We start from the raw sequence: 554,775 nt of genomic DNA on the forward strand, positions 1-554,775 counted from the left end.
GTGCTGGGGTTAGGCACAGTTTGCGATCTTCCCAGCAAGGAGAGAAACGTGATGATTGTGCTTCTGAAAGATGCTTACTCACTGAAGCCTGCTTCTCTCCCAGGTCCTTGTGAGGCTGGTGCTCTCTTTCTAAACCTTAGAGTGTGAGGTTTTGGCTGAAGCAAGGAATAGAATGAATAGAAACAGAAGATGGCTAGTACATTCGTGTTTCTCGCGTTCCATTTGCAATAGAATTGCTCGGTGCTGGCTAACCATATAGATCTTTAGGCTCCACCTGGAAAAATCAGTCTCTAAGGGTGATATTTATAAATTTTAATTTTTAACAATCCCACCGGGCAATCCTTACATAAACTAATTTTTGAGAATCACTATTGTATACTATCTCTTATTGTATGGTTAAGAATCAGTAAAAGACAGAGCAGTATAATGACTTTCTTAAAATTCATGCCCCATGCATAGTCACATGTCCCACTTTCCTATAAGGTGTGGTATAGATGGTTGTCTTTTTACTAATAGATCTTTATTAAATATTAATAGTATTTAATAAAGGCAGGGCTAACTGATAGTGAATAGCTGAATGTGAAAGTAAGGTAATTAAGTGCTAAAAATATAGTAGTTAAACTTTAAACAAATCTATCATGTGATAGATATTAAATGACCGTTTGTCACCAGGCATGCCAAATCCACAGGATTCTACTAGAATTTATTTATTTATTTTTTCATTTTTTTATTAAGATATTATATGTGTACATATATTACCATTTCCCCCTCCCCCCACCCCACTCCCATACATCTCCCCCCCCCCCCCCCCAGTGTTTTGTGTCCATTGGTTATGCTTATATGCTTATATGGATTCTACTAGAATTTAAAGGGTTAAGGCAACTGGCCATGTTCCTTGAAAGATCTGACACAATGCCACAAATTGCCAGGAGGGGACAGCAGAGAGCTGCCAAACAGCCCACAGAGACCAGGGGATCCAAGGTTATCAATTAGGAGGATTGTTAGAATAGTGGCCAAAAAGCTGGCTACCAGAGTGTCTGCTGAGGAGACATCTAGCCCTAAACAAGGAGAGCTGGGTCTGAAACAGGCAGTCATCTCTCATGAAAAAAGGCAGTGCCCAGGCTAGTGGATGAAAGAGAGAAGCTGAAGCCAGAAAAGCAAGTCGGGTGAGTCAGAAGCAGGGTAAGCGGTGGGCTGCTGTGTCACAGGGGAATGGTGGGACCCTCAGGAAGCTGATGGGCTGTCAGAGATTTACAGTATTTTAGTGGCCACGGCTCCGGTGAAATCAAGAAACAATACGGCCCTTGAGGAAGAACATTTCATAACCAGATCATTAAAAAACCTGGAACCTGACCTCTTAGTGGAGAAACCCTTTGGTAGTGAGGTCTTCAAAGTCTTGTTGGAAAATGCACTGGTATAAAGAAAAAAAAAACAAAACAACTTAAGGAATACAAGACAGGACATGAAAAAATATTGTAATTATGGTACAATCAATACTTGCTCAAGAAGCTCCAGTGAAGGGGGAGATCAATGAAGGTTAGAGTGGTCAAGGAAGGCTTCTTGAAAGAAGTGCAAATTGATCTGAGCCTTAATGCATTAGTAAGATATAGAGATGCAAGGAGGATACCTAATGAGCCAAGGGGAAAAGCTCCCTCTCTTTGCAGGGCTGTGAGGAGGCCTCTGGTTTGTATCAAAGTGCCTGGAGCTGATGGAAGCCCCGGAGCATAAAAACACTTGCTGGACCTTTGTTAAAATTTGTTTTCTTTGGTGGTTTCCAACATGCTGGGAAGGAACAGGGTCCTGCCCTTTTAAGCAATCAGAGATACACATCGATGCTATCTGCACGTGACATAAGTAGCTCACACTGGGTTTGCTAGGGAGGAGGTGCTGCCTGATATCTTTTAATTGGGGCGCCATGATCTTGACTCTTTAAATAGATAGAATCTGCTCAGTACCTGTCTGAATATATAAGATTGTACCCAGCCCTAACCAGTTTGGCTCAGTGGATAGAGCATTGTCCCGGAGACTGAAGGGTCTCAAGTTCGATTCCAGTCAAGGGCATGTACCTTGGTTGTGGGCACATCCCTAGGGAGGGATGTGCAGGAGGCAGCTGATTGATGCTTCTCATCGATGTTTCTAACTCTCTATCCCTCTCCCTTCCTTTCTGTAAAAAATCAATAAAATATATTTTAAAAAAAAGGTTGTACCCAGAATTTTAGGAAGATCATAAAAGATTTTTTTTTAATATATTTTATTGATTTTGTACAGAGAGGAAGGGAGAGAGATAGAGAGTTAGAAACATCGATGAGAGAGAGTCATTGATCAGCTGCCTCTTGCACACCCCCTACTGGGGATATGCCCGCAACCAAGGTACATGCCCTTGACCGGAATCGAACCCGGGACCCTTCAGTCCCCAAGCCGACGCTCTATCCATTGAGCCAAACTGGTCTCGGCCATAAAAGATTTTTTGAGAACTAGACGCCCAGTGCATAAATTGGTACATGGGTGGGGTCCAGTTGGCCCTGCCTTGATTGGGGTTGATCGGGGCTGGGCCGACCAGGGGAAGGGGTTGGTGGGAGGTTGCCTGAAGGAAGGGAGGGGCCAAAGGAGTTTGGCCAGTCGGCCCTGACCCCTGCAGTGCACATCATAGTGACTGGTCATTCAGGTCATTAGGGTTTTATACATACAGATTCCAGAAACCATATTCCATTCTGAGAACCAGGTACAGTTAACTATGCACTTACACAGTAAAGGATACAAGAGATCCATCTTCCATCCACTAAACAGTTGGTGATTGTTTCTTACCGTCATGATCTATAATAGATAGGAATTATGATGTAGTTGGGTAGGTGTTCTTTGTACATCCCTTCTCTTCTTTCTTTTTATTACTAATCACTGGTAGGTCTTTTTGTCTTTGCATATACATTTACTTAAAATATTACCTCCTTTTCATTCATTTTTATAGATAGCTTCGTGTCTCTTCAACATACTAACCTGTATTTGGGTTGTTGACACACTAACTCTTGTTTCTTTGATGTAGATTGTTTCTCAACCCCATTTAGGAATATAGCTTTTTGGTCTGAGCAGCTTGAAAGACAAAACACTTTCCCATCAATAACAGTGTCCCTGGGGCAGTGATTCTCATGGGAATGGAGATGGGACTGGGGGTAAAGTAGGAAAGGACATATCACCCATCACCAAGGGAAACATCACAGAGATCCGGAGAAACCTTCCTCTCCATCCCTGTGCTGATCTTACTGTGTTTCCCCGAAAATAAGACATCCTCTGAAAATAAGACCTACTTACAGGTTTCCTTCTGAGTGAAATATAAGGCATCCCCCCGAAAATAAGGCCCCCCCCTAGGGATGAGAGATTTGGTCCACTGATTCTGAAAGAAATGGAGTCACAAGAAATTCACCAGGAAACTCAGGAATTGGATTGTTATGATGATGTTCCAGAAGATGATGACATGATTGTCATTGAATAAATGAGTAAATTCTTGATACTGTAGGATTCACAGTTTGTCTGGTTTGTGTTGTCTGGTATTACCATACCGTATACAGGTAATAAATTTCCTTTATTTTCATTTAACAATAAATGTGTACCATATTCTTCTTCATGGAAAAATAAGACATCCCCTGAAAATAAGACCTAGCGCATCTTTGGGAGCAAAAATTAATATAAGACACTGTCTTATTTTCGGGGAAACAGGATAGCTAAGAGACATTGCATAATTTTAGGATCTGGGAAGCTGTGTGTATCTTGCAGTAATCACGCTTCAGTGTTCTCTATCTGCTGTTGGTTTGGTAGAGGTGTTGAAATTCTTTTGGTGAATCTCTTTGGTAGATCAAATCACTTTCCATTTGAGATCCAAACAAAGCAGGTTCCTCCTTGGGCATTCCAAGGATGTTGGGGTAGGAAGGTATTTTCTTGTAGAACATTCCTCGGGGTGACAGGGAACCCATAACAAATTATTAGAGGAAGAAAAAAGAGCTGAAGTTGGGTCAGTTTGAGGTTCCATGTGACAAGGAGGATAACTTAGATGACCATTTGGAGTTATTGAATTCCTCTACATGGCTGAGAGTTGCTAAAAGTAATGAACAAACCTGAAATCACAGTTGAGCCCAGCTTTCGTTAAGTTCAGGCCATGTTAACATGGACTAGGGTTGCCAGTATCTATAGTTGGGATTACGTGAGTATGCAGCTTATTTCCTTTTAACCAATCTGATCCACCCTGCTACCTAATGTTTAGTCCAATGAAATAATCTTAGTCCAATCCAGTAATTTAAACCATCTCTATAAATTTATTTTCTTTGTATAATCGCTTTCTTTCTATCCCTACCCATTGTGCCTCTTCAAGGGGGTGTGGCTTGTGTGACCTTGGCTGATGGGGATGGGATTCTTGAACTCTGTTATTCCTGGAATAACAGGTCTCTGATCTCTGTGGCAGAGGGGCTGAGATGGGCTGCTCCCTGGCTTGGAGGATTCCAAGGTCAATGAGCTCCATTAGAGGGTTGTTCAGCTAATATTTGCTGCTGAACCCCAGTAGTTTGGCCTCCATCATTGCACCAGGCTTCCACGTTAACTTTAGTGCTCTCCTGGTTCTTGCTGTGCTGTGGGTACCCTGGCAGTCTGGCTGGGACTCCCTATTATGACTGCTTCTGTGAAACTCCCCAGACTGACTCTCAGGGCCTTTTGGGAGCTTCAGTCACCATCCCTGGGATGAGAGGCAGTTTTGGAGAGTTCACAGAGAACTCTCCTCTATCTAATTATGAATCACTAGAGGCCCAGTGCATGAAATGCGTGTACTGTTAGGGTCCCTAATGGCTGCCAGCTTCCAGCCAGGGCCTCCCTTCCCCTTGCCCCAGTGGGCTCTGCTCCCTGGACAAACTCCTACATGACCTCCCAGTAGAGGGGACAGTTTGCATACTGCGCCTTTATTATATAGGATCATCAAATTCTGTCTGAGACAGGGTGCCCTCATTGGGTATTTTCATTCCAGTGTTGAAAATCACAAGCTGGACAATTTTTCTGGAAATTTCCTCAAATCTTCCCTGATTTATCTCTGTTTTCTGGTACTTTAGGGGATACTGAGATACATTTTCCCTTCCTCTGCCTCCTTTGTTTCTTCCACCATCCCTCAGGTTGGAAGAGAAAAACTTTGGACTTTCCTCAAAATCTTCTCTTCTTTCTATACTTGGTAGCAACCCTCTGGTGCGCATCAGATATGCAAGGAGTATCCTTGCTCAAGGTGTGGTCTGAGGACCTGCAGCATCAGCCTCACCTGCGACCTGATTAGAACCTGATTAGAATCTCAGGCCCACTTAGACCTAATGGATCAGAATCTGCATTTTTAACAAGACTTGTGTGCACATGAAGGTTTGAGAAGCATAGGTGTAGAGGAAATGGTATGATCTAGCTTAATTAGGCTTAGCCCTTAGCAAATTAATGAAAGTTAAAGAGATTTGGGAAATCCTTTTTTTTCCCCCCTCTTGAAAAAGCTTGCTTTTATAGACCATTAAGTTGTTGCAAAAATCGTATTTTGGAATTTTGAAGCTGAATATTAGCTGTTTTGTTCTTTCTTTCTTTCTTTCTTTTTTCTTTTTTTTTCACTCTTGTTATAATAATCATTAACCTTTTCTAGAGAAATAGATGTTTCTAATAGGCTATGGGAAGAAGTTCAATATAGGGGACTGCAGAAGAGAAAGCTACTTAACCTTATTAAAATGTTATCCCCTGTATAATTTTTTTTAAAAGAGAAGAAAATAATTAGAGATGAGTTAAGTTGGTGACAATTCACTTAAAAATTTTTTTTTTTATTGATTTTGCACAGAGAGGAAGGGAGAGGGATAGAGAGCTAGAAACGTCGATGAGAGAGAAACATCAACCAGCTGCCTCCTGCACACTCCCTACCGGTGATGTGCCCACAACCAATGTACATGCCCTTGATAAGAATCGAACCTGGGACCCTTCATTCCGCAGACCGATGCTCTATCCACTGAGCCAAACCTGTTCGGCGACAATTCATTTTTTTTTTCTTTTTTTTTTTTTAAATCAATCTTTATTGTTCATATTATTACAAAGGTTCCTCATTTCTTGCCCCCTCCACCAGGTTCCCACCCCACCCTCTGCCCCCTCCCCATCCCCCATTGTCCTCATCCATAGGTGCACAGTTTATGTTCAGTCTCTTCCTCCCTCCCTTTCCCCGATAGTAAATCCCTTTTCAGATAGTAAATCTGTTACTTAGCATTTTCTCATATCAATAATACCTCCACATGCCCAATGATACACTTCACACAAAAGACATTTCCAAATAGGTCAACCAGCCTCATCCAGGCCCCACCCAAGGCACTCACAGATCAACACCCCAGCGCTATACTAACTCAACACATCCAGATCTAAGCCTTCATCACTTGATTCAGCAGACCCTCAAGTTCCCGCAAAAGTTTCCAGCCATGTCTGAGAGGCAGCCATGGGCAGGGACAGGCGAGGAGCGAGCTGTTTCGGGCCTGGCTGCTCCGCGCCTGGCCTCTGTTGCTCTGGTTCGTTCCACAACCAGCTGCTCCGGGTCTGGTCACTGCCGCTCCCGACCTAGTTGCTCTGGACTTGGCTGTTGCTGCTACAGGCCTGGCCGCAACCCGACCTGGCTGCTCTGGGCCCGGTTGCTCCGGTCCCGGCCGCTCCGGGCCTGGCCGCTCCCAGCCTGTCAGCCGCTGCTCCGGGCCTGGCCGCACCAGACCCGGCTGCTCCGGGCCTGGCCGCTCCCAGCCTGGCAGCTGCTGCTCCGGGCCTGGTCGCTCCCAGCCTGGCAGCCGCTTCTCCAGGCCTGGCCACTCCCAGCCTGGCAGTCACTGCTCCGGGCCTGGCCACACCAGACCCGGCTGCTCCGGGCCTGGCCGCTCCCAGCCTGGCAGCCGCTGCTCCGGGCCTGGTTGCTCCCAGCCTGGCAGCCGCTTCTCCAGGCCTGGCCACTCCCAGCCTGTCAGCCACTGCTCCTGGCCTGGCCGCACCAGACTCGGCTGCTCCGGGCCTGGCCGCTCCCAGCCTGGCAGCCGCTGCTCCGGGCCTGGCCGCACCAGACCCGGCTGCTCCGGGCCTGGCCGCTCCCAGCCTGGCAGCCGCTGCTCCGGGCCTGGCCGCACCAGACTCGGCTGCTCTGGGCCTGGCTGCTCCCAGCCTGGCAGCTGTTGCTCTGGGCCTGGCCGCTCCCAGCCTGGCAGCTGCTGCTCCGGCCTGGCCTCACCAGACCCGGCTGCTCCGGGCCTGGCCGCTCCCAGCCTGGCAGCCACTGCTCCGGGCCAGGCCACACCAGACCCGGCTGCTCCGGGCCTGGCCGCTCCCAGCCTGGCAGCTGTTGCTCTGGGCCTGGCCGCTCCCAGCCTGGCAGCCGCTGCTCCGGGGCTGGCCACACCAGACCCGGCTGCTCCGGGCCTGGCTGCTCCCAGCCTGGCAGCTGCTGCTCCGGGCCTGGCCGCTCCTAGCCTGGCAGCCGCTGCTCCGGGCCTGGCCGCACCAGACTCGGCTGCTCCGGGCCTGGCCGCTCCCAGCCTGGCAGCCGCTGCTCCGGGCCTGGCTGCACCCGACCCGGCTGCTCCGAGCCTGGCCGCTCCCAGCCTGGATGCTCCGTGCTTGGCTACTGCTGTTCTGGGCCTGGCTGCTCCCAACCCGGCTGCTCTGGGCCCGGCTTCTCCGGGCCCGGCCACTCCGTGTCTGGGTGTTCCTGGACTGGCCACCCTGGGCTTGGCCACCTCTGCCTCAGGCCTGGCTGCCACTGCCCCAGGTCTGGCTGCTCCAGTGCTGGCCGTTGATGCTCTTGTTCTGGCTGCTGCTGCTCTGGGGCCTGGCCACTGCTGCTCCGGGCCCAGCTGTCACTGCCTTGTGCCTGGCCACTCTAGGCCTGGTCGCCGCTGTTCCAACATTCTGTCCCTTTTTTCTCTTTTTTTTTTGCTGTTTGAATTTTATTTATTTATTTTTTTAAATCAATCTTTATTGTTCATATTATTACAAAGGTTCCTCATTTCTTCCCCCCTCCACCAGGTTCCCACCCCACCCTCTGCCCCCTCCCCATCCCCCATTGTCCTCATCCATAGGTGCACAGTTTATGTTCAGTCTCTTCCTCCCTCCCTCTCCCCGATAGTAAATCACTTTTCAGATAGTAAATCTGTTACTTAGCATTTTCTCATATCAATAATACCTCCACATGCCCAATGATACTTCACACAAAAGACATTTCCAAATAGGTCAACCAGCCTCATCCAGGCCCCACCCAAGGCACTCACAGATCAACACCCCAGCGCTATACTAACTCAACACATCCAGATCTAAGCCTTCATCACTTGATTCAGCAGACCCTCAAGTTCCCGCAAAAGTTTCCAGCCATGTCTGAGAGGCAGCCGTGGGCAAGTACAGGCGAGGAGCTAGCTGTTTCGGGCCTGGCTGCTCCGGGCCTGGCCTCTGTTGCTCTGGTTCGTTCCACAACCAGCTGCTCCGGGTCTGGTCACTGCCGCTCCCGACCTAGTTGCTCTGGACTTGGCTGTTGCTGCTACAGGCCTGGCCGCACCCGACCCGGCTGCTCTGGGACCGGTTGCTCCGGTCCCGGCCGCTCCGGGCCTGGACGCTCCCAGCCTGACAGCCGCTGCTCCGGGCCTGGCTGCTCCCAGCCTGGCAGCCATTGCTCCTGGCCTGGCCGCACCAGAACCTGCTGCTCCGGGCCTGGCCGCTCCCAGCCTGGCAGCTGCTGCTCCGGGCCTGGCCGCTCCCAGCCTGGCAGCCGCTGCTCCGGGCCTGGCCGCACCAGACCCTGCTGCTCTGGGCCTGGCCGCTCCCAGCCTGGCAGCTGCTGCTCCGGGCCTGGCCGCACCAGACCCGGCTGCTCCGGGCCTGGCCGCTCCCAGCCTGGCAGCCGCTGCTCCGGGCCTGGCCGCTCCCAGCCTGGCAGCTGCTGCTCCGGGCCTGGCCGCACCAGACCCGGCTGCTCCGGGCCTGGCCGCTCCCAGCCTGGCAGCTGCTGCTCCGGGCCTGGCCGCTCCCAGCCTGGCAGTCGCTGCTCCGGGCCTGGCCGCACCAGACCCGGCTGCTCCGGGCCTGGCCGCTCCCAGCCCGACAGCCGCTGCTCCGGGTCTGGCCGCTCCCAGCCTGGCAGCTGCTGCTCCGGGCCTGGCCGCTCCCAGCCTGGCAGCCGCTGCTCCTGGCCTGGCCGCACCAGACCCGGCTGCTCCGGGCCTGGCCGCTCCCAGCCTGGCAGCCGCTGCTCCGGGCCTGGCCGCACCAGACCCGGCTGCTCCGGGCCTGGCCGCTCCCAGCCCGGCAGCCGCTGCTCCGGGTCTGGCCGCTCCCAGCCTGGCAGCCGCTGCTCCGGGCCTGGCCGCACCAGACCCGGCTGCTCCGGGCCTGGCCGCTCCCAGCCTGGCAGCCGCTGCTCCGGGCCTGGCCACACCAGACCCGGCTGCTCCGGGCCTGGCCGCTCCCAGCCCGGCAGCCGCTGCTCCGGGTCTGGCCTCTCCCAGCCTGGCAGCTGCTGCTCCGGGCCTGGCCGCTCCCAGCCTGGCAGCCGCTGCTCCTGGCCTGGCCGCACCAGACCCGGCTGCTCCGGGCCTGGCCGCTCCCAGCCTGGCAGCCGCTGCTCCGGGCCTGGCCGCACCAGACCAGGCTGCTCCGGGCCTGGCCGCTCCCAGCCCAGCAGCCGCTGCTCCGGGTCTGGCCGCTCCCAGCCTGGCAGCCGCTGCTCCGGGCCTGGCCGCACCAGACCCGGCTGCTCCGGGCCTGGCCGCTCCCAGCCTGGCAGCCGCTGCTCCGGGCCTGGCCGCTCCCAGCCTGGCAGCCGCTGCTCCTGGCCTGGCCGCACCAGACCCGGCTGCTCCGGGCCTGGCCGCTCCCAGCCTGGCAGCTGCTGCTCCGGGCCTGGCCGCTCCCAGCCTGGCAGCTGCTGCTCCGGGCCTGGCCGCACCAGACCCGGCTGCTCCGGGCCTGGCCGCTCCCAGCCTGGCAGTCGCTGCTCCGGGCCTGGCCGCACCAGACCCGGCTGCTCCGGGCCTGGCCGCTCCCAGCCTGGCAGCTGTTGCTCTGGGCCTGGCCGCTCCCAGCCTGGCAGCCGCTGCTCCAGGCCTGGCCACACCAGACCCGGCTGCTCCGGGCCTGGCCGCTCCCAGCCTGGCCGCCGCTGCTCCAGGCCTGGCCGCACCCGACCCGGCTGCTCCGAGCCTGGCCGCTCCCAGCCTGGATGCTCCGTGCTTGGCTACTGCTGTTCTGGGCCTGGCTGCTCCCAACCTGGCTGCTCTGGGCCGGGCTTCTCCGGGCCCAGCCACTCCGTGTCTGGGTGTTCCTGGACTGGCCACCCTGGGCTTGGCCGCCTCTGCCTCAGGCCTGGCTGCCACTGCCCCAGGTCTGGCTGCTCCAGTGCTGGCCGTTGATGCTCTTGTTCTGGCTGCTGCTGCTCTGGGGCCTGGCCACTGCTGCTCCGGGCCCAGCTGCCACTGCCTTGTGCCTGGCCACTCTAGGCCTGGTCGCCGCTGTTCCAACATTCTGTCCCTTTTTTCTCTTTTTTTTTTTCTTTTAAAAAAACAAAACAAAACGCATTTATGTTGCAATGTTGGCTGGTGCGTTGAGTTCTGACTAGTCTTTGATTTTTCAAGATCTTCTTTGTATTCTTTCTTAAGTAATTTTACTATCATTTGCTCTCACTTGATTTCTTCACATTGAGAACTTCTTTGGTTTCTTCCTCCTTGTCCTGGGAGCTCAGCAGGTTGGCCTGTGGCACCCCTTTGTTCTCCGCGGGCTCTGCTCCAGCCTGTTGCCGGGGTCGGCGCCGCCCAGGAAGCAGCCCCCGTCCTTGGCTCCGTTGCCAGCGCTCAGCAGTCGAAGGCTCAGGGGCACCCCCCCCACTGGGGGCCCCGTCGCCCGGCTCCTTGCTGGCGCCTGGCTGGCCGGTGTCCGGCAGGGGCTCTTGCTCCTCGTGGCGTTCCTCTAGTCTGGGGCTTTCTTTCTCCCTCCCACTAGGGGAGTCCAGGATCAGAGTCAACAGACTGTCCTCTGCGCACAGTGTGCGCGACTCCGGGGGCTCGGCCTTTCGCCACGCTCCCAGGACTCCACCTCACAGCTCCGTCTCCCCCTGCCCGAGCCTGGGTCCCCAGGGACTGGCCCAGACCTGGAGTTCGGGGCGGTCTGGACTGAGGCTCAGAGCTGCCGCCGGAGGCTTTGTTTCTTCCGGCTAGGGTAATCCAGCATCAGAGTCAACATTCAGTCCTCTGCGCGCCATGTGCGCGCGACTCCGGGGGCCCCGCATTTCGCCGTCCCCCGGGATTGTCTCCCCCTGCCGGAGCCTGGGTCCCCAGGGTCTGGCACATAACTTGGGCTCAGCGCTGCCGGTTCGGGGGTTCAGCCCAGGCTGGGGGTTCTATTTCCTTCCTGCTAGGGAACGCCAGGCAGCACCCAGCCCTCTCCTCCTCTCCGGCTGCGACCTCTCCGGGCGCGCGTGCGTGCGAGTGCGCAGCATGTCTCCGTACCTTAGGCTTTTTTTCAGCTCCTCTGATTTTCCTTCTGGTTTTCTCCCTCCTTCCTATTGTAGAGTTTTCAGTCAGTCGACTACCTGTAGCTCTGGGCAGTGTCCACTCTACATTTTAGTTGTATTCCCTTGAAATTGTTGTGAGCTGCTGCGGCTAGGTGTATACCCGAGCAGCCATCTTGGATCCTCCACAAATATTTTCTCCTTTAGCTTTTTTTTTTTATTAGTGAAGCTCTTTATCTGGCCTTCGATTCTGAATGATAGCTTTGCTGGGTAGCTTATTTTTGGCTGTAGGTTCTTGCTATTCATCACCTTGAATATTTCTTGCCATTCCCTTCTGGCCTGCATGGTTTCTGTTGAGAAGTCAGCTGACAATCGTATAGGTGCTCCTTTATAAGTTACTACCTTCTTTGCTCTTGCTTCTTTTAATATTCTCTCTTTATCTTTTGCTCTTGGAATTTTAATAATGATGTGTCTCGGTGTGGTCCTCTTTGGATTCCTTTTGTTTGGAGTTCTGTGCGCTTCCTGGACTTGTAAGTCAAATTCTTTTACCAGGTGGGGGAAGTTTTCTGTCACTATTTCTTTCAGTATGTTTTCGATATCTTGCTCTCTCTCATCTTCTGGAACCCCCATAATTCTGATGTTGGTTCGCTTGAAGTTGTCCCAGAGGTTTCTTACATTATCTTCAATTTTCTGGATTCTCTTGCCTTCTAGCTTCTGTGGAGGAGTGTCTTCTGGCTCTTTATGTTCCAAATCTTTGACTTGATTCTTGCGATCTTCCCTTCTGTTTTTAGGACTCTGTAGAATATTTTTTATTTCAGACAATGTATTCTTTATTTCTTGTTGATCCCTTATCATTTCTTGTTGACTCCTTATTAATTCTAGTTGATCTCTTTTCATATCCTCATAGGCCTTATCCATCTTTTCTAGGAAATTCTTGAAAAACCTTATAAGCGTAGATTTGAACTCTATATCCAGACGCTTTTTGTCCTCCATTTCTTTCGTTTGTGATCTATTTTGTTGTCGCATTTCGCAGTTACAGATGGGACGGGGTTTCAGGGTGGAGCCTGCAGCTTTGGCTTCCGTCAGCCCCGCCCTATGTGGGTCCTCCAGTGCTCGCTGCCGGTGCCTCTGAGAGAAAGGTGCCCTCGATTTTCGCCTGCTGCCAAACAGTCTATGCTCTCCCACAATGAGCCCGGTATTGGGGTTCAGTTCAGTTGGAAGTGGAGTTGGAGGTGGCGTTCACAGCAGTCTGGAGCCCCAGTCTCCTTCCCGTCAGGGCAATCCCGCGGCACAGCCGACCGTCCCTTCTCTGGGGGCAGTGTGCGCGCCTCCGGGACCTCCTTTCTCCGCTACCCCAGGGTTCCGACTTACAGCCCAGCTCCCTATGGCTGAGCCCGAGTCCCCGGGGTCTGGCCCAGAACTGGGGTTCAGAGCAGTCGGGGGCCCAGCACAGTCGGAGTTTTATCTCCTTTCCGCTAGGGAACGCCCGCCAGGCACTCGGCCTCCCTCCTCTCCGGCTCCATCCTCTTCGCGTGCGCCGCGTGTCTCCGTACCTTGGGCTTTTACAGCTCCTCCGCGCTTCCTTCTGGTTTTCTCCTTGCTTCTTGTTGTAGGATTTCCAGTCAGTCGACTTTCCTGTAGTTCTGGGTAATGTCCATTTTATATTTTAGTTGTATTTTATTAAAATTGTTGTGTGCGGCTGCGGCTAGTTGCCTACCCGAGCAGCCATCTTGGATTCTCCTCTATACTTCAGTTTTTCTAACTTAACTCTGGTACTGTGCATTTTGTGAGTAGAAAGCAAATTTAATCGATTTGGGTCACTATCTTCATGCTTCTCACAGTGTATTTTGCCAAAATACTTAAAAAAGGTGGGCTTCATAATCAATCAGTTTACAAAAATGCTGTGACCTACACTTTCCTCTTGGAGACTCACAATACACATTATCATTATAAAGAACTGCTGCAAAGTCCTGCCAAGAAATCCCTTAAAGATAAGCTCACAGGAGTTTCTAAACCTCTTTTATCCCTGGAACACTGTTTCATGTTAGTAATATGCTTTAGCGTAACTCAAGACTTGTGTTCTCTGAAATGTTTTAGAATATTCTAGTTTAAAATATACCCTTATACTGACTATGTAATAATTGCCTATTCTAAGGTGTGGTGCTGTCCCCACACTCCACCTGGTGGCTCACAACTGGTTCAAATGGATCCAGATTCTTTTTACTCACCAGCAAGGTCAAGGCCCCTCGATATTGTAGGATACTCAGGCAATGCCCCTTCTCCCCTTTGCCCCAGACCCACTGCTCTGCCCTCTGTTTTTGTATCTCTTCCTTGTTTTCTGCCTCTCTAACCTACCAGTTCAGCTGATACCATGATTGTCTGCTTGCCTCTCAATTCATTTTATCACAGATACAACCTCTTAGATCTCCTTGAAATTGAGAACAAACTGATTTATAAAGAAGCTGCCAGCTCCCACTTCACAGCCCAGATCAGGCTCCCAGGCCAACTTCCTGAGACTCCTGCTGACGAGGAGAGTTGGACAATTATTGAAGTAAATTTTCTCTAATGAGTCCGCTCGGATGGCCTGACCACAGCTGCGAGAGGCAAATAAATGGCTTTGCAAGCCCAGAAGGAGGACACATCCTCTGTAGGAGAGTTCTGGTTCTTTCCTGGCATAGTCTTGGAAAAGTTTTCAAATTCTCTGTGAGACTAGTCTTACAATTTTATTTTTTTTCTGGTATCAGTGTAGAGATAATGCACCTGCATATTTAAAGAGGATGGGGTCTCAGGTCATCTCTCTCTCTCTCTCCCTCTCTCTCTCTCTCTCTCTCTCTCTCTCTTTCTCTTTCTCAAAGTGAATTGAAAACCAAGCCTCATTCTATAGTTACACATATGGTCAATTGTGTATAGATTAGCATGAAGTGTATTCTATGGAACGGATTTTGGTAGATATGAGTCAGAAGAGAGTCCTGTAATTCAAAAAAGTAGAGAACTGCTGGGATGGTAGTTGAAATATTGGTAGAGTCAGAATGGAATGGAAAGGAATGTTAATGGGTTGTCAAAAGGCAGTAGAGTTGCCCTAGCTGGTTTGGCTTAGTGGATAGAGCATCGGCCTGTGAATCAAAGGGTCCTGGGTTTGATTTCGGTCAAAGGCACATCCTTGGTTGCAGACTCCCCCCCTGGCCCGGGCCCTGGTCAGAGCTCATGAAGGAGGCGACCAATTGATGTGTTTCTCTCACATTGATGTTTCTCTCTGTTTTTCACTCTCTCTTCCACTCTCCCTAAAAATCAATGGAAAAATATCCTTGGGTGAGGATTAACAAACAAACAAACAACAACAATATAAAGGTAGTAGAGTTACACACCCATGCTCAAGCCATGACCTCATATAGGCAGGATGTACTTCCCTGCTCTTTCACTAGGGTTTGGCCATGTGTCTTGCTTTGGCCAATGGGATGTTAGGAGGCCTGACTTGAGCAGAGGCTTGAAATATGCTTGTGCACTGGGCCAGGGTTGCTCACTGGTTGATCATTGGCCTATGAACCAAGAGGTGACGGTTTGATTCCTCATCAGGGCTTATGCCTGGGTTTCAGGCTCAATCCCAAGTAGAGGGTGTGCGGGAAGCAGCTGATCATTGATTATCTCTCATTATTGATGTTTCTATCTCTCTCTCCTTTTCCTTTCCTATCTGAAACCAATAAAGTATATATATATATATATATATATATATATATATATATATATATATATATAAAGAAATATGCTTGTGCAAGAATTCCTCCTGGTAGCTGCTGCCCCATCAGTCTGGGTCACAGACAGAATCCCCCAGAAGCCGACCTGAGTCCAACCCATAGCCCAAAGTATAGTGAGCAAGGGAACATCTCCTAAAGGAATCACTCACACATGTTTGTGTCTTTCCACCCTGCCAGGTTTATTAGGGGAGACCTCTCCAATAAGCCAATAGAGTCACACGCAGGTTACACATAGAGTGAGCATCCAGTGCAAAGTCCCAGTCACTGTGGTGTCCAAAGATAGAGAGGTGAGTGTTGGTCTCAAGCCAGGCAGTGACAGTGGCTGCTCAGGCCCATGGAGTGGAAGGCTGGGTGGGCTCTGAGTGTGACCCATGGTATAGACAAGCTCAAGCATTGGGTGGTAGGAGCTCTGGGTTCTTATAGCCTACAGGGGGTGAAGGTTTCACTCATAGTAGTGTCTAGATGGAGTCCTTCTCCAAGTGTGGTTTTGGGTGTTCTGGGCCCCTCCTAAGGGCATTCTGGTTACACCCCATTACCTCAGTCTTGATATAGCACTTGACATAGTTGTCATGATTGACAATGACTCCATATTGGATTGTTAAGGGCATCCAAAAAGTCTACTCTGCTCTTGCTTTATACACCAAAGCCCAGCCCAGCCAATCCTCACCCTGAAGCAGAGGCACCCAACTCAGCCCAGCCTAGCTCAGGAAAATTATTGTCAACCAACAACTTGTGTTAGAATAAATGTTTGCTGTAAGCCATGGGATTGGGGGTGGGGTGGGGAGGTTGTTATGCAGCGCCTATTGTGGCAATAGCTGCCTAATACACTGGCTTAAACAAAGTAAAATAGGTTTCTCTATTGCATTGTTTCTTAAAGACTTTCATCTTGTATGCGCATGGAAAATCTTTACTATGGCCATAGAATGAGAGGCATTTCCCACTGGACCTTCACTTTTTAGAAAAATTTATGATACCAAGGCAGGTAGAGATATAACCAGTGTTGGCCTCTAAAGAAAGGCTGATTAACCACTCCTTTACCCTCTGCTTCCGAATGCAACACACACATAGAAATCCATCTCAATAAGCCAGATTGCTAATATGATGGGCTACGCTTTGTGGTTATTGGGTCATGGTGTTAGAAAGAATAGTTTTGGATGTCAAGAGGGGAAAGGTGACATTTTAAAGATTTCTCTGTGTCTCATTTTCATGGACATGGCTGTTAATATATCTATAGCAAATATCTTTCTTTGGGAGATGGGTATAAAAGATAGTATGAAACGGGGGGAAAATACATGATCTGTCTGAGGCAGGGAAGATACCAGCTGTGAGGAATGGAAATATGAGGGTGCCAATAATGTCAACTACCTGATTATCACACCTACCAGTTCACTGAGGTATGTTTCCTTACTAAGTTTTTCTAGTGCATCCTTTTCTCCTGTGATGGCTGATTGGAGCTGCCACCTCATTGGGAGGTGCCTCCTAACCTGAGAAAGTGTAGGATGGGTGACTTTGAATTATTCTGCTAGAGGTCTCAAGAAGAGATGCCCAATTTTCCTCCCAGATGTACATGTTCTTGGGTTTCCCTCTCCTTGCCTGCTCTTGCCATTAGAGCGATGAAATCCAGATGCTAAGAGACCAAGGAGGCCATTTGCTTCTAGCCTTTGGGACAGGGGTTGGAAAACCATTTTCTGTTTTTTCATAACCAGGCAGTAAATATTTTAGTCTTTGCAGGCCATATAATTTGTATCACAGCTACTCATTTCCATCATTGCAGTATGCAGGCAGCCATTGACAATACTCAAAGGAATGTATGTGTCTATGTTCCAGTAACACTTTATTTACAAAAATAGGTGACAGGCCTGGCCAGTTTTATTTAGCGGTTATAGATCATCAGCCCACAGTCGCTGGTTAAATTCCAGGTTAAGGTTGGGTACCTGAGTTGTAGGTTAAGTCCTCAGTTCCAGTCAGGTGCATTTGGGAAGCAGCCAATTGGTGTGTCTTTCTCAAAATTGTGTTTCCCTCTCTCTCTTTTCTCTTTATTCTTCTCTCCCTCTCATCCCCCACCTTCTCCCTCCCTCCCACTTTCTCTAAAAATCAATGGAAAAATATCCTCTAATGAGGATTCATAATAATGAGAAATAGGTGGTGGGATGAATATAGCTCAAGAGCCATAGTTTGCTGACCTCTCCTTTGGGAAATGGGTTCTTATAGCTAATTTACCACTGTGTGTTGTAAAGAAAATGTCTTTTTCTGAGATTTCCCCTTGGCACATCTTACTCATAAACTTGTGGTACAAAGTGTTTGATTTGCATATCCTGGGCTTATGTTATCTTTCTTTGTATTTTTGTTTTTCACAGACAAGACCAAAAAAAATAACTTGTGATTCTCTTATTAGTTAAGCTGTACTCATAATAATTTTGCCCCTCATATGGAGAAGGAAACATAAATATATCGAGTTTTGATTAACCTATATAATATTTATTATTTTTAAACTCTAAAAGAAGCTTATTCAAAAAGCTTTTATCTATTTTTGTATGTTACTACAGTTATTATGAAGTCTATCTATTGCAACTTTTGCTCAAGGTTTAAAGATAAAATGGAGTACCTTTCTTTAGAAGAATTTCTACAGATTCTGAATTCCAAGCAACATGTCACAACATTTCTGATTTGTGACATTAAAAACTTTCTGTTTTAGGTCTTAGATCAGTTAAGTGTGACAAGACAATCTGAAGATGAATTCTGGAACTGTGTGAAAGCAAGACTCAATAACTTATACATAGTAAAACTTTAATAAATATTTTTATTGACATAATAAAAAATAATAACTTTGCCTCTTACTTTGTAGATCCTTGACATTTTACTTCTGTATTTCCTACAAAAGACATATTGGAGAAAAATTCAATAGCAAAATAGGTTGCAGAAAATTAAATATTACAACCCGATTAATTGCAGAAAGGCAAATCAAATTTTCAAGATAGCCATCACAAGACAGGAAGACACTGATGTATTGCTTGTGCACTAGAATGGTTGTCAGCATATTTAGCACCGTGGTGTGTCAGTAGGGATAACCGGGAATTCAACTCCACACTAATGAGACCCACACCATCTGCACAATAACCTTCCTGCTTGTCTGTGTGTTTGAAACGTTAATGATGCTGCCTCAAACATGGCCCAGATTTCTCCCCTTTTATGCATCTCCTAGTTTTTTGGTCACCACGACTTCTTATAGCATAACTGCAGGTAGTGCGTTTAAGGATGCCGGAATAGAGTTACACAAGAAGCCATCCCTGCTGTTCGAGATCCAGTTAATTGCCAGCTCTGCTAGATCACCCATCAGGTAACCACAAAACTTTTCTAAAGAAACAGAGTCAAAATCAAGAGGGCAGATTTGACTGTTGCCAGCATGTGGCTGCATTTTACTGCCTTTCGGTGCCAATGGATTCCTTTTCAGGCTTGCAAAGGCAAATAGGTCTCAGGCACCATCATCCCTTATTCCACAGTGAGCAGTTTCTTCAGACGTCAGGGGAGTACAAACATGCAAGCAGAGAATTCTGGCGATTTATAAATCTCTACTTTAAATTCTATCCTGTTGGTTTCCCGAACTCTCTGAAACCTAATTAGACAATTTTCTGTCTGGTTTTCTCCCCAGGGCTTATGTGCTTTTGTGTCTTCTCATTTTGAAGCCTAATGAGCGGAATTGGACTCATCCTTATTAGCTGGTCTTCTTGAGGTCCACAGAACCACGTCCAGAGTAAAAAAAAATCACAGATAACAGTTCCAATTAGGAGAATGGTGGAAACTTTCTTCCAAAAGAACCCAAAGCAGTAGCCTGGGTTACATTTGTTCTGGATTAGTTCTTGCTTTCTTACCTCAGACAAGGGAGGCTTTCTGATAAAATCAAACCAACAAAAAAAACAACCCAAGGTGTCTGTCCTGTGTGTTAAAGGCTTTGGAAATGATCCAAACAAAGTAGATTATTATCACTGCCTCTTCTATTGCGTTTTTATGAGAGTAATACCTTGTGTCACCTAATGAGCCTAGTATAAGGGTCGTATTTTAAAAGACAGTCTATGACTAATTGTGTCTACTGAAGTCATAAGATTAGTCAGATTTTGTTTGCCTTTATTTTGACATCCAGGGTCTGTCCCTCTTTTACTACCAACTCTTTGGAGGATCTTCCTTTTTTTTTTTTTTTTTTTTTTTTGTGGTAAATTTTCACTTTTCAACACTAGAGTTATCCCTGTTGCCTAAGCCAATCAAATTATTGCATGCCATCTGGCTACCAATATGAGTTTTAGTTGGGTCAGAAGCTCATTATTAGGCCAATAAGATATCTTTAGACTTGCTGAGACATTTGGGATTAAGGCAAGTGTTCTTTTCACTACATAGGAATAGAAGACACTGTAGTTCTTTGTGCTTTTGCAGCCATGTTGCTCTCATGCAAATGCTAAGTATGGATTCAACATCTGAAGGCAGAGCTAAGAATTAAAGAGGAAAAAAGATTTTTGGGGAACATCGTTGGAATACTGATCAATCCATACCTGATTTCCTTCTGTATTTTTCAATTATATTGTATCAGACTAGAAGCTTGATGTATGAATTCATGCATGGATGGGTCCAGCCAGCCCACCCCAATGGGGGCCCATTGGGCTGGGCAGGCATGGTAGGAGGAGCTGCATGAGGTTGACTGACCAGCTCTGCCCCTGATCTGGATGTTGGGGGCCATCAGGGGCCAGGCTGATTGGGTGAAGGGGCCAATTGGTGCTTGGATCAGGCAGGTTGGCTGCTGTAGTGCATGTCATAGCCACTGGTCAATTCTGGTCATTCCACCCTTCTGGTTGCTGGGCTTTTATATATATAGATAATAAATTCTCTTCTTGCTTAAGCCACTTTGGGTTATGTTTTCTGCTACTTGTAAGGCAATAAGGTCTAAATATTCAGATATGGGTAACAACTGCTCATGCTGAAAGGAACCTGAGGGATGCTCCCTCTAATGCCTGTTTTTAGAATGCATAAATGAGGAAGGAGGCCCATGGTTATTCTTACCTAGGTGATGCAATTCATGAGAAGCTTGTACGCTTTATATTTTTAAATTCATTTACTACGGGAAAAGAGGGTGGTCAACCTGATCTCTCTTGCGTTTAAACAGGGTCTGTAAATAAACATCTAACCATGGAGCCCTAAGGCTAGTGTTAGAGGAAAGGGGAGAGCCCCAGAGGAGCCATGGCTCCGTATCCAGGGTTAGAAAGAAAGGCATCCAAATGTCCAGCCAGCCAGCCAGCCAGCCAAGATGTGCGTTGAGAACAAATGAGGCCTCCCGAGCTAGTCTAAGAGCTTGTTCTTTTCAATAGACTATGTGGTGCTTATCATTCACTTAAAATAGGTAGTTTCTATAACAACTGTCTTAACTTAAATAGATGCATGCTCCTCTCCTTGTTATGAAGGAAAACAATGTTTCAAGGAATATGTTCTGCTCTGCTAACTAATCACTTTCAAGATTGAAAAAGGTTTTCTGATTATATATATATATATATATATATATATATATATATATAAAGGCTCATTGGAAACTTCATATATATGTATCTGTATATATATCTACTAGGTGTACCAGTTAATGATGTGGATTTTTTTCAGTAGATGGAGTTACATATATGTTGATATACATGTGATATGTATGCTATTTTGTTGTATTGACAGCAAGCTTCAAAACTTCATATGTCAAATTTGCTGAAGGTGTTAACATCATAGATATTTTTACACTTAAAAATGTTAAATTTTGTGCCAAAAAAGGCATTTATGGGAAGTTTTAATTCATTATTTTGAAGAAAAAGTTATTGTATACTTCAGGAAACTTATGGTGAACATGCTTCATCTCAAGATACTTGTGAACACTGTTTTAAACAATTTAAAAGTGATGATTTTGGTGTGAAAGACAAAGAACGCCCAGGTCAACCGTAAAAGTTTGAAGACCAACAATTACAAGCTTTATTGGATGAAGATGCATGTCAAAAACAACTTGCAGAAAGATTAAACATTGCTCAACAAACAATTTCCGATCATTTACAAGCACTGGAAAAGATTTTAAAGGAAGGAAAATGGGTGTCACATCAACTAAATGAAAGACAAATGGAAAATCGAAAAGTCATCAGTATAATGTTGCTTCAACGGCATGAAGGAAATTTTTTTTGCATCGAATTGTGTCTGGCGATGAAAAGTGGATTTATCTTGAGAAACCCAAAGGCACAAAATCATGGGTTGATCCAGGTGAACCATCAACTTTGACTGCAAGGCCAAATCGCTTAGGAAAGAAGACAATGCTCTGTGTTTGGTGGGATCAGGAAAGTGTGGTGTATTATGAGCTTCTAAAACCAGGTGAAATCATTAATACTGATTGCTACTGACAACAAATAATCAATTTGAACCATGCTTTGATCATAAAATGACCAGAATGTTCCAGAAGTAATTTTGCTTCATGATGATGCACCATCACACAAAACCAGTTGAAGACACATTAAAAGATCTTGCCTGTGAAGTATTAACCCACCTGCTGTATTCATTAGCCCTTGCTCCTTCAGATTACCACTTATTCTGATCAATGGCACATACACTGTCTGAGCAGCACTTCAAAACATACTAAGAAATGGAAAAGTGGGTCTCTGAATAGTCTGCCTCAAAACAAGAAAAATTCTATTGGGACGGTATCCACAAATTACCTGAAAGATGGGGGAATGTGTAGCTAGTGATGGACATTACTTTGAATAAAGAGCTTTTGATGTTTCTCTTGAAATCATTGTGTTTTCCTTGATTATGAAATTCGCCATTATTAACTGGTACACCTGGTATAATAATAAAAGCGGAATATGCTAATTAGATTGGACGTCATTCTGTCATTCCGGATAAAGCTGGTGGCTAGAGGGAAGCTTGGGTCCCAGGTGCCAGAGGTAAACTGGTCCCGGCAGCTAAGGGAAGGAAGGCCTATTCTTGCACAAATTTCATGCATTGGGCCTCTAGTATGTATATAAAATGTCTCAGATCTTTCATTCGTTTTTTCAAAACTCAGTCAACTAACATTTAAACATTAACTGACCACCTACTGTGTTGTAGGCATTGTGCTTGTGTTTGTGCCAAGAAGAATAAAGAGAATCTGTACCTTCACGGAGTTCACAGTCTGGCAATTGCTTCCATTTCTCAGATGATGGATTATGGCTCAAGATGTTAAGTAGCTTATGAAGATAGACTGCTTCTAGGTGGCAGAACTGGGACTCAGTTCTGAACTACTGAATCCTACGTAGTCTAGTGTTCTGTTGAGTCTAACTGCTAACATTTTAGATATAATGATGCCCCTTTTATAAACAAAATTAGAATTCGTGGCAAAGAACATGAAGAATCACGCTCAGCATATCTTTTCCTCCTTTTTTTAATGTCACAGCTATCATTTTGAAGTCAGAAATACTGCTATCACTGGCAGATAATTCTCCCTGTAATCTCACCATAATTATGTACAAGCCTTGATACTTTCTTGAATGAGTGGATTCTTTAAATAATGCTCTTTGGCAACTTTCCCGAGTAAGCTCTCCTAAAAGGAGGTTTCAGAGAACAAGGTCAAGTGCTGCCGTGATGTTGAATGAGAGGAAAATGGAGATGAAGTTATTAAATATAGGACTTAGGAGGCTGTTAGTGACCTTCGGGTGAGCAGTTCCTGTCCAGTGGTGTGGATGAAAGCCAGAAAGTAGGAGAACGAATGGGAGTTGAGGGAAGAGCAGGAAAATCATTGATCTCAATTCAATGATCAGGATAAATGGGGGCAGGAAAATGGTAGGAACTGAGACAGGGAACAAAACTTGGCCAAAGAAATGGGAAATTGAGCACCAGGAGTGGTAGTTTAGAGTGGGAATTGGGATTATTTCTAGAGATGCAGAGACCACAGAGAGGCTGGTGTTGATTTATGCTCAGCCAGTGAGCAGCCAAGTCTTGGCCTGGGGGATGGGCCTCTATAAAGGGCTCAGATGTAAAATCTATCTTCTGGGAACTGCTCCTTGACTATATGTGCACTTGTTCCTCCAGCATCTTCTTGCCCAGATCATTTGCAACCAGAATGGGCTATATATATGGGATACATCTCTCTATGGAGCTTTTGTGGATACAACAAACCACCCCAAAATTTTGTGGTTTAAAACAACCACCATCTATTTAGCTCACAATTCTGTGGATTGGATGGTTACAGCTGGGCTCATGTATGTCTGTGGTCAGCTAGGAGGCTCTGCTTCTGAGGTGGCTGGCTGCTGGCTGAGGCAATGGGAGGTGACTAGGCCATAGGGCTCTCATTATCCCACCGGCTGGCTCACATGGCAGCTTGGCAGGGTCCCCAGAAAAAGAGTGGAATGTTTCTTGAGCCAGAGGCTTGAAAGCAGCTCAATATCACTTCTATTGTATCCTCTTGACCAGAACAAGTCATAAAGCCAGTTCACACTTAACAAGTTAGCTAATAGATGTTTGATGGGCTGATTGAAAATCAAATGGCAAGCAAGTGTGAATTCAGAGAGGTAAAAATTCGGGGCCACTTTTACAGACAATCTACCCAATCATCCTTCTGCTTTTGTGAGCAGGCAGAGCCCACTATATTGAAATGTAAGTCACCCTCTGTAGTTTGTACAGAAAATCAATTTCTCTTCCTGAAGGGTGAGGTCTTTCCAGGTACCCACGAGTGGATTGTGGACAGCACAGTGATCGCATCCCTCCTGCTTGGACTTAGGCCTGGAGGGCAGGCTTCTTGGTCCTCATTACGTCTAACATGCTCTACAGTCCTTTGAACTTGAAGTGCTTTTGGTAATGGCTTGCTACCCGAGGGAACCATTTCTGGAAGGAATGTTCAACACCAGCAGACATGAACAATACCAAGTGGCAATCAAGGCCCCAGGACTTCTGAGACCATTGAACACAAAAATGTCATCTCAGCACATTCCCTGATCTCCATGTCAGGAGATGACCAACAGTTCACAGATCCGAGATAATGAAGCAGTACACTCCCTAGGCAATGACCTTGGCCAGCCTTCATATGTGAGGAATCTTGCCTCCCTCCACCACCACTGTGCTGATGGGAACTGCCTTAGGACTTCTTTGTAGTTGAACAAAGCTGTCCTTAGTGAACCCCTTCTATGGGACAGCCCTGGAATATCAAATGTGCTGCTCCCTCCCCACAGGACTGCAGCCACTGTTAGCATTCCCCATGTGCCCATTGTGAGAACTACAAACTAATTACAGAATGCATAATTAAGTGCTTCGTGTCTTTCAAATGCAGGAAAAATAACCAAGCATTCCTTTGGGTCTGACTTTACTATCTGTGATTAGCATGTGATTCACTCTGAAAGGGGAGGAGTGTGCTTGCAAGCCTATTTTTCGCTTTTCAAGCATCATAAAAGGTAGGAAGGTCAGGACACGTTTGGTTTATCTTTTCTCCAAAGAAGTAGAGTTGATTGGAAACCCATTTCGTCTCACCCGTTGTAAATGATTATTCAGTTCTCATTGGACTTGTGGAGTGTACGTCCTCCTTATTGGCTGAGATTAAGGTGGTGGCATTAGAAAACCATTCATGCCCTAACTGGTTTGGCTCAGTGGATAGAGTGTCAGCCTATGGACGAAAGATCCCAGGTTCGATTCCCGTCAAGTGCATGTACCTTGGTTTCAGGCACATCCCCAGTGGGAGATGTGCAGGAGGCAGATGATCAATGTTTCTGACTCTCTAGTACTCTCCCTTTCTGTAAAAATATCAATAAAATATATTTTAAAAAAAACACCACTCACATACATGTAGCATTTTTCAGTTAGTGGAGCTTTTTCTTATCCATATCTCACTTAAGACTCAGACTAACAAAGGTGTTTTTTATCTTCATGTTATAGTTGGGGATTCTGAAGTTCATGGAGTTTATGTGATTTAGAGTCACAGTACTAACTAAAGAATGACTGGGGTCTTTGGCAGGGTCAGTATGATTCTAGAATTTCATGTACGTTCTCCAACAGCATTATGGAAAGAGCAGGTAAGCTAGATACGATCTGTTGGGGCATGCCTTGCTTAGGGCACCCCATTTAATTCCTAGACTCTTCTTGTGTCTGATACAGTGCTGCTGTGTGTGATATATAGTGGTTGTCAGAGAGTGGGAGTAGAGTTATGGCAGTGCAAAGTCAACAGATATAAACTTATCCATTAAAGGATGTGTGTAGCTAAAATACTGACTGAATGTTGAGATTGGGTTGTGGGATTGAGCTTTGTTTATAAGATTATTTCCCCTGAAATGGTTTGGCAAGTGGAGGAAGCCTTCATAGACATGAGGATGCTTCAAAGGAATTAGACATATGTGTGAGGAAAAACTCTTCTGTGATTACTCACAGCACTTCTGACACCAGATGTGTGGGGTTTTCAGTAGCTGTGTGTCCTGTAATTTGGTCCAGTTCTGACACTATCTGCATAGAGTTAGTCTCAGATTCCACAAGACTGCCCTCACTTCACATGCCAATCACAAGCCCCAGGTTGTCGCCTGTACTTCTGACCAATCAGCCAGAAACCAGCGTTTCCACAACCCCCACTTGGGTTTGATAACTTGCTAGAATAGCTCACAGAACTCAGGGAAACACTTAAGCTTATTGGTTTATTATATAATACAGGATATAACACAGGATACAAATGAACAGCTGGATGAAGAGATACATAGGACAAGGCCTGAAAATGTTTTGAGCACAAGAGCTCCTGAGGGGTTAGGGTACACTAGCCTCCTGGCAGCTAAATGTGTCCTCCAACCCAGAAGCCCTCAAAACCCCACAGTGTGAGGGTTTACATGGCGGCTTCATCATGTAGGCATGGTCGATTATTAACTCAGTTTCTAGTCCCTCTCCCCTCTCTGCAGAATGAGGGATAGAGCTGAAAGTTCTCAGCTTCTACAATTATGCCTTGTTCTTTCTGTGACTAGTCTTCAATCAGGAGCCCACCAAGAGTTGCCTTATTAGAACAAAAGCCATCCCTATTACTCATAAGGAATTTGGGGGCTGACTGTCAGATACTCTTATCACTTAGAAAATTATAAGGGTTTTAGGAGCTCTGTGTCAGGAATTAGTGTCAAAGACTAAATATTAGCAGGAACCAATATAGGGGATATCTATCTATCATCTATCTATCATCTTATCTATACTAATAAAAGTGTAATATGTTAATTAGACCGGACTTCTTCCAGACGACTTTCAGATGACCTTCTGGACAAAGCCCTGGCTGTGAGGGCCCAAGGCAAGCCGCTAAGGCTGGAAGGACCCATTGTAGAGTCCCAGCCAAGTGGGCAGGGCCTCCCTTTGTACAGCATTGATCACAGAGCCCTGGCAGGGTGGGCAGGGCCTCCCTGTGGGCAGGGATTAATGGCAGAGCCCAGGCCAGGAGGGAAATGCCTGCCTCTGCTCTGCCTTGATTCCAGAGCCCCAGCAGGGTGGGCAGGGTCTCTATGTGGCAAGGATCAATGGTGAGCACAGGACTGATGGGAAGGGCCTCCCTCTGCTCTGAGATTGATCCCTGAGGGTAGCGATCAATGGGGGCCATCAGGCTGGAAGGGGAGTGGTTAGATGGCCATCAGGCTGGCAGAGGCGGTTAGGGGTGATCAGGCAGGCAGGCGAGCTGTTAGGAGCCAATGGTCCTGGATTGCCAGAGGGATCCCAGATTGGAGAGGGTGCAGGCCAGACTGAGGGACTGACCCCCACCCTCTGCATCAATTTTGTGCACCAGGCCCCTAGTTATAACATTAACCCTGTGAATACCTACTCTCTGCCCACTCCCTGCCCAGTTCACCCATTTTATTATCCCCACTAGATTGTTATCCTTACTTAAATCCCAAACCAGAAAGTGCATGTATATTTAATATATAAATCAATTGGTATTTCTGCTTTTATGGTTTGGAAAATGAGGTTAGGAGATTTTTTTTAGAATTTTCAGAAACTGTCAATGATCTCTCTTGTAGATGAAACTCTAGATACCCTACCCACATCCCACTGTTTTATCATCCAACTGATGACCCCTGCATTTCTTTGCCCCAGGCTTTCTCAGGCCATAGAATCCATTGCAGCACCCACTGGACAAGCTAGGAATGCTAGGGGCTTAATATCCTCTGAGAGCAGTCTTCAACCAATGACTGATGGGAGCTGGTGGGTAAATAATACAGATTCCTCACCCCTCCTGCAGGATAATTGTCAGGCAAACGACTTCCAGAGTTTTGCAGGGAGACTGAGCTCCAGTCACCTACTCTGAGCACTGACTTGAAATTGCACACGTAATTTGCTGCCTTCCTTTTCCCTGTCTTGCTCCCTGAGACCCCTATTGGTGTTTCTTTCGCCTCACACATTGCTTGCATTCAGTTCTACTCATAGCAGAGCCTAAGACTCAGTCCTTAGAAGCACTTTCCTCTGCCAAGTCAACAAGTGTTTGCTGAATGCCAGTTCCTTGCCAAGCACCATGTGTGCAGAGCAGGGTTTCCCAAGTGGGTTCTCCAAACTCACTCTAGTCAAAGAAGTCTGGGAAACACTGCATGCTACATCTTTTATACAACACATATGCATATGGTTGAGTTCTTTGTATGTTTTGGATGATAGTTCTTTATCTGCTGTATCTTTTACAAATATTTTCTCCCAATCTGTGACTTGTCTTCCACGTCTTTAAAAAAATATTTTTATTGATTTCAGAGAAGAAGGGGGAGGGAGGGAGAGAGAAAGCAACACCAATGATGAAAGATAATAATTTAGTAGCTGTCTCCTGCATGTCCCACACTTGGGATGGAGCCCACAACCTGGACATGGGACCTGATAGGGAATTGAACCATGACCTCCTGGTTCATAGGTCAATGTTCAACCACTTAGCCACACTGGCAGGGGCTGTCTTCCAGTTCTTGATATTATCTTTCACAGAACAGAAAGCTTTAATTTTAATGAAGTCCTGCTTATCAATTGTTTATTGATTGTATCTTTGGTGTTGTATCTAAAATAAGGCATCACCATATCCACTATCATCTAGGTTTTTTCCAAGAGTTTTATAGTTTTGCATTTTACATTTAGGTCTGTGATCTATTTTGTGTTCATTTTTGTGAAGGGTATAAAGTCTATGTCTAGATTTTTTTTTTTTTTTTTTTTTGCTTGTGGATGAGTTGTTTTAGCATCATTTGTTGAAGACACTATCTTTATTACATTGTATTGTCTTTGTTTCTTTGTCAAAGATAAATCGACTATATTTATGGGGGTCTATTTCTGGGCTATTCTTTTCACTGATTTATTCTAACACCACACTCTCTTGATTCATATAGTTTTATAGTAAGTTTTGAAGTTAAGTAGCTCTTGTTCTCCACCTTTGTTCTTCACCTTTAATATTGTTTTGGTTTTTCTGAGCCTTTTGCCTTTCCAAATGAGCTTTAGAATCAGTCCATTGGTGTCCATAAAATAACTTTCTTGGATTTTGATTGGGATTATATTGAATCTATAGATCAAGCCTGATTCTGGGTCACTTCCAGGCAGGATCAGTCTGATTGCAGCGGTGAAGGGATGAGGTGCACAGGGGTGTGCAAGCTTATGGCTAGCTTCATCCTTTTTCCAGGAAAATTATCCATCTTTAAGAAGTTCTTGACTTCAATAAGCAGGATACCTCAATGTTTGCATCTGGCTTTATGGTCTATATCAGGAGCTTCTTGGAATAAATAAATTTTATCCTCAGTGTAAGATATAAAAACCCTTACCAGTAGTTAACCATTATTGTTCATCATTTTTATGGAGCTTGATCCTTAATGGAGACAATTCAATGATAGCTCACCACTATTACCAACTCATGGTATCCTACATATCCTGCAGAGTTTTTATGAAATCAAGAAAAACAAAATCAAACCAAACTGGTGGGCTCTTTGTAATCTGCAAGACAAAAAACAAATGCAAGGGCAAAAATTCCTGGTAATAGCTGCTTTCATGATTTTCAAAAAAGCGCGAGGAAAAGATAATATTCATGTATAAAAGTATTTTGACTACTTGATTCCTACAAAAGGTAATGAAATGCTCAGCAGGGTTAAGCAATACAGTCCCTTTAGCAGAATCTAACATTAGACCTGTTGTGGAATTAATAATTTTTAACGACATAAGAAAAACTTTGTGTCTTTATAAGCATAGACTTATTATATGTTAATAGACACTATAGGATGTCATATAAGAAGTCACTAATGAGACAATTCACATTAGTTATTTCTTACACTTTCTTTCTCATTATCTTGTTAGAATTGAGGGAGAGGACTACTTTTGAACTTGAAAGCTATGCAAAAAGAGTGCGATCTCTATTGTTTATAGTGCACCCCAATTATTCCAGGGAGAGTCAGCCAGAGGCTAAAAATCTTTTATAAAAATAACCCCAAGTCAGTTTGTTATCTCTTGCCTCTGCCCCCTCCTGCCTGGTGGGATTTTGTTTTCTTCCAGAGTTCTGGAAGTCCCTGCCCAGGCCTCACGTGTGCTCTCAGGCCTCCCACTGAGTCTGCCTTCAGCTTTTTTTTCTCATCCTCTGATTTGTCTTGGCAATTTCTTCCAAGCCCTGCTCTGCCACTCCCCAGGGAGCTGTGCTGTCCAGTGATGCCCATCCTCATCCAAAAGCCACTGATGCTAACCCAGTGTGTCCTGTCACCGCAGAGCCTGCTGCTGCTGCTGCTGCTCATGTCCTCTTACTGACCCAGGGAGATCATAAACAGGAAATGCTATGTTCACTCACTTGTCACAGAAGTTAGGGGACAATCTGAGAGGGAATGACATGCTATTCTCACAGACCCTCAGAGTCTGAGATCCTATTCTTGAACCCCAACTCCCTCCTTACTCCCCCCCCCCCCCCCCCCCGGGTCTTAGTACCCTTCAGACATACCCCAGCAGCCCAAATCTAGAGGCAAGTATAGCTTGGGACCATTCTCAGACTCCTGTTACTGGGAATGAAGCCCAATTTGCAACTAATTGTAAAAATCAAGCAGATGTTTTCTTTGAGTAAGTAAGGACCTTGCAAAGAAGGCAACGTAGTTCCTGTTTCCAGAATAATCTTGTAGTCACCTAGCAGGAAGGCTCCCAACCTGCCCCAACCAGGGTTGATTTGACACCAGCTATATCCTAGCATGGGCTCTGGAGTCACACCTGGGCTTGAATCCCATCTCTGCCTTTTAATTAGCTGTGTGACCTGGGCAAAGTGCCCACATTTTATGCAATTTGATTTGTTCATCTGCAAAATATGGATAAAAAATAACTTCTTTATGAGCTGGCTGTGAGCATTAATTGGTGGGTATAAAGTGTTTAATAGAGTCTGTGGAGCATAATAAACATTACAGTACCAAGGCCAATCTTCAGTTATGGTTGTTGGGGTCTTTAAATAGCTTGAAAGAAGGCAAAGACCATCTGGATAATTTTATTGTTTCGGGAAGTCAAAGAAAAGACAAAGTGAGATGCCTCAAGCCTAGCTCAAAGTGTAAATGTTTGGCTAGAAATGAATATTCATTTTATATTAAATTGAAATCACAAATTAATATTCATAGAAATTAATGTTCATAAATTTCTTTTTCTAGTGCAAGAAATGGGAAGGCGATATGGCTAGTTGAGGTGGGACAAATGAGCTGGCTGCTGTCCTTTTACTCTCACAGTTGTCAGATGTAGCAAAACCACAAAAACGCACACACCAGAATTCCAAGTTAAACTTACATTCCAGATAGACAACAAATGATTTGTTAATTAAGTGTTTCCTAAATGCTGCAGGAACACCCTGACTTTTCTGGGGCAACCCTGACCTTCCTCCTCTCCTCCTGAGGTCCTGGCACCTTAGCTTTCTGTTCTGGCCGTCTTACCGGACATCTTGGTTGCTTGATTTCTCTCCTATGGCCGTGTCAGAAGATCAGCAGCAATTAGCCTGAGTGACAGAGCTCAGGCAGGGCCACAAGGAAAAACTGAAGTAAAACTAAACTCTGGAGGGTGGTTTGTCATGAGTCTGCTCTGTGTCATCGGCAGGGAGATGCTGGCGGGAGGGCTTCGATCTTGAGCATCAACCTAATCTTTAACGCTTAAGTTGGCAGCTCAGAATATACCTGCCTTTATGGCTGAAGCCAGGCCAACCAAGCACTTCACAAATCACAGTACATATTAGTATTTGTCATCATATAACCTGGATGGGCTGATCACCTGGAGCCATCTGCTCCAGTCCCCCTGTGTGAGAAGCCTTGATGGAAATGTCTGTTAGCACAGCTGGGCTTTGGGGGCACAGGGTTGGTGGCAATTTGTTGATATATTTATTAGGGAGGCTGCATTACTTTGTGATAATTATAGAACCATGAGTAAATCATGCTCTTTCCCCTCCTCCCCCACCCTTTTTATAAATTAGAGCCACAGAGACATGTAGAGGTTGCTATGATCTCTTAATGATGTCCCTCCCCGGGCAGCTGGGACCTGCTTTGGAGACTGGGCAGCCTCCGGGGTGGCAGTGGCTTATTTTTCCAGGAGGAACACAGTGTGCAGCTTCCTTGGGGTTAAGTGGTCACTTGCCTTCCTTCCCTCGTAACAGTCTCTCCGGACTTAATGGGGAAGTTGGAATGAATACAACTCACTGGCTGAAGTTTGCAAAAGTTAATAATAAAACTTCACATTTGTTGTGGTTCTTACAAGACTCCTTCATGCACTTCATCCTCGTTTAGTAGAAATTAGACCATAGCAGTTGCTACAATCCTCATGTAACAGGTGAGCAAGACTTCCTTAAACGAGTTAAGGTTCTAGGATCAGAATCTAGGTCACCTGACCTTTAGACAGGACCCGATTTATCTGGTGGCTCTGATTTTCCCTTGTGCTCACCTTAGAGGAGAGGAAGTTTCTTTAACACTCCAAGAACAATTTTATGGCCCCAGAAGAAGGTGTCATTTCTATTTGGACCAAAATGTCAATGAGGATTCCATGGAAATCAGCAAACATTACAAATTATGCTCTCCTCCTGGCCAGTTATTAAAGAATTACCAGTACACCATTGCTAATGCTACAAGACAAAGCTCCTCTCCTCTGTCAGTCTATGGTTATTATTTTCTAAAATACCCACTTTCGATATCCAAAGACCTATAATACCCAATATGACAATCTAGTCATATGTGCCTAGTGAATGTTTGAAATGTGGTTGATCCCAACCAAGATACACTGCGAGTATAAAATACATACAAGATTTTCAAGGTCTTAACACGAAAAAAAAAAAAAAGAATGTAAATTATCTCATTAGTAACTTTTAAAGTATTGATTACATGTTGAAATGATAACATTTTGGATATGCTTGGTTAAATAACATATATTAAGATTGAGTTCACACTTCATATTTTGCTTTTGTTACTCCTATTGTTACAGAAGACCAGGGAAAAACCAAGCAACACTTAGAGAAATGGAGTTATACTTTATTATTATTATTACACACAGGCCCAGAGAAAAATGTTTTTCAAATTTCTGGACAAAAACATGGAGGAAGCTTTCCCTATATATATACTTTTTCTAGTTCTTTGTCTCCCAAATAAGGTTTTTCCGGTCCCCTTTGCAAGTTCTTAAAGAGTCCCATGTGCTGTGGGCCTTGAGACCACAACTAAAGGCCTGGCCTGGCACCAGCTCTGATAACTCCGTCTGGGGATAGTTTATGGCCTCTCTAAAATGGGAATAGACAAGTCTTTAGGACCAGATAATTAAAGGGACAGAGACTAGACTATGGGCTAATAACGTGTATTAGGTTAACGGCACAGTTTCAGATTGCTAGACCTCCAAAATGTCTCATTTTCTCCATCACTATGGGTAAATGTAAAATTACAAATGTGACTCACATTTTTTTCTAATGGATAGCATTGCTAGACTATAAGCCCCTGGAGGATAGGAACTGTGTTTCCACAGTAACTAGCACAATGTCTGCTATATAGTAAGTACTGAATAAACATGTGTTGACTGAATATACAAAGAAGGTGGAGGAAAGACAATAGCTATATAGAGAATAATTGAGTGGGGCCTTTTAATTCGTAGGACTGTTTAACCTGTAGAGTTGGAAGGAACTGCAGAAATCATATATGTAGACCAAGTTCTGTGGGATGGAACACAATCCTTAAGAGTCCCGCTGGATGCATGGTGACCTGCCTCTGTAGAAAAAAGTTTAGTGACTGGGAACCTAGTGTTTCAAGAAGACATCTGCCTCTGGCTATTAATCCCACTGCATAGCCTTGGACACACCACATAAACACCAGCAGTGCCCTGGCTGGTGTGCTCAGTGGTCGGAGTGTCTTCCTGTGCACTGAAAGGTCACAGATTTGATTCCTGTTCAGATCACATAACTATGTTACAGTTCGATCCCTGGTCAGGACACTAGCCTGAGGCAACCGATAGATCTCTCTCTCTCTCTCTCTCTCCCTATAATTAATGAAAAGCAGGTCCTCAGGTGAGGGTTAAAAAAAAAAGAAAAACAAAAAAAGCACCAGTAGCTAAGCTCCCTGTTGCTAAGGAGTGACTTTAGGTTTCATCTCTCTCCTTCTTCCCTGTGGGCCCCATTGTTGGCCTCCTTCTGGGATCTTTCCTCTTTGCCCAGCTCCCTTTGGTCTGGTGATGTATTGGCACGGTCTTCTGGGATTTGGAATTCATTCTTTCCCAAGACACTACTGTCCCTTTGTCATCCCCTCAACTTCACACATCCCAGCTCTCAAGGGAAAATAAGCTTCACCCTCAGGCCAAGATTTGTGGTAATGCTGCTCGGACAGGGGAACTGGGATGGGGGAGCAGCATACCCTCTCCATTGTTGGATGATCTTGATCCATGAGAAAGCTTCCCCTAATGGAACTGAGTCTGTCTTCTACCTATTAGTCTATCTTCCTCTGCTTCCTCCTCTACCTCTTCATCATTTAATTAAAAAGCTAACATTTATAGAAAAACTTCATGAGCCATTGACTCTGTTAAACCTTTTATACCCCTTATCTTATTTAATTCTCATAACTACCCCACGAAACAGGTAGTAGTTTTAATTCCATTTTAATGATGCAAGAACTAAGGCTTAGAAGAGTTAATCTGCTAAAGGTCATCCAGAAAGAATGGCAGAACTGGGATTTGACTCAAATCCAGTCTGATCCCATAGACTAAACTGTATCAGCCACATTACTATCGTTTTGCAGTTCTACATTCTGAACTTCACAGTCTCTTTTTTCCTTCCTTTACAAATCTCTTCCTGTTTTATACATGGTAGTCCTTCAAGAGTTTGAAGTCAATAGTTTCCTCCTTTCTGGCCTAAATACTGGTCATACTGTGTTTCCCCAAAAATAAAACATCCTCGGAAAATAAGACCTACTTACAGGTTTCCTTCTGAGTGAAATATAAGGCATCTCCCCGAAAATAAGTCTCCCCCCCAAGAGTCACAAGAAATTCACCAGGAAATTCAGGAATTGGATTGTTATGATGATGTTCCAGAAGATGATGACATGATTGTCATTGAATAAATGAGTAAATTCTTGATACTGTAGGATTCACAGTTTGTCTGGTTTGTGTTGACAACTACCGTACTACTGTACCGTATACAGGTAACAAATTTCCTTTATTTTCATTTAACAATAAATGTGTACCATATTCTTCTTCATGGAAAAATAAGACATTCCCTAAAAATAAGACCTAGTGCATCTTTGGGAGCAAAAATTAATATAAGACACTGTCTTATTTTCGGGGAAACAGGGTAGTTTATCTCTTTCTTTCCTTTTTCTTTCCAGAGTGATCACTCTTATTTTCTCCTATCTTTCCTCATCTGGTTCTGGCTCTGACCAGTTCTGCTCCTCACATCTTAGCTTGGAGTTGGTCATGCTACCATTTTAGAATTAGAGTTAGGTTGACATATGAGAAAATAACAACATGTTAGTCTTAAAAAAGAACTTTTACATATACTATAACTTATTGTTTAACTCAAAGTTAAGTTTCGCAACAACCTTGAGAGATATTCTTAATATTTTTAGATAATAGCAAACAAGAAGTTGATTTACCCAAGGTTATACATACAATAAATGAAGGAATTGGAACTTTAAACCTAGACTTCCTATGCGAAGTTCTTTTCCCCACTTTAAGTGCACCAATAGATGACTTTGGAATCTTTCTGCCTATTGGCACACTAGCCCTGATACCTTGCTTTATGAGTTCCTGCACCAGAGCTCCTTGGATGGTCTCTGAGTCAACTTTCACAGCCAGATCCACTCTTTCAGAAATGTTACAAAGGCATTGCCATTTATTTTGAAAGATACACATTTTTAAAGAGCAATTGCATCTTTCCAAGAAAGCTTCACTTTGGCTGAGAAACTCACTTGGATCGCTGAGGAGAGACAAGAGACTGGAGGAAACCATTACAAACCTGGAAGACTCAAATGCTGCCCATGCGGATTTCCAGTAGAGCACTTTGTTCTCTAAGAACTAAGCTTGGAGAGGTTAAATAATCTGTTACTGTAAAGTGCCTGGTGTGCAAGAGGCCTTGAACAAGTATTTATTTGAATGAGCAAGCTCATGTAGCCTTACAAAGGTGAAATAAATTGTTCCTTCTCCATGGAGGGAACAATCAGAGTCTAATAAACTGAGGTCACTTCTCAACGTTTAGGAATATTTAATATATATATTTTAAATATATTTTATTGATTTTTTACAGAGAGGAAGGGAGAGAGATAGAGAGTTAGAAACATCGATGAGAGAGAGTCATCGATCAGCTGCCTCTTGCACATCCCCCACCGGGGACATGCCCGCAACCAAGGCACATGCCCTTGACCGGAATCGATCCCGGGACCCTTTGGTCCCCAAGCCGACGCTCTATCCATTGAGCCAAACCGGTCTCGGCAGGAATATTTAATATTTAATGACACACCTGAGGCTAGAGCTCAGATTTACCTCTCTGAGCCAGCCCAGACATTGGTTACCAACTCATATCCTTTAGAAAGGACCTTTTGGAGAGTTTATAAATAGTTGCTATGGTAACCAGGTTCCATGGTAACCAGACACAATTGGGGTTGTGGTGGTGGTGGCCATGAAGCTCTAGACAGTATATTTCACTATTGCTTTCAATAACAAGGCTGCCCTGTGTTTCCCTGGAAAAGGACTGAGATGTACCCAACAGCTAACAGGTTTCAGATGGAAATGACAACGTTTGATTAAAGGTTCTTATACAGTCACCACTGAGTTACAGTGATAGGTTCATTTGCTAAGTGTTCACCGCTCTTTAATAGCTGTCTTTATTTTATTGCTTTATTATTATTTTTTGTTAATCCTCACTCAAGGATATTTTTTCCCATTGATTTTCAGAGAGAGAAAGAAAATCAATTGATCAAAAAAATTGATTTTCAGACACACACACACACACACACACACACACACACACACACATTTATTGGTTGTTTGCCCTGACAGAGCCAGGATTGAACAGCTGTCTTTAGTGCATCTCTGTCACTATTGTCTCAGTGCAGTTAAATGAAGGAGCATTGTTTCAGCTATCAGATGATTTTTCACAATTTAAGCTACTTTGCTGCCCCTTTAGCCGCCACTAGTCCTCTGGGAAATATTAGGACCGCTTTGTCCTGGATGGCAATGTAAATGCAGGCTGCTCTGCTTTTATACCCATTTCAACAATAACACATGCATAAGGATAAAAATAATGACCAATATCGGTATACTGCTTTGCAGGTCTCCGAATCCCTGTAGAATCATTATTCTATTTCCCACACATCATCGCTGGAAAGTATTTGTTATTTTCATGTCACAGATGAAGAGGAAATTTAAACCTCAGAAAACAGAAAGATCATCTTCCAAATCCCATATAGTAGTTGGTAGTGAAGGGGCTGGGACACAAAAGGAGTTCTTTTCAACCTCAATGCTATATGCTTGCTGCTGCACGGTATTGTAGTCCAGCCCCTCACATGTCCTCCCAGCCTTTGTGCTTGCCGCTCTTGCAGAGCCATCCAAATGCCCTCTGCTTCATTCGCGTGCAGGAACCGCTGGCCTGCTCTCCCAATACCACTCTCCTTCTCAAATCGCTGCCTTTGTATTTTCATCCCCGAATTTCCTTTAGCTCTTTGCCTCCCTGGAAAGTGTCTACTCATCTTTGTAACCCAGCGGAAGCATCACCTGCTCTGTGGGACCTTTCTAGGACCTCTCTTCTTTACAAGAAAAAAGACCTTTTGTCCTAAGGAAGAACACATCTATTTTCTTAACTCTCTTCTGGGCTGTGGACAGATTGAGGGTGGCGCCGAGTGCCCTTTGTCTCTGAATTGCCAGGACCTACCTCCGTGTCTAGAACTGAGTAGAAACTTAATAAATGCCTTTTGAATGAAAGGCCCACATATGCTCCTAATGGCAAAACATAATTCGATTTCCTTTGATTTATGAACATGCCACAAATTCTGCGGGCTGTCACATCCCTGCAAAGGATGAGCTGTTTGGCCCCTCCTGCTGGGGAGATGTTTCACGTGAGTGATTTACCAGTGTTCCCATAGATCATGGAGGTGCATTTTAATTTCCATGTGATTGAGAGAATGAGATTCCTTTTCTTCTGTCGCCAAGATTATTGGTATTTTTTGTTGTTGTTGCTTCCCACTCTTTACTCTCTGGTTTACAGGTCCTTCTTAGCATATCTGTCTATAAAAATTGATCTTAACAATCACTGTGTATAGCATTCGATTTGGTGCCCTTCTTATTTAGGGAAATTTGAAAAATGACTTGTTCTTGGTTCAAGAATGCTTGATGTGTTGTAGTTTTCTCATTTCTTCAGGGCAATGCTAAAAAAATTATTTTCTCAGTAAAAATGATTTCTCAGTCACTGTGAATCTCACACTTGTTCATGTCAAGTGGAGACAATGGTCTGAGATGACACCACTTTCCCTAATTGAGAACAAGAGGATTGTAGGCAGATTGGCTAGTGCTTTTGGATCTCTTGTCCTTCATATGTGGTTATAAATAGTTCCTGTGTTTTCAGTGAAGGGAGTCTCTTTTAGACAATTACCTGCTAAGAACTAGCTTATGGGATATTTAAATACCATGAAACAAGTACCACAATCTTGTTCTATGTGGTAGACACTGAGTTACTTTCCCTGAGTCCTTGCTAACAGAACTCCAGTTCCTTTCCTGGTAGCAATACGCCCGGCCTCTATAGGACACTGGTGGCTAGCGTCAACGTATTAGGGCTTTCTGGCTCTCCTTTGCCAGATAATTCCTTTCTTTGGCTCCCTGGAAGCAAGCAGGGGTAGATCTTTGAGTGACAATGAGCTAAAGGGAATGTTCTCTAACTTGGCTACTTCCATCCCGTTGTTTCTTGCCTGGGGACATCGAGGAAACAAACCTAGGGCCAAAAACAAAAAAATCCTTAGGGTGGTGGGATGACCAGAAATCGCTGAATCCTTGAAAGACACAACTGAGCTGCTGAACCAGCCATACTCTACTACTTCCGGGCTTGATAAGTAAATAGTTGTATCTGTAAAGTTTAAGCCACTGTTTGCTAGACTTTTCATTCTTTACAGCCTTATGCGCACTGATTGATGTAGGACAGTGAGCATCATATTTCCACATCTGTAGCAGCCAGGGACCTATCTCAGCATAGGGACCTGTCTCTGCCCAGATGATGAGGTGCTCCTCTAAAATATATTGTTTCCCCACTGTGCCATCCATTTCTTCATAAACTCAGTTTACAGTAATTTGCATTTAATTTGTGTTCTTTTCTCTGGTGTCTAGGATCTCCTCAGCATTTTGTCTTAATATTTCCAGGCAGCCGTAGGTAGTAGTAAAATTACTGGGATAGAACCTATTGCTATCCCAGCACTCGTAATGAATGCTTTTCTTTTCTGATTGTGTGACTATCTCTTGGGTCTAGGCCAGTGCTATCCAATAGGAATATGTGACCCCCATATATAATTTCAAATTATCTAGAAAAAAAGTGCACACACACGGTAATACAACAATAATATCTTATGTGATGCAATGGTTAGAATGAGTATAATCCCACTGAAACAATAAAGTGTATTTAACAACCATAACAATTATTTTTCATTGCTTTAGTTTTAAATTAATTAAAATCAATTTATTATACGGATTACATTTCAAGTAATCAATAGCCATGTACCTATGCATTGGATAGCTCAGACCTATGCTCTTAAACCCTTTCAGGGCAGGAACTATATTTTATATGGGCATCACCTTAGTTATTGCTTCCTCCTTGGAACCCTTCCCATGCCCCCCCAAGACTGGTTAAGTGCCCCTCTTTTGAGTGCCTACAGCCCTCTGTGTCAATTTCTATAGTGATGCTTACACACCCTGTATTGCAAACTTATTTACTTGTCTATCGGCCCCTTACAGGCAAAGAATCTTTCCAGTTCACTGTTTATGTACTGTGCTTAGTACAGTGCCAGGCATGTTGTAGGTACTTATTATATATATATATATATATATATATATATATATATATATATATATATATATATATATATATATTGATCTTTTTTATAAATTGTTAAACTCATCCAAAAATTTATTTTTTTGGAGCTTTTATCAGACCACGAGTTGCTTAATGGTGGGATTCATGACTTATTCTTCTCCGTAGTCTGTTCACCTAGCATAATATTTGGCATATAGCAAGTACTCAGTAAATGTGTATTGAGCGACTGTTGAGTGACCTATGGTTTTGCAGCTCTCTGTCTTCACAGCTGAGGCTGGCTGGTTCTACCTGCAGCCTCAGCTTCTCCCTCAGTCTTTGGGACTTAGAGTCACCTTCTGAGGGCCCGTGTCTGATTCTCTGAGCTGGTGTCTGCAGTGCTTCCTCAATCTGGTTGGTCCTGGAGCCTCTCTTAGACTTGTCAGGCTCCCTCTCTCTCTGGCAATAACTGGCTGTATGATTAAAGGTAATGGCCATGTTGGCTTTCAGAGCTGGCCTTCCTCTGAAGTGCTTCTTTCTGAATTATGCCTTACCTGGGTTTATAGTTTGTGGTCTCCTGGTATAGACTGATTTCTGGTTTACACTGTCTTGGGATTTCCTGTTCCACCTCACCTACCGGACTAGATTTTTCTCCCAAGTTCACTTCAATTTAGTTGTGTGGGTTGTGCAGCAACCAGGCACACCTCCAGGGGGCGACATTCACTCACAGTCACTCTAGATATGAAGAGTTATTTTGAAAACATTCCAGCAGATGGCAGTAAAGTGTTTTGAGCCACGGGTGCCTTTTCCTAGCTTGTACAAGTTCCTGAACAAGTTACTATTGGGGTTGCCTTTGGGGCCTGCCTGCCAATCTAGCAGGAGAGTCTAGTTGGAATCTCTAGTCCTTCTCTTTTCCCTTATCCTTGTAGTTAATCATATGTGGCCAGGGATAGAGAAGACATGGTACATAGGAAACGCCTCATGGTTGGGGAATGAAACATTTCCTTACAACTATTTACTGTTGCCAGATATCACCCATATGGCTTCATGGACCCCCCGCTCCCCCCTTCCCATCACACACACACACACACACACACACACACACACACACACACACCCAGTCTTGCCTCAGTCCTTGCACTCTGATCTCATTCCCTTGCTGTTTATGAATCATCTGGAGACAATACCTGCACTCTGATGAGTATGTTTAAGATTCCTTGTATGTAACACCATTTTCTTCATGGGCACCAATGGTACGGTACATGGCCCTGGAGATTGAAGAAACAATCTATGCAAAAAAAAAAATAAAAAAAAAATATTATATATATATATATATATATATATATATATATTATTTTTTTTTTAAAAGAGAAAGTGGTTTAATACCATTAAAAGGATAGGAAAAAAGAAATGAAAGGGTTCTAAGAGAAGGAAGGTGCTAAAATGCTGTGATGCTAATCTCCCTTTCAGGCCAATCATCAGGACTGGTGAAGTCATGTCTAACTGTGAGAGATCTATAAAGCTCGAGCATCTCTGTCTGTGAGCGTCCATCAGGAGGAATGCGCCCTCTTATTATTGACTGTATCATGATGCATTTCAGAGTGCATTTGAGAAGGAGGCTATATGGCCATACCCTGCAGGTCTAGACTCCAGCCCTCACCCAATAAATTTCAGGGAAGAGAGCAGAGTACACGTGACTGCCACATTCTATCCTATTTCACAGAGCCGACTTCATCCCAGCCAGTGCCCCTGTCCCCAACTTACCTGGGCACGCAGAACCAGTCATGAACATGTTTGGTTCTTGTTCAGTTGGATTAGTCCAGATTTTTTCTAGATGGCATTATTTCTAGGTGGATTATTTCTAGGCCAACTTGGTATTGGAGCAAGAGGTCATTGCCTGCTGCTTGGGGGAACTGCCTTCTGACATGGCATAGTGGAGATTTGCTCAACTTCCTTTTCAGAAGCTGTGTAACAGACATGGCTCAGATGAAAGGGAACTCGTCTCATTGTGAGACATCTGTGAGAGAACTAAGTTCTAGCGTAGGGCCTGCTTTTCCAAGTAGTTATGTGGCTTCGGGAAAGTCATCCTTTCTGGATACTGCCTCTCTTTTTTTTTAAATGCGCATTTGAAAGAGGGGAAAGTTTCCAGAATCCCCTGGCTTTGGGTGATGTATAACCTGGCAGATGTTTCCAATGCAAATACTACATCACTAAGAGCAAGGATAGCAAGTGCCTGGCATTTTGCTGCCACGTTGCCTAGAATCAATCCCACTTATCTTTCCTCCAGTGCCTGCCTGGGGTCTCAGAATCGTTCTCAACACTATTCCCCAGAGACCACTACCAAGCCGTTGAAGTTAGTCTGCAGTTGGAACCTTCTTGCCATCCCAGACAGTGAGAGTTCAAGGTTCCATGTCTCTCATCATATTGGAGTTTCCATCTCCTAATAGCTCCTAAAGCTAGTTAGTTGTTCAGAAAACAGGCATCTTAACAGACTCACAAGAATAAACTCCCATTCTTAAATTTTAGCATACATCAAGGCAAGGATGTCTGAATGCAAAAATCAAATGAAATGAAATAATCTGCAATCGTAAAGACAGGAGCTATATCAATGTTAATGAATGGCTTTTGATTTGTATGAGAGGTAGAGAATTTTTAAAATCCCAAATCTAATTTGGCAAAGCATCCTCATATTTCAGAATAGGGGAAAAATCCATTCGGCTACCCATGTGTTAACAATTCTGTGTTGCTGATTTGAACACGGAAGGTATTTTCTTTGTCTTGGTGTAAACTGATGGACTATAGCCCACAGCCTATGTTCTCCAGGGACAGAAACCAGCTTCCCATCTCATTTATGTCAGGTCCTTGAATCTTATTTAGACCCAGTGTTGTATGGTTGGACCGGAAATTATTTCATGGTCTCAGTTTTCATTAGTGGTTCTCAGACTTTATGGGTGATGGAATCTCCTACGGAGCTTGCAAAAAAAAAAAAAAAAAAAAAAAAAAAAAAAAAAAAGTGCAATTTCTTGAAGCCCTGTCTCCAAAGTCTGACTTAATATTGTCTGAGATAGTGCTCAGGAATATGATTTTTTATCAAGTCTCAGATAGTCCTTAGGTCACAATTTGTGAAATAGTTGTCCATGCTTTAGTGAAGCAGTTCTTTCCTAAGCTGAAAACAGGATATTGATGGCTTCCATTTTCCACGTGAGCCACATGGCGCCACAATTTAACTCTGTGGTGCTCAGTTTGCACCAGGTCTTAAAGAATAGACTCGGGAAGCTGTATGGAGGGTAGCAATCGCTCTTGAGTATGAAAGCCCCTAATGACAAAGACAACATGTTAACGTGATAATATTATACTTTTGGTATTTACTGATGGAAAACAGGTACAATAATGAGAAGATGCTCTGAGTTTAGTGATACTTGTAAATGAATTTCTATTTTCACCAATAGCATCTAAGTACATTTAAGAGTGTTAGTGCATATGTGTGTGAAGATACTGTTTATTTAATCTACTTATAAGAATCGGGAAACCCTATGAAAGAATTCCATCAGCTAAATGATGAGTCCCTCATCCTGCCCTAGTGTTCTTGATGCGGAAGTTAGAATCATTTGGAATAAGAAAAAACCCAGGAAGACCTGAGTTTGAATTTTACAAAGAAAGCATGCTGGCTGAGTTAAATAGCTGCTGAACCCTTATGCTGCCATAGTTCCTCACCTGCCAAATAATGATGGGTAATACATTCTGAATGGTTTCATGTAGAGATTGAATGATGTTGCCCGGCCAGTGTGGTTCAGTGGTTGAGCATTGGCATATGAACCAGGAGGTCATGGTTCAATTCCTGGTCAGGGCACATGCCTGGGTGTCAGGCTCCCCCTCAATAAAATATTATATATATAATGATGTCATATATATAGGCACACTTATTGGCCTGAAGTAGACAATATTAGTTTACTTTCTTCCTTTAATAGAACTAATGAAGTGAATCCTTAAAACTATAGCATCAGGAAAACCCGAGGCTCTATGCTCTCCCCTTTGATTCAGTTTCACTGTCCCCGAGGCTTTTCTTCTCTACAAGAGATAGTTTGAGGGACTTTCCAGTGGGTGCCATGTTCAGACTCTTGTACTGTGCTTTTTTTGTGACTTTAGGAGTCTATAAGCCACAGTAATCTTGGGAAAATAAGGTGTGGACTTAGAATGGACTTCTGCAAGTTATCGGTATCTGACACTATTGTTCTTCATTAAAAAGATTCTGGGCCCTTGAGGAATGATATAGAACAACCAACCACCCCATCCCTTTTCAAAGAATGTCACCCATAATTAGTGTGTTTTTGTTCTTAATGTTCCCAAGTGAAGCCTACAGATGGAGCCATGGTTATTACATCCACAGTGTTCTTGTTCGCCTCTTGTCAGGAGATAGCAGGAGGCAGGTAGTGTTTCTCTCTTTTTCTATAGCTATTCTACAATTTGACACTGAAAACACTCAGACCCGGAGTTTAATTTGAATATCTATGGTATAAAATTACCAGTGTTCACATCCTGTAGCATTTTCCTGACAAATTAATTGCCAATACAATTTTCAGCAGTGGGTGTGTGTGGAGGGTGGTAGGGTTGTAAGTTCAGTTTACGGGAGTTAATTATGGGTGCCCTGGGCCAAGAAAGAGCAGAGATAATACTAAAGGAGTGATATTTGGGGTAAGTAGCACCTGCTCCTTTGCCTGCTCCACAGACCCATGGATACATAGAATTTGGAGGATTTAGTGTCTACCTTTGGTACACGTAATTTAATCTTTTAAACATGGTGTGATTTGTGACAGCTGTGAGCTATCTGAAGTGACACTGTATGCCATCCTTACCTGGTTCTTAGATCTTTGAGCCATTTTATTCAGTATTTGAAGTCTTTAAAACACCAGGATAAAGAAGACAAACAGCAGAACCGGCTAAGGCAGAGGGTAAATAAAGCTAAAAAGAGATTCTTCATTTGGCTGGGACTGAGAGAAGGATACTTTTGTTGACACATCTGGAGTAACTGGTCTTCTCTGTAGGATGTGGGAAAACATTCCTTTGGGATGAAGCACTTGGCCTTTAAAGAAATACTAATCTCTGCCCAGCCAATGTGGCTCAGTAGTTGAGCATTGACCTATGAACCAGGAGGTCATGGTTTGATACCTGGTCAGGGTACATGCCTGAATTTCGGGCTCAATCCCCAGTGCTGGGTATGTTGGAGGCAGCCAGTCTATGATTCTCTTTCATTATTGATGTTTCTGTCTCTCTCTTCTTCTCCTTCATCTCTTAAATCAATAAAAATACATTTTTAAAGAAGAAATAGTTTCTGCTCATTTCCAAGTCTTCATTGAAAAACCATTTCCCTGAAATATACCCATTTAGACAAGATATATAATTTCCTTTTTCAGCTCAAGCCGCTTACAACAGTTGTAATTTTCTAGTGTAAGAGGCATTTGCTGCTGGAGTTGTTTTAATTTTTATTGTTTATTTATTTATTTAAAGTATATTTTTTTTTTATTGATTTCAGAGAGAAAGGGAGAGGGAGAAAGAGATAAAAACATCAGTGATGAGAGACAATCATTGATCAATTGCCTCCTGCACACCCCCTACTGGCTGACACTCTACCCTCCCCCCTCCCCACCCCTAAGCCAAATGGACTAGGGCTATTGCATTTAACTGCATAAACAACAGCAGCAACAACAATAAATCCAAGCAGACAAATAAAGGCCAATAAATAATCAAACTGAGATGAGGAAGCAGTGCAGGTGATGAAGACCAGAAGAGATAAAAAACCCTCAACATCCTCCTTAAAGTTTACCAACTGTTTAAAATATTAGCACTTTCATAGATTTCTTTTCATCTCCAAGATATTTTTGGAAATCGAGTGTTATAAGATTATTGTGTGACAAAAAAATAAAAGAAACAAAAACCTCAGCATAAAACAGAGAGGTGTATACATTTGATTCCATTAAATCTTGTAGTCAAGTTTTCTCTGTGATGTCAGTTGCTTTTAAAATTATTAAAGGTCTGATGAGGATGAGGTAACATTTCTGGCACCCTTGTTCCTCGAATAATGGGATTGGAGAGTAGGGAATGAGGCTATTTGTTGGCCAAGGTTAATGGACTCGTCTCCTCTATGAATCTGGATCTCACCACTCAAATATCTCAGCTACAAGCATCTGCCATGTTTCCTGGGAGACAACTCTCTCAGAACTCTCAGCAGGGAAATCAGTTGGAAGTTGCCAGAGTTGGGTTGGACCATCTACTAGTTCTTCAATCTTTCATTTCAGATGATCAAGGGATTTACCCAAGATGGTCAAGCAAGTTGGTAATAGAACTAGAGTTAACCACTAGGCCTGATTGTCTTTTAGGCAGCAATAAGCAAATATGACAGGGCCAAAAAACAGTTCCTTTATATGGATATAGACACTGAATTCTTTTTTAAAAATATGTTTTTATTGATTTCAGAGAGGAGAGGAGAAGGAGAGAGAGAGAGAAACATCAATAATGAGAGAGAATCATTGATTGGCTGCCTCCTGCATGCCCCACACTGGCACGTGCCCTGATTGGGAATTGAACCATGACCTCCTTGTTCATAGGTCGATGCTCAACCCCTGAGCCACTCTGGCTGGGTTGGACACTGAATTCTTAATTTGTAAGTCAACTTTTCTCCACAAAATTTGCAGTTTATGAGACAAATGTCATGGTGCTGACAGTCAGATGGAACTAGGCAAGGGGAGGAGTGGATGTTTATTGAGCGCTTACTTTTGCAAGGCAATGCAGTTTATGATTGCATGTAATTTCCATGTTCCAAATAAGGAGGATATTATCCTTATTATAAAGGTTTGGAGAAGTTGAACATGTTGCCCAATTTTCTTTAGACATTAGCGTGGAATTTAAATCCATAAATAAATAAATGACTTGAAGTCCACCTGTGATCTTTCCGTTCATAACCTGTTTCATCCCCTTCTAACATTATTTTTGGTATTCTTCCTTGGACCAGGACAATTACAAAGCAAGATCTAGCTAATCAGCCTTATGATTTAACACAGACGTTGATAGTGCACCTATCAAATACTCAGCTTTGTGCTGGTTGGGGAGAAAAATATCAAAAGGGTATGAGACTTTTGTATAACCGAGAAGTGCTCCAGACATATATGGGCATCAGATAAATGTGGCTTCCCATTGTAATGAGCAGAAATTCAAACATTTCTCCCCATAGCTTACAAGGCCCTATATTCTTGCTACAAGGCCCTGGACCATCAGTCTCAGCATCATCTGTTAGCTTGATAGAAATATGGAATCTCAGGCCCACCCCAGACCCCTTGAATCAGACTCTGCATGGTTATGAGATCCCCAAGTGATTTGTAAACTCATTCAAGATGAGAAGCATAGCCCACAACCTCTTTGATATCATTCCCCAAAAATGGTAGCCTTCCTTTTGCTTCTGACATGCTTCTCTGGCTCCTACTTCAGGGCTTTTGCACTTGCTATTCCTTTTGCCTGACTTCTCGGTCTTCACATTGGTTGTGGTTCTGTTTTGTCATTTGGATTTCAGCTCAAGCAGTATTCCTTCTGAGAGTCTAAGAGTGCTGACTCCTAGGGAACTGCATTATCCTGCTATATTTTCTCATAGTGTTCATTCTCTGAAATTATATGGAACTTATTTATGTGTTTGCATGTTTATTACCTGGCTCCTCTCCCTGGAATATTAAGCTCCATAAATGCCTTTCTGACTCACTGTTTTATTCCCCAGCACCTGGAACACTGGCTCAAGTTAGGTATTTGTTGTTTCATGAATTAATAAAGGAATGAACAATAAAAAGCATTTTGTTGCTATTGGAATTTCAACATGCTGATATTAAAAGCTAAGTTTATTTGCAAACATTTATCTAACCAATCTACCAATCTGTATAATAACAACATTTGTGTGTGTGTGTGTGTGTGTGTGTGTGTGTGTGTGTGTGTGTTTGCTGGTTTGAGATAAGGTTCTTTGGGCTACCATTCATGAATCAAGGAAAGGAAAGCCATGACAGAAAAAGAAAGATTCTTCTTCAACTATTGCCAATTTTATAGAAATAAATTTTGTTGGGGTAGCCTTTGTGGATTTTTGACTTTATCTGCATAGGTGCCTTTTTATCATAATGTCTTTTTAGCAGTTCCCTTGAGCCATGCAGATGTTCAACCTTTGACTCAGGCAAAAAATGCAATTGGAAACCTTCTTTTTTTATTTATAGGCACCTAAATGCAGTGGTTCATTTCTTGGTTAGAAACACCAGTTTGGAGAGAGCTCGTGCATCCTTTATGAGTTGCCTGCTATAAAGCACTGCGGGTCTTCTGGAGTGAAAGGCAAATGTAGCCACACTGAATTCTGATGTGGCCTCCTGAGAAGGGTTCTCACATCTGTTATGTATGCAGGTCCCAATGAAAAAGAAAATGAGAAAGAAAAGCATGTGATCTTTAATATAGGTCAGGTCACTTAGAACACAAGAGCTCCTTTCAGTTCTCATAATAATATTATAAGGCTATATTGCTCTATACCCAGAATGAGAAACAAAAAATAGGACGTTGACTTTGTCAGAGTTGTCCCACTTGTACGTGGCAGAGCTGGAGAGGCGAGTTCACGTTATTTCCATTGGATTAACGTCTCATTCTTAGTGAAACTCCATCCATCACCATCTACTCTTTTGGGTAAGATGTCTCTCGTGCTATACATTTATATGAAAACTTTTTGTGCGTGAGTCAAATTTTCTACTTACATCCGAAGAACACCTCAGGGACCAATACATCATAAAGGATTAATGAGAAAAACAAAAGCGATGGTGCAAAAATCTCAGTACTACACAAGTAGAAGAAGCTCTAGCTCAGAGATGAGGAAATCCAGAGATAAAAATATCATTTACCTCACAGGATTGTGGCACTTTTAGTCAACAGATCCAGCCAGGATACAATGTGCTAAGAATTTGAGAGATCAGCCGTTGGGGTTTCACTAATCCACATACATATTATTTTATTAGCCAGACAGTGGTAGTCAATGTTAAGTGAAGGACCTAGTTCAGATAGAATATTCATGATCCTGTTTTATCAATAGAGTAGAAAACACTTTTGAGGGTGATCTGATATTCAGATGAGTGCACCTTCATCCCCTCTCCCCAGTGTCTTAAATGCAGTGAGAAGAGGGCCAAGGGTTGCTTGGAACAGCTCTCCCCCCCCCCCCCCCCCCCCGCCCGCCCCATCTGATTCTACCCTTAAATCCTACCCCCCTTCATTTCCTGAGGTGCTCACTTTGCATCTTTTCCTCTGGAAATGGAACTCCTAATTCAATCTTAGAACCTATTCAAAAGACAAAGACAGTAAGATTTCCAGGTGAATCTTCTCTTTATCTACCAAGAGGCCATTGTGCAGAATGAGTTCTGCCTTTCATTGCTAAGTGCACTGAAGTTTCCCAACACACTTTGGGTAGTTCCCAGTAGATGGCGCTCATCAGCAACTTTCTGGAAAAGGCACATGGTAAGCTTTTTAAAGGTACTATTGTACTAAAGGGCTTTGAGTTTAGAGCCTTTTTTTTTTTTTTTTTTTTTTTTTTTTTTTTTTTTTTTTTTTTAAGATTAGAACTTTGTTAAAGATACATTTCGCCCATTTCCTGATTTAGTGCCCATTCATTCAGAAGTCAGAATTCAAAGGGCAGGAGGGAAAGTTGCTTTTCTTTAGTTTATTACCTTGCTTTCTTTAGTTTATAATTTTTTTTTTTTTTGTTGACTACAGTATCTTCCATAGCTCAGAAAGAAAAAAACGAACTATAATTAGAGAAATTTTCTCTCTGTTTTTTTTTCTTCTTCTTCTTCTTCTTCTTTCTACTTAGAGGATCCGGATGCATTGCCCTCCTCTCTTCTCTGGACACATTGTGCCCCAGTGGTTTTCATTTGGAGGTCATTTGTTTATATCTCAAAGGCCCATTCTTGAAACAAGTATTTTTAGCAATAGTGGGAGGTGCCTAGAAATACCTTCCAATCCTTGATGTTCCTGAAGTTTAGTCTCAGCACTATTTTAATAAAATGTAGGCACCATGTACACCATTGTTTCTATGGGAAATGTATTCTGAATCCCTCTCCTCTAGTTACTCATTGATTTGTTATCCTGCATCATACAGGGGATTCTCTCGAGCCCTTACTCTCTGTTATTTTTCAATGGGCAGTTAACTTTCCCATGGTAAACCTTAGTTCCTCCCCCCCTCTCCCCCCCATCCAGGGCTTCGGGAATCTACTGTTCTCGAATCAAGTCTGAAAATCAAGTTCCCAGTAATTGAATCATCCTATCTCTGGCAGGTGCAGCCTCGCAATAAATTATAGTACTTTAATCACAATTTTTATCCATTCTGAAGGCTATCTGGAGGAAAAAAATTGAAGCAGAAAAGGGCCAAGGTGCAATTCAGGAGGTAGCAGAATCAGAGGAAAATTTCAATGATGAGTAATTCACTCAAAATCTTCTTTTAGAAACTGTGGGTCATTTTTATCATCAGCTGATGTGACATGCCATTCTTTCTATATTCAGGCCGTGTCTGGTCTAAGCACAGATGGCGTTTATAGGTTGTGTCACAAGTGTTTCTCAATGCCCACTGATCTGTCTGATCTTAGTACAAAGTATAAGCTGTTTGCCAAGTCACAGAGGGATGGAAATAAGCTATTTTCATAATACATGGAAATAAGTACATAAGAAAAAAAAAGCTCTGTTAATAATAAGCTATTGCTAGATGTATACAAGAGTCACCAGCTGAGAATCTATTTTCCTTCTATTTTTTTTAGTGTTCCCTTTTAGAGAGTGTTCTGTTTAAATTTTTTTATTTATTTATGCATTTGATAAATGTTTACTGAGCATCTTATACACGAGAGCCACATGCTCATTTAGACGGTTTGGCTCAGTGGATAGAGCATTGGCCTGAGGACTGAAAGGTCCCGGGTTCGATTCCGGTCAAGGGCATGTACCTTGGTTGCGGGCACATCCCCAGTAGGGGGTGTGCAAGAGGCAGCTGATCTATGATTCTCTCTCATCGATGTTTCTAACTCTCTATCCCTCTCTCTTCCTCTCTGTGAAAAATCAATAAAATATATATTTTTTAAAATAGGTATATTTTAGACCCAGATTCTAATGCTTTCTCAGCCCCTTACCAGTCATGTAGCCTTGGCTATTTTATATCTCAGGTCCTGATGTCAAAAATCTTAAAAACCTATGACTTTTATCCTCTGATGTCAACAGTAATTGCTTGCCAAATCATGTTCTTTAGCAAATCAGGACTCACTTCTACTTGGAGGAACAAAGCTCCCAGATATCCATATGCTCTCACTCAAAATTATTTCTCAGCTTTGTGCATCAAGGAGCAGAAATGTTGGAGACCCAATAATTTGGGACTCTTGCTTGATCTAGCTAGAGCTGGCAGGCATCACAGAACACTTTTACAGGCTCCTGGCTTCCTGGAAATGTTTGCATCTTGTGCTGATAACATTGGGCCAGTGGTGATGTTATTGGTGGAAGTGGTAAATCCCTTTTCCCACTGAGTGCAGGGGGTTGGGTTCTTATGATATCTTAAGAAAGTATTTTCTAAGACATGGGAGGATGAGTGATTTTTATTTGCATGAACTATATCCCTCGGTTTCTAAAGTCCCATTTCCCTTAATCCAGTCCTGGAAGAGGTGCAGCTGGGGATTCAGCAGAGCCAGAAGCAAAGCCAGCATTCAAAGTTTCTGTTCCATGTTGGAACTGGGTCCGGCACAGCCTAAGGCTGGTTGCAGTCCATTAGTCCATTGTGTGGGGTCCATCCACATGGCCTGGAGCCTTTGTGGGTAAATGCAGGGGAGCATGCCCCCTGCAACAAGAGAGCTGGGAGCCCAGTGCACAAGAAAGCCCAGAGAGGGAACTCCTTTTGTTTAGGAACGCAGCTATCTCAAATCTTTCCACGCTAGCAGTGGCCATGCCTGTGCTGGCCAATGACCTGTTCCCAGGTACAACTGACATGTAAGTACTGTCCCTATTTCACCCAGACTTTACTAGGCATGCATCTGGCATGTCTACATTACTTGGGATTCCCCCTGCTCCTTTCCAGGTAATTAATAATTGGATTAGTAGAACAGCTTCAGGGATGCTTGCTTTGTATAGTTATCTGAGTGGATGCGAAGAGCAGCCAAATCTTCATGCAGGGAAGAGCTATCTGCAGTCTCCAGTTCAGAGCAGACTTTCAGGGTCTCAGGGCTCTGAACTTGACTGGAAGATAGCCAGGAGGCTTGGAATTGGGCACTTCTCCAATAACTCCTGCCAGTGTTTTCAAAGAGGTGCAGACACTGTCATCCTAAAGCTGGTGGATCTCTTCCCCCACATTTGCTGATGTTCCTTAACTGTTCCCCATTTGAGCCAGTCCAGAGGGTTGATCTCAGGCCATCTTAGATTTTGTAACCTAAGAGTCTGAATTAATGGAGTGACTTAAGCAAGTTACTTTCCTTCTTAGAGCTTAGTCTCCCCCCTCTGTGACATGCACGTACTATTTATGGATAAATGGAGATCACCTTTGTGAGAATGTTTAGCAGGGTCAGTACTAGTTTCTCCTTCTGTGGAGTACACTCCTGGGCTGACCTTAACATATTCTGTCCTGATGATTTCATGCAATGATAGTAAGACATGAAAACCGGGCCAGCCTTGGAGAGGAGGTCCCAGATGATGAAAGACCATGTGAGAGCCAGTGAGAAAAGGGAGTTTTCTGCATCTAATGTACTAGTTATAGCATTTGTGATATTGTGGTTTATAGTAAACTAGAAGCCCAGTGTGCAATTGAAATCACGTGAGAGTCATACCATAAGGGTGCTGCGAGAGGTTGGGACCTGTGCCTGACTTGCAGCATTCCCCGGTCCCCCTGCCTGTGTCTGCTCCAGAATGACCCGAGTCACTGCACTGGCTCCGGCAGGCCTCCCTGTCTCTGTCTCAGTCTCTGCTCCAGGCCTCACCTGCACGCAACCTTCTCCTGTCCAGCCATGACCCGTTATGGTGTCCTGGACTAATTTGCATATCACCTCTTTATATATATCGATACATATTTAGTTTTTGTTCTTTCCTGTCATGGAGCTCTTAAGAACCTTGGGATTTCCTGTGATTAGAGCCATAAAAGTGTCTGTTGTTATGTTAATGAGGTTATTTTTGTAAAGTATTTTAGGATAAGCCTTGTTGCCAAGGGGCTCAACCAATGGATTAGAGAGTTGGAATTTTCCGTTCTACCCCTGACCTCCTGGGAGGAGAGAGGGGCTAGAGATTGAGTTCAATCATATATCCTTTCATCTCCCTGTTAATTCATATCCTTTAATATCCTTTGTAATAAACCAATAATCTAATGAGTAAATTAGTTTCCTGAATTCTGTGAGTCACTCTGGCAAATTAACAGAACCGAAGGAGGGGGTCCTGGGAACTGACTTATCGCTGGTTAATCAGTTAATCGGAAGCACAGGTAACAACCTGAACTTGTGATTGGCATCCAAAATGGGGGCAATCTTGTGGGGCTGAGCTATTCACCTGTGATATTTGGTGCTGTCTTCAAGTGGATGTCAGGATTGAGTTGAATTGTAGGATACCCAGCTGGTGTCTGAGAATTCCTTGGTGTGTATGTGTGTATTTGGGAGGGAAGGCTGGAAGGGAATCTACACATCGGAATTGAGGTCGGAATTGTATCATTAAAAACCACCTTACTTGCCGAAACCAGTTTGGCTCAGTGAATAGAGCATTGGCCTGCGGACTGAAAAGTCCCAGGTTTGATTCCGGTCAAGGGGATGTACCTTAGTGCGGGCACATCCCCAGTAGAGCGTGTGCAGGAGGCAGCTGATTGATGTTTTTCTCTCATCAATGTTTCTAACTCTCTATCCCTCTCCCTTTCTCTCTGTAAAAAAAAAAAAAAAAAAAAGCCACCTTACCTCCTTCAACTCAGTACAGACGCTAAATATTAAATTCAGGCAAACTCTGTCTGTCATGCATTTCTTTTCTGCTGAGAAGAGAGTCTGGTAGAAAGAAACATCAGACCAGTGACGTCAGGGGGTGAGTGGGACTGTGCTTTCAGCTTGGCTTGACCCAAGGCTTGGAGCATCTATCAAGCTTCTGTAACTACCCTGTTTCCCTGAAAATAAGACAGTGTCTTATATTAATTTTTGTTCCCAAAGATGCGCTAGGTCTTATTTTCAGGGGATGTCTTATTTTTCCATGAAGAAGTATACGGTACACATTTATTGTTAAATGAAAATAAAGGAAATTTATTACCTATATACGGTATGGTACTACGGTAGTTGTCAACACAAACCAGACAAACTGTGAATCCTACAGTATCAAGAACTTACTCATTTATTCAATGATAATCATGTCATCATATTCTGGAACATCATCATAACAATCCAATTCCTGAATTTCCTGGTGAATTTCTTGTGAAATTCTTTCAGAATCAGTGGACCAAATCTCTCATGTTTAGTCTAGGGGGGCCTTATTTTCGGGGGGATGCCTTATATTTTCCTCAGAAGGAAACCTGTAAGTAGGTCTTATTTTCGAAGGATGTCTTATTTTCAGGGAAACACGGTATGCAACAGAAGAGTTTACTCAAGACAAGCACATTTCAATTTACTCAAACTTTAAAGTGCTTATGACTCATCTTGAAATCTTGTTAGAATGAAGGTTGTGATTCATTATCTTTGGAGCAGGGTCTGGGATTCTTCATTTCTAACAAGTTCCCCATGATATTGATGCTGCTGCTTTGAGAAACTACATTGAAGAGCAATGATATAGATTTCTCTTAGGTCTAAGATGCTATGATTTATGGTAGGGAATATGGAAGGTCATCATTCATTTATTTATTCACCCTGTAAATATTTATCTAGTGGTCACGGTGGCTGAAGTCCTGTGCCAGACATTGGGGTTGTAGAAGTGAACGTGGCCCAATTCCACTTAACAGGTCATGTTCTAGTCAAGGAGACAGACACTGAAACAAACGTTTTCAAAATCACTCTGTCCCAGATTCCTGAAAAAGCTTCCTTTCGTTCCTTTAAATCCTTATCTGTACTCTGGCTAAGTTCCTTCTATTTGCACATCTTAGGCCACCTTAAACGATATGAAGTCCAAAAGCATTATTTTCCCCCATCGATCAAAGTAGTCACAGGGCCAACCTAGGTTTAAAGAGAGAACAAAACAATAAAAAAAATATATTGGGGAATATCTTTGGAAACTGTTTACCTACTTATTGTATTTTAACAAACATTAATTGTATCTTTGAGTTTGAACAACGTTCAGGAAAGGGCACCTGCAAAACATCCAAGAAGCAAGTGGAGTTTTAAGTGTTTGATTCTTGATTCTGAAGTCAATAAGCTCTGTGCTAATCAAGCTGGAGAAATAGGAAGTTCTGCAGGAATTGAAGGTCAATCATCTTACCAGTGACTAGGTGTGAAAAAGCTGCAATTTCTTCCCCTTCTGATGCTTTCTAAATATACCAGCAGAAAATAAGAGGAAGAATCAGGTACAGAGTCATTTCTAGCTATCTATCATGCATTTGGAAGCTTCAAGGTTAGATATGATGGGAAGCATTCAAAATAAATGGCTCAGACCTGTACAAGGTCTGCATCATTCAGAGTGACTGACTGTTCATTAATTAATCTCCTGCTCCGGAGATGGGGTAGGTGGTGAGGCAAATGAAGGGGTTGTGGCAGGAGGTGAGATCAGGGGCTTAGAGGCAAGTCTACTGATACCACAAGTAGTACAAATGGATCAGTACTGATGTGTGGTCTTGATTTAGCTATGCCATAGAGAACAGTTCTCTATTCACGACCCACCTCTCACCCTCAATGATGGACAAATGTTTATACCAGGGAATCAACCAACCTAATGTGGCTCCTCAGGGGTGCCCTCCTGGGAATCTGGGCTTTCAAATGAGAGATTAATTAGGCGGTGCTGGGTGTTGGAAGGGGAGGTCATGTTAGGCCTTTGAGCCATTTCCCACCACAGGTCACTGAGGCACAGGAGACTGCTTTACAGAAAGACAGCAGTAAGGCCTTTGTGGAGGTAGAGGGGTGTGTGTTTGTGTGTGTGTGTGTGTGTGTGTGTGTGTGTGTGTGAGAGAGAGAGAGAGAGAGAGAGAGAGAGAGAGAGAGAGAGAGAGAGAGATCATTTGGGTGACAGAAAGTGCAAGAGCACAGGAGTGAGGGAGCTGGGTTGGTGAGTTACACTGTTCATGATTTCATGGTCCCTGCTCTCATCCTCTAAATGTGCTTCACCATTTCAGTTCTAAGAAATCCCTGCAGCTTCTCAGGATTTTCCCATTTGCTTAAGCAGTACAAGTGGGACTCTGTTCTTTTCAGCAAACCATGCTTGACCAAGTTGCTTATTCCAACTTCAATATAATGTACTTGACATTATAACCCAGATGAGACCCATCCATCTAAGAATAACGCCTCCTCCCAACTCTCATCAGTCACAGCCTATTGCCCATGTCGTAAAATCCTCGATGAGTCTCACCCGGTAGTGTATTATTCTGAGTATAGAAGAGAACAGTAGAAGGGTTGTAAATATGAGTCCTGGAAGAGACCTTGGAGGTAGAGACCAAGCCCCTCCTGATGTAGAGAAGGAAACTGAGAGCCCAGTGGGGAAAGGGGCTTGCCCAATGATGTAGATTAGTTAACAGTGGAGCTGAGTTGAAAAGTCAGATCAGATTATCACTCCAGTCCCTGCCTGACTTTAAGTTAGCCAGAGCTGCTTGGGAGAAGGACAGCAGCTAATTGAGCAATCAAATATACATTCCACATCACTTTTCTCTGCACCTCTGTTTGTTCTTGGGGGGAGTCAGACTAATAGGGAAACTTTACTATTAGCAAGGACAGATATCTGGTTATTGACCTGATACAGGGGACAGTAGGTTAGAGGGGAATAAATGAGGGTTGTTTTAGGGGCAAGTTAAGGCTGTGCAAGCCCAGCATGTTCCTGAGAACTCTAGCAACACAACTTCGGTTATAACGTGCATACCCATTAAAAGCACTTGTTGACTTTCCCAGTAGAGGAGGGGGATCGACATGCTACCTTTTTAAAAAATATATATTTTATTGATTTTTTACAGAGAGGAAGAGAGAGGGATAGAGAGTTAGAAACATTGATGATAGGGAATCATTGATCAGCTGCCTCTTGCACACCCCCTACTGGGGATGTGCCCACAACCAAGGTACATTCCTTGACCGGAATCAAACCTGGGACCTTTGGCTGATGCTCTATCCACTGAGCCAAACCAGTTTCGGCTCAACATGATACCTTGAGGCCACTTCTAGTTTTATGATTCTGATTATGTTGTACCAAAAGAAAAAAAAAAGGTGTTTCTTTTTGACTTTTTATTCTAGACTATTTTAAACACATACAAAAGGGGACAAAATAGTGAAACAAATCCCCAGAAAACAAATATATATATTTAAAAAAAAGTTTTATTAGGTATAATTGATGTGAAATCACTTTCATATAATTAAAGGGTACAATTTGGAATGTTTTTACATCACACACACACACACACACACACACACACACAATTGTGAGTCTATTAACACAATCAAGATAATAAATATATTTTATACCTTCTCAAGCATTCTCATGCCTCCTTGTTATCCCTCCCTGTGGCCACTCCCCATGATCTCTTCTCCATGTCCCTTCTCCCTGTCTGCAGGTTGTTCCCAGTTGCTTTCTGTCATTATAAATTTTCTTACACTTCCTAGAGCAGTGGTTCTCAACCTTTCTAATGCCTCGACCTTTTAATACAGTTCCTCATGTCGTGGTGACCCCCAACCATACAATTATTTCCAATGCTACTTCATAACTGTAATTTTGCTACTGTTATGAATTGTAATGTAAATATCTGCGTTTTCTGATGGTCTTATGCTCAAAAAAAAATCTATTTTATTTGTCAATATATTTTGTTCATTAGATTCCACATATGAGTGAGGTCATTTGATACTTATCTTTCTCTGACTGGCTTCTTTCTCTCAGCATAATACTGTCCATGTCCCTCCGTGTTGTCCGCCTCTTCATTATGTAATCTAAGCTCTGTTCCATCTAGTGCTTGACTATGTTGTATTTTCTTTGGCGACTTTGGTACTAAGAGCTGTTTAAAGTGCCCCCTTACCCCTACCCCCGCCTTGTGATTGGTAACTGGTGCATGGTGTTCTGCTTGACAACTAGCATTGTAACATTTAGGTGGAAGGAAAGCCCATGGCCAAACACCATGTAGGACTCATAGCATGAGACCCTTAGAATCAAAGCTGGTACTAAAGGTCTTTCTACATGTATCTTCTCTTGCAACTCGCTCATTTAACCCTCTCCATTGGTTTCCCATCACCTGCTGAGTGTACATCTGCACCCTCATGATCTGGCCTGTCTTGTATTCTTCAGATTCATCTCTTGCCAGAGCCCTCAAGCATACTGACCCAACTCAAGATCCAGATAAAACAAAATGCTTCTAATTTCCTGTGGGAACTATGTCTTTTAGACTGTGAAACTAGACTACATCCTTTTCCCTCTGCCTCAAACCTTCTCTCTATTTCCCTCAACTCACTTTCCCCTATTTCCAACAGTCTCTTAAGACTCAATTTTTATGCAGTTTTCCTCAAACTCCATAAGACATGCTGCTAATCAGAGTTGGTTACATAATTTTCAAAACCTTGTTCAAAAGTAGGGGGAAAATACTGTTAAAGTTACTACAGTATAAAGTTTTTTCTTTATTTGCATGCTCTGTCTCCTATCTTGTCTATTTGATTGCTATTTAATGTCATTCTAAGTAAAGAAAATTAACATTGTAAATTGTTATTTAATGTGAACTTTTGTGATGTTGTGCAATGCAGTTTTATATGAGCATTTACAATGTAGGATCACTACACTTACAGAATTCAGGTTTCGTAGCTTGTATAAGCATGAGTATTTTGTTCTTACTAGTCAGTGGAAAATATGCATAAAATTAAGTCAACATTTTAAATTTCATTTCTCAAGGAAGGTAATCTGCTTTGCTCAAAGTCTACTGATTTAAATGTTAAGCATACCAAAAATATTTTTATAGCAACATTTAGGTTGGTGTTTGACCAAACACTGGGCACCATAGTTTAGCCAAGTTGACAACATACAATTCATCATCACAGAAGTAAGTAGATTCTGAGAAGGATGCCAGTGTGCAGAAGTTTATTGAGGAGCTCTCCAGAATCAATATTTGTGGAAAGGAAGGGAAGCAAGCAGGACTGGTCAGAGGAAGGAGGTGAGCTGTGATACAGCCCCAATGTCAGCCAGCCCTATGGACAATTCTGAAGAGGTATGACCCTTTCTTCAGAAGTGTCCCAGTTTGGAGAAAGAGAACTGTGCCCTCAGATGCTTAATTTATTTAATATGAACCCCCTGAAAGGGACAAGGTGACTCTCTTCAATCTAGGCATTCCTTAAGGGACTGACAGTACTTCCAGCAGCTGGGAGAATAAGTCCTTTGAGTCTAGAGGGGGAACAGAGTGCCACATCACAGCATTTACTCTACTTAACCCCCTTTCCTGGTGCCCTCCCACCCCACACTCTCTATAAGGATCTCTTTATATTTCCCCTGTATTTCCAACGCATAGCCCATTGTCTGGCACAGAGCAGGCATTCAACAAACCCTTATTTAATAGAGCACAGACATTATTTTTTGTAACGAAGAGTAGAGTCTGATAAAGCATGGAATGATCATGAATGCATGTACTGCTTTTCACGGTACCACAGCTCTTTCATATTTGTCCTATTTAAACTTCATAACAACTTGGTAAGTTAGGGAATGACTATTCTCACTTTCTAGACGAAGAAACTGAGGCTCAGAGAAACAAAATGATTTCCCTAGAACCATAGAATCAATGAGAGTCTTTTGCAAGATTTCCCTTGCTGCAGCTTAGAGTGATTGCATTTGTTGACTAAATGTGACCCATCCTTCTTATCTCCTGAGACCTGGTCCTCATAGTCATGCTTGAAGGATAAAGTAAACAAACGCCTTCAATTCCTTAAGTTACTGGCTTGTGTTTCTAGTAGCAGCATGAGTTAAGGAGATATATCTTTCTGGACTCACACTGTGACTGCTGCTGTCAACGGTGGTTTAGGTGGCTCCAGAACATGTCAAAGTTACTTCGGTGACCTCCTAGCGATGGAGCCAGTCCCTTATCCTCATTATATAACCACATTCCAACTACTCAAAGTAACTGGCTGATGATAACATAGGGTCAAGTTTGAGGCTATTAAGAGGAGAGAGATTTGTGGGAGATGTTCTTAAATAGTTTTTCCTTTTTACTTCCACTGTGCTGACCTTTAAAAAATCTGCAGACCATCAGATGAAAATAAAAATAGCCTTTCTTGGCATTGAATTATCTGACTTGTGTTGACAAAGAGGTCATAGATTCCACTCTTCAGATGGTTTCTTCTTTTTGATTAACTAGCCAAATCTGTTGAGGAAAGAGCATCCAGCTCTTGGAGGAAGGAAAATGGAAAAGGACATCTTTTTTTAAAGCTGCATTTTTAGGTGACTTCCATTTGATCTTATTGAATCCATAAAGTATGGATCTGTGGGTTGGAATGATAGCAGTAGAACTAAACTCTATTTTTTTGACAGCAGATGAGACACATTAAATATGTCTTTTTGGTATCTGGGTGTCCCAATAACAAGAAAACTAGAATAAAAAGTCAAGAGCCCATGAATTGGTGCTCTTAAACCCATTGGTGATGAAATGGGAAATTGGTAGACACAGATAGAAGCGGATTTTGATCTACCTTGTATTTACTAGCTCAGTGACTCTAAATCTTAGTTCCTTGACTGTAAAAGAATAATAAAAATATATGCCTTACTGGACTGTTGCTCAGGTTAGATAAAATGCAACTGAAAGTACTTTCCAAATAGGAAAGTGATTTTCACTAAAATACTGCACTAGTTGTAACATAGATGGAAACACACTCCTGAAGGCCTGTGCTTACTGGAATTATTGGGTACCAGGTCTCATGTTTAATAGTCACACTCTGTTTAATGTAATTATGTGTATCATGGCAGCCCACTGGATTATTATACCAATCATTTGGATTCCAGAAAGTTCTTTGTTATTATTTAAATATAAATAATTTGAATAATAAAGTAAGTTTTACCCATTAGTGGATCCAAAATTAATTTACTCATTTTTAGGGGAGTTTTGACAAATGCAAATACTCATGTAACTATCACCATAATCAAGATAAAGGATATTTTATCACCTTCTTCCAAATTCCTTTGTGCCCTGTTGTAGGTAGTCCTTTCCTTCAGATCCCAGGCACCACTGGAACTTTTTATAATCATTAAGAAAAGATTTCTATGCTTATATGCATAACCCATGTACATAGACGATAGTATAGTGAAGGCCTGGGGTGGAGGATGGGATTGGGGTGAAGGGGATCAATGGGGGAAAAAGAGGGCCATCAACAATAAAGACAAATTTTAAAAAGGAAAAAATTTCTCCTATATATTTTATATAAACAAATTCATCATATATATATACATATAAATGTGTATATATATATATATATATATATATATATATATATTGCACCTGGCTTCTTTCACTTAGTACAATGTCTGTGGGTTTCATTTATATTGTATGTGTTAATAATTTCTCTTTGTTGCTGAGTAGTATTCCTTTGTTTATCATTTATTTGTTAATGGACAGATGATATTTGTTCTCATCTTTTGGGGGAGGTTATGAATAAAGCTTCTATGGATATTCATGTGCAAGTCTTAGTGAGAAATTGTGTTTTTATTTCTTTTGGGTCTATACTATGAATTGCTGGTTCTGATAATAAAAAGTTGCCAATTGCTTTTCCAAAGTAAAGCTTTTTACATTTGCATTGGCAGAGTGATGATGAGTCCTGATTGCTCTGTCTTCTCTCCAGCACTTAGCATGGGCAGGCTTTTAAATTTCAGCCATTCTTGTGTGTGTTGGTGGTATCTTACTGTAGATTTTATTTGCAATTCTTTGACAAGTGTCTTTTTATGAGTATCTTTTCATGTGCTTATTGGTTATTTGCATATCTTCTGTTGTGAAGTGTCTAAATATTTTGCCTTTTTAAAAATTGGGTTGTTCATCACCAAAAGCTTTAAAAATAGAAACCGAATAAAACAGAATAAAAACTATCAGAATACATTGCATGCAATATATTTTCTTTCATTATACTTTTATTTCACTATATAAACACATCACAACAGCTATATGTGTATACATACATACATATAAACATATACATATATGTTGTGTTGCAATGTTAAATACACCTATAAGCACTTAATACCACATTTCTTATCAAGTAATAAAAATATCCTTCTTGATATTTTCAGCCCACTGAAAGTTGAGGTTTCTCTTACTTGCAGCTGAAAGCATGCGCGCTCTGGCTTAAGCTTCTATAGTTTTTCCCTGGGGCAACCTCTTTACATTGCACTCCTTGTATTATGCATCGCTTTGGAGTTCTGCATTTGACTAAACAGAAGAAGATTGTTCATTTTGCTTGTTGATTGCTGAAGTGTCTGATTGCTGAAAAGTGGAAGTCATTTCTAGCTATTGATGTTTGGATTCATAAGCTTAGAGGGAAAAGTCTGGTAGGAAAAAAGGGGAGGCACATGACATAGAAGATCTTTAGGGGCTCTAGTCAGTTTGGCTCAGTGGATAGAGCATTGGCCCATGGACTGAAAGGTTCCGAGTTCGATTCCAGTCAAGGGCACATATCTTGGTTGCAGGCTTGATCCCAGGCTCTGGTTGGGGATGTGTGTGGGAGGTAGCCAGCTGGTGTGTCTCTCTCACATCCACATTTCTCTTTTTCTGTCTCTCCCCCTTCCTTCCACTCTCTCTTAAAAAAAAAAATCAACTGAAAAAATCCTCGGTTGAGGATTAACAAAAAGAAAAAATCTTTAGGGTAGGAATACAGGCAATTTTATGCACCTTTTCAAATTATATTTCATTCCCTTTAATTGATTTGTAATTAATTAATTTTCAGTTTGGTAGAAGTTTTCCAGGTTTTGTTAAGTATTTGCCAAAGAAACTGTCCACATGCTATTTTGAAATAGAGAGGACTTTCCTGCTCCTTTTCAGTATGTTCTCCCCATTGAAAGTGTGAGGCTAAAACTATCCCTTTTCTGGGACTTCACCCCTGTCAGGACGCTCCTCCTCCTTATTGCCAAAGTCTATCCTGACCATTTTGGGGGTCTCAGCTTCACGGTTCTCTCCTCAATCAGATGTTCACTTAACTCGCAGGCTAGATTTGATCCCTTTATTTGTCTGACTCAGAGAATCTTCTTCTATTTTTCCTTTGTAACATTGGTTTTTAAAGCAGAGTGGGAGGGGGAATACCCTCCCCCAGACATTTGGTGATCTAGAAGTTTTTGATCTTCACAACTTGAGGGGTGGGGGTGTGCTATTGACATCTAGTGGGTATAGGTCAGAGATGCTGCTAAACATCTTACAATGCACAGGAGGGCCCCCAAGTAAAACATTATTTACTTCTAAATGTTAGCGATGCTAAGATTGAGAAACTCTGTTCTACCAGTTATCACAACTTGTAGATATACTTTATTTGTATGTTTGTTTAATGTCTGTCTCCCTCTAGTCTTTCACTAGACTGAAAGAGATGGTAACTTTGGTATATCATGGAAGTCGTGGCTGTAACACATAGCATGTCATGTAGAAAATCCTCAAATAATTCTATTCAGTGAATAAAATAATTTCAAATGTAACTTAGTTACACATATTTTTTTGGATGTCTACTAAGTGTCAGACACTGAAAAACCAAGATGAATAAACTTAAGACCCAGCATATATTGTATCAACTATATCACAGGTTTTGCTCTAAGTTTCTTATCTATTTTTAATTTATGCTTCACAGAAACTCCGAGATCAGTGTAATTTAGTATCATCCTTTTTCTATAGATAACGCTCAGAGAGGTTGATTTGTCTGACATCACACAGTGGAGGAGCCAGCATGCTACTCCACACTGAATCAGCTCTTTCCAAACTACATCACAGCATTTATTGCTTTTGAATTTGCTTGCAGCGAAGACTTGCCATTTTTGTTTTACCAGTTGCTGTTATTGCCACCCAAATGCAAATACCCTGAGAGGTAACTGTGATTGGATTTGCTGTAACCATTTTAACAAGAAGAGAAAGGAGGCTCAGTAACTACAATCTACCTGCCCAAGAACACATCCAGTAAGTGGCAGAGCAGAGAGGAAATAAGATGTCTGTGTTCACCAGCCAGAGGCTACTAGCAACATACCTGTGGTCAGACAAGTCGGGTTTATTGGCATTTGTTTCAACAAGGGAGGACACGCCATGGGGAGCCAAGGAGTGTTTCTCTGGGAGAAATTTGTTATGAGATTGAACTTGGAAATTTGGGGAAGGCTTCAAGGAAGCATGGCTTTATTCTGGGTTGAATGCTACTAGGAGGCAGGGCAATTCCATAACTGGGGATCTTATTTATGGGGTCTGAGAAATGGGGTGTGATAAAGCTGCAATTGATAAGTAGCAGTCACTCATTTTAGCCATGAAAGGGAAGATTTTTGTGGTCTGCACAGTCTCCATTTGAGTTCATAATTTTGTCTTTAACCAGAGTGATTTTTGTCTGATGTTAATGTTCTGTAAAATTATTAACCTGAGAATTCTGAGTTCTTCCTGTAAGAGGCAGCCAGCCAGCCATGTGACAGCTCTGAATGGGTAGTGGAGTAGTAGGTGTTTGCCTCCAGCTCCACTCCCAAGCTACCTGCACCATGCCTCCTCTTCCCCCTCAACAGCCCAAGCTCATGCGCTCAGTCTCTTCCTTATAAAAACTGGCTTCCCTAGAAAATTTGAAACCGATGCACTTTGAGTATAAATGATGGATGACACTCCCAGACACCCTTTGAAAGAACAAGATAATAAAGTTTTATCTTTTCTTTTCTTTTTTTAAAAAATATATTTTATTGATTTTGTACAGAGAGGAAGGGAGAGAGATAGAAAGCTAGAAACATCGATGAGAGAGAGTCATCGATCAGCTGCCTCTTGCACATCCCCCACTGGGGATATGCCCGCAACCAAGGTACATGCCCTTGACCGGAATCGAACCCAAGCCGACTCTCTATCCATTGAGCCAAACCGGTCTCGGCGTTTTATCTTTTCTAGAGGATTGTGAAATTTTCATCAATTTATTGAAGTCTTTTATTTTCATTCGGAAAAGTAACAAATGCTCACTAGATGAGAAGAAAATAGAATGGTAGAAATTTTACACAGCACTTATAGTCCTACTAACTGAAGAAAAACATAGCCCATATTTTTGAACATTTTCTACCAGAATTTTCTCTGTGCATAATATTGCATGGGATGTGTGTGCATGCACAATTTTGATCAAATTTGCTATATAATTTTTGTCTTATTTAAAAAATTAAGCACTAGCAAACATGATTTTTAATATTTACTTTATACTCCATCATATGGCCAAGCCAGATTTATTTTATATCTTTAGTTTTGGACATTTAAATTGGTTCCATCTTTGTTTTTAACATAATAAGCCATCCTGTGATAAAATTCCTGGTGCAGAAGTCTTGTTACATGTCTGTTTTGTCAAACTAAATTCCTATACTGGGGCTGATAAATTGAAGGATATAAATATTTTAAAAACTATTAATATATATTATTAAATTTTGAGCATTATATTTTGAGAATAAAAACCTTAAGCTGATGGAATGAAGCTCTTTCAGTGGAATTCCAGGTGTTGGCCAGCTGGTTGGAGAGAGGGAAGAAGTAATGTGAAACACCCATTTTTCTGGAAAGCATATCATAATGTGTTTTTATTGATTTGAGAGAGAGAGAGAGAGAGAGAGAGGACAGGAGAGGGAGAAGGAGAGGGAGAAACATCAGTGATGAGAGAGGAACATTGATCCACTGCCTCCTATACGACCTCTACTGGGGATTGAGCCTGGAACCCGAGCATGTACTGACCAGGAATCAAATCAGCAACCTCTGGGTGCATGGGACAATGCTCAACTGAGCCACACCTGCTAGGGCTGGAAATCATATCATTCTTTCTCTTCTACATCAGGCCAGCCAGGTTTTCAGAACTCAGGAAGGGTCCTAGCAGACCACTTGGGCAAAAGAACTGCAGACGGAGAGGGTAATAGAAAAAACCAAAGCTTCATCCTGAAAGTGGTGGCTTGCCTTAATTTAATCCCCTCAGAGGTAGGCTTGCTTTGAACTGCTTGATTAGCTGAGGGCTGTGGTGCTGATCCCAGGCCTTCACCCCAGGCTATGAGTGAGGAGAGTGCCTGGGACTCATTAGCTGTTGCTAATTGGCATGCACTCGGGCATGTCAGGTCTAAGCTGCGATTGGCTCCAGGGCTAAGGCTTCTCAATCTCTGATGCTTCTCCCTCAAGACATCTAAATCCCCCCTTGTCCTGTGGGTGAGGCATTAACTGTACAGTCTGGGGGAGCTGGTGAACTCTGGGTGCCACCAGGGAGAAGTATGTTGGCTGATTCTTTATCTCTGGGTGTCAATATTCTCTCTCATGACCTTTGCTATTAAGAATCCTGGAGGCACATTTGAAAACCTGCTGTTACTTGGAACAATCATTTGTTTCTTAAATGAAAGGTGTAAACCAAATGGTATCACCTTCAGAAGGCCCCTGGTGAGGGAGGAAGTTGGGGGGAGAACTTGGCACTTCTTTGGGAGCCTGGAGCCACAGGCCAGGCAGGTGATTAAATATGTTTTTATTTATTTATTTTTTTTTATTTTAGAGAGAGGAAGGGACAGGAAGAGAGAGATAGAAACATCAATGATGAGAAAGAATCATCAATCGCCTGTCTCTTGCACATCCCCCACTGGGGATCGAACCCACAACTTGGGCACGCGCCCTGACTGGGAATCAAACCGTGACCTCCTGGTTCATAGGTTGATGCTCAACCACTGAGCGACACTGGCTGGGCCAAGGAGGTTATTGACCAGCATTCTGATAACATGGTGGGGAGTGAGTCACTGCTGTGGAACACGAATAGTTTCTTAGCCAGGGACACAAATCCCTTGGTAGAATGATTGTTATTGTTGTAATGCACAAATTGGTCACCAAATTATATACTTCAAGAAAGTGAGGGAAGGAAGAAAACTATTTACCAAATTTCTCTTAATTACTTGGGACTTCACTTGCCACTGATCTTGCACTTTTCTAATTTATTCTCCAATCTGCCCTAGGAGGTTGTAAATATTAAAACCCATCTTTAGTATCAAGAAATTGAGTTCCAGAAAGTTTTGCTGTTTGCTGAGATCACAGAGCTGGTTGGAGTGGGAACCAGGATGGAAGCAAGGCTGATGCCTTCAAAAAATAAATAATATAGAGAGAAATGCATGAAACATGCATTGAAAGGAATAATATTTACATTTTAAAAGGTCAACATTTAGGTGTGTTTTATTGAGTTATAATTTATATATACACCTTAAAATTTGCCCATTGTAAGGATAAATTAATGATTTCAGCAAATTTATAAAATTGTGCAACTACCACCACAACCTAGTTTTTGAATATTTCTGTCCAAGTGTTTCTCTTTTTATGCTATTTCATTTTGTTAATACATACAGTTTTATTATGGCCAAAGGAAAATAAAATTGCTATGGCTAGAAAATTTGCAAATGCCATGTGAGAAAGTAATTTTTCAGACAACATACATATTCAAAAAGCATTTTTAAAAAGTGCTAAATGGAGTTGTGTAAAACTGACTCATGAAAATAACGCTATGTTTGAAAATGTGAAGAGAGAAAATATTATAATTTCTATAATTTCCACTGAGTTCTCACATTACCTTTTTTAGATTCTAGAAGAGGGAAGAGAATGGCCTGGGATTCAGGGACCCACAGCTTCTAATAGATAATCACAGCTGGATGAGCTTTCTAGAATGTTGATTCTAAAAAACGGTGATGGCCCATATGGCCTTGCTTGATGGGCTGTAAAATAAGCTGCCACAGCTTTATTAAATAGACTCCTGGCATTATTTACATATAGGCAACATTAGTATTTTCAAGTTGTTGGCTTGCTGTTATACATTTCCACTCATTTTCTATGTTGATCTTAAACATCCTGGTATATACATTTCCACTCATTTTCTATGTTGATCTTAAACATCCTGGTATATTGCAGTATTAAGATATAGAAAATTGAGATGATGAATCAGCGTATATTGTTCTTTCCTTGCCGACTTCTGGATTTTGCTTAGCCATTAAGTCCTCCAGGAACCAGTCTCTGCCCTTCCCTCTGCTCTTCCCAAGGATGGCTTATATTCCCTCATGAAATTCTGTAATTCTTGCTAACGTATTATTTATCTCACTATGTGGTATTACCCTTCTACCTCTATATCTTCCCCATTAGATTCTAAAGTACAGGATTTTGCCCCCTTTTGGCAGTAAAGAACTGACTCAGATTTCATTTTAATTCTAGTTCACCTAGAGAATTGACAAGATAAGAAGGTACATATTGCTTGATTTTGTTTTTAGAAGGTGACTGGAGAAGATTGATTGTAAAGTGTTAGTATCCATTACCATCTCAAAGATGAAAATCCATAGAAAAGAATACAAAATGTCTCTGAGTTTTTAATTTAATTAAATGGGACAAGGATGAGATGTGTTTGGGTATAGGAGTTGCTTAGGAAGAAGGTTTCCAGTTATAAAATGTATTTTATAAAATCACATATGTAGTATAGGGTCCCCTAAACTTGTAGGTTATTTAAAAATTGCTTATCTTCTCCAGCCTGGAAATCTTGAAGTTTTCTAGAAATGTTTAACATGTGACAACAGTTTTTTAAGCATTGACACTGAATTTTCACGAGACAATTTTGCATAACTCCATTTAGCACTTTTTAAAAATATTTTAAAAATGTGTATGTTGTCTGAAAAATGACTTTCTCACGTGACACCTGCACATGTTCTAGCCATAGCAATTTGATTTTCTTTTGGCCATAACATAACTGCATGTCTTAACGAAATGAATGTCTGAAGCTTTATTTTACATATGAACTTGGATGCTAGTAATTATTTATCCTTTGAAGTCCTTGTTGTGCCATATTTCTTAATCTCCTGTGCCCTCTGTAAATCAGCTGGGGGACTCTTTAGCTGATTTATATTTAAACAACTGTACCTCAACACAATTTGTTCCATATTGTTTTGCCTTGTGTTCAAGAAAATATTGGTCACTAGTGGAAGTTCTTCCCCACTCCCCTCTGCTTCCCCACCCTCTTACAGTTGCCTGGCAGCAAATCTTACTGTTTCTTGATTTCTTCATTTGGTTGTTTATTAAGAGCAAGGGGAGCCTGCAGTCTGGATGGTGATTTAGGAAGTTAATTACTTCCAATTATCTTCCTGAATTGGTATTTCTTGGAATTTTTAAATCTACTCTACAGATAACCGGGAAGCCACATAGAGCCAAGGCTAAACAGGTTTCAATTTTGGAGGCAAAGGTGGAGCTGTGGGTGAGCATTGGGGGTCAATGAGAGATGCTGTGCCTTCCTCCACAAGACAAGCAAATCCATTTATTTTATAGTAAGTTGGGGCACAAGCTCAGGTATAACTAGAGCAGGTATTTTCCAAAATGGCTGGACAGGCTCACCATTCTGGTAGCAATGCACCATTTCTGCACATTCTTGACAGTATTTGGTACCATTTGACTTCTTACTAATGTGATGGGCAAAACGTGGCATATTATTTTGACTTGCACTTTCTATTTATTAGTGTTAACTTTGGGGAGTTCTCTTCTACAAATAACCAATTTATGTTTTTGGCTCGATTTTTGTTTTTATTCATGTTTTTATCTTCTCCACCACACTGTATTTTGTTAGAAATTTTATAATTAATAGGTCATAATGAATTTGTTTTCCTATTTTAGTGTGCATATATCTCTACCAATCTCTCCACCTGCTAATCATGGCTTCCTTTTAGCCCTTCTAATCAACGAGTTTATATAATTTCAGCTAAAATAGCCAGGACTATGTGTTGGTCTATATGGCCATATCATAGTTAACATAGCATTTTCATTATCCTTTTCAAATGTCTGAGAACAGAACAGTGATGATATACCTTTGAGAACTCCCAGTGGTTTCTTAGGAATCCATCAGGTAATCATGGATCTAATTTCCTAACAGGAATTAAAACAAAACCTTCCTAAAAACCTAGAGTATTTTTTCCTGGATTTAGGGATCTGTAGGGCTGACCACTTGAATGATCAATTAAGTAGTATTGCTCCCTAAAGAAGAGCCTTACCCACAGTGATAGTCTATTAAGGCCACTCCATGCCTCTCAAAAATTCATTTAAAATATTTGTTAGTCTTCTCTCATTTTATATAACTCATATGAAATCTAATGAACAGAATGAGCTAACAAGCAAAATAGAGACAGGCTCACAGAGAGCAGGCTAACAACTGTCGGATTAGGGTGCTGTGTGTTTATGGGGTAGAAGGATTGAGAAAAAAAAAAAAAAGAGAAAAAACTCATGGACACAGACAATAGTGTGGTGATTGCCTGAGGGAGGTGAGTTGGGGGAGGTAGAGAAGGGTGTGGAAGGATTAACGATGATGAACAGAGACTCCTCTTGGGATGGTGAACACACAATGTAGGGTACAGATAATGAGTTGTGAAATTGTGCACCTGAAACCTGTATAATTTTGTTAACTGGTAACACCTCAATAATTCAATAAATAGGGGAAAAAACCCAGCCAGAAGAGTACAGATCAAAGACCAGATAAGACCTGGACCCCAACACCCCAGCAGAGCCATGGCCAAAGGGAACTTGTGTGGAAGTTCCTTCCCAGTGAGAAGGAACTTCCTTCCCAGTGAGAAGGAAGCCCCTCCCTGTCAACCTGAGAAACTAAAATGAAAAAGTAAAGAAAAAAAAAAAGAGGGGGGGGGGGGGGGAAGTGAGAGAAGAAAAAATTAACCAGTAGGTGAAGAGCTACTAAATCTAACTAAAAAAAGAGAGAATAAGATGTGAATTCTACCTTCAGATACAGTTGAGTTATTATTAAAGTTTCTACCTTTACTTTACTTTGGAGGTAGTATCTTACTTCCAATGATGTTGAACTTGTTCAAAATATGATTTTTTAGTTATAAAAAGTCCAAGTGATTATAACCTAGGGCCCAGGCAATCACAGTTTGGAACTAGGAATTCTGAGCTTCTTTTGTTGTTGCTGTTGTTAATCCTTACAACAACAGCAGGATATTTTTTCATTGATTTTTAGGGAGAGTGGGAGAGAGGGAAAGACTGAGAGAAACATCGATGTGAGAGAAACATATCCATTGGTTGCTTCTGACCAGGGCCAGTGCTTGAGGAGCCTGCAACCAAGGAATGTGCCCTTGACCAGGATCAAACCTGGAACCCTTTGGTCTGTAGGCAGGCTGACACTCTATCCACTATGCCAAACTGGCTAGGGCTGAACTACTCTTCAAGAAAGCTGAGTGGATAGACTTAGAGAACAGATTGGTGGTTGATAGACAGGAGGGGTTCTGGGGGATGGGGTAAAAAAGGTGAAGGGATTAAGAATTACAAATCAGTAGTTATAAAATAGTAATGGGGGATATAAAGTGCAGCAGAGGAAATATAGTCAATAATATTGTAATAACTATGCATGGAAATATCAGGGGGAACTCTTGGTAAAGTATATGATTGTCTAACCACTATGCTGTATACCTGAAACTAATACAAAATAGTATCAAGTATACTGTAAACTGTAATTAAAAAAATAAGATAAAAACAGCAACAAAAAAGAACAACAAGAAAGAGAGAGCTGAGTTAAATGCAGCTTTGCCACTCGTCTCTGTCTGGCACTGTGCATGGCACTAAGTGTCTGTGGAGCTTCATTTTCTCAGTCAGTAAGGCTTCCTCACTCACAGCACTGGCAAAGATGATATACAAGACCACGTAGGTGAAAGTTCTAGCTCAGTGATGGGCACATAATTAATACTTGCAAATGTTACTTATATTGAAACCCACATGCATTTAAAAATCACATTAAGCTTCATAGAGTGGTCATTGTCTAGGTTTGAAAATGCTCAGATGTGTCTTGGTGAGATTCCATAACTGCCATCTTTTTTCTGTATCTGGGATAGGTCTGATCTCTTTCCGTCATTTATCCTGGGGCCACCATCTGTCTGTGGGGTAGCACCAATACTAACTTGGGGTGGTATAGAGTGACCTGAGGGTTTCCAGAAACCTACCAGGAAGGGAGCTCTCTGTTTTCTGCCTGAAAGAAGTCCATCAGTACAAGACTCCCTGACTATGGCACCTCTGGCTGATGGAAACGGACAGGCCTGCTTGAATTTTGGGGACAGGTTTCTACCCCACCTTTACCATTCAGATAAAGCAGTTGTGGACTCTTGAAAAATACCTGTCATTGATAGTTGTCTTCTGTCTTCTCCAAGTTTTTCTGTAGTCATGTTCATCTTTTGGGTTTTGAGGACACAGTGGAATAGATCTGAAAAACTTACATTCTCATTTTTTACTCGTCACATGACCTTGAACAAGTCATTTAATTTCTTCGAGGCTCCATTTTCTCATTGATAAAAGGAAAAATCATATACTGACCTTCCAGGGCTGTTCGGGGATTCAATGAGATAATGTATAAAAATCCTAAGAACTTTGCCAGGCACGTTGTCTGTCTTCAGTGAACTTTACTTCCTTTCTGATTCACAAGAGAAAGTAGGTTGCTCTGTGAGTTGAGAGCCATGTGTGCTAGCTCTGATTCCAAATTGGGCATCCTTCTCAGATTCCTATCAGGGACTCCACTGCATTCTCTTTTGACAGATGCTAGACTCTGGATTTACAAGGCCCAGTTCTGTGACAGCGCTGGGTATGCAAATGAAGCCTTCCCAGGAGCTGCTGAATGTCAAAAAGCCAGCACTTCTGCCAAAGACTATTCATGTGCTTTCTTTTGCTACCTCTGCTCAAGCCCCCAGGAGCGCCTTTTAACATTTTAAAATCAGGGAGCTTCCAGGGCCTGTCAACGCAGAACTCACTCTTTCTCATTGTAGCTCGAGAGAAATGACTGGGGACATGGACTGGTAAGCAGTTGAGTGACTTACTCAGGGGCTCTGGGATACAGGTCTGAGCTGGGATTCTAATACCATGGGCTCAGAGCATAGTTTTAGGAAGGAGAATAAAACACAACCCTGGGAGGGGGAGATATCAACTCTCTCCCTAAGCATGATGGGAAAAAGTGACCTACTTTTCCAATAGTGAGGGGCTCATTGTACTCAATGTGCATGTGATCCATTTGCCAGCCCAGAATATCCACTCTGTGGCATGGCTCAAAGGTGGAAAGGAGGGCCGAAACCGGTTTGGCTCAGTGGTAGAGCGTCGGTCTGCGGACTGAAGGGTCCCAGGTTCGATTCCGGTCAGGGGCATGTACGTTGGTTGCGGGCACATCCTCCGTGGGGGGTGTGCAAGAGGCAGCTGGTTGGTGTTTCTCTCATCGACGTTTCTAGCTCTCTATCTCTCTCCCTTCCTCTCTGTAAAAAAATCAATAAAAATATATTTTAAAAAAAAAAAAGATGGAAAGGAGGAAGGCGAGGCCCATGTCAGGGAATACAGTACACAAGGCTTTGCTAGACGGTAGAAGTCTTTACTCAGGACTGCAGAAAGCAGACGTTTTTAAATAGACTACAGCAGCGTTTTTCAACTGCTGTTCCGCGGCACACTGAGATGTTGCCTGGTGTGCCGTAGGTGCAGACAAGACAAGAATTTTATAATTTTTCACTATTTTGTTTACTTAATATTTCATAATAAAGTAATTATAAAATACTTTCTTTGTGTTTATTTGATTCCTATTCAAGAGAATTACTTTATATATAGTCGATATAGGCACAGAGTTAAATTTTTTAACATTTTCTAATGGTGGTGTGCCTCGTGATTGTTTTCATGAAACAAGTGTGCCTTTGCCCAAAAAAGGTTGAAAAACACTGGACTACAGGGCCAGAAGCTGTAAAGTCAGGAACTTTGTGGTCTATTCACAAATTTCCTTTGCTTCTCTTCCCTGATATCCAGCACCATTTTCTAACATTGACCTGGGTCTTGCCCTTCACTACTCTGAAACTGTGAACCCTGCATGAACAATAGAAGCCTGCCCAATCTTCTTTTTCTTAATACTATGATTGTTATTACTAGACGCCCAGTGCATGAATTCATGTACCAGTGAGATTCCTTAGCTTGGCCTGTGGGATTGGGCTGAAACCGGCTCTATGACATCCCCCAAGGGGTCCCAAGTTGCGAGAGGATGCAGGCTAGGCTGAGGGACCCCACCTTTACACCATCGGGGCTGGGAAGGGATGCGGGAGGTTGGCCAGCCAGGGAGGGACTGTGGGAGGGCTCCAAGGCATGTCCGGCCCACCTTGCTCAGTCCCAATCGGCTGGACCCCAGCAGCAAAATAACCTGTTGGTCATAGTGTCTGCCCCCTGATGGTCATTGCACATCATAGCAAGTGGTTGAGCTGCCTTAACATATCATTAGCATATTACGCTTTGATTGGTTGAATGGCAGACCAGACGCTTAGCATATTATGCTTTTATTATATAGGATTTTAAAATCTGGCATAGGCTATATTGTGAATGAGCATGTCTTATGGCTTGAAGAAATCAGGCAGAATTCTAGAACTTGCTTCCATCACATATTTCTAGCTCTTGGCTAGGGTAGTAGTTAGCAAATGTTCTGTAACAGTGAGCTACAAAGATTCTCAGTTGTTTATATAAGCATTTACTTAACTCATGTGTCTGGTTCAAGTGAAGGGTCCAGCTGGCTCAGGTATGCTCCATGTGTTTCATTCTGAGGTTTAAGATAAAGGGACTATGACTACCTGGAACTCTTTTCAAGGCAATCACAGAGGCACAAAAAAATAAGCAGAAACTTATAAGGCCTCTGAAAGGCCTAGGTTTGGAACTAGCATACTGTCACTCCTGCTTATATATCATTGGCCAAAGAAAGTCACATGATGATCAAGCCCAAAGGCAAGGGATGGGGAAATGCCCTCTATCCATGGAGGCAAGAAGAAATGACCTCAAAGCATTGGGCATGAACACAGGACAGATAAAGACCTGGAGCCAGTAATCCCATCTGGGAATTAAGAGGAATACCCAAACTTATGAAAGTTTTATTTATTTATTTATTTATTTATTTTTTTAAATAAATTTTTATTGTTCATATTATTACAAGTGTTCCTTTCCCCCCCTTCCCACCCCACCCTCTGCCCTTTCCCCAACCCCCATTGTCCTCATCCATAGGTGCACAGTTTATGTTCAGTCTCTTCCCACATTCCCCTGTCCCCTTTTCCCCAAGAATCATTAGTTCACTCCCCTTCCATACCTCTGATTCTATTATATTCAACAGTTAATATTGTTCATCAGATTTTTTTTTTTAATTTCCTTGGTTTTTAGATTCACTTGTTGATAGTTACGTATCTGTTGTTCATAATTTTTATCTTTATTTACTTTCTCTTCTAAAAGAACCCCCTTCAGCAATTCATATAATTCTGGTTTGGTGGTGATGAACTCCTTTAGCTTTTTTTTATTAGTGAAGCTCTTTATCTGACCTTCGATTCTGAGTGATAGCTTTGCTGGGTAGAGTATTTTTGGCTGTAGGTTCTTGCTATTCATCACCTTGAATATTTCTTGCCATTCCCGTCTGGCCTGCATGGTTTCTGTTGAGAAATCAGCTGACAATCGTATAGGAGCTCCTTTATAGGTAACCACCTGCTTAGCTCTTGCTGCTTTTAATATTCTCTCTTTGTCCTTTGCTCTTGGAATCTTAATTATGATTTGTCTTGGTGTGGTCCTCTTTGGATTCCTCTTATTTGGAGTTCTGTATGCTTCCTGGACTTGTAAGTCCAATTCTTTCCCCAGGTGGGGGAAGTTTTCTGTCACTATTTCTTTCAGTATGTTTTCGATATCTTGCTCTCTCTCATCTTCTGGGACCCCCATGATTCTGATGTTGGATCGTTTGAAGTTGTCCCAGAGGTTTCTTACATTATCTTCAATTTTCTGGATTCTCTTGCCTTCTAGCTTCTGCAGAGGAATGTCTTCTGGCTCTTTATGTTCCAAATCTTTGACTTGATTTTTGCGATCTTCTATTCTGTTTTTAGGACTCTGTATAATATTTTTTATTTCAGACAATGTATTCTTTATTTCTTGTTGATCCCTTTTCATATCCTTATAGGTCTCATTTATTTTATAGGCCTTTTCTAGGATACTCTTGAAAAACCTTATAAGTGTGGTTTTGAACTCTATATCCAGTCGCTTTTTGTCCTCCATTTCTTTCGTTTGTGATCTATTTGGTTTAGGCATTTTCACAGGCAGCTTTTCTGATGGGGCGGAGTTTCAGGGTGGAGCCTACAGCCTTGGCTTCCGTCAGCACCGCCCTATGCGACTCCTGAGACTCAGGGTCCTTCAGTACTTGTTGCAAGCATCTCTGAGAGAAAGGTGCCCTCGATTTTCGCCTGCTACCAAACAGTGTAGGCTCTCCCGCAATGGGCCCGAAACTGGGGTTCAGTTCAGTTGGAAGTGGAGTTGGAGGTGGCGTTCAGAGCAGTCTGGAGCCCCTGTCTCCTTCCCGCCAGGGCAGTCCTACGGCACAGCCGACTGGCCCTTTTCTGCGCGCACGCAGTGTGCTCGCCGCCGGGACCTCCTTTCGCCCGGGGTTCTGCCTTACAGCCCAGCTCCCTATGGATGAGCCTGGGTCCCCGGGGTCTGGCCTAGAACGGGGGTTCAGAGCAGTTGGGGGCCCAGCACAGTCCGAGTGTTTATCTCCTTCCCGCTAGGGAACGCCCGCCAGGCACTCGGCCTCCCTCCTCTCTGGCTCCGTCCTCTCCACGCGCGCCGCGTGTCTCCGTACCTTGAGCTTTTCCAGCTCCTCTGCGCTTCCTTCTGGTTTTCTCCTTGCTTCTCGTTGTAGAATTTCCAGTCAGTCGACTTTCCTGTAGTTCTGGGTAATGTCCATTTTATATTTTAGTTGTATTTTATTGAAATTGTTGCGTGCGGCTGCAGCTAGGTGCCTACCCGAGCAGCCATCTTGGATTCTCGAAAGTTTTATTTTATTAAGCATAATTCTTACTTATTTACTTTGCTGATCAATTTGTAATTTGGAGTCCTGCATTAAGGGCTAATGGTTCTTTTGAATACACACATGCCAAGCACAATGGGAAACGGAATATATTTGTGTGTGTTTTCTCTTCCAACTAACGTTCATGAAGATAAGTCAAGAACTGAAATTTAAGTGTGAAGCTCACAGAGTTTGTCATTTAAAAAGTGTTTTGCCATTGAATAATGATATGAATTCCACAAAGTGCACAGATCATGAGGGTATAGCTTAAGGAATTTTCACAAATTGAACACAGCAGTGTAACCAGCACCTAGCTCAATTGATAACATATATCCAGCACCCTAGGAGAGTCCACTTTCATCGTTATCTCTCAAGAGCAACCACTGTCATGACTTGTGACAATTATTGATGAGATTTAGAATTTTTCATAAAGATTGAACCATAAACCAGATTCTGTCTTTTGAGTCTTCAGCTTCTCAATGTGACTTCTTCATAGATTCCCCCTCTGTATGCCTTTCCAAGTTACTATAGTCCTCTCCTCCTTGTTAAAGGATTCCATTGTTCATTGGCACATTGATAGACAATAATATCGGTGTGCTAGCATTGAAAGTTGTTTTATCTCTAAATACCAATAGTAGATGTGTCTCCTGGTATATTGTAGGTAGTGGTGTGAAGGAGGATTATTCAGATTTTTTTGTGTATTCACTGATTTTTTTTAATCCAGTGATTCTATCATTTTTTGAGGGAGTTATGGTAAACTCTCCAGCTAGAATTATGGATTTGTCTATCTTCTACTAGTTCTGTCAACTTTTTCTTCATATGCTTTGAATTTCTGTTAATAGATGTGTGTATATTTATAATTTTTAAATCTTATGACATATTGGCCCTTTTGTTATTTTAATGGGTCTCTCCTTGTCTTCAGTCCATACACCTGCTGTGAAGAGCTGAGATAATGCTAGTGACATGGAGCTTTGTGTCACTGTGGTGTGTCCTTCTCTGGAGACCACCATCTCTGATCAGGGAGGGCATCTGTCATATGAACCTTTGTGTAGGTCAAGATCCTGGAAGAAAATAGATGGCATACTTACAAGTCTTAGGTGAAGAGAGTTTAAATAAAGAAATGCTTACAAAATGTGGACGGAGTTAAGGAAAATAACAAAGGGTGGGAAACACGAGGAACACCTGGAGATTGGCACTAGTGGGGAACGTTCAACTCCCCCAGGACTAGTAAGGGAGAGTAGGCGATGGTAGAGTCCATGGAGAGAGAGCTGGAGTGATGGGAGAGAGGCTTCCCAGCAGGAGCCATGGCTGCCTGTTGAGGAAGTAGCCATGGCTAGCACTATGGTGAAGTAAGGAGGCAGTGGGGAAAGGATTGGAGTGAGGAATTCATTTCCTCTCTCACCCTCTTACCTCCCATCAGCCCTTTCCATGGGCCAAATCCACTGGCAGCCAGAGGGCAAGGGAGCCTAGTTGAAGCTGACTAGAGGGTGCATCCTGCCAGGACACAGAGCAAGGCAGAAGGGTGAAAACTGGTTCTGAGTGTTCAGGGCGTCAACAGAGAATAACCAGCAGGACCCTACAGTGCCTGGGGAGGGAGAGTGTAGGGCCTAGCATCTGGGTGCCCAGAGTCTGGAGCCAGACTGGGCCTCTGCCACTTACTAGCTGTGCTACTAGTTACTTATCCCATGGACATCTCCATCTCTCCCCTGTACAAGGAGCATGATCATCGTTTCTGTCCCATGAGGTTGTTTGTGATTAAGTGAGTGACTGTATATAAAATTCTTAGAAGAGTGCTGAGCAGATAGCACTATAGAGGTAATGCTTCTGTGTTTATAGTCCAGTGGCCTGAAGTCTTGTTTTTTCTAAGTTCTCTAACATCTGGGGCATACGGCTTTGGTGTTTCAGTAGCTGTCAAGTGCGTATGAGGATTCTGACATATGGGTGGAGGAGAGAAATCTCAGCCCAATAGATCAGAGAATGGGCAGGGCCAGGGGAGGGCAGGTCATGAAAAAGAGCATGCTCCTTTGCCAGAAGGGCCAGTTAGTTGGCCTACTTTATATTTTGCTGAGTGCAAATGTGTGGGCATAGATAATGATGCTAAAATAATAATTCCAGGGCCTTGCTGCTAATTCTAGACACTGGCAAACTATTATAACAAAATGGGGAGAAAGATTGAAAAAGTGGCTTGTTTGTATACAAGTGGTTGCCATCATGCATGTGTATTACTTATCACAAGTATCATCATGATGCGGCACAACGTGATTATATGCTATTTTATTGGGGCTAGAAACTCACTTCCATTTTGCTTACCTTTCAAAGTTTGTTGTCCACATCGGAAGATAATCCATAGAAGTTTAAAAAAAAAAAAAAAAGGGAAATAGACCTGTATCTATTACTACCTCCATCCTTAAATGAATGGGTAACTTAGAGAATGTTCTCAGTCCATCCATGTCTGATATTTTTGTCCACAGATATTGCTGAAGCACTTTAAGATCCTTGGAGGTGAGGTTCCTGTTTTACCAGTGAATAATCTCGGAGTTTCCAAGAATGGTATTGACAGAAGAAGGAGGGAGAGGACCCTGGGTGCAGAACAGGGCTCAGTAAATATTCATGGGTGAAGAGATTGAGCAACCGTGCATGGGTTGTGTCCACAGTTTGCTGCCTTTAAAATGCCACTAGCTTTTTCTACTTGTGTCAAAATGATGATGTATTGGTAAACATCAGCCCCTGTGTGTCGTCTTGCCAGAACCTCCTTATCATTCTTACTTGCCTTCGGTGTCTTCCCGGTAAATGGATCATACGACCTGAAATGGATTATAAGCCCCAATATCTCTTAGAAAATTTCTCGTCAGTTTAGAATATGTTCTGCTGAAAATAAAAGAAAGGACAAAGAAGAGATGTTTAAACATGTGTTTATTTTTCTCACTTAATAAAAAGCAGAGGCAGGCTGGTGCAGTTGCCCAGTGATGCCCCTGAGAATGCAGGCTGTGTCTCCTCAATCTCAATAGTTATTGGATGAGGCTTGTCGCCTCCTGGTCAAAGATGGCATGGTGGCTCTATTTCTAGGCCCCAGGATTGCAGGAAGAAAAGCAAATGGTGGAGAAGTGCTTTGTAGCAAGACTTAACTGTTTTGTGCAGGTACTTTTTAGCTGTCTTAGGGAGTTTTGCCTGCATTTCATTGGTTAGACATGTGCCCTAAGACCACTATGGTCTACAAGGGAGGCTGTGTTTGCATATTGCTACCCTAAATAGATCAGGTTAGTAAGGAAACTAAGGAAGAAGTATATGTGTGAGTTGGGGGAAAGAGAAGTTGGGAGGGGGTTGGCTGGCCAAGAGTTAGATGATTAGCAATGTCTATATCAGGAATTCATTTGTTATGTAGTTTTAGCAACAGGTCTTATCTCCTGCTTAGACTTGTCCTGGAGACCTGCCTTATGTACACACAGACATGAATTAAGTTGAGTGTATAACCCAGTGGATAGCTTCAGCAAAGAGATCCTCTGCTTCTCTTTCATCAGTCTTAAAGAACAATAGAGTTTCTAAGAATAAGATAGTCATCCATTTCGCACTAATGGGGGTTCATGGTGCATCTTGAAAGGGAAAATCAATCCTCCTGTTGTTGCAGAGGGGAAAATGAGGAGAATCACTAATCTAACAGCTGGTGGCTTGGATAATAGGTATATTAATCTCAGTTGGATAAGGAGGGCGTTCACGGCACTGTTTGCCTGAACCCACCCTCTGTCTTTAAGAGTATCATTCCCGAGCCTCTCCCCTCCATTTTTCAGCCTAAAACTCACAGACCCACCAATCATCTCATTAAACCAATATGGCAGAGTAGCATTAAGATGATATCCTATTATCATCACCTTACATTTAGAAAGCCTTTAGCATTTCATAGTCTTCTCTGCACACATCATTTGTGAGTTGGTTTCCACAGTCACTTGGTAGGGTTGGGATGTGGCACTTGGAGGAAAAATTTCCATCACTCTCTTTGTAGGTAAGCAGGCTGCCGCTGAAAGAAAAAAATGCGGTAAAGACCACCTAATTGCTACTTGCCCAATTTCTGACCCTAACTATTAAACCAGGAAACCCACATATGGAACCAGCTCCTGGTTAATTAGAAAGCCACAGATGCTAACTGACAATTTTGGTGGTTTGATGCTCACTTCCTGCTTTATTAGTCTCCTCGAATCCTTATTTTTGACTCTGCACATTTTCCTAATTTGACCTCATTTGGGACCATTTTTAATTCTCTTCTTGACCTTATGCCTAGGTTCCAACACAGTTGCTGTTTGCATGCACTCCTTTTTGCTCTGGTGAGTCACCCACTTCTAGGTCTTGCCCCAGGCCACCTCTCATTGGGAACAAGCCATACTGTCTCCTTTGTACCAGTGTGCCTCCTCATCTTTATACCATCTTAGGAGGCACAATACAGTTCTGTTTGGAATAAAACCATAACCAAAATATCACTTTCCCCCCAACTTTTAATGATCTGTAATGAAGATTCATGCCATAGGCTGGCTTTGCATCTTCCCTTCAGATCATCAGTGGTCCCTCTGCAGCACCCCTCCCAACCCCAAGCAGGAAGTTAGACTCATGAACTTCGACTCTTCAACTTGCTCTTGCTTTACAGTTGTCCAAATAGCTCTCTCCCTTTTTCATATCCACCTACTAGTTCTTTATTTTTCGTTAATCCTTACCTGAGGATCTTTTCCCATTGATTTTTAGAGAAAGGGGAAGGGAGGGGGAGAGACAGAGAAACATCGCTGTGATATAGAGAAACATCACACATGCCCTAATCAGTGCTAGTACATGCCCTTGACTGGAATTAAATCTGGGACCCTTCAGTCCACAGGCTAATTCTCTGTCCACTGAGCCAAACCAGTTAGGGCCCACCTAGTAGTTCTTAAGATTTGCATTCACTCTCTCTCCTGTTCTCCATCCCTTTCTCATCTAAAAGCCTATGTAGCAAGTTGAATTCTGGTCTCCCATACTTCTCTGCCAGGGGCCCAGGCAACCAGGGTTTGAGCTAATTCTGTCCTGTTTACTTGGATTTAATTTCTTTCTTCTTAAAAATATATTTTTATTGATTTCAGAGAGGGAGAGAGAGAGAGAAACATCAGTGATGAGAGAGAATCATTGATCAGCTGACTGTTACATGGACCCTACTGGGGATTGAGCCCACAACCTGGACATGTGCCCTTGACTGGAATTGAACCCAGTACCCTTCAATAAGCAGGCCACATCTATCCACTGAGCCAAACCAGCTAGGGCTGGACTTCAGTTCTGTACCTGTCCTCCCATTTTTAGGAACTTTGTTCTTGGTCAGTTAGATCTAATTTTTAATTTCTTTATTGTGCCTCTTCTGACAAAGCTGTCTTATAATAAAGTGGGAAACCCAAGCAGGAAAAAGTTCCAAATGACAGCAGGCACTTGCTGTGTCTTCATTCTTGATTACATCTCTGCCTGCCAGCTGTTCCTGCAATTTCCCTGCCCACGGCAGCTTCCGTAACAGGGGGCCCCATGCCCTATTTCTGGACCGGGTTACTGCTGGCATCTCTCATTCAGTTTTTCTCCAGCTGATAAAAATAGATTAAGAACAGGTGGCTGGCTTCCCTGGCCCAGAGCCGGGAAATAGGAAGGTTGAATAAAATATTGGAATCCTTTTCAGAATTTTAAACTTAAAATCGTCTCAGTTCGCATGTTGTGACTTGGAAGAGGAAAATGCAGTGCTATATCTAATGGTTAGTGTGAAGTATAGCAAGAGAAGGGGAGACCTAATAGAAAAGCACAAACTGGGAACTGGGAAATCAGTGTTCTAGTCCTGGCTTGCTGCTAACCAACTAGTTGTGTGATTTGGAGAAAATCAGTTCACTTTTCTGATTATTGTAACTGGACTAGTTATCAGTCTCTTTCCAGCTTTAAAATTCAATCAAAGGAACAACTAAATCATTCCATCTTCCTATAGGGCATCGTCTATGCCTGTTTATTACTCACTAAGTCTCATTCTTGAAGTGTATTTATAAGTAGGAATCGTTTTCTTGGGCTCTTCCCAGGATCCAAGCTAGAGGCCAACTAGGGTCTAAACCAGTGATTCCCAACATGGGCACATGCCCCACAGGGGGACAGTTTGATTTTTAAGGGGGGCAATTCGAGAATGAATTATCAATAGTGAATTTTTTTTGCATTTATTATGGTTCTAGGGGTCTCATACATAGTATATAAATATATATTGTGGCATAGTTATGCAATTCAGTTCTCTATTATATGTCTTGAAACTTTATTGCTATTTTTCCATATCATTTCATGTTATTATTATTTTTTAACAATTTCGTAGTGATTTCTTCCTCGGTACTTCAACTGTCCTTTCATTCTTTTATTTTTCTCTTTCATGGATGCCATGTTCTTTGGAAGCTTGTTTAGACCAAGTTAATGGCCTTTTAGGCTTCCTTCACGTGAATAGGAGTTCACTTTTTGAATAATAAGAATTATATGTCACGGGGGCCTGGTGTGGATGGCATTAGGATTTTAGAGATGCTTAGGTGGGGCATGGCGAAGAATAGGTTGGGGACCACTGATCTAAACTTTTTATGAAGATTCTGCCCCACTCAGCACTTTTTCTCTTCTAGATACCAGATTTATGGCAACCCCCCCCCCCCCCTCCCGCTTTTGTGAATTGATCTAGCACAGCACAGTGGTTCTCTGTGGATGTGCATCAGATTCACCCAGGAGCCTATGAAAACATAGATTACTGTGACCTGCCTCCAGAGCTTCTTTTTTTTAGAAGGTCTGGAGTTAGACCAGAGAATTCACACTTGTAATAACTTCTTACACTCCCAGCTGATGCTGGTGCTGTTGGTGCGTGGATCCACACTTCCAGAACCTTGAATGGAGTGGGCAGAGGTTTGGCACACATATGTGAGTTCAAATTCTGACTCACTGTCTGTTAATGTGACTTTGGGCAAGTTATTTCATCAGTCCAAGCCTTGGTTTCCTCATGCATAAATGGGATAAAAAGTGCTATGGTTTCTGTGAGACTGCTGTGTACTGGTGTCTGATAATTGCCAAAATTAATTTCCTATTCCCTTCTTCTTTTCTACCTCCATGTGAAATCTCCTCAGAGAGTAATCAAATCACAGATTATCTTGTGGATAGCCACTATAATCTCACAAGCAGAACTGAAGAAAATAAACTTTCCTGGCAGCCTTCTGAAAGGACTACTTTTAGCAAGTTTAATAAAAAAAACCTTCTGAGCACCGAAGAAAGTATTTCACAGGAATCTTCCCATCTGAAGCTCTCAAATATTTTCCAGTTATAGTGTTTATGGCCAAAACATTAGTCTTTATCATATGTCCAGAATCCTAGGAGAATCAGGTCAGGACTAAAATGAGGCATATTGTCTAGAGGAAATATGTAATTGCCTTTCCTGTCCATTTTCTCTTAACTTGAACATGCGGGAATTATGCATTTGAGTAACTAAGGATATTTGGTACCTATTATTAAATAAGTGATATGTTCTCTTAACTCACTCATATAAAAGTCATAGCAGGGATGAGATAGGAAGGACTTATGGATTAGACAGATATAGAAATCATTAGTAAAGAGAGCTAGGAACTATCTATAATAATAAAAGCGTAAAATGCTAATTAGACCAGACGACCTTCTGGACAAATCCACAGCTGCTGGGGCTGAGGCAAAGGCAGCCTTGGCCATGGTGGGGGGCCAAGCCCTTGGCATGAATTTTGTGTATCAGGCCTCTAGTTATAGATATTATTATTATTATTATTAGGGGGAAATCATTAATTTACTCCAGAATCACAAACTCAAATATTTAAAGTTATTCAGATTTGAGTCTTTGTTATGATTTATTTCATTGAACCACCTTAAATTAATTTATTTAGCTTCAGATTCACTTTTATTTATTATTTTTTATTTTGAAGCCATAGGGAAAGAAACCACTCCAACAAGGAAATATGCTTTCTTTCATCCTCTTGAAACACATAGCCTTTTAAAAATATTCTAATTTATGTAGAGATAGGGGGAAAAAACCAATTTCACTTTTAATTCTTCTCTAATAAAAATGACAGTGGCTCTCATTGGAAGGGTAAGGAAAACCACCTCTTTGCTGCCATTTGGTTAATGTAGAGCGGTGATGGTCAGCAGGGTTCTGGCTCACAGTCCCGGCAGCATCTGCCTTCATGTGTTTGAGTGTGGGTAGGAGTGCTATCTTGCTTCATAACTGTATTGATAATAACAGTAAACACTGGAAACAAATAACATACTTTTGAATGGGAAGGTAAATAAATTTTCAAGTGAAACCACACACAGAGTATTATACAGTATTAAAAATGAATGAACCAACCTGGAAAACATGACTCAATGGTTGAGTGTCTACCTATGAACCAGGAGGTCACAGTTTAATTCCAGGTCAGGGCACAAGCCTAGGTTGTGGGCTCCATCCCAAGTTGGGGTCATGCAGGAGGCAACTGATCAATGATTCTCATCATTGATGTTTCTATCTCTCTCTTTCTCTCCCTTCCTCTCTTAATTTACTGTTGACTTTGGTTTGCTAGTATTTTGTTGACTTTTGCCTCCATGATTATCAAGGATATTTCCCTGTAATTTTTTTTTTATGTTGTTCTTGTCTGGTTTTGCTGGCCTCATTGGAAAAGTTAGAGAATTGGTATTAATTCTTTTTAAAATATTTGGTAACATTCACCAGTGATACCATCTGGTCTTGGGCTTTTGTTTGTTGGAAGATTTTTGATTACTAATTCAGTCTTCTTACCAGTAATTGGTCTGTTCATATTTTCTATTTCTTAATGGTTTTCATTTCTTCTTCTTTTAAAAAAATATATTTTATTGATTTCAGAGAGGAAATGAGAGAGAGAGAGATAAAAACATCAATGATGAGAGAGAATCGCTGATTGGCTGCCTCCTGATCACCCACTGGAGACTGAGCCTGCAACCCAAGCACATGCCTGACCTCCCTGTTCACAGGTTGTTGCTCAACCAATTTCATCTAGGTTATCTAATTTGTTGGTGTATAATTGTTCATATAAATTCTTATGATTCTTTGTATTTTTGTGGTATGAGTTGTAATGTCTCTTTTATTTCTAATTTTATTTATTTGAGTCCTCCCAACCACCCCTTGGCGAGTCTAGGCAAAAGTTTGCCTATTTTGTTTATCTTTTCAAAAACTTAGCTTGAAGTTTCATTGATCTTTTCTATTTTCTTTTTAGCCTCTATTTTATTTATCATTGTTCAGTTCACTAATATAATTTCAGTTATATTAAACAGTTTTATCTTTAATTTTGTTGAGTTTTCATTTTTAGCTATTATACTTTTCATTTCTAAAACTTCATTTTGCTTATTTTTAAATTCCACAAACTCTTTTATCTTCTTCTTTTTGCTTATTGTTAGTTTTATCTTTTATTTCTTTAAACATGTCATTCTTATTTTATAATTTGCGTCTGATAATACGCTATATTGTCATGCTATTTTTATGTATGACAATTTGTTTTCTTGTGTATAGGTAACATTATATTATGAGATCATAGTTAAGTGACCTTATTTGGTGAAATTACTGACTTAGGTTAGGTTCCCACTTGTCCCAGGTTTAGAATCCCTTTTCTAATTCTGTTTTTGGCATTTTCCCTCAAGAAGACACTGAGTTTTGCTTTTCCTCATTGTTCATCTTTCTGGTTATATCTTACTGCCTTTTCCCTACCCCCTTCCACCTACTTGGTGATACTTTCTTATGACTCAGCAGTGCTTTGGAAAAAAATTGATGTTGTAAGTTGTTCAGGATCTAGTTATATGTTATTACATGTGCTTTTCAGAATATTTACCAGCCTTACTTCAGGAAGTAGAAAACCTTTTTAAACATTTTAAAGTGCTATTTCTGGAAGTGGTCACATAGTCACACCTGAGCAGCTTTATTATGGTTAAGACAAAGTAATTCACTATTTGAGGTTCACAATACAAGTAGGATGGAGAGCGGCCTTTGCCCCTGTTTTTCAAAAGGCATCTTGCATTGACATACTGACTGTAGATGCACGATCAGACATTCATTTTCAGAAATACAATAAAGAGAAGCATTCTAGAAAGCAAGCCATTGGCAGAGCATCACTGGTTCTCTATGCTCCCTCCATTCTTTTTACTCCATCACTGTGGGCAAAACAAAAACATGCTGTAAAGCAACCAACTTCACCAGCACATGCTGCCTCACAGTTAGAAGCAATCCGACTCCTGTGGTCATAGTAGCTATGAGAGGTGAACAGGGGTGTCAGCTGGAAAAATGGGTGCTGTATGTCATCTATGTCCGGAACTTGAATCTCATCCTTTTTTTTTTTTTTTTTACCAATTGAGGTCTGCCACAGCTTACATGAGCCACAGAGGCTCAGAGAACTGGATTCCAGTGCAGACTTAATGCAGAATTTTGAAAAACTTGCTGTCAGGGAAGGCACCTTCCCAGAGACTACTTTTCCAATAGGTATGATTTCCCCTCTGAATTTACTTGATCTTTTCCAATATCCATTTTGTTTAACACAGAGTTTTATTTATTTATTTTATTTTAGAGAGAGGAAGGGGGAGAGAGTGAGAAACACCAATGGGAGAGAGAAACATGGATCAGTTGCCTCCCATATGAGCCACAACTGGGATTGAACTCACAACCTAGTTATGTGCCCTGGCTGGGAATCGAACGTGCAACCTTTTGGTGTGGGGCATGATGCTCCAACCAACTGAGCTATCTATCCAGGGCTAACAGAGTTCTTGATCTTCCCTTCCTCTTTCTTTCCAAATTGAAAGCCAAGTGTCTATTTCCAAGGAAAGCAATAAGGTAACTAATTAGGTGCTCATTGCAAGATGTGTTCTTATTTTTTCAGAAATTAACAGCGCAAAGAGACAGAAATATGATGTGTTTCCAATAAAGATAACAATTTATAAAATGTATTACAAGTGTACACTGTGCCAGAGTAGAGTTGACAGGTAAAAATACAGATTGTCTCTATTTGCTAAAATCTTGTCAGCAACCATGTTCGAGACTTCACATAGTGTATGTTGAATATATTTCATGGTTCTACAAAGTAGGATTAAAAAATGGCCAAGCTGGACTTCGAATCCAGGCGTGTCTCATTTCTGAATCTAGGCTTCTACTCTGCTTATTCCTTGTTCACATGGACTGTAGAAACCCAAATAATGAAAGCCAGTGAGAATACACAGTGGGATTGATATTTGTGCTGAGCCGTTCCCCTTTTCTAGGAATAAGGCAACTTATCTCTAGGAATTAAGCCTCTCCCTGGAAGCCAGAAAGGACTTGGAGAGAAAATTGTCAAAAGGCTTAACTATTTAGAAAAGAGGTGAGAGGGAGAAAAGCCTTATGTGCTTTGACCTTTACATTTTTATTTCCCATGGTTTGGAACAGCATTTTCTGAAACACGGTTTACATAGGTGGCATACTAGGAGCTAGAAATACATACAAAAAGCCCTTCTGCCCCAAACCCTCAAAAGCTAATTACACAAATCATCTCTGATTGCCTTTTCGACCAAGGTTCTGTATTTCATAAAGTGGATAGTTTTTCCTTTGAAGTTATAAAAATGAAAAAGTGTCTACTTTTCTTTAATTTTAACGTCATCAAAAATATTCCAAATAAAGTTATAAATATGGCCACATAATAGTTGAAAGACTTGAAGACAAAACATACTTCACTTTTGTGAAGCAGTCTGAGCACTAGCCATTTTCCAGTGGTCATAAAGATGAAGCGAGGCTGCATCCTGTCAAGTGGTGAGGATGAAAGTGCAGCTTAGAGCAATGTTTGCAGGCTTTGGACATTTATATGCCACCTACAAGATTTTTTTTTGTAGCCCTCACTGGAGGATATGTTTTTTAAAAAATATATATTTTTATTGATTTCAGAGAGGAAGGGAGAGGGAGAGAGAGATAGAAACATCAATGATGAGAGAGAATCATTGATTGGCTGCTTCCTACACAACCCCCATTGGGGATCAAGCCTGCAACCAGTGCATGTGCCCTTGACTGGAATGGACCCCGGGACCCTTGAGTCTGCAGGTGATGCTCTGTCAACTGAGCCAAATTAGCTAGGACTGGAGGAAATGTTTTTTTATTGATAAGAGGAGAGTTTGAGAGAGAGAGAGAGAGAGAGAGAGAGAGAGAGAGAGAGAGAGAGAGACGTGTTACCTTCCATACATGGCCCTGCTGGGGAGGAAAACCACAACTGAGGTATGTGCTCTGACCAGAAATCCAGCCTGCATCCTTTTTGGTGCCCAGGATGATGCTCCAACCAACAACCAACTCTCCCAGTGGGACTACAAGATTTTTGCAATATCAATATCCTTCTTTTATATACTTACTATTTTTTTCTTTAAATCAAGTTATTTTTTTTTACTTATAAATAAAGTTAGTCTTATTATAACTAATAACATGCATGAAATTCTAAGTTTGATAGGTAATTATACATTTGTTTCTAGTAATCATTACATTACAAAGATAATTTAACATATTTCTTTGTGAGCTCCCTAAAATCATCCAGTACACCCTTAGTACCCATGATGGTATATACAGGGTGTGCCCCCAAAATGTATACAGTAACAGCTAATATCTCAATTGATGTTTCTTTCTTTTCAATTTATCCCAATGGGGTTAATAATTATTCAAAGTGTGTATACATTTTTGGGACACTCTATAGATAATATTTTAGGAAATAGTAGTTTAGAGGAGGCCTGCAAACTCTGACTAATCGTCTGTTTGTGAAAGTAAAGTTTTGTTGGAACACAGCTAGGTTTATTCATTTTTTATTATCTATAGCTGCTTTTGTACTACAATGGCAGAATTGAGTTGTTGTTACAGAGACCATATATCCTTCAAAACTGAAGGATACGTCCTTTACAGAAAAGTTTGCCAACCCCTGGCTTGAAGGAACACTCCCCAGGTAGATTGTGTCCATTCTCATGAACAGCTCTCTAGTTCCCATTCATGATCCAACCCCTTCTCCTTAGAAGTGTCTTTCATCAGATTAGAGAAAAATCACTTAAGCATAGGCTGAACCCACAGTGCTTAATGAAGGTCTATTGATAGATCACCACCAAATGTCAATTTGCTGCAGGAACTAGATGTCTCATTATCCCCAACCAGCTGGACTGAACATTCTTGCACTTTTCTTCTCTCCAATCTTCAAAATGGCAGTGACATAAGATGGAATGTCAAGCAGGAACGCCAATTTTGAATAAAAATTCAACATTGATGTGACTGCCACCCGTAGCTCTGATTTCTATATTTATGGCAAGTTTGGGCAGCTTCTGCTTGAGGTAGAGTTGAAAATTGTTAAGCAGAAAAGTAATTTTCACCAGGTAAAGGAAGGGGGAAAACTGTGAAGTTGTGTCACCTTGCCTTATATTGTCTTGCCTTTTTTTTCTTCTTAGTTGTTTCTTGTGGAAGAAGCTAAAAATCCTTATATAAAAGCAAATGAGAATTGCTCATTTTGAGGACTGAAGAGAAATGTATAAGTGTGTTAGCTATTGCTTGCTTTGAAAACATGTTTTTATTACTCTTATTATAATTGTTCATCATTGGATAGTAGCATTGACATATATAATTTATATCCAATTGATAAGATGTCACAATTAAGCATTTTTAGTATAAGCCTATTTCTTCAAAATATTGATGGATTGAGTAACCACATTATGAACAAAATATTGAGATATTACAGAGAAGACAATGATCTATTGGTGTGTGTGTGTGTGTGTGTGTGTGTGTATTTGGTGTATTTAGGCTGGGGAAGGATTGGGAAAGTTTTCATAGAGGACATTTTATTTGGGTCTGGAAGGATGAGTCACAGTTTTGAGGTGAGGAAGCAGGTGGGAGATATTGCAGGCAGAAGGACCAGCAGTAGGCCTCTGTGAGAAGCATCAGCTGCATCTTCATTGTCCACAGCAAGTTTGATGCTAGACATGCTTTTGGGAACAGATCATTATCTGGGTATGCTTTGTGGACTTTTGTGAAAGAGACACTTGTTCTTAGGGAAAAGATAGGCTTCCTTGTCTTTGGGGAAAGAATATCCATCCCTTAATTCTGACGCTTTGGCCTGGCTCACCAAACCTCATGACTTTTGTGATGTGGTCCCTGTTGGAGCAGAGGGGATTCAGGTTTGATAAGGAGATGAGACCCAGGCCCCAGACTTACTGAGAGATTTTCTTTCCCAGGTATTCCCAGGGATGACACTAAGAAGCCTCCCTGATGCATCTGCACTCACACCATGGTGCTGTCCATATCTCGCAGACTTCTCCAAGGTCTGGGCCCTCTTTGCCAATTTTCCATTGGCACCCACAGCAGGGTTGGAACTAACCAGCGGATGCCCAACTTGTCTCTCTGTTTCGCCAGTGAGTGTCCTTTGGGTCCCAGATTTTCTATAGCTCAGCCTCTCTCCTTATTTCAGAAAATGGCATTTGTCCCATGGGGGAGAGACAGATATGACAGCTGCTATTCCAGGGACTCTGTGCCCAAGAGCAGAGAGCGAACAATTCATAGGATCATTTGCTGATAAAGGCCATGGGACAGTTTACAGTCTACTGAGCAGGGCCAGAGATTTGTTTATATCAACTCTGCCTTGATGCTGCAAACCAGGGGGACATGGGGATAGGATCAAAGGCAAAAGTTCAACCACGGGGCATCAAGTAGTAATTTCCCGTGATTTAAGTTTGGCAGAGACATGTGTTGGAATCTCATGAAGAAGCCTTTGGTTGTGTAGTCTGTGCATCGGGGGGGGGGGGAGGGGGGGGCATGGGATAGGCACTGCAGCTTCTCCAAGATCAGTGTCATCTGGAGGACAGCTGCAGTGACTCAGCCAGGAAAGCATTATGGCAGGCTGGGCAAAAGAAGGCGGCTTAGCCATAATCTACCAGGCCTCCCACTTGTCCTGAGATTCTGCAGCAGAATAAAGTCCAAATGTTCTTTGCATCTTTTGTGAACCCCCTTGGACTCACAGTTCATTGAGTCATGGCATGCAGATACATGGAAGGTATCTTAGAGCTATCTGCTTCAACTCTTGTTTTATTTGAAGGTGAAAGCTGAGGCTCAGAGAGGACAAGCGAACTGAATTATACAAGAATTGCCAACATGGCTTAGCTCTACAGAGGAGACCTCAATAAGAGCAGTACTGGTGGAGCGGTGGTAGAAAAAGCCCAGTTGGAGTAGATGTATGTTAAGATAAGAGAAGAATTGCAGTTAGGGTGTTTGACTAGCACTTTCAAGGGCTTTGCTACAAGGGAAGGAAAGAAATAAAGTGGCAACTACAGGAAAAGTGGGAAGTCCAGAAAGGATTTTTTTTTTTTAAATTGGAGAAATAACATGTTTGTAAACTGATATGGATGACTTAGTAGAGGGTGAATATTTGATAATAGAAGAGAGAGAATTGTTAGAACAGCATCCTTTAGTAGTCCAGAGGGGATGGGATCAAATGCAAAGATGAAGGATCTTTTTTATTTTTATTTAAAAAAATATTTTTATTGATTTCAGAGAGCAAGAGAAAAGGAGAGATAGAAACATCAATGATGAGAGAGAATCATTGATTGGCTGCCTCCTGCATGCCCCCTCCTGGGGATTGAGTCCAAAACCTGGGAATGTGCCCTGATCAGAAACTGAACCAGTGAAGTCCTGGTTCATAGGTCGACTCGCTGAGCCATACCAGTGGGGCTGAGCCATCCATTTTTAGATAGGAGTGTGGTTCATTCTTATGTTATCAGGTGAGAAGATGGGAATGTCACCTTGGAGGTAGTTGATGGGTAGAAGGGGTGGCAGAGTTTACCAAATTTATGTTGTTTCACATTTCTCCATGAAGAAGAAAGTGAGAATTGGCTGAGAGTAAGAATGTGGGAGGATCCCTGGCTGGCTTGGCTCAGTGGATAGAACACCAGTCTATGGACTGAAGAGTCCTGGGTTTGATTCCTGGTCAGGGGCACATATCTGGGTTGCGGGCTTGATCCCCAGTGTGAAGCGTGCAGGAGCCAGCTGATCAATGATCCTCTATCATCATTGATGTTTCTCTCTCTCTCTCTCTCTCTCTCTCTCTCTCTCTCTCTCTCTCTCTCTCTCCCTTCCTCTTTGAAATCAATAAAAATATATTTTAAAAAAGAATGTGGGAGGGGGCTTTGGGATTTGAGGAGAGAAAGTGTGAGAAAGTCCTTCCAATGAGTAGGAAAGTATAACATCAATTCATCCATTCATCATTCTCTCATTCCCTTCTCCATCCCTCTCTTCTTCCTTCTTTCTTTCCTTTAATCCAGCTTTCTCTTGAATGTCTGTAACACATGAAGCACAGAGTAACTGTAAGTGAAGGTATTACACATTTTCTCAGACAGTTCTATTGGGAGAGTTAGCCCTGTTCCAGCTCAGTATCATGAATGAATTAGCCAGGCATCAGGCCCATCTCACAGTTGTCAAAGCTGTTCCTGGCAGGCAACTGTAGATGGTGGAAAATGGACAGTCAAAATCCTAGCTGCGAAGTTCTATAGGAGGATAGAAATAAAAAATCTAGTGGTGAACGGAATTTGCTTTACTCCCACATACAGGTTTTTAAATTTCATTATTTAAAGAGGCTGTTCTCCTAAGTCAGTTGTCTTAGAAATATGGTTCAGGTTATTTCTCAGAACTAGATTAAAAACATTTTCTTATAATGCAATATTTTCAGAATATATCCAAGCCAAGGCTATTTATCATATGAATCAACTAAAAATTGTGGTCAATATTTCTTTTTCAAGGATTCTTAATAGCTGCTAGGTGCTTGGAGCATGCAATGTGAATTGGACATTGTCCTTATTCATGGAGACCTAAAACAGAGCAATATAGAATTTATAGATTGTTTCAATTACATGTGGGAAATTGAAACCTTCATAGGAAATGGAATGGCTAGGTGTTCCATTCTTAATAGCATTTCTTAAAATTCTAAGAGTTATTTCCAACATTATGAGGTTGGTTCTTTTTAATCTTTCCCAGCACATCATTTGACTTTTATTTTCACTGTGTTGGCTGCTCCTTCGCCTCTTCCCTTAGTGTGTTAACACGCTTTCAATGATTGAGGGGCATGAGGTTCCTCAAAATAATTAAGGTTGACTAAAACTAGATACATAGTTCTACTAAAAATTAATTTTAGAGGTTTGACTAGAAAGTGCATATTTTTTAAGGGAGTTCATTTAAAAAACAAGCTAAATATCTCTATCTCTATCTATATCTCTATCTATCTATCTATCTATCTATCTATCTATCTATCTATCTATCTCTATATCTATATATGCCTAAGCAACCGTTCGACTGTTTGACTGGTAGCAATGATGTGCACTGACCACCAGGGACCAGACACTCAATGCACAGGCATGGAAACATGGAACAAACTGATGAATCTCAGAGGGAAGAGGGTTGGGGGGAGGGTTGGAAGAGATTAACCAAAGATCTTATATGCATACTTATATGCACGTATTTGTGCACCGGTGAGGTCCCTCAGCATGACCTACGGGGTCGAACTGAAACTGGCAGTCTGATTTCCCCTGAGGGGTCCCGGATTGCGAGAGGGAGCAGGCCAGGTCGTGGGGCTTCAGCAGTGCATGAATCTATGCACCGGGCCTCTAGTGTATCTATAATAGAGATGGTGCCATAACGTCATCATCTTATTGGCCAGAAAATCATGCAGTAGCCCGTGGTTGTATTCACTGTTGACTCTGTACTCTGTTCTAATATAGATTCCTTCTAATATAGAAGAGGGGGTGTGAAACGAGTAGCATATCCTTTACTACCTCCAACCCCATTATACTCTTCTCAACATACACCACTCAGGGTTGTGTGGGGATTTTACATTTTGCTGAAGAGTTGAGAGATGTTAAACTGGAGGTTAAATTTTACTTTTTTTGCAATCTCAAAGGGAAGAAATACAGGAGAATCATACCCTTTAAAGGTGTTCCCTGGCAGAACACCCTCTGCTTTCTACCCTATTCCTTTACCTTCAGATGCTTGCCTTTCCCTCTGAGAGCTGATTTCCTTTTTTCTTTTTTTCTTTAACCTCAGATTTGTGACTTTCCACCCAACTTGCAGGAAACCCCATTCCTTATATGGTGGAATCTCAGATTATACAGTGAGCCACTAGGTCTGCCATCAAACCATCTCCTTTCAAGGGCTTCCGAGTCTTAGGTTTGTGAGTACTGATAATCTCCAACTCCTTCCCACTTGAGACAATTTCTTTCTTTCAGACCCACAAAGATATTGTCTTCTTTCTTCCTTCTTCTCTGAAACACAGAACATAACAACTTCAAGGAGTTTGGGCTTTCATAGAGACTCACCAGGAACTTCAGCTTCCAGCCCTGAAAAGCCCCCTATTTCAAGGAACTACAAAGAGCCTGGCTACTTTCTTGAAGTGGAAATAGGGAGGAGGCAAAAACATAGAAACCAAAATAAGACTAATATCTCCATTATTTTTCCATGTGTGTTTTTATTAACATCTGTACGTGTAAGTTCTCTTATCATTTCAAGAAAATAATGAAATTCTATTTCTGGGGTGCAGTGTTAAATTTCCTTGAAGGCTCCTTTAGACAAACCACAAAAGTACCTTAAGATGGAATGATGTGTGTCGTAGGTAGGCATTTCCTAAGGTCTTCCAAGAAGACTCTTAGATAAGTATGTTAGGAAGAGTCATCAGGGCAATAGGAACTAGGGCCAGGTAGGAGTGGTCTAAGAAAGGGGGTTGTATTGAGAAAACAGTTAAGAAAGGGGGTTTATATTGAGAAAAGTCCCCCAAGAAGCTCTTTGGCTCTATCCCCAGAGGAATTCTGGAGACAGTGCAGTTCACACCTCAAACTTGCCCCAATCAGGAGGCAAGCAAGATGGAGTTTCTGTAGTCCTGCTCCTATCAGCATTTGGCTAAGGACAATGTGGGGAATGTCAGTTCTCAGGCACTTGGAATGTCTCCTGTAGCCTGGAGGCAGCCCTCGACAAAGAGACAATTGTGGCAGATTGTACTTTCCCAAAATAGTATACTACCAGCTCCCATTTCCCAAGCTTTCTTGCTACAATATAACTTTGACACTCTTCCCATTGAGAGGTGGAATCTATGTTTCTTTCCCTTGAACTTGTGACTGCTTCCATGTATAGAAGGCAGCAGAAGTGGCACTACAGAGTCCAAGTTAAAAAAAGATCATGCATATTCTTTCTTGTTCTCTTGTGCGACTTGCCTTTGGATTCCTGTGCTGCTATGTAAAACGCTGAGGCCAGCGTGCTGTGAGGAAGCCAATTTGCCCCAGTGAGAGACTTATGTGGAAAGGAGTTGGCAGTTCGTATCCAATTGCCAGCCATGTGAGAGAGCCGTTTGGAACTGGATCCTCCAGCCTAGGCTAGCCTCCCCATTGGATGCCTTTCCAGGTAAAGTCAAGATGAGCTGTTCCCATTGATCCCTGCTCACCTTGAAGATTAATGAGCAAAATGATGATTATTATTTTAAATTAGGTTTTGGTGTGTGTGTGTTGAGTGTGTGTATGTGTGTGTGTGTGTGTGTGTGTGTGTGTTTACATATAGAAGATGTATTGCCTTTTACAACCTAGTTTTGGAAGGTTGTCATCTAGCAACACTTTCTCTAAAGTAACAGATCCACTCAGGTTCAATAGGAGGGGACATAGACCCAAACTCTTCATAACAGGAATGTCAATGTCCTATTGTAAGAAAAACTTTTGGGATGAGAGGTTTTTACAGCCATCTTGGAAAATGCAGTGCGGGCCACCAGGAAATCTAAAAACCACTGGGCAGTGTTAAAAAGGAGCACCTCTCCATGTGGGGTGTGGCTAATGATTATCGGCCTCGAGACACTGAACATCTGAGGCTCTCTCTTTGAATGTTTTATACACACAGCAGTGTTGGATTCATAGTAAATGCTCATTGAATGTTTATTACTATATAAATGAATGTTGTAATTTAAATTTCACCTGACCCGGCCCTCACAAATAGTTTTTCCAGGTTGTTTAAGGGGGAGAGGGTATGAAGCCGGTTTGGCTCAGTGGTAGAGCATCAGTCTATGGACTGAAAGGTCCCAGGTTCGATTCCGGGCAAGGGCATGTACATTGGTTGCGGGCACATCCCCGGTAGGAGGTGTGCAAGAGGCAGCTGGTCGATGTTTCTCTCTCATCGACGTTTCTAGCTCTTTTTCTCTCTCCCTTCTTCTCTCTAAAAAAATCAATAAAATGTATTAAAAAAGGGGGGGGGGGAGATTTAAGAAAGCTAAAAAATCACATAATATTACAGGAAATCTTATAAAGCTGTTGGTGACAGTGGAGAGACAGACCCTGATGCTAGTTGGCAGAAATGGTGTGGATAACCATGGATTCTGACCTCACAAGGTCAGACTCCATAGAGAATGAGACGAAGGAACAGCACCCCTGACAGCAGCAGCAGTAATAATTATTACTATAATTATAACAATGACAATAATTATAATGTTCACTAAATTGGCTACAAACCATCTATGTGATCTCAGGGACCATTGAGCAAGGTAGACATTCTTATCCTTATATTTTTAGATGATGAAACTGTGATGAATAAAGACGAGCTAATATTACCAAGATCACACACCTATGAAGAGTAGAACTGGGATTTGAACCAAAATAGATCTGATCCATAAGTGTGTGCTCAATTGGCTACCTCCTGTGTCCTCCCAGGAGCTTTTAATGGGCACTGAGGAATTCCCTGGGAAAATAAAAGCTTTGGAGGTTTGAGAGGCCTGGGATTTTCAGGGTTGAGATCATTAAGAGTTATCAAGTCCTTGATGTTTCTCCTTCTGACTGGTGTGACCTAGAAAGCAAACGTTATGTTAAAATATAGAACGTGAGTGAATATTTCACTGGGAAAAGAACTTTCTTTCTGAGCATTTTAATTTTCCTGTGCTTCAGTGCTCTGGATCTTGAAGACACATCCTCTAAAATCTTTATTTGAATGGAATGAGAGGAGTTGACTGCCATTCCTGGAGCACCTCAAACTACCTCATTAGCTTTTTGCAAATGGTCATTCAGGGAAAGCTGCATTCAATCTAGGTTTATGAATGTACTTCCTATTCATTTTGCTTCTAGTACTACTTATGCCTTCATCTCCACAAAAGTAACTCTTTTAATTCAGTTTTTTAAATTTTCATTTCCATCAATCGTTAACATGTATGTGATTTAAAGAGCCAAATTGTGTTACAAAGTTTGATATGAAAACCAATAACCCTCACTCTACCTCATTTTCTCCTTCCTAAGAGACAACCATTCTTATCTCTCTTGGTGGATTCTTTTGATACTGCCATAGTTTAAAATAATATTGTACTGTTAGGCATTATCTATTGACCCCCTGATATTAAAGAATTTAGCTCTTTGAATCCCCATCCCCATACTTCCCATCTTCCTGTCCTACCATTGTTATATCACTTTGATCAATACTCCGAGTTTACACTATGACAATGTCAATTATTTGCAACCTAATCAGGGGATATACTAGCATAACTATCCTGCACTGCTTTTTGTTTTCCACAGTGAAATTGTCCTTTGCTTTCTTGTGTATTTTCTATGTACCTTTCCCTGTATTAAGCCCAAATTTTCACCAGCTCTTCAGTTCACCTTTCAGTATGTAGTCAGATGCATCAGGCATTATATTGTTTTCATTTTTCTGTGCTGGAGCTGTCCTACTTGCTCCAATATAAGCTGATTGCTTTCTACCCTGGCCGTCAGCTGCTCTTTTGGGATAACCCTTCCCCATCTTCTTGGAGAGTCTGGTGTTGTTTTCCCAGTTATTTAGACCCCAATTTTTTCCCTTTTGGTTTACTGTTTTAAAAAAAAAATTTTTGGCCCTAGCTGGTTTGGCTCCGTGGATAAAGTGTCAGCCTGCAGACTGAAGGGTCCCGGGTTTGATCCCCATGCAGGAGGCAGCCAATCAATGATTCTCTCTCATTATCGATGATGTATCTCTCTCTCTCTCTCTCGTTCTCTCTCTCTCTCTCTCTCTCTCTCTCTCTCTCTCTCTCTCTCTCTCTCTCTCTCTCCTCTTCCTTTCTCTCTAAATCAATAAAATATATTTAAAAAACGTGGTTTTGGTCGCACGTGTATACCAGTAAATGCCTGAGAAATGCTGCATAAAGGTAAACCATAGCTTTAAAGATACATGTTTAGGTAGTGTAACTACAAATAAAACAAGGAAGTTTAATATAATGGTTACCTTGGGGGCAAGCAGTGGGTGAAGATTGGGAGGGGTCCATTGGAAGTTTCTAAAGGTAGCAATGTTCTCCCCCCACCCACCCAACCTGCTTGGTGGTGACATAAATATTCCTTATTTGGTAAGTTATTATAATATACATTTTTGTTTTGTACACTACTCTGTGTGGATAATATATTTGAACATAAAAAGCATAAAAATATAAAAGGGTTTAATCAATACTTGTTAGGTCCAATAGCCTCATTAATCGTGGCTATTGCAGTTATTGTTAAAGCAGCAGTTTCAACCAGTGGAGATTTCCCCACTCAGGGAACGTTTGGCAATGTCTAGCGGCATTTTTGGTTGTTTCAGTTGGGGAAGAGAAATGGCACTTTTTTTTTGTCCAGGCCAAGATACTGCTAAACATCCTTGTGTAAAAGATATTGCCCTATAAAAAAGAATTATCTGGCTCCAAATACCGATAAATCACCTGAGATTGAGACGCCCTGTAGTATAGACTCTCATGTGATATGTAGCATCCAGAAGACCTCAGTCAATAGTCATCCCCTCTCTCATAACAAACTATATTTCTTACTTATGTCTGTTTAGTTTTCTTGTTAATCATATCACTGCTTCAATATGGCCACAATGCACATGGCTTCTGATTCCGTCAAGGTCAAATATTGATAAATTTTAAATAGATGAAAATAATGGGACAGCCAGGATTTCCCATTAAATCACTTGGCTAACGGTAATGTCCTATTTGCTAGCAATGAGCTCTGCTTTCCAGAGTCACCAGATGTACGAGGCATATGCTCCATCTTATCTTTTTCTTCTGATTGGCAAGGGTTATCTCTTGTGTTCTTGAAGTCTTTTCCTGTAAATCCAATCTGCCTCATTATAGGTCTGGCTCCTCAGGCAGCAGTGGCAGTGGGCCAGTGGATGTCATTTGTAGCATCTTTGCCTAAGCTCCGGAGACTTGGACCAATGGGTACAACTCAAGAGCCATTGACAAACTGTCTTTCTCTGAACATATCTAAAGATATATTGGGCCACAGTGGCTGGCTTTTTCCAGCTACAGTGTTCAGCTACACCAGATTAAGATAATTTCAAATATTATCTATCTATCTATCTATCTATCTATCTATCTATCTATCTATCTATGTATGCATAAAAGCCTAAGAGACCATTAAGTTGGAACAACCAGAATGACCAGTTGCTGTGATGTGCACTGACCACCAGGGGCAGATGGTCAACACAGGAGCTGCCCTCTTATGGTCAATGTGATCCCACAGGGAGCAGCTGCTCAGTCAGAAGCCGGGCTTAAGGCTAACAAGTACAGAGGCGGTGGTGGTGAGAGCCTCAGCCTCTCCCACCTCTGTGGCAGCACTAAGGAGCAGTGAGTTGAGTGGTAAGGAGCACGCAGGCGGGCCGTAAGGAGTGAGGGATCCCGGATTGCAAGAGGGTTATCCAACTGCTGGTTTAGGCCTGATCCCAGGTGGACATCCCCCAAGGGGTCCTGGGCTGCAAGAGGGAGCAGGCAGGCTGAAGGACACCCCTCCAACTGCACAAATTTTGTGCATGGGGCCTCTAATATATATATTTTAAAACTCAGTTAGATGGGATTATAGATAATTCAAAATTAGTGTGTCAGTGTTTTCCCTGGTTGAGATCAGAACCTCAAAAGGGAAGAAAGTGAACTGGTACCTCTCTGTGGCATGTTGATGTGATAGAACAAGTGGGAAGCAATGATTAATTTGATTGTTTAGTAAAGCTTCATATGACTTCATAATATAATAAGTAGAATAGTATATTTGAGTCCTATTAAGCAAAAAATTTTACTTTACACTATTTCATCCCTTCTCTAAACCACTCTGATAAAAAAAAATAATGCTTGATAAACTTCAGAATTCTAGACGCTGAGCTATGTATAATTTAACAACTCATGCCATCGATTGGGACTATATCTGATATTGCATCTTGAGATTTTATATTTTTTCTTTTTGTGCTTTAGGCAGCAACCTCCTACTGCAGGCCTTCCCTTGATCTGCAGGCATCCTGTGAATAGCTGTTTAGGTGCAAATTATAAACATCTACAATGAGGGCCTCTGATGGTTTTGGTTTGGCTGTTTTGTGCCAGGAGAGATGGAATTTTCCTCTGTCATATTAACATTTTACCACTGTTCAGGACAGTTTTCCATGGTACAATTAACATAGAAAAGATTTTGGCTTGGTTGAATCCCAGGTCTGCCACTTGCTAACTGTGTGGGAAAGTTTACTTAACCTCTCTCTGCCCACATTTCCTTACCTGTAAAAGGAACAGGTACTTACCTTTGTTAGAATAACTATGATCATGCAGAGGGGAATGCCATGGGCTTTTAGACGGGCAGTTTCACCTAGAAAGGGGTCTGGGAGGGATAGACAATTGAGACTATAACTAAATAGCTAGGGGCTACAAATTAAGTGTTGAGGGAAATTCAAAGACTTGTAATTTAATTGGCCAACTATAGAAAAAGGAAAAATGAAGAAAAATTAACTTTATGAGTGTCTAAATGTCCCAAATGCTAGGTACATTTACACACATTCCCTTTATTTAATCTTTGCAATGGTCCTACAGGGTAGATATGAATTTGCTCATTTTTAAGTTGAACAATAGGCTTGCCAGCAACTTAAACATGGCCATTCATAGTCCCTCACAAGAAAAAGGGGGACATTCAGATACCTTCCCCAAAATAAATTTTCCAACATCTGCACTGGTCGGGATTTAGAGTCCATGTCTGAAAAGAACTGGGTTAGAAGGAAGGGAACCGAATAGAAATAAGGTCAGTATCCTGAGGTTCTTGATGGCTCGTGAATTCCTGTCTGTCACCGGAGACCTCAACAGAATATCGGAGAGGCTTTTGGCAGGTGGGAGGTTTTATTCTGGTGCCCTGGAAAGCTTAGGGTATCTGGTAAGCATCCAATATGGCTGATAAATTGGTTGCTTTGTTGGTTCAGTCAGTCATTCACTCGTTTATCTCGCTTTCATCAAGTATCAGCCATGTGCCTGCAACCCAGTGTCACAACACATTTCATGAAATGCTTCAGCCACTGTATTTCCAAAAATAAGCATTGTAAACTGTGCCCACATGTGAGGCCAAGGGTGTGAGCAGGAAGGCTCCATCTTCCAGCTGTGCTGGTGGCTGAGAAATTACAGGAAATTAGATTTGCTCTCTTTCCCCAACAGCCAGCTGCATGGTTCAGTCTGAGGTCTTGTGGGGCCAACAACAGCACATTAGAAGCCGTGTGGATGGAGCTCCCTGCTGAAGAGACACGGCTGTTACAGAGCGGGGAGGCTAGCCCTTGGCTTGGCGGTGTCTGAGCCATTCTCTGTGTTCAGAAAACACAGGCAAGTCTAAAGGAGCATTTTATATTGTCTGTAATCTAACCTTCTTGTATAATATTACAAGATATATACTATTTGTATCAGGCTTTTCCCACTAACATTATATCTTGAAAACTTTCCCACATTAGTATATATTTTTAGATTATAATTTTAATGGCTCTATGTTCTATTATTTGGGTATTTCTTACTTTATTTAGCTGTACTGAGTTTTCTTGATTATAAGTAATGCTTTTGTAATGCTTTCTTGATTATAAGTAATGCTTTTGTTCTTTGCCTCCCTCTTTGTTCTTTTTTTATTTTTTATTTTTTTATATTTTATTGATTTTTTTTACAGAGAGGAAGAGAGAGGGATAGAGTTAGAAACATTGATGAGAGAGAATCATCGACCAGCTGCCTCTTGCACACCCCCTACTGGGGATGTGCCCACAACCAAGGTACATGCCCTTGACCGGAATCGAACCTGGGACCTTTCAGTCCCCAGGCCGACGCTCTATCCACTGAGCCAAACTGGTTTCGGCTGCCTCTTTGTTCTTTTAGATAGATTCATAGAGGTATTGAGTTTAGAAATTTTTGACCTTTAATGTCTTTGGATCATACTACAAAAAGTGGTTTTTATTAAGACTAAAAGTACCACAGTGTATGCAATGTGTGCAAGTAACTGAAAAATAACACTTTCTCCAATAGTGTGTAATGGTCTAAAATTCTTCTATTATTGAATTGGTTGGCATATTACCTATTGAAAGCTAACGAGAGTCTCCGGTTATATTTGAAGGTTTATTACCCTTTTCTGACTAATTCCCCGAGGAGGACAATAAGAGTGAGTCGGGTGTCCAGGAAGCCACTCTGATTTTCTGCACCCTCCGATGTGCCTTCATCTTGCTGCCAAGAGACATAACTAATGATACGTGCTCTTCACGCTCATCCCTTCAGAACACTTGTCTTGCTGGTCTGATGATTTTGCTCTTCTCCTTCTGGCTGACAAGGAAGTTGGAATGTACTCGAGGGTATGATATGGCTTGAAGCTGCTGATTAGAATCTAGGGGAGAAAAGATTATGAAGACTTTCTTTCCCACTCGGTATTTTGACCCTGACTTGAAAATCAACTTCAAGGAGAGTCCTAATAGTGGTTATGTAATACCTCCAGATATCTTCAGGTTTACCCTAAGCTGCCATAAATTTTTTTCAAAGGTAATTATACATAAATTAATTTGAAATTTCAAAAAGTCTTTTTAGTAGGAGAAGGGAGTTATCAGAAAATCAAACCAATAAAGTAGAGCTTCTCAGCTCCCTGAAGGTTGGCAAATAAATACCTTAATGGCAAAGTTCTTCTGTGCTGGGTCTTATTACCCAGCCAGGCATGTTGTGGCTGAGAACAGTGAAGTAAGGTTAACTGAGATGAGACCAGAGCTGGGATTACCTGTTTACTGGAATGAACTAGCACTTAGGTGACAAATCCAATTGTGGAAGCTGGAAAAATGCAGCCTAAGTATATGACCTGGTATCTAAATAATGTGGTAATAGTCACTGGTTAATGTGATGATCCTGGATGATATAAGAAGTGGGTTGCAACAGAATATAATGAAGATGTCGCAGTCGGGCGGTGCAATGTGGTGTGACAATAGATGACTGTTGTGACCATGCATTTCAGAGAAGGCTTCTATTATAGAAGATTATGTGTCCATACATGAATATAGGACCTGGCCTCTAATTCTTGTCTACCTGGAAAGAGTAAGATGGTTCAAGGACCTGGGTTTCTAGGCAGGCAGAAGGCCGAAGGCCAGTTAATTAGACTAGGGCATTTAAAAGAGAAAAATTCTACAACCTGAACAGAGTTAGAAACATGGATGAGAGAGAAATATCGATCAGCTGCCTCCTGCACACTCCCTACTGGGGATGTGCCCGCAGACAAGGTGCATGCCCTTGAATGGAATCGAACCTGGGACCCTTCAGTCCACAGGCCGACACTATACACTGAGCCAAATCGGTTAGGGCCATGATGCAACTTTGTCATCTGATGCCGGGCCGAAACCGGTTTGGCTCAATGGATAGAGTGTCAGCTTGGGGACTGAAGGATCCCGGGTTCGATTCCGGTCAAGGGCATGTACCTTGGTTGTGGGCATATCCCCAGTAGGGGGTGTGCAAGAGTCAGCTGATTGATGATTCTCTCTCATCAATGTTTCTAACTCTCTATCCTTTTCCCTTCCTCACTGTAAAAAGTAAATAAAATACATATATTTTTTAAAAGTTGCATCATGGAGTATTGAGCAAGAGCTTTAGATAAACTCCTGTCTCAGAACTGGCTTGGACCTAGGACAACTGAGGGGTCAAAGGAGCCTCATGTGGGGTGCACCTGTTATGCTGGGATTGGGAGGGAAGCAGGCCTGACTTCGGACCAGGAGCACAGCATAGACAACACAGTTCATGTTTCTGTCCTTATTTGGGATCAGCTCAATAGCCTGTCTTTTGAATATGTAGATTGAGTTTGAAGACGATTTTTCATCCATCTTTTTAATTTTCCCTTTGCTCCTTTACCTGCCAGAGCCAATCATCAGTGCCCTGTTGAAGAGGATGAAGAGAGGGGGCTGAGGAGGAAAGTGCATCAGATTCCCCTCACTAATGTCATACTTGTCAGGAGGCAGATGAGGGCTGTGGGACTGCCCATCCATCTTTTCCCACTAGTGTGTTCTTAAAAAGTTGATTCATGGCTCCCGTGCAGTCCTCCATCATAGCACCCTTAGCTCTTACCAGGACCGTGACCGAGTCAGAAAAGTTTTGTGCAAGCAGAGTTTGGAGGAAATGCTCTAAGTTGTAGAGGAACACGGGGACTGTTATATTTCTCTCCACCTTGGTTAAGCCATTGGTCTACTCTTCAAAGTACCTGTAGCGTTGTTACAGTGGACAGAGCATGGACTTGGGGGCAGGGCACACCTGGGCTACAATCCCGTCCTACTGCTTATCAGCTGAAACTGATCATCAGTTTCCTTATTTATAAACAAAGATCTTCCTTGGCTGCCTTCTAGGGATTATTTTGCATATCAGTTGGAGTAATGCAAATGGAAACGCTCTGTGAGTGGTAAAGATAAGGCAACAGTGAAAAGTGTTATGCAAATGAAAATTATGGTCACTGAGAAAAAGGCACACTTGAAATAATGAACTCTATGTCCTCTAAGTTGATCCTTAGGCAATAGAAGTTTAACTTAAGCCAGAATCAGGAGATAAGCAGGACAATGCTTTCCTACACCAAATCACTAGACTTATGTCAAGGCCAACCAGCAGGACCATTCACAGCCATTTTGTATGTAGTAATATGTTAGGAAGGGAAAGGTTAGCAGGAAAAGGCCTGCAATGTAATCTCTCTCTTTATTGGAACGATCACCTGGAAAAGAAAGAAGGCAAGAGATACAGCCAAATTTTCTTGTAAACACTCTAATGACAGAGTAAAATAAGCTTCTTGTAAAATAAGCCTAGTCCTTGTCTAAAGCTTTCAGCAGGATTCCAGAACTCTTACCCTAAACAAACCTACGAATTTCTGATTTTATATGTCCCAGCTCCCTGGAAATTAAACTATGTTACCAACTGAGCAGGACACTACCTGTTCTGTGTTAAAAGTGATGTGAATTGCACATGTTGCTTAGAGACCTACAGGTTAATCTGGGCCTAGTGTATGAGCTGATGTGGCAAGAGAAAACTTGATGGACAGTGTCAGGAGTCCCCAAAACCTCTCCTTGCTTTGTCTGTGCCTCATGATTATATCTTTGAAATTATTAGAAAAGCTTGATCTGGTAAAATCTGGGCAAGATCTCTTGATTCATGCTGACTGATTTGCCAATCTGATCCTGTGTGTTATCTCATATATCTTTCTTAAAACTCAGTTGGAACCCTCAAAACAGGAATTTCTTGCTCATTATATCCTCCAGAAAGTATATGTTTTTATGTGTACTAATGTACATGGACAGACTAAGTGACTATATAATCTTGTGTCTATATAATCTAGTCCTATAAATTCCTGCTTCCTCCACCCTTTCTCTTGGACTCTTCCCCCGACATATTCCTCCCAGTACCATATCCATCAAGGTTCTGATCACCGAATGTCCTTCCTCAGTTTACTATTACTTCTTTCTTTAGGCCTCATTAGCATTGAGATCAGTAGGTCTTCCAGGGTCTTTGCAGCCAGCTCTCCCTTTGAGACTGCCATCTAATCTATCATCTTGTAGAATCCTGCTAGACTCTGTTTCCACCTGGTTAGTGATTGTGTGACCTTTATATAGCTTCTCCTTTTTCAGAATAGTGACTATATTACCTGAGTCCATCTGGCTGGCTCAGGGGTTCCCATCTCCACCTTTTTTCTTTTTTCTTTCTTTTTTTTTTTTTTGTCTTTATATTGATTGGAAAGAAACACACAGCTACTTCACAGAAAGCTATAAGCTTAATGAAACTCTGCATATCTGCACTCTATTTCCTTATCATTACCACTCACATGCATGAGTCAGAGGAGTCTCATTGATAGAAGACTTGTCTTCCAGCTTCTCATCCACAAATAGTTAACTTCCTGCTGTATCCTACTAGGGAGAGATGGCCTTCCTAAACTCTTTGACAAATGTGTCTGTTCTCATGTACTGTTCTGCTTCCTTGGATTTATTCTATTATAGGTGTCCTTGGTATTTAAAAATCAGTTTAGGAGGGGGGGGAAGCTACTACCTGGGGAGACACCTTCTGATTCTAATTTTTAAAAATATATGTGGAAAGCTTTGGAGGCTGAGGAGTCCTATCTAGGATGACTGCGAGCCCTTTCATTATTCTCCTTGTGTTTCTTGGGAGGACAGGAATAGACAGCGTGGTGAGATGGTAAGAGGACATGAAACTTGAAGTTGAAGATCATGAACTGAGGAGACCCTTTCTTTCCCACTTAGTAGCTGTGTGAGTTTGGACCTATCCTATCTCCTCTCTGAGCCTCATTCGCTTATATGTAACATTGAAATAAATATTTACATTGAAGGGTGGTTGAGAAGGTCAACTGGGATGGTGTACGTGAAGGAATTTTATAAACCCTAAAGTGCTATAAACAAATGTTCTGATTTAGTATTTTAAGTAAGAAGGGCTTTATTGTTTTGGGTTTTTTTCTGAGTTACTCATATTACCCCTGCTCCTGATACTGATCAACAGCTCCATAAACATTTAATGTGGGATGTTAGGTTCTATTAGGCTCTTTACAAACCATCTATTAAATGAATACTAAAATCTGTTAAAAAAAAAAAAACACACAAATTCGAGGGACCACGATACACACACACACACACACACACACACACACACACACACGTACACATGCACACAGACATCCCTTCCCCCTAAATCTTAGAGCTATAATTTCTTTAATCATGTGATGACAAATAAAATCTCATTGTTGTTTCCACAGCTATTTATAATGCCACCTGGGAAAGAGTGTTGGTGTCCTATGAGCTGGCATCTACATGCCAACTTGGGAGCTCATGGTGACTATGAAGTGTGAAGGAAAAGGAGAAACAGAATTCTCCCACACAAAGGGTCATCTTGGAATCAGAAATCAGGGCTAGGACTCGAAGTACCAATATTCTGTGGAAATCCTGGCACAGAGTTTCTGGGGACTGATCCCACAGCTCTGTTCCCACATTTATGACTTCAATATATTATTTCATGGGGATGGTTGAGGACACAGTGAATTCCCATCCAGTGAGCTCATGGAATGTTCCATTTAGTTCAATAGAGACAGAAGCCAGAGCAGCAGGATAACTTAGCATGCTTTTTAGTGATCGGGAGAAGCAGAACCAAGTTACTCTTAAATTACAAGGTCATAACTGGAATTTATTAGTTATTTTATTTATTTATTTATTTATTTATTTATTTATTTATTTATTTATTTATTATTCTAGACCTGTGTAGTTTAAACCAGGTGTGTGTGTGTGTGTGTGTGTGTGTGTGTCTAAGAGTTGCTCCATAATTCTTTGACTTTTCATCAGGCAAATCTTGGATCCTTGTCCAAAATAAGACTTAGAAAAATTAGCTGTTGAATTATTTTGCTTTTCAGCTCTGTTCCTAGATTTTGGTAAATAGAATTAGACTCAGCTCAAAGCCCACTAACTAGTTTTGAGAACTGATCTCTGCAGTCAGTTTATTTATTGGTAAAATGTGGATAATAATAACCCTTTGAGTTCTTGTAGAACAAAGGGTGAAAATACACAACTATTGCCTGACATGGAGTAGCTACTCATTGTTAATTTCCCCCATCCCCTTCCTTATTCAGGTTCCTCTGAATAGGTTTTCCAGGGACAATTCCATCTGCCCACAACTGCCATTTAGTTTTAGATGATTTAAAACTCCCTTGGTTATTTGTTAAGTTGTCTTCAAGCTAATGGAGATAATAATAGGACCTAACAGTACCCATCTTGTGGGTTCATTATAAAGAATAACGGATAGATTACAAATGAAACAGCACAGAGCTTTTCAAATAGTAGGTGGATACAGGTTAGCTAAACTTATTATCATTTTCATGAGTAAAAAAAGGAAAAGAAAGACAATTCTTGAACCCCAAACCTAGTCCATCCTTAATTGTTCCCTTACTGACATCTCTACAACTCAGTAATCCTGAGTTTGAATCAAGAGGTCCTCAAAATGTTGTCCCTGTTTCTGGTGTGACCTGACACCATAGAAAATTCTCAAGTCAACTAGAACCTTGTCTATGCTCTGTTTTTCTGCAAATCTTCATTGTTTGGTCTGTTGTGATTGGATTTATGACCATTCCCAAGGATCACACAATTAAATGTTCCTGAAAATTCTATGTAGGGATTTTTCTGTTTTGCTGGGCTTGGGGAGTGAGGGTGAGGGGGAAGTATCTGGAAACCCTTTATTTTACAAAGGAGAAAAAACACTTCTCAATGTTACTCTTTTCTAGTTCTTGCTTTAGATCGTGATGCAAAGCCAAATATACCTTCCCCAACACACTCACAACAATCTAAGGACAGCACCTGGCTCCAAATTATACCTTCTGAGTGCCAGTTCCTCAGACTGTTTCCTTTAGATACTGATGTTATTGGGATTCAGTTTTTTTCTAATCTCAAGAGAATGGGATACATAATAACACTGGTAAAGAAAGTGAAAAAAATACACAGAAATGTGTATTTGTGGCATCAGAAGCATGCAGCTATTTTCAGGTATGTATAATTTTAGAGATTGCATTATGTGTGATTGGTAGCGGCCTTCCTGATCAATGTGTTGGAAAAAAAAATGGTGGGACTATATTTGAGCTGGCTCAGGAATGGACTGCCATGATCATTTAGTAATGCCTGCTGTGGGTATACAAGAGTGGGGTATGCATGTATTATCTGTCCTGCTCTCCATCCCTTTTTATAACATCAAATAGTGTAGGCAGTCAGTGAAACTTTATTTTATTCCATAAATTGAAACAAAATGCATAACTACCAAAAAAGCTATGGAATTTTCACACTACCCATTTTCTCTTTGACTAGGACAAAGAAGTGTACATCCATGACCACATAGTTTATTCTTCAGAGTGGAACACTCTTAGTGAAAGGAGACTGTACTAATAACTATGCTGGAACAGTGAATGTGTTCTGGGATTGTTGTTTATAAGCGGGACATATGGGTTACTCTCTATGCCTCTCTAAGGTGACCCTGTAGGATAAATGATTATTTCCTCTAATTCTAGGGCTGGTAAGCAATGTCCACAGGCCAAAAACATCCAGTTATTTGTTCTTGTAAATATCAATAATATTTAATTGGAACATAGCCATATCTATTTAGTTATGTTTTGTGCCTCTGGCAACTTTTGCTACAACAACAGAGTTGAGTAGTTGTGACATAGACCATATGGACTACAAACCCCAAAATATTGACTATCTGGCTCTTTACAGAAAAGTGCTTATCCTGGAAAATCAATAGGGCTCTTGTTGGGAGGGGCAATTTCTTGGCTTCCTGGAAAAGAAAACTAAAATATTAGGATCTACTATGTGCTGAGTCTTATACTACTTACTTGTACTTGTGCTCTCACTTAATTTCCAATTAACCTAGAATTTTCCAGGCTACCAAGCACAAAAAATATAAGGATTTCTACCCTGCAGTTCTCAGAATCTTTTTTTTGTGAATGCTCTGTGAAATGCTCTAACAAAAACCTATGAGCCATTCATAACTCTAACTTAACCCTGCAATCAGTTTCATTGAACTATCCAGAGTGATCCTTTTATAACCTAAGTTAGCTCATGCCAATCCTCTGCTCTTCTCCAGTTTCTTCCCTTATTATTCAGAATAAAAGTCAAAATTTTGACAATGGCCTACAAGACTCATTTTCACTGTTGAATATGGTAGCCAGCATGTGACTTTTTAAATTTAAGCATATTAAAATTAAACAAAATTAAGAGTTGAGTTTTTCAGATACCGTGGTCACATTTCAAGTGCTTTGTAGTCACATACAGCTAGTGGCTACCACATTGGACAACACAGATATAGAACATTTTCATCATCATAGAAAGTTACATTGAATGTTACTGGGATCTGTCCCCTCATTATCTCTATGGCCTTGTCTCTCAATATTTCCCCTTTACAACAACATGGCTTGATTGCTTATAAATCTTAGGACCTTGCTGAAATGGTACCTATTCTGACACCTTGTTTAATCTGCAGGCCCCTAGCACTCCTCCCATCCCTCTCCCCTGCTTTATTTTTCTCTCTATCTTTTACTACCCCCTGACTTATATATGTGCAAGTGTGTGCATATATATCCCTCCCTCCAATTTCCAATCACTAAAATATGACCTCCATGAGGCTAGTTTAAATTTTTTTTAACTTCACAATCTCCCTAGCTTCATATTAATTACTCAGTAAACTCTCCTAAGTATCTAATGTATGAATGAATAAATGAATGAATGAATGAATGGAAATATCAAAAGGAATTTGTTTTATCTTTAGAAGCCTACTTAACTTCCTTCACACAGGACCACATTTTTTTCACCCACTAATCTATTGCTTTGTCCTATAGGTGCCTCTGGTTTTGTCTCTATGAGTTCCATCTCCCTTCCCAGGAGTTAATTTCCAGGACTCCAGGTGCTATTTTTAACTGTTCTTCTCCTCTCCCAGTGTACAGTGTGGTCTCAGTTCAATGCTTATTGACTCACTGATGTCCACCAAATCAAGTACCCTGTGTCTCTCCCAACCCAAAGTAATAGAAAAATATTCAAGATTTATCAATATTCCTTCTTTATTACTACTTTTAAAGTTGTTTTCCCCCTTGTCTTTACAAAACTGGTGTGCACTAGTAGGGTTATGCAAGTGACAGATTATTTTAATTAATCTAATTTTTATATGTACAAAAAAGAAAAATCCAAGAAAAGACCATTTTCATGATATTGTATAGTATGCTGGTATTGTCTGATGTTATGTCTTCATGTTCTTATCACTGAAAACATTTGACTTTGGGTCAGACAAGGCCAAATTTCAGCTTCTGTTACTGTGGAATATGATGAGGAGCATTTTGTGCTGGTCTAATGGCACACATGTTCCAGAGAATCATGTCTGACTGAGGCTAGAGTAGCTAAGAAAAACTAAAAGCTTAGCCTATGTAACTGAATTTAGAATACTGGAGAGGCACTGGTTTTAGTTCCAATCCTGAGTTAGACCTTTTGAACCTGTAAAGGAAAGCATTGTGAACCTCTGCATTTCTCTAATCCAGGCGTCCTCAAACTTTTTAAAGTGGGGGCCAGATCACGGTCCCTCAGAGAGCTGGAGGGCCGGACTATATGAACTACTAATCCCTACTGTAACACCTTGGCTGCGCTCACTGCCCAAAAAACCTGGCGGGCAGGATCAGACTCCCCTGGGGGCTGCATGTGGCCTGCGGGCCGTAGTTTGAAGACCCCTGCTAATCCTAGGGAGAGACATTGAATAGCACAAGGTTGCAAAATAAACCCAGATTTTTTGGGGAAGCCAGGCTGATATTAAAATCTCTGACCCATGAATTACTGACTCTGAGTGGTGGTAAGATGTTTGATTTCTTTGAGCTTTGGTGTCTCAATTAGTGAAGTGTCTGGCACAGAATGGGCAATCAGTAAAAACAGTGGCTTCCTTTGTCAATGATCCCTAACTACCAACTAAATGTGAGAATTGGCACAGGCCACTTGTAATATGGATTTTGTTTTCTCATCTATAAAATAAAGAGTTGGACTAGATCAATGCATTTTTTTAGGTCCATTCTATCTCTAACATTTGATGATTTAACTATACTTATACTCTATAATGCTATCTTCAACGTAGGCTCCTGTGGGTTTTGTTAATCTTTTCTCACATGTTAATATTGCCATCCGTGAAAACAAGTCATTATAAACAAGCTCTCTCTCTCTCTTTTCTCCCCCAGGATCTGCTTCTTAACTCCCCAGGCATGGCCCCAAGCCACATGGAGTTTATTTCTAGGGTGACAGTGAATGCCCCATCCTTGCTTCTTTCCCTCCATATCCTCACACTCTTCAGGTAAGCTTACCTCCTTCAGAACCTTCCTGGCTTTTCATCTTGTCCATTAGAGTTTATGGTCTGCTCCTGGGGTACCTACTTTTTGGATGGCTCAAATGTCCAATTGAGCATTGATGTTAATATTTACCAAAATGGTTTACAGTTTGCCAAACAATATTTAAGATGGAGCTTAGCACTCAGCTTGGGATATACCTAGCTTGTACCTATATACCTAAGATTATACAACTTTAGATATGAAAAATAGTACTGAGATTCAAGTCTTCCTTTTCCATATCCTGTATCTTGCTGCTTTGACTTAGAACATCTTACCATATGAAACCTCTTTTTTAAATTGTCACCAGAGGATATTTTTCCATTGATTTTTAGAGAGGGAAAGAGAAAGGGAAAGACAGAAAGAAATATCGATATGAAAGAAATACATTTATTAGTTACCTCCTGAATAAGCCATGACCAGGGCCCAGGCCAAGGAGGAGCTTGCAACCAAGGTACAAGCCCTTGACTGGAATCGAACCTGAGACCCTTCCGTCTACAGGTTGATGCTCTATCCACTGAGCAAAACCATCTAGGGCAGAATACACTCTTTATACCTCCCTTGGTTCATCAAGTTGGCAAAATTGGTATAAAATGAACTTAGCAGGGAAAAAAGGCTATGAAAATGGTGACATTCTCAAGATGTCAAAGAAGAGAGTTGGGGGCATTTACCTAAGCCTCCCTTTGTAACCTGCCTGGGGTAGCAGGCCAGTCTTGACCAGGGTATCTGATAAGCAGATCAGTTAGCTTCCAGAATCAAACAAGAATAGTAGTAAGAGCCAATGAGTAAGGCTGAGATGCTAGAGGTATATCCAAAGAATAAAGTCAACATTTCTTGCTCAGAATAGAATAGGGAAAAATATAATTTTGGAAGATGAGCACTCTTGTAAAGTTCAGAAAGTCCAGGGCCAGGAGAAGAGTGAATATGCCTTTAGCAAAACTTGCCACAAACATCTGCTCTCTCCTATATAGCTGCCTTATCCTCCTGCCCCTGGGTGGGAACCAACCCCCAGGTGAGAGCAGCTTGCAGTCCTTCAGGTGAGGAGGACTGCTAGCAGCTGTCTGGGTGAAGAACATGGCCAAGGAGAAAGGCAGAGAATGTTCCCTGACACCCCATTTCCCAGGGAGAAAGAGGGAGGCAGAATCAGGACTCAGAAAACATCAGAGTTGGAAAGGTCCACAACATTGTAAGAGTTGGAATCATAGATATTGAGAATGGGGTTTCACCCAGTCCTGATTCATACTCGAGGGGTCAAACTGGAAACCATCTGATAATTAAGTTGCTCTGATGTGTGGCACTGGCTTTGATACTTCTTATTTAATAACCCCAGCAGCTCATCAGTTCACCGAGTCATTTCTTTCTATCTTTCCTCCATATACACTGAAAGTGGTTTCACTCCAGTCATCAGATTCTATGCAAACTTCTACCCACTGAGGTTGGACTCATTGCTGTTGGTACTTTCCTTTGCTCTCATGTCATTGGCTATTATATCATTTGTATTTCCTTCACTAATGGGAAGTTATTCTGAAGTCAAGAGGTAATTTGGCAGCTCATAATTGGTAATGTTTTATTTATTTATTTATTTATTTATTTATTTATTTATTCTCATTTCCAGTCATGGAACCATGTATACAACATTCATCGATTCTAAGAGAGAAGCTTTAAAAAACTGATAGCTAACTGTGTTCAACAACATGAGGTAGGAGTATTGCAAAGCATACTCAGAGAAATGAAATTAAAATGGGTCAGGGGGAAGTTGGGGTCTTAGAACAAGGAGTGAGAAGCACCTTTTGTAAGTAGAGGCAGGTTGAGCATGGGGATTGTAAAATCTCAAAGTTTATGGAGAGTCTTATGATGAATTTGTTTACCACAACCCCTAAGAAATTGGAAGAGCCAATTCCAGGATCACTAAAGAAAACATGAGATTTGTAACAAACCATTGTGGAGTTTAAAATGCTGTTTCTCTGCAAGGAAGTAGATGTATCCATGGGTAAAAGCTGCATTCAAAGTTATTAGGGGAATTGAGGGGTGTTTGAGTTGAATTGCTAACCTATATGGCTGCATCACTGGAGATCATCATGACCCACAAACCGGGTGGCTCAGTTGGTTGGAGCATCATCCTGTATATCAAAATGTTTCCTGTTCGATTCCCTGTCAGGGCACATACTTAGGTTGTGGGTATGATCAATGTTTCTCTCTCTCTCTCTCTCTCTCTCTCTCTCTCTCTCTCTCTCTCTCTCTCTCTATCAATCAATAAAAACATATCCTTGGGTGAAGATTAAAAAAAACACATTTCTTGAAGTCAATCTGAGAAACTGAAATTTGGATAAAGTAAATTGTGTTTCTGAACTTGTAGTTTATTGTTAATGACCTTACTATTTTGTGAAAACGTTTCATAGGGTCATTCTAAAAGATTTAAAGAATATAAAAAAATGCAAATAAGATCTCCACATCTCACCACCAGGGAATAACTATCATTAACACCAAGTGAACATTATTCTAAAACACCTTTCTCCTTCCCTTTCCTCTCCTCCCCTCTTCTCTCTCCAGACATATACAAAAGGAGAAAAGTGGGTTAGATGGAAATGATGATTATATCAAGACATCATATTCGATATGTCTTTTAAATAAAAGTGATTAATCTCACTTAAATTTAAATTAAAATAATAACTTCCCAAGAGAGTCTAGTTCCTAAAAGCTCCTTCTAAGTCAGGTCCCTTAGAAACATCTGTGGAGCAGTGGCATCTGCAGTCTCCTGAGGACTTTGGCAGCCCACACCCACTGAGCCAGGAACTCTGAAGATGGGCCGAGCAATCTGGCCTTTAAGGAGGCCTTCAGCTGATGTGGGGCACACTAACACTTGATAAGAAACATGGACAGAAACATGAACAGGAGTCATGCATGGTTTGGAACTGTGTTCCATGTTTACCAATTGTTTCTCTGCTATGAGAAATGAAAATGTTGCACATTTATATTTTCTTCTACTCCCCCCGCCCCCCCCCACACACTTCCTTCTTTTTTTCTTTAGTTATAGTATTTTATTTTCAAGTTGTCAGTATTTATAACATATACTTCTATGTCATACAATTCCCATAGTTATTTAACCCTAATTTTATTTAAAAAGTTAGTTTTTTTTTAATATGGTTTCTCTAGCCTGGAATTCTGTGTTTTGATTAAAGTTTTTGTTGGTCTGATTTAACGGTCTGGGAGTTTTTTCAAGGCTTCCCAGGCATTATAATCCCTTAACTCTTTCATGGTGAAAGGAATTTCTTGTTTCCTCTGTATTTGAAAGACATCTTGATTTTGCAAGATAGTCTTGAGTCAGGGTTTCTTGAACTCAGAACTTTATAGCCATTGGTCACTAACTTCTGTCATTACATTTTGCTGGGGAGATTCTGAAAGCAGTCTCTCTCTTTCTCTCTCTCTCTCTCTCTCTCTCTCTCTCTCTCTCTCTCTCTCTCTCTCTCTTTCTCTCTCTCTCTCGTCCTCATGACTTTCTTTTCTGTCTACTAAATACATGAAGACTTTTCTTCTAGCCTCAGAGTTTAATAACTTGATGATAATTTCAGCAATTCATAATTAGTAATTTTCTTGAAACATTCTTAGTTTTTTCAGTCTGTAGATTGTTCTTCCTAGTTCAAAGAAAATCTCTTCAGTAATTTTTAAATACATTTTCTGTCTCATTTATTTGCATTTCCTATTTCTGGAGAAATAATATGCCTTATGTTGGGCCATTGTTTTGTTTTCTTTCTGTTTTCAGCATGTTATTGTTTTAGGCTCATGGGGTTTTTTTCTATGTTCACTGTGATTAAGTCTTTCTTATATGTTAGTAATTGTTTTCAGCTGTGTCTATTATAGTCCTTGGTCCATAATGAGTTGTTTTTGTCTTTGGCTTATTTCTTTATCTTTGCAATTTCAATTTTCATCTCATCTTGTTGTTTTATTATCTTTGGTTTGTAGTCTTATTTTATTGATTTCATTTTTATAGACACCCATAGAAAGATTATGGCACCCAGTACTACTGCCAGAGAATTTTATTCCATGTTAACTTTTAGAAATAATTTGGCAACTTCTGCTCTCTCTCTCTCTCTCTCTCTCTCTCTCTCTCTCGTTGGGCTGTAGTGTGTTCTCTTAATGATACACAATTTTTTTGCACCTTCACTGCTTGATATGGGCAACTCTGCTCAGAGTTTGTACATGTTCTAATAATGCGGATAGATGTTCCTTGACTCTCTTCCCACTCTATCTGTGTCTTATTTATCATCCTCTTCTGAGCTACTTTGAAGGGTACACATTGTGAGTTCTACCCATTTTTGTTTTTTTAAATAACCCAGAATACTGGGAAGGATTTGGAGAGAGATGTTGAGTGTGGCCTTTGGAGAATTTGGGATTTCTCCTTCTTCTGAAGCTTTGTCAGATGCCCTGTATCAGGACTTATTGCCCCTAGTTGAAGTCGTTTTCTATCTTGTGGAGGGGATGGCACAGGGATGGCCTCTTTCCTTGGATGTGCTCCAAGTCAGTACAGACTGTACTTACATCAGAGACATCATCTTATTTCATAGCGCCATTTTCTACTCACCTTCCCCCAGTAGCTATTCCTAGTCCTGCCACTAGTAGATGAAAAACAAAACAGCATCTGCAGATTTGGTTCCTCATTTATAGTTCCAATTGGAGAAGTGAGTCTTGATTCATCTGGGGCTCTCAGTGCGCTCTCCCTACACTCTAAGAGCACAAGCTTTTGTCTTGTTTGGCTAAGTATTATTGTTGGAGACAGCTAGATCTGGGTAGTGCTGACCACTTTGTCTTCCTTCTTCTTGTCTCTCTCAACCGGAGATGCCCAGGTGGAATGCTAGCATTTTCTCCCAAGCTTTGGAGTGTCTGTGGTGATAAGCCAGAGGCTGAGTTTTACAGCCTCTTCCAACTGCTGACTGTGCCAATTTCGCCGCTCTTCATGATGATACTTGGGTTTGTTAATTCAGATTCTTTGCCTAGCACCGATTCTGCTAAGATGCACAAGAATCTTCTATCTTCTTTTTCCCTATTGCCCTGGATCAGCTGCCATTTTTATTTATTGTTAATTTTTTTTCAGCTGTAATTTTTATAAGTTCACATCAAAATGTTGGTTGTGGTGGTTCTTTTCACTTTTAAAAATAATTAGTTTTTGTCATTATTATTGTTGTTATTTATTGGGGGAGGAAGATTCTATTACCCACCAGAGCACTTTTCTTGCTATAAATTGTTAAGTTTTTAGTTAAATTTATTTTTATTTATTTATTTTTTTAAATATATTTTATTGATTTTTTTACAGAGAGGAGGAGAGAGGGATAGAGAGCTAGAAATGTCAATGAGAGAGAAACATCAACCAACTGCCTCTTGCACACCCCCTACTGGGGATGTGCCCGCAACCAATGTACATGCCCTTGACCGGAATCAAACCTGGGGCCTTCCAGTCCGCAGACCGATGCTCTACCACTGAGCCAAACCGGTTTTGGCAAGTTTTTAGTTAAATTTAGAGCTGCTCCCTGCTGGCTGTTTATAGCAACATTAATAATTTGTTGATATGTTGATAAGTCAGGATGGAGACATTACAAGGGCTTTACACTAGTTCTTTTATTTTTATTGATTTCAGAGAGGAAGGAAGGAGGAGAGAGAGATAGAAACATCAATGATGAGAGGGAATCATTGATTGGCTGCCTCCTACATGCCCCCTACAGGGGGTCGAGCCTGCAACATGGGCAAGTGACCTGAGTTGGAATTGAATCGTGACCTCCTGGTCCATAGGAGGTAGATCCTCAACCACTAGCCACACATGTTGGGCAATATCAGTCTATTTTTGCCCTTTTTATTTCCAGTGATTAGAATACCTGGCACATAACAAGCAGATGCTCAGGAAATACTTATTGAATGAGTGAATTAAAATGTTCAAAACTCACTTTTGATTCTGTGCTTCTATATTCATTGAAGGAAATGTTCAGGAAGAATAAATAAATCAAATAAATCATCTTGTTACTTGCGGCAACTGTAGTAAGAAATTTGTAGTGTGGCATCTCAATGATCCTGGTATTTTTTTATTATTTATTTTATTTTTATGAGTGGGAAAGTATTTACCAAATAAAGATGGATCTTGAAATCCAGTTGATTTGATATCTATTAAAAAAGAAAAGTTATTATGGTAAGTGGGTCCGTCCCTTAAATGATCTGACATCTTTCTTTATCTCACGTGTGCTGATTTTCATTGTAACACTGGTTAATATCGGTGGGCAAGGGGTTGAATAGGAAAACCTCTGATATGCTAAAGCCAGAAAGGATATTTTGTGGTCAGTATAGAAGGATCATGTTTCTGCTCAAGGCAGAGATTGGTTTTTAGTTTGGGCCTAATCTGGAAGCTACTCTTTCCGTCCCCGAAGAGCAAGGTGTCAAATGCTTTTCCACTAATGCAGAATAGGTGGACAACAAACTTTCTGTGAGATGAATACAGAAACAGAAAATAAGACCAAAGAGAAAAAAGTCCTTCCCAAGGCAAGGAGCAACCAGCAGCTGGAGTTAATAGAGCATGTTTGAAGAGCTGCTCTTAGTAACAGTCAATGAAGACTCTGCACATAAAATGTTAACTTTGAATGATTATTGATCGAGAAGCTGAAAAGTTTCTGCCAGTCATATTAAGACAGCTCTGCTCTGAGGACTGTCTCATCACAGAATGATGTTGAGAAGAGGCTAATCAAATCCTGTATATTGTGAGAAGATTGCATATCCAGATCGGACCACAGCCAAGAAAATGCACTTGGCCGTGCCTAGATAATGATTTCTGTAATTTCTAGGAAGTTGGCAATGCAACTTGAACTTGAGAGTAGAAGAATATATTATGCATGCTGCAGTTAGTAATATAGTGAATCACATGCAGGTCTCACCCTCTAGTGAGCATTCAGTTATACTCAAATAAGTCAGTATCCTTTCTATACATATATACAAGGACTTGGTGTTGTCAAGATACTTAAGCCCCAAATGGGCAAAGCTATATAAACAATTTTTCTTTTCTGTTCTTACAGAATCCCAAATCAACTTCTGCTTAAATGTGAAATGGGTAGAAGGAGTTAATCCAACTAGAGTTTAAGTAGAAGCAATATCTTATTTTTATTCCACATAGGCCCAGGATACAGAGCACACATCTTATAAATTACTATGAATTCAGCCATAATAAACTATGTGGTGACCATGCAGGGTCATTTTTTGGCTTTTGTAGCCATGACTCTTTCCTTAATGGCAGCCCAATTTTCATTTAGTTTGGCCATTACTTCCCACACATAACCTACTTACTTTGGGAGTGGGAGGCTTAAGCTATGGCATATTGGATTATCCTGGCTCCAGCATTGACTCTTTGCTGACTGTGTGGCCTAAGTGATCCAATCAGAACAAATCTTGGAATTTTTGCTTGGGATTTCTCTCTTCCTCTGGACCTATGAATGTGTAGTTTGAGTGGTCAGTTATCTTACAATCTGTTTGAGAAGTAAGACAGAGCCAGAATTACTGGATAAAACCACCTTTGATTATTGTCCTGTCTATGGAGTCTTCCAACTACATGGAGCTATCAATCCTGGTTTTTCAAGCTAGTTTATGTCCATTTTCCTGTTATTATAAAAAAGATTCCAATTTTGTTCTCTTGTATATTGAGTATAATGGTATTTTGAGGGTAAAGCATACATAAAGAAGAGTAATAACATATGATTTACTAATTCAATCAATATTTCTTGAGAGTCTACTATGCACAAAGCTTCATTCTAGCCTTGAGTATACAATGAAAAGTAAAAGATAGTAAGTTAGGAGATACAGATAATTAAAACAGCATATACAATACAGAGTAGTAAATTTTATAGTAGGTTAAGTACAAGTTACTTGTGGGCCTGTGATAAAACCATATTATTTTCTTTTTTAAAAAATATATATATTATTGATTTTTTTACAGAGAGGAAGAGAGAGGGATAGAGAGCTAGAAACATTGATGAGAGAGAATCATTGATCAGCTGCCTCTTGCACACCCCTTACTGGGGATGTGCCCGCAACCAAGGTACATGCCCTTGACTGGAATCAAACCTGGGACCCTTGAGTCCACAGGCCGATGCTCTTTCCACTAAGCCAAACCAGTTTCGGCATATTATTTTCTTTGAAAAATTCAGAGCAGGGCTTCTCAGCAGAAGGGATTTTTCTTCTAAGACTTAAAAAATTAGCCAAAATGTATTTGTGTGTGTGTGTGTGTGCATGTGCATATGTGTGCATGTGTGCAGACACAAAGACATGCATACACACATTTGGGAATTCCCAGCAGAGGAATCAGCATGTGGGGAGGCTTGGAAATAGGAGTCAAATGATCTGAAAGAAATTCAGCCTGGCTAAGGCATGAATGTTGAGCAGCTGGAGTGGGTCATCATAGTGAGAGGCCAAGCAAAAAAAGTAGAAAGGACTGGCTCATGCAGAATCTTCTAGGCCAGTGGATGGCAAACTCATTAGTCAACAGAGCCAAATACCAACAGTACAACAATTGAAATTTCTTTTGAGAGCCGAAAACAGACTTCTGCGCATGGGCCACGAAGTTTCAATCGCACTGTACGTGCGCGCCCACACATGGTATTCTGTGGAAGAGCTGCACTCAAGGGGCCATAGAGCATGATCTAATTCGCCTTCTGTTTTTTTGTTTTGTTTTTTAATTATATTTTATTGATTTTGTACAGAGAGGAAGGGAGAGAGAGAGTTAGAAACATCGATGAGAGAGAGTCATTGATCAGCTGCCTCTTGCACACCCCCTACTGGGGATATGCCCGCAACCAAGGTACATGCTCTTGACCGGAATTGAACCCGGGACCTTTCAGTCCCCAAGCCGACGCTCTATCCATTGAGCCAAACCGGTTTCGGCTAATTCGCCTTCTTGTTGACCCAAAGAAAGATGCCCTGGGCGTAATGAACTAGAGAAGTGACAAATTTGAGATCAGAAAAGGAAGTGATCAAAAATGCAGGATTTAGTAGAATGAGGCTACTCATTAATTAAACTGCTATTATATAGGTTTGAAAGACAGAAGACCTTAGACTGAGCCCAGGAGATAAAAGGGAAAACATTTGCAAAGAGCCATCGAACAAAGGAGGGATGCAGGTGCAGGGCAGAGCCCCACGGGGAGGGAAAGAAGGAGTGCTGAGCTTATCCCCAGAGTGACCTTGCTTTTAAGGGAGAAACAAGCCTGTTTGCCAAAAGCAAGCCAGTTGTCATTGTGCGATAATTACAGATTTGCACCAAGATGAATGCATTTGATTTAGACTGTTATTGAAGTTAAAAAATAGCTTTCTCTTACCTAGCTCATTGTCTTCGTTAGATAGATCATTCTTTATATATACACATCACACACATTGCACTGTATCTAGAATTCAGCAGGAAAGTGACTCTATTTTATCACACTTAACCAGGTGTGACCTTTGGTTGTGTTGATTTTTCTTCTTGTTTCTATTCCATGGGCAGGGGTTGGGTTGAAGGAGTAGAGACCTTAGATTTGTTTAGAACCTGGATTGAATCTTGACTGTCCTCACTTACTAGCTGTGCAGACTTGGGGAAATAATTTAATCTCTCTTTGCCTCAATTTTCTTATGTTGTAAAGAGAATTAAGACTATACCATCTTATACCAACTGGCTAGTGATGTATTATATAACAAACCACTGCTAAAACTCAGTGGTATAAAATAACAAGCAGCTATGAGCTCACAGTTTTATCCAGGCTTGGCTGTTCTTAGCATGGCTCATTCCAGTACTTATGGTCAAGTTAATATTGGCTGGAGGCTGGTTTGCTGATCTTGCCTGTGCTGTCTCACATGTCTGGGCTTTGGCTGCAGTGGCTCACCTCTGTCCTGTCTCTGACTCCCTGTGCACGAATTTCGTTCACCAGGCCTCTAGTCCTCTAATAAGAGCCTGGGTGTGTTCTTATGGCAGCTAGGTGAAAATGTGCCAAACCTCTTAACAGTCTAAGCACTGAACGGGCACAACATCTCTCTTGCTGATTTTTATTGGCTGAAGCAAGTCACAAAGCCAACTCAGATTCAAGAGGGCCAAAAAACAGATGCCCTCCTGGATGGGGCAGAGGCACATGGCAAGGAGTAAGGTTATAGGGAAGGGAAGACTAGTGATCATTTTTGGAATCTCCTACATTCTTACCCGGCATTGTTGAGAGAAACTGATGACAACATACCCATAGGGGCCTAGTACAGTGCCTGGCACACTGATGCTTAATACCTATATTAATATCTCCTTTCCTATAAATACCAACAGCAAGTTCAGATACAATGGAGACCATCCACTGCACACTGCTCTAGGAGGAGGCAATAGAAACAGAGTAAAGTTTTTAATACACACGCCTCAGCGTTATTTACACCTTTTCCAACAAGCAAGTGTTTTTTTAAAAAAAGATTTTCAAAAGAACCAAATTACCGGCCTTGCTTTTAGGAGAAGTAGGCAATGTGGTCTCTCTCTTGCTCTTCTTTCTTTCCTCCGAGAATACCCTCAGGATGATGGGACTTCACCTTCTCTTCTCCGGAGGAACAATGTGTTATTTTGGTTTGCCTTTGATCACTGGTGATTCACTTTCAAGGCAGCGCTGCTGGAAAAATGCAGAAAGCAGAGTTGCAATCAGAAAAATGACTATGTAAAAATGGCATCCTCTGACTTTCTGTTCTTGTTTCCCAGGAGTGTGTTTTCTTTTCTTTTCTTTCTTTTTTTTTTTTTTTTTAATTTCTTTGCCTGTTGAGAAGCAGCCCGGCTGGGAAAGGTGAGCTGGGTGCTAATTCCCTGGCAGTTCTCATCAATATGCTCTCTGGCTCTTGCAAGGAGTTAACTGGGCCATGGCTTCTGTGGAATGTGCTAAGGAGACATGTGACTTAAAGATACCAATCAGATAAAGCAAGGTTTTCACTCACAAAATAGGCAACTACCATCCAGGTAATTTCACAAGATGTATCATACACCCAAGCTGTGCATGGCCTTCACCTCAACTAGTCTAACTTTATCCTAAGGAGCCACGTAGAAAAGATGTGTGTGTGTGTGTGTGTGTGTGTGTGCGCGCGCGCATTTTAAATAAACTTTTCATTTGGGATAATTTTAGATTTAATGGAAAAGCTTTAAATATAGTACAGAGAGTTTCCATATACATCTCATTCATTTTCTCCTAATGTTAGCAGTATATTACCAAGGAGTATGTGTCAAACTGAAAAACCAACATGGGTACAGTATTATTAGGTAAGTAAACACCACACTTCATTGGATGTCACCAGTGTTTCCAGTGATGTCCTTTTTTCCCAAATTCCAATCTAAGGCTCCACCTTGCATTTGTTGTCATGTCGCAATATCATCTGGCCTGTGACTGTTTCTCAGTCAGTCTTTTTATTTTTATTTTTTATAATGACCATTTTGAGGAGTATTGGCTTGATATTTTATAGAATGTTCCTCCATTGGTGTTAGGTGTTTTGCTGATGATATTAGACTGAGATTATGGATTTTTGTAAAGATTACCACAGAGGTGCCTTTCTTGGTATTCTTGTCACATCATATCAGAGGTACAAGATATAAAATCATGCTTATGGAAGCCTTGGGTACAATAGGGAGGAACTGGAAACAAATGCTCAAAAAATGAGGTTGTTTAGCATATTTTGTTGCATCCACAATAGGGGTATTTTATAACCATTATAAATTATGATGAATGTTAATATAATCTATAATAATAAGAGTGTAATATGCTAATTAGACCAGATGTCCTTCCAGATGAAGCCTCAGTGGTGGGGGGAGGAGTGGCCGGGGCCCAGGCAGAGGGGGCCACTGCGGTGGCGGCGGGGTGAGTGTGTGTGTGTGTGTGGAAGGGGAGGGGGATGAGGAGGTAGAGGCAGCCAGCATGGCGGGGCCTCTTGCACAAATTTTGTGCATCACAGGCCTCTAGTTAGAAATAAAAAGCTAGACTGCAAAGCAGGATAAAATATTTCATTTAATAATTAAAATATCTTTATATAATGTGGTTTAAAAACTCTGCACGCTGCCTCACAACAACCCTCCATTAAATTGTTGTGGCAAGAGCCAAGCAGACTTGGATTTAAAACTCATCTTTGTAACTAACTAGCTTTGTAGATTTTGACAATATACTTAATCTTTCTCAGCTTCAGTTTGTTATCTGCAAACCAAAAAGGAAATACTTATCTTACAGGGTTATCATAATGGTTAATCATTCAGCCAACTCCCTAGCACATAAGACATTCTCAAATATTATTTTCCTTTTCTCTCCATACTCACCAACCTCTTCTCCAGGAAAATGCAAAGCTGCTCTTCAGCCAAACTGTAGCTAGAATATAATCACTTTGGGTACCATTAATATCCCATGTCTCCCCACCCCCCTTTGGCCCACTTGCATATTGAAACGAATGACTCATAATTATCTCTTGGTAGGAATATAGATTGTCTTGTTTCTTTTAGCCAAGATGTTGTCCCCAGCTCTGTCTAAAGGAAAGGAAACTGGAAAGCAACTTGTTTATCCAAAGCCACTCATAGAAATTGTCCAGGTAACTTTCTGAAGGCAAATCAGTTAGAAGTAATATTGGGCTGTCAGAAACAAAAAGCTGAAAATAATGGGCTTGAAGCAACCGGTGGCTTTATTTTCCTCATAATAAAATTGATGATAACGTGCCTGCCTTCATGATATCAAGACCCAGGTTCCTTTTATCTTTGGGCTTATCCTGCCTTGGCAAATGCTTGCTGTTTCACAGCCACGTGATGGTTGACCCACCTTCTCCTTTAGGCAGAAAGAAGGGAGGGGGAGGAGGGGATAAAGGAACAGGCCAGCTGAGTCAGTATCTTCTTCCCTTTTAAGATGATCATGGAAACTGCCCTCTAACTTCCACTGACATCTCAATGGCAAGACCAGCATGCACAGCAGAACTTTCGGTGATGCCGAGCATGTCCTGTGTTGGAACTATCCAAGGTGGGAGCTGCTAGCCACTTGTGACTGTTAGCGTTTAAAATGTGTACCAGCCAGTGCGGATCTGTTGGTTGAGTGTCATCCCAAGCACCAAAAGGTCGAAGGTTCGATTCCCAGTCAGGGTACATGCCCTGGTTGCCAGCTCAATCCCCAGTAGGGGGCCTGCAGGAGGCAGACGGTCAATGTTTCTCACATTGATGATGTTTCTCTCTCTCTCTTCCTCTCCCTTCCTCACTCTCTAAAATAAACAAAAACATATTCAAAAATAAAATGTGGCTGGTGTCACAGAGGAAATGAATTTTAAATTTTACTTCATGTCAACAAATTTAAATGTAAGTAGCTATGTGTGTCTAGTAGCTACCATATAAGGCAGTGCAGGGTTAGATATTCGACACATGACTACCCCATCTGCAAGCAAAGCTGGAAAATGTGGGTTTGGGGCTGAGCACATTGCCACCTCCCACAAAACTGCTATTCTTAATAAGGAAAAACGTACAAAAGTGAATATAGGCTAGGGCTAGACAGATAGCAGACTCTGGCACTCAGTAAGAGTTGCATGCTAACATCTCTTAAACCCAAAAGAATGGCGGCTTAATGAGTTTATCACAAACACGAGGAGTGGTGTGGCAGGGCAGATATATAGATGAAAACCAGAATCCCAGAGATGGAGTTCAAATACCTTCTTTTCATAAGGAGGAAATGAGGCTGAGAGGCATGGCCAAGGGACCTAATTAAGAGATAAAAGGAATAGTTTACTTGAAAATAATAGAGTTGATTTAGTGTATTTTAAAATATCACTACTGGGCAAATGTAAAATCTCAGAAAGGAAGAGTTCTCTGCCTCTGGTTTTTAAAAAATGCAATGAAGCAAAGCTAGAGGGAGTTTAACGCCACCTATCGGTAGGCAAGAGTATAAGGCGCCCCTTCCTGGCATAGTAATTGGTTAGTGATGGCTTTAGAGAGATACCAGGGGTCAAATAGGGCTCTCTTACAGAAGAATGGCAGACCGTGGGACGTGTGTTCCCTGCAACAACTTGTGACATATAGTTCTCTCAACACTCAGCATATTAGAAGGGCTTTCTTAGAGCATCGCTCTCTGCTTTCCAGTAACACAACCATATACAGAAACAGACGTACAGAAACACCAGAGGCAGACATATCAGTCAGTTCTCAAAATCACATGAAAACACACATACACACACACACACACACACACACACACAAACAAACAAAAAACAACAACAATACATTTTGAGCTATAAATAAACCTAGGGAGAAATTCAAGGTTCTTAACTTGATCCAAAGCCTCAAAAATAGATCCTGTTATTTACAGCAGTCCCCTTGACTAGTTGAGTGTGAACCATCCTACAGCCGAAAGAAAGAACGAAAGACAGACAGACAGACAGACAGAGAGGAAGAAGACAAATTCCATTTCCAAACAAAATGCTCATCCTGACTCATTCCGGGAAGGCTCCAAGGTTTCTCACGCAGGGCACCGGCTCTGCCTGCTTCCCCCCTCCATCATCTGCTGCCCTTTAAAACATGGTGTCAACTGCCTTGGTAAGAAGAGCCCACATTTCTTCCCTTGTGTTCCCTGGCTCCGTTCCAGCATCTCGCTTGTCACTCTGATGGGCGAGGTGCCTTTCATATTGGCATAGGACGGCGAGCGAATGCCTCCCCTTATGTTATTAAACAGAGCCAGGGCTGGTGAGTGTACCCAGAGCTGGCGCCTCCTCTTCGGCTTGGGAACACCGGCGGTGCCGTGGCTCCAGGGGATTTTGACCATGGCTGTGGAACCCAGCAGCTCCGCATCCATGAAGAGGAGAGTTGGAAGGAGGTGAGTGATGCAGACCAGGGGATATGGCTGTCTCCCTTGGGGAAGGGACTCTGGTGAGCCGCGTGCTGTGGGCTCAATAGCGGCGAACATAGTTCATTAGCTGACTGGATGTCTTTATTTGAGGAGAGGAGCTGCTGGCTTCGTGTGAGACGTGGGAGGCCGTTCTGCTTTCAGTGCCCTGCAAGGAGCCTCTTTGAGTTTACCTTCAGTGTCATGCCTTGAGACAAAAGAAAAAAAAAAATCTAAGTTTCTGGCATCAAGTTGCACGTGTGTTCTTTGCACACCGGCTGGCAGGCAGGCGACTGTCTGTTTCTAATTAGGGAGCTGAAGGCTGCTGGCAGAGGGAAGCATGTTTGCCGCAGGTTGTAGCATTGCGTTTCATGTGCGTGTCTGTGCTTTAAACATGGGGGACCGCACATGGTAGCCCTGGGTCCTTCTCTGTAGGCTCCCACTCTGTTGCTTCCGTTCTCTGGTTCATGTCTAGTGACTCTGAGTTGGTCTTTCAGAGCCTGCCTCAGTGAATGCTCTGGGTTCTCCCATTAACTAGTTGTGTTCCCTGGTGTGGCTATCCTGACAATGTAAACCCAGTTGTGTGTGTGTGTGTGTGTGTGTGTGTGTGTGTGTGTGTGTAGATATAACAAAACCTACTCAGGTAAGTAGTTGAGAAAATTAATTGGGATGGTCAACAGAGTGCCTACCAGATTGTCTGGAAACTACCTGCTCAGCACATCTTGGTTCTTTTTCCTCTTACCTATAAAATAAGAGGCTTGCGTTAAATGATCTCTAAGGTATTTTTAAAAATTTAACAGCCCAGCTGGTGTGGCTCAGTGGTTGAGCACTGACCCATGAACCAAGAGCTCATAGGATTGATTCCTGATCATGGCACATTGTCTGGGTTTGGGGCTGGATCCTGGGTAGGGGGCACGCAGGAGGCAGCCAATTGATATTTCTCATTGATTTTCCTATCTCTCTATCCCTTTCCCTTCCCCCCTCTAAAATCAATTTAAAAATAAAAATAAATAAAAAAAATTAAAAAAATTTAATATAACAAAATGTTTGCTGGTTACCTGCTAGGTGGTACACATTGTGTTAGGCATTGGGGTTATAATCATGAACAAGGCAACAAAAGAGACTAGGACCTGCGTTCATGGGACTTAAATTTCAGAGGACACAGGCAACATGCAAGGAAACGCTTAATGACTTTCCTTTCTCTTCATCTTTCTTAATTCATTCCAGCTCAAACGTAAGTTAATCATTGAGGCTACTTCTCCATTAAGCCTAAAAGGAATATTTTCAGACTTAATATTTTTATATTTAGTGAACATAGGCTGACTTTGCCAGCATCCGTCTCTACTTTCTCTGCAGGAAGACCCTGAATTTCCTTTGGGGACCCACCCTGTGTTTTACTCTCAGTGTGGATCAGGTGGGGCTACACGATGGCTTCCGACACCGTGGAAGGCCTGGTGCGTTAGTGCCCTGGTGGGCAAACTGCGGTTCACGAGCTACATGCGGCTCTTTGGCCTCTTGAGGGTGGCTCTTCCACAAAATACCACGGCCTGGGCCAGTCTATTTTGAAGAAGTTTAAGTTTTAAAAATGTGGCTCTCAAAAGAAATGTCAATCGTTGTACTGTTGACATTTGGCTCTGATGACTAATGAGTTTGCTGACCACTGCATTAGTGTACTCCCGTATCCCAAGGCCACAATGATTGGCAGGTGCCTCACCCATAGGACCCGACTCAAGTGTTTCTAATCAAAGTGAATCAAAGGAGCTTCACTCTACCAACTCCCTAAGATCCTTTCTAGGGGCCGTGCTTAATGTTTTCCTACTTTAGAAGATCTTGGGAGGTGACTTGGGGGAAGAAAATATCTTTTTTTCTGCAGGCTTTTTTTTTCTTCTTCCTTTCAAAGATCTTCATTGCCACCATAGAACTATTAGTGGGGCGCCTGCCCCTCACCCTATTATTTCTCCTTCTGTGACTTTGAAATTGAGAGCTCTGTGGTTGGTGCAAGGCGCGTGGCTGATAACCGCTTTCCGTGAGGGGAGACTGGTTAGATAGTGCCTGAAGAGGATAGAGTGAAGACCCTCTGGCCTCCCTAGATCCCTACCCTTTTGTGACAACCTCCCTGCCATCTCAATGTCAGAGAGTTTTCTGAACCCCATGGACTCTGAGGTCTGATTTGTGATTCTGACCATATTTACACGCTGAGTTGTCTAGTTTATCTTCTGTTGTAGAAACAACCAGACACAATATGTTCCCCCATTGCTCATCCGCCTGAATGTGACCGAGTAAGTTTGAAACAGGGAAGCTACACTTTCTAAAGTGCTTCATAACATGAGGCAGTGGCCCCCCTTCCACAAGACAGCGGCTTTATGTCTATTTTTAAACACAGGTACTCCCTCAGCGCTTTTTCAAAAAATCTTATTTGTGAGATGGATGCATTTAAAAAGACCTGAGGGATGAACAAAAAGACCGGTTGCCCATTCATTTTTTTTTCATGCATTTAACTTAAAAAAAAATTATTGGGTTCCCATCATACAGGGAGGTGAGCGATCTCTTCATTTTGGGTGGGAGTTGACATGCATCCAAGGAGTTTCCTTGAATCTGTGCAAAAAAAAAAAAAAAAAACCAATCCCATCCTCTCGCAGATATTTCCTCTTTGCTCCAAAGTGGCGATGAGGTCCACGCACTTGGAGGACTGAGATGCCCCCGGGAGGGAGCAGGTGTGCGCGATGGAGCGGAGCAGGAATCCCGGACTGTGGGCGCGGCTGGACCAGCCCGGGGCGGGGCCGCGGACTCGCGCGCCCGGGGCAGCGCTCTCACCGCCGGAACCCCCCAGGGGGCGCTCGCGCGGAGGTTTCCCAACTCGTATCTCGCGGGTTGCTGGGCGCATGGGTTTCGTCAGAAGGTGGAAATTGCACGGAGAAGCTGCCATCTCCCCGCCACCCGGCTCGCCTCCCAGACTCCGTCTCCTCCCTGGCTCCTCTCCGCTCCCTCCCCCGCCCCCAGGACCCTCCACTTTACTCCGAGTTAACTGAGAACCAGGCTGCTCCCCCGTCCTCCCAACACTGTCTCCTCTCCCCAGCCCCCAATCACCAAGAATGGAGTCGGGGTTTCCGGAGAGACCAAACTCTCCTCCCAGCATCTCTGCCATCCGTTGTTTTTAAACCGGTTGGGAGGACGAGGGGGGAAGGGAAGCCCGACCCCCCATCCCCATCCCCCCCGGACACCACTCCACACCAACCACCTTCTCTCCAAAAAGCCGGATTTTGCATTTTGCATTTTGCATCCTGGGGGCGGGACAGGCCATCCCCGGGCCGAATTCTCCTTCTACTCCTGGAGGTGGGCACACCCAGGTAAGCTACCGCCAACTCCGCATATTCCCCTGTCCCCCGGGCGCCGCGGCTGCAAAGTGTTGGTGGGGCTGCTGCGTAGTGAGACCAACTTTTGAGGTTGCACCGGGTTGCGCTCGGGTTTGCCTGCTTCTCGCTGCTGCTGGGGTGGCGTTCGGAAATGGGCTGCAGGCATGGTCTTCCACGCGAGGGAACTTTGATGTGATCCCCCGCCTCTCGCCTCTCTGCCAGCGCCCGGATCGCCCAGGTAGGGTGGGGCGCGCGGGGAGGGAGGCCGCGCGGAGGGGACCCGGTGCGCCCGCAGAGTGGCCGGTCCTGGAAGTCCGGGGAGGGGGTTTGGGGCGTGGGGGAGAAGGCGGTGCTGGTTCAGACCTGGGGGAGGAGGGGGGCAGAGTCCTGGCCGAAGTTGAGGCTCTTCCTCTGAGAAAGCGCAGGGGGATCGGAGAGGTTCCCAATGGCTTGGGTTCGGCTTCTCTGCCTGCTCCCCAAGCCCTTTAGCAAAACCTCCCGATTCTCCGCGCCCGCCCGGGGCTACTGGGCTTTGAAGGAATCCATAGGCTTGCAGGTCCCTGGGTTCAGCCAAGTTCTCCAGCTCGCCTTCCTCGGTTAAGGGAGGTAGCCGGGGCGTAAGGGGACCGGGCCGGGACTGGAAGGGCCGCTGGAGCGCTGGCCACAGCCCACTGGAGAGATGTGGTATCGCAGACGCCCCTATTGTTAGGGGGGAAACCAGGGGCACAGTGAGGAGGTGGCCCAGCCAAGTCTAATGAGTGTTGATGACCGTCCAGTGGGGAGAAAGGGGAAGGCTGAGAGATGCTCTTAGGAAGAAGCACCCATCCTTTCTCCTGAAGGAAGTGGGTGGGCTTTAAGGCCCTGGTTGGTTTTTACCTTGTCCCCCTCCCCCAGACCCCCCCCCCCCCCACACACACACACACACCCGGCCGCGTCCCCTGCGGCCTGGCCAGACTGGCTTCCAGTTCTAGAGCTGGCCAGGCTCCCGCAGAAATCGCAGGCTGCTGAGTTGAAGATCCCATCCCCGGAGCCTGTGAAGTGCGCGCCAGGGGGGTTCCGGGGTGGAGGGAGGGAAGGAGGAGGCCAGGGCAGAGTGCCTGGGGAAACTTTGCAATAAAGATAACAGAGCCCCCTCCTGCCCCAGCTGACCCACGGAGGCCATAGGATGTCTGTGCCTTTGGGAGAGTCCCTGCGCTTTTACACCTGCGTCCAAAACTATGCAAAACCAACTCTTCCCCCTCTTGCTGCTTTGCCAGGAATTGTTAATGCATTGCTCTGGTGGTTCTTGGCTTGCTCTCTTCTCGGATTCTTAAACAGCATTTTTTTTTTTTTTTTTTTTTTTTTAGCTGTCCAAGGTACTCCAAAACTCGTGTTCTCCTGAAACTATGATTAAACCCTGCTCTTATGGAAAAACTACTTTATCTTCAAATGAAATATTCTTTTCTTCCCATCCCTTCTTTCTACTGCCCTCTTAGCAATCCTTGTTCTCAAACAACACCCTCCCCTCTACACACACACAGACTTTCCTAGAGCCTAGGTGTTTTGAATCCAGGATGATATATTATAGTGAATATATATATCCCCAAAAATGGGTTAATGGTGGAATCTCTATATATATATTCTGGTTAAACTGCATAGCACATCTCCCAGGAGTCAGAGAGTCAGAGAGAAGCAACAACTTTCCTTATTTTTATGCCCTTTAAGTTTAGGAAGGTCCCGTTTCTTTTTAAGACCCAGCAGATAAGACAGAGCTCAGGATAGCCATGGCTTCAATTAGAGAACGTCTGATGTTTTCCCTTCCCTCACTGAGCTGCTGCCTCTAGGTTAAATTCGTTTTCTTTGTCCATTTTTTAAAGAAAGACTGGCAAAGTCCTAGCAGATCAAAGGGTTGAGCTCAGAGTAGGTTAAAGGTGGTCACACCTGGGATAAAAATAGGATTGGCAGTTACAGTTAGAACACCTGTGTTAAAAGTGGGTCCTAATTCTACTCATTGTCTCTGATGGGAAGATCCTGAGAGGGTTTCACAGAATCAAACTCAAACCATATCAAAACTAGGCGATCTCCCCTGGTCATTGCATAAAAGGAAGTATCTGTTCATAGAAGGAGTGGATGTCAGATCCTGGGCAGTTTTGAATGGTTGCATGGGAAGAGCTTGTCTATGGATGGGTCTTGTCATGTGTTATCATGAGAATGCTCTCGCCGTCCCAGACCTATGCCTCTCCTCTGAGTGGTCAACCTCCTTTCTATTCTTCCAGACATACTACTTTAGCGGGAGCAGGCACAGATGGGGTCCACTGTATTTCCCAGGATGGGACAACCCCTTTACTAGAGCTTCTAAATATTTCTTTGAAAATAGTGGCCTTGAGGTTTGTGAGTTGTTTTTCAGTTGTGCTTCTAAGACTACTGTTTATCTCCAGCGATCTGGTGGCAACGTAGCATTTTGCTTGACTCATCGGTTTGTCTTAAGGGGACCTGCTTTCCGAGATTTTAATTAAAGAGTGTCTTGCATTAAAGTGTTTCTTGATCTGCTTGTGGATTTTTTAATCTAAAATAACCCCATTTCAGCTAATAGGAAGCAAAGATGTTATCTGTTTCCGGAGATGTGTTATGTAGTATTCCAACGAACAGCAGCTTTGATTGTTCCCATCTTCAGACTGAGTCCACCATCATGACTGAACACATTAGAGGTATACTGACTATAAGAAATAATGATGGATTAAAAAAATGGGTTAATGGTGGAATCTCTATTTTCATCTGCATTTGAATCTTTTGAAACATAACTGAATGTATTTATAAGGTTTGTGTTATGCCTTTCTCTCTTCATTTTATAAGTTCCCTGATGTGTAACACTCAGGACCATTATGGCCACCTTTAGTCACATAAAGAAAGGATTTTCCATTTGGAGGTAAACATATTGGAGGTGAGCAGCTCATGTATATAATCAACACTTTCGCAGGGATCTGAATCCCAATCAGAAGATGAGAAGGATACTCTGATGCTTTCAACTTGACTGATTGGGAGAAAGTCTCTTCTTGAGCTGGGAAAGCCACTTCTTGAGTCTTCGTACTTTTTTAATCAGAGACGTAGCCTGCAGATCAGTATGCATTTTGAAGGGGGAAAATAAAAAAGCCAAATTCGTTCTCTGTATTTGATCTTTCCATTTTTGTCTTGTTAATATATTTTTTAAACCACAAAGCCCCTTTGGATCCATTTATAACCCTAAGTCATATTTCCTTGGCAACCGTAGTCAGTGTATTAGACTCACAAAATATCAAGACAGAAAACTTAAAATGCATTTAAAAATGTCACATGGTTCAAGACCATCCTATGGTGCATTAGAACTGACCTTGTGGCGCAGAATAATGGGGTTGCTTTCGACTCTGACTTTCTCCTGATTGAATGTAGATGTTAAAGAACAGATTACAAGACCTTCATGCTTGTTAGGGTTGTCCTAAAAATTCTATTAATATAATGGTTTTTCTTTTGAGGGAAGCATGTTATGAAAATTAAGGGGCTAGAGTACAGATGCATTTTTTTTTTTTTGGATAAAGTGTTTATGTAAAGGTTGGCTATTAGGTCTAAAATCAAGCTCAATCAATGGGTCAGGCAAGATGTACTGTCTTTCCTATGGTACTTGAAATATTCAGTATAAAGTAAGGCCTCCATTAGCATGGAATTCAACCAGTGGATATCTAATAAAGCTTGTGACTGCACAATACTTTCATTCTTTTCTCTGCTAGAAACCTCATGTATGTGGAGCTTTCTGTTTAGTCCAGGAACTACTAAATGTATATGATGCATAGTATGTTTTCCTTCAGTCGACAAATTCCAGGAAGACCTTTATTTGGCTGCTGTATTCTTGGGAAAGCCTCATGTGAACCATAGCTCTCAGCTCAGTAAATACTGAAGACCTGAAGGCAAGTCTTGAAGAGCTGAGAGTGACCAGGATGACAAATTTGGGAAGGCTTATTCCAGTCCTATGACTTCAGTACACTCAGTGGGGTAGCGGGGAGATCACCTAAGCTGGCCTGTGGTACATTCATCTCTATGCTATGAATAACTTCATCACTTTGAATCTGTGACTCTCAGAACTGGAAGAGAATGTGAGGATAATCTATGACTCGAGCTGTTGAATCTGACAGATGTGGAAACCGAACCTCAGAGAGATGACTTGCTCAAGATCAGGGGACTCATTCAACAACCCCGTTGATTAGTCAATCCTCTTATAGAGAGACTCAAGTTCCCTGGAGATAATTACCATGGTGGTGCCAATCTCTGGCGCCAAATGTTTTCTGAGTTGGGGATGGTTTGAGGTGGGTGGGACTCATACATCCATGGGAGGGTTTGGTAGGAGCAGGCTTGGGACTTATTACATTGCTGTCTCTAGGAGCCAGTGTAATCCTTACCCAATAGAGATGATTACATTTATACAAAGTCATTGTCTGCAGCCTTCCCTGTTACTGTGCATGTTTTGTGAAGAATTGCTCATGCAGTCTTAGCTTCCTATTTTAAATGTCACAACCGAGTCAATAATGTAAACAGAGATGTTATGAGTGCTTACAGTTCCGGGAGCCCACAGGGGAATCCTTTATTCTGTTTTAAATGAAAGGTGCATGCAGAAAGAACACACTTTCTAAAATGTTGCTTTTTCTATCTCTGGTTCGGAACACAATATTTTTTTAACTTGGTATCTCTTATTTAGAAAACTAGAGACAGTTCTCCTTGGAAACATCAGGGCGAAAATACAGTATTTCAGGTTAATTCTAGAAACCTTCTGAGGGTTAAGGTATATTGACTAAAAGGCCTTCCTTATCCAAGAGATTGCAAACATCTGTAGGGCAGTTCATGTCTTCTCTTTGAGAGCAAGGAGGAACACAATCAGGCCCACAGGGGTCCAAGGCCAGGGCAGCCCCTAGGGGCTATTGAGACAAGAGGGAAGGGTGGAAGAGAGTTGGCATTAGAGAGGATGGTCGCTAGAGGGCGCCAGAGCACCGGCGGAGCCCACCTCCCTGTACCAAGAGAGGGACTTGAAGGCTCAGAGATGGGTTTTGACAGAACCCCAAAGAGGTGCTCAGGTGTGAAGCATGGGTTTTTCCTCACCTCTCACACTTCAGCCCAAGTTACCGCGCTGCAGAGAAGGGACACAGGTTTTGCCTTCAGCACCAGGTGGGCGGTTCCAGTGCCTGGTTGGGTTGCATAGTGGCTGGGCAGTTGGACTGCTCTCAGGATTCTGCCTGAGCAATCTGGAGTCTGGCTGCTCTTGGTTTCTCCAGAGGCAGAACTACCTGGTTTGAATCTTGGGTTTGTAGTTTTTAAGCTGCAGGTCTTGAGTGAATCACTTCCCCTGCAGGGTGTTAGCATCTGGCAAATGGGACTAATAATGGTTGTCAACATGGAGTGTTTAAAAGTGTCCAGTATTTTAATTTTTTTTAATTGATATTTAGAAAAAGAAAGAGGAGAGACATAGAAACATCAATGGTGAGAGAGAATCACTGATTGGCTGCTTCCTGCATGGGGGAGATGAAGCCTGAAACCTGGGCATGTGCCCTGACCGGGAATCAAGCCGTGACCTCCTGGTTCATAGGTTGACGCGTAACCACTGAGCAACACAGGCCAGGCTAGTGTCCGGTATTTTGGTGGGCAGGCAAATACTAGTTCCCGTGCCGTTTCTCTTGAGAGTCTCCCAGAACTTCTTTCTTTCCTTTCCCCTGAGCCTCTTTCTTCTGTCTCCACATCTACAGAAAGGCCTCCTTTGTTGAATAATAATAATTGATCATAGCCTTACTGCCAAACACTGTGCCAGGCACTGGGATAAACGTGGAGTTTATCTCTTTTGAAGTTGCAGGCCTGAGGGGCAGACAGGTGTGTGGGAAGAAACATTAAAACCCGCAGTGGTAAGTGTGAGGAGAGAGATGAACGAACGATGTGGGTAAGACATACCAGAGTCACTTGCTTTGTGTCAGAGAGCCTGGAAAATGGTCCCTCAAGTCCTTCACATTCAGGTGTTTTCTTCCTCTCCTAGTATTTCAGGGAACAGGGTCTGCGGAGAAGAAGGGGGAGTCTCGCTCCGCATACACTTTGGTTCTTATCTATATTTAATGGTGCTAATCGAGGTTCTTAAATCCACTCAGCCTGTACCACTGCCCTGTATGTACTAATTTCATCAATATCAAAAGATAAAATGCCCGTGCAATTGACTTACTCCGTTTAAACAGGAACATGGTTTTTAAAGGGAACGTGACTGAAATGTAACAACAGCAAGATCCTTACTGCTAAATAAGGGTCCCCTTTTTAAGCTATTGAAAGATGGATGAGCAAAATACAAGCGTGAACAAAAAAATGGGAAATAATGACAGTACAATGGTGGGAAGGAATGCTTTATCATCATCATTGAAGCGACAGGAAAGCTTTTAGTTTATTAGTCGGCACTGGGGACACGTGGCTGCCTGATTTGAAGTCAGCGACAAAATGCATCAGTCGGGGACGCTGGTGCCTGAGATTGTGTTGATGTGAACTCCGGATGGGCACCCTGGGGCAGGCGTGCTGATTCTATCTGGCCAGGTAGATGGCAAAGCTCCTGAGGAGCCCAGTTGGATCCATAAATCCTGTGACTTGATTGAGTGTGAATCATGTTGGAGGAAAGGCCTGATTAGAGAGAAAGCGTGGAAATCGTTGGTTTTGGGGGCAGCTCATGGCCTGAATGAATTTTAAAGGGACAGGACAATAAGTGTCTTCGATGGAATCAGAGACTCTGAGAGCTGGACAGTGGCACCCAATTAGGCAGACCCTTTCCCAGTTTCCAGGTGAGGCAGTCAGCAAGGTGGAATCACCACTGGTGCTGGTTGGGGGTCCTTGGGCCCTTCATGTGAAAAGGACTCTTCCTGTTTTGTTCGTGACTGAACCCAAACAGGGCTAGGCATCTAGTGGTTGCCCAAGCAATCTTGGTTGACTTCATGATCAATGCTATTTCTTTCTTCCTTACTCTTTTTCATGAAAGTGCCAAGAAACCCCTAGGTGATAAAGCATTTTGCTAAAGACAGGTATTTGTCAAGTTTTGTTATGATTATGGTGTAAGCTTAGAAGGTAACCAGCCGTGATTCAAATCCTGGTTCTGCCACTCAGTAGCCATTTGGCTTTGGGAAAATTTACTTTGTAACAATGGGGGTAAAGCTATATAGAGTAACAAAGGACCAGCAACATAGGTGTGCACTAAGCATTAGTTTTTCTTACCCCCTCACTCCTGCTTTCTGTCCTCAGAGAATATTTAAGGTGGGGGGCGGAGTGTAATAAAACTTTAAAAAAGTGATTTTAATTTATTTCAGATAATACATATTTATCTTGCAGAAGAAATAAAATTATTGCACTACATAAGCCTAAACACTATACAATCACTACAAATACATATTCTGTGGATCTGATATTATTAGTCCCATTTTATAATGGACTAGAGGCCCAGTGCACAAAATTCATGCACGGGAGGGGGGCTTTCTTCAGCGTGGCCTGCGCCCTCTTGAAGACCAGGACCCCTCTCTCCTTACTGCCCACCTGCTTGCTGCTCCTTACCACTCCACTTGCTGCCCCTTAGCACTGCCACCGCCGCTATGCTTGCCAGCCATGAACCCGGCTTCTGGCTGAGTGGCGCTTCCCCTGTGGGAATGCATTGACCACCAGGGGGCAGCTCCTGCATTGAGCGTCTGCTCCCTGGTGGTCAGTGAGCATCATAGCGACTGGTCGTTCTGGTCGTTCCGCCATAATGGTCGCTTAGGCTTTTATTATATAGATGGGGTCAATGCCAAAGCACTATCAACATCGGGAGGAAGAGGAGGGCTCAAAACTAGGGTATCCCAACTCAAATTCTAAGACCAGGGTGTTTTTTTCAAATCCGTGGTTCATATGATCTGTTTCTTATCCATCCTCTATGTCGGCTTCTTTATAGAAGGCTCAGATCCTCCCTCCTTCACCTGACCTCAAAGTCTGGTTGTGCTACCACCCCTGCCTTCTAACATCTGTAGGCATGGGTGTGCCCTCTCCCAGGGATAATATAAGTTTTTCCGGGTACTTCCTGCTAGAACTGTCTCGTCCAGAGAGCACTGCTTCTGTTACCCTGTGTGTCTGCCCATTCCCTTAGCAGATGGCCTTTTTGTGGGTGGCTACCATCTACATTTAACTTCCTGAAAATCAACTCTACATCTTCTCTCATGTATTAGAAGTACCCATGTTTTGACTGTGTGCTCTATATTCTATAATCAAAGTTAATGTGTGAGGTTGTACGAATATATTACTGCACAACATTGTGTGTGTAATACAATATAATATTGTACTTGAAAAATTGATGGGATTCTTTTCAAGAGTTATTATGGGAGGTTTAGTTTCTGCATTAACTTTGAATCATAGCTCCTATCTAAAAAAGTGTTTCATTAAATTTGCAAGACTATTCCCTGGGTTGAAAATACACAAGTAGACTTACTCGTGAAGGGCACACATTTTGAGTCAGGCATTCCTGGGTTTGAATCCCACCTCTGCTTAATCTCTTGACTCTCCATTTCTACAGATGTGAAATGAGACTAATGCTAGTGCCTGCGCCTTAGGATAGCCGTGAGCCTTGAAATGCGCAGTGTGCATCTATAGCATCCCAAGTGCCCATCTTCTTGCGGGCATATGGAAATTATTCAAACTACAGCTGTTATTGGCTGGCGGCATCCCTCAAAGGTTAGAACTCATGAGTAATTTCCCTATTGGCAGTGGTTTGCTGTGTTGCAAGGGAGTTGTGAAAACTAGAAATCAGCAATCAATAGTTGATTTCTATAGCTATAGACACAACCACTTACCTTCCTTCTCTCTCCTCGTCCACCTCTCTTCCCTCCCACCAATTTTATTCCTAGACACAAAGATGACTCGAGGGTTATGCTGTGGCTTCTCTGAGATTTAACTTCCTCTGTTCCTGCTGGTGCCAGCTTTACTTCCAATGCAAAGTATGCTCAGCACTGGCCCCCAGACGCATAACCAGAATATAGAACCAGTCACTCCATCCTGCAAGGCCCACAACAGACCAGTTGGTTGTGTTTGACTTTCTGTATCTCCCACTTTTGTCCTGAAAAGATCCTAGGCACCCAGCAACAGAGAATATACGGGGCACTGGCTGCTATCAAAGTCCAATATGCTACTATCATAAAATTCTCTCTCTCTCTCTCTCTCTCTCTCTCTCTCTCTCTCTCTCTCTCTCTCTCTCTCTCTTTCTCTTCAGGGAGATTCCATGCATATCTTAAAGCCCTTTCTCACCCTTGGGCACAAATTAGAATCTCATGAGGGCTTGTTACAACACAGACTGGTGGGTCCACCTCCAGAGTTTCTGATCCAGTGGGGCTAGTGTGGGAGCCCAATCATTGGTATTTGTGATAATTTCCCAGGTGATGTTAATGCTGTCAGTTTGGGGACCTTAAGCATTCACTGTCTGTAGGTAAACTGCCTTTTCTCTCCTGTGTGGTGTGACTGAGAACAGCGTTAGTGGTGAGGGAAGGGATCTGACATTTACTGAGTACTTATGACATTTGCCATGTGCCAGGTGCTTCACTGAGCACTTTACCCATATTGTCCTGTTTAATCTTCACAGCCATCCTGCCAATCAGCTCAAAAAATTATTTATTGAGACCCTGTTATGTATGAAGCAATGGGCTGTGCTAGGCTCTGGAGAGATGGAATGAAGAGAATGTACACTACAGGCCCAATCCTGACCTCCTGGGCATTCTATTTCAGTAGGGAAGCATGCTTGCAAAGAATAGTCTGCTACAAAGAAAACGGAAGACCAGATAGGCCAAGTAACTTGGCTAAGGTTACACAACTAGTGGGCGGCGGAGAAGACAGAACAAACTTAAAAACCATTTTACTTCCAGTAAACCAGAGGTTCTCCGACTCTTGGGTCTTAGGGCCCCTTTATACTGTCAATAGTTATGGAAAACCCACCAAGAATTTTTATTTGGATTCAGTTACTGTTTCTGCCTCTCAGTAGCTGTTTGGCTTGGGGAAAATTACTAAACCTCTCATACTGAGCCTTATTCCATCATTTGTAACAATGGGGATAAAGCTATACATAGTAGCAAAGGACCAGCTGGGGACTAAGCATTAGTTTTTCTTACTCCCTCACTCCTGCTCTCTGTCCTCAGAGAAAATTTAGGGGAGGGGGTAATAAAACTTTAAAGAAGGGATATAATTTGGGTTTAATCTGTCAACATTTATTGTCTTAGAAATGACAACCAAGTGGTTCACCTTTTGAGAAACATGGAACTGCAAGTAGCTCTTTCATTCTCAGATTCTGAACCCTAATTTGTTTTAGTGACTTTGGTCACCATGAAAGATGAGAAACTTCTCATCTCTTCCCAGCCATTGTTTTTAAACACAAGAGTCTCTCTTAAGCTTTAGCTTATATTTCTAGTGATGGTGACTTCTCTACAGAAAGTCTATCCTGCTCTGGAATTTCCTTTTTGTATGTATGTGTTTATATATGGTATGTATGTATGTCTATATGTCTATGCATGTGTATATATATATGTAAATGTATATCTGCGCCTACATCTATACCTACACCCATACCCATACCTATACCTATACCTATATCTATATCTATATCTATATCTATATCTATATCTATATCTATATCTATATTTGTCTGTGGTAAGGAAAAGCAACAATTAAATTGCCAATCACAGAACCAGCTAAGATAATAGTGGCTTTGCTGTTCATTGAAGGACCTCTATCCCAGCGGAGGGCATTGAAAAAGGTAAGATTTATAAAAGCCTGTGACGTGTGTTACCATCACAAGGGAAGCCCGAGCATGCTGAGAGATGCCTCCCGCTGCCTCATATAGGAGGAAAAGTAGATGCACGATTGGGCTCGAGGGCCTGCAGATTTGATGTAATGTTGGCAACTGAATCGGGTTTAATCGTGGGCTAACGACCGGAATACTGCCCTTTCCCGTCATTTTTACTCATTATCTAATGGGAAGGAAAAGTCCTAGCAGACATTTTCCTTTGGTGTGTAATGGCCCGTGGTTGTTCCGACACTGACGCGCGCTCTCTGGCTGACTCGGGATGTTTTATGGCGTCGTTAGGTTTTACCGAGTACAATCAACAGAATCGGAGCTGACATAACAGTGTGGCTCTCAACTGATGATCAATGAATTCAAAATTGCCTTTTGTTTTTTATGGAACCCAGAGAACTAAGGGTATAGTGCAGCAAGCTTAGTGCGGCTATTTATTTAGATGAGAAGTTAGGAAGAGGATCTGCCCATCGTCCGATTATTTGTTTATTTTTTTGACACCAAACATCTGGCTCACTGGTTCATGGAGAAACTTTGAAAATGTTTGTCCAGATGTTTGGTGCCACTAGCAAAATAAGCCAACCCAAACCAAGTGATGCTAGATGATCACTTGTCATCTTCCTTAAACGCTGAAATTGGACACGAAGCGTCTCTGTTGGTGGACCTGAGGCAGCAGGCATTCCTGCACACAGCATCTCTGGGTAGAGCGAACATTTTGCCAGGGGATTGTAACTTTTTGGAAGAAATACCTTTCTGGGAAGAAGCACTTTCAGGAGGGTCTAAGACCGTGGTTGGCAAACTGCGGCTCACAAGCCACATGTGGCTATTTGGCCTCTTGAGTGTGGCTCTTCCACAAAATACCACGGCCTGGGGGCCTGGGCGAGTCTATTTTGAAGAAGTGGCATTCGAAGAAGTTTAAGTTTAAAAAATTTGGCTCTCAAAAGAAATGTCAATCATTGTACTGCTGATATTTGGCTCTGTTGACTAATGAGTTTGCCGACCACTGCTCTAAGGCATAAGTGACTGTTGAATCACCATTTCACCTTCACATCCCACGGATGTCTGAGATACATCTCCTGAGGCCATCGCCTGGAAGCCCTCTGAGCTATTCCTAAGTTGTGAGCTTTTGCCCAGAATTCTCAAATTCTGACTTGATGGGCTCATGTGAGCAGCACACACTCACTCTACGTGGTGAACCCTGTTGGTTTTGCAGGTTGCAAGGGCCGCTTTGGAGAACCCCTTTCTCTAAAGCCGTGCAAACAGAGGGGTAGCTGGGCCACCTGTTTCTGACCTGCCCACCTGCTCAGGTAATGGGCTCACAGAAGATCAGACCTGCCTACTGACCGACCCTTCACTTCTCCCTGCATTGTCTTGCCAACCAAGCTAAGCAGCCTAGCTGAGAATTGCCTCCAGCGGGGATGGATGAGTTATTTTCTAAGGGGATGGCATGGTGATGGAATCTACCTAATGTCATGGGAGAAGCTGGGGAGAAGACCTAACATTCCATTAGGGAGGGTCGGTGCTTGGTTGCTTAGGTGGAAACTTCTGTCTTTGCTTGGATGGTCAGAAACAGTCCTATTTCTGATTCCCATTCCTCCCTGTATTGTCTGAGGAATTATAATAGTTGGTTATAAGGTTCACTCCCTTAGTTCGTTATTCTGTTATTTTTCATCGAATCTAAGGGAGTTTTGAGGTGAAATAAGACCCAATTAAGGCAAACTTGAGACCTGTAGCCCAAAGAGGCCATTGTCAAATGAGATCCCTCTAGGGCAGAGGTCAGCAAAATACAGCCCCTGAGTCAAATCTAGCATGCAGACTTTATTTTTTTTTTTTGTAAATAAAGTTTTATTGGAACATAGTCACACTTTTTACTGCCTATTGCTGCTTTCACTCTACAATGGCAGAGTTCAGTAGTTGCAGCAGAGACTGTGTGGCCCATGAAGTCTGTTTTCCTTGCTTTTTCTAGAAACAGTTTGCTAACACCTGCACGTGGGGCATATCTCTATTTGGCCTTCTCCAGGTGGGAAATGTACATAGACTTCAGAAAATCCAAGGGAATATTATTCTGAAATAGGGACTATGGACTGAATATCTAACTGAAAAAAAATTAAAAATATTTTTATTGATTTTTAGAGGAGGGAGGGGGGGGGAGAAGAGAGAGAGAGAGAGAGAGAGAGAGAGAGAGAGAGAGAGAGAGAGAGAGAGAATCATTGATGTGATTGATGTGAAGGGGAAACATTGATAGGCTGCCTTCCCCTCTTCCCTCAATGGAAGTGCAGGATGGAGCCCACAACCCAGGCAGGTGCCTTGCCCGGGAATAGAACTAGCAACCTTTCAGATGATGCCCAACCAACTGAGCCACACTGGCCAGGGCTCACTGATAAAATTTTGTTGCTATGCATTGTGAGGATTTTGTACACAGTAGGAGCTTATAGGATGAATGATTATGCATATCAAGATACATGACTTATGGTCTGGTTTTATTTCCCCAGTTATAAAATCAAAGTGTTTGATTTGATCTCTAAGGACCCTTCTCGTATGGCTATTCTATATACTGTTAGAGAGAGAGGAGGTAAAGCAGTCTTGGTGCCTTGCACCCCAGTCTGCCAAAGTGACAGCCACGGCCTTGAGAGTTGCCACCTGTCATATTCACTTAGCATCAGCTGGAATTATTAGGAAGGGTCAACAAGCATGACCACCTGCTGACAGTGATATCCGGTGTCTTACATGGAGAGAAACAAAGGGATTCGGGTTGAGAGCATCAACATTTTGCTTAATGCTTGTTCTGAGCTGCTTTATGAAGATGGGCTTGAAGAATGGATTTGTGTTCAGCAGCTCTCAGCATCACCTTGGTCACATGCCAGATGTGCCTAAGGCCCCTTCACTCAATACCAAAATCATACACTTAGTTTCCAAAATTGTTCTTCAGGGAGGAGACACCTCCAGATTGATTACTTGGTGGGGATGGAAGGAGGAGAGGGGATGGCAGTGTGCTGGCTCTTAGCGTCCCCTACCCCCCTATCTCCCCTGGGGAGAAATAGGACATGTGCCACCCCGGGCTCTGTGGTATGATTTGGGTAGCTGACTCCTGATTCAGAGCATATGCCCTGTCCCCCTTTAGTAACGGGAATTCCCACGGTCCTCTGCCAGGGGGAAAAAAAGCTGGGGTTTCCATCTGCTCAGTTCCACAGACCTGACCGCGGGGCCACCATTGATTAATCCATTCCTTTGGGAGGGTGACACGCTGCCTCTGCTGAGAGGTGAGCGGAGCCTCAGCCCGAGGATCCTCGTCCCAGGCTGCTCCCGGGATTTCCTTCCAGGCACTCCAGCCTCCGGAGCACTGGGCTCGGCCGCCGCAGCCCTGCCTACCTCCCATCCTGGTAAGTGACTCACTCACCCAGGCAGGCCAGGCAGCTGAGAGCAGGCGGGACCCTGGGCAGCCCCGGGCTGAGGATGGGGGAAGCCCACACAGAGGCTTTTGTTCCCCCACCCCCCACCCCCCCTGAAGAACCCAGACCACTTTCTCCCTTTTGGGGAAGAGAAGGGTAGGAGGCACAGGACAGGACTGACAGGGGCAAGGTAGAGTTTGGGCCATGTATGTTAGTGTGTCTGCTCCCTTTAAGCTCCACGGGCGGGAGGCGTGTTGCATGGACAGACTGCCCAGTCCCGCTGGGGAGCAGGATCTGTTCCTCTCTAGGCTTTTCGTTTTGAGCTCCTAATACTCCGAACTTCTGAAAGCCATTAGCCTCAGGGCGAGAGGCAGAGAGATTGCTTTTTGATCTGCTGAAGTTGCAGTTCCGTAAAGTGGCATCCCTGTGTCAGTTTGGAGCATTAAGGCAAATTTTCCCCGAGTCCCGAGTTTCGTACTGGTTGCCTCTATTGCTCTGTGTTTTCAAGTAACTGGGCAAATCATACGTACGTCACGGTAAGCCTTCCTTACCCCTTTCCGTGTGTATCTCAGAGGTAATACATTATATTCCGTGTGCCCCAATATAATGCATGTTTACAATCATGCACCAAATTTGTCTTTTAGCGCATTGTGCTACAGACTGGTGCAATACGGTGCCCATGCCTCTGAATCAGATTTATGTACATCCTCCGTCTAAAATAACAGCTCCCCGAGTCTTTCGGCTACTCCCGACCCAGGGCTCAGACGATTTTAAGTGCAACCGAGGCAGAGCCTTAGAGGAGAAGTTCCTTTTAGTAAAAGTCAGCCCGGTTTCTGCAGCTTGGAAGGGAAGATGCTAACTGTCGGCCTCCCTGGGTTGGCCATCCCGTACAACTTTCCCCCTTCTTCCTGCCCGTCCTGTGGGTAAAAGCTGGTCCTGGCACGGAGACCCTCAGAGCTGCTCCGTGTTCTCGGTACCCAGCTCCCGAGAGACGTGCCGAAGGGGAGGTGATAAAGGACACTCTTTTCGAGATAAAACGTGATTCATAAAGGTGGCAGCCATGCCATATGGGAGCCGTGATTAACAGCGGCAGAGTTTGCTAACAGTTTTTTAAAAATAAAGCGATAGAGCAGATTTCCCCATTATTCCGTGCACCGGTGCTTGCTCAAGTGCATCGCCCTGGTTCTGCTCGGCTCCCTCTGATTCTGCAGCCGCCGAATCACTCTCCGTGTCTCAGTGGGGCCGGTGTCAGGGCTTCCTTAAATATTTCCCGGCTATTCTCCCAGCAATAGCTTAAGTTTCAGGACACTGATTTGGTATATTAAGACGGCAACCTCCTTGAAAAGCACTCATCTTATTTTCTTCTTTAGAGTGTGTTTGAAGGGAACGCATTTGGAATTGCTTTCCTTTAATTTAGAGCTGGGATGGCGGTGGGCAGGTGCTTAATGAAGTGTCACAAGTTTAAATGGCCTTCCCCTGCCATCACAGCAGATATGGGCTGCAGGGCTCGTGGGGACAGACAGACAGACGGGCACAAAGACGGGTTTACCTCTGAGATGGGCAGGGGAAGGGGGAGAAAGCTCCTATATTAAAATGTAATCATCACCTTAGAGAAATAGGTTCATTCCAGGAAATGCATTTTCATGAACTTCAGTTGTCTTTGGCAGAGGAAGCAAGAAGCAAGCCCTCTTTTCCTGACAGCTAACTGCGCCCCCCCACCCCCAATTCTCCAGCTATTTGTCTTGCCTGGGGTGGTCGTTCTCATCTTGTTTGAATCACAGTTCCCTTAGAGAATCTGTTGAGAACTGAGGACTCCTTGCCTGAAAAGTGAACACAGACTAAAGTCTGCATCCAGTTTCAGGAGTGGTAGGGACCTCCCTGAGGCAGAGACCTTCTCCCTTTCCCACCCAGAGTTGCTTCATTGTATCGTCAATGGATGTGTTCTCCATGGCAAATTTATTTATTTTTGGTTAAAAAGAAGTACGTTAACATTCACAAAGCCGGGGCTACTCTGTTAGAGGGAAAGGAGAACATAGAGTCGGGGACATCTTGGGAAGCGGGAGCTGCCCAGGGTCCTGTATGGGGTTGTCACAAAGCGTTGTGCGTTTGCCAAGATGCAGGCTGCCGCCTTCCTGTGTTGTCTGGGCACACTCTGAATTGAGTGTCGCGGTCCTGGGGGTGCGGATGGAGGAGGCAGGTGGAGGAGGGATGATGGCAGTGCCACAGGGGGTTGGCAGAGAGGGAGGCATGGCTGTGTGCCAATGAGTGTCCTCAAAGGCCCTCGCCTGCACCCACCCCATGGAGCCTGGGAGCCTGGATTCCCTGATGGGCAGCCTGGGGAGCCCGTGGACTGAGGGGGTCATGTGATGCCTTGGCACAAATAAAAGAGAGGCCTCCCACTGCACCTCCTGGTGGAGAGCCAGTGGTGCCTCAGGCTTATGCCCAGACGCCCTCCAGAGCTCTCGGGTCCTGGGCCATGAAATGCAGCCTTCTTGCTGCTGACTTCCCGGGACCGGTGGCCCTTCCGGGCAGGCCATGGTGGGTGCTGACCTGTGAAGCAGATTGGCATTGGAAGTGATTCACACACAGCTTTATGCAGGTGCATCCGCGAGCCTGGAGCCAGGTGCTGGGGGGCCTGTAAGGCACCAAGAGATATTCCGGAAATAGAGAGGGATCGAGCATAAACATGGAAGACCCAGAAGCCCAAGGGTAAGACTTGTCCTGCATTTCAGCCTTGCCCCTCTTTTTCACTCTCCTTTCTCATTCTCCTTCCTCCCACCCTTTCTTCTAGCTTTCCTTGCATTTTTCTTTCCATCCTTCCTTTCTTCTCTCCTCTCCCCATCCCTTTCTCCCCTCTTTTTCTTTCCCCTCCTCATTGTCTTCCTTTTTATTTTTTCCACTCACCTTCCCTCCTACTCAGTCTTCCTTTCCTTCCATCCTGCCTTCAGTTCTGCAGACATTTTGAGGTGTCCCCCGGGTGCAGTCTGTCCTTAGCTTGCATGTGATTTTCATCCCTTCTCCGTCACAACGGGTCTCCCTTCGTGCTCTGCAGGGAGAGAGACAGATTTTTGTTCCTTTCCCTTTCCTCCACTCCTTCCTTCCTGATTTGCCTTCCTGAATCGACTAGTGAACACCCACCTGTGCCGTTTACTGCCTTCAGGGGAAAAAAAAGAAAAAGAAAGCTAAAATGATGATGGACTTCGCTGTCAGGGAGGTTAACATCACATTTAGGAATCCAGGTACAAGTAGGCGAGGAGCCAAATAATAGTGTCATTGCTGCATGATGTCACCAAACAAAAATGTGAGATGATGCGAGACAGTGTGAGTGCTGTCACTCGGTGAGTGGAACCAGACATGTTTTGAGCCCAGAGAACGGAGCCGTTTTTTGTAGGGTGGACGGGTTCGGGAACGTCTCACAGAGAAGAAATACAAACGGGGGTTTCATATAGGATTTTAACAATTTGGAGAGGAGAGAACATTTCAGTCCAGGCAGGGGGACTGGTGTAAGGAAAAGCACAGTGATACCGGTCTGTTTGGTTGCTGTAGTTGCTTTATTTTCCGAGGGAAAGTTTCAGGAGAAGCTGTGTCACTTTTTCAGGGTCTCTTAGACTTCTCCTGGGGGTACTGTCATCTCCTCTCTAGTTTCCACATTTCCCCCTTGCCCCCCCCCCAAATGCCATTTCTCTTCTGCTGTTGAGGGGCTCAGGGGAAACATCCAGTTTATCTGAGACCCTACCTTGGTTAGCAGTCACTCTATGCTGCAGGCAAAAGCTACTTAGGGTGGAAGTCTGAATAGAAGAGAGGGCATTGCGATGGAATTCCCAGTGTGGTGGGTGAAATTTCAACTACTTTTTGCCAGCTCTTGGGTGAGCCGGTGCCCTGCTTTCGGCGCTGGTGGGCTGACCAGGGGAGAGTTGAGCGAGCCTGGAAATCAAAGACTTCAGTTGGAATTTCCTGTGGTCAGTCTGACACAATCGAGTGCCATCCAGGACATAATGCCTGGCGTGTCACTGGAGTTTTGTGTTCTTTTTATTGAAGCAGATTAGGGTCGAAAGGATCTTAAAGGTTGTCTTGCCTTTTAAATGGTCCAGTCTTATAGGTCAGAGAGCTCTCTCTCTCGCACATGCACATTTAATTTACGTTCTCGGATGTTTTCATAGTAGATGTGTGTTATGAGCTGAAACCAACTTATAATAGTGCCCTATCGGCCCTATCTTACCCCAATGTCTGGTTCTTTCGTGGCAGCAACTTGAATGAAATGTGACCGATACATTGTGATGACAGCCTAGCCATGGAGGCTGGAGATCCTAAGCGTATTCCCTCTGAGGCTGGCATTTCTCTGCCACTGTTCCATCAGGTCCTGTTGAAGGCTTAGTCTCGTCAGCAGCGTTGCTTGGGAGGCATAGGGTGTCTGGAGTCCCCTCAGCGTGTGGCCTTTTGATTTTTGCCCTTAAGTCAAGGACAGAATCCCTTTACCAAATATTTGCTGGCTGCTCAGAAGAGAAATGTTCTTGTTGGTGCATTCTAATTGATTATCAAAAAGTTCACGTTCAGGTGTAATATATAGCTCGCGCGCGTGCGTGCGTGTGTGTGTGTGTGTGTGTGTGTGTGTGTGTGTGTGATTAAAACAAATGATTCCTTTTCTTTCCAAGAACAGTGTGGTGATTCTCAGGGTCTATTTGATCTTTCCTTCCCTCCCCTCGTCAGGTGAAACCTGGTGAAAGGGGTTGGTCTAACACAGGGGTCTTCAAACTACGGCCCGCGGGCCACATGCGGCCCGCAGAGGAGTCTGATCCGGCCCGCCAGGTTTTTTGGGCAGTGAGCGCAGCCGAGGTGTTACAGTAGGAATTAGTAGTTCATATAGTCCGGCCCTCCAGCTCTCTGAGGGACCGTGATCTGGCCCCCACTTTAAAAAGTTTGAGGACTCCTGGTCTAACAGAAAGGAAGGGGGAAGGAACATGGCTCAGGTGGTAAGCAGAAGCCTGCCTCACTCTAAGCTACCCTAGAATGATTTTGCCAAAAGGCAACTTTGACACTTTTTAAATTCAACGTCGCATGCCAGGAATATGGAAAAACCTAAATCCAGAGACGTGAAGTGATTTGGGCCAAAGCGGTGCAGCAGATTAAAGATACATAAGCCATCGAGTACAGATTCTACGGCTCCTGAAAGTAACTTTGACATGCATAATCTTTGCATCCTGTTAGCGAAATACTTTAGCAAAAGAAAGCAGTGACAGACAAATATTTGATCAGGGAATAAATCAAACAGTTTTGTTCCACATTTTATTAGGAGTGATTTAAATTAGTGTCTCGTGAAAGACACAAGCCAAGAACATAATACAAGACAATAGAAGTGTGTTTCTCCCCATGTACCGTGGGACACACTCCCATGTAATTAGAGTACATTTCCTACTCCCAAATGCCAATGTCAGACAAGAGAAAGATTAAGATAGCTTCTGAATTGAAAACATTTTAAGGAAAACAAGTGAAAATAAAAATAATCTGGATATCGGGGAAGGAAAACCCAAGTAGTCTAATGAACAAAGCCATCCCTTCTAGCCCCTGTTTCCTCCTTCCTCCTTCTCTGCTGCCCTGGCCCTGACCCCAATCCCTGGGAAATTCACAATGCCTGGCCCCAGCACCCCCAGGAGGAGGATGGGGAGGATGTGGTGGGGGTAGCTCTGGGCCATCTTCTCTATGCTGCCCCCTTAAGGAAGGATCTGAAAGTGCCCCAAGTGCACCATTCCTACCCAAAGCATAGTTTGAGGACCTTTTGGTCTGAGGCTATTGAAGAAGGGGCTTTCTTTATAGAGCTGTCTCCTTCTTCTTCTTCTTCTTCTTCTTCTTCTTCTTCTTCTTCTTCTTCTTCTTCTTCTAATATGTTTTATTGAGTTTTTACAGAGAGGAAGAGAGAGGGATAGAGAGCTAGAAACATCGATGAGAGAGAATCATCGATCAGCTGCCTCCTGCACACCCCCTACTGGGGATGTGCCGGCAACCAAGGAACATGTCCTTGGGCAGAGTCGAACCCAGGACCTTTTAGTCCTCAGGCCGACGCTCTATCCACTGAGCCAAACCGGCTTCGGCAGCCCACATCTTCTTGAAGTTCTTCCAATAGCAGCCACCATCCTTAGAGCTCTGCTCACCTTCGAGAACCCTCAGGACACTCCGGTGTGTCCACCTCAGGAGAGAGTGGTGCAGAGTGAGTTTGCCAGCTCAAGCACAATTCAGCTCAGCTTCAACTCAGACCTCGTCCTTCATTTCCCACCTTTCAGGGTCACTACTGTCATTACCCCAAACATTCATTGATCACCTCGGTAGGTGCATTACTAGAAGCAGATGGTACACAGAAGCATCCATGCTCCAGATAAGTCCTTTCTCTGACTGCATGATACCAGTCTTCTCTGTTTAACCCTCTTCCCAACCCAGTGAGGATCCAGGGTGGGATCAGAGGAAGGATTTCCACCATTGCCATCTTGGCTCCTAATTTCTGTGTGCCTAGGAGCATCACTTCTTGTTGGCTTTCACAGCATGTGTCAAGGGCCTGGAGCTCAGATTCTGCCCACCACATGCCCACCTAGAGCAGGTGTCAGCAAACTGTGACCAATGAGCCCAGTCTGGCCTCCCTTTTAAAAAATATGTAAATAAACTTTGTTGGAACACACCACACCCATGAATTTTCATATTGTCTATGGCTACTTCTGTGCTACAATGGCAGAGTTGAGTAATTGTTACAGAGACGATTGGGGCCTGCAAAACCCAAAATAGGTGCTATCTGGCCCTTGGTAGAAAAAAACCTACTGATCCGTGGCCTAAAGATAAGATCTAAGGAAGAAGGAGAAGTGCTTCTAGTGCAATATGGGGAAGCAGCAATCACCAGCTGGTTCTCCAGGTAGGCACATCAGGAGAGGAAAGGAGAAGATCAGGGTAAGAAAGTCACATATAGAACAAAGGGGACCAAGGAGAAATGAACTGCTTTGATACAGGCTGCTACTGCTTACGCTGTAGTCTGTAATAACTCCTCTAATTTCAATTGAAGTTGCCCCTACTATTGTGCCATGTCTTCCTCATCACAGAAGCCATGAAATATTCCAGGGATGGGAAATGCAACCCATTTCTTTGAAATGATTTCTACCTTCTCATAGCTGTGCCCTGCTAGCTGTTTATTACAATTTCAAAACTGAACTCTCCTTTTGGGATATGACCTTACATGTTTTAAGTGTTGATTCTGAGCTGAGTCATTAGGTTCTCCCTCCCCAGGTACCAGAGCCCCCTCACTCCTTTGAATGTGTTGAGATTTTCTGGGCCACCAGCTATGTGTGAAATACCCAGAGGGACCCACACCCCGCAGATTATCTGCCTTTTTGTCCTTAGAGAAGCCACAAAGGAAGGCAGAGTGTGGAATCCAGGCTATTTTACCAATGCATCTTTTAAAATATATATATATTTTATTGATATTTTACAGAGAGGAAGGGAGAGGAATAGAGAACTAGAAACATCAATGAGTGAGAAAATCCATCAGCTGCCTCCTGCATACCCACCACGGGGGATGTGTCCGCAACCAAGGTACATGCCCCTGGCCAGAATCAAACCCGGGACCCTTCAGTTCGCAGGTCGTTGCTCTATCCACTGAGCCAAACTGGCCAGGGCTGACCAATGCATCTTGCTCTGCAAGGACAGCAGAGAGCTCAGTAGCCACTCATTCCCCGCGGGTAACTGACTCCATCTCTGCTAAGGTTGTCAGTCAGACTCGGCTCTATGACCACCCATGTATGTGATTGTGAGCAAACCCTTTCCCAGAGTTTCTGCATAGGCCGTGCACAGCGAAGCCTGTCTGTTGGTCTGAGATCCAGGCCCCTTTCACTGCCAGGTTGTTGTTCACCTGGGCTTAGGACTGTGCCGTCCAGATGGGCACTGTTTCTAATTTGCACAAAGGTACCCTCTGGGCAAGTGAAAGTTCTGTCCCTTCCTTTCTCTGAGTTCAGTCTCATCAGCTAGGAGGAACTGAGCAAGATGATTTCCAAGGCATCTCCTCGCTCTTTGATGGAAGGCCTTTGGAGGCAGCCATGCCGTTCTCTTCATGCTCTGCGGTGCTCCCCTGCCTGGAGTGCCTTTGAAACCAGCAGGGCAAGCCATGTGCCAGGAAGCCCATGGGGCTTGGGGAGAGGCGAGCTCCCAGTTGCTCTGAGCACAGGGCTCTGAAGACTGTGAGTTACAGTGTCAAGGCAAATACCAACTAGGGGAGGTCAGAGGGAGGTGTCAGACCAAAGGCAGGTGTGGCTAGGTCTGGCCTGATTTTGCTCAGCATAGGAACATTCTGATTCAACATTCATTAGTTGTGTTTATACTTTACCCTATCTATCCATGAATCCATTTTAAATGCTTTTGGAAACACATTACAGTTTCTGCACTTTTTTCCTTAAATACTTTAGCATGCATATCATCGACTAGAACTCAATTACTAAATGCTTTCTTGTTATGATCTCAGGTGATCTAAAGCTTAGAAGGTTAGGTGTGACCTGCAGTGTCTCTATTTGGCAGACGAGGAAACCAAGACTCATTGAAGTTAGGTAACCTCTCTGATGCCACAGAGCTGGGAAGTTCTGCACCTAAAATTCAAACCTAGACCTTACACACTCAGCTGATACTGCTCTTCTTCTTCTTCTTCTTCTTCTTCTTCTTCTTCTTCTTCTTCTTCTTCTTCTTCTTCTAAAATATGTTTTATTGGTTTTTTACAGAGAGGAAGGGAAATGCCCCCGTGCCTCCCCACATTGTTTTGAATGTGGCTAGTGTAACTATTAGGGCAATGAGATTACCATAGGAGGGAGCTTTCTTATCTGTTCAGAATTCATCCAAGGTTTCTCAGCTTTGGCCCTCTCTTGACATTTAGGGCCAGAGGATTTGTTGTGGGGGACTATCCTGCGCATTGTAGCATCATCCTTGCTCTCCACCCACTTAGGTGACAGTAGCACCCTCCTCTCTACCCAGTTTCAGCAACCCCCAATATCTCTAGACTTTGCTACATATCCCTTGGGAGACAAAGCTGACCGTGGTAGAGTGAGAATCACTGATATAAACTAATGTTAATTTACCATTAAAGAAAAATCTCTACATCTATAATTTCTTTATTATAGTTCATTTTTTTTTTTTTGCATCAACATTCTATTGTTAATGACTTGGTCCCTTCTCCCTGCCTGGCTGACCTCCTGAACTGTGCTCACCTTCCTGGCATCTTCCCTGACTCTCCAGACACCCTCTCTCTGAGCGTGGAGTCTCCTGAGGAACCATTAAGAGCCAACCAGCTATGCAAACAACACGCTCTTCCTTGTGCTAAGTGCCTCCGCTTAGGCAGGAAAATGCTTTAGTGGCATGAACATATGGCACCAACCCGGCCTCTGAAAACCACGCTGGGCTTCTAACAAGCGAGGAGGGAAGGGGACAGGCTGTGCTGAGCTCCGGAAGCTTAGAGAACAGGAGCTCCCCACGCCCAGGGGCAGCTGGGCTGAGGTTTCTCAGGAATCTCAATGCCACACAGACCAACGCTTTGCAGGGAGGAAGGCTTGGTGCCTTTCAGCCATAGCATTCTGTCCTTTCATAAAACACCCTGCAGACCTTGACATCTGCCACAGAGAAAGCCCCGGAGCAGCCACGTGGCCCAGCGCTGGCCCTCGCCTCAGCTTCCCGCTGAGCTACGCCTTCTGTTAGGTGAGAGAATGTGGGCAGCTCAGCAGTGGCCCGCTGCATTCTGCAGGCACAGCATCCTCAGGGTGGGGCCCATCACTCTGAGAGTTCTAGGTTAATAAACCAGCTTGGGTATTGGTCACAGAGTAGGTGTCCGAGTGGCTCAGCAGCTCAGCTTAATAATGCCAGGATGCAAAAAGTTAAAGAGGTTATTGGCATAGTTTGCCTGTGAATTTTCATAATTGTGCCTACAGCAGGACATCTCTGTCCTGAGCGATGTCATCATGAGATGGTTCATGGATTTTTTAAGTAGGTTTATTTTTTTTAAAGAACATACATTTTTGGAGCTCACTCACATCACCAGGAAACATCTTTAGAAGTCCAGTTCAGTGAGCTGTTCTTTACAAAAGGATTTGCAAGCCTATCCTGAACCTTGGACAGTGTGAGGCGCACCCTCATGCCAGTGGCACACGTGCTTTCTCCAGGAGGAAGGATCAATGGGGCTTAAAGCCAGGTGAGCCCATTTCAAGTTCCAGTTTAGTTACTTTCCACAAGGAAGGCCCGCATGAGTTACTGGAGGTCTCTGAGCCTGTGTCCTTGTCCTTGAGAAAGGAATAGCAGTACCTACAGCATGGCATTGTTGTGCAGGTTAGAGACAACGTATCTGAAGTTGCAAAGCACAGAAGGCACTTGATTAATGGCGTTATTATTATTATTATTATTCCCTTCATGTCCTCGTATGAACTATTAAGAAAAACAAATACTGAGTCTGGGATCACACTGACTAGATTACTCTTTAGTAATTAGCCTGTTACACCTGGAACTCTATTTCACTCTTAGGACTAGAGATGGATGCTTTCCATTTCAAAATACTTCCTCTCAATCCTCATTGGGTACGGAATGATAACTCAGGAATCTAAATTATTTACACATCACACGCCAAAGGCTCCAGCAGCTCATTCCACAAGCATTTATTGAAGCACCTGCTGAGTGCCAGGCGCTGGTGTAAGGGCTAGGGATCCAATGCTGCTAGTTTACATGTCAGGGCTGCTCCAGCCAGGTCTCCCGGGGGAGACTGTATGCCATTCAGTGTCAGAGCTATCAATTGAGAACAGGCTTTGCTTCACGCTCTGTGCCGGGTGCTCAGGGAAGCAGGGTGTAGCCCTGAACAGGAACACTGGGATGTGGTGATGTGGTGGGTGCGTTGGGTCACTGACACACGCATAGTTGACTTGGAGACCAAATACAAAATCATGACAGGTATCATGGCGATCCAAGGATTGCTTTAGAGTCCATTTCTGGATGAATAATTCCCCAAGACTCCTTAAGGGAAGTTTACAGCACACGTGCCTGGAACACAGGGTATGGCTCTTTGAAAAGAGGAAAAGGTTGCCCTGCGCACCTTTCACATTGTGGAGAGAGCGGCCACTCTGTGGTCAGCGCCTCTGCCCAGCACTTCATGCCCACCGTCTCATTCAACCCAGCCGCTCCACTGTTTAAGTTGTGTTTTTTCCATTTTGCAGGTGTGGGAGGTGGGACACAGGGAGGTTGTTACCTGTCTGGGTTAACAGTGTGTGTTAGGGAGGGGCACTCACAGTTGGATACAGACCTTCGGACTCCAGAGTGTCCGAAAACAGCTCCTGGCAAATTAGACTGGATGGTTTGGATCTTGTCTTTATCCAAATGCTTAGGTCTCTGGGGTCAAAAAAGGAGAAATGAAGACAGTGAAAGGATTGCCTTTCTTTCATGAAGGGCTTCCCATCATACACTCTATAAGCTCCTTGCCCTGTTTTCTCCCTCCTGACTACATCATATTCTTGGCTCTTCTTCCTCCTTCCCTTAAGAGAAGCCGGATTAAAGACCCCAGAAAACCCACCTGGTAGAGAAGCTGGGCACACCGTATGCAATATGAACAAAACATTCAAGGTGACAACCCCGGACTAGCTGAAGTGAGGGGCTGCGAGGGTAGGAGCTGCTATTGCTGTGTCCGAGCAGCTTCCCTGTGGGGAGATCACTTCCAGCTCGGATGTGCTGTTTCCCTTTATAACTCATTTTCAATCTCTCCCCATCCCTGAGTCAGCAGTAAACTGGCTCACACAGTGTCATGTCGGTGTCTCCTCAAGACCTTCTGATTGCAAAATAGCAGGTCCTTCCCCACCCCGCCCCTCGGAAGTCTTGGCACTTCATGCCCCTGTGTGATCACAGGAGTCCGTGGGAGGTGGGGTTGACTGACGGCTCCCGGTGGCTCGTTCTTCATAAATGCAATTTATTTCACAATCAACTTTTTATTACAGCAGCTCAGCCCAAAGAACTACAAAAGGTGAAAAGAAAAATGTATGTCAGGTTACAAACAATTACAAAAGGTGAAGGGAAAATGCATGTCAGGTTAAAAAAAAACTGTGGATAGCAATGAATACAATTTTACAGTTTCAGGACAATGGAGGATTGTGAGTGACATGACTTTGGAAGGGGCAGCAGTAGGACTGCTTGGGAAACATCTTGCTTCTCAGGCTGAATACTTTTGTCTGAATTTCAGAATCTGTGGGATATTTAGAGATAATCCACTCAGATGCGTGACATCTTTTGTTCTGTTTATCTTTCTTAAAGAAAGAAGGGGATGGCTGAGGAAAAGATTTATATTTTGGAGTTATGTGCTTGAGTTCCTTAATGCTAAGCAAAATAAACCAACCAGCCAGAGAGAGACAAGTATCGCGTGATCTCACTCATGTGTGGAATCTAATGAACAAAATAAATGGATGAACGAAATAGATCAGGGACATGGAAGCATAAAACAGACTGACAGATCTTAGAGGGAAGGGGAGGGGGAGATTAAACGAAGAACTTGCACGCATGTATGCATAACCCATGGACACAGATAATAGCGTGGTGAAGGCCTGAGGGGTGGGGGGCAGGGGAGAAGTGGGCTAGAAGGGGTCAATGGGGAAAAAAGGACACCTGTAATACTTTCAACAGTAAAGATAAATTCAAAAAAATAAAAGAAAGAAGGGGATGCGTGAGGAAAAGATGGAGTTATGCGCTTGATTTCCTTAATTCCCTCCAAGGATCCTGAAAGAAAGATATGATGGTTTTGATTTTATTGATGGTGAAATTGAGGTCTTCAGAACTCACATGGCCCAGGGTGTGTGTGGAATAGCCCATGCTCTTTCTACAGTATTATATATTTTGACACTCAGGGAAAGGCCAGTTCCTTCAATAGAAGAAGAAACAGTTTTTCTTTTTTGCTTTTTTTAAAAAATTAAATTTATTGGGGTGACATTGGTTAATGAGATTATAAAGGTTTCAAGAGTACAATTCTGTGATACATCATCTGTATATTGCACTGTGTGCCTACCACCCCAAGTCAAATCTTCTCCTGTCACCATATATATGATCTCCCTTTACCCTTGACTCCCCAGCACCCCCCTTCCCTATGGCGGTCACCATACTGTTGTCTATGAGTTTTTGTTTGTTTTTCTTGTTCATTCATTTCTTGCTTTCAGTTTTACATCCTACATTAGCATGAAATCATATGAAAGTTCTTTAACGTTCTCTGTCTGACCTATTTGGCTTAGCATGATGGTCCATGTTGTCACAAATGGCAGTATTTCCACTTTTCTCATGGCTGAGTAGTATTCCGTGTTAATAACACGCCCTACAGGTAAATAAGAAACAACAATAACAGGTATTTAATGAGTAATGACTCTGCCTTAGACATGGTAGTAGATGCTCTATTTTCATAGCACGTCATTGAGGAAGGTACCATTTTTATCCTTGACAAGATGGTGGAGCTGCGGTGACAGATAAATGACCTCCCCAAAGTCACACGGTTGCTAGAAGTGCCCCATCTTTGTACTCTTATGGTTTTCTTCTCTGTTAGACTTTAAACTTCCAGAAGGGAGGGATTGTCCCTAAATAATGTCTTCGTTCCTAGAAGCCCTTACTATAGTAGGTGCTGGCTGGACATTTGAACAGGTGAATATCAACTGCCCCTGGAGTCTGCCCTCCTTGATCTTTGGTCCTTTCACACATTCTGACAACCCTGTTTTATCAGGTAGACATGTGGGGAAGAAGGGTGTGTTGGGAAGTTGTTGTCTTTCTTCTGTAAAACATAGCAACCTACAGCTATCATGTATAATATATACTAGAGGCCCGATGCACAAAATTCATGTAAGGGACTTGGCCCTAGCAGCCCCGGATGCCTTTCCTCATGGCTTCATGGCCCTGCCCACTGGTTATTCCAGAAGGTCATTTCCCCGTTTGGTCTAATTAGCATATTAGCTCTTTATTATATTGGACTAGAGGCCTGGTGCACAAAATTCGTGCCTGGGGAAAGAGGGGTTCCTCAGCCTGGCCTGTGCTCTCTTGCAATCTGGGACTCCTTGGCAAATCTGCAGAGGGACATTCCTCTCGCAGTCCAGGACTGCTGGCTCCTAACCGCTCTCCTGCCTGATCGCCCGAACCACTCTGCCTGCCTGCCTCATCACCCCTAATTGCCCTGCCTCAGCCCCCACCACTGCAGCTTCGTCTGGAATGACGTCCGGAAGGTTGTTCGGCTGTCTTGTCTAATTAGTATATTATGCTTTTATTATTATAGATGATAGGAATGGAACACTTATTCCTTTTTGTGTGTGTGTGTGTCCCTGTCAGTTGTCCAAGATATTACCTCAACCTTTGACTCTTCCATTACAACACAAGGCCTCCTCATAGTCACCACGTCAGGGCAAACGGGTGTTGGGATGGTCTTGCATTGGTTATTGAAGAGACATACAACACTTCTGGTCACATCCTATTGGCTGAAATGAGTCATATGCCCCCAGACTTCAAAGTAGGTGGAGAAGAGAAATTAATTAACCCTTATGCTCAGGAGAGAAAAGTCAGATGTAAGTAGCACCAGAAGAGTCTACTCCAGTGGGATTGGTTCTTTATTTCATTTCTATTACTGAGTCTTAGAAATTATTAAAGCGGGCAGTTATAATACTATGGTATTTCTTCAGAATAGTTTCATGGATTTGCAGTTTCATTAGGCATGTGATATTCATTTTATTTAATGTCATATGTTTAGCCACAGTGACTCATGCCCAACTTTGGCTGTTTGAAGTTTCTACATGTTGGCTAAACCAGCAGTTACTTTTGTGAAAGGATAATATGTGTCCTCTAATCCATTGAAAATATTTTAATTCAGGAAATTGTTCTATTTTCTTGCTACCGTCTCAAAGGATGGCTTAACTAGAGTTGTTGGTATTTTTGAATGTCTATATCAAAATATTTTTCAATAGATTATTATAATCCTTCACAAAACAATGCTAAGGGAGCTTAACAGAATATAAAACTATATACATATAATCCCAAAGTTTTCTCTCTGTCGGTCTCTCTAATAATTACTGTCTCTCTCTCTCTCTTCTCTCTCTCTCTCTCTCTCTCTCTCTCTCTCTCTCTCTCTCACTGTCTGTGTGCATGCGTGCACAAACAGTCCATACTGGAAATCAATACATCAAAATATTAACTGCTATAATTTCTAAGCTTAATGGTTATTTTTATTTTTAGTTCCTCTCACTACTTTTCTGAATTTTATAAAAAATCTTATACTAAAATATCCATTTTTAAAATACATAATTTGTTTTGCTTAGATATGTTATAAACAGGAAAAACATTTTGTATATAGACATAGAATGGATATTTTAAAGTGTTTATGTATCTTTTATAATTCTGTTTCACAGGATAGAATGAAATAGCACTCATTATAGGTTATTCCCTCACTTAGTTTCCTTTATAAAGTCTTATAACTTGGAGACAATCTTGAAAGAAGGAACTGAAATTCTGGGAGAGAGAGAGAGAGAGAGAGAGAGAGAGAGAGAGAGAGAGAGAGAGATGCCATTCAGGGATGAAGGGACCATCACTTCCATCATGAAATCCAATTTAATTAGGGTCAGCCAGTCCCTGCATCCCTGTCCCCTCCTTCTCTTCCAGTTCAGTTAATTTGATATCTTCTGATGAATGTTATCATGCAATTAAAATGCTGGTGCCAGCAAGTTTCAGCATCTTAGTTCCCTTGACCTCTAGTTGTCAGCAGGCTTGTCTTTTTAATCAGGGCCCATGTGACTCTCTTCCGTCAAGTGATTTATTTTCCAAGATCCCAATGAACTTGAGTGGAGAAGAGAGACATTAGTTGAATTTTAATTTAATCACTTGCATCTCAGGAAATGTGTTAGAAACATGGCACTGGGATGGCTTGTACATTGCAAGGAGGATGCATGGCTGAGGTCTGGTTCTCACTGATTCTCACTCCATTGGAGAGTGTTCAGGGTGAGCAGAAGCCTGCCACCCAGAGGTGGGAGGTGAAGATGGCTTCCCTTGGAAGAAGGAGAAAGAGGGACCTGTGGCTGTTGAGGTCATCATAGGACCTGCTGTCTGAGTCATGAGAGGAAGGAGGGGACCATGCTCCACTTGCCTGCTCCCAAGCATGAACGATCTAGACAAGGTCTGGGGTCAGCAGAGCATGAATTGATTAATGGGGGGCTTTGTGAAGAGGCTGGTCAGACTGACAGCTCATAGTCCTGACCAGAGAAAATCATTCAAAAATGACTGAAGTTGCTCTCTGTGACAGATGACCCTGGTCCTCCCTAACTTCTCCCCTTGACTGCATAGAGTCCCCTCAGCAGCAGCCTTGGTGTCATCTGTGTGACCCATGTGGGTGAGCGACAGCGTGGTGTGTGCCTTCACCACACACAGTGGCCAGTGCCGGGGAACCAGGCAGGGTTTGTCTGTGAAGGTGAGTCCATTCAGAGCGCACAGCTAATTCTTTGAGCTCAGCGCTTCTGGAGCCCAGAGTGCACACCGGTCACCTGGGGATCTTGATAAAATGCAGATTCAGCCCCAGGAGGTCTGCAGTGGGGCCTGGGATTCGGCATTTCCACAGGCTTCCAGGCAATGCTGAGACTGCTGGTTCAGGACCACACTTTAAGTACTGAGGATTTAACTGACAGCTGTTGTCTTCATTGGGATCATCAGCCTATCAGAAGGATATTGGCAAGACTTGGCTTCCTTGACACGTTCTCCTATTTACATTTTTGTTTATTATAAAGGATGGTTGGTTTAATACAGCCTTCGATACACATATAACTCTTAAAGGGATTGATTCATGCTTATTGTTTCTTTCTTTTAAGTTGGGAGCAGAAGTGTCCAGATGGGCACTGAGTTGATTTCTGCAGGCTTATCAAAAACACGCCTCCTTACATAAAGCCCAATTTCTTTCTTTCTTTAAAATTTAAGTTTTTTATTTTAGAAAGAAAGGAAAGGAGATGGAGATAGAGATAGAGATAGAAACATGGATGGGGCAGAGAAACATTGACTGGCTGCCTCCCACACACACCCTACTGGGGACAGAGTCTACAACCACGACATGTGCTCTGACTGAACCAGCCAGGCCCAGTTTCTTAAGCTGTAAGCTTCTGGGGGCAAGGGCTGATGCTTCGTGCAGACAGATGCCTATTGTCATATTCCACACATTTTGCCTGTGATCTAATTTGGCAAAAAATAAAATAAAATAAAATAAAATAAAATAAAATAAAATAAAATAAAATAAAATAAAATAAAATAAAAACAATAGAAAAGGTTTAGGCATTTGAGTTAAATGCGGTTAGAAAAATGAAAGCAATTCCTCTAGAACTTCATTACCTTATATTCCTGCTTAAATTAGAGTTGAATTCCTTACAAGAGCCTCATGAATGTGACAAGTCAGCTACACATTAATGAAAGCTTTGGCCCCTGTCACTTGCCTTTTCTTGCTGGGTTCGTCTGAGGCATGGGTTTAATTTAACATCCCCATCTCTGCAGCAATTGGTCTGTGGCCTTTTGAGACTGTTTTGAATGCCGTGATGTGCTGTTGAGATGATGAATGGGGCAAATAAGAGAAGTCAAGAAAACAGCCATAGGAAGCTGTTGCCACGGTGGGTGTGCGTGCCAGAGGTGAACACAAAGATTGGCAGCCCAATAGGTTTTTGTTAGCTGGCACCGATGTGTCTGCAGTGCTATCGCCCAGGACTCACTGGGAATAACGTAACCTGGTAAAGGAGAATCAAAGTGTTTGAAAAGACTCACACAAAGGAAGAACTCTGCTTAGCAGCAGCTGATCTAAGGAAGTTAGAAAAATGAAGTCAGTTTCATATGGGTTACCAGAGTTAACTTCAAATGATTTCTTGCATTGGTCAAGCTGTAAATAACCTTCCGTAATTCGGAGGGACTCAGTCATATCACTGGTATGACCCATGGATATGAGTTTGAGGCTCGATTCAGCCCGCGAGTGCACAGAAGGAGAGAGCTTGAGACCCATCTTCCACCCACTTCATTCAGGCATGGAGTTGTTTTTAAGAATTGTTGCTTCGGCTGAAGCCGGTTTGGCTCAGTGGTAGAGCGTCGGTCTGCAGACTGAAAGGTCCCAGGTTCGATTCCGGTCAAGGGCATGTACATTGGTTGCGGGCACATCCCCAGAAGCGGGTGTGCAAGAGGCAGCTGGTCATTGTTTCTAGCTCGCTCTCTCTCTCTCTCTCTCTCTCTCTCTCTCTCTCTCTCTCCCTTCCTCTCTGTAAAAAATCAATAAAATATATTTAAAAAAAAAAAAGAATTGTTGCTTTGGAGCACATATGGAGGAAAACAGTTCTTTTTAAATGCTGGGAAACTACCTGGCTCCAGGTATTTCTTATGACCCAGGCCAGTAAGTTTTTTATTTTATTTTAATTTTTATTTTATTTTATTGATTTTTTTTACAGAGAGAAAGAGAGAAGGATAGAGAGTTAGAAACATTGATGAGAGAGAATCATCGTCCAGTTGCCTCTTGCACACCCCCTACTGGTACATGCCCGTGACCGGAATCGAACCCGGGACCTTTCAGTCTGCAGGCCGATGCTCTATCCACTGAGCCAAACCGGTTTCGGCCAGGCCAGTAAGCTTTGAGTGTCTGCTTGAGCAGTTGCTCTATCTTATTTGTGGTATATTTATAGTTTCCATTTGCAGACAGATTGCGTTGATCATTTCATCTGTGCTATATTGATTAAAGCAACCACATTGCTGGCATTATCTACTCATCATACTTGGATAAGATTTCCCCTCTGCCCTTTTATGAAAGTGTTTTATTTTGTTCTTCTGAATGAAGATGAATCATAATCCTCATCTATTCAAATCAAATAATTGACCTTCTTGTTCTCTAGCCAGCAACATTAATCATTTGATAATCAGGGTTTAGTTGAATTTGCTCTGCTTTCTTGATCAGGTTATAATACTCAGAGCCTTAGATTTTTACTTCCTCGAAACGCCTGCATTTACAAAGCAAAGAACCAATAGACTCTGTACGTTAAAGCCAAGTGGTTCTGACACGATCATGACTGATTTTATGGAGGGTTGTTTTGAGTGGGTTGAAACTATCTTAACATTTCTGTGCCCTATTTCCTCATCTGTAAAACATATGTGACTTATAGGACGCACCTCATAGAGTTGCTGATTTCAGGGACTGAGATAATAACGTATTTTCCATTTTTTGTTGTTTATTATAAATTTTTGAAATGCTGCTGCCTCAGGACTTGTTCTGTCTGTCTGGAATGTTCTTCCTCCAGCTCCCAAATCATTGGCTTTCTAATTCCTTTATGTTTTTACTTAAGAATTCCCTTCTCAACGAGAATTTCTTCCTCTAAAATTTAATCTCTCCCTTAACACTTTGTTCTTCTTCTTTCCCTGCCTTGTTCTCTGTCTTAGCTCTTATCACTGTTTAATGAGCTTGGTATTTTATTTACTTAACATGTTTATTGGCTATCATTCCCTCCCGTTAGAATATATGATCCATTAAGTAAAAGAAATTTGTGCCCTAAGTTATCTCTAGCACTTGGGAATGAAATAAATATTTGCTCAATTAATGTAATGTGCTTAGCATAGCTCAGCACACAGACGTACTTAATAAACATCACATTGTGATCTGGAGATCTCCCGCTGCCTTCTCCAGACTTACTCTCTAAATTCCACTGTTGAGTCTGGCTGGCATGGCTCAGTGGTTGAGCATAGGCCTATGAACCAAGTGGTCACAGTTCAATTCCAGGTCAATGTACATGCCTCGGGGTTCAGCTCAATCCCCAGTGGGGGGTGTGCAGGAGGCAGCCAATCAAAGATTCTCTCTCATCATTGGTGTTCCTCTCCTTCTCTCTCTCCTTCTTTTTCTCTTTCTCTTCCTTTCTCTCAGCCTTCCTCTCTGAAATCAATAAAAATATATTTTAAAAATAAGTTCCATAGCTGAATCCAATTACATCTGTCTTTCTGGGCCACTCAGATGTCCATTCCTCTATGCCAGTCGCTTTTTTCTTTAAATCATATTTTTATTACAGCAATATCTTTTTATTTCTCCTAGCTTGTTCTCTGATTATTTCTCAGTATTTTTGCTAGCTTCTTTTCAGAAGTTTGCAAAAGTCACTCACAGTTTTTCTGTTTCCTTCAGCATAGTGCCAGGGGCATAAAGCGTGTTCACTGAATATTGTTGCATCAATCCACATTAAGGAACTGTGTGACTACAGAACTTGTCATTAACTAACTAGAAGCCATGAAGCAAATTGAAAGAAGGAAAAGAAGTATCATTTTCTTTTAAAAAAAATATTTTTTTATTGATTTCAGAGAGGAAGGGAGAAGGAGAGAGAGATGGAAACATCAATTATGAGAGACAATCACTGATCGGCTGCCTCCTGCATGCCCCTGACTAGGGATTGAGCCCACAACCCAGGCATATGTCCTTGACTGGAATAGAACATGGGACCCTTCAGTCTGCAGGTCGGTGCTCTATCCACTGAGCCAAACCAGTTAGGGCAAGAAATATCATTTTCAACCAAAAACACGAGTGAAAGACATTTACTTTTGTTAATTAGTCTATCAGTACTTGTCTTCATCATATTAGGATGGTCTATGATTTTTCTGTAAAAAATCAATAAAATATATTTTAAAAAAATATTTATTTTAAATCTTTTGGACTTTTTTAAAATGCCGAGGGACGCAGGACAAATTGTTAAAAATCGGACTGTCCTGCCAAAAGCGGGACGTCTGGTCACCTTAATAGCTACACTGGACTGCTTTTCTTTCCCTAGTTTTTACTATGAAAATATTTAAATATCAGAAAGGTTGAGAGAAATTTACAGTAAACACCTGTGTACCCACAAGTTAGGTTCTGTTGTTAAAATTTTTGTTTAATTGTATTATCACCTTTCCATCCAGCTGTCCACCTTTCTGTCTGTTAATCTCTCTTCTATTTGATGCATTCAAAGTAAAACTGCAGACATCATTAAGAACATTTCCCTTAATTACTTCAGCACATATTGAGCTAGAGTTTAATATTGCACCCATTATTCTGATTTTTTTCCAGCATAGGTTTCATTTTCTTCCTCTAGGACTTCATATAAATGGAAACATGTAGTATATACTGATTTGTGCATAAGGCTCACTCACTAAACACAGTGTTCCTGAGATTCATCTATGTTTTTATAAGCTCATTGCTGAGTAGTATTCCATTCAGGGATGTATCTTGCTTTGTCTCCAGACAAGTTGATATACATAAGGCTGCTGTTCATGTACATTTGTATACTAAGCTCTCTTTTTCACCTTGGATAATACCTCAAATTGACATTTCCTGGCCATAAAGTGTACTTCCTTTCTTTTTTTTAATCTTCAAATATACCAAGCTTTTCCTTGCACTAGCTCTTTCTTTTGTCCAGAATGCTGTTCTCCGTGACTGCCTGTTTTGTATCACTCAGATTACAGCCCCCCTGACCACCCATTCTAAAGTAATCATATGGTCCCTCTTCAGCACATGATGCTATTATCTGCATAGCATTTCCCATCATCGTTACTTCTGTTTTACCCAATTATTATGACATGACCTAGGGATAGGGCCTGTTTGCGTTACTGTTCTCATACCATAATCTAAAATGATCGACAATTTTAGTTTTACACTATTCTGTGGTCAAAAATGCCATGGTATGTATTAGGAACTCAGTAAACATTTGAACATGTTGATGCAAGAATGAATACATTAAATTCCAAATTGCTAGAACCCCATTTATTTTATTCACTATTTTATTCTCAGTACCCAACACATAGCAAGTGCACACTATGTATTTGATGGATGGAATAGATGAGAACAGTTTCTTCGTGGATCAGAAACTCTTAAAGAAAATGCCACTTCTTTCCTGCCTTGAACTATGAAGGCAGTTAATTTAATTCCCTAAAACATGTTCAAAACCTGGGTAAAAATGGGTCAGAGTTCGAGATGTGAGGCATCTGTCCTCGGTGCCTTGATACCCAAGGGGCAATTGCTTGTGGCAAACACATGTGTAAGTTGCCATGAGAACAGATTGGCTCATTAATCTGATGCTTAGTGATGCTAAAATGTATTTCTCCAAATTTAGATTTTGGTAGTCATCCTAATTAAGGGGATAAGTATGAAGGAGAAAGCACTTACCTTACGGAGTGATTCGTACACACAGTGGGGTTAGCAAATGGACACGGTTTTCTTGTCTTGCTCATGGATTGTTATCTAGGATGCCTGCAGCAACAGCAACAGGGGACCTTTGAAGTTCAAGGGCAGGGAAAGTCAGTGTTTCTATGCTCAGAGTTCCTGGCGTGGGAGAGAGGGACAAGAGAGAGAATGCACAGTGACATGTATGTCCCGGTCGTTTCTTCCTCAATCTAGCTGACCTTGTACTATGTGCAAACTGAGAACTGGACCTGCCCATCATGTGACTTGAGAAGGGAACCCTAGTGTCTTTCAGTACTCCATGAAAGAAATGGACAATCAATGAGGACATTGGAAGAGAATCTTTTCAGTACCGGCTTCTCTTTGCATTGGTCACTGGTATGTGACTGTCCTGAACTTTAGAAACAGGTATGAAAAGGGACAAGGTGGAACTTACAATTGAAGTTGTACATATACCCCCAAACCAATGTTCCACTCATAAGCCCTAGTCCTCTATCCCTGTCCCCAGTAGAAACTGATTTATTTGGAGATCTTTGTCAAGCAGCCATCATCCATCATGCCTTTCACTGTTAACACAGCCTCCCCTCTCTCAATAGAAAGTGGCCTGTGTTTATTAAGGTCTTTCTCATTGCTCAAGTTGAGTTAAACCATGCCTGCCTGGTAAATTTCTTGGCTTGAGGGCAAAGTGAGTTGATAGCATCAAGATAATCTAGGGCCCCTTGATAAGGGATGAGGGCAAACTTAAGTGAGCTTCTTTTTCTGCTGTAGGCATAGCCATGAAAAGCCAAGAACAGGTAAAATTGGTTTTGTTTTTGAAATCAGGATATTGTAATGTGAAGGAGATGCACACCACAATGTAATATTTTGTGAAGCAGAGTTTATTTTGAAATGTGACTAAGATTCGTTAGGCCCATTAAAGGCCCCAGTTGAATTCCTTCCTTAAGCACCCCATATTATAGTTTAAAAAAAACTTGGACTGTAATCACTTATTTGTATTTAAAAAAATATTTGAGTTAAAGGTCCATTTTGAGATGGGGGATTCTGGAAAGATGGCAACTAGAAGGTGTATTCTTCATATCATCCCCTCTCGACTTTGTGGCAATTGAGATTGACAAGCTGGCAGACACTGGAGGTTTAATTGAGGCTCCTTTTCCTGGGAAATTTTGGATAAGAGAGCAAGCTTGGGATTTTATTCTCTCTTGGGCCAATCAGATTCTAGGAGCTAAAGAGACTGAGAGGCCAGAGACCAGGAATGGTTAACGGGCCCTAATCAGTTTGGCTTAGTGGATAGAGCGTCGGCCTGCAGACTGAAGGGTCCCAGGTTCAATTCCAGTGATGGGCATGTACCTTGGTTTCAGGCACATCCCTAGTAGGGGGTGTGCAGGAGACAGTTGATAGATGTTTCTCTCTCATCGATGTTTCTAACTCTCTATCCTTCTCCCTTCCTCTCTGTAAAAATCAATAAAAATATAGTTTTTTATTTTATTTTTAAAAAAAGAATGACTAATGATTGGCCAAAAGAAATGAAAGGATCTCCTTAGTAAAGGAGTGCAAGCGAAGTCTTTTGTGGGCCTGATGGATCTCCCTGACCCTACAGAATGGCCAGGGAGTTAAGTGGATAGGATGCCATCCTCAGACTCCTGAGTCTGGGAGACCATTAACTATCGTAACCAGAAGGCCTGGAGGCTTCTCCTGGGAAAATGAATAGAAGGTGGGTGGTTGCTGATCAGTGCTTCATTGGTGCACAGTGACTGCTGCACAATCCACTGTTTGCTCCTTTCCTATCACCTAGGGGGCCTTTTTTGGTTCCTGGAGAGTGAGAGGAGTGTGGAAAGCTTGTAAGTAACTAATCCAAGGAAATAGTAGTGCAGCCATAGGAAGAGGACAACAGAATACCTAGGACAGACGTCGCCAAGGGAACTTGAGCTGCTAGAGATGCAGGAGGACCAGCGAGACAAGAAGAGTGTTCAGGAAGACTTGCTAAGGCGTAAAAAAGAGTTACTGGAATTTTAAGATTACTTTCAAGTTAAAATGTAATACTTCAACTGAAAGAGAATCATTGCTATTAGGAACTAAAAGAGAGGCTTGGAAGATGAATGTAAAGAACGCCTTCAAAGCTCAGAGCAAAGGTATAACAATATTAAAGTGTTGAGTTGAGGGATGCCAAGAGACCCGGAGGACAGGCCAAGGGCCCTCACATAAGCGTCCCAGAAGGACCACAAAAGAACAGATGAAAGAAAGGCAATTACTTTACAGAATAACAAAAGAAAATGTTCTGTCTTTGAAGACAAACTTTAGTCTATAAATTAAAGGTCCTCACTGAGTTCTGAGCATGATTAATTAAAAAAAAAAAAAAAAGCCCTGACCAGTTTGGCTCAGAGAGGATAGAGTGTCGTCAGCCTGCAGACTCAAGGGTCCCAGGTTAGATTCTGATCAGGGTTGTGTACTTTGGTTGTAGGCTCATACCCAGTAGGGAGTGTGCAGGAGGCAGCTGGTTGATGTTTCTGACTCTCTGTTGCTATTCCTTCCTCTCTGTAAAAATAAATCAATAAAATATATTTTAAAAAATAAGAAAAGGGATACACTCTGGGCATATGCTTTTAAAGCTTCTGGATTTCCAAAATGTGAATAAAACTATAAAAATGTTTTAAAACATTTAAAATTAAAGCAAAAAGTTACTGGCAAAGGTGGAGGGTGGGGTGGGTGAGGAAGAAGAATCCAACTGACCCCAGACTTCTTATCTGCAACTCTAAAAGCAGGAAGGTGGTAGAAATAACATCTATGGAAAATTAGATTTTTTTTAAATCAAGTGTTAAAACTCTCTGAAAAGAGATTATTTCTAATTTGAGATTCCATGCATAAGACGTGCAGACTGGTTTATTGAAACGGGACTCAGAAGACCAGTGGGCATTTCCAAGTTCCTCCCAGGCCCTGCAGAAAAAGCTCTTTACTTGCGTCTTCTCCTGAACATCCGCCATTTCTTCACGGGAAATTCCTTGTCAGTGTTACAGAGAATAGTTCTTGAAAATAGAGATATTTGAGAAGAGCAGACTTAAAGTGGATTTTCTGTAGCTTTGGGTTCTGCTTTCAGGAGGTTAGGGAGTATCGAGTAGTAAATTAAAGCTTCATAGGTAATGAGTGGGAAAGTCAGGGAAAGGGCACGGGTCTTGTTTCCAGTCTAATACTCCTTCCAGCCAAGTTGAGGAGAAAGTTTTTAAATTTTGTGTCCACTCCGTATCCTTTCAGCAGATTTCTTTGCTAAGCAGCCTTGGATGGGGTTCTGTTGCTTGCAAATGAAGGACCCTAACTGATGGTGAGTCCAGCTCTTCTCTCCGTTGCAGTAATGACAAATACTCTTGATTACTGAAGAGGTATTTCTAGGCATTTGCGTCCTTTTCCTGCTGCTTTCCATATCTCAAATTTCCTAAATGGTGTTTCTCTTTATGTGTCTTTTTTTTTTAAACTTTTTTTTTTATTGATCAAGTTATTACATATGTTCTATATCTCATTACCCCCTCCCCACCCATGTCCTCACCCCCCTGTTGTCTATGTCCATTGGTTAGGCCTAGATGCGTGCATACAAGTCCTTTGGTTGATCTCTGTGTGTCTTTTGCACTTTCCAAATTCAGTAGCTGGGAAACCACACTGGCATTGTCATTTCCAGACTGGCTGTTTCCTAATGTTTCTGTTTGTGTCACTGGTATCACGGTGACTTCATGAACGGGAGCTGCTTTTTATGAAACATAAAGTTCTCATTATGTCACTTTCCTCCTCAAAACCATCCTGTCTTTCTGTGCTGTTTGCAAGGTCGAATTTATCACCACCTCAGCCTAGCATTCAAGTCCCCGTCAAATTTGGTTGCTTTCTAGTCATTAACCTCTTCTTTTCATACACATACATACCTGAGCATTCCACCGACAGTGGCTTTCCTTACCTATAAAAACATCCTCCATGTTGCACGTAATCAAAGAATCTCTGGCTCTGTGCTTCAAATCAAAGGTGCTGGCTTGCGTTATTTCTCTGAATACTAGCAATGGGTCCTTGACCCGCCAGTTTTCTTATCTATAAAATATGCATCTTTTTCTCTCTTTTAGGCCAGCCCTTTCATTTTATTCATATAGATAAAAGGAAATAAGCCACAGAGAATTTCAGGGACTTGATTAAGATCACACTGCTTCCAAACAGTGGGGCCAGAACTGAGGGAAATTAAATGAGATTAAATGAGTATGTCTCAGGAGTCCCCTTGCCTGTTTGCGGCAGCGGGTAACTTCCAGCCCGGTGAGCCGTGGGGAGCCGTCCACGCAAAGGGGAGGAGAGGGACCAGGCAGGATCTGCTCTGTGAAATCTGTGTCTGGGTTTAGGATAATGGTAGCTGTTAGAAAGTCTGAAAATTTCGTTCCTGAGGGGTCTGCCCTTTCCACTGTTGGTTAAAAACAGACTTTTAATACCTGGGAAAGTATTTTTTCAGGCAAGTGAATTAGACAGGTGGGAAGATGCTAAAACCCAGAGATCTTTCTATACAAAGAAGTTATCTTGCCCAGCCACTGTAGCTCAGTGGTTGCGCTTCAACCCATGACCCCAGGAGGTCACAGTTTGATTCCTCATCAGGGCTCAGTCCCCAATAGGAGGCATGCAGTGGGGCAGCTGGTTGATGATTCTCTCTCATCAATGATGTTTCTATCTCTCTCCCTCTCCCTTCCTCTCTGAAATCAACAAAATTTTTTTTCCCCAAAATGTTATTTCGAGACTGTGGTGAAGATGAATGACTCTTAACCATACTTGAGTTAGAGGAAGCTTTTCCAGTCGTAATGCTAGGTCAGCATTTATTAGGGCCCCTTCACCCTACACCTGTCCCTGTATTATTATTTCCAGGGGAGGCCCTCCTCACCACACTGGTCTTCACAATTCTTCAAGCAGGTGTTTTGTACATTCAAGCAGATGCTTCCCACATTGCTGGTGTACATCTCACTGCCTCATTTCTGGACACTTCCAGCGAGATGAGGCCATTCCTTCATTCTCCCCTCCCAACTAAAAAGCCATATCATGCCTGATAGGGTGTGACAGTGCCACCCCGGGGGGCTGGGGATTCCACAGTAACTACAAAACCGTGAAGTCTGCTTTCGTATGCAACCCATCAGACAGATCCAATCACCTCCATCTGGGCGCTGCAGGCAGATGATGGAGTTGGCAGGCAGTGACTGAAGTGCCAGACAGCGTCAAAACTCTCCCTGCTGCTATGAGGAGTTTCTTATGCGCCCATCGCCAGGTCCTCTCTGACATTATTGCTTCTCCTTCTCGCTCTCATCCTTCTCTGCCTTCTGTGTGTGCACAGGTTCCTTTCCCTCCTACTTGTTGACTTTTTCAGCTCTGGCCTCCCTGCCTGAGTTCAGTTTATTTTTAATGGAATTTCTCCTCTGGTTCTCTCCTCTCTCCTCCTACTCTCTGTGTTCTTCCATAATCCCCCAGCTATAAATAACCCCAGGCATCCAACCTTTTGCTCTCACGGAGAAGTGAATAATTAAAAATTTAAAGGACGCCTCATGGATTACATTAGGCACTTAATTTCTTCAAACCACAGCATTTGATGGGGTCCTAGTCAAATGGATGAGTCACAGTCGACCGATCGCTTCAACATGGAAGAAAGCCGAGATTTGGCTTCATAAAAGACATGTTTTTAAAAGACCGGAACATGCCGAAACCGCTTTGGCTCAGTGGATAGAGCGTTCCCTTGCGGACTGAAAGGTCCAGGGTTCAATTCCAGTAAGCGGCATGTACCTTGGTTGCAGGTACATCCCCAGTAGGGGGTGTGTAGGAGGCAGCTGATCAATGTTTCTCTCTCATCAATGTTTCTAACTCTCTCCCCCTCTCCCTTCCTCTCTGTAAAAAATCAATAAAATATATGTTAAAAAAAAAAAAAAAAGACAGGAACATGCTCATGAATGTCAGATATTGCACAGGAACCACGCCTCTTCCCAGGTCAACAGTGTGAGCTGTGGAGTCCCATGTTGACAGTGACAGCGATTACTGACCACTTGCTTCTATCTAATGTTTCGCTATCATATTTCTTCTACATAATCAAATGTCACAAAACCCTGAGTTCCTGCTTCACCAGTGTGCCACAGCAGCAGTCCCTTTGTTAGAAATCAGCTGTTTGGTGACGTGGGGAGTTGAGATTCTCTTGGAGACTGTGTTGAGGTGGTGGCCTTGAGGGACTGACTGATAGTGTTGAGAAAGCAGAGTGTGCTTTGCCTGGGTGATGACTCAGGAACAGGTGCTCTACAGAGGCGGGTGGCCATCACCTGGCTGACCTGTTCTCACCGCTTCCTCCTTCTCCAGGTTCTTCTCAGGCTTCCCACAGGCCAGCTGGTTTCCTTCCAGATGGTCTTACTTTACGGTGTCTCCTCTCCTGAGCCATCTTGCTGATGTTGTGGACAAGAAAGCCCAGGTGTCAGATGCATTAGGCCTATTCTGCTGCTGTGTGAATGGACTTTCTCAAAGAAAGTAAAGAGCATTTGAACCCGGATGAACCTTTAGATGCAAGGCCAAAGGCCTCTACAGAGCCTTGAAGGGAGGGAGGGAGGGGTAATCACTCAGAGACCCAGGAGGAGCAAAGGCTGGGACCTGGATATAGATAATAAACTTACTTTCTCTCTCTCTCTCTCTCTCTCTCTCTCTCTCTCTCTCTCTAACATTAATTATCGGCTTTTCTCTACAAGTGACAGTCTCATTAGAGAAAATATTTTTTTCATCTCTTTACCCACCCTCCAGTGTACATGCTACTCTCTGAAAGTCTAGGTCCTTAGAAAGGAGTAGGTGTTGATAAAGATAATTGCTTACGTTAACTTATTTAGATCTTAGAAACGGCTTTAGGGCCCAATACATGGGGCTCTCCCAAAGAAATAAACAAACATTTGAAAGAATTTAATTTCCTTTACTTGCCCTCTGCTACGTAAATAACGGAAAAGGCTTAGGATGAGAATGATGGGTTGGGTGAAGACCTGGAGGAGAAAAGTCACACCAAGTGCTTCTCAAATTTTCACATGTGTATGGATTGAGTCGCCAGGGAATCTTGTTAAAAACGCAGATTCTGGTTCAGCAGGTTTGCAGTGGCTGCCAGATGGTACAGTCTCTGCCGCTGGCCCACAAGCCACACGGTGAGAAGCAAGGAACTGGCATTTCAAACACTAATTCGTTGCCCTTGAAGCTTGGCATTATCTTGACTTTTTCCTTTATTTATTTATTTATTTATTTATTTATTTATTTTTATTAAATTATTATTTTTGTACATATACCAATGCCGCCCCTCCTTAATCCATTACAAAATATAATCACAAACTCACCTTACTGATATTTTGATTGGTATTTAATTAAATCTGCAGGACAATATTAAGTCTTCCAATCCACAAAATGGGCATATATACCTCTATTTATTTAGGTCTCCTTTGCTTTTTCTCATTCATATTTATAGTTTTTGGCATGCAAATCTTGGGCATATCTTGTTAGAGTTAGACCTTCATCTAAATTCAGATTTCATCTAGATTGAGATTTCATATTTCTGGTGCCACTGGAAATAGTACTTTTTAGCCACGTTAATTTTTCATTCCATGGCTAGTATATAGACATGCTACTGACCTTTGTATAATGTCTTTCTATCATGCAACTTTGCTAAGCTCACTATTAGTTCTAACAGATTTTTTGGTAGACTTTTAGTATTTTCTACCTGTCAGGTTTTTTGCCTGAGGGTGGAGGCAGTGTTATTTCTTCCTTTCTAATCTGTATGCCTTTTATTTCTTTTTTTCTTGCATTTTTGTACTAGCAAAGATTGCTAGTATGCTGTTGAATAGGAATGCCTTACTGGTTCTCTTAAAGGTAGGAATATTATTTCAAGCAATAAGTAAAGCAAGTCTAAGAGTGGTATCTTAAATTGAGAGCCCATTGTTTGTTAACCTATCTTTATGCATTTTTTTTTTTTCATAGTCACAGTATTGCAAAAAGAGGATCTTCTCTGTGGGTTAGAAACCCTTCTGGAGCTCATCCTCTCCCAAGGGTTTTGTTTCTGCCACACTACACTTTAGGATGTGGGGATTTGCCCAGACACCCCAGATTGCCAAAACTTCAGCTCGCCACTCCCCGAGCTGTACCATCTCTTGTCATTCCCGCACATGCAACAGAGTGTTTCCTGTTCGGACAGCCGGACAGCCGGCTCTAGCGAAGCTTTAACTAACGGCATTTCTCTCTGGCCATCTCTTGCTTTCTGAAAAGAATGCTGAACCTGAAATAAAAATTGCGAGTTTTTTGTGCCCTTTTTAAAAGGTCCTGAACCGGGTGGCACTTACCAATCTATTTAGCTTCACGTAGGAAAGGAAATAGCAAATGGGATCTTCCCTGAACTTGAGCACAACCCATGAGAGAGAACAGAACGTTTTTGTATGGACCCACCTCCTTAGTACGCTAATGCAATTGCTTCTACCTCTCCAGAGCCACGTGGGGACCTCTTCCGGCTCTGCCCTGTGCTTTATCCTCCGTTACCTCCTTTTCTATCATTATCAAGGGATTTCCTGGACAAATAGTTACACAGGGCAGAAAGAGAAAGGGATAGGAATGACTATTTTTAATCCATTTTTGAAGTATAAATTCCAAATCAGGTATTTATTTTATGGAGAAGGATCAAAGAAAAGAAGGAAGCTCAATTCGTTCCATGTTTCATGCTATACTTGCATCCTGTTGCTGTAAAGTCAGGTAACATGTCTGTTATATGGTTCATTGGCCATGTCCTTGCAAAGCTTTGGACCCTTGTTAATGTGTTCTCTGGGGGATTTTAAAGAGAAATAGAACCAAAAACAAAACAAAAACAACAACACTTCACAAGTAAAACATGTATTCTACCTCTACTCAATAATGTCCATTTAGACTTAGTCACTAAAAAACTGGTTACAGCTCAAGACCCAACTCAGCCCTCACACCAAGAAATTTTTAGGGGGGAAAAAACCCTATAGTCTATCCAATCACAATTTAGATATTGAAATTATTCTTTCACAAAATGAAACCAATTGAATCTTTTCTTTAAGAGACTTGGATATAGATACATTTTTATCTCTTGGAGATGTGGTCATATGTCTATAGAGACTTATATGGTAAGTGGAAAATGGTAAATGAAGATTGGGAATTTAAGTGCCTCTTTGATAAGCATAGTTTATTAGTGAAATCATGAGCAACAAGTTCAACTGGAGAGAATATGGGTTTTGACTAAAAATGCACAATCATCTAATAAATGTGTTATTCTCCTCATTTAACAATTTCTGCTCCAGGACCTTCAGGGGCTTCCCAGAGCCCATGCATTGCATTTCAGCCTCATTAGCCCATGATTCTGCATCTTCCAGGCTCTGTTCTGATCCTACCCACGCCAGGGCAACCAGACTCATTCACACCAGACTGCCACCTGTTTCCCAAAATCTAAATGCAATTTTGCTTCTTGATGCTTTTGACACAGTATCATCTTAGGCTTTCCCACCTGTTGAAATTTTATTTATTTCTCAGCCACCACCACCTCAAATTTCATCATCTTTAATATACATTTCCTGTGTCCCCAGTAAAGGAATATACACTGAGTGGCCAGATTATTATGATCTCTAAATGCATAATAATCTGGCCACTCAGTGTATATCCTATATAATAAAAAACTAATATGCAAATTATCCCATCGATCAGGAGTTCAATCAGCAGGCAGGATGGCCAACTGCCCATGTCCCCTCCCCCTGGCCAGGCTGCCCAGACCCCACCCATGCGCGCGCGCACACACACACACACACACACACACACACACACACTGAGTGTGTTATGTTCAGAGATCATAATAATCTGGCCACTCAATGTATATTGTTCCTCTATGTTTCACAAAAATTGCTTGTCTCTCTTTTTAGGAATAGCTTTATTCTAGCTGGATTATCTTTTGTTCTTTATCATATCTGTCTCCCTAGCCCAGTGGTCGGCAAACTCATTAGTCAACAGAGCCAAATAGCAACAGTACAACAATTGAAATTTCTTTTGAGAGCCAAATTTTTAAAATTTAAACTTCTTCTAATGCCACTTCTTCAAAATAGACTCACCCAGGCCATGGTATTTTATGAAAGAGCACATGTGGCTCGCGAGCCACAGTTTGCCGACCGCTGCCCTAGTAGATTGCAGTTCCATGATGGTAGGATTCTTGGTTTGTGGGTCCCAAACTTGCACTGTGTTTTGGCCACGTGCTGAATGCTCAAGATACCACCGTGGGAGCCTCGGGTGAGACACCGCAGTGGTTTATGAGAACTCAGCGTTTCATATTCCAGGGCAGCATGTTGTGCTTGAAATGAGCCTGACTTACAGAGACCCCAGTCAATCCCAAACTCCCATGTGTTGGTGTTGAATCAGTAATAACCACCCAAAGGCTTCATTTCCTCTGGGTGTCCGGGTTTGCCGCTCTTCTCCGACAGGCCATGTGGGTCTTCTGCCACCTTGTGGGAGGCACCTGCAGTAGTTCAGGCCGGTGGGCTCTGCATGGACTTCTGCATATCGTACTCCTTAAATGTGCAGTTGCCAGGCATACCTCAGAAAAGCTGGAGGAAAACCCACTGTTTTACAATGCAAACGACAACCAGATTACCCTGGGAAGTACGTACGTCACTCTTCCTGCCAGCAGAGCACACAATTATAAGCTATTTCCTAAGCGTGTGTCTCCACGTAGAGTAGGCAACTACTGGTTTATGAGCGATGAGTGAAGAAGGAAGGGATGCACATTTGGATTCCATTTTTGAACTTTGGGGGCTTTATATTCACAATGAACCTGAGTGGGCTTGATCCATCGTTATGTATTTGCCTCACATAGGAAAAGCGCTATGCTGACCTTTGCAAAAGAGGTACTATTCTTGTTGTCACACTTTCAAAAAATATTTTAATTTGTGGGGACTTTTCTTCTGGGAAAAATCTTATATTTGATCAGCTATGTTTACTGGAAAAGAATACATTTGCATGAAATGCAGATTATTCTGGCAAGCCTGGAAAATATGGACACCATAAAGATAGCGCTCCCCTCTTGGAAAATGACAGCCCTATTTTTCTAGTTGTGCAAATTAAGACTCAGAGCCATCTCTGACACCCCCATAGTCGATCTATCACCAAGGCTTGTCGGTGTTCCCTTATAAATATCTGTAACTATTCTCTGTTGCCTGTAGTGGATGGTGATGTACTATGGTAGCTATTCAACTCTACTATGATAAAGCATAGATTTTTCTAGAGGCAGTATGGTGTTTTCCAGTGGTCGGCAAACTTATTAGTCAACAGAGCCAAATAGCAACAGTACAAGGATTGAAATTTCTTTTGAGAGCCAAATTTTTTAAGCTTAAACTATATAGGTAGGTACATCGTTATTAACTCAATTAGGGTACTTGGTATTTTGTGAGAGAGCCATAACTCAGGGGCCAAAGAGCCGCATGTGGCTCGGGAGCCGCAGTTTGCCGACCATGGGTGTAGTCAAAAGACTACAGGATGAGGAGTTAGGAGATTTCTCTGATATCGTGACTCAGTCACTTACCATTGTGTGGCCTATGAAAGGAGCAGGTCTCCCCGAGTCTCTCCTGGAAGGGAAGCATTGCCTGCCTGTTGGTTTGTTGTGAGCAGCGCATGGAGCAGTGCTCTGCAAAGGGCTTGGTTGTCTTCGATGCTGAGGTGTAGGAGCAGCCAAGTGTCCCATCAGCCTCCAGAGCAAGGTGCTTCTGATTGCTTTTGGCAGGATTCCTGAATTCCCCGTAGGGCTTGGTGATTACCTCGCACTTCTCCCAGCACGGCAGTAATTTGTGGCCTGAAGATACAGTGACTCTCACGAGACACATTAGACACCCTGATGTGAGTTCACTGGTCCCAGGGATTCTCTGCAGCTCTCGTCTTCAATGGAGTGTGGCTGTATCTGCTTTGTTCAGGTTCCTCCTGGAAACAGTGTGGATATCAGTAGTTCTGACATCTGAGACCATCTCCTTGGCTCCCTCAGACATGAAGGAAAAGAGTTCATTCCTAGCAAATGCCTATGCTAGAACTTTATTCCAACATACTCTCAAATCACAGGAATGATGACATCAGGTTTGACGGGTGGAAGGTGTCTCTACCCTCAAGTTCTATTTGCATGTAAGGTATTGGTATTTGGTTACTGAACAAATTATAACTGGGTAAGTATTTAGGTGGGAGGCCTTAGAATTCCAAGAACTTGCTGCTCTCGTTTGAACTTTGAAGAACTCTCTTTCTATAAAATGTGTTTCCCAGCATAAATCTTTTCTTATAGCTCCACATTGGAGCAAGGGATTGATAATATGTATATATTTTAAAGATACAGTGCGTCATTCTAGCATGAAACAGTCTCAATATAATGTAAATATAAACTATTTCTGTCAGGCTCTGTTTTAAAATTCAGTGCAAAGCTATATACATTTTTAGGACCTACTGTTAGAGAAAAATTACTGTATCTGTTTCTTAAAATAAATTTAGACAAATGTGCAGTTAACTAGAGTTAATTCTCAAGACACTAAATTCAAATACTTGAAAACTTAAGATATATACAAGTTAGTGAGTGGCCTTTGGTCAGGAAATCTAATGCTGATCAAAAGTATCATTAGTGTGGCTACCCTGGCCAGTGTGGCTCTGTTGGTTGAGCATTGTCCCAGGCACCAGGAGGTCACTGGTTCGATTCCCAGTCAGGGTACATGCCTGGGTTGTGGTTCAATCCCCAGCAGGGAGTGTGCTAGAGGCAGCCGATGGGATGTTTCTGTCTCATCCATGTTTCTTTCTCCCTGTCCCTTCCTCTCTCTCTCAAATCAATAAAAAAACATTTTAAAACATTTGTTTGGTAATAGTATTTCTAGTTTCAATTTTTAGAAAAGTATTTGGTGAAATTATTTGGAAAATAAAAATGATGAAGCTGTTAAAGATACTAGGAAACTTTTGTCTTATTTTATTCTTCTTTATGAAGGTTTTTATTTCTTAAATCAGAATTGTCTGTAACTTTAACAGTAGCATTAATTTTAGAGCATCAATAAGGATAACATGGATGGGATATTTGTAGATAGTTTTGTATAATACATAAGCGATTTTGAAGTTTACTGAAATTACATAGTTTATATGCATATATATATATATATGAAAATAAGTCTTATCTTTTCTCTTTTTCTATCTATGATTTTTATACATAAACAAACAAAAATCTCATATATAAGTAAATGCTTGCCAATAATGCATCACCAATGATCCCAGCAAAGTACACAAATAAAGTTGAAATTATGATCTTTCTTTAACTGCAATCATGCTAAAGGAATTAAGGAAGTATTTATAATAATTCAGCCTATAATAATTATATTTGAGAAACCAATAACTCCTTTTCTGGGACTTTAGTTTCTAAATCTAACTCACTGCAATTTGAAAGGCCTGACCGTCTGCATCCAGTGCATGGAAGATGTGCAGTGAGTAACTGCAGATTGGTTGGGTCTTTATGAATTCTGCTCTTTTTATTAACTTATCTCTAGACAATTTATTTATATCTCTGTGAGTGCTTTTACTAAATTACATTATATATGTAGGACTTTGCACTAGTCTAAAATGGGCCATCTAAGAGATCTGTATGGACAAGTTTTAGTGGTAAGAGTTTATTTAATAGGTTACATTCATTAACAGAGCTTAAAACTGTAAGTGTAGCAAGTCTCCAGAGCTTATAGTGAACATACAATGGACATTTTTTTTTTGGGGGGGGGGGGAGAATGTTAGCTAGTTTATTTGAACCAAATAGTTGGCAGTTGCCAGAAGCAATATCTCAACGGGTTGAGAAAATGCTTCGGAGAGTGACAGTTTTTCATCTTATTTTATACATTACAATCAAAAGGGGGAAAAATGTCCATTGTATGATAATGCCTATCAGCAGTGGATTTCATGTAACCTACTTATAATAGATATTTTAAAGAACCATCTAGAGAAGATACCTAAAACTAAATAGCATAGCAGTGGTTTCTCAGTGTGATGTGGGGGTGCAGGGCAGGGGGCAGGTAGGACAGGCTGGGGGTGGGGATAGGCTGATTCTTCCTTGGGTGATTTATTGTCAAATACGAACTTACTGGATTTTCAGCATAGGATGCACTTTAATTGCAGGTCCTTATCTTGTGCTACTTTTCACAGCCTGGGGAGGAGAAGGCTTTGTGATGGCTCATTGTTACCCTATCTGTTTTATTACAACAACAACAAAATGGTGCCTTGCTTGCACTTAATCACCAGCCCAGGTGGTAAGGATGTCTTCCTGGTGACTTGGTTTACTTATAAACCATGGAAGTGTAACTGGACAACCTAAGGGTCCTCACTGCCTGTCACTACTTGAGCCAATTCAGCAGAGACAGGGCTGAATCCTACATGAGCGTTTATCCCAATCCTGCTGGCAGCATGGGAGAGCAGCAGGTCATCCACAGAAATCTGCTCTGTCCCCCGCCATAAGCTAGCTGCTTGTATTGGGTGGAAGGACAAAGATTACCTGGGAAGTAGGCAAAAAAGAAGTATGCCAAATGGGCAGCTTACCGGTAATGGGGGCTGAGATTTGCAAAGGCTGTGGGTCTTCAAGGGGCTGGTACCTCTGGTTTCTGGCTCTGGTTTTTGCAACTAGGTTGTTAGTCTTTCCCTGAGAATAGGCAGCTCCATGGGCGGATGGGCTGCATTTCCAGGTCCCACAGGCAACTGCCAGCCAGGTTAGAATGCACCTTCTTTAACCAGCATAAAACAATCCCGGTTAACAGAGCGTGATTAATATTTCCTACAATCCTAGCTGGTTCCCAGTATTCTATGTCTGCCCCTATCAGAAGTGCAGCTTTGCCGAGAAGGGCATTTCTCATCCATTTTCTGTGTGCGAGGTCCTGTGTGAAGTAGGAGACTGACTGGTCCTTGTTCTCCTCTCCCCGCCGTGCCTCCTTCACCTCAACCTCTAACTCCAGGAGAGTTGAGTGTTGGTGCCAGGCACAATCAGTTCATAGTTGATTTGCATCTTTACAAGGGCCGCCTGGGAATGGAATGTAGTAAGTTTAATCTAAAGTAGGTTTATCAAGAATGATCATGTGTTCTCCCCCCACCTCCCCCTTTATCACTTATTAATTTCTTAGTGTTGGATGTTTATTCCTTTCAGATATTTAGAGGCCCGTTGCCAAATCCTTCATCAGCCATTACACAACGAGGTCATTTCCTTGGGCTCTCACTCAGAAGTAATTTCCTTGGCCATTTGTATGATTTCCCCCCCCCCACTGAGCCTCCCTTAATTACTTTTCCCCTTGGGTACCGTGCAGCCTGGTGCTGGACATAATTTTCTGACATTCACCTCAGGAAACTACTTCTAGGGAAACTTTTCCCCTTCCTTTTTCTAATCTTCTCCAACTTTTCCTTCTTCATTCTCTTAAAAAAACACACAAACAAACAAACAAAAAAAACCCAACACACACAAAGAAACAATAATAACGAACAACTTTCTCTTACTGTCTCAGAACCAACTTGCCATGCACTGGCTAATCTTAAAGGGAAAATAGTTTAGATCAGTGGTCGGCAAACTGTAGCTCGAGAGCCACATGCGGCTCTTTGGCCCCTTGAGTGTGGCTCTTCCACAAAATACCATGTGTGGGTGTGCACGTATAGTGCGATTGAAACTTCGTGGCCCATGCCAGAAGTCGGTTTTCGGCTCTCCAAAGAAATTTCAATCATTATACTGTTGCTATTTGGCTCTGCTGACTAATGAGTTTGCCGACCACTGGCTTAGGTGAACTTTATTCAAGTTTTCTGTTGTCGTTAATTGAGTTTTCATTTGTTCGCTTGTTGTTTATATGAACAGGACATTTTTAAAATAAATTTTTATTGTTCAGATTATTACAGATGCTCCTCCTCCCCCCCCCCCCAACCCCCAACTTCATGCCCTTACCCCCTCACCACTGTTCTCATCTATAGGTGTAAGATTTTTGTCCAGTCTCTTGGGAACATTTTTTTTTAGATGGAAAAATAAACTATGGTCATAGCATATTTAAAAAAATTAAGTCTTATAGAAGTAATTCTTTCTTCCAGCCAGACACCTAGACTCAGCTTTCTTCCCTGATGCTTTTGCTCAAGTGATACATAATGCTGATTTGAGAGAAAGAAAGAAAGAAAGAAAGAAAGAAAGAAAGAAAAAAAGAAAAGAAAGGAACTTTTTAAAGGGGGAAAAATATGGGACAATTACTTTTTAGTATCTTGAACTGCCTCATCATTTTTATTTTCTAAGTTCAGTAATTTGTGACTTGAAGACACAGTGACTCTCGCGAGGCACACACATTAGTGTAAATCAGCTGGTGCAGGGACTCTGCAGCTCTTGCCTTCAGTGGAGAGCGTGGCTGCCTCTGCTTTGCGCCATTTCCTCCTGGAAAACGGTGTCTCTGACATCCTGGGATATTTTCTTGGCTCCTCCGACATGAAGGGAGAGAACCAGGGCAAGTGCCTATGTAACTTCCTTCTTCCTTGGTCTTGTATCCAAGGAATGGTCCAGTCAGGTTTGGGGGGTAGAAGGGGACTTGGCTGGCAGCATGCCTGCTTCTTGATGAATTAAGCTTTGCTCATACCTAAGGTACAGGTTTTGGATTTCGAGCAAATTATAACTGGTTAAATATTTAGGTGGAAGACTTTAGAATGTCAAGAATTTACTGCATATTTTGAGCTTTAAAGAACTTTTTTTCTGCTATAAACTATTTCTATATCCCAAAGATAAGTATTCTATAGGAGAGGGAACAAGGGAGAAAGGAATGAGAGAGCATTCTTTGCTTTAAAAAAGACATAATGGCAACTTACTGTGTTTTTTTTACCCCCTTCCCACTTAACAATGCATCTTTAAAGGTCTTTTTATATCAACATTCATAAGTCCACTTCATTTTTCATCACAGCTGCCTTGCATGTAGAAGTTATCACTTATTTTACCTGCCCCTTATGGGTAGACACTTCAGTTCTTTCATTCATTTGTTCACTCATTTATTTGGCTGTTACAAGTCATGCTGTAATGATTATACTTATTTGTATGCCATTTTTTTTCACAACCTGGTGTATATTTGTTGGGTAAAATGCTGTGCATACCGAGTATAAATGTCTATGCATACAGACATATGTGTATAATTACTTTTATACACTCACAGAAGCACCAAGAACATGCAGCTCTGCAGCCCAGTTTCTTCCTTTACAAAGTCCCCTAGGATATCCACAGGTACAGAGCTCCCTCAGTCCTTTCAGGGTCACCTTGCATTGCCCCTCTATAGATGCAGATATCAGGGGGTTTGCTTCTGTAGTGTAGGCATTCGGAGCCCGAAGAAGCAGCATGAGTAGGTTTCCTTGGAGATGAGATGGGGGCTGAAGAGGTTGGAGCCACAGCACCCAGGCTTGTCATAGCTCAGAAGCCCAGGCTGGTCCCAGTGTGAGAGACCACAAGGTCATTGAACCTGACCCCATCTTCTCAGAGTGGAGGGTCTGGACATCTAGGGAAAGTCAGTCTCATGACTGAGTCACTTACTCCATGCGGGCCAGAGCCTCCTATTCCCCATCCGGGCTTTTTCTACTGCACCGTGGGAGCCTGTGCTTTGTCTCTGTCCGTCCTGCAGGGTGACTCTCCTGCTCATGACCTTTTATTATTTATTATTTCTGTTCATGACCTTGCTTGGATGGTCTCTGACCTTGTACATTCAGCGTGGAAAGGGTCGTTAAAACACCTTCTCATTCCATCTCCAGAACCCAGGTCAAATTTAACAGGCAGGCAGCTCTCATTTGCAGGAGGGATTTCCCAGCTTCTCCACGGCAGCCATCTCAATTTGATGATGGTTTCAAAAGCACTGCTAAAAATAAATGACATAATTTTTGGAGAGAAAAAAGGATGGTTCTCTGTCTTTCTCTACCTTGCATCCCTTTTGAACAGGCTGCGGGGCCTGGGGCCTGGGGGCAGGCCTGGCCCTGTTCACATAGCCTGGAGCAGGGAAGGTGCAAGCAGACAGAGACGGTATTTTTCTGCCCGTGGTGCCCTTAATGAATCAGATCGCATCAGAGCTGGCTCTTCTCTCATTGGAAGCAGGGAGAGGGGAGGCTTCACTTTCCCAGTTGAATCTGCTTCCAGATAAAGAGGTCAGATGCCATCATTGCGAGCTGAGAGTGCCCTGGTGAGAAGCAGGGAAGTCAGTATATATGTGCGTGTGTGTTAGGTGTGTAAATGTGCATACTATATATGTGTATACATGTTCATTTACTGTATATGTATATGCACATGCATATATACTGTATGTATGTATGTATGTATGTATGTATGTATAAATGTGGCCACATACACACATAATAAGCACACACACACACACACACACACACACACACACACTGGATTTTACAATGTATAGCTGTGAAGGGAAGCAGAAGGTAAAATCTGTCTTAAATCTCTTCCAGGAAGGAAAAAAATAAATAACAATGTTAAGATCTGAGAACGGAAAGTTCTGACAAAAGCAAAAGTTTTTTTCTTTCTGAAGTGAAAGATCTCCCACAGGACTGACCTCCCCCCTCCTCCCAACCCTTCCTCTTTGTACCACAAACAGGATCTTAATGACAGCGCTTCCCTGTCTGTTTACATGTGGGCATTACTGACTCTGGTTGCCATGGTGATTTAAAGGAACTTGGTTTGGCCAACTTAGTTTGGGTAAAGGGCCCAAGAATACCCTTTTGTGACTTGGCACATTGCTGAATTGTTAGGGTAAAAAAAAAAAAAAAGTCAATGCTATGCTCCATGAACCAATTTCTTTTGACAAGGTATGTACTTTTCCTGCCTTGTTAACAGATAGATTAAATTGACCTTAGAAATAAACACTTATTCTAATTTTTTCACTGTTACAACTATTCAAATCATTCCTTCCAGATTTCTTTGAAGTAGATTCCCAGGTGGGGAATCATTTTCATTTCACTGGCCAAAGCAAGTCATGTGACTGCATTCACTGTGGAGAGAGCAGGGGACTTTGCCTGGAAAAAGGAAGAACTGGAAACCCTGGGTGAGCAGCACCAGCTATGACCAGAAGCATCTATTCTGGGGCAGGCAATCTTCTAGGCACGTCTCCCTGAATTCTAATCCACCTCATAGGTAGGATACAGGCCTATTCTGGTCAAGCAACTTGAACATAGTCACAGCTAATAATTAGGAAGGAATCCAGGTCCTTAGTTCTGATTCCAAAGGGCATGCTTTTTAAACACACACACACACACACACACACACACACACTTCCTATCAAGCATTTTATATCATTTAGGAACTTGGAGGGGCAAAAGGAGGTGAGGAGAATTTCATAGTTGTATTTACATTTTTGGGGTCACTTTTATCTTAATAAGGCATTTTGTTTTCCCTTAGAACTAAGCTCTGAAGTACACTGAGGGGACTGGGGAGTTGTGGGGTTCTCCTTGCGTTCAGTGCACTGTTCTTGGACTGGCAGGAGGGAAAAAAAATCAGAACATAGCCACCAGTATCCTTGTAGAGGTTATTATGCTCTAGGAAAAAGAGGCATACTTCTAAAAAAGGCTTCCAGACACTTCAAGAGTCCACTTACAAATTAATACATGCTGTGCCTCTTGAAGTTTGAACAAGGTATTTTATAAAAGAATGAAGATTCCTTTCACATGCAAATAGCAAAGTCTTGAAACTTGTTCAGGTATAAGTGTGTATTATTTCGAGCAGAGTCTAGAACAATGGTTCTTATATTTTTTCGAGTCAGGGACTCTGGAAAATCTGTTGAGAGTTATTATCTCTACTAGGAGAAGGAATTTTTACACTTGTAAATTTTTTAGTTTCAGGGACTTCACAGATACATTTCCTCACCAGAAAATCATCCATTTGTGCAAGACTTCATGATTTAGGTAAAATACCCCATATAAATGTTTAAGTTCCTAGAAGAGCACCTTCCACATATTTGGTGCTCAATAAATATTATTGAATGGATGGATGGAAAGAGAAGGAAGGAATATTTGAGATGTATTTCTAATACATGCTCTTTCTTGTATGGCTGTCATTCCAAAGGATGGCCTGTATTTTGGTTTGGGGCTTTTTAGCATCTTTTGTGGTTGTTCACGGCATGAGAGTTGGACACAGGGGAGCTGAGAGAAATTGCCATGAAGTATAGTCTCAATGAATTGAGAAAATGGTCTAGAGCAGTAATTCTCAGCCTTTCGAATGCTGCGACCCTTTAATACAGTTTCTCATGTGGTAGTGACCCCCAATCATAAAATTATTTTTGTTGCTACTTCATAACTGTAATTTTGCTACTGTTATGAATCGTAATGTAAATATCTGTGTTTTCCAATGGTCTTAGGAGACCCTGATAGTGGTTTTATGGTTGGGGGTCACCACAACATGAGGAACTGTATTATTAAAAGATCATGGCATTAGAAAGGTTGAGAACCACTGGCCTAGAGAATGGCAGTTTTACAGCTTATTTTATGCATTAGAATCAAAGGAGGAGGTGTGAGGTGGGTAGTGCTACATGAAATTCACTGGTGGTAGGTTAGGGAGACCAGAGAAAGCAGAGTGGGGAAATCTCTGAGACTGGATAAAGAGTAAACCATAGAGACACATACTTCTCTTACATCTTGGGTACAGGGCAGCTAATAACACTTACAGCACACGGAGATTGTATGAGGGAGACAATATAACAATGAGGGGGTTCTGTGGTCTGTGGTAGTAGGAGGAGATTGTGCCCTGAGGGGTCTGTACAAGGGGATTACTCTGTCATTCCAAAGGTATGTTACCTTAGATGCAGAAAGACAATAGGCAGGCTCAGTTAAGGTTAAGATTGACCTTTGTGAAGGTTAGGACAGGACTCACCACCATGATCCTCTTTTCTTTACTAATTGTTATGTTCAGACCATCCTTTGTGGTTACTTTTGGTCTCTGAGTTTGTAGGGTCTGCCTTCCTGGCCCCCCCGGAGCTTGCCAGGTTTAGCATGTGACCCCTTTTTCATCCACAAGAACCAGGAATGGGCAGCAGAGGAGGGATGGGAGGGTACTTTTGGAGAAACATGCTGGGCTTGTTGGTAATGGAGTAATATACTGAGTGCTTATTTTGATGACTGTTTCAGCCAGGGGTCCTGGCTGACCATTCAGGTTACTGGAAAGGCTATAATTTAGGCTGTTCACACTGTACAAGGTCCCATTTCCTTCGGCTTTATGCTAATGCATATAAGCTGAGCACTGCTTTGGATGGGTTCCTGAGTCAGGCAATACCATACATGTTTGCTCCTCATAGCAACAGCGGGACTTACTCAGAATCCTTACTGTGTACCAGGGGTCCTCAAACTTTTTAAAGTGGGGGCCAGATCACGGTCCCTCAGAGAGCTGGAGGGCCAGACTATATGAACTACTAATTCCTACTGTAACACCTCGGCTGCGCTCACTGCCCAAAAAACCTGGCGGGCCGGATCAGACTCATGTGGCCCGCGGGCCGTAGTTTGAAGACCCCTGGAACAGTGACTGAACTCGGAGTGATTAAGTGACCTGCCTAGGGTCATAGAGGAGCTATTGAAATGCAATCCTTTCAATTGTAAGAAAATTTAAATTCTAATAAACACCATGAAATGATCCCTTAAGCCGAAACCGGTTTGGCTCAGTGGTAGAGCGTCGGTCTGCGGACTGAAAGGTCCCAGGTTCAATTCCGGCCAAGGGCAGGTACATTGGTTGCGGGCACATCCCCGGTAGGGGGTGTGCAGGAGGCAGCTGGTTGATGTTTCTCTCTCATCGATGTTTCTGGCTCTCTATCTCTCTCCCTTCCTCTCTGTAAGAAAATCAATAAAATATATTTAAAAAAAAAAAGAAGAAATGATCCCTAAAGGGGGAAAAAAATCATTCTGAGTGACTGTAAAGGTTTTTTTTTGTTTGTTTGCTTGTTTGTTTGTTTGGCTCTCTCTACAAAAGCGTTATTTTAGTGACCTGAATCTTTAGAAGTGCCTGGTAGTATGACTTACTACTTGAACTTGCTACTGGATTTTTGTATTCAGAAGAACTATACTGGGGTTAGTCATTCAAAAGAAAAAAAACGTTCTGTTAGACATTCGTATTCATAGCTGATTGTCCTTGTAATTCAGGGCAGTGTATAACATTTTAATTTAGACGGCTTTGCAGGTGAGTGGGTGGAAGGTGTGGAGAAGGGAAGCAAAAGATCATTTTAAGTTGCATCTGAGAGTGGGAAACATTCTTTGTAACCTTCTATTCATTTCCAGAGAGGCACCATCATGCCCCGGTGTTGCAGCAGTTACATGGGTAAGCTGGACTGGGCGGAGGAGAGGTTTTCGTGTTGTCTTTAATCAGTTGTTTCAGTCTCTCCTTTCCAGAGTCTGATGGTGTGTGTGGCAGGCACATGGTGGTCCTGGAATGGGAAGCTGCTGGCTGTGCCTTGGTGCCACCTCTCACGCTCTGCTCTGCTCAGGCACTTGGTCTCCGGTGACTGGTCATCTGTTCTGAAAGGACACTATTTGAGTTTGTGATTTTTCTCTCGCGGCTCTGGATAAAAAAGTAGCCTGCCTTTTCTCTCCCACCCTTCTGGTTCCCCTACGGCTTAGATGTGGCAATGTTTCACTGAGTCATTTCCCTATTAGTTGATGGTTTAAAATATACATGTGGCCGGGACCGGTTTGGCTCAATGGATAGAGCATAGGCTTGGGGACTGAAGGGTCCCGGGTTCGATTCCAGTCAAGGGCATGTACCTTGGTTGCGGGCATATCCCCAGTAGGGGGTGTGCAAGAGGCAGCTGATCGATGACTCTCTCATCGATGTTTCTAACTCTCTATCTCTCTCTCTTCCTCTCTGTATAAAAATCAATAAAATATATTAAAAAATATATAAAATATACATGTGTATATAATGAGAGAGAAACACTGATCAGCTGCCTTCTGCACATCCCCTACTGGGGATCAAGCCCAAAACCCTGGCATGTGCCCTGACCAGGACTGGAAGGGTGACCTCCCAGTTCATGGGTTGATGCTCAGCCACTGAGCCACACCAGTCAGGCCCTATTAGTTAATTTTTAAAAATATATTTTATTGATTTTTTACAGAGAGGAAGGGAGAGGAATAGAGAGTTAGAAACATCAATGAGAGAGAAACATCAATCAGCTGCCTTCTGCACACCTCCTACTGTGGATGTGCCCGCAACCAATGTATATGTCCTTGACCGAAATTGAACCTGGGACCTTTCAGTCTGCAGGCCGACACTCTATCCACTGAGCCAAACCAGTTTTGGCTAGTTGATGTTTTGATGTCTTCAGTGATCAGTAATCAGTGGTTCCTGTGGACTCCCAATCCTTCCAGTCTTCTTTGGTAACTCCTTGGCCTTTTGGTTTCAGTCAGTAGAGCACTCTTGCCTCATTCACAGCCTGTGACCCAGAACCTTGGGCTGTAGGTGACATTTTTGGAGCTTATGCTGCTATAGACACTTGGCTTGCATTCATCTCATTGATTCATTTTAAACCTTTCCAGGATTGGGAATGTGAGTGCTTATTATTAATTCCTCTTTGCATACAGAATAATTAAAGCTTAGAAAGGAATATACTAGTATATTGCCAAATCACACAGCTGTTCATAAGAGAGCTGGAATTTCATTCCAAATGTCTGATTTCAAAGTCTGGGATGGAGCAGTGGTTCTAAAGCATCGAGACCATTAGAATCCCCCAGAGGAGCTTCCTGGGCCCCAGCTCCAGTTTCTAAATCAGCAGCTCTGGGGAGGGGACCTGGAAATGGACCTCCTATGTAATAAAAAGCTAATATGCAAATCGACCAAATGGGAGAAGGACTGGTTGCTATGATGCGCACTGACCACCAGGGGCAGATGCTCAATGGAGGAGCTTCCCCCTGGCGGTCAGTGCATTCCCACAGGGGGAGCGCCCCTCAGCCAGAATCCTGGCTCATGGCTGGCGAACTCAGTGGCCGTGGCAGGCGCGCTAAGGATGGGGAGCAGGCTTAAGCTGTCAGTCAGACATCCCCCAAGGGCTCCTGGACTGGAAGAGGGCGCTGGCCCAGCTGAGGGAGCCCCCACAGTGCACAAATCTTGTGCACTAGTTTCTAATAAGTTCCCATGTGATGCCAATGCAGCTGGTCTAAAGACCACTCAGAGAATCACTGGTGTGGTGTTCAGAAATGGACTTCTGGAGTCAGTCTGCCTGGATACAAACACTGACTCCATCACCAAGACCAAGAACCAGGGAAAAACCCCTTGGACTCTGAGTTACTTATTGCTCATTTGTACCTGCTTCACTGAGTTGCAGTGAGGAGTACGTGAGATACAGCATTTCAAATGCCTGGAATCCAAAAATAACTCTATAATGTGATTCCTGTTGTTACTGTTCTTACTAAATCACACTGCCAGGACTCTGCTGGTCTTTCTCATCCTCTGTGACATCGTATACTTTGTTTTTGAAGTCCCATTATTTGCTTATCACACCCATGCTCTTTTCTATCCTACTCTATCATACTTTCCTTCCTTCAACACCTACGGCCCCTAACTCACATCTTTCTCCCTCCAACCAATAGTGCAGTGTATGTATCGCCGGGACCGGTTTGGCTCAATGGATAGAGCGTCGGCTTGGGGACTGAAGGGACCCGGGTTCGATTCCGATCAAGGGCATGTACCTTGGTTGCGGGCGCATCCCCTGTAGGGGGTGTGCAAGAGGCAGCTGATTGATGACTCTCTCTCATCGATGTTTCTAACTCTCTATCTCTCTCCCTTCCTCTCTGTACAAAATCAATAAAATATATTTAAAAAAAAAATAGTGCGATGTATGGAAGCTTCCACATCCACGTGACTAGAATAGAACCTCCAACCCTCTAGCTGTGCAATTTCTCCACTTTAACTTTATCTCTAATAATTCTTTGCCTCATCCACTTTCTGGGACAGAAGACGATTTTTGATAGAGATTGCATTATGGCCTGATCTGTCATATATCAGATAGCCAGTTGTTCTTTTAGGGTTCTATATGTGACTTGGTCATGGAACCAGCAGATTTTATGGTAATGAGGCCTTTCAAATTGTCAGCATGCGTATAATTTGTTTACACTGTTAACCCTCAGTTCTGAGACCTCCTGTCCTCCTCTCCAAACCCATTAGCTGTCATGCGAGTTTCTCTGATTTTCACAGCCACATCATTCAGGAAGCCTCATGAACCTTCCTGTCCTCTTGACTACTAAGTTCATTGGGAACATTGCTTTTTACTGTGGTAGCTGAAGCCATCTCCCATGGATGCTCACTTCTATCATGGTGCCAAACTAGAAGTAGAACAAAAAAAGAAGTAGTATTTTGAAAAGTAATAAACTTTGAGATGTGAGAACTAAGAAGATTGTTTCATCTCTCCTGGATTCATAGAACATCAGAATGGGAAAGTACTCTATAGCTCTAGCACATGTGTCAAACACAAAGCCCGCGGGCCAAATCCAGCCCGCCAGGCCTTGCAATGTGGCCCGCACCGCGCTGTCATCACTGCACTCCGCTGTCAGTTTATGACATTGTCAGTTTATGACTGTTCAGTAAACCATTCGGCCTGCGATTTAGGCTGGATTTTAGATTTTGGCCCCTTCTCTGATTGAGTTCGACACCCCTACGAGTCTAATGTAAACATCTGTTGCACAGATAAGAAAATTGAAGCCCACAGAAGTAATTTCTCTATGGCTACCCAGTTTTTTTGCCCCTTTGTTCATTGCACCTTGGACTTCTCTCAGTAACCAAAATAAGTGCATGCTGACTTTAGATTGGTCTTCTTGGACTATTTTCTGAATTGTGGAAAGGTTGGAGTGAAATAAAAGTGAGGATGACATGGGGACGGTGACATAGTCTCTGCAATTAGAGGGAAATACTCAAGTTCTTTATCCCTTAGGGTTAAAGGGATCCCCATAAGCCATATAAGCTATAAAACACTGGTGCAGGTCCCACAAACACAGTTGCCAGATCCATGGGTATGATGCTTAATACTGAAGTCATTAGGAATAGACTTACATGTAATTGGCAGCTTTTAATTTAGTCTGTCCCGATTGAAGGAGGTAAAGGAGTTCATACTCACCAGTGCTTATTATCTGCCAGGCACTGTGAAGTGTTGAATAGGCCTGTCATATTGCATGACTACGAGGGAGCACTATCCACATTGCAGTCTTTACTCTCTCATGAATATAGCTTCTTTGGCAAAAGAGTGTTGTTGGTCAAGATAAAGTTACTGTTTTATTTGAGGAAACTTCAGTTTCTCCCTAACCTTTTAATTAAACGGGGGCCACCAGCTTCTCCTTCACTGATTTTTTTTTTTTTTAATTTCATTTCCTGAGACATTTTCACTACTCATATGCTGGGGATTTTGTTCAGTGTTGCTTGGGTTTCAGGAGGATATCCAAATGATTCTACCAGTCTGATTGGTAGAGCCAGTTTCATTGGCTGTACTTCATACCATTATTGAATCCTCCCTGAAATTTGTGAGGAATGAGTAAGTGTAAGCTGCCTTTGCTAAAATATCAGGTAGCGATGGTTCCTGTATGCAGTATTGGGCCATGCATTGAGTGGAAATATTTCTAATCAACACCCTTGGTTTCCTGTGTGTGAGCTCATTCTTTCTCACCTCGCAGTTCATCTGCCTCCCCTCCCCACCTTGTGAGAGAGGCAGAGGCACAAGATGGGAAATAGGAAATTCAAAAGCACCTGCTTCTGAAAAATTCTGTGATTACAGGCATCTGGGTTGAGAGCTCCTCAACATTCAGCAAGTTCTTTGCTACCTAAGGGGAGAGATGCTCTATCCAAAGGGTGGCAGCTCTGCTCCGGAGGGTCCTATACTTGAAGACCCAAAGGGACTTATATGTAATTGGCAGCTTTTAATTTAGTCTGTCCTGATTGAAAGAGGTAAAGGAGTTAATACTCACCAGTGCTTACTATCTGCCAGGCACTGTGAAGTGTTGAATAGGGCTGCCATATTGCATGACTACAGGGAGCACTATCCACATTGCAGTCTTTGTAAACTAAGCCACTGGAAGTTGTCCAGTGAAGTATCCTTATGTCTGCTATCACAGTTACTACAACTGCCCCATAAAGAACCAACCACATCAATAAATTAAGTCCTTTGGCATTTGATAAATTTCTTAAAAGTTGTAAGCCCCAGAAGGCGATCAGAAGAAAGAATGAGGTCAGGGAGTGTATTCCCCTGGCTTCTTTCCTACAAGGTGACTCGGGGCAGGCTGTGCTCCTACTCTTCTCAACACAGTTTTTTCTACATAACTTGATCCCTCTGGGTTTCTGTTCATCCTGTTGTCCTTTGGCAACACGGCCCCTTGACATTTCTCTGCATTACCCTCACCCTGACTCAGATGTGTCTCGTGTTTCTTATAGGGACCCCGACTAATACAGTCTAGATTTCAAGATGAGGTCTATCTGCCTAGAAAGTTAAGGCCCTTTCCATTACCTCTTGTTAATAGTCATCATAAGTTGCTAATACTCTAACTTGACTCTTTTTGAGTCAAGTGGAGTCACTGACAAGAATCTCCAAGGTGCTGCATGCTAGGTGCCCACTTGCAGAATCTCCACAGGACATTTACAGTAAGAGCACTTGATGTTAAGTGGACCTGCTCTGCGTGTGCATGGTGCACACAAGCCATTGCTCATAAAGACACACTAGCATAGTACCTCCTGTGAAAAAGGTCCCTCTGGTCTCAAAAGCCTGTCAGTGCTCTTAATGCAGACTCATTCAATACTACTAACATTTTGCATCTCCAGGAGTGTTCAATTAAAGCCTAGCTCAGTCAGAGTGGCTCAAAGCTTGAACCAAGAAGTCAGGGTTCGATTCCTGGTCAGGGCATATCCCAGGATTGCCGGCTCGATCCTCACCCAGAAGGGGGCACACAGGAAGCAGCTGATCAATGATTCTCTTTCATTCTCTCTCATTGTTTCTATATTTCTCTCCCTCTCCCTTCCTCTCTGAAATCAATCAAAAATATTTTTAAGAAGCTTTAAAACATTTGTCAGGAGTAGGAATATGCATTTTGATAGAATGGCTAATTAGTTGGAGGGCTTTTTAACAAAATGTTTAGGCAGGAGAGAATGGGTCACAGAGAAGGTAAGCTCTGATAAGGGAGGAAGAAGGTGCAGAACTGCACTGGGAGCTTTGCCAAGGCAGAAGTTCTCTGCAGGTGGTAGGGAACTTCAAGGAAGCCCTGAGGGGCCAAGGATACTGCCTAATGGAGGAGATATGAAGACATGGAGGAGGGGTAGAAATGAGATGCCAGACAAGACTGAAATCTCCACCTACCTGACAGGTTTTTTCTTGCATGCCTGAGATGTTGTCATTATAGTTGTCTGGAAAAGCATCTTCATGGCTTAGTTTAATTCTTCCACCTCATTATAAAGAGTTACTCTAATTTCCCATTTATTTTCCAGCAAAAGGGAAGTTCAAAACGAATTATTATGAGTGGGTTCCCAACCTGGCGGGTGTCTCTATGAAAGAGACCACAAACACAGGAGAGGTTGGCAAACTTTTGGAGGGTGTATACCCATTCTTTAGTTGTTTATCCCTTAAATTAGGCCTACGTTTGTGGGAGGAGCTCCCCAGAAACTACTGGGGTCTATATTAGCGAAATCCTTGTTCTAAATTCTCAGCTGGAATTCCTGTTAGAAATCCATAGATGAAATGGAAGGAGATAGGAGATGTTGGTAGAGTGGAAAGGGCCATGGAAGGGAGGCTAGCAGCTAAGAATAGGCTCTGATGTCAGACCCTGATACATAGTAACCATGTGACTTTGGCTAATTTGCATTACTTGGTTTTCATTCACATCTGTAAGTAGGATAATAACCTATATATCTATATATATAAAAGGCTAATATGCAAAGTGTCCCTTTGGGAGTTCTACTGGGAGGAGTTCGATCACTCGCTATGATGTGCGCTGACTACCAGGGGGCAACATGGAAAGAAGGAAGGTTCTAGCTGGCAACAGGAGGGCCCCAATGGGCCCTTATTGCTGGCCAGGCTCAGGGACCCGACCTGTGCACGGATTTTGTGCGCCAGGCTTCTAGTAATAATATATACATAAATATATGCAAGCATACATACATACATTCGTACGTACATACATACCTCACAGGTTTACTGTGAGAATTGAAGAAGTTAATTTAAATTAAGTGCTTAGAACAATTACTGGCACACATTTAGCCATTATGGTTATTGTTACTATTAGGCAGACAGGGAAGGAAGGAGTGCCGTTCACAGTTGGTGAGAGCTTGCCAGAAAAACTTGAGCTTGGCTAAAACCGGTCCAGATTGTGTAACTCAGAATCATCTTTTGGGTCCCCTTTGTTATTCATTCATCCATTTCACAAATATTTCTTAAGTATCTACAATGTGCCAAACTCTGAATGAGGTGCTGGGTCCATCATCTGGAGCATTTATAGTCTGCCATGTGGTTCACCTGAGCATGGAGGAGACAGTTTGGTGAGCAGATAATTACAATACAGGAGAGCATGTGCTCTATTAGGGAGAGAGCCAGCATGTTAAGTTTATAGGAGAAGAAAGAGAGGAGGAGGGAGAAGGGAAATTTTAGCTGGCTTGGAATAATGTCAAGATTGGCTTCCTGCTGACCAGCCCCTTAGTAGAAGAAAACAGATAATGCATTGAACAATACACTTAAGGTCAACGTTGTTTTATTGATCAGTTCAGTAAGTGCTTATTGAACACTGCCTCCCTGCTAGGTGCTGTAACACCCCATGAGGGCTGAGACATTATCTTTGTCTCAGTGCTCGGTCAACACCTGTGTACTTATACCAGGGTGTGGACAGGAAATCAGTGACCTAGATGATTCCAAAGGTTATTCACATCTTCGTCTTTCCTGGGAAACTCTGGTCCCCGGTGGGCTTAGTTTGTAATAAAGTGATGGTATCTGTGCTTCTTATCTGGCTCAAATGGATGAACAGAGAGTAAATGCAATCATCAACTCATTGATATCTCTGGAACACAGCAAATCTTTTTGTGTGTGTGTGTGCGCACATTGTTGGGGGTCGGTGATCAGGAGTGAAAGGAGAGGTTGGCAGAATGTATGACATGTAAGTCTGGTTAACCCGGAAAATCTTAACTCTCCTAGAGACCGGGATGCTCATTTAAAGGACACCGAAACTCAGAGTGACTTCCTTTGCAGCCGATGTTTAGAAGACGGTCTAGCTTAGCTTTCCCTCCACTGTCCTAGGATTGGACCTCTCCCCGGACCGTATCCAGAGCCTCATTATTCACCGCCAGTACCAGAAGCCAGGCTTCCATGCTGATGCTAGTGCAGCCAGCTGCTGCTCGTTCCCTTTAATTTTTTCCACGCCCTGACAGAGGTGTCAGGGAAGCAGCAGTTTCTCAAATGACAATTTCCCCGGGCTTATGCCTGGGACACCTAACATTCTTCCATCTGTTCCAGTCTGGCCTGGATGGAGTGAGCATGACCACATAGTAGTCACTCTAATATGTTTCCCTTAACAAGCTCGGTCCAGTGCAAACATGGAAACCATACAGATTGGAGACACATGGAGATCACGCCTCAGGCATGCCCACCTGTACACAGCCTCAGGCCTTGGGACAGCTTTTGGAATGGTTGCTGTGGGCAGTCACTGCCAGGGTGCCATGGCCCTCTCAGACCTCTGTCTGTAGCAGATGGGCAGCTCCTGTTGTTGAATGGCAAAGGAATATGGGCAGTGGGCGTCTCTGGCTTGAAAGGCTTGTTCTTTTTAATAGCTTTGGGCTGCTTTCGTGATGAAATTCTCTTAATATTTCATAGCCAAGTAGATATAAAGCATGGATTATAAAATTGTGTTTTAATACAATCCCAATTTTATTTGCAGGCAATTTTTTTTTAGAAGAGCAAACTTATAAATTTTAAATTATATCTTATTTGATTCCCTGGTATACGTATAATTAATACATGCTTCTTCTAGATTTTAAATATGAATATTATGCAACAACTCATGTCTGTAGAGTTTACTTAATGCTTTAAAACATAATCTTTATTGCATTTTTATTACAAAAGTAATGCATGCATACTTATTACCTACAATTTAGAAAATACAGAAATGTACAACACTGAATATTTAAATTACCTATAAATCATGACTCTGAGATTGATTCATATTGTAGCATATTTTCTTCTGGGCTTTGATCCTATGTATGCATCTAATATGTTTTTGAGTGATTTTTACATATAAAGCTAAGTGACATCAACAATGCAAACAGCAAAGACAATGAAATTACTCTTCTTGCCTGTTTGCAAGCTTGCCCTGGAATGAGTGTTCTCTTAAATTTAACCCACCTACCTCTTCCTCCTGCTCCAAAGACAAAGCCAGAGAACCATGGTGGGGAGATGAGGTAGGGAGTGAGAACAGAGAAAAATGAAACTCTGGTTAATATCTGGACCAGAGTGTAAACTCTCTTGCTGAATGTATTTGGAAGATTGTTTTACATAGGGGAACACAGAGATGATTTCATTCATTGATTGATTCATCTATCCATTTATTCACCCATTCAGCAAACATTTTGAACCAGGTACTGTATAGAAAATGGGATAAAAACATAAATAGAACACACCCAGCACCTCAGAGAGCACCCAGTTTGGGGTGGTAACCAGATGAATAACTCAGCAATGGCAATGAGATGCCGGAGGAGCTGTTATTCAGCCACGTGAACCTGTGGAAATGGCATGTCTGTCAGCTGCATTGGTTGGAAGGAAAGGCACTTGTGGAGGTGTGGTGGGAGAAGGGCTCTGTGTACTGTACTAGGGAGTTTGTTTTTAATTCTAGAAGCGCCTGGAGTCACTGAAGGATTACAGAGAGGGAAGTTAAATGTTCACATTTGTATTTTGCCTAGCATGATTAGAAACAAACAAGATTTTGACAGCAGACAGCTGCATGATCCTTTGAAAAGCAAACAGAGCCCTAGCCAGTGGCTCAGTGGATAGAGTGTCGGCCTGCAGACTGAAGGGTCCCAGGTTTGATTCCAGTAACTGGCATGTACCTAGGTTTCAGGCTCCATCCCCAGTGGGGGGCATGCAGGAGGCAGCTGATCAGTGATTCTTATCATCGATGTTTCTATCTCTCTCTGCCTCTCTCTTCCTCTCTAAAATCAATAAAAATATATTTAAAAAAAGAAAAGCAAACAGAACAATGCCTAAAAAACAAACAAGATTCCCAGAGCCTCTGTTTGCCTATCTGTAAAATGGGAATAATAACGAACAGCCTATAAGGTTGTTGTGAGATTTAAAATGCAAAAGATTGTGAGGCAAAATCACTGAAACCCAATGAATGTTCAGTAAATGATACTAATGTTAGCTGCAAGGTATACAGATTCTTTCGATCCTGCCTCCCCTCAGTCTTACACTCTCTTCTCCACCTCAGCCTACAGTCTAATCACATAGACCACTCAAGATTGTACTCCCTCCTGCCACCACTCTAAGCTCAGACCTCCAATCATTTGCCCAGGCCGGTGGTCGACAAACCACGGCTTGCAAGCCACATGGGGCTCTTTGGCACCTTGAGTGTGGCTCTTCCACAAAATACCACGGCTTGGGCAAGTCTATTTTGAAGAAGTAGTGTTAGAAGAAGTTCAAGTTAAAAAAATTTGGCTCTCAAAAGAAATTTCAATCATTGTACTGTTGATATTTGGCTCTGTCGACTAATGAGTTTGCTGACCACTGGCCCAGGCTATTCCATGTTCATGGTATGCTGTTTTCCTTTCTCTTGCCTGCTTTAAGAACTACGACCCATACTTCAAGACCTGACTTAAATATTTACTCTTTTTTTTTTAAGAGTATTTAAGGGATGTTGGAGATAGGAGAGAAATGGAAAATTTCTCACTCAAATTGAGAGTCTGAGTTTAAAAGAATGTTCTTAACAGTCTTTGACATTTTGGAAAAGTGAGATTTGCAGATGCAAACTTTAAAATAGTTTATTCTTGCTTAAAATAGCTGAACCTATAATAGGGTGTGCTTCTCCCGGGAAGGTCCAGAGGCCAGTAACTGAGCAGAAAGATCTGCTTCCTTTTCTGAGTTCTCCTCCTCCTTCCCTTCCTCAAAAACCCTCGCTTGTCTTATTCAAATTTCTTTTATCTCCTAATAACCCATTTGTTTTTCTCATTAATAGTCTTTCCTCATTTTTCACTGATCATATCTTTATTTTTAAGAAGAGATCAGCCAAAGGACTTGTATGCATGCTATAAACATAAGCAATGCTAATTGTTATTAGCATTGTTATTATTATTACTAATTTATTACTAACTTTAAATTACTGGTGATTTTACTCCAGTAATTCTGCTTCAAATCATCAATTGTTTGTTTTGTATTTTTTAAAAAATTCTTTATTATTGAAAGTATTACATATATTTTTTTTCCCCACTATTGCTATCTCCCAGCCTGCCCCGCCCCCAAGTCCTGGCCTACCCCTGCTCCCCCATCGTCTTAGAAGTTGTGATTGAGCCGAGTGAATGTGTGTCAGTTGCATTGGTTGGAAGGAAAGGCACTTGTGGAGATGTGGTGGGAGGGTTCTGTGTACTATATACTAAGGGTGCGTTTTTAATTTTAAAAGTACCTGGAATCACTGAAGGATTATAGAGAGGGACGTTAAGTGTATGTTGGCTAGCAGGATTGGAAGCAAGATTTTTAACATCAGACAGCTGCTTGATGCTTTGAAAGCAAATAGAACAACTGAAAAGAAAACAAGATTCCCAGAGCCCCTTGCTTATGTTCATAGCATGCATACAAGTCCTTTGGCTGCTCTCCCCCCTCTCCCACCCTCCCCTGCCTTCCTTCTGGGGTTGGACAGTCTGTTCGATGCTTCTCTGTCTCTGGATCTATCTTTTGTTTATCATTATGTTGATCATTATATTCCACAAATGAGTGAGATCCTGTGATACTTATCTTTCTCTGACTGGCATATTTCGCTTAGCATTATACTCTCCAGGCCCATCCACGCTGTTGCAAATGTTAAGCATTCTTTCATTTTTTACCGCAGCATAATATTCTGTTGTATAGATGAACCTCTGTTTTAAAAAAAAAAAAAAAAAAAAAAATATATATATATATATATATATATATATATATATATATATAATTGATTTTTTACAGAGAGGAAGAGAGAGAGATAGTTAGAAATATTGATAAGAGAGAATCATCGTAAGCTGCCTCTTGCACACCCCCTTCTGGGGATGTGCCTGCAACCAAGGCACATGCCTTCGACTGGAATGGAACCTGGGACCTTTCAGTCCACAGGCCAACGCTCTATCCACAGAGCCAAACCGGTTTCTGCTGTACCTGGTTTTTAATCCACTCATCTGCTGATGGGCACTTAGGCTGTTTCCAAATATTAGTGGTGACTCAGTGACGGCAGATGTTTGATATTGTCACTCCACTGTCTATAAGCCTTCTTTGGTCAATGTGACAGTGGAAAGGATTGCTAGAGGATATACATTGGCTCTTCTATGCTTCTTCCTGAAGCATTTTACTTCTCAGAACTTGGCTTCTCAGTTTCATGGCTCTGCCTAATTGCAGGAGTGCTAAGGGAACAGATGGAATGTTTGGTGAGAAGATTTTACACAAGTGTACACACACACACACACACACATACACACACGCATGCATGCACATATTTTTACCTTTGCTTCTTTGGTTCTATTACCATGAAAGAGGATGGTAACAAAGCAAAAGTTATAGATAGCAAGCTTTTTAATTGAACTAAACTCTTGACTTTTCAAGTGAGAATGTAGTTAGCTAATGTTTAACCTCCCCCCGCCCCCCGAAGCTAATTTCTTTACAGTACTTGCGACAAAATCCCACATGTACAATAAACCAGTCTAAATTATAATAGAACCCATTCATTTTCAAGTTTTTGACCCAAACCAAAATATATGAATAACTTAATAGGAACTGACTTTTAATTTGGAGTCTTGATTTATAATAATGATTTATCTTTAAATTGCAGCTCTCTCAAATGATCTGAAACGTGAGCGTGGGAGCATTTGGGTATTTACTATATTATGAGTCACAGGACAAGAGAAACAGAAATATCATTTTTTGTAAAATCTACTGTGTTCATTATTAAGCTTGGTTCTTTTATGTCTTATGACTCCTCAAATACTAAAAATAGCCCTGGGTGATAGCTATTACTATCTTCTTTTTTTATAATGAAAAAACTGAGGATCGGCAAAGTTATGTCGCAAGTAGGTCATATCAGAGCCAGGACACAAGTTCACGTGCATGGGTCTTCAATGTACTTTCCACTCTATGCACCACCCAGGTGTTACTCTTACCCATTTGGGCATCTCATGTCCTCCAGACACAGCGTGCTGCTTCTTTGTTTTTGCCCTATTTTTGATGGCTGAACATATGAATTGGCATTGCCTTTTTTCTTCTCTTAGCCTCTTCAAATCCAGAGCAAGCTCTTGGGCTTAGCTTAAAGACCTGTCTCCCGCATTTACAGATAACATAGTGATGCTTCCGTGGAAAGCACCTAATAGTGGTTCTGACATAAAGAAGTCTATTTGATAAATATTGCCTTTCTTTCCTCTTCACCAGACTTTAGACCAAAGCATCTGTATCTCTTCTGAGCTTTATCATCACTTAACTTGTCTTTGTTATTTTAGCAATTCATTATATATCTGCTTGCAGAAATCATTTTCACGGGAATACCTGTAATGTAATGATTATGTAGCACTTTCTTCATATCAGTGCTGTTACTTCCTGAATTCTCACACGAAAGCAAAAACAGCTCCTATTATTAGTTCCATTTTGCAGACGAGGAAATCAAAGCACGTCTTGCCTGTGCTTTGCTGTACAGTTAGTAAGTCATAGATCCAGGACATGGACCTAGGCTGTCTGACTCAAAAACCTACACATTTGAAGACCACATTGTAGTGCCTTCCATGAATACATTATTGCATCTACTCGGTCTCACTGAAAGTCCTTCAGAGGCAGTGACCACATCTTAATGTTTTGGTGACCTTTATAGCATGTAATAGAGTGTTGGGTTCATGGTAGTTGCTCAATCATTATTTGTCAGATTGCATTTTAGGGATCTTAAGGGTGAAAGAATTTCCCTGACCATGAACATCTCTATGATTATGAGAATTTGCCTTGTTTGCTTTCTAGGCTTTTATGTTATTTTTTTTTAAAGGAGCTGAGTAATCTCTATTTTTCAGTAGCTTATAAAATTTATCTTTATTGTTGAAAGTATTACAGATGCCCTTCCCCATCCCCCACCCCCACCATTGATCCATCTTCACCCAGTCCCCACCCCACTCCACCCCAGGCCTTCATTGCACTATTGACTGTGTCCATGGGCAATGCATATATGCATATAAATTCTTTGGTTAATCTCTTCCTGTTTCTCTCCCCCTCCCTGAACCGCCTCTTCCCTCTGAGACTTGTTTGTCTATTCCATGTTTCCAAGTCTCTGGGTGTTTGTTCATCAGTTTATTTTGTTCATTAGATTCCACATATAAGTGAGATCATGTGATACTTGTCTTTCTTTGATTGGCTTATTTCACTAGCATAATACTTCCAGGTTTCTCCATGCTGTGTCAAAGGATAAGAGATTCTTCTTTTCCACAGCTGCATAGTGTTCCATAGTATAAATGTACCACAACTTTTTTTATCCACTCATTTACTTGGCACTTGGGCTGTTTCCAGATCTTAGCTATTGTAAGTAGCAGTGCCATGAACACAGAGGTGCATACATTCTTTGCGGATGGCTAAGTTAAGATGAAATATAATTAAATTGTATTTCTTCAGTTACACTAGCCATAGTTCAAGTGCTCAATAGCCACCTGCAGCTAGTGGCCACAGTATTGAACAACATAAAAGATAGAATATTTCCCTTGCCAAATTCCTTTTGGCCTGTGCTGAACTAGTGGCTGTGTTCTGTGTCCCAAGAGGTCTTTCTTTTTCCTTTTGGTCACTTATTCAACCCTCTCTTTTCTCCCCCAAGCACTACATCTTGTCTACTGTCAAGTAAGCAAAAACATGCTAAGGGTAGGATGTCAATTAAAGCAGATAAAGCAGGTCTTACAGGAGAAGGTGTAGAAGCAGAGCAAGACCCATAGTAGACCAGTTATCGTGCTTTCTTAAGGAAATTGGCTTCTGGCTTCAGATGCTGTTTGTTGAACATAAAAATAATCTTGCTCCCTTTCTCCTTTTACATTTAGCCAAAAATGCGACCAGAAACACAAACTCCATTTTGTGAGCTCTCAGCTTCCTGTTAACATGACGTTAGTAGAAGAATCCAACCTGTGATTATAATATGACAGGAAAATAACTGAACAAAGAAGACTGGAATTTGTTCTTTCTATTGAGTAAATTTAGTTGCCCGAGAAACAGGAAGAAACTATTTCAGTACCAAAATAATAAAAGCCTCATCTAAATTTTGTTGTTGTTGTTGTTTGTTTTTCCCCCCTCATGCAGGAGCTGTAATTGCCTTTGGTATGGTAGGAGAGGAAGGGGCTATGACAGGAGGAGATGTTCCTTCATATGATTTCTTTTGATATTTTATTCAAGTATTACTTTTAAAACGTTTTATCACCCTTTATAATTATCCAGTTAAATTTACAATACAGTTCTCCTAAAAATGTGTGACATTTGAGTGTTATAAAATTAATATGAATGAGATGCAATGGACATAATTGCTTTCTAGAAAAATCTCATCTTCATGATTCACTGTTAGAGAGAAAAAAATGTGAGCCTGGAAGTTCCTAGAACATTGAAATATCTGATTCCTTATGCACATTTTCCCAAGAAAGCTGATTTTCAGGAAATAGGATCTCTGCTGGATTCTTCTTTTTGGTCTCTTTGTTGTCTCTCAAATTAGAAAGGTCAGGAAATGGCAGAAATAATAATTTATTGCACTCGAGTGATTTGGCATAGTGCATTTCATAAAAACATTCACATACGCATGTTGCCAGTTTTGACTTGTATTCATTAGAACCATGGTTTTTTGTCATTTACATGATTTATCTCTGGGTTTCTGGGTATTGTAGGCCCATCAACCTTTTTTTATTTTTATTTTTATTGGTTTCAGAGAGGAAGGGAGAAGAAGAGAGAGAGAAACATCAATGATGAGAGAGGACCTGCATGCCTCCCACTTAGGGTTGAGCCTGCAACCTGTGCTTGTGTCCTGACCAGGAATTGAACTGTGACCTCCTGGTTCATAGATCAACAATCAACCATTGAGCCATGCTGGTCCAGCATGCCTATCATCCTTAACTCATCAAGTGTTCAGTGCTTGAAATCATCAGAATAGGCACACTGGGTTCACAGACCCCCAAATTGATGAGGCCACTATTACAGAGTTCTAAAAGTGACTTAAGCTGTCTCTAGAGTCAAGGAGGTGGGAGTTAATTTTTAAAGAGCCAGAGCACAATCCCTTACTTAACTAATAATGCACATAGTATGTCTTTGTGGCTTGTTAAGATTGGATTGGGGCTGAAGTTTGCCTTTGCATGATCCAGAAAGAAAATAATCATTAAGCAAATTACTAATGTAAATCATGTTGTAAGAAATGGTAAAAAAAAGAAAAGAAAAGAAAAGAAAAGAAAAGAAAAGAAAAGAAAAAGCACGGGTTTTAAAGTTCATTTGACCCAGGCCTAAATCCTGGTCCTCTTACTGACCAGCTATGACTTTGGGGCATGTCACTAACCACCATGAGGCTCATTTTTTTGTCTGTGAAACAGAGCTGACAATTCCTATCTCAAGAGATTGTCTCTAGGTTTGTTATTGGTGTAGTATGTATTAGGGGCTAAGAAAGCAAGCTATTTTTAAAAGAAATCTGAAGAGCATTATATGCTTAATGAGGACAAAAAGAATAAACATCCATAGCTTATCTTCCTTTCCCACTCTCTTGGAAAGAAAAGGTGTTTGTAGTGCTAAACTGGGAGATGGGGGTGGGTGCTGAGCAGGGTAAGCAATGATTAAAGTTGTGAGATGAAATCTAGTGGGCAGCTTAATTTACAAAATAATGGACTTTGAAAGAAAAAATAGACTAAACAATGTGAAAGTTGAGGATTGAGAGAGAAGAGTTCTGGATGTTTTGGGGGTAGACAGAAAGAGGGAAGGAGGGGTAGATGCAGTGTGATGACATTCAGGGGAACCAGATAGGTCAAAAAAATTTGGGGACCTGTTCTGTGGTGAAAGCCTCCAGCCCCCAGTTTTTTGTAAGTCTTCTTAAGTAGCTATCCCATAGGCAAAAATAGCAAAAGGGTTAAGGCCTAGATAGTGGACCTGGAGGTGTCGTTTTTAGAAAGTACTATCATAGTTTCCGTTTATTGAATGTTCACTATGGACCAGGCATTTTTCTGTGGACTTATCAGGATTAATTCATTTTATTCTCAAGACACTTCTACAAGGTAGCTCTTATTCTCCCCATTTTGCACATGCTAAAACAGAATCACAGATGATTCAAATAACTTGATGGAAGTCACCCAAATGAGTAGTAGAGCTTGGGAAAGCCTCAAATACTGTGATGCGAGATCTGTACTCTTATCCTGTGTGTCATTCTGCATCTGATGTGTGTGTGTGTGTGTGTGTGTGTGTGTGTGTGTGTGTGTCTGATCTTAAGGTAAACTTTGGGGCTGTTTGCCTTATTTTATAGAAGCTTGGTTTATACTCAACCACCTGATAAATGGTAAAAATGGGGTCCACAGGCTACCCTGGAGCAGAATCTCAGGCCCACACCAGACTCTGTATCCTAGGAAACAGGGACTGCATCTTAACAAGCTCTCCAAGTGATCATGTTCTGTGTGAGCAGCAGTGCCCCAGAATGGGGACCTATAGGCAGATGGACTTTCTGGTCTTGTCTCCAGCCTTTACAGTGTCTAGCTCAGCCATTCCCACCAAAGAGATTGACTCTTGATCCAACAGTTGACTCTTGATCCAACAGCAGATCAGGGAATGTTGGATATGAAATTAACTAACAAGTCCTGGATGCATAACAACTGGTCCATCTTCAGCTGACTGAATGGGATGGCCAGTGCCTCCAGCACAGCACCAGGCATGCACCAGATGCCCCGTGCATATCTCTTGACTAGAGACGGAAATGTGTGATAGAGACATCTAGCATACTTCCCCGACATTTAAAAAGGCCAAATAATGCCAAAGCAAGCAGAACAGCAATTATGCACTTATTCTTAACACAGTTCTTAGACAAGCTCTGCTCAATTGGTTCCCCTGTGAACTCCAGCTGATTCTCTTCCCTCGTGAGCTCTCTGTTGTCTTGGCTGTGTTTGCAACTCATTCTGAAACTAATTAAGTTTCAGGATCGGTTTGTCCTGTTAAGAGAGTGTGGATATTCTGAAGTAGTGGTTTTATTATAGCTTAAATTATCCAAGTGAAAGGACAATTATAATTTGATTCTAATATTGGCCAAAAGTCAGATTCCATCAAAAATAAATCTCAACAGACATTAGTCTCTGTAAAACCAGGATATTTTATGAAAGGCAACAAAGAGGATTTAAATAGGCCATGGAAAATGTATTGATAATCTGGCCATATTTAATCCTGCTCTCTAACAGAGTGTGAAATTACTTGTTTACTTCACTTATCTGGGGCTTGGAGGTAGCTCATCTCTCGTTGACAGAGCCATATTTTGTGATCACCTTTCAGCAGTGAGCTTCTGCAGGGCCAAGGCCAAACAATTTGACTTCACTGGCCTATGTACTGCCTCCAAAGTCAAGGTCAGGACTGGCGTTACCTCTCAGCGGTAGAGGAACTCACAAACACCAATATCTGGTCAGGACTTTGGTTTGTGCATGGACAGGGAGATAAGCCACGACTAACTGTAAAATGTTGGGAGCTTTATTTTCAGTGTGCCCACATTTCTTTCCTGTACCATATTCCCGCAGAAGTGAGGGTTATGTTGTTTCATCATCAGTCTACTATATTATCAAGTTGAACACTCTTGGGGATGCAATAAAGGATGAGAAGTCCCTGACCTAAAGGATATATATATATATATATATATATATATATATATATATATATATGTCTTTACAGGTCAGTCCTCCTCAGAGGGAGGGCCATGTTGGTGGCGTGTGTGTGTGTGTGTGTGTGTGTGTGTGTGTGTGGTGGTAGTGGTGGAGGAGGCTGTAGCCCTGGCCCTCCTGGTACAAAGTACTATTGAAAGGTTATCAAGTGGAGATGGGGAGAGGCCCTGCAGAGCTTATTTGTGGCTGTTGTTCTCATGAGCCCAGAACCAGAGGCTCTGAGCTTTTTCTCTCACATAGTCATCCTCTTGCTCCCCTGCCACCCCAGCTTTGATTCTGAATCCTGATTTTGCAGGTAGGAGCTGGAGGGGAAAGGGGAGTATGGACTTGGGCACTTGGGGCAGGAAATCTGATCCGGGGCCTCTCTCTTGGAGCTGGTTTGCTGCAAAGGCATCTTGAGAAGGTGGACCAGGGCTTAGGGAAGGGGAATTGGGAGTTGCTTCAGGCAGGGCAACCTACAATACATCTGTGCCATCACGCAGAAAGTAAAACTTGGAAAGTGGTTAAATTGATGAACCAACAAACCTGTAAAATTTCACACAACTGAGGCCCTGAATATAGAACCAGATTGCAAATTTCAGTCTATTGTACTGATTCATCCATGTTATTTCACAGACTAAAATCTTTACTATGCAAAGGTATGCAAATCGTATAGGAAGATAGTGTTCTTGGCCAAGTACACCAACACCTGTTGGTTGTTTTTTTCTTTTCTTCTTTGTTCTGCTTTCTGTTTGTTTTGTTTGTTTACTTCGCTGGCAGCATGCCACTGGGATGGGGCGTGAGATAGTAAATATAGTCAGCATTTGGACAATTTCCTAAATGGCAATGGAGAGGCATTATCCTTTTGACAAATACTGCGCTGATTGGCGTGTCTCTTTTCTTTCCTTCCTTCCTTCCTTCCTTCCTTCCTTCCTTCCTTCCTTCCTTCCTTCCTTCCTTCCTTCCTTCCTTCCTTTCTTTCTTTCTTTCTTTCTTTCTTTCTTTCTTTCTTTCCCCTTTTGCTTTTTTTCTTATTCATTTCTTTATTGATTAAGATATCATATATTTGTCCTCAAACCCCCCCCCCCCCCATTCCTATCCCCCACCCTTCCTCACTCATGCCCCACCCCCCTATTGTCCTTGATCACTGGTTAGGCTCATATGTATGCACATAAGTCCTTTGGTTGATCTCTCCCTTTTATCCCCACCCTCCCTTTGAGGTCCAACAGTCTGACCCATGGCTCCATATCTCTGGGTCTGTTCTTGTTCATCAGTCTATGTTGTTCACCATTTCCCCTAGATGAGTGAGATCATGTCCTACTGGAAATATACTTATAAGCATTGACTTTCCTTTCTTTCTTGCCTAACACAGAATGAAGAAGATGAGCAACATTTACGAGTCGGCGGCCAACACGCTGGGGATCTTTAACAGCCCCTGCCTGACCAAAGTGGAGCTACGTGTGGCCTGCAAAGGCATTTCCGACAGAGACGCCCTCTCCAAGCCAGATCCCTGTGTCATCCTCAAGATGCAGTCACACGGGCAGTGGTTTGAGGTAGGCACGTCCAAGCCACCGACAGACGCGTGGCTGGGGGATTGGTTCCAAAATAGTTTGGCCTTCCCGTCCTTCGGTGGTTTATTTGGATGAGATGAGAAATCCTGGATGTGAAGATGATGATGATTCTGCTTGAGCTGTGAGGTTTGGCTGTGGCTGTAGCAGAGCTGTGGGCAGTTTGACATTTACCCTTCGTGTGTGCGTTCCCTGCAGACATAGTGGGAGGAGTGCCTCCCAGGGACCACATCACACAACATTTATGTTTTTGGAGGGAGAACTTAATATTAGCTAAACTGGAATGGGTACTTATCACGGGTCAGGCACTGTTCCAAGAGCTTTCCGTAGAAATAACGAACTGAGTCCTCGTGACAATCCTCTGAGACAGACTGGTTAAGGCTATGTCCAGGATCATTCAGCTTGGAAGTGGGAAATCTCATATTTGCACCTGGGAACTGGAGCCCCAGTGCCCCCAGGCTCTCCATGGCTGTTTTGTCATAATGGTGGGTATCCGTGTCGTCTTCGGTGGCTTGCGTGGCAGTACGGCAGGTTGAATTCTGCAGTTTGGTTTTGTTTATCTAGAAGTTGAGACAAATTGAATGTGGACTGGCTTTTAGGTGTTTCGTTTTTTTTCTTTTTCGCTTCTAGGTACCTAAATAAGCTGTGCTTTAAGAGATCAGGTCTGAAGAGAATGGGGGATGGGGAGGGGCAGGGGTGCAGCAGAGTCTGCAGCTATTATCCTCTGTAAGGGAACCTGAGAGCTGGTGGAGTTTGGGTACAGGTTTGGAGCTATGCTGAGTCATGCAAGAGGAGACTGTTACCTGCTTTGGATCCTCCAGGACCAACTCCTGTAAGACTTCAATACTTCTCTCACCTGTTCGCAAATCAGGTGCTCCTCTACAGGGCAAAGTCTTCACTTCCCAGTAGGAAGAAGGCTCCGGAGGTCCTAGAAGTAGCACATTTGCTTATTAGTACCTAAGTGATAAGAGCCGGTCCTCCAAGGCAGGGTGAGATGCAGGTTGGTGAGCAAGTGTATTGAGGTGAGTAGGCACCGCATATAGGGGGATGACAGATGGGCAGGTTGCGGATCTTACTTTAACTTCAGGTGTATCCAGGGTTTATATTGTAAACTAAAACCGCATTCACAGGTCACCTTAATGTGTAATGTGTATGTTTTTTCCTTCTAAATATCCTCATTAACTTGGTTAGTGGATTTCACTGTTTTTCATGAACAAAACTAAGTGGAATTTCTGCATCAGAAAAAAATTTCTGCATCACTCTTTGAAAATCAGGGGAAAAAATTCATCTCCTAATACCCTCTTTACATAATTCAGTAATTGTTTGTACATACTTATTTTCAGTTTTATCATGCATGTCAAGTTTTCTTTCCTGATTTTTTTATTACCCAGTAGCATATGTGTTTTCCCACAGTGCTATAATACTCATAATTTTCAAGGCTGTATGAAATGCCATCAAATGGATTTAAATGAGTTATTTTTTTCACTTCGAAGTGGCTTCACAAAAATACCCTATTTTCAATGATGCTGCAATGGACATCCTTATGTTTGTGGATTTTCCCTCCTTTTGGGATGAGTTCCTAGGAGATATTCCATCAGAGTGGAGCTCAGAGGAGAAGGACAGGATGCTTGTGGGCCTTTTGATATGTGCTGCCAAATTGCTTTTCCAAAGTGCTCTATTACAGTGTCACTCCAAGTGTGGCCTGCACACCGCTCCGCTCCCTGTCCACAGACCTTTTGTCACCCACACGCAGTGAGATAAGAGACTTGTGTCACAATGTGTATTGATTTACCGCTTCCCTCCCCTAGAAAGTCTTAACTCTTTAAAAGCAGTGATGTTAGCTAAACCTCCAGCAGGCTTAGTGATGTGGCTGATTGTTATTGCAGCACCTTGAGATGCTCTTCTCTGATCAATTTTACACTCTTAAGAACACACATTCAGGATTCAGTCTGAATAACTGAGCCTGTGCCAGGTAACTTAATAGGACTTAACCTAGGTCACTAACTAGCACCAAAAGAGTAGGAAATGCAGAGAAGCTAAGAGGGACTGTGAGGAAACCCAGAGACTAACCAAAGGAACCTGCTACTTGGCTCAGGAAGTGTGCAAACACAGCTTGCACACTTTTTTGCAGGCTTGAGTGTGAGTCTCTACTACACTATAGACAATGACCAATGTTTCAAATCAGAGCTTCTTTTCTCCTTCCCTCTCCCCCTTCTAGAGCCAGTTGTTAAACATTTCCCAGCACATCACTGGCTGAGAGGGATGAAGGAGCAATCACACAGCAGGACCATCAGCAGAAGCTGGATGCATGGAAGGAGGGCCTCCCAGTGGGAACCAAAAGGCAGAGGAGATGGGATAGTGCTAGGAGTGCTGCCTGAAAGGGAGATGGGGCTGCCCTGGCCTCCCCTCGGCTGCTCTCTCATCTCCTGTCAGTGTCTTCCACTGACCAAACCTTGATGGAAGCCAGCGGCAAGGCTTGCAGACAGAGGATGTGCCAGAGAGCAAAGAGGTGAATGACCAGCGCATAAACCTCCTGACAACTCACAGTGACTTGCAGAACCATTCACCCTCTCTGATTTTTAGTGCTAGCACCTACCTTTCAGTACAACTCCAGCCAGTGGTCCTAGGCTACACATTAGAAGCACACCTGTGCTCACTTTGGCAGCACATGTACTAAAATTGGAATGATACAGAGGAGATCAGAAGCATGCCTATGGTAGGAGTTAGAAACACCTGATAGTCTATTGAAACCACGTAGCTACACTCTCTTTGTTTAATGAAGGCTAGCAAATGTGGGCACTGCTCTGGGACAAGATTTACTGATAAGCGAGTTTTCCTATATCCAGAACATGTCTGGATTTCCAGAGCGATTTCTATGTACAGAGGTGAGGGAAAACCCCGCGGAAGAGAATGCATGCTGGCTGTCACTTCCTTGGCGGTCTTCGTTATGGGGTATCTGATAATTGACCAATTGAAGAAAAAATAGAGGCCAGACTTATTTGCATAATGAAGAGATTGCTGAGGGTGAGGGGTGTCAGACTGAAGAGAAAAAAACAGGGTGAGCTTATGTTTTATAGGGAATTTTAAAGTTTGGAAAAAGAAGCTCTATCTAGATGAGCACCGTCGCTGCAATGATGGCAATGCCTCTCTCTGCTGGGTCCAATCAGGGCTTCACTGGCCACACGTGAGCACCTCAGAGGTGGACTGTGTGACTGAAACACTGACATTCTTAATTATTTAGTTTTAATTAATGTCAGAGTAAGTGCAGAGAGCTGACACAGTTCCAGAGTGTGTTTGATGTGCCAGAGAATTCGCTGGGCTGGGGAGAAGAGGAAAGGGGGTTTATAAAAATGTAGCTGTGGGCTATTAATTTTATAGCCTAAGTTTTTCTGGGGAGCTGTAACTAAAGATTGACATTTCCTTTTTATTAAGTGTGATTGCTGGACTGTGCTTTCTGTAATGGAATTCCAGCATGGGAAGGGTCCCTTTATGCCCTGCTTTACAGCTCAGGTTACTAAGGTGCTTCCCAAGGGGATGAGGGGGAGGAGAAGGGGATGGGGGGTGTGTGAGTGGCAGAAAGGACTGTTTGCTCTCTTAATCAGCTCTAACTTGTTGGCAATGGAAGAGAACATTTGAGCTCTAAGATGTATCATAAAAATGTAAGCTTGATTTTTATATTGAAAAAGATCTATAGTCCGACCTTCTATGCTGCTAATAGAATTAAGAGTCAATGAAGATAAATCTATTTGTCTTTGAAATATTGGAAATCAAATTGATCTGAAATGCGCAATGGATTGTTGCTCTTTACATGCCTGAGGACTGAGAAGCCAGAGATAGGATGGTACTTTCATTGGGTGCAGCTTTGTTAATGGCTATGAATGTAGCTGTCAGAAAGAAGGAAAGAGAAAACTTGTAGCTTGGAAAAATATTCCAAACTGAGACATTCAGACCTACCATTTAGTTTCCCTAATTTAGAAGCATACATACTTTTTAAAAAATTCCTGCTGCACCTACTCCTGGCCAGATCATGGCAACAGTCTAGGGTACAGTTCTGGGTACTGATCATTGAGAACACATTTCACAGGTCCCCTGACTCCTGGAAGTGAACATCGTATCCAAGTGGAATAAATGAGCACTGACTTCCCAGGGGCCAAAGGCAAGGGCCATTGTGAACTGAAACCTTGTATTCAGATTTCCTGGGCATGCGCAGTGTTCTCCATGAAGCAGAGCTAAACTCAGGCTGCCCTGGGTCCTTAGCGGAGATCCTGTAAGTGGCAGAGTACTTGTCCTCATTGGAAAGAGCCAAACTATTTCCCACAGTACTAGAATGGTGCTCCAAATACCTTATTTCCATTTTTCCCATTTAATTTTAGTACAGTTATGAAGCTCCTCCATATTGACCCAAGGGTAATTAGAGGACTAATTACCCTTGGGTCAATTCGGTATGAAAACATGTTATGATGAACCTGGTGCTTTGGTAGAGTCTTGGTGATAACAATAATTAGCATGATTATATCTAACATATCAAGTATCAGTGGATTCTAATGCAAGATTATTGTTTATAATAATAATTAGCATGATTATATCTAACATATCAAGTATCAGTGGATTCTAATGCAAGATTATTGTTTATAATAATAATAATATATTCAAATCGTGTATATTTACAAAGCCCATCTACTCGCATTATTTCACTTATTTCTCATGACAGCCCCATGAAAAGAAGGCACAGACATTGAAATTAGCCCCAGCATGTACTGAGTGCCGTGAAAAAGATATGCGTTGCATCATCAATGACTTCAGAGTCCAGAGGAAGAACTCGCCCTATTTTAGAGTCAGAGGCTGGAAGCTCAGATGATCACGTGATCTTGAGAACCAGGGCTCAAAACAGGCCCTGACTTAAATCTCTTCCTTTCCTTAGATGTGCAGTGGGTACACCATGCCAAAGGTGCCAAGACTACCTTTGGGTGGAGAGGAGCTAAAAATCACTCTTTCATTCCTCCATTCATTTCCAACTTTCATCCACACTCTCTTCCCTACCCAGGTGTCTGCAGGGTTTGATTGGATATGACCGAACATCCTTGCTAGCAGAACAGAAGGGAAAATATGGGTCCGTGGTGGTAGGCTTGCTCACTCCCAAAGAAATGGGCTGTGAACTTTTCGGCAGTTCTTTTTCAGCTGGAGGACTTATGGAAGAGTTTCATGGAACAGTCTCTTTCATGCTTGGGACTGTAGTGAGCCCTCACCATTTGTGTATCATGCTTGGAGGATAAAGCCCAAGGTAGTATTTTCAACTGTACCTGAGATATTCAATTTTTGGTTATTCCAGAATACTGTAATGTTATGCAAACAGGTCAGGCAATATGAACAGTTAAGTGATGACAAAATAAAGTAGCAAAATATATATGCTGATATCAGCTATGCAATAGTCATTTTACATATATATATATATATATATATATATATATATATATATATATATATTTCCTAATCCTCATAACTATGCTACTGTGTCAATTTTACTAATCAGGTTATGAAACTGAGGCTGGGAGGAATTAATAAATCACCTAAGGTCACATAGCTAATAAGTAGAAAGGCTGAAATCTGGTTGATTCCAAAACCTATGCTCTCTTCTCTTTCCCAGAGATCGCTCACTTGAAGCTGGAGGCCTGTGTCTGGTCTCCAGACTATTCTGATTGGCTTTCATGGTGTCCAAACAGGAATTGTCTCATAAAATTCCAGGTTTCCAGTTTAACTTTGGAGTTTCCAGAAAATGTGACAATATGAAGCCTTTTGATTTTGTGCAATGAGGAGCTGGAGATAGTCAGCAGCTGCTCAGACCCAGAATATGAGTCTGTCCCCATGCTTCCCACTAGTGAGCCTGCTTCACTCATTATCCCTACAAGAATGACCCCTGGAGGGGTCTGGTGGAGGCTCCTGTACTGCCCTAGGCCATGTCTTTGAAACAAGATTAACCTCTCCATTATGGACACAGGCACTAAAAAATGAAGATTATGTCAATTAAAGCATTCCCTCTGAAAGCCACAAACAAGCTCCTTTCTTGAAAGATGTTATGTTCACACTTCACTGACTTGTAGTGTTTTGGTGGCTAACACCTAGGCTTGGCAGATGATAAAAAAACAAAAACAAAAAAACAACGATTTTCTGCACTTGTCCCCAAAGTTTCCACTTTGGTTTGACATCAAACTCCCATTTGAGAAAACTTTGATGTTGTTTTCTACCTCCCCCATAACACATTCTTAATATGAATATATATATGTATATATTTTTAAAGTTGATTTTGCTAATATTAGAAATCTTACCCCAAGCACTGAAGAAAGCAAAAGGAAACAGTCAAAGCATGGAACATTTCCTAAAATATATTTTACTATTTAAAATCTGTAACAGAAAACAGCACATACTTTCAGCCAGGGACTCTCAGATTGTATTCCCATTGATTGACATTCTAGTAAGTGACAGAAATGCCAACTCTAAAATACATTTATGCTGATAAAGTATTACTTTTATCTATTACATATATTGGGGGTCCTATATTCGATTTTGGCTTAAAATGGAAAAATGTGGTTCCATTGCTAAAAAATGTGAACTCAGAGAGAGGAGTGAAAAATGAAACCAGAGCCGGTTTAGCTCAGAATAAAACTTAACTATTCATGCTCTGACTCACAAGCTTCAGTTCAACCTGAGATAACTGCCCGACAGTTGCCGGACAGCTTAGGAAGCTGTCATAGTAGGCAGATGGGAGCTGAGGTGAGTTTGGAAGCAAAGCCTAAGTCCACCACACAGTAACGGTATGACCTTGGAAAGCCACCTCCCATCTCTGAGCCTCTCCTACTACCTCGTGTCTAAATGGCTGTTGTCAGGATTAATGATTGGCTGGCAGGATAACGAAGAGGCTGATGCATCAGCCTATGGCATCAGCCTCTTGAGTTATCTCTGTGATCTTATCGTGTGGCAATGCCTCAGCTTCCCTGGGCCTGCATTTTCAACATCGGGCAAATGGAGGCAACAAGACAACCTATTCATGGGTTTATTATAAGGATGAAATGAGGCGCTGTTTAGGAGATAATTAACATAGTAGCCAGGGCATAGTAAGGGCTTAATAAATATTATACGGCATTATGCTTAAAAGAGAGAATGTGCGCAAAACCAAGGTGATTGGCACATAACCTCGGACTCAGTGAATAGACAATGATATCAGGTAATACCTGCATTGAGGTGTGTTTAATGCCAGAGGCAAGTGTTGGGACCGTTGCCCAGCCCAAGTATTCCCCATCCCATTCTTCTGTATAAAGTAAGGGAAGTTTCAGCGAGAAATTTTAACAGGTCTCCAAGTTTCTGCCAAGTCTCTGACTCACCACTTTGATGTATCTGGACTCCCCTGGTAGGGAATTATCTAAGCCTCCTTATTCCCACACTCTGTGTTTTGAAGAAGATGAATAGACTGGGAGCGACTCCGTCCCACTTGTCCCCGTTCTCTAATCTGTGGTCAGGAATCAGAGAGGCCGCACTGAAAACCTGAGCTTTCCATCTTTGCTTCTGTGCCAACATCAACCCCCACTGTTTGGCGGTCTTAGAAGAGAAGTGACAAGAAAATTCTTCCCTCCTGGAAACTCCAGATGTTCTCGGGGGTCAGTTCACAGGCTAATGAAATATTTTATCTTGATTCAAGCCCGGAAATGTTCAACTCCCTATCTTGGCAAGTCCGTTTTCAAATGCCCTGATAGTTGAAGAGCTTCCTCTCATCTGAGAATTTAGTCTTAGATATATATATTTTTTTGAATGTGGAGATGAGTTTTGGTTGAAAGATTACAGTTTTAGAACTGTGTATCAAAGCAAGAAAGTTTGAGACCTTTTTAACCCCTCCTCCCTTGAACTCTAGTATTTAAAAAAAAATATATTTCAGCCGGGACTGGTTTGGCTCAGTGGATAGAGCGTTGGCCTGCGGACTGAAAGGTCCCGGGTTCGATTCCGGTCAAGGGCATGTACCTTGGTTGCAGGCACATCCCCAGTGGGGGGTGTGCAAGAGGCAGCTGGTCGGTGTTTCTCTCTCATCGACGTTTCTAACTCTCTGTCCCTCTCAATTCCTCTCTGTGTAAAATCAATAAAATATATTTAAAAAAAATATTTCAGAGAGGAAGGGAGAGGAGGAGAGACAGATGGAAACATCAATGATGAGAGACAGATGGAAACATCAATGATGAGAATCATTGTTCTGCTGCCTCCTGCATGCCCCCTATTGGGGATCGAGCCAGCTACCTAGGCTTGTGCCCTGACCAGAATCGAACCAGGGGCCCTTCAGTCCACAGGCCCACGCTCTGTCCTCTGAGCCAAACTAGGTAGGGCGAATTCTAATCTTTTTAAAACAACTTCTGAGAATCTGGGATTTGGTGGAGTCACCTATTTAAGGCTACTCCCATTTCCTACATTCAGCTTGTTCCAGTTACTGCTGTTACATAACAATTATTCCCAAATTGAGTAGCTTAAAGTAGCCATTTTACTAAATTTATGAATTGTGTGCATTGGAACCTCAAACAGGACACATGGGGATGGCTCTTCCCTGGTCCACAATGTCTGAGGCCTCAGCTGGGAAGATGATCAATGATCTGAGACTGGGGTTTCAAATCATCTGAAGGTCTCTTCGCTCTCATGTCAGGCTAGGACTTCATTGGGAGTGTCCGCATGTGGTCTTCCATGCACAGCTGTCTCAGGGCAAGGACACAGCCCCTCACCTCTGAATAGCAAGGTGTCCAATGTTTGCCTCTATATCTGGCAACGTGAGTTAACCAAGGAGCCTTATTATCTTATTATCGCGTGATTACCTTAAAAGGCATGGCTAGGAGGATTGAAGGAATATTTATAATCCCAATTCCCATTTAGAGTGTTGTCTTAGAAGGTTGAAAGCTGCCAATATTGAACTTGTAAAAGGTGAGCCTTTCTACTCTACTTTGATTGATACACTTAGGAAATGCATAGCCTGAAGAAGTGCAAAGAGAAAAAAATGTAAGTTGTAAGTTTCTAGTCTGGTTTTAAACACTAGTCTTAAGAATAATACACATATATGCTAACACCACTAGATACAACAAAGGGATAGAAGAAGAAGAAAGAGAAGAAAAAGGGGTAGGAGGGAAAGAGGAAGAAGCAATGAGCTATGTTGTGCACTGACCACCAGTGGGTGCGCATGGAACATGGTGGGTACTAGTCGAGGCTGGATGGTGAAGCAGGTGAGTGGAGGCTCCAGACCAAAGCATGACATAGGTCACTGTCATCAAGGTGAGCCTTGGGTGGTTACTGAAAATTCTTTGCTCCTGCTGCCGGCGCTGGTCCGGCTTGCACTGGCTATCGGTGTCATCAGTGGGTGCGAGTGATAGCTGTTGGCCCCGATCACCCCTGAGGGCTTTTCCATCTCCCCCTGCTCCTGAGGGGTGATCAGGGCAGCAGCCACTGCTTGCACCTGCTGCTGACACCAGCCCCCAATTGCTCTGTGCTGTCAGTGGGTGCATCTGGGGCCTGCATTGTCAACTGGTGGGAGTGGCGGTAGCAGGAGTGGGACTGCTGGCATATAGGGGACCAGGGGCAAGGCAGGAGGGGCCAGTTGGGGGTGTGGAGGATGGGCTGAGATCCACCCCAGTGTCCACCACAGCTGTGAGGCCCACAGTTCTTTTCAAGGTGCACGAATTTGTGCACTGAGCCACTCATTAAGAGATAACATTGTGCCAGACAGTATACAGAGATAAGAGCAGGTGCTGGAGACAACTCAAGAGCTATAGCATTTGTTCATGAGAAAGGTATCATAGTTTGGAGTAGGTGGTAACCATGGAAGAGATGAGAAGTGGTTTGAAATGAGATATTTACAAAAAGTAGACTCTAGAATTTGCTGGTAGATCAGATGCAGAGTATGAGAAAGAGGAGGCAAGAACGATTCCAGAGCTCTAAGCAATTGGGTGAATGATGATGGTAATACTGGGAGAAGAGCAGGTTGTGTCAATGGTTCTACAATGAACGTGCTTTTAGTGGTAAGAGACAGTATGGTGTACTGGTACAGGGTGATTCTATGATTCTGGTCATGGACTACCAGTATATTTGAATCCCAGCTAGAAGATCTAGCACAAGTTAGTTACCTCCATTTTCTCATCTGTGTAGAGTGGACACAGTACTACCCCTTCATTGTGGGTAGTTCTGAGGATTTACCACACAACTATATTTAGCAGTTAGCATTTCAAAACTGCTAGCCATTAATTGGTATCATTAATATACTTCTGTGAATACTGAAATAGTAGGTCAAAAAAATACACACATTTTTTAATCTTTGAAAATTACCCAGCTGCTTATTTGGAATGAATATACCAATGTGTTCCTACCATCAAACTGTGAGATGCAAAGGAGGAAAATTTAAAAAATATGTTAAACATATCTTTTTAAAAATATGTTAAAAATATATTCAGTAACCACCCTAAAAATAGGCTCCTCAGACCTTTGTCATCCCTTCTTGTCCCAGTCAAAGACCCAGTCACAGAAGGAGTGTGTCCTTGGCTTGGCATAACTTTAACTCACTTAAGTGATTCTAATCACTCTTCTGTCCTCCGTCTGAAGTTATTATGTTAATATGTATATTAATTATGAATATAGCATAATATGACTGACATAATACAATACTAATATAAGGAAAGCATAACTAATTATTAACATGTTTTTTTTCATCTGCAGTGTATGTGTGTTTGCGAGAGAGCGAAAACATGCGTGAGAGAGATGTGGGTTTGTGTATGTGTGTATTAGAACTGAAGAAAGACTCCAAACATCTCTAGGTTGTCATCTTTAATTCCAAGCGATCACTGTGCTTGATGCTGTGCTTCATTTAAAGAGAGGAAGAGAGATTGATTTAATAACCTGTCATATTATGCAACATAAAAAGAACTCGGGGAGAAAAAGCACTCTGGTATTCTTAGTGGGAAGAAAAATATTATGACAGCTCCATGGAGAAATCTTTGTGCAGAGAGAACTAGTAGAAATTATGGGGATGAGTTGAGGATCTTAGAAAAATATAATGCTTCCATGAAATAAATTTGACCACTACACTACAGAGCTCTACATTGTAGAAGGCAATTTCCCTCTCTTATATGAGGGGTATATGTATAAAAAAACCACAACTCTATTTCTTCTTTTTAAAATCCTTTCCTCCTTTTCTCCCTCCCTCCCTTCCTTCCTTCTTCCCTTCCTTTTTTTGGTTAGTCCTCACCTGAGAATATTTTCCCATTGATTTTTAGGGAGGCTGAAAGGGAGAGTGACAGACACACAGACAGAAACATCAATGTGAGAGAGAAACGATTGGTTACCTCCTGCATGCACCTGACCTGGGCTGGGATCGAACCTGCAACCAAGGTACATGCAGTTGACCAGAATTGATCCCAAGACCCGTGGCTGACACTATTCACTGAGCCAAACCAGCTAGGGCTATTTCTTAAAAATAATTTATTCCATCATTTTCTCTAGAGGTTTTAAAAATATTCTATTTAACTGAGGTGGGACAGCATACCAAATTATGATAATATGCTAGAATCATAAAATTTAATCAAGAGAGTTTAATATCTTAGTGTTAAACTCTGGCATCCTGGAACAGTCAGGTTATACTTTAGTGAATACTAGTAAAGTTAGGTAATAACACCTTCCAACCACCAGTAATTGAAGAGCTGGGTTTACTGCTTATTGCCACAATGGAAGACACTGTGGTGAACTGTGAGGCATCTTAGTGAGAGAGTTTAAGAACTTACAGAATTCAGGCTATTGTTAGGTGTTTTCAGGAGAATTTACGTGGCTTGGATGGCTTCAGGAAGCCAGGACAATTCTATAATTTAATCCCTTAATGTCATGGTCGGCAAACTGCGGCTCGCAAGCCACATGCGGCTCTTTGGCCCCTTGAGTGTGGCTCTTCCACAAAATACCACTGCCTGGGTGAGTCTTTTTTGAAGAAGTGGCGTTAGAAGAAGTTTAAGTTTAAAAAATTTGGCTCTCAAAAGAAATTTCAATCGTTGTACTGTTGATATTTGACTCTGTTGACTTATGAGTTTGACGACCACTGCCTTAATGGATCTTATCCAGAAGGGAAAAGTAGACCAAGGCTGAAGCTGGAGCGGGGAAAGAAGCAGCAGCTACTCATTTTAACCAGGATGAGGGATGTTTGGTCATTGCTGTGTGTGTGTGTGGTTTGGACAGTGTTCATGTTTTGTTTGGTTCAAGCACAATCACAGAGAGGTGTAGTTTTTGTCTCTGTCACAGGCATACAGTGGCCTTGTACTGGTATTCTAATAAATTTTGTTGTTGTTGTTCACCAGAACTCTAAAACCTGCCTGTATGTGCCAGGCCAGCTCCTAGCAGCACCAAGGCCTGGCTGATAGCACCAAGTCAGCCCACCAAGCCAGCTCCCAGAGGTCCGGGGCTGCTTTCCTCCTGCTCAGAGTGAAACCCTGAAGGCTCCATTTAAAAACATCTTAACAATGGACCGATATGTTGGATAAGCGATACAGCAGTCATAACAAGACTTGAATCTAAAACTTTTATTTTTCAGTTATTATTATTATTATCCAAATAATGATATATACGATGCTCAATGTATGTGGGTTCTGTAAGTTAATGTTTCTTCTTCGACTTAACTCCATACCTCCCTTCTACTCTTTATCTCGTGATTAGTTAGAGGGGAAATTCTCAGGAGCCCTTTAGAAGACATTCAAGTTTCCTTCTATAGAAAGCCCCTTAAGGAATCCCCTGGGTCTATCAGACAGGGTGTGAGTTTTCACAGGAGATCTGGACAGGAGAAATGTATTTTTTAAAGTTGAGGTAGATGGTTTCAGTGCTGTCCCATTCATTAAGCCAACTCCTTGTTGTGTGTTGAGGAAAGTTATTTTCCAGAAGTTCCATTTTATAAGTATTACCGGGTCCCTGGCATTCATTCAGTAAATGGCTATTGAATGCTTACTGTATGCCATGTACGCTCCTTGCTGGTGGGTATGAGAATGGACAATTATGGTCCCTATCTTCATAAGGTTCATATTTGTCAAGGGACTGAGAACTGTAGGATCCAAAATATTCTTTAAAAGCTTGGAGGATTCAGAGGAAAGTATGTTCAATTTTAGATTGGGAAGAGGAGCTAGGGAAGGTTTTGTAGAGAGGATGCTCCTTGAACTAGATCTTAGTGATGAGTCTGCCAGATAAACAAGGTAGGAAGTAGCATTGTTTATAAAGAGAAAATCATGCTACGTGCAAAGGACCAACTTCAACAGGATGGGAAAGCCCTTTCAATCACTGAACCTTGATATCTGACAATAAGGTTCATTATAAGACTTTATGAAAGGATCACCATTTTATTTATTTATTTATTTATTTATTTATTTATTTATTTATTTATTTATTTTGCTAGAGCTCTACCTAAGCCATACTCCCAGAAGAGAACATCTCTTCTATTTTTAAAGACCTTTTGAGAAAGGGAATCCACAGTCCTCCTAGGAGGTCGGTGAGTTTTAAGTTCCAGAGCCTTATTAGCACAGATGGTGTTCAGCAGCTCTCTGTGGGGAGAGGAAGGGACTGCCTGGGAGGGATAAGGGGCCAGTTTGTGAGGGTTTAATCCTTTGAATAGAGAATAACCCTGATACAGCCTTGACCTTGCATCAGATTGCTCATGTGCCGGCCTTTTTCCATGAATCTACCACAAGAGACTGGATGTGGTAATTTCAGATGAAACAGCTGACTTCTTTTACAGCATGAGATCTTGGGGAGTGATTGGGGAAACTTATGAAAAAAGTTCACTGATGGAATAGATTTATGTTGCAAGATTTCAGCCTTAGTTATACACACCCTCATTCATATTCTCTCCTATAGAGTTCTTCACTCACTTCATTCATTTCACTTAATCATATCTTTGTCTTTTAGGCAGTCTTACCTAAAGTATGAATCATGACTCTGCCACTGACTATCTGGACAAGAGTCTGCTTCTTTGTCTCTTAGTTCCTTCCATTTCTTTAGTAAAAGAACCTCCCCATAGGACTAGGGCTGGTGTAGACATTAACTTAATTTATGCCCATAAAACCCTAGAAAATTTGCTGGTATTAGTAGGGGCTCACTGAATATCAGTTTTTATTATTTATGTTGACCTGAGACATATAGGGTAGAAGGTACTGGGGAGCGGGTAGCAGGAAGGGACAGAGTAGAAGAAGATGGTTCCTCTAAAAATTCAGCTGCCCAAGAAAAATTTATTTATTGTCTTGTGCCAGGTCCTGGAGACCACATATGTGAAAAGACATGATTCCAGCCTTCTGAGAGTTCCTGATATGGTGATCATAAAATAAATAACTTATAGTGTCATAAGAACTATGATTTCATTTAAAAAATGGGTACTATAGGACCATGTAAAATGTCATCTATCTTCATTTTCTATTGCTGTGCAAAGCTTTAGCTTAAAATTTAGTGTTGTTTAAAACAACAAAAATCATCAATTATCTTTTACATTTTCTGTGGACCAAGGGTCAAGTCGGGGCACATAGAGGACGTATTTGTCCCTACTCCACAATGTTTGGGGTCTTTGCTGTAAAATTGGAAGGCTATGTGCTGAAATTACTCTGAAGTCTCATTTGCTCTCATGTATGATGCTTTGGTTGTGGGGGAGGGTTCCTACCTGGGTTGTTGCTCAGTACATGGCCTCTTCATATAGTCTGAACTTCCTCACAACATGGTAGCTCTGTTCCCTAAGCAGATATTCCAGGAGAGAGCCAGACAGAAGCCATATTGCACTTCTATCACAAAGTTGTTTTTTTTATTTTATTTTGTTTTGTTTTGAGACAGTTACAAAGGTCAAGGTAGGGGAATATTCTTGATAAAGAAATGTCAACATCATGATATAAGAAGAGTATGTGAGACAGGACGTATGTATATTGGTGCAGCCATCTTTGAAAATGTAATCTGCCACATGATCTAACTCAGTCTATAGTTAGAGTAGAGGTGGCCAGGAAAACATTCCTAGGGGTGATGGTTTTCCTATAGGATGCTGAAGTTTGAGAAGGAGTTGGCCAATGAATAAGGAGTTTTCCTTTAAGTAAAAGGCAAAGTAAGCCAAACTCCCAGAAGTATGCGATGAATTTATGTCTAGAAAATTCCATTGTGTTTAATTTTCTTTGCATGCTAGGGGTCTTATGTTACCAAGATAGATTGGTAGATAGATAGATAGATAGATAGATAGATAGATAGATAGAAAGAAAGATAGATAGATAATAGATAGAGTGCAGCCCTTGCTGGTTAATTGTCCATGCAGATTTTATGAAATTTCTCTCTCTGGTATCCCCTGATCTTATCACCCACTGTCTTCTTGCTCTCTCCCCTCTGAATTATAACTACTTGTCTTTCAATGACTACACTGCCAAGCATGTCAAACTTGCAGCCGGCGGGCCACATACCTTCTTTAAATAACATGCTTGGTACACTATGTCCAAGTGATTATAAGTGGCTGAAGTTTCAAACCACCAGTTTATTCAAGGACTGATAAAGCCAGTTGCTCCTTGAGGATAGGAACCCTGTCTTATTTATGCCTTTAAGCTCTGTTATTATAGCACAGTGCAGGACACACAGTGGATGCTCAGTACATATTTAATGCCTGAATGAAGGAAAAAATTACTAGTACAGAATGCTGTTTTACCCATTTTGGATAAGGCAGCCAACTGGAACCTATGATGATACCCTGATATGATTCCACAGAAATGCTCCTGGACAGTTGCCTCTATTGCTTGTTCCACTGAAGACATTCTTCTCATCATCACTAAGTCATCGCCTACTCTTAGCTTAGCTGTCATTTCCTTGTGAAACATTCCCTAATCTCCACCAAATTTCTAAGGGAAGGATTCCTATATATATGCTTCCTTATATTTTTCATGTCCTAAGAAATGCCATATTTTACTGTTTGCTTATTAATTATTTATATTTGCCTTCAAACTACATGCCCCAGGAGATAGAGATAGGTCCTTATGTATCTTGCTTTCATTATATTCCCAGTGCCAAACAGATTTGGTATCCTGCAGACCCTGAATAAATGTGAATAAAAGTATATGCATGATTAATAAAAACAGGTTCCTCCCCTGTGGTTCTTGGAATGTTTGTCTCTTCCCTTTCCTCCCCTCACCATCAGACTGTACCATCCACATAGTTATTATTGTGGTGTGAAAAGTAAAACCACAATAAAACATAATGCATTCAATGCAATGTACAAAAACCCAGCAACATATTTTATTTATGCTTTTGTCTAAAAATATTTTGATGCTATAAAATATGCAGAAGTGGAATATACAAAGCCCACAGGTCCTTGAATTGAAAGGCTGAGCTGACTAATGGACTTCAGTTGCCCCTGCTGTGCATTGTGAATGGGGTGTCCCAGCTGTGAGGAGCATCTTAGGTATCCTCCATCTGTGTCTTAGAGGAGACTATGCTTGCCATGAGAAACAGTGAGGAGTTTTATTGAAAAACAATAAAGTAAATTAATAGTTCTAATACAACCAATTCTGGAATTATATTTCCTGCTCTTTATGCTTGAGCTACGATGGTCTGTTGGAACCGAGCATTACAAGGGAGGCCAGCAGTGTGATACTAGTGATCTCATGAGCACAGGGAAAGTCAAGCCTGACTTCCCCACCCCTTCACTTTCTGGACATGATAAGGTTTATCCAAGTACCTGCTTTAGGACTGGGGCTGGTATGTAGGGGCTAAGGATGGGAGGAAAAGTAAGCACTTCTTTGTGTTTCTTTAAAAATTCCCCTTCAAGCCTTGACTTAGCTCCCAAAAGCCTTAAAAATGTACACCTTACAGTGCCCAGCCAGCATGGCTCAGTGGCTGAGTATTGACCTATGAACCAGGAGGTCACGGTTTGATTCCTGGTCAACGCACATGTCTGTGTTGCGGGCTTGATCCTGAGGCAGCCGATCAACGATTATCTCTCATCATCGATGTTTCTATTTCTCTCTCCCTTATTCTCTGAAATAAATTATAAATTTTTTTTTAATGTACCTTATAGCAACCCTGGTAAGGTGTGTGTGTGTGTGTGTGTGTGTGTGTGTGTGTGTGTGTGTGTGTGTGTCTTTTATCTACTATTTCAGATCCTGTGTTCTCATTTCCTCATAGTCCTTACTTAGATACTTGGAGGAGAATAAGAGCCCTTCATAGAGATGGTATCCAGCACTTCCTACTTCATTCTTGAGAGGCAATTGTCGCCTTGAACTTGCCATAGGAATGTTTTTCCAAGTGGAGTGCAACACGAGCTACTTCGGAGATGTTGAAGTCTCGGATGAATTCCATTTAAAAGGGTTTATATTTCAGCTTGCATCTGCTAATGGTTGCTTTTAGCTATGAAGAGAGAAGTAGGAAGTACCTACCCTGAGCATAGGTGTCAAATTGCCCTGTGTTCAAATGTCAGGCCCATTGGAATTTTCAGCAAATCCTTAAATCTGTCAAATAAAACTAATAGTTCTTACACTTATGTCAATTAGGACTTATTTGGGCTGCAAGGGAAGTAAATGAAAACATTAGTTATTCAAACAAAACAGTTTATTTTTATGGTGAGGTAAAGGCTGCGTATTAAAGAGCTACCGCAGATTGATGGAACCACTAGGAATCAAGGCACTTTATCCTGTTGCCTTTCCATTCTCCCCGTGGAGTTTCTATTTCCTGGTTCAGGATGTCGCTTGAACTCTACCCATTAGTATATATATTCAGCCAAGGAAGGAGAAAGGAGGAAAGAGGCGCACAGCCACTTCTTTTTAAGGGTGCTCTCTGGAAGTGATCAGACTGCCTCTTCCGGGGAGGTGTCATACCTAGCTGGGCAGGCCGGGGGAACGGGGGAGACAGGGGTGCTGGGAAAGGCAGCCTTTATTTCAGGCATTCATGGGCTACAATAAAAGACAAGAGGAATGAATGCAGGGGACAACTGCAAGTCTTTGCTGCCTTCCCTGGATATTATGAGGATTAAGTGATATAAATGCATTTCTTAAACTGTTAAGTCCTGTAATATTGACAGATTTTATTTTTAAATATAATATAAATATATATTAATATATTTATTAATATCATTGAATATTAAATATTAAATATTAAATATTAAATAATATTATTAAATATTATTAATATTGACAGATTTCATTTTTAAGTACTATTCTGCTGGGTAGGAATTTGTAAAATTAAAGACAATATAAAGGAATTAGGGTTCTCCGTTTCTTAATTTAAATTATTTGTTATTTAAAGTATTTACATGAGTCTTCTTTTTCCCCCGTTGACCTCTCCTGGCTGCTGTTTGATCCTTTTTCTTTCTTTATTGATATTAAAGTGAGATAGATAGAGATAGATAAATAGAAACATTGATTTATTGTTCTACTTATTTATATATTTATTAGTTGATTTAGTTGATTCTTTTTTTTTTTTTTTTTTTTTTTTTTTAATAAGTTTTTATTTTTCATATTATTACAAATGTTCCTTCCCCCCCCCTCCACCATTGCTCTCCTCCACCAGGTTCCCACCCCACCCTCTGCCCTTTCCCCTCTCCCCATTGTCCTCATCCATAGGTGCACAGTTTATGTTCAGTCTCTTCCCACGCCCCCCTCTCCCCTTTTCCCCAAGAATCGTCAGTTCACTCCCCTTCCATACCTCTGATTCTATTATATTCAACAGTTAATATTGTTCATCAGATTTTTTTAATTTCCTTGGTTTTTAGATTCACTTGTTGATAATTACGTATTTGTTGTTCATAATTTTTATCTTTGTTTACTTTCTCTTCTGAAAGAACCCCCTTCAGCAATTCATATAATTCTGGTTTGGTGGTGATGAACTCCTTTAGCTTTTTTTTATTAGTGAAACTCTTTATCTGGCCTTCGATTCTGAGTGATAGCTTTGCTGGGTAGCTTATTTTTGGCTGTAGGTTCTTGCTATTCATCACCTTGAATATTTCTTGCCATTCCCTTCTGGCCTGCATGGTTTCTGTTGAGAAGTCAGCTGACAATCGTATAGGTGCTCCTTTATAAGTTACTACCTTCTTTGCTCTTGCTTCTTTTAATATTCTCTCTTTATCTTTTGCTCTTGGAATTTTAATAATGATGTGTCTCGGTGTGGTCCTCTTTGGATTCCTTTTGTTTGGAGTTCTGTGCGCTTCCTGGACTTGTAAGTCAAATTCTTTCACCAGGTGGGGGAAGTTTTCTGTCACTATTTCTTTCAGTATGTTTTCGATATCTTGCTCTCTCTCATCTTCTGGAACCCCCATAATTCTGATGTTGGTTCGCTTGAAGTTGTCCCAGAGGTTTCTTACATTATCTTCAATTTTCTGGATTCTCTTGCCTTCTAGCTTCTGTGGAGGAGTGTCTTCTGGCTCTTTATGTTCCAAATCTTTGACTTGATTCTTGCGATCTTCCCTTCTGTTTTTAGGACTCTGTAGAATATTTTTTATTTCAGACAATGTATTCTTTATTTCTTGTTGATCCCTTATCATTTCTTGTTGACTCCTTATTAATTCTAGTTGATCTCTTTTCATATCCTCATAGGCCTTATCCATCTTTTCTAGGAAATTCTTGAAAAACCTTATAAGCGTAGATTTGAACTCTATATCCAGACGCTTTTTGTCCTCCATTTCTTTCGTTTGTGATCTATTTTGTTGTCGCATTTCGCAGTTACAGATGGGACGGGGTTTCAGGGTGGAGCCTGCAGCTTTGGCTTCCGTCAGCCCCGCCCTATGCGGGTCCTTCAGTGCTCGCTGCCGGCGCCTCTGAGAGAAAGGTGCCCTCGATTTTCGCCTGCTGCCAAACAGTCTATGCTCTCCCACAATGAGCCCGGTATTGGGGTTCAGTTCAGTTGGAAGTGGAGTTGGAGGTGGCGTTCACAGCAGTCTGGAGCCCCAGTCTCCTTCCCGTCAGGGCAATCCCGCGGCACAGCCGACCGTCCCTTCTCTGGGGGCAGTGTGCGCGCCTCCGGGACCTCCTTTCTCCGCTACCCCGGGGTTCCGACTTACAGCCCAGCTCCCTATGGCTGAGCCTGAGTCCCCAGGGTCTGGCCTAGAACTGGGGTTCAGAGCAGTCGCGGGCCCAGCACAGTCGAAGTTTTCTCTCCTTCCCGCTTGGGAACGCCCGCCAGGCACTCGGCCTCCCTCCTCTCCGGCTCCGTCCTCTCCGCGCGCGCCGCGTGTCTCCGTACCTTAGGCTTTTACAGCTCCTCCGCGCTTCCTTCTGGTTTTCTCCTTGCTTCTTGTTGTAGGATTTCCAGTCAGTCGACTTTCCTGTAGTTCTGGGTAATGTCCATTTTATATTTTAGTTGTATTTTATTAAAATTGTTGTGTGCGGCTGCGGCTAGTTGCCTACCCGAGCAGCCATCTTGGATTCTCCTCGATTTAGTTGATTCTTGAATGTGCCCTGACCAGGGATTGAACCTATAACCTTGGTGTGTCAGAATGATATGAGGCTAGGGCTGAGATATGTGGGTAAGGCTGGATTGTCCATTTCTTAAAAAACAATTGCTAGGTAAAGTTTCATTCTGGAGAGTTATTGTTGAGATTAGTTTTATGAAGGATTATTATAAGGAAAACATCATTCATTATTCATCTTCATGGAGGATGAAGGGTATTGAGATAGATGGTCCCTCTCTTTCATTTTACAGATGAGGAAATGAGGCCCAGAGATGGGGGATGTCATTTTTTAAGGCCATAAAGCTGCTTAGTGGCAGAGCCAGAATTAAAACCCAGGACCCCTGACAGAGCAATCAATATTTCATCCATTGCATGTCCCTACCTTCTCCAAATGAAAATCAACTGAAAAATGAGAGGTGATTCAACTATCCAGGGAAATCAAAGTTGAGAAGTTGCTGGAATTTTTTGAGAAGGGGTGGGACTTGTATTTGCATAGAAAGCTGGATGAGTTGACCTCTTAAGGAGACCTCAGCCCCAAGCTTTCCTTATGATTGGAGTTCAAATGCACAGGGGCCCATTCAATGTTGTTTCTATTTCCCTTTCTTATAGTCAGAGTTGATATTGGCCGCCCTATGGCCACACTGTTGACATCTGTTTAACGTTTGGCTTGGCCTTGGTGGCTGCATTCTGAATTCAAGGATCCTTAGTTGCTCAGCTCCTGGTGCTTTCTGTCCTGTAGCTTTTTCTTCCCCACTCTTCTAGCAGTCATGCCCCCAGGGAGGAGAAGGAGGGGACTCAGTTCCTCCTGAATGTCACAGCCTTCTTTCTATCTCTTCCCTCGCATTGGAGAAACCTATTTTTGTCTTCAAAATGTGACCTTGAGCTTCTTATATGAACAGTGGCAACTAACACTTAACACTCCCAGCAGCACCTGCTGCATTTCTGACTTCTCACTTGAATTTCTAAGGAGTGTCACTGGCTGGTTGTTGAGATGTGTTTTGTGTTTCGCGCTTGCTGTTTTCTTTTCATGTGTGGTGGTGTCTTGTTCCAGTTTAGTCCTTTTCTTTGCTATTCTCTTCTTTGCCCTCTTTAATATGACTTTAATTCTTTGTCCCAGCAATCTGTTTTCTGCTGTCAGGAGCTGTCAGGCCACTCTCTTTCCCTAATCTCCTCTGGCAGGCTTAATTAATTCATAGAATTTTGCTATGCGAAGTAGGAAAATTCACTTTACAAAACAGCCATTACCTTATGCATCTATCCTGCCTCTATGTTATCAAGTCTTATTACATGCCACTTGTTTCTCCTTTGAACCTATGTTTTTAATCCTGGGTCTATATTGGCAGAAATTTTACTTATTTAATATCTGTTCTCTCTTTTTCACTAACACAACTTTGATTTGGGGGAGTTTGAAAGAGGGATAATTGCTTCCAGCCATAGAAATTATAATATTCATCCCATGCGCTCTTTAACGCACTAAAAGACCAAAGTTAGATTGGTTTTTACTTCAGCTGCTCTGAAATTGTTTTTTTAAAAATCTTTATTGATGAAAGTATTGTAGATGTCCCTTTTTCTACCCACTGACCCCTTCTAACTCACACCCATCCCCCACCCCAGGCCTTCACCACACTACTGTCTGTGTCCATGGGTTATGCATACAAGGTCTTTGGTTGATCTCTTCCCACCCACCCCCAGCTTCCTTCTGAGATTCAGCAGTGTGTTTCATGCCTCTATGTCTCTGGATTTATTTTGTTCATTAGTTTACTTTGTTCTTTAGATTCCACATATGAGTAAGATCATGTGATACTTGTCTTTGACTGGCTTATTTCACTTAGCATAATACTCTCTAGGTTGAAAGTGTTATATTAATGTGTCTGTGTTTTGCTTCCCTCACCCTAGACTCCAAACTCTGGATGAAAGTGTCCCTTATTTATAAATCTCTATTATCTTAGTATAATGTCTTACCATTGCACTATGACCAATATAATAGTAAAAATTGAAAAAGATTAATTAATATAAGTATGATGAAAACATAATTTCCAACCTCCCTTTTGTAGGAAATGGACCTCTGTGATCCATCTCCAGCATGGTCGGCCTTTGATGGAATTTATTGAATTTCCCCCAGGGCAACAAGAATGTGGGGAGAAGGGAAGAGGAACAAAGAACTGTGCACATGGGCCAACATCATGGTGGAAACCACCAAGACATCTGTTTCAGCAAGACAGGAGAGGTGGAGGCAGCTAGACACAAGGCATCTGCCTCAGCTCAATTTTCTAAATGGCCCAATGGGAGACAGCAAGACCTAGGCAACATATGAGGAAACTGATGACCACATAGTTCTCAACCAATGAGGAACCTGAGGAGGGACTAAGTAAATAGGCTGTGCTCACTGCACTAGACTGCCTGTGACAAAGGACACCCACTCTCCAGACCATATTATTAAATGTTTCATTTTCACCATGCTTCCGTCTCTGAGTCCATCAGCTGAATTCAGACAGATGAACCATTTCTCACACTTCCATCTAATGGCCATTTGATAGTGTTCCCTCAAATAATATGTAAATGGAAGTCTGAGCATGGGATTTCTGAAAAAGTTTGATTTGCCCTAGATGCCAGATCCTTATTCTTTGTCTTTTGACATTTCTGCTCCCTGGAATGTGGATAGGATGGATGAGGTGGCCACAGCCATTCCTTTGACCATAGAGAAAGGCTCAGAGGATTAAGGAGACATGGACCACAGAAATTAATGTTAGTGATCCCCTACCTCCAGAAATCTTGTGAAAAGAAAAGTAAAACCTATGATGGGTTGGCATCACTGTTGTGGGTAGACCAGCTACTCTCAGTTAAATGTAATTTCTAAGTAATCCATTTATAATGAAATGAATTGGGTCCCTGTGGTGGACACTGTGATATGCCACCCAGGTCCCACACCAGGAAGAACTTGACACCTGGTCCATGTCAGTGCTGTTATCAGGCAGTCCTCAGCTGTCAGTCCCTTCAGGTGAGAGCCCCTTCATCCAAGGTTACTTCCATTCCTGGCGGGGCCCACATCTAATAAATGATGAGTTGGGTGCATATAGGTCTGGCTACATTGATCCAACTTGGGACAACTCCAAAGGGCTAGTGCTCCTGTGAATTGTCAATGGCTATCATTAGGACCCCATAAGCTTGATTTCTCCCTCTGTTAACCAATGGCTTCCTCCCCTCCCTTCCATAGGTACTGGTCCCCAGAATACTCTTAAATATTCACCTCTCTACTAGGCTGTGTCTCTGAGTCTGGTGCTCAGAGAACTCAACTGAATCCAGAGACTCCTGCAATCTGAATTGGACAGAGGTCACTGGTCGGCAACATCAGCTGCTTATTGGAATCACCTGGTTCAGCCTTGGTTATCAATCTTGGTTATATGTTCAAATCACATTTAGAAAATGCTGATGCCTGAGTTTCACCCCTGGAGATTCTGCTTCTATTGACCTGGGATATGCCTAGAAAATTGAATAGTCTAAGGTGCAGCTTAAAAGCAACAAAGATAGAATTTGAGAACCACTGAGATAGATGCTAAATTTCAGAAAGTAGTATAAAAGAGGTCAATGGTGGGTGGTTTCCAGTGATGGGTCTTGGGTGGAGCAGAGCATCCTGAGGACCACTGAAATACCAGCGGAGGGGGGGGGGAAGAGAGAGAGAGAGAGAGAGAGAGAGAGAGAGAGAGAGAGAGAGAGAGAGGAGGGAGGGTGAAGAGGAGAGGGAGAGTAGGCACAATAAGGATACAAGCTGGGATTTGTGACTGCTTTCTTGGGGTTCTTCATGGATAGATTTAACATAAATTATCATTCTAAACCATATATTTTTTTTAATTAAAAAGGAATGTTAGTAATAATTAACCTGAAGCAACTGGCATGAACCAAGATTACCTTGGAAATATTGGGATGTATGGTCACCTCAGCATGGGTCTCATTGATGACTTCTGGTGCTAAGAGCATTTATCTAGTGTCAACTTGTCCTTTGTAAATCAATGCAATTGAAGGTTGTTTTTGACCTCTGATAATATTATCACCACAGCTCCGCCAGCTTCTCAACCTTGGCTGCACACTATCATCACTTAGACCTTCTAAAAACAAATACTAATACCTGATCCCCCCCCCCCCCTCCTCAAGAAATTCAGATTTTTGTGGGAAGAGTCCAGACATTGCTATTCTTCTTTCAAATCTTTCTAAGTGAATCTGATTTGCTGCCATGGTTGAGAAGCACTGCTTAAGAGGGAAGGGACTGCTGAATCTCCAAGAATCTGAGTCCCTTTGTGGAGGATTGACAAGTAACAATATTATGAAGATGGGTTGTGGTCTTTTGTGTAATGAGTCTTGTTGTTTTATAGCAGGGGTGAGGAACGTCTGCCCCTCGGACCATCTAAGTCTCTCAAAATCATTTAGTCTGGCCCTGCCAAGGCATTAGGGGTGAGTTAATTATGATTGACCAGATATAGCAGGCTCATTTTTAAGTTGATAATTTTATATGGCCTGTGAACGATGTTATAAATATCCAAACAGCCCTTGGCAGAAAAAAGGTTCCCACCCCTGTTTTATAACTACAACTCCTAGATATGCTTTGTCCCACTTGCTGTTGAAATTATGTGACCATTATGTGATTTTCGGATTTAGGTCTTTAAGTTGCTGAGGCCTTGTGAAGACTTTGGCAGTGATTATTTCCAAATGGGATGGCATTCAAAGGAGAAATGTCTCAAATCCCTTTCATGAAACTTTTGGAATACCATGCTAATACCCTAGAATGCCCACTTGTAAATGGGCCTCTGGATGGTGATGGAAGAAAAGCAATTCGTTGGTGTTTTCAGCACATATTAGACACTGCCTTTTTGTAAACATAGCCCACATTTTCTTTTAATCCAAGGCTCTGTGTAGATAATTAGTGCTTCTCTGTCCTCATGTCTTTTACTCCGGAGCTTGTCGTTTTGAGCAGTAGCTCATTACAGTCCATCAGAAGAAGGAACAAGAAAACTCAATTGCCATTCTCAGTAATGGATCTGGTGATACAGTTGAATGGGAGGAGAGTATAAAGCTCCGGTTGAAAATTATGCTTTTACATTACCTGTGCGATGCAATTCATTCATCTTTTTTCACTCCTTTGTGTTCTCAGTAGAAATCATGGTCAAACCTTTAATTCTCTTGGCCTCAAGAATTTAAGAGAAGTTTGAAGATGTAATTGAGTTAGCTAACAAAACGTGACCATTGATATTTTTAAATTAATAACATTTTTTAAGAAATGTGTATAGCTGTTCTAGAAAGTTGAGTTGTCAAGAGGAGACTTATTTGCATAATTTGAGAACTTATTCCACTCCAAACACCTGTGTGGTAGTATTTATATGGTCTACATCTGGTGAGAAGGTTTTTTTTTTCCCTCTTCATTTTTTTAACCACATAGCACCTGCTAGAAATTGCCTGTGTTGTTAGGAGAAATGAGGGTTGTATTAGATTTCTCAGTGGAGTCTACAACATAATTGGTCCAAGAGTATAACTGATTGAGCAGCAGAGAAGCTGTGAGATGGAGAGGAAATAACAAAGTCTAGAAGAGGCTTTCCTTCTGACATCCCACAGAGGTTTGCTTACACTGACCATTCCCCCAGAAAGTAAGGACCAGAAAGAACAGTCTGTGCTGAAGCCAACCAGCACCCATTCTATACAACTATAGAATGTCATATCTAAGGCCTCAGAGGCTTTCTAGCCACCCACGTCTTCTCTGCAACATGAAGAAAATAAGGCAGGGGAACAGAAATGTTCCCAACGCCAAGCTAATTCAGTCTTCTCATTCCCAGTTCATTGCTCTTTTCATTGCATCCCACAGTCCACCCCAGGGCTCCTGGCACTGGCTTTTGGGACTCTACAAACCAGGAAGCATTTCCTGTCAAACAGAGAGTGATTGAACTGCTGCTGGGAGACCCACTCTTCACTTTTGCCCCCGTTATATTACAGAGTTCTACATAAGGTCTACTTAAGGTAGAGAAAGAAACCACAATTACTTCTGCTACTCAAAATATAAAATACCCATGCACCTAAAAGTTCCCTTGAATGCTGTTTTTGAAACCCTAGAACACACAAAGATTAGAACCAGGTTATCTGTCAGGAGGTACTTGTTTGAAGAGCATGGGAAGGAACACATGAATGAAAGAACATGACGTGTGAGTTTAGTTTCTCTCATTGTATTGATATAATGCTTGAAGGCAAAGATTTGACATCCACTTCCAGGTGAAATATGCACAGGATCTAGGTCAAGGGAAGCTACCATGTTTTGGAAACAAAGATAATTGACAACCACCATTCCATTGCCCGCCTAGCATGCATGGCTCAGTGGTTGAGCATCAGAACCAGGAACCAAGAGGTGGTGGATTTGATTCCTGGTCAGGGCATATGCCTGGGTTGGGTTGAAGGCTCAGTCCCCAGTGGAGGTGCATGCAGGAGGCAGCTGATTGATGATGTTTCTCTATCATTGATGTTTTTATCTCTTTATTCATCTCCCTTTCTCTTTCTCTAAAAATCAATAAAAACACATTCCATCTTATTTCAGTGAGTGAATGGTCCAAATCTCCAGAGGATTCAAATCCCAACTTTGCCATCTATTAGCTGTGTGAAATCAAGTATGTTTTCTGTTCTTTATTTTGCTCATCTGTAAAATGGGGACAATATTCTCTACCTCATGGGAATATGAAATGTTTTAAGGTACATAATCCTTAGAACAATATCTGGCACATATATTGATAAATATTAGCAATTGTTATCAGCCAAGGAATATAATACCTGGAAAATCCTTTTGTGAACATCCTCTTTACGATTCTATCACTTCTTATTAGGCTTTTCTTTCTCCCTACCACGTTTCTCATTCACATGTGTGTTCTTTTCCTCTTCCAATAATTTTCTGCAGAAATTGCATGTGAACATCCCATCGAGCTGTTGCCTGTATTCGTCACATTCTATACAACCCTAGAATGCTAGAGCTGGAAGAAATCAACAGAATGCTTAGAATGTGTAAGCATTTCCTGGCTCATTCATATTGGCATTTTGAAATACTGTGTTTTTTATAAAATATCTTAACTTGGGTAGAATGAATGCATGATCTTTATGAAAGAGACAATTACATAGAAACCATGTAACACGAAAGGTTTGTCTTCCGAGATCCTGCACATAGTAGGTGTCCTAGAGGTGTTTGCTGAATTGAATTAACAATTATTATCAGCCAAGAAAGATAATGCACAGGATCTAGGTTTAGAGATAAAAACCACAGTTTGGGTCATTTTCATCTTATTCCCTTTAGATTATGTTATCAAAAATGCCTGGCCTGTCTTGGAGGAAAGCATAATAATATATTGCAAACAGAGGGACTACTCCAAACAAATTACCTTGGATTTCAAATATATTTCTGATTTCAGTGGCTTTTCAACCAGACGAGGACTCAGAGTGGCAGATATATGAAACCAAGTGCAGGAAGAAAGTTACAATAAATTTTATTTTATGTGAACTCAATATTTGTTTATTAGAAAGGATCAGGCTTGGCTGCGGGGATAATGGTGACAAATACTGCCAGAAATATGATAATAGTTATAACTAAGCAGAGTGTGGAAGTGGAAGGCTTTATAAACAGCCTCAAACAAATTCTTCAAAATTAAATGGTTGCAATATTCTACACACACACACACACACACACACACACGCACACGCTCTCACAAGGCACAATTGAGAGAACAAATGACTATTCAGATCAAAACAGAAACTAAGGAACTCATGCTTTGCCTAATTGTGCAACTAATGAATGTGAGATGGACAAAGAAACTGATGATTTTGAAACCAATCCAAGTTTTGAAAAAGAAGGTAGAGCTGCAGGAGGAGAAAGATCCTTTTTGAACACCTGAAGCAGCTTTCCGGAAACAAAGGCAGAGTCGGCGTTACAATCAGAGTGCTGTGCAGGATGGTGCAATTATTGGCAAGTTGGGAGCCAAAAATACCTGCTTGTTCCTAGAAACTGCACCCTTAGGAACTTGTCCTCTTTATGTTTGCTCCTTGGATTCAGCCTCAGTTGGCACAGACCCACTGCTGTCGTGGTGGTAAGGGCCTAGTTCCAGGTACAAGTCTCCTTGCCTTTGCATAGGCCAATCTTTGTCCAACTAGGAAATCATGACCTTGTTCAGCAAGAGAGGAGTATGGGTGTTGGGGACCAGGGAAAAAATCCAGCTACTGTGAAATAGGTCAGTAGAGGCCAGACCCACAAAGACCCTCCTCTTGACCACTAGAAACTAAATCCCAGAGAGAGGCTCCTCAGAAATGCACTATCACAAAACAAAAGCTACTTTCTCTGGAGTTTGGTTGGATTCCTGATCAAAAGAATGACAAGATGCCGAAACTGGTTTGGCTCAGTGGTAGAGCATCGGTCTGCAGACTGAAGGGTCCCAAGTTCGATTCCGGTCCAGGGCATGTACCTTGATTGCGGGCACATCCCCAGTAGGGGGTGTGCAAGAGGCAGCTGGTTGATGGTTCTCTTTCATCAACATTTCTAGCTCTCTCTCTCCCTTCCTCTCTGTAAAAAAATCAATAAAATATATTAAAAAAAAAAAAAGAATGACAGGAACATCAGTTCTCTGGTAGACTTGTCCAGACCCATGGAAAAAGTTCTGATAGATGAGCATTTGGATGTGTTTGTTATACTTTGGTCACACAAAATTTAAATTCTTGGATGAAGTGCAATTCTGTTTTTCAAGTACCTCTGTTCCAGTTTTCTAGGGATCTTCAAAAGAACAAGGAGGAGAAGGAGAGACTAAAAGAAAGAGGGAAGAAGGGAGGTCGGGAGAGACACATATAGTCTCTGCTTAATGATGTTGAATACTTTTCTTTTTTGTTAATTATGTTTTTAATCCTCACTCCAGAGTATTTTTCCCCCCATTGATTTTTAGAGAGAGTGGGAGGCTGGGGGACAGGCAGAGAGAGAAGCATCAATGTGAGACACATCGATTGATTGCCTACCACATGCGTCCTGATAGGTGGGTGTGGATCCTGCAACCCAGGTATGTGCCTTTGACTGGGAATTGAACCTGAGACCCTCCAGTGCATAGATCCTTGCTCTAACCATTTAGCAACACTAGCCAGGGCAAATATTTCTCATCTTAATAATGGAATGGAAAATGTATTTTCCTTTGTATTTCTTTGGTGTCGGTTGTTACTTCTCCTTCATACCATTATGGTCAGAGAAGATGCTTGATATGATTTCAGTTTTCTTAAATTTATTTTTTTCCTAACATGTGGTCTATTCTAGAAAGTATTGCATGTGCGCTTGAAAAGAATGTATATTCTGCTACTCATGATGCCCAATAAGTGCATTTAAAATATTTTAAGAATAAAAGAATTAATGAATAAACAAAATAATGTATATTTTGAACCACCCATCTCTCTTTCAAGAGTAGGCGTGGGTTAACAAAAAGCTCAGACTTAAAGACTTCCCTTTGCATAGGTCAGAGGGCTTGTATGATGTGTGCCATTGCAGCTGTCCATGCTTTGGGTGGGCGTCACTATGGTGACTCAAATATTACCCATGAAGAAGGGCTCATCCTTGAGACTGTGCAGTGATCAGAAAAGGGTTCTGGCTGTGATCCTAGTCTGGACTTGGCTACCAAAAGGGATCTTTAGCAACCCATGTTTTTGGTCTGTGTCTCTGTTCCCTCGCCTATAAAATAAGAAGGCTTGTCTCGAAGACCTCTTCTCGGTATAAGATTCCATATGTCTGGAGGTAGCAACTGAATTTAAGAAAGGCCTGCAATAAAATCCAGGTCTCCTTGGGTCCAACTGGCTGTTTACGCCACTGGATTGCTCTGCTTTCCTCTTTCTGATAATGACTGTGCCATGCTGTTTGAAGGCTTATATTAAAATTATTTAGTATAAGAAATGCTTATTCTCCCTCTCTTCCATTATCAACTCCCATGAAATGATTCTATATATATATATTTTTAATAACCAGTCTCTACTAATGTGGGGATGGAAGTGAAACCTTTATTTTTTTTTTCAGATTTATTGAAGTAAAACAGAAATAAAATTGTACAATACTTACAGGGTACTCAAATCCTTATGTACTGACATATTACTCCCTCAATACCTCAGAGCCATCCTGTGTATGTGATTCGTGTAGAGAGGAATGGTCCTATCTCTGGGTTATGATTTTTTGGTCCTCTCTTACTCAGCTTGTCAAAATTCCTCTGCCCAACTGTTAACACAGCTGGTGCTAAGCTCATAAAATATTCTGCAAGTCAGCCTTTGGAGTTTCTCAGTGAGTTTTTTTTTTTAAGAGGGATTAAAAATATTAATTTTTAATTGAGTGAAGAATATGCAAATATGATCTCGTTTTTTTAATTTCAACTGTTATAGATAATGTTTAAAGTTCCTAACTCGCCCACTTTCTTTCCTGGTCACTCCCTAAGAGTCTAGCCATTTGATGACTCTTCTTATGTAATTACACATATACAGGTACCTAAACAAATCTCACATATTAGCATACATGGCCAAGTGCAATGTATACTTTTCAGCACATTCCCTCATATTGTTTCAGTTTAGCACTATTATAAATGGCTTTCAGTGAAGTTCTTATAATGTTGTCTTGTACACAAGTGCAAGGAGAGGTGGCAGGGAGTGGAACTGCTGCATTTTGGACTATGTGCATATTTAATTTTAATAAATAAATTATTAAATATAATAGCAAAGTGATTAAAAGAATGGGCCCTGGAACCAGGTTTGAACCCCTGACCTGTTACTTGCAAGCTATGTGATTTGGGGCTGGTTAGGCACTCTGCACAATGGGGATAAGACCTCACAGGCTTGTTAATAGAGGTTAAATGAGATAATACATGTGAAACACCAGACATAGCACCACACAGTGTATTTTCCACTACACTTTAGTTCACTGAAGTCAGGGACCATGTCTGACTCAGGTTGTATCCCCAGTAATATGCTGTACCTGGCACATATTAAGGATTTGGGAACTTCTCATGAACATCGTTAGTTTAATATCAAAATGGCTATTCTTCCACATAGCCATAGTATTTCCTTGCATAATATGAGAAATGGAGTTAGAGGGGGGAAAAAATGAATATTAATTGCATATCTGTACTGGTATATGTTAGGCATCATGCTATTCTATGTTTCTTACCTCATGTCACTGCCCTGTGAGGTCTCAGCATACAGATTAAATAATTGTGACTCAGAGAAGTAACTTGGCCAACAGCACATAGCTGTCAACTTGAATTCAAATTTAGTGTTGTCTGCTTTCTGATCCAATGAATACGCTCCCAGGATGCACAGCAGAATGTCTTCGGTTCCTTGAAGCACAGTCGCCATGCAAGGAGGGACATTTTTTTTGGAGGTGTCATATCCCTACATCAGCAACCCTTCAACCCTTAGAAAGCACTTTTAAAGAGCAGGCACTATCTTAAGATCTGTTTAACATTAAGCTGAAGAAAGGAATCCTGGATTTTAGCAAAAATACTAGAAAGTGTTTTAAATTTCAGAAAAAATGGAAATGATGAATTATGCAGACCGCTGGAACAAAATGATACCCCCAATACTATGGAGATACCTGTCATGAATATTCCAAATTTTGTACACCAGGGAATATAGCATCTGCACTCATGCTGAAAAGTAGATTTACAGCATCAGATTAAAAAACGAGGTGCCCCTAGAACTTAATACCTGCATTTAGTACTATATGAGTTTGCTTTATGCTACAATAATGCTGTGAAACAAAAAACCACAGGAACTCAGTGGCACAGAAATATGACTTAATTTAGTTCAGGTGTCTGTGGGTTGACTGAGAGCCAGGTGGTTTAGGCTGAGCTCCTTCACTAGGCTGGGATCCTTCACGTTGCTTTGGTGGGGACAGTTCTGTATCATGAATTTCTTATCCACCTCCTGGGTCCAGGGACTAGGCAGGCATGTTCTATCCTGGTGATGGCACAAGTCCCAAAGAGCAAGGACCATCACACAGGCCTCTTAAGGACTGGGCTCAGAGCTAAAGCACTGTACCTGCTGCTGCGTTCTAGAACCAATGAAAGTAACAGGGACAAACCCAAAATCAAGTATCTTTAGATGGAGGAACTTCAAAATCATTTGACAAAGGGCATGAGATCAGAGTGGGTGAAAAATTGGGATCAATGATGTCATCTGCCACTAGGATTTTAGTCACGGAGTTCCCCTGTTGAAACCGAAAGGAGGAGGTGGATGATGTGTCTTCCCCTCCCCCTCTTTTTCGGAATCACTGCTCCCATCCACTAGTGAGGCTGAGATGGAAAATGCCTGCTTCAATCTTCTCTCCCCTTTGGGCACATGGAGAGAAGAGTAATTTAAAATGAGCAGGCTGCTGTAGATTTTTCAGAACACCTGCATCTTATTTTAGAAGCAGTTGACGCTCTTGGCCTGGTTTGTGCTTGGGCAATTTGAAGTGATTAAAGAATTTTACATTTCTCAAGTGCTTCTGTGTTAAGATGAGCCAAATAGGGGTTGGGTGCAAATTGCTGGTACCTTTTTTTTTTTTTCTTGAGGCACTTTTAATTACTAATCATTTAATAAAGTAGCTAAGATATGAAGCTCCAAGCGTCCCAGTTTAAATTCACAGCAGAACCAATTTAGAAGCCGCCCTGGCAAACAATAGCACATTGGCATGGTATATCTTCCCCTTTCCTTTCTTATTTTTAACAAGAAGCCCTCGCCTCTGTGTTTGTTATTTTTGCTCACATAGTAGGCTTGAGGGAAGTCAACTGAAAACTAAAGCTCTTAAATGAGAATATCCTGGGATGGGGACTAGTTGGATGCGATGAAGTAGGGATTAAAGAAGAGTAGAGGGGGAATGGGGTAGAAGCCAGAAAAGAAGATTGGCTCCTGGCAGTGTCTGCATCAGATAACCTAGGGATGGTGACCATGATGCAGAGGAAACACAAACATTAATGAAGCTGTCCTCCAAGGAGGGTGGATTGTCCTAAATACAAGTTCCATGAACAGACCAATGGGTTTGAAAAGACAAAAGGTAGATTCAGAAATGTGTCTTGGCCATAGGAACCCGGAAGAAAAGCGCTGATCTGCATAAAAGTATGGAATTTCCAAGAGCCTTCTACTTGGTATCATCCTGGGTAATGCATGGAGACTTCTTAGAAATGTAGAATTTGAGCCCACCTTAGACCTACTGGATCAGAACCTACATTGTAGCAAGATCCACAAATGATTCACAGGAACCTAGAGAAGAACTGCTCTTGGACAGACAGCCTGGAAAGGGTTTAAGACTAAAGACGGAGGGAGAAAAGGGAGGTAGGAAGGAGGAGGTGTGGACTAAGGAGTGGGAAGCTGCCTGTGAAAACTCACCAGTCATGGGTGGGCCAAAGAACAAAATTGCTTAATATTCAATTTTAGTTGTTTGCTTTTCTGAAACATAAATCCCTTACCTGTATTACCCCCTATCCTTTAGTAAAGTTTGTTCTATATATCATAATGGCTTTTGGAGATGCCTGATTTCTCCTTTTCCATGTGTGTGTAAATATCAGGACATATGAGTTTTACAAGGGAGTCTAGGTGGGAAAAAACAGAGATGGCACATGCAGAACGGCAAGGAACTGATTTATTGGAATTAGGGACCTTGGATAAGAGACAACCCAGGAGATGATGATACGATGAGAATGTTTTAGAATGTATTAATATAGTATGCTCCCCTTGTGCATTTGACTCTTATGACCTCCCTATTCAACCAAAGAAAACCTTCGCCTCCAGCAATGTTGGGATTATGAAAGCCACAAAGCCACAGAATCAGTGTCTAATTTGTAATTGTCTTGAAGACCGTAAGGATTTTCTAAATTGCAGAATCTCCCCTTCACATAGCAAGTGTCAAGCCTGTCCATCTCTGATCATAGAATTTTATTCTACACTCTGGTGTAGAAAGCTCCAGACCATGAACATGGGAGTACCATATAACAAGAAGTGTTATATGGACGTCTTCAGCTGAGAAAGTTTAGGATCTGAGTCTTAAGTAAGGACTCTGTCCTTGCCATTCCCAAGAATCCAGTTCCTCCACTCCATGAGCTTTGGCTCAGGAGGTCTGATAAGTAAGAAACCACAGATAGGTTGAGGGAGAAGCTGAAAGCAGAGAGATCTTAGACTTGCTCTTGTTTGTAACTCTGGGAGAAATGACAGAGATGCCTCATATCGACATGCAGTGACCATGTTCATATGAGGTTGAAATGGCGTTATAAAGTGTAAAATGAGGAATGAATGCCATTTCCCCCCTAAAAGCTACCATACTGTTCCCATAGCATATAGATAATGAGGAAAGGACCAGACTTCAGTGCTTTGCAGCAGTTGCCAACCTGTGGTCTGAGGCCACTGGTGGTCCATGAGATCCAAAAGGTTGGTGACCACTGCTTTAAAGAACTTACCTGTAAGACCACCCACAACGACATATTAGGCTGTAGGGAGCAGAACTTAGAGAACATTTCCAATTTCTTCAATGGTTTTTTACTTGTGTCAGCTTTGGTGCTTCTTATTTTCTCATGAACAAATAGTCCATTCCATCAAAGTTAACACATTCCTTTATAGTTTTCTAAAATCTTCTCCATATTTGTGGTAATAGAGTTTTCCCCAATGTCTTTAAACATTCTGAAATGGTAAAAAGAGTTTGCCAAGAAACCCATATAACTTCTACCAAGATTTGATCACTGTTTTACTGTATTTACTTTATGACATTTCTATCATCCAGTCCATATTTTTAAATGAACTTCAAAATAAACTGCAGGCAGGGTGATAGAATTTTAAATGGAAAGAAAAATTAATCTCTTTGAGCATTTTATTGGTTGATGAGCCCGAGGGACATGGCGGGAAAGAGATGGCTTGTAAAATTGGGCGATTTGAGAACTGTTCACAAAAATGGGAGTGGTGCAGTGCCCTGGGACAGAGGGGCACTAATACCACCCCGGGGCTTAGGGGAGCAAGAGAAGAGAGTACTCACTAGAACTAGAGACAGAGCTTTGTGGAGGGGGCTACCTGCCAGGAGAAATGCAGAGCGGAAGCTGGAGGAATAAATGCCCGCCTCACCCACCTCTCATCCTCCAGTCTCCAGCTGGTGCTCCCCAATGGCCAAACCCAGCCAGAAGACAGAGGGCCAGGTCAGCCTTTGGAGCCAAGAACAGGATGGAGCAGGATAGAAAGGGGATCAGGGGGGAAGCATAGAAGCTTTTCAGCCCAATTTTGAGTCCTTATCTGGAAGCATTTAGACCATCTAAGTAGCATACATTTTTAGGCAGAACATAGCATGTTCAGCAATAACCTAGATTTTGAAAGGCGTGAAGTAGCTCAAGGGGATATACACATGGGGGGCACCCAGGAAATGTCAGTTAAATGCATATTAGAGTTGTGAAAAGCTTAAGTTAAGGTGATTGGAGCCTGAGAAATCATCAACACAGAGTAGCGCAAAAGCTTCTGGGTGGTAGAGGTAACTGTGAGAGAAGCAGAGAACAAGAAAACGGTGCGGTTGATTGATGATGCTGTAGGCTTTTGTTTCTAGTGGGTCTCCTGTCTCATTAGATAAAATAAATGGCAAGATTAAATGTCTCTTGACTGCATGGACGTGTACTCGCAGCTGTGCACATCTGGCCTGCTGCTGGCTCACTTAGCCCGGCCTGCTGACTACACAGCTGAAACAGTTTAATCGGAGGCTGTCGCATTTTTTTTCTCAAAAGAAGTGTTCACAACTTCATGGTTTCTTTTAGATCTGGGACTCATAATGCATAAAGCAAGGAATGTATGCCAGGTGCCATCTAAGCACTGCGGGGAACACAGGGAGGGCTGTCCATGAGGAGCTTCTAATCAATAAAGTATAATGAGGCACAAATGACATCCCTCTTGCAAGTGTCAGTGAGAGATGGTTTTATCGTAAGGTGATCCTCACGTGTGTCCATATCGTGATGTCGGCTCCATCTTAATGGTCAGGCCAAAGGCAAACACATAGAAAAGAGCCCCCTCCTCACCCCCCACCCCCCACTATAGGTGTAGGAGAGAGTTCACATTTGTGTCGGCTGCCCAGCTGCCACACTGCTGTCTATATTTGGGAAATCCTCATCTTAGGAGTTTTAAAAGGGGGCATAAACCTCTTCTGTCCCATGAAGCCTCAGGCTCTGTAAATTGGCCATGCTGGTGTTGGACGTTGACTCAAAAGCTAGCGATATGAGACAAGGGGACAAGGAGTTATTTCTCTCTGGGGGTGGTTGTCATAGGGGCAGTATTTTTTCACCAGAATCAGTTGAAAAGGAAAGTCAGTTATAGTTCCTGGCTGCTTAGCCTCCAGGTTGGTTTTCAAGCCTTCCCAAAGACCCTCTGAACTTTCTCAAATCTTTTTAGCATAGTTGGTTTCCTTTCTTTCCCTTCCCTTTCTCCCTCCCTCCTTCCTTCCCATCTTCCCTTTCTTCCTTTCTTGTTTTCTTCTCTTCCTCCTTCTCCCTCTCCCTCTTTTTTACTCTCTCTTTCACTCTTCCTTTCCTTTTAATTAAGAGCCTGACTGCTACATAAATCCATGCTGCAGATATTATCATGTACATATATGCAGACGACAGCCAGACTTTTAAATGGCTAATAAGCATATAGAAATGTTCTACTCTGTTAATAATCAAATAAGTATGAATTAAAATAAGATACAATTTTCCAATCATCCTAATTCCTTATATTTTTAAAAATATGATGATACACAGAATTGTTTAGCATGCAGAGGGAGGAATGCTGTAAACCCTGATGGTGGCCATTGGAAACAGAATCTAATGAATATGTAAACCTTATATAAAGATAATGTTGCTCCTCACAGTGTTATTTATAGTATTAAAAATAGGAAAACAATAGGAACAGCCTATATGTTCAACAATAGGAAAGTTATTAGATAAATTATGTTCGTATAATTCAGTAGTGTTCAGTCATTAACAATGGGATTTTCAAGCAATATTTAATGACATAAATCTTGAATTATTGTTTAAAAAGAGGAATAGTTGTAGAGGTAATATGATCCCATTTATGTTAAAAATACAAAAAAATGTATATTACCATGCACAAAATTATGAGAAAATATTTCAATAAAATGTGCATGCTGTTTATCTCTGAGTTATGAAGAAATGATAGGTTTTATTCTTCTTTATTTTCATGGGTACATTCCAAGTAGTCTTCCATAATCAAGTAAAATTATTTTTTAAATACACGGTTATAATTTTCTGCCTTACAACTTGCCTAATAGCCCATCTGCTGCAATTAGCATCTATTTTCTCTATCCATGTGAATTTTTTGGTCCCCTCTGGAAAGAGTGGGGTCTGTAGAGTGGATGAATGCCCACATTTCTGTGCTGACTCTTAACACTAATTGTACCCACCTGGACAAACCCTAGTATGTGGGATTTGAGGGAATTCTATTGCTGTGGCATCTTAACACTTGTTTAGCAGTAGCCTTGACTCGGCCTCTGCTGATCCATGATTCTCTTTCCAGTTCTGCCCCCCAGTTAGGAAATAACCAGATTTATTCTCTAATTAGATAGGGCCAGCAATGCATTCAGTTTTACTTAATCATATCTGCCCAGGATTGTGGGACAATAAATCATTAGGAACATTAGTTTCTGGAACTAGTAATACTATTTAGGACGAACAGTGAAGTCAATGGAATTTGCTTCATTATTGGAGGACAAATGGAGAGGTGAAGGGCATATGTGGAAACATACATCATACAAAACTAATACTAAGTGGGATAGCTGTGATGACAAAGCCAAGCACTGGATCCAGGGCACAGACACAGAGAGAAGGTGGGTGTAAGCCTTAGGATACCAGAGTCTGGAAGCAGAAGGCAGGACACCACCTCTGAGGAGCCAGGGGTGAGATGATATTATATCTGAGAGAAAACACTAGCCTGAGTTGGTTGGAATCTCAGAGGTATGTAGCAGATTGTATTTTCTAAGGATGGCCACAATATGACCATCCCTCATTTATCTTTCTATAATAAGACTTTGGCATCCCTCCCTTCAAGATGTGGGATCTAAGTAGACTTTTGACTACAGTGAATATGATGCTATGTGACTTCTGAGGCTAGGTCATGTAAGAAAGACAGCTTATGCCTATTTGTGTTGTGTATGTATGTATGGGCGGCATACACTCTTGAAACTCAGCTGCCATGTTGTGAGGAACTCACAGAATCAATGAGCATGTTCAAATAGCTATGAGAAAATGAGAGGTTTTGTTTTTTTCCTTTTCTATTTTTGTTGGTACATTTCAAGTAGTCTTCCATAATCAAGTCAAATTATTTTTACTAATTTGGGGATGTTTGTTACACAGCATAGTAGCTGGAATAGGGAAGATGTGAACATAAGTGGTCCAAGTCTGAGGATTTGGTGTAGAGATAAGGCTTGATCCCAAAAGCTAAAATCAAGTTGCTAAAAAAGGGTAAAAACAAAGCAAGTCATCTAAAATAAAAATGACATTTAGCTAGTAGCAACTCCATGTTGAAATATCACTAAAGCACAGAAGAAAATCTACAACACTTCTAAACATCAAGAAGGACTAGAGTTTTCACACATTTTCGATCTCAAGGAGCTGAACTGAAAATCTCAGTAGGCAGTCTGCCATCCAAAGCCATTCCCCAGTGTGGAACAAGTAAGGAGATATTTTCTCCCTTCCTGAGGTCTGAATCAGGCAGAAAACTGAATGTCTTTTTACTGTGTGGATATGAGTTCATGAAGCCACCAGTTTATTCTATATAAATGTTCCTAGTAAATTTTAATCTGGTTCATTACCTTTATCAAAGTCCTGGATAAGGCCAAGCCCTTAACACCTCTCTTATTACATCTTTTCTGAGATAACCTTTCCCTGTCTGTAGGCAAAAAAAAAGGGGGTAAGAGGAAGTGGGCAATAATGGGAAACTAGAGTGATGCAAAGGGTTTTTAGAGGCAGACAGTAACTGAAGGGTAAAAGAAGAACAGAGATAGCTGGACATTAAAGAGAGAGGGGGTGGATATATGTTAATTTATTTCATTAAGAGTGTTGGAAGGCTAAGCAGTAAGGAGAGAAAATAGCTCAGTCCAGAGGATCTGTGCTAAATGAATGCCTCTTGGATCCTGGAATTGATGCTAGATGTTCCTGAAGAATCTATACTTACTAAGTGCCAAGCACTCCTAGGTGATTTACATGTATTAACTCCTAATAGCTCCAGGAGTGAGGTACATTATTTTTTCCATTTTACATATAGGAAATAGACACAGAAAAGTAAAGTGCCTTGCCCCAAATTGGCCTCTATGCTATCAGGCTTCAAGCTTACTATCCATATCCCTATTTTAATCCTGTCCTCTACTCTCCCTATTCCCAACCCTACCCTTATCCCTATCCCTTCCCCTACCTCTTTCCCTACCCCTACCCCTACCCCTATCCCTATCCATCCCTATCCCTATCCCTATCCCTATCCCTATCCCTATCCCTATCCCTACCCCTACCCCTATCTCTATCCCTATCCCTATCCCTATCCCTATCCCTATCCCTATCCCTATCCCTATCCCTATCCCTAACCCATCTCTATCCCTTCCCCTACCCCTACCCCTTTCCCTACCCCTACCTCTAGCCCTACCCCTATCCCCATCCATCCCTATCCCTATCCCTACTTCTATCCCTACCCCTACTCCTACCCCTACCCCTACCTCTACCCTGATACCTACCTGTATCTCTCAATCTCCCCCTTTGCTTCTCTAACACAAGCAGAATTTTTATCTCCTCCCAGTATGGCAGGATACCAGCTTCAGCTTTATTTCCTGACTAGAGGCCTGAGGCACAAAATTCATGCAAGGGTAGGCCTTTCTTCCCCTGGCTACCAGCACTGGCTTCCCTGTGGTACCAGGGACCCGGGCTTCCCTTGCAGCCCTGGCTTCATCCCAAAGATGGTCTCATTAGCATATTATGTTTTTATTATTATAGTTGTCCCCTACTTCATTGCTTATAGCCAGCTCTGCCGGTGGTCCCCAGAGAAGCTGTTACTGAGGACTGTCTGCTAACAGTCCTCCTAGCTGCTGGTCAATCACTCCTTCCATGAAGAGGGATCTGGGCGGGGCATCTCCATGTCCGTTACAGTGATGGATGAGTTCCGTGCTGGCTTAGTGATGTATGTAATCTTGCCCGTCTTTTTATGAACATCTAAATACCCTATGTTCTTTTCCTATGCATTTCTTTGCCTTGTAGAGTGAAAGGAGAAGCAGTTAATTCTCCTTTGGGAGTGCTCATCACTTCTTCGTGAGAATCTGAACCAAAAATTGATTTCCTATGCTTTCCTCTCCCCACCGTGGGCTGGAACAACAAGCCCTGATACTTCCTTGTGTAACACCATGTAATCCCCCCTCTCTCTGGTAGCTCAGGAGTTTCTTCTTAGCCATTCCAGGCAAGCTCAGGACCACAGAAGTGCTCTCTTGTTTCAGAAACTGCAAGGACAGAGGTTCAGCCGTTTAGGAGGTGGTGATGGGTTGGGGATGAACTATGTTCAGAAGCAGTGTATGGCACAGGCTGGTGTGGGTCAGTTGGTTGAGCAACATCCCATGCATGGAGAGGTCATTTGGTTCAATTTCTGATCAGGGCACATGCACTAGCTCAATCCCTAGTAGGGGGTGTGTAAGAGGCAGCCGGTCGATGTCTCTCTCTCTCTCTCTCTCTCTCTCTCTCTCTCTCTCTCTCTCTCTCTCTCTCTTTCTCTCTCTCTCCTCTCTTCTCTCTTCTCTCTTCTCTTCTCTCTTCTCTCTTCTCTCTCCCTCTCTCTAAAATGTCAATAAAAACATTTTTAAAAATAAGCAGTGTATGGATGTGAGCACAAGAGAGACCACAAAATGTTGAAAAGAAGCTATGCCACTCCTGGAGAACTTTCCCTAAGAGAATAACACAGCAGGTAGCCCCCATCCTAATAAGGAGTCAAACCTGAAGAACCCTCTGAGATAGTGTAAATGCCTGTTTGTAACATGACTACTGGGAGAACAACTCCAAGTGCCTTTCCTGCCAAGGTCAGGCCATTAACAAAGCAGGAACTTGTGTTCCTGAAGCCCCCTGTAGGCAAGAGGGGGGCATTCAACTGGCAAGATGCCCATACAAAGGCTGAATAACAAACACCCTCAAGGGCTTCTTACAGGGCTGCCAAGGACTCAGAGTGGTGCCTGGATGTGTTCAAGAGCCATCGGAGGTTGACAACTGAAATGCTAACACAAATGTTTGCATTGCTGCTTTGGAGGTCCTTTGATTAGAATGCTAACATTAACCAGCTAGATATACCACACACTCCGCTGAGCAGAAATTTAAATCAAACTGTAGAATTAAAATCCTGTTGATAAATATTTGGCCGACTGTTTCCTACTGAGGCCGGCATTTAGCCAACATGTTTGTTAACGGAGCTGCGATTTGTTCTTTTGGATTCCAATTCACTGGTTCCGTGTCACTCTTTGGCTGCTGACGGGGCTCACTGCAGAGGAAATTGAAATAAAAATGAATAATGATCCAAACGACTAATGGAATAAAATTGGAAGCCAATTGAGAAAATTACAGAGGAGGAAATCAGCTGAAGTGGGAGTGGAAGAGATAAAGCTGATTATGCTAACTTTTCCATAAAAAAATGTTTCTGCTCACCCCGCCAGATGTGACTCCTCCTTTACTAACCCTCCTGGCGCTTGGCAAGTTCTCCCTTGTTCTAGATGGATTTGTGTGCACAAGGCTGTTTCCTCCTGACTAGACATTAAGGTCCTTGAGGTTCAGTCCACCTTTTCCATCTTGTGCTGCCTGGTAGGTAATTGAGCTGTAACGTAATAGAGCTAAAGGGAACTCTGAAATGACATAAGCTCATTCCTTCTGAAGCAGGTGAGACACCCGAGGAGTGGGATGTTTCAGTAATCTGCTTGGGGTGACCTGGTTAGTGGCAACACAGCAACTAGACACCAGGTCTCCTCACTCCCAAGGCATAGTCTTTTTCTGATTATAATATTACATGGATACATACACTGAGTGGCCAGATTGTTATGATCTCCGAACGCATAATAATCTGCCCACTCAGTGTATGCCCTATATAATAAAAGGTTAATATGCAAATTGTCCCCTTGACCAGTAGTTCGACAAGCAAGCAGGCTGGCCGGCCAACTGCCCATGTCCCCTCTCCCTGGCCAGGTTGGCCAGACCCCACCCATGCACGAATTCATGTACCTAGCCTGTAATATATACTGAGTGGCCAGATTATTATGCATTCAGAGATCAAAATAATCTGGCCACTCAGTGTATGTTGCACATCAGCCAGTTCCCTTATGTGACAGAAATATAAAGCACAAACCAAAAATAATCTATAATTCCACCTCTCAAATATTCACTATCACTTATCTGTTAAATATATGTATAAATAAATATATAAATGTGTAAAATGGACATTTACTATACTGACATCTAAAATAGACATAATATAGAATCTACATGTAAGTGTAAATAAATGTTGATCAATATTTTATTAAATGTATACTAAATTAAACAAAATATGAATATGTTTATATGTGTATATGTATCCTGATTCTTAAATTCATTTTATATTATATCGTAAGCCTCTTCCCAGAACTAATTGAATTGTTTAGTTTTTTGCTGTTGAGTTGAGAGAGTTCTTTATATATTTTGGATACAAGTCCTTTGTCGAACATGTGGTTTACAAATGTTTTTTTTCCAGTCTGTAGCCTGTCTTTTGTTTTCTTACCAGGACCTTAGGATGACCTAACGTTTTTTTGTTTTGCTGAAGTCTTACCAAATCTGTCTATTATGGATTATGCTTTTGATGCCATATTTAAGAATGTTTGCCTAATACCTGGTCATAAAGAGAAAAAATGTGTCTCTTCCTTTCCAAACTATTACTTGGTGAAAGTAGACATGCTTGCCTTATTCTTGATCATAGGGAGAAAGCATTCAATCTGTCCCATTGAATATGATGTGAGCTATAGGTTGTTTGCTAGGTGCTTATTATCATGCTGAATAAGTTTCCTTCTATTTATACTTTGCTGAGAGTGTTAGCATGAATAGGTATTACATGTTATCAAAGACCCTTTTATGCCTCAATCAATATGATCATGTGGATTTTCTTTTTTACACTGTACATATGGCAGATTGCATTAATTCATTTTCAGTATTGAATCAACTTTGTGTCCTGGAATAAATCCCACTTGGTCATGATGTATTATTCCTTTTATATATTTGCTAATTTTTGTTGAAAATGTTTCTGTCTATGATCATTGGTGCTGGGGTTCAAATGCCAATTTCATTTTAAAGCCTTTAAAGTGCTATTCTGGTCTGTCCTGCTTTTGTGCCACCTGAAGATTGACATTTTTTATGGCATAATTCAGTTCTCAAAGCATTTGCTGTGTTCGCTCTGGTTGGGTTCATGCACAGGCCAATTCAGGGTGAGCCTGGAACTTCATACACAGATTTAAAGGATTCCTTTCTAAGCTCCATCTTCTCAGTGATCCTCTCCCTATTCTCTAGTTTGTAGGAGGGTGGAAGTGGAGAGATGCTGCCTCTGCTTACCTTTGCTTAGTGAAGGGTGTGAATCATTCCATAGAGTCCCACTTCCCTGTATCTGCAACAGTCATAACATCACCTCTTTATTGGCATTTGCCCAATGGAGGGAGGAGTGAGTTGATAGGGCTCCACTCCAAGATGCTTTGATGGACGCATTCATTGGGAAAACCAGAGAAAGGGACACTGTCTGAATACCACAGCTGTGCTGGTGGGGAGTGAGAAGGATGCTGCTTCTTTTGTGGTGCTGGTAGTGCAGGTGGGGTAACCAATCCATCCCACAGGGCCTCCCTCTTCTCAGCCCTCTGGATAGAAGGAGTAGACTTTTCCTAGAGCTTTATTTGTTTAGTCTTTTACTGTCCCCTTTGCTGAGTCTGAGTTGCAGCTCTAGCCCATACCAAGGTATATATGAAACAAAAATAAGCACAGGGAACTCACTGTCAAGTCTTCCCTCTTTATTAGCCATACATCTTTAAAAAAATTTTTTTTATTGATTTCAGAGAGATAGAAATATCAATGATGGAAGAGAATTATTGTTTGGCTGCCTCTTGCACATCCCACACTAAGGATCGGATCAAGTCCGCAACCCAGGGATGTGCCCTGACCAGGAATCCAACTGTGATCTCCTGGTTCATAGGTCATTGCTCAACCAGTGAGGTATGCTGGCCAGGCCCCACCCATCTTCTTGATTCCACCTTTCAAAATGTTCTAATGGTCCCTGGATGCAGGTTGAGCATTTTAGTGTAATTATCAGGAGAAGTAGGGTGTAATATGCTTATTTCATCTTGACCAGAACCAGAACCTATCATATTATGTTTATTACTTCTGAGCTAAATTTTGTTTTCTGTATTTATTATTAATTTTCATTTCTTTGAATTCCTGTTTATGTCCTTTGGCCAATTTCAAATGAGATTTAAATTGTTTCCTTATTATATTCATTACTTGTTTATTATAATTTGACTTGCTATAAAATAATTTCTTCAGTTTTTTGTCTTTTAATTTTTATTTTTTATAAGCCTATAGTTGTCTTTCTATTGCATTTTTTTCTTTATACATTCTAACATCAGCTAAACAATCATATTTTCTTCAGATTCATTTTTTTACATTTAAATTATAGTCTATCTTGAATTTATTTTTATTCTATGTTGAGAAGTGATGTAACTTGATTTTTTTCTCCCAAACAGCTAATTATCCCAGCATCCTTGTTTATTTAGTGATCCTTTTCCTTCTAACAGATATAATTATTGAATGAATAAGCCCTGTGTCCTTCAAAGAAGAATTTCTTTGCCACCCACACCTTCCAGTCTAATGAACCCTCTTTTGCAATCTAAATAAGAGAATAAAATCGAACTTTTCTCATGAAAAGTGACACAAAAAGAATTTCCTTCTCTTTACTTTTCCACCCTTCCCTCATCAATCTACATCTAAAGGAATAAACAAGTAAATGAGCCAAACAGAGAAATAAGAAACTTAATTTAAAAGGAGATAATTAAGTCTGACTGTCCCATGATACTAATAAAGGGAGAAAATGCAGGAAGAAAAAGGTTATTATAAAATCTGAAAAGGGAATTTAAACCTCAGGCTTTTGCTGTAGTCTGCATTTTTCTCTCTAGCTTTTGTCTTTAAAATGTGAGAAATATGAATATTTATTGTCACCTTATCTTTTCAAAATGTGGGATTAAAGTTGGTGTTTCATGAATAAGTAAAGTAGTTATATCTTTCTCAATTTGCAGATATTTCATATTTATTAATTCTGTGAATTATTTAACTAATTTTAATTGGCCATTTTAGTAACTATATGCATTTAAAGACATCTATTATATTAGTCCCCAGTTGCCCCTGCTCTTGTACAAATATATTTCAAAGGCAGTTTCATCTTGCTGGAATGTATGTGACTCTCACAGTAGAAGAAATCCTGGTGAAATGTGGGGTAAATAAAGGGGAGAATTAGAAATGTTGAATGTTCTTGATGACTCAGTGGTGACCTTTGCAAATTTCCCCAATTTTGGTGGGTGATTTTTGAGCAAATTAACCCAACCCACTTTTATATCTGAGTACTCTTAATCAGCTCTCATCTGTAGAGACTTAGAGATCATCCTCATACCCAAAGCAACTTCAATTGACTTGTTATTCACTATCACTCTCTATTCAGAACTGACTGGGCTTGCTATATAAGATTATCCATAACTATTATATAATGGGATCTATACTAATAAAATGGTAGTATGCTAATTAGACCAGGAGACCTTCTGGATGGTCCTTCCAGACAAAACCATGATGACAGGGCCAAGGCAGAGGTAGTTAGAGGTAATCAGGCCAGGAGGGGAGGGAAGTTGAGGGTTATCAGGCTGGTGGGGGCAGTTGGGGGTGATCAGGCCAGCAAAGGGGGCCAGTTGGGGGTGAGCAGGCTGGTGCGGGGGGGGGGGGGGGGAGGCAGTTGGGGGCAATAAGACCAGTTGGGAAGTGATTATGCAGGCAAGGAGGGGAAGTTGGGGGCAAGAAGGATGGTGGAGGGAGCAGTTGGGGTGAGCAGGCCAGCATGCAGAGTGGTTAGGGGTAATCAAGCAGGCAGGCAGATGAGCAGTTAGGAACCAGCAGTCCTTGATTGTGAGACTGCCAGGTAGGTCTGACTGCCAGGTAGGTCCTATCCTTGTGATCAGGCTTAAACCAACAGTCAGACATCCCCGGAGGGGTCTCATATTGAAGAGGGTGCAGGCTTGGCTAAGAAACGAATTTCGTGCACTGGGCCACTAGTATTTCTATAACTGTCAACTACAAAATATAAACAATAAACCCATTAAATAGAACTTTGCAATATTGACAGGACTCAAAGGACAGCTGGACAGGGAGGATTTTAGTCATTGAAATTAAAGTCCAAGAATCTTTTTGACTTAAAGAAACCTAACATTTTTAAGCACCTGTTTGGTGGTATCACATATTATAGCACTTCCCTGTCACATTGCTTTGTAAAATAGGCACTATTTGCCCCATTTTGTAGGTGAGGGGAAAAATCACACTTAGAGAGAGATGATGTTTCTAGCTCAAGGTTGCAGTTACTAAATGATGGGGGTTAGAATTTAAATCCAGATGTTGGACTCCAAAGTCAACCCTAAATGCCTTATGGTACTAGGGATAAGAGATTATTTTTAGGGGAAATCTGAACACAGGATTAAGTAATCTTGAATCACACGAGACATTTAGCCCTTTTATATTCTCCTACTATGTGACATCAAAAGAAAGTTTTGTTTGACTTTATATATTTTTATATCTTTTTAACATTTTATGCTCTCCACTTTCAACATAAAAGAGGAAGACCTCAGACTCAAGCATTGGGTTAACACTAGTAGCTAGCTAGAATTTAATATATTTTTTCTTTTCATTATATGTGTTTTTATTTGTGTCCTCTACTTATGGCAAGTGATTTTAATTTTTAAACTAATTTTCTGTTTGTGATAGTGATATATACAATAGCTTCAGCTGCTTAGATAGATATACTTAAATTTTTAACATGTCATTTTAAAGAAACATATCTAAATGCTAGCATTAGGAGTATATGGAAGACTAATATGTTGGAAACACATCTTTTGTTTTAGATGTGGTGCTATAAATTCTTAGAACAATGTCAATGCTCGAACAGTGTGATGTATAATCCCTTCCCCTAGGGTCCACAACATTCATCCCATATACCATGGGCCACTGAATTTGAGAAATACCAGTGCCAGAATATGACAGCATTTTCCTTGCAGAGTAAAGAAAAACTATTGTTCTCAATGTTGAGAAATTTCTAACAGTGTTATATACTAGATGAACTGCCTAGAAAAATTGTAGATTTTCTTCTTTCAAAAGCCCTCCTTCACTTCCTCATAAGATAATTTTTACCTGCAGTTGTACATGGAATTTAAAACTTGACTCACAACAATAACTCTAAAAGTGTCTCTCAATATGTTTTCTAAATTTTCTTTGCTAAAGTTAATCTCAAGGGAGACCTTCATTCTAAGAGGCATCTAATGCAAGATTTTGCAATACATATTTATAGAGAACTTACTATATGCTAAACATTGCACACTTAGCATATATCAGTGAACAAAGTAGGTGCGAATTTATGGAGTTTGCCTTTGTGGAGCTGGTTAGAGAAGAGAGACAGTAAATAATATCTGTATATAAAATAAGTATGTAGAAAGAAAATAACACATATAGAAAAAAAATCAGTGAGTACATAAGCAGAGTTAGGAAGGCAGGAGGGTGTTGGGAATGGATTAGGGTGGTCTGAGCAGTCTTGATTGAGAAGGTGACATTTGAACAAAGACTTGAATGAGGGTAAATAAGGTAAAATAGGAACTACCACCATAGTTCTACATTACTGGGGTACCTGAGTAGTAAGAGTGGAGGGTGTAAAGAAGTAGAATGATTAGAGGTAAAGTATTCAGAGGGAAATAGAGTAACAGACATCTATCTTATCTTTTTGAAGAATCATACTGTCAGCTGGTTTGAAATAAGGTGTTGAGGAGGAGGATGAAAGCAGGGGCCCCAAATCAAAGGATATCTTGGACTAGGGAGAAAAGTGGTCATGTTCTGGATAGAATTTGAAGATGAATTTCTTGGTGAATTGAATGTAGAGGGTGTCAACCAGAGGGCGTCATAGAATGAAATACTTGGGGAGGAATCACTGTAGCAAAAGTATATATTTGGAGGAGGATGTGGTCCTTGAGCAGCCATATTTTAATGGTAACTAAGCTCCAAACACTTAGTTAATTCAAGAAAAAAAGATCTATAAAATATTTGTTTTCCCCCCGTATAGCCAAGTAAATCTAAATGGTAGCCACCACTTCTTGCCAGAATCTTCCATAGTGTTGACTTTTGGAGGTATGTGTGTGGCAGGGAAGGGGGATTTTTGCCAAGTTCTAACTCAAAACTATCATCTAGTAGCTTGATTGAAATGCAACACCACATTCTGCTGTAAACACTCCTGATAGCAGTGATATGTATAAGTTATTTCAACAACAGAGGACACATAAATCCAACCAGTTTTCCCCATCCTCCTGTGAAGGGGTGTCACTTCTGATTTATTCTAGCTTGGGATCTTCAATGTTTGTCGAGCAATATTCCACTGGGCTCTTTATTTCTTAATTTGTTGTTTTTATAGTGCAGTTACTGTACTACATTTTATTTTATATTTTATAGGATTGTATAGTTAATGTTCTGGACATCTTGTATTTGCTGCCTCTATAGCTCCATTTTGGATTTGAATATTAATTCCTGGCTATTATAACTTTCACCTTGTGCTGATGAGGATGGGTTGTTGATGAGAAGGAGGAACTAGACTGCACCAGTGAAATGTTAGTTTGGGTGATTTAACAGAAGCACACATTTCATGTGACAAATATTTACTAACCTTTGGCCATGCACCAGTCACGGAGATTGTAATGAAGAAAAAATATTGTCCCTACTTCAAGGTATAGGATTTTAAGTGTATAACTAAAAAGCCTAGTCTAGAGCAGTAATTTTTAACTTGTGTGCTGCAAGAATTTTTAAAACCTGCAATACCTGACTATTTAATCAGGGTCACTGGCCTCTTTCCCCTTAGGTTGTCAAGTTAAAATAATGACAGCAGCCAACACAACAATAGTGGTCCAGTGTGAATGAGTCAAAATTATACCAATTTTTTTGTTAGATGGGCAAAAAATATAATATTTTTTGGTGTGCTGCAGAGTTTTAGTACTTATTTTATGTGTGCCATGAAATAAAAAAAGCTTAAAAGTCATTGGTCTAAAGCAATGACCTTGATCATAGATTAGAGAGAAGGAGATGGAGTTCAAAAGTGTGTATCATCCACTTACATAAACAACAAAGACATTTGTATAAGTTCTCAAGAAATAATGCAATTTCTCAAGAAGTGTACTACTTGATTATCAAACTTTGCAGCAAAAAAATATTCAAATGTGTGATCCAGATCATCAGAAAATTAATCAAAATAAGACTTCAAGAATAAAATATGTGAACTCAGCAATGCCCCGCCTTCATATTCATCCAAGACAAAAATATATCCACACAAAGGCTTACATAAGAACACTCATAACATCTGTATTTATAATAGACCAAACTTGGAAACCATTACTTGGAAACAATCCTCATTTGAATAAACAAACTGTGGTATATTTATATAATGCAACAAACTGCAAATGCATACAATAATTTGAAGCAATCTTGTAGATTTTTTTTTTTGGCCTGAAGGAAGCCAAATATATATATAAACACATACTATATGATTCCATTTCTATGAACTAAAACTAAGTAAATATAAGCTAGGGGGATAGAAGTCAGTATAGGGAGAGCCTTGCTTGGATTATGGAAATGTTCTATATCTTGATTATGGTATTAATTAGTCTATACTTTTGACAAAACTCATTGAACTGTATTCTTTAAATCGACATGTTTTATTGCTGGTAAATATCTCAATAAAAAAAGTAATGGGGGAAATAAAATTTAAGGACCAAGCAATCAGATGATTACATCAGGCAAATTTAGGATCTGAGCAATGCAATGTTGGCTTGGCTTGTCCTAGACCTTTAGGGAAGCTACCACCATATAGATGACTTACTATATTGGGTATTTTTAATTGTTGTTTCTACTTCATTCTCCCTCATTGAAATACGAGCTCATTTGTTTCTAATTCATCTTGGTCAAGAGTATAATGCATATCAGAAAGTATTTTCTTGGAATCTGCCTTGTCCTCAGCTTAAGAAAACCATTCAAGGTACCAATAAGCTTAAGGAAACCATGCAAAGTACCAACCTAGCTCCTGTGAGGTTTGTGCCACAGCTACTGTGTACATATTCCAGGCGCCATCTGGGTCAGCTCCATGTTTAATCCTTTTGTTCTATCTTAACTTCCCATTTGTTTCCATTACCAATCCCACTTGAAGAGTGAACATTTTCCTACATTTCAGTCCCAACTCAGCAGTCTTCCATATGATATAATAAAATAAGACTGAAAATTAAAATTTAAATACCCTAAAACATGACAGTTAGTAGGGTAAGAACATGAGAATCTACTAGTGATTTGATTCACTCTATTTTTCTTTTTTTTCCATTTATGGCTATTTGTGTTTAAATGATGTCTTGCTACACTGCCATTTGTATCCTATTTGTCCATCGCTGCTGTTTTCTGCCATTTCAAATGAAATTAAGTTAGAGGTTGCTACTCTCGGTGTGCCCAGGAGACTGTCACCGCAGCTCTGGATTCTTTGAGGACTTGGTTCATTGCATTATGTTTCACCCTTGAGTATATGCACATTAAAGTCTTGTGTATAGCGAAGCAGGTTTCTGTTACGGGCAAAGTGAAGGAACTTTGGAATAAATAGATCCTTTTTACAATGCAAAGTCTGAGCCTTCCTAGAGCATATTTTAGGTAATTTAATGTGTATGGTTGAACACAGAAGCATTTGGGAACCAGGCTAACCAGGCTTGATGGTGATTTTTTCCTAAAGTAGTCCTCCTGAGACATTTCCCTTTCTTCTCCCAAATATTATGTATCTCTGACACTAATGTTTCAGATGCATTTTTCTTTTGAATCCTGTAAGAGAATTTCTCAAGATAATTTAAGTTCTTCCTTTTTAAAGTGAAATATAATACATTATAACTTCAAATTGCCTGGAACAGTTCTCAAAGAATCGTGAAGATTAAACTGTAAGAGAGAAAAACTCAGGTTGTTCATGGAGACTCCGAGCTCAGTGGATTTTGGTGACTGACAAAGGGATACACAGAAGTCCTAAATGTGAGGGAGTATGCAGTACATCAGTGTGTCTACGTGTACAGTGTGTAGGAATGGCTGTTGAGAACTCAATGGCTGGCCCTGTTGAATGAAAACTGTGTTTAGGATAAGGTTTAGGGAAGGATGTTAGCATAAGGAACAAATGATATACATTTCTGTATTTACTTCATCTTCCTCAATCCAGAGTGACTCAGTGGATGGGAGCTCTTCTCATAGGAGAGCTGGAGAGACCCAAGGCCATATTGAGCCAAAAGCTGCGTGGGAATTTTCCCTGAGAAAGCATTTTTTTCTCCTGGATCTATCTTGATTTTTCCTTTGATTCTGTCCTTTATGGTATAAGAAAATGGATGAGAAGTGACCTTCTCAAGACTCTACCTTGGGGAGGGGACTTAGGGTGGTAGAAGTCACTGAACAGAGTAGAAGAAGAAGGGTTATGCATACTCTTAGGCAAATACATCTCTGTTCCCTCAGCCCTTTTCTATACAAGAAACTTCTCTAAGTTTCCTTTCAACATACTCTGACTTTGTGACTCTGGCTTCAACCTTTTTCAGTTAAGAAGTTATCCTTAAACTTTCTCTTTTTCAAGAGCCAAACAAACATACTTTTTGGCTATCTACTATAGGCCAAATACTCTACACACACACACACACACACACACACACACACACACACAATTTCATCCTCAACCCTGTGAAATGGGTATTATTTTCCCCATTTTGGGGGGAGGGAGTGGATGGGAGTAGGGGTTGGAGATTTACAGGAATTAAGCAATTTACCCAGGATATAGCTTGTGCAATTCAGGATTGGACACTAGGGCCTATGATTTCCCCTTTGTATTTCCCCATTTCCCTAACATACTCACTAATTTCAATTATTTATGCAAATCCAGGACTCATACTGAGTACCTACTTTGTGCTTGTACTGGGGATTTGGGGATGTCTAAAAAATATTAATTCAGGAATTCTTTTTCCCTTTAGGAGTGAAAATAGTCCAGCATAGATACCACCAGAGCTTTTTTATAAATATTAAATTCAAATTCTCTGATCTTTAATTTAAAACCTAAAATATAGGACACCATATAAAATATAAAATTTAAAAAAAAAAAAAGGTGGAGTAAAAGCAAAGTTCTGGTGGGGGAGGTTGAAGGTATCGTTCCGGAAAGGATGCTGAGGGCTGTTCCAGAGCCAGTCCTGAGTCAGTTCTGGGTCTCCTGCAGGAGCCAGTGCCGGTGCGGGTGATGGTTCTCTTTGCAGTGGTGCTGGATCCTGTGCCAGTTCTGGGTCTTCAGCAGGAGCCAATAGAGGTGTTTTTATAGAGTTCTCTGCTTCTGTCACAAGCTTCACTCGGCCCCTTTAATTTTATTTTGATTGTTTTTATCTTCACACTATGTCAGGGTCTTGGGTTCTATTCTGGTTAAGGGCTCAATCCCTGTCCCCTGTTGGGGTGATGCAGGAGGCAACCAATCAATGTATCTCATAGCAATGTTTCTCTCTTTGTATCTCTCTCTCCCCTCTTCACTCTCTCTTTTAAAAAAAAAAAAATCCCTACCCTCCCCACTGTAATTTGACAGTCTGCCTGTTGCTTTACTTTCTCTATATCTGTCTCTTGGTTCATCAGTTTATAAAGATCTTTATCATCCACCGATGTGTGAGGTCATGTGGTGTTTCTCTTTCGTTCACATGACTGAAAATTATACAACTGAAGACCACTTTTTCAAACTGTGGCTTGAAACCCTTTGGTAGGACATGTTAATTCATTTAGTAGGTCATAATGAGTATTTTTGAAATTAAATAAAAAAGATATTTGAGTACAAAAAAAAAAAAAAAAAAAAAAAAAAAATCAATGAAAAAAAGTATCCTCAGGATTATTAAAAAAGAAAAGAAAAGCGATCCCACTGCGTCCTTCCAGGACTTGGATGTTCTGTGCTGTTAGGAAGAATTTTCAGGAATATCATGGCTCTCTTACTTCCTGCTCCCTAATTTGTCCTCTCCAGGCTCCAACTAATCAAAGACGCCCATCAAATCCTAGTTACTCTTAAAAAAAAAAAAAAAAAATATATATATATATATATATATATATATATATATATATATATATATTTGAATTTCCACAGAGAGAAAGGGAGAGGGATAGAGAGCCAGAAACATCGATGAGAGAGAAACATCAACCAGCTGCCTCCTGCACACCCCGCACTAGGGACGTGTCTGCAACCAATGTACATTCCCCTGAGTGGAATTGAACCTGGGACCCTTCAGTCCGCAGGCCGATGCTCTATCCACTGAGCCAAACTGGTTTTGGCCCTACTTACTCTTTAAATGAGAACGGGGACACTTTGTCTCCTCTAGTTTATCTCTCTTTTTGAGCTCTCCATAGGAAAAGGAAGCAGAAACACTAAATAAAGGAAGAAAGTTTTTCTTCAGAGGATCCTACGCTTAATCTGCTTTCACTTATACAGCTTGCTGTTTACTCAGACTTCCTTATTTAAGTATGCATAAAACCGAGACCCTGAAACATTAAAGGACCTGATCAAACCCCTGACAGGTATTAACCATAGCAGGTCTACCCTCTTTCCCATCATACCCAACTACAGGGTAAGGACAGGAACCACATAAGGTCACATTTTTGCAAAGGTTTCTGGCATCCACTCAAGACTTGAACTCCATCCTTTGATGATATACTCAAGAGCCCTCAAGTAGATGTCTTTTAAGAGATGGGTAGTTCTCTTTTTTAAAACTTTTGGGTTCTGCATTTCTTTCTAAGTCATGTTTTTGTCAAATCCCTACATTACTGGATAACAAGAAAGATATCAGAGATAAGTATGATCTGAATAAACTAAGTTCTTATTTCATGGAATCATAGTCACAGTATTAGATGGGGCCCTTTAAATGTCTCATTTGATGACGTACTCAAGACCAGAAATTTAAATGATTTATCCAACTAGTTGTCTGTGGAAGTCAGGTTTTCTGTTTCCCTACAATTGTGTTTTTAATTCTCTGAGGATTTGGCATATTATAGATTCTTAGTCAGTGTTAGGTTCTGCCTTTTGGCCTCTGAATAAGGAAACATTCATTCATTCAATGAGAATTCACTTATATATCTTCTCTGGGCTAGGTGATTAAAAGACTCCAAAGAATCATGACATAGCTCTGTATCCAGATTTCACAATCAAGTTACACGTTCCAGTGTGCACACAAGTACCTTCAGCCTTTTTACATTTAAATAAATGAAGAGAAGGTATATCTGGCTTGCTACACTTTTATATCTGACTAGAAACAAACGGCAGTTTTGCTGTGTGATCTAACTTAAATCCCTCTGCATGTGCTTATCTTTAAAGATTTTGCAATGCGACTGATGAAAGCAACTTGGCCTTCATGGCTAACCTGAAGGGAGGGTGTGATTGCAACATGATTTTACAACTCCAGTTATTTTTGCATTCATTAGAAAGTGCCTCAATGATGCTGCAAAGCTCCTTCTCCATTATTTGCTTTCGGGAAGGCATTTAATTGCTGTGTGCTCAGTGAAAATGCAAGTCTTGACCCTGTCTATATTCAGAACACATGGCCCATTTTAATCTCCACAGCTCGTGGGGGGTAGTGTCTGTACTGATGTGACAGTCTCCAGGAGGCTGATTTCTGATCAGTGGCACCATCAAACTTGTCCTTGCTGGCAGAGCCATATTGGAAGGCCTAAGAGTGTTGAAGTCAGGGTCAAATGCAGCTCTGCCAATTACAGGGTACGGGATCTTTGGCGAGTTACTAACATCCCCAAAAGAAAAACAAACAAACTTGTGATATATGCATTGCCACGTATTTCTGCCTCCTTGCTGAGAAATGGGAAAAATATTTTGGAGGTTCAGTTCTGGATGAAAACAGGTTGACGTATGTGAAACAGGAATATTTCCCAAATGATCTCTTAAGTAGATGGATGTTCCTGGGCTGCAGGAGTAAGGAGATGACTTGGGTATGTGTTCCATCTATGCAAGCAAAGTACCTGCTGACTCTGTAAAGCTGTGCCTGGAAAAATATGTGGTTCCCTGTGCAGACAGAGAAGCCAGTCCACTCCTCAAGGCGGGCAAGGACAGCTCTGATGACAGAACAAGAAACTCATGGTCAAATTCTCCCCACTTTGTTAAATTAGTAAATTCTAAATTATGTGGGAATATGGGAGTAGGATGGATGTTTAAGGTAAAGAGGTATAAATTGATTTTTAAAACCTTGTTGATTGATCACTTTGGAAAAATGATGCATTAAGCTAAGGCTGAAGTTACCATTGTTGGCCTTTGCTCCTCTAAGGATCAGAGCACATAGCATCAGGAACACATAAAACTCCCTCTTTGATATTTCTTAACAAGGAACCAAATTCCAAATCCTATAAAAGGGCTCTCTTATGACCATATACCTTTTGTAGTAGCCTGACTGGAGGTTAAACATCTAAGTAGTTTACTTTAGAACCTGAAAAAAAAATTATTTTACATAGTTACCCCATGCATAAGATGAGCTTCACTTTGCTTTGTAAATCTGGTTTCTCTGAATTTACAGATTGAGGAATTATTGGCTTCCTTTACCCTGGTTATTAGGCATACATGTAAAATCGCAGTTTCCTCTGATTATTGGAATATTTACCAAGTCCTTACTGGATATGTTCTTTTGTATTACACTTCTATTGGTAATGAGGGAACAGGCTACTCATTACTGAAGAGCTACTCAGGGTTGATTTGTCAAGTTTTCCTATTTTCCAAAGGAATATATCAAATATAAATGGAGGTATAAGAACCCTTAGAGAGATCTAGGATATGGGAAGCAGGATCCTGCAAGGATTTGGACAACATAAGAATCTATAATAATAAAAGCACAATATGCTAATTAGACTGGACAGTCAAACAACCTTCTTGACATAATTCTAGACATCCCTCTCGAGGAAGCCTCAGTGGCAGGGGCTGAGGCAGAGGCAATCAGGCAGGCAGGCAGAGGTGATTAGGGGTGGTCAGGCAAGCTGGAGAGTGGTTAGGGACAATCATACAGGCAGGCAAAGAAGTTAGAGGTGATCAGGCAGGCAGGCCAGTGGTTAGGAGCCAGTGGTCCCAGATTTAGGCCTAACCTGGCAGTCGGACATCCCCCAAGTGGTCCCGGATTGTGAGATTTGGTGCAGGCCCTGCTGAGAAACTCCCCCCCACGACACACACACACACAAGAATTTCATGCACCAGGCCTCTAGTACAAAAAATAAGTTGATTTGGTTTGTGGACATAAAACTGAATGGGCAACCTGAAGGAATAAGTATGGAATTTGCAGTGTAGTGCACAATCACACCACCACCACCCCCCTTTGAAATATACCCCAATTTCCTTTTGTGAAATGAACTCTCCCCCAGCTTGTGTAGTCTTGGTGGGATAAAAAACTTCTTGTGCCCTCATCTACAATGGAAACAAATGGAATCATGCACTCTCTGTCCTCCCCCTGGTATACCCTGGAGCAGCCAAACAGATGCTTTCTCTCCAGCCCCTCCATCTTGAAGTGGGTGATGATGGGTGGAAGGAGTCTTTGGTAATCATTCATCACAGTGGCTACACTAACACAATGGATAGCATTCTTCTTGCAATAAGGAGACCCCTGAGTTCCTAGGTCCCTAGCCCCCACCCAGGGTTGTGTAGGCCTGCCAGTTTCCAACCCCGTCCTCCAACCTTCTACTGATTCCCTAAATTCCTACTGTTCTCCCAGCAAATGTTCTTTTGTGTAAATTGGCCAATGCTAATCTCTATTGCTTGCAACCAAGAAACCAAAACTAATCTAGACTTTGTTCTAAGCTTATCTCACAGTACATTACACCCCATCAATTTAAAGGCTGGATTGAAAATGGAGAATTCTCACGCTGAAAGGTGCTCTAGAGGTCCTGCTATCCATTCTTTTCCTGCAGTTCTTGAGTGTGGGGGTGGGGGAGACAGGGATTAATTACACTTTAAAATGTGGGAACATTGTGGCATTGAGGTTAAGTGAGTTGGCAAGATACATGAGTCACCTTTCTCAACAAATGGGGAGAAAGGGAACACAGCTCCCTTGACACTCTGTTGTTCAGTTGTTGATGGATTGAGTTGATGGTGGACAAGCACAGCAATGGTGTGGCAAGAGGTGCCATTAAAAAACAACATAGTGTTCTTTCACTTTCAATTGCTTGTCAGAACTATCCCTTGTTATTCTCGGCACTCGTTTCTTTAACTGTAAATTGGAGATGAACACTACATCACAGAATTATTGAGAAGTTTAGATGAGATGAGTGTGGGTTTCAGAGCCCGAGAGCCCAGGATCTAACAAAGTACTAAAGGTTATTTTTAAGAACACAATTTTTTAGAATGTTTATCATAATGCATTGTTGTTGTTTTTCCTGGACACCAGAGTCTCTTGATGAGAAATATCTATAAGGATTACATATGCAAAGGAAAAGCAAATAGGACCTGCATAGGGTGCATGCAGTGTGAAGATGGGGCACCCAGATGCCCCTTCAGAGGATCTGTTGCTCAGCTGCTGAGAAAGCTGTCAGGCAGTCAGGGATTGACTCAGTTGCAGAGATCCCCCTTCCCCAAGGTCTTGTCCTCCCGTGAGTAGCCCATATCTATTGACTGACTGATGGAGGAATAAATGTCCTGGCCATTTCAGCTCACGGTCAGGCAGTTTTGATTGGCCATGTTAGCTCCAGTACTTTCCACGAGGTCATCCAAGTCTGTTGTTGGGTCTTTATCACAGTGTAATATCTCCTTTTGCCTAATTCTGCTCCCTTCCCTCCCTTCTCCTTCCCTTTTCTTCCCTCCCCTCCCTCTTTTCTCCTCCCTTCAGTCCCTCCCCACCCCTCTCCTCCTCTTCCCTTTCTTTCTTCCTCCTCTTGCCCCTCATCCCCAGATGTTGACCCCAAGAACATTCCCTACTAAATTTCCTGAACACTAAGCTCAAAATCTGCTTCCAGGGGAACCTAATCTACAATACACTGTGTTGGGCATTTTACTCTGAATTACTTTAAGAACTTTATGAAATATCTATTATTTATTCCATTATAACAGATGAAGGAACTGAAGCTCAATGAAGTAAGCAGTTTATCTAAGGAAACACATTACGTGATAAAGCTGGGATTCAAATCTGGTTTGGTTTGATTACCAAAGACTGTGTTTAGAGAAATTATTAATGGATCTCATCTTGGCCAGAAAGAACAATTTTGTCTCCAGAGTAAGCAGCTGGGCTCAGTGCTCTGTGCAGGGTCAGAATCATTCTGTCCACACAACTGGTGAGCCTGGCTCAGATGAGATTCCCTTTCCTTTTGTCTGTATTCATTAGCATCCTTTCTTTACTCCCTGAGCTAATGGTTATTGTTTTAGCCTAAAAATAGCAAGTATCAGCTATTACACAATTTCAAAATTTCAATCTAATCATCTAAAAATAGGCTCTGAAATTTTGTTTTCTCTCTATTGGCAACCATGGTTGCTATGGAATTCAAGTAATAGATTGTGATGTTTAACACTGAATTAATTACTACTTCTCACTCCCAGGGAACATCTAATTATACATATTCATGCCTAGCAGGGTTTTGTTTTCTTAAGCAAAGTGTGGTGTGTGTGTGTGTGTGTGTGTGTGTGTGTGTGTGTGTGTCCTTTTACTATACAAGGGACATGGGGGAAGGGTCTTGTTTGTGATCCTCGAGAAGACTTCCTTTCCCTCCTTAATTACAATCTCTTCTACTAGATCTGGCCTATATTGAGATCATATATTTCCCTTACATACCCAAGTGGCTTTTCCTACATGCTAAAAGTGGCCTTTTTCTTTTATTTTAACCACTAAAGGCCCGATGCATGAACTTTGTGCATGGGGTGGGGGTGTCCCTCAGCCTCCTGTATCCTCTCCAATCTGGGACACCTCAAGGATGTCCTAAATTGGCAGTCAGACATTCCTCCCACAATGTGGGACTGCTGGCTCCTAACTGCTCGCCTGCCTGCCTGCCTGATAGCCCTTAACTGCTTCTGCTTCGGCCCCCACCACCATTGCTTTGTCTGGAAGGAAGGAAGTCAGACATCCAGAAGATGTCTGGTCTAATTAGCATATTGCCCTTTTATTAGTATAGATCATGATGAGGTAAGTCATGAGGATTTCTCCTCATTTCATCTCTCACTCTTGGCCACATGTATCCGTAGGTAATGAAGTTTTACCAGAAACAATATGTATCTTTTGGATTTAGATCTACCTGAGTCTGAATCCTGGTTTTGCCACTTGGAGCAAGTCATTTCAGGACTGAACCTCAACTCCCCACTCAATAAAATGGGGGTGATTTTTTTTTTCTACCCCATGGAGCCATTGCAAAGGTTAAATTAGGTTTTAAAGAGACTTAGCACTGTGCTTCTCGAACTGTAACGTGTGAGATGGAGATCTTGTTAAAATGCAGATTCTAACTCAGACAACCACGTTAGGCATCAGGTCCCAGGTTCTGCATTTTTAACAGGCTCCCCGTGGATGCTTGTACCGTTGGTCCATGGACCACATTTGGAGTGGTAAGATCATAGACAACGCTAAACATATAGTTTGAGGTCAGTACATTTGTTGCTACTTGTGTGAACCCTTAATTAGTCATCCTACACCACTTGCACTGAGCAGTACAAAATTCACACCCATCAGTCAGCTGGAGAAGCTGAGGCCCAGATTAGCAGGTCACACCATGTCAGTAAGATGAATCCACTGGATGTCTGTTGCTTATTGTGGCCTTACCCCTGTGAAGCTTCTATTTTCCCCTTGTGTGGGCTGTAGCTACCGCCACCGATGGGAGTTACCCGAGCATGTGTTGAGCAAAGAACGTAAATCCTGTGGTGTTTTTATAGACTCAGCTAATACAGCAATTTCGTGTATTACTGAAAAGAGACCAATTTTCTGACACTGACAGTTAAGCAATGAGAAATGTTTCTCCTTTTGATTGACTCATCAGATAACGATTTTTTTTTTTTTTAAATTGAATTTGAGTGTTCATTTGAAAATGGAGTTTTGGCTCAAAAGACTTGGGAGACCTAAATGGTTGAAACCGTGCAAAACAACATGGTGCGTTTTAAGATTAGAATGCAGCCCCTTGCTGAGAAGATCCTGGGATTCTTACAAAACAGGAGTTGGCAACCTTTCAGCTGTGAGTAGGCGGTGTTTCTTTTATTTATACTCTTCGTTTTGGGGAGGTGGTAAAATGCTGCTTCTTTGAGAAGGCTGGGAAGGGACATTTCTAAATTTCTTCATAGGTGACTCAAGGGAGTACTTCTCTCTTTAATTTCTGGCCATGAGTGTCAGCAACAAAAGTTCATGTCCCCTGGGCCCCCTGGCTTGCTAGAACCTCTGTGTTCTTCTAGCCTGCCCTTCTAATTCATTTATCCCTTGCTGCTCCATCTTTTTGGGTCTTGGACCAAGACTAATACATACCTGCCATTTTTCTTGGCTGATGATCTTGCTGGCCCCAAGCTCTCCTGCCACACCATTATATGACATGGTAGAATAAATAATACCCAAGGTCCCCCAATGGCCGCCTACACCCACCATGGTTTGACTCCTTTATAACCTCTCTGACTTCCTTATAGTTTGCTCCTCATTTGTCATACTTTCGGAGCACCAGCCTCCTTGGTGTTCCTAGTATACACCAGGTAAATTCCGACATTAGGACCTGTGCTGTGGCTGCCTGCTTTGTCTGGAACTATTCCCCTCAGAGAGCAGTCTGTTTAACTCCGTCCCCTCCTTCAAGTCTTACCTCTTAATGAAGCCTTGACTCAGACTACTCCTTTAATATTGCAAACTGTAGTCCAGCCAGTGTGGCTCAGTGGGTGAGCATTGGCCCAAGAACCAAGTTTGATTCCCAATCAGGGCACATATATAATATGTCCAGATTGTGTAGGCTTGACCCCCTGCGGGGGGGGGGGCGTGGGGGAGGACATGCAGGAGGCAGTCGATCAATTGATGCTTCTCTCTCATTGATGTTTCTATCTCCATCTCTCTCCCTTCCTCTCTTTAAAAAAATCAATAAAAATATATTACAAATATTGCAAACTGTAAATTATGGCCACTCCCACACCCACATTCCTGATCCCCCACCCTGCTTTCCTTTCCTTTCTTTCTTCCCATTGGGTATGTAACCTTCTGTTCCTATGCAATGAACTACCATTCCAGTAGCTATCACTCCTCACATACTCACCCCCTCCCAACATTACTGATTCAGACTGAAAATTCCCTTTCCTCTCACATCAGGCAAATGTAAGTCTTCAGACATAGCAGAAATCATTTTTCCTAAAGCAGAGTTAAGGCTATGATGTATCTTGATTTAGGTGATTACACAGGTGTATACCTATGTCAGAATTCTCAGAAATGTTATCAGAAGGATGTATCAGCCGAGACCGGTTTGGCTCAATGGATAAAGCGTCAGCTTGGGGACTGAAGGGTCCCCGGTTCGATTCCGGTCAAGGGCATGTACCTTGGTTGCGGGGATATCCCCAGTAGGGGGTGTGCAAGAGGCAGCTGATTGATGACTCTCTCTCATCGATGTTTCTAACTCTCTCTCTCTCTTCCTCTCTGTACAAAATCAATAAAATATATTAAAAAAATAAAATAAATATGCTGTAATTTATTTAAAAAAAAAAAAAAAAAAGGATGTATCTGCTGGTATCCTGCTCTTTCTGGTTGGAATCTGGGCAGCAAGCATGGATCTCTAGCATGGGAATGGGAGGTCAAATTCACCCCAGGTACTCCTCATCTCCATTCTTGGACATCTCCAGTTCTTATCCAGTTCTTACCCATCAGATTCCTCCTCTCCCCATTGTCTCAAGTAAAAAGTATTCAACAATGCTTCTTTTCTGCCACTGTAGTTGTACTGTTAGCAGTTTGTCCAATTTCCTGATGCCAGAGCTATTTTCCTCATATCTGTCTCTAGGTTTTCATGCTAAATAATTCTCCCTTCAGATCCTTTCCATCCTATGGATATTTTTAGATTTGCTACCATGTCCACCTCTACCACCCACTGTTGCTCCCTACTGCGTTTGCTCAGCCAAACTATACATATTTAATTCTTCTAATCTTTCTTTATCCACCAGACCCACCAGTCCCTTAAAATTGTGTTGCTCCATCTTTAGACCTCCTCCTGATTGTTGATGCCCTGTGACCCGGCAGATGGTCTGAGATGATATTTAAAGGCACTGCTAGCATCGCATCCCAGTGTCTCATGCCTCTGTTAAAAATAAACAGTGCAGAAAGAAAGAGGTACTCATTAATGATGTTTGTCAAGCACTTTCAGTTCTCCGCCTTCTGAACACACAGTAGGATTGTTCTTCATGGGCTCTTATCATTGGTAGAGAGACTTGTGACTAATTCCAGCAAGTGAATTAGGAGTGATGACTCCCTTCCAGACCAGCCAAACACCCTCCAGAGTGCTTTTTGCTCTCTGCTACAGTGGCTGACACTGTTCAAGATCGCAGCTGCTCTTGTTAACCTGATTCCTTGAGTCACTGTAGAATGAGCTGTAAGCCCTCCATAAAACTGTGACGTTCACATGACAGAACAGAGAATATAATTTAGTTGTTTTAAGACTCTGAGATGGGAGTGCCATATGTTACTGTAGATCAGGGGTCGGGAATGTCCAGCCCTCAGGCTGTATAAGGCCCATGAAATCATTTGGTCTGGCCCTGCCAAGGCATTACGGGTGAGTTCATTAAATGTTAGACCAAATATAGCAGAATGGTTTTTAGGTTGATGATTTTGTATGGCCCGAGAAAGATGTTATAAATATCCAAATGGCCATTGGCAGAAAAATAGTTCCCCACCCCTGCTGTAGAATAAGCTAATTTACCCTGACTGATTCAACTCTAACAAATACCTTGAGATGCTTCCATGTATAAAGGTGCTTATGTCATCCCAACAGCCTGTTACAATACATTTTTGAGTATGTGAATACAGCAAATCTCTATTGGATATAATACTGTATCAGATCCATACCTTCACCTAGACCCTTGCTGTCTAAAATCAGGTCCATATGAGATGACACAATTGGAAACCTCTTGCCAAAGACCTAAGATACAGGAAAATTAAGTACACCTCCCCCCCCAGATATCTTCAACACAAGAATTTCAAAACTGTGTCAGGTATAGTTAGCACATCACATCTTGGATTCAAATACTGCAATACTGCAATAACAGCAGGAATGAACATATGTTCTGGGACTTTGCCTCCTAGAACCCATTGCTTCATAGCATGCAAATCACTCCCTCTTCAGCCGGCTTCTACTTGATATTTCTATTGAAGAATAAAATTAGTGATTTCTTTTTCTTTCATCTGGAGAAATAGGTTAATGTGTTTCCTTTGGATTTGCATAAAATGGAGTATTTTAGATAACCTTTAAAACCATTTTAAAAGGATTCTGATTAATTTAATATAACCTTGATTCACATGCTTTAAATGCATATGCATGTGTGTGTGTATATGTAGTGTATACACACACAGACAGAAATTAAAGTGAGGTGAATGGATTTTTACTATTCTTCTTGCTTCTGCTATTCTGTTATAATTACTTTCATTTCTCTAATTTCCTTTTTAATCTTTGTCAATATGGAAATGTATTTTACATGCTTGAATATTTGTGCTTTGTATTTTATTTGCCATTATTTCATGAATTCTTTTATTGGTTTCTATATAGTCTTCATAGATTTCTCTTCATCTCATTGGAATAACTTTTATTAGGTTGAAATTGCATTAGGTTAAATGATGTGAAAAACATCCAAATAAACTATTGACTCAACATAAAATTGTCTTAACTATTCTTCAGTGGTTGAATATGTGGATTATTTCCTGATTTACACCTTAGAATAAATCTGCTTTAAATATCTTTATGCATTTATTTAAACATCTGTTTTCTTAGTGTGTAGCCCCATATGTGGAATTACTGCCTAAAATGCTTATTCTTTTCTTTATTCTTCTCTGGTGAACTCCTATGTATGCTTAGAGATCTATCTTAAGTGTTCTCCTACTTGAGAAGAGATCCAGTATTCTCCCAGGTGCTCCTTGCCACACTAACAAATCTTGAAATTTTTAGTCTACCAATCTGCTTTCACTGGCCTCTGGCCTCCTGTAAGGGGGCGGGGGTGTCCTATTTTCTTGGGCATTGTCAATGTTGTTAACAGTTCTTGAGAACACAGTAAGTGCTCAATATATGTTTGTGGAATGGAATGAATGAAAGGTTGGGTGTATTCACAGGCACACAACATTATCATGTGGTGTTTGACATTTATCCCCAGGGCACTTGGTATCAATGAGAAGTTCAGATTCTTTGGATTAGTTGACAAAAAACAGCAGGCCCGGTACCTTTGTTTTTGTGCCTGAGCCCTGGTTGCTTCCTTGATTGGACCTTCACCTTGCTTTGTGTTATACCGGATGTGCTAAATATTTCTTTGATTTCCCCCCACTTTCTTGAGCATTTGTTTTGCACCTTCGCCTCACCCCCCATCAAGCTAAATCTCTTCGCTTTACTTTCATTTTCATGTCTATAACTTTATTGATTTTAAATTAGAATTGTGCTTCCCAGACTTTGTGGGTTTTTATCCCCCAGTTTGGCCAGCTTAATTTCCATCTTCTTGATTTCCTCTTAGGGAACCATAAACATGGCATCCTAATTACAGCCCTGGATGTTCTACCATCAGTTAGGGTAGGGCATAGCTATGAAATTATCCCATTTGTTCTTTATAGACCCAAACACACCCTGGCAGGGAGCACATTGGAATTCCTAGCCAGCACATTGATTTCCAAGCCTGCCCTCATGTACAGGTCACTTTCCCATCCTTGAATATCAAGCAATTCTCTTCAATGCTGTCTTTCTGAAAAACCATGTTCCTGCCTTTGCTGGTTGTTAGCTGTGTGACCTTGAGCAAGATGCTTTATTTGCTAACTATAAACCTATAAACATTCCGATCAGGAAACTGGCTCAAATGGATAAAAAGGGTTAAGTGAGATGATGCATTTGATATGTTAACTCCTTAACACAGCGTCTTCCACAACATTATCCCTTTATAAATATTGGTTTACTTATCTGCAGCTTGGTTCACTATTCTAATTGTTCATTTAAGAAATTCTACATAATGCTCTCCCTCTGGGACACTCAGTGGACTAAGAACTTTTATATAAGGGCTAATTTGAATAACATTCTCAGAGAAAGTATTAGAGGCAAGGTTGGGATAGAAGGAAAACATGGAAGGGTGGACTCTCATGAAAGGTAGCTTTGAAAACATAGTAGAAACTTTAGTTTGTTCCAGGTGACCATCCCAGTGGAAATGAGGCCATTCCCTGAATTGTCTTTCTGCCATTTCTCTTTCTATGCCCCGGTGTTCCAACCCAACATAATTAGCATGTATTTCTATGTATTAGCATCTATCTATAATAAAAAGGCATAATATGCAAATTGACCGAACGGCTGAGCAGCAGAATGACTGTCCAGATGACCATGCTATGACATGCACTGGCACCAGGCCAGCCAAGGCAGATGTGATGTGATTGGTCAGGGGAACCCACCATGGCCCCATGATCACCCCAAAGAGGGAGGCCAAGACCACTGACTTGTGGGCTGCAGTGGGTGGGCAGGACCTCCTTCTGCAGGGCGATCAATTGCAGGAATCTCGGACTGTGAGAGGGCACAGGCTGGGCTGAGGGGACCTCCTCCAGCCCAAGTGCATGAATTTCATCCACCAGGCCTCTAGTATATGTATAAAAGCCTAAACGATTGTTCAACCTCTGCCACCAATGCAGGAGCTGCGCTGGTGGTCAGTGCACTCCCATAGCAGGAGCACCACTCAGCTGACCAATGAGTGCCAGATGTTGGGCTCACAGCTGGCCAGCACATCTGTGACAGAGCGATCCTCTCTGTGGACACTCCGCCTGCTATAGCCCTCCCCCATCTGGACCAGGACTGGAATTGGGACCAGCAATGGGACTGACTGGGCATGAGCCGGCAGCTGCTTCTCGGTCATGGGTGAGCAGATATTGCCCTAGGACAGGAACACAGAGACCACGCGGAGCAGCAGTGAGCCTACCAAGATGCAGGCGGTGGCAGGCACAACAGGAGCAGTGCTGCGTCCAGCCAGGGCTCAGGCTCCTCTCCAGCCGCCTGCTCCTTTGTGCACTATTACATTCCTCCAGGGGATGTTGGATTGCCAGTTTTGGCCCAGTCCCCACAGGCCATGCTGAGGGACCCCACGGGTGCATAAATCTGTGCACTGGGCCTCTAGTTTTTATATAGTTCTGTCTCTTCTACCTCTTTATTCTTCATCATACTCTTTCTCTTCTTTCTGTCTCTCCATTCTTCTCCTGTTCTTCTCTTCTTTTCTTCCTCTTTCTCCTTTCCTTCCCACTGTTCCTCTTCCTCCTTTGAACTGTGTGTGTGTGTGTGTGTGTGTGTGTGTGTATGTGTGCGCGTGTGTGTGTGTGTGTATCTCACAAGATTTTTGGCCAGTGCCAGGATGTGATCTACTTTCCTATAAGATGACCATTTGAAGACCCTTAAAAAATACTTGCCTTTTTATAGTCCATTTGAAGTTACTTATTCCCTTTTTGTGTTATATTTGTAAATTTTTACAGTAATCCATCAGATATTATGACCTGTTTACACTCTTAAAATTAATCATTGTAGCTTATGATCTGTTTGCCTGCATTTGGTTTCCTGTTAGCACATGTTCCATTGGTTTCTCATTAACCCTGGTGTGTTTTATTGTCAATCTTACCAGATTTTTATTACCACACAGTGGTGGGTTGACCCTCACATTCTGCTTTCTCACTTTTTCCTGGGCATCCAGTAAAGTTTTGTGGATGAGGGGAGAGTGCTCCCATAACAAATAACCACAAACTTAGCATCTTGAGACACCACAAACTGAGTCTCACTGACTGCAATCAATGTGTTAGCAAAATCACCTTGTGAGGGTGAAGCACCTTCCCTTCTGGGAAAATGTACGAACTGTTATTACAGTGCTTAATGCCCCCTTTACAAAATCCCTAACAACACATGCTTCTGCAAACACTGGGCAAAAATAAAGGTTTATTCTCTTTAATTTTATAATAAAAACTGGAAAGTTATCACATTTCTTCTTCCACATGTTAGAAGCCTCAATGCTAAGTTTATTAACTAGATTTCCTTGTAGAAGATTTCATTACTTGGCCCTAATGATTATATATGTACACTTTTTTTTCATATATATATATATCTGTATATATACGAATTCGTGCACAGGTGGGGTCCAGCCAGGAGGAGGGACCACAGGAGGTTGGCAAGCCAGCTCCACCCCCAATCTGGGTGTGGGGGCAATCGAGGATGGGGCTGGTTAGGGGGAGGGGCCATGGGGGGTTGGCTGGCCACAGTGCATGTCATACAGAGCAGTTGTTTGGGTCGTTCTGTTTGTTCCAGTCACTTGACTTTTATATATATAGATATATAATTTTATACAATTGATAACAATGTTAAGGATAGTTTCATTGAAATTTCAAAAGAACCAAGGCTTTGAGGAAAGAATAGGGATACGATCTAAAATCAAAACGATCATTCAAATCACAACAATGAAACGGAATCATCAAAATGAGATTAATTACCAGTGAACATAAGGAGCCACTATTAGGATCAAGGTGTCAAATGCAAGAATACAGGAAATAACTAGTAGAAGACCTGACTCAACTGAAATTTAATTTAGGGGTTTTCTCAGCTGTGAGATCAGTAAAAGTCAAGAGCATGATGTGAAGGGGGTGGGGGGGGGTGTATTTATGGCTTTAGACATAATCACTAGATGAGATGTCAGAATCCACAAACGTTTTTAGTAGGGCAGACATGAAAAGACTGAAGTTGATAAAGAGAAGAATATACTGAAGAGAAAAAGTCTATATGCTCTGTGATCTGTAAACAATATTGAATGATTAATAGTTAAAATAACTAGTTAGAGACATAACAGATGAATTTGAATAATGCTGGGGGAAGAAGGAGTATTTCCTTGTAAGCCCACTATTCAGAAACTTAATAGGAAACAGATTGTCTACAAGCGTTTCTGAATTGAGGAGTCAGATAATTACATTAGATAACCTGAAGGTCTCTCCCAACTCTGGAATTATACAAGCCCATTAGAAGACAAGAGCAACAGGCAATTTGAACTTGTATCTCTAATCTTTTTACTACAAGCAAATGTGCCGCTCAGTCCCAATACTTCAGTACTACTTCTAGGTTCTAGCAAGAAATGTTATAAAGAGAACTAACTGACATGATAGAAATATAAAATGGACTCTGAAATGCATGAATGGTTCTATGGAGCTTTCTATTAGTTGTCGATTGCTGTTTAACAACTTAGGCTGAAACTTAGTGGCTTAATACAATAAATCTTTTCATTTAAAAAAAAAAATCTCGCAGTTTTTTATTTTTGGTTTTTTGGTAGGTCAGCAATTGGAGAGCAGCTTTGCTGGGTGGTTCTGGCTCAAGGTCTCTCTTGAGATTACAGTTAAAATATTGGCCAGGACTGCCGTCACCTGAAAGCTGAGGTAGGAGGATTTACTCCCAAAATGGACCATTTACATGAAAGGTGAGCTGGGGTTGGCTGTTGGCAGGAGGCCTCAGTTCCTCACCACCTGGACCTTTCCAAAGGAATAGCTTGCTTGTTTCCTCTAGAGGGAGTGACCCAAGAGACACCAAGGTGGAATCTGCAATGTCTCATATGACCTAGCCTCGGGAGGCCTGCCTCGCCATCTTTCAGTGTCCTATTCATTACACTGGCTGGCCCTCTTCAGTGTGAGAGGGAACTATACAGGAAAGTGACTACCAGGAGCTGCAAACCATTGGAAACTATTTGGAGGCCAACCCACCACAGGGTTATTTTCCAATCCATTGCTCTTTAGCCACATTGCTAAAGCATTAGATAACCTGAAGGTCTAGTGATGGCAGAATAAACTAGATAGTGATTTCTAATTCCATCACTTTTTACTCAGTTGATAAGAATTGGGTTTTTTTCTCTCTCATTATTTTTCTTTCAAATGACTTATACTCAAATTGTCGACAGTTTCATGATTGCCTACAATATGTGAAGAGGGTTGGAGATGAAGACTAACATAGAGTTACAAGACTGCATCTTTACAGCAGACTTGACACATGTCATATTTAAACTTTTCAAGAATCCCCTGTGTAAGTATAATTTGTTCTGTATCACACATGACAAAACTGAGGATAAATGAAATGCATATAATTATACAGCCAGTCAGTCAGTGATGTTATCAGGATTTGAACCCCAGACTATCTGTCTCCAGATGTTCTTTCCACCAACCCGAGTTGAAAGGTATTTTCTCCTTATTTTTCCAGTTTTCTATCCACTAATGTAAAATCGATTTTACTGAACTTAAGAAAATAATAACTACAAAAATACTCATTTCTCTGAAAATAAATAATGCAGTGGTTATGCATCTTGGTCCAGAAACTCACAAGCAAAAAATAGAACTTGCATTATTTTTAATAATACAATTTAATGTCTTCTTGATCTAGCTTTATTGTGGTTTATAGTTCCTAAAAGTATCTAAAAGATTTTTTTTAAATGTTTACCTTTTCCCTGTACTTGGGAATTAACATCACCTAACATCAGGGGACCAAGTTGACTGTGTTTTGCCCCAGGTAGGGACTGATAACTGTAAAATTTAATGTGTTCTGATTAATATTTTAAGTTAAATATTGTTTAATTGTATGTGGAAGGATTTTATCTGGGTTATTATGAACTTGTAAGATTTTTTTTTATGAAAACTCAAATAGGGAAAGTTTTTTATATCCAAGACCTGGTTGAACATGGCCACGTGGTATTTAATGTCTAAGTCTTTAGCTAGTGTGATTCTAGCTGCATGCTAATAAAAGTAATATCCTGATTTCATGTTATTTAATACACAGCTCAGAGGTTGTATTTTCCAGCGAAGACTATAATAATACCTTACACATAATCCCCACCCCCTACCTCATCAATGCTCTTCTTTAAATACTAGAGGCCTGGTACACAAGATTCGAAGCCTGGCCTGCACTCTCGCAGTCCGGGACCCCTCAGGAGATGTCTGCCTGCCAGCTTAGGCCCAGGGGGATCAGACCTAAGCCAGCAGTCAGATATCCCTCTCGCAGTCTGGAGTACTCACAGTCTGGAAACCCTTGCTCCTTACTGCTCACCTGCCACTGCACTCGCCAGCTATGAGCCTGGCTTCTGGCTGAGCAGTGCTCCCTCTGTGGGAGTGCACTGACCACCAGGGGGCAGCTCCTATGTTGAGCATCTGCCCCCTGGTGGTCAGTGTGCATCATAGCAACCAGTCGTTCCGCTGTTCGGCCTATTTGCATATTAGTCTTTTATTATTTAGGATGACCCTTCCACATCCATCATTATGAGAAGTGAAAGCTATGTTCCCTTTACTTGTACCTAAGCATACTTTTTGACTGAGTACAGTGGAGTAGACAAGAGTCTGTTTTACAATGGGAGTGACACTACTAAATGACTCCAGAGGCATAAAAGGAGCTACAGCTTCTTCCTGGCTCTGTCTTGGGACACCAGCTCTTGGTACCCAGTCATCATGCTGTGAAGAATTCCCGGCCATGTAAAGAGACCACTCATAGGTGTTCCAGCTGACAGCCAGCATTTATCACCACACGTGTGAGTGAGGATGTATTCAAGTGACCCCAGCTCCAGCTATAATCAGGCTGCAACTTCATCAGAGACCCTGAGTGAGAACCATGTAGTTAAGCCTACTCAATGCCCAGAACAGTGAGAAATAACAATAATAAACGATGGTTGGGTTTTCAATTTTATTTTTTTTAATTTATATTTTTATTGATTTCAAAGAGGAATGGAGAGGGAGAGGGAGAGGGAGAGGAAGAGGGAGAGGGAGAGGGAGGGGGAGAGGGAGAGGGAGAGGGAGAGGGAGAGGGAGAGGGAGAGAACCATCAATGATGAGAGAGAACCATTGATAGGCTGCCTCCTGAACTTCCCACATTGGGGATTGAGCCCGCAACCCCGGCATATGCACTAACCGGGAATTGAATCATGACCTCCTGGTTCATAGGTCGACACTCAACCACTGAGCTACGCTGGCAGGGCTAGGTCTTTCTTAAGTCTATTAAATTTTGGGTGTTTTTTTTTAGACAGACATAGAAAACAGGAGCAGCATATTGGCCCAGGGAGAAAAACAACCCCGAATTAGCGGTGTCAAAGTTGTTGGTATTACCTGTTTGTGATTTCACTGGAGCTTCTTATGCTAATTTCCCCCCATCCATCTACTTATCTTGCCATAAATACTTGGAAAGCATGAGAGCTCCCTGTCACATACATCTCTGCAAAATTATTCTTCAGACAAGCTTTTCAGAATGATGTATCTCCCCAGGGCACCACGGAAGGTAAGAGATGGAGTTCCCAGGGAGATGCGCATCGCTCAGTTTTGCAGCAGGTGCACTGCGATTCATTCACGAGCTGATTAGATGGGCATGAGGACAGAAAAACGCACAGATTATGGGCAACTAGGATTCATCGGGCTGGACTCAAGGTCAAAGAATTTGGGATGTGCCCCAAATTCTGCTAATTTTGGAATCTAATCTGCTTCTGACTTAAATAATAAGCCATCCAAAATATTGTGGTTTAAAACAATAGCCATTTATTTACCTCACTGCTGTGTGGTTAGCAATTTTTGCTGTGCTTAGGTGAGCAGTTCTTCTGGTCTCCTGTGTCTGGGCTCAGCTGCAGTAAGGCCTGGCTCAGGCCCAGGGCAACGGGGAGGACTGTGCCACTTGCCTCTGTGCTTCGGCCAGCTGGCCTGGGATTAGTCACATGGCAGTGGCATGATTGCAAGGGAAAGAGCAGACGTATGCAAGCATCTTATAGCCTTGACTTAGAACTGGCACATTGCCACTTCCACTATATGCCATTGGCTAAAGCAAGTCACAAGGCCAGCCCAGATGTAAGGGGTAGGCAAATATCCTGTGACTTTTGATGAGATGAGTTGAAGTCAGTTGTTGCAAAGGATGCTAAATACAGGGAGTGGTAGAAAATCAGTTTTTATTTTATTTTATTTCTTAATGTATTTTATTGATTTTTTTTTTTTACAGAGAGGAAGGGAGAGAGAGAGAGAGAGAGAGAGAGAGAGAGAGAGAGAGAGAGAGAGAGAGAGAGAGAGAGGGAGAGAGAGTTAGAAACGCTGATGAGAGAGAAAGAGAGAAACATCGATCATCTGCCTCCTGCACATCCACAACCAAGGTGCATGCCCTTGACCAAAATTGAACCTAGGACCCTTCACTCTGTAGGGCAATGCTCTATCCACTGAGCCAAAGCGGTTAGGGCTAGAAAATCAGTTTTTTCAACAACCGAATCCTGGTCATATTTGATCACTAGTACATACCTTAGTAATTCAAACAAACTAGTATGCTAGTTCTATAGATCAGGCTATAGAATACAATCTCAGAAGAAAAAAGAGCTGGATACTAGACATGTATTCACAAGGCTGGAGTCATACTCAGGGAAGATATAACTCTGTTTCTAAGCAGTTTTCACAAATATTTATAATTTGTATTTTAATTTAACATTTTCTCTGAAATTAACATTTTCTCTCTAGCACCCCAATTTTATTTGGCCAAATCATGTGGATTCTTCTTAGGGCTGACAATGGAGTCCCACAGAGATGAAAATGGTGATGATGAAAACCAATGTGAATGTATAGAAATGGCAAAAGTGTGCCCTAGTCGGTTTGACTCAGTGGATAGAGAATTGACCTGTGGACTCAAGGTCCCAAGTTTGATTCCGGTCATGAGCACATGCCCAGGTTGTGTGCTCGATCCCCTGTGGGGGGGCATGCAGGAGGCAGCTAATCAATGATTCACATCATTGATGTTTCTATCTTTCTCTCCGTTTCCCTTTCTCTCTGAAATCAGTAAGAATACATTTTTTTAAGAAAAAAAAACAAGGCAGAAGTGATATCAACTCTCAGAACTTCTACCTGATGGTAAAAGACTCTCAAACCTTTAGTGCTATAAGGGAATTTTAATCAACCACTTTAACTCTGGTTGGATTGATGAATTAATATATAATATATTGGTGTGTGTGTGTGTGTGTGTGTGTGTGTGTGTGAGAGAGAGAGAGAGAGAGAGAGAGAGAGAGAGAGAGAGAGAGAGATTCTGCTAGCTAGTATGGTGGAGCACAAGAGATAAAACAAGATGAGAAAAAAAAGAACTAAGATTTATTGTGCTAGGAAGTATGTCTTATAAACTCAGGAACTATATCTTATAAACTCAGATGCTCTGTGATGGAATCAAATCTTAGTAGGATCCTTAATTTCTTATTTAGTAAGAGGCTGGTAGTTCTTATTTATGGTTGTCCAATTTTTTTCATAACTGTCATTTCGATCACTGCCTAATGCTCTTGCAATTAGAAGCACATAATTTCCCTGTTGTTAAACATTTATATTGTGTCTGGTTTCTTATAATTACAAGAAATGTTGTGACAAACATTTTTGAGTAGAGTGTGTTCTCCCCAGTTTGTGGTTAAGCTTCAGGAAGATAGAGAAGTATTCATCTCATGTGTCTCCAGTGCCTACAACAGGGTCTGGCACAGAGTAGGTGACTAGCAATGTTTTTAAACATCTTTCCTCACATTCTAAAGTCTTTACTCAGGAAAGATGTCCAGATGTCTATGCTTTCAAAGTGTTTTAATCCAAATATTTTCTGTTTGGAGAGAACAAATCATATGCACAATTTTTCTTCCATGTGAAAACTTAACAGCGGGAAGTATCAGCCAAACTTCCGTTAGCCAGTACTTTCATTCTCTGGTAAGAAGAAAGGAACTGAATTTGAGTGAGACTGGACAGGGGAGGAGAAGAGAAATGTCACTTTCTTCCACCTAATAGAACCATGTACCGGGTTCTATTCTAGGCGCTGGAGACTTGTATCATCTCATGCCATCTTCACAACACCCCAGATGTTGACGAAATTCTGTGCATATACAAGGTTCGGGTAGATTAATCAACCTGCTCCATTCCAAGGTCCCCCAGCTGCCTAATAGTAGAACAAGGATTTGAATTCAAGTTTGTTTGATTGCAAAGCACTTCTGTTGAACTTTGTGTGTTTTTTTTTAATTTTTAAAAATTATCCTTATTGTTAAAAGTATGTCCCTCTTTTCTTCCCCATTGATACCCCCTCCATTCTCCCTGCTCCTATCCTCTCCCCAGATGAGTGTGCGTGTGCAGGGGAAACTGTGTGTGTGTGCGCATGTGTGCGTGCACGTGTGTGTGTGGTACATTTACACAATGGAATACTATGTAAAAAAGCAATTCTGTGGGTTTTTAAATTTTTTTTATTTTTTATTTTTTTATTTCTCACCACCTACCTGGAAGCCAAATTGGATATATACCTTCAAAAATCCTCCAACAAGCCTACCTCAAAAATGTCTGATTCCAGTCCTATGTTCATTGAAGTTTATAGTCTGTGGCCAGGATGTTAAAACCCAAGGGCTGAAGTCCCTATTCAGGAACAGTTGTCTCTGGGGGTTGCTGACTTGTGTTCTATTGTGATTTTTGGCTCTGTGTTACCATAACCCGGTCCCTCTTTGCAGATGGTCAGAGAAAAAAGCAGCATCTTTTTTTGTCTATAAAGCTGAGTACTCTGTCTTCATTGTTTGATTTTTGTACTGAGCTTTCAGATACATGAACATATTTGGGGGAGGTGCCGGGGTTTGACGCTGTGAACACTGTGTGCTTTCGGGACGCTGTAAGGGTCTCTGCTGAGACATCTGTTCTTTGACATCACGCACAGCCTTGCTGTGAGCTCGGTGCACTGTGACTTAGGCCTTTCCATTTACCAGTGCCTGTCAGCACTGTCCTGGCCCCACCCCAGCTGCACAGCGCACAGCCAGCATCTGCTGACTGCCTCACCCCACTTCAAGGTTGGAACCAGAAGTTGCAGCTGGGCAATTTGTCAACATTTTTTTTGCTGCGCAAACCAGCGCCATTTGCAATAATCTACTGTTCTGCACCCGTGACCAGGAGTCTGAGGCATTTGGGTGATGATACTAATATTCTTGGTTGTGTTCTGCCTTGGGGGTCTGATGTTTCTGTGGCCCATTGGAAAGGAAGCTTTGCGTTCAACTTTGACTAGGTCAGTGGAACCTGATTGTCACCAAAGTCCAAGGACTTTTTTTATATTATTCTTTTCCTTCTTTTTTTTAATTTAATAAATCTTTATTGTTAAGATTATTACAATTGTTTCTCTTTTTTCCCCGATAGCTCCCCTCTACCCGGTTCCCCCCCACACCCTCTGCCCTTACCCCCGCACACTGTCCTCATCTATAGGTGTATGATTTTTGTTTAGTCTCTCCCTGTACCCCTACACCTTTTCCCCCACAAGAATTATCAGTCCACTCCCTTTCTATGCCCCTGATTCTATTATATTCACCAGTTTATTCTGTTCATCAGATTTTTTTATTCACTTGATTTTTAGATTCACTTGTTGATAGATATGTATTTGTTGTTCCTCTCTTATTTCGAATGCATCACCCATTTGGCATAAAAGTGGCCCTCCTTTTATATTTCCGCTGAACTTCCCCCACCTCATACCCTTGATCTGGAAGGTAGGCTCATCTGATTATCGCCGTCTCATCTGGGACCCCAGCAGTGCCTCTGTCTCTCCATTCCTGTTGGCTTCTGGCTTAGTTGTTTTTGAATCCCAGCCTTGCTTGTGCTCAGTGCCACCAGGCAATGTGCCCAGACTGCATCCTAGCACCTAGCATTTACTACATGCCTCTCAGCACTCACAAACCTGAGACGATCCTAATGATGTGTAACTGCATTTTTATGTCCTGCAATTTTTTGTGCTGTGATATCCTGTTTGTTTGTTTATTGTTTTTAAAGAGTGAACCTATGGTTGAGTCCTGTCTCTGATATGGAGTAATAACTCCGTAACTCTCCAATCTCCCCAGTTTCTCTTCTGCTGACAGTTCGATTCCTCTTCTGTTTCTGTTTGGGGTCACAAGTTAACCCTTTGGCCTTCTTTAAATAGATGTGACTCTCCTGCGGTGCCACACGTGGTCTGCAGCGATTGGACAGGAAGTGACTGTGAAATGCAGGAGGGAGTAAAAATAAACCTGACCCATTTCAATCAGGAGAGCAGCATGAGCCTTTTAGAAAATTCCAGGCACTGCCCGAATGCCACCTGATTGGCCTGCTGTGGGCAATGCTGATAGAAGCGGGTCGTTTCTCCCAGGCCCCTTGCGAGTCCCCCCTGAGGAAATATATGTCCGCAGACCACATTATGGGGTTTCTGAATACTCACTATGCTTGTAATAAGGCCCTGCTGGTATTTTGAACTTTGTCCTCCTCTCCCCGCCCCCCCCCCCCCCCCCATCTTTCTTCTTTACAACCAACACGGAGTCCCTTGGAAATCTTTCTAAATGATCCCTCTTTGTGGTGATATAATGAGTTCTCCCCTAAAATAGCCCTCAATCCCACATACTTTGTTCTTTTCACCCCCATGGAGGTCTTCATTTCTCTCATGCAACATTGGGTAGCTGCCTACTATTAGGCACGTCTACTTTGTCCTTTCTCTCGCTGCTACCAGAGTGGTTCCTCAATATGTATATAATCATGTCCCTATTCCAAGCATATATCCAGTGCTCACTCTCATTTGTTCCAAACCTTCATCATGAAATTAAGGCCTTGCCCTGGGGTTGACATTCAAAACCTCAATTGTAACCCCAGCATTTCTTTGTTGGGTTACTTTCAACCAGGCTTTCCCAAGAGGGATATAGGCAACAGTAGTGGGAGATGCACAGTCGGAGGCCCTCTCACAGACTTAAGAGCCCAACCTCTGCCCTAAACAGAATTGAAAGAGGCTCTACTTTTCTCACCCATCAAATATCTTGCCAAGTGCCCGAGCTGGTTTGGCTCAGCGGATAGAGTGTCTGTCTGCAGACCAAAGGGTCCTGGGTTCGATTCCAATCAAGGGCATGTACTTTGGTTGCAATCTCTTCCCTAGCCCCAGCCCTGGTAAGGGCTCATGCAGAGAGCAACCAGTCTATGTGTTTCTCTCAGACTGAAGTTTCTCTCCATCTTTCCCTCTCTCTGAAAGATCAATGGAAAAATATCCTAGGGTGAAGATTAACAAAACAAAACAAAAAAATATCTTTTTAAAAATATATATTTTATTGATTTTTTTTTTTTTACAGAGAGGAAGGGAGAGAGATAGAAAGTTAGAAACATCGATGAGAGTGAGTCATTGATCAGCTGCCTCCTGCACACCCCCTACTGGGGATGTGCCCGCAACCAAGGTACATGCCCTTGACTGGAATTGAACCTGGGACCTTTCAGTCCACAGGCCGAGGCTCTATCCACTGAGCCAAACCAGTTTTGGCTAAAAAAAATAAAATAAATATCTTGCCAAGTAATGTGTCAGATCCATTTGAGCCCTGATGTTTTAAGTGTTTATAAAATTAAACTATCAATACAATTAGGATCACAATCCAGAGTATGGTTTCCCTTTTGTCAGTAGTGGATTGATGGAATGTGACAGAATTAACAAAGTGGTCAGATGTGTGCAAAACCAGTCTTGTGTCATTATGGTAAAGCTACAACCCCCAAAGCCACACCCATCCCACCATTTATCTGTCCATCTAGGCACCTGCAGGTATTCACTGAGCAACCACCAAATGCTGGACACCCGCAAGGAGCTGGAAATGTGTAGGTTTTGGGGATAAATGGGTAGCTTGCCATGGAAGGGTGATAGAGACTGCAAACAGAGCCGTATTTCTAGGTGTTGTGTGAGCTGCAATAACAATCCAAATGGTTGCGTGGGGAGCACAAACTCTCTTGGGGTGGTTGGGAAATGTTTTTGAGAGGACGTGTAATGACTCAGACCCATTTGAGCTCTGATATTTGAAGTGTCTATAAAATTAAAATATTGGTACATTTAGGGTCTGAATATTATTTTCTTTTTTTGCCAGCAGTGGATTCATAGAATGTGACAGAATGTGAAATACACATGCACACACACACACACACACACACACAGTCTAACAATAAAGAGTCCATGTGAGGACTGAGACCTGATGATTTGGGCTCTTGGAAATGAGAGCCTGCTCCATTCTTAGACCTTGTGTCTGTCTTCACCAGGAAAGAGAAGGCAGCATTCTGGTTGCAGGCCCTGCCACGTCCTTACTAATCCGCAGGCCACAGAATTATCATTCTGAATAGGTTTTACAGGATGGCATTAGGCGAAGAGAGTCTAGGCTGCCATTTAAAGCAGTGATTATATGTGGCCCCACAGTTAGTGACAGAACATCAGTCATGGGAGCTGAGAGATGGGAAAAAGGGAGAGAATTATGGAAGAAGACTTTTCCAGTTTATTTCATAATTACATTTGGAGACTGGGGAGTAACAGCAAAACATTAGAAAGTAAAAATAAAGGCAGAACACAGAAAAACGAGATGTGTAGATTCAGAAACAGACTCATAGGTATAGAGAACAAGCTGATATTTGCCAGAGCGAGGGGGGTAGGGGATGGATGAAAAAAAAAAATAAAGGAAAATATGAGGTACAAAATTTCCGTTATGAAATAAATAAGCCACAGGAATGTAGTGCACATCACAGGGAATATAGTCAATAACATCGTAATAACTTTGCACAGCGACAGATGGTTGCTAGACTTAATCGTGGTGATCCATCCTAAGACATATAAATGTCAAATCACTACCTTGTACACCTGACACTAACTTAATATTATATGCCAACTATACTTCAGTTAAAAAATTAAAAAAAAAACAAAAAACACCAGAGCAGATAGAAAATATTCTCTTTTCAGCATAAATAATTCTGTGAGTCCCTCTTGCCTACAGAATGGATTCAGTGAGACAGGACTGCATACACCCTTGCAGGCCCACATGGGAGAATTCTGAGCCCATCCCAATGCCGTGGGTATCATATTTTGGGTGACAGTATTATGATGGTCCCATTTGGCATTGCAGCTGTGCTCCTTGCCTTAATCCTAAAGGCATTACCCAGAATTTAACCTTTAATGAGTTTATTTCTACCTCAGGAGCAAGTCCTGGCCCAGCTGTTTGTGTCTTTCCTAACTCAATTACTAGTATATCCAGTCCCTCATGGGATAACTCAAGAAGTTCAAATATTTCCAGAGTATCGTTCATGACTCTCTTTTTTTCTTTCAGAGATGGTCTTCATAACTCTACAAAGTGAATAAATACATATTAAGCTCTTTGCAAAAGTCTTGTCAGGAGAGTTTGGAGAAAGTGTCTTTAATTGACTGTGGGGCACGCAGTTCAATTTAAATTCCAAAGTGTAATGGAGTTAAACCTTGCATGATTTTATCTTACTGATTTTCATCTGAGTTTTGGTTAAAAAAGGAGAAGCCCTGGCTGGTGTGACTCAGTTTGTTGGGTGTCAGTTTGATTCCTGGTCAGGATACATGTCCTGGTTGTGGGCTCGATCCCCCATAGGGAACATGCAGGAAGGCAACCAATTGATTTTTTCCTCTCACTTTGATCTCTCTCTCTCTCTCTCTCTCTCTCTCTCTCTCTCTCTCTCTCTCTCTCTCTCTCTCTTTCTTCCTCTCTCTCTAAAATCAATAAAATAGCCGAAACCTGTTTGGCTCAGTGGTAGAGCATCGGTTTGCGGACTGAATGGTCCCAGGTTCGATTCCGGTCAGGGGCATGTACGTTGGTTGCGGGCACATCTTCGGTAGGGGGTGTGCAAGAGGCAGCTGGTCGATGTTTCTCTCTCATCGACGTTTCTAGCTCTCTGTCTCTCTCCCTTCCTCTCTGTAAAATCAATAAAATATATTTAAAAAAAATAATAAAATAAAATCAATGAAATATTTTTTAAAAAAGAAAATAAAACTCCCAAACTATAACTTTTCTTTGTCAAATTCAAGCTATGAAACCAGTAGCATTACTGCCATATTAACCAAGCATTACCCATTTCCCATCACCTAATGCACATTTAACCATCCCAATTTACCTCCTTATTTGATCAGGCTGAGAAGAGAATTAAGGGGTAGCTACCTTCTTTATTCCAAGCACTTGCCTAGTTGAAAGAAAATGTGAAGGTTGAGAAACTTCTTCCGTGGGCTCCAAATACACTCTGCTCAAGGATCACCTCTTCTAGGAAGGACCTTCTCATCAGCCCTTCAGAGGCTAGGTTAGAGGAAGTTCCTAGGTGTGAATTTTCATATCACGCTATGCATATCTTTAACCTCAGACTTAGATTGTATTTTTTGTGTGTAAGTTTATATGTCTAACCCTCTTATATTGTGATATTCTTGATGGTAGAAACCATGTCCTGTTTATCTTCCCATTGTCTTGCTCATGTCATGGAATAGAGTAGGTCCTAGGTAGTGATTGAGTGAATTTTTGTCTACATCTTCATATCTTAATTGTCAGAATCTGTAACTGAGGCCATTGAGGACTACTTTTCTCATAATTATGGCAGAGTTTCAAAGGTAGAGCCTCTGAGCTCCTATGTCCGTTCAGTGGGCAATTTCATTTGCCAATTGCACCTATGCACAGGCCTCAACACAGTGAATATAAATGTAAAAGGCACTGATGTGTTGCATCTGAACAGGACAGTCTATCTCAGAACATCTACTTTAGTATTAGTGAACAATGGCCAATCAGCTTGCCATTCTTAATTGGAGTATAGTAATACTTAACCCATTTTCTCTAGCCCTTGACTACAAGTATTAATAAGAGTTCTAACTAGGCCCCCCTCATTTCCATGTTTCTGATTCCTGCAGATAGGACAAAAACATATAATAAGTGTCCTGAGTGTTGAACCCTTCTAGGATGTTCATTTGGCAAGGCTGTAAAACAGTCTAACTGACAAATTTTGAAGGGTCCCGGGCCTGAATGGCTCAGTGGTTGATTGTCAAACTATGAGTCAGGGGGTCATGGTTCGATTCCCTGTCAGGACACATGCCTGGGTTGCTGGCTCAATTCCCAGTGGGGGGCATCCAGGAGGCAGCCAATCAATGCTTCTCTCTCATCATTGATGTTTCTCTCTCCTTCTCCCTTCCTTTGTGAAATCAATAAAAATTTATTCCAAAAAAATAAGAAAAGTTTTTAATGGAATGTTTGGTCATCTTTGGCTGAATTCTGGGAAAGGTCCCTGAGACAGTCCATCTTGATTAGCCAGTGGCAAGAAGCCAGTAACCATCATGGTTTTTTCATGCTGGAAAAAATGTGGGCAAATCCCCAGTAAATTGGGTACATTCTGTACTGAGTTGCCCAGAATCTTCCCCTTGCCAGTTTGGGGATACTTGCTCAGGAAGTAATAAATCCAAGAAGACAGATCGAAGCCCAAGGTCATTGCAAATTAGAGGGGCATGAAGCATTGTGCTTTCAGCCCATCTCTCGTTGACAAATGAGGATGCTGGTCCTGATGTGGCCAGCATTTTAATCCAGAATCCAGACCTCCATACCTTAGGAACACCAAAGCCGCTGTGACCTACAGAGTTTAATTATACAGTATGGAGTGAAACTTAAAGTCAACACATGTCTTGGGGGCTGCAGGTGACTAGTGCCTTTGTGCCCTTTTCCAAAGAAAGACTGTTCGTCTTCAGGTTGGAGGCAGACAGTTGTTACCTTTGCGAAGAAAGTTAAACTTGCCCAACACCATTAGATGAAAAGAATATGTGTGTATTATTCTAGCAACAAAGCGAGGGTAGTGAGAGGAAGGTTCCTGCTGGCTGCTTCTGGAACCATGGTGGCACTGATGCTCTTTGAATGGGAGGTTTCTGTTCATTTGCAAATGCGATGACATTTTCAGCTTTTTGTACTAGGAATGGAAGCATCTTGGGAAGCTTGTGGTTGAATGCATTCTCCCTAGAGAGCAACAAACAGGTCAAATCCATTTACAGAAGGAGAGTCTGCAGGAAAGGGGGCACTGGGAGAGAAAGGGGCAGGTGGGTGTGTGGCAATGGGTTATTGTAGTTGGAAATGTCTTAGAGAAAATGTATTTATGTGCATCCTTCTTCCAACCTTTATCATTTCCTCCAAAGAAGGCAGGGTCAAGGCTCAGAAAACATGGATCTTTAGCTGAAAGCTACGGGGTGGTTGTATGCTCTTGACCTGAGAGGGCAGCCTCAGGCTCCTGGTTCCTAGGGATGGGAGATACCTGACCTCATCCAAGTTAGGAATTCAGTTCGACAGCAGATTTGATAAAAAAAAAAAAAAAGGGAGGTGGTGCTGAGCAAACTAGCCCCCTGAAGTAGTTAATGAGGATGCAGGTGACTCCAAATGGCTTCATGCGACAGAAGTTGCCTCACAAGATGGCTTTAATTCTAGTCACCTTGGACAGCTGTGATTAGAAAGTAAATAAAGTTCTGCCAGTTCCTCATAACAAAAAATATTAGAGCCCAAAGAAACCTTATTTGGTACTGCGTTTATTCCCTCAATTTCCAAGGGAGGGAAAGAGCCCCCAGGTGTTAAATGACTTCCATGGCATTGGAGGCTAATGTTAGGTCCGATCAAATAATTGAATCAATGCCCCTTCCCTGGGAACTGACCTTCAGGCCACTTCATAACTGACATTCCCTTTTGCTTAGACCACATTCTATTTGCTAAGACCATTATCTCTCCCTTCCCAGAGAATTCTCCACCCAGAAAAAGCCCGCCTGGAGCCCTTTGAAATCTCTGAGTCCCCATCCCTGGGTGCTGGCGCCATTTGCAGGCTGAGCCCATCTGAGTTTCCAGATGACCTAATGAACTAATTCTTCACCTCTTTCAGCCTCATGCGTTCCTTCTTCAGTGACCCTAACAGTTAGCATGAATGGACTGTTCTGTGCCTGAAGATTATGCCTCTCACTCTGGAATCTTGGATCCAACTTCTGCCCTCTAGGCATTAGTGACAAAGCAGGACTCATCCCAAAGTCACAATAAGATCACTCCCAAGTAAGCGTGAGAAGAGCTCTATACTTTTGTCCACTCATGGGCAGATTTGTGAACCACTGAAATTTTTTTCCACTGGGACCAGTACTTCACCTCTGAATAATAGATGTGTCATCTACAAAATAAACAAGCAAAAAACCAGTATCTATGGGGCTATTGCACCACATACAGAACCTTTGCAGAAATTAGGGAAAATGCCCCCTCTGGTGGTTGAGTTTGAGAAAAAAAAACAAAAACCTTTCCTCTGGGGTGACTTGCCCTTGTGACAGGGGACCCTGACAGGGGGCTGGATTTCATTCCCCACTGAGCCCCTTAGCCAGGCACACTTTTGCAGGGTGCAAACTACAGCTTGGAAACAGGGATTCTGGTTTTTGTGGAACCGTAAGGGAAAGCATCTGTATGAGTTTGTTGTCAATGTAAGTCCCATTAAGATATTCAAAGAGGTAGAGACCCATAGGAACATCCCTCTACAGCTAAATTGTGCTTGGGCAACTTAGTTGAAACTCATTCTACTACTGAGAGCTTTGTCCCCAGGTCAACTGCATCTCTGCAAAAATAGTTTTCAACATTGAACTGGCTTTTCCATGAGTATTTCCTTGGGAAAGGTCACTGAAGGATGATTATCAAGGACTGCATGTCAGGATACATCCCTAAGGAGAAGTATCATTCCCCAGAGATCATTGGAGGTGGCTCCTGCTAGCATGGCACGTGAAGAATCTGGTAATTCTGATGCTGCTTAGGATGGCTGCACACCATAGGCAATGAAACGAGGGCAGTCACTGACAAAAAGCCCATACAAACAGGACACATGATGTGTGAGTGACAGGATGATGTAAGGTGGTAACTCCTGACATGAGTTATGTACACAGAAATGAAGATTTGCACATCTGCTGCCCAATTCTCTGTGACTCTCCTTTTTGAAGGGGCGATATTTGAACCGAGACCTAAATGATGAGAGGGAGCCAGCTCAGGTGACAACCTGGATATAAAGCATTCTAGAGACAAGAGACAACTGGTGCAAAGGTTCTGGGGCAGGCATGAATTTGGTGCAAAGGTCCATGGGTCAGTCTGTTTGGATTTTAGAGAGTGAGAGAGAGATGGTGATTGGACAATTGGCAAGAGCAGTGGACAGAAGTCACATCGTACTGGGCAGTGGTTGTCAGCTACCACCGCATATCAAAAATGCAGGTACTTTACTCCCAGAGATTATGAGGCAGTTAGTCTTGGGTGAGGCATCTGTGCTGCTGTTCCTGCTCTTGCTATTTTAGCTTCTCCAAATGATTCTGATCACAAGTGAAAATCACTAGTATAGAGGCTTATAGGCTTTTATGGAAGTTTGGATTTTACTTGAAGAACAATAAAAAGCCACAAAGGATTTTATGCAGGGAAGTGACATAGTGTGATTTCCATGTTTCAAAAATGTTTATTTGTTGATGGATTGGATTTGGCAGTATAGGAAAAGGTGAATGACCCACAGTTGTATTTTTTTGTTTGTTTATTTGTTTGTTTGTTTGAGCAACTCAGTGTACTGTGGTGTCATCTGCAGAAACAGAGTAAGTGCAAGTTTTTTGGAGGGTGGGGAAGTGGATTAAAAAAATTCTGTCCTGGCTTATTATTTTGGGGCTACATATGCCAGATTTCCAAGTATAGGTGCCTGATGGGCAGTTGGGTATTCATAATGGAAATTTAGGAGAGAGATAAGACCTGTGCATAGAAAATTGTGACTTTATGTGGTATATTGATGGTATTTTCAAGCCATAGATTGATAGTTCCTTGAGAGCAAAGGTGGACAGAGTATTGGGGTGTGCTAACATTTAGGGGATCCAAGGCCAATGGCGAATTAACATTGGGAATAGTGGCTCTCTGCAGCACATCCTTGCACTGGTATTAAGTATCCTTCCTGAAGAAGAAAAGAATCTGAAATGGAAGAAAGTGGAACAAAAGCATTTATTATATATAAACTCTTTGTAGGTCAATTTTTCTCTTAAGAAATTGGATGGAATCTGACTGGCGTGGCTCAGTGGTTGAGCATCAACCTATGAACCAGGAGGTCACAGTTCAATTCCCAGTCTGGGCATTTGCCCAGTTGGGGGCTTGGTCCCAAGTGTGGGGCTTGCCAGAGGCAGCCAATCAAATGATTCTCTCTCATCCTTGATGCTTCTGTCTCTTTCTCCTTCTCCCTTCCTCTCTGGAATCAATAAAAATATATATTTTTAAAAACTTCGATAAAAATAGTTATGAGATAGTATGAGGATGGGGGGCAGGAATAAACTTTTCAATGACAATGGTTTGTTTTATGTGATGGCAGCCAAAGGCACATTTATGGAGATAAATCTCCATATCCTATATCTATCCTGCCCCTCATCCCTGTCTGGTTCTCCCTGCCAGGAAAAAAATGGGCACTCTCAGTTCCTAGTTTCCTTCCCTTCTGATTCAAGCGGAAAACTGCCAATTTTGCGACCAAACAATTACAGTTCAATATCTTACATAATGTGACGATGTCTTCTGACAACCTTAGTGCCAGACTTCATGGTGAAAATGAGTCTTGTTGTTAGAGAACTGCTGAAATAATGGAGAAAACACAGCTTGGCTGCACATGGCCCAGGAGAGGTGAAACCTGCCACCAGCCTGACCCCAGGACACCATCCCAGAGAAGCCTGATGGATTTCTCTATCCCGGAAGCATGTCAGTAATTTGCCTCCTTTTTTGCATGTGTTGCATGATTGACTTTGGGCAACACACTTCACACCTGGAAAGGCACCCTAGAGAAACATGGTGATTTTCCAACAAGTACCCAGGGCTCACCGGTAATTTACAAATCTTCAGGTTCCGCCTGTACTGTTTCCTAAAACCGAGCTGCTTAGGAAATCACCTTTCTCCTACTTTACCAAATCAAAGGAACTTGGTGGTGGCCAGGACACTGTTGTCTACGGTGCATTGCCCTGTGGTTGACAAACAGAGGCCGTTTGAAATATTAGTGTGGCTGGTGAGAAAATGGATGGTGTCCTGACTCACTGATTAACAAATCTTTCTGAAAGTCAGTTTTTCCAGTTCTTTGCTTCCCACAAAACTGAAGGCGGGTCTAATGGACTTGTCAATTGCTGAATCATTAAAAAGAACTTTTGATGAGAAATCACTATGAGTTTTGACATAGAAGTTCAAACATTGAGTGGCACCGCCATTACCAAACTTCCATTCGTGTCTATTTGTTTACAAGAAAAATGTTCTTGAAGTTCTAAGTATTTATATAAATGAAAAATAGGAATGCAATTGAGGCTGAATCTCATTTGTTCTAGAGATTGTTTATATTCATCCATGAATATGTGAAGTAATTATAGGCGGAGTGGCCATTCATCTCATTAAGAGACGCATTTTGAATTATAATTTTAACTCAATAATTATTTATCAACATTTAGAAGGTATTTTATTGTTTTGAACAATTTTGTGTTCATAATTATAATGATAACTCAATCTTTAACATTTAACAGTTGCAAAACTATTTTTTTAAAGATTGACATTTGCAGACATTTTTGTCACAAAGAAGTGTGAGAGACTGATTAATAAAACATCTTAAAGCATAAAGTTATATTTCATCAGAGTGAAATTCTATGAGGAAAATAAAATGGAAATATAATTTAAAGGGAAAAAGGAGGTTTATAAATTTTGTTAAAGGAGCGCTTGTCCATCCCTCACCCCCCCACCCCCACCCAGCAGAAAATAGCATTAAATCCCTGTACTTTCCAATTGCCATTCTTTATCTTTAAGTTGGCAGGAATAAAATATGCAAGATATTATATCCTTTGCAACTTTAATGAAGTATTTTAGGTGCCAGCTTAGAGGTGTTTAAGTGGATTCATAGCTTTTTAGTGGCTATATAAGCACCAGAATTGGAAGGTGACTCTTTTAGAGCAGATGATGGACTATATTATGGGCCATTTAGATTCCTCTTAGGCTGTGGACACACATCTTTCTTCTAAATGCCCACTCTTGGACCATTGAGTATGGTGTCTCGGTCTTAGTTCAGGCAAATTCCAAAGTGACCATGGGAAATGTACATACGTGTGTAGATATTGAGAGAAAATATACATAACATAAAATCTACCATTTTTCAAGGGTACAGTCCTGTGGAATGAAGTCCACCACCATCATGGAAATATTCTAAAAAAACGATTTCGTACATCAGATATTTACCATCAATAAAATGCATTTTATTGGCTCATGCTAAGAGAAAAACCAGACATAGGAAACCTTTTACCTTATTTCTATATTACTCTGATTGAGAGTTTTGTTTACTCCATGCTGCCATAGAGAGCCCCGTGTGAGAAATATCCCCTTGGAAAGATTTGATTTTAAAAAACAGATTAGCAGTGTTTGGGCTTCCTGTTTAATGTATCTACATTAGAACCCTGCAGTGGTTATGTATTCCTCATGTGGTAAAAATATAAAACAAAGCAAGAAGTTTGGATGCCTTTTACCAAGGAGATGGCTCTAACCTCAGCTCTAAGTGACTAAGGGTGGCTTTCTTTGAAGCCCTTGGAGACACAGTTCCCGTGGGGCCTGTGAGGAGATTTTCCCTCTTTTCTCTTTACATTAACTTATATACCTGACTTGTCGGGGAAGTTCATTTGTTCATTCATTCATTCATTCATTCATTATTCATTATTCATTCATCAGACTCTGATTGGACACCTACCATTTGCTAGGTCACCGCCTTGCTGGCACTGGGCTATAGGAAAAATTTATAATAACCATCCTCAGCAAAACTCATAAAGAGAATGATTCTAGATGTTACCAGAGGGGTGGGTGCTCTTGCTGAAGGCTGGGAAGCATGCAACTGAGCCAGGAAGCAGGGTTAGAGGAAATGCTTCAGATGGGGTGATGCCACAGCTGTGTCTGGGAAGACAAGCAGGAATCAGCAGGGTGGAGCAAAGGACAGGATGGGTAGGCAGAGGGAACAGCTAGCTGGCCTTCCAAATAGCCCTCCCTGGCCCATTCCTGACCTCTGTTGGAGAGATTTGAACTTCTAAATTAGACTCCCACGAAGGCTGCCAATTAGAACCAGGCTCAGGGTGACCGGCAAACAAAATCAGCTATGTTGGGGAGTCGGGGGAGAGGAGGAGGTGGTATTCAGACAGGTCCCATTTGGCCTGCAGAACAAAGACGTGCCTCTGGGGAAGGTCGGTTTTTGCTAAACGCTTAATTTTCAGATGTCTCTGTGTTCTTAAAACCCTGTAACAGCAAGACCTGGGTATTTACCACCTTGTGAGCACAGGGGTTAGCACAGCCTTTCACGAAAGGTCAAACCAGCCCATGGAGGAGAGTATATCACCCCCCTCGCTGGCTGGCAGGAACAGGAGAAAGGACCTTGAAATGTCAAAAGCATGTCATATGTGAGTGCGAGTTGGTGTTATACTGCCAGGCTGCCTGCAGTGGGAGCGGGTTAGTGGCATTAGGAGGACAAGCATGCTTCCTTCTTATTCTCTGTCCTGCTGCTCATCACCAGGGTCCCCCTTAACGATTTGACAAGGAGAGATGATTAGAAGGAGAATGAAATAGAGAAAGGGGACAGACATGGATTGAGTGCCTACTAGGTGCTGTAAGCTTCAGCTCGTTATCTCCTCCTCCTTTGAACTCCCGGAGAGGAACACAAAGGGCTTCTTTGCTGTGCTTCCAGGCCTTGTACAGAACTCCAACTCCAATTGCTCTTTCTATTGGGAATATTTTCCTTCTTCCTGTATGTGCCTCCTCCTCAAAAGCTTAGGTTATCTCTTCTGATGGTGCATTATGTTAGTTGTCTCACTGAAAGCACTGCCATAGTGTGCACCGCTTGCCGGAACTGCTCTAAGTGCCTATTAACCCCTGTGCTTCTCCTAAAATCGTGTCAGGAGACACTGTTATTATAAAAATATAAAAATAAAGACACTATTATTGTCTCCTATTAAATAGGGAGCCACCACATCACATAACAATTAAAGAATTTGGCCCTGGTCTCCTAGCGAGGAGGTAGCAGAGATGGGGGTTTGAACCAAGGCAACCTGACTCCTGAGTCTGTGTTTGAGCTGTTATATCCTACTATTCCTGCCATTCGGTGGATATGTATAACCTCATGAGCCTGTTTTGCAAAGAAGGGAAATAAGTCTCTGAGAGTATGAGGAGGTTGTCTGAGACATCCAGCCTGTAACTGGCTGGCCTAGGATTCCGATTCAAACTTGCAACTCCAGAGTTCATGTCTATTACAGTCCAGAGTAATTTGCACACTCAGAACTGGAACAAGCATCTCACGTATTTTTGACTGAGGAAGCTGAGTGGGTTAAGGTGTCCTTTCTTCAAGAATGTAAGGTGACTAGCTGAAGATGGGTGTTTGGGAAGGGCAGGAGCAGGCTAAATTTCTCTCTATCATTACTTAACAGTAGTCTCTCATTTAAGTGTGTGTGTATGTGTGTGTGTGTGTGTGTGTGTGTGTGTGGGTGTGGTTCATATGTGCACATTATAAAAAATTTGAAAGAATAAGGAAAAACCATAATCATTATCATCCCATCCTCCTGACATAATCGTTGCTAATGTCTATTCATCTATGTGTAAGTATATGTGTATTATGTGTATGTGTATACATATAAACAAATTTCTAAGCGAATTTAGGCTCACATTGTTGTATAATTTCATGAACTATTCAATGATGTAATTCTAATGATTTCATAGTGAGTGGGTAAACCATCATTTATTTAATCCTGATTCCTCTATTGTTAGAATTTATCAGTATTTACTTCTTATATAATTTGTTTACAGGAAATTCTATTACGCAGAATGGTTGGATCCCAGACTTCTTATGAATATGGGGAAAATGTCCTCAAGAAAAATTGTATGAATTTTTCCTGCCAACAAATCTATATGCAAATCTTATCTCCCCAGTATTTGTCTACAGTATTATCTCTTCAAAATCTGTCAGTTAGGTAGCTGAAAAATGTTTTCTTCAGTTTTAAAATAGTAACACTTTGATTATTAAAGTGGATCCACATTTCCTATATATTTCATGATCATTTGTATTCTTTTTTGAAATGTACTTTTATATCCTTTGTTCTTTTTTTTTCCCCCATTGGGATATTTTAATTTTTGTAATCCATTTGTATGACCTCTTTATTTATTAAAAAGAAGATTGCTCTGCCAGTGTGGCTCAGTTGGTTGGCCATGGTCCCATGCATCCAAAGGTTGGGTTCTAGTCCTGGTCAGGGCACATGCCCAGGTTGCAGGCTAGATCCCCAGTAGGAGGCGTGCAGGAGGCAGCCGGTGGATGCTTTGCTCTGATTTTTTTCTTCTGCCCTCCCCCTCAAAATCAATTTAAAACGTTTTTGTTTTGTTTTTTGTTTTTTGTTTTAAAAAAGGAAAGTTGATCTGTTTCAAATATTATCCAAATTGTGCATTTGTCTTTAATTCTTTTCTTTTTTACATATGGAAGTTTAAAAATTATATGAGCAAACTACTAATTTATTTTTTTCTTTGTTTCTGAAATTTAAATACCTCAAAATTAGAATCATATTTACCTATGTTTTCTTAGACTTAGGGTTTCAATTTTTATATTTAAGACTACTACATTTTCCATTCATTGTGGAACATGATAGATATAAGTGCTAATTAACCTTATTTTTTTCTCAATTAAAAAATAGTTCAAAGGTGTTATATTGAGTGATCCTTTCCCTGGTGGTCCTTAGTAAAATTCTCCCCTAGTTTTTTATTTAACAGACATCTGCTTCATCCTTATTATATAAAGGGCACTGTGCTATGTGTTGTAAGGCTTTTAGATGCATAATTCCCAACTTCTGTCCTCCAGGAATTCATAACCCAGTGTGGGAAAGTCAAGCTACCAAATTAATCCTCACATTGATGGAAGTAAGAAGGAAGGCAGTCATTTGGGTAATGGCCTTAAATTTCCATTATAATATTGATGAGATTTTATGTCTAGTTTTAATTTCCCCCTATGGACAATGAGTTACCCAGATCCCCCTTCGAGGAAAGTTGATGCCTAGCTATGGGGGTAAGCTTATGAGAGAGCCTCCACTGTAAGATCATCCAGGGTTGGCCAGGGTTGCAGAAGAGCACCTTACCAAAGACACGCTGCCCTTTCTGTATAACAATGACTGCGGTATAAATGCCTAACCATTTGGGTAGGGCAGTTCTGAAAGGCAGTATTTGTTCCAGAGATCTCCATGGGTTGGCCAAGACTTTATTACTCCTGAGTTTCCATTCACCCTCTCCTTCTGCTAAATCCTACTTCCTCCCCTTCCTCTCACAGATGTTAATCCCTAATAAACATTTTGTACACCCCCTCCCCCCCAAAAAAATTCACTTCAACATCTGTCTTGAGAACTTAACTGAGACACTCTCCTTTTCTCTCCCACATATATTGACCCAGACCACAGGGACAAATCAGCTCTTCCAAGGAATTTATAGAAACTCAATTCTAGAGACCTAGGAGAAATCTTAAAGGTGGCTTTGGTGTGCTAGGAAATGAGTTGGAGCATGATGGGTGTATCAATTAGCAAGGAATATGAATTTAAAATGTGTGAAGACACAAATAGTGAGGCAGAAGTTCAAGTTGGTAATAACTGATGTGTTCACAGAAGGTAGACAGGGAACCAGCTGGCAGACAGACAGAATGTGTGCTGGTGCTAGCTTCTTAGGATATGATGAAAGAAGCACAGCCTTCTCTCATCATGTCCAAGGAGAGGATTTTAATTTCCCCTGCCCAATATAGCTGTGATCTCTAAGTGGATGCTGTGTAATAACCCATAAGATTTACAGAGTACACTATGCCAGGCACTGCACTAGGTACTTTCTAGGGATATGATCACTTAATCTTCACATTAAGTTTCATTAATTTCATCCCTGTGTTCCTTAGAAAGTTCAAGGCATTTGCTCAAAGTCATATACATGGTAAGTGATGGACTCCAGATATGTACCTCAGCATCCCAAGCACTATCTTATTCTCAGAGTGTCAGCCACCAACCAGTTGTGTGGTCTTGGAAAGTCACTTTAACTTCAGCTCCCTCTTCTCTAAAAATAGTCATGATGGTGGCTATCTCATAGAGTTGCTTGGATAACTAAATTAGATAATGTAATATAAAGCCCCAAACATTTTATCTACCAAAGAGTAAACTCTTTACGCATGTCAGTTGCTATCAATGTTGTTGTTTTCTAGGTTTGGGACACAAATTTCCACACTGAAATATGTTTCATTTCTGATAAGAGACTGTATATGGGAAGACTTGTAGTCATTCTGGGAAACTGATCTGGCCTAGAAAGAACTCTGTCTTTCTCCAAAGGAATAAAAAAAATCAAATGAAATATACAAAAGTATGAAATAAACACTGAATTAGCTTGAAAGTGAGACAAAACAATACAGGTGCCAGAAATGAAGAAGCGGAACAAAGCCAGAGTATAAAGCAAAAACTGTTAATGACTAGCTCATTAAAGCTGTTAGGATCTGACTATAGGCTGGAGAATTGGTCTTGAAGCTCCCATACAGGGCAAGAAAAGAGACCTTTGGGTCTTACAGCTAAGCTTCCATGTAGACATGGGAGTTACTGTGATTGGAGAATTAAAAAAGAAAGAGAGGCATTAAGAAAGCTGGTCATTTACCTACAGTCACAAGAATCACCTAGGAGTAGCTAACACAGTCTTAATTTATACTATCTGAATATGGAAAAACCCAAGTCAAGAAATTAATACACAAAACAAGTAGTCTAGAATTGTAGGTCTCTTAAGGTTTTGGCAGAAGCAAACATAAAACCCATCCCTTAGGAATGAATGTGTATAACCCCAGGATACCCAGACTCTCAAGGAATACAACTCCTGCTGATGATGAACGCACAATAAAAATTACAAAGCAGCCCTAACTGGTTTGGCTCAGTGGATAGAGCGTCAGCCTGTGCACTCAAGGGTCCCACGTTTGATTCCAGTCAAGGGCATGTACCTTGGTTGCATGCACATCCCCCATAGGGGGTGTTCAGGAGGCAGCTGATTGATGTTTCTCTCTCATTGATGTTTCTAACTCTCTATCCCTCTCCCTTCCTCTCTGTAAAAAAAAAAAAAAAAAAAAAAAAATATATATATATATATATATATATATATATATATATATATATATATTTTTTTTTTTTTTTTAATTACAAAGCATGAGGGAAATAAGCCACCATGAGAGAGAGTTTGCAGATATAACAAACTATCAATGGGTACTCAAAGAGCTGGAGATAATAGCACAGTCTGATAAAACTCTAAAAGAAGCATTTTTTAAATATGTAGGGAGCTAAAAGGAGAGAAACAATAATGCAAAAAATAGAAAAACAACATTCCTGAGGGATGGGGGAGTCATGATGAGGAGGACTGTAATAAATAGGATTATCAGGGCAGGTGAAAAATATCGCAGACATGAAGGAGGAGAGGGAGTTAATCAAGCAGGTATGAGAGAGAAGATACTTCCAGGTGGTGAGAGGAAAGAAAACCTTTGAGACAGGAGTGTGGCTGTTACATTTGAGTTCAACAAAAAGGTCAGTATAGCTGAAAGGGAATGGAGAGTTAAGTTAGTTAATCTTGCTGAGCCTCAGTTTACTCAGCTGTAAAATGGGGAATACATATTTACTCTTCTGAGTTGGGAAGATTAACTTAAGCAAAAGAACCATATTTATGGAAGAACATTGTTTTAGATTATGTCCACTATTTAATCCTCATAAGAAACCTGTAAGGTACCTCTTGTTATCTCCATTTTACATGTGAGAACACTGAGACTTCAAGAAGTTAAATACCTGGATCAAAAAGATAGTGAGAGGTACAGCTGGGATTTAAACACAGGCCCATTTGTCTCTGACACCAAACTCTTTCCATCATTTCCATGGGGGATGGCCAAGCAAACACAGTGATGGGTGTATATAGTAGGTGATTAGTAGTTGTAGTTATATATTTTTTCTTACCCCTAACCACATACATCAGTAATTGATTTCACCTTAGTTTGGGTTTCTCCCAAAGCAGAGCCTAAGGCAAATTTGAATGTAGGTCATGTATTTGGGAGGTGATGCCAGAAATCAGAAATGAAGGAATGGGGAGAATGATATGGAAGACAGAAAAGATTATTACTACGATGGGCAGCTAGGATCTCATCATAATGAGGACTTTCTGAGGAATTGTGCTCTTTGCACCTCAGAACTGTCCCTGCACAGGTTGGGAAGCTGGGACATTCATCCATCTACTTCTGACTCGCACTGTTTATGGTTTAGTCCTAGGGGTGGTCCCAGGGTGCCTTCCACCTGAGCTCCCCAGCATCAGAGGCTTTGCCATGTCCTTCTTGAGAAAATTTCAGAAGCATATAAAATACCCAGAGATCTGCATTTCCATTTACTGTTCCCTACCAAGGGGAGCTAGACTCTCTGGCCCTCGAGCTGTCATTTCTTTCACAATATATTGCATTATCTTTTAGAATGTTTTAAATCTAGCTGCCTAATTCCATAAATCATGTATGACCTTTAGGGCATAAAGTTAACTATTTCCAAAATAGTTACAAATGATGAAGTCCGTGTGTGTGTGTGTGTGTGTGTGTGTGTGATTTTAACCAATCACTGATAAACTGAACTTATTCATATATTTTCAAAGTGCACTGACTATTCAGAGGATATGCATTAAATTATTAATTGTTTTACACATAATTATAAAGTATGTATAAAATATGACATGTTAGTGAATATCAAATCTGAATAGAGTTCAGATGTTAATGATATATGAAAAACTTTTGTGTTGGATGTCTTTTCCACCAAGACATTAAATTTCTACTGTGAATTTTAGAAACAGTCATCTTCAGAATTGACCAATTGATATTTCACTTGGTATACTACCAAGTTTGACCTCCTTGGTATAAAGTATTCATTTAGTTAAGATTTTGAGAATGAGTAAGTGCATACTGGTGTGAAGAAATGAAGGACAGTAAAAATAGTACAATAATTTTTAAAGTCATTTAACCGTTTCAAAGTATTTCCATATCAATTATCGTATACCTTCATTCATTGATTTACTCAATCATTTAACCAGCAGCTACTGGCACCCTCTCTGTGCCAGGATCATTGGCAGGCAGTTGGAGATGGAGATTTGAAAAAGCCTGTTCTTTCTTGCCTATGTGGTAAGGTTTCTTCTGTGTGCTCTGAACAGGAAGGAAAATGAGACTTTAAAAAATCAAGTCATTTACCCAAGGGAACAGGTCTCACCCTTTGTTTGAAAGGGCTGAGATTTTAACAAAGTCCCCTGGCTTAAGTGACAAGCCCACACGTTTTTAGATGGTGCATTTCATAAGTGCTCCACTTGATATAGAGACCCAGAATGTTGATTTTTGAACCAATCATGACCCAGAGGGGAAATATTAGGAGACAAGAACATCCAAGAATTACCACTTGTGTGTCCTCATCCCAGTAAGTATTTTTCTTTGACTTCAACTTGAGCATGGGCTTCTCCTTATATCTTAGTTGCAAACACTGAAATTTAAATTTTCAGTACTTTATTTAAAAGGAGTCTGTACTTTGCTCTGCCATTAAGATTCTGAATGTCCTTTGCATGTTTATTATTCATGGTTTGTTTTTCAGACATTCAGATGATTAGGGTAGGTAAAGTTTGAAGCTTTAACTCCCAGTTTCTAAATGAAGAAACTGAGATTCAAGGATGTTATATACTTTGAGGTTGTATGCCAAATGTCCCATCGCTTGTAAAAGCCATATTCTGTAGAACATAATGCTTCTTATAAGATCTGAACTATACATACACTTCTGGGAGGGGCACATGATAGAAGCAGGGTAGTATGTATTCATAAAGTGCATCGGGCAAAGATCTGGCCTCCGGGAGGTCCAGCATAAGGCAGTGCGGTAGGAGTACCACACTGCCTTATGCAGAGGGAAGGCGTAGGCAACAAAAAGGCGCTCCAGTAGTCAAGGGAGGCTCATGAACATGGTTTCATCGGTTTCCAGGGAACAGGCCTGGTGTTGGAGTTCAGCCACACTCAAATCCAGAGGACAGGGCAAGACCAAGGTGGGCTTCTTATGCAAGATGGAGAACAGTCACCAGAGAGCAAAATTCAGTCCTTCTGGGGGACTCAGTTTTGGCAACTGGATCAGAATCATGCAAAATCCGCCTAACCTTCTTCCGGAAGACAAAGCTATGAAATTCCCTCAACACACTATCATTGAGTAAGTTTCAATAAGAGGGTGTGTTTCACCTCCAAGCGTGCTTAAGAGAAGTTCTCCACCTGGATTCTTTCAATTTTATCCAAGGATAGATGCCAGGTACCTCCCAGTCCACATCCTCACCCTCCCTCTATACGCTGAAGGGCCACTTTTGGTCTTGGGAGATTTAGGATTTTCCTGGGAATGAGGAAAGGGTGTTGCTAATAAAGGGCAAGAACAATAGATTTGCATAAAGTCTTAGGGTACATATTGAGTGTCCATGGCTGCTGCTGATAAGGTGTCCTCCCCAGGTAGGGAAGCCACCATACCTCCTGATGCACAGTGGTCCCTCGAATGGCTCTAAGTCTGCTTCTAGGTCCTTGTCAGCCAGTCTCTCCAATGTGATCCATCCTCCTGCAGGACAACCTTTAGCCAGCCTCTGGGGAGGTCTTCCTGGCCTTCAGCCATTTCTCCCCAATTCTGCTGTTTATAGTAGATGTGCTCCTGTTACTTGAAATGTGTGGGCTCTTGAAAACTAAAGAAAAACAATCCCCAAAATGCTAATGTCTCTGGTCTACTTAAGAACTCAAAGCTAAAGATACTTCATCTTTCTTCTATCTTTGCTTCTACAGTTATAGATCTGGTGAGGACAGGGTATGTCGAAAGCTCTTCTTGCTTTATGTGTGCAGGGAGAAATCAGGTTCAAGCCATCCCAGGGGAAAGACACAGGCATTACTGTAATATTATCACCAACAACGGTACTTTTCAGGGTTGAAAAGAACTTCATTAAAGATGCACCTTTACTGTAAGATGAACCCAGGCTTTGGAAAAAGCAATGTGTGTGTTTTAGAATACAACTTGAATGAAGCAACGTCTGTGGTTAGGTTTAGTCATGTGGCTTTGCGCTTGATGATGGGAAATCATTGTATCTCCAGTTTGAAAAGATGAAAGCACAACAAACAGCCTAGAGCCAACCATCTGAGCTGATAGGGGACAGAAGTAGCAGTAACCAACATAAAACCCAGTGAATTGCCTTGTCACCCTTTAATTCCATCTGTACACTCGCATCAATGTACTTGTTAAGGTTTATCAGATCTCCCTAAATATGTGTGTGACAGGTGAAGGATGAGAATGGGAGTTACTTTCTCCCTGAAGAAAGGTCCTTAATCAACTGTCAACTCCTGATGAGCAAAAGGCCTTTGTCCATCGAGATGCAATAGATGCAGTATATTAGGTGAGGTGGCCCCATTTTCAGAGATGTGTGCAAAATGTTGGCTTTTGGAGATGCTGATTGCTTTCAGCCTAAGTGCTTTTGTGCAGTGCTTTCCCCAAATTGGCACCTGCTTTATCTCTCTCGCTTAGCTTCAAAGCATCTATTTGAAGCTGAATGCAATGGTTTTGTCTGAAATAGAGTTCCCCCTCGTGACACTCGCTTCTTATCCCTGGTGTGTGGCAATAGGATGAAAAATGGTCAGCCAAGATGCTATCAGCCTCCTTCCTCTCCTGTTGCAGGTTCTGGTTTCTTGAAGCCCTGATCAGGGCTTTGGAAGGTCCTGAGGAAGAGGAGAAAACGGACTCTCCCAGTTAGAATCCTGGTCTGCCACGTCCATCAGTGAAACTCAGACAATTTCTTAAAATCTTTGAGCTTTGGCTTCCTGTCTTCTCAGAGGGGAGATAGTTTTATTTGAGGGCAGGTCCATGACAAACACCCAAAGAGGCTGACATTTGATCACCTGCCAAGATGCTTGGTTGTTTTGGGAAGCTTATTGGAAAGCTAAGGAGAAGTTGGGATGGAAAGAGGCAGTGACCAGGTCAGAAAGCCAAGAAAGCCAGGGAGGAGCGAAGAGACCATCATGGGAAAGGATGCTCCACCCTAGAGGAGGGTACTGGGGCTGAGCCTGCGAGTGTCACCTCTGAAGCACCTTGGAGAATGAGGGCCCAGGAAGCCCGCAGTCTTCGTAGGCTGATGCATTTATTATGCATTATTTCCCCGATGTGCTTCGCCCACAGTGACCTCTCTTACCAGTACATTCTGGTCTTCTCCCAAACACAGAGAAGCCATGACATTTGCACTCCTTCCATCACCTTTTAGTTCTGAAGTCTGAGATTATGGAATGAGACAAGTAAAGAAGGAAAGGGGAGTGGTGAGACTTGAACTCTCCTTGTTTGCCAGCTGGGATGTTTCCAGTTTTTCCCCCCCAACTTGCTACCTGGCTCTCTGCAAGTGGCCAGCAGAATCCTGATCCACAAAAAACGGAACCTGAAGATTCAGGGTTTTGGAGTATTATTTCCATCTTTCATTTTTACATGTATCCCCTACTGCCAATCTAGAGAACTTAAGTTAGGTCCTGTCAAAGAAATATACATTCAGTGGCATTAACTAATTCAAGAAGTGGTTAGAAGGTTTCTCACCCTTCTCTGCTTTCGTCTCTCCTCTCATTTCTCCGTTCTCTTTTTCTAGTATCTTGCTAGACATTTATCAAGTATGAACATTTATTGTATATGAAAAGTCTACGCCACCAAATATGGATAACTTTCTGAAACAAAAGTTAATGATCACTGAAACCTGTCTCAAGAACTATCAAAGGTTTTTAAAACTTATGCTCTGAGCTGTTTTCCCAAATACAGTCAAATTGGGCTGCCTTACAACCCGGTATCTTTCCTTTCCTCTTCTCTCCTCTGTAGGACCTATGGCTATTTCACTTCTCATTAGGATCTTCCCTAGAGGTGAAAAATAAAAAGGGAAAAGACAAAAGAAAAAAAAAAGCTGGAATAAGAAACAACCTGGCTTAGTTATTTAGTAGCTCAGGAGGAAAAAGATCTAGATAAGAAAGAAGAAAGTAGCCAAGTTCAGTTAAAGGATGGTTTCTTAATCGCCTTGGAATTACATCTTTTCTTCCATTCTGCCCTCTCCCTTATCAGCCAAAATGTCGGAGGCAAGCTTTAAGCCAGCATTTTAAGATAGGTTATCTTATGTAAAAGACAACTGCTGGTTTAGTATTGTCTTCAAGAAAATAAATCCATCTTCAAAGAAGGTGCCTAGGCCTGGCCTGAGTGGCTCAGTGATTGAGCATTGACCTATGAACCAGGAGGTCATGGCTCCATTCCCAGTCATGGCACATATCCAGGTTGCAGACTTGATCCCCCGTGTGGGACATGTAGGAGGCAGCCGATCAATGATTCTCTTTCATCATTGATGTTTCTAACTTTCTCTCCTTCTGATTCCTCTCTGAAATCAATAAAAATACATTTTTTTTTAAAAAAAGCAAATGCCTAGGATGTTGCTATGGTTTTCTATCACTTTTAATTGGGAAAAAATTTTGTAAGAACAATATCTAAAGCTGAACCTATATGTGTTAAAGGGTGAGGTAGAGACACTGAAGGGCAGGATTGGGTCTCCCCAGTTTATTTCCCCCGTAGCTCTTGGTAACAACTCCTGAAGCACTGAAGAGACTCCCAGAGGCCACCAGATCACATAAATTTGGTAATTCTATAAGCTTTGAGGACGGCCAGGGTTAGATTGAAATCTCATCTCTGACACTCTACCTGCTAGAATGCTTTTGACTGCAAATCTAGAGTACTCAACTATTTATTAATTATGATCAGTTATTAATGTTCCTACAAAGCTATGCTCTTTTATTCTTTTTCCCCTGTATCCAAAACATATTGGCTTCCCAATTAGGCTCAAGAAATTATGCCCTCACTCCTCTGTGTCCACAGGAAGAAAAGAGGTCCATTCTCTTCGCTTCTATTTTTTCAGGGTAGAAAACATATTGCAGAAGCTCAAGATGACCCCATGCTGTAGTTTTGGTTGGCACTAGATAAAGGTTCACCTCTAAACCAGTCACTGTCCAGAGAACGAGATTACCGTTAAGGATTTTGACCAATTATGTTTCACCTCTGGTGGGAGCCCCTCCTCCATGTAACTGGATAAAGCTAAGTATCTGCCAATGGATAAAGCTGGCATTCTATTAGCAAGGAAATGGGGAGGAATGGCTATTGGGCAGGAAATCAAGTGTCTGGCGATCTTGAGCCTCAGTTTCCTCATCTGACAGGTAGGGAAAACATAACTTATCACAGACTTGTGAAGATCAACAAAAGACAAAAGAAGCAAGAAGCTCAGAAAAGATATTTTTAGGTATAGTCTTCCTTGCAAAGTTTAAATTGGCTGAAAGATTAAATAAAGGCTTGTGTCTTTGTGCATTAAAATCAACTGCCTCCTTCTCCCAAGGTATAGGAACTTCTGCCATCAGAATGAGTAAAGCCACTTACCCATCTTTTCAAGAATAGATTCAAGTATGACTTATTGACAGACCAATGTATTAAGTCCAGTATAGTTCCAACCTTAGTGAATTACTTGTTGTACAAAACAAAGGTGAAGGATTGCCCACTAGTCCCAGGGACAAAAATCAACCAGTGAACTTATAAGTGTCATCTGATATGTGTGTAATGCTGCACATATTCTGAATTTAAGATAACACTTTCAATATATTACAAGTTAATAGGCTTATCCTGCAAGATATTTAGTTTTCTGAAGATCACTCATAAATGTTTTTAAATCCTTTTAGTTATAAATTTGAAAATCTTCTTTTATTGAAAGGACTGAAGGTGATATGAAATCAGTATTGTTCTAAAAAATTAAAAATGTAGCCCTTGCCAGTTGGGCTCAATGGATAGAGCATTGGTCCATGGACTGAAGGGTCCTGGGTTTGATTTTGGTCAAGGGCCCCTGCCTCAGTTTCAGGCTTGATCCCCAGCTCTGGTCCTGGTGCCTGTAGGAGGCAATCAGTCAATGTGTCTCTCACATCAATTTTCTCTCTCCCTGTCTCCCCACCTTCCCCTCTCTCCTCTCTCTCTCTAATGTGTGTATATATATATATATATCTCCATCCATCCTCAGGTAAGAATTAACAAACAAACAAAAAAGTAGTGATCCTAACATTTTGTTATAAATTCTACTAACATTTCTTATTTTTCTTCACTGAAAAACATTCAAGAAATATTCAGTAAAAATCATATTCAGTTCTTCACTACTGAAGGCAATCTTTGTTAAGCAAAGACATTTTATTTCCTTCTATTGCCATCTTTCCATGATATTTTAGTGATAGTATTTGAAAGATAAATGTACTTCTGAACACAGATTTAGTTATAAAATATACAGAGTAGCTTACCTAGTTAATATTTAGAAAAAAGGTTTCCCTGCCTGTGCAACTCTAGAACATTTTTCAAATTGAGATATAAAAGTGCTCACCCATGCAACTATTTGATAAGTAATTTGGTTATTTATTTATTTATTTATTTATTTTAATATATTTTATTGATTTTTTTTGCCCCCCCTCCCTCCCACACATCCCCTCCCTCCTCAGAGTTTTGTGTCCATTGGTTGTACTTATATGCATGTATACAAGTCCTTCGGTTGATCTATTATCTCCCCCAGATCTTCCTCCCCTCCCCGCTGTAATTTGACAGTCTACTGGTTATATATTTATAAGCTAATAATTATGCTTCAGGAAATCGTTTCTAATAAGATAACCCATAAGTAGAAAAAAATGTTCAATGCAAAGACATTCACTTGTTACTTTAAAAGAGCAGACTTGGAACCCACCAAAAATGTCCAGCAATAGAAAATGGTTAGGCAAGTTTTGGTTTATCCACTTAATAGAGTATTATGTAGCCATTTAAAATATTTGTAAAGAGTTTTTATAAAGAGTTAGAATGTTCCCATTAGGACATTAATTGGAAAACAGGATGCAAGATTTTATAATTATTAAAAATCCAGAACCAAACAAGATTCTTTGGAGAGGGAGTTTTACAAAATGGATGATGTGAAATTTATAAAATGCTACAATGACTGTGTGTGCATGATTGGATTGTGGGTGGTTGTTTCTTCTTTGCATTTCAGTCTTTTCCAAATCTTTATTAAAAAATCATATTGCTCTTATTATTTTAAAATCACACGTTAAGTTATGCACTTAAAAGGGAACAAGGATATTTTTGCTGAAGCTAGCTAGAGAATCTTCTTTAAAATTCCTTACACTTTTATGTATAGAGATTAAAATGCTGGCCTTACATATGGCTGAAATAAAAAAAATAATAAAAGCATTTATTATCTAAAAAAAATTAAAATACACACACATACACAAAAATACACATATTACTGGTTTTTCCTACCATACTACCTCACTTAGCCTCAGTTCCAAATTGAGGGTCAAGGGGTTTTGCCTACACTGGATTCTGACGTTCTACACTGCCTAACAAATACTAGACACCTAATAAAGCGCTTAACACTATTCTTTTGCAACTTACTCATGAGTTGGTTCAGTCTAAAATATTTAGTACATTCTAAAAAGGTTTCAAGAAATATTTGGGTGATTGCTTCTTTGTTAGTTCTCATGGGATCCTGTGACAGAATTTGGAGGCATAGTTGAAAGCTGTTGAGATATATTTCTCAAAGAGCAACCAATCCATCTTATCATCAGACACACCACCTCCTGTGGTGTGTTTGATAATGGGGTACGTAGGTAGTACATCAGGTCCGGGCCAGCCCAGCCTTCCGTAGACAGTGGGCAGCTCTAAGTCCAGACTTTCCCCATTTATGTTCATGGTGAGCTTACAAGTCACAAGTTCTCCAAGGGAACAAAATGCCAGCGGGAACACAATGGAAGGAGTGTGCTCATATTAATTCACAGTTAGATCTGAGGCCTCCCTCCCTCTGCAGTCATTCCTTTTAATTGACAGGGCGTTACCAAGCCATCTGTGCTTCACAAATCTAAGTAGAAAGAGCAGGTGACTCACATCAATAATTTTATTTGCAAGGGAGAATTATGTCTTCCTGCATGTGTGGCTCTCCAATGAGTCTGCTAGGGGAGGAGATGCATCTTGTGATTCTGATGCTGTCAAGGAACTCTTAAGTAGAATCTTCTTACACTAGCATGATAACTAACATGGTGATGGCTGCCTCCTATCTACACACTCTGTGGACACTCTCTGAAGGAACTCTGTAACTATATTTAGTGTGTCATGACTCTTAAGAGCTCACTCTTCAGTTTCTTATTAAAAACAGTGGATACTTACAGTAAAATTTCATTTATGCATTCACTTAATGTATATTTGTTGAGCACCTACCATATGCTAGGTGCTCTTCTTGGTGTGGTAAAGGTATTAGCCACCTCATCTTGGCTTCTTGGTCATCGTTCCTCTTGGTTACAATGAAGATGGTTCAGCCAAGCCTTGTGGGGTTGTATAGTGATTAAGCTCCTGTGATCGAACAAGGAACCTGCTTTGAGGGATGAGTTATTTGCTAAACCTCCTGGGACATCTTCTCCCAGTGTCTGGTCATTTGTTTGTTGATGATGAACAAGTGCTGGTGACAGCTCAGAAAAGGACCTCAATTCCCTTAAAAATCAGTTAAGTGTAGACCCATAAGCAGGAATGATTGTATCTGGAAATTAGTGTGCTGAAAAGAAAACTAAACCTGTTGCTAATCTCTGTGAAACAGATGTATGAGATGCCACCAGGAGCACATGAAACCATTTTCAGATAGGATCCACCTTATCATACTGGGAATTTTGAAAAATCAATGAGAATATCAAACCCAGATTTATTACTGGCTTAAAGAATTAATGCTTTAAGTCTTATAACTTGTATGTTTTTATTTGTGGCATTTTAAAGATATTTTTGTTTTTTCTTCAACACATATTTATTGAGCATCTATTATGTGGCAGACTGCACTAGACACTAAAGATACAGCATTAAAATAGTCAGATATGCTTGTTGTTTTCATGAAACTTAAAACTTGGTAGAGGCCAAGCTTTAACAAGTAATCACATAGAGCCAGAACCGGTTTGGCTCAGCCGTAGAGCGTCAGCCTGTGGACTGAGATGTCCCGGGTTTGATTCCGGTCAAGGGCATGTACATTGGTTGCGGGCACATCCCCAGTAGGGGGTGTGCAAGAGGCAGCTGATAGATGATTCTCTCTCATCGATATTTCTAACTCTCTATCCCTCTCTCTTCCTCTCTGTAAAAATCAATAAAATATATATATATTTTTAAAAACAAAAAACAAATAATCACATAGAAATAAGGAGTTACAATCCACATAGCCGACCTGACATGGCTCAGTGGTTAAGTGTCAGCCTATGAACCAGGAGGTCATGGTTCCATTCCCGGTCACAGCACATGCCAGGATTGCCGGCTCCATCCCCAGCGTGGGTGTGCAGGAAGCAGCTGATCAATGGTTCTCTTTCATCATTGATGTTTCTAGCTCTCCCTCTCCCTTCCTTTCTTTAAAAAAAATAGAAAGACTTTTGTGGTCATCAGGCATTGCTGTTAGCCATTACTTTCAAAAATTGATTTTCTGTTTTCTTGTTTGGTCAATGAAAGGAAATAACAAACTGTACAGGACATATCTGTATTTTGCCGGCAAATAACTGCAGTAAATCACTTATGAATGGTGTGAAGGCTTCTGCAGTTTAGATTTAGGGAACCCTATCATGACATTCAACTCAGGTAGGTATCTAGGAAGATTTTGGTGGTAGAAACATGGTCTAAGCTCGTCCTGATGTAGCAGAAATCTCAGGATACCAGCTTTGTATATTGCTCCTCCAGGCTCTTATCCCAGCAGGTGGTGACAAGCACTGGGCAGAGGACCCCAGCCCTTTTCAAGCTATACCTTCACTCCTGCCTCAAGGGTCCCTGGTGTGTCAGATGAAGGGGACCTGGACCTTCACATCTTCCCACACCCCCAAGGGGACACCCACCAGGAGTGTTTCTGTTTTCAGTATGAGCAAACTGACTTCAGAGCTTCCCAATCCCCATCCCTGAGCTTGCTCTCTGATGATGCATATCCAAGAGAGGATCATTGAAATCAATACGTGACTTCTCCTAATGTTAGCGAATCCATAGCACTGGAAAATTCCAGGGGCAGCAGAATGTGGGGATCTCAAACAGCACCAATGGGTGAACCCCTCTTGGATGAGGTCAAGTTTCGTAGATATCTAATGAAAATTCGCACATTTATGCCAGCGTCTACCTAGAAATGGAATTTATAATAGCAGTGTACTCTGCCCAGTTGTCAGGGCTATGAAATATTCCAAATGTCTTTCTCTAGCGTCTCCTGTGTCTACGATGCAGAGAACTTAGACTTTCCCTGGAATAGACTGTGTGGAGGGTGCCTGTCTCTCTAACTGGCACCGTTTGCTTGGTGCTCAGGTTTTCTTCCAAGAGACTCATTCAGTATTCATGTTCAATCTGGTTGCACCACAGGGAAGGGTGGCACTGAATTCATGGTGCAAATGAGGGAAAACAAGGTAAAAATCTGTCCTGGACAGCGGAAGGAAGGAAGTCTGTTTTTCCCAGCCCATTCGACAGCTGCTCAGAAGGAGCTAGCCATTCCCTACCTGGTTAAGATGAAGTTGTTTAGCAAACATCCTCCTGCATCCTTCCAAGGAAAGCTGTTTTTGCTGACATTGTGAATGAAGTTTCCTCCAGCGCAAGGTCCTTTACTAGTAAGTGCTGCGATTTGTAAAAATTGAGAGATTCTGTTTGATACCAAACAACACTGAGTGGAAAGAAAAGATCAACACGCAGGGCATTTACACAAAGGATGGTTTCTGATTCAATAACTCCTGCCACACAGATGGATTCAGTCTGCGCTCAGGATATTACGTGGATGATAGGATTTCGCCTAAGTCTCTCCTGTGTCCAGTTTATCTTCTAGTGATCTGTTTCCGTTTCTACCTCTCCTGGTAAAATGGGAAATTGGAATCCCTGGGCTCTGACAGAATCTCGCTTTCTTGGCATCCTTAGTGTCCTGGACAAGCCACCAGAAGTCAGGATTGGGTTCTAGAAGAAATGGGTGCAACCCTTTCTCAACACCAGCTCTTGGTTTTCTGCAGAAATGATAGGAGCAGGAGAACATTGAAACTTCCAATACACACAGAATCGGGGAAGCCTGATACAGTCATGCAACTTAGCCTCCTTCCACCAAGCTCCGGGTTCCAGATCCCAATAGCTGGGGTGAGCCGCTTTCCTTTCTGTCTTCTCCTTAACCGGACCTGGGAAGAGAAGGAAAGCAAGAGAGCAGGAAAGCTAGACCCAAATGACCTGCAACTGGGAGATGTGGTTTCCAAATAAAGTATTGTAATAGACTGTAGACTCTGCTTGATAAGGTATTTGATTTTCTAAACACAAACACTCAAGGCATCTATACTAATAAAAGAATAATATGCTAATTAGATCGGAAAACCTTCCGGATGTCCTTCCGGACAAAGTTGGGGGCTGAGCTGGCCTGCAAACCACCCCCAAATAGCTCTCAGATCCTTTCTCAGGCCGGCCACGCCCCGCAGTGGGGACTCTCACCCCATGGGGGCATGGCAAGCCTGAAAACTGCCCTCAGACCCTCACCCAGGCCAGCCCAGCCCTCCAAAGGGACCCCCACCCAGATCTGGGACCCCCTTCAGGGAAGACCAGCCAGCCCCCACCCGTGCACCAGGCCTCTATCTTCTATAGCAGTGGTCGGCAAACTGTGGCTCTTTGGCCTCTTGAGTGTAACTCTTCCACAAAATACCACAGCCTAGGAGAGTCTATTTTGAAGAATTGGCATTAGAAGAAGTTTAAGTTTAAAAAATTTGGCTATCTAAAGAAATTTCAATTGTTGTACTGTTGATATTTGGCTCTGATGACTAATGAGTTTGCTGACCACTGTTCTATACTAATAAAAGAGTAATATGCTAGTTAGACTGGGAGACCTTCCAGACAAAGCCATGGTGGTAGGGCTGAGGCAGAGGTGGTTAGGGGCAATCAGGTCAGGAGGGGAGGACAGTTGGGGGTGATCAGGCCAGGATGGGACAGTTGGGGGTAATCAGGCTGGTGGAGGGGGGGGAGGGCAGATGGGGACCAGCAGGCCAGCAGACAAGAGTGATTAGGGGTGATCAGGCAGGCAGGCAGGTGAGGAGCCAGTGTTCTCAGTTCGCTCGAGGGTCCCAGATTGGAGAGGGTGCAGGCCAGGTTGAGGGACACTCACCCTTTCCCCCGCCATGCATGAATTTCGTGCACCGGGCCACTAGTGTTTTTCATTAAGACTGAAATCTGAATGTGGTGTTTAGGGAGAGGGGATTTAGGGAAGTGAAGAGATATCCTTCAATCTCAAAGTTATCCTTTTGGTAGACAGATTGGATCTGAAGCTCTTGTTTTGAAGAAATATTCGCTAAGGAAGCAGAGAAAAGTGTGGCTGTGATTTCTTTTTTTCTTTCAAAGCATGAACGATTTTCTCTCCTTGGAGAAAGGGTTTATGACTGTCCCTCCCAGCCCCTCTTTTATCAGTGCCCCAGCCAAGCTGAAGGGAGAACTGGGCTGGCTGTTCATATAAAAAAAAATGCTTTTCTCATGGCTTAGACAGGTCCAGCCCTCCAGAGCTGCTAATTTTTTAACCAGTCTAAATTCATTTTCTTCAGATTTCTTTAAAGGGCCAGCTCTAAATATATGTCTCAATACAGTGCATCAATTCTGGATAGAGGGTAAACCAAGCTGAGAAGTAATGAAGTTTTTTGTTTGTTTGTTTGTTTGTTTGTTTTTACTAAATATCTAAATAGAATACACATGCATACCACACACACACACACACACACACACACACACATATACACATCACTTTCCACACCACTTGTCAAGCCTTGACTATCTCAAAATCAGATGTCATAAATAAGCTATAGACTAAAAACAAAAGCAGGGGGGGTGGTGGAAAGAATGAAAACAAGGAAATGTGAGAAAGAAGAAAAGAAAGCAAAAATGGAAGGGAGGAGGGGAAGAAAGGAGAGAGGAAGGAAAAGTCCTTTTGCACATGCATTTATGCTTTTGTTTAGACTCTCTTTTAACATTTTGTTAGGATTTATTATGTAGACAACATTAACAGGCATCCAAATGAAAGAGAAATTTCCCTTACAGCCTTGGTTCAGCAACAAATCAAAATGGTTTCACTCGTCTGTGTTCTTTTCCTGTCCCAATCCTGATTTTGGCACCAATTCATCTGTCATTTATCGTTGTTTCTAGAGCAGCCTTGCTTGAGGGACATCACTGATTTATCAATTGCTTTTCAGAACAACAAAAATGAAACAACATTAAATGTGGATTGTAAAATTAATGGTGAGCACAGAACTGGGAAAACTGTATCTTACAGATACAATTTTGAATCTTAATATTTTTTATTATAAACATTTTGTAGGGCTGTATCTAGTCTTTATAATTCTGATTTTCACGGCATTAAATGAAGTTATCAAGGGGCATCCTATGGACCACTCTGCTTTGGCAAATAGTTAAGCCTCATTCCAGTGGCGTGCTTGAGCCAGCTTGTTCCAGCTCGTTTGCGCTGGCTTAGTGTGCATCTCTCATCCCTGCCCTGGGTTCAGAGACTTCAAATTGGTAGCTTGAACTTGGCCACGATGGGTGTCTTTACATAATACAAATTGGGCAAACATTGCAAAGTTACCAGCACCCCACTGCTTATTTATAAAATCTTTGCTCTTCTGTCTAATACCATCATAATTATCTTTGAGCAAGCTTCCCAAGTGTTTCCTCGTACTAGCAGCTGGAAGAATTACACCATGGGGCTAACGATAATAAAGTAATAATAGATAAAGGCTAACAGTTCTTGAGTACTTTAGTCAAATAGCATTCCTAGAGCTCTACCTCTGAGCCCCCAACAAATGGGCCCTCTGGAGCCCTAGCCTTCCACATCCTTCCCTCCCCCGTCACAAGGCCAGGAGGATTCGCATCTTCTCTTTGGGCACCTGAAGCTTGGCAGCCCTGAAGCTGCTGGTGCCAGATCTGCTCTAGGTGTCTATTCTCTTCCTTGGACCATTTGGTTCCAGTGGTCACTGAGTTGATGACCAGGTCAGAGCTCTTCTCTGGATCTTTAAGGCTTTTTTCTTTCTATAAATACACTAAAGGCCTGATGCATGAAATTTGTACAAGAGTAGGCCTTTTTCCCCCAGCTGCCGGCACCCAGGACCAGGCTTCCCTCCAGTCGCCAGGAGGCACCCAGGACCCGGGCTTCCCTCGCAGCCCCAGCTTTGTCTGGAAGGTCATCTGTAAAGACATCCGGAAGGATGTCCAGTCTAATTAGCATATTACGCTTTTATCCTTATAGATTCATTGGGGTCACACTGTCCAACCTCTATCCTCAGCATCTTCATCCACTCTTCCACTGAGTCCTCTACTTTGCCTTCTTTCCTAACGATGTGACTCTCCTTCACAAGGTTCTGGGATCTGCCTCCACCTCAGCAACATCTCTTCCATAACCTCATGGCTCCCTCTGCCTTCCAGTTTCTTTTCTGTTTCTCAGTCTCAGAGGAGTCAAGTGTTGTCTTAGCAAAAGACCACCAGAAATGCGATTCATCAGGAAAGTGAAGTTGATGAGACCCACTGCAGTGAAGGGGAATGCGGCCAGGATGCAGTCTTAGTAGTGTCTCTGGTAGGGTCGGATGAAGGGAGGACATTTAAAGGGTTTAGGGTCTGGGCTGGGTGACAGAAGGCAGGTCTTGCAAGGCACAGAACTGGTTTGGATTGGGGAGAGTTTATGAGCTTTTGATTGGTGGGCACAGTAAGGTGAATGGCCTAAAGCAAGTCAATTAGCAAGCCATCGGTCTGCAAAAATAAGCTGTTAGGTTGGCTCATGGTCGTCTCTTCCCAATGCAAGTACTTTCTAATGCGATGGACTAAATCACTTTTGTTTGTTCCTGGTAATGTTTAGTGCAGAAGGAGGAAACATGCTTGGTCGCAGTATGCTTTATCACAGAGAGAGGGGAAGTGTGACATGTTCAGTTCTCAGGAGGAAGAGGCCCTTTCTGCACCCATGCCTGTGAGTTCCCAAACAGGGAGGAGGCCTTCGTCCACTTCTCATAGACTCTCAGGCATGTATGTCCCTGAATTCAATACCAGTGACAGCACAGGCATCATGCCCAAGAGGCCTCCCATCCCATAATCCAATGGTGTTCCTGCAAGGAGGTCTGTTCCTTACATTTTCTGGATGCACGTCCTGGCTGTAGTGACAATGAGAATGTTGACAGGAGGCTTTTGTGAAACCGGGCTCAGAGCTCTTCGCTGGATCTAGTCATTGTCTTCCTCACAGGCCCATGGGGAAGCTGTACAAATAAGGGCCCTGGTAGCCTGCCCAATCCTACCAGGGGATGCACAAAGTCAGCCTTTGTTATGTGTTTCTTACTAAATGCATAAAGCGGCTTTCTTCTTTTGAATTGTGATCATAGGATAATTTCCGTAAGTGGGACACAGGGTAACAGGAAATGAACATTTTCATGGTTGAATTCTATCGCAGGCTACTGTCTGTAGTGGGTAGTGAAGATTTATGCTGACAGCAGCAAAGCATGAGTGTGCTATTTTCACTACAATATCACTAGCATTAAGTTGTATGATTTAAAATATAGACTGTCATTTAATTATAGTATTTCTTATATTTAAATTTCTACTTCTTGGATTTTTCATAGGCTTCATATTTGAATTCATGGTCTTTATAACAATGACTAAAACTAAGAGATAAGCAAAAAGAAAACTTAAGTGCCCTTAAAAAATGCCACCTAAAAGTAGCCACTGTGATTAGTTGGCTGTATCTTTAAGGTTTTTTTCTTTCTATAAATACACTAGAGGCCTATGCATGAAATTCATGCAAGAGTAGGCCTTCCTTCCCTCAGCTGCTGGCACTGGCTTTCCTCTGGCACCCAGGACCCCCGTAGCCCCAGCTTTGTCTGGAAGGTAGTCCGGAAAGACATCCAGAAGGATGTCCAGTCTAATTAGCATATTATGTTTTATTATTATAGATTCATTTTTCCTATAAAAATGGGGTCACACCATCCAACCTATTTTGTAACCTGCTTTTTTTTTTTTTCATTCATCCACCTAGTTTGAATATTTTTTCATGAAATAACATGGATCCCTAACATCAGTTGTACCAATGGATCATTTATTCCATTGTCATGAGACAGCATAAATAGAGATGAAGCACATAGACTAACGTGCCGACTGCTGGGTATAAATTCCAGGGCAGCCATGTAGTAACCATGTGACTTTGGGCAAGTTGTTTAGATCCCTGTGTCTTTTAAAATGGAGATCATAACAATACTGCCTCTTCGGGTTGTTTTGGAGGTTAAACAAATTAAAACGTTAATACTTATATAGACCGGCATACCATGTTAGTGTTTGCTGCAAACAATGTTGGGTGTGCCATGGTCAATTAATCAAACTATATTATTGGATATTTCATTTATTTCCTATTTTCTTCCATTACTGAAAATGCTTTGATCAACATTTCTTAGATTAATTCCTGGATATTAAATTACTTAATCAAAGAACACAGATATTGTTAAAGCTTCTGTACCTATTGCTAAATTTTCCTCCAAAAAGTACGTCCCATAAGCAGTGTAGGGGAGGGCTATTTCTTCCTTAATGTTAGCAATGAATTTCCTGTAAATTCTTTGCCTGCCTGTGACATGTGAAGTCTGGGTGGTAAACATGATCCAATCAAAGAACCAACGGCACAGTTTCCTGTGGCCTCTTTGTTCTGCCCATCATAATTTCCGCATTACCTGGCCTCGGCCTTTATCTATACCAGGAAACAGTGGCTACTTAAGCGTTATTTAAAGTGACAGATAATAACTGCTAATACTGCATTTGGGGTTATCATTACCTTGAGCTACAATACAATGGCACACGTCTAGAAATAAGCCAAAGATTTGGAAGAATAACAACCTAATTTATTATAACTCCCCAGGAGCCCAGTGAGCACTGGACCAATTTATCAAGACGGGCACTTCAGAAGGATGTAGTTCGGATCAGCTGCATCAAAGGAAGGCTGCTTGAATGTGGCTCATGTTATCTCAGTTATTAAGTCAGTTGCTAAATCACACTTATCAGGATACTTTATTACTTGTCCAATTTAAAGAGGAAAAACTCACTGTGCAAGAGAATCAAACACTGGCTGCTTTATCATAATTAAGGACACATGCAGCAACTCGGTTTTCTTGAGGGGAAAATTAATTACTGTATCTGGAGATTTTAGATAGTCCTATTCTGTGTAGAAAAGATAGTTTTGTTTTCTAAAAGAATACATTTTGTCTATATATTCTTTTTTTTTCTCCTTATTTTCCCCCCTTCCACACAGGAATCTTAATGGGGTTGGTCTAGTCACGTGTGTGTGTGTGTGTGTGTGTGTGTGTGTGTGTGTCTTTTTTTCCTGCCTTGACATTAATTGTAATATCAAAAAGAACATAAGCCTTTGCCCATTTAAACGTGGTGAAGGAAAAAGAAATAATGTATGTCTTAAGGGAAAAACACTTGATATTTCTAATGTTATTACCTGAGCTTTCCCTCTGAAAGAAGTGAACTTATATTTATCAAATATTTATATTTCAAGAAGTGGTTATCTAGCTCTTGCTTGATATTGTTAGGACATTAGTCAGCTCTCTCTTCTTCTGGTTACCCTGTTCAGGTTATAAGCCTGACTATTAACTTGTTAATGCCTGGGGGGAAGTTAGAATATGCATGTCATCATACTGTCCCTCTTAAATTACTCTCAAAACTTGAAGAAGGAGGTTGAAGCTCTTGGCCATATGAGGTAATTGGCCAACCTCTGTCCCTGAAACACTTTCTCCCTAAAACCACACAGATGGAGAGGTGACTATTTCTGAGTGGTAGCACTACATTAAGTTCCCTTGTCATTTACAGTGTTGAAAGCATGTGTTGTTCACGCTTATTTATTATTCAAGAAATAAAGACCTAGAAAGTTGTGTGTTTTAACTAATGTCAGAAAGAGATGGGATGAGACAAGACACTGGAACTAACATACATTGAACATCAACTACAGCCTATTCATGCTAATATGTGATAAATGATTCAACCTCAGCTTACAACAGTGAGCTTAGTTAGGCACATGCCCTGTCTTGGCAGACATAAAATGCATCGTTAAAGGCAAGAAAGACCATAGTGTTTCAGCTACATGCAGTTCGTCCCCAAGCCCATTACAGAACTTATCAAGCTCTTTAATTTGCTAATTGGTATTGTGGATCTTCAAGAAGGGGACAGAATATGCCAAATCTTCCAGCTTATTTGTCTCAACTCACCACCCCCTCACACACACACACACACACACACACACACACACACACACACACATTCTTTTTTTAAAAAAAAAACAAACATATTTTATTGATTTTTTTTTTTTACAGAGAGGAAGGGAAAGGGACAGAAAGTTAGAAACATCGATGGGAGAGAAACATTGATCAGCTGCCTCTTGCACACCTTCTACTGGGGATGTGCCCACAACCAAAGTACATGCCCTTGACCAGAATCGAACCTGGGACCCTTTAGTCCGACACTCTATCCACTTTATCCACTGAGCCAAACCGGTCAGGGCAACACACATGCATTCTTAACAGAATATTTGCCAGTTAATGTTTCACAAATTACATTTGGAAAATGACTCTCATTGTACTGGTGAGATATTGGAGACCCAGAGAGGCTAAGTGACTCTCTCAAGCTCACACAGAAATTTTAAGGTAAAATTGGCATTCAGCCCCAGCCAAGGCTCTTTCCACTTCACCCCACCCCCCAACACCCATCTTAATCTTGAGCAGTTATACTATTGCTCTAACAATGAAGCCTTACAAGGTATTAGAAACGCTTGAACTCCAGCTGATAAATATTTTCTCCTGTAGTTTCTTTTTTATCCTATATATTACTCAATATTAATTCTCAACTTGAATAACAAAAGCAAGTAGTTCCTTGTTTGTCCTAAGCAAAACATATCTGAAGACACTGAACCTTAGCTTAGAAATGAGATACCATGGAGAAGCTTAGCTGTATCTGATTTGACCAGGCATAATGCAGTTAAGGGCACAGCCTTTGGTTGAACTGTCAGCCCTGACCCTTATCTGCCTCTGTCACTTAACTGCTGGGTTCCTTACTTAATGAGGGCAGTTTCTAAGTTGGTTTTGTTCAACAGGATATACTCACTAAGATAAAAAGATCAAGCAAAAGCAAACAGACAAACAAAACACACAACAAAACAAAAGAAACTCATAGACACAGACAACAGGATGGTGATTACCAGAGGGAAAGGGGTTGGGGGAGGTAGAAGAGAGTAAAGGGGTGTGTAGAAAGGAGACTTGACTTGGGGTGATGAGCACACAATGCAATATACAGATGATGTATTATAGAATTGTATACTTGAAACCTATATAATATTATTAACCATTGTCACCCTAAATAAATTCAATTTAACACTTTTTAAAGTCGCCTTTTCTTCTGGTTATCAATCACTATGTAAAGAACAGCCTCAAAAATTAGCGGTTTAAATAGCAATTTATTATTGTTATATCCCATGATTCTGTGAATCAGCACATCACACAGCTTGTTTCTGTACCCCAATGTCTGGGCCCTCAGCTGGGAAGACTTCAATAGGTGGATATAGAAACAGTTTGAGGATGGCTGGGTGTCTCTCTCTCTCTCTCTCTCCCTCTCTCTCTCTCTCTCTCTCTCTCTCTCTCTCTCCCTTCCTTCCTTCCCCCCTCCTTCCCTCCCACCCCACATGAGTCTTGCTATGCATAGCTTCATCTTCCTCACAACATGGCATCTCAAAGTCGTAAAAGTAGTTGCGTAACAGCTCATAGCATAGAAGAAACCAACATGGAAGCTGCCAGTCATCTTAAAGCTAGGCCAGCCACTAGGCATCACATAGCTTCCACCAAATGCTGTTGGCTAAAGAAGACACTGAATGGCCAGATTTTAGAAGCAGTAAATAGACATGTGAATAGACATCTTTTTTTAATAGAAGAAATGACAAAGAAATTGAGCCCTCCTTAACCCACCACATGTCTCAGTAAGGCCATTTCAATCCATCCTATTTAATACTCTAATCCCCTTGATGTTTCCTACCCTATTCTTATTTTACTTTTTATGTACAACAATATAATCACTAAGTATATTTTTTATCTTACATATTTCATTTGCTGGTTATATCCCCCCCACTTGGATATAAATTCCATAAATCCAGGGACTTTTTCTTTTATATTTACTGTTTTATCTTCAGCAACTATAATAGTGTATAACACACAGTAGGCACTCTACTAGTATAAACAGTTATGAAAGAAAGAATGAATGAATAAAACTGGGGCAAGCTAACTACTGTGATCTTCAGTTTCTTGGTCTGCAAAATGAGAATAATACTATCTTCATTCTAAGGCTCTTGTTAAGGCTCTTGTGAGGTTTAAATGAGATCAGGTATATGAATATTTAGTATAAAATCTGCAAAATAATTAGTAGCTGTTCATTTGAGTGGCCACTGGGTGCACCTAAGTGAGGATTTCAGAAAGATTATAAAATCACACTGTCTCTTTGGGCACCTCTTAATATTCTGACATACAGAGGAAATGGGTAATGTTGAGCCAACTAAGGCTTCCCTCTCCAGATATTTGGCCTTAACCATAAAGGGAGAGTGAGAATTTGATGGAAGGGGCAGGAGTTATTTATTTTAAAAATGGCATTCCTCTAGAAGCAAACATTGGAGTTGCTCAAAATTGCCTTAATAAAATGGGCACCATGGTGGCTCACTATTTATATTTCACCAAGCAGGGGAACATCACATGGGTGCTATCATTTGCTCCCTAATTGACCGACTATAAATAGTAACCCAGTCATTTATTTCCACTCAAAAAGGCCTCCCAATTTGTTCATTTGCAGTACTAATGCAGATTTTCATCTCCTCTCAGCTGGAGATTCATGTGTTGTTTTTTTGAGAAACATTCAGACATCCTACCTGCTTCCATTTCAACATCTGTCTCTGCTCCTTTCTCTTCATGGAGTTGTTGAGAGTTAACCCAAGACATCGCTGTGGGGTGATACGACCTAAGGTTCAAAGAGGCAAATGCAATCAGAAACAACAAGAGCATAGAATTATAAAGGTCCTAAGGACAGGTGCCAGCTGCCTCATGTATCTGGTTGAACTTGACCCAAATTATTTTGTGGTCTGTGGGAACCTAGAGCTACCCCCTGTCATCCACCAATAAATAAAAGTTCTCAGAAGCTTACTTTACTGGAGATCTCTGCCTCTATGACCCCCAATTTTTTTTTTCAATAGTAGCACTCTGTCATTACAAGACAATATGTCTAATTATCAAGACTATATAAACACTTCTTGTATTTAGCAAAAGAGATGACAAAGTGTTTTAAACACCAGAGCTTTTGGCATTATTTTACCCACTGTCTCTTCATAGTCACCCATAAAATTTCAGTAACCCTTGGCACATCCTGCACTGCCCTTGGGGGTGTAATAATTATAGTTCAGGAGGATCTAGATGAGTTGGTTGACATTCTCTCAGAAGGGAATGGAAACGTTATGGAAGTACACTCTCAAGAATTTTTTAGACATGCCAGGGACATTATACATTTTGAAATTGGATGGGAGAGTCTCTCTGGAAAAGGGTTCGCTATGCTAACAATCCTGAGTCTCCAGATTAAGAATGCCTATAATAGGATGGGACAGATGATCCTAATGTGATTTATTTAATACCGATATAATAAGGTAGACATGTATCCTTTGTATTTAACAAACCCCATTACAAAACACACAAAGGAGGTATTTAACAGTAGGAAGTATAAATCCTGAATAGATCTGATGCCCAGGTTCTGAATATTAAGAAACGTGTCAAGTGTATTGTGTCTCCTAGCAAGGCAGTGCTCAGATTTTTGGCTCCTGAAGACCCAATAGAGCAGTAATTGGTTTATAATCGTTTTGTATTCTTGCATCCCTGCAGGTTGTAATGGAGGCAGTGGATAGAATAGCCATTAACTCCTGGGAGTAAATATGAGTAGTCCATGGATAGCACTTGCAGGATTAAGAATATTTTTTTTTTTTACAAATTCACAAAAGAAGTTTATTGCATTTAAGTAATGCTCATTTGTCAACAGCCCATGTAGCTATTTTCATAGTAGTTGCAACCATTGCCTCCTCTGCTTAGAGGACTGAATTGCCTTTGCTTAGTCTGTGCCATCTGGGAGCAGATGATGTGCTCGTGACTCCCTTAGTGGCTCTGTCATTCTCTCACAGTGCATTTAGACTCTTCCATTTATTTAGTTAGGTCCAAATAACGGAACAAGTTATTTGAAAAAAATAAAATAAAATAACCCATATAAATTGGAAGAAAACTATTTTGTGTTTCAGTCTGTGAGCATCATAGTTACTTGGTAAAGGAATGTACATGTCTTTTGGGCACTACACAACTTCTCACACCTTGAAATCATATTGGACCACACCACTCTCATTTCCTGTTCCATATTTTAGAAACTGCCAAAATTCTAGTTTCACAAGGATATTGTGACATTAAAAGAAATGTAGTAATGATCTGATGATGAAAATGTAAACTATGTTGAGCTAGTAGTTTGCAATTTAGCCAATAGATAGAAAATATCCCTGTATCACTGCGGTGCCTTGGTGTAGAGTTCGGAGCCATGGCTCATGGCTTCATGTCACAGAAGCACCTAACCTACTGAATCAACCTCACTCTTTCAGCTAGAAGCTATTTTCTGGTGTTCAAAGTTACATGTTTTATTTAACACAATATGTTCTCTAAGTGTGAATCAACTCATTCAAAAAATCAGAAGCCATCAAGATGTGGGAAGAAAAGTTCCTTGTTATTTGCAAATTACGTATCCAACAAAGGATCATCCTGAGTATATTTTAAAAACTGCAAAACTCAGCAGTAAAAAAACAAAATCCAATTAGAAAATGGGTAAAAGATGTGAAGCACCATTTCACCAAACAGAAGATATAGATGGCAACTAAGCATCTGAGAAGATGTTCAGCATCATTAGCTATTAGGGAAATGCAAATTCAAACCACACTGAAATATCACTAAATGGCTATCTGGACGGTCAAAATAAATAATGACAATTTCAAATGCTGTAGGGATTAGGAGAAACTGGATCACTCATACACTGCTAATGAAGATGTTAAATGATACAGCCACTCTGAAAGTTTTTTAGTTTCTTTAGAAATTAACATGCAACTACCATGAAACTCAACAGTTATTCTCCTGGGCATTTGTTTTAGAGCAATTAAGACTTATGTTCACACACACACACACACACACACAAAAAAAAAAACTCTACCCAGATGTCCCTGGCAGTTTTATCTGTGATAGACACAAACTAGAAACAACCCATGTTCTTTAGTAGGAGAATAGTTCAACAAAATGTGTATTTTCCCAGCCTGGAATTCTACTTAGCAGTATAGGGGAACAAACTAGAAACCGACAACAATCGGGAGGAATTTCCAGAGAATTGTGATGAATAAAGAAGGCCAACCGCAGAAACTTACATACCATTTGAGTCTTTTTAACAAACATTCTTGAATTTAACAAACAATAGCCATGGAAGACAGATTAGTGAATGTTAGCAGTTAAGAAGGGGTAGGTTGTGAGGGAAGTGAGTGTGGCTATAAAAAGGAAACCTGAGGGAACCTTGTGGTGATGGAAATATTTTATATTAATGTCAGTATTCTGGTTATAATACCGTACTATAGTTTTGTAAGATGTTATTATTGGGGGAAACTGAGTAAAGGGTACAAAGATATCTTTGTATTATTTCTTACAATTGCATATGAAGCTACAATCAACTTAAAATTTTAAAAAGTGCAATTTTAAAACAATTTTAGTCTAAATTTTAAAAAGTATTTTGTCACCATTGTATGTGGACTATTTTTCCTATTTCCAGTTCTGTGTTATTATTGTTAAAATAAAGAGAAGACAATAGCTTTTAAATTTTTCTGTATTTAATTCTTATATTTTATTTTCAGACACCTCATCAAACTTTTTTTATTAATACTGCTAGATTTTTTTAGTGTTTCTTTGTAGGTATACTATCATGTAATTAATTTTTTAAAAAGGTCATTTTAGCTTTAATTTTCAGTGTAGCTTCCAGTTATGTAATTTCATCATATTATTTTCAAACAACCTTTTAGACAATTTAAAGAGTAAAAACCAGCATTATTGCCTCATTAATGGCTTTAATTGAAATGGTTTTATTATTTTATTTTTTTCTATTCAGATTTTATTTCTCCTAGTTATTTAAGTGATTTCCAATCATATCTCCCCCACCCCCATTTTGTATTGTTTTCAGTGTCTATAGATACGATCACACAGTTTTCTTCCTTTCATGTATTATGGTTAATTGAACTGATAAAATATCTGATATTGAACTCCATTGCATCACTGGAATAAGCTCTATTTGATCGGAATGTACTTTTGTATACACTGCTGGATTTCTTTGCCAATGTTTTATTTAGAACTTCATATCTGTATTCCTAAATAAAGTTGGTGTATACTTTTCCATTTTCCTATCATCCTTTATCATATTTTGGTAATAAATGTATGCTGGTTCCATGAAATTAACTAGGGAGCTGTCTAGCTTTTTGATGGCCTAGACTCTAGGCCCTAGAGCAATTGAGGTAACATCCTAATTATATATTCTATAAAGGTTAGGCTAAATCTCAGCTGTGAACCCATCTGGTCCTCATGCCCTTTTCAGTGGTAAATCTCTAATCACCTTTATAGTCTCGTCTACAGTTTGTTGATCTATTCAAGTTTTCCACTTCTGAGACAGGCTTGAGTATTTTATATTTTGCTGAAAATCATTTTCCCTTAGGAAATAATTTGCATGTAATATTTTTTAATCCTTCCTGCATCTATGTTTGTTCTTTCCCTTTTATCTATAATCAGATTTCTAGGTGTTGATCTCTTTTATTTTACATTATTTTTCAAAGAACCACCTCCCAAATTTCCTCTTCCTTGCCAATATTTATATTTCTGACTTCTATTTCGTTGATATAAACTTTTATGTTTATTAATTCCACCTCCTAATTTTTCTGATTTATTTTAATGTTGCCTTAGTTTCTTATGATGAGTATCATTTCTATATTTTTATTCTTTATCCCTTAATAGTAAAATCATTTAAGGCTACACTTTTTCCAAAGAAAAGAATTTTCTCTGAGTACCATAGATTTTGATGAGAAGTCTTTTTCTGGTTGTTTGAAATGTCTTTTCCCCCTTTAATACAAAGACTATCCACAAATTTTGTTTTTAAACTTCACAGTACTAGTGAATAAGATTTTTGGTCACCTTTTAGTTTTTTATTTCTATTTTTATTGGATTTTTTTTCAGAGAATGTGTCCTATAAATTCTCTACTGTTTAAACTTTATTAAGGTTTACTTGCTGAGGCTTATTATAAAGCTAATTTACATAAATGTTTCCTACACATAAACAATCTACTATTCAATGAGGGTAAGTATGTATATATATATCTATGTATATGTGGCTAGTACAAAAATAAAGGTATGTATATGTATATTCCTCTTTTTCCTTATTTATTGCTTATCTAATAAATCTGTCTATTCTGAGATAGGTGTATTGAAATCTCCCATAGTGATTGTATTTTTGTAGTATTTTGCATAGGGTTTGCTTCATATGTATAGATGATCTTTATGTTTGTATATATTCTGGTTTGTGACACATACCTTTTTCATAGACTGTGCAATTTATAACTATACTAGAGGCCCAGTGCACAAAATTTGTGCATGAGTAGGGTCCCTAAGCCTGGCCAGTGATCAGGGCCGATATGCAGGGTGACTGGTGGGGTCATGGTGGGGAGGGGTGCCCACTGGCATCTGCTTTGGCTGACCTGCTTGCTGGCCCCACCCCACACTGCTGCCAGTCAGGACCTGCGGGCTGGGGGCAGCTTCTGCATTTAGTGTCTTCCCCCTGGTGGTCAGTGTACATAATAGCAACCAATTGTTCCTCCATTCAGCTGATTTGCATATTAGGCTTTTATTATATATGATGGCACTTCTGTTTACCCTGTTAAATACTCGAACCTTAAATTCCATCTTCTTTGCTATAGTATTAATATCACTAAGCTGCTTTCCTTAGATTAATATTCCAATGGATTCATTCCTTTATGTTTAATTTTTAACATTTTTTCTGTTTTTTGTAAACTACATTAGGCCAACAAGACAGTTATTGTATAGTCTTCAGTCTATTTAAATTTATGCATTATGCTTTATTTTGTTCCTTCCATCTTAGTTTATGTTTATTGCTTATTTAACATATTTCCTTTTGTTCGTTTCTTTATTTTTGCTACTATGATAAAGTTGCTATTCATTTCCCCTTGTTAATTTGGAAATCTTTTTTCTAATTTTCTCTAGAAAGCGATGAGGAGTTATGAGGAGCTTTATTTTGACAAGTAAAGTTTGAGATGCCTATGAAATGTGGAGACAGAGTGAACAATTGAGTCTATGCTTGAATCTCTTTTGTCCAGTTAGATTTCCATACTTTCATTGAACATGGGGTGTGCAGACTAGAAGTGGAGGCAGGGCAGAGGGTGGGAGGGAGGCTGTGTCAGTGTACAGGGAGTTGCCATCTTGCCTTATATTCAGGAACAGGATGGTAGCTCTGAGGTTCTCTCTCCAGTCTGTCTGGAAAGGGCAGAGTCTTCCATTGTGTACTGTCTTCTGGACCATCAGGGATGAGTATGATTTCATTTTTTAAAAATATATTTTTATTGATTTCAGAGAAGAAGGGAGAGAGAGATAGAGACATCAATGATGAGAGAGAAGCATTGATGGGCTGCCTTCTGCTTGCCCCCTACTGGGGATCGAGCCTGCAACCCCGGCATATGTCCTTGACCAGAATAAAACCCAGGACCCTTCAGTCTGCAGGCCGTTGCTCTATCCACTGAGCCAAACCGGCTAGGGCTGATTTCATTTTTAAAGCATGGCTTCTTAGAAGTCACCCCTGGGTCAGAGAAGCTTCATGTTCATCTAGTGTTAGTCTGAGTTTGTGCTTAATCTCCTTGAGCTAGTAGGGCCTCCATGTTGTGCTGAAGAATCTCTGTCTGGCTTCGGAGATGTTTTTGAGTCTGCCCTGGTTGACTCTGCTTTAGTTGTTTCGGAGACGCTGCAGCCTGAGGCAAGCCCACAGGGCTCCTCTTGGCTTCTTCCCTTGGTTCTCTCTACTAATTTCTGGCTGGTCTACCAAGATGCTTGTTGCTACTAGGATCTGAAGATAACTAGCCCTCTCTTCATTGCTCTCCATCAAGATCTCCATGGTTTTTCACAACAAAGCATTGAGTTATAACTTCTCCAGGCTATGTTTCTAGTAAAAGGAGCCCCCTCAGGCAGAGCTGCTTTAAGGCTCACTTCTCCCCTTGGGCAGAAAGTGTGCCACTGCACTAGGGTGGGATGGGACAGCCCAGTTAGGTGAATGTGTGTGATGTTCAGGGAGGACATCTGTGCTTCAGATATGAGTTTGGAAGTTGTCAGTTTCTTAATTTTATTTAAAACTATGAGATTAGATGAGGTTACCCAGGAACCCATAGAGAGAGAAAATAAAAGCAATCTAATAATGAATCCTCAGATCATGAGAACATGTGGAGCACAGATGAGGAGTTCCTGCTTGAAACCATGGCTTGAAAACACCTGGCTCTACCAGCCAGAGGCCAGATCCATATGAAACTACAACAGACAGAGTTTAAGTACCTTATTTATTATATCCTGCACCCATATTATTTGGTTATAAATGTGCTTTTTGCATCTGTCAAGTCTAGCATATGCTACTGTCTCAAAAATCCAATTGGCTCTGTGGGTAGATGAGAAACACCCTTCCCCATTCTGTCTTTGCCAGCTTGAAGCAGAATTAGGGAAGGCAGCTTTAATTTTCATCTTTGGTTTAAAGAGAGGTAGCTGGGGTATAATACATACATACATACATACATACATTCATTCATTCATTCATTCATGGAACAGAAAGTCTGGCCTCCCATTCAGCACTCTCAGAAGCTGCAAGTATAAGTTTGGGCAAGTTTCTTTATAAATTCTCGAGGGTCATTTTCCTCATCTTCAAAATGAAGATATTGATTGTATCTACTTGAAATATTACTGAGGTCAGAGGCCTAACTAGTATAATGTAGGTATAGTAGCACATAGTAGATGCTCAATAAACATGAGTTTCTTTCTTTTAGTGACCAGAGAGGCCAGCAAAAAGCAATTTACATCTGCAAAATAATTCCTAAATTTCCATTTTAGTTGTTCCTTCTCTGTCAGACTATCTACTTGCCCATAGTTAAATTGTTTCAAGGGTGCCCAGGATTTGTTTCAATCTGATATGGTAAGACACCTGACATGGAGATGACCATCATAAAGAAAGAAGTTTGTAGTGAGTTCTCTAGAAACAGGAAGGACTACATGCCACACAAGGCCACATGGAGTGGCACTGGGGTGAGTCAGAAGGCAGAGGTAGTGAGAGAAATATAGATAAGAGCCTTTAATGTGGTTTTCACAAGAAGGAATGGGTCGAGCAGAGTTAGCAGGTTTAGGATTAGCTAGGTTGAGTAATTTCAGTGGACTCTGGGGAACAGTGTTGGTGCCTAGTTAGCTGATACCTGGCCCTGGGTAGGCAAGAGATTGGTGATCTAGAGTGTAAGATCTGGATGTAGGAGGTAGTTGAGATGTGGTCTCTGGCTTGGTTGGTTTGCATGTGGAATGTCTGGTCCAGGCTTTTTTGCTCTCTCTAAGAATTGGTCATCTTTGGGAGGAACATTTTATTCAAGACCAGCAAGGCCCCAAGATGTCAAAACATAAAAAATATAAAGGCAGGATTAATACACATCTGTTTCGTTGATATGTTTGCACATATGGACCATTAACTATGTATTGGTTAAGAGTTTTAAGCTATTAGGTAGATTTTTAAGCAAAATCACCTGATATATATATATATATATATATATATATATATATATATATATATATATATATATAGAGAGAGAGAGAGAGAGAGAGAGAGAGAGAGAGAGAGAGAATGAGAATGTAATAGTTTCCTAGGAATGCCATGCCAAAGTAGCACAGTCTGGAATTCAGCAGTCACCAACCTTTTGTACCTCACAGACCACCGGTTTTGACCGCTGGTCTGGATAGCTTAATCAACAGAAATGTATTATATCACAGTTTAGGAGGCTAGAAGTCCAAGATCAGATGTTGGCAGGGTTTGTTACTTCTGAGGACACTAGGAAGACTGTGTTCCTTGCTTCTCACATGGCTTCTGGTGGTTGGCTGGCAATCTTTGGGGTTCCTTGGGTTGTAAGCACTCCAGTACCTGATTTCATGTTCAAATGGCATCTTCCTGTGTATGTATGTGTCTGTGTCCAAATTGCCCCTTTTATCAGACACCGGTCATATCACATCAGGGTCCACCCTACCCTAGTATGATTACAGTTAATGAATTACTTCTAGAATAACCCTATTTCCAAATAAGGTTACATTCTAAGGTGCTGAGGATTCAGATCTCAACATTTAAGTTCTGATATTATTCAGCCCATAAAAAATGGCATGGCAGAAAGAGCAGATATTTTGGAATCAGACAGACTGGGTTTGAGCCTTGCTTTTGCCACTGCTGTTCTGATGCGGTTTTATGTTATCCTCTGCAAAATGAGGGTGATATATTTAATAGAATTCATTGGTAAAATGATAAATCAGTGGTAAAATGAAGCACTATTTGATGTATTACCAGTTAAAAAATATATCCAATTAAACAATGGCATATCATCAATTATAACATCCATCCCAACTTGAAATATGTTAAATTGTGAAATAAAAATATATCTTAAAGTTAATGACAGTCAGGTCTGAAGATAACATGTAAAGTGCCTTCTATGGGAAAGTAAGAATGCATACAATAAAAGTTCATCTTTTTTCTTTTTTTCTCTCACCCCTTTCTTTGCCTGAGCAGAAAAGTTACCATCTTCTTTGGTCACCACCAACTTGCCATCCATTTCAAGGAGGAATGAAACCTTTTATTAGGCAGAGGTCAAAATGATTTCCTAAAGAGTCAGTTCCTTCAAGTGTGTTATTCCTACAAAAATTTTTACTTGAAATGGGGTGACTTCCAAAGTTTCTCATTAAGAGGATCCCACTCTTTGTTCCTACCTTGGCTAATAAGTCTATTTACGTGGCTTGTTCTGAAAACCAAAGAGCCATTGGAGAAGTTTCTCTATTTGTTTAGTTCAGGTGGAAGGTGGGTTGAACCGATAGAGAACTACTAGCATTGAGGAATGTGGAGTTCTGTGTTAATCAGGATTAATGTCCACAATGCAGGATATTTAGTGTCCAGTGATGTCACCTCTTCATGACGACCCCAAAAACTCCTACACATTCCCAAATGTCCCCTGGGAAAGTGAGTATTACCCCCATTGAGAACCACTATGCTAGACAAATGTTTCAAAGTACAAGGTCAGCTTCTGCCCAGGGTTTTTTAAGTTAAAGAAGCAAAGGCTGCCAATATCAGATGTGTTTTCAGTTTTAGAAGCTGGTGGGCAGGACAGCCAGGCCCCCAGAAGCAATGCACCCTCAGCATGTAGACATATCACAAAAATGGCACCAGTAAACTTGATTCCACATGGGACTCTTTATATAACCAACAAATGTTAAAGAATTTTCATCCTATGGAAGTAGAAATATCACTTAAATGGGAAATAAAAGTCGTATCTCACTAGCACCAACCGCTCTCTGTTGAGTGGTTTTGAGACTCACAATTTATTTGTTCAACTATAGGGCAGTCACTTGAAATCAGCAGCCACAAACAGCCAAAATCCTGAAATAGAATAATGCTACTCAGTTCTGATGGTTCAGTGCTTTGATTTTATTATTGAAATTTTATGTGGATTAATATTTCCCCTTGGAAGTTATGTATATGGTTTGAAAAGTTGTCTGTAATAAATCCTCTATTTTTGAACATAAAGAAAGCTACCCTTTCTTTATTCTGAGAAAATTAACTTTCTTCTTATCCTCACTAAATGAATATTTCGGAGATGTTTAAAGAATATCAGTTTGAAGGAATACCTAATTATATGCCTGCCCTAGAGGCATCCTGTCTCTCCCGCCCACATGTCATTCTTCACCAGCTTCTGCTGCCCTTGGCTTAGGGGCTCATATTTCCCCAGGAAACCTTAGACCGTTCAGTGACTGGCACTGGTTTTGGTCCCTGCCTTCACCTTCTCTCCACTAATAGCATCGCATTGTTTAGTGCTCTCCTCCCAAGAACCTCATCTCCTTTGCCTAGCAGGGGTGGGGGACCTTTTTTCTGCCTAGGGCCATTTGGATATTTATAGCATCATTTGTGGGCCACACAAAATTATCAACTTAAAAATTAGCCTGCTATATTTGTTCAAACATTTAATAATTAATTCACCACTAATGCCTTGGCAGGGCCAACCCAAATGATTTGGCAGGCTGTATAGGGCCCGCGGGCAAGATATTCACCACCCCTGGTCCCAGCAGCCCTTATAAGCCAAAATACCGGACAGTCATTATGTGCATAGCTTTGAACTGTTTCTTAAAGACATACTGACCTTGTCTCTACACAATCCAATCTGGATTGGGTTGGTCAGTGTTCAGAACCTCCGTTTTATCTCCAACATGCCCAGTGGACAAACCAGATCGCTAGGGACACAACCACATGCTTATTTAATGACTTTTTCTACCACCTCATCATTTTACATTAGTTGTCTGGCTTGTGCATTACTTTGAGCAATCGGGTTTAGGTAAAGACTCACAAGCTTGGTGATCTAGGTTTAAATTCTACCTTTTGCAAGCTGTGTGAAATTGGAAAACTTACAGGTTCTCCCTACCTTCTGATAAGATGGGATAATAATAGTACCTACCTCATAATCCTATATAATAAATGGCTAATATGCAAATTGACCAAATGGCAGAATGCTGGTCACTATGACATGCACTGACCACCAGAGGGCAGACGCTCAATGCAGGATCTGCCCCCTGGTGGTCAGTGTGCTCCCACAGGGGGAGCCCTGCTCAGCCGGAAGCTGCGCTCACAGCTGGTGAGCGCAGTGGCGGTGGCAGGAGCCTCTTTTGCCTCTGCAGCAACTCTAAGGACCCCTAAAGAGGGTGCAGCCCAGGCTGAGGAACAACCCCTCCCCCCAGTGTACGAATGTCATGCAGCTGACCTCCTGTCTTGTCATAAGGATGAAAAAACGGTGCCTGTCAAAAGATTTGAATGGGTACTTTACCTTAAGATGGCAAGTAAATATATAAAAAACATGTTCAACATCATTAGTTATTAGGAAAATGCAAATGAAAACCACAAAGAGATATCACTACATACCTAATAGAATTTTAAAACTTAAACATACACTGATTTCACCCAAGGTATTTACCCAAGAGAAGAAGAAATATATGGCCAGACAAATGCTTGTACATGAATATTCATGGGAGTTTTATGTGTAATAGCCAAACTGGAAACAATCCAAATGCCCATCAAGGACTGTTACTCAACAACAAAATAGATGAACCATTAATGTACATAACAATGAATAAATCTAAAAAGAATCTCCTGGGAATGTGGGAAGGGAGGGGTGACAGGAAGGAGTTACAGAGGAGCATGAACAAACTTTGGGGGCAAAGGTTATGTTCACTATCTTGATTGTGGTGATGACTTCACATGTATGTACATATGTCAAGCTTGTTGAATTGCACACTTTAGATAGATGTGATTTATTATATGTGAATTATACCTGAATAATGCATTTTTAAAGTTAGAGCATTCCATAAGTTTTATCTATTATAAACTTTAGGGTTAAACTGAAAAAATGTTGTACATAAAATGTTTTAAAAGCATTTCATCAAAAGCAATATTCAATGATTGAGTCTATCACTGTCATGCAATAACCTAGCTGCATTTTTCATTTTCATTTTCAAGCGCTGCTCATGAATAAACTTGAATTAAGGAAAACAGTCCAGGCTTTGAGGTCAGGAGACATGAACTCATATGCCTGTTCTACCACCTGATATTTGACCTTGATTTTTCTTATATATAAAATAACGTACAGTTGCACCCCATGATTGCTATAAGCATCAAGTTAAAAATGGATGTGAACATGTTCTGAAAAATGTAGAGCAACATGACTACATCAGGCATTATGAATAGGGAGGAGAGGTGATAAGCACACTTTTTGAAGATGTGATAACAGAGAGCCAGCTAGATTAAAATAAATCTTAACAAAAACAAAACAAACAAAACCTCACAAGAGTAAGAGATATACTCTGCATCTTCTCAAATCCTTTACTCTGTTATTCCTACATCAGAATTACCTGGGACACTCTTAAAAGTACAGATTTCTAAGTCCTACCTTATACTATTGAATCAAAATTGCTGGGGGAAGGAACAGAAATCTGAGTTTTACAGAAAGCTGCTTGGTTGATTCTGATGCAGCCAGTACATCAGTCAGTGGACACTCTTTTGGAAACAATCACCTTGACCTTACCACATCTCAAGGAGAAACATGAGCTACCTTGGGCTCTGTTGCTCAGATTAAACCTGGCTTCTGTATCCAGAAAAGATCATCATCTCCCATAATGGCTGGGGATGAAGAAGGGCTTGAGACATCTTTCAAATAAGCATTTAGTTTTGAGAGCATGTCTTCTATCACCATTCTCCTTCTTTTCCTGAGCACCTATGTGCTGTTATGATTTTTACTGGCCCTGAGATTATCTTTGGAACTTACCTACCTTGGTAATGCAAATGTGTATTTCCAAATTTCTTCCCAATCAGTCATTTTCTTAAAAAAAACAAACAAACAAAAAAAAAACACCTCTTCATTCAGTATTGCATGCTGGGAGCTTGCCTTGCATAGTCTGTCTGAGCTGCCTGGCTCGATGCCACTGTGAACTTTATACCCATGTGGGATCATCATTTGAAAATGAAGAAGTGAGAAGAAAAGCAGAAGGGTCAGTGCAAATCAGCCATTTGTGCCATTTGGGGTGGTTAAAGCAGTGGGAAATAGACTAGAATTGGATGGACTCTAAGCCTGCCTTTGACTCTATTCTTCCACCCACAGGAGAGAAGGTTCCTTGTCTGTGTCATAAGGATGTCAGACCCACCTATAAATTACTTCTTAGGGATCATTTTGAAATTCTCTATCAAAAGACACCATATGAATATAATTAAATATCTTATTGTATGGCTCATTATTCTACAAATATGGATCAGATGTTGCAAAGATGTGTCCAGAGGCCAGGCAGGGAAATTCATGGAAAGAGAAGAGATTGGAAACTGGAGAATGAGTGCCCTTTATGAATGTGCAAATGTGGCTTTTCATCCTCTAATTCTCATTTTATTGATAAGGCAACTGAAGCCTAGAGAATTGAAATGACTGACTAAACATGATAACCACAAAGTAAGGCATACTCAAGACCAAGGCAGTTACCTTCATATCCATTCTCCTGGCGTTTTTATGCTGGGAATTATGGGTTACATATCCTATGTAGAGTAAGATTGGCTAAAATAGGCACCTACACAGTTATTTACCATTACTGTGCCACCAGACATCACTAATCTATGACCGATTTTTCTCCTCGTGAGCCCACAGGTGCCCTCAGACTCTGTCATCCTAAGGCTCCAGGCAGTTATTAATAATTGATCCATCTTGCTGCGATATTACCTAACAGCACTAAATCTTTAAATACAAAGCCTCAGATTATCCTGTCTAATAAGATTTTCCTCCTTGAAACATGGCTCATTCTCTGAGGGTCTTTCCTTGAAGATTTATGAACCACTTGCCATGGGCATTTATGGTTTGCAAAAAGGTGAAGCACCATAAGATTAATTGGCCTAAAGGTTAACAATAAAAAGCCCTAATCCCTGATGGGTTTTCTCTCCCTCTCTCCTTGCAGGTTGACAGAACAGAGGTGATTCGCACCTGCATAAACCCAGTGTATTCAAAACTGTTTACTGTGGACTTTTACTTTGAAGAGGTGCAGCGCCTGCGGTTTGAGGTCCATGACATCAGCAGCAACCACAATGGGCTGAAGGAAGCTGACTTCCTTGGAGGCATGGAGTGCACGCTTGGCCAGGTCAGTCAATGGTCTCTCTTCCTCCCATTTGCTAACATTCAGTTCATGCTTGTTTTTCTCTTGGTTTTATTTTCTTTTACATGCAACATTTTATGATTTCCCATGCACTGTCATATCCATTATATTTACATAAGGATGGTGCTACAAATATGTGAAAAGTTACCTATTTTGCAAAATTAATCATTTTTTTTCTGAATTCCTTCATTTATTTAACAACTTTTTATTGAGCACCTACTCTGCTCTGGTTGTGTGTCTGTGTTAGCTGTATCCTGATACATTGTAGATTTCCATCTCCCAATTCAACTGTGAGAACCTATACACACAAGGAATGCGGTGCATTTGCATGTATTCCAAGCCTCTTGTGCCCAAAATAGCCCAGGATAGGGGCTAAATAGATATTTGGTGAATAAATAAATGCTTTTACTTAACCTTCACAACACTGATATGAAGTAAAAACCACTAGTGTATATATTTGTCACTGAGAACACCAAGACGCAGAGAGGTTCGGCTTAAGCACCACACTACAAAGTGGCAGAGCTAGAACTTGAACCAAGTTGACCTCCCTCCAAATCCCATCATTTTGCTTCTATAACACCCTTCCATGTTTCCTTCCCTTCCTACTGTATCCAGAACTTTAGGTGCTCAGGGAAGCTCTAAATGGAGAAATAGTCCCAGGGCCCAAGTATCAGACACTCCGATTGGAGAAGACATTCTTTATGCATCTCAAATAGAGCAACTTATGATGCTCCTTAAGCCACAGGGAGAGCTTTCTGCTGGCTAGAATCAAAGGAATTATTGTGAGATCAAATGCTAAAAAAAACAAAGTTCAGGGGTTGAGAAGAAAGCAAGATAAACAAGGAAGAGAGGTCAGAACAACCGTGGCAGGAAAAGGGGCGGAGAACACCAGTTTCACTGAACCAAGGTCAGATGCTGATTTACTGTGAAACCAGTGAAGCTGAACTTCAGAGCCCCTTTCTCCTGTGAATTTCTTCAAGGCTCTGGGTTACATTTTTATTTGTAGTTTTGTACTTTTTTCTCACAGAAGGATTCCAAATTATCTGAGCCTCTAACTCCACAAAACCAGCCTCAGTTCCATGTGGAAATAAGAATCAGCCTGGTAGAGAGAGGGCACATATGCATGCTGGTTTCTTTAATTGTTTTTTATGATGCCTCGTGCCACTTATCACTAAAGAGAAACGTCTCCCAGGTGAACACTGAGTGACAAGACAGACATGTCCTCAGTTACCCATTTCTAGCAAATATAGTGATTACTTTCATAGGATTCTTTCTTATTCCTTTAATGAAAGGCAAAGGCCCAGTGTGGAAGTATAGCTGAGGGGAGGCAGACAGAGAACATGGCATATATTTCATAAATATAAACTCTCTTGTGACTTTGGAAAAGAATTGATGGCAGATAGTTCTAGGGTCCTGCCAGGTACAGCATCCAAAAGGTAGGCATTGAATGAATAAATGAGTAAATGAATGAGTTTAAAATGGACTTCTATAATGTACAAATAAATTTAAGAGGTGATTAAAATGGCATCTTTTAGAAACATAAGTGAGCCTTTCCAAGATTTTCCTTAGATGATGCGCATCCCTTATGCATAAAAGTAAAATCCTATATCAAGAACTAGATGTAGATCCAGTTAAGCGCCCTATGAATAAATGATCTTTTTCACCCAAAGCTTTGATCATTTTGTCTATGCAAGTGACCCTCATACTTACATCTTTAGTCTCTCACAAAGCTCATCAGGTCCTTGACCCTCTATTTTGTGCCAGGCATTGTGCTTGGTGCCAGTATATAGTGGTGAGCCAAAAAATACTGTCCCTGCCCTCCAGCAGCTCAGGGTCTAGTTGGGGATAAAGAGGGAAGCAAATAATTACACCAGCAATTAAACTACAACCATTATAATTCTTGCTAAGGAGACAAATAGAATGGGAGACCAAATATTAAGAGAATTGCATCAGGTGGAGAGGAGGTCCTGGAAGACTTCTGATGGGAAGTGGTATGTATAGTGAAACTTGAAAGGAGAGGAAAATGCATCCAGTGAGAAGATAGAGGAACACAGTCCAAGCAGGTGGGGAAGTTATGGATCCCCTTTCCCAGGCCAAAGTTCAGGATCCTGTAACCTATCTTCATTTCATTCATTTAGCAACTCATTCTGGATTGCATTGAGAATATACTTTTTATCAGTTTGGTAAATAATTTCTCTCATAATTAACACTTATTTTTAGACATATTTATCTGGTCCCCATACCTAGACTACAAATTTCTTAAGGCTAAGGACACAGTCAGCACTTCTTTGTGTCTAATGCAGTGGTCGGCAAACTCATTAGTCAACAGAGTGGCAAACCACGCAGTTTGCCAACAACTGGTCTAATGGAACACCATGTTTTACATATCCTAACTGTCAAGTCAAATGTATTGATTAGTTAACTTTGAAATTTTTTTTTAACATGGTAATGTTCATTCATTCATTTATTAGTTTTTTTCAATAAGCATTTAATTCCTTGTACTGCTTAGTTAGGCAGGAGATGACTGGATGCAGGAGCTGTTGAACAACCCTAGGAATGGTGTGGTCAGACATCAGGCACTGTCCTGTAATGCCCAAGTATACAGGATAGGACGTCTAATGGTCTAGCATTAAATCTCAGCTCCGCTGCTCTCAAGTTGTAAGTCCAGAGCATATTCCTGCAGCTATTTAAGCCTCAGTTTCCCCCTTTGCAAAATGGAGATAATAATAATGCTAGTCTTAAAAACTATTGTGAAGATCAACAACATACATATAAGGTGCTTACCAGAGTCCCCGGCACAGAGAGAGCACTTGGGATATGGAAACTGTTATTAGGTGGTAAGAATCAAGGAAATGGTGGGGAAATTGACACTCATAGGGACCAACATGGTTGTTAAGGAGTGAAGGTGGCAATAAAAAGCATGAACATGTTATGACAGAACACTCATGTCCTGGGCAATTAGTAAAACTGAACTTATTTCACCTCAAACTTGTTGAGTACTTTATTTAATCAAAGGATTCAGTGCACGTGTGTGTGTGTGTGTGTGTGTGTGTGTGTGTGTGTGTGTGAGAGAGAGAGAGAGAGAGAGAGAGAGAGAGAGAGAGAGAGAGATTGATTGATTTTTCTCAGACTATTTTTAAGTAAAAATGGTTTCAACTCAGGGGCAAGTGTTCTAATTCCTACCTGGCCACAACTGATGCTGAAAAGGAGAGGGAACGTGACTTCCCAAAACCCAGGCAGGCAGCCACACATTCAAAGCCTGTTTCCTCAAAGCTGTCTACAGGTCCTTGCTCTGTCCATCTGCGATTGACACATTCTCACTCTGCCATGTGAAACAGCAGGACTCGTGGCCTTTAGGAAAGGAAAATAGCAGCCCCAGGCATGCTAGCAATTGGCACTGACCATGAAGTTGGTACCAGCACAGCAAGTGACTTAGCACTGAGCAATTATGCCAAAGGAAGGTTCACGTCCCCCAAGAGCACTTGAGGCAGAACTGCGTGTTCTCGGCAGATGGCTGAGGGGGGCAAATCACAGGGATGCAGGGTGCTTGGAAATCTGTGTCTCCTTCTGGCTGAGCATGGAGAAATCCTTGGATTTCTGTTGGCTAAAAGGAGACCAGGAGCTAAGCCTGCTGCCCCCAACAGAGGGCATGTCAAGGAGACACATGGCCCCTCACCAAGTAGGACAGCAAGCTGATCTTCTTTAATACAATGCCTTCATTATTTTTCTCTCACTGCTTATTAACTGCTTTATTCATCCCAGTGTTTTTCTACTCCTTCATGTACCGATACAGTGGCCAATGAGTCTGAAAAAAGTAAGTAATAATGCCCTAACCGGTTTGGCTCAGTGGCTAGAGCATTGGCCTGTGGATTGAAGAGTCCCAGGTTTGATTCCGGTCAAGGGCATGTACGTTGGTTGTGGGCGCATCCCCATAGAGCAGGAAATCTGTGACTTTTTGAAGTAATTTTAGACTGTCTGGGGTCTCTGACCCTCATTCCTGAGAGAGATCATGTACCAGATTCCCTCAGTGAAACTGTTCTCTGATTTGAACTGCATCAGAATTTCCTAGAGACCTATTAACACACGGAGTGCTGGGCCCCTCCCCCAGAGTTCTTGATTCAGATGATTTAGCAAGAGACCCGATATTTGTATTTCTAAATGATGGGGATGCTATGGGTTGGGGTCCACACTTTGGGAACCATTACCCCTGAGCCTTGGGGAGAGGAATGCTAATGAATATTGGACACTGTATCATTAGTTTTCATTGTGAAAGAACTAATAGTTGGGCCAATTGTCTGGAGAAATTAAGGAGGACAAAGAGAACATCTGGAGAGCAGAAAAAACAAGTTTCATAAAGTTTATAGTCCCACAAAGTGCTGTGTGCATGGCTTTGAGCTCATGTTCTTGGCAAAGATCTAGATTTCCAGAGTTTGCTCTCTCATCCACTAAATGTAGCTGATAAATGTATTATCCAGACTGGGGGGGTTCCTTTCCTGACACAGGTAAGTGTTAGGGTTGCATCAGCCACAATGGCCTCTTGAAGGATGGGCAGAACACAAGCTGTCAGAATCAATAGAAATTTGGTCTCCAATTGGAGTGAACCCAATTAGAGGACATTGGGGTATGACATTGAAGAGGGTGTTATCCAAACTCTATGTCATTCCCACACTTCGAGTCCTCGGATTGGCATTTTGTTGCATAACATCTAATATCTTCATGGCATAAAATTGATGGCCCTGCGAAGTCAATTTTACACGTTATGCTGGCAAATCATTTACCTCTGCTTCTCACAGGGAAAGCTTTTCTTAATTTTGCAGAATCAGTGTAAGTAGAAGCTCCATGAGTGATAAATGATGTTACAAGTCAATACCATCTTCTCAGCTCCCGGGAACTGGCTGGGAAATCCTAGGAAAGAGTACTGCTTCCCATGCTGACTGCTGTTCTGTCCACTGGTGGGTGGGATTCACATAGAATGATTGTGAGTAAGCAAGCCCTTAGTTCTCCAAGGAGAACAAAATTGATTCTTGTTTTTTTCTCTCTCTGATACCTTGGTCAGACAAGAAATCTTCTTAAAACTCAGATCCTAGGAAAATTCCTCTGCTTTCTCTGGGGTCTTCCATTTGTACCTTTAAATCTCATTTACAACGTCCTGAATTGAAGTCTTGAGTCCTCGGTCCTGGATCTGCCACCAACTCCCTGTGGGATCTTGGGCAGTGTGCTTAACCTCTCTGATATAGTGACCTCATTCATAGAGCGAACTTTTGTTTTGATTAATCTCTAAGTATTAACAGTTCAATAGTCAATGATTCTCCTTTATCTCTTTCCTTTCCCCTTGTCTCTGAAAATAAGCATCACCCCTGCATTCTCATCCCTTTTTAGAATGCTCCCTGTTCCCAACCTCACTCCATCCCCTGCTCTTCTCATCGATGAGGTAGCACGTCATTCAGCCGCAGACTGTATCTCCTCCCTAAAAAACCCTCCCCTGGAAAGCCACTCTTTATGTCTACTTAATCTCAAAGATTGTTTTTAAAAGATCTATTTCATGGTAATTAAAATGGACCTGTGTTTAACTGTTCCATATACATTCTGTTCCATATACATTCCATATACATTCACAGTAATATGATATCTCTCCTAACTCCTTATGATTAAGAGATCTGGACCTGGGTGAGAATTTGCAAGGACTGATATGTCACTACTGAAAAGCAACTCTTTTTTTTCCATTTTAATTTCTTAATTGATTAAAGTATTATATATGTGTCTTCTTCCCCCCATTACCTTCCCAACCCCCCCCCACACACACACACACACTCATGCCCTTACCCTTTACCCTTCTGTTGTCTGTGTCTATTGGTTAGGCTTATATGCATGCATATAAGTCCTTTGGTTGATCTCTCCTCCTTACCCTCCTCTCCCCTACCTTCCCTCTGAGCAACTCTTGATGTTTCTTGTGGTCCCAACCTTTTAAACCAGGATGGTTCAGGGCAATTGGCCCACAGTTCAGCCCACCGCTCTGGACCTGTCTACCCATACAAGGAGCCACATATGCCACTTGGTTTTGTTTTTTTAATTAGTTTTTATTGATTTCAGAGAGGAAGGGACAATGATGAGAGACAATCATTGATTTGCTACCTCCTAGATGACCTATACTAGGGATTGAAACTGCAACCTGGGCATGTGCCCTGACCAGGAAGCAAACCGTGACCTCCTAGTTCATAGGTTGATGCTCAGTCACTGAGCTGGGTGCCACTTGGGTTTAAAAGCAGCTCTCAGGATCTCTATCAAAGATCCCAACAGGCTTTCATTACAATCCCTGTCACCTACTCAGAAGGACTAACTGATAAAATCCACTCTGCACCCTGTCTCCATGGTGTTTACACATGCCCTCCCCATAATTTAGCCCTTTCCTTTTCCTACAAACATTGTCTTGTTATAACTACTTTGTTAGCATACTTGAGTGTCTTATACAAAAATACTCTGTACTTGTCTTAGCCCTAAAGCATAAGACACTATAGCACCAAGAACTGAATCCTCAATATGCCAACTCACCAAAAAGTCAATTCACCAAATAACACTGTGGCTCCCAATTTAATTCTCTACCAATTATTTTTATTTACCAAAATAACATTTTGAACTATTTATAAAGTTATTTTAATTATTTTAGAACTTGCAAAATTTGTTTGTTTGTTTAGTTTAGGCTACTTATGAAATTTAGTTGCTGATTATCATAAACATTTCTGAGTATCCAATGTCTCATAAGACTAAACTATGTCTTCTCACCCAAAAGAAGGGAGAGAAAAATATGATACCAGCTCTTAGCCCATTTCTTCATAGACCACAGGAGTAGGAGGACATATTTCTACAGTACTAGTAAATACTGGTAAAAACATAATAAAACCTGCCTGTTGATTTCACGGAACTCATATTCAGGTGGAGGAGCATGACACTTAAGTATTGTATCGATTCTTAAACATATGAAGAACTTCAAAACATGCAAAGGATCCTAATTTACGGGAAATGCTTTGGCTGAGGTATTTGTGGAACTGCGCTCTGTTAGGTGTTTGAGAGCATTTTGCAGATGCTGCAGATAAAGCTTGCGTCCCACTGCACCGTCCCCAGGGAGAAGGCTTTGCGTGGGTAGTCTGACGCTGATTGTTTTTAATACTGTTTTTGATTATAAAGGAGACCCCAGCGGGCTGGGAACATTAATAAGGAAAAGGTTAAGAAAGCATCCATAAAACTGCATGGACATCCCCCCAAAGCTTAGAATCTCCAATTCAAACCTACTTAGGGAAAGATAATATTTTTATTAATAAAGTTCAGGGGAGAAAAAACAAAAACAAAACAATAACTGCTTGGGTTACACAATCACTCCCAGGAGTCTTGGTTTCAGATTTAAGGACAAAATGAGGTCAGGTGTGAATTCATTCACTATGTTTTGGGTGGAATGTGAACCTTTGGGGCACCTCTGTGCACCAGGGCAGGTCGGCTGAGACCCCGAGTGAGCTCTTTATATGCTTCACCCACTCTTCCTTGGCTTCTGCCTCCAGGAGCCCGAGGTCTGCACACATTCCCAAGCAAGTTATCAGGAACAGAGGAGCAGAAATTCTTCAAACCTCTCTCTCTTCAATGAGATTCAAACCAGGAAGAGCTAGAATTACAGTCAGTTTGCTGTGGGATTCCAGTGGAATCAGAACAGCTTGGATTGGGGAGGAAGAAAAAGGCAGTGCTGAGCTTAGCCAGGGTCAGCTCTTTGATGCTCTGGTCCTCTGCTCAGTACTTCCAAGGAGGGGATTCATTCTTCCATGTTGAGTATCCTGGGAACGACTGTAGGGTAAACCAGGACTCCATTCACCTAGGGCTAGGCCATCCCAGTTTTTACCTATTGTCGTGGTTTAATTATTAGCACTGTCCCCTTTCATTTTCAGAAGTGTCCCAATTAGAACAATATAATTGATGGTCCCTTTGTGATAATAGGTCCTTTTCCTAGCTAACATTTACTAAGAGCTGGTCATGTGCCAGCCATTTGTGATCTTGGTGCTATCAATGTCATCATCACCACCAGCAGGCCAAGATTATACATCTCCTTACATGGCAGAGCCAAGATGCAACAATAAGTATTTGGATTCAAATTCAGAATACTAAGCTCTTCCTCCCTTACTCCTAAACTGTACTACCATTGGGCTTCCATTTCATGTATTTAAAAAAATGTCCGTATGCCTTTACAAATCTCCCAAGTCTTCCGACTTACTTTCTCATAAGCGGTCAGTGGAAGGGAGGAAAGCTGGTATTCAGGGACCTTGCTGTGGTTATGGTGTTGTGTTTAGTGAAGCTCTACTTGATAGATCAAGAATTAGGCTTTGAGAGCTCAACTAATTCATCTGAGATTGTGCCGACAGAAAGTTGTAGAGCTAGCATTCAAACCTAAGTTGGTCTGCTTTCAATACTACCTGCCTCCCCATTATGCCACACTGCCTACCACACTGTGTTCAATTTCCACAAGCCGTTGCAGATTGAAAAAAAAAGTGAAGCAGCAATTCTACCTAAATGCTATCACTGTAAAACTGCTCAGAGAGGTCAAGACAGAAGCAACCTTCCCGCAAGTTGGTAAATTGGTTCCGATATCTAAAAAATCTCTCCCTCCCAGCTCAGGAAGCCCGGTGACATCCACCAGCAAAGAGATATCCCACTTGTGAGTGTTTATCTGAAATACCCCTGACCTCATTCTTCCCTCATTAGAGACCTGTGGCTCACCTAGCAGTTCAGGTTAACATTCAGAGGGAAATAACCTATATGAATTCATTCATCCATCCAGTCATTCATTCATTCATTCAATGAATGATGCATTTACTGCAGACAATAATAATGAAAAGCTAATATATATATATCCATTCATTCAAATACATATGTATATGTTTATTCATTCTTTTATTGGGCACTTGGGATATGCTAGACACTCTTCAAGTAGTGCTGCCTCAACCATGAACAGTGTTGGCAAAGCCCTACTCTCATGGAGCTTACCTATTCCTAAATAATATAATAACAGATAATAATAGGCCTCTGAAGGAAAACCAGCTGGGATAAAGAAGAGAGTGAAGGGCAGGGGGTGGGTGCTAATTTGGATAGGAACGTCAGGGAAGCCCTTTCTAAGGAGAAACCAGAATAAAGTGCGAGCATCCATCATGGAAAGACGTCCAGAAAAGTATTCCAGGCAGAAGAATTCCCCTTACACACTGCAAAACCCTATGCTGAGACTTTGCAATGATCTCATTTCATCCTCACACAAACCCCTGATGGGAAAGTACCAGTGTTTTTCCATTTTCCTGCTAATCACCTAAACCTCGAAGCCACTTGCTTAGGTGCACATCATTACAAAGTGGGGGAGCAATGAGTTAAATCCAGGCCTCTTGACTCTCAGACAACATCCCTAACTATTGCAGGCTGAGCAATTCTATGTCTTGGCCAGTCTGCAACACTTACCAGCATTTTCAAAGCAAGGTTTAGACAATGACACTAGGAAGAAGCACCTGTAAAGCCTGCCTCATCCATCTCATTCAGATCTCATGTGCCCTTGACCTGACAAAATGCTCTACCCTGGACATTAGGTTGCTTGGAGATGCAACTCTTTTCCTCCTTCTCCTGAATGCTACATGGTATGACTGCGAGGTTGGGAGGAGAATGGTGGCTTCTGATTAATAACTGAGCTAGGTCATTTGTGGTGATGATGGGGCAAAGGTGGATAATTAAGGCATAGCAGTCCTTAAATCCGTCTCAGAAACTCTCCTTTCCTCCACTACGTCCCTTGCTAATGAAGTCAGAGGAAGGGTAAAAGCCTGTAATTAGACTTGAAGTAATTAGAACCCTGCTTAATAGAAAGCTTAAGACAGGAAGCCCAAACTAGTGGATTACCCAATGCTCCTGTCATTCTGAATCATTCTCCCGAGGATGGTTCTTTTGTGGGTCTCCACTAGGGAGTGAGAATTGAACTGACTTTGCATAAAATTTATATCCACACATACTCATGTTTTATATCCTCTCCCCTGAATGTCTGGGAAAGTTTCAGTATTGTACCTTTCTTGCTTCCTACACATTTACCCATTAATAAAAGTCTAACTCAACAGAACAGATTCATTTAAAATTCCTTTACTATAAATCTTTTAAATCTGATCATATTGAACTAAAATTGTCTGCAAACAGTTCTCTCTTTCTAGCTCAGTGCTTCTCAACTGTAATGTACATGCAGATCACCTAGGGATTTTGTTAAAATGCAGATTCTGACTCAGTAGGTGGGGTGGGGTTTGAGAAACAAGTTTCCAGGCCCTGCTGCTGCTGCTGCTGCAGCTGCTACTATAAGGGACCAGATAGAATAAGAAGAGGAGGACACAGTGTGAGAAGCAAAAGAAAAGTTCTTCTCAGTCCCACGGGCAACTTCACTTGCCTTCTCCAGGGGTGTGGGACATCTGGCCCTCAGGCCATATAATGCCCACTAAATCATTTGGTCTGGCCCTGCCAAGGCATTATGGTAAGTTCATTAAATGTTTGAACAGATATAGCAGGCTATTTTTTAAATTGATAATTTTGTATGGCCCATGAAGGATGTTATAAATATCCAAATGGCTATTGGTAGAAAAAAGGTTCCCCACCTCTATCCCAGCAGCTATTCCCAATTTCTAATGTGAAAATGTGGATCTTGAAGAATGAATAAAGTTTGCCAATTAATGGGAAAAGATGTGAGTAATCCTAGGCAGAGGAAATAGCAAAAGACAGAGCATAGTCCTTGAAGGGGTTTTCTTTTTTTGCTCTTTAAAATATTTTAAGGCTTCCTTTTATGGATAAGACATACAAGAGGCCAAAGTTCTCAGCGGTTGCTCTATGCTCAGACAGGAGTGTGGGTATTTGGGTCAGCGGTGGGAGCAAGGAGACCAAAAGATGGGAGAATAGCACGAAGAGAAGGCTCTTCTGGCATAGTTTTCACCTTGAACAAGTCTGATGTCTACCAGATGAAGTGGTATTGCCCAGATGTATCAGGGCAGGAAATGGGATGGTAGGGATTTCCTTAAAATCCATCATCACTGAGGCCATCATTGCATCTTTTCCCAATCAATGGGCAATTCGGTTTTATTTTTCATTGTCTACTACTTCAATTTATCTCAAACTTGGTGGCTTAAAACTAAAGAAATTGGCATCATAGTTCTAGAGGGTGAAAACTGAAATCAAAGTTGGCAGGACTCTGCTCCTTCTGAAGGCCCTGTGAGAGAATCCATTTCTTTCTTCTTCCAACCTCTGGTGACCGATGGCATTCTTTGGCTCACTGCCACATCACTTCAAAAATCTAGCCTCCAAATCTCTATGCTCTGTCTTCATATTTCAATCGTTTGTGTATCTCATCAATTCTCCCCTGACTCTCTTTTATAATGACACTTATGATTGCACTTAGGGTCTACAAGGATAATCCAGGGTGAACTCCCCATCTCAAGATGCTTAACTTAGTTATATCTGCAAAGACACCCCCCCCGTTTTTTTTGCCATTTTAAGATAATATGCACAGTTTTCAGGGATTAGAACATGGATATCTTTCAGGGGTCACTTTTTTCCTTCTATTATAGTCAGTGTTGCTAAAGTACCTAGGGGTTCTGGGGCCAAACAATTGTAAGCAAGGCTCAGTAGAGGGTTGTCCTTGGGGATTTCTCACTAAAGTTCTATTGATGTCCTTCAGTTGAGATGCCTTTCTATTCTGTGATTTCCAGACCTACTATAGGAAGATTTTTTTTTATACAATATATAAACTTCTAAGGAATGAAAGGTCTCTGATACATCCTTTGGAGATTATCAGTTCTGGCTAATAGATATGTGACTGTCAAGTAAAGGTGTTTTTAATCTGTTCACCACTGTAGCCCCAGAGCAGTATCTGGCACAGAAAAAATTTTCAATCAATGTTCATTGGTGCAACAGAGTCTTACAGCTATTTCAAAAAAGCATCTGAAAAATATGTTCAGTAAAAGCAATCTCGTGAAAAATAACTGCTTAATCCCCAAAATGACTGTTTTGAAAGACTTTGAAAGAAAATTCAGTTGAATATACATACACTTGCTGAAATATTGGCCGAAGCACGTCTAATTCTCCTGGCTTCATTCCCAGTCATCTAGATGAAAGAGTAGACTCCTCTATAAAATGAGGACCTATGCTTTCAGAATCTGTCTACTTCATAGGGGATGAACCACTTCCTCCCCATATCCATGTGAGAATGCAAACCATGGACTTAATGGGACTAACATCCCTCTGGTCCAACTTTGCTTAAAAGAGTGTCCCAACTTCTATTTTCTCCCCCATATATGCCACTCTTGTTGAAGGCTAAGAATTGCACCTGTGACCCCACAAAGGGGTGAAAATAATCAAATTAGAGGACTTCTGACAAGCACATCTCCTTTATCTTATTGCCAGGTATAGCTAGCTATTTGTTGGCCTCAAATGTCAGCTGGGACCAGGGTGAGTCCTTGTCATTCTCTCTCACCCTCTGTCAAGACCTAAAGCCTTAATGAGCCTGATGCAGTTGCTTAGGCTGCAACAAAGCATACAGGAGAAGTGGGATTTGCAAACAAATGGGCTTTTCTCTACAGATCACTGCTCCATCTGGGCATTCCTAGTATTTTTCCCCCAGCAATTGTGAGAACAACAGCATCACTGTTGTCAATCACTATTATAATGTTTTACATTATAAGAAAAGGTTTCAAACCCTAATTATCACTCATTCTTTGGAGCTGAGATGGAGGCCTGGGGGCTGTAAAATAAGTTTAATTGCCTGCTTGATTAGCCATTTGTATATCTAGTTGCCCACTTTTTAATAAGGAATATTTTTTTGGCAATTACTTTCTTCCTAGAATTTGTAAAAGGCAGGAGCTGGAATATAGTAGCGTTCTCTTCACCCTACAAGTGAAAATGCTGGCATTTCTAGGTAAGAGTGAGGGAAGAACTGTGACCATCCAGGTTCTCATTGGTTAAGTCTCCCTTGGTTTTCCTTGAAGAATAATCTTGGAAGACAGTCTGTAAAGACCATCTGTCCATACCTAATAACTGAGTGAGTGGGTTATTACAGTGCTGAGAGGGTTGTTGAGGTCATTTGGAGCCATATAGGTAAGTAACCAATGTGGATGAAACACAATAGCAATGGACAGAAGTATTTCTGAGATCAGATTTATTTGAGAAACGAGGTATGTTGCCTTTCTTTGATCTGATGTTAACCTGGCAACTGCTTACTGGTGGCCCTCATTCTTTCATGTATTTATTGGTCTTCTTCATCCCCCCTTGCTGAAAAACCTCTGGAGAGAAACTAGAGTCTTCTAATGCTGTTTGTTTTGTTTCCTCTGAGTTCTGGTTCATCTCAAGTTTAAGAATAATGTCTACATTTTTCTAGGAAATTGTAGCTTTCATAATCTGTGAATGGGGAAGGAGAAGGGATAATGATTTGTCTACAGAACAAGAACAATTGGCAAATTCTTAATGAGTAGGGTGGGAAAGATGAGGTGTTTGAATTCAGGAATAGTTATAGGATGGAATGCCAATTCCTTTTATCACCTGAATTTTTCATGTCATTTTATTGATAGCCAGCTGTAAATTTTAAAAATCCTATGTTCTTAATAATTATGCTACATTGCCCTTAACTAGGGCCTTCAGATTAATTCATTCTTGAAGTCTATCTTGATTATTTCTTTACAATCTTCTACATCAGTGTTTCCCAAACTTTAGACATATGTGTACCCCTTCTATAATTTTCATAACATTGAGTACCCCTCCTACTCATGAGAACGTAGAATTAGGTGTAGCTAAGCACGGTGCAGTGCATATCCCCACCAAACTCCGGTGCAATATGTACCCGCACCAAACTCTTCCCGTACCCCTTGGGGTACGTGTACCACACTTTGGGAAACACTGTTCTACATGGTTTAGCACACTAACATGGGATCCAGGGCTTAAATGCAAACACATGTAGTACAAATCCAACTGTGAGAATTTTCTAAATCTGTCATAAGTTTGCTTACCAGTCAGAATGTTGCTAGAGATCAGTTTCTGACGTCAGACCAATGATAAAATCCCTGCCTCTTAACTCTGTGTCCTTGAAAAAATTACTTTAACTCTCTGTGTCCTATTTTTCTCATTTAGAAAAGGAAATTCATAATACCAAATTTATGGGGCTGTAAAATGTGCATCAAAGTGACCACTAAATCAAAATGTTACTCAATTTCTCATTCCCTGCAAATGACTCTTCCCCACTTCATAGCCAAACTTATTGAAAGAATTGTCCTCCATTTCCTTCCCTCTTCCTTTCCTCTTCAACCTCCTCCAACCTGTTTTTTCTGTACCAAACCTGATCATGTGTTCTTTGCCCCCAAACTTAATGTCCTCTTCTCATATCCCTTAGTGAAGGGCTCCACCATCTGATCCAGTGATGCACTTATGATGCTTCCCTCTTTCTCCATATTCAGTCCATTTCTAAATTCTGACTAACGTTTTACATTTAAATATCTCATAAACCCAGCCTTTTCTCTCCATCTCTATCATCCCCTGCCTAGTTTCCCATAAGAAATTCTTATACAGTCCACTTCCATCTACCTCACCATCTGGACATTCATTTCCCCACCTCCAGTGCGACTCTCCTTTGGGACAAGTTCTCTCTTTGTTCATTTGACCATTTGGTTAATTCTAATCTCCTTCTCCAGAACATAAGCTCCATTTTATTCTTCATGCCTAGCACCAAGCCCAGCACTCAGGTAGGGCTAAGTAACTATTTGTGGAGTGAATAAAGCATCTGCCACATAATATGCTCTATTTAAATGGGAGTTCCCATTGCCATCTTTGTCATAGTTGTCATCACCATCAGATTCACGAGGTGATTTTTTAAATATAAATACTCTTTCCTCTTCCAGTTGGAGATAACTAAACAATAGTGTCTTTAAATCTTCTTGACCTATGGAAGTTCTCTGAACATTTTGCGTTTGACTATAGCACACTCAGAATTTTCATTGCTCTAACATCGAGACAAAAAGACAAGAATTTCTGAGAATAGGTGTGTCTTCCTGCTTTCCAGAGCGATTGCCTTTCTTCTCTTTCCGTAAATAATATGTGTGTTGTTACTTAATACTGCCTTTAAAAGTCACCCCCAAACTTGACAACTTTTAAATAATAAACATCTCACCATTTCTGTGTGTCAGAAATCGGGGTAGGGGTGAGGGGGCAGCATAGCTGGTCCTTTGGAGCAGGGTCTCTCAAGGCTGCTGTTGAGTTATGCAAAAACTCAACCTGGGGGAGGACCTGCTTCCATGCTCACTCATGTGGCTGTAGGCAGGCCTCAGGTTCTCCCTGGCTGTTGACTGGAAATCAAGCCTTGTCCACAGGGGCTGCTCTCTAGGGTTTCTCATAGTGCTGCAGCTTGCTTCGCCCCGGGGGCTCTGAGAGAGAGTGAGAAATGGTGAGCAAGAAGGACGGCACATCCAATTGGTAACTTAACCTCAGAAGTGACATCCCATCACTTTTATGGAGTCCTGGTCATTAGAAACAAGTCATTGGATCTATTCACACTCCAGGAGCTGGAATTTCACAATGGGGTGAATATCAGGAGGTGAGGGTCATTGGGAGTTGTCTTAGATAAGAAGCTGCCTAATGCAAGGGGTGACTTCCTTCTCTCTAGGCATGAGCCTGGCTTTCACTTGATTCCTTTAAGCCTTTTCTCCTTTGGCAATCATGGGTAGCATATCCATCAGGGCCACAGTGCCTTGTCACACTTGTCTTAAAAAAAAAAAAAAAAAAAAAAAAAGGAAGAGGGGAGGGGAGGAGGGGGGTGGGGCAAGTTCTGCTAAAAATAGCTCCTAATATAAACAATTTTAATTGTCTTTGCATGTTGTGCATTAACACTTAATCATGGAGATAACCCCAATTACTGATATTGGCTTGTCTGAGCATCAGTTTCTTATTTTACAGCTTCCTAATGAATATATTAAAAATAGAACTCAGGAACTAAAAGATACAGAATGTGTATATTTAGATCCTGGTTTTCTTTCCCTCCCTGCACCCCCACCCCCTCACTGCACACAGAGGTTTTAGTGCTGATTTGAGATCATTCTGAAACTTCATCTATTTTATCTTCATGTACCTATAGTCAGTGTTTGCCATCTAACTTTGATATCAATCCCTCAGCAGTAAGTAAACCACCTCCTAAGTGACTGAGTTCTCTATCATTCATCACACATTCTCTTACATCACATGTCATAGGAGGAAAGGGAAATGCCTGTATTTAGGAGAGGTTTGTGGAAAGTCCTTGGAAAATCAGCGCACATAGATGTCATCGTTTCAGGCAGAGCTGAATGAAGGATTTGTAGAGGGAACTATATTAAGTAGACCTGCAGCTGTATGACCACTGTCTCCACCTTTCGTTTCCTTGTGCAGATTGTTTCCCAGAGGAAGCTGTCCAAATCCTTGCTGAAGCACGGGAACACGGCTGGGAAGTCCTCCATCACGGTAAGCTGCCCTAGGCTGCCATCTGCCAGGTGCCGCGAGGAGCTGGCTGGGGCAAACCAGACTTGTGCAAAGCAGACCCTGTGGCTATTGGGAGCTGATGCCACAATGGTGCAATCATCCAAGCCACCTCTCTCTTTCTTTTTCTCCACCTGTCAATACATTTTGACCTTTTCATCTCTAGGGAAAAGGGGTAAAGAAAAGGATCTGAAAGATCAGCCATTTACTTCTACTAAGCACTTCTGCAATTGCAATATAGGTTTTAGTGGGGAACAGCGATGGAGTTAGTGAGCTCAGTAAGAACATGGAATTGTGTGGGATTTTCACATCCTCAAAACTACCTATCCCTGCCTCTCATTTTTCTAAAAATCAAAAATTTGCTCTAATCCCATTTAGTCCAAGGTTTGATTTGTTGCTTCAAGACCAGAGAGCCCAGCATTCAAATCTCTTCTTTAATATAATAGTTTGGAGCTGTGCTGTCCTATTTGGTAGTCACTAGCCACACATGATTATTTGAGCTTACGTACAATTATTTAAAATTAAATAAAAGCAGATATTCATTGCTTAGTCCCACAAGCCACATACGAAGTGCTCAATAGTTACATGTGGCTGGCAGCTACTGTTTTGGTCAGTGCAGATTATAGAAACTTGCTATGAGTGCAGGATGTTCTATGGCAATGCTGGGAGCACTTCTTAATAAAATCTTGCATTTTCCTATATCTGAAACATTGACCTCTTATATTACAGCCTTTGAGAAAGGCAGAGAAAGTATTCTAGCCAGTTAGCTATGTGAATCTAAATTGCTAGAGAGATAAATTGCCAGGAGGCAAGCCTTCTGAGTTCCTTTGAACATTTCTTTTTAACTTAAAAGTGACTGATTTATTTTTTCTGTTAATGTAAGCCACTTTTTAAAGGAAAAGAATTCCTAAGAATTCCTACTGGTGAAAGTTAGGACCATTCTTACAATGACTTATCTGAATTTAATATTTGAAATGATGCAGTCATGTCAAAGCTTTCTCTTGACTTTCATGCTCACTGATGAACAACTGGTTCAAATGGTTTTGAAGACCCACTGGGTGCTCCAAAAAGCCAGGGACCCAAAGGCTCATTCCCAAAGCGCATACACCTAGAGAAGCCTCAGCTGGTAGACCGGGTGTGTGATTTGCCAGGGGTCTCTCTCATGGGAACGAAACCTCACCTTGCAACCTTTTTCTCTAAGATATCTTGGAGATTTTCTTCCTACACACATCCCAGAGAAACTTTATCTTCTTCATTTTAAATAATTAAATACTTCTCTTAATCTTGAGTCTTTGGATAAAAACAAAGGCTCTATTAGCTTTTGGAAAACTCTCGAAAATATGTGCAAAATTTTCCAAGCTTCTGCAGATGAAGATCATAACTTCCATTGTGTTTCCAAAGGTATCTGTAAAAGACCACAAAACAGTTAAAGACCACTGCTCAATTGGAGTGTAAGAGGCATGAAGGCGACAAGGTACAAAAGAGGACCAAGTGGAAAATCTACCTAGGATGGTTTCTGGTTTACCAAAAAAGTTCTTGAGTTTTTACTCTTTATCTGGACTCATGTTTTCTACTTTGTAGGCAATGTGTTTGGCTTTAATATTAGGTATAAAATAAAATTTTCCAGAGGCTAACAATGTGAACCCAACTTACAATGAAAAATTGAGCTCAGATAAAATGGAGATGTAATTGAATTAAAGCTCAGTGGCTTGACATAAGCAATCCGATGAGGATATCCATGTCCCACACCTCTAAATGCCCAGTCAGGTCCCAAACATTATTTGTGAATGGTTAAACCTATCTGTAACTAGACAGTACCTAGATTTTTATCATTATTGTTTTTCCCGTGTTTTTCCACCAATTTCTATTCCCAGGCTTTGAGAGTCACTGACTATTAAATATTGGAAAGCAATTCATTATGAAAGAGACGCTTAGGTAATATTATATTTTCACTTATACCAAAATCTCTGTCAAGAATTCTGTTCTTGAGAGTTAAGGATTCTCTCTCTCTCTCTCTCTCTCTCTCTCTCTCTCTCTCTCTCTCTCTCTCTCTCTGTTTCTCTCTCTCTCTCTCTCTCAAGCCCAGGGGGGAGTCTTTTACAAAAAAAATAGGAATTAGCCTGGCAGGTGTTGTTCAGTGGTTGAACATTGACCTATGAACTAGGAAGTCATGGTTGGATTCCTAGTCAGGGCATATGCCTGGGTTTCAGGCTCAATCCCCAGTGTGGGGAGTGCAGGAGGCAGCCAAGAAATGATTTTCTCTCATCAATGATGTTTCTATCTCTCTTTCCCTCTGCATTTCTCTCTGAAGAAAATAGGAATTAGAACATTTTTTTGGTGGCCATATAATCATTGGTTTAGAAAGGATATAGAGACTGGTTTATTTCCCTATCCCTTGTTGGTCTAAAAACAGTGGGGAAATGTTACTGCTCCTCCTTATTTGCAACTTTCCAAAGGAGGAAATTGTGTGTGTGTGTGTGTGTGTGTGTGTGTGTGTGTGATTATTTATGGATGTGCCATCCAATGTTCTTCCTAACTGCTGCTCCAAATTGTCTCTTCTTCCAGCCTACACCCCATCAGTTGTGTTGTCATGCTGAGCATAAATGAAATCTGGTTATCTATAATTGTTTATTCTAAGGAGTGGCCTTAAACACCTGGAAATGCTGTGCCATGTTCACTAGCATTGTAGAAAACTCCTTTCCCAGCATCAGTCTGTTGATTTTGAACCAAATATGAGCTAAATTTGTTCATGAATTCCTGGGCTGATTGGTCCAACCGTTACTGCAGCTGATGCATGCTTTTTCCTTTAGGTGATTGCTGAAGAACTATCTGGCAATGATGACTATGTTGAACTTGCATTCAACGCTCGGAAATTGGATGACAAGGTAAAGTGTTTGGCATTAACCTTACTGAAGGAAGTAATAAAGCTGGCTCACAAAGTTTAATCAGATTTTCCCCTATAGCTATTTTTTTCCCATTTTCAGCCTACATTATTAAACAGATCAGATTTCAGAGAGGTCTGCAAAGTAAGACTTCCCTCAAATTGTGAATTAGCTAATGAGATAGAAGAGAGGCTACAATTAAACCAGGAAATTTTTATTACACTAAGACTTCATTTGCTGCCCTAGATAGTTTTGCTCAGTGGATAGAGCATTGGCCTATGAACTGAAGGGTCCCAGGTTTGATTCTGGCCAAAGGCACATGTTGGTTTTCGGGCTCGATCTCCAGTAGGGGGCATGCAGGAGGCAGCTGATCAATGATTCTTTCTCATCATTAATGTTTCTATCTCTCTCTATCCCTTTCCTTTCTTCTCTAAAATCAATAAAAATAATTTTTAAAAAAAGACTTCATTTGTTCCCAAATGCAACAGCTCAGATATGCATGGGTAAATATGACTTAACCCCATTGGTAGAGGCATTTTAAAAGAAAGGAAGAAATGGAAAAGGGAAGAAAAGTGACATTTGTTAAGCACCTATATTTGTCAGGGTTAAGAGCTTTGCATGTGTTATCACATTCATTCATTCTTATAACTTCCAGGCAACAGATATTGTTAACACTGTTTTGCAAATGAGGAAACAGATTAAAAGATGTGCTAGTTCATATAATCCATGACAAGATTAAATACACAAGGATTTTGTTAGGAGACATGCCTATGTAGGGAACATAGAGAGGACGTCTGGGAGAGCTGACAGACCATGATGCAAGTCTGACCATGAGTAAAGGAGAGAAGAAAGGAAGGGTGGACAGTGTCCTGGAATACCATGCATTTCAAGGAAGGTTCAGCAAGGGAGTTAGAGCTAAAATTGGTCAGCAAGTTCAGTAGTCAATATGCAGGTTTTCCTGGAATCTGGGAAAGATAGAATGTTATAAGTGGAAGGAATCTGATCTTATTCAGCTTCAGACTTTAGAATAATTTTCAATAGGTCAAACTTAACTGAAGTTGTATGCATTTTACTGAGGGTAACTGTTGAACCAAGATCTTCACTTCCCTGACCCATTCCTTATTTAATAGGTCAATCAGGCCAGTTCATCTTAACATGGATAAGCAGTTAAGACTTTGTTGAATTGGGAAACAATTCCATCAGAACAAGGTTTATATCCCAAATTGTGTTTCCAAGTATTTGGTGTGAGGTTTAAAAACATATATCTCACCTGGCTGGCGTGGCTCAGTGGTTAAGCATCTACCTTTGAACCCAGAGATCACAGTTCTATTCCTGGTTGGGCATAAGCCCATGTTGTGGGCTCCATCTCAGATATGGGGTATGCAGGAGGCAGCCAATCAATGATTTTTTTCTTATCATTGATGTTTTTATCTCTCTCCCTCACCTTCCCTCCCTATATGATTTAATATATATATATATATTTTTTTTTTTAAACCCTCTTACCTCAAGAGGACCATAAGAACTAGACCCTTAACATCATGTTTACTCTTTTTAAAAAAATTTTTTGATGGATATTATTATTACCATTTTAATAATGGGAAAATTGTAGACTCAGAGGGGATAGAGAAGTTGTTCAAGATCACATTACTAGTAAGTGACCAATCTGGTATTAAAATCCAGTTCTGTTGGCCTCTTCCCATAATCTCTCTTAAATGTCAGTGAGCGTCTCTGTAATAGAGGCTTCAGAGCAATAACTATAAATTTTTTCAGGGGTATTGGTAGAGTCTTTTTTTAATTTAAATTCTTTATTGTTTAAAGTATTAGATAAATCTCTGTTTCCCCTCATTAACCTCTTTCTGGCCACTCCCATCCCCCAGCACATGCTCTCACCTTCCCACCTCCCCACCCGCACCCCCATCTGTGTCCATTAGTTATACATGCATACAAGTCCTTTGGTTGAGTCATGTTTACTTGTCTATTTCTAGTTCATAGAGTTAGTTCTTGGCCTCCTTGACTCTACACGCAGTCACTGGCTGGGAGCATTCCATGGGAAGCCTGGCCTTGGTGCGAGTGCAGGGTGGGAATTGCAAAAATGTTGCAGGGGCCTTTGGTCAGTTACACCCCCTATAGCAAGGGGGATTCTACAAAGTATGTTCTTGTACTCGCCACATCCTGCTTAGCAGTGTTAAACTGAGATTTCAGTTTCATGTCTGCCTCACTGTCATCTGTATTCTTTCTATTATATCTCATATCTCCCACCCAATCACAATCCATGTTAGTCTTACATATACAAAAAAAAATTTTTTTTTCTACAGTCTCCACTTCTTTAAAAAAAAAAGGGGGGGGGGAAGGGGTGTCCTCACCATATATTTATGATTTCTCTTCCACCATATCCTGAATCAGAAAACACATTACATTCATAATTATATTCACAAAGGGCTGTTTTCCTAGAGTACAACTAGAGAAGATGGGATTTTGGGTGCGGCACCATTTTTTCCAATGATTGCTTATAGGCATTAGATGAAGAGGGTAAAGCAGTATCTTAAGCAATTTCCTAAACTCTTAAGCAGAAGCTTATATCTTGACATGCCTAATTCACTTTCACCTGCAAAAATACTCAGCCCATGAATGCATTTATCTACTCACTCTTTCCTTTGTTCATTTATTCACTTATTCATCTGTCATTTTCCAAACCTTCATTGCATGCTTATTCATCCAGTGATAGAAAAAAGATATACTTTAAACCACTCTCCTGCCCACAACCTGCAATCCACCATCTAAGTGAAACATAAATTTAAACACCAAATGATATAATAATACTGTAGCCATGACAGGATGTGCTAAGTGATGTATAACCCAAGTGCCCTGAGAAGGGTAATTCATTCTTCCTGGGGACATCAGGAAAGACTTTATCCTTGTGAATGAATTATATTTTAATTCTTTTAGTATCTTGAGTGCTTTGTGTGAAACACACAACCACTACCTTTTGACATTAGCATGAACTTGGTGCTGGGAACCGCAGTGTGCGTTGATATCCATTGGGTGTAAGCTTTTAACCTTCACTTCCTTGGAACCATTATGCTCTTTCTCCCTATTATATCCCAGGTTTCAGAATAATTCACCAAACTGCTTTGTAGTGCCTTCCCAGGAACCATTATAAGCCATGGAGTCAGTGTCTAGCAGTGTTACACTATTCATTTAATAGCTTATAATGGCTTCTTTCCACTTAGGAGTCTCTTAAGAACCACTAATTTGTCCTCTGACTTATGTCACAGCGCAAGGAGACTTTCAGGTTTGTTAGTGGACATATTGACTCGAAAGTGTTTGAAGTTTTCTTTCATTGAAATGAGCACTGCTCATAAAGCTGGGAGAGTCCCTATGTAGCATTTAATATGGTTTGAGATGGCCATTCCCACCCTTTATTGTGCAGATTATCCAGGACTGGGGTCACTGTTGTGCCTCAGGGCCCCAGTACTGCAGACCCAGGTCCTCTATACAGTGGTGGTGTCCTGCCTAGACTCCTTAGTGTCTAGCAAGGAGAAGGCCCTGTTCAGAACCAAGCAGAGGTCATTGCTTCCATTTGGACTGGAAGGTGAATGGTCTCAGGTGAAAAGAGGGCAAAGTTGTAGAATTTTAGAAGCAAGATGATGCCAGGAAGATCATCTCATACAACCTCTTTGGGAAATAAAGGCTCTGATTTGTTTGATGACAAAGTCACTATTAGTGCTCTGGTTAGCTATTGCTGTATAACAAAACCACCTTAAAACCCAGTGACTTAAATTAACAACTATTATATTGTATGCCAGAAATTCAGACAGGGTTCATCTGGATAACTCTTCTGGTCCTAGTGATATTGGCAAAAGTCACTCATGGAGGAGCTTATCTGGAGTGCCCACTATAGCTTCCTCACATGCATGGCACATGAGATGGACAAAAGGCGTTTTTGATCAGCCAGAGTGCCTCCATGGTGGTCTTTGGATGGTCACACTTCCTACATGATGCCTCGCTTTTTCCAGAAGCTGTGTGGCCTTTTTGACATAGCTTTGGAAGTCATCCTTCATCACTTCTGCTATATTCTATTGGTTACAAGAAAGCCAAGAGGCCATCCCAGAGTCAGGGAGAGGGGAGTTAGACTCCATGCCTTGGTGAGGGAGTAGCAAAGTCATATTGTAGAAAGCATGTAGACAGTGGACATTGCGATGGCCACCTATGGGAAATGCAATCTGCCACACTGCTTTTGTCACCAATCCAAAATAAGAGAGTATAATTATTTCATGTCTCAGCTGAGAAAATAGTTCCCAGAGATTCTCAAGGAGGACCTTCTTCTAGCTTTTAGCATTACGTGCTGTTTTAGCTGTCTACATGTTAGCGGTTGAGCTTATCTATTCATTGAGAAAATGCTTCATGACTAAAAGCCACTGAAATACATAAAGCTCCTAATATTTTTTGATAAGTATCATGAGAACAACTGCTTTCTAGGTACATTTGGAAAGTTGCAGTATGACTATGTGGGGGAAATATGCTAAATTCATGCTATATGCTGAGTTAGATGTGTTTGCGGAGGGAACACAACTTATTTTTATTTATCTGTCTGTTTTAGGATTTCTTCAGTAAATCTGACCCATTTCTGGAAATTTTCCGTATGAACGATGATGCAACTCAGCAGCTTGTACACCGAACTGAGGTAATAACTATGCCATCTCACTCCTCAGATGATAAATTGACCTGTTTTGAGAAAACCCTTCCATTTCTTAATGTCTGTAGCTATGCATTCAGACATGAGTCCTCACTGTTCTCAAGAGGACTCTTTATCCTCAATTTAGATTGTAAGAAGAGAAGACCCCCTCTCATCCAAATTTTTCATTATTTTAATAATAATACAAATATAAATACTAGGTAATATTTCATGAAGCTGACTAGGTGCCAAACATTGTACTAAGTGATTTTTTTACACATTATTTTATCTACTTCTCACAGCAATCCTTTGGCATGCTTAGTATTACCCTCATTTTGCAGTTGAATAAACTGAATTTTTGGGAGGTCGGGGCACTTTCCCAGTTCTCACAGTTAACAAGGGGACAGCTGAAGTTTGAATTGAGTTTGTTTGATCCTGAGCTTCACTGTACCTGGGAAAGGCAATCTGCCTCCCCAGGGAAAGTTGATACACTCCACTGATATCAAGCCTCTCATGTGAACAGCAGCCTTCCTCAGCAGCCACTGGGTCTGTCTGCATGTTCCTTTCCACTCCCCTCCTCTTTCTCCATGTGTCTCCAAACCTTATGCCTCACTGTCCACCCCCCCCCCCCCACTACCCACTACTGTGTACCACTCAACCACCAACCCCAATCTCTACTTTGTATTTTATTTATAAGCCAGTTCCAAGAAAGATTCTGTAGGAGTGAGAAGTGCATTGATGAGGAGGAAGTGGGGTAATTTTTGACGATTGACTTGGAGCTGAGAGAAGTCTGTGTTGTGCTCACCAGCGGTAGTGTAAAGGAAGAAGGAACCCTCCAGGCTCATATGATGAGAGTGGAGGTGCCATGTTCTCACTACCCTACAATGGAAATCCAGTTCCATTTTCCAGAAGTAACAGAGTTGCAAGTAGCATTGGGGGGAACAGAACCTGTCACACTTAGAGTAGACAAGTATTAAATAGTGTTGAATAGCCTAGTCTGTGGATACCATTGAATGCATACTTGGCATTTCATAAAATGGGTTTAATACAGCAATGGATAAATGAATGGAGTTGATTATAGTGTGTCCACTATAAGTTATAGCACAAAATGATGCTCTGGAACTTAATCCCTGGGCAATAGATTGAAGTGCAACTGGGATAGTTTCACCCCCAGTGATAGTTTCACACATAAGAATTGCTTTGGTGGCACAGATTTTTCAGGAGAAGTAAATAGACTTTGGGGAGGACCAGAAGTGTATCCACTCAGGCTTTTGCTGTAGTCGGTGAATGGAGGCTTTAAAGTGCAGGGAGAATAGGGATGGATGGTGCACTGTTGGCCTCTCACAAGATCCTTTTCTCCTTTGCTCCTCACAGCATTTCTCTTCTCATTGTTGATCTTGTTAAAGCCTCCTAGTCCCAAGAATCTCTAGAACTGCCCCCAATACCTCATTGCTGAGGGGTTCCTGGAGTCTCACAAGAAATGTGACTATAAACTTCTCCAGTTAGTCAAGCAACATAACATTGTTTTTTGTTTTTTTGTTTTCTTGTGGGCACACACACATGCACATTTTTCATTTCAAAGGAAATTTCTGGTTGAAATTTTGATTTGCTATTGAGTTTTTCAAAACTGTTGCAATAAGACATCTTTACTCCTTAGTATCTATACTAACAAAAGGGTAATATGCTAATTAGAGCAGACATCTTTCAGATGTCCTTCTGGACAAAGCTACAGCGGCTCCCTGAGGCTCAGGCAAGTTGCAGATGGCAGCTGCTGCCCAGGGCTGGCCTAAGGCTCAGGCAAGCCACGGTGGCTGCCGGGAGCTGGCAGGGGCAGCAGCAGAGGTGTGATGGGGGCATCGCCTTCCCCTGATCAGCCCGGTGGCTTCCTGCCAAAGAGAGGCCAGAGGCGGCAGCAGTGACACTGGGGGATGGGGGTGTCTTCCCCTGATTGGTTGGTTGCCTCCCACAAAGAGCGGGCCTAAGCCATTGGTAGACATCCCCTGAGGGCTCCTGGACTGTGAGAGGGTGCGGGTCAGGCTGAGGGACCTTCCCCAGTGCACAAATTTTCGTGCACTGGGGCCTCTAATTTTTACATAAAGGAGAGAATTTTCACCTAACCCAGATAATTTTATCTAACTTTTCTCATCACTGTCACTTTGATAATCCCCAGGGTATTGGAGCTTAAGACAAAGTCACACAGGAACAGTATTTTTCTACTTCAATGCATTAAGAGAAATTTAATAATGAGCCAATGATATAATGAATAATTCATAGTTATATTAAGGATTCCAGTAGAAGAGAGAATCACTTATAAAATAATTATGTTATTTGGATAGAGAATTAATTTTTTACAGTGCTAAGACTTCTGCTAACTAATAACTTCATAGGAAGAAAAATCAACATGGCAATTTTATTTAAGTTCCTTTTATGTCCCCTAGAGAAGTGGTTTCATGCATCAGAACCACCTGGAGGGGAGGGCTATCCTCCAGAGTTTCTGTCCATAGGTCTGGGTGGAACCTAGAAATTCACCTGAGGATATTTTTTCCAGTGATTTATAGAGAGAGTGGAAGAAAAGGAGGGAGGGAGGGAAAGAGGAAGAGAGAGAGAGAGAGAGAGAGAGAGATAGAGAGAGAGAGAGAGAGAGAGAGAGAGAGAGAGAGAGAGAGAGAGAGACAGACATGTCTATTGGTTACCTCCCCCACATGCTTCTTCATGGCTGGGAAACCTGCAACCGAGGTATATGCCTTTGACCGGGAATCGAACCTACAATCCTTCAGTTCACAGGCAAACACTCTAACCATTGAGCAAACTATCCAGGCCTAGAATTTTGCATTTTTAACAATTTCCCATGTGATACAGCCACTGCTGGTTCAGGAATAGTCTGAATACTCATGCATTCTAAAACAAAATGAATTATTTGAGTCAGTGATGATAGGATAAGACATGACATGTGGAATTTTGGGCAGGATTTATCCAAGTTCATGGTTAGTAAGCTGCTTTTAAATGTGTTTCACTATTTAATAGACTTAGTTTATGACATTGAAGATCGGCCCTATGTCTGTCTTCCTAGGATAGTTAGTGTAAATATGCTCCTGGGATTTTTCTTCTAGAACCTTCTGATCTGTAAACGAATCTAACTCAAATTCATGGATTATCAAAGACCACGTAATTCTTTAGCAGTAGAATTGTACACACACACACACACACACACACACACACACACACACACCAATAGTTTTCGCCTATGTTGACCTCAATAAAAGAGAACTTATGTCCTAGGACTAACCATCCTTCAGAAGAGGGGATGTTTTATCAAAGGCCAGAGGTAGTCCCACCTCCTTAATCCCAATCCCTTTTGATATAGAATGAGTCATCCTCAGTGTCCACATACTAGACAGTATTACTTATTCTTAAAATGACAGCCAGGCCAGTGATCGCAATATGACCCACTTAGTGGACACCCTTGAAAGATTTACTACTCTAGGTTTTCATTAAGGCACCTGGTCCAAACAATTGTCCTTTTCAAAGGGCCACAAAGCACCTCTAGCATTTTTTTATGTTTAAATGTGAAAATGTCAAGCATTTTCTCTCTCACCCAACCACTCCTCTCTTTTTTCTTCTCAGGTTGTGATGAATAACTTAAGCCCAGCCTGGAAATCATTCAAAGTATCAGTAAATTCCCTATGCAGTGGAGATCCAGACCGCCGGCTGAAGGTCAGAATTCTATGTCTGATAATGCAATTTTTGTGTATTTATTTAACCCTCTCTCTCTCCTCAAGTGAATGTTGGCAAATCCAAAATTTTCTGTGCTGTTTAACCAAATCCTTTAGCATCTTTTTTGAAAAAGCAGGGGCAATTTCTTCTGTGAGAGTCATTGAAGCTCATGATAGCCCAAGATAAATCCCAATTTTATTATGTCAAGAGGCACATCTTACAGCTTCTCAGAGACAAACTATGGCAATAACTTCAGGATTGTTAATGGGGAATTATTAAGAACACTGCTATATTGATTATCTGCTGTTGAACAATGAACTACTACAAAATTTAGTAACTTGAAATAACAACCATTTATTTAGCTTGAAAGTATGTGCTTTAGCAAGTTGAGTTCATCTAGGAGGTTCTTCTGTTGGTCTTGCTTGGACTCCCTCACATATTTGTAGCCTGCTGCACATGAGCAGGGAGGCTCTGCTTCTGGGGTGTACCTGGCTGTCATCTGGCATGGTTGAGGTGGTTGGGACATTGTCTCTCATCATCCAGCAGGCTAGTTTGGCCTTACACATAGCATAACCTTAGGGTTCCAGAAGACCAAGAACAAAAGCTGTGAGGTATTTTGAGGCTTAGTCTTAGAACTCATATATGGTCACTTCCTCCACATTCTATTGGCTGAAGCAAGTCACATGGCAACCCCAGATTCAAGGGATGAAATAGGAAACAGACTCCACCTTTTGGTGGGAGGAGCTGCCCATCAAGCAGACTAACCATTCACACCAGGGCATTTTCTCCCTGTGAGCAAGCCATAGGGCAGACAGCAGTCAGATGGTTGCTGGGACAGCCTGAAAGCAAAGCCAGGGATGTTGCATAATGGTGATGGCTAATAGCTACAGGCTCTAAAAGTTTGGGATGTCTGTATAGGAATATAAGTTCATTAGGCAAACTAAACATTTGTGGTCTTTCAGGGCACCTAGTCCCATGGAAAGTAGCCATTGCCAATGTTCATCTTTGGAACGTTATATTTTCTTCCCTATTTTGTCCCACAAATCTCCTTCCTTCCCTCTCTCCCCACCACTGGGTCATTCTGAAGCAAATGAGAACAGGCTCATCCCTTAGGCACAACAAGCATATAATGCCAGGACCCATGATACTTTTTGGACTCTACAAAAATATTTTAGCTGCTCTTAAAATTAAAAGAAAAACAAATGAACTAGTAAAATTGAAGAAAATGTTTTAATTTTTTTCTCACATCAGAAAACAATGACATTTTTAGGATTCCAAAATATATTATGGTGACAGGAGATCTGTGACAATTCAGATGCTCTCTTTATTGCCCTCTGGACCCAAGGGCTGCTGATTTTGTGCCTGTTGGTAGTTCAGTCAGTTACCAGAGGATTGCAGACTCATCGTGGTGTCTCCAGAGTGGATCAGCCATGGCACAGGAATTCTTGACTCCACTTAAGTAAATGGCACTTGTGAGCCCAGCAGGCTTTCTCCACTGAGAGCTGTGATCAATTCTGCAGCATGGAAAAGCAATAATGAGCTTAACAGTGTTAAATCAGGAATAAAGGAGGTTTCAGGATGAGAGGAAACCCTGCATATTGTCTTATTTTTTAATAACTTTTCCTATACATTAATATTATCTCTTTATTGTTGTTGTTGTTTTACAAATGAGGAATTCTCTGGGTTTAAGCAAATTGCTTAAGATTACACAGCTCAGTAGCACAGCCTTCGTTTAAACCAAGGTCTCATCCTCTATAGACCTTGCTCTTAACTATTAAAAGACAGTTAACATTTACTGAGCATTCAGCTACCAGGTACTACTGCTTAATTATGTCATTCAACTCTGCAATTATCTTCAGTTAAACAACTCTGTGGTAAAAAAGAGCCCCATACAATATAAGCTTTTTTTTCTTGCTCACGTAACAATCAAAGGGAAAACTTTTTAATCATTCAGTGATTCAAGAACCTTGTGGCTTCAACCTTGTGGCCCGTCCACAGCTTAGGGCCTCATTGTTAGTTGCATCCAGCAGGCAGAAGAATAGAGCATGTGGAGCTCAAGCTCTCTCTAGAAGTGTTAGCTGAAAACAGCACTTGGCATTGTGATTAAAAAAACAACAACAACATGCAGGGATTTCCCGTGTGTACTTCTGAAATGCAAATAGACAATTTAGAAACGCAGGGTACTTTGCGATTACTCAATTTGGCTTGTTTTTTTTAGGCTTCACCAGTACTATATCTTCAAATCTGAAAGCATGTAAGTGAGGACTTCTGGTTTAGGAATGCTCAGAGGCTATTTTCTGCTTTTCTCCACTCCCTGAACATAGATTTAAAAATCCAATTTTCTTAACCCTTATCGGTGATATAAAATAAAAGGTGATGCGTCATGATCAAGGGTGCTTCAACACTAGAATGTTGGTCATTCTAATCCATTTCACAATGGAGCCAGGGAGGAAATATTCTATACTCTTCCTGTAGAAAATTACAGACAAAAGGTGAAGCGCATTGAAAAACTGAACTTAGGTGTGGAAAGCACATTTTCTTCACTGGAGAAGTCAATATTGTAGAGCAGGGGTGGTGAATGGCCAGCCCATCGACCGTATAAGGCCCATGAAATGGTTTGTTCTGGCCCTGACAAGGCAGTAGGGGAGAGTTAATTAAATGTTTGACCAAATACAGCAGGCTAATTTTTAAAATATATATTTTTATTGACTTCAGAGAGGAACGGGGGAGAGAGAGGAGGGGAAAGGAAGGAAGGAAGGAAGGATGGAAGGAAGGAAGGAAGGAAGGAAGGAAGGAAGGAAGGAAGGAAGGAAGGAAGGAAGAGATAGAGAGAGAAACATCAATGATGAGAGAAAATCATTGATAGGTTGCCTCCTGCACACGCCACCCTGGGGATCAAGTTCACAACCCAGGCATGTGCCCTGTCTGGGTTTCAAATGTGACCTCCTGGTTCATAAGTTGACACTCAACTACTGAGCTGTGCTGGTTGGGCCAGCAGACTAATTTTTAAGTTGATAATTTTGTATGGCCCTCAATTATGTCATAAATTCACAAATAATCCTTATCAGAAAAAAACATTCCGCATCCCTGTCATAGAGATGCCAATTCGTCCTAAAATGGTCTATAGATTCAATGTAATTCCAGTCAAAATTCTAGTGGCCATCTGTGGGCCGTGCCATACTGATCAAACATTATATGGCCATTTTCCTTTCCTTCCTTTTCCTTGTAGGGGCAGCATGCCCAGGATCCAGTGTCAGGGAAGCCAGTAAATATATATAAATACATGAATACACAGACACAGAAATCAATTAACAAAATGGGTAACATGCATGACAAGGTATTGCACAAAATAGAAAACACAAATGGCCAGTCAACATAAGGAAAAGTGCCAGGTTCCATAAGTAATCAGAAGGAGAAAAAAAAATGCAGTATAAATTCGCAAGGAGACTTCATCTCACATCCCTGCACCGCTCTCTTAATACTGAAACTGGAAAGTTGCTTCAAGATTTCAGTGTTTGATTTTTTTGCACTTTGGAAACACTGTTTTTAAACCCAGCCTTGTCAAGTGGAAGGTTTTCACAAACTGGGCTGACATCTCCAGAGGCCTTTGCATTGAATCAGATTCTGTAGGGCATTCAGCTCCTCTCCCACATTTTAAACATCAACAGTTATGTTGTGTTGTTGTTTTTTAAGTATTGCCATCTGCAGCCATCCTGGGCATTTCTTTCTAGAACGTGTTTTCAGTAGAATTACCAGATAAGAGAGCTATCCCTTTGAGGAAGGACAGCTTTTATAAAGAGAGAGCCCTTCATGTCAAGAGAATGACCCTTTCTTAGGTGCTTGGCAGAGCAGTCTCACAGGCCCTCCTTCTCAGGAGCCCGAGGAGGCATTATCCTCTCCTCACAGAGATGGTGCTCATGAACTCCCAGCTGTCTGCCAAGTGCTTAGACTTCCCTAAAGGGTTGGGGAAGGCCAGGGTTTTTTTCTGTGTGGAGCACATGAAACTAATGTCAAAGGCCAGCAGGTTGACTGAGCTCAGAAACCAATTAGTTCTTTCCTGAGAGCATATGAATTACCTTCCTTCCTGTGACTTTTAACTCATCACTGAAGAACACAAATGCTTTTGGACTATCCCAACGAGGAGAAGATAGCTAGAATGATCATCTCCCCCACCTCCACTGGTGGAGTTAGAGGGAAACTAGCTAGAGATGCCTCCTCATACTGAGCAGAGAGGCACCTGAGGCTGGACAAGGATCTCCTTACCCCTGCCGTGGTCTCCAGCTTCTTTGCTTCTGCAGGAACTCAGCTTCGTTCAGTTGCCTTGAAGGGACCTGGAAAACTTGACTCTTAGGAGAGGCAGATGCATACGTCAGGGTGCCAATGTATTCATTTACAAGAATTTTAATAAATTAACAAAAACTATAATCCCCATGCTCCATATAAGGTTCGTCTTTCCTGATATCTGAACACTTATGAAGCAGAATTCGCAGTCAGAATGCTATTTGGCACCCATGGAAGAATCAAGGGTGTCTGAGGAGTCTTGAGAGATTCTACTCTTGACATCAGTTTGACACCAAGACACTTTGGAAAGTCTGATAAAATTAATAGGGCATTTGCTTTTGAAAAATGCATACACTTCGAGAGCTTTGTGAACTCATTAATGCTGATCGCTAAGCTGAGCCATGGTGAGTCTTGTTATCAAGTCTAACTTTCAAGAAGTTAAAAAGCATAAACTCGCATTCAACTATCAAATGAACACATATCAAAGGTTTTTCCAACTCACTCATTAATGAGGACATCTATAAGATGGTGAAACTGTTCTCCAAGAGTATTTCAGGTTAAATATTGCCTTTTTCTTTCAACAAGACTAAGAGTTCTAGAGACAAAATTGGTTAACATCCTTTTCAGCAATAGATTATAAACTTCAGAGTTATCTTTGCTTAATGGACAAAAATCACTGCATCATATACAAGTTTAACATGTATAACTTCACAGAGTCTGAGCTTTTAATCATAAATACTAAATAGCCAAGTCAACCTATGGTGTATTCTTGTAGGAAAATAAATCACCTTTGGGTCGGGCCATTAAACACAGCTTCAGTATGCCACCGAGAGCCCTTGGAATCACACTTTTGGACATCTGCCACACGATGAATAATTTTTTCTTAATTGCTTCAGATAGCCTCCTGAGTTCACAGTTCTAGAGCCTGACATATGGCCAAAATTTCTATTTGTCCCCTTTCCACCTCTGAATGTTGGCACATTCTTTATCTTGAATTGTCAGCTCAAAACTCATGCTCAGAGATGCCTTCCCAGATCTCATTGTTCATGCATGCATTCTTCCAGTACTTTCCATCTCAGCACTCCTATAATCTCCCTTGCGGCATTTACCGTCTTCCGTAATCACATGGTCTCCAGCTTCTTTGTTTCTATACAGGAGTCAGCTTTGTTTGTCTTTTTACATGTGTATTGACTCCTGTACTGAAATGCAAGTACAAAGGTCCAAGGAAATAGAACTGGTTTATCTAACTCTGCTTCCTCAGACCATAAAGTAGTGCTTGGCACATAGTATGGTAGATGCTTATGGTAGATGCTGGTAGATGAGTAGTAGACATGTTCATATTTACATTAGATGCTATGGAAGACATCCTGGAGGTTTTGCTATTTGGCCTGCCCTTTTAAAAAGGCTCTAAGAAAAATATCCCTCTTATCCACTCACATATATTGATATTACTGATTAATTTATTATTGCTATCATATCACTTCTGGCCTAGAACACTTTCATTCAAAGCAAGTCTAAATGCATTACGGGAATTTTGGGCCTTGTTGTCTGTCTTGGAGAATACCCTCACTGTGGCCCATTTATCATAATACCTTCCCTAATAGTTTTTCCCCTCAAATTGTAACCTGTCTTTCCCTCCACCAGCCCTGGAGGGGAAAAAAAAGAAAGGGAAGAGTCAACATGAAGAGGGAGCCAGCAGGGAAAGAGACTTATTCAGGAATGAGGAACTGGAATGAAAAATCACAAAAAGAAGAAGCAATATCTTGGTCTCAGAACCTTTTCTACAATTTACTTGTTCATTTTTTCTCCTTCCCTTTTTCCTGGCAATTTCACGTCTACCCAAATGCTATAGTTGGTTGACCACCCAGTGTGCCTGGTGCACTGTCATATAAATGGACTTGTCAGGAAGCACTCATCTCTCCTGCAAACCAGCTTGCCCTCTTCATAAGGTCTCTGACAACCTATTTACCCTGCTACTCCTCAAAATGAAACTGACTCTTGAAGACATATGATGTACCAAATCATAACAGACCTTCTGACAGGTCAGCATATAATCTAGAACAATGTTTTTGAAATTGAGCAGGCATCAGATCTCCTGGAGTACTTGTTAAAAACACAAATTTCTAGTTCCCAACCCCAGAGTATCCGATTCAGTAGGTCTGATCCAAGAACTTGCACTTCTCACAAGTTCCCAAGAGGATGCCAGTGCTGCGGTCACATACAGAGAATCACTGATATTGAAGACATAGTCAAGAGATAATCTCAACAACATCCCTCCCTTGATTCACCCAGCTACACCTTAAAACCTCTCTATATCTGCACTTACTGTTTCCTTCTTTCCAAATCTAACTTCCTTATCTGCCCACTTCACTCTGAATTCCATGGTGTATTTTCCGGTGTATAAGATGACCCCCTAATTTTACAGTTAAAACATAGGTTTTGGCCTATATTCGCTGTATAAGACTAACCCCCACTTCAAAGAAAAGACTTACTTTGCTGTCAAGATCTACAGGTAATTTCTGTGCAATTTTGGTCTTTTGCCCCCGATTTTTGGTTGACTTTTTTTAGTTTCAAAAGTCGTCTTATACGCCAGAAAATATGGTACTCATAGGCTCTTCCACAGCCAGTCACTGACACAAACATTTTATTTTATTTTATATATTTTTAAAAATATATTTTATTGTTTTTTGGGGTTTTTTTACAGAGAGGAAGAGAGAGGGATAAACAGCTATTGAATAGAAACATTGACCAGCTGCCTGCTGCACACCCCCTACTAAGGATATGCCCGCAACCAATATACATGTACACGCCCTTGACCGGAATCAAACCTGGGACTTCTTAGTCCGCAGACTGACGCTCTATCCACTGAGCCAAACCAGTTTCAGCTGACACAATTATTTTAAAGCTAGGAGGAAGCTTTGGGATCATCTCTTTCTCAGTCGGTTAATTTCACTACTACTGACCTTTGGGCCACATAACCCATTGCCCTGGGGAACTGTGCATTATAGGATCTGTAACAGCATCCCTGGCCTGCACCAACCAGATGCCAGTACCACACCCCTCATTGGGACAACCAAAAATGTCTCTAGACATTGCCAGATGTCCTCTGGGAGCCAAACCACCTCTGGTTGAGAGCTACTCTTGTCAACTGAATCTTTAATCTCTTCCTGCTTGTTGGGGTTTAAGGATGAAAATTCATTGCATCTACTCCTGAGTTTGGTCCAACTGAGAAGTAAAAGTGAAGTTCAGAAACACTAAGATCACGTTGTCCCTTCATTTTGGCTAAAGCTGGCCCCGGCTGCCTCATAGGAAAGAATGGAGAGGTTTAGGTTGTTTGTGATTGACAATAACTGAGGAAGTCCATGTCAATCACAGGATGAGCAGAGAGTAACTGTGTAAACACCAGGTGGCCTTGCAGTGGCCTAATGAAGGTGTGAAGTGTTCTCAACCCTGAATACCTACTGGGGAGTTTAAAAAAAAAAAAAAAAATATATATATATATATATATATATATATATATATATATATATATATATATATATATATATATATATATTGAATGCTACACCCAACCTCAGACCAATTAAGTAATTTCTGATCAAATGAGGCCAAAGCATAAGAAATTTTGAAAAGCTCCCAAAGTGATTCCAATGCGAACCCAGGGTGGAGAGATGCTGCTTAATTAAATAGACTGAAAAGATTTAGTCCTTTGTTGGATTTTCCTTGTGGGCACTGAGGAGACAACAGCCTGATGCAAGGTCTCCTAGTAAATTCCTAAAGACTTTCCCAGCCAACTGGTCTTCAGAATTCTGCTGATGTGTTAAGTTACATAAACTGATTACAAAGAACATAAATTATTTACAGGCTTCAGAGGAGGCTTCCTGGGAGAACTTATCATCTAAGCCAAGACCTTGAAGGTTTGTGAAAAGGGGCTAGAGTTTGTGATTAATGGGCCCAAGGCTGCAGCCTTTTAATGTGTTGGGGAAGAGGTCCCAGGGCAGGATATAGAGATGGTTATAAACTAGTAGGTACACAGAACTTTAAGGGGTTTAGATTTTTATCCTGAGAGACACTAAAGAGCTCTTTGCAGTCAAGTGACATGGTCATATTTAACTTCTTGGGATCAGTACTCAGCCTATTTTGTGGAATTTTTATAGAATGAGGGGTGAGGAGTGGATAGAAGCAGGGAAACTGGCTAGAAGTCATAAGAATTACTAGCCAGAGAGGGAGGACCAGAACTTAGTACCAAATTGGCTATTGGATAGAGAGAGGGGAAGAGGAATGTCTCAAGAATTAGTCCTTATTTCCTGCCTTGGTAACATGGGAGAAAATGGTACCATCCCTTAAGATCAGACCATTGAAGGGGCAGGAGTTTGGGGATGGTAACAATGAGTTCAGTTTTGTACTTGCTAAGTTTAAAGTGTGGGTGGATCATCCAGGAGGTAGTTGACCCAGATTGTCTCAATTTTTAAGCACTGACAGTCCGACATCCCAGGAAGCCATCAGTCTTTGGCAAATTAGGACAGTTGGACAACCTGGCTGTTGCCCATGTGAGTTCGGCTCTCAGAAGAGAGAAGTAAGGCTGGGGCATAAGTATAAATGTTGTCAATAAATAGATGGTGTGTGTGAATGTGCATGTTTGAACATGCATGCAGGTGCACATATGTTCATGACTAGGAAGAAACACCAAAATGATGTGAACAGCACATATTTCTCAGTAGCTAAATAGCAAGCTTCTAATGTTCAGAATTTTTCTTAATCTACCTTGAGAATATGCTACTTTTGTAATAAGGAAAAAAGAAAACACTAGCTTAAAATAGACACACAATTTTTAATATCCGTGCCAATGTTCTATATTTGCTTAGAACTTTTTAGTGCCTATCTAAAAATTCAGAATTGAAGTAACTATTTTTAAAAATCCCAGCGGATTTTCCTGGTGATAAGCAAGCATATCCTATTTTTGTATAGTGACATTATACAAAGTTAGGAAATAGACTTCAGATCAGTTTGTCTTATCTCCTCTTGAATTCCAGTATTTACTTTGGCTTAAAATAACTTGGCAATACAGCAATTTGCTTAGTGACATGGGTTCAAACAGAGAAGGCAGGTGTCTTTCTATACTTTCATTCATTTTCTAAACTGAGTTTATCTTATTTCACATTTCTGCATTGTTCATTCTATAATTATAGTCCACACTACACGGTGTTAAGTATACAAAGAAGCAGCATCTAGCTTCTTTGCAAAACATGTGTTTCATCAGCTATTTTTAAAAAATAAGTGATTTAGGCCTGGCCAGAGTGGCTCAGTGGTTAAGCGTCAACCTATGAACCAGGAGGTCATGATTTAATTCCTGGTCAGGGCACATGCCTCGGTTGTGGGCTAAATATCCAGTAGGGGGCAAGCAGGAGGCTGCCAATCAATAATTCTCTCTCATCACTGATGTTTCTTTCTCTCTCTCCTGTCTTTCCTGGAATCAATAAAAATGTATATTAAAAACATATAAGTGATCTAGGAATTATGACAGCAACCCCACACTAAAGTGGGGAAGAGAACCTGGGGGAAGTCTATATGTTTCCTAGACTCTGTGGGATCTTGTCCAGCCCTGCTGGGATTTTGAAGTCTGGGACACCTTAGAATCATATGATAGAGATCCAGAGAGGAGGACTGATGTGGATGGGATCACATGGCTCATCAAAAGCCAAATCGGAGACTTGAATCTGGACCTAAGAAGAGAAAAGAGCATTAAGTCATTATTGTGCACCTATTGTATGCCAGGAACTAGCTGAGTAGTTTCTTACATTTGGTCCACTCTAATCCACACAACAAAGTTACGAAGTTGCCAAAGAAGGAAACTGAAACTCGGGAAGTTAAACAGGCTCCTCAAAACTCACAGACCTCAAGGACAGAGCCTGAAGCCTAGGTCTGGGTGACTCAACAGTCCATCTGATACCTCCTGGAGGTTCCTTTTATCAGGCCACACTACCTTCCTGAGATCATCTGTTCTGATGCTTGGCTTTAGGAGGATCAGGTTTGACTGCTGTTGTCAAAGCAAAAGGAAACAAAATGGATGATTTCTTTATCCACTTTTCTCTGTGACTGAAGGATGATGGGAGAAGAGAAATGTTAAGGACATTCTTGCAACTTAATATCACTCATCACATTTCAGGTGGAGTTGCCCTTGAAGGGAATAGCCAGGAAAGAGTAACTCAAGGATTTTAGTGAGCTTGTTGTAAAATCCTGGAGAGCCCTAGAGTCTTTTAAATCTCTTGGGAGCATCTTGCATTTATGTGGGAGAGATCTTGTATTGGCAAAAATGAGACAACACTTTAAACAATTCTTTCTTGCTTTACTTAATCCCAAATCAGAGATGCTTAAAAACTCTCTTTTGCTCTTCTACCTATTTTGTATATACTGTGTCTATTTCCAAATATTTTCCCAACATTTTCTCTTCAGAGCTTCATCTAAGAGGTAGACAGGACATGAATTATCATTCTGATTTTACAGGTGAGGAAACTGAGACACAGATTAAGTAATTTGCACAGGATATCACAGAAAGCTAGTGAAGGTTGGAAGAGAAAGTTGGGGAAAAGAGTTATTGTTTAGAACAATTTACAATATTTTGATTACCCATTCCTATGAAAAGCACCTTCAACATGTGTATATTTTATTAATTACACATCTTTACTATTGCACTAATATGGTGTATATATACTTTGTTCCATACAGTAGTGGACTTTTTTAAAAGATGTGATTAAAATGAATGCACATGGAAGTGCTGATATTTTCTTTCTTTACCCCTGTCATGCACACGCCAGGATGTGATGATTCCTACCCTCTAGTATCCAGGTCTTTGTGTATTTTCCTCCCCTGAGGTTGAGCAGAACCTATGACCTTCTAACCAATCGGATGGCAAAGGTGATGGGATATCCTTCTTGAGATCATGTTACAGCATAAGGCAAAGGTGAAGATGCAGTTAAGATCCCTAATAGTCAGCACTGAATTACTCAAAGGGAAGATGAGCGAGGTGGTTCTGACCTAGTCAGGCAAGCCCTCTGAAGGAGGAGCTACACCTTCTCTCCGTCAGAGACTTCAAGCATCAGAGACCCTATCTTTCTGTTGCTGGTTTTTAAGAAACAAGCTGCCATGCATTCTACAGGCACACGCTTTGCTTGAAAAGAGAGCTTGAAAGCAGACCTTTTCCTAGTCAAGTCTCCAGATGACAGTGCACCTCTCCAGCACCCACATTTCAGCCCTGTGGCCTGCTGAGCAGAGCTGAGCGGTATCTGGACTCCTGATCCACAGAGACTGAGAGAAAATGAACATGTGTTCCCTAAGCTACTATGTTGTGGTGATTTGTGACACAGCAATATAAAACTCACACACCAGATGAGTAGATAAAAAACTACCGCATTTACATCATGAAACACTTCTCTGCTGTAATATGGAAGAAAAATTTACCCTTTGCGGTAGCATGGATGGACCTGGAGAACATTATGCTAAGTAAAATAAGCCAATCAGAGGAAGGCAAATACCATACCGTTTCACTTACATGTGGAATTTAATGAACAAACAGAACTACCAAGCAAAATAGAGACAGACTTATAGATAGAGAGCAGGCAGACAGCTCTGGTGGGGGAAAGGGTTGGGGGAAACATGCATTGAGCAAAAGGGGAAAGAGGAAAGTCAGGAAACTCATACACCAGTGGATGGTCTTTTGCATCCCCTTGGTTTTGCATAACTTATTTTATAGTAAAAGCAATTTGTACACTTTTCAAGTGCTCTGCTCAACATTTTACCTACAAAATCTCCTTTGATCCTCAAAACCTTATGGAATTGGTACATTTGTACCTATTTTGGGGATGAGGAAATAAATTCAGCAACTTGCCGTAGGTCCCACAGTCAGAAATGAAAGGCAAGGGATTTGAACTTCAACTTGGTGCTGAGAATAAAGCCAGTTCTTCTAGCTTCTCTTCTTCTGTTGCCTCCAGGCGACCCTGTCATATGCTACAACATAAAATTAATTCCACACTCCTTTATTTGTTCACCCATTCACTCACTATTGACTGTAGGCAACATGTTCTGATAAGTCTTGAAAACTAAAGCTGCCCTGCCCTCGAGAAAAATTTGGCTTAGAGAATGACCACAAAACCTCTTCAAATACTACTCTGGCAGTGTGTCTTCATCCGCCATTTTTTTTAGGACGGAGCTAACAACCTGCTCTCTTAAGAGGAAAAGCTGAGACATTGTTTTCTACTCTGTTTCAATCAGGATTCTGGCAGAGCATTTAATGAGGGACCACTACAGAGGTGAAACAAGAGATGGGAAGGTGCCCAGGAACTAATAGTAGAAGCTTTTAACAGCTCAGATCTAAAGGCATGAGGAGAGAAGAAAAAAAAAAAAAAAACGAAAAAAAAAAAAAAAAAAAAACTATAGAAACCACCTTCTCCTCTCTGCCCAGGAGTTTTGCCTATAAAGAAAAGCAGTACTGCCCTAGCTGGTTTTATCTGGTTTGGCTCAGTGATGGAGCATTGGCCTGTGGACTGAACGGTCCAAGGTTCAATTCTGGCCAAGGGCATGTACGTAGGTTGCAGGCTCAATCCCTGGCCCTGATCAGGGTGCATACAGGAAGCAACCAGTCCATGTGTCTCTCTCTTTGGTGTTTCTCTCTCTCCCTCTTCCTTCCTCTCTGAAATCAATAAAAATATTTTAACAACAGCAAAATACAGTACTGCTAAGAGCTCAGTATAGCAGAGAGGGAAACGAGGTAAATATCCCCTTAACAAGAAGTCAGCTCTTAGCTGGCCTTCCTACTAGGTTTTCCTAATGTCATTCACACTCTCCTGAATGCTTTTAGTTCTGCACTCATGCATTGTATGGCCTGTGTCTCTTACGTGGCAACAGTGGATCCTGTGTGCAGCAACACTCTTATGCATGAGAAGGTGTCTGTGTGAGGACCATCTATCAGGGCCCTGAAGATACGGGACTGAAGATTTCAAACTGTTGAATGATTCTATATTAATGGAGCGTGGAGTTCTGGGAGGCAATTCGATATGACCTCCCTTTATGCTATTATGATGAGCTGAAGTGGAACAACTTACCAAAAACTACTGCTTTTCATGAATCAGTTAGTCCCCTGGACACAGCTATCCTAGCAGCTGTTGTCCCAGATTCCAGATCATACAAATCCATCTCTGATCAAACCCAGGAACAGAGTACACTAGAAAAATTCTTTTTTAAAAAGAAGAGTGTGCATATGTGGGATATAATGATCAACATAATGTGATGAACAAGAATAGATTCAGAGACAAATGGTAGGGGAGGTGGGGTTAGTGTGTATCCAAAGGACTTATATGCATGCATATTAGCATATCCCGTAGACACAGGCACTGGGGTGGTGGGGGCTTGCTAGGGATGAGAATGGCTGGGTGTGGGGAGTCAATTTGGGGAAAAGGACATATGTAAAACTTTAGACAATTAAAAATAAAAGAGTGTGAATGACATTAAGAAAACCTAGTAGAAAGGCCATGCAAAAGTCCTCTCTCGGCAACTACCCTCGAGAAAAATTTGGATTAGAGAATGACCACAAAACCTCTTTTGCTTAAGAGGACTTTTGTGAGAGAGGACTTTTGCATAACCAGAATGGCAGGCAGTTAACTAGCACTTGTTTCTGGCTTTGCCACCTACTTACAGGTGATTGGACCTCCTTGGGCATGTCCCAGAGCTCAGTACCAATCTATTTCAGTCTTGCTTCCTTCAATAGTCAAGTGGAAATAACAGTGCCTGCCCCTTTTCCATAAGATTGATTGATTTGGTCATTCATTAAATATATCTCATATTGCCTACTGTATGCCAAGACAACCTGAATAATCCCCATTTTTAAAAAAACTCTCTGATCATGAAGAAAAACCTGAATTTTCCAAACAAACTTAATTCTAAATATTCCAACCATTTACTCCTTAAAAGGGGTAACTATTTGCTTTTATTAAGAATGTCTCTTAATTAAGCAACAGTGTTCTCTTAATTAAGCAACATATGTTAAATATGTGATCACTCTTTCATTCAAGACCTGCTCTCTGTGAAGCACCATGTTCTGGAGGCGCAAAGATGGATGTCTCCATCCTCAGACCATTCAAAGCGTCATGGGGAAGCCTGATATCAGTGCATAATCAGAGAGATATTTTTAAAGTAGAGAAAAGGGGAAAAGAAAAACCTTAGGGTGCACAGCCTGGATTATGAGGGGAGAAAGCTTTAGTTATATTTGTATTTCTAATAGTTAATCTGCTTCCATAGACTTGAATGAAATAAAAACAAACAGTTAAGGTGCTACTGTGGTGTCTAGACCAGAGATGATGAAAACCTAGCAGTGCAGGGGCATTGAGGGCCAGAGAGCAAAGGAGTCATTTGCAGATCAAAGGCAATACATTTGGCAGGAAATGGTGATTGCCCAGGTGTCAGAATGGGAAGGGTAGAAGGGAAAAAGGGGAATTAAGATACCTCTCCAATTTCTGGCTGGAGTAATCTTATACTCTCTCTCATCTGCCATGTAGGTATTATAAATTTGCCATTTTACTCAGAGAGCCTCAAGATCAAATAACTAGTAAAGTCGGGGCCCAAATTCAAACCCAGGCCAGCCAGACTCCAAAGCTCATGCTTTTCCACTTCGGTCCCAGTGTCCTCTGGATCTTCAGACAAACCTGACCACATGCCCCTCTTCTCGATCCAAAAATCTGCTCCCTGGTCATTAGATGGGACAAGAAAAAAGAAAGGATGTGGCAGGATTGGAGATGGTGAGGAGCATAGGCCTCATAGGCCTCATAACCAGACTTTTCTTCCTCCCAGCTTTCCCATCCCTTCCCTGCGCCTCCCTCTTCTTCACCAGCAGGTGCATGGTTTTCAGGGTTCGCCTGGTAACCTGGCCCTTGTCTATAGAAATCAGCACAGGCAGTCACTGTAGTAGTCCCTGCCAGTCAGATTTGCTGGGATTGCTCAGGCTTCTCCAGCTTGGGATGGGCCTGATGAACACCAGAAGGAATGGCTTAAGAGGTGAGAGTCAGGAATCTCCACTTTGCTGTTTGTTTACCAGCATTCTCTGACTCCATCCTTCTCTCCAGCTGTCATTGGGGATGCAGATTTTTTTGTCTGGCCAAAGCAGTATCTTGACAGTGAACAGGAATTATTTTATCCTTCAGAGCTTTTTCTGGATCTGTACAACATTTATAAGAAAACTGTTGGTAGAGTAGAAAACCCCTCTTCCCCCATCTTTCCTTTGAGGCTTTCCTCCCAAAGATTGGGGGGCTGGTGGTTCAGGTGACAGAATGGTGCCATCTGTGGACCAACGCTCCACATCATCAATGATTTCCAAGGTAACAAAGGTTTTCCCTTGCAGCAATGGAACCCGGAGATGGTGCCCAGCTGTCATCACTAGCTGCCCGGCTCTTTTTCTCATCCTGACATGCTTGCATATCTCTGTTTCCTCAACTTACCCATTCACTGCTGCTCCAGATTGCCAAGAACACTTCAAGGCATGTTAATGGCCCAGAGTTAAGATGGTTCCTAACTCTAGATGTGCTCAGACTGTCCTCAGCCAACTCACTCTGTGAGTTTAGCCCTGACACATTTGTTGGACCTTGGAGACATGGGAGAGCTTTTATGGGGAGGTTTCTCAAGGACAGAATTTGACCTCATGAGCTTTCCTGTTATCATAATGTGTATGGGAAAGAATTTTCCTTGTTTCACAGAATAGGTGGTATCAATGAAAGTTAGCAATACAATTATCTAATGCAAATTCTGTTTTCCTGTTAGTTTCACTTTATAATAAGAAATCCGTTGCTGAGAAAGGTAGAAGAAACGCCTTGGCTTCTTATTTCTTTGGGCATTGTATGTCCTAAGAGAAATATGTACAGAACCCTTCAGTATTCTAGTCTGATATTCAGTGGGAGGCATTCTCTTCTTTCCTTTCTTTGTGTATAGTTTGTTGCCTTCTTTGAATAGTTTGTGTCCTTAGTGGATCACAAAGACTGGGAATCTGACTGCTTTCTGAAAAAAAGTAAACCCTACATGAAAAAGTGTATGCTCTGAAGCTGTTGAAAAGAAAGGCCTTACAAGGACACGTTCTTTGCATACACACACACACACCCTCCCCCTTGAATCCTTCTCCAAGGTCAAAGTTTGAGTTCTACTCATGATTCTGAAACTCTTCTTTGAGACTTTGGATATATAACCTTCCTGTGCTTCAATTGCAAAATTATCCATTTTGGCTCAGTGGATAGAGGCCTGTGGATTGAAGGGTCCCGGGTTCAATTTTGGTCAAGGGCACATGCCCAGATTGCAGGCTCGATCCCCAGTATGGGGCATGCAGGAGGCAGCCAATCAATGATTCTTATCATTGATGTTTCCATCTCTCTCTCCCTCTCCCTTCCTCTCTGAAATAAAAATATTCAAAAAGGAAGGAAGGAAGGAAGGAAAGAAGGGAGGGAGGAAGGGAAGGAGGGAGGAGCTATTGGCCTATTTTTTTTTAAAAAATGCATTATCTACAAAACAAAGATGGTAGTGCCTGTCCCCACCCAATTCTCACTGACTTTTTTTTTTAATCAATGAGGAATTCTGAAAAGCATTTTGGATTGCTCTAAGGGACCTGATATTTTAGAAAATCCTTCTTAGCCATCAGAACCACACACCCAGGGCAGCCAGACATATGCCAAAAAAAAACTCTACATGTTGAGACAACTCTTCAGAATGTTAAGAATGAAAAAAAAAATCAACTTATTAATTGCTTTATCAGACACTAGATTTGAAACTTTGTATCCTGTTTAATTTATATGACTAGGTAAGTCACTTGACTTCTCTGGACCTCCATCCTGGACATAAAATAGTACCTGCTTCCTAGAGCTGTTATAAGAATTAAAGGAGGAAATGAAAGCAACACACTCAGCTAAGTGGTCAAGAAGCATGGGCTAAGTTTCCTGTATTAGATGTTAGGATAGATCGATATTAAGATTTTTAGTGGCCGGGAACCAAACAAAATGGTTCTTTGAGGCACCAGACACTCCAATAAAGAATGTCAGTCTTTCCAAGATAAAACATTGACTAAATCTGAAAGATGTGGAGATATTACCTGTAATCAGGCCTTCTGCATTTTTGGTCTTAGTGATGAAGGTCTAGATTCCTTTCAAGACAGATACAATGTTAGTTTGAACCTGGCAGATGGAGAGTGGATGGATAACAATAACAGAAATGCTACTTAAGACATCCTGTGTCCTTTCAGTGCAGAGAACTTCTCCCAGGATGATCTCAGTCTTCTGGCTTTTTCCTGTTTCCTCCCTCTGGGCAGCAGTGGTTTAATACCTTAGCATCTCTCCAAGCAATCAATACCCAGTCCCAGTTCATCAAAGGCTCTTCATTGGTGCAACATCACTCTCAGTCTTTTCCTCTTTATCTGAAAACTGTTTCTTATTGAGCTGCAGTTGAATTCTCTAAAGCTGGAATGATGGCTTGCTGTTTCTTTGCTTCTGTCCATTACTGGACAGCCATTCAAACTTTAAATTGTGCCCAGCTGTTCTCTACCTTCCTTATTATATGCCTCTTATATTTCCAAATTCCACGGCATCTTTAGACCTTTCCCATTCTCCTAAGGCCCATTGGATGGTATGACTTCTCTGAGGCCACAGATTTAATCAGTGGGCTGGATGAAACACAAAGTCTCCTAATTCCTCATTCCTGGATCTTCTCACTTCCTATACTGATGACTCCTTTTCCCATAAACATGCATGTGATTCACAGGTAAAAACAGAACATGGAAAATGGCCTAAGTAGAAAATAATTATTAGCAAGTATTTAAACCAGTGTTTCTCTAAATGCGATCTTTTAAACAGTAGCGCTAACATCACTGGAACTTGTTAGAAATGCAAAATCTCGGGCTCCACCCAAGCTAATGGTCAAGCCTTCCAGGTGATCCTGATGCATCCTAAAGTTACAGAAAGTATGGCATAGACTATGCCAGAATCGTATACCCGATTATATAAGGCCATTAAATAGTCACTGATGCATGAAGTTGTGTTTGGATTTCACAAGTAAGTTTGAATTACAAGTCTGTTATTTTACCTGGAAAGCAAGGTAAGCTAATTCCTTTCAAGGTCTAAGGTTTTACTGAAATTAGCAGAAGTGTTTGCAGGGCCCTGTGGGATCACAAATCTGGTGGAAAAGAATCCAGATCCAGAGTAGACACTGCTAGATGCAGGCAGATAGTTCTCTGGATGTATCCTATACTTTGTACTGTCCAGTTCAACAGAGATATTAAAATTCCTCTGCAGTCTTACACTTTGTTGCTTTACCCATATATTTTTACCTTCCTGATCTCTGAAGGCATTTGAGTTAGTTCCCCAGCCTAAACCCTACTCACCCTTTCTGTAGGATTTTAGATGTGTCTTAGCCAGGACTGTCTAATAAAATGTTCTGTGATGTTCTATTCTGTGTTCCATAGAATGTTTAATATCAGTGCTATCCAATAGGGTAGCCAAGAGCTGCAAAGAGTTATCAAGTGCTTTACATATGGCTAAGGGCCATAGAGGAACTGAGCTTTCAATTTTATCCAATTTTAATGAATTTATATTTAAATAGCCAAAGGTGGCCAGTAGCTACCTTACTGAACAGTGCAAGTCCAGATACAGCAATCTAATATCTTACACGCTGATTAAAGAGAGAGCTGATTGTACACTTTGGAAGTATATTTAGAAAACTTAGAAATTAAATCTGGAGTAATCTTTTATAAAAATTGATGAAACCAATCCAAAGGTGATTATGTCTAAATCATCTATTTGGGTAGTTTGACAAAGTTAGGAGCTTTCCATTCATCCTGGGGCTAAGCAATTCTAGGACCAGTAATTTCATCATCCAGGAAAAAATGATGCCCACTCCCTTCATTTTTCTAGAATTACTTCAGTTTATGAAGTAATGATAAAAATGAAGGAATAGTCTCTCTTTTTTGTTTTACAGTACGACTGAGAAGTATTTGACATACATCACTATATATGTTTAAAGCATACAGCATGATGGCTTGATTACATATATTGTGAAATGATTATTCACAATAGGTTCAGCCAGCATCTATCTTCTATATAGAAACAATAACAAGAAAAGAAAGAAGAAAAGGAAAAACATTTTCTCCTTGTGATGACGTTTTAGGATTTACTCCCTAACAAATTTCCTATACACCAAATAGCAGTATTAGCTATGGCCATCACATTGCACATTACATGCCTAGTATTTATTTATCTTATAACCGGAAGCTTATACCTCCAGTCTCTTTTGCTATGAGTTTGTTTCTGTTTTGGGTTTTATTTTTTAAATCTACTTATAAGTGAGATTATACAGTATTTGTCTTCCTCTGCCTGACTTATTTCAATTTACTTAATGGCTTGCAAGGTCCATCCATGCTGTCACAGTGGTAGGATTTCTTCATTTGTTATGAACACTTAGGTTGTTTCCATATATTGGCTATTATAAATAATGCTGTTATGAGCATGAGAGTGCAGGTATTTTTTGAGTTAGTATTTTTGTTTCCTTTGGATATAGTTCCAGAAGTAAAATTGCTAGATCATATGGTAGTTCTATTTTCTTTTCTTTTTTTAATTAAGGTTTCTTCATACCATTTTCCACTGTGATTGCACCAATTTATATTCCCACCAACAGCAGTGCACAAGGGCTCCCTCTTCTCCACAACCACACCGGCATTTATCTTGGCTTTTTAAAATATATATGTTCTAAATTCTATTTTTTAATTGCAGTTTTCATTCAGTATTACTTTTATTAGTTTTAGGCGTACAGCGTAGTGGTTAGACAATCATATTCTTTACAAAGTGATCCCCTGGTATTTTAAGTACCCACCTAACACCACACATAGTTACTGCAATATTATTTACTGTATTCCCTATGCTGTACTTTACATCCCCATCACTTTTTTGTAACTACTGATTTGTACTTCTTAATCCCTTATCCTTTTCACCCAGCCACCCAAACCCCCTCGCCTCTGACAACCATCAGTCTGCTCTCTGTATGTATGAATCTTTTTCTATTTTGTTTGATTATTTTGTTCTTTAAGTTCCACATATAATGAAATCATATGGTATTTATCTTTCTCTATCTGACATTTCATTTACCATCATACCCTCTAGGTATTATGTCACAAATGGTAAGATGGTATTCTTTTTGTGGCTGAATAATATTCCATTGGGTGATTGGTGCCTAACGGTTAGGGGAAGGGACTGAGAGGTCAGCTGTTCCCACCCTCTCGCTGGCCCTGCCCTCACCACAGGTGACCATCAGAGCCTGCTGGCTGGGGAAAGGGACCAAGATGTGGTCAGTGCTCTCATAGTGACCCTAACGGCAGAACAACAGTCATTCTGGTTGTTCTGCTGTTAGGGTCAATTTGCATATTACCCTTTTATTATATAGGATATATACTAGTATGTGTGTGTATATATATATATATATATATATATATATATATATATATATATATAATTACAAATTTTTATCCATTTATCTATTGATGGGCACTTGGGTTGCTTCCAGATCTTATTTTTTTGATAACAGCTATGCTAACAGGTATGAGGTGATATCTCATTGTGATTTAAATTTGCATTTCCCTGATGCTTAGTGATGCTGAGCATCTTTTCCTGTACTTGTTGGTCTTTCAACAGTCTCTCTTAAAACACAGCTAGAAAATCTTTCAACCTCAGTATGTCACGTGAATTCAGAAAGAACATTGCTTCACCTTCATCTTCCTATCTTCTGAGCTCTGTTCCAGTTTTTAAGGTATTCTCAAGCTCAGGAACAATGATATTGACACTCAGAATAGGCTTAAGGTAGGAGTAATCATATTTACCCAGTCTCAAGTGTTCATCTTGAGAATGAAAATGAACAAATAAGGACCGACCAAGGAATTATTGGATATTACAGGCCCCTTAGCTAGAGACCCAGTTGAATTATACCTAGACTTGCGTTGCTGGCTGAAGTTTAGCCAGATTGGATTGTGATGATAAGTGAGTTTGATTACTTTCGTTCTTCATTGATTCTGACACTTCTGCCTGGGGAAATGATCCAAAGTGAAGTACTTTTTCTAATCTAAATTTCCTATGAATAAAGCTTTGGCAAAACATTTGCCTATCTTAGCATCATATCTTCTAAACTTATTAGGTCAGTTAATGGATGCTCAGAGTTTGCAAAGTTCAGGAGACTATTAAATATGCTTTCAATGTCTGAGGGATGAATATGCCTGTTGGCAGTGAAAATACATTGTTATACAGAACAAAATGCAAGAGGGGAAAAAATAGGCAGAGTTGGTTGTCATTAAATATACCAAGGATTGTGGTATAATTTCCAACATTTATTGAGGTCAATATGATTAATTATCACATTCCCCAAATATATCTAAGACCTTAAGCAAGTGAAAAATTTTCTTAGCCTTACAGTTCTATTTTAAAAGTTATTCTGTAGCCTGGGTTGGCATTGCTCAGTGTTGAGCATTGACCTATGAACCAGGAGGTCATGGTTCCATTTCTGGTCAGGGTACATATCTGGATTGCAGAATCAATCCCCAGTAGGGGTTCTGCAGGAGGCAGCCAATATTATTCTCTCTCATTATTGATGTTTCTATCTCTCTCTTTCCCTTCCTCCCTGAAATCAATAAAGATATATTTTTTAAAAGAAGTTATTAAAAAATTTACATAGAGTTGTATGAAATAATGTGAACAATATGTATAAAGCACCTACCATAGAATTAGCACATAGTAGGCACTCAATAAATGTAAAGTCTCCTTCCACAACTTTTCCATTCATTTCCAACTTCTCCCCTCTTACATCTTCTACAAACATACACACACACACACACACACACACACTCACACTCACACTCACTCGCACTCACCCACTCACACACGCAAGTTCCTATCTACTGCTTCAATGCTTTATCACACTCTAGGGACTATTTAGTACTTGTGAGGCAATTCTTTCATTAAAACACACTTTTTGATAAGAACCACATTGCATTTTGGTTAATAATTGAAGTTTTTCTGTATAAGATGATAGATTGGACTAGGAAACAGGTAGCAATTTAAAAACATGCAGAATCACGAAGTAATTTCTTATGAAGTAAAACATTCTGTTGTTAAGTTTCACTATGTCCAAGTCTTTCTACAGTTTTAGAACTGAGAAACTGAAACAGTAGTCCCATTCTCTAGGTCTACTATAGCTGTACATATTTTCCCCACACAAAACTCCTATACTCCAAACTCTCAATCCAAGCTAAAAACCCTCTGAGAGATATGTCAAAAAATGCAGATTCAGAAAAATCTAGAGATGTGGAAATTCACTCTTTAAAACCTTTTAGTCTGGAATTTCACACTGATGCTGTCTTCTCTTGGGACTCAGAAAATGATTACATTACTCTAATGATTGCACAGCAACTTTATAAAAATGATTTTAATTTCAAAAGGTCAAAGGTAGTCATATTATGGAGGGGGAAAGATATTCAAAAACATGTCATTCTGCATTCAGTTCTAATTTCTGCAAAACTAGGAGCCCTGGAAGGTCACCCAAGTAATGAGATTTTGTGCTAATTCCTCACTTAGTCACACACAGTAAGCTCTTGAGCTCAGGAGGCTAAAGAGGAATTCTCCATGATTTAGAACTTCTAGATGCCCTGACTCAGTCCCAAGCGATTCTCAGGCAGCTTCAGTCTCCATCTGCCTAGTCCTCAAAGACAGGTTTTAATTCACCCCCCTATGTCTGTATCTACTTATTTTATTTCATTTACTATATCTACACATTTTGCTTGAATTTTTAGGTCTTGGTAACCAGGCCACATCATGCTGTCAGTCAATGGCATTTTCTGTTGTTGCTGGTCAGCACTGCCCAAAGGAACATTCTGATAATGGGAATGTTCTGTATCTGTTCTGTCCAATATGGTCACAACTAGCCACATATGGCTCTCTTTTTTTCTTCTTTTTAAAATATATTTGTTATTGTTGATAGTATTACAGATATCTTCCATTTCCCCCCCTCTTTGATCCTCCCCATCCCGACCACGATCTTCACTATCCTATTGCCCATGTCCATGTCTGTGCATATAAGTATATAAGTTCTTTGGTTTATCTCTTCTTGTACCCCCAACCCCACATTGAGGTATGTCAGTCTGTTCCATACCTCCCTGCTTCTGGTCTTATTTTGTTGGTCAATACATTTTGTTCATTAGATTTCACAAATAAGTGACATCTTGTGATATTTGTCTTTCTCAGTTTGGCTTACTTCACTTCACTTCTTGAGTTCTTCAACTATGGCTGATGCAACTGAAGAAGTAACTGCTTAATTTTATTTAATTTTCATTGTTATAAATTTAAATAGCCACCTTTGACTAGCGTCTGCCATATTGGACAACACAGGTACAAGTTGAGTTCTTTCAGAAAGGTTTATGTATGTTTCTTGCAGTCACTGGAGAAATGACCAATTTGAGACTTTTTAAAATTAAATTCTCTGCTTGGGGCCTTTTTTTTTTTTTTTTTTTTTTTTTTTTTTTTTTACTGCTCTGGTGGTGTCATTTCAGATCATGGCCCTGAATTGAATACCAGATTTAGCTCAAATTCTCAAAAAGAAAAAAAAAATTTATTATCCCTCCAACCAGTGCCAACTTTTGTTTGGATGGAAGAAGAAAGGAACTGAGAAGAAATATATACAGGGGGAGAAAAAGGCTTAATATTTGGTGTATCAGTTATAATCCTGGCAGAGTAGATATGGCAAGCCATAGATGGATAAGGCCACATCTCTCTTGGTCTGGCTTCTTGAACTGGACTGGAACCATGTTTCCCCAGGCTGAGACCAGAGGCTAAAGACAGTGTTTCATGAGCATCTTTGCACAAGAAGTGCAACTTCAGATGCCAGGCAACAAGCTTAAGCAGAGGGTCCCTCTCTTTGCAACTACAAAACCCAGTCCTGCTCTGGCCTCCCACAGCTTGTCGCTTTGAGAACTTTGAGGGCCACTTTCCTTGGTGCATATATCATCCTGGACACCACTAGCTACTACAATCATGAAGCATTTTTAAGTGATTAAGGAGGAGCCTAAGTAGGAAAGGAAGAAAAGTGACTATGTCCCATGGTGATAAAGCAGGAAAGGTTGATTCCTGGGTTCCATTGAAGAATCTGTTAATATACTTGGGGTATGAGGTAACTCTTTAACTCTGTAAACAACCATCATTTCTGCTTGAACACAAATAGCTCAGCCCTACCAAAATTTCAGTAATATCAACTAAAGTGAGATACTGGATAATCCAAGATAATCTTCCTATCTTGGATCCTTAACTTAATCACATCTGCAAAGTCCCTTTCGCCATTTAAAGCTAAATATTCACAGGAATTAGGATGTGGCTATCTTTGAGGAAGCATTGGTCTGCCTACCATACATGGCATCTTCACTGAAGGCCAAAATAGTAGCATTTGTCTGACCCATAAGTATTGAGTAACTCAAGAAAAATGGCCCATTGTGCTGAAATGAAAAGGATTTGCCCAAACACAAAATTTTCCATTTAAAACCTTTTAAAATTTTGAAATAATTTCTTGCTCCAAGAAACTTTCTCTTTAAGTCATTTCATTGCAATACATCCTCATCATCATATCATCATCATCATCATCATTTTTAAGTCAACCAAACACTTTTGTGTTCTGAAAACAGAGAAAGGATAGTTGGTTGCTCTTCCAGAAACCTGTTTACATTTCTTTCCACCTATGAATATTATGCAAATCATCTCCAACACATTATGCAACCAGGTTAGTACAACTGCGTGATGCATGCTCTGGTAGAAGCTCTCCTTAGGTGCTCACACCCAAGAGAACATGGTGGAATGGCCATTCACTCCTTTTGACCTGGTTAGAAAAGGAGTTTTGTTTTTTTTTTCAAGACAGGAATTTATAGCCCACAGAATTTTGAACAGGAAATGCTGATCAGGGATTAAAGGCTTTGCTTTTCTGCAATCACAGTCAAGACTGTCAATTCTATCTTCTTAGTCTCTCTCTACTCACACCCCCCCCCTTTCCTTTTCAACCTCATACCACTTGTCAAGGCAACATGATACATTACAGGGTTTCCCAAAATGGCCTGATCCTAGCAAATACCTAGGGTGCATATTCACAATGAAGTTACCTGTACACCTCATGTAGACATTCTGATTCTAGGTCTTTCCAGGGGCCTTGGAGTCTACAATTATGATAATTATTCTTATTATTTGGCACAGTTAGGCAAGACTGACTAGATGAAATAAGCTGGCCATGGAACTCAGGTGCACCTTTGTTTATTTTTCAAGATGGTGAACTTGGTCAAGTCACTTAGCTTCCCAGAACCTGTATAATAAGTTGTTTGGAGAATTTAATAGGATTATGTATGCATTTAATGTACACAGAGCCCAAAGTTAAATAGTCATGAGTGATCTCTTCCTGCCCTTCACACTTCTCCTGCCATATTGTGTTTTCCACAGCTGGGGGGGTGTTGACTGACTTTGCAGCTGTCATATACTGACAAGTTGCATTTGGTTAATCTCTCTGCCAGGACCTTCCCTACCAACCCAGTGTCTAGTTCATCATGTAATTATATGGGCTTATAGAGTTCTCCCTGCCACATAGCTTCCTCTCATTCACAAGAAATTGTCCACAAAGGTGTTCCTTTCTTCACATCACCCAGCCGCAGAAAAAGCAAATAAACGAATTTTTCCCCACAGCTGTGTCAACCATAGTTCTAGGATGTGCCCCCAGGGAGTGTTTGATTTTGATTCCACAAGATAAATAAGCATGACAATTCTACTACCCAGCAGGACCCAGACAGGGGCTATTTGCACAGTCTTGTGTCTTCCCTGCAGCAGGTCAACCACAGAAATGCATGTCATGCGCCATGTGCTGCATGCTACTGTTAAATGCTCTAGCCCGTCTAAGAGATGAATATTTTTGGAGCGGAGGGATCGTGGGTGGGTGCTTTCTCAAATCCTATTAGACAGGCCTTGTCTCTATTTATGTAAGACCAGTGTCTCTTTTTTATTTAAACACGTCCAAAAGGAAGATTATCCTCCCACATTGGTAAACAACTGAACAATATCAGGACAATATGAAGCCAAACTTTGTTTCTTTTGCCCTGTCAGTATGCACAGAAAACGAAGACAGTAGAGCCTATTTGTAATGTAAAGGAAAACATGTGGGTTGGGGAGGTTTGCTCTGGAGACTTGAAGCCTTCCCAATCGATGGCTGCCTATCTTTGTGACAGCTGTGGGGAAAAATTAGTTTTCTTCTCTATAAATAGATCATTAGATAAGATAGCTTTAAGATAAGGCTGTGTTCTAGCTTGATGTAACTTTAGGCAAAGATGTCACCAATGCTTTATTGTTACTCTTTTTTGATCCTCCCTTTTTGTCACAAAGTCATTCTTCTTTGGGAAAGCAGAGTATAGTAATAAAAAGAAACCTTTTCTACTTACACCAAAAGCTCTCCTGTAGATTCAAAAGGGCAGGTGGTCCTTACAGAGGGGTGGTTCTCCACATGAGTACCATCTAAAATGCCTTCTCTGAACCCTTATTCTGACTGAAAAATTTCTTCTCATCTTTATCATAGCAAGTGCTCAACTCTATTACTAACTGTTGGTATGTTTGCCTCTTTCCTCTCCCACCCCTCTGCTCAGCACCTCACTTCACTACACATACAACATTCTAAGCTTCTGGGGAAACATGCACCATTCATTGTTATCTCTGCGGAAAAATTATAGTTTTTTTTTTTTTTAATCAAGAAAAGTTACCCCCATTCCAAAGGACCTGTTTATAATCCAGTGGAGATTCTCACTTAATTTGTAATCGCTTCCTGTAATTGCGAAGTGTTGAGAACCAAAGATACAAAGAAGACACTTTTGCTCTTGTCCAGAAAATGTGGCATGAGGATAAAAGTGAGGGTTATGATAAAGACCAGCACTTTTGTTTCAAATTTTAGTTTAAAAAATGTTTTCAAGGATACTATTTGTTGGAAAGGCAACTGGATCAGAAATCAGAGGATCTGGGTTTCCAAAAAGTAGCGTAGACTCTCTGAGCATATTCTCTTTATAAAATGGAGATGATGCCTCTACCCATCTCATAGGGTGGTTGAGAGAATCAAATAAGACAAGATATGTGACAGCAGTGGAGCTATTTACTACTAGTATAAATAGTCCCACAAAATAAGTGATTGACTAAGGTGAGCTAAAGGACGTTTTTACTATCTCTGAACTAAGAACAAGTAAAGCAAAGCTTTAAAAGCAATACTTTCATGAATAAATATTGTGATATTCATTCTCCTACAACCTGTTTCCTGACTCGTTATCCTTAAAATTAGAGCCATAGTGGAATGACCTGCAAATTGCCATTGAACCTAAGATGAACCTAAGATGATTTCTATGACCAACCTGAGACAGGCATGGCAAGTTAAGTTCCCATTTAATGAATCTATGAATACCAGCACTCATCAGAATAGTACTCAGACTCTACAATTCTGCATCCCACAAGTGCAGGGGGATTTTCTGAAGCACATGGTTCTCTGGCTCATGTTACAGTTGAGCTCCTTGGCAGCATGTCTTTCAACTTCATTATCCCTAGTGGACCTGAACCAATGGACCAAAGGCCTACAGGGGCTAACAGAGCTAATCATTTATAGATGCAGCTCATCAAAGGCTTTGCATCTTCCTTTGTGGTGGAGGCTGATCTCCCTGACCCTCCCTCTTCTTTTCTCTTTTATGTATTGTCTGTTCCTTAATTCCTTACATTTTTACATGCCTTCACCTCTGATGAATTCAAAGCCATGCAAATTTTAACTTACTAATCAACTGGGAGTGATCAGAAGGGAAATGAGAGAAAAACTATCCCAGTTTTTCAGATGGAGACCTGAAATGAAAATTGGAAAGAAAGCATCAACTATGTGCCAAATCTATCACTAGGGAATTTCCATAAGAGATTATGTTTGGCTGTTTTTATTAAAAGGAATTTTACTGACCTATAGTTTGAGTGAATTATATAATAATTCACCTGAAGAAAAAAAAAAAAAGGAAGATATAGGATTTTGCTACAGTCCCATGATTCCAGGAACAGCTGAGCCACCAATCTTGCAGAACTTATTATGTAGCTCAAAACTGAATAAATCATTCAGAATTCAAAGTAGTGCTAGTGACTGGGTCATCTGGTCAACCTCCTACGCAGTAGGGGTTCCAAGTATATATTCTAATATTCTGCTGTTATGGCAATTCAGGTGTTCTTGCTATGTCCTTCAACTATAATTCCCTAAACCAATTGGTTCACTTTTTTCTTTGTCTCAAGTTCTGATTGGTCCAGTTAGTTCCCATTATTCAAGATGGGCAAAACGTCCACACTAGGTCATCTCACAGACTCCTGTCCAACCTACAGATTGGCTGTCCTGAGACGAGATGCTCACTTAAAGGAGCACTGATGTAAGGCACTATTATAGTAACTTATATGGAAATAAAACCTCTAGCAGATGTTCTGCAGCCTAGCCTCTTTAGTAAAGGGATCAAAGTCTGAGATGCCTATGTAAAGCCAATTCTTTTTCTGTAAGCAAGTCTGATATATAAGAATAAATTCCAACTTAAAACAAAACAAAGTTTTTAAAAACTCCTTTATACACTATTTCATTATTTTAAAATTTATTCTATGCTACTCTATTATCCTTTGATTAAAGGTCATTCAATTAGTGGGGTTCCCAATGTGCTAAAATACAATTTAATTTATTAAAATTTAGTAGTCACGTAACTTCTACAGATCAACTGTTGGAACAGAAGCACATAGGTTCAGGATTGTGTTGACTTAACTAGCAGTATTTCCATGGTGATGTTTTCTGTGGTTATTTATTTTAGAATTGAGTTGATGAAATATATTCCAAGGGACCAAACCTTTTGTGCTAAGCTGGAGACCTAAACACTCTTTATAACTTTGTTGCTCTGAGGAAACTAATGTTCTGAATTCTAACCATTCAGTTAATAATGGGAACTTCCAACGTGCAATCATTTATAAGTTGGAAGTGAATGCAGTTTTATTCCGGCAATATTACATCACCTGAAACCAAGCATCTTTGAAGCATCCTCCTTCAGCAGACATTGAAAAGAGCTTTGTTCCTCATGGCTATCTGTGACATTTTGTTCTCTCATGTCTTTGGAAATGCCCTAAATATGAGTGAAGGCCAGCAGTATACTTATCTAAGACAGTGGTTCTCAAACTATGGTCATAGAACTAACATATCAGTATTGCCAGAGAACTTGTTAGAAGTATAAATCCTCTTGCTTTGACCCAAACCCGCTTCCCAGGAGATTCTTTTGCATATGAATGTTTGAGAGTACTGGTCTAAGACTTTTGTGAGGTCCAGAAGATCCCATGAGGACTTCATTTCCCATGAGAACAATGCATAGCCCCATAGCTTGGTTAGGAACAAGAGGCTATATTATATCTCTAGTTACCTCTGAGTGGAACGGAATAATTTTATCTGTAGTTACTTCTAACTAGGAGTCAAATCTGGGAGGAAACCCAAACTAATGATGAATACTATCAATATATATTTGGTTCTTTTTCATTAGTTTCTGTCCTTCCCTTCTGCTCCAGCAGGCTGCCTCATCTCCCCCCACCCCACCACACACAGAGCATTCTATGTTCTCTCTCAGTTGCATTCATCAAGCATTTATTCAACACCTAGTTTTTTTCTGGCAAAAGTTACAAAGATAATTAAGATGCCAACCCTGTTTTTGTGTCTCGTGAGAACAAACAAAAGGTCACTTCTCTCCTTTGCTTTCACTCAAACCTTTCTCTGCAGTTTCTAATAAATTTCTCACAACTTCACTCTGATTTCAGGTTACTTCCAAGATATGTTTATCTTCCCTACTAGATGGCAAGGTCCTTAAGTGACCATGTTTTTAAACTCCATTTGTATATGGCATTTTTCCTGACAATCTGCTGAGTGCATAGTATTTGGGACATTATATTTGGCTGAATGAATGAAATAATGATTGAGACAATAGAATAGATGTATATAGACTAGATTCTATACCTGCAGAGTAAGCTTCTCTGTCTTTCCTTTCTCTGCCTTTGATCCACTATTACCAACTAACCTGGGATATTAAACCAATAAAATCCCAAAGATAACTCCTTTGAATTAGTGGATTCATGTTTTTCTATGCTGAGCCTAACCAATGCCAGGACAGCCATCAGGTCAAATGTCAATTCACAGAACTCTCAAGTTAAAAAGTAAAACTTCAATAGTGTACCTTGATTCCCTCCCTTGTTTTTGTTTGGGATGATGTTTGGGCATTGAAGATAAATTTTGTAGAATCTTGACTCAGGGCCAAAAAGACCAATTGGATGTCCCTTAATTAGTGGAATTACAAAGAACCTGCCAAATGAATGATTTGTACATGACCAGAGAGACAGAGAGAATGATGGTCTGTTTAGTGGTGATTATATGTCCAAATTGTTCAGCTGAACTAAATTACATGTCATGCCAAATTCTCCACAAGCAGCTGCCTATACAGGTTGCTTACAAATTCTCTTTTGACTCACATATCCAAGAAGTACGTAGGTTTATAGAGCACATACCTGCTTGCCAAGGTAACTGTTTGCAAATATGAATAAGATATTGCAAGGTCCATGTTTGTCAGTTTGTTCACCTCTTCTTAGATCAAAGTTCCAAAGAATATCTTCAAAGCTAAGCTTCTAAGGAAGGACAGAAGGAGAAGAAGACAAGGTTCCCATGGCTTTCTTAGAAACTCGTGCTGGGAGAATCATCACTATCATCATTATATCCATGGGATGCTGGAGTCTTGAGTCATCAGCGACTTTTATATTTGATCACATGGCTTTAGTGACACATAAAATTAGGACTTGCCATGAAAAATGCATGGCTTTGTGAAAAGGGAGGTAGGAGGAAGAGGGATGAGATAGTCATTTCTATGAATGAGTTCTTGCTGCATTGATGAAATTCTTCATAGTTTTGGCAAAGTGACAAAAATGAAAGCTGTTTTTTTTAAATAAAATAGCACAAGGGATCACTAAGGTTGTCAGTTGGAGGATGTCGCTCAGAGTAAGGAAAGGAAAAGCAGCTGAACTGTAAGACCTGGTATTCCTGGGAGTATTCACTAATAAGCAGTCTCAATAAACTCTGAACTCAAGGTAATCCAGCTTCCCACTTAACTGTGACCCAACCATGGACACATGGTTCTTCTCCGGTACTCGGGGACCCAGTTTGACAGGCCTCATCATTCAAACCAAGTGTTACCAATAGACAGGTGAGAACAAAGAGAAAATAAACCCAGGGAATAATATTAAGTGAAAATGATCTGGTTTACGAGATCTGGCTCACTCTTCAAGGCTCCCCAGTGGATAAGACAATGACATTCAGGGAGTTCTTACCCTCCAAGCACTCAGCCTGTCATCAACCTATTATACTAGATATACTACTAGTATACTAGCTATAGCTCTATTCTGACTCATCAGACTTGAGACTGAAAATAGGAAATGAGTTTTAATCTTAGATTCCAACTTTGAACAATAGACAGGGACTGACTGGGATGCTAGGTTGAGGAGGACTCGGAGGTTTTATCCCAATCACTGAGGAAAGTACAGTGATTGACTGGTGATGTCTACAGTGGGGGAGGATCAGAGGATTGGCAGAGAATAGTGGGGGAAATGAATGATAATAGTTGTCCCTGGTATTTGCCATCCTAGTCTAGCCCTAAGAGAACCCTCTCTTTGACCACTCCAAGGCCCTGACTCTTCTTCTAGGACTATTTTAAACATTGCCTCCACATTTCAGGGAAATCTTCACCTAACCACAGGGTCCAATTTCTACAGGCAGCCATGTTAACGACGTATTGTATATTATCCTCAGTATAAGGACAGAAGTAACTCACCCTAGTGTTGGAGTCAAATGGAGTCATTAGCCATTTTTTTCCCTCTGGAAAGAGTATCAATCACAGTCTCAGCCTTTCTCTTGGCCACACAAAAGCTGGAGTTTCTGAAATCACAAGTAGACATCACAGGCAGAGAAGCTGACCCTTTTGGGTACCTGTCAACTTTACAAAACAGTCATACATGACAGGAAAACTCTAACTTGGTCTCCACTAACCTTGCTCGTGCTCACTCATGCCTGGTTAGCTCAACGAGGAGAGCAAGTTACAACATAGCCTTAGGGAGAGAAAACTATTACTGAAGAGTATAAATTGCTTGTTTTAAAGGAAAACTAAATAAAAACAGAGTCTCGTGAACAAAAGGAAAAAATCATAAGTGGGGAAAACCTAAAAAAAGAAACCCATTCCAGATAAAGGGGAACCAACAGATTCTGCATTGTGTCACCCTCCCAAAGGATATAGGTTAAAGGTTAAGGTGCAGCAACCAGCTTTAAATCTGGATCTGAAATCAAGTCCCTCTCAGTGTTGGGCCTCACAGGAACCCAGAACAACAATCTAGACAGGGAAGTGCTGACACATCACAAGCCAACCTTCACATCTAGCATGTAGCCCAGTGACAAGTGTTTATACAATATGATTAATTACCCTGCAATTTCTTTTGTCAATCAGTCACAGAATTAATTACATGTTACTCTTGGGCACTATTATAAATAATGGTATGGCAAGCAGTGCTAGGTTTAATGGCCCTTAGCATTCAGCTATTAAATTGATGGCACAGCCACATCAGTATTGATGAAGAGGAACCTTCTCCATCAAGGATAATTTATATGATGAAGTCTAAGGGACTAGCCCGCTCCCATTTTTGCAAATCATTATCCAGGCCGATACAGGCAATGAATCCATCAATAGAGAGAGGACAAATATATTTTGTTTTGTGGTTTTAAGAAGAAATCCCCTGATAAATGTTGATCATGAGGAAACAGGTATTTTTGTATCATTGACATAGAGCTTAAGGAAGATGTGAGCTCACCATAACACTTCCGAAAAGGGAAAACGAAGATGGATTCAGGAAAGTAATTTGTATCCATTCACAACTTCTCCAGGAGAAACCTTTGGATGCCCTATAACTTCTTTTCCACCCACTCTTCACAGTGGCTTATCTTTCCAGAGTCTTTTCTGACTTTCTGGACTTCTTGACTTCCTGTTATAGGTTGGGTCCTCTAGAAGCCAACCCCAAGATAAGGATTCATGTGAATGTGTTCCTAGGAATAACTAAGAGGGAGGTGGGAAAGAGGGGACAGAGAAAGGAAGGAGATATCAAGCATTCTTGAAAGTGGGAAATTTGGCTCAATCCCACCAGGAATATCTGGAAACTGTGTAGTCATGTCTCAGAGTTGTCTCATTCAGGGACAATATTTAAATTTCCTCATGCCATTCACTGGTTAAGGGCTGCCCCCCAAAAACTTCAAGTACTACACACACATGGGAAGAAGTCTGATACCTTAGCGATGGTCCTCTAACAAAGACATAGGTGCTGGGTGTTGGGAGTGAAAGGATATCAATACCCCACAATGGTGATATGGGTGGAACATACTGACAGCATCTGCTCTACTGGCCCTGCACAGTGCTCCCATGGCACCCTGTGCACTCTCTCCAATAGCCCTTTTCATCCTACATTGTAATTGCTTAGTTAGTTGTCTGTCTTTCCTACTAGACTGTAAGCTGCATGATGGCAGAAGTGATGACTATCTTGTTCAGCATTTTATCACCAGTGACTAGCACAGTAACTGACCCATGGTTAGTACTGAAAAAAAAATTGTGAAAGAAAAGAAAAAAAAGGGCAAAGGGAAGTTGGTTTAATAGAATTATACTCATACTATACTGCAAACTCAAAATCAAATCTTGGTAAAGCAAGTTATGCTCACCTGGTATCATTTATTCTGAGCATGAGAATCTTGTTATTAAAACTCAGGTATTTTTTTTGTCTAGCCCAAGAGGTCATTTGTGACAGTCCATCAGGGGCTTGTAAATTAACTGGATGAAGGGAGAATAATCAACTCCATCGTCTGTTGTCATCATTTCACTATACAGTTTATCTGAATAAACATCAATATGATGACAGTAGGATTTCTATTAAGTCCCAGCTCCTCTTTATTAAATGTGGTTTAAAAGCCTTGGCTGATGTAGTCTAGAGAGCCAGCTCTCTTCTTATCATGTCTGGACTGCTTTTTAATCTTCCATTTATTCTTCTACGTGTATTTTTTAAAGGCTGAGTTATGAGTGGCTTGGTAGAATGAAAGCTTATTTCTCAGCTATGACAGTCTCCATACAGTGACTCAGGGATCCATGTCTTTTCACCTCGTAGCTCCATCTAAAGCACATGTGTCAAACACAAGGCCCGCGGGCCAAATCCAGCCCGCCAGGCCTTGCAATGTGGCCTGCACCGCGCTGTCATCACTGCACTCCGCTGTCAGTTTATGACATTGTCAGTTTATGACTGTTCAGTAAACCATTCGGCCCCCGATTTAGGCTGGATTTTAGATTTTGGCCCCTTCTCTGATTGAGTTTGACACCCCTAATCTAAAGCCTTCAAATCCTTCACTTCAGCTAGTGGATAGGGAGAGTGAGGAGAAAGCACGGCCCCTTCTTATCTCCTTCAGCCCAGAGGGTAACTGGTCACAAATGTAGGAAACAGGTCCCATCCAGCAACATTTGTGGTAACTGGTCACAAATGTAGGAAACGGGTCCCATCCAGCAACAACCCCATAATACACTGGAGAGCTAATCAACTCTGCCATACAACATTCAGCAAATATACATATGGTGCAGAAGGTTCTGGCTAGCTGTTTGGAATAAAATGGTAAGTGAAACAGAAGTGGTTGCGGTCCCTGGAGCTAACTTACAGTTTATAAGGGAGACAGAAATTCATCAGGTAATCGTTATAGGGATTATTTTATATGAAAACACATTATCCAAAATGTTCAATAAAGTATAGGGAAAGAAGAAAGTTTAAAACAAGCAGGATCAAGTTTGACTACCCGAGGAAGGCACATTTAAGCCGATACCCTGACTTTTAAACAGAATTTCTAGAAAAACTGAGAAAAACATTCTAGGCAGAGGGAACAGCACGTGTGGAGGCCCTGATAGAAACAGAAATAGGAAGGATTGTCTGTGTGGTGGAAGCCCTGAGAGTGAGTGGGAAAGAGGCAGGCAGGGAGAAAATGAGGCTTGAGAAGTAGGCAGAGACCTTCGAAGCCCTCTAGGCATGACTAGGAGTTTGCTAGTTCTGTTGATGGTCCTGCAGGTTGCACGTTGGTCTGTGAAGGGTGCTTATATACATGTGTCCATGCACATGCTCTTAATGCTCCATTCTTATGAACCTCCCAGGATACGCTTTCTTTAGTGAAAGTGTGATTGCAATGATAGCTGTCTTCCTCCCATGGCCCCTTCACAGCAGGCGCATCCAGCACTGGGCAGCTCCCCAGACACACCACAGGTTCTCATACCCCAGGACACACAGCGCACACATGCTGTTCCTTCTGCCTGGCAGACTATTCACCATCTCATATCCCAGGATTCATTGCATTTATTCTTCAAAAGTCAGCTCTCTGCTCAGGCCCACTGCAAATCCTTTGCTGGCTTTCCTCAAACTCCAGTATGTGTCAGATGCTGTCCAGTCCCAAAGTACTCTGCATTAGAAGCACCTCTAGTGGGGCACTTACTAAATTGTATTCTTGAACTAATTTTTCCCACTAAATTTCAACATTTTTTGTTGTTCTCACCTGAGGATATTTTTCCCATTGATTTGTTGTTGTTGTTTTTTGTTTGTTTGTTTGTTTGGTTGGTTGGTTGGTTGGTTTTTTGGGGGGAGTGAAAGGGAGGGAGGAAGGGAGAAAGGAAGGAGGAAGAGAGAGGGGAAGGGGAGAGAGAATATTGATGTGAGAAAGATACATTGATTGGTTGCCTTCCGCACATGCCCCAACCTGGACTGGAGATCAAACCTGTAATCCTTACATATGTGGCTGACACTCTAACCACTGAGCAATGCTGGCCAGGGTTAAATCTCAACATTTTAAGGAAAGGGATTATTTCCTTTATATTTCCATATCCCCAGTGTTCTGCCAGTATTTATTTAATGAGAAAAAAAAATAAATCTATTTCTCAAACTTCTTTTCACCAGACACTAAACTCATGACACATTTTACCTACATGCCAATGCACATACAAGTTCCTTGGCCATATAAATTTGGAAATGCTGTATAGTACATCCTAATCTTGAAAATTATTCACAGTGCACATTAACAGGAACTAGACTAGGGTAAGGCATCAGGTGTATTGATTGCAAAATTTAAGGAAGCACTCACTCTCAGCTTCCTGTAAGGGAAAACTCTTCACTCACAGTGCTCTGAGAATAGTGCTTCCTTAAATTTTGTACCCTTGGTTGCTGGCTTGCCTTACTCTAGTAACTGTGCCCAGCACATTGGCATTTCAAAGGCTCTGGAAATCCCTACTATAAAGAAAACTGTTTAACTTCTATTATCCCAGGGAAACCCAAACTTATTTGAGGATCCAACCCTTTTGTATTTTTCATTAATGCCTATTTACCTCCTGCAGAATTGGTACTCTGTGGAATGAACTTTTAAAATGCTTTGCTACTATATGGATTAATACGTTTCCTAAGTCTGATCTTTCATATGATAGCTTTGATATGAAGAATGGAATTTAGATGGAAACTTGGCTCCATTTATATATTTAAAAAAAAAAAAAAGCCGTTGAAAACACATTGACTGTCACTATAGCCAGAAGTTTCTAATAGTTTTCATTACTTTTGCTTTCCTCCCAAAGTAGTTATTGATGAGGCTGTTACAGAAGGGCTGTTCCTATCAATGTATGGATGGGTTTACACTTCCAGATAAAAGAAGTTCTGTTTTATCTCCTCAAAGACAAATACAGCTATTGGTCTGTCCAGTGATAGAAATGGGAAGAGAAGGAAGGTTCAATTACTTGGGTAATAAGCCTGATAAGACAGGTCAGTGGTCCTGCTTAATACTGTCAAAATCTCAGCTCTCTGCCTGTCCATCTTGCTAATGTGTTTCTGACTTCATCCAGATGAAAGGAATAAGGTATCTATTTGGCTGACTCACAGAACTAAGTCCTTCTATCTCACTGGAAAGTGTTCTACTCAAAGTCTGTCTATAGTTACTATTGTTTAGAAGAGAAGAAACTATTCTCTTAGACTTAGACAAGTTTCACTCACTAGCTATTTTAGGCTAACCACTTAGTAAAAAAAAAAAAAAAAAAAAATTTGTGTGTGTGTGTGTGTGTATTTGTATCATTTAGGAACTTCCAAACTCTGTTTTTCACACTATATGAATATGCCTCATAACTCAATGATGTAAAGAAAGACCATGACTGGCTGAGTCTGCATTGAAAAGCCAACTGACAGAGACCCTATTGCAAATAACTAAAAAAATTTTCAAAAAAGAGAAGAAGAATTGAATTAGTCTACACTTGGTTTCAAAGGTGTTTGAAGTAAGTCTACACTAGGCAGATCTGGTGGGATGTGACAGTTGCCCAAAAGAAGACATGAGTGAGAAGATTCCCAAGGATTTCTAGACCCTAACGAGTACTGGGCATCACAGGCCCCGTTGTGCTCAAAGGATAAGCTAGATGCCCAAGCAAGCCAAAAAAACATTATAGATGCTAGGACAGCACACGGACCTAGGTCAACGGTAGTGACGAAGCAAGAGGAACAAGAATAATTTTTGTGAATCTGACTAGAATGCCTGAGTTTATTTTGCATTGTCTTATGGATAGATGGTTAGTCCAATTTAATCAGCCAGACTTGGTTTGGATATGGTATCAACAAGCGGTTTTCCACAGATCATTTTGTGTGATTGGTTAGAAGAGGCTCATTTCTCCATGTTTTTAGAATTTGTTTTGCCCCTTTTTTAAAAAAAACTCCAAGTCATGAACACCTATGATGGCTGCAGAGGCAGTAATTAAACAAGAGAAGCAAGTCAATGAGCTTATGCTGGGAAAACACAATAATCAAGTTGCCAGGCTGTGCCAAGACTTCCTCCTGGCTGACAGTGAGTCCCACGTTGCCAGCTTGTGGTTTCCAGGCCGATGAAGCCATACAAATGGAGTCATCTGTGGTTTTTTTCTGGTCTTCACGTGTCTTTTCCTCCTCAGGGACCAATGGGACGTTGTATTCAGGCATCAAATGATAGCAATCAATAAACCACAAGCAGCATGACTCATTTAGAAACAGACACACAGGCATTTAAAAAAATAAAATGTACTTAGAGAACTTGGCCAGTGGGTACCTGGTACACAGAAATAACTCAAATGCTCTTAGAAACAACTGAAGTGGCAGGACAAAAAGCATGGGGAGTGGTGACCTCTGACCAGCAGGACTTAAATAAAGCTCACACTGAGCATGTTACCCCTATTCAGTCAGTCAAAGGGCATTTACTCAGGGATCATCATTCAACTGGAATTCACCTTTTTCAATAGGATTAGGAATCTTCCCCCCTCCTCTTACCAAATAAGAATTTTCAAAAAATTTAAATTTAGTTTGACGTTTCCAGGGGAAATATCAACACCTGTTAAAGTAGATCTATATGATAGAAATCAAGTGGGGAGGTTCTCAGATAGACTGTCAGCTTCCTAGGTAGATCTTACAGCTGTCAACTCGGTAGAGGTTGAGCCAATGTAGGGTGGCTCAGATCGTGAAGCGAGAGCTCTTGTCCAAAGCCTGAGGCATAAGTCACTGTCAAAGCCGGCCTCTTCATTCTGCCCACTCAGCCTTAGGAGTTTCCATCTTCCTATAAAGAGTAGTGAGGTATGAAGTTAAAAAGGTTTGGACAAGCGTTTGGGAGCCTCTGAAGCTTATCTGAACTAACTAAATCTCACGAAGCCATAAATCTCCAAAGACAGCTTCCCGGAGTGGCACACTTCACTGTGGACCGTGTCTGGGCTTGGCTGCAGTCCAGCAGAGATGTGTGAACTGGCAAGATAAAACCAATGTCAGCAGTGCCCTTCCCCCCTGGACTTCTCTCTGACTGACACTCGGGAGCATAACATTTTAGGATTTTGTTTGCCTGCTTAGAGCAGCACTACATTGAATGATCATTGAGGAGCCAGCATGGCCCTTGAATTTTGTCTTCTATCTGTGGTTGGCTTTCTTATTGACTTGAAGGAAGAAGTGTGAGCCATGATATAATTACTCTAATTGTAATTATTGCCACCATTGTCACAAACCGTAGACTCCTGGATTTCCTGTCCTATGCTTCTCAATATATCTAGGGACCATGTGTACTTGCTTGCTTCAAAAGTAGATTCTTGGGACCCTTCCGAGGAAACGGAATCAGAATCTTGGTCACTTTCCAAGTGTCCAGTAAAGTCACTTACCCTCTCTAAGCCTGTGAATGGCCCCTCTGAGTGACAATTACCTTACTAGTAAAGGGTAATAATAATAATATTGTCAGTTCTGTGCTATCATAAAGAATTAAAAACCATAAACACATTTGATTAGGTAAGACAATCTATGAAATTCAGCTTTTTCTAGTTCAAAGATACCTAGCGTTAGTTGTGTGGTCTTGGGACACGTACTTCATCTCTCTGTCCTCGGTTATCGCATCTGTAAAATGAGCAGAACGATGAAGAAGTTGAGCTGATATAGGTGAGGTGCTCAGAGCAGTACATAGCTAGTAAGTCAGGTACATAGCAAGCGTGTGTATGTTTTCGTTATCACAATTTGGTATTTGTTCAGCAGTGGTGACATCAGGGAGGCGGGAAACCTGGGTTTGAGCCCCAGCCCTGCACTCGGTGAACTTGCAGAAGTCACTTCATCCTCTGTCATCAGTTTCCTTCTCTGTAAAATGAGGGAGTTGACGAGACCATCTGTCGAGCTCTGACATGTTCAGACTGAATACCTACCCTTCGCTGTAAGCTGCAAGGCCTCAAGCAGGCTCTCGGACTTGCAGAGAGTTTTGAACTTCTGATCCCCCGCTGGTCTGCCAAGGCTCCTCCTCGATTCCCACGGAGAACCTGCCTCTGCGTCCGGGTGTCTGCAGGGCAGCACATGTGTTTACTTTTCACCAAGACCTGTTCCTCTGCCAGCCCCTCAGAGCTGCTGCCTCCAGCTTCCTGGAGGGGAGAGAGGGAAAGACAGTGTTTTTATTTTTCTGCCCTGCTGTGTCTTCCTTCCTTGGAGATCCTTCTGAGAAAGGTCAAAACAGAATTCTGTCACTGCCACTGCTAAGATGGGAAATGCCAGTCGATGGAAGGATGGCCCGTGTCAGGGGTGGTGCCTGCCCCTGGGAGGCCCGTACGATACTGTCAAACCTGGCTCTTTCTCCAGCCCGGGGTCACTCCCTCTGCCCCAGAGAGCTCATTACAGACACCTTGACTGCGGTGGTAGGCAGATGGAAGGGGGGACAGTAACTAAAACATGATGGGAAATCTAAGAAAAAGAAAAGGCAACGAAATGGAGTAAGTGGTTTCATTTAAGATTTTATGACAAACCGGAGTAATGTGTTTTCTTGCTTTTTCGCTTTTCTGCTACAGCTAGGGGGACAGGAACAGTTGCACCTCTTTCCCCTAAGGAGGGAACTTCTATCCTCTTTCCCAGTGCAGGGTGGGGTGTTAAAAAGGCTGCTTCCACTTCCCTTCTTTTATGTATTTTTTAATTACATTTTACAGTCAACATTATTCTGTATGAGTTTCAGGTGTACAGCAGAATGGTTAGCCAATCATGTACTTTATAGACTGTTCCACCCAATATTTCACATACCCACCTGCCACATACAGAGTTATTATAGCATTATTGACTGCATTTCCTATGCTGTACTTTACATCTCTGTGACTGTCCTGTAACCACCCATCTGTTCTGCCTAATCCACATCCTTTCATTTATTTGCTTTGGTCCCCTTCGCCTTCTTATTTGCTCCTTCCCAAAGGTAGAGGGATGAGGATGTGTCTGTCAGACATTACATGGCTGTACTTACTATGAGGCAAAGCTGTGAGCCTTAAAGCAGAGCCCCAGGAATCAAGGAACCACCCTTCTTTTCTTTCTCTTCTCTTCTCTTCTCTTCTCTTCTCTTCTCTTCTCTTCTCTTCTCTTCTCTTCTCTTCTCTTCTCTTCTCTTCTCTTCTTTCTTTCTTTCTTTCTTTCTTTCTTTCTTTCTTTCTTTCTTTCTTTCTTTCTTTCTTTCTTTCTTTCTTTCTTTCTTTCTTTCTTTCTTTCTTTCTTTTTTGCAAAGCAAGCAAGCGTTTATTGCCTGCAGCAAAAACACACTTAGCAGAGAGAAACTAGGAAGGGCATAGAAGAAGCAAAAGGAGAGCCCAGGCTGGGCTGCTTTGGCTCCCTGGGAAGTCAGAGAAAGGGGGGCCCAGGACGACCTGCTGCTGCCTATTGCTCCCCTGGCTGCAAGTCTCCTGGGGTCCCTCAGAGGTCAGGAGATAAGTGCCTGTTGGGGGAGGGGAAGGAAGGGAAGGCTGACAGGCAGGGGTGTGATCCTCTGGGGGAGAGCGCACCTCTTTTCTCTGTCCAGGTCCAGCAAGTTTTCTTCTGTTTCTTGTTCTGGGTGAGTGTCAGGGTTAGCAGGGAGGGACTAGCAAACAGAGAGAAAAACACCTGGTTCCAAGTACCGCAGATCCATGGAGAGTGTTTGATATGTGAGGTTCACATGCATATCCTGAGCAATTTTTTCCAAATGACTGGATCATTGATAGTTTCCACTGTCCATTAGAATCAATGAGGTAGAACACTCTTGTCACTCCTACCAAATCTACCACGCATGGTTTGGCATTTCAGCCAGAAGGAGCTAAGCGTTTCATTGACTTTATGTTGCAACCTAAGCCGCTACAACTCGTCTTAGAAGAGAGTTCAATGAACATCCCACCGAATCCCCTGTAACATTCTCTTTTCAACTTTCTCTACTACATTTTACTACTACCTGTAGTCCTGCAATTTCTATTTGAACTTTCCAGAAATGAAATATTCAATCTTCCACAGATTATTTTGTTTTCAGACAGGTATAAATATTGGTAGATGCTTTCTTTGTTACTTCTTTATAAATTCCTCTTGAAAATGTCCCCCCCCCCCTTTTAGAGTCAAAAATTGAAATACCTTTTCATATGACAGTGTTTTAAGTACTTAAATGGTTCCTACACTAGGCTATGCTTATATTGTAGTAACCTCAATGGCTGGTAACAACAGCAGTTTGTGACTTGTACACACATGTCCTTCATGGGTCACCTGGGGACTCTGCATTACCCTCAATAGGTTGACCGAACAGCTCCTACGGATAGCTTGCTTTTAGCATCTACTGGTGGAGTGAACATTTAATGACCAAAAAGTTAGTATAAAATAAGTAACTATTTTTTTAATCTTCACCCAAAGATATGTTGACAGAGGAAGAGAATGAGAGAGAGAGAGAGAAACACCAAATTTAGCTTTAAGATTGTTAGTGGGAGCCCTCTTGTTGGAAGTAAACATCTTAAGTGTGATGGATGCCTGATATTTACCAGTGTGACTTACCTGTCACCACATTCCACCCATTTCAAATGTGGATGCAGTTAAAGATCTCACATTTTGCCTTACTCATTATTCTTAGCATTGCTCTTTTGCTTTCAGAAAAAAAAAAAATAGAAAAAGAAAATGTGATTAACATGACTCCGTTCTTATCGTTAAACATAAGCTGACATTGTAGAAACTATAGACACAGATTCTAGGTATTCGCCAGGGAGGCCATCTGCCAGCAGGAGTGGGGACATTTTTTCTGCAAGGGCCCTTTGGATATTTATAACATCATTCATAGGCCGTACAGAATTATCAGCTTAAAAATTAGCCGGCTATGTTTGGCCACACGTTTTATTAACTCAGCCCTAATGCCTTGGCAGGGCCGGGCCAAATGATTTTGTGGGCTGTATAAGGGCTGGATGTTCCCCACCTCTGTGCTATCAGAAAAGAGCACTGGAATGGGAGTCAGGACAGCTGCCTTCAAATTCCAGGTTTCAGCCCTAGCTGATTTGGCTCAGCGGATAGAGTGTTGGCCTGGGGACTGAAGGGTCCAGGGTTCAGTTCTGGTCAAGGGCATATGCCCAGGTTGTGGGCTTGATCCCCAGTAGGGGGCGTGCAGGAGGAAGCCAATGGGTGACTCCCATCATTGATGTTTCTATCTCTCCTTCTCCCTTCCTCTCTGAAATCAATAAAAATATGTATTTTTTAAAATTCCAGGTTTCATTCTCTAGACAGCGGCTTCTGCAAGTCACTCATGTCCCTTTTGGTCTTACTGGCCTTCTCTGACAATTATGCAAATTATTAGTCACTACTGCATCACTATAGAAACTAAAGGAATCTTACATACTGCAGGCTACAATCCTAGACTGCTGTGCTTTTGTTCCAGACCAAGCATGTAGCATCAGCTCTTTCTTGTAAAGTTTGCACGGCCTTTAGCTACTGTGGATGCACATTAATTTAAAGTAATAACTTCTCTTCTCTTGTAGTGCATAGTATGGGACTGGGACTCTAATGGCAAGCATGACTTCATTGGAGAATTCACCTCGACATTCAAGGAGATGAGAGGAGCAATGGAAGGGAAGCAGGTACGTGGTAAACCATTCGTGGCCTTTTCACGGACACTTCTCTCTGAATGTACCCAGCTATGCACAAATAGCTGGAGGAGAGACATCAATATGTGATGAAATGGGATGATCAGGTGTATAGTGAGATTTCAGTACCTAGTTTCAAGGACTAGCCCAACCCAAGGCAATAGGTGAGACTGTGACCTTGGACAAGAAACCACCCCAGTATGGTGCAGAGGCCAGGAAAAGTTGATTCTGATAGCTCAGAAGAAAAGGAGTTTGGGATTTTCTTCTAAATGTTATCTTTACCCTTGCCAGTGGGGCCCAGAGGTTGAGTGTTAACCCATAAACCAGGAAGTCATGTTTCATTTCCTGGTCTGTGTACATGCCTGGGTTGTGGGCTTGATCACCGGTGAGGGGCATCCGGAAGGTGGTTGATTGATTATTCTCTCCCATCATTGATGTTTCTATCTCTCTTTCCCTCAACTTTCCTTTCTCTGAAATCAATAAAAATATATTTTAAAAAATAAAAAATAACTCTGGGGAGGGAGGGAGGGGGGCAAAAAAATCAATAAAATATATTTTTAAAAAAATAAATAAATAAATAAAAAATAAAAAATAAGGCTGGTGATCTGATTTCAGAGTCAGATTGTGGGCTTGATCCAAGGCATCAAGTACAGTTGACCCTTGAACAACAAGGGTTTAATTCTTTACTCTTTTCCTTGCATTATTCTTCTTTTTCTTAAAAGAAGGAGTTTTAGAGGCCTCTTAACCAGTACAATATTTTTCTCTTCCAAACCTTTATGTGGTTGCCCACTCTCAAATGGAACTTCCCCAAAAGTGAGAAATTACCATATTAGTTATCTGTATCTGAGAAACAAATTATGCCAAAACTGGCTGAAAAAAATATCATTGTTTACTAATGAGTCTCTGGATTGGCAATTTAGGCTGAGTTCAATTTGAATAGCTCCTCTCTGCTAACATGATGCCAACGGAATTCACTTAAGCATTTGGCCCCAGCAGCTGGAATTTTTCCACATTTTAATTTACCGAGAGACCAACCTAAGCTTTTTATGTGGTGGGGAAAACTTCTCAACACCAAGCCCCAATGTACAGGCACTTTTTAGTCCTCTGCTGCTATCACTTTTGCTAATGTTTCATTGGTCAAATTAGTCACCTGACTTAGCTCAGCATCATTGTGGGAAGAAACTGCACAAATGCATGTACACTGAAAGGAATGGATATCTGTGGACCAAACCTGTATCACTCTATCCTACTCACAACTGCCTCCGAGATCACTTCATTCTCAGGCACTTGTCAGAGAGTGAAAATTGTCTTCTGTGTGGAAATCCAAGGATCCAGCTCCCATACAATTGTGGGCAGGATCATTCAATGACCCTTGGGTGTGTGACTGGCAATTGACTTTGTCCCATAAGATCTGTTTCCCTAGATATCCCCTTAACTACCTCCTCAGTCCCCAGACATCCCTGTAGTTCTGATCCTGTCCTTCAAAGATCTCTTTGGAGATCTAGTGTGCCATTGTTGTGACATGTATTAATCTATTATTTTAGTTCTCAGTGAAGTTCTCTGTAAACTCATTATTTTCCCCACTAACTTCCTATAGCCGGTTTTCAATATTCCTCAGTTTTTCTACCTTTTAATTCATTTCCCAGGCACTAAGACTCAGCACTTGGTTTACTCTACTGTGTGTGTTCAGATCTCTTTTTTACTCACATGCTTGATTGGACCCTATTAATAGTAAGCATTTATAAGTATTAGGCATTGTCCTAATATTGTATTGCATAGATTAATTATTCAATTTGCCTATCAAATAGATATGATTATAAGCTACATTTTATAGTGGAGCTATCCAAGGCATAGAGGAATCAAGTACAGTTGACCCTTGAACAACAAGAGTTTGAACTGAATGAGTCCACTTACAGTGAATCTTTTCTGTACTGTTTTCAGTCCCTGGTTGGGAGTCCATGGATGTGGAGGGCTGGGTGTATGCATTGACTTACACCTTTTATAGGGGGAACCTGAGCATCCATGGATTTTGTTATTGTGGGGATCCTGGAATCAATCTTTGTAGATTCCAAGGGTAGTTAAGTTTTGGGGGATTCCAAAGTTATACACCGATTTTCTAACAACTTTTGCATTGTTTAAGGGTCAACTGTAATTTGCCAAAGGTCACACAGCAAGAAAATGGAGAAGCTGGGATGCAAATCATGCAGTCTGATATTACAGTCTTACTCTCAACCACTCTTATGTTTCCCCTAGATGCTAGGGTTATCACTTGGAAACCATTTGTCAGGCCTCAGTTTCATCTGCAGCAGCACCTGGGGGCTTAACCTCATCAAATGATTCCACTTCTTCCTGAGCAGGCAACCATGCTGTGACTCTTCTTGTTGCAGGTGCAGTGGGAGTGCATCAACCCCAAGTACAAAGCCAAGAAGAAGAATTATAAGAACTCAGGCATTGTGATTTTGAATCAATGCAAGGTATGTATATAGCTTGTCTTTCAGGAGTATAAAGCTAAGGTGTCTGGAAAAAAAACAGTTCACGTTGTGTAGTCAGAGGGAGAGAATGTCAAGGTGATGTACTTTTTTTTAAAAGTAAAAATTGGGAAATCAATGTGTTAATGGACATACAGTGAGAAATGTATGCATAGGTGGTCTTGGAGCTATGGAAGCCCAATGCCACCATTCCCTCCACAAAGATAGTCCTGTGCCCAAAGTTAGGAGAGTCTTGGTCACAAGTCAAGGCTCTTCTCTGCCCAAGGCAGCATCAGAGGGAGTTCCCCAAAAGGGCACCCAATCTTTCCAAAGTACCTACCATGTGTCTATCACAGTGTTCAGTGTTTTACTAGAATATGTGGTACCTTACCTCATTCTTGCTGGAAAAATTCTAGGAAAACAAGACAATGGGATAAGGTGGAAGGACCTCGAAGTTCCTCCCAGTGGGTCTCTAACTTCACAGAAAATTCTGTGCTACTAAGTAAACCCCTTAAGTTGCAGCTAAGAATAATTCTGCCACTGGTTGAGTACTTACTATACAACAGTAACTATAATAAAACCTATTTACTCTTATCACAATATTGAGATTTCCGCTTTCAAATGAGGTCATTCACAAGTCATTGTTTTAATCATGTATTTTATTTTTTTATGATACTTTGACGTCTAGGGGCCTTGTAGACACTGGGAGAGACTGCCTCTCCTAGATTTAGCTAATTCCTAGAGACAGAGGCTGATTAAAATCACACCTAAACCATAAGGGAGGGGAGCAAGTGATGCTATTTTCATCCCTGAAAAGCTTATCTGAATTCAGCATTGCTTTCTCTCTCTTTCTTTTTTCTTTTCTCTCTCTCTTTCTTAATGAAACTGAGTCAAATGACTCATTGTCTCTTACAGATACCTCTCTTCTCTTTCCTCTAGTTTAGCAGCCTAACCCCAAGGTTTATGCCTCAGGTCTGTAAGGACACAGATCATGCTATTTTTACTAAGAGGGTTTCCTTTCCTCCTCCTATGCAGATCCACAAGATGCATTCCTTCTTGGACTACATCATGGGTGGCTGCCAAATCCAGTTTACAGTAAGTTGTGTCCTTGTTCATTCTTATTCAGGGAGCTTGGTCTGGGGCATGAGGAGACACAAGTCTATTAAAGCACGAGGTCAGCTTTGTTCAATTCTCATTGCTGAAACATGGTGTGGTCACATGTTTTAAAAATAAGTTCATACTTCTGTTTTTCCCAGTGACTATGGTTTTCAGCATCTGTCAGGAAATTCATGTTGCTCCACCACAGATGGTTTGGGGAACCATCCTAATGCTTCCCATTCTTTCAGTAATTACGTGAGGCATTAGATAGTAGGTATAGTGCCATACCCCATCTCCTAGTGGGAAGGAAGTAAACCAGGTTAGTGAGTCACAGTGAATGAGGGTGGGCATCTTTGTTGCATTCATGCAGCCAGAATACAAACACCAATGTCATGTCCAATGGTTAGTACCAGGAGTAAGCCATCCAAATGGTTCATCTGGCAATAAAAGGGTGAATTCTAAAAGATTGGAGAACCAGGCCATAAAGTTGACAAATACGGTGAGCAAATGGTTTAAGTGGGTGGATTGAGGATCATTTCTTACATGAACTCTATACGCCCATGGGATTTACACACTCCATAATATGCATTTTGGTGGGTGGGCTGGGTGTTTTTAAAGTTCCCAGGTAGGCAAAATTTGTGAGTCCAACTGCTCTGGAAAAAACTTATTCCTAGGTTTGTGCAGATGTGCCCTCCAGAAACAGATTCCCCAGATGGCAAGAGACAGCTCTGCTAAACCCTATGGGAAAGCAACATGGATGTAAACAAAACAAGTACAATCTGTGCCATGTGGATAGATTATAGAAGTGTACTCATGAATTATAACCCTCTTTAGCTCCCTAAACTAGCTCTATCATGTGAGGAAGGCAAGAAAAAAAATGGGTTTAATTTTTTTGTCCAGATTTGAGCCCAAGACAGTAGATAGGACCAGTGTATTCTGGTGACCAGGGATAGTGGTCCTCAAAGCACTAAAAGGGAAAGTTCCAAGGGGATGATAAAGGGACCTTTTGATAGGTCAATCTCTCCCTAGCTTAAGACTTGTCCTCTGCTATAAACTCAGGTGGGTCTACTTATGTCCTGTCTAAACTTGGGGGTATTGTTCATTTACCACTCAATAGTTACAGCAGTTAATTATAGAATTTGGTCATTTCTTTCGGGTGTAAGGTTCTTTAAAGACACACCCACCCCACCCTCCTACATGCACACTGGCACATACAGAAGATAGCAAACATTTTGGTTGTGGCACACACATCTAGCTCTAGCTGTCCTCTGGGTTCTTTGTCACTCTGAGTGTATACAAATGCAGTAGAAAAGCCAGCAATGTCATAAAGGAGAGCCACTGGAAATAGTGTCCCAAGATCTTAGGCAAAGGAGTGATTTCAGGAAACTATTTATAGGTTTTCAAGGGAAAGATCTATTGACTCAGGTTTGTTTTAGATTCTATAGATCCCATGCTCTTGAACAACACTTTGTTCAATCTTCAGGACCTTGCTTTGCCCTTGGAGTTGTGCTGCAAAGAATCAGCCCCTATAAAAACCAGAAATTTAACTCCACAGAGTTCTGGAAATATCCTAACTTAGAGAGGTCAGTATAGCCTTTCTGACACAGAACAATTACCCTCTCAGCTTTGATATTCCCTCTTATTTTTGTTGACCCTCCCCAACTGGGAGGTACCACCTTAATGGGTCTCATCACCACCACCCCCAGTTCCAGCTTCTCAGACCCTCCCATGTCAACTGAGTGAGTCTGGAGCAAGGAATGGGAAGAAGAGAATGTAAAGATAAATGCTGAGAAGAGGACAGGCCATCATCATTGTCTTCCACAAAACCCTTCTCCCATAGGTGTTCACGCTGGGGCCTCAAAAGAAGGTTGCTAAGCATTCCATTTTGAGCTTTCTACTAAAGACCACACACACACCAGTCACTTCAATGTCACTTTCTTCCAAAATTAAGTCAGCTTTCTCATTAATTTCTATTGCTCAAGCAGTACAATCTAATATAAAATACATTTATTATCTGTAATGAAAACTATTAATAAAAATTAGCATGTCTTATTAATTTGGTCTATAAGCATTTATTATCTGTCCAGTAATTTTGGCAACATAAAAGAAAGTGGTGAGGGATGAGAAATAAGAAGGCAGAGCAGAGAGGCAGGGGGAGAGATGTTTTGTTGCAGTCAGAAATTCTCATCGGCACAGAAATGAATAAAATCCTGCAGATTAACTTTCTGTCTCCCTGGAGACCTTCAGGATCCAGCAGTGAAATAAAGTTCCAGATGTTTCCTCCATTTTTGCCCCTTCTTCACCTCTCTGCTGTGCTTCAGGAGCTCTTCTTCTTTGGAAGCACTAGCCAGGCTCTCCTGGTTTTGGTTGGCTCTGACCAATGGGAAGAACCAATCAGAGATCAACGAATGACAGGGGAGAGAAGTTGGGACACTCAGATCTCTGTCTGCCAGGCTGTGGTTTGGCAGTGACTGTGTCCTCTACAGAAGGTCATAGTTTCTGTCCGGTGCCCTGTCCTGCAGGTAGTACTCTTACTAAGTTCTAGTAATGGCTTCTCCCTACTCTTTCTAGTCAGTCTCCCTTAACCTCTTTGAATTGTCTTTTCATGAAACTCTACCTTTTGAGTGGACCATTCATTTCCCATCAAAACTCTCACCAATGCACATTATGAACAGGGGCAAGGGGAAAACCTTTGCACCTTCCACGGATGCCTGGTATTTCTGGTTCAACCCTCACCTTTCCCTTCGGTGCCTGGCTGAGGTATACCAGGTACTCAAAATACTTTTGTTGAATAATAATGGATTGAACCCAAACTCATCCAGAAGAGATAAGGCTTAGGGAAAAGAAGAAATCAGATGAATAAATATGATACTAGGTTTTTGCTTTAAAAAGCTCCCCTATGAACTTAAATGTTTATGCAGCAGTATCCCAATAATACTGCAATCTTACTATGAATGAACAGGCTATATTTAAGGAAGTGTTGGGGAAGGGGTTTGAAGTAAGAACCTGAGGGGCTTTAAGGTAATTTGCTGGATAAGTAAATATTCAATAAACTCTTGAGATGGACATTGAAGCAGTCAGCCACATGCTTCAGGGAAAGAAATCTGGGAGTGTTTGGTGAAAGGCACCGGTAGTGGTGAAGGGGCTTTGAAAGATGGAGCAAGAAGAACTTCAGCCCATTGCAACAGTCCTGGGGACAGGTAATGAGAGGCTAAATCAGAAGGCCAACAATACTAAGAGAAAAGCAACAGAGAATGATGAGTCCAGTCTTCTGTGCTTGACTGACCAAGCATGGCGGTCCTGCTCATGGAAATAGGGAACCCCAGAGGAGCTGCTGGACAAGATGATGAATTGTCTGTGGACAGGTTGGCAGTACCTTTTATTTTTAGCTGCTGTGCCATGTGCCAAGTATATTGAACTCAATATGTAAATATAGCACTTTATAAATATGACCTAGGTTTTAGGAGAGAGGTGGAAGTGGCACATTATATGGGTCTGGATGAGATGGCCAAAAAGAAGACTACAGAAAGCAGAGGCTCATGACCAAAAATTATAGAAGACTTGCACTTGATAGCCAGAGAAAGAAGGGCGAACAGGAAGAAAAGAGATGCCGGAGGAAAAGGCCCAGGAGGAAACACTAACTCAAATGATCAGGAGAAAGAGGTTACAAAATCAAAGATGCTAATCCCATAATCTAAAGGGAAATCTGTGAAGAATAAAAACCAATGACTGGCTTGTGTGATGAATAGGTACATATCATCTTTGAAAGAGCAATTTCAGCAGAATGAGACAGGGGAGACTCAGGAGTTAGGGTATACTCAGAAGGGAAGAAAGTAAACACAGCAGATACACCCCTTCATTCAACACAGATGACACTAAAGGGAAGGCAATTGGGGGAAACAGGATGGCACCTTGAGGATGAAAAGAGGGGAGGTTTTAGGCTAGAATTTGACCATAACAGAGGACAAGGCCCAGTGGAGAAAAGGAGACACATGATCCTAAAAAAACAGTCCTAGTCAACAATTCTTATTCTTTTTTGGTCACCTGGGCCACTTAGGAATCTGATACAAGATCTATATCATCTCACTGGAAAATGCACACACTCAGTTTTGCACACTATTTTGGGAGGTCAAGGACGCCCTGGAGGACAATCCTTGTTCCCCCTGTGAATCCTGGAGTCATAAGGACTCGAGGGCAACTATCTCCTCACAGGCGTAGAGAAGGTGGGCGCAGGTGAAACAGGGGCTGCAGGGAGAGAGATGAGTTCAATGTTTGGCACATGGCACAGCAGCTAAAAATAAAGCTAGATACTAGAATTTCGCACACAAAATACAAAATTATAGACAGCTCAGAAGAGACAGACACCAGAAGGTATTTGGAAAGAAAATGGTAAAAGAATTACATGTTTCCTTTGAAAGTTATTGCTTTTACAATGCATCAAAATGTTCATTGTAAAGCAGATTTTCACAGAAACAAGTTGTAAGCAACCTGTATGTCCAACAGTAAGATAATGGCTATGTAAACCAAGGTACCTCCTTTAAGTGGACTATGGCAAGGCTATTTTAAGTGAAAATTATAATGACTGGGAATAATATGGGAACATGTTTATGACATTGGGCTAAGTGGGGGGGGGGGGAAGAATATAAAGCAGAGCCACCCTATGATTACAATGATGTAAAATGTGTAAAACACTTGTCTCTGTAGAGACAATAACTAGAAAGGAAAAAGGAAAGATGACTTACGAGGCTAGTGGAATCTTTGGGTGACAAGCATTTTCCTCAGTATTGCTCTTGACCTCCCAGAATTGGGTGCAGAATTGGGTGTCTGAATTTTCCAGTGAGAGCATATAGATTTTGTGTCAGATTTTCAAATGGTTCATGGGACACCCCCCCCCAAAAAAAAAAAATCTGTTTTTTTCTTATTATCCTCAAATGACCATTTTCATTACTTGTAGTTTTTAGAAATTAAAGATGGCATTGCTTTCTTTTTATCTCTGACTTTATAGTCTGAATTTTAATAATATCGTGTGATATAATAAGTTAAGTATGGCTTCTTTTTAATTAACCTTGAACCAAAAAAAAAAAAAAATCACTGTTAAAGGTTCTCTTGGGAAATCTTTTCTTTTTTTTCTTTTTCTTTTTTAATATATTTTATTGATTTTTGTACAGAGAGGAAGGAAGAGAGATAGAGAGTTAGAAACATTGATGAGAGAGAGAGTCATCGATCAGCTGCCTCTTGCACACCCCCTACTGGGGATATGCTGGCAACCAAGGTACATGCCCTTGTCCGGAATCGAACCCGGGACCTTTCAGTCCCCAAGCCGACACTCTATCCATTGAGCCAAACCGGTTTCGGCAGGGAAATCTTTTCTAACCCTGACATTTAGGGCATCCTCTGTCCCAGTTTAAGTTTTAAATCTGTATGTTATATCCCAGATGAAACACTGACAGGTTCTGGTGTAGACCAATGAGAAATAAGAATGAGCCCTGGGTTGAAGAGGGAGGGGAAAGCTTGGCAATTTCCAGGAAATAACCTTAGGGGTCTTTTCCATTTCATCTAGGTTCCTATTTCTTTGCCCGCTATGGAGTTTGGAGGAAATAGAAAAGCACAAGAATTTAACCTATCATTTAAGAAATGGTTCAAACCAAACTGTATAAGTCCAAATTGCATTTGAGTAAAATTGGAAAAAAGCTACCCCAGCAGGTGTCATTGCAAAGGCTGACTGCGTGGTTGACTGCAAAGAGATTAGGCAACTGCTGAGGTTCCTTCACCACAGTTTCCCTTAGAAAACATCCAGGGGGTCCTAAATGGCCCATTTTTTACAGCAGGGAGGGGGTCCAAGGAATAGGCTCATTACATTAAGAAAATTTTAAAAATCCAAAGACAAAGTGCCATCGTTCCTTTCTGGAAAGCAGCTCCAGGTGCTGGGGGCTTGGTGACACAGAGGGAGGATTTTGCATTCTACTCCACCAGGTTTGCCAAGCTGCTCCGCAGCTCTGCTTACTGATGAGAGAGGGGGACAGAGGGCTTCCTGGGCAGAAGGGGAGAGCCATGGGTGGGTGCCTGTTCTCGGGCTGCCCGCTGAGAAGATTGGAGAGCATACCAGCAACCATGGGCTTTTGTCCATAAATGTTTCCATCAGAAAATGACAATGTGGTGCTCTGCAAGCTCACTCCAGTCAGGGCACCAGGCGTCAGCAGCCACCTCCACAAACGCATTCTTCAGTCATTTGCCTGCTTTGATTTCTCAATGCCATCCCATCTTTCACGGTCTCCCTGTTGCTTTTTAAAATAAACCTCACTGTTCACTCTGTTCTCTTTTCATTAATGCTGACTCAGGAGCACAGGGAATTCTTGGTAGAAGGCCACCTCCTGGGGATAGATACCTTATCTCCCACTCCATCAGGAGGCTTTAGAAATCATCACTTGCAGGAAAATAAAAAAAATCTTTAGCTGCCAAGTACTTAAGAGTGTCCATTGCTGTCTAGTCAAAAGATGAAATATTGTTGTTAGGAGCAATGGGAACTACAAAATGGGGTAGGACAGTGGTTGGCAAACTGTGGCTCTCGAGCCACATGCGGCTCTTTGGCCCCCCTTGAATGTGACTCTTCCACAAAATACCACAGCCTGGGCAAGTCTATTTGGAAGAAGTGGCATTAGAAGAAGTTTGTTTAAAAAATTTGGCTCTCAAAAGTAATTTCAATCGTCGTATTGTTGATATTTGGCTCTGTTGACTAATGAGTTTGCCAACCACTGGGGTGGGTGGTAAGGATCACTGGTTTATTTCTTTATTCATCAGGTAGTGTTTAAGTTATGCCCAGTCCCCAAAGCTTTATCAGAATCTCCTGAGCTGGAGAAGCCTCTGTGGTTGAGGCCATCCCCAGGGGAAAAGTGGAAACTCCAGAGGCCTGCCTGCAGTAAAGGAGTAAAATTCCCATCAGATATGTTGTATATCTGGAGAGCGCCACCAAGTTCAGACAGCCTAGTACCAACCTTCTAACACTAATCTTCAGGGGTTCCGCAGTCCTCAAGATGTCAACGCCTCCATCCCCGAGAAAATCTGGCCACTCCCCTTCCCTACCTGGCATCCAATTCCACCAAATCCTGTTCACTTTTCTCTCCTGGCATTCTTCAGTCCTTTGCTTGCTTTGATTTCTCAACATCATTCCACCTTCAAAAGTCTCCCTGTTGCTTTTCAAAATAAACCTCACCTTTCACTCTATCCTCTTTTCACTAGTGCTGACTCTAAAGAGCACAGATAATTCTTGGTAGAAAGCCACCTCTTCGATCACAGTCCCCGTCTCACTATCATTTATGCCTCGCCCTGGCTTGTTACCCATAAGGGCATTATTCCAAGCATGAGGAAGAGGGTTGATAGAAATGAAATGAGGTAGCAGGGCCAGACAAGGGTGAGGCAAGAGTGGCACTGAGGTGGGTGGTAAGGATCAACATGTAAGGCTGCACTCACTCTCAAGGTCGTGCACATGCAGGCTCAGCTGAGAATGAGTGCCTTCCCGAGTTATACTCTAGTCACCCCTCCTGCTTGACCATAGTTCCAGGCCCATAATGTGTGTGTGTGTGTGTGTGTGTGTGTGTGTGTGTGTGTGTGTGTGTTTCATATATTATTGCCAACATCTATGTATGTTCATCTAGACATTCTCCCAATACCACAGCATACTCATTCAGGTGATGTCTCTGGGCTCAGGTGACGCCACTCATTGCCCACATGTTTGGATGGTCTTGCCCATACCTGGGGAGAAAAAAAGGAACAATTACATTTCTTGCGTTATCACTTTTTAATGGAGCTTTCTCACTCTGGTCTTTATATCACCTGATTTTGTTCTCTGGTTTTATATCAAGACACCAGCATGTCTCTGCCATCAGAGTGCTCTTGCCACTCCATCAAGTAGTCAGCATGTGGGGCAGTGGTCAAGTGTAGCATGGAGAAACACTGTTGTGATCTGTGATGAAGGGCAGTGAGGTGGCCCATAGATACTTGTTATTCATAAAGTCTTCACACCTGCAATGATTTGCGTTTTAGGTAACTTGAAGCAGAATTAAGGTTATCTCCATAACAAAATTCTCAGATTCTTCACAGTCCACTAGAGTTATGAAATGTTTTCCTCAGTGGGAGAGAAGGAGGTGGCTTTACACCTGGCCCTCCCTGCACTGTGTACACACCTGCGAGGTGCCATTATGGATTACGTGTGTCTCATCAGGACAGAAGAACTGAGAATGGTGGCCCTGTGGTTTGAGCTTAGTAAAACCAGGAGACCTCCAATTATATGATTTTTTTCAAACACTGTCTCTCAAGCACTTCTTGAGTGTGCCTCTTGGAGTCTTCCAGGAATTATCTGCCTATATTTGGACCTCCGTCTGGTTGGGTTTCTGTGGGTGGGTTCTGGAGTGCTTTCACCTCCTTCACAGAAACACCCCTTACTCCCACCTCCCATTCCCACCCCCACACATACACAGCCGCAACTAGCCTGCCATCAGTCCTTGACTAAAAGGACAATCACTTGTTGTCTTTCTCTTTTTATTTTCCCCCAAGTGGATTGGCTTTCACCTTCTGGTTAAAATCTATCTCAGAAGATACTGGATTTTACTGGTCCTTTTAGGTCACCTCCAGTCATCCTCAATAACATATTTGGCCACCAGTTTGCAAGTGCGAACACACACACACACACACAACTGCCCTTTTACCACTGCTTTGAATACAATGGGATGCTCATTCAAGGCCATTCTTTTCCCCTAAATAACTGTAGTTACCTCCTTGCTAGTTTCCCTACCTCCAGGCCAAATCCCCTCCATTCCTGGTAAGAAGGAAACATATCCAGGATACATCTCAGGATGTTGGTTACAGACCTCATGACCTCTAGGTGTATACTGGTATAAAGCAGGAGCAGAGTTTTTGGAGCCATGTAGACCTGAGTTCAAACTAGCTCCATCCTCTGTGACCTGTGTGACCTTTATCACCTTTGGGCATTAGGATCTTCATCAATTAAAAGGAATAACAAGCTCTACCTCCCAGAGTCTTTATGACAATGAAGTAACAGTGCCTGTAGAGCAGTTAGCATTGTGTCTAACACAAAGTAGGGGGTTAACAAAGGTTACCCCCTACTCTTCCTTCTGTTAGCGGTAGTAAGGGCATTGGCAGGGGGCATGAAAGGACCGTTGCATTTTTCTTCACGTGACCTTTCCTTATGAAACACTGGTAGTACTAGCACCTTATCAGTTGGTACTCCCCTGCTGAAAACATCTGGGTATTCTGCCAATAGAATTGGAATCCTGCTTAAATTTATTTTCAACATAATCAATTAAAAGGGGTGAGAGGAAAAGGGAAGGAGGGGTAAAATCAGTGGTGAACAAAATAACTATAAAAGAAAAAAAAGGTTGTAAGTAAATTACAGTTAGCTTGATCTCTTTCCGTTACTTTGATTCTGTTGCAAGGTTACCATATAAGACATGGGGGATGCTTTTTCCCTGTCAACATTCCTCTGATAAGCTGAATAAATAGAGCAGAGAGCACTTTTTCTCTGTCCTCCCAGAAATCATTTCTTACCTTAATAAATCCAGGCGGACATTCCAGTGATTTTTCTCTAGTGGAATTTTGCCAAATAGACAAATAACATTTCCTGCCCACAAGATCGTAAGAGAACGCAGAGCCTTCCTGTCATTAGTGAGCCAGTGAGTCAATTCTGCTGAACGCTGAAGAAAAAGGGAAGGCCTAAATGAGTATTTCTCTCTTCCGCTAAAACTTTTCAGTTTAATCCCTCCCTCCCTGTCCAGACCCCAATTATTTAGAGAGGTGTTTGCTGGGTTCACATTTTTTCAGCAGTAATGATGTTGGAAATCAAAAGGAATGTTCCTTCGCAGTTCCGCACCCTCAAGGATGAAGCATTTTCATTCTTGCTATAAAGTATTGGGTGAGTCCATTTTTATGTAAATGATGTTGGTGGTCAGAAAACATTTAAGAAGTCCAAGGGTATTGACTACTTGGTGACAAGACAGACTTCCCTTCTCCATTTCCCACTCACAATGCCCTGACATTCAGGCATCTTCTCTGTGGTAGGGAGCAGTTCTTCCATGAATGGAAAGTAAAGCTGGATGCCTTACACAGACTTGTGTCTTGTAGAAAATGTATTACAACCACTTTAGCACATCTCTCGGCAATGGGCCATTCATGAAAATATGACAATGGCTTCCTTAGATAAACCGCATATTTCACAAGGAATTTGGTTCCAAGGGATTTTAATCATGGCTCAGCGATGGCATTGCCCTGCCAGAGAGCATAGACGTCTTTTCTTAGGGAATTAGGATAGTCTGCCCTTGCTGTCTGGTGATAGGGATCAGCCATAGCTGGTCTTTCTGAACTATATGTCAATCTCAAATTCAGTTTTGGAAAGGGAGATGAGAGAATATTTGGGGGGGGGGGGGGCTGAAAACTACAGAAATGGCCTCAACGCTAGTTTTTAAGTGAATTAATTTTTTTCTCTAACTCTCATTGACAAGGTATATAACGTACTTTTTTTTTTATCCATCACAGGCCATTTCCCTCTGTAGCTGACCACAATTCCTCTGATGTGCCTTCACTTTAAATCTACCCATTCTCCTGTTTTCTCTTCCAGGTAGCTATAGACTTCACCGCCTCCAACGGGGACCCCAGGAACAGCTGTTCCCTGCACTACATCCACCCTTACCAGCCCAACGAGTACCTGAAGGCCTTGGTGGCTGTAGGGGAGATTTGCCAAGACTATGACAGGTATGAGGCTTTTGGTCGGCTCCGGCCTTGTCATCTCTCTGTGGGTTCTGAGGACCCCTGGCTAATCCTTGGCAGAAGAATGAAAAAACCCTATGGTATCATAGAAAATGGCACAAGTCAAAAACCAATAGGATCAGTATGCTTCCTGCAGGCAAGTCTCTGGATTCTGCACGATCATTGCCAGTAACTCAGATGGGAATGAGGGGGGTTTGGGAATGAATGGACAGTCCAATAAAATCAAAGAGCTTGCAACAGCCCAGCGGGTGTTATTCAGTGGCACTCAATTCCCTGTCAGGACACATGCCCAGGTTGTAGGCTCAATCCTCAGTAGGGAGCATGATTCCCTCTCATCATTGATGTTTCTATCTCTATCTCTCTCTCTCTTCCTGTCTCTGAAATCAATTTTTAAAAAAAAAAATAAAAAGAGCTTTAAATATGTGGGCTCTTTCTGACACTTCCCCTCCTAAACATTTAGAACAGAGGGCAACAGCATTTCCATGACCTTATTGAAGTGATATTTTTTATATATAATCTTGAGATAGGGAGTGTGAATTTCAGCTTTGATTTCCTTAGGCCCAAAATACAGGGAGGATCCCTAAAGAGGTTCATAACATATGGAGATTTCTACCAAAAAAAGAAGAAGAAAAAGAAGAAAGAAAGACAACTGCGAAATTGCATCTCCAGTGTTAGGAACTTCCTAAACATACTCAGCACACCAAAACAGTAATTCTCACCCTTCTTTCTGTCTCTCTCCATCATTTCCTCTCAACATACACAAATAATCTAGGATAATTATATATATATAAAAGCCTAAGTGACGGGACAACCAGATGGTACTATGACATAAACTGACCACCAGGAGGGCAGATGCTCAATGCAGGAGCTGCCCCCTGGTGGTCAGTGCACTTCCACAGTGGACGCACCACTCAGTTGATCAAGGGAGCCAGTCTTCGGGCTTACTGCTGGCGAGCACAGCTGTGGAGGGGCAAGCCTCTCCTGCAGACACTCCCCCTACATGCCGGAGCTGTGGTGGTGGCAGGCGCAGGGGGGCCTGGCCTGGGCTCAGGCTCCTCCCAGCCACCTGCCGCTTTGCACACTACTTTGTGCTGTGTGGGATTGACATGGACAGTGGGCTGGAGCCCAACGAGCTGGCGGGTAAGGCCGGGCTGTGGTGGCACAGAGATCCACTGATCCCCACAGGCCAGGCCGAGGGTCCCCCCCTCCCTCCAGTACATGAATCCATGCACCGCGCCTCTAGAATGTACATAAAAGATAAGGAGAAAAGGGGAAAATATCTTCAAGAATCTTAATAACTTTTAAACTTTTGAAATGCTTATAAAAGAAATAAAGTAGATAAATGCATTTGATACATGTTTCAAACAACAGGTGCTTAATAACAGAGCTGACTTGGACTCGGCAGGGGAGAAGGTTGTATAAAAATGAATTCCAAAAAGGAGGTTGGTGGGTTGTCTGAAAATAACATGCTGCCTGCCAGCACCCTCACTGTGGCCCCTGGCAGTCTTGCTGGGTGGCCTGGAACAGGATACTAAACCTCTCTGTTTCTTTGATGGCCTTGCAGGCCAGATGTGGAGACTCTGATTGGAGTGAGCCGCACATCTTTTAGCACTGTTATCCCTTCATAACGTGAGCCAGACAGAGTCTGGGGAGCATTTTGCATTCCTTCAGAATAACAGAATCAGAACAAAAATAAGATATGACACCTTAGGGGTTATGTGAAAAATCGTGATTCTCTTTAACACCTTAATAGGATAATACTTAAGTTATGGGCCCCAAGTGGCCAAGAAAATCGGCTTTCTTCGACTTAGTGGAGCACATATATATATGCATGTGAATGTGTCAGCTCGGCATAAAAATGAACAAACACCTAAGGAAGAAAAGGGGGATTGGAAAGCCTGGGCACTCTTTGCAAAGACTCCCTAGTAGACTGTGTAAAGCAAGCTGCTCCCTTGAAAACTGACAAGTGCCCGCAGTTTCTCCTTTGTGTGGGCGCGTAGGCAGTAGACAGGCAGAGTCAGGGAATTTCAAGCCTGGGCTTTGGAATTATTTTTTCCTCACATCAAAGTCAGTGGGGTGGATGCTCAAAAAGAAACACTTGCACAAAAACTGACAGAAGGCACTGTTCCCCCTCCTGCGGAGACACAGGTTTTTCAATCCCCAGGAGCCTTAGAAATTCCTGCCAGCCTCTGACAGCCAAGGGGTTTCTTTCTGTCGTGTACAGTCATTGCTAACAGGTCCCTACGAGGGGATCCGTGAAGTAGAACAGCTCCAGAGATGGTAAAGGCTCTTTTCAGGGTGGCCTTGAGGGACAGCTCCTTCCAGAAACCTGGTCCTCAAACCCAGAAGGCAATCCTGCCAGCCTGGTCTGGGTCTGGGCCCCGGGAAGACACCACCACTCATTCTCTCCTAGGTGACGCCACAAACACAAGCACACGCATGCACACAGGCACATGCATGCACACGCATGCAGATGTACACAGGGCACACATGCACGTGTATAGACACATTCACACGTGCACATGGATGTGCACACATGCATACACACATGCACAGCTCATATATTCCCACTTGGTTATAGTACTTGCCCAGTTCCTGGCAACAACTTGGTCTCCTCCAGCTGCTCAAGGCCAAGATGATATCCACCCCTTGGGCCTACTGAGATGTGCCTTTGACCCCTGCAATATCCTCTATTGAGAAAGCTGATCTATCTGCCATCAAGAGAGTATAGACATTGACTACATTACTTGGAAGTACAGACTGCCATTTTACAGATGTGGCCGCCCCAGAATGAGACAAGGACATCAGAAATCGAGGCAGCAGGCTTCTTTCACGATGTGCTGGGTGCAGTACGGGGAGGCAAGGTTAGAACTGAAAGCCAGTCTGAGCGGTTTTTGAGTGTGGAGGACCAGCGTAAAAATCAGAACGCGGATTACAACCACAGCGATACCTTTCCATATCCTACCCACACCAGTCAGTGCTTCTCACCATGGCCATGTGCTGGGACCGCTTGGGAAGTTTTAAAATATGCAGATGCTTTCGCTCCACCCCAGAGACTCTGATTTAGTTAGGCAGGTGTGCATCCTGGGGGAATCAGGAGTTTTCATTCTAATGGGTATCCAGAGCTGAGACCCAGAGTTCAGTCAGGAGAGATGGGTCCACGGAAATAGCGAAGAGCCAGTGCAGGACCTTCTAGGTGCAGGCACCCCAGGCAGGGCCCTGAAGACAGACAGAAATTAACAGAAGACCAGTTTCCCCCCAAGTGGTTCACAGTCTCATGGGAGAGAAAGGCATGTACGTAAATCCTAGCCCAGCGTGGCCAGAGCAGCTCTGTCTCTTGTAAGAATGGGGACGGCATAAGGAGGGCAGGGTTAGCTCTTTCTACTGTGGAAAGGTGGTCAGGAGGGCCTCCTGGGGATGGTGAATTCTGTTAATTCTGTACTTTGTTGCTTTTAGTACATGGATGGACTTACTCTTGTTATTCTGAGTCATTAGACCAGACCAAGCTCCCTGGGAAGGCTAGTCTACAGAAGTGATAGGAAGAGCACTGGGTCCTGGTGACAGGTGGACCTGGGCTCAGACCCCAGCTCTGCTGCCTCTGTTCTCCTTAGGTTGACATTCCCCAGGCCTTGGTTTCCTTGATTGCAAATTAAAGATTTACCTAACTTCCCTTGCAGAGCAGTTGTAAGGATTAGATATTAAGACATTAGCTAACACAGAGATGTGAAGTTCTGCTTAGTGAATATAGTCAATAATATTGAAATAACTCTTTATGGTTCTAGGTGAGTACTTGAATTATCCTGTGGACTGTAAGTTATACAGTTGTCTAACCACTATGCTGTACATCTGAAAATAATATAAAATGTCAACTCTAATTAGAAAATAAGATTTTAAAAAGTAAGTGTATTTAGCAAAAAGAATAAGTAAAGTAGCTAGCACAGGTTCTGCCTGTTGTAAATAATAAATAATAGAGGCTATTTAATACTCAATTTATTTTTTTAAAATAAACCATACACAATAGGGGAAAGAACTAGTGTGTCAAATATAAAGGTAACTTTGGGCCAATGACCTTTAAAAAATTGGCTTGTATACCCCTAAAAAAGAATTTTGTAAAAATACATCACTTTCACACATTTTTATATTGAAATCTAATGTTTTCCATCATGAGTTTAAATAGTGACAAAAAATGAAAGTTCTAATGTATTATAAATATGGACATTTAAAATAAAATTCTTATGTAACTTTGTGAATGCGTCCAGGAGAATCTAAATGCCATAGCTATTTGATACCTACCATCATCCATTTTAAAAATGTATGAACAAGCTTTCCATTTTGAGTTGAGAATCTTGTTCTTTCTCTCTCGTGAACTCATATTTCCATTTCCTTCCCTCACAGAATTCATCATAATGTACCCCAAATTTTGTTTTGAAATTCTTTTCTTGATCACTATATCATGCATTTCTATCATAAATATGTGAATATAAATATTTAAATTTCCTTTGATGAAAATATTCAAAATACTTTAAAACATCTTCTACATAATTTAGTTTTTACTATAATTATTATTAGTGCACAATTCATCAAAAGAACATAAATATATTACAAGTTGTAATATCTAAGTATTGCCTATAAAAACTTTTAATGAAACAGGTTGGGTTTTTTTTTTCATTAGTTTACTAATCTGTAGATGAATGCCAGCTATTACTAGAATGGGAAAATCTAGCTTCAATTTTAATCCAAATTTTGTTTTGTCAATGTGAATGCTAAGGAAACTTGTTCTTAAAAATAAGTATGTGGTAATGGAAAGAGTTTAACTAGAAGTACTATTCAATTCTAAGTTATATATCAAGAATTGCCCTAACCGGTTTGGCTCAGTGGATAGAGCATTGGCCTGAAGGCTGAAGGGTCCCAGGTTCGATTCCAATCAAGGGCATGTACCTTGGCTGTGGGCACATCCCCAGTAGGGGGTGTACAGGAGGCAGCTGATCGATGTTTCTCTCTCATTGATGTTTCTAACTCTCTATCCCTCTCCCTTTGTCTCTGTAAAAAAATTAATAAAATGCATATTTTTTAAAAATCATATAGTGGTCTATTATCAAAATACATTTTTAATCACCTATCATCTGACATTAGTACTCTTACAATTTTTTAAAGCAAAAATTGGCAACTACCTGACTTGCAAAAGGATTTGTTTTCTAGTGAATCATTTTCATTTAGAATTGTTCCTGTAGGGTTTTTACATTCTGAATCTTCACCACCACCGTGCTGGAGCAAGGCACTTTGGTGGTTAAAATTCAGAATGGGTGAAGGAGAAGTGTAATTATGAAAGGGAAGGGAAGGGAAGGTGGGAGTGGAGAATAGGTCTTTCCATCACAGGTTTTCCCAGAAGATAATTTCAGCAAATAATACATAGGGAAGTTCATAAATTGAACACTGATTTCCTTAAAAGAAAAAAAACAAAAAAACTTTCATATCCACAGTAGGACTTTGCATTTTTGCCTTTCCAAGTACCCCAATTTTAAAACCACTATTTTATTAAATGTCTAGGTGTTCTGAAATGCCATTTTGCTCTGAGTTTATCTCCATTTTCTTGTGCACACCATAATTTCTCCTTATTTTTATTAACCTCTTTTCTTTGTCTCAAAGCCTTCCTGACAGGGAGGGTGAAAGTGGTGGTTGAGAATGAATCTTCCATCTGGAGACCGTGGCCATTCCCTATGAAGTCAGGACAGCAGGCCCATTAGCATTGAAGACCATAGGCTCTTTTAATGCATTTTGTAATATTTTATTCCAATAGGAAGAAATATTGCCTTTACCAATGTGGTGATATGCCCCTGATTTTTCCATATTGTCAGGTTTCACGTGGCCCCCTTCACTCAGTACTGAGTGAATCCAATCTCTTTTTCTTTAAGTTCTTTTTCTTGAAGATTTTAAAAATTGGTTTTTAGAGAGAGAGAAACCTGGAGTCAAACCATCAACCCCCTAATGTACAGGGTGACACCCAACCACTGAGCCACACCAGCCAGGGCTCGAGTTCTTTGACAGGTTGGCCTGTGGATGCTCACTTGTGTGTGCAACTTGCCTTCTCTTGCCTCTTACCTAAGACTCCTCTATGCCTGGTTTTTACTTTTAATCTGGAAGAGCAATGTTCAGATTCATTGTAAGTAGGCTTGAATTTTTTCCTTTAGTGTGTTTATTAGCTAGAGTCTTTGTGATGGCTAACTTCAGAGAATTGTTGTCCTTCTGGCTCATTAATTATTTCTCTTGAAGGCTAGGCATTTTTTCTTCCTCCCTACGCTTCAAACTCAGTTACATAACAATTCATCATGCTCAGCAAACTTCACATTCCCATGGGTGGCTTAGAAGGTATAGAGGAATACCATTAAGGCTACAACACTGGTTTGGTGATTAGAAATGGAAGACGTCCTGGCCGGTTTGACTCGGTGAATAGAGTGTCAGCCCATGGACTGAAGGGTTGCAGGTTCAATTCCAGTCAAGGGCATGTACCTAGCTTGCAGGCTTAATCCCCAACCAAGTCCGAATATGTGGGAAGCAACCAATCAATGTGTCTCTCTCACATCTCACATTGCTGTTTCTCTCACTGTGTCTCTCCCCTTCCCCCCCACCTCTCTAAAAATCAATGCAAAAATATCCTCAGGTGAGGATTAACAAAAACAAAAGAAAAAGAAATGGATGGTATATTGGGTCACACCCCTCCTAAACTCATTAAAGAAGAAAATAAAGGGTGTAGGTGTTTCTCTGTTTTGACTGTGAACCACCTCTGAGTTTGAAGAACCAGGATCCATCCTCCATCCAGGAAAGCTTTCCTCCAGACTTACCTAGAAAATACCTCTGAAATTCCCAGATTCCTTCCCACACCTCCTGGCCCTTGTTGTGGTTAAGGACGAATTGCTGAAGCAAAGTATTTTTAAGGACCAGAAGTATTTTTTTTCCCCTCAAAGCTGTGGCTAATCCTTTATAAGCTGTTGTCAATTTTTATTTATCAGCATTAATACCTTTTCTAATACACACTAGATGCAATGTCCCACAAAACTCATATCTACACAACCGTGAGGAAAAAGAGGAGCTGGTGATTTTCCAGAGAATTAAGTCTTCGATTTCAAAGAATTCTGGCTTCCTTGCATCCCCAAATTTGATCAAATCAGCTGTGTTTTGGTAAAGTTTTATCAAAGCCATTATTGGCTACTAATTATCTTTAAGTCAGACAGATAAGGGATAGATGAGAATCTGACTTCTCACTCAGCCTCAGGGGCTAGGAGGGTCCCTTTTGCTTACTGAGATGCCCTGGGACAATGAGAACTACCCTGGATTTTCTTTTCTTTTCAACTACAGGAAACTGAGACAAGAAGGAATTGTTCCAAAAAGGAATCTGTTGTGTTTTTTATGGGAGAGAAAGTGGATTTTAATAACCCTGTGGATTCAGACATTATTTGGGCCACAAATGTATGATAGTTGACACACAAGTGCCATGAGAAGGACACACCCTCTGACAAGATCCATAAGCCAGAGCCCCCATTGCAACAATCCTCTGACAGCACAAAATTTGCCTAAGGATAGATAGTCTTATTTGTTGTCTGGTGGGGGAAGAAGGGCTTGTTGCTGGAATTGACAGAAGGAAATCATATTTAATGCTGTATATAACCATTGCATTATAATGGTGTAATAGAAAAAGAATGGTCTTTCGAATCACACAATCCTCCCTGGGAAGCACCTTAAGGTTTCTGATACTTTTTTAGTCTTTCTGAGTCTCAGTTTATTCATCTATAAAATGGGAATATTAAGTAGGTGAAATTTCCAGGGTTGCTTGAGAATTAAATGAGGACGTGCATTGCCTAACATAGTTAAGAGTTAAGATATAGCATACACGAATGAATAAATTGGGAGAAATTTCAAATTGTATAAGAGAAACCAAGCCAAAAGATACATAGGTTTCCACAAGATTTTTTTTCTTCTTTATATGGCCACATCTTAATCATTCAATTCATGCACTATCTCATCATTAAATATTTATTGAGCACACAGTCTATGACAGGCATTATCCTGAAGGTAGGAGCAAGGGGCAATCTGAGGGAGGGAGGCAGTAAAAGTATAACGATATGAATACAAAAAACAGCATTCCTTTGAATTCAGGAGACAAGAAAAGACATGTAAACAATTTATTGCTGCTTGTATGAGATAAAGAAATGGATACAATGAGTTCTGTCGATGCATCCGAGTTCTGTCAAGCTTTCTATTGCTTTTTAATAGCCCTGTGGATTCAGGCTTGTCTGAATTTGAACCTTGGCTCTAACTAGCAGCATGATCTTGGATTTCACTTCCCAAGGCATTTCCCCACTGGAATAATAATCTTTCCCTAAAAGGATTTAAAAAGATAGCATATACTTAGCAGTTGGCCTTAGGAGTTACCTAGTTCATGATCTTTTCAAAGGAAACAGAATACTGGGGGAGGGGAGAGGGAGGGAGGAAACCCCGGTATCAAATATGGCAAAAAGTAAGGAAGAAGTTGCAGACTAATGACTGGAATGAACCCTGGGGATTATTCCTTGATTTTAATTATCCAAGCTATTGCCTATCGCCACAGTTAATCAAGAAGCATGAGTCAGCATCTGGCATACCCGAACGAGGTAATGCAGGTTCATGTTTTTCTTCCTCCCTAGATGATAAATAAAGCAACTCCTTTTCTTTATTTCAGTGACAAAATGTTCCCAGCCTTTGGATTTGGTGCCAGGATACCCCCAGAGTACACGGTGAGTGAGTAGAGATGCTTTGCTGTCTCTAAAAAATAATTTGAGTTTCCTTCCCAGGAGTCTCTGTTCTTTTGGCCCTTGGTATAATTATGTAACTAGGGTCCAAAGGCTCAGAAATGGTTTTCAGAACCCACGAGATTAGGTCCTCAGACCCTGACTTTTGATAAAACCCAATCTCCTGGTATTCTGGTTGTTCTTCTCAGAGGTCCAAATAAAAGCATGCATTGCTTAGCTTCTTACAGATATGGTCAGAGATGGAGAAAACATTCAGGATGTTGATCTTCAGTGGTTCAAAACCTCTCTATTCAGCCAGCCTTTAGAGAAAGATCCTATTGATAACACTAACTGAGGAAGTCCATGACAATTAAGTCCACAATCACCCTTATCCTAGCTCTCTGAGCACCAGTCTTGTGTGAGATACACAGAGAAGTCCTAAGCTAGAACCACCCTGGCTTAGAGAATTGAAAAACTAAAAGCTTCCTATGAGGGCATTGGAATCCTATTTGGTTTTGTTTTTAGGGCACTTTGTTTTGTTTTCCTCTTTATTTTATTTTTTCCCATCACCACTTATCTCCCCCCTCCCGCCCCCCTGCCCCTATACCTTCTTCCACCCCAATCCCAACCCCCATAATCACCATACTGATTTGGTTTTAATACTTACTTCCATGACTCAAAGAAGGCAAAGATTGTGCAGAGAGAGATGTGCACCGTACTGAGGTATACCAGATGTCCTGTGGGACATTCCACAGAGAATTCAACCCCCCCTGGCGGGAGGGCCTTGGAGGGGCAGCAGGGTTCCTACCCCAGCCTCACCCAGGCCTCTGAGGTCCAAGTTAAGTGCAGGCAACACTGTCCAGGCACCAACTTCTCTCTTACTGGCTGTGTCTCAGTTGCATGGCAGGAGTCAGATGGAACATTTCCTCCCACACCAGAGCTGTTAGACCACGGCCCTTCCCCTTCTGTGCCCTTTTTGAAAGAGAATCCCTCTCCCTGTGACCACTGAGAGATCAGTGGATGAAATGGCGGGTCCCCTGACCTGTCCTCCTTGTCTGCCTTGTATTCTCCCCGGGCCTCGCTGCTGGGCATGCCTACAGAATTCTAGAAGCATTTGTTGGAAATAGAGCACATGGGGAGGAAGAATACAGAATAGGAGTTGTCGACTGGTGGCCTGTAGACATTTTTCGGGCCACAAATGTCTGATAGTTGACACACAATTTTTTTTTAACTTTTAAATATTGTTGAAAGTATTACAGATGTCTCTGTTTTCCCCCTATTGATTCTTTCTAGCCCATCCCTGCCCCCTACCTGGCCCAGTGGTTGGGTGTCTTTCTACCTATGAACCAGGAGGCATGGTTCAATTGCTGGTCAGGGCACATGCCTGGGTTGCAGGCTCGATCTGCAGTGGGGGGTGTGCAGAAGGCCGCCAATCAGTGATTCTCTCTCATCATTGATGTTCCTAGCTCTTTCTTCCCCTCCCTTCCTCTCTGAAATCAATAAAAATATATTAAATTTTTAAAAAGCAGGTCTGGAGACCCAAGAAAACTTCAGGTAAATAAAGCCTGTGAAATGGATGGAAGTCAGCTGACTTGCCTAGGAAAGGGCAGGGGAATGTGGACCAGGCACCAACCACAGTGGTTCTGATCTCCCACGAAGAGAAGAGGGTATTTTAACACAATAACTAATGACCGTTTTCTAGCCCCCAAGAGAGCCAGGGCTAGGAGATAACATTTGAAATGGGAGTCTCTAAAATCCCAAATGATCCCCTAATGTCCAGGTGCCAGGACAGTCCTCCTGTTTTTCCCAGGTTTTAGCAAAAAGAAGTAAACACATCACCTTGTGATAGGCCCTGGCAGCTAGAGGAATCTGTGTTGGAATATTACAAGATACGTGATTTTATCACTTTTCCAAAAGTAGAGTCTCTTTTACCTGCCTATATGGGCAAATCCTGCTGTCCTATAGCTCTGCATAGTATGTTAGAATGAGTTTTAAATGTCAACAGCTTAGCGGGAGCTATTATAACCATCACTACTTTGAGCAAACGGGGTGACAAGTTACCTTTTTTTTAAATCACTGGATCCAAGCAGAGCTCAGCCCAATCTTAGCCTCCAGACTGTGGCCAGTTCTTTTTGGGGTTACATTTTTTTCTGAAATATTATCTTGGCGTTTTTTATATGCATCATTCTCCCCTCCTGCCAGCATTTATCTGATTCTAGAAAAATTTCCTGTCACCTTAACTCCACAGGGAGCTCAGAATTCATCCTCCATCTCAGACTGACTCTGTGGAGGCTTAGAATGGTTCCTGGGGCTTGACACCTAATGAATGGAATGGGCATTTGTTTGCAGACTCTTGCGCCCAGGGCCTCCTTCCTGGATTAAAGTTTCAATTCTCCTTCTTTCCTTCTTTTTCATTTTAATTGGTGTCTAGGTCTCTCATGACTTCGCAATTAACTTTAATGAAGACAACCCAGAATGTGCAGGTAAGTGACGATGTGAAACAATGCCAGTGTCTCACCGCCCTTTTGTTTGCACATTTCCCATTTTAGTTTCCTCTGATGCAGTCAATTAGTGAGCATTGTCCATAGCAGAGGAGTAGCTTTCTAGATCTAAATAGATCACGCTACTCTAAAGGCAACAGAGAGCCATAATGACAGCAGAAAACTAAGAGTGGGAAAAGACAGGATGAAGAAGAGGTCATGAGTTTACAGCAAGAATGTTGATCCCCATTCTGGATCCCTCTGGCCAAAAACAGGACCAGTGTGCTGTTTCGGGACAGAAGGAGATTTGGGCAAGAGCTAACATAGGCACAGACACCAAGAGGAGCCATGTGAATACAATTCATCAGTAATGGGACTCTTGTGGGCTCGTGGGCATACCTTTATATGTTCAGGCAAGACTCATAAAATGCTAGGAGAAGCTACACTATCGGGGCTGTTCCTTCCAGCAGAGTCTCATCCTTTACTATTTCCTTGGGTCACATGACCTCAGAATGGAAATCCCCTTTAAATGAGAGGTTGGCCATAATGATGAATGTCATTCATTTGTACCACAGTCCCCAGCAGACAATTTTGCTCATTCATCACACACTTGGTGTGCCTGACCTACCTCAAGATCTTTAAAGGAGTTAGTTACAATACCTGCCCACAAGGACTTCAATATTTGGAATGATGGTCACACATGACTCCTATAAGTGGAATAGGATGGTATGCACTACAACAGCATTAACAAGGTAGTGTAAACACTAGAGAGGCCTTAACACTGACTTGCCCAATGGCTGAGAGCACGGTCCTCAGAGCCAGGCAGACCTGGGTTTCAATCCCGAGCCTGTAATTCATTTGCTGAGTGACCTAGGACAGATCATGTAACCTCTCTTAAGTCTCAGTTTCTTCACCTGAAAATGGGCATAACATCTATTTCATCACACTACGGGAATCTAATGAAATCTTATGGGTAAAGTAGGATATTAGGGAAAAGCTGATGGAAAGGATTGCTTTTTAATTAAGCCATTAAAGAGAATGATTTCAATTGGGGGTAGGGGCAGCAGTGTGATATTTTTAATCTTAAGAACATAAATGTGATGTTAAGGAGGATATTGGGGGAATTTAATGTTTTATCTCTGTGTGTGTGTGTTTGATTACAAATCTACTTGAGGAGACTCCTGAGCTACTGATCTTTTCCAACTTTATCTTAGGAATTCAAGGAGTTGTGGAAGCCTATCAGAGCTGCCTTCCGAAGCTCCAACTCTATGGTCCCACCAACATCGCCCCCATCATTCAGAAGGTGGCCAAGTCGGCATCAGAAGAGACTAACACGAAGGAGGCATCGGTAAGGAGAGAGGCAGTTTGCCTGCTAATGGGAGATTGCCCTTTCCAACTGGATATTGATCATAGCACCCATCCCGTTCTGACAGTACATTACAGCATGTGTGAGTTTGGACAAGTGACTTCACCTTCTCCTAACCTCAGTCTCCTCATCTGAAAACTGGGGATAACCATGCCCATCTCTGCTGGGTTATTGTGAGGCTTAGAGATGACACATCTCCAATGTCTGCAGATTAGCTGGACGAGTAGACACTCAACAGTGGAATTGACTTTATTTACAGGAGTATCAGGCATACCCACATTGTGTTCTTAGGAAGATAACAAGAACTGTCCAAAATAAACTTGCTTCCCAATGTGCCCAAATTATAGATGAAACTGAAGCAAAAAAGTAGATACTTCTGTCCCTTGGTGGTTAACTACAACAACACAAAACCTCATAGCAAAGAATTGTTTTTGTATTCTATTTGTGGTTTTTCTTAAGAAAAATGCAAACCAAAGTTGTTTTTTTTCATACTCAGAACTATAAAGCTACTTTTTCCCAGCCCTGTATATTACCATAATAACTTTTCTATGTATCATTTTAATGACATCAATATATTTCTTTTTTAGCTTTGTAACTTCTTTCAGATTTAGTAGAACATTGCTGATGTCTGACATTTTCTCTGTGATTTTATCCTGGCTTCCAAGATATTGCATTTGCATAAAGAAAGTGATACACTGCTACCTCATCTTCTTACATCAACTCAGCTAGCCTACTTGCGCTGCATCCTGTTCTCAACCTTCCCTTATGATAGAGTGGATGGAGGACCATGCTCATATATAATCCCAGCCTCTTCTTTTGCATTTTGGAGCCATCTTCTTTGAATCATCCAAGGACATTGACCTACCAACTATCTCTCATCTATTTTTTCCCTTTCTACTGAAGACTTATTTTTATTAGCAAATAACACAGCCTATAATATCTTCTGTTTAAGTTAAAATATTTCCCTTGACACCACTTTACCCTAGCCATACTACCCCTTATTTTATCTCCCTTTAGAGCAAAATTCGTTTAAAAATTTGCCTACTTATACCAGTTCCGCTACCTATACCAGTCAGACTTTCCTCCCCAACATTCCTCTGAAACTGCACTTGTCAAAATCAACAGTATCTCCATCTTGCCAAACCCACTAAGGCCTTGGAGCAAGTTTGAATCTTCACAAGATGCAAGATTTGGGGATAAGTGTTGGGCAGGATCACTATTTCATTTTATGTTTTAACATTTTTTTCACATCAGAATTTCAAATTCTTCAAATGATATGTTACTCAGAAACCCAACATCTAAAATAGATTTTAAGAAAAACTTGTTAAATTTGGACTAAGAGACAGGGTCCAAACTTTTGTCCTTCTCCTCTTATATCCCCAAGAGCATCCAAGGTGTCCCCAGGGCACCCCAGAGCCCATATAGAAAACAGAAATCATCTCTAGTTTCTGGGGTAGCAGGAACTAGAAGAGAAAAAAGAGAACAGGTCTGACATAGGTCTGGATTTAGGCCTGGTATAAGCCATGAGTTTTTGCCCATGATTCACTCCCCTAGGGACCACTGACTCTCCCAGGGGCAGGTAATCTGCTGAGTAAGAACAGGCCAGGAAATGGTGCCAGAATGGTCTGATCCACATATCCCCAAACAACTGACCCTTAGGGTCCAGAAATAACGGTTCTTTTCCCCAGCCACTTCTCCTGCTCTTTAAACAATGTGTGATCCTGGACCCCTTGTTATCACTGATAGCTAAGGGGCTTACACTTGAACTTCTTAGGCAAGTTGTGTCAAGGTCTGGATGTAGGATTTTCTCCTAGACTTTGTGGAACTCTTCTAGAAATTAAAAAAAATATATATCCTCCATATCTGAACAGGACCCCATATACATTCAAAGACTATCCTGTTTCATCTGTGAGCATTTCCCAGGCCTGGCTTTGGAAGTAACTGTTACAGTAGCTTTATTGGGAATTTGCATTAGGCCTTTGATCCGACAGTCTGCAGCCTAGGACCTCTGGCTAGATTAACACTGGATCAGATTCTAGAATCCTGATAATCCCTTCAGATCAAGGGTTCTTAACCTTTTTTGTCCCATGGACCCCATTAGCAGCTGATGAAGCCCATTGGCCCCTTGTCAGAAGTATTGTTAAGTGAACAAAATAATCTCATTTTAACATGTACATAAAAATTATTAACAAAATATTTTACACTTTTCTTTTTACATGATGTCTTCAAAATCCAGGGTGTATTTTACACCTGCATCATCTTCATTTGGGTGCTAAATTATCATCACAAATACTTGATCTTTATTTTAGACTTTATAAATTGATAGTTGAGAAAGTACATTCACATATTTGAGTTGTTTCAAACATTCTTAAAAGACTTCGGATAACTGAATCGGGTATCCATTTTTAAAGTTAAATTTATTAAAAGAAAATGAAATTTAAAATTCAGGTCCTCCATTGCTCTAGTCACATCTCAGGGGCTCAGCAGTCACATGGAGCTCATGGCTATTGCCTTGGGCAGGGCACCTTTAGACTTCTCCAAGCTGAAGAGGCAATTACAAGCAATCTAGTCCCAACCCTCATCTAAGAGATGAAGCTGAACCCCAGAGGAATTAAAAGGTATTTTCCCAGGATCTGAGAAAATGAGGCTTTGACATCTATCCTCCAGACTCCTTGCTGCTCTGTCAACCACACTGCTTCATAACAGTTACTAAGGTGATTATTAGAATTAACCTACAACTACTATGCCTGCCTTTCAGTCCTATTCATCATAACCTTAAGTTCTTAGGACTGCCTACACACAGGTACTGAAAAAAATCTGTTGTCGCTGTTGCTGTAGCCAGTATGCACTGAAGGCACCTGATATTGTCCTTGTCTCCCCACCTCTCGGTCCCTCGTTGCCTGGCGTCTGACCCATCGCAGCAATACTTCATCCTGCTGATTCTGACTGATGGTGTCATCACAGACATGGCCGACACCCGGGAGGCCATCGTCCATGCCTCCCACCTCCCCATGTCAGTCATCATCGTAGGAGTGGGCAACGCTGACTTCAGCGACATGCAGATGCTGGACGGTGACGACGGGATCCTGAGGTCACCCAAGGGAGAGCCTGTCCTTCGAGACATCGTCCAGTTCGTGCCCTTCAGGAACTTCAAACATGTAAGCATATCTCGGGGCTTCCCATGAGAGGACAGGACCAAAACCAACTCACTCCTCTTCAAGAAAGGATGTGTGTGTGTGTGTGTGTGTGTGTGTGTGTGTGTGTGTCTCATGGAGAAGACTGAATGCACTGCCCTTGTGTTCATCAATGAGGCTATTGACCTGCCTGATGCCCATGGTGGGGAGAAGGGTGCTCTTCCAGGCTGTGATGTTCTCTCCATCTGGTCAGCAGAACAGAGTAGCCATGTCACTGAAACATGACCTATAACTGCCTGAGTGAAGGGTCAAAGAACTTACTCCCTGGGAGATTCATGCACTTCCCGAACCACCCTCCCCTGCCACACACACACACATCAGTGTGCCAAAACAATGCAGCTGAGCCAGGCTAGATTTTAGCCTCCACCCCAAGCCTTCTCCTCTCATGGAGTATCTACTGTGTGCAAGGCATGTGCTAGCATTGGGGCCACAGCGAGGTGAGAAAGCCGTGGGTCCAGGTTGCAAGGAATGAACTGGGGGGCTGAATAGTTAGGACCCAGGGGTCAGCAGAAATATCTGTGGATGACTGAAAGGCGCTAAAATGTTGCTACGGGACTTCAGAGCAGAGAGAAGTCGCCGTGAGGAAAGCCCTGCAGCTTGAACGGGGTGTGTGAGGAAGGACAGGGCCTTGGTAAGCCGGGACCTGCCCTGATCTGATTGGAGCGAGGAAGTGGCACATTCACCACGTGGGCTGCGCAGTCTCCAGCTGCTCAGAATGCCAGGAGCATGTCATTCACCTTATCTTCATGGATTTCAAATTAGATTTTGAAAACCATTTCATTATCCAGACTACAGTGAATTCAATAAGCCATAAATAAAATGAAAAGTGAGGGACTGATGCATTTCATATTAGCCCGTCACCCAGGAGCCTTCTCTCTTTTCCTGCTCTGCATGATAGCTCGGGGCTTTGAAGCAGACAGGGCACTGGCTCTGAGCTGTGTGATTCTGGGCAAGTTACTTAACCCCTCTGTGCCACAGGTGTTCATCAGGACCATGGGGCAAACGAAACACGCATTGCGAGATTGAAGGTGGAGTCTTCACGGGGCTTAGCACAGCGCTTGGCCTGTGTAGGTGATTGATAAATACAGCTGTTCTTGCCAGCTGCTTTCACAGTTTTGGCCTTTTCCTAACCCAACTGATATCTCCCAGCCCCTATTTGCTCACCAGACCCACGAGCACACGTGTGCAAAAAGGTGGGAGAATCGCTTAGGCTCTGTGCTGTCCCATGCAGTAACAAATAGCCACATGTGGGTATTTAAGTTTAAATTCATTATAATTAAATAAAAATTTTAAATGACTTTGTCAGTTGCATGAGCCACATTTCAGGGGTTTATTCATTGTGTGTGTCTCGTGACTGCCATATTGGACTTTCCTTCCTTGTAACAAGTTCTCTCTGACAGCACTGTTGAGAAAAGTTTTTGACTCCAAATAACAGTAAGTCCACCTTCCAGTGGATTACATGAATGGTTCTTAACTAAGGGTGGCTTATTCCCCGGGGGACACTTGGCAATATCTGGAGACATTTTTAATGGTGACAGTGTGGAGTGTCTAACTCACACCTCGTTGGTAGTGGCCAGGGATGTTGGTAAACATCCTGCAATGCACAGAACAGTCCCCCCAACAAAGAATTATCTGGCCCAAAACAGCAGTAGAGTTAAAGCTGGGAAACCCTGGATTACATAAGTACAAACATGCTTTTCTCATGTAGCTAGAAGTTAGGGGCCGGGGGCTGCTGACATCTGTGATTTTAGTGATTCGATGGTGTCAGGGCCAGCACTTGGTGATCCCCTTGGTGATAAGATGGTTGCCATAGCTCCAGGAATCATATTTCAGTTCAAGGTAAAGAGGAAGAGGAAAGGGACACAGAGCCAACCATGTCTGTCCTCTTTGACCAAGAAGAAAAGCTTTCCAACATCCCCCAGGAAAGTAATATCTGTCTCAAAGATGAAATTGGATCACATGAACCTCCCTAGATGGAAGGGAGGCTAGGAAATCACATATTTGGCTTTGTAGCTTTTCTATGAGAGGTGGCCAGAGAGAAGGGGTAGAAGTGACTTTTTATATGCCCCAGTGTACACATGGATCATGAATAACACACAATCCTGAGCAGTTATTTATAAAATAAAAGCATTCATGGATGCCAAATGTCCAGCCAGCAATATGGCATCTCTAACATGTAAAGAATCATTTTATTATTTTAAAATATGATTTTATTGATTTTAGAGAGAGAAAAAGGGAGAGGGAGAGAGAGGCATCAATGTGAGAAAGAAACTGGTTGGCTGCCTCCTGCATGCCCCCTACTGGGGGTTGAGTCTGCAACAGGGCACGTGCCCTGACTGGGAATTGAACCCAGGAACTTCTGATGCATGGGACAACATTCAACCAACTGAGCCACACCAGGCAGGCGTGAGGAATCCTTTTAGAAAAACTCCTCACAGTGTTTTCAGATTGTTGTTAAGATAGGTCTCTTATTTTGAGCCTCCTAAAAACTCTGTGAGGTAGAATCAATGCTTATTCTTTCCCATTTTGTCTCTGAGAACAACAGGGCTCAGCAAAGCTGAATGGCTGAGTGACAAGCCACATAGGAAGGAAGGAGCTAGCAGCCAGGTCACCTGGCATTTAGTTCACTCCGTTTCCTTCTGATCTTTCTGAGGTACCTCAAACACTTGTTAACTTGTCACTCTGCTTCAGATTTTCAATCTCTTCCATACTTATAATGGGGTTTGAGCAATTTTTCTTACCCAGAGGATGAGCAGTTAGCACTGAATGCCAAGAGTCCAGGCAGAATATCAACCTCCACCTTCATCTGCCTCAAAGCATACAGTGGAGTCACAATGCTGGTAGAATAATGGCTACATTAATTAGCATGGAGGTACTCAATACGCTCCATCACCTGGCTTCAAGCTTATTTTCCAACTGAATGCCCCACCAATCTGAATTTGCAACATGCACCCACTTCAGTACCATCAGATGACTTCTTGTCCCTAAAATAATTAAATGCCAATCCCCTGCTTCTCTACATTTTAAAACATACCCAACTTAAATGCCACCTCCTCTTGGAAGCCTGCTCTGATTTCCTCCAAAATGACTTAGTCTCTTTGCTTTCTGCGTTCTGGTCACACAGTGTTTGTGACTCTGGAGCAGTGCTTCTCAAATTTCATATGCACAGGAATCATGGGCATCGAATTAAAATGCAGATTCTGATTCGGAAGCTCAGGGATGGGTCTAAGATTCTATGTTTCTAATACGCGCCCAGATGATGTGATGCTGTTGGTTTGTGATATATGTTATATTTTACCTTAAAGTGGGGTTAATTTTGGCTCCTCTCACATAATGCTAACTTCCCTAACAGTAATAATAATAGACCCATAAACCCTAGCACAGTGCCTGGATCATAAATAAGGGTCTAGAATTGAATATAAATCAGAAACAAAAGTGCAAGACAGTTCATTCTGACACCTAATTTTCACCCATATTTCAGATGTGAATAGTTTGATATTTTAAGACAGGCATGCAAAAATAAAATTAGGGAATTAATGGTTCAGGTTCCCACAACCTGACAACTTTTGGTTGGAGGCCCTTGTCAAATGCTGACTGACTGAATGAATGAATGAATGATGAGAGAGAGAGAGAGAGAGAGACTAGCTGCTAAGAACAGGACTCAAGCCTGTTAGGCCGATTCTCAGCTTCCTCTGGCCAGCTGCCAAAGTCATGGTGATTTCTTCTTCCCTGCAGGCATCTCCGGCTGCCCTGGCAAAGAGCGTGCTGGCTGAAGTCCCAAACCAAGTCGTGGACTATTACAACGGCAAAGGGATTAAGCCGAAATGTTCATCAGAAATGTATGAGTCTTCCAGGACACTAGCACCATGAACTCCACGCACTTTTACAGAGTTCTGAAATACTACTCCTGCTAATATTTACTACTTCTACTACTCACGTACTTTAAAAAAGCCACACATTTAAAAACTAGCACGGTTTGGTGATTTTTAACTAACTGGCCATTTATTTTATTTTATTATTATTATTTATTTATTTATTTATTTTTGCATGTGTAGCCATGAGGCCTGGATCTGGTAAGCCCTTGTATTATTCAAGACTTTTTACAAAGAAACACAAATAATTCCAACTTACTCTTTACATTACAGCATGTCGACTTGAAATAAAATGGTATCTGTATCCGTTTTTTATACAGGTTTGTTGAAATTTTGCTAAATTTCTTATTATCTTTACACTGTAAAGCATTTTGAAACAACTACTGAACGTCGATAGCCAAAACGTGTTTGGTTTTATCTGCTACGGGATGAGAGACTTTTCAAAATGGTAGATGCATGGACTGTATTTTGCATGTTTAAAAGACAAAAACACAAAACACAACACCCACACTGTTTTTGCAGTTTTACCTATAATTCATCCCTGCCGAGAATGGTCTCTCTGCTGATGAAGAGAAGCAGTCACCTAGGAGTAGTCTTCTTGATGGGGGTCTAGGGCACTTAGCCCAGCACCTCTCAGACTTTACTGGGCATCTTGTCAAAATTTGGACCGTGATGCCATAGGTATGCATAGACCCCAGATTCTGCTGCTCTGACAATGTCTAGGGCAAGCATGTCAAACTCAAAGGCTAACATGAGCCAAATGAGGCATGCAGCCTGCAGGCCATGAGTTTGAGATGCTTGACCCAGGGCAGGGGTCAGCAAATCACAGCTCGCAAGCCACATGCGGCTCTTTGGCCCCTTGAGTGTGGCTCTTCCACAAAATACCACGTGCAGGCGTGCATGTACAGTGTGATTGAAACTTCGTGGCCCATGCACAGAAGTCGGTTTTCGGCCTGGGCGAATCTATTTTGAAGTGGCGTTAGAACACTCAAAGGGCCAAAGAGCCACATGTGACTCATGAGCTGTGGTTCGCCAACCAGTGACCTAGGGGAAGCCAGTGCAGTCCTCCTATCGAACTGAGGATACTGAGCTTCTAGATGTTAGGGTGTGATTGTAGAGACCATCTGCACCAGGGCGGGCCCTAGTCTGCTTGAGAATGGCACCTCTTCCCCATCAGTAGCACAAAGGTTGCCTGTCTCTGAGGAGGGAGTAGAAAGTAGTGAGACTGATTCCAGAAGCTGCACACCAAACACTTCAGCCTCACTGCTTTGTAGTCCCACCTCTTCCTTACACAGATGAGTGAGTATTCCCCCTGGCCAGCTCCTGACCTCTTAAAGGAGGCATCTCACTTCTTGCATGGATGATGCCATGTTTACGTCAACCCCAAAGAATGCCCTCCAAAAGTCTTCGGTAGAACCATGACAATGGAGACTTGGCCATGGCAAAGGGCTGTAGGGTGTCGCTCCCCAGAAATGTGGCCCACCGCGTTGATTTTTTAAGCTGAGTCTGGGGCTTCTTTTTGCCTCTTTTTATCACTCCAGAGAGCAAACTTTATCAGCAGAAATGCCTAGAATCATTGTGTTAGGTGGTGGTGTTTTGTTTTGATATAAAATGGCCAGTTTTGAACCAGAAGAATGAATGTTTCTCTTGTGTAATCTTCTCACAGGGAAATGAACAAATGTTTTACAGCATAAGAGGCACAGTCAGCAAGATAGGGAGGTCAATCGCAAGGTGAAATAGATCTGTATGTTGTTTGTTTGTTGAGGGGGGGGGGACATATTATCAAGCAAATCAAATAGGCTTTGTATAATTTCCAGTATTATAATTATAGATTCTAACCTTGCAAATACATGTCAGCCAAATGCACAACATTTTGGGAATGATGGGGAAAATTATGACTGAAAAAAATCATAAATATTTAAACTGTATTGTTTTATGAATAAATTGGGTACTTACAGAATTATTTTTAAGAGTTATGGTCTTGTTTCTCTTTTCAAGGCATTTTTTTTTTTTTTACCAGTGATTTATTTCATGTCAGTGACATGACTTCAGATTAGGACTAGGTCTTTCAAGGTCCCATAAAAACATGGATCATTATTTTTCATAGACAATGTTTAGGTTCTGTCCTATAGAAATATCTGACAGTTGTTGCTAGCCCCAAACCAGGACATGAGTTTCTTTGTCTGTATGCCTGGAACAAAGTAGGCACTCAATAGATATTTAATGAATAAAGAGATGACTAATCAAAGGAATTAATGCATGAATGAATGAAGGGACTTATTAATATGCCTCATAAACAATCCCAGTTTAACAAGTAGATTGAGTGGCTGTGGCTGTCAATCAAAATGATGCACCATGTCATCCTCAAATACATGTTGAGATCTATTACATTCATGTCAGGACTTTCTAGGATCTGTGAGATGGAGTGACAGAGACAGAATTCACTTTTCCTGGCAGTACGTTATGAGAGTTTACTACCTTTTTCATAGGCAGACTGAAACCCAGCTCAAAAGAATAATTTATAAAAAATAAAAAAAATGGAGAGATTACTGTATGCCATCCACTGTTTTATTTTTTTAATTTATTTTTTCTTTTAAAATAAATCTTTATTGCTCAGATTATTACAATTGTTTCTCCTTTTTTCCCTCATAGCTCCCTTCCACCCAGTTCCTGCCCCACCCTCTAACCTTACCTCACACCCCCCCCCCCCCCCCCCCGCCATTGTCCTCATCCATAGGTGTATGATTTTAATCCAGTCTCTTTCTGCACCCTCCAGCCATCCACTGTTTTAAATGCTTGTCACATACTATCTCATTTAATCCTCCTAACAGCCCTAAAAGGTAAGTAGTAGTATTAGCCTCATTTTGCAGATAAAGAAACTAAGACAGAGAGGTTAGGTAACTAACCTAAGGTCACACAGCTATCAAAAGGCATGGACACTCAACTCCTGAGCTCAAATACATTTTGCATATAGTTGATGGTACTATACCCATCCATTGCACTATCAAGCAGCAGATTCTTTTTTTATTTTTTTTATTAAATTATTATCTGTGTACATATTTTAACATCCTCCCTCTCCTATACATACCCTCCCTCCCCAGAGTTTTGTGTCCATTGGTTGTACTTATATGCATGTATACAAGTCCTTCGGTTGATCTCTTATCTCCCACAGATCTCCCTACCCTCCCCACTGTAATTTGACAGTCTGCTTGTTGTTTTACTGTCTCTATATCTATCTTTTGGTTCATCCATTTATAATGTTCTTTATTATCCATAAATGAGTGAGGTCATGTGGTGTTTCTCTTTCATTGACTGGCTTATTTCACTCAGCATGATGTTCTCTAGTTCTATCCAGGTTGCTGCAAATGATGAGAATTCCTTTTACATGGCAGCATAGTATTCCATTATGTAGATGTACCATAGTTTTTTTTATCCAATCATCTGCTGACGGGCACCTAGGCTGTTTCCAAATTCTGGCTATTGTAGATTGTGCTGCTATGAACATAGGGGTGCATATATCCTTTCTGATTGGTGTTTCTAGTTTCTTGGAATATATTCCTAGGAGTGGGATTACTGGGTCAAATGGGAGTTCCATTTTCAGTTTTTTGAGGAAACTCCACACTGTTCTCCACAGTGGTTGCACCAGTCTGCATTCCCACCAGCAGTGCACGAGGGTTCCTTTTTCTCCACAACCTTGCCAACACTTGCCGTTTGTTGATTTGTTGATGTTGGCCATTCTGACAGGTGTGAGATGGTACCGCATTGCTGTTTTGATTTGCATCTCTCGGATAATTAGTGATTTTGAGCATGTTTTCATGTGCCTTTTGGCCTTCCTTCTGTCTTCGTTTGAGAATATTCTATTTAGGTCCATTGCCCATTTTTTAATTGGATCATTCATCTTCCTTTTATTTAGTTGTATAAGCTGTCTGTAGATGTTGGAGATTAAACTTTTTCAGTGGGAACATTTGCAAATATGTTCTCCCACACAGTGGGCTTTCTTGTTGTTTTGTTGATGGTTTCTTTTGCTGTAAAAAAGCTTTTTATTTTTATGTAGTCCCATTTGTTTATTTTCTCTTTAGCTTCCATTGCCCTAGGGGCAGTATCAGTGAAGAAGTTCTTTTGGCATATGTCTGAGATTTTGCTGCCTGTGGATGCTTCTAGTATTTTTATGGTTTCCCGTCTGATGTTTAAGTCCTGTATCCATTTTGAGTTTATTTTTGTGTATGGCGTAAGTTGGTGATCTAGTTTCATTCTTGCATGTATCTGTCCAATTTTTCCAACACCATTTATTGAAGAGACTGTCTTGACTCCATTGTATATTCGTGCCTCCTTTGTCAAATATTAATTGAGCAAAGTGATTTGGGTTGATATCTGGGTTCTCGATTCGATTCCATTGATCTATATGTCTGTTCTTGTGCCAGTACCAGGCTGTTTTGAGAACAGTGGCTTTGTAATACAGCTTGAAGTCTGGTATTGAGATCCCTCCTACTTTATTCTTCTTTCTCAGGATTGCTGTGGCTATTTGGGGTCTTTTATTGTTCCAAATGAACTTTTGGAGAGTTCTTTCTAGGTCAGTGAAATATGCCGTTGGTATTTTAATGGGGAGTGCATTGAACCTATAGATTGCTTTAAGAAGTACGGACATTTTGATTATGTTGATTCTACCAATCCATGAACATGGTATGTTCTTCCATCTCTTTACATCTTCCTCTATCTCTTTTTTCAGTGTCGTGTAGTTTTCCACAAATAGGTCCTTTACTTCCTTAGTTAAATTTATTCCTAGGTATCTTAATTTTTTTGGTGCGATGGTAAATGGAATTGCTTTTTTAGTCTCTGTTTCTGTAATTTCACTGTTGGTGTATAGAAATGCCGTGGATTTCTTGGCGTTAATTTTGTATCCTGCTACATTGCCAAATTCATTTATTAGGTCAATTAGTTTTTTAATGGAGTCTTTTGGGTTTTTTATGTACAATATCATGTCGTCTGCAAATAAGGATAACTTTACTTCTTCTTTTCCAATTTGGATGCCTTTTATTTCCTCTTCTTGTCTAATTGCAATGGCTAGTACTTCCAGTACTATGTCAAACAGGAGTGGCGATAGTGGGCATCCCTGTCTTGTTCCTGTTCTTAGAGAGAATGGTTTTAGTTTTTGTCCATTGAGTATGATGTTGGCTGTGGGTTTATCATATATTTTATTATGTTGAGGTATGATCCTTGTACTCCCACCTTTTTGAGACTTTTTATCAGGAAAGAGTGTTGGATTTTGTCAAATGCTTTTTCTGCATCAATTGATATGACTATATGATTTTTATCTTTCAATTTGTTTATGTGATGTATCACGTTTATTGATTTGCGGATATTGTACCATCCTTGCATTCCTGGAATAAATCCTACTTGGTCATGGTGTATGATCTTTGTGATGTTCTTCTGGAGTTGATTTGCTAGAATTTTGTTGAGGATTTTGGCATCTATGTTCATGAAGAATATTGGCCTGTAATTCTCTTTCATTGAGTTGTCTTTATCTGGTTTTGGTATTAGGGTGATGCTGGCTTCATAGAAGGAGTTTGGAAGTGTTCCTTCCTCTTGAATTTTTTGAAATAGTCTGAGGAGGATAGGTTTTAGTTCTTCCTTGAATGTTTGGTAAAACACTCCTGTGAAGCCATCTGGCCCTGGGCTTTTGTTTGCTAGAAGCTTTTTGATGACTGTTTCAATTTCTTCCCCAGTCACAGGTCTATTGAAATTTATAGATTCTTCCTGATTGAGTTTTGGAAGTTTGTATTTTTCTAGGAATATGTCCATTTCCTCCAGGTTGTGCAGTTTGTTGGAATAGAGTTGTTTGTAGTATTTTGTAACAATCCTTTGTATTTCAGCGGGGTCTGTTGTTTTTTCACCTCTTTTGTTTATGATTTTATTTATTTGAGTCCTCTCTCTTTGTTTCTTGGTTAGCCTGGCTAGAGGTCCATCTATCTTGTTTATCCTTTCAAAGAACCAGCTCTTGGTTTTGTTGATCTTATGTATTGTTTCTTTGGTCTCTATGTCATTTATCTCCAATCTGATTTTTGTTATTTCCTTCCTTCAAGCAGCAGATTCTTAAGAGGTTTGAGAGAATGTGACTTAAACTATGATCTTTGCCTTTATTTCAGAAATTTCTTCTCATCTGGAGATAGCAGCTTTTTGTTGTGGGGCTTGGCATCTTATGATGTACAGCATCCCCCTGGGAGCCATGGAAGAACCTCAGGATACAGTTAGGTCTTCCCAACTTCTTGCCACCAAAGAGGCCACATAGACCGGACATCCCAAATACAGATGCTCCCAGGAGCTGAGCAAGCCATGTGAGCCACCGAGGAGGAACAGGTTCAAACAAAGGGACACAGAGAGGAGAGTGTGGTGAGGAGGGAGGGAAACTGGGAAGTGTGTGCCCCAAAGAGGGCAGCTGCCACCCAGCTCCAGGGGTCATGCACAAATGTAGGCCCGATGCAGCCAGGTCATCCTGTTTTTCAAGAGAATTGAGTAATCTGATATTTGCCACAAATCCCACCAATTTGTAAATATGGAAACCCCACCAAAAATTAAACAATTTGTAGACACTACACATGTTGTAGACACTACAAAATGAAAAATATTTCTGTGCTTACGTTGGCTCTGGAGTGCAAATTTGGAACCACTGACTGACTACATCCAATGCCTGTCTGCCACTAGGCTTCAAATGATACCATAGACTAAATTCTTGAGGCCACCACAGATTTTATTTCTGTGGTATATGTGTATTGATATGTGTATTAGAAATTGAAATTGCAAATGTAGTTTCCAATTTATTTAAACAACGATGATACCAATTTATTTAAACAACAATAAGCCCATAATGTTATCAATTTAAACAACAATGATAAGTCCATAATGTGTTAACATAAATAAAACATTTTTATTAAAAAAACTATATTTTTATATATGAAAGCTATAGAATCCCATTAACCCATTTCACTTAAATAAGTTTAATTAAAAAGTAAAAATAACCTTTTTAAATCTATATGTTCAAAACCAAAAAATACCGAGATCAAGAAGTTCAGTGTGTCTTGGTTAATAAAAGACAGCTGGATTCTCATAGCTGCCTCTGCATTCAACCTATTGTGAAATGATGTTTTGGTTGAAGTACAATGAAAAAAAAAAAATCTAGCCTCACATGGCAACATAGTTGAGAAGAGGAGGGGCATTCTTAGCTTTCTTAGATAACTGTGCTTTTCTTCTTTTTGCAACACCAAAGCTCAAGAAGGGGTAGTTTCTTAAAGCTTAGCTTTAGAAATATGCAAGCATATCAATAATCCTTTCCTGGCCTTTTCAATAGTTCTTTTGCCATGCCTGACTTTATCATATTATGCACTGGTCGTTTGGAAAGTGTTGATCCACTCAGTTATTCAGACATTTCAAATGCTCACACACTTTGTTTTACAATATAAGAAACCTCACATTCTTGCTGTTTAATATCACTGCCAATCTCATCACACAGTCTTGAAGTATGGAGACGCTGTCAAGTTAAGGTGGCAGACTCAAGTTTTCCAAACTTCTCCTCTTTGCTGGAAAACTCAGGTGTCATCATTGGCAACAAACACTGTCAGTTGTTTTGCTTAAAGTGACAGACTTGACTTCATTCATTTTCAAGAAAATATCTCCTAATACACGTCTGAAGAACTTGTTAATCTGTCTTTTTGTCGAGTAGAAATGGGGAGGGGGGAGGAGAACCAGCTAGCTTGGGCACTTAGACGTTTCCTTGAGGCAACCATCCCAGCTGGAACCGGCAGAGGCACTCTCTGGATGCTTTGGGTCTTGTCACCAGCCTCTGAAAAAGACAGGAGAGCCAAGATTTGACAACATCTACACTTGTTCTGCTCTACTAAGAGCACCCTTAGGTGACACTGCATGTCTTTTCTGGTGAAGGAGTGACAGCAAGGAATAAAGGACTCCCAGTGCCACCTTCTGAAAGGGAGTGGAGACTCCAGCAGCCTTACCCACCATTAGTGCAAACGCCAACCCAGTGAAACAGGCAAGTGACGCCTTTGTGTTTTTACCTCGTAAACCCCTAGAAAATTCCAGGGACCTTTGGGAATCACGCTTAGAACTGCTTATTCTAGGCCAGTGGTTGGCAAACCGCGGCTCTTTGGCCCCTTGAGTTTTTAGCAAAGGCCAGCTTAGGAGTACCCTAATTAAGTTCATAACAATGTACCTACCTATATAGTTTAAGTTTAAAAAATGTGGCTCTCAAAAGAAATTCCCATCGTTGAACTATTGATATTTGGCTCTGTTGATTAATGAGTTTGCCGACCACTGCTCTAGAACACCCAACAAAGGGTGTATGGGTTCACTGTCTCCGTATCACAAGCTCTGTGACTTCAAACATCACTTTATTATCACAGTTTTGCTGTCAGTCACAAGTCCAGGGAGATTCGGCTGGGTCCTTTCCGCCTCCTCAGGGTGGAATCATGACATCAGCTGGACAGCCTTCCTTACCCGATGCTCCTGGAAAGAATCTGCTTCCTGGCTCACTCAGGCTGTTGGTTGAAACTGGAGAGCTGAGGTCCCATCGCCTTGCTGGCTGTCAGCTGGGAAGGTGGTGGGGCAGTCTTTCCCTTAGAGACTTTGCACATTTCTTCTCATGCTTTCTCTATCGCCCCCTCCAGGACGTGTGCATCAAGTACCCTCAAACATTGAGTCTCTCTGACTTCTCCTGCATCTCTGACTCCAGCCAGAAGTTCTCTGCTTGTACAGGTTCATGTGGTTAGATGGGACCATCCGGATCACCCTGGGTTCACTATCCTAAGTTGAATCACCTTAATTATATCTGTAAAGTCCCTGGTGTCATGTGACATAACATACTTATAGGTTCCAAGGATAAGGGCATGAACACGTTGGAGGAGCCCTCTGTCTACCACAGTGGGAATGTAGGATATTGCCAGATGGTTCGAGAAGGAAATGTGGGGTGTTCCAACACTGTAAGAGGGCTGCCCCTGGAGACAGAAGGGAGTCAAAGAGTGGTACAGTATCACAGACTAACTCAAGCAAGGGGGTGTCCATTATATAACAAAGTAGGTTTTCCAAATGCATGTGTTAAAAATTTGATAAATTCACCGAAATCGGTTTGGCTCAGTGGTAGAGCGTCGGTCTGCGGACTGAAAGGTCCCGGGTTCGATTCCGGTCAAGGGCAAGTACCTTGGTTGCGGGCACATCCCGGGTAGGGGGTGTGCAAGAGGCAGCTGGTCGAGGTTTCTCTCTCTCATCGATGTTTCTAGCTCTCTATCTCTCTCCTTTCCTCTCTGTAAAAAATCAATAAAAATATATTTTTTTAAAAAATTGATAAATTCGTTAGTTTACCTATAGACGTGTTTGTGCAATGAAAGCCAAGTATGTATGAAGTTTAATTTCACAGAAAGTTTTCTATATTTATAGTATTACAATAATTTTATACTGAATAGGTCTGGTAAATGCATGGATTCATTGGTCACGTTCAGTAAACAACTGTGCATGCCTGGGCATGTTTAGCTTAGTGCACGTGTGAACATCAGCTGACCAGCAGGTGTTAAAACTCCTACAGAAAGTCAGCCAAAACAACCAATTACAGAGAGCACACTGCTGTATGATCACGTGCTACAGTTGCTGAACGTGGTTTACCAGCAGTGACTCTCGGATTTAAATACTTATACTACTTGTGCATTTGTAATATTTATTTCTGTTGGTAAATTCCTACAACGTTTCCTCCGACATATGGCCTATTTGCTAAAATTTGTTAAAAAATAACAGTGAATTAATAACAAAGAATAACCTGTTGATTTCATTATAAACAAATCTTAGTTAAAAGTATTTTTAAATTAACAGGGTATTCATTTTCACAAATGATATATGGACCGGAAATTTTGTCTGTTGGAATCTAAGTCCATTAAATGAAGGTATGCAAAATTGAGGGTTTACTGTAGTAAAAAGCAATCTGCTGATTTCAGATCTCTGCCCAGGAGAGCTCAGTCTCAGTCTGTTTGGATGTCTGCCTTCTTCAGTCTTCCCAGCACTTGGTAAGTACCAACCCTGCACTAAGATGGGTGGGGAGGGTGGAGAGGGAAGTTAAGAATGAAGGAGGCAGAAGGGAAAAGACATGGTCTCTGCTCCCAGATAGCTCACAGCCTAGAGCTGCCCTCTGATGCTACGACTTTGTAATCCTGTTAGACCAGCAATTTTCAACTGGTGTACTGCAAGAATTTTTAAAATATGCAATACCAAAAAAATAAAACAAAACAGCAAAAGCCATGCAATACCTGACTTTTTAGTCAGGGGCACTGACCTTTTTTTCCTTAGATTGTCAAATTCTAAAAAATAATAACAGTCAACACAACAGTAACCGTTCCATGTCAATGAATCACAATTATACCTTTTGTTGTTGGATCTGCAAAAAGTGTTATTGTTTTTGGTGTTTTTGGTGTGCTGCAGAATTTTAGTCATTAGTTTATGTGTGCCGTGAGATGAAAAGTGTTGAAAATCGCTGTTCCACCTATCTTCCATGCTTTAGCATTTGAGACATACATGAAGAACTTTCTCATGAAAATGATCTTAAATATTGGAAAGCAGAAGCGTGGAGGCCCTCCCCAGGAACCCAGGTCTCTTCCAGAAAGCAGAGCCCTGCCTCACCTCTGTATCCGGGGCCCTGTGTTTTTGGTGCTCAGTGTGTGATGAGAGCTAGCAGGAAAGAATGAGTATCAGGAGGTGCCCTTCAGGTGGGAGGGAGCCGGGGCTGTGATGGAACCTCATTGAAGTCTCCTGAGGACCGCGGCTGCTCAGTGCAAATCAGATTCTGGTGCGTGCACCTCCATTGCACCGAAATTCTCAATTTAACACAGAGTTTTTGGGGCAAACACCATTAAGTACATCAAACTTTTAACACAACAGAATGTGGCCAGTGTCTCAGGGTTTATGTAATACAGTTACATAATCCAGATACCTCCCCAAGTTTTCCAGCCTTTCCTTCGAAAGCCTAAGAGAATAGAGTTGATGCAATGTTTTGGAACTAGAGAGAGATGGTGGTTCACAAAATTGTGTGTGTATGGCCTGTCCCTGAACTGTCCGCTTTGTTAAAATGGCAAATTTTATGTTATTTTACATGATATTTCCCTGCAATTTTTAAAAACCCAACATGTTCAGAGACCCAGTGTTTGTGATTAGCAGGTGATCCAGCTGCTCACAGGGACCCCTCCCATCCTCACGTCTCCCTTTGATTGTGGCTCCGGTTGATTCTGCTGATCACCTCCTCCCTCTCCTCTCTTATTAACATGTTTCTGGATGGCTGCCTTTTTCTTTAAATTACATGCAAGCCCCCACTCTCTACATGCACCATGGACACAGTTCGCCTGCTTCATGCTCCAAAGTACAGACAAGAGCAGACAATAGCGCTTAACAAAGATTTCCTGACTGTTTGAACTGAACAAAAGAAATTTTAATGTGAGGGAATTACACTTACTATTGGACACCTTGTTTTAACAAAACGTGAGTCCTATTACAATGACTCATCTTCTATGTGCTGTTTTTTCTTTCTCTCCTAATACACACAAACGTGGAAGGATACTAGTGATTGCTCACAACTCCTTAAACATTCTACAAAATTTAATTTGCATAGAACCTAAGATGCTAATGATTTTAAGATGCACCATTATTTTATGTACTCCTTATAATGAAAGAAGAGAAACACACAATTACACTGTTATACTGTCAGTTGTGAGCTTCATCATGATGAAAACAATGCTAACCTATAGAAAAATATGCATCTTAGAATCAATAAAATAGGATAATCTCTTTCTGTGTCAGCACACCACACTTAACCACGTACATCTGCAAACATACGCAAGCAGGATTGCAAATGGGATCTGCTCTCCATTCAGCAGAAGCTGAAGGATGCCATCGCTGGGGAAGGTGATTATTGTAGAGGTGTTTTTAGCAGGTAGCAAGCTTAGCAGCTGGCTAGGTGCCAACTCTACAAAACAGATTATTTTATGCTGAGCTTATACCTGTGGGGATCCTCCTGAAGCTACTTCTAATCTCATGTTTTATTTACTTCATGGTGAGTTGGAAAACAAAAATAGCAAAGAAATATTTAAAAAATGCTTGAATGTTGAATAAAACACACACACACACACACATACACAGTAGATACCTTGCTTGTTCTAAGAAGTCCTGGGTTATAAGATACAACATTAATGTAAGAACTCTTAGGAGGAAAAAAAAAAACAAAAACACGTCATTCAATGCTTACAAAAATGTCACGTTTGCAACAATAGCACACATTTATCCCCACAATCCCATCCTCCTTTCTTATTCAGTGTCAAGCACACCTTAGCCTTCCACAGACGGTGACCTTACTGTTTTACTAAAATAATTTTTAATGTTGACATGAGTGCAGGTAGATTAAAAAGGTGAAGGAAAGAGCTAATGAACATAGATGCAGGCTTTGACTTTAAGATTCTTCTTGGCCGAGACCGGTTTGGCTCAATGGATAGAGCGTCGGCTTGGGGACAGAAGGGACCCGGGTTCAATTCCGGTCAAGGGCATGTACCTTGGCTGCGGGCATATCCCCAGTAGGGGGTGTGCAAGAGGCAGCTGATCGATGACTCTCTCTCATCGATGTTTCTAGCTCTCTATCTCTCTCCCTTCCTCTCTGTACAAAATCAATAAAATATATTTTTTTAAAAAAAAAGATTCTTCTTGGAGGGAGGGGAGGGGAAAAAAAAGATTCTTCTGCCATTGCAGTTAAGCAGAGCACAGCAAAGAAATGTGTGCCTGGGACTCTGATCTGGGGTGTTTGGAGTGGGTAATGTAATTCTGAAGTTTACCCAAGAACACTGAGGTTTTCCATGCTTTTTCTGTCTGATTGAACTTGCAGTGGTTTCTAATTGTGAAAGCCCAGTGTGGCCCTAGATGCTTTGGCTCAGTGGATAGAGCATGGGCCTGTGGACTGGAGTCCCAGGTTCGATTCTGATCGAGGGTATGTACCTCAGTTGCAGGTTCGACCCCAGCCTTGGTCAGAGTGCATGCAGGAGGCAACCAATCAATGTATCTCTTTCACATCAATGTTTCTCTCTGTGTGTGTCTCTATCCCTTCTTTCCACTCTCTCTAAAAATCAATGGAAAAATAACCTCGGGTGAGGATTAACAACAACAATAACAAAAATAAATACATTTAAAAAAAAAGCCCAGCCGAAACCGGTTTGGCTCAGCGGTAGAGCGTCGGTCTGCGGACTGAAAGGTCCCAGGTTCGATTCCAGTCAAGGGCATATACGTCAAGGGCATGTACATTGGTTGCGGGCACATCCCCGGTGGGGGGTGTGCTAGTATGTGCAGTACCCTTCTCTTTCACGCACACATGTGCCTACATGCACACATATGCTTTTGTAAAATTGAAACAGAACCCAAGTGTGGCAGGGGTCACTCTAAGATGGACAGACACTGTTTCCCCTGCTAATGCTCCCAGCCTGATGGCCACGGTAAGATTCCTAAGGAAGGAGATTCTTTCACATGTCACCAACCAGTAGAGCAGATTTCACAAGAAAGATCTCTCTTCCCTCTTGCATATTGGGTGATTTTTCCAAGTAACATACAAATGCTAAATAAGGACCTCCTGACTTCATTAACAACCCAACGGTAAATCCTTGGCAACCAGCTGGGGTCCCCTAGGATTGCCATCCCTGCATTATGGAAAGCCATCAGAGAGCCAAATGTCAAACCCAGGTGGACTGGAGTGTGGAGTATTAAAAATACTTATACCCAGAGGGATGGATTAGGGTGGGAAGATAATTTTCTAACCTAAACTAATTCATGTAGAGCTTAATATGAGTCAAATTAATTGAAATTGACTAAAAACTTCATCAAGTACAGCCACGGCTAGGAAATGACTATCACATCTGTCCACGCCTCCTTACTTAATATGCAGACCTCAGTTCACTGGGGGGATGTGCACTGATCCATTCCAGTGCAGAGAGTGTGCAAGCTGGTCCGACCCTCCAACCCAAAGAAAGCAGGATCGTGATGATTATGGGCAAGAATTTCGGCAGCAGGCAGAAATATGTTTCCCTGAAAATATAAATTTAGTTACCTTCTCTGACCCTCAGATTCCTCACATATAAAGTGAAAACAATGCCATTTACCTCTTAGAGTCCTTGTGAGGACTTAAGGAGATAATATCTTTAAAATGTTGAGCTCAATGTCTGGCATATATTAAGGGGTCTATATAAATCATTGGTTTTTTTTAGCATGATGGGTAAGTTGTGTCATCTAGAAGACAACAGTATGACTAAACAAATAATGAGCCCACCCAGTGTGCTCATCAGTGAGTATGGACCTAGGAACCAAGAGGTCACTGGTTTGATTCCTGGTCAGGGCTCATGCCTGGGTCGTGGGCTCAATCCCCAGGAGGGGGGGTGTGGGAGACAATCGGTGATGTTTCTCTCTCATTGATGCTTCTGTCTCTCTATCCCTCTCATGACCTCTCTCTCTTAAAAAAAAAAAAAAAAAAAAAAAAAAAAATCAACGATACGCATAAGAATTAATTAAAATAAGCTGAAAAATGCAAAATCCTTTAGCATTTGATGGTGCTTGCCACAGCAACTGACTCTGGGATAAACAAATAATTTGAGCCAGGCCAAATAATTCAAACCCAGGTTGGAGCTCTCAAGTAAACTTTCCTTTAATGTTGCTACACTGTGAGGACTTGAGTCTGTGTGAGCAGGAAGTCATCCTGCAACCTCACAGGAATGAAGACAAAACAGAGGAAAGATGACTAAGAGGTAAAAAGTAAAAAGGGGGAAAGGAACCAGATAGCATTGTTGATGACCTCAATCGGGCTCTGGATCCAGCCTTGCCTGAAGCTTGGTCTACTACTGGAATTTTCAGCTACCCACCCAGTTGAAGGTTACCCAATGGCATATCCAAATTAATATAATATGATTTATCTATTATTTTATTGTAAGTATTCTGCCTCAGGACCTTGGAAAACAGGTATATTTTTAATTCCCCTGAAGGATTCAGCACATATAGAGCACATGGCGCATGAGATTTGAAATACAAAAGGTGCTTGGATATTTGTTGAATGAAACGAGCATGTTGACCATTCACTGACCTCTACTTCACCTTCTAACATGAAATGGAGAAGAAACAGAGGAGATATAAACTGTTTCTACACTCGATAAAATCATTCGAGGTGCCACTGCAGAAAATGAGCAAAAAGGGCAGGCAATTGCAGTGTCCGCGTCTCCTCCACCTAAGAAACTCACTGTGTTCCTTCTTCACAGTCTACCTCTACCACTTCTATTTCCCTTCCTGTCCATGAAGTGATGTCCCTCTGCATTTTTCATTTCAGGATTGGGAATAAGAATTCAGCTAACAATGCATGAAATAATGGAGAAATTAAGATCCAACCTCTCTCACATTTTTGGAAGCAGGAGGGAAATCCTGATTAAGGTGCTCTTTACAGAAGATTAGGGTTGGGGGTACTGAGGAAAGTTTAAGAGAGAATGGTTCCTTATTCCACAGGCTGGCCTCTCTTTCCTCCTCAGAAAAAGCCATTGTGCTTGAGAGTCCACAAAATCATCCATTATAACCAGCACCTTTACTGCCTGAGGCCTCCCAGCTGCCCAGTGCTGGGACGTTCCCCTGTGCTCATGGGAGAAAGTGCCAAGTTCAGGTGACAAAGTCAATTTCCCTAAGAATCGTTTCTGATATACTAGTACTTTATTTTGTCGAATGACCAACTCCTGACTTCCCTCTTGCAGAAGGACTTGCCCACTCAGCATGACATTTTACATTCAGACACTTCCAATCCAGTTGATATTTCACTTTAAAGATCATTTTTCCCCTTTCCTGCTGGCCATAGCTTAGGCAAGGAGACATTTTATAAATAACTCCTGCTTTCAGTCATCCAAACCAGCAAAGCTAAAGGCCCAGCATCATGTAGAGTGGGGAAAAAATAGGGGTGGGAATTAGGAGACCTGGTTTCTAAACCAGACTGTACTAGGTATATGGCTTTACTAGGGGTGTTTACTAGACATGTAGTCTTAGCAATTTACTCAACCCCTCTGGCCATGGTACATTCCTCATAGATTGTTGTGGGGATTAAATGAAATAATGTTTGCAATACATTTAACATTGTAGTAGACACTATATAAATGGCTCACAAAGTGAATTTACTATGAGCATTCTCATTGCTCCTATTACCAATATTAGGGTCTAGCAACTATTTATTTTCCAGAGAATGCATGCTCTCTCAAACAAATTACTGTTCCCATCATGACTGACTCATTCTAAGGTAACTGTTTTCCTTTAAGGCGAAGATGGCAGAGGCAGAACACTCTAGGCACTCCCTTCAATGCTCCTGGGATGAGAGTTGTGAATTTCAAGGAGAAATGAAGAGATGAAAGGAAGAGAAGGGAGTGGGTTTAGCATACTACACCTTGTCTAGAAAATAGCCCTGGCTCTCTGATGGGTGTCCATGGTGTTGAAGGTGATGATGGTGATGATGTTTTTTAATCAATGAAAACACTACTCTTGTGTATGTTGCATTTCTTTAGTATTAAAACAGGTCAGCAAACATGGACCTAAAAGACACCAGAGGCCAACAGAAAGACAAAAAGATCTCCTAACAGTTCATTAGGAATCTTCCATGACTGCATCCAGAAGAAAAGTGTAGATGAAGATTTTTTATAATGACTATAATACCTAACAGGAAGTCTATATAAATATTAATAATAGTAGCCAGCATGTTTAGTTCTTACTATGTGCTATGTACAGTGTAAAGCACTTTATATATCTACTAGAGGCCTGATGCATGAAATTCGTGCAAAGGGCTTGGTCCCCACTGCCCTCAACCCCCGCCCACCATAACAGCCACGTCTGCCTTGGCCCTCGCAGCCCCAGCTTCGTCCAGAAGGACATCTGGTCTAATTAGCATATTACATTTTATTATATAGAATATCTATATCTATATAATTTCATTTAATCTGTGCTGTTGCCTTGTGAAGGAGGGTTTTGAAAAAATCATATCTTACAGCCCTAACCAGTTTGGCTCAGTGGATAGAGCATTGGCCCAGGGATTGAAGGGTCCCAAGTTTGATTCTGGTCAAAGGCACATGCCTGGATTGCAGGCTAGATCCCCAGTAAGGGGCATGCCGGAGGCAGCCAATCAATGATTCTCTCTCATCACTAATATTTATATATATATCTCTCCCTCTCCCTTCTTCTCTGAAATCAATAAATATTTTAACAAATAAAAATAATAAAATTATATCTTACAGATGAGGAAACTTAGAAAAACCAAGTGATACACCCAGGTGCATAGAAATAGTAGCAGAGACAGGATCTGAATCCAGACCTTCCCACTTCTAAAAAAGACTCCTCCTAGCCAATCGTATGGGTATATGAAGTCCTCAGCTTCTCCTGATGTTGGTGGAGGAGGAGGCCGAAGGAGCCAGTCAGTGAGTAAGGCCGAATCCATTCCTTCTGTTAGACATCTGGTAACATAAGTTCAGAACCTTTCAGACAACTGCTGTGGTGCTGGGGTTGCCCATCCTGTTGGTGTTGTCATTCTGGCTACTCTCGGTATTTCACATCAGATTCCCATACACTATAAAATTTTGACACCATAAAATTTTTCTTTCAAAATGTACACTTTTGTTACTTGTTGTATATTTAAAAGTTGTGCAACTATCACTGTTAAAATTTCCAAAGTTTGTAGAAAGGTAGGGCTTCCGGGAGGGTTGAAGAAATCTATTGTTCCACCTTTAAAGCATTTGCAGGCTTGTCGAGAATGTATGGTTTATAAACTTGAGGCTTCTCGCTACTTATAATAAAAAAGAATAATACCCTGTGAGAACATATATTCATACCGTAAGTGCTCTGGAAGGAGAAGAATGAACAGCCAGGGCAATGATGAGGGATCCTCAAAGAGGAGGCAGCCTTGGAGATGAGGGAAAATTGGAGAAGCGCTGTGAGCAGGGATGGTGTCAGATGCAAGGAACTCTGGCTCAATGGCCCAAGTGTTAAACTCTTGCCAAGCATAACTATTTTTCCTACTGAGAGACTGGCTCGGGGAGGGAAGGGTGAGTAGAGAGGAGACTCAAGAGGAAATAGGAAAGAAATTAGATGAAGCCAAGTGATTTCAGCCAGAGATCGCCTGGTTTATTTGAAGGTAATTTATATAATAGTGACCAGCGGCTCCTCTCAGTCATCTGTTTCAGCGGAATGTGTGCTTTGCTGAGCGAAGACGGCATTTGGCCCTTGGCTGGAAATTCCTGCTTTAAAAAAACCATTTTGTTCCATTTTGAAATAAAGTGGGAGTGAAAGCCATGGCCCATGATGCTTCATGGTTAATAAAACTGCAAAGACATTTCTGCCTGGGCACAAAAGATTATTTTAAGCACCATCTCCTGGGCTCTTTGGTTACTAAGGGAATCCTGTGTCAGCTCATCAGCGCAGACAGGCGAGTTGCCATGACGATCCTGCTAAGCTGGCTGGAGTCTAAATGCCACAGATGGAGGAACCACCGTCAATACCTGACTCCTGAGCAGTCTGGCATTGCCCTCCCTGCTCCTTGCAGTTTGCCACTCCTCCTCCTAAACCTACCTTGGCTGCCCACTCCTTTGCCACTAAGATGCATAAGCCCAGCTGGAAGGGCACTCAAGGTCATTGGCTCATCTGGTTTCATGGTCAGTCTCCTGTCCCAGAATATGCTGCTCATGCTGGAATGTATTCAAGTCTTTTGGGGGCATGTAGATTGGCCTTTGTCTCTTTAAATAAAAGAAATTCTAATTATTTACCAAGAAGCTGTGCCAGGAAGCAGAAAAAAAGCTGGAATAAATATTTTCTTTCCTGCAAACCAAGCAGACATAATCTGAAACAGTTTTACAGGATAGGTTTGTCATGGTAGTCAGCAATTGGTCACCCCCTGCAGCTACCTGAATGCAATTCTATTCTTTCACATGGACACAGACACATGGTGCTTCTGGAAAATTACTTTGTCTAAGGATGGCTGAAACCATCCCAGGTGCTCATCTTTCAGTGTGACTTTGCCATGTTCACCTTGAGAAGTAGGTTTATGTTCCTTCTCCTTGAATCTGGGCCAGCTTGTGTCTTAAATGAAGTAATCCCAGGTGATTTGTGAGGCTAGGTCATAAAATGTAACATAGCTTTCTCCTGGTTCTCTTGGGATGCTTGTTCTTAGAACCCAACCACCATGTTGTAGGGAAGCCCAAGCAGCCATATGGAGAAACTACATCCAGGTGCTCCAGCAAACAGTCTAGTTGAGGTCCTGGCTGGTAGGTATCATCATCCACCAGATATAGATCCAATGAGCCTTCAAATGATTTCAGCCTCTCAGCTGACATCACCTGGTCTTTGAGTAATCCCAGGTGAGGCCCAAACAGAAACAAAACATCCTCACTGTGCCCTTTCTGATTTCCTAACCAAGAGAAGCCATACAAATAATAAAATAGTGGTTTTTCTAAGCCCAAAAGTGTGAGGCAGTCTGCTCACCAGTAGCATCTACAGCATCCTCAGTTTATTAGAAATGCAAACTCTCAGGCCTCGCCTCGTATCTATCAAATCAGACTGCATTTTATTAAAATCCCTAGGTGATATTTATGTGCATTTAAGTTTAAGAGGCTCTGACACAGGACATTACAGAGCCTCCTGTCTCTTTCTTGACAGGAAGGTTGTATCTGATTGAATGATGGGATATCTCAAACAGTTTGGCCTCCTTGCTCTCTCTTGAACCCAACTGATTCCAATCCAGACTGATTAGATCTCTAAAGACGCAGACTTAGCAATACCCAGTCTTGGCTTACCTGGGGAAACACCTGGAGGCCAAGTTGAGTGTTCCAATAATGTGTTATGCGGCTTCCTTTTCTTGGGAAAAGAGGCAGGACAATAAAGCCTGGAAGCACTTGGACTCCAGAGTTGTCCTACTTGGGCTCAGCTCCTGGCTCCACGACTTAGGGTTTGTGAATTTGGATGAGCTGCTTATCTTCTCTATGCCTCAGTTTCCCGTTCATAAAGATGAGAACACTAGTGGCTACTTCCTAGGAGTAAATGAGTTAATATATGTAAACCACTTAAAATATGCCACTTAGCAAGAGCCATATGTTAGTTTTTCCTCACTCTTCTGGGACTCCCAAATCAAATTGGTTTCTAGGAGTTTCCCAAGACTCTGTATATTCTGGGGTCAGAGGGGACACCCTGACCATGGTTCCAGGTGATAAGCATAGTCACTCGTCTACTGTCACATTCCAGCAGTCAGAACAGCACTGGCATGAGCAGGGGGAAGGGGCTGACCTTGTTGAAAGCATTGGATTCTCTGAGATGTGATTCTTCATTGTCTGTCACTAAAGTTTTTGTTCAGTCATCACAGTACTTTAAAGAAAGGCACATACGTTTAAGTACATCAAGTTTCAGAACCATTCTTAATACAACACGAGGGGCAGGATGCTGAGAAACTTTAAACCCCATCACATCAAGGCCACACTGCTTTTATTTTATTTTATTTTTAAAGTTTTCTTCAAACCAAATGTGTTTCCATTCTGGTCCTCTCTGGGAGCCCCACAGTCTGTGGGCTGACTTAGAAATTTATAAATAAATATTGTGCTTTAAAAATCATTATATTGAAGTTGAAAATTGTAATTTGGTCTTGATGGGAGACATTGAAGCATAATTCATCTTCTTACTAAATGAGCATCTGTGGAATTTGCAATATGGCCTTTTAAGTTTTCTATATGAGCCAGCAATTAAGTCTCAAAGTTCAAAATTTCTTAAAGTTCGTTTTATTTATTCCCTCATCCAATTTTAAAATATGCTAAATTATCTTTAGAAAAATGGAAAAAAGCCAAGGATAATTTAATGAAAAGTCTAAACTCACTTGAAAATGATTTTTAATTTCAAATATAATGCATGTGATGAACTAAGAGATGGCATAAATGAATATAAAATGCAAATTAACCAACAATGAAAAATGTATTATTCTGCAGTAAACCAACCATTCAGAACATGTCACAAACCTTATAAAAACTAACTGAAGAGCCTAAAGGCGAGAGAACATAGAAAAAATATTTCCAATAAACCCTTGGTTTGAAACATACTCCTTCAAAAATAAAACTGTTCCGAATGTTTTACTTTATAAGAAGAACATTTATTATATCACCTTTTGGTTTGAATTATAGGAGTAAGAATCATGCAATTGCAGTACAGTAAAACCTCACTTAATGTCATCAACAGGTTTTGCGATTTTAAGGGAAATGACATATAACAAAACCAATTCTACCATAAGCTAATTGATATAAAGAGTTACGTTCCTACAGCATCTCATCAATCTTATAAGAAATGAATGAAAGGACATTATTTCAGGACCTGCTGTACTAAAAACGTGATTATGGAGGTTATCTTTCTTCAAATGAGGAACTGAGGTCCCACAGAGACAAAATGGTATCAGGGACCCAGGGTCTAAGCCAGTCTCTGAAGGATGATATCAGAAGTAATGGAAGACTTGAGGTCACACCTGAGTATATAAAAATAGCTTCATCTGAGTTCCTCAAGAATTGGGCCTGGTCTTTATCAATTAGCAGCATACTGCAGTGACAAAATTGACTATAATGATACTTCTTAGTCCCATCTGCCAATCAGGAGATGTGCTGTATAACAGATGATGCACATTTTGCTTTGATTCAGTTTAGAAGTGGTGCCTGATGAGGGTTTCATTGACTCAAGGTCCCCATTACCAAGAGAGATTTAACACAAGGGGCAAATGTTATCCTGAATGGTTGCCTTCTCGATCCTCATTGACCACTATGTGTCATATGTTTGCCAGTTTTCTTCTTTAACTATAAAGAAATTCTAATGCGAGGACAGTAACATATTTTTTTCATAGAGAGCCAAAGAAACAAAATGGTTAGCGCAAGCTCTCTGGTCACATGGCTGAGATTTAAATCTCAGCTCTACCACTTACTAGCAGAGTGATCTTGTTATGTAATATCTCTGTGCTTATTTTATGGATTGTAAAATTAAGATAATTATAGTATATCACATGGGGTTGTTATTCAGTGAAAAAAAAAGTTACTAAAAGAGTAAACATTAATCCTGTTAGTAATCAGACTCCAGTGTAATTTATAATGGAATGTCAACACACTGTTTCTAACAGAGCTTACCCAACCCACACCATGGGTACAAAATGACAATCAGTTACTTCTTCTGGATGACCTCTGCTTTCTTACCAACATCATCCCTAGTCTTATTTTGTCCTTCTTTCCTCTAGAACACAATTATCGAGATGCCCAATTGCTGAACTGTTCTTGCTTTTTGATAGCCTTTATTTCAAAACAAGTCCCTGCTTCACGTATGCCCACCTTAAAGTCACCCAGAATAAGTCCAAATCTTATAACAAGTCCCTCCTTTAGGTGTAGACACTTCTTGCTGCAACGAGCCAATTAAACTTTAACCTTGTTTGAGTTCAGGTGTGCTCCTGGCGGTCTTTCAGTGTTGAGCTTCCATAATACTGCGCACATACTATAGCGCACTATAGGCATAAGAAATGCTAACTATTGGCAATAGTAGGCAAGTACTTTTTTACCCTAGCTTCTTCAAGTAGCACACCTCAAGACATGTGTTCAATGAAGGGCAATTTTTATGTAACTGGGAAGCCAGTTAGTATGGCTAACATGAAGAGATGTGATTTTTTTCCCCCTCCAAGTTTCAACGCGTTATTTAAAAGTTCCCCGGGTAACTGCAACAGCAATAGGTGAAATGGAAGAGCAAGAAAAGCAAAGATTTTGAGCCCACTGAAGTCCAAATAGTAACCCCGAATTGACCATATTCTGGACCTTTTAAGCCAGGCTAGCCAGATAGCTATAGAAAAGAGGGTGTTAAAATAGCTAAAAAAAAAAAAAAAAAAAAAAAAAAAAGTTCTTATTTCCAAATGCCTACAAATACCCATTTGACAAATTGGGAAACAGACTCTGGAGTGGAATGAATGCCTACGGCACATACAGGGTGATTAGGCTGGGTCTGGAACCAAAGACAGAACTTTGTACAGAATGTGGATTAGCTATTTATTGCTGTTCAAATTGCCCTACAATTTAGTAGCTCAAAATAAGAGTAATCACTTATCCTCTTTGGCAGTATCTTTTGTCAGGAACCCTGAAGTTCCTTGGCTGGGTAGTTCAGGCTCAAGTTCCTTCATGGGTTGCAGTCATATGAAGGGTTGCTGGGGCTGGAGGATCCACTTGCTAGGTAGCTCACTCCTGGCTAAAAAAATTGGTCCCTCATCACATGAGCCTCTCTACAGGGCTGTTGGAGTGTCTGCAGGATGTAATCACTGGCTTTCCCATTGGGTAACAATCCACTCGACAAAGATAGAAGTAGCAATACCTTTTATGACCCAGGCCTGGAAGTCACACACCATCACCTTGGTCATATTATCTTTTGCTAAAACGTGCCAGCCCTGTTTCCACCTGCCAGATGTGTTATTTGGGACCAGCAAAAAATTCTGAGTCTGTATTCCTTCATGCATAATATAAAAATAATACCTTCGTTTTAGTCTGTTTGGAACATAAACCAGTATAAGACAATCAAGTTCTGCTTAGTATAATAATTGCTAAGCCCGAATTATTTAGAAGTGATTTCACTTCCTTAAGAATCCTGTTTCTAATACGCCTCGTTCTTCTAAAGCTGAAACTCATACTTTTCCCGCAGCCCCCTGGAGAGAGAATCAGTCCCTGGCCTCCCTACACCAATTCCTACACAAAGTAGGACTATTTCGGAGGCGGAACTATAGTTCCGGGGGCTGACACGTGACCAGAGCGCATTTCAGGACGGACCGGAAGAGGCTCCTGCGGCTATTTCCGCTCCGGAGGGCAAAGGCAGCTAGCAGGCGGGACGGCTCCGGGAGGGTTCCGGTGCACGCGTGACAGTAGCGTGGAGACTCCCTGAAAGCCGAGCGGAGGGTCCCCCGAAAGTGTAGCGACCCGAGTCCTGCCCGGCTCCTCCATGCTTGGCTGGAGGCGGCTGGCTCTGGCCGGCTCCCAGGTGCTGCGCCGCGGCGCCGGGGGCCTGGATGCTGCCGGGCGCTTCGGGAACAGGTGAGTGCGGGCGAGAGACAGGGTGCGTGTGTGTTGGAGGGGGGGGGGGGAGGGGGGGGCGCGAAGGGTGTAATCCCTGCAAAACTACCGCTGGGAACAATGACAAGGCCAGGTACAGAGCGTTCTGCCCTGGGAGGAAGAGGAAGGGGCTGTGTCCAGACCTGGAAGTATAGAGGAGTCAGGAGTTCAAGGACCGAAGGGCTGATTTTTGTTTTTGTTTGTTTTTATTTATTTATTTATTTAAATATATTTTATTGATTTTTCACAGAGAGGAAGAGAGAGGGATAGGGAGTTAGAAACGTCGATGAGAGAGAATCATCGACCAGCTGCCTCTTGCACACCCCCTACAGAGGATGTGCCCGCAACCAAGGTACATGCCCTTGACCGGAATCGAACCCAGGACCTTTCAGTCCGCAGGCTGACGCTCTATCCACTGAGCCAAATCGGTGCTGGCTGTTTTTGTTTGTTTTTAATTCGTATAGCGACTGGCCCCGAGCATTACCAACAGCTGCGGTAGTGTAATCAAACGCCAGTTGGTGAGCGTTTTTCTGAGTACGAGATGCTCTGTTAAGTGTATCAGGCGCCTAAGCCTCACGTGAGCTAAATCATTCTTTCACAGAAACTATAATTCCGTTTTGCAGATAAAACGGAGGCTTGAACAGGAGAAGTAACTTGCCCGTGGCCATTCAATTAATAAATGCAAATTGGGACTCTAATTTGAATAATCTATCAGACTATACGAAGAGGATAGCCTACAGAGAGCTTTACTTTTCTGACACCTCGTGTAAGACTTACAGACCTCAGTCCCTAAGGGCTTTCCTGGTGTGCTCAGCTGATCAGAGGTCATGTCTTCACACATGCAGTGTCCTCAGATTCTGAGCCTAGGCCATGTCATTGCAGGGAAGAGAGGAGCGTATCAGAGAAAGATTGGCATTCCGTATTCTGCCACTTCTACTGGCTATGAAATATTAAGGTTTACATACAATTTGCTTCTCCTGTGTCTAGGGAGGATTTACTCTGTTAGCAATCTATTTACCCCAGAAGAGAAGACGAAGAACTTTTCCTCCAGAGTAACTATTAACAGTTAAAATGTGAGCCCCATTATTATCGTAAGGAATGTCAGGAGAAAAACGTGCCCAGAATCAAAGCCCTTTCCTAACGCACTGATGACACTTTCCAATGCATGTGACCTCTCTTTTCTGTGTTACCTGGAGAAACTTTTGAACTGTGGTTGGTTCTTTCAATCTTTGTTTTTACAGAACAGACATCTGGCTGTTAGTTAGAAGTCTCCACGGCAAGAGTGGCACTTGGTGGGATGAGCATCTTTCTGAAGAAAATGCTGAGTTTGTTAAGCAGATGGTCTCCGAAGAAAATAAAGCCCAATTAGCAAGTAAACTGTGCCCTCTGAAAGATGAACCATGGCCTATACATCCTTGGGAACCAGGTGGTTATTTTGTATATGATGCGTTCTCTTAATTACTTGGTGGCTGGCACATTCAAAATGACAGAGACTGCTTGATAGATTTATCATCTCTGGAATTTATTGTTCATGTCTTAAGTGGGTCGTTTCGTTGTGGTTTGGTTTGCATGTTTATTACCAGCATCCTATTCTGCTATTAGTGAATGTCTGATAATAATCAAGACTTAATAATAAAAGCTGTTTTGTATGTGAAATGAGAATCATTCTGCATACATTTTCTTGTTTCCTTCAGATAAAACAAACAAACAAACAAACAAAACCTATAAAAATTAATCGGGGGAAAAAATCTGGAAGAGTATGATCTAAATTGTGTTACACAGATGTCTCCAGTTTGGATGTTCTAGCATTCTAGGCTTGCCAATGGCAACTCTAGAGTCAGCTCTGTGTGCCTGGTAGAGTGCTAAACCGACCTGTGGACAGATCAAGAAGAATAAGGCCCTTCCTATTGAGAAAGTGAGCTCTGGTTGGAGTTTATTATAAACAGTGGAATTGCACAGTGGAGCAACTTTTATCAATTTATAACAAATCTAAGTGTCATAGGGAACGCCAACATATCTTAGCAATATGACCACTTGTGTTATCCTTGTAACCCTGCTAACTTTGGAATTAGATGTGATGTTTGAATTTATACTAGGAAAGCAAAGTATAATTAGGGATTTATCATGCCCTCTATTAATACCGCTATTTTAAAACCAGAATTAGCCCAGCCTGTGTTGCTCAGTGGTTGAGTGTTGACCTATGAACCAAGAAGTTGCTAGTCTGATTTCCAGTCAGGGCACATGCCTGGGTTTCGGGTTGTTCCCCAGTAGGGGGCATGCTGGAGGCAGCCCATCAATGCTTTCCTCTCTCCCTAAAACCAGTAAAAACATACTTTTAAAAAGAACCACAATATATCCATTTAACTATTTTCTTTTGTTGTGTCGTTCTTACATTTGTTCGCTATATGGAAATGTATCGAGTACCAATGACTTATGTTGGGCATGGTTGAAGATGCTTACATCTTTAGGGAACATTTGTGTTTCACTCTGAATATATTAGCATGTTTATTTGCCTGCTCCTTATTTTGAAACCATGATTCAGGAAATACTGTTGAATCCCATTGGCAAAGTTGGAAAAGCTGTGTTAATATTCGTTTCTTTTTAATTGCCAGGTTCCTGTAGAGTAGGCCTTGTCGCAGTGAAGCTGGGAATGATGCCTTTATGGACCAAAGATGGTCAAAAGCATGTGACCACTTTACTTCAGGTAAGAAACAGCAGTTAGAACAGACCTGTATGTGTGCCAAGACCTATTTGTGCCAACCTAAATGGCAACATTTGTGTCCTGAACTATTTAACTGTGTGGTGAAGAATAAGTTAATGTTGAGTATAAATGCTATTAAAGAACTTCTGATGGTTTTGGAGAATGTTCTCTTGCCTGAGTGGCGGCCTTCCTAGCAATGGCATGCGGTAACTGGGACAATTAAAAAAAGATTGTAAGGATTGTAGCCTAGCTTCTCATAGATGTAGTTTAATTCATAATCAGAAGAAGTCTCAGTTCCATCTTGTTTTCATTATGAAGTTCTAACAACTCCAAAATAATTTTTCTCTCTTTACTAACTTAGGATGTTATACACTTGTTAGAGGAAACAGCATTTTGTTCTCTGAGATAAACTCCTCTACTGTTTAATAATGTGGGCCCTGGGGACCAGAATACCTGAATTCAGGTCTTGGTTCTGCCACTTCTTAACTGTGTTCTTTGCAGCACTATGTCTCATCTATAAAATATATACTACTTTTTAAGTGAAATAATTATGACCTACCTCAAAAGGGTATTGTGAGGGTTGCATGAGATATAAATGTCAAGCACTTAAAATGTAAAACAGTGTTAAATTGTCCAATAAATGTCAGCTGCTGTTGTCTTTCTCATTATTATTATAAAAAGATCACTGAAAAATAGGAGACCATCATTCCCCAAATCACTTTGGACAACTCAGTTTATCTTTGTGGCCCAGCCTTAGACAACGGCTTAGGCAGGTGGTGGTAATGAAAATAAGAGCTCATGCACATAGTGCTTATGTGCTAATAAGCAGAAGGAGCCTCCCAGCCCTTAGTGGATTTTTATTGACTAATTGATCAAGGATAAGATTATAGTTTCTAGAACTCAAAGGAACTTTGGGAACTTTCAGTAATGACTGGTGGGATTGTAAATCGGGATAGCCAGTTCAGAAAATAATTTAGCCTTATGTAGTAAAGTTGAGATAAGTGAACCTTGTAATCTATTCCATTTGTGAGGGTTTCTAGAAGATTTAAACAAGTATGCATCAAGAAAACTGTACAACAGTGTTCATAGCAGTATTACTCAATACTCCAAAACTAGAAATAACCCAAATGTCCATCAGCAGTAGAATGGGTAAATCGTGGTGTATTCACATGATGCAATGCTGGATAGCAGTGAGCTACATCCAACAACGTGGATGAACCTTACAAATGTAATCTTGAATGAAAGGAGTAAGACATGGAAGACTACATTCAGACTGATTCCATTTATATAAAGTTTAAAGCAGACAGCACTCAACTACAGCATTAGTACATAGTACTTTCAAAGGTAGTAATTATAAAGAAAAGTAATAAAGGATTACCATCAATGTCAAGGGTATTGGTTATTTCTTGAGCAGCACACTTCAGTGTGACTGAGAATCACCTGGAAGGCTTCTAAATCACTGGTCACCAGCCGATGATCCTTGAGGTCTGAAAGAATGGCGACTGCTGTTCTAAATTAATACAAGGTCCCGCTGTGGAGGGGGGGTCCCGCTGTGGCGGGGGAGGGGGTGGGGGGAGGGGAGAAGGGGGTGGGGGGAGGGGGGGCAGGGGGGTTTCCGATGTACTGATGTAGCTGGTCTCTGTGGCAGGGGGTCCCGATGTAGCTGGTCTCTGTGAGGCCTGAGCCTTCATTTCCACCAAGTTCTCGGGATGCTGATGCTGCTGGTCTGGACCACACTGAGGACCACTGTTCTAGAAGTTTGAAAGAAAAAAAAGTTTGAAAGGTTGGGAGTTGATAGGGAAGAGAGACACAGGTTTTAGGGATTCTTCTTCTTGACAATGGTAGTGCTTAGGTTACAGGCGCCTCTCACCGACACCAGAGAGGTGTGACCGGACAGCCCCCTGAGTCAGTGGAAGAGGGCTGTCCCCAACCTCGATCCGTGTCTTCTCATGTAAATGAATTTTCACGAGAGACCTTGACTGCGTTGTGAAAAGCCAATTTATTAAAGAAATTAAAGCATGCACCTTTATTGAAAAAGCAAAGCAAGCAAGCAAACCTATACATGCAAATGGGCTCTCAGCTAATCTGAAGAGGGAATTGGGTGGGGGTCCAAGGCTTTATATACCCTCCTATCTACAGGGAGGTGTTTTTTTTTTGTTTGTTTGTTTTTGTTTTTGTTTTTTAACCATTTGCTCTTTGTCCTTGGCTGGAGAAAATAATGGCTTGTTAGTTACAAGCTGGCTACAATTTGCCCACACTGTTTGGCCTTGTTTTAACTTTCCTGTCTGTTTCCCTATTCCTCCTGTCCTGGAGTCCTATAACAGTTATGTGCATATTTTCTTTAAAAATACTTACTTTGCTACATATTTGTGTTTTATGCACTTTTTTTTATGGGTGTTATATTTGACACTTTTTTCAAAGGTTAACTGTATTTTTAAAAATATATATTTTATTGATTTTTTTACAAAGAGAAAGAGAGAGGGAGAGAGAGTTAGAAACATTGATGAGAGAGAAACACCAATCAGCTGCCTCCTACACACCTCCCACTGGGGATGTGCCTGCAACCAAGGCACATGCCCTTGACCAGAATCAAACCCCTGAGTCCGCAGGCTGATGCTCTATTCACTGAGCCAAACCAGTCAGGGTGGTTATCTGTATTTTAAGATTGTGATTGATGTTAGAGAAATGATGAAATAAGTAACTTTAATGACTGGTGGGTAATGTTGAAATGTATCTTGGCGCAGACTTAGCTTTCTTTTTTTTTTATGTTCGTGTTTTTTAGGTACAAGACTGTCATGTGTTACGATATACTCCAAAGGAAAATAATGATGGAAAAAATGCAACTCTCACTGTAGGAGGAAAAACCGTATCCCGTTTTTATGTAAGGATGTATTTTCATTCCTAGAATAGTACATTTTTTTAGTTTCAGACCCAAATCTTTAAGTTTTGAGCATATTCTATTGCCACAAGTTTGTTTTGTTTATGAGATAAATGTGGGTGAGGGAGAGTCAGTCTAGGAGAGCCATTGAGCCCAGGAGTCTGTGAGTTTGTTCCAGTATCTCTCCTCACTATCTGGAACAAGTAACTACCCTGTAAGCTGCAGTATTTGCCCATCTGTAAAATGGGGATGATAATGCTGCTGATGTAAGAGGTTTGTTATCAGGATTACATGAGAATTTTCAAATGTGCCTGGCATGTAACAGACGGTAATACTTTTTTTTTTGTTATTTTGTTGGTTTTTTAAAATGTTTTTCTTTCTAAATTGTTTCAACAATTGACACCAACAGCATGTAAAAGTTAATTTTGTGTATGTTATTATTTTTTTAATTCTTGCCCGAGATATGTTTTTATTGATTTGAGAGAGAGTGTGTGAAAGAGAGAGGAGGGTTGAAAGAAACATTTATGTGAAAGAAATATCGATTGGTTGCCTCCTGTACACACCTGAACAGGTATCAAACCAACAAGCTGGGTGTGTGCCATGACTGGGAATCGAACCCTGATCTTTCAGTGTACAGGACAATGCTCCAACCAACTGAGCCACACCAGCCAGGGCAATTTTCTATTAGAATGAGCTTTCATTATTTGGGAAAAAGTTGTATACAAAACATCAGAATTTTTCAAACAAAGCATTTTCCCCCAAAAGGAATACTAATAAATGCTGAGTATGTAGTTTAAATTTGAAAAGTCTGCACAATTAGTATCTTTAATTGGATGACGAAAAGCAGAGAATACCTTTTTAGAAATAGTGGTGGTTTTTGCTAATGAATACAAAACTCCTTTAGGTTTACTAAAACATTGCTAATCTTTAAGACAAATATTTTTCTGTTGTAAATTGTTTATGAAGTGAACATGGATGGAAATTAGGATACAGCCTGTATTATGCAAGTGTTTGTTGTGTGCCTCCTGTTTCTTTGTCATAGGTGACTTCTGTTAAGCACTTATTACATGCCACGTACATAAGCATCACGCCTTTCCATTTATTAAGTGATCTTTTCAGCTTGTGAGCTAAAGAGAGTTAGTAATTCATTCAGGGCTCCCCACTGGTAAGAGGCAGAGTGACTAGCAGACTCCAGAGCCTCACTTTCTTAACTGGGCCTTGATGTCCACCCCGTGGCAACACATAAGTGAATGGGAAGATGGACACAAATCTGCCATCTCAATACAGTATCATAAATGCAACAAGCACAGAGTGTGGATGGCCACTTCAGGTTGACAGATCCTCTGAGGGTTCACAACAAGGAGACCAGAAAGGAGAATGTGTTAAAGGCATAGCAGAGGGAAAAAGCCTGTAGAATGTGGAAGAGTATGTAGAATGTGCTTGGAAAGAGAGGTGTGGTGTGTCTCAATCTTAGTGTGTGGGTGTGGGGCCAGTGGGTGCTGCTGTCAGGGTGGAAAGCTAAGGAGTTTTGACTTCACCTTGTAGACTTCAAGGAGCTCTCCTAATTCTTTAACTAGGATAGATGCTTATCATTTATTTAACAAGGTAACAATTTGACAAGTCTTATAATTTATTCTTATCAAATAAATGATAAGAATCTGGGTGGAGGGAGGACTTTTAGGAGGTTGGTTTAAGCACTAGGAGAGAGTTGATAAAGGCTTTTGAAGCCGGGGGCGGTTGGATTGGGTTTGGAAGGAGCTGGGATCTGTGAAAGGCTGGGTGAGTGAGGATGTGTGGTTAGAGGGCCAGGCACAGAGCAGTTTCTAACTAAGCAACTAGGTCAGTGCTTATGCTGTAACCTGGACTAGGGACAAAGAAAGGGAAACAGCAAAGATATGTTTGAAGTGTTTAGAGAAAATCTAAGTGGAGTTGTCTCATAAGTATTAGAGAAGTTGGCTATTTTTCATTGAAGATTTAGAACTATTAATTCTTGACAATTTATTGACTAATAATGTCAGGCTTCAAATAATTCCACAGTAATTAAAAGCACAGTGAGGTATTTATTGAAACTTGTTTTTAAATGTCAAATGTTTGAAGTTTTAGCTGTGACATGTTAGCCTTCATGTCAATCATGTGAATAATTACTGGGTTTAATAGATTCCACTGTTTTCTAATTGATTGTATTGCTGTACCATCATTTTTCTTTTTATTTTATTATTGTAAATTCACATCTTTACGGGCTTATTATGTGTAAATCAAGCTTCATGTTGGAATAATCCATTCTGCTTCAACAAATCTGTGGAGATTACTTCCTCACCACTATGAGATAGAGGAAAAATGAGTGAACGTAGGGTCAGAAGAACGAGTTCTAATCCTGATCTCTACCATTAGCTCCTTCTCTCCACCTTTTTGAACATCCATTTTCTTTTTTTCTAACATCCATTTTCTTATCCATGAAAACAGGATACTGATAATGGCTTTGATGGTCTCCAAATTCTCTCCCAGTTCTAAAAGTCTCATATTGTTTTTCTAATATTTTAGTTTTCAAGAAAAAAAACAAAAGTTCTAAACTAAGAAAAGTACTTGCCAGCTCAATTTACTGTTTTACTTAGTGATGATGTCTTATACATAAAATCTTGTAATGTAATACTAATAACTAAAATGTTACAGAAGTGCTTTTATTCCACAACATCAATTTTTAAAATAACTTACTTTTCTAGTATAGAAAGTGCTACAGAGGCCCTTCTTATTCTTCAAGATATAAATTTTCTAGATCTAGGGGACAGGTATTAGTATATTAAGGAAAAAACTTTGTCTCTGAATGACCTTTCTTCAGAATGGTATGTGACAGAGGAGTTTTAGAATTCTTGATTAGTAAACCAGTTTGATTCAGAAAGGGGAAAAAATTGTAAACTAGAAGTATATAAACTTCTTGCATATTATAACCCTTAGGGAAATTGCAAGTAGATTGATATAGAAGGTTTTTAAAGAGAGAGAAAGACCTATGAATATAAAATATCAAATAGTTAAGCATTCTAAAATAAATTGATTGAATCAGTTCATTTATAATAGGGCTAGAACTGTTGTTTTTTTGAGCTGTAAAAGGTTTATGCCTCCAAGGAATTTGAGTCACTTTGCTTTTGTTATTTTTGTGTCTTATTATACATAAAAGCTGATGTGATATGTAGTATTTTTGAATCAGGAAGTTAAGTAGCCTCAATGTTGATTAAACCAATTCATCTTGGGAGCAGAGAAGCATTTTCATTGTGAGAGGATAATTGCAGAAAACTTTGAAGGCAGAGGGAATGCAATCTCAGAGATGGAATTATCCAAGTGTGACACTGCTGTCAGTCTTTTAAATTGCCTTTGAAATTATTTATTTAGAAGTTTAAAAAAAAAAAAAATACCTCTGTTCCACTGTTGCTGGTTTCAGCTCAACTTGAACATTTAGTTTTTCTCACGGCCAATATTTTGATTTTTAAAAGAAAAAAATTGAAGTACTCAATTTTAGTGAATTAGGAAGATAATCGAGAAGTACATATTACATTTTTTTTTCTTTTTATGTTGTAGTCTATAGTTATTTAGATAAAATTGTTTATCTTGTCTATTTTGTATTACTGGAAAAGGATAGAATTTTTCTCAGAAGCCTGCTGGCATACTTAAAAACTGATAATTGATAAAATAGTATGCTTTCTAAATTGCCAGGTGGAATATGTGAATGTTAAAAATTAAATTAAAGTCTGTTTTAAAATTTGATATATCTGAATCTGACTCATCAGGAAAATAATTTCAAGGAGCCACATTTTTAAATGAGAGCCTTTGTGCTTGCTTTTGTTATGGAACAAGTGAGTGTGATTAAGACAGAAAGCCGGGCCTTGGGAGGAGTGGTGCGGCATATTAGCCTGAGGTTTCAATCAGTGGGAAGGGAAAGCATAACAAATCACTGGGGTGAGTTTATGTTCTCTCTGTCTTGGAGAAAAGGGTGGCTTCTTGAGGAAACTGAGGCAAAAACAACCTTCCGTGGACATGGAAGCAGAGCTGCTCAGCATGTATGGTCCCACCTGAGGGCCCCAGGGAGATTCCCAGGAGTGTGGGCTGCTCCAAAAATTAAAGTTTTGTGTTTACAGGCCAGTGCCACCCAATGACATGTCCACAGAAGTCAGCCACTCAGTAAATGAGAAAGCGGTACTCACAGTGCACATTTTAAATTGAAGTAGCATGTACCTGATGTTTACTACATAATCAAATAAGCCTGGCTGTGCATGTCTTCATTGCATTTGGGAGAAATGATGCTTTGTTTCAGTACATCATCAGTGTCATCTTGAGCTGCTAGGGTTTTTCAGTTGCTGCTATTCTTGGTTTGATTTTTTTGTTTGTTTATTTGTTTTATTACAAATTGCTGTTGGTTTGGTTTTATAGTAGCTTAGTTTCTTGTAGATTTGTTCATCCTCAGAGTAAGTCATGGTGTTTATTTTAGACTTGTAAGTTTTTAATAACTAGAAATGAAGGATAGAAGCCACACACTGTCAGGCCACAAACACAGGAATGTTGTCTGCCAAGAATTAATGCGGCAGCAGGAAGAGGGAAAGGTGGGGTGTCCTGAAGAGACAAATCAGGACTTCACACCCAGACAGATGTCTGTCCTCTATCTTCTGAGTCTTTTCACCATTCATTTCGCTCACTTTGCAGTGTCTAACCTGCTACTGTCGTTAGCTCTAAAGTTACACGGGAATAAAGCAGCCCCTATAATCCAGGGACTCACAGACTAGCAGGCAGACAGATATGTAAGTTAAATACTAGTAAATGGAGGGTCTAGAGGTGGCAGAGGTGAAAGCAGTCTGCTCTGACAAGGCTGCCAGGGAGGGATCCAGACAGGAAATGTCCTGCAGCTGGGACTAAACAGATAAGTAACAGATTTTTAATGAGAGTTGGAGGTACAAGGTGGGGAGGAAATTATAGACCAGAGACTGTCACAGGCAGACACAAGTAAGCATCCATAGAATAATGTGACCCACTGAGAGCCTGCTGGAGCTTCATTTGTGATTAGAAGGGAAGTTGAGGGAGCAGAAACAGCAGGTAGATAGATATACCTGCATTGCCCATATTCTCATGAAAGAGGCACTCTTTACATCAGGAAATATAAAGTGGTGCAGTTTGTCTTACAGAAATCTATATCACAGTTTTAATTTTAAAAAAGACCCAGGACATTCAGGAAGTAAGATGTCCTTAAAGTTATTTATTCGGGGATATTTAAAATAGCAGAAAAACAAAGACGGGTGCAGGGGGAAGCAGCCAGCAGGAGCTGCAGACGTAGCAACTAAAGTCTGCTCTCAAGAAGCTTACATTTTGATGGGATTGGGGATAAGATAGGGAGGCTGTTGCGTAGAAAAAAAAAAAAAACAACTGTAAATCATGACAGATGGAGAGAAGTACTTTGAGGACTAATAAAGTAGTCTGGAGGGATTGTTAGTCACAGAAAGTGGTGCTATTTTAGGTAGGGAAGGTAAATTGATGTTTGGATAGAGACCTGAATAAAGTGAGGGAACAAGTCATGCAAAAATCTGGCAGAAAAGCATTCAGGCAGGGGGAACGGAATGTGCAAAAAGGACCTGAGGCCACAGTTTAATGTGTTCTTGGACTAGTAAGGAATGACGCAGTGTGAGCCCAGAGAAGAGCAGTAGATGAAGGAAGTATAGAACCTTGTAAACCATGGTAAGGACTTGGGACTTGATTCTGCACGAGATGGAAGCCATTGCAGAGACATGAAATAGCTTGTGTTTTAAAAGGAACATGCCAGCCTGTGAATGGGAAACAGACCATGGGTCAGGAATGTGGAATTTTGGAGACTAGTTTAAGAGTCTGTTGAAATAATCCAAGCAAAAGATGGTTGGGTGGAGTGGGGGTGAGAAGTAGTTGATGTAGGCTATATTTTCAAATAAAGTCTGCAGGAATTGCCGATGAATGGGAAATGGGATGTAAGAAGGAAGAGAGTCAAAGTGACCACGAGATTTTTGGTCCAACAACAGAAGTATTGAGATTTGGAAGACAAAGGAAAGCAGGCTTGTTGAGGAAGGGGGGAATCTGAATGGGAAATGGGATGTAAGAAGGAAGAGAGTCAAAGTGACCACGAGATTTTTGGTCCAACAACAGAAGCATTGAGATTTGGAAGACAAAGGAAAGCAGGTTTGTTTAGGAAGGGGGGAATCAAGTTCAATTTTAGACCAGTTAAAATTGATGTTACTGCATGACATCAACGTGAGATATTGAGTTGGCAAAAACCTAATGTTTCTAGGTTATTAGAACTACTAGGAATTTAGAGTTCAGAGTAGAATTTGGATTGAAGTTACAAATGTGGGGTTGGTAGCATATGAAAGAACCAAGAGAGTAGTGACTGGGAGCCAAGTGAAAGTCTTTCAAGTAAAGATGTGACATGGTCACCTGTGTCAGGCATTACTGATGGAGCCAATAAAACTAGTATTGACAGGTGTATTTGACCACATGGAGACACTGGTGATCTTGACACTTCCCATTGAGTAGTAGGAGATGAAAGCACCTGATTAAAGTCGGTGTGAGAGAAAATAGACTCAGCAAGTCTTTCAGGGGTGTGGTTGTAAGGGAACAGGATGATTACCTAAAGGAGACTGGCTAAGGAAAAATTTTGTTTTAATGTATGAGTTATGATATCTTTGTATACCAACAGGAACATTTCAGTAGCAAGAGGGCAATTAGTGTTTCAGAAGACAATGGGGACAATTTCAGGAGTAAAGCTATTGAATAGATGAGAGAGGTTAGGAGTACACAGTGAAGGATATGGCTTTTAATTAGAGCATGGACGTTTCATCTGTCATTGTGATTCCCAGCCCTTTTCACATCACAATCTGTGGAGTGCTTTAAAATACACACACACACACACACACACACACACACATACACACACGCACGCACACACGCACGCACGCTTGGTTGCCACATTAGACCCGTGAGGCTATAGTCTCCAAGCTGAGGCCTGGGCATCGGCATTTTCTACATGCTCCCCACATGCATCTCTGGCAACTGGAGTGAGGGTGGCAGGAGGATAGTATATAACGGCTGGTGCAGACACTTATATGGACTAGGCGGTAAGTGTGAGGAAGTACTCTTGATTCTTCTGTATTTTTCAGTGAATCAAGAAGCAGGATGATCAGCTCAAAGGGGGAGAGAAAGAGGGCACAGTGCTGGAGGATTTAAAAGGAGATGTGACATAGTTGCATTGAAGAGTGTGAGGATATAACTAGCGGGGAGGGAAATGTAGACTGGCCAGGCCACATTTGGGATTGACTTTGAAGTTTGTGGTCATACATTTGAATGTGACCTACAGTGTTTTCTTCTAGCTGCTTGAATACAGGTACAGAGTAGACACGGTCCAGTTTTCCAGGATGGGAGTTCTTGATACATAAGAGTCTCCAGTGAAACTTCAGATATAAATATAGCACAATTCTTTTTCTTTTCCTACAGAATAAATGTCTTTCCCCATATGCTGTGTATGAGCTACACTCTGCACATGGTTGGATCCCAACTGTAATGGATTATAGATGGAAAAAATCTCACCTCCCTTCAGTGTGGGGATAGCGTGCTCTTAGTTCATTAGGGGAACAGAGTGCTCTTTGGTTTGTTTCCTGGTGTGTTGATGATACCTTGGTTTAAATCTCTGCATTAAACCCCACCTTTAGTATTTACTGTGTTATTTATTTTCCTCTAGAAACGTAAATCCATATTGGAATTTTACCAAGAACTTGGATTGCCACCAAAACAGAAAATTAAAATCTTTCGTGTAACAGATAATGCTGTAATTAAGCCAGGTAATCTGAAGTTGGGGGGAAGGGGTAAAAATACCTAAATCCGTGGTTTGTTTAATGTCAGTCTTTTTAATAAAGCTGAATCCACAGTACAAAGTCCCAACCATTTATTTTTAAATATAAAAACGTATCTATTTTAATCTCTAGGGATAAACAAGTCTTTTTTTCTTTTCTTTTCTTTTTTTTTTTTTTTTTTCCTTCAGTGAAAAGAACTTTAGAGAACTCTGTTTCCCTGAAAGAAGGAAGAATGCTTTTGTTTTTAATGTATAGAGAGTTTTACATTTGGAAAAGTCTCTCACAATAAATACATCCACTCTTAAAATGTGAAGTTTACTGTTTGTAGGCTGGCATTTTATTAAGTGGAGAATAGCTATACTCACTGAGAGAAGATTTTGAAAAAAATATAACCTAGCCTGAAATTGGACAGTGATCAACCATAACACTTCAACTTAAAGATCATTATTTTAAAATTCCTAAGTATTTTTTTCTATTCATGGAATGTCAAAAGGTGAGATTTGGCAATATGATTATTTGGTTGGTTCATGTAATTAATAGAATGTGATGTCTTTAAACTTCAGAAGAGCTCTCTGATCTCTTGAATTTGAGTTCTAACAAGCATACAGTAGAAGGATAAGATTTTTTAATTTTAATATGTGAACTGAATTTTTTGAAGTAAAATACAATTGCAATGGACAATATTAATTGGAGTGACAGAAGGACAGCCTTGATATAAATTAGAATTAAAAGATATGTTTTGAAGTGCAGGGTTTGCAATTAAATGGAATTAAGCTAACAAGTGTAAAACTTAGTCCATATTAAGTTTTGCTGTAGCTCAGACCATGTGAAATTTTTGGTTTTATAGATGAAAAATAGTCAATTATAGGTTGTTCAGGTCAGTTAACCTCATAGAAATTCAGTAATTTTTTTATCTTCTTTCTTTTTTTAAAAAATTTATTTTTCAATTATAGTTTATATTCAATATTATTTTATACTAGTTTCAGGTGTACAACATAGTGGTTAGACAGTCATATACTTTACAAAGTGACTCCCCAATATTTCAAGTACCCTCCTGGTACCATACATAGTTACAATATTTTTAACTATATTCTCTATGTATTTTACATCCCCATGACTGTTTTGAGACCACCAATTTGTACTTCTAATCCCTTCACCTTTTTCAGCTAGACCTCCAACCCCCCCTTTCCTATAGCAACCATTGTTCTGCTTTTTGCAACTATGAGTCTGTTTTCTATTTTGTTTATTTTGTTCTTTAGATTCCACATATAAGTGAAATCATTTGGTATTTGTCTTTTTCTGACTTATTTCATTTTACATAGTACCCTCTAGGTCCATCCATGCTATTGCAAATTCCCCTATTTTTTCTTAATTGAAGGATTTTCCCTGCTTGTCCAAATCCAGCCTAAACATTACCTTAAAGGATACTACCCTCTGGAATATTACAGCACTTTATTCCCTGTTTTAAACAAGCAAAGCAAAAATTATCTTCCCATACATTCATTCTCTACCACATTGGATCCAACTTTTTAAAATTACTTAATTAAAATTTTTTTTTCCGATTTCCCTATACACTATATTAGTTGTATTAGTTTCAGGTGTACAATATAGTTATTCAATATTTGTATGACTTACAATGTGATTACCCCACTAATTCTAGTAATCATCTGTTACTGTTCAAACTTACCACAATGTTATAGACCAGTGTTTCCCAACCTTCTCTCATGATGAGAATCACCTGGTGGAGTTGTTAAAACACAGATTCCTGAATCCCAACTAAGAAGTGCTAAACTAGAATTTTTGAGAACATATAGGTAAAATTGCATACCTAACTTAGTGCTCTGTATATAACATCTGTCTTAGAGCACTAGTTAAGTATACAATTTTACCTATATGTTCCCAAAAATTCTAGTTTAGCACTTCTTAGTTGGGATTCGGGAATCTGTGTTTTAACAACTCCACCAGGTGATTCTCATCATGAGAGAAGTTTGGGAAACACTGTTATAGACTATATTTCCTTTTACCTTTTTCACACATCTCCACCCTCTTCTTTCTCAGTGTCATCCCTTTGGTCTCTGTTTCTATGAGCCTGTTTTTGTTTTATTTGTTCATCTGTTTCTTTTATAGATGCCACACGTAAGCGAAACCATGTGGTATTTGTCTTTGCCTGATTTACTTCACTTGGCATAATATCTTATAGACCAGACGTGGGGAACCTTTTTTCTGCCAAGGGCCATTTGGATATTTACAACATCATTCATGGGCCATACAGAATTATCAACTTAAAAATTAGCCTACTATATTTGGTCAAATATTTAACTCACCTCTAATGCCTTGGCAGTGCCAGCCCAAATGATTTCACAAGCCATATATGGTGTTCAGGCTGGATGTTCCCCACCCCTGCGCTAGACTCATTCGTGTTGTTGCAAATGGCTGGATAATATTCTATTGTGTATATATACCAGGTGTGTGTGTGTGTGTCTGTGTGTGTGTGTATACTTCATTCATCTATCGATGGACACCTAGCTGCTTTCGTATCTTGGCTATTTAAATAATGCTGGAATGTACATAGGGATGCATATACCCTTTTGAATTATTGTTTTTATTTTCTTTTGATAAATATCCAGAGTGGAATTGCTGGGTGGTATGGCGTATCTATTTTTAGTTTTTGACTGAATCTTCATACTGTTTTCCATAGTGTCTCAACCAATTTGCAGTCCCACCAACTGTGTTCAGGGTTCTTTTTTCTCCACATCCTCACCAACACTTGTTAATTATTGCATAGCCATCCTGACTGACATGAGGTGGTATCTTATTGTGGTTTTGATTTACATTTCCCTGATGTACAGATGTTGAGCATCTTTTCATGACTCTTGGCCAACTGTGTATCTTCTTTGGAGAAGTATCTTTTTATGTCCTCTTATTTGATGATGTAATGTTGATTTATCACTTAGATAATACATTCTTTATAAAATTTAATTTATTGGGGTAACACTGGTTAACAAAATTATACAGCTCCCAGGTGCACAATTCTACAACACATCATCAGTACACTATTGTGTGTTCCCCATCCCAAGTCAAGTCTCCATCATTGAACCTCCCTCCATATGCTATTCCACCTCTCTCAATCCCTCCTTCGATAATAAATTCTTGAGATCAGGAGCCATGTCTTATACTTTTGTATTTCTTGCTTTGCATATTGTAAGTGCCCTATAAATATTTGGAGATAAAAGTGTTAATTCCAAATTTATATAAATAAAATATTGTGAAGGGCTTGGAGCTATAAGATACCATTAAATAACACATTTCTCAAGTCCATTTAAAATAAGATTTTATTTAAATACAACTAGTTTTGGAAATATTATTATATAAAATTAGTAGTATTTATAGTAGCGATGTTTTGCTAGTCCTGATATCTGGCATATTCAAGAATATCTATTTTATTGGAATAATGATCAGTCTACCAAGAATCTGATATATATGGGTTTTATTGGGATATTATAGATACATGCCATAAATATTACCCAGAGAACAATGGACCTGTGTGTTCATTCAAATAATTCAAGTTTCTGTTTTGGATCATTTATCTCCAGTGGGTAAAAAACGATTTGGTCTAGCCCCAACATTTTTTATCATTCTTTTTTTTTTTTTTTTCTATGAAATAGGTAATATACCTTAATTTAGTGTATTGTTACTCACCAAAATGACCAAGAATTATTCCTATATTTGCCGGCAGGAAACACTGTGTTGTACAGGAATTGCCCACTTCAGGCAGCACCTCGCTGACTGCTGTGATAGCACACCATCAGCCAGCGTGGTCTGTTTACTCGCTCTAGCACCACATCCCATGTAGTCAGTATTGAATAATTTTATTATCTTATAATTGGTGTTTCTGCAATAATTATAATTGCAGAAGAGAATCTGCCGGTTTTGACATATGTTATCTACAAAGCTTCCTGGATGTAGTTAATGTTTAGTGAAGTTATTTCTGGACAGACAGACTTCATACTGATATTTTGTTTTCTTTTTATAAAGGTACTCCTCTTTATGCTGCTCACTTTCGCCCAGGACAGTATGTGGATGTCACAGCCAAAACGTAAGTGCATATAATGGTTCTCTTTTCCTTTTGTTTTCTTCAATCTATTAAGAAATAACAGAGCCCTATCTGGTTTGGCTCAGTGGATAGAGTGTCAGCCTGTGGACTAAAGGATCCCGGGTTCAATTCTGGCCAAGGGCACATGCCCCAATTGTGAGCTCGATCCCCAGGAGGGGGGCATGCAGGAGGCAGCTGATCAATGATGTTTCTATCTCTCTTCCTCTTCCTTCGTCTCTGAAATCAATAAAGAAATATATTTTTAAAAATAAAATAAAAAATAACAGAGTAAGTGAAAGAAATACAGCTTTTCAAGTTAGTAAATAAAGGATAAGTAACCATTATTCTCATTCATAATTCTAATCTTTCAATGTTGCTGACTATACTGGTTTTTAAATTTCATTGAATTAGTTGTATGTGAAGAGTACACATCAGGTTACAGCTTTTAAACTCAGATGTATGCTTCTTGAGATGGGTCTAAGAAAAAGGTCACATTCCTTGGGTTCTTTGTGGGCTGGGCCTACTTCTGTTTTTTGAATACCAATAGTTCTGTGCAGTTTGATGGTGAAAATACACCTGAGTGGTGCTATGGAGTTCTTTTGTGTAGTCTAGTAACTGGTGCTTCTTTCCAATTCTAGGAAATATTATAGTTAGATTGGAAACATTTTATATTATCTGTGATAGTGGTTGTTGTGCTTAAGGTTCCCCTTAGATAACTATAAAACATTTTGTAACTGTTAAAAAGCCTATTAGGACGTCTCTCAGTAGTAGATAAGTGGAACTTGTTCCATAAAAGCAAAAGTTTTAATACTTAAACAAGGGTTTGTTTAATTTTGGTACAAATCAACACTGCATTGTCATTCTAACATTCATTGTCATTCTAACTTACTGGGGCCTCTAAAATCACTGGTGACTTTTGGACTGGGCGGTGGTATTTTTGGCACTGTAGTTTTTCCCATTTTACCGTCTATCAGATGGCTTGCGTTCAGTATTGGCTAGATGATCTCCAGGAAACATCAAGTTTAGAGAAGTAATTTTTCAAAAATTAATTGAGTTACCTCACTATAGAATGAAATAATTGTGTTTATGTAGAAATTGTTCAATATAGATTATTAGAATCTACGTAACCTAGGCTAAACAAAATTCCAAATATCAGCTCTTGTCCATTCCTGTTTCTTGTTCTGTCAACACAGGATAATTTACTTCATGTACCTCAGTTTTCTTTTTATCATCTAACAAGGACTGCAGCCTGTGTTCCAGGAATATTCCGACTAGGAACCCTTTATTTGTTGTTGACAGCATTACAGATATCCTCCACTCCACCCAGCACCCCCCCACCCCCCCAGGCCTTCACTGCACTATTGTCTGTGCCGACTAGGAACTCTAAAAGTGAACAGTGGTCCACAGGTGCTCTGAGATGGTGTTAAGATCACAGTGACTGAGCCAAAGTGGCTTTTATCAAAGGAAATCAGATGAATGTCAGCACCAGTTTCCTTAACACAGTCAGTTAGATACATCTTCCTTTTCACACTGTGATTGCCTACTTTCCAATGTGAGCATTGCAAACAGCTGCAAGGTGCTTTACCTCTGATGAGCTGTTTAGAAATGGAGTGGTCTATATTGGCAGTAGAGTGAGTCCTCTTTTTAGAGAGATTATGAATCTTTCCTCATTTTTCACTGCTCCTTGATTGTTGTGAACTTACACTTACTTACTGGGGCCTCTAAAATCACTGGTTGCTTGGTAACTTTGTGTATTCTGCCTTCTTTTGTCAAGAACTCAAATATTGGAACTATAAAGCTTTGGTTTGGTTAGTTGGGAGATGTGTGTTTTCTGAATTAGATTATTTTTTTTTTCGTTTTTGAATTACATATAATAAAGTACCTCACAGTGATTCTCTAAATATAAACACAGTTAATAGTGTGTGAATTCCAATACGTACTTTATAGTTAAAATATGGGATGTTTGAGAAGCTCTGTGAAATCAGAGACCTTTGCTAGCTGATGCCTTATGACAGGATTTGTGACTAGCAATGGATGAGAGTCTACCTTTTCAGGTGCCTCTGTTCAGTAAGTGCTTTCATTTCATATGCTACTACTGTTGGGTTTCCTGCCTTCTTAAAAGTTATTTTAAAAACTTCAGTTTTCTTGTGAGTGTAAAGTGAAGGAGGAAGTTTGTTTTGTTCTGTGTTTTAAGACCATATTCCTCGCCCAGCCAATGTGGTCAGTGGTTGAGTGTCCACCCAGGCACCAAGAGGTCATCAGTTTGATTCCCAATCAGGGCACATGCTCAGGTTACAGGCTAGATACCCAGCATGGAGCATGCAGAAGGCAACTGATGGATGTTGATGCTTCAATTTTTCTCTCTCTCTCCCCCACTTCCTTTCTTCTCTCTCCAATCAATAAAAAAACATGTTTTTTAAAAAAAGATCATATACCTAGTAAGATTATGTAAAGCCTTGTGCCAGCCTCAGAACTAGGAAGCTGATAACAGCCGGAAGGATAGCTAGCCCTGGGATTGATTTTTAAATATATTTTTATTGACTTCAGAGAGGAAGGGAGAAGGAGAGAGAGAGGAAAACATTAATGATGAGAACCATTGGTCAGCTGCCTCTTGCAAGCCCCACACAGGGGATTAAGCCCGAAACCCAGGCATGTGCCCTTGACCAGAATAGTATCTGGGACCCCTCAGTCTGAAGGCCGATGCTTTATCACTGAACCACCTGGCTGGGGCATAGCTCTGGGATTTAAAGTAGCTAACATTTAACTCTGAAGAAGGAAAAACCTTCATTTGAGAAGATCCTCACAATTGTATGGGCAGCAGTACAGTATTCTGTTTGACTTTCACCGTGTAACTGTTGGGAGGAGGATCACTCCCATTTATGTGTGCACTGCACTTGGGTGGCATACCTTTCTGTGTGATATTGCTTGAAATTAGAATGAAATGCACTTTATTTGACCTTTTGCTGAGTGTTTTTGATGACTAGAGCTCTTGTAGCTGACATGTTATTACAGTCTCAAGATGCTTGTGAGTGCTTGTAAGTTTGTAGGACTCTGTCCTCCTTATGTGGAGCTGTTTTGAATTCCTTCTTGTACAGCATTGGATCCTCAGCTGTATACAGTCCTAGGTGCTATTGTGGGGTGGGTGTAGGTGAATATGCATTTTCTTGCTTCTATTTTTCCTTTAGAAATTTCTTCTATATCTTTTCCCTGATGTGACTCATTTTTTGGACAGTTTCCTTGGCTTGGAGTTTTAAGTCCTTCACAGGCAAAGAGAATTTTTTTTCTTGTTGACTGTAAATGGGACCATCATCTTTTGGGAGTAGGTTCTAGGTCCTCAGTCCATTACTGTGGTGCACTACTGCCAGAGATTAACTACCTCGTCCTCCATTTCCAGCCCCTGTCTTAAAACTTTGTAGCTTCTGGACTCCATCTTCTAATTATTAACCTGTTATAGTTAAACTAGAGAAAACTTGTGTGCAGTGACATGGTTAGATAAGATGATGAAGGTCATGGACTTACCGATTGGAGCATTGGTTCTCACACTTGAGTGGGCCTCAAAATCTCTAGGAGGGCTTGTTAAACACAGATTACAGATTCTAGTAGATCTGGGGTAGTACCTAAGATTATGCATTTCTAATAAATTTCCAGGTTATGTGAATGCTGCTAGTCCAGGGATCACTCTTTTGCAAATCACGAAACTATAGAATAGTCAAGGGTTCACCAGGTATTGAGCCCCTAACTCAGCAAAGAATCCTAGTACATACACTACTCAAATTATAACATATAAACATTGGTTTTAAAGCAAACAAGTTTAATCAATCCAGTTTCAAATAACATTGTCAATAAAACATGGCCTCATTATTACATTTTAATTAACATGAAAGAAAAAATTGATCTCTAGTAATTGGCTTCATTATCTTCTTTACATTAGAAAAGAGAAAAACTTCAAATCTTCAGATTAATCTCTAATTGAATCATTTTTCTCGTGTTGTAATTATATTTAATTATAAAATTTATATCTTTATTTTGAGTATTTCAAGTCCTCTTTACCTTTAATTTTAATTGCTGTATCAAACATACTTTATAAATAACTAAGAAAATTTAAAACAAAATACTGTCTAAGAAAATAGTGTTAAAGAATCCATCTACTTCAAGAATAAAATTTCCTGCAAACATAGCAGCCTCTTCTTGAAGACTTCCTCAACATTTTAAATGTTCTTAATATTTATCTAAAAGGTCTAAGATTACAAATTCAATTTAGGTTATATCAGAAAGATTTTTTTTCCGTCAAAAAGAAAGAAAAGGGGGGGAAAAAAAATATATATATATATATATAACCATTCTAGCAGATTCACAATTTTATTATACTACTAACAATTAAGCACAGTCTTTGCAATATAGTTTATGTAAATCATTCAGAATAAACCTTTGAGATAGCATAATGATATGTTTCCTACACTACCACCAGCAACCTCCCCTCCGAGCCACCCTCCTGCCCCATTTAAAGTTTATATTCTTATTCTGTAATGGTGATAATATTGCAGTGTAACTTCTGTTAGATGATGGTTTGGGGTCTAATGTTTTCTCTTTTTTTTCTCTCAATAGTGAGGAAGAAACAGCTATAGATAATATTTAAACACTGGGACTGATGATTCCATGCTCAACACAGAATGTTTATTAGCCCATGGTTTTCTGTTGAATCATAGCGGTGCTCATAATTTGTAGGTGTGAGTGTTTTTTTTAAAGAAAGAAATCAGGAAAGAATGAAAAAAAGTAAACAAAAGGAAAACTGTAAAAATGCATTCTGCATTATTTAAGGCAAAATATTAGGTCTCAAAAGACTTGAAGGACACAGACAGTGATGAATTGCATCCATAACAATGGCCAAGGGGGCACTTTCCTGCTACCCTGTTTCCCAAAAAATAAGACAGTGTCTTATATTAATTTTTGCTCCCAAAGATGCGCTAGGTCTTATTTTCAGGGGATGTCTTATTTTCCCATGAAGAAGAATACGGTACACATTTATTATTAAATGAAAATAAAGGAAATTTATTACCTGTATACGGTACGGTAGTACAGTAGTTGTCAACACAAACCAGACAAACTGTGAATCCTACAGTATCAAGAATTTACTCATTTATTCAATGACAATCATGTCATCATCTTCTGAAACATCATCATAATAATCCAATTCCTGAATTTCCTGGTGAATTTCTTGTGACTCCATTTCTTTCAGAATCAGTGGACCAAAACTCTCATGTTTAGCCTTGGGGGGGGGGGGGTCTTATTTTCGGGGGTATGCCTTATATTTCACTCAGAAGGAAACCTGTAAGTAGGTCTTATTTTCGGAGGATGTCTTATTTTCAGGGAAACACAGTAGTTGTCTTATTGAGCTTTGAAATTGTGACAGTGGTATTGTAGAAATAAATAAATTCTAGACAACCAGAAAAGAAATTATTTAAATTTTGAATTCAGAAAACATCTTATTTGGCTACTTAAAATATATATATATTTTATTTTATTTTATTTATTTATTTATTTATTTATTTATTTATTTATTTATTTATTTTACTTTCTGAATGAAAGATAACCTAAAAATCTTGTCTGCAAGTCTGGACTAATTAAAACAATCCATATCTTTTCAAGCCTCACCATATTTAATAGCAATTTCTGGTGTAATCTTAAACACTGTAAAGGCATCAATGTCCTTTAAATTATTGCCCTTTGGCCTCAAAATATAAAAATAGGTGCTTACCTTGATAATGCTATAGAAAGAAGGAAGAAGTTCAGAGATTGGATGATTGATAGATAGCACTTTCATACATTTACTGAGATTCAAATAGTTTGGAATCTTTCTTTAAGACATCAAAATATGTACAGAAATATTTTCCATCAAGTCTTAAGGTGATTAAAAAGCCAGGTGGCTGGTGTGGCTTTCTGATTAGAGCACCGGCCCAGGCGTGAAGGTTCACAGGTTCAACTCTGGTCTAGGGCATGTACTTGGGCTGCAGGTTTGATCCCCTGTCCCCAATCTGGGCATGTACAGAAGCAACAAATCGACGGTGTGTATATGTCTGCCTGTCTTTTCCTCCTTCTAAAAATCAGTGGGAAAAATATCCTCATGTGAGGATCAACAAACAAAAAAGCCAGGTGGGACTTTAAAAGAGTAAAGATTCTTTGGGCTCAGTGCCCAGTCCTGCACACTGTTCAGAGAAGGGTGCCTGCCCACTGTGGGCACACTTCCCCTCTGGTTTACTCTTCTTCCGGCTAGTGAGGGGGAAAGCCAGGTGTGTGCTGATTCGAGATGTAATTCTTGTCCAGCCCTGGACATTTTCAATTTTATTTCATTTTATAGTAAGTTACTTTGGTTACTACTTATTCTGAGCAGTAAATTTTTAAGCACATTAGTGAAATAATTTTCAAAATGAGTGGTTAAACCATAGAGGGCAATAATCTCAAAAAAATCATTCCTCTTAAATCAGTTAAAGTGAATGACTATTTCAAGATAAAGGCTAGAACCAAAGGGTCTTGGGTTCAATTCCCAGTCAAGGGTTGCAAATTCAATCTCCTGCCTTGGTCAGGGCTCATGTGGGAGGCAAACAACCAATGTGTCTCTCTCACATAGAAGTTTCTCTTTCTCTCCCCCATCCCTTCCACTCTTTCTAAAAAGCAATGGAAAAAAAATATCCTTGGGTATGGATTTAAAACAAATTTTTTTTTAGATAAAGGCTAGAGTTTGGAAACCAGTGTTTTTAGGGTTATATTTTGTTTGTTGCTTTAAAAAAAAAAATTATAGTAGGCATCTATAATTCCTTTTTAACTCTATAAAGAAGCTTTTTTTGTTGTTTTGTTTTTACTCAAAGTCATTAAAATTAAGGCCTTAATGAGGGAAATCTGGAGGGGCTGAAAGCATGGGCTCTGCTTCTCTATAGAAACAGCTTGTATCTGGACAGCTGTGGCCTAGTCAGCTTTCTTAACCTTTCTATTGTGTCTCTTTTTTTAAAAAAATCTTTATTGTTTAAAGTATTATATATGTCTTCTTTTTTTCCCATTGACCTCTCCCCAGCCATTTTCACTCCCCAGCACATAACCCCTCTTGTCTGTGTCCATGGGTTATGCTTATATGCATGCACGCAAGTCCTTTGGTTGATATCTTCTCCCCCCACCCCCCGCCCCCCCTTCCTTTTCCCCGCCTTCCCTCTGAGGTTGGATGTCCTGTTACCTTGTCTCTGGATCTATTTTTGTTCATCAATTTATGTTGTTCATTATATTCCACAAATGAGTGAGATCATGTGATATTTATCTTTCTCTGACTGACTTATTTCGCTTAGCATAATGCTCTCCAGGTCTATCCATGCTGTTGCAAATAGTAAGAGTTCCTTCTTTTTTTACAGCAATGTAGCATTCCATTGTGTAGATGTACCAAAGTTTTTTAATCCATTCACCTGCTGATGGGCACGTAGGCTGTTTCCAAATCTTAGCTATTGTAAATTGTGCTGTTAATGAACATAAGGGTGCATATATACTTTCTGATTGGTGTTTCTGATTTCTTGGAATATATTCCTAGAAGTGGGATTACTGAGTCAAATGGGAGTTCCAGTTTTAATTTTTTGAGGAAACTCCATACAGTGGCTGCACTAGTCTGCATTCCCACCAGCAGTGCACGGAGGGTTCCTTTTTCTCTGCATCCTCACCATCACTTGTCGTTTGTTGATGATAGCCATTCTGACAAGTGTGAGATGGTACCTCATTGTTGTTTTGATTTGCATCTCTCTGATGATCAGTGACTTGGAGCATATTTTCACATGTCTCTTGGCCTTCTGTATATCCTATTTCAAAAAATGTCCATATTGTCTCATCTTTAAAAAATGGAAAAAATCTTGAAAATGAGTATTGCACCGGCTTCATAGCCATGTTGTAAAAACTAAATGAGATAATAAACAGAAAACTCTTAGCTCAAGGCCTGGCACATAATAAGTGTTTAGGAGTGTTGTTGGCTACTACCACTATTATTGATATTACTACTTTTTCATTTGTTTCAGATTTTAAATGGAAAAAATCTGTGTTTTCAATAGGAAATGTCTTTTTAAGTGATTAAATAACATTGAGTCATTAGGAATTAAATCATGGTATTTTATGTTTACACACCACTTGCTCCATCTAGAATTTATAGAATAATGATGATGCGCTTAAGGTAGCTCCATACCTCTTTGGTTTGCTGGACAGTTTTATATTTTTGCTCTAATCTATTTCTCAACAGTGAGTATGACCTGGTTGAAAGTATGACCAGACACTTTCATTTACCAGGGATTTGACCTTAGGCAAATGGCCTAACTTCTCTGGATGTAGATTTTATTATCTTTAAGACTAAGTGGTTTCTAAGGTTCCTTTCAATTCTAAAAATCTGCTTCCAAAAAAATAATCCCTCAGTTTTCCACGAGGCCTAATTCATGCTTATCTAAATTAATGAAAAAAGAATACGCAACCACAGATTCACAGCACATGGCAATATGGTTTTCTGACCTACTGAAGAAAAGATATGGCTGAAGGCCTTCAGAAACTGTTTAAGTCCTATCATAATGTTGCAGAATTGGTTGAGTTTTCTTTTTTAAAAAGAGCATACTGAACTCAGGACAACAAATGTGTTCTGGATTTATTTAGGACAGCCAGGATATGCTCCCTTTTATAAGAGGACTCCAAGGAGTCACTGCACATTTGGCTCTTTGTAATACTGAATGAGCTAGATTTCATGTCAAAAGCTATGAACTGTGAAACTGTGAACTTTTAGCCGTTCCTTGTTGATAAAAATGTCCCCAGGTTTTGCTGGCAGTTTTATGGTTTTAAGGCAGAAACAGAATACCTGCATTTCAGATCTTGCTGTCACAGACTCATATAAAGAGTAACAGCTGTGCAAATATTTCATGCCGGCTTCTAATTGTGTGTGGTGGACACAAAGCAATTGGAAAAGTCCACCGTGACGCACTCGTGAGCTCAGGAGCGATACATCACTGAGCAAACAGGCTTAGACAGCAACACTGAAGTGAGTAGAAGTCGACTCCCAGAGTTTACAGGGATTCCGTGGAGAGGCTTTATGCATTAATGTGTGGAGATCAAAGTAGATGAGTAACATCTGGATGAGTTGTTCAAATGAGGCACTATAATTAAAGATTAAAATGTATATGTCATATTAGTTCATCATAAATTAAAAGCCAATCCTGATGGGCATAGTGAATTAGCTAATAGGGACTTTTATATACATGTAATTTATTTGACTGAAAATTTTCCTTTTGTGTTAACTGGAATTTTTTTCATCTTATTAAAAGCTTCTTGGGTGGTTTGAACAGTGTGCTACAAGATATTCTTTAGGTTATTGGTTTGGAAATTATGCTTGTATATTCAATACTACTTTTTACACAACTAAAAATTTCATCTTACTCCAATCAGTGATTCACTTTTATGCCCAGTCTTGATTGTGACTAAGAACTGACATAAGTCTCCATTTTCCTGTGTTCAAATGAACTGTTTAACCAAAGACCTGGTATTAACCTTATCATCCCTGCCTCCATTTTTATTTATTAAATACTAGAGGCCCAGTGCATGAATTTGTGCTGGCCCACCCCAATTAGGCCGATCAGGCTGTGCCAGTCAGGGGGAGGGGCCATGGGCCAGCCCCACCCCCTGGTTCAAACTCCTGATGGAGAGGACAATTTGCATATTAGCCTTTTATTATAAGGATGAAAATGAAACCTGATCTTGGGGCATCCTTATAAAAGTCAAGAGTCTCTCTTCCATTAAGTACTCAGTTACAGGTTTTCTGATTACGTACAAGTCAACATTTTTACAGCATAAATCGGCTGAAGAGAAAAAGTACAAGCTTAAATTGGAAATGGTTCAGATTGAAAAACATTTGCAGTATGGATTTTGATATTTTTAAATAAAGAAAAGAAATACTTTACAGCTGATATAGCACAATGAGAAACACGTTTAGTTCTTTTTCATGGTAACAGTGGAAGATAGATATTTTAGCATGAAGGGTATTTGAGGTAGAGGAAACAATGAGCAGACATATAAGAAAGGTGCATATTTAGGGATTCACAGAGGAATCTGCTATGACTAGATCAGTAATGCCAGTGTTTGAAAAGGTAGGCTGGACCCAGTTATAAAAGGCCTTATGTTCCAAGTTAATGAAGTTGTTAGGAAATATTTATAGTTGTTTAGTGTTATGCTGTGTGCTTTTTTAGAGCAGGGATCAGCTTGGAATTTCACTCTGTAAGTCATGGAGGAGGAAGATATCTTGAAGAGAGGGTGATGTTCAGTTCTGTTTCTGAAACATTGGAATTGAATGGCTGAGGTACTTCTGTTTAGCTATGGTCCAGCCATCTGTAGAATGGGCTGATAGCAGAACTCTTGCCAGAGGGCAAGGTTTGTGGACCTCCAGTTTATTAGTAATAGCTTCAGGGGACAGCAGACTTTTTCTCAAAGGGTCAGATACTAAATGTAGGTTTGTGAACATTGTGGTCTCTGTTGCAACTTCTCAGCTCTGTCATAGCTCTAAAGCAGCCATAGGCAATAAGTAGAAAAATATACGTGGCTGTGCTATAATAAAACTTTCACTTACAAAAACAAGTTGGCAACCCCTATTTATTACCATAATGAGAAAAGGGTCAGAGGCAAGACTCTAAGATCATCTTTTCACGTGGCTGTAAGAGGAAAGGAGCATGTCAAAGAGCATTAGGGAGGCAGGAGAATAGGGAGGAAGTGATGATTGGAGTGGTGGTAAGGAGTGATTGAAGACAGTTATTCTGTTTTAAAAGAGGCCAGAGAAATGTGAGCTCTGACTGGATATTTGATATTAAGGGATGGCTAATTTTTTTTAGGTTGTGATAATGGTAATGTGGTTTTGTTCTTTAAAAGGATTCTTATCTTTTAGAGGCCCATATTTGAAATATTTATGGGTAGAATGATATGATATCTGGAATTTTAAAACTAGAGGCCCAGTGCATGAAATTCATGCATGGGTAGGGTCCCTAGGCCTGGCTGACAATCAGGGTAAATCAGCTTCCCCACCTCCTCCTTCCCTCATTTCCCTCAGCGCCCCACCAACGCCTCTGGTCTCTGGCCATGTTCCACGTTGCCCCTGGTGGTCAGTGCACGTCATAGCAAGCAGTTGAACTCCTTAGGGAACAATTTGCATATTAGCTTTTTATTACATTGGAATTATAGGGGAGGGAAATAGATGAGACAAAATAGTCCTTGAGTCAAAAATTCTTTGTACTAGAATTTCTGCTTTTGAATATGTTTTAAAACTTCCATAATAAAAAGTTGTTAAAAGGTTTTAAGTTTGGGGATTAAGTGATTAACCTCAGAGTGAGTTCCAGAGAACACTTGGAGAAAAAAATAGGTTGCAGGTGAAGGATGAGAGAGGGAGAAGCAGTTTGCTTCCTAAGAGGAGAAAGGAATTCAGCTGAGAGAAGAGGTAAAAGAAGCCAGTGGCAAGGAAAGACTGAGTGATGAGAATTTTGGAGGAAGTTCTCAGAGCACTCAGAATGGATGAACTTGAGAGCACTCCTCATCTCATGGTCATTTTGTTTTATCTCCATATATAACTGTATCCTGAACCATGAAATCAAAGGCCGTTTCCCACAAAGTGAGGAAATACTGGTGGGTTTTTATTAAAACCTCTGTCTACTGGTAGACATTTAGGCATTTGCCATAATATGGCATGGGAATGAAATTCACCTGGTAGTAATTTCTAGAGATTTATAGGATGCAGTTAGAAACATTAAGTTATGCATTCTCTTTTGTAAGATTCTTAGTCATACCTTTAAGTCCTTTTTCTCCTTTTCTGAACACCATCTATTAAATGTTTATGAAAGGTATGTCCATTATACAACATTTGGAAACTGAAGGCAAAATAAAGGAAACGAATCATCTTTTTTCCTAAGGCACAGCTATTGTCAGTAATAGAATTACTCTGACTTCTCTAGGGTGGACAGTAGGAAGTATACTAAGGAAATAAGCCAAGAAACAACAATCAAGTCTAAATTTAAATAGTTTTGAGTTTAATGATTCCTTGGTTTAACAAGTATAAATGCTGTAAACAAAATTTTGTTTTTCTATTTTTCATATGTCTCAATTTGGAACTTTTAACGTGTTCTTTCTGATTTGGATTGTCCTTGATTTGCTTTTTTTCTGCTGTCATTAAAGATTGCATTAGAAAGGGTGTGGGAGTGAAGCACGTGTGCTTTGTGTTGGGTATCATTTGTGGTAAAATGGTTTATTGTATTTGACCTGTGAAAACCTTATATTTGAAATGTGCGTGGGTATGCTAAGTATAGATAAGTTCATTTCTTTTGTTTTGTTCTCAAGTTGGGAGACAACTGAGAGAAACAAAAGAATAGGTACCTGTACCACCCATGGATCAACAGGTGCACTCTATTCTCCATCATCTGAATTAAGCCAGTAATTTGTCTGTCATTGTGTTTTGTCCTTTTGTTAGAAAGTTATTTATTGAAGAGGTTCCCATTGTACCCAGTATAACAACATGGTGTACTCTAGAGCTAGATTAAAAACAATCTGTAATTAGCAGGCATAATTAGCACTTTCAGGATACCATTTTCATCTTATAATCATTTACTCTCAAATTGAGCTCAATATCTTCTGTAATTTACCTGGCATGTATGTTATTGGGCACGGCCATGCTCTTGTTTTAAGAGATGAATCAGTTTGAGGACTCAGAAGGCACCAGCAAACTTTCTACCAAGAATGGCCAGAGTTAGAATGTGGTATTTTTAAAACGTGTTCATTTTAGAATTTGTGTTGCAGTCCCCTCCCGTTTTTTTCTTTAAAGTGTTATTTGTGAAACAATAGGATAGATTCAAGTGACTTTTTAGGTATTTCCTTTTTATTTTCCAATATGTCCTAAAATCTGTTAACAAATATTTTCATTTAAGTTTCTGAGGCAGATTTCAGTAAAATGATTCACTATCATAGCTTTTCTTCTTAAATGTTAATCTTATAATTTTAAGTGTAATATATATATATATATATATATATATATATATATATATATATATATATATATATATGAAACTTCCATTTTAGCTTTTATATCAGGAATAAGAATTATTTTGAGTTTTTGAGGCAGAAAATATGTATACACAGTGATATGTCCAGTTGATTATGAAGAAAGTGGTATACGCTGCAGTTAAATTCATATACAAATAACATTTGACCTGTGATATGATAATATTTAGCTGTTAGGTAATCAAGAGTTCAACAAAATATTATACAGGCTTACTTCAACTCATTACTCTCTGGTAATTCTATGCACAGCAAAGTGCTTGTGGATATAAGGTGGTTTTCGTAACCTTTTGCTTTTTTGTAAAAGGCCTGAACTATTCACTGTCTATTTAATAACAGCTAGCTTTGTTAGGGTTAGGAAACACGACTTCAAAATATGTTGACATATTATCTAATAAAAGCTGAAAAAAATGTTCATCTTAAGTCTATAAAAATGTGTCCACTGCAGCTTATAATTTATTCAAGCCCTTTTATTATGTGATTTGTACTGATAGCAACAGACATAATAATGCTTTGAATCACAGTGTTGTTTGCTTTCCACCTGCATGGCAGAATGTTTCTCTAGTTACAGACTTTGAAAGTAGAATGGTTTTGTTTAAAGTGAAATATGTGAAATATTTCACTTTAAGAAATTGTAATTCTGATTTTTTCATTAGCTTTCTATTCAAGCCTTGAAACCAATATCCATCTGGTATCTTCTAATAGTAAAACATGCAGCTTTTAGAGTATTATTGTTGTTGTTGTTTTTTTTAATATATTTTATTGATTTTGTACAGAGAGGAAGGGAGAGAGATAGTTAGAAACATCGTGAAAGAGTCATCGATCAGCTGCCTCTTGCACACCCCCACTGGGGATGTGCCCGCAACCAAGGTACATGCCCTTGACCGGAATCGAACCCGGGACCCTTAAGTCCCCAAGCCGACGCTCTATCCATTGAGCCAAACCGGTTTCGGCTAGAGTATTATTGTTTTATTTAATATTCTGTTGCATTAGTTTTCTTTTGCTGCATAACACATTGCCCTAAATCATAACAGCTTAAAACAACAAATATTTATTACTTCACAGCTTCTGTGGTCAGAAATCCCAGTAAACTTAGCTGAATTCCTCTGGCTGCAGTCATCTCAGTGTTCGACTTGGGGAGAACTGCCGCCAAGCCTTCGGTCCACAATTGTTGGCTAGAGCCATCCTTGCCTCTTCACTCTGTAGAATAGCTTACAGTATGGCAGTTTGCTTCCTTCAGAGCCTATCAAGCAAGAGAGTGCCAAGATGGAAGCCACATTCTCCTTGTAACCTAATGTCAGAGGTGGCATCTCATCAATTTTGCCATCGTTTATTCCTTAGGAATGAGTTGCTAGGTCCACCCAGGCTCAAGAAGAGGTGAGAACTTGAAGGTCTGGGTACCAGGAAGTGTGGGGATCTTAATGGTTGTCTGCCATATCTCTTTATAAGTATTTTGGGACTTCTAGAAATATACCACTCTTGCCATGTTGTTTCAAAGGCTTATAAAACCCCCTGTTCAGATTGGACTCCCTTTGCTTAGCTTGCTCTTGTCTCACAATCTTGAATTAATCATTTTATATAAGATTTCAGGAAGGGATTCAGACCAGGTCAGACATAAAAGAATGTTCATTTGCAGTTTTGCTTATATAGCCTTTTCTAGTTATTTAGCTAAGTTTTGTTAAAACTCTAAGGTACTATCAAGAAAGTGTACAGTTGTATTTTATGTTCCATTCATTGTGCAAATTCTGATGTGTTTTTTTTGCTCAGCATTGGTAAAGGATTTCAAGGTGTCATGAAACGATGGGGATTTAAAGGCCAGCCTGCTTCTCATGGTCAAACAAAAACTCACCGGAGACCTGGAGCTATTTCAACTGGTGTAAGTATAACTTAGTGGTGCTCTCTTTAATGTTACGATAGGTTCAAACTTCTGCATACAGTGCTTTAGTCTGACCTTGGGAAGCAAGTCACATAATGTTAATCCTAGTCAAGGTGAGTCCTAGTACTCACCACACTTTTATGGGTCCTGGTCTTACTTTCCAGAGGCCCCCTTGAATCAGTTATTCCCTACATTCCTACAGTCAGCATTCTACATATTTTTCTGCCTACTTTCTCATTCCCATCTCTGACTCCCCTCCTATACTCTGAAGTCAGCTGCAAGAAATTAGGGATTAGAATGCCTTTTGATCTGGTTCCTTCACACTTATTTATTTTTCCTTAAATGGCAGTTTAAGGATTGTCAAGGATAATATAATGGTGTAAGAGAAGAAATGGTAAAGGACTTTGTATTGCTAATTCAGATCTACTCTCCCAGAGATACAACATAAAGTGCTGGGGTGGGGGAGTGAGGGAGTGTAATTTATTGGGGCATCGTAGTAATGCAAGTTTAATCTATAAAGCTTGATATATGTGTACAGGTATATCAGTATTAAGTGGGAATATTTCTACTTTCATAAGAGGAACACAGATTAAAACCATTCTTGAGTTACTAAATTCTTATGTAGCAGAATGTGTTATGAAGCTTTGATTTTTGCCACTATGTTAGTAAGAATATAGAGGAACAGGTTCTTATGCATTGCTGGTGGGAATACAAGCTAGTGCATCTTTCGTTGGGGATAAAATACAGTATAGTGTGGCAATATCTAATAGAACTACACAGCAATGCTACTTCTAGGTATTTACCCTGAAGATCCTCATTTTCTCAAAATTCGTTATTGCAACATTATTTATACTACGGGCATAAATGTCCATACCTGGGAGTTTGGATGAATAAAGTATGGTGCATCTGCTCAATGCAGCTGAAAAGAGAATGAGAAGGTGATTTCCAGGATATAAGGAAATGCACATGTTACCTGGTTGTTTTTGCAAAAAGGACGGACCTAAAAGATAACCCTGAAACAGATTGGTTACCTGCAGGAGATGGGAGGGAACAGTATAGAAGGGCTCAAAAGTGGTAAGAGAGACACTTCCACACATATACTTTTTTAAAATTTTTATAGTTGAAACCATGTAAATATTTTATGAATTCAAAATAAAATACAAAAAATGGGGGATCCATAATGGAATAGAATTAAAGTTGAATCTAACTGTTTGAAGTGAATAACATAACCTCACCAAACAGGTGGGGGAGTAACTGAACTTTTGAACACAGTATTTGGCCATATGTCTTGAGTATAAATTAAAAAGGTACTGTGCATAGGTGTTGAATTCTAATTATGTTTATTTGCAACTAGAGGCCTGTTGCAGGAAGATTCCTGCAAGAATAGGGCTTCCTGCAGCCGGAGCAAACCAATGCAGGCTTCCCTCCCGTCTGCGCAGCTTCGCTCTGCATCTGCAAATTAACTTAAATATTTGTTTGGTCAATTTGCATTTTTCTCTTATTAGTGTTGATGATATTAAGTAGCTATTCTGAAATAATTTTCTGTGAATTTAAATATATTACTAATGGGAGCCACATTTCTCACTGTTAGAGAAGGGTATTAAGTTATGAAAAGAAAGAAAATTAAAATGAACCCTGTAGTGTTGAATTCCAGTTGCAGATACCAGTATATATTTATTATGTATTTATGTAAAGAAAGGAATGGGTATAAATATATGTATGTCTTAGTTGCTGAAAGGGAGTAAAAAGCAAAGATATTCCATAGCAATGAACACAAGTAGAGCCTAGATCTTGGTTTCTAAACACCAGCTTGTTCAAGAAATGAAGGAAGTGCTTTTAAAATGATATGTGAAAAGGACCCAGGATCCAGCTACAATTAGCTCCCACTTGCAAAATAAAAAGGGGTGGAGGGAGTGGACAGTTTGATTTGGAAACTTAAATTTAGGATTAATGATTTCACACTGATACAAATAAAATAGATTAAAATGGACTGCTCTTCCTTACACTTAATCTCAGCTAATAAGTATGGAAGGGATGTTAGAGTTAGAATTTCACTTTGATGGCCATCAGAGGAATTACCAATGGATGCTAAAACAAGTGGTGAAAGCTTGATGGACCTATATGTTTACATAGTCCCACAGCAAGTTGCCTATTAATTACAAAAGGGAAAATAATAACGTTAGGGTGAATTTACTGAGTGAACACATCTTTAACTGATCAATGTTATACATCACCAGTAATTGAACAAACCAACACAGTGTGCCTCCTGAACGGATTCCAGGAAAAGAACACATCATCACTTCTGTGGTGATTCCCATCGAAAATGCATCACCCGAATCTAATCGCAGGGAAACATTAGACAAACCCCAAGTGAGTGATAGTCCACAAAATAATTGGTTTGTAGCCTTCAAAAATGTCAAGGTCCTGAAAGACAAGGAAAGGCTGAGGGACTCCTCCAGATTTAAGGAGACTAAAGAGACATGACAACTATGTGTAATTCTGAAGTAGATCTGGACTGGGGGAAATAGCAGTAAAGAACATTATTGGGACAGTTGACAAAATTAGAATGTGGACTGTAGATAAATGTATTAAGTCTTTGAGTTTCTTAATTGTATTGTGTTATGTAAGAGAATTAGGAAATAGACAGTGAAATACTTATAGGTAAAGGAGCATCATGTCTACCAGTAAATTATGGATGGTATAGGAGATGTGCAAACATATAGAGTGAGTGATAAAGCAAGTGGGAAACCTGTAAACAGTTGGTAATTTTGGGTAGAATAAGAGTTTGTGTTATTTTTGCAACTTTTTATAAATGTGAAATTATAGTTTTAATTATATAAAATAGTTATTAAAGTGAGGTTTATCATCGACATAAATTTAAGACCTTAAGAAAAAATAGGAGTAAGTTTTCATGATCTTTGGTTTGGCAAAGCCTTATATCTGACACCAAAAGTACAAGTAACAGAAGATATAGATAAATTAGATTTCATCAAAAATTTAAAGTTTGGTCTGCATACAGCTCCATCAAGAAAATGAAAAGACAACTCACAGAATTGAAGTATTTGCAAATCATATCTGCTAAGACTTGTATCCAGAATATATAAAGAACTCTTATATAACTCAATAGTAAAAAAAAATAACCCAATTAAATATAGGCAAAGGTCTTGGATAGACATTCTCCCAGAAGATACACACAGATGGCCAAGTAAGCACATGAAGAGATGCTTAACATCTTTAGCTATTACATTAATGTAAATCCAAACCACAGTGAGATACCATTAACACTCAATGGAATGACTATAATTAAAATGACAGATAACAAAAGTTGGCAAGGATGTGGATGAATTGGGACCCTTATACATTGTCAGTAGGAATGTAAAAATGGTGCGGCAGTTGCTAAAAATGTTTAACTATAAAATAAGACCCAGCAATTCCACTCTTTGGTGTGTGTGTGTGTGTGTGTGTGTGTGTGTGTGTGTGTGTGTATATATATATATATATATATATATATATATATATCCAAAAGACATGAACATGCACACAAAGACCTGTGCATAAATAGCCATAGCAGCATTATTTATGATAGCCAAAAAATTAGAAACAACCCAAAGGGTCATCAGTTGATGAATGGATGAGTGGTGTATTCACACATTATTTAGCAATAAAATGGAAAGTTTTGAAATGCTACAACATGGCGGAGTCTTGAAAACATTTTGCTAAGTGAAAGAAGCCAATCACAGTAGACTTTATATTGTGTATTCCATTTATGTGAAATGTCCATCCATAGATGAAAATAGATTAGGGGAGTTACCACTAATGGGTATGAAATTTTTTTTTGGAGGGGGGGGTTTGATGAAAATGGTTATAGCAATACACTAAAAATATTAAACTGCCTTTAAATATGTGGCATATGAATTACATTAAAGTTCTTATAATAGACTTCTACATGCCTAAAGTTCTTATAATAGACTTCTACATGCCTAATTTTTAAAACAAGTTAATTACTTGTCATGAAATACTCTGTTCTGTGTTTGTAAATACTTTCATAGGGATTAGCTAGTGACTCTTAGGGTATACTTTTAAGGAGAGTAAATTTAATTGGGGAGGGCAGAATCTTTTTTTAGTAATGTAAGTGTAAGTAGGTGTTTATCACTGGATGCATTTATAGAATAAATAGGAGTGATACTTCATCTATAATATTTACAATTATCTTTTAAGCTGGGTTATCTCTTAATGAGTTACTTCCCCTGGACTTCTGTTATGAGAGTAGTGATGCAAAAGTTTTTCTATTTTAGGAATTCATGTGTCCTGAAACCCTTTCCCGTTTTAGATGGAATTCAGATTTGCTTCTTGAAATGTAAAATTATTATCCATTATCAGAGCCAAAATAGTAGAGATTGTGGGAAGCTGTTTGATTTATGTGAATCGAGGATAACCAGGGCTGGACAAACTCAATATTCTGATAAGTAACTGTCCTGCTGAAGGAAGGTAACATCAAAAGCAAGGGAAGAGAGTAGGTGCGGATTGAGTCCATTATATGGGCTGATATGGGAGATTCATGAAAGCAGGCAGGCAGTTATTTGTTCCTTTGGTGGTGTGACATGTTTGTATGTTCTTTATTTTTCTCAAACAGCGTTAGCACAGCGACTTCTCTCTTGTTGAGTTTTTCTCCTAACTCTGTTCTTGGTCTGTATTTATTTTGTCGCTCTGATCTAATTTAGACTAGATTATACCCCTCTTGGGGTAAATGTGTCTAAATCCATATTTAGTTCTTTACTAAGTCCTAACAGAATGGGGGGAGGGGATTAAACATTTTAATAATTCCTATCTTAGTTTGCACTTTGTTTTGATCAGAACTGTTTTAAATTGAGAGTATTTAAAAGTGCTAATTTTGGTTCTTTCATTTAGGATGTCGCCAGAGTCTGGCCTGGAACTAAAATGCCTGGGAAAATGGGAAACAGAGATAGGACAGCATTTGGACTGAAAGTAAGTTTCTGAAGTGGCTCTTTTTAGGAATGGTTAAATCAATGCCTGAATACAGAGGCACCAGAGTATGGACTTAATGTGTGTCTGTTTTATTATTGTTTGTTCAATTTAATGTTTAAACAGTATGATTGTTCTAATAGGTTTTACAGTTATTGAGGGGTGGAGGATACGTGAACTCTGTGTGTTATATATTCTCAAATTTTTAAAGTATGATTTCATTTATGGCTTTAGGTGTGGAGAATAAATACAAAGCACAATATAATCTATGTAAATGGCTCTGTACCTGGACATAGAAATTGCTTAGTAAAGGTATGTATAGTTGTCTTTATTTCCCATTGTTCATTTACATGAATATGAAAAACAGCCCCTAATTTTCAAGCTACATGAGTTCTCTGCTAAATTATTTTTTTGCTTTTTAGTAGCAACTGAGTGCAAAAATTGTACAGAACAACCTATAGTGTTTGTAAAAAAAGGTAGGACCAGCCGAAACTGGTTTGGCTCAGTGGATAGAGCATCGGTCTGTGAACTGAAAGGTCCCGGGTTCAATTCCTGTCAAGGGCATGTACCTTGGTTGAGGGCACATTCCCAGTAGGGGGTGTGCAAGAGGCAGCTGATCGATGACTCTCTCATCGATGTTTCTAACTCTCTCTCTCTCTCTCTCCCTTCCTCTCTGTACAAAATCAATAAAATATATTATAAAAAAAAAAAAAGTAGGACCAGTAAGCAGAGGCTCTTTAGAAATATACAAAGGAGATTAGGATACTCTTGCCAAAATATGAATATATCTCTGTCATTCCAAATAACGACTTCTTAGTTTCTTAAGAGTACTTAGACACCGGAACCAGAAATACTGGAGGTGGAGATTAATGAGAGAGTCCAAAAGAAAGATGATTAAAGGTAGACATTTTAAAGAGAGATTCTGTTATTATTACTGGCATTGCTCTGATTGTATTTTTAAGTATTTTCCCTAAAACTACACATGCTCATTTTTATGTTCAACATATGAAAGAAAAGAAAACAGATTGTACAGGATAGATTTGAAGAAAACCTCAGACTCTCAGAGACTTACTTCCACAAATTAAATATTTTGCCTTGGATTTAAGCCTTTGTGATACCATACAAAGTGATAAATCACGAGTTTTGAACCTCCCATTCTGAAAATAAATTTGTAATAAAAGTTATATCAGCTATTCCTGGAAATATACTTTTCACTAATTTTCCAACAACCATAAAAATAGGTTAAAACTTAAACCTTAAATTTTTCATATTGGGTCTTTTCCTATATGTATTTTTATTTCTTAAAATAGTTCTGTTACTGGAATAAGGTACAGTATTTGTTTTAATCTTACAATTAAAATTCCCTTCCTGGCACTCCTCACTTTTTAACTGGATTATTCTCTTGTTTCTTTCGTTAAGATTGCAGGTGCATAGGCTTAAATAGGTTTCAAACCCAGGTGATCCATTCTACAAGTGACTATAGTGACAAGTGGTTGAAGCCAGCAAATTGTCATTGTATTTCTCGTAACATTTTGGCTTCAGAATTCAATGTATCCCTACCTCCGCAATCCAGATTTATTACATTATGCATATCACAACCCAATAAAAGAGAGGAAAGTGGTTATTTTCCATTATAAAGTTATTCTGGATAGCAGGTGGATTTTTTTAATGTTGTCAAGTCCTTTTAACCCCATTTGCTGCATTCACGGCTCTAGGCTGGCTTTCCAGCTGAACTCCACTATTGCTGCTGTGTCTTCTCAGGTACCACCTCAGCAACTTAGATGCTTCTTAGTAACTATTGGGGATGAATAGATCAACTGTCTTGAAAAACCATAATTTATGTAATTTTCTGATCTAGTTATCAAACGGTTTATAAGCAACACTTATTACTCGGACTTTTCATCAACTTAATAAAAAATTGCTTTCAAAAAGTCAGCTGTCGAATGGATGGTAGCCTACTGTCACTGAAGGTAGCCTACTGTCACTGAAGAGAGACAGGCAGAAGGCCCACCAAAGGCGATTTCTAAAGAGGAGTCCAAATATATTTTGAGAAACTTTCAACAGAAGAGAAATGTCTAGTCACCTTTGAACTGTTACCACACTAGTGAATGCATTTTCAACAGACCTGTTTTGATTTTAAAAAGAACTCATCTTGCCAAAACCAGTTTGGCTTAGAGCGTCGGCCTGCGGACTGAAAGGTCCCAGGTTCGATTTTTTAAAAAAGGGCCCTAGCTTGTTTGGCTGAGTGGATAGAGTGTCAGCCTGCAGACTGAAGGGTCTCAGGTTTGATTCTAGTCAAGGGCATGTACCTTGGTTGCAGGCACATTCCCAGTAGGGGGTGTGCAAGAGGCAGCTGATCGTTGATTCTCTCTCATCGATGTTTCTAACTCTCTATCCTTCTCTCTTCCTCTCTGTAAAAAAATCAATAAAATATATATATATTTTAAATAAATAAATAAAAAGTCTTTGAATTATGATAATCTAAAATGAGTGCTTCAAACATTAAGGTGTAGGCTTGAAGGAATATTTCGTGGGCTTGTGTTTAAATGTCAGCAGTGTGGTACATCTTTTGAAAATATTCAGCCCACTTTTTCTGTTCTCCCGGGCGATTGCATGGCAGGTAAGCCCTTGCCCAAGGAGAATGAGCGCTTCTGGCTGGACATCCGCTCACTCCATGGGAGCGTTGGCTCTCTGAGTGCGGGGCTGCCGATGTCTTTAATTCTAAAATTAGTAAAGACAAGTCCTTGGGATGACCAGCCTGTTTCATTAATGTAAGCTTTTGTTGTTTAGACTCACTAAATGTATTCAGGGAGCCTAAGAAACTATTTACAGCATAATGTAGGCCATGTTATTAAATACTACTCGTGTGCTCATCCCTATGTCCTCATTTATTTTCAAGTTGTGCCTGATTGGTGTGTGTGTCCTAACCCCCCACCTTTTTTCACAAGATTTGAACTGCTTTGCCAATACACATAAATATGAAAAGAATGAAGTAGGTGATTGAAGGGATCTTGGTGAAGGCAGGGAAGAAATAAATCCAGAGACAAAACTAAGTGCACAAAAATTCACACAAGTCTTGCACCTTTGGGCTGTAACCTCCAGCCCTCAATTTTAAAACTGCTCTCATCTTTTATGTTTCAAGTCAGTGGATTACATATTATACTGTAGCTTTTATAGTTAGAATATTTAAACAGTGCTTTTGCCTGAAATGTTCCTCAGCTATAACAGATTTATAAAAATGAACTCACTCTTCAGGTCATCTGTTAGTAAATGTTTACATTCATCAAATTAGCACAGAAAGTGTTATTGTCTACTTACTCAGGTTTTATTTTAAATTCTAAATTGAGACAGTTTAAATTGGGAAGAATATGACCTCTTTTAGTCCAAGTTAAAGTTCAAGATTAATTGTGGGGGAAAGTGATTTTATTTTCTTCTGGGCAACTTGCTGATAATTTTTTAGAACAGTTTTAGTGAGAGATTAAAATAGATATGTTTTTCTGTATTTAGCTGTTTCAACCAAATTATTCATTCTTTTATTTTTTTTTTTTAACGGTTTGGCATTTAAATTTTTTTTATTGATTTCAGAGAGGAAGTAAGAGGAGGTGGGGGGAGAAACATCAATGATGAGAGACAATCATTGATCGGCTGCCACCTGCAACCCTGGCAGGTGCCCTGAGTAGAAGTCAAACCATGACCTCCTGGTTCATAGGTCTGTGCTCAACTACTGAGCCATTCCTACCAGGCCAAATTATTCATTTATTGCCAAAATTATCATGACTTATTTTACTCTGTGTTTATAATTATATGTGATTTTTTTTATTCCTCTCTGAATGAAGGCTGTAGAAGTCAGAAGCTTTAAAAAACCCAGTGATGTTTTCCAAAAATAAAATATTTCAGATTATATCAACATCTGTAGTATTCCTTAGCTTATGAATTCAGATAATTAGAATATTTTTAGAATATAGATAATAGCGATACTTATGAATTTGTTTTTTGTTAAATACTATTCTGTTCTTAGCTTATAAATAAGAATGCTACCTTTTAAATGTAAGCTGATTTCCTTAATAAAACTTGATTTTTTTTATTATGTGTTTGTAGAATTAAGACTAATAAAAATACTAGGTAAACTATTTTTAATCTCAGCTCAAAAATTATGGTACAAAATAATAAAAATAGACAATATGAGTAGATGAAATCATTAAGAAGTAGATAGTAACACCTTTTAGTATATAGTTTATATCAGTCTTTATATTTGAAAAATCAACTTGGATATAACTGATATTTAAATAGAAATTATGGAATATAATTTATCCTGTTGGGCAGTTTTAGAAATTTTTCTTATGAGATAGGTGGTTAACTTGAGGAAGATTATATCATTGGATTAATTAAATTCAAATAAAAAGGATACATTGAGTTCCTTTTACGTTATATAACAGTTGCATTCACATTAGAAAATATAGGAAGATAGTCTTTGATTATGAATAATAAGTAAAACATCCTATCTTTGATTATGAATAATAAGTAAAACATCCTATCTTTAATAAACTCTTTGCTTCTTCCCTCCAGATCAAAGATTCTATACTACCTGCATATAAGGATTTCTCCAAAAATCTACCATTCCCTACCTATTTTCCTGATGGAGATGACGAGGAACTACCAGATAATTTATATGATGAAAATATGTGTCTACCCAGTGCACCTTCTATTACATTTGCCTAACCTCACTGGGCATGGCAGAACCTCACCCTCAAATATTGTATTAGTTTTGATGAGCCAGAACAACAACAGAACCAGGAATTGTATTTTGCTTTCTTTGTCAAAACAATATCACACTTGTCAAGGGCATAATATGTCATTCATCTCCCAATGGAATTTTTTAAAATTATCACATTAAATAAATTAAGTAGATTGGATATGCCAAATTTAGATGGACTGGCAGTGTGCATATTAATAAAATCTTTGTAGGTTTCATCTTTTTTTTTACTATATATTTTTCAAGTTATCTTAAGATGTTCATAAAGATTTGTTTTTGTGAAATCATGTCAAAGCATATGGGGACTATGATATAACCTATTTAGGTATAACCTATTTAGGTAATAAAATCCATTTCCTAAAATTCATTTTTATCAGTTTTCTATATTTTAAGAGTCCTGAAGAAGGAAAGCAAGTGAGGTTTTTATTTAAATTACAGAAATATATATGTTATAGTTAAAGGTCTGTCAAAGACAATTGTATATTACGGGTCTTTTTTACACTTTTGTTGAGAGGAATAGTTATTTTTCAGTTTGATCACTTAAACTATAAGGTAGGTAAAACCACTGTTCCTTGATGCCTTCTTTAAAGGATTTGAAATGGCCTGGGATTGTACGTTCACACGTTTATTAAGCACCTATTACTGAAAATGTTAATGGCTCCTGGGTTTCACTTCATTATATGAAATTAAAATGTGCTTTCTAATTGCTACTTATGACAAATAATTAAGCTTAACAATGTAAGTATAACAATGTAAGTATAAGCAGGCCTCATTTAACCACTAAATTAACTCTGGACCAGGTTCCTGAGGCCCCACAGCACTCATTTTAACTCCAGATGTTTTCCGACACTTGATTTATATGGCCACCCAAGAGACTTATTAGCCACAGTGTTATGTCTCCACCTGATTTCCTGGTAACTGGTGGATTATTAAAAGTTCCCACAGTATTTTTCTACCCCTACTAAATTTCTCTCATTTTTTATTTTAAATCCTAATGGTACCATATCTTTTCTAAAGTTTTTATTTGTACTAATCTCATTCTATTAAAGATTTGTGGAAATTGATAGGAAATCGTAGTAAAGTAAGAGGGAAATATCTAGGAAGATGTAAACCAAAATAGGCGAAGGGTTGGGAAGGAACGATGCCAGGACCATATATAGATGAGCAGGCCAGGGCATGCAGTTGTGATGCTTTGGCTCTGAGCTGCCTGGTACCAAAGTAAAACAAGTAACGTTGAACTGTTACATATTTAGCTTTAATGGTAAGTTCCCCAAGAGGACTCATTTTAAACTGGAGGAGTATGTTTTCCATACCATTTTTCATTAAAAACCCTAAACAACTGATCAACCTAGAGATTCCTGGACTTGTTAAAAGATATCTTAAGCAAACATCATACTCAAGCGTAAAATATGAAACACATTCTTCTCAGAGATCAAACAAGGATACCCTTTACTGGTTCTATTCAGTGATGTTCTTGGAGCTCCTGGCCAGTGCAGAAGACACAAAAACACAATGTCAATATTGGGAAGTGAGAGCAAATATTATTTGTAAGAAACTTCTACCTAGAAGATCAAGGACCATTAACTATTCAGCTACCAGAACCAATGAAGAAAATTCAAAAAAGTGACAGTACAAGATTAATATACAGATGTATAATAGCAATATCTAATTGGAAAATTTTATGGGAGGAAAGTGGATATCCACAATAGCAATTTTTTTAAAAGGTTACCTGGAAAAAGCCCAACAAGTTTGCTAGAGTCAATGGAGAATAATATTATGGTTGTGGATGAGAAGATGACAGTGCAAAGAATTCAGTCCTGTTTTTAAAATCTCAACAGACCTACTATAGGATTGTTCAAACTGATTCTAAAATTTATGTGAACATAAATTCAAGAATGACCAAAACTTAAAATTAGATATGACCCATATGCTTAGGGATTTAGGCTTTACTAAACATTGAAGTTCAGAATACTGCATGCCTTAATTCTTTAGTTAGCTACATTTGATCAAAAGATTTTAGTGAACTTGTAGACGTGTCAAGTTTGCCGAGAAAGTGATTGGAAGCAGCTGTTATCTTAGCAACACAAACAGTTATTACTGGGAAAGCATCATGTTGGAATCATAGCATTTGAAAGTAGCCCAATGGCAGAATGAGAGCGAGGATAGTTCAGCAGCCATTTGCTCAGGGCATGGGTTTTTGAAGGCAAGGAGCCTTCTAGAGAGCCTGCGCATCTGCCTCTCTCTAGTCTGCAAGTGGAGTGTAGATCGGCATTTGAGTTTTAAAGAAAAAATGTCTAATCACCTTTTAGGATTATGAGAGTGAGCGCTGGCTTTCAGGGCCAGACTGCAAAGCATCTACTCCCACCCCCCACCATCAACACCCCCCTCCCTGACCCCCGCCTTCCACTGCCAGCACCTGCTTTTGCAAACTTTTTCAGTGGTCCAGAGTGTTCACTGAGCCAGTGAGAGGAGGAGGCTTCTCTGCAGAAATGGAATACATAGCCAGAGTGTGCCGGGTCCAACACTAAGCAAAACACATGTGCTTTGCTGAGAACCTTGGCTCACTTTCTGGCTACAGCACCTGTCATTCAACTTAAGAAAAACGGAATTCTGCCTACGATGGATAAAGGAGCGGGTGGTCTGGACACTGGCTCGCTCACCTTTGTCTGGAGCCCATGCAGTACTAGTGACAGGCTCCTGAGCAGTGTTGGTCCCCGGGCAGATGAGGCAATACAGTTCTCAGCCACGGAGCCCACTTAGGTCCTGGTTTTGGCTTGAACTTGACTTATTGCTTTAGATTTTGTCTTGAAATGGGAAACCTTTTCATAACGAAACTTCATTTAAGTTAGATATTTTTCCAGTCTTGGTTTATACCAGCTATTGGTTATAAAATATCAATAGATGAATATGGGCCTTACATAAATTCTGTAGGCCTCAGGAAGGACAGCTGGTGGGGCATACCTGCTTTAGGAGTTACACTAAGCCTTGGTTGTCCTTCCTTCGCCCTTAGCTTCCTTACTGGGGTGGCCCAAGCTGAAATGCCAAGCTGTCACAAACGCTAAAATTTCAAAACATGTCTCGCACATACAAGGATGTAATTTGCAAGGAGATTACAAGTATTTCAGAGTCAGCACATGGTTCTTTCTGTAATGCTGAGATACAGACCTACTTTTCAACCTTTCCCTAGGGGTGTAATATAAGGATGACTTTACAGCTTATTTCTAAATGTGAATTTGTGAATGGACCGTGCCCATGTCTCCGGATGTATGGGGAACTGTGTTTGTGTTTTCATGTAAAGGGTGTTATGACGCACAAGGTAAGGAGGCAGTTCACGGGCCCTGCTATTGCAGAATAAATCCCACCAATCTATGGAAGCACTTGTTCTACCTTAAGAAACCTATTCTTGCCGAAACCGGTTTGGCTCAGTGCTGGAGCGTCGGTCTGCGGACTGAAGGGTCCCAGGTTCGATTCCGGTCAAGGGCATGTACATTGGTTGCGGGCACATCCCCGGTAGGGGGTGTGCAAGAGGTAGCTGGTCGATGTTTCTCTCTCATCGACGCTTCTAGCTCTCTATTCCTCTCTCCTCCTCTCGGTAAAAAATCAATAAAATATATTTTTTTTAAAAAGAGAGAGACCTATTCTTTTTTAGTTATCAAAGAACCCTCCCTTCAGAAAAGGGCCTTGGTCCTAAGGCACTGCCCACAGAGACCGTTGCAGTGTCAGTGAAAACCCACCGGTGGGGAGAGCAGCACGCAGCCTGCTGACCCCGGACCTGCTGTTGAACCTCTGAGATGAATGCCCTCAGACGTCTGCCCAGCTCCTCATTCTTGCAGAAAAGAATGCATGGACGCTCGGCCAGCATGGTTCAGTGGCTGAACATCGACCTGTGAACCAAGAGATCACGATTCAATTCCCGGTCAGGACACATGCCTGGGTTGCAGGCTCAATCCCCAGTGTGGGGTGTGCAGGAGGCAGCCGATCAATGATTCTCACTCATTGTTAATGTTTCTCCCTCTCTCAAGTCAATAAAAACATATTTTAAAAAAGAAGAAGAAGAATGCATGTGGCATGAGCCTTCTGAGGCGGTCTACCTGCAGTAGGATGTCCCAGCTGCTGTGTTTGCTTTCCCACAGCTGATTTTCTTCCTGTGTGATTCTAAAAGTGCTTGCTGCCTGTTTGGTCCTAAGGTCTCTGCTTTGGAGGCTCTCCCCCCTCCTGCAGGAAGTGTGGCCGGGAGGGTGCACTTGTACTGCCCATCTGGTTTCCATGGTTTTAGATAGAGCACTTCCGTGACGATGGAGGGCATGGTGCCCACACCAGCCAGTGTTTCTGAGCTGCTTACTCCAGAGAACATTTCAGTGCAGACAGAACAGGTCCCACACTATGGGCCGCGCCCACCCCCCCCCCCCCCCACCACCACCACACACACACGCACACACACACTTAGGCAAACAACCTGAGGAGCTGTACAGTCACTTCGGAGCTACCTGGTTTCTATACAGGAAGTAGTTTTTCACGCGCGTTTACTTGACTAATGATGGATAACGTTTCTGCTGCTTTCAGGAATTTTCTATGAGGCTCACTTGGTTGTAGCAACAGACATTCTTCAATTTCCAGTTTTACTGCTCTATTTGCTATGAAGCCTCATCTGCCAGCTTCCAGTAATAACTCCTGCCAGAGCAGGTGGGAACTTGGCCCCAGAAATAACAGTGGTGTCGCAAGGCATGCCTCACGAGACAAATGACGGCTGCCATCCACATCCTGCCTCTAGCCATGGCCTAAGAGTCCCTGGAAGGAGAGGCCCAATTACAGGGGCATCGTCCCCTCCGGAGACAGCCAGCACCCTGGGCGAGCAGGGCTGCCAGCCTCCATCGCATCTGCTTTTCTGCTTTTAAATGTTTCCAAAGCACTAACAGCGGACCCTGTCACACGCCGGTTTTCAAAGTTTTTCAGATTAATGAGGGAGCCTATTCAAGTTAGATGAGCCAAATTAATCTCAATGAATGCAGCCCGACACCATAAAAGCAAACAAATGATTTTAACTCGGCAGGCCAAAGAGTCTTCTTGGCATGGGAGGTGAGTAATTGTCTCTGTCTGGCATCTGGAGGAGCGGAAGGAACGGTGTGATCTTGATTCTCCACAAAGCAGGCTATCTGAACATCGAGTATGTGTCAGGGCATTTGGGAAGCTTGTTGTTCTTAAAGATATCCATCAAGCTCCCGCACTGCATTGAGGCTGCCTTATTTGAGGAGAAACGAACTAAACGCTCCATCACAAAAGCCCTGACAGAGACGCAGGGACGACCCTGTGATGGGGCTGGGTGAGAATGCACAATAAGTGGTGGCTTTCTTGGGCACCCAAGATGAATGCTCTTAACTAAAACGGTGCGTTTGTGTGATGAGGCGAAGATGGCACTGGATGCTGACGGACTGTCCATGCTTTCTGCCCACTGCAGGAAGCGAGTCAGAGGAGCGCTGGCGCTTCTAAGGAGGGTGCTCGTGTCCCCCAACAGTGTTACAATCTGCCAACGACCACCAGCCTGCTGCCGGTGCCATGGTAACGACAGCCGAGGTGACTGTCCACAGTGCAAATGGGTATTTAGAAAAAGGAATCAAAGCAGAGGAAGCAGGCAAAGAATAAAAACTGATAAAAAGAAAGTAAAGATCTACAAAAGTTGGACTTTCTACCTGTAAAATGAGGACAGGAAGTTCCTTTTCCTGCCTCACATGGTTCACTTCTCTCACCAGTAACAGATGGCGATGCATCTACCCCGGGAAAGAAGTTGTGCCTTAAAGATCCAGTGCCATTCGTGTTTGTCAGATACACTTCCCATGAAAAGAGGCTCAGTGCTCCATGGCCTGGGAGCCACTGACTTTCCTGTTTATGCTGAGGCCCACCCAGACCAGGAACACGGGAAGGGGCCATGCCAGGCATAGGCAATCCTCACAGTGGTTCACTTAGGCAGGCCTGACCTTCCCCAACACAGGGCTTCTCAACCTTGGCTGCACTTTGGGACCACAGGGGTAGCTTTTAAAGCCCAGTTCAGACTGATGGATGCCAGAGGGCAGGGGTGTTGAGGATAGAGGGGTTAGGGTTGGATGAAAAGGCGATGGGATTAGGGGTGGGGCATGGGATGAGTCAACAACATTGTGGTGAGTGGTGCCAGGGGGGGCGCTTGAGTTATCAGAGGGGACATTTTGTAACCTTTATGATTGTCTGTCTCGGGGCTGTGCACATGAAAGTAACACAAAATAGTGCTGAGTGCAAACTGTAATTGAAAAATAAAACCGCCCCCAGTTCCATATCCTCAGAGTCTTGGGCTGGGCCCCAGACATCAGTGTGTGTGTGTGTGTGTGTGTGTGTGTGTGTGTGTGTGTGTATTATTGATTTTTTTTTTTTTTACAGAGAGGAAGGGAGAGGGATAGAAAGTTAGAAACATTGATGGGAGAGAAACATCGATGAGCTGCCTCCTGCACACCCCCTACTGGCAATGAGCCCGCAACCAAGGTACATGCAATTGAGCGGAATCGAACCTGGGACCTTTCAGTCTGCAGGCCGATGCTCTATCCACTGAGCCAAACCGGTTTCGGCTACTTCAGTATTTTTTAGAGCTCCACAGTCAAGGCTCAGAACGGCTGGCAGAGAACAGCTTGATGTATGGTCAGACCGGTCGTTTGTGGCACCTGAGCCAGTTACTTGGGACCCTTTCTGAAGCAATTCAGGTTGGAGGAAATTTTATAAAAATGTAATAAACCTCATGTTTCATATGTGTATAGTACTTCATAGTATAAGGGGTTTTTATGGTCCTGTGAGAGTGCCATTCTGGGAACATGCTTAGCATCTTGTAGAACTATATAAACACATATTGGCTATAACCAATCTGCATGGTAACTGAGCAAACGAGCAGCATGAGAGGCCTGGGGTGTGCTTGAGTTCTCACTAAATACGTGGCTGGATGAGCTAAAATCAGGGATGCTGACTTTCCTACATCCCTCTCCATAAAAGCCTGGGGTTCATGGTTATCTTTGAGGAGCACCATAAAGTATAGACATATTTGTTTTCCTCTATTATAACAGAACTGGGATTTAACCTCATATACAAGTATGCATCAAATTGCCTTAGGTTGCTTTAGAAATATGTTGGCTTAGGCCCTCAGCTCAATGCTAAAAATCGAGAGAAACAAGCTGTTGATTTCAGCTTGTCTGAAGGTTTCAGAGTTTGCTTTTGTTGTCAGAATGTATTATTTTGTTTATTTCCCTTGTCCTGTGCCTGCAACAAGAATCAAAGGTTTAGGGAGAGCCCAGTAGGCATCACTCAGTGGTTGAGTGTTGACCTATGAACCAGGAGGTCACATTCAATTCTTGGCCAGAGAATATGCCCAGGTTGCAGCTTGATCCCGTGTGGGGTGTGCAAGAGGCAGCCAATCAGTGACTCTTTCTCATCATTGATATTTCTGCCACTCTCTCCCCCTCTCCCTTCCTCTCTGAAATCAATAAAAATAAATTTTTTAAAAAAGGTTTAGGGAAAATTACTGAGACAAAAAATGGAGAACATTCTATTGATTTGTTTAGTTTTTTATGCAAATTGGAATAGATCAAGACTCTATTCTTGTGGCTGCATGCTTTACAACAACTCTAGAGAAGCTGGCGTGGAAAGGGGGAGTCTGAGGTATAAGTTGAAGTTGCCCCAGCAGGTTCCTGAGAGTTGACTTGTAATCAGAAAATCCTTTCTGTCAGGCCTCATCAGGGCCCCTCTCCCCTACGAAGGTAACAAGCACACAGCATTTATTGGACATCACTAAGTGTCAGATCTTTTACACAGTCTCCCATCTAACCTTCAACCGCCCTTCCAGGTACTTGTTAGCATCTCTGCTTTATAGATGGGAAAATTGGGACTCAGAGATTATGTCACATTTCCTAGGCTAATATCTGTGTGAGCTGGGCCAAGAACTGAATTTGGCCTCTGGACCATGCCTTCTGGCAGAGCCCAGCATCCAGTCACCAAAGTTTCCTAACCATGTGATGAGCACCACTGAAGAAGCCCTCTCTTCAGCTATGGGGAGATAGGGGTCCCTTTTCCCTAGCTACACCTGTCAACATGGTTTAGACAACTTCTCTGGGAGGCAATGTCTCCCTCGTATACAAAAGAATAGGTGTGTAGCACATGGCGTAAGTTCTCCACTTCTCATCTCTTCTCTCATCAGCTAACATGGGAAGACTGGTTTGCCTGAGAGAGGCCTGGTGAGAACGGGGTAGGAGTGTGAGAGGAAGAGCTGATCTTGAGTGTGGGGTCTTTTATCAATGGACAGGAACTTTGGTTGATGCCACTTCTTTTTACATGAGAGCAAAATTGCTCTATTGGTAGGGCTAGCTTCACTATACTCAAAGAATAAGAGGATTGAGTATGTATCTGAAGGGTTTGGGTGCTAATGAAGGTGAATCTAAAGTAAGGATGTCAAACTATTCAAAAAAAACTCCAAGAGGAAGAAACACTTCCAAGCTCTTTTTATGAGACCTGCATTATCCAAATTCCAACACCAAATAAAAACACTACAAAGAAAGAATTACAGGCCAATCTCTGATGAACACAGATGCTAAAATCCTTAACAAAAATATTAGCAAATCAGATCCAGCAATATATTAAACAGATGATACATCATGACCAATTGGGATTTATTCCAGGCATGCAAGGCTGGTACAATATTCGTAAATCAATAAAGGTGATAAACAAATTGAAAGACAAAAATCACATGATCATATAAATAGACACAGAAAAAGCATTTGACCCATTTTTTATAAAAACTCTCAGCAAAGTGGGAATAGAGGGAGCATATCTCAACATAATAAAGGCCATACTTGACAAACATCAGACTCAATGGATGAAAACCAAAACCATTTCCTCTAAGAACAGGAACAATACAGGGATGTCCACTTTCACCACTCCTGTTTGCCATAGTACTGTAAGATATCCACAGCAATCAGACAAGAAGAAGAAATAAAACTCATCCAAATTGGAAAGGAGGAAGTAAAACTCTCATAATTTGAAGATGATATGATACTGTACATAGAAAACCCTAAAGACTCGACCAAAAAAAACTATTAGATTTAATAAATGACTTCAGCAATGTAGCAGGATACAAAATCAACACCCAAAAATCAATGGCTTTTTTATACACCAATAATGAATTCTCACAAAGAGAATCTAAACTAACAATCCCATTTACCATTGCAATAGCAACAACAAGAAATAAGATATTTAGGAATAAATTTAACCAATGAATAAACTTGTACTAAGAAAATTATAAGACATTGAAAAAAGGAGATAAAGTAAGATATAAACAAGTGGGGAAATATACTGTATTCATGAATTGGTAGAATTAACATTAAAATGTCCACACTATCCAAGGTAGTAATCTACAGATTCAATGCAATTTCTCTTAAAATCCAACAGCATATTTCCCAGATTCAGAATACTCAAAAAATTTATATGGAACCAAATAACCACACCAATCTTGAGAAAAAAGATCCAAGTTGGAGAAATTGCAATACTAGATATCAAATTATACTACAAAGCCACCATAATCAAAATAGCCTGGTATTTGCAGAAGAACAGGCATATAGATCAATGGAACAAACAGAGATCCAGGAAATTGACCCAAGCCATTATGCTCAATCAATATTTGACAACAGAGGCAAAAACATAATGGAGTCAAAACAGTCTCTTCAATAAATGGTGTTGGGAAAATTGGACAGATACATTCAAAAAAATGAAACTAGATCACCAACTTACACCATACAAGAAAATAAACTCAAAATGGATAAAAGACTTAAATGTAAATTGAGAAACCATAAAAATCCTAGAAGAAAACAATGAACGGCAAAATCTCAGACATCTCTCATAGCAATATGTTTACAGATACACCTTCTAGGGCAAAGGAAACTGAGGAGAAAATAAACAAATGGGACTACATGAAAATAAAAAGCTTCTGCACAGCAAAAGAAACCATCAACAAAACAAAAAGGGAGCCCACTATAAGAGAGCACATATTTGGCAAAGATATATCTGATAAAGGGTTAAGATTCAAAATATATAAGGAACTCATACAACTTAACTAAAGAAAAACAATCAATCCAATTTAAAATGGGCAAAGGGCCTAAATAGACACTTCTCCAAAGAGGGCATACAGATGGCCAAGAGACATATGAAAATACTAGAGGCCCAGCACATAAAACTCATGCGTGGGTATAGTTCCTAGGCCTGGCCTGCGATGATCAGGGCCACCTTCTCCAGCTGCCTGCAGCTGGCCCTTCCCCCTGCCACCACCCACCCATGGTTCCAGTGATCAATGCCTGACAGCTGGGGGAAGGGACCAAGAGGTCGGCTTTTCCCACCTTCTAGCTGGTCCCACCCCTTCAGCAGGTGGCCATCAAGCTATTAGAGCCCACCAGCTGGGGAAAGGGACCAAGAGGTGGTCAGTGTACCTCATAGTGACTGGTCCAGCAGTCATTCTGGTTGTTCTGCCGTTAGGGTCAATTTACATATTACCCTTTTATTATATAAGGCCTGATGTATGGGTGGGGGTCAGCTGGCCTGCCCTGAAGGGGGCCCAAGATCAAAACATCTCACCCCAAAGCCACAGAATATACATTCTTCTCAAGTGCACATGATTCATTTTCAAAGATAGACCATATGTTGGGGCATAGGCAGTCTCTTCAAATTCAAAAAGATAGAAATCATATTAAGCATCTTCCCAGATCACAGTGGCATAAACCTGGAAGTCAGCTACAATAAAAACAATCCAAAGAAATCAAACACATGGAGACTAAACAGCATGCTATTAAACAATGACTGGGTTACCAGAGAGATCAAGAAAGAAATAAAAAAAAAAACATCATGGCAACAAATGACAATGAAAACACAACAGTCCAAAATCTATAGGACACAGCAAAAGCAGTCATGAGAGGAAAGTTCATAACTCTACAAGTCTATTGCAAGAAGAAGAAGAAGAAGAAGAAGAAGAAGAAGAAGAAGAAGAAGAAGAAGAAGAAGAAGAGGAGGAGGAGGAGGAGGAGGAGGAGGAGGAAGAGGAGGAGGGGGAGGAGGGGGAGGAGGGGGAGGAGGGGGAGGAGGGGGAGGAGGGGGAGGAGGGGGAGGAGGGGGAGGAGGGGGAGGAGGGGGAGGAGGGGGAGGAGGGGGAGGGGGAGGGGGAGGAGGAGGAGGAGGAGGAGGAGGAGGAGGAGGAGGAGGAGGAGGAGGAGGAGGAAACGACAATGGTAATAAATAACCTAATCCTACAATTCAAAGAATTAGAAAGAGCAACAGGAAAAGCCCAGTGTAAGCAGAAGGAAGGAAATAATAAAAATCAGAGCAAAAATAAATGACAGAGACCAAAGAAACAATACATAAGATCAACAAAACCAAGATCTGGTTTTTTGAAAGGATAAACAAGATTGATGAACCTCTAGCCGGACTGAACAAGAAACAGAGAGGACTCAGACAAACTCAGAAATGAAAGAGGTGAAATAACAGAACCCACCGAAATACAAAGGATTGTTAAAAAAAAAATAATAATAATACTATGAACAACTCTATTCCAACAAACTGGACAACCTGGAGGAAATGGATATATTCCTAGGAAAATATAACCTTCCAAAACTCAATCAGGAAGAATCAAATAGCTCAATAGGCCAGTAACTATGAAAGAAATTGAAGCAGTCATCAAAAAGCTTCCAGCAAACAAAAGCCCAGGGCCAGACGGCTTCACAGGAGAGTTTTATCAAACATTCAAGGAAGAAGTAAAACCTATACTCCTCAGACTATTCCAAAAAATTCAAGGAGGAGGAACACTTCCAAGCTCCTTCTATGAAGCCAGCATCACCCTAATACCAAAACCAGATAAAGACAACACAATAAAAGAGAATTACAGGCCAATATCCCTCATGAACATAGATGCCAAAATCCTCAAAATTCTAGCAAGTCAGCTCCAGCAGTACATCAGAAAGATCATACACCATGACCAAGTAGGATTTATCCCGGGAATGCAAGGATAGTACAATATCTGAAAATCAATAAATGTGATACATCACATAAACAAATTGAGAGATAAAAATCACATAGTCATATCAGTTGATGCAGAAAAAGCATTTGACAAAATTCAACATCCTTTCCTGATAAAAACTCTCAACAAGGTGGGAATAGAAGGATCATACCTCAGCATAATAAAAGCTATATATGATAAACTTACAGCAAACACATACTCAAGGGGCAAAAACTAAAACCATTTCCCCTAAAAAGAGGAACAAGACAGGGATGCCCTCTCTCACCACTCCTGTTTGACATAGTATTAGCCATTGCAATTAGACAAGAAGAAAAAATAAAAGTCATCCAAATTGGAAAAGAAGTAAAGCTGTCCTTATTTGCAGATGATATAATATTGTACATAAAAAACCCAAAAGACTCCATCAAAAAACTAATAGACTTAATAAATGAATTCGGCAATGTAGCAGGATACAAAATTAATGCCAAGAAATCTATGGCATTTCTATACACCAATAGTGAACTACAGAAAGAGAGAATAAAAAAGCAATCCCATTTACCATCACACCAAAAAAATTAAGGTGCCTAGGAATAAACTTAACTAAGGAAGTAAAAGACCTATATGCGGAAAACTACAGGACACTGAAAAATGAGGTAGAGGAAGATGTAAACAGATGGAAGAAATACTATGTTTGTGGATTGGTAAATCAACATCATCAAAATGTCCATACTACTCAAAGCAATCTACAGGTTCAATGCACTCCCCATTAAAATACCAACGGCATATTTCACAGACCTAGAAAGAACTCTCCAAAAATTCTTCTGGAATAAAAAAAGACCTCGAATAGCCACAGCAATCCTGAGAAAGAAGAATAAAGTAGGAGGTATCTCAATATCAGATTTCAAGCTGTATTACAAAGCCACTGTTCTCAAAACAGCATGGTACTGGCTCAAGAAAATTGGAGAGGGTGCAGGCTGGGCCGAGGGACACCATCACCTGTGCATGAATTTCCTGCACTGGACCTCTAGTCAATATACATCTTTTAGCCGAAGCCGGTTTGGCTCAGTGGTAGAGCATCGGTCTGGGGACTGAAAGGTCCCAGGTTCGATTCCGGTCAAGGGCATGTACCTTGGTTGCGGGCACATCCCTGGTAGGGGTGTGCAAGAGGCAGCTGGTCGATGTTTCTCTCTCATCGATGTTTCTAGCTCTCTCTCTCTCTCCCCCTTTCTCTCTGTTAAAAATCAATAAAATATATATTTTTTAAAAAGAATATACATCTTTTAACCAATAAACGAAGGTATTTAATCGTTAATGTGTCTCTACCTTGACTCCTTAAAAACAGAAAAAGCAAACCAACTACTCTTAGCCTGCTTTCTGGAATAATTATCTCTTCTCACTCCATCTTTCCATGATGCATGGCAAATAATATTTAGGTCTCCATTTCAAGTATACACAGTCTTCCTGTGTGTGTGTTTTATTATAAGGATGCCATCTTGTAAAGAAAAGGAAAGAAGCCTGGGAGGAAGGAAGGGAAGGAGATCAACTGGAAAATGTCATAAGTGGCCAACTTTGAACTGAACTGTGAATCTTAGGTTACATTTTAATTTACTTAAATATTGGAAAGAATTTATTCCCTTCCATTTACCCAGAAAAAGATGGACAATAAATATAGATTAAATTCTTGTTTTCTAACTTAAGCTCAGGAGTTAGAAAAACACTCAGGGTCCTGTGTCCCAGATACTGTGGGAGGAATGGAAAGAGGGGGTGGAAGGTAGAATGAAGGGGAAAGAGGAGGAAGACAAATAAGTGATGGCCTGAGAACATCTCTTTAAAGCACAGACAGCCCACGTGACTCTAGGTCACTGCTGAGTGTGGCACTGGCCCTTTTTCCCCATGAGGTGGGTAGTGCTTGCTTGGGGGTTCTGGCCTAATCTGACAGAGCGGCCAGTGATCAGGGCCACATCCGGGGAGCTGCCAGCCTCCTGAAAGGTGCCAAGAGGCTGATAAAAGCCACCACACCTCACCATACCAGCAGACAGCAGCTCCGTGTTGCTGAAGGATGCACAGGACCAAACCAGAGACGGTTGGACCTGCATCACCACCGTTTGTCCACCAACCAGATCTGAAATATCAAAGGCTGACATTTACACATAAGGAACTATTTGCCATTGAAATTGGGACTCAAAAGAACTGTTGGTCCAGATCCAGGGGTCCTCAAACTTTTTAAAGTGGGGGCCAGATCACGGTCCCTCAGAGAGCTGGAGGGCCGGACTATATGAACTACTAATTCCTACTGTAACACCCTGGCTGCGCTCACTGCCCAAAAAACCTGGCAGGCCATAGTTTGAAGACCCCTGATAGACTGATGAACAAAAACAGACTCAGAGAAAGAGAAGCACCGAACAGACTTTCAAACCTCAGAGGGTAAGTAGGGAAAGGTGGGGGTAAAGGGGAAGAGATCAACCAAAGGACTTGTGTGCATGCATATGGGCCTGGCCAGTGGCCATGGACAAAGGGGGTGGGGGGTGGGGAGAGAGATGGGTTAAGGCATATGTAGGGAGGGGTTTGGAATGAGATTGGGGGGATGAGGACAATTGTGTGATACCATAGTAAAAAAAAAAAAGGAAAAATTATATATATATATATATATATATAAATTTTTTTTAAAGCTACCACACTCCTCAGACCCATTCACTATCATTGACAGCAGTGCCCAATGATCTCAATTGCTTGCTGCAGAGCAGAGCAAGCTGAGATCTGAATCCTTTCAAAGTGAGGCCATTGGAAGCACCTGTCCTTCCCAGGCAGTTCCATCCTTTGGGGCAGAGGTAGAGACTGAAGCTCTCAGGAAGTTTCCAGACTTTAAATAATATTTTTCTCAAGAAAAAAAGGTTTTTTAATGGTAGATATACTTTCTTTTCTTTTTTCTGCCCATGTGCTCTTATTTAGCAGCACCTTCTGGGCTGTAAATTTAACAAATGAACTAATCCCATACCATCTTATGGAAGCTCATCCCGGAGCAATGAAGGATTTTCTGGCCAAGGCCATGCTGCATTCAGCAGGGCTCATATCTCTATCCAAAACCACTTTCTTCAAACTCTAACGGGCTGCACCATGGTCGAGAGTTTTGAAATTTGATGGACAAGTTAATGATTATTCCATCCCTCTTTATTTGACTTGAACCCTATAACCCTTCATTTTGAATGAACTCCCAGGGGCAGGGCCTTTGGTTCATTCATTTCCATGTCCCCATGGCTGGCAGTGCTCTGCGGGTGACGTGGGAAGGCCTCCAAGGGGAAAATACAGCACGGGAATGGAATGAGCATATGGGAGATTTGATTTATTTTTCCTTCTACCCATTTAATTTTCTCTGGTCTGGCTTCTCCTCTGTGTTCCCATGAACACGTCGACTCTCCAGAAGGCTTATTTGGTAAGGAAATGAAATGAACATATTGAAAAACAATTTTTTTTTTTGGTTTTCCATTTCCTTAGTTATTTGATTTGCTTCCCACTTGGTTGATACCAGCACAATAGTGGCATTCTTATAAAGGTTTAAAATCATCCAGTAATCCCACAGAGCAACAGCACATCTGTATACCCAGTGCCTCTCATATATACTCATTATAAATATCATGGATCCAATTAAAACTTGAATAAATGGAGGGCATACTTGTTCCTGATGAAGTTGCTACCCTCCAACCTCTTTTCCAGTCACCACCTTCAGAACCATCTCAGCCATCCTCAGCCTGAGATCAGCCAATACTGTTTTTGGAGCCTAAATCATTGCTGAGGAACCCTGAACTCTCAAATTCATCAGACTTATTCCACAGCAGTTCCATCACAATGCTACAAGAGTTGAAGGAAAGCAGAGAGGAGAAAAGGCATGGGGAATATAATTGTATAAAAATGGTTCTAAATTTCACCCAGAATAATAAACTGCAGGAAATCCCAAAAGAAACTCTAAAGATAATGAGTAACTGGATGAAGACTTATCTTTCCAGACTCTGGCTTTAAAAATGAACAAAGCCCAAGGGTACTTGCACGAGAATAAGTAGATTAAAAATAGAACAAATGCAAAGAGATCGATTACAAGTCAGTTGATTCATGTTAAACCACTTGGAAACGTAGGAATCCCTGCATCCATACAATAACCAATATAAATGAGTGAGAGAAAAGGGAGGACCACTGCTTGCAATAGAATTTTGATAGATGTGGAAGCCGAGTTAGAGTTAGAAAACCATCGTTTGTAACCACCAGCTAGATTAGGGGTGTCGAACTCAATCAGAGAAGGGACCAAAATCTAAAATCCAGCCTAAATTGCGGGCCGAATGGTTTACTGAACAGTCATAAACTGTCAATGTCATAAACTGACAGCGGAGTGCAGTGATGACAGCGCGGTGCGGGCCACATTGCAAGGCCTGGCGGGCTGGATTTGGCCCGCGGGCCTTGTGTTTGACACATGTGATGCTACAATAGATTGTTTCAAATGAGAACCACCCTTGGTCCTGGGGCAGGATATCCACCTGGTCTCAAAGCGCTTCCCTGCAGACTGCTTACTAGGTGAAAGGGGAAAACACCAACTCAACAGTGATCCCCAGGTGACCAAAATTACCACCAGCAGCGAGGGACAGATGAACATCTTACTGAGGACTTACTAACAGCCCAGCTGGCATGCACAACCTGAATCCAACTAAGGACTGTTCAGCCATGACCCCCCTCCAAACCACTCCTCCTCCAAAAAAGGAACCAGTACTTCCAAATATACCACATGCATAAGAGACAAAAAATATCTGCGTGTGTGTGCCAGAATAAAAGCAATTAAAGGAGCACGGCAACCAATTGGAGTGCCTGATCCTGGGTCATGGGTTAGAGGGGGAGATGTTAGAGAGGCCATTACTGGGACAATTGGTTAAATTGGAATATACACTTTAAAGTATTGTGTCAATGTTAAATTTACTTAAATCACTAACCCTGCTGTGATTTGTGGAAGAGAAATTCTCTGTTCTAGTAATGCACATCGAAGTACCTAGAGGTAAAGAGCCATGGGGAATTCAACTTGTTCTCAAATATTCCGAAGAAAGTATTTATACAGAACAGAGATGATAGATAGATAGATAGATAGATGATAGATAGATAGATAAAGTAGATAGATTAAAAATGGGGACAAAAGTTAGCAATAGACGAATCTGGATAAAAGGTACATGAATGTTCTTATATTATTATTGCAATTTCTCTGTAAATTTAAAGTTATTCCCAAATGAACGTTTTTTTTAAGAATACACACAGTTATGTTCCATTTATATAAAGTTCAAGAGTAAACAAAAACTATTCTACGACCAGAACAGAAACTCAGGTCTCCTCATGGAGTGGGGAGGGGAAACTGATGGGAATGAGTCGCAGGAGCCAGCTGTGGTGTTGGAAATACTGCAGGTCTCAATCTAGGTAAATGGCTACGCGTGTGTGCGTGTGTGTGTGTGTGTGTGTGTGTGTGTGTTTATATGTAAACATTTATTGACTTGGTCACTTAAAGTTTGTATAATTACAGTATTATACCTCAATGATCAATTCCATTTTTTTTTTCATGTGAGTTGAGAGCAAGTTGTGTATGAAAAGGTGGGAATGAGAATGTAGGGATGTGACAAGGGGGTAATAAAATGGTACCAAGAGAAACACGTCATAATTGGCTTCGGAATTTTCTCAAATAAAACAGCTAAACTATTCTACATTACCATAGAACTATGCGCCAAGCAGAACGCTACAACTTACCCATGGCTGCTGAAATATATGCTCCTGACCATAACTTCAAAACATATAAAGCATGGACAAAGACCTCTGCAAGGGAAGACCTTGAACCCATGACAGTGCCCTTCCAGCCCCCTGGATCTGTCTCTTGCTTCAACAGTGTTTGGACCAAACAGACCCAGGGATGCCCCGTCTTCCAGCCTCTGACCACCCCCATCCTTCCCAGTGACCACCTTCAGAACCTTCTCTGCCATCCTCGGCCTGAGACCAGCCAAGACCTTTTTTTTTCAGAGCTTACCGTATTTTCCGGCATTTAAGACGACACTGTGTTCTATAATAGTAAAAAGCCTGCTCAGATTGGCCAGAGTCAGAGAGGCGGTCAATTAAAAAAAGAACTGGTGTTGCCTCGGAAGTAGGGGGTAGTCTTATACAGCGAACATAGGCCTAAACCTATGTTTTAACTGTAAAATTAGTGGGTCGTCTTATACGCCGGAAAATACGGTAATTCCTTATTGCCAAGCAACCATGAGCTCCCAAATTCGCCAGAATTATTGCACTGAGGTGGAGGCTGCCGTCTAGGCCTGGCCAGCCTGTGTGTGCGGGCTCCCACACCTACCTCTCTCGGCGTCTGCTTCGACCATGACAGTGTGGCTCTGCAGGGCCTGGTCCACTTCCTCCGAGAATTGGTGGAGCTGAGAGTCTCTTGAATAAACAAAACCAGCAAGGAGGACTCACCCTTTTCCGGATGTGCAGAAGCCTCCCAAAGGCGTGGCGTGAGACTCGGGACGCCCCGGGAGCTGCCCGGCCTTGGAGAGGAGCCTGAGCCGGGCCCTTTCGGATCTGCGTGTCCTGAGCTTTAACCACGCAGACCCTCAGCTCTGACCTCCTGGAGAACCACTTCCTGGCTGAGCAGGTGAAACCCATCCAGAAGATGGGGGACACCTGACTATCCTCACAGGCTGGCGGGTCCCAGGCTCGGCTGGGCGAGGATCTCTTTGAAAGGCTCACCACCCTCAAGCATAACTAGCTTGGGATCCCAGAGGTCTTTGCGGGCCCCTCTGCATCCCTCTGATGTCTGGCTGCTCCCTGAGCTTCTCCCTGAAACCACCAGCCCCGCACCCGGGCCTTAGATCAAATGGAAAGAATAAAGCTTTTTGCAGAAAAAAAAAAAATCAGAAATCTATGATTATAGTAGGGAATTTTAACATATCACTACCAGGTATATTAAACTGATAGATGAAGCAGACAAAAACTAGGGAGGGCCTAAAAGATTTGAGGAAGACTATTAGAAAGTGTAATCCACTATATATTTAAAGAGTCATTACTTCCTGGCAGCACAAAACTCCCTCTGGACCCTTCCAGGTGTTAATTAATATTTTACTCTTTCTGGAACATTCATTCCAGCCTTTCCCCAGATGAGGCTCCTATCATTTCTGCCTTTATTGCATCAGTGACAATAATAATAGCTAAGATTTATTGAGCCAGGGGCTAATTACTTTAGGCTGAGGGCTAATGAGTTTAACTGTCACTTAATTTTATCTTCAAAATAACTCTCTAAGGTGGTACTTTCCAAAATAGGAGCTACAGGCAGCAGGTGACTCTCGAACATTTGAAATGTGGCTGGTCAGAATGGCGAGGTGGTGTGGAGGTAAAATACACACGAGTTCTAAGTGCCACGCACTAGATTGATTACATGTTGACAGACAATTTCATAAGTCACCACCAGCAAGGACAAGCCTCCTCTGTGACCCTGATGGAGCAAGACAAAAGCAGGATCGCTCGGAAATTGTATCTGAGCACAAGCAGCGCAAGAACACAATCCAAACCATGAAACGACCAAACGCCCACAAGATGATACCGGCACCTGGTTCTTTATCAATTATAGCTTTTATCAACTGCAGCTTTGCTCCCCTCACTCCTGAGGGATACAAGTTGTTACAGTAAAACTGAATCGCTTCAGCTTTCAGACAGCACCCCATCCAGACAAAAACCACACGTCTTTGATTTCTCTCCCAAATCACCTACCGCAAGTTCAGATTCTGCTACGGCACCCTCTCTCTGGATCACCTCATGGGTCCTTGTGAAGTGCTCTTTCCTGAACTGCAGCACGTGACTAAATCAACTTCGTTCAACTACTACGTATCCCTGATGGTCTTTGGAGGGCATTGAGAAGCCCATTTAACAGATAAGAAGACTGAGGCACAGAAAGGCAAAGTAACTCTCTTAAGGTCACACAGGATGCTGGGCTACAACCAGTGATCTGCAACCTGACCACATATCAGATTCTCTGGAGGTGGGACCCAAATATTCATACGTACCGGTATTAAAAGCTTCCTACAACCTAGAGGGTATGATGCTGAGTGGAATAACTCAAGACAGAGAAAGACAAAGACCATGTAATTTCACTTATACGTGGAATCTAAAGAGCAAAATCAACCAACAAAACAGAAGCAGACTCATCAACATAACAAACTGGTTGCCAGATGGGAGGGAGTGGTTTGAGGGACTCGGTGAAAAAGATCAAGGGATTTAGAAGCACAAATTGGTAGTTACAAGATAGTCACAGGGACATAAAGGACAGCCCAGGAATTTAGTCAATAACACCTGGAATTAATATAAAATAATATTGAATGTCAACTGTAATTAAACATTTTAAAAACAAAAAAGCTTCCCATAGTGACAGCCAGCCGGGATTGAGGAGCACTGGCTAGGGCAGTGGTCGGCAAACTCATTAGTCAACAGAGCCAAATATCAACAGCACAATGATTGAAATTTCTTTTGAGAGCCAAATTTTTTAAACTTAAACTTCTAACGCCACTTCTTCAAAATAGATTCGCCCTGGCCGTGGTATTTTGTGGAAGAGCCACACTCAAGGGGCCAAAGAGCCGCATGTGGCTCGCGAGCTGCAGTTTGCTGACCATGGGGCTAGGTCAGTGTTTCCCAACCTTCTCTCATGATGAGAATTACCTGGTGGAGTTGTTAAAACACAGATTCCTGAATCCCAACTAAGAAGTGCTAAACTAGAATTTTTGAGAACATATAGGTAAAATTGCATACCTAACTTTTAGTGCTCTGTATATAACATCTGTCTTAGAGCACTAGTTAAGTATACAATTTTACCTATATGTTCCCAAAAATTCTAGTTTAGCACTTCTTAGTTGGGATTCGGGAATCTGTGTTTTAACAACTCCACCAGGTGATTCTCATCATGAGAGAAGGTTGGGAAACACTGGGCTAGGTGACATGCCTGCTGATCACCTGGGGTCTTGCTCACCTGTGGATGCTGAGTCAGCGCTCTGGGTGGAGCCCTCGCTTCTCCATTTCGAACAGCTGATGCTGCTGGCCCACAGGCCATTGTTGGAATAGCAGAGAGGCAAGTTCCTCACAACTCCAAAGCACCGGCTCTCCAGAAATGTGCTTTGTGTCTCTATTTATTAAAACAAAAAACAAAAAGCAAAAACGTAATTTAGTTACTGAGCACCTCTAATTCACCAAGCACCACCGCGCGAGGCCCTGGGGATCAGCAGGAAGCAGACAATGTCTCTGCCCACCAGAGCCCATACTGGAGGGACTGAGGGGAGTGTCAGGTGAGGCTCCAGCTGGGAGTCCAGGGACCCGGGATCAGCTCTGTGCTTCCGCACCAGCCTGGTGACCTTGGTCATGGTTGGGACCCTGGCATCTTTCTTTGAGCATCAACATTGTATTATTTTTCTCCTGAAGAGTATGAATTTGGGAAACATATATTAATTTCAAACACATTCGTTTGCTAAAACAACTGTAATGTGTTGGTGAGGGGGGCAACCTCATCTATTCAAGGTCACGAAAATAGAAAATGTGTGTTGTTAGTTTTAAAAGTCACAGCAACTGTAATACAATTTAAAAGTAAATTGTTCGGCATCCATGATAATCCCCCCAAAGATGATCACGGTTCTAAAGTAGGTCAGTTTCTGGGACTGTGTCTCTAGACTGTGCCTATAATAAGTGAAGTGCAAATGTTTTCATTGCTCTTGCATTTAAATGGTTTTGACATGAAAGTTTAATTAGTCTTCAAAAGGCAACCTCTGTCTGCTGCTGGGAGCCTGGGGAATCAGTAAGCCAGGCCTTTTTATTTCTTTTTCTTTTTTTCTTTTCTCTGGAATGTCAGAGCAGCAGAGCTAGTTTATTGAAAGCTAGAATTCTCTTTCTCTTCATGTCTGGTCAGTTGTGGAGGGTGGTCAAGAGAAATGTATAATAGTCCCTGACACCCAGAAGTGGTTACGTGTGCCCCTCGGGAAGATGATACTGGCACAGAGCACTCTATGACCTTGGTTGATGGAGAAAAAATAAGACCACCCTGCAACCATGTCTGAATAGAAACAAAACATGACCAAACACCCCCTACCCCGGCTCAAATGAGTGACTGCTCATTCTTTGTATTAAGGCACTCAGTCATAGAATTATCCTGGCACTCAAGATGACATTTGTTGACTAGAACTCCAAATTTTTTGTTGCTATTGTTACTCCTTGCCTGAGGTTATTTTTCCATTGGTTTTTAGAGAGAGTGGAAGAGAGAGGGAAAGACAGAGAGAAACATCGATGTGAGGGAAACACATCAATTGGTTGTCTCCTGCATGAGGCCTGGCCAGGGCCAGGGGAGGAGCCTGCAACCAAGGTACGTACTCTTGACTGGAATCGAACCAGGACCCTTTGGTCTAGCCACTGAGCCAAACTCCAAATTCTTGATTTCACACACCATCTTCTCCAACCACTATTTTCTCTTCTGGTTCATATGCTTCATCTCAGATGCCCTGATTTTGCTGAAGCAAACCTGGGATTTTCATTTGCTCCAGGCCTGGCCTCGGCAGCTGAATGTTACTGGTGAAAATCACAGTCAGGCTGACCACTTCAAGTTCATGAGCAGGGGTGATGGTGGACTGACTGCTCACACGTTCAGGCTGGCAGACAGATCCTGGTGGTGACATTCAATAGCATTGAGAGATGCCCTAGCCAGTTTGGCTCAGTGGATAAGAGTGTTGGCCTGCAGACTGAAGGATCCCTGGTTCAGTTCTGGTCAGGGCATGTACCTTGGTTACCAGCTCAGTTCTAGGCCCTGGTTGGCTCATGTGCAGGAGGCAACCAATCAATGTATCTCTCTCACATTGATGTTTCTCTCTGTGTCTCTCTTCCCCTCCCTCCCACTCTCTCTAGAAATCAATGGAAAAATTTTTTTAAAAAAATCTAGGGAAGGAAAGAGGAATTTGAAAAAGAACTGGGAGGTCTGAAGGGAGAAAACGATGAGTGAAGAGTCAGCAGCAGGGGTGGGAGGTCATCTTCAGAACTGGCTTCCAGGGGGAGGGAGTGGCATTTTATTGGGTCGGCAACTAAGTAATTGCGGATTTTTTAAAGAAAATCAAAGACAATTTTTTCATGGAACTAAATAACTTTATTCTGTAATGTATTGCCCATTTTGATCAATGACCTTTTGCCATCTTTCAGGCAGCATCATAATCCCACGTTCAAAAAACTTCTGGTTTTTATTAGCAAAAAACTGAATCAGGTACGATTTGACATCATCATCATTATTGAAATTTTTACCATTCAAGGAGTTTTGTAAAGATCGAAACAAAAAGTAATCAGATGGTGCAAGGTCAGGACTATATGGTGGATGTGGCAAAACATCCCAACCAAGCTCCATTAATTCTTGCCGAGTGACCAAAGATGTGTGTGGCCTTGCATTGTCATGATGGAATACAACACCTTTTCGATTTGTCAATTCGGGCCGCTTTTCTTCAACTGCATTGTTTAATTTCATTAGTTGTTCAATGTAGACATCAGAATTGATCGTTCGGTTGGGTGGCAAGAGTTCAAAGTAGACAATTCCTTTGTAATCCCACCAAACTGATAACAAAACCTTCTTTTGATGAATATCAGCTTTTGATGTTGTTTGAGTTGGTTCACCTGGCCTGCTCCACGATCTTTTCCGCTTGATATTGTTGTAAACAACCCATTTTTCATCGCCAGTTATCAGTCGTTTTAAAAATGGATCATTTTCATTACGTTTCTTTAGCAAGTTGCAGCTGCTAATGCGTTGCGTTAACTGTGATTTTTTCAGTTCGTGAGGAACCCATGTATCGAGTTTTTGAACATAGCTAAGTTGTTTTAAGTGATTTTCAATGCATGTATGTGATACATGAAGCTTCTCTGCAATCTCACGTGTTGTACTGTGACAGTCTGAATTGATTATTGCTTTGATTAGGGCGTCATCAACTTCAACTGGAGGACCAGAGCGTTTTTCATCTTTGAGTGAAAAATCACCAGAACGAAATTTGGCAAACCAATTTTGACACTGCCGTTCTTTTAAGGCTTTGTCACCATAAACAGCACATAACTTTTTATGAGCTTGCGATGCGTTTTCCCTTTGCGGAAATAAAAAAGCAAAATATGACGAAAATGTTCCTTTTGATTTTCCATTTTTCAACGAACGCCAAACGAAAACTACAAAACAGATCAAAAAACTTTTTTTACTGATTAACAGCTGAATAGCCAACTATCAAATAACAAAATGTGTTTTACATTTGTACTACGTCTGCAAACTAAAAATTCAACTGAAGCCATATATGTGTGAAACCCGCAATTACTTAGCTGCCGACCCAATAAATGCCGGAATAGAACGGAACAAACTCCTTTGGGGGCATGACCCTTCACTCCCCATCTCCCAAGATGTGAGTTATCATATTCATAAGCCCTTTTGTAATGTTTTAGAAAGAGGTTTATTGAACTAAAAAGCACTACTGATTAGCTTAGTTCTGCCATTTGCATGCAGAGGTAGAGAACCCCATAATGGCCTAGAGTCTGGATAATCCGCCATCCTTACCACCACACACCAAACTAGAACCACTCGGCCAAGTTGCTCTCAAATTCTCAACCCACAGAAACCGAGAGATATAAATTATTACTGTTGCTTTTAGCCACTAAGCTTGGGGGTGGTTTGTTATACAACAAGAGAAAACCAACACACTCTTTTCTATAGCAGAGTTCTAAGTAAAATTTCATTTGAAGAATTCTTGCTTAAAACAAAAACAACTGCAAACAAAAAAAAAAAATGTTATAACCATCAAGTCCAACTTTCTTCATTCATTGATGAGAAACAGAAGCAAGTGAGGTTAAGACACAGTGGTATAATTAAGCCACAGCAGAGCCCAAACCAGCACACAACTGAGAGCTACTTCCTTCCATGCCATCCAAGGGCTCAGACACTGGAGGGGGGGGGGGGGAAGTATTCAATTTGGTTTTATCCAACCTGGTTATTAAAGCAGGTGCCAAAACATTTGTGAGTGAAGATTACATAAATATGGACTTCAGTTTTGACAACAAGAGTTTGTCATTATCCTGAATAAGAGAAATACTAGTAATGAATTGAATGGCTTAAAAAAAAAAATGTATAAACAAGTTTACAACTCATCAATCCATTAACTAAAAGCTTTGCTGCCCCAAACACGGCAATTTCCCAAAACACCAAGTGATTTGCAACATAAATAAAGCAATCAGGGTGATGCAAACAGAAGGCTTCCAGCAAAACCCATTTCTGACAGCTGCTGCCAAAAAGAAAAAAAGGAAAAGCATTTTCAAGCTAAAATTTTGACTGAAAATGATCACCTCTCTCTCTAACCCAGGGGCTAGTCATGCTGCTTCCCAGCGAGGTGGGATGCAGCTGTGATAAAAGAAATGCATATACTACGTTCGGAGAAAATTCAAGCCACAATTCCTTTGATGGTATATGGTTTATTTTTTTCTAATGCCGTCCAGGTGGTAAATGTTATGCTGACCTCATTCAGTAGTGTTGGTGAAATTGCTAGAAAATAGCTAAAGAACTTTGCCGTCTCTTCAAATGATCAGCCCTCAGATCTCTTGGGTTATTTTTAACCCTCACCCTAAGACCTGGTTAGAGAGAGGAGGGAGGGAGGGAGGGAGGGAGGGAGAGAGGGAGGGAGGGAGAGAGGGAGAGGGAGAGAGAGAGAGAGAGAGAGAGAGAGAGAGAGAGAGAGAGAGAGAGAGAGAAAGAGAGAGAGACATCTATCAGTTGCCTTCCATATGCTCCCTGACTTGGAATCAAACCGATAACCCAGATATGAGTCCTGACAGAAAATGGAACTGGCAAACTTTAAGTGTAAGGGACGACGCTCAACCAATCAAGCCACTCTGAGCAGGAGAGCATAAAGTCTTTCCTTTTTCCTCATCCTCTTAATAAACCTTTGATTTGACTATTCTTTAAATCACATTTAATTTTGGGATGAGGTATTTATGGGTCTTAGAGTCAAAACTAGATTTAAACTCTATGAAGACAGTGCTTGGTTCAGTATTAAGCATACAATAGGTATCCAATTAGTGTGTGGTAACAAATGGACAGATGAACTTATTAATATCACTTACCTGAATGTAATAGTTTGCCTTTTGTTCTTGAGAAAGAATAGAAGCCGCCCCCTTCCCTTACTGGGCATCCCACCTGAAATATTTTCTTATCTTCATCTTAGTTTGGCCACCCTCCAGAAGCGGACCCCAAGACAAGGATTCAAAGACAAGTAGCTCCGTTGAGTGGGGATCCAAGAAAACACAGCAGAGGAGTAAGAAACTGAGCTGGGCCCTCAGTGGATAAAAGCATTGACCTATGGACAGAAGGGTCGGGTTCCATTCCAGTCAAGGGTACATGCCTGGTTACAGACTCAATCCCCAGTAGGGGGTGTGCAGTAGGTAGCCAATCAGTGATTCTCTCATCATTGATGTTTCTATCTCTCTCCCTCTCCCTTCCACTTTGAAATTAATAAAAATATTTTTATTAAATGAGCTGGGAAGAGCAAGAAGGTGGTAAAGAGAAGTTCCCACAGTCGGTTACCAGAGTGCAGTTCTCTAAGGATGCTCTGAGGGGGTGCAGGACTGCCTTGGAGCTGTCCCAACCAGGAGGTATTTATCTACTATTCCTTCATCTGTCTTTATCTAAGTGCTGCATCTGGGGACACTATCTCCTGACCTTTCAGCTTCTCTGTGCACAGGCCAACAGGCTCCTTCCACAAGACAAAACACACTCCAGCAGAGGCTTTGCAGTGGGCTTCAGCAGGCACCACAGCGAGGGCCACATTACTGGGGAAGCCCCCAGGCAAAGAACCCGATGCCTTTCCTTCAGCTCACCAGGCAAGACAAGCGCCTCTCTCCCACCACCACTCTGTCAGAAACTCAATTCCTTCCTGACTACATTCTAGCACCGAGTTCCACTGCAGTCCGAGATTTAGGCATTGTGGCTTTGGAGTATATGGAAGGGTCTCAGGAGTCTAAACTCATTCATGTTTAGCCATAAAAAACAAACTAGATGTCTGCACATTTTTTTATTAAAATTGTGTAATGTGTCAATTACAAGCAAGATGAGGTTGGCTGGGCCTCCTGCGGGCCTTTGTGTTATTACTTCTCTATGCATTTAACGGGCTCCCTCTGAGCTGTTTAGCGCGCAGGTTACAGTGTGGGGAAGCAGAAGGGAGGGGGCAGGCCAACTGCTGGAGATCTGAATCGTCCTTGTTAGAAGCTACTCTCCATGCAAATGAGGGGAGAGAGGCCGGGAGCTCACATCTCTCTGCAGGAGGCACCTGGAAGGCAGTCACCGGAAGCTATGATATCTGGTCCCCTCTGGAACGGAGGCTGGAAACACGATCTTGGGAATTGAAATCCAATGGTGACATAATATAACCACCCATGTGCAGGGATACAGTAGGACGAAGCCGACTCCTGGTTCGGGCTGGATTATGTTAGATAGCACCTTGGCCCCCCTGGTTCCTTGTCCTGCAGGGAAGGCAAAGGAGGCCAGTGTGGGGGTCTCTAAAGAAGTGCCTACTTGGCTCTTTTCACTGTAAAATGAAAATAAAAATAGCACTTACCCCCTAGGGCCATCATGAGAATTAACTGTTTGTGTAGCACTTAGAATTGGCCCATACGTGGTTTATGAGGTTTGTATAAATTAAATAAGTGTTTGTGCCTTGAAGAGCACCTGGGACCGGGAGTCTATGATCCTGCGCTGGGAGAAGAGCATGTGCAAAGGTCCTGTGGAAGGAGGGAACTTGTTATGAAGGACAGACAACAGGCTGTTTGGATTGTGAACTAGAGATGGAGCAACAGCCTCATGGGAGCATCCAGATCACGCACGACCTCCCAGGCCATGGAGACAGAGTTTGGCTTATTCCCTAGAGGCAATGGGAAGCCACTGGAGGATCTGAAGTGCGGAGAGTGCAGAGTCAGTGCTTTGTAATACATGTTCCCCAGAACCACCCTAGAGGTCCTGATTTAGGAGACTTGCGGTGAGATCTGGGTTACCTGCAATTCCAGCAAGCACCCCAGAGGATGCTATCACAGCAGATAAGTCCTCGAATCCCCATTTAAAGAAGCACTGGGATGCCCCATTCTTCAAAGAGTTATTAGCATCCAGGGACCTAAAATAAGATTTGGGTATTGCCTCAAAAAAGGACCCCAGGAGGGTTTTATCAAGGCCAGATGGCCTGTGATTGAATAGCACCCACTCCAGAGGACATGTGGTATCTTGCAGGGGCAGCAGGCAGGGGACTATCGGTCTGCTGTGTGGTATGCTCCCCACACAGCCGGCCCTGCACAGTTCTCTCCTGTGTTTGGGGCTTACCCCAGAATGGCTTTTCAAACTGCAAGTTCCTGATCCCCTGCTCAGCTTGGGAGCCCAACCAATAGCAAGACTTGTGTTCTGAGAGCATCAGCTCCAAACTTCGGGAAATCCCTGTCCGAGCTCCTCTCCCAATTATCTTAGATGCTGGAACAAATCTCTGAGGAACCAGGGCCTGCAATATTTTGTCTTCAGCTTGCTAATTTGCATACAGCTTTCCCTGTAGCTCAGCCTAACCCTCAGTCTTCCACACCGTGATTCGTCTTGCATTTTGGAACTGAGAAATAACCAACCAAGATGATGGTCATTCTTGTGGCTCTCTCTGCTCCCTGCCGTGTCAGGAGACAACCACAGGGGTCTGCAGCCCAGCAAAGGGCCCTTCGCGGAACTCAACCAGGCTGGCACCCACATCTCAGCCTCCAGCCTTCAGGACCGCGTGACTCCCGAATATAGCAGAGTGCTGGATTTCGCTTTGTTAGCAAATCTGAACACTGCTCTTTAAATAGCTTTCAGCCAGCACAGTAGAGAAAGCAAAAGGAATCCAGATCAGAAAGGAAGCCATTTCACTTGCATAAAACATGACCGCTTTTTGTAGTATACCCTATAGAATCTCCGGTAAAGCCGCTGTAACTAATGATGCACTTGGTTCCCGCGCGGTGCAAGAGAAAGCTGCCATCGCTCGCACAGGGTGTTTCTGACTCAGCGGCGGAAAGTGACAGCTTGAGTTATAGAAACGCGGCGGAGACACATTTGGAGAAATAGAAGTCATTTTTCTTTCCGAAGCGAGAGTATGTAAACTAAGAAGCCAAAGCCGGCAAAGCCTGAAAATGCAAACTTCACAGGAGAAACTCTTGACTGAGTGAGAAATGCAAAAGGTAAAGAATGAACACATCACCGGATTACTGTTCTTTGCTTTGTCTAGGTCATTTCCTAATTTCCAGAGAGGAAGGAAAAATGTATTAGAAAGTATGCAGAACAACAGCAACAAGTGAAAAAACCTCCAACACGCATACACACACACACACACACACACACACACACACACAAATTCCAGATTTGAAAACTTGTGGAGAAAAGCCATTAAGAGGGAGGTCAGAAATAAAGTCAATCAATAAATATAAATTAATAAATCATTTTGTGCCAAAGCTGGTTTGGCTCAGTATATAGAGCATCGGCCTACGGACTGGTCCCAGGTTGATTCTGGTCAAGGGCAGGTATGTTGGTTGCAGACACATCCCCAGTAGGGGGTGTGCAAGAGGCAGCTGATCGATGATTCTCATCGATGTTTCTAACTCTTTATCCCTCTCTGTAAAAAATCAATAAAATATATTTTTTAAAATCATTTTGCAAAATATTATGATATTTCTTAAATTAATAAATTATTTTCTCCCAGAAGAAAAATACTAAAGACATATCATTCAAATTTAAAAAATCAAGCTGGGTTTTTTGCTTCTTTGTTTTCTAAAAAGATGCTATTAGAGACATTAATAACAAATTGTTAAAAGCCACCCCCCAACTTTGTGAATATAATACCTCTAAAATGTGAAGACTTTATTTAAAAAAAATAAACACTATCCAAAGGAAATACAGACATAAAGTATCTTTATGACTCTTGAAAAATAATGGTGGCTTGACTAGGGTTGTGACAGTGGAAATGAAAAGAAACAGACTGCAATAGTTTATAGATAAAAGCAATCACAATTCCACCACTAGTGCCTTGCATGATTGCAAAAAGTTTTCAAGTATGAACTGGTATTTTTCAGGGTCAGAGAGTGACAGGATTAGGAAGGTCTGCCCCTAAGTCCCCTTAGAAGGTACTAATCTCCCAGAGAAAGATAACATCACCTCAGTCCTTATCAAGCTTTATCACTGTCATGTGACGACTCTGCAGGAAGGAATGGTATTAATGCCCAGGGCAGGACAGCCCAGAGGTTACAGCTGTCAGAGGAGAAGCTGCAGCCCATGATGTTGCCAGGCAACAAGGGGAGTGACAGGAACATCTGGAGGCCTTTAGGGGGCAGCAGTTCCTCCTGCTCAGCCCCTTGCTGGCACAAGACAAGGACATGATATTGCTGGAGCTTTTAATGTTTTAGAAGATGCCAGAAATGTGGATTTTCTTAAAGTGTGAGAACTCTCCAATTTAAACATTGGAACGAATTCAAACTTTTATTTTTTTATTTTTATTTTTTAAAATATATTTTATTGATTTTTTACAGAGAGGAAGTGAGAGGAATAGAGAGTTAGAAACATCGATAAGAGAGAATCATCAATCAGCTGCCTTTTGCATGCCCCCACTAGGGATGTGCCCGCAACCCAGGTACATGCCCTTGACTGGAATTGAACCTTTCAGTCCACAGGCCGAGGCTCTATCCACTGAGCCAAACCGGTTTCAGCCGAATTCAAATTTTTAAAAAATGCCCTCGAGGGGGCAGGAGAGAAAGAAGAAAAATAAGGTCAGTCACTGTGGAACTTCTACCTAATATGTGTTCAGACATTAACTCGTTTGATTCTTACATTGATTCTGTGAAGTTAGGTATGACTGCTCCTGTCCTGCTGATGAGGAAACCGAGGCTCAGAGGGCATGGAACTCACTTCAAATTCGGCTGAGACCTTGGGCCTGTGTTTCTGTGCCTGTAAAACAAGGAAGGAGAAGTTTCTGAGACCCCTGAAGTGGGTGCCAAGGTCTACACCAGTGTTTCCTAAACTTCTCTCATGATGAGAATCACCTGGTGGAGTTGTTAAAACACAGATTCCTGAATCCCAACTAAGAAGTGCTAAACTAGAATTTTTGAGAACATATAGGTAAAATTGCATACCTAACTTAGTGCTCTGTATATAAAATCTGTCTTAGAGCACTAGTTAAGTATACAATTTTACCTATATGTTCCCAAAAATTCTAGTTTAGCACTTCTTAGTTGGGATTCAGGAATCTGTGTTTTAACAACTCCACCAGGTGATTCTCATCATGAGAGAAGTCTGGGAAACACTGGTCTACACAAATGAAAACATGTATTTTCCTTGGAAAAAGAATCTGTAGGCTTTATCATATTCTCAAAGGAGTCCCTGATACAAACAGATTAAGTATCACCATCCCAGAGAGGACACAGGTGGGGAATCTCTAGAAGAAGGTAGTAAAATGCTCACCTTCTCTGTTGTTGGGGTCAATGCAAGGGAAAGAAATGGGCCAGGACTGGTGGAGGTGGGCAAAGTAGGGGGTGGGAGGGTGGGAAATGGAGATATCTGTAACAGTGTCAACAATAAAAAGACTGGCCTGTGTGGCTCAGCAGTTGAGTGTCCACCTATGAACCAGGAGGTCACGGTTTGATTCCCAGTCTGGGCACTTGCCCAGGTTGCAGGCTTGATCCCCAACCCAGTAGGGGGCATGCAGGAGGCAGCCAATCAATGGTTCTCTGTCATCATTGATGTTTCTCTCTCTCTTCTCTCCCTTCCTCTCTGAAATCAATAAAAATATATATTAAAAAATAAAGTAAAAAGAAAGAAAGAAAAGAAGTGAACTTATCTCAAAAATTAAGCCATGCTTGTTCAAGTGCATTGCGCTGGGGCAGTGGGACTTCCGGTGGCTCAGTTACAGCTTCTTTGGTCTTGCTTGTCTCCTACTTGAAAACTGGTCATTCTACAGCTATTCCATGTGACAAGTGTCCGGTGGCTTCACAATTTCTGTGCACCAACCTTCATGGAACAACTATAATAAACTCGGTATATCAGGATATTGAGGGCCAATTCTAGCTGTTTGGGAACACTTTTGTGTCTTTTTAATCATTTTATAGCATCTTACCCTCCTCTCTACTGCTAAAGGATTTTCAGTAATAATCAAAGAATGAAACTAATAATAATAATAATGATCAGAAAGGAAAGGCAGGCAGTAAATATTTCTATTACTGAATTACATAGATATAATTATGCCTGTGAAATAAATTTTAAAATTAAATAAATATTGGACTATAACTAAAAGAAAAATAATGATTAATAGTTTAAAATTATGTTAATAAATTTTTTTAAAAAAAATATGCACTCCGTATATTTAATGAAATATCATTATAACTTGTTTATGAGCTTTGACTTGTGCAAATGTCAATGATTTGGTCAAAATTTGCATATTTATGTTAAATAGAATAGCTATTGTAGATTTGTCCACCATTTTTTTACTTATACCTCGTGTAAGACAGTTTTTATTAATTTTAATTTTGAAAAAATTTTCACTTAAATTAACAGACAAGTCCTTAGGAAATATCTTGAACACAAAGATAGCCTAGCCAGTGTAGGTCAGTGGTTGAACATCAATCCATTCACCAAGAGGTCCCTGGTTTAATTCCTGCTCAGCACATGGCCAGTTTGTGGGCTCAATCCCCAGAGTGGGGCATGAAGGAGGCAGCCGATCACTGTTTCTGTGCATCTTTCTCTCTCCCATCCTCTCTCTCTCAAATAAAAACATGTTTTTAAAAAGGTATAAACATAAATTTGATTCATAAAAATTTCACTTTACAATAAATTCCAGAAATTGCAGCATCTTCCATGTCTTTGTTTCTTCAGGATTGATCTCAGTCATTTTTAAATGTCTCTGCAATTGAAACATTCCCACTGAAGTATTTTTGCAGAAAATTCATCATACGTTTTTATTACATTTAGTAAAATCTCCAAAGCTTTTCCTTTTCTACTGAATTTAAAGAAAACAATTGGATTACGAACTATGACATTATTTGATTCAATAGAATGACTTTCTGGTTCTTAGTGAAAATCATTAAGTCAAAGATTGCTCTTTTGATTTCGTCTGGCAATATGAGCGGCACCTTTTGGTCACTTCTCGCAGCATTCTTCTTCAAAATTGCACTCGGTGTTCTATGGAATTGTCTACTTCCTCAATTTTTTCTCATTGTTGCAGTTCTCATGGCCCACAATTTCTGTGCACCAACCCTCAAGGAACAATTTGAAAGCTTGGTATTTCAGACTATGATTCAAGGCCAATTTTGTTTGAAAAGATTTTTGTGTCTTTTTCATCCCCAAAAGGAAAAATTGCATTCAGCTATCCTAATTCATTTGGAATCTCCTGTGTAAGCACAGGCCTTCGAGACGCAGCTGCATCTGAAATGAGCCAGAATTATTGAAACCACTAGAGGCCTGTTGCATGAAGATTCATGCAATAGGCATTCCTTCCCCTGGCTGCTGGCACCAGTTTTCCTCTGGCACCTGGGACCTGGCCTTCAATCCGGCCATAGTGGAGAAGCCAAGCCTCTTCAGTCTTCAGTCTTTTCCAGTCTTCACTAGGTTGGATCCTTCAGTCTGCTCAGCATCTGCATATGCAAATTAACTTGCCATTTTTGTTGGGTTAATTTGCTTACACACTCCTGATTAGCTTGGGGGTGTCACAGAGTTATGGTCAATTTGCATATTTCTTTTTTATTAGTGCAGATTATAAAATTTTTAAAACTTATTGATTCTAGAGAGGTAGGGGGAAAGAGAGAGAGAAAGATTGAGTTTTTGTTGTTGTTGTTGTTGTTCTACTTCTTTATACATTCATTGGTTGATTATTTTATGTGCCCTGACCAGGGATCAAACCTGCAACCTTGGCATTTCAGGATGATGCTCTAATCAACTGAGCTACCCAGCCAGGGTCTAAATTTACTTTTGAAATAAATATGCATAGCTGAGTTGTGTGTGTGTGAGGCCAATTGTGCAACTGGGATGTGAAACTTACACATCTTGTTAAAAGTCAACAGCAATCATAGAAATGGCTTCAAATTTAGGTCAACAAAATATTTTTGAAGGGAGGAATATGTTATTTAAAGCGGCTTAATAGAAGTCTTTAACTACTTATCTATTTATTGCTTTATTCTAAAGTGTTCTTGTTTTCCCAACTTCTCTGGCAGAGCATCGAGAAATACAATTATTAATTACTATTATTATAGCCATTCCACAAGGCAATGAGTACTTAGACCTTCACCATGCCTCCTAGAGCAGAAGATTCACATCAACATTCCTCAAAGACTTGCATGTGAATCACCAAGAGCTATTATTATATTTAGCCTTGTTCAGAGTCTCTGAGTCATTAACTAAAAAAAATTTTTTAAAAATTCAACTTGAAGAGAAAATAGAGGGATAAAATTTAGTATTTTTCTTCTCCCTTATAAAGTATCGGTTCTTCACCATGTTTTCTTGAATTTCCTGGCCCCCTGCTCATTCCTTTTAAGAGAGAAGCTATATCCAGAGTCTCACTGATTTCTCTGTAAAGCCAGAACTATGTGTGTGTGTGGGGGGAAGGGTGGTGCTCAGGCCTCTTCCCATTTCTGTCAAGATGTTGTACTCAAAAGGGCTGCTGGCTCCTTCCCCACAAACCCTAGAAAAACTGTGGAAGCAGATGCAAGCACAGATCTGAGCAAAGGAGCAACTGTACCCCCAATCTGTGGGAGCCCCCTGGGGAGACGGGTTTACAGAGCAGGCATGTGGAGGTGGGTGTCTGCAGCCTGGCACAGACCCGAAAGGAGAGTAGACAGAGCGTGGGCTGAAGAAGGACCAAACCCTCCTCTTATCCCCCCACTCCTGCCTTAAAAGGATCACAGCTCACCTCTTGGCCACAGAAAACCGCAGCATCAGGGTCTGTACAAGTACAGCAAAAGCCCTGCTCGGGTGAGAAGCTGATGAAAACAGGACTGAGCAGCTGATCTATCCTTCCCTCATTCACCTCTTCCCCCTCAAACTCCCGGATGGTAGATTTCAATGGAGGAGGCTGCTACTCACGGGGAGTGCACCAAGGGAGTGGTCTATGGAATTCATCTCCTCCACTCTCCTTAAACCAGGGGTGGGGAACCTTTTTTCTGCCAAGGGCCATTTAGATATTTACAACATCATTTTCGGGAAATACAAAATTATCACCTTAAAATTCAGCCTGCTCTATTTGGTCAAACATTTAATTAACTCACCGCTAATGTCCTTGGCAGGGCCAGCCCCAATGATTTCTTGGGCCTTACACAACCTATGGGCTGGATGACATGGAGGCAATTCAGCTCTTCTGCAAAACACATTGCCAGCAGAGGTCGCTTAAACAGGAACTTGAACTCCCAGGGCTAAAAAACTGTCCACCAAAAGACAGCACATGGAAGGAAGACTGTTGATCAGAACTTATGGAGAGGAGCTTAACTATTCTCTAGGAACCAGAGGTGGGTAAATGGGGAGAACCTTTGTCAAAGGTTCCAAACTGCCAATGGTAAGATGAGTAATTCTGGGATGTAGTGTACAGCCTCTGGGTGACAATACTGCGTTGTACACTTGAGAGTTGCTATATGAGATTAGAATTTAAATGCTCTCACTAAAACCACAATGATGGTGATTATGTGAGGTGAAGGGGAACAGAGCTGGGAGAGCAAGAAAAACTCAGTCCTCATCAGATCCTTTGAGCATCATTAACTCAACCAGCCACTCCTGAACTTGCCGCTGGCACGAGCCAATAAACTCTTGATTGGGTGGGCACATGTGCGCAGGTGCTCAAACAGCACGATTTGGCTTCTGTCTCTTGCAAGAGAGGGGATCAGATATCACTAAGTTTGCTCTTAGCTCTTTGTCTTCAGCACAATATATGCTAACTACGACTACCCAAAATAATACCACAGTCTGTAAGAGCAAAAGGAACTGAAAATAATAGGAGTCAGTCAAACACACGTTTCTGGCATTCCCCAATCTGGAAGCCAGTTTACAGTAAGCAGCTTTCTTCATCGGCAGCGGCTCAAACTCACCGCTTTGACTTGGATTGGAGGCTTTCCGTTCAGTTGGGTGGGTCTAAAGGGGGGTGAGCCATTCTGAGTTTTTGCAAAACTCTGCTAAAGTAACATCCGGAGGCGAGGAGTCCATGGGAACGGTCCCTCAGGGAGAAGATGTCCCTCTCAACTCATATGTGGAGGCTGTGTGTGCTCCCCAGACCCTCAACTCCAGGACCGAATCCCTCATCCCCCAACTTCCAGGAGTTGGCAGCCAGCACTCAGCCAGGCTCCGTGTGGGAACTGGCGAGACTGCCCCCTTACCCAAGCACGCTCTCTTCCTGGGGCAACTGCATCCAATCACTGTTTGACGTGCGGTACAAACCCCGCCCTAATTAGAGATGACTCCACCTGGAACTCCCTGTAGACCTGACCTCTGTTAGGACTGCCTAGCAGTTCACCATCCCTCCACCCAATTGTTCCCCGAGAGCACTTCCTGCCTGCAGTTCTCTGGCTCCGACCCTGCTCCCCTGGTGCTTAAAATGTACCTCCAAACCCTCAGGAGGAAAGGGCATGGTGCACTGCCAGCTGTAAAAGTCTCAAAAACACCTTGGCTTTAAGGATGACAAAAATGATGCAAAATGTTCTGGCCAAGTAAAACATTTGAAATAAATTTGCAAGGCTACCCCAGCCCATCAATGTGAGTCCCAACAATATTACTAATTTTACAGTCACTCGAGCAAATAAATGTTTGGAAACACCCTTTGGAGAGCAGCCTAATGGGTAAGTAATTTTTTTAATTGGCCATTTGAGATAATTGCTGCTGAGGCTTGACTATTCCGTGTTGACTTGGAGTAGCACAGTTGTGCCAGGCACATTCTTTTATCTCTGTGTAAGCATTCTGAACAGAAGCCGAGGACACCAGATTAGCCGTATCTAATTACCGTGGTATACCTACCACATCCATTTCCGCCTTCAGTCTCTGAGTGAGGAGGGGGTGGGGGTGGGGAAGCTGCCAAGGATGGCCAGTGGCTTCACACAAACCCGTCAATCACAGGGAGCTGTCTGAAATCAGGCAGAACAACACACGTTTCCTTTGTGCCCTCTTAACAGGTCTTCACGTTTCCTCTTTTGTCTTTACAGCTTGACAAAAACAATCATGGGCCTAATTCAGAGGTGATGTTTGATTCCCTGGTGCTGTAGTTGCCAGTTGGGACTTCATGGTTTTCTTTCCTTCCTCACTGAATAGCAGCCATGACATCTGAAGAGAACTCACTCTCACCGTCCTATTCCTCTTGGCACAGTCACAGACGTAGGTCTCCCAGGCCTAAGCCAATCAGCTCATGGTCTTCCTTTCATTACAGGGATTGATCAGGGCTGGCCCAGGCATGGCAAAGCTAAGATTGGCCGGTGTGGCTCAGTGATTGGAGTGTCAGTCCACAACCAGCAGGGTTCCCAGCCCTGGTTGGGGCCCTGTGGGAGGCAGCTAATTGATGTGTGTGTGTCTCTCTCTCTCTGATCTGTTCCTCTCTCTCTCTCCCTTCTCTCTCTCTCTCTCTCTCTCTCTCTCTCCTCTTCCTCACTTCCACTCTCTCTAGGGAGCAATGGAAAAAGTATCCTCAGGTGAAGATTTTAAAAAAAAGTACTCTTCCCTTGGGTACAAATAAGAGGAACAGGCCTCAATGGAGCCTTTACTATACCTTGTACAGTGCAGTGAGAGCAAAACACTGTCATTAAGCCTTTGGATCAAAAAGTCCCGAAATCTACATATCCCTCAGATTTCCAGGTATATAAGTTAAAACATTTTTAAAGTGGATTTTCTGTTATTTACAGCCTCAAACTTCATCAATAATATATATGCCCATTGGAAAAATCAAACTATATTTGACTTCCTTACACTTTATGCCAGGGGCGCGGCCCACAGTTCCCTGAAGCGGCATGCACAATAAAGGCAGGCGCTCTTACTTAAGTAAAGTGATTTTCCTTCACGACTGAAATAGAGTCCTGAATTTTCAATTTGTTTGTACATTCACACTGCACATTCTTTTCCTCCCACTTTTGAGATTTAATTGACATACATCACTGTGTAAGTTTAAGGCATGCAACCTGAGGGTCTGCTTGACATATACCGTGAGATGATTATAGCAATAGGTTCAACTAACACCATCAGCTCATATGGTACCATATGAAGCAAAGAAAGGAAAGAAAGTTCTCCCTGTGAGGAGGACTTTTAGGGGAGGTGCTTCTTTGCATTATTAGGAAGCCAAGAGGGAACTTTGAGATAATTCATGCAATCACTTCATTCATTTCACAGATTAGTTTATTCAAACTTTTATCGAGCACATACTATGTGCCAGGCACTGTGCTAACTAATGGAAGGTGCAGAGCACCCTTGAGATATTCATGGCGGGCCAGGCAGAAGACACTCACTCTCCCAAGAGGAGCTCAGAGCCTCCTCCTCCTGTCCATGCTGTGGGGGAGGGGAACCACCCAGCATCATGCCTCCCCTGGCCCAGGGCAGCTTCCAGCCACATAGTTTGGTGCCCACGACCTCACCTGTTTCCATGCAGGGCTGCCCGGTCCTGGTCTCTGCCCAGTGCCCCAGGCACAGATGAGCCAGAGCAGCCATGACGTTAGCATTTCTGACTCCCTGTCTCTCAGTTCTCTTGAACAGCACAGCTTCTTAAAGTTATTTATGACTCCAGACGCCTCCAGAGTAAAAATAAAAAATAAAGTTTTCCCCTCTTGCATTTCAGCTACTCTACAACATTATGGATGGCAGCATGCATTATGATTTTATGTTCCTCCAAGAAAGAAAAATGCTACTATTAAGTCCTAACACAATGCTTTATCACTTAGAGGTTTGTAAAAAAAAAAAAAAAAAAAAAAAAAAAAAAAAAAAAAAAAAAAATTCTATATATTGAAAAGATTTGACTTGTTTAGACATGGGTTTTATCACAGATCACTCCTCTGAACAAACGCAAAGGAAACGCAAGCAAAACAAATTGGTTTAGATGTCCCGAAAACTTCCGCACAGGGTCCGGCTCTTTTGAATCATGTTTCAACTTGGAGTCATAGGTGTCTCTCCCCCCTGCCCCCCCCCCCCCGCCCCCCAAAGCGTTAACTTCTGTGCCATCAATAGCCATGGTGCTGCGACATTTCTTCAGTGCTCTGGGATTCCCTCCAAGCTGCCGACTGGCTTTCATCCCTGAAGTTTTCAGCGCTGTGCAGCTAAAGACCCATCCATTGCAAGACCCATCTGATGGTGAGATTTTTAAAATGTGCATCTCAGAAACAAGAGAAAAAACGGTAAGCCGGACCTGATGCTTCTCAGCACATTCCCACTGCTTTAGAACTTACCAGAAAAAAGCGTGGGATCCCGAAATTTCCCTCAGCCCCCCCTCCCCCCCCTCCCCCCCTCCCCCCCTCCCCCCCTCCCCCCTCCCCCCCCCCTCCCCCCCTCCCCCCTCCCCCCCCCTCCCCCCCCCCCCCCCCCCCCCCCCCCGAACCGTCTCCAGATGTCTGTGGTTTGGCTTTTCCTGGCGGCAGGCCCACTTCAGGGAGGAGGACAGCTTCAGAGCCGGCCCCACAGCAGAACCTGTTGTCAAGGACTGATTTCAATTCTGCCAAAGGAACACTTGGATCCCTGGGGAGATCTGAGGGGATCCTTCTGGGGTCCCACCTGGAGCTGCGTGCTGAGGGAGGGTGGGCCTGCAACAGGGATCTTAGGCCCCAAACCCTTTTTTATAACAAACATTCTGAGACCTCTGGAGGCAGAAGGGAATTTCAGAGCATCTATCCCTGCCATTTATTTCTAAATTCATTACATATTGTGGTTGCAGAATGTGGAAGTTCTTCATCATTTCGGAGAGGGTGGTTCACGGCAGGAGAAAATTTCCAGAGGCTTTCTAAGACCCGATATGACTAATTCGGGACATGTTCTCTGGGTCCTTCAAGGTATTTCCTTTGCTTCAAGTTATATTCAAAATTTGTTTTATTATAGGTAAAGTATATTATTTTGTTGGCCTTTGTGCCTAAGTTTTTTGATTTGGAGTATGGAAATCAGCGTCTGTCTCTTATGGATGTTTTGACTATGCATGTTAATACATGAAAAGAAGTTAGAATAGTGCCTGTCCCACAGAAAATGCTAAAATATTATTTCCATCACTTTAATTTTTATCTCCTAGATTCCATACTTTTACCTAGACATTTTATCTGCCAAGGGTTGAGGACATGTGTGATCCCCCAATATTGTTGATTTCTTCTTACGTTTCCAATAGATTTTTTGCCATATATAATCTGAAATTCATGTGATCACTGTGGATAATCTCTTGATCAATTCAAAAATTCTTAGTTTCACCTAATGCTTCTAGTTTGGCTCCAATTCTGATGCCATTCAATAATTTCATCACAGATAAAACGTTTCCTTCTTCTCTGTCTAAACAGGAGATTAATTTGTCTGGTGGGATAGAGGACTTGGGGGAGGGATCTGATTTCTGTGCAATAAGCTGACACTCACAGAAGGCATCCCTTCCCACTATTCACCCTGGCCCTGGTCTGCTTCCTTAGTTTCTGAAGGTTTCAAGTAACTGGGGAAGGTGACAGCCACTCTTTCCTCAAATGTCCCTGCCTAAAAGCAGCCGTCTGCTGCAAGCTCGATAGCAGAGGGAGACTGTGGCTCAGACGGCATGGGGCCCCCAAGTGTTGACGCAGCAGCAGCCATTACTCATGGAAACAGCACAGGATTGGGAAGTGAGGACATCTTGCTGACTCTGCAGGAACATGTGCTTGGCGGGAGGCAGCCTGAGCCACTCACCTTCCAAGGAACAAAATGCTCCAAGCGAAGGGGGCGGCTTCGGTGCTGCAGCTGTGCCGGGGGCAGCTCTGCAAGCTGAGTCCCAGGTGCTGCCTCGCTTAACCCTCATCACAGGAACCCCAAACCGGAATCTCAGACAAGGAAGAGGAGGTCAAGTCCTGGCTGAACATCACTGCAGCCGCTAGTGGGGGTCAAGGGTTGCCAGGAAACTTCCCATTTTCTCTCTGGTGACTGGGTTGAACAAGGCTGAGGGAATCCTACATGGGCAACCATGCTGGGTTTCCTTACCCCGCAGCAGGAGGGTAAGGGGCAGAGAGCAGAAACCAGAGGCGGAGCTGCACCTCCCCCGCCTGCTTCTGGACTGGGGGGCAGGGAGGCCAGGGAAATGGACCAGGCCACAGGTGAACACTGAGGACGCTCACTGACATGTGGCTTAGCCCAGTGGTAGGCAAACTCATTTAGTCCACAGAGCCAAATATCAACAGCACAACAATTGAAATTTCTTTGGAGAGCCACATTTTTAAACCTTAAACTTCTTCTAACACCACTTCTTCAAAATAGACTCCCCCAGGCCGTGGTATTTTGTGGAAGAGCCACACTCAAGGGGCCAAAGAGCCTCATGCAGCTTGAGAGCCGCAGTTTGCTGACCAAGGGCCTAGTGACTGGGAGGGGGTTGTGGGATGACACAGGAGAGTCATGGCCTTGCCCTCTCAGTCAACACAGACCTGAAAAATAAGAGTATTTGGTGTAAATAAATAAGCCATGACAACTGCAGGGGACAGTGCTGCGATACTTGTG

General features: G+C 41.3%; 2 protein-coding genes across 7 annotated transcripts; both read left to right on the top strand.

The window, feature by feature from the left end:
- Positions 1–112,803: 112,803 nt before the first annotated feature.
- On the top strand, positions 112,804–448,622 carry CPNE4 (copine 4). Of its 6 annotated transcripts, none has more exons than XM_084902133.1 (17): positions 112,804–112,913; positions 127,626–127,766; positions 209,912–210,092; positions 340,802–340,981; positions 357,434–357,505; positions 360,331–360,405; positions 365,003–365,086; positions 368,702–368,791; positions 412,539–412,637; positions 415,031–415,117; positions 416,147–416,206; positions 426,837–426,970; positions 435,699–435,753; positions 438,179–438,230; positions 439,442–439,575; positions 442,515–442,751; positions 446,523–448,622. In XM_084902133.1, the coding sequence occupies exons 1-17, from the start codon at positions 112,825–112,827 to the stop codon at positions 446,655–446,657; spliced, it is 1,905 nt and encodes a 634-aa protein (XP_084758259.1). In that variant the 5' UTR covers positions 112,804–112,824; the 3' UTR covers positions 446,658–448,622. The 6 variants fall into 6 exon arrangements, with proteins under 6 accessions (XP_084758259.1, XP_084758260.1, XP_084758262.1 ...); XM_084902134.1 differs by lacking the exon at positions 112,804–112,913 and adding an exon at positions 127,376–127,489; XM_084902135.1 differs by lacking the exons at positions 112,804–112,913; positions 127,626–127,766 and adding exons at positions 145,196–145,321; positions 147,920–148,039.
- Positions 448,623–470,534: 21,912 nt separating this feature from the next.
- On the top strand, positions 470,535–513,250 carry MRPL3 (mitochondrial ribosomal protein L3). Its single transcript, XM_084902152.1, has 10 exons — positions 470,535–470,793; positions 472,053–472,237; positions 473,424–473,515; positions 476,295–476,393; positions 484,129–484,228; positions 488,276–488,336; positions 503,184–503,292; positions 508,201–508,278; positions 508,510–508,587; positions 512,842–513,250. Exons 1-10 carry the CDS (start codon positions 470,702–470,704, stop codon positions 512,992–512,994), a joined length of 1,047 nt encoding a protein of 348 aa, XP_084758278.1. The 5' UTR covers positions 470,535–470,701; the 3' UTR covers positions 512,995–513,250.
- The last annotated feature ends 41,525 nt before the right edge of the window (positions 513,251–554,775 follow it).

The sequence above is a fragment of the Pipistrellus hanaki genome (assembly GCF_964339955.1).
Source record: "Pipistrellus hanaki genome assembly, chromosome: 13".
Taxonomy (NCBI): Eukaryota; Metazoa; Chordata; class Mammalia; order Chiroptera; family Vespertilionidae; genus Pipistrellus; species Pipistrellus hanaki.

What these genes read in the sequence shown, in the direction of transcription:
- CPNE4 (XM_084902133.1), top strand. Translation starts at nt 112,825, where the DNA reads ATGGCCCCAAGCCACATGGAGTTTATTTCTAGGGTGACAGTGAATGCC. An exon ending in ATTTGCCAAGACTATGACAG is followed by an intron (nt 426,971 to 435,698) that starts GTATGAGGCTTT and finishes TCTTTATTTCAG; the next exon opens with TGACAAAATGTTCCCAGCCT. An exon ending in CTAACACGAAGGAGGCATCG is followed by an intron (nt 439,576 to 442,514) that starts GTAAGGAGAGAG and finishes GACCCATCGCAG; the next exon opens with CAATACTTCATCCTGCTGAT.
- MRPL3 (XM_084902152.1), top strand. Translation starts at nt 470,702, where the DNA reads ATGCTTGGCTGGAGGCGGCTGGCTCTGGCCGGCTCCCAGGTGCTGCGC. An exon ending in ATGTGACCACTTTACTTCAG is followed by an intron (nt 473,516 to 476,294) that starts GTAAGAAACAGC and finishes CGTGTTTTTTAG; the next exon opens with GTACAAGACTGTCATGTGTT. An exon ending in GTGGATGTCACAGCCAAAAC is followed by an intron (nt 488,337 to 503,183) that starts GTAAGTGCATAT and finishes TTTTTTGCTCAG; the next exon opens with CATTGGTAAAGGATTTCAAG.